This window comes from Heteronotia binoei, chromosome 3 (assembly GCF_032191835.1).
Source record: "Heteronotia binoei isolate CCM8104 ecotype False Entrance Well chromosome 3, APGP_CSIRO_Hbin_v1, whole genome shotgun sequence".
Taxonomy (NCBI): domain Eukaryota; kingdom Metazoa; phylum Chordata; class Lepidosauria; order Squamata; family Gekkonidae; genus Heteronotia; species Heteronotia binoei.
Genome location: NC_083225.1, coordinates 40,385,023 through 40,922,682, shown reverse-complemented (window position 1 = coordinate 40,922,682; position 537,660 = coordinate 40,385,023). Strand labels below are relative to the sequence as shown.

At 44.6% G+C, this 537,660-nt stretch overlaps 4 protein-coding genes across 4 annotated transcripts; 1 reads left to right on the top strand and 3 right to left on the bottom strand.

Annotated features, from left to right (window-relative positions):
- Positions 1–64,369: 64,369 nt before the first annotated feature.
- Positions 64,370–69,123, bottom strand: ZIC2 (Zic family member 2). The gene is given in 7 exon segments (XM_060233664.1): positions 64,370–64,663; positions 65,249–65,412; positions 68,032–68,193; positions 68,196–68,219; positions 68,222–68,686; positions 68,689–68,749; positions 68,752–69,123. Coding segments are annotated over 7 exon segments (1,539 nt in total). The 3' UTR covers positions 64,370–64,372.
- Positions 69,124–83,329: 14,206 nt separating this feature from the next.
- On the top strand, positions 83,330–89,316 carry ZIC5 (Zic family member 5). Its single transcript, XM_060235236.1, has 2 exons — positions 83,330–84,323; positions 88,716–89,316. Exons 1-2 carry the CDS (start codon positions 83,330–83,332, stop codon positions 89,159–89,161), a joined length of 1,440 nt encoding a protein of 479 aa, XP_060091219.1. The 3' UTR covers positions 89,162–89,316.
- An 82,172-nt stretch (positions 89,317–171,488) lies between these two features.
- On the bottom strand, positions 171,489–460,267 carry CLYBL (citramalyl-CoA lyase). Its single transcript, XM_060233663.1, has 8 exons — positions 460,150–460,267; positions 298,694–298,880; positions 211,919–212,107; positions 208,176–208,277; positions 206,291–206,384; positions 204,652–204,819; positions 194,929–195,053; positions 171,489–171,937 (listed from the first exon to the last, which is right to left on the bottom strand). Exons 1-8 carry the CDS (start codon positions 460,236–460,238, stop codon positions 171,842–171,844), a joined length of 1,050 nt encoding a protein of 349 aa, XP_060089646.1. The 5' UTR covers positions 460,239–460,267; the 3' UTR covers positions 171,489–171,841.
- Positions 460,268–474,841: 14,574 nt separating this feature from the next.
- TM9SF2 (transmembrane 9 superfamily member 2) lies at positions 474,842–518,093 on the bottom strand. The gene is made up of 17 exons (XM_060233662.1): positions 517,847–518,093; positions 514,583–514,650; positions 511,542–511,635; positions 503,309–503,436; positions 499,904–500,033; positions 498,427–498,551; positions 496,542–496,656; positions 494,330–494,409; positions 494,124–494,232; positions 488,742–488,874; positions 487,796–487,915; positions 485,027–485,084; positions 484,244–484,403; positions 483,463–483,614; positions 481,940–482,051; positions 480,827–480,998; positions 474,842–476,202 (listed from the first exon to the last, which is right to left on the bottom strand). The coding sequence occupies exons 1-17, from the start codon at positions 517,973–517,975 to the stop codon at positions 476,135–476,137; spliced, it is 1,953 nt and encodes a 650-aa protein (XP_060089645.1). The 5' UTR covers positions 517,976–518,093; the 3' UTR covers positions 474,842–476,134.
- Between the last annotated feature and the right edge of the window lie 19,567 nt (positions 518,094–537,660).

Sequence of the window (537,660 nt, the reverse complement as noted above, 5' to 3'; positions counted from 1 at the left end):
GAAAGCGTGCTCCATAGTGACCCTCTAGGAATTTCCCAGCATCTCTAGTAGTGATGTAACATATGAACATATGAAGCTGCCTTGTACTGAATCAGACCCTTGGTCCGTCAAAGTCAGTATTATCTACTCAGACTGGCAGTGGCTCTCCAGGGTCTCAAGCTGAAGTTTTTCATACCTATTTGCCTGGATCCTTTTTAGTTGGAGATGCCAGGGATTGAACCTGGGACCTTCTGCTTACCAAGCAGATGCTCTACCACAGAGCCACTGTCCCTCCCCAAACATCTTCCTGAAACTCCACCTTCCCCAGGCACCACCCTCAAACTCTCCTGCATTTGCCATGGCAGTGCTGACTGGTAACCATACTTTTTATAGAAAATCAAATTGTGTGTGTGAACTACACCATGAGTTGGACCTTAGGTATTTTGGGACAGGCTTGTTTACTTTTCTTCACTGCCTATACATTCTACATTTACCCTTGGTTTGTGTGCAGGTGCATCTTGATGGGAATGCCTGACATTATGGCTGTGTGCACCCGGCATGTTATATTGTACTGTCACACTATAGCAATAATTTGTAACTGCTTTCATCTGCACAGACAAGACAAGCCAGTTGCAAATGATTACTGCAGTGCAACAATGCACAATATATGACAATGTTTGGGTGCAGCCTATGGCTCAGATGTTGGAGTGCTCTCAAGATGTATGGTTCACCTCTTGACTTTTTACAAGACAACTATTTACATACAGACACAGAGTTTCGAGGCCATTATTTATCAGTACAGTGAGAACAAATGAACAATACATTGCTCATCTTTTTGACGTAGAGTTTTTTTTTAATTGTTAATCTGCAGGACTCTACTTTGGTAAATAACCCAAGCCAAAATAAATGTTTATCCTCCAATGCCAACACTTACAGTAACTAATTCATTCGGGCCTCATGAAGAATCCCACACAGATTGTGACTCCAACTTTCCCTCTTCCTGCTGAACATTAATACATCTTAACTCTGTTTGGTAGAGAAGAGAAGCTCACGTCCGGATGATACATCTCTGACCTTTCTGCACAGAGTTATTACATTATACAACAAAATCCTTAGGCATTGACGTCAGTTCCTCCCAGAATATAAGGCACAATGGCATCATCCGTGTGTTTTCATTTGCTCTGCAGAAGGTTTTCTGTTTGCAGGCCCCATTTGATGCCTTGGCAACCACCTGCAGGGAGACATCAAAGGAAGCACCCCACTGTGGCCAGGGGAAACTGACTAGGATTACAGAGACAGAGAGAGAAGGCTACAGCCGGGGCTATCTGCAGCCAGCTGGATGGGAGAGTAAAGAGCTGAATGCCGAAGGAAAATGCCTGACCCAAGTCATTTTTTTTTCCTCCCTTGCAAAAGAATTAAGGCACTTTACGCATGGAAGGAGCTCATTAAGACTGAAAGGAGGAGGAGGAAAATATTATACCCCAGCCTTCCAAACAACTGCAGACTGCATAGTCCCCTTTGGGCACAATCCTGCTCCCAGTTACAGGGCCCCTAAATCCCGCTGAAATCAATGAGACTTAAGGAGGCTTAACTAGGACTGAGACTGCAGCCAAAGCAAATAACCTTGAGCCATATGGCATGATTAGGTCACCGTCAGTGATGTATTTGCCAAGTCAAAATAAAGAGTTTGGTACTCAAGGTACTTATAAGAAAGATATACATTTACCAGAACTTTATTTATTTTTGTTTCTTCATTTTTTATATCCAGAGAAGACAGTACTGAGGAGCAGGTAAAAACCAGCACACAGCAGCATGGGAAAAAGAGAGTAATAAAATTATATGGTCCTTTGGAAACATTGAGTCATTGCTGCATGAGAACCTAAGAAGAGTCCTGCTGGATCAGACCAGTGGTCCATCTAGTCTAGCAACCTGTTTCACACAGCGACTGGAAGACCAGCAACCAGGACACAGAGTCCCAGACCTTCTCCTGTTGTTGCCTCCTAAGAGAAGGTTGCATCTCCCCCTGCGCAGGTTGCCATGAAGGATGACAGTTGCAGAAGCAATTTGATTCTATCTAGCTGACCAGGACTGAAAGACATTATTGGAGGGACCGTTGCTCAGTTATTCAACAACTATGCTAAAAGTTCCATCTGTCTTGTATATAGTTTAACATAGAAATGAAACCACTGGGAGATGGTGCCCAGAAATGTGAAGCATAAGAACATAAGAGAAGCCATGTTGGATCAGGCCAATGGCCCATCCTGTCCAACACTGTATCACACAGAGGCCAAATACACACACACACACACACACACACTGTGGCTAATAGCCACTGATGGACCTCTGCTCCATATTTTTATCTAACCCCCTCTTGAAGCTGGCTATGCTTGTATCTGCCACCACCTCCTGTGGCAGTGAATTCCACATGTTAATCACCCTTTGGGTGAAGAAATACCTCCTTTTATCTGTTCTAACCCGACTGCTCAGCAATTTCATTGAATGCCCACAAGTTCTTGTATTGTGAAAAAAGGAGAAAAGTACTTCTTTCTCTGCCTTCTCCATCCCATGCATAATCTTGTAAACCTCTATCATGTCACCCCACAGTCGACATTTCTCCAAGCTAAAGAGCCCCAAGCGTTTTAACCTTTAAGCATCATCATTATGAGGATGATACCAAACTCTATTTATCTTTGACAGTGGATTCAGGTAGGTCTTCTGAACAAGTGGTTGCAGGTGAGCTGGCTAAGAGCCAGTAAACTGAACTTCAGCGGGCACAAGACCTAAGCCACAATTGGCCACAAAGAATTTGGGAATCCAGGAATCAACATGTTTTGGATATTTAGTTTAATTTAATTTTTTATACCCCACCCTATCCTGCAAGCAGACTCTGGGTGGCTTACAACATTTAAAAAACCTTACAAAACATCAAACAAACTACATCCAACTAAATAATCCCACAATTACAGAACTAACAGTAACCATGATCCACATCATTGGCAACAAATCATAAACCACATATAGGCTGGTAGGGTTCAGCATAACATAAACACCTAGATGGTAAAGATGCTGAGGGAAGCAATGGTTTCAGTGGACACTTGCTAGATCAATTAAAAGCCTGGTGGAAGAGTTCCATCTTACCGGCCCTGCAAAACTTAGATAAGTCCTGCAGGACCTGGATCTCCAGCAGGAGCTCATTCCACTATGTGGGGGCCATATGGTTGCATTTACCTGGAGGAGCAAATTCATAGCTTGGGGACATTATTAGATAGGTGTCTACAGACTGAGGTTCAAGTTTTTTGTGTGTCACACTGTTTGATTAATCAACACCCATCCCCATTTCTTGAAAGCAAGATAATGGCCACCATTTTCCACTATGACATTCAGGTTAGATAGTTGCAGTGTGTTGTTTGTGTTGGACTGCCTTTGAAAACAGCTTGTAAACTTCAGATGGTTCAGATTTTGGACCAGTGAGTAGATACAAACCATGTTTCTTACCAGTCTTGAAAGAATTACATTGGCATCTAATTAGTCTCCAGGCACAATTAAAAGTGATGGTTCTTATCTTAAAAGTCCTAAATAGTTTGGAGTTAGGGAGGACAGGACACAAAACTGTGTATTCCCACATATCTATTGGTCAAGGTCTGCTCTGCATTTCTGCACTGGAGGGTTTTGGCCAGAAACAGAGGCCTTCCAGGGTGCCTTTTTCTCTCTTCCCTCTACTGTTCAACTGCCGTTCCCTTCTACACAAAATCCATGGCCTCGGTTTTCCTGGAGCAATGTATACTCCTGACTGCACTCATTCAGATGAATATTCTTATATATGTTACTCTTCCCAAGTCATGTCCATTTTGCACTGATTTCTGGACGGAGCTGTATCCTGGAAGAGCCGAACAGCTAGAGGATATTGGTGTCATCTCCATTCAGGTATGTATAGGGAGAAAAACAGGTTGCTTACCTGTAACTGATGATCTTCGAGTGGTCATCTGTGCATGGAAACCCAGTGTGTGGTGCGCAGAGACCATGAAGAAGATCATATGTGCATAGGAGCCATGGATGGTGCAAGTTTGTGGGGTGAGGGAGACAAGGTCTTGCCTACAAAAACCTACTTCCAGTATTCCTCGCCCTTCTCCCAGTTCTCTCATGGCATAATCAGGGGTGGCCAACAGTAGCTCTCTAGATGTTTTTTACCTACAACTCCCATCAGCCCCAGCCAGCATGGCCAATAGCTGGGGCTGATGGGAGTTGTAGGCAAAAAACATCTGGAGAGCTACTGTTGGCCACCCCTGGCATACGTGTGGATATTGACTTGGGCTTTCTTTTAAGAAATTATTTAAAACTAATCTGGTTTTTGTGTGTGTGTGATGGCCACTTGGTGTCATTCTAGTTTGATCCTTTATTTATATTTAGGTTTCTTTACTCCATTTCCTTTCTTTTCCCTTAAAATATTATTTAAATGTTTAATCAGTGGTATGCAAACATTGGCCAATTATGAACAACGCTTAAGGGAAGAAGAAAACATGGACCAATAACAAATTTCTTAATCAAGGAAAGAAGAAAATGGCACTGCCTCCTGAAAAAAGGATCTTACCTAGTTTCTATCTAGGATCTTTACCTATTTGTAAAGGATCTTACCTAGTGGTCACATTATACAGTATTCATAAATAACAAATAAAGGGGCATTTAGCCAGCTTTTTTGTTAATATCAGTTTCTAAAAACACAATCCAAGGGGACCATAATTCAAAACAGAATTTAGCTGAGTGACTCACATTGTCCAGTAGATGAATGGATATTTCAGTGTGTCCCATAACCTGATGATTCTTGGTCAGGGTCCTTCATCTGCCACTGCATTGTAATGGCAGTTTTTGCAACTGAGAGCAGAAAGCTTTCTTTGCTGTTTACATACACTCCCATTAGTGACTTTGCCCCGTGACGCAGAGTGATAAAGCTGCAGTACTGCAGTCGGAGCCCTCTGCACACGATCTGAGTTGGATCCCAGCAGAAGCTGGTTTCAGGTAGCTGGCTTAGGTTGACTCAGCCTTCCATCCTTCTAAGGTTGGTAAAATGAGTTCCCAGCTTGCTGGGGGAAAGTGTAGATGACTGGGGAAGGCAATGGCAAACCACCCCATAAAAAGTCTGCCGTGAAAATGTTGTGAAAGCAACGTCACCCCAGAGTCAGAAACGACTGATGTTTGCACAGGGGAGCTTTCCTTTCCTTTTCCTTCTGTAAAACAACAACTGGCTGCATGGGGATGACCTGTCAAGTCATAGTGTTGAGTTTGGGGGCATAATCCCAATAGATGTAAATAGAACATTTTTAAAATACATTTCTAGAGCCACCTTACACAGAGGTCTGCTCTTTGAAGCCCACTGACTTTGAAGAGTGTGATTCTGCTTAGGACCACACCATTCGTCAATCAAAACTTATTCCGGTTACATATAATCAGGCCAGCATTAAGTGCTATCCAAGAAGCAACTTGCAAACTTTCTAATATTTATTTTAAAGAGAGTGAAGAGCAGATTCTGGACCAAACCCACTGATCCATTGGCTGGTAGAAATCCAATTCCCATGTTCTCCTTTAGGGAAGGAACCTTGCCCAAGTAAGAGAACCGACCAAACACTTCTAAAAAATAAGGAACAGTTCCTTTGAAACAATAATGATTTTTTTTTATTGTGGTCTTAAAGCTCATCAGTTGTCTTTCAATCTGAGATCTTACCCAGTTGCTGGAAAGAAAATGATATAGTCACAAATAATTTAGCTGCAGGAGGCGGACATTTGACATTTTCTTTTGGACAATATTCAGTGAGCACAGAGCCATCTGAATAAATCACAAGATCTGTGAAGTTTAGACTTTTTAAACGTTATAGACCTGGATGAAACAGCAAATGAGAAACAAACAGAGAAACTTGGAGGTGGAGGCCATGGAGCTTAAAGCTCCATCTATTCTATACTGAAACACGATGAAGAAAAAGAAGGGTTTCTACCCAGTTTCCTCTATCTTAAGGAGTGTCAAAGCAGTTTACAGACAAGGATTCAGAACCAGCTTGCCAAGAGGCTACCTTAGTAGTCATTCTCTATCAGCCTAACTTAACTTATAAGGTTACTGTGAGGATAAGAAGGAGGGGGAGAGAGCCATCTATGCTGCCCTGAGCTCCTTGAAGAGAGGGATTTAAATGTACTAAATAAATAAAATAATATAGAATTGCTGCCAGTCTGGATGCTTTATGATAAAACCTCAAGATATTTATTTATTTAAAACACGTTCATGCCTCCTTTCCACCCAATCAGGATCCATAAGAAAAAGCAATTTAAACAAAATACTCTTGAAATATATAATTCAATGTAAAAACAAATTAAAAACCAGCACTAAAATGGGGACCAATAACTGTTTTTGAGCATATGCCAGACCAAAAATAAAAGTCTTCCCCTGTTGGTGAAAGACTGATAGAAGGAGGCAGACAAATCTTCCTGGGGAGGGAATTCCAATGTTTTGGTGCCACTCTGGAGAAGGCCCTTTCTCACGTTGCCAACTGTCTAGCTACTGGTGGTAGAGGCAGCCAGAACAGAGTTTCTGAGGACGGCTGGAGTGAACAAGTAGGTTTGTATGGGAGAAGTCAGTTCTTAAAGTTTGTTAGGCTCTGGCCATACAAGGCTTTAAAGGTCAATACCAGAACCTTGAATTGAACCTGGGAGCTAACTAAAAGCCATTGCAAATGGAGCAGGACTAGAGTGAGATGGTCCCTATGACTCACTCCAGTCAAACTCCTGGCAGAAGCATTCTGTACCAACCGTAGCTTCCACCCAGGCTTCGTAACCCCAGGTAGAGCACACTGCAGTAATTAATCTAGATGTTATCAGGGCACGCACAACAGTGGCAGGATCTTTGATGGTCTTAAAGGTGCCTCGGAATTCTAACTTTGTTCTACTACTTCAGACCAATACATCTGCCCACCAGGAAAGATTTTGCTGTATTTTGTAGAACTTGGAGGGTTTGAGTCAAGTTTCTCATCTCATGACTGTGGGATAACACAGTCAATGTTGTATATTTCTGGATCCAAAGGACATAAAAAAAACATTTGAAGCCGACAGACAAGAAGTCTTGGACCAATTTGTCAATGGCAAATATAAGCTCAAACATGCTCAGTGTTATGGTAGCTAAAGCTTACAGAGGAATGAACAAAACCATGTGCATTTAAGTCTCCATTTGGAGGATATTGATTTCTGCAACTCCTTTATGGCATATTGCGAATTACCAGTGTCTGTTACAAAACTAAATCTATGAGTACATTGATTGCACTGAAATACTATACATTATTGTATTATCTGGGGTCTACCAAAGAATAGCATGAAGATAGACTTGAGAGGTACTGGAAGCAAAAAGAACCATAAATCTAAAAGTAGACAAACAAATGTGTGCATTTGGAGTTGTTTTTTGTTGGGCAAATCTCACTAAAGCAGTAAAAACCATCAAGCTGTTGACAGAATGTTAACAGCCTCATTCAAAGAAAGTTGTTCAATATTATCTGGAAATGGTAAACTACATGGGAAAATGTATACCAAACTTATCCAGAAAGAACAAATCCACTGAGGAAATATATTATAAATAAAACTGAATGATACTGGGATGTGCAGCAGGAGAAAAGGTGAGTTATGTTCAAACAATCACCTTTTCAAATGTCAATATTAAAGCTGGCCCCTCAAATCAAGCTGATACATTACACTCTAGTTCAGAAGAGAAGCAGGAATTCTACAGGAAAAAATGACAACTGAGAGCCAATGGCATGCATCTAATCCAATGAATAATGCAGAAATGAGATACATAAATCAAGGAAAGAAACCATTAGAGTTACTGTGGGCTATCTATCTAAGTTTGGAGGAAGTTCCTCCAGTCTAAGAAAACTTCCTCTAATCTAAGGAGTAATTGTGTTGGAAGAAGGGCCAGTTAAGTTGGAGGAAGTATCCTTTGAATGAATGAAGGCTCCCCAAAATTGTTTAATGGAGTGATAGGATAATGACCCTTGTTTCTGAGTATATTTATCAGTATCTTCAATAGCACAGTTCAAGTGAAAGCAGACAAAAGTTATTAGTTCTCTTTCATTTATGGATTGCTTTTTAAACCCACAATTATGAAAGCATGTCTTGAAAGTGTGAGCGGAAATGCCAGCCTGTTTATTATTTTAGTTGTGAGGTAATAGTTTGGAACAAACTGAGTTAAAATCAAGGGAAAGCAAAGATATCTCTTTGAAGTAGGGTCACCAGACATTGTTCCTTTAGCTGAGGTGTTAACAGGAAATTATTTACCTCCAGGAAGGTATATTATTTACCTCCATGCTATGAGAAGCTTAATCTGCCCATTTCTAACTATTAAGTCTCTGCTAAAGGAATAGGGCATTTTTCTTCAGGCCTGTTGGCACCCCTAGTTTAAAAATTGTGCTCAGCTTCCTCAGCAGTCCTTCTATTGGCTTCAGAAACTTCTGTACCTTTCCCTCCATGCCACCTTCTGGCCATGCATCCCATGACTGACCATAGGTTCTGCCGATATCTTTTGTACTGGTCATCATGGCTTATCTGGCACCACTTTAAAACTGAGCATTAAACCACTTGCTGTTAGAACAGAAGAGAGAAATAGAAGGCAAGTATAAGCAAGAATAGTGTTATTATTTGTTCATTTTACTTATTTTTATTATTTATTTACTTTATTTTTACTCCACCTTGCTCCTCTATAGGAAACCAAATCAGTTTGCATCTCCTCAGTTTTATCCTCACAGCAACCCTGTTTTGACATTTTGAAAAGGGGTACAAAATTGTGTGGACCAGCTGTAAGTTCAGCTCTAAGAGGGCATAGGGGTCCGTGGGTTAGACCCATAGATGCCATAACATCTAGGTTGTCCCTGAGAGTAACTGGCCCAGGGTCACCCAGCAGGCTTCCATGGCAGAGCAGGGATTTTAACCTGCATCTCCCAGCTCCTAGTCCAACGCTCAAACACTACACCACGCCAGCTCTCATGGGGAGCCAATCCACATCCACAGTCTGGCACCCTAGGCAAGGCTAACTTCTGGTGCCCCCATACACTCTGATAATGTCACCAAGTAACACGGGGGGGGGGCACCCAATTTGGCATCCCCAGAATGCTGGCGCCCTAGGCAATCCCCTAGTCTGCCTAGTGGCAGGGCCAGCCCTGTCCACATTGTTCTTTAAGGCCACTCACACATCTGTTTGTTGAATTAAAGCCACAACCCTTTACTAAACCTGCTCTTGCTATATTTAAAATATGCCATGTGCTTTCTAGTCAAACAAGACAAAATGTTGGGGGGAGGGTTTGGGGGGGAAGGGGAGAATGCAACACAAGCAAAATAAAGGATGTATATCTCCAAGTTTGATTTCCTCAAATCAACCAAAACAGAGAAAAATCTGGCCTCTGGCTGTGTTATTGTTGGAGTTATGACCCTCTATTTATGTATTATGTTTCTGAGATATTTTAAATTTGTTGTGTTTAATTGGATATGTTTTATTGCAATGTTTTAATGTTGTAAGCCGCCCTGAGCTCGTCTTGCGGGATAGGGCAGGGTATAAAGCGCAAATTAAATTTAAAAATTAAATTAAATATTTAAAGCTACCGCTAGACAGATAACAGCATACCGGCGGGCGGGGGGGGGGGGATGCAGGCGTGTAGGCTTCAAGATCATTACTTAATTTGTTTAAGCAGAAAAGGCCTGTTTCTACAGCGGAATACAAATTAGGATAATTATGTTGTGATGGAGCGCTGCATGTTTAAGATGAAAGGTTTTCTTTACAAAAGCTCCTTCATCACTTCAGTGGACGAATATAAAATCCCACTTAAACAACATGGTATTTTCCATATTTCCATCTCATCAAAAAGCCTGTTAATCTGTCTTTTTTTAATTGTATGGTTAAAGCAAGGGGTTTTCTTCCTTAAAAAGACCTTTCATCACTGGAACAATTAACACAGATGCAAATGTGTACACGAATATGGGCAGGAATTGACATTTTAAAGTGTCAGTCGTGTAATGTGTAATAAAACGCAAAAGACTCTTTATGCTGCATTACATCAAAGAACTTTGGACCACAATCTAGAGGGCTGTAAGCCAAAGGGAGTGGGGGAAGCACACACTCTCCTTCCCAGAGGTGGGCTCACAGATGGAGAATTCTTCTGCACAAGCTCTGTGCACCATTAGATAGCAACAAGACATTTGCTCTCTGTTCTGTTTTATTGACAGAATTAACATGTTGCTTGAAGGCAGGTTGCCTTGAATTAAACTCCTACAGACTCAAGCAAAGCACAGTAACTACCCCAATGGAATGATGCACTTTCCTAAATGGTAGTAGAATCGTAAAATCATAAAATAATAGAGTTGGAAGGGACCTCCAGGGTCATCTAGTCCAACCCCATATACAATAATAGAGTTGGAAGGGATCTCCAGGGTCATCTAGTCCAACCCCATACACAATGCAGGAAATTCACAAATATCTCCCCCTAAATTATAGAACTGTGGTGCTAAGTACTCCATGGAACTCCTCTGTAGACCTCCATGGCACTTCCACATGACTTTTTCATACTACAACATTTTAAGTATATATGTCACTTTTTTCCTAATGGAGACTCAAAGCAGCTTACAACACTATATAAATAACCAGGAAAAGGAAGAGAAGGTCTGTGGCTCAGTAGAAGAGCCTCTGCTTTGCATGCAGGAAGTTACAGGTTAAAGTCTTAGCATCTCCAGTTAAAAGGAACTGGCAACAGGTGATGTGAAAGAGCTCAGCTTGAGACCCTGGTGAGCCGCTGCCAGTCTGAGTATTGACCTTGATGGACCATTGGTCTGATTTGGTATAAGGCAGCTTCAGGTGTGTTCATGAGAAAGGCCTCTGAAGGAAGGGCAGTCTCTCTCTCACTCAGACACATCCTTGCTCCTTTGGACTAAGAGTTGAAGGCCAAGAGCCATTTGGCTCACGCCTGTGTTCAGGTTTTTAAAAGGTTACATGCAAGGCTTTTTTTGAGCAGAAACACACAGGAATGCAGTTCCGGCTGCCTTGGAGACAGGGGTGTGGCCTAATATGAAAATGAGGTCCAGCTGGGCTTGTTCTACAAAAAACCCTGTGTGAAACAATGGTGATATCAGGGGGTGTGGCCTAATAATATTCAGATGAGTTCCTGCTGGGCCTTCTCTACATAAAATGCTCTGGTTACCTGCAAGAAAGGGATGGGGCAGAGGCACAAGGTCACATGGCAGCTGGCTATTGTTCCAAATCCCTCCCCTTCTCTGATATTTAAGGTCACTTCTAAAGAGCCAGTGCTGATTCCATATTTGGGCTTTTCAGGGGAAAAATTGGACATGCTGATCTGACATTTCTTACCAAGTTTGGACAAGTTTTATTGCTTGTGGGCATGCTCAGCTGCAGCTCTTCATGCTCTTCTGAGCATGCTAGTGTGACAACAGATCTGTGGCATGGCAAAGGACAAATACTTGGGCTGGTAGGTTGTTCTGTACTCCCTCAACTCCTTCGACAGTCCCTCACCAGCTGCTATCAAGGGCTAGTGCAGGTGGGACTTCCAAGTACATCTGTACTGCACGGATCAGGTGAAATGGATCAGAATACATCATTCCCAGATATGTAGGAGCATGCCCTGATTAATGCATGGACCAATGAGCCTACTCACTTGGGTAGAAGTTGGCTGGATTATACTGCCCATTAACTGAAGAGGCAAGAAAATCAATTTCCTCGTTTGGAATAACCACTCTGTGATTAAGCAAATAGACCTAGAATCACAAATTCTTTTCTTCACACTCAGATATTTTTAAAAATCAATATTTGATGTTTGGGGGGCAAACTATTAATAAGGATTATTTAAAATGCAGAAAATCTAACAGGAGGCAATTTAATTAGCAAGGAAGCAGATCAAAGCACATATTTGAAACGGGCATATTTATAATGAATTATCGAGGAAGATACAGTTTAATAAAAAGTAAATAGGAAAAGTATTTCAGTTTCCCCTCACCTGCCCACCCAGAGAGATGAAACGGCTGGATTTTTTGCTGCATATGCCCTCTCCTACACCGAATAAAAGGTTTGTTAGACTAAGCGAATGAACCCAAAAGAAGACAGAGCCAAGGGAGGAATATTCTTTCATCCTCAAGCATGCTTCTAGAAACAAAGATTATTTCTTGTTCTTTATAGATGTTTGTGTAAAGCAAGATGCCATCTGATTTGCATATCATTAGCAAAGTACTATGAAATGCAACTGAAAGCCTAACTTACATGATTTCCAAAGGAGCACATGAAATGGAGAGAGAGAGAGAGAAAGTTGTCAAGTTGTAGCCAGCTTATGGCAACCCCCTATAGTTTTGGTTTGTCATTGCCTGGCTCTTTGTGGCAATCCTGGATTTCTTTGGTGGTCTACCATCTAGGGGTTTTTTTTTGTACCAGGAACCCCTTTGCATATTAGACCACACACCTCTGATGTAGCCAATCCTCCAGGAGCTTACAAGGCTGTCCCAGCCACAGCCTGCTGGGACTGCCGCTGGCGCCAACCATGGCCCCCCCAAGCCTCCCTGAGACCCCCAGACCACCTACCACCCCCCCCAACCTGCCTGGTCACCCCAACACCAGCTGGAGGCCGTACTGCTCTCCCGCACTCACCCAGCGGGCTGACAGAGCCGCTGTGGCCGGTGAGGCAGTTGCCCTGAGAAGTGGAGAAGATGCGGGAGCCATGGGCCGCCCAGCGGGGGTGCAGTCGTGACCCCACAGAAGAAGAAACACCGCTTGGGCCCCTGGCCTCAACAGGCTGGAGAAGAGGGGCCAGGGCGACAGGGAGACGCCACTCCGAACTGACCCAGCAGTTTCCTCCTCCCTCCCCCAGAATCCCCTGGGCTGCCCAACCAGCCCCACCTGGAGGTGCCAGCAGGTGCAGACCAGGGCGTGCTAATGGGACTCCACTGCTCACATCCTCCACCATGTTGTCATTCCCCGCCCTCTCCGGAGGCCCTGCCCCTCGAGCGGCCGTGCGCCTTCCGGGGGCCCACCCTGGGCAACCGGGAGGTCTCAGAGCGGAGTGGAGGGCTGGGTTACAGCACCATGTCGCCCCTCCTGCTGGATCCTTCAGTCCTCTTTGCCTCCGCTCTCTCTCTCTAAGCTCAGGCTGCGTAAGGCTTCTTCAAGCTCTAGCACCACTCTGGTAAATCATCACCGACTTCCCAACTAGTCGCCTCTCCCTCCCTTTTATTCTTTTCCCAGCCCCTGTGTCTCCTCCCTAGGGAGGGCCCCTCCAGGCTCCACACACCCCCCTCTTAAGGGCAGATGCACAGCAGCTTCCTCCTCCCTCCCTCAGAGTCCCCTGGGCTGGCTCCAGCTGGCTAATGGTGTGGGCTTGGCAGCTTCTCCCCATCGTCCTGGGGAATCTCACAAGAGGCTTGACAAGGCTCTTCTTACAAGGCCTACTGTAAACTCTTGGAGGATTGGCTACATCAGGGAGTGTGGCCTAATATGCAAATGAGTTCCTGCTACAAAAAAAAAAAGCCCTGCTACCATCCAAGAATGAACCAGAGCACACAGAGCAATCCTGGTTAGCTTTTGAGATCTGATAAGACAGGACTAGCCTAACTAGACCATGAAGGTCAGGATAAATGGATTGTCCGCAATATCAATACAGAGAAATAACACTGTCAAAATGCACTTGGGGATATCCCCATCTCCAGAAACATCTCCAGGGCTTTTTTTGAGCAGGAACTCACAGGAACGCAGTTCTGGCTGGCTTGGCATCAGGGAGTGTGGCCTGATAGGCAAATGAATTCCTAGTGGGCTTTTTCTACAAAAAGTCCTGTGTGAAACAATGGTGATGTCAGGGAGTGTGGCCTAATATGCAAATGATTTCCTGCTGGGGTTTTTCTACAAAAAAAGCCCTGAACATCTCAATTTTCTAATGTCAATAGTTTTGTTTTGTTTTTAAAAAATCCTTTGGACTAATTCACTTAAACCAGTGCATCACTTTTGGCTATTCTATACTTGATGTTTTGCAACTAAATGTGTGTACTGATTTCATTGAAAAAAATAGAGTCTGTGGGATGTCTTGGGTGAAACACAAGTTCTGTGTGTGGTGTTAGAGCTCTGAAGAATTTTTCATGCCATTTTTTTTTTAATTTCGAATATATCTACCTTGCCTCTCCCTCTCAGATGATCCACATGGCTGACATAAAATCATTAAACCATCATTAAAATAAAACTGTAAAAAAAACAGATTCCACTATGATCAATCCCATACGCACAGATCATCCAAAGAAGTGGCAGTTAGCCAATAGGGGCATGAAACAGCCCTTGGACTGGAAGCCTTAAGTGGTGTGCCATGCAAATAGCATTTAAGAGAGGTTCAGGTAATACTTTGAATCCAAACCGCTGTCTTCTCTTCTACTTGAGATGATAAACAAAGATGTGATATCTCTGTGCATCTCTGAGTGTGGACAGGACAATAAAAGAAAGGGCTTGTTAAGAATTCTTCCAGGAACATTTTCAGTTGCTGGTGGAAAATGCCATCAAGTCTCAGTTGACTTATGGTGACCTCTTAGAGTTTTCAAGGCAAAAGACGCTCAGAGATGCCTGCCTCCATGTCATGACCCTGCTATCCCATGGAGATCTCCCATCCAAATACTAGCCATGGCCAAACTTCTGAGATCTGATGAGATTGGGCTAACCTGGACTATGTAGGTCAGGGCTAACATTTTCCGTTAGGAGAAACTAAATTTTGAAGAGAGCTGGTTTGGTGTAGTGGTTAAGTGTGCGGACTCTTATCTGGGAGAACCGGGTTTGATTCCCCACTCCTCCACTTGCACCTGCTAGCATGGCCTTGGGTCAGCCATAGCTCTGGCAGAGGTTGTCCTTGAAAGGGCAGCTGCTGTGAGAGCCCTCTCCAGCCCCACCTACCTCACAGGGTGTCTGTTGTGGGGGAGGAAGGTAAAGGAGATTGTGAGCCGCTCTGAGACTCTTTGGAGTGGAGGGCGGGATATAAATCCAATATCATCTTCTTCATCATCATCATCTACCTGAAACAAAACAGGAGAAGACTATTAGCACCTTTTAAAAGTTGCAGGTCTTTGAAAATGAACCTTTGGGAGATAAGTGGTAAGGACTGTCTGCTCTAGACCAAGTAATTCATTAGAGAAGATGTTATACCCATATCAGGAATCCTGTGCATAGTTGGATGGCTTGAATCTCATGCACTCAAAACAAGAATTTGCTAGAAACTGACAGCATATACATGAAACCAATGGAAAGCAATATAAGCAATTAAAGTGTCAGATAAAAGACAGACACAAAAAAGGACATTCAAAGTGTGACAGAATATACAGTGTTTATATGCAAATGTTAGAAGCCTGGAGCCAAGATGGGTGGATTAGAATGTCTAGTTATTAAAAGAGAATGTGGATATAAACATATTCAGACACCTGCTGGAACAATGAAAATAAATAGGATATTGTCAGGTCTGTGCACAAACCATATAAAAAGACAAAGTAGGTTTGAACTACAGGCACTGTAATGCTTCTTTTTAAACCAAAAAAGGTCTAAAATTAAACATCAGAAATCTTTTTTAAAACCCTACTATGGAATTACTGTAGGTTTAAATGTTCCTAGAAAACAGTGTTATTGGACAACAATAGTTGCTAAGTGGTTGAAGTGAGAAAAAGCATTTGTTTGGAATCTTGGAAATGGCACATCTGTATATGTTGCAGCCCAGCGGTAACAATTTTTTTTTGGGGGGGGGGGGAAATGTGCCCTAAGTTATATCCAATATACTACTTTACAGTGACCTACAAGTGCACAAGCCAACATTCTGTGCCTTGGAGTGGTTCTTTCTCTATGGAATCAGAGAACATGTCACAATGCACTGGGAAGTGAGGAGCTGAGAACAGAGGCCTAGCTATACCCCGCAGCTGAGCCCAGAGGCCCCCTTGCCCCTCCATCTAGTACTGTTTGTTTATTTTAATTGAATTATTTTATCATTTTAACTGTATTTTTTATTGTTTAATTGTTTGATTAGGAGGGGGTTGCTGCCTTGTGGATCCTGATTGGGTGGAAAGGTGGCATAAAATGTGATGATAGATAGATAGATAGATAGATAGATAGATAGATAGATAGATAGATAGATAGATAGATAGATAGATAGATAGATAGATAGATAGACAGACAGACAGACAGACAGACAGACAGACAGACAGACAGACAGACAGACAGACAGACATGCTGCTTTAGTATCATGCATAGCTATTTGACTGCCGAAAATTTCAGCTACACTTAGCAGACACCTTGTATGAAACAGTAATGGACTGAAGAATCTTCAACGATGTACAGGAATTCCATGCCTGAGCAGAGGTTCCTCTTCTTGAGCTTTGCTCACCATGGCCCAGCCTACAAATGACAGCCAGGTGGTGATCAGAGTTTCTTCAATGGAGGCACCTTGACTTTGGAAGGCCCTCCCCCACGAGGCTCACCTGGTGCCTAACTTACATTCCTGTAGGTGCCAGGCTAAAATGTTGTTTTGTACCTAGGATTTTAACGAACAGATTTTATCTCTCAGTTGTTTCATGGTCTGCTTCCAGCCTCAGAATCCTTTGGCATACATACAATATTTTACATACTATAATGTAGTGGATTCAATTCATGGAGGAGACACTATTGCTGTGATCATAGCTCTTTTATTAAGTACAGCATGTAATGGCTGAACTCTCTGAGGAACGGGGCCAACTATATACACTTCAAGGTTCCCGTGCAAGGACGCCATTGGATCATTCAAACCAGCAGGGGTCTCATGATTGGAGCAGGGCAGCAGGGATTTGGATCCTACCGCCCATGGTTCCTGAGTCCCCAAGCTAAGTACTAAAGGCTCCAATGAGCCAGGCAGGAACACCATTCATTATATACAACCTTAGTCCACATATACAACACATACTTAGGCTGCTTGAAGTGTGTTTAATGCTCCTTTTATGTCCTGGCCTATTGCTTCAGTGATTTTGCTTGTTTTTTAGTGGCTTGTTTTAAATGGCTTCATGTTATTGTTTTGGTTGCAAACTGCCTCGAGCAGGTCTCTGGAGAGGCAGCATGTGTATTTTCAAATAATATAACATAAATATATAGAAAGGGTTAAAGTCTGAAAACAATGCCTGAGGTCTCCTGCTGCCCAATGGGAAGGGAAAAAAAATGTAGAAGAGCGAAAATGAGCCAGAAAAGGGAGGGTGTGAAGGGGGAAAAATGGGTCAGTGGACAGACCTGTCGGATTTAAGATTTTTTTTCCCTTTTCATTTACTACTGGAATTATATTTGTCTACAGAAAGCAGCTGAGCTACCGATCTCTGACTCTTGGAAACCACACCAAGCATTAATGGATTCTTTCGCTTCTGCATGAAGACATTCAATCAGAAATATCCAAAACCTAAAAAAGCAAATGAATGTGCCCCGTTCTTGCTTCTGTAGTCTGTACGATAGCTTCAGCTTACTGCTCTCACATGGCAGGACAGTGGGGTCAAGGGAAGGAGAGCACAGCATCTATTAGGAGGTGATTGGAGTGTGTGACACTTTTCTTTCTTCAGCAGAAATTGGGCAGGGTGACAAACACAGCTCTCACTCTGGCTTTGGGTGGGTCCATTTGTTCGATTCTGAAAATCAAACCAGAATGCCGTTCAGCAAGTGCTAAAAATAAGCGGAGGAGGGCCGCTCACCAGCAGTAGCTGTGGTGCTCGGTCTACATCCCCCTAGCCGCTTGACAGGAAATCCCATCAATAGCTGTGAGACTAATTATTTTGGAACCTAAGGGAAATGCAGCCTAAATAAGAGAGTGAACTGCAGTTAAGGATCAGCGAGCCAGCTAATGGCTGGTTAGCGAAGAAGGGACAACTCCAGAATGTTAATAAAACATGTCTGCAACCCCGCACCTCAGGGACTGGACTGAACGCTGTGTGAGATTAATGGCAGGAAAGGTACTCTTTTTGGTGGCCAAATTATTCTGTACTTAGCTGTTTCTGCAAGTTTGATAGTGAATGTATAGTAGTGGAAGTCGGAGCTCTTCACAGTTTTCAAATGGGAGTGCAGGCAGAACACACGAGGGCTGGGGAAACAGATATCAGTGCCAGTTCCGGACAAACCGTAGTGTGTATATCAAGAATCAGGCTCAGGAAGATGGGCTCCTTCCTCCTTGAGGAAAAATTTGCCCTTCCCTCTATCAGTTGCCTTAAGCATAACTTTGTATTATTTGTGTTTTTATTCTAACCATGGCAAGTGTTCACCCAGTTCTCTTCTAAAACCAGAGTTGGCAACCCCATTTCAAAATCTTGTTTCAAATTCTGGTTAGAAGGACAACCTCAGTTAATATCACTCCTGATCAAGACCAGTGCACACAGAATGCAAAACCATATTTAAAACATATGTGTGAGAGACAGCAAAATGGAAATAGCTATTGGAAGGTTAAGAAATAATCCAGTAAATTAAGATCCTTACCGCCCACAAATTCATGATTAAAGTCTTTTCCAGATGTTACATCCACATGTAATGGGAGCCTGGCAACTGCACATACCAGAAGCACATGCTACCCACAATCCTCTCAATCCATGTGGTCACTGTGTTTTCTGGATGCAGGTATTATGTGTGTGCATACAGCTTCAGTATGCACAAACCTGAACCCTGCCCTGCCCTGCCCTGGATAGCCCAGGCAAGCCCAATCTCATCAGGTCACAGAAGTTAAGCAGGGCTGACCCTGGCAAGTATTTGGATGGAACACCTCTAGGGAATACCAAGGTTGGGTGGCAGAAGCAGGCTATCAAAACACTTCTCTGAACCTCCTCTATGCCCCAGTTAGGAGCTGCCAGAGGTCACCATGACTTCCAGGCATGGGCACATATGTGTGCACATTCACGCACACACAGACTGAACCCTGAAAAAAACCCAGCAATCAGTTTGTGCATACAAAAGCTGCACAGGCTTCCAAAATAAAATAATAATAATATTTATTAAATGTATGTGTCACCTCTCTCTGCCAGGCAGTCTTGAGGTAGCTAACAACAGTTAAAACATTAACAAATCTCTGTTTAAAACATAATACACATAAGATTTTAAAGCAGCACACATAAACCCAACTAACTAAAAGCCAAGCGGAAGAATTTGCAGGCCCTGTGAAACTTAGATAAACCCTACAGGGCCCATGTATCGTTTGACAACTGGTTCCATCAGGACAGGGCCACTACAAAGAAGGCCCTTGCCCTTGTGCTGGGGGCCATGCACTAAAAGCAGGTTGCAAGTTGAAGAATGCAAATTTTTGGGAGGAACACATTAAAAGAGGCAGACCCAGATGGTTTAGGGCTTTAAAGGTAACCACCAGCACCTTGAATTTGATCCAGAACTCAATTGACTTCAGTGCAGCTGTTTCAAAACAGGATAGATATGATCTCTCCAATGGGAACCCTCATCAGTCTTGCCACTGAATTCTGGACTGCCTGTAGTTTCTGGAGTACCTTCAAGGGCAGCCCTATGTAGAGTGCATTCTCGATTAGTCTATTGTAGTGTAGTCTAGATAGGAGGTGATTGTGGGATGAATCACCATGGCTAAGTTAGAATTGGACAAATATGGAGACAGTTAGCAAGCCTGGCACAAAGAGAAAAACGCTGTCCTCATCACCACTGACGCCTGCTTGTCCAGGGACAAGGAGAAGTCAAGCCAGACCCCAAACATTTAACAGAGTCTACTAATAAAAATTTGACCCCATCAAGAGCTGGGATTCCATCACAAGCAAAATATGCACATTCTCCCCTGTTCGGATAACTCAGTAAACAAATGTATCAGGAGAATCTACATGTAATGTCTGAAAAGGAAGAAGAAGACTGCAGATTTATACCCCGCCCAAGAGACTCAGAGCAGCTTACAATCTCCTATATCTTCTCCCCCCACAACAGACACCCTGTGAGGTGGGTGTGGCTGAGAGGGCTCTCACAGCAGCTGCCCTTTCAAGGACAAGTCCTGCAAAAGCTATGGCTGACCCAAGGCCATTCCAACAGCTGCAAGTGGAGGAGTGGGGAATCAAATCTGGTTCTCCCAGATAAGAGTCCATGCACTTAACCACTACACCAAATTGGCTCTTTCCCCTATTTTGAATCAAGTTAAACTGAAGCTTTTGTGCCTCCAAATTCTGCTGGTGGCAAATTTGTCCTTAACGGGAAGAAGAGGGAAGCTGAAAAGCCCAAGCTTCTTAATCCATTTGAAATTGTAGTAAGTCATACTTTGCAATAAAAATGGAAACACACAACATGACAGGACATACAATAAACCTCCCAATCACATTAATTAATTGTCTAAAATGTACACCCCTTCCAGCTTTTGAAGCTGCTTCCCATCATTTAAATTACAACAATAAATCACAATGATGAAAACTGCAGCTAGCAACAATATGTTAATTCCACACAATATTTATTTAAAAGGAAAAGCAAAAGAAGATGGACCATGCGGAACAGAACTTTGCAAAAGCAAGAGTAAACAGAAAGGTCCCCAATGAAAACCTCAAACTAGATACACTAAGAACCAGGTGATCAGCTATGCAGAGGAGTGTCAGAGGTCATGAGCTATTATGGAAAAGCCCTTCTTACTAATTTGTTGCTTTATGTTGAGTTCCAACAACTGTTCACCTAAAGGCCAAATATTTACAGTACAACCTTAAACAGAGCTGCACCCTTCCAAGCCCACTGGCTTCAAGAGGGGATTGGATAACCATACGAAGCAGAGGTCCATCAGTGGCTATCAGCCACAGGGTATTGATAGAACTCTTTGTCTGGGGCAAGTGATGCTCTGTATTCTTGGTGCTTGGGGATAGGGCCAGCCCTAGACTGTATGGCACCCTAGGCAAAGCTAACTTCTGTCACCCCGCCCCCACACTGATAATGTCAGCAAGTCACATGGGGTGCCCATTTTGGCACCCCAGAAGGCCAGCGCCCTAGACAATCATCTAGTTTGCCTAATGGCAGGGCCGACCCTGCTTGGGGGGCAACTTTGGAAGGGCTTCTAGTGTCCTGGCTCCACTAGTGGACCTCATAGGGCACCTGGGTTTTTGGCCACTGTGTGACAGAGTGTTGCACTAGATGTGTCATTGGCTTGATCCAATATGGCTTCTCTTATGTTCCTATGTTCTAGGTCAGTGGGCTTCAAAGTGTGTAACTGCTTAGGAATTCAGTGTTAAACTAGTTGATCAATTGGCTAAAGGGAATCAATGTGATTGATTAGTTTGAGAGTTGAGGACTACCTTGGATTACTGTAATAGAAAAGAGAAAAGAATAATATTAGACAGATTTTTTTTGTTTGACAATTAATAGTAGCTTTAAATCAAACTGTCTTTCAGTTCCTTTGATATCTCACAGTTGTGAGGTTTATTTATATACACATTTATTTAAATGTAATGTATTCATATTCAAAGATTATTCATTAACTCTGAATTGATCAGAAGCTGCAATTAATATCCATGCACCAGGAAGATAGATTCAGGTGGGTAGCCATGCTGGTCTGAAGCAGCAGAACAAAGGTTGAGTCCAGTGGCACCTTTAAGACAAACAAAGTTTAATTCTGGGTATAAGCTTTTGTGTGCATGCACACTTCATCCAATTTGAAGAGTGTGCATGCACACAAAACTTATACCCAGAATTTAATTGTGTAGGTCTTAAAGGTGCCACTGGACTCAAAATTTATTCATGCACCAGAAAACACTTAGGCTGGACATTTGCACACGGACGTATGACCATATATTCCTTCTCAAGCAACTCTAAGCAACTCAGAAATAGACTGTTATTTGGTTTGATGAAACCATTGTTCCAACACCACATCAGGTTTTGCATTTTTTACAGACTTATCTGGATGTTCATCTAAAGCTGGTATTCTTCCATGCTTTTAAGGAATTGGCACTTTGGCAAAATTTAGGGATGTGAACGGGAGGGATGGGACCAAGAAACTGTTCGTTCTTTCTCCTTCTCCAGCCACAACTGGCTCTTGTCTAAATTGTCCCAAGTTCACTGTTGTCTCTGTCCACTCAACCACAGATGCTCTCTAAACTGGGTCATGACCTGACTCTTTCCTGACCTCCAACATATCCATTAGTTCAGCGGCAGGGCAAAAGAGACCTTCAATGTGATTTCACTCTTCCTGAGTCAAAGACATGGAGGCACACACTGGACTGCCTCTTTCCCCCAGCCCTCAGTCAAGGAAAACTGGGTAAATTCAACAGAAAACAGGTGAGGGGCTGCTTGTCTGAAATTGATTGGATCCATGCTGTATGTGCTTGCACATACAGCGATGGTACGTATACTCTCAAAGGCACCACAAATCATGCCTGTTATGTTCTCCTAGACCTTATATTTTTGCAATATTCTCTACTATACAGCCATGCAATTAAACTCCCAAACTGCTGCTTTGCTCCAGGTACTACAGGTTACAATTAAATCAAAATTTTCTTCCTAACTGAATTTAACCTGGGATGATTTTCATGCATTTCATGTTCTAGCAGGATTTTTACCAAGCCTCATGGTATCTCTGAACTAGTCAGAGATTAAAAATGTATGAAGACAGTCAAATACCTCTGCATGAGACTAAAACAGCATCCTGAATCTGCCAGAGAGAGAAAGAGCCCCGTGGCACAGAGTGGTAAAGCTGCAGTACTGCAGTCCAAGCCCTCTGCTCACAACCTGAGTTCGATCCTGGTGGAAGCTGGGTTCAAGCAACCAGCTCAAGGTTGATTCAGCCTTCCATCCTTCCAAGGTCAGTAAAATCAGTACCCAGCTTGCTGGCGGGGGGGGGGGGGCGGTGTAGATTATTGGGGAAGGCAATGGCAAACCACCCTGTAAAAAGTCTGCCGTTAAAACGTTGTGATGTGACGTTACCCCAGAGTCATGAACGACTGGTGCTTGCACAGGGGACTACCTTTACCTACCTTTTATATATATTATTGTGTGTGTGGTTTGAAATACCACGTAAAATGTAGTGCATACATAAATAATATGACTAAACCCCAAACTCCTTATTATATCTTCTGAAATTTCAGACCAGTTTTGAAATCATCATCACTATCACATTAATGGATTCCATACTTTTCTGTGAAGAACATTCAATACATGTAGGCAGAAAGTTCTGTAACTAAATGGCAACAGGGCCAAGACTTGCGAACCTCAGAGCTGAGCACTGGTTGTATTGTGAGAGCAAAATATCTACAAATAAGCTACAAAGCAATTAAAGCTAGTGAAGTGGGGGGGGGGGAAATGCATGTACACCTAGAGCCAAACTATATGAAATTCTTAGTAACAAATGTAGTGTATCTGATGAAATTCCACATATGGAGGTATACATTCTAGCGATGGAAAATACAGTGATATATCAAAATGATAGAAAAGCTATACTTTTTCACTAGCCTCTTGCACTTGCTTTAATTTTTTTATGTGATAGAGAACATTAAGTTGAAATTTTAAAACAACCAATCAACAGCAATGGGGGAAATAGGATGACTTCACCCAAAGACTAATTAACGCATGGAATTCACTGCTGCAGGAAGTGGCAGCTACAAGCACAGACAACTTCAAGAGGGGACTGGATAAACATATGGAGCAGAAATGGCTATTAGGCACACCATATAGATGGAACACTATGCTTAGGGCAGTGATGCTCTGTATTCTTGGTGCTTGTGAGGCAACGGTGGGAGGGCTTCTGGAGTTCTGGCCCCACTGGTGGATCTCCTGATGGCACCTGGGTTTTGGCCACTGTGTGGCACAAATTGTTGGGCTGAGTGGGCCATTAGCCTGATCCAACATGACTTCTCTTATGTTCTTACATTCTCTGAGGTTTTAAAAATCACACTGTGTGATGTTTTATGACTATACATAGTTTTCTCAGATAACTGGTTTTGAACCAGGCCAAAGTAATACCATTTGTCCAGCACAGAGCTCCTGCTCAGCGGTATCATTTTAGATCATGTCATGAATTCCTTGACAAAGTTTTAAAACCTGAGCAAACAGACACATTTTGGCTTGATATCTAAAAAAGAGTAATGTAGGCTACAGGAATGCTCAAGAGAAAAGGAATTCTGCAGGCAAGGTGCCACTACTAAAAAAGCCCTGTTTCTGGTTGCCACCCACCACACCTCTGACAGCAAAGAACAGGGCTTGTGTGGCAGATCTGAACTGGTGGGATGGAAAATACAGGCGGAGGCAGTCCTTCAAGTTCCCTGGCTTCAAGGCACTTAGGGCTTTAAATCAACACCTTGAATGGTGCTTAGAAACAAGGGGGGCTTCCTTTTGACAACTTAGTGTAAAGTATCTCCCTGCTGCCACCACATAAATTTATTGTGTCATATCAATTACTACCTAAATATCACTCAAATGACAGCAAGGGATTTCAATGTCTTCTTGGCTTTTCTATATTCCTTACAGCTACCAAAGTCAGTTCATCAGTACGACTTCGAACAGCCCTTGTTTATGCTGCTGATCTGATACACTGAGGCAGAAGTCTAGACATTAATATTCATCTTGTGCCACAAGTTTGGTTCATTCTCTCTAAACGTATGACCTTAGGTCTGCAAGAGTTTCCCCCCCTTCAGTTCTCTAGCGTGTGTCCTAGTAAGCTGTTCCAACCAGGTGAAAGGACTGCTAGACTTAATAAATCTCTATTCCCTGATCTGCTCTAGAAACAATTTTAACAGGAGATAGAAACAATGTCAGAGACCACAGAAACATAATTCTGTGATATGCCTACAGGCAAATAATGTCAAAAAATCAAAAAGGGGTCACTTGAAGCATATGTCCAAAACATTTTTGAACAATTAGCAAAAGGAATCTTCAGAAACGAGTGTGCTGAGCTGACCAAGTTGCAAAGTGACTTTCTTACAAAACGCATTAATACTCCTTATCTTGGGTCAGATTGTTGGTCGATCAATGTCAGCATTGTCTACTGTGGCAGAAAGTGGCAGCTCTTCAGAGTCCAAAGGAGCTGTCTTTCACACCAGCCACTACTACCTTCTAACCAGGGATTTAATCTGGGACATTCTGTGGGCAAGCGGATGCTCTACCATTGAACCGCAACCCTAAAATATCTATAAATATTTATGTTGGATGGTGAAAAAGGATAATTCACTCTATGGACATAAATTTCACCACCAAATCACCACTCTAGGCAAAGCCATGGCTGTGTGCTACCATGACAGACAGGAGGCTGTCCTGCCCTTGAAGGGAGAAACAGCCACAGCTAGGGACGGGCACAAACCAGCTCATTAACTAAAAAAGGTAAAGGTAAAGGTAGTCCCCTGTGCAAGCACCAGTCGTTTTCGACTCTGGGTGATGTTGCTTGCACAACATTTTCACGGCAGACTTTTTACGGGGTGGTTTGCCATTGCCTTCCCCAGTCATCTACACTTCCCCCCACAGCAAACATTTTACTGACCTCAGAAGGATGGAAGGTTGAGTCAACCTGAGCTGGCTACCTGAACCAGCTTCCACTGGGATCAAACTCAGGTCGTGAGCAGAGGGCTCCGACTGCAGTACTGCAGCTTTACCACTCTGCGCCACGGGGTTCTTCTAATTAACTAAAGTTAGTGACAAATCTTGGCCAGTTTATGGTTCACAAAGTGAAGTTTGTAGCAGGTCAACTGGCATGAACTTCCAAGCTGTTTGTGGTGGTTTGTGGCAGTTTGTGAACAGATACATTTCCAGACAGACTGTCTCTTCTAGGCAACAAGGAGGATAGAATGTGTAGGGCATGCAGAGAAGCATCCAGGGAGAGGTCCCCTGTGACTTTGATGTCTCTAGCTTGCACGGGATCCATTCTATACACTCCTGAATGTCCTGAACGTGTGCCTGTCAAAATGACCGCCTGTCATTTCCCCAGAAAGCATTTTCATAGGGGCACCTTCTTTGGGGGAAGTTGTAACTCAGACCCCATAAATGCAATCCTCACCAAACTTGGAAGGCAGGTAGAGGAAAGTCAGCCAGAGATCCCCTGCAAGTTTGGTGTCTCTAGCTTGAACAGGATCTGTTCTATATACCCATTAACCTCTTGAGCCTGTCATTTCCCCAGAAAGCACTTCCCTGGGGACACCTTCTTCAGGGGCCCATAAATCAAACCTCATAAATCCAATCCTCGCCAAACTTGGAGATCCCCTGTGGGTTTGGTGTCTCTAGCACACCAGAAGCCATTCTACCGCATCACAGACCTGAAGAACTGATTCAGTTTGTTTGACAACTAAAAGTCCATGATGGTTCATGATTCGTGAACCAGGCATGCCATGAACCATGAACCGAACCAAATTTTCTGGGTTTGTGCCCAACCCTAGCCACAGCTGAGCCTATGGGAGTGCTGCTCCAGCATCCAGCCATCTTTCAGAGGTGCAGATGGAAGGGAAACACAGAGACATAACAGTTCAGATCTGCCTCAGGGAGACTACAGTGATAGTTTTGGGTCTGCTTCAGCAAAAGGGCAAACAGTTTGAAAGGAGGCTTTGACTCATAGGGTGGCAGAGTGGTTGAATTCTACCTCTGGGAGAGAATACAGTACCCAATTATTAGACCTATCTGTGGTAATGAGCAGACTTTGTACCATTGGGCTGTGGCATACAGAAGGTGCTTGGTTTAATTGCTGGCCTCACCACTTAAAGGGTTCAGATAGGAAGCAATGCAAAAGATCTCAGCCTGGGACCATGGAGGGCTGCTGCCAGACAATACTGACTTTGATGGGCCAAGGGTCTGATTCAGTATAAGGCAGCTTCATGTGTTCATTTAGTCTGACTCTTGAGAAAGGGCAGGCTGATGTGGGTGGAATCCTGTGTATGTGAAAGGGTCCAACATAGTGGCTAGTCAGTAAAAGCCTATTTGTACCTGAAAACATTAAAGAAAATTCAGATCAGACTCTGGAGCCATAACTAGTTTAAACACATGTGCCTCTGCCAGGTTTCTTCTTTGACTACCTGAAGACCTGAGCTCTTATATGTTCTTTGAAACCAGCCTATAAATCAATAGATCCTCTTAGTTATTTATATACAACTCCTGCAGGGCTGTAGCCAGGATTTGGAAAGTCGGGGGGCATTTACATTTGGGGGGGGGCACTGATGCCCCCCATCACACCACATGACCTTCCCTCTAGTGACAGGCAGCGCCGGTCCTAGCCCTTCTGGCTAGGCAGCACAGCTCCACCCCGCCCCAGTCACCGGATCTGCCGCCTACTCATGAGTAGCCCTGCAAGTAGGCAGCAGGCATGGGGCTACTCACAGGAACAGGCGGGGGGAGAGGCAGGCAGCAGAGGCGAGGAGAAGCAGTGGCGATTGGGGTTGGGACGGAGGGGACGGAACTAGAAGAAGCCGCTGCGAGAGGAGAAGCCACTGTGATCGGGGCTGGGAGGGAAAGGAAGGGGCAAGCAAGTGGCTGTGATCGGGGCTGGGTGGGAGGGGAAGAGGTGAGGAGAAGCCACTGCGATGGGGCTGGGAAGGGGAGGGACAAGAAGCAGCAGTGGGGATTGGGGCTGGGAGGGAGGGGAAGGGGCGAGGAGAAGCAGTGGTGATCGGAGCTGAGAGGGAGGGGAAGGGGCAGGAAAAGTGACTACGATTGGGGCTGGGTGGGAGGGGAAGGGGCGAGCAGAAGCAGTGGTGATTGGGGCTGGGAGGGAGGGGAAGAGGCGAGGAGAAGCTGCTGCGATCGTGGCTGGGTGGAAGGGGAAGGGGCAAGTGGCTGTGAAGGAAAGGAGGGTGGTGGAGGGGAAAGCAGCAGGGAGAGGAGGGAAGGGAAGCTCTTCCTTGCCTGCCCCTCGCCACCACCCTCTCTTCCTTTCCCGCCATTAAAATAGCGTGGGGTGGAGGCAGAAGCAGCCCCAGCCCCCCTGCTAGTTAAAGGGCCTGCGAAACAGCTGATCATCACACCCTTTAACTGGCGCAGGGAGGTGGGCGGCGGCTTCTGCCCTGCCGGAACAGCTATTTTAATGGCGAGGAAGGGAGGGCAGCCGCGAGAGCAGCAGGGAGGGAATAGAAGATCCTTCTTTTCCCTCCCTGTCACTCTGAGCACAACCCTCCCTTCCTTCCCTGCCACTAAAACAGCCGGTGGAGCCCCAGCAAAAGCAACCCCCAGCTCCCCCCGGAGTTAAAGGGTCTGTGAAACAGCTGATCTGCTGGCCCTTTAACTCCAGGGGGAGGCTGAGACTGCTTCTGCCTCTGGCTGGCGAAATTGCTCGTGGGGCCAGCGGCAGTCCCCGGAGCTATGGCAGAGACCCCGGGGATTGATTGGGGCCTCACCCAGAAGTCAGGGGGCTGTGCCCCCACAGACCCCCTTGTAGCTACGGGCCTGAACTCCTGTCTCAGTGATCTCTGTGTTCTACTTATTTACCACAAAACTTACCTCATGGCAGCAAACACAAAACTTTTATAGTCACTACCGTAAGAATGTCTGGTAACAGAGGGGAAGGTTTACAGTTTAAAACAAACCTGTTTCCCCAAAATCATAAGAGGTTGTGTGGGTCACCTCAATTGGTAGAAAAGGCCTGTCAGAGTTACTATACCTACATCTATACCTGAAGAGAATATTCTACAACTTTAAGAACAAAGACCAATTTCGCACTAAACCTTTCATCCTGGTTTAGCCCTGTCCCCAAACTGACATTCTACACTAGAATCAGAGAAACCAACTCTATGACTATGATTCTATGATTTTAGTGTAGAATGTCAGCTTGGGGACAGGGCTAAACCAGGATTAAAGGTCTAGTGCGAAAGTTTGTGTCGTGGCACATTTAAGACCAACAAAGTTTAATTCTGGATATAAGCTTTTGTGTGCATGCACACTTCTTTAGATTTCCCAACCAGCCCCACCCCCCCTCCAACCCATACAATACGCAGCAGGTCCAACTGGAGAGTTTATTCACCCAGGGGAGACAAAGATGAGTGTTATCCACATTTGGCAAATATGTTTAGAGGGTAAGAACCATAACATGTGGATCATGAATGGGAATCAGGACCACATGTTGAATCCTGACCTCCTATGCATGCAGTCCTGTACACCATTATGTGTTGGATCTAACCAGGTTTCTCATGCAGTCGCACCTAATTCCCTTCCTTAGTAGTCCATGCCCCACAAGGTCCCACATGCAACATACGTTTTTGGTGGTCAAAGGGAACTCCCCTTCCTCACTAGCAGAAGAGCTGACTGTATCCAGCCCTCCATCATGTGTGTAGGTCTTATCTGTGCAAGAGAATAAAGGGACTTCAAAAACTGGCCACCCTAAGAAGCCAGTGGAAGAGTAATTTCAGTCTTTCATGACACACTGCCTGTGACCTGGGGTTAGGGTGGGCAGAGGGGGATATACAGTGTCCTTCTCTGGGTTATGAATTGCTAGTCTAACCAATCATGCATTGCCAGACTGTATAAATCAGGGGTGGCCAACATTAGCTCTCCAGATGTTTTTTGCCTACAACTCCCATCAGCCCCAGCCATCGGCCATGCTGGCTGGGGCTGATGGGAGTTGTAGGCAAAAAACATCTGGAGAGCTAACGTTGGCCACTCCTGGTATAAATTAATATTGCTTTGCTTCTCGCCAGGGTCATAAATGCCAGAGGTGGGTCAGCACTTCTTCTTCTGTTTTGGGAACCTCTTCTCTGTGTGTGCATGTGATAAAACAAGGCAACTACTTGTACCATCCCCTTTCAACTCTTGAACCCAGCCATTGGCATTGATAAAGGCAATCTGGTTCAGCCTAATACATGTCCGGTGTGTGGGTGTATTCCACCTTAACGTGGAGAAAAGACCTGAAAAGACCCCAAAAGAGGGGCTCTAAAATGAAAAGGCTGAATTAGAATTTGTCAGAAAATAGGATTCTCTTCAAACTGGGTTTAATCAGGATTGGATTTCCTTCCCACTATGGGAATGGAGAGAGCAAAAATATATAATCCCTTTGAAAGGTGTTGTAAATGGTTTACTCTGCTTTTATCTTGAATACATTTAGGGTGGGTTCACACTACACAGGATGATGTGTTTTGCAGCTGGATTTTTGCTATTCTTACACAGTAAAAATCCAGTTGCAAAACACATTATTTAGTGTAGTATGAACACACTCTTAGACTTGCATAGAAATGGCAGATCTACAACTCCCCCTTGCACTTCCTATTATCTAGAGACAGAGATGATATCTGCCATATGAAGTTTTGTTGTTATTATATGAATATATACGAAGAGAGCACCTCATATATTTGATGATGTGGGATCAGATCCACAAGAGCACACACCATACAAAACAAAACAAACAATGGTTAAATCCTCAAAATGCTGCCAGGTTCTGCTGTTTTCCTTGCAAGACTAACATGGTTATTATACTCCATTCTAACACAGGTATTTAGCCAGGAAGCTTAATCCTTCCACAGGTATTGGGTTGAATTTTATCACATACATAGCTGGGTGTAGTGGATGCCAATTCTCACCACAAGACTCTTTCCTATGACTGTTGTTAGTATCATTGGCTGCTCAGAGAGACTGCACAACAGCGGCTTTGTGGAGCACTCAGCAGAGATATTTCCTCTTCTAAGGGCTGTTTCCTGTGTGGGAGTTCTCCCAGTGCCTTAGAAAACATAATCCGGGTAAACAAAAATTAAAGAAAATTGAAGTATGCGGGTTCCTTCACCATCGAGACCAAACATAAACATTTGAACAAAGATACTATTATTATTTGCTTGTTTACCTTCTCCGTTTTTCTTTCCATTTTTGTTCAAATCAAAGCTCAAATCCTCAAGCTGGGGAAACAAAATCAACTTGCTGGTGGGAAAAAGGAAGTTCCCATGGAGAGCCCCAACCGCCATGATTCAGGGCTGCTGAGAGCCACCATAGGCCCTGGACAAAGATTCCACCTGCCCCTTCAACCCTGATCCAAATCAAAAATCATAACAAAACAGCATCTAGCTGAGCTGGGTGCAAGGAAAGAGAGAGAGAAAGGCTAGACTATTGGAGAAAATAGACTTGCAGGTTGGCAATTACTGTGCCCGCCATCAGTGTGCTGTCTTGTCCTGCTCCAATGCTGGCTTGGCTGATGGACTTGACATGACCTGTTAGGCAAGTTTGCTTCTGTTTTGGAGAGAGGCAAGTCTAGCTGATAGGAGAATGCCTTTTGCTATGCTTAGACTTTCAAGTGCCCCTAGTGGCTGCAGTCAGAATTGCATTAAAAGACATTGAAAGGACTTTAGCCAATCGTAGCATGGGGTTGCTTCAAGGGCCTTCCAGCTGACTCAGGGGGCCCAAATTTTGTCCCCCAAATTCCCTTGTCCTCCAAGTTTTGTCAGTGGCCCTGCCATGATCTAGAAATCAGTTAAACCAAGAAAACTTGGGTTCAAGCCAGTATAATCACTCTGTAGTCAATGGGATTAATGATTTTGTTAGGCTTGCCAGGTCCAATTTAGGAAATATCTGGAGAGTTTTGAGGATGGAGCCAGGAGCAAGGTTGTGACAAGCATGATTGAATTCTGAAGGAAGTTCTGGCCATCACATTTAAAGGGACCGTGCTTCTTTTAAATGGCTTCCCTCCATTGGAAATAATAGCGGATAGGAGCACCTTCTTTTGGAGCACATAGAACTGGACTCCCTGGTCCAATCTTTTTGAAACTTGGGGGGAGGGGTTAGAAGAGGCATAGATACTTTGCTAAAAATGTGATGCCTCTGCCTCAAAAAACAGCTCCCCCAGAGTCCCAGATACCCACGGATGATTCTCCATTCTACCCTATGGAGATCAGTCTCCATAGGGTATAATTGAGCACCCAGCTGACATTCAGCCCCACAAGCATTGCACACCCTTTCTAATAACCCTGAAGCAAGGGGAGGGCCTCCAAGCCAGGAGATCCCCTGCCCCCAATGGGGGATTGGCAGCCCTTGCTCTGTGCAGGAGCAGTGATGCATGGAATAAATCACAAGGGGCTTGTAGGCCCAACTGGCGACCTTCCTCCATGGCATCAGATGCTACAGCTGTTTGAGCAGCATCTCCTTCAGTGGTTGCAGGCCTCCTTCTGCATTGATGGAGGTGGGACTGAAGGTGTTTCTTTTGTTTTCCCTATACCACAGTCAACAATCTCAGGCATGCGAACAGCCTTGCTAGAAGGAGGAAATGCAAGAAGGGCACGGAAAGGATGTTTGCCGCTGCCATCCTCTCATTGTTTCTCTGTACAACAGAAGCTGGCAGCCCTTCACGGGGCTCTGGTGGTGCCAAAGCCAGCTTTGAAAATACTGGTTTGTCTAGCAAGGAAGCCCTAATTTGAAATTGATAATTCCAAAAGGGGAGCTGAACTAATCTGTGACAGGAGCACAAGCACCTGAAAGACAAAGTATTCCAGCATGAACTTTTGTGTGCCAGAGTTGACTGCACTGGATGCAAGGGATGATACCTCTGATTTTCAAAAGCTCAGGCCAGAATAAATTTTGTTAGTCTTTCAGGGACTGCTGAACTCCTGTTTTCCTTTGAAGGTGGTTTCTGCTAGACACAGCCTAAGGGTGCAGAATAGACATGTAATTTTTTTTATTATTATTTGTAGCCCGCCCCTGCACAGCAGAGCTCAAGGCAGGCAGCAACAATGGTAAAAACAATAAATACAATATCAATTAGAATCCATCCCAATACAGTTAATAATCAAGTAGGTTTGATTGCCGACGCAGGAATTCGGGGGCTAGCCTTACAATGGCTCTCCTCCTTTCTTGAAGGTCGGGGACAAAGGGTGGCAATTGGGGGGGAGCTGTCTCGGAGGCACCCACTTCACTGTGGCGTGCCTCAGGGAGCAGTTCTCTCCCCGATGTTGTTTAACATCTTTATGCGCCCCCTTGCCCAGATCGCACGGAGGTATGGGCTGGGTTGCCATCAGTATGCAGATGACACCCAGCTCTATCTATTGATGGACGACCGGGCTGGGGATGTCCCTATAAATCTGGACCGGGCATTACAAGCCGTGGCTGACTGGCTCAGGCTGAGCGGGCTGAAGCTGAATCCGGCGAAGACTGAGGTCCTTTGCGTGGGCCGCGGCGGACCGGGAGGGGAGATTACCCTACCGGCTTTCGACGGTGCGCCACTGATACCAGTGCGCAAAGTCAAGAGCCTGGGAGTGCTACTGGAATCCTCTCTATCAATGGAGGCCCGGATAGCTGCCACTGCTAGATCCGCCTTCTTTCATCTCAAGAGGGCGAGGCAGTTGGCTCCCTTCTTGGAGCGCAGCGACCTAGCAACTTTGATCCACGCAACGGTCACTTCGAGACTAGACTACTGCAATGCCCTCTACATGGGGCTGCCCTTATATCGAACATGGAAACTTCAGGTAGTCCAGAACGCGGCGGCCAGGCTGCTTGAGGGACTACCACGGTGGGAACACGTGCGGCCTGGGCTGCTGGATCTGCATTGGCTGCCGGTTGTGTACCGTGTTCGCTATAAAGTGCTGGTTATTACCTTTAAAGCCCTATATGGCCGGGGACCTGCCTACCTAAGGGACCGCCTCTCCCCATATGTTCCCCAGAGAGCACTGAGATCTAGCTCTCAGAACCTTCTAACAATCCCTGGGCCAAGAGAAGCTAGGTTGAAGGCTACTAGGGAGCAAGCCTTCTCGGTAATGGCCCCTCGTTGGTGGAACCACCTTCCAGAGATGGTGCGAGCCCTGCGGGACCTGAATCAGTTCCACAGGGCTTGCAAAACATTTCTTTTCCAGCTTGCTTTCGAGATAGAACCGGATTAACGGGACATGTGGCCATCCAGCCATCCTGTGAATATTATGACTTACTGTATTTTAGCACCTAATTCATATATTTTATCTATTTTAAATAATTTATTATGTAACTGACTATATTTAAAACTGCATACACTGTTTTAATTGAATCATGGAATTCCATGTCTGTTAGCCGCCCTGAGCCCGCCTTTAGCGGGGGAGGGCGGGATATAAAAATAAAGTTGTTGTTGTTGTTGTTGTTGTTGTTGTTGTTGTTGTTGTTGTTGTTGTTGTTGTTGTTGTTGTTGTTGTTGTTGTTGTTGTTGTTGTTATTATTATTATTATTATTATTATAGGTGGCACATAAGGCAGAATTTCCAAACTCTCAAGGGAAGGACAGTTGCATCATGGTGCGCCAGTGGCTATTACAACTGATATTAAGACAGATTGGTGGCCAGAAAGAAGGAGGGGGGACAATCTAGAAGCTATCGGTGGCTCAGCCATATGCCTGGTGGAATATGTACCCAAAGTGGCTTACATCCTTCCCCTCTTCTCCATTTTTATCCTCACAACCACATGAGAGAAATTAGACTGTGAACCTGTGACTGGCCCAAAGTCACCCAGCATGGCATAGTGGGGATTCCTTCCTGTTTCTCCCAGATCCTACTTTGACCCTTGAACCACCACACAACACTGTTTAGATGAATCATTGGTCTTCTAGGAACTTCCTGACAATAGAAGATTTAACCTTTCCCTCTTCTAGTGGAGGAATGGGGTACATATTTTCCATTCTGGATTTCCCAGCATCCTATATGCTATTAATTAAGTAAATCTATTTTATTTCAAATGATGGTGACAGCACGGAGCGAATGGCCATTACTTTCTCTTCCTCATTTGTATATTTATCAGGAAGACCAAGTGAGCCCATCTTTCTCACTTGTTGATAACAATGAACTTTCAGACCTTTCCCCACCACCACTGAAACAAGCTTCCTACCACCAGTGTGGACAGAGTATATGTTAGCTTCTAAATGGTACATAATAAGAAATCATGTTACAGTAATATCTAGAGTTAGAACAACCAGAAACGAAAAGGTGTACCAAACTGTACAGAAGGCTAGCTCCAGTCTGAGAATGAACCTGTCTGTTTATAAACAAGGAGGACTCTTGTGGCACCTTACAGACTAAAGCATTTATTGCTAGTTTCATGGCCATTTTATCTCCAGTTCATAAAAGTTCATGCCATAATAACTCAGTTTGTCTGTAAGGCATAACAAGAGTATTTTTCCACAAAAAAGCTAATGCTGGAACTGAGAATTTGACTAAATAAATAGCTTTGACTAGAATCATAGAGTTGGATGGTCATCTAGTCCAACCCCTGCAGAATGCAGGAAACTCACAAATACCTCCACCCTAAACTAAATAAATATCTATTAATTTTGTACATCTAACAAACAAACTATGCTTTCCCAGCCCAGAGTGAGGACTAGGATTCAGAAAACTCAGATTCAAATCCCCACTCCACCATTTAAACTTGCTAGGTAACCTTGGGTCAGTCACACACTCCCAGCCTCACCTACCTCACAGGGTTGCTGGTGTGAGGATAAAACAGAGGAGAGGGAAATTATGTATTTCTCTTTGGGGACCTCCACTGGGGATAAAGGCCGGGCATAAATAAAGTAAAAGAGCCCCATGGCGCAGAGTGGTAAAGCTGCAGCACTGCAGTCAGAGCCCTCTGCTCACGACCTGCGCTCAATCCCAGCGGAAACTGGTTCAGGTAGCCGGCTCGAGGTGGACTCAGCCTTCCATCCTTCTAAGGTCGGTAAAATGAGTACCCAGCTTGCTGGGGGGAAAGTCAGGTAGCCAGCTCGAAGTGGACGAAGCCTTCCATCCTTCTGAGGTCAGTAAAATGAATACCCAGCTTGCTGGGGGAAAGTGTAGATGACTGGGGAAGGCAATGGCAAACCACCCCGTAAAAAGTCTGCCGGTGAAAACATTGTGATGCAACATCACCCCAGTGTCCAAAACGACTTGTGCTTGCACAGGGGACCTTTCCTTTACCTTTTTTTTTTTTAAAGTAAATAGATAAAAACTTGGGCAGAAAAAATTAAGGATGCAGGATGCTCATGAGGGAGTCCTACCAGTGATTTGTTAACTTATATTTATTAAAACATTTCTCTCCCACCTTTCCTTGTGATTCAAACCAGCTTACCATACAATAATACGGAGATGTCCTATTGAGATCAGTGGAATTAGTTAAATATGGATGTGCAATATGGATTGACTTCTTCAATATGGAAGAAGCTAACGCTGGCCAGATGAATAACAGTCTGATTCTTTTAAAAAGCAGCTGTTAGTGAAGTAATAGAAGACAGTTGTTTGGGGTGGGGATAAACTTGATCGTCTGTTGTAGCCAAAAGTCCAGTAGCACCTTAAAGACTAACTTTTTAAAAACCTTATATTGGAATGATTGTTGTTAGTCTTTAAGGTGCTACTGAATTCCTCATTGGAAATCCAAAGTGAAGCAGGTAGGATGGAAAAGAAAATAACTGCAAATGATGGAGATATTTTGATTAACTTTTCGTTAATTGATTTACAAATGTTCATAGTACCAAACCCAGAAATTTTTCTGAGCTATTGAAGGAGGTGCAAGGAACTCGCAGTTCAATATGCAGAGTCACATGAACAGAAGACAAGGTTGCCAACAACCTGGAGGAAAAATAATGGTTCACCCCTTTCTGTGGTGGCTTAATGGGATGTTCTTTACCAGGTGATGTTCTTGAACTTCCATGCCACATACATTAAGCCTCTCTTAAAGGGGCAGGCCATTTCCCCCCTCCAGATTGTTGACAACCTAAAGAACACACCAGAATCAAAATAGCTGGAGGTGGACCCTCGACTCTCAGACACACTAGTCAAAGTGTGCCCTTGCCACATAAAAAGTCCTCCTTGGATCAGTCAGCACAACCTAAGCTTCTAAGGCAGCATTCCAATCCACGAATATAAAGAGGGTATATACTTCTGAACATAGGGAATGGTCTGATATTGTTATACAGTCAGTCGCCACATACTCTGCGGTAAAACAGTTGGACAAAAAAAAAGAGAGAGGAGGAAACTGTGGCTTCTCTAACAAGATGCACAATAGAAATGTGAAACATTAAAGAGTTAAGCACAAAGGATTCATTTACACCTTGCTGTAAAGGTTGGAATATTTTCCAAAGCTTGAGAAAGCTGTGAAAGGGTCACAAAAGTGAGCATTTAAGGGTTGTCTGGGCTTGCAGAATGTGTATTTCCCCAGTGCTGATCTTCATATTAGTCATCTACACACAACTGATGCTTCTTAATAAGAATCAGTAGCGAAGCTGATTTATGCAAGGATACATGTGGGCTAGATAGAGCTTATTAAAAGTTCAAAGGATAAAATTGTTGCTAGTTTAAAGGGATTGCTTTTATGAAATGGAATGCACATTCCTAATGCACAGGCGACTGCCTGCCAAACTGCCATCTTGAACCCCAAAGGAACGTAGGATTTCTTGACTTGACTGAATCCCCGCCCCCCACCCCCCACCCCCAAGATGGCAGCTCTGGTGCTGCCCTGCCAGCGCACTGGATCAGGAGGAAGCACGAGCTTCATCCATGCAGTTTGCTTCTAGGCAAACGGAGGCATTCTAGTTGTGGTGTAAGCAGGCCAAGCGGCCATTTTGAGACTGGGGGAGAAGGATGTGATCAAGATGACTTAGAAGGGGGCACTGACCCTTTCCTCCAACCCAAAGCCGGTTTTCTCCAAAAATCTTCTCCATCTCTTTGGACAGCCAAGACTCCTCTTTGGAAATCCAAAGTGGAGCGGGTAGGATGGAAAAGAAAGCATTCGTTCATTCCAATGGTGTGAGTGGGGTTTCCAGCTCTGAGTTAGGAAATCCCTGGCGATTTGGGGGTAGTGTGGGGAAGGCAGTGTTTGTGGGGTGGAAGGAGCTCAGTGGGGTAGAAGGCTGTAGCAGTCATTTCCTCCAGGGGAACTGATCTCTATGGCCTGGAGACAAGTTGTGATTCCAGGAGGACTCCAGGCTCCACCTGGAGGTTGGCAGCCCCAAGCATGGGGCCTCTGTTGGTGCTTCAAGACCCTTATCTACTCTAGCCGCCATTTCTCCAGGAGGCTCTGGCAACTGTAGGAGTCTCTAGTTTGGTAGAATCTTTACCAGAAGTTGGAAAGGAAAGGAAAGGTCCCCTGTGCAAGCACCAGTTGTTTCCGACTCTGGGGTGACGTTGCTTTCACAACGTTTTCATGGCAGATTTTTTATGGGTTGGTTTACCATTGCTTTCCCCAGTCATCTACACTTTTCCCCCAGCAAGCTGGGTACTCATTTTACTGACCTCGGAAGAATGGAAGGCTGAGTCGACCTCAAGCCAGCTACCTGAAAACCCAGCTTCCGTCGGGGATCAAACTCAGGTCATGAGCAGAGCTTAGAACAGCAGTACTGCAGCTTTAACACTCTGCGCCACGTAGCAGAAGTAGCAGACCACTTAAAGCTAACCACACAGTTAAGTCCAAGAGGGCAGCCGTGTTGGTCTGAAACAGTTGAACAAAGCAGGAGTCAAGTTGCACCTTTAAGACCAACCAAATTTTATTGAGAACGTAAGTTTTCATGTGCTCTCTGAGAACACTTCATCAGATGAGGGGATCAGGTATTGTGGCACACAGTTAAGTGTCGATGCTTAATTTTGCTGGCGAACTTACAAAGTTACACAGAGCCTTGTTGTCAATTTCAGGCTAATAGGAAATGTCTATTAAATGAACTACATTCTAAATAGGGCAGGTGATAGACAGAAATAGATTACCTATTCTTCTAGCTAACTGGATGCTGCTGGAAGCTGGACGTCTGTCCAGTCTCCCTGGTGCAAGATGGAGAGAAACCTGCACCTTCTTTGAGTGGGGGTGGGAGGCCACACCCCCTGATGCCAAGTTAGCTGGAACTGTGCTCCTGTGCATTCCTGCTCCAAAAATGCCTTGCCTAAGAATTATCAGTCAAAGGGGTCAGAGACAGAAGAGGAAAGAGGAAGGAACCTCATAGGGTGCCTGTCTATCTAACTGACTCTCTTGTAACACCCCACCCCAGGGTGAGGCCGCAAAGACTGTGCCAAGTCATTCTCTTCCAAGAGCAACAAGGTTGGAGGGAGTTCCCACAGTGCATGTCTAGCCTGCCCCTCTTCTGATCTCAGGCTCTTCTTCCCACCGCCCTCTCCACCTTCCCTGTAGAATAAAAGAGAGGCGGGGTGGAATTCTAGCAGGAGCTCCTTTGCATATTAGGCCACACACCCTTGATGTAGCCAATCCCCCAAGAGGATTGGCTACAACAGTGGGGTGTGGCCTGATATGCAAAGGAGCTCCTGTTAGAATTCCACCCCTGGGTCAGGCACCCATGCTGAGTCCCAGCTTGCCCGCCTCTGCAGGGCCAGGGCTCCCGGTGCAGAAGTACCTAAAGCCAGGCTCTGGCATTTCTTGACCAAGTATCTGAAGAAGTGAGCCCTGACTCAGGAAAGCTTGTCCCCTGCTACAAGTATGGTCAGTCTTTAAGGCGCTACTGGACTCGCGCTGTTTCCCACTGACCTGGAACGTGTGAACGCGAGCTAGCTCCGGAGAGGACTCCCGCTGGTGGCTGGAGATTTGAGGGCGATGCCGGGGGCATCTCATGACTCTTCCTCCAAGCGGAGAGGCGGCTGGGCTGCTCCTCCTTCGCGGTTCGGAGCATTTTTGTTGTTGCGGCTCTGGCAGTGCCATACCCAGCTTTCCCGGAAAACGCCAACAGGAAACCTCAAGGGATTAAGCCAGACACGTGTGCGTTTCTCTCTGTGAACTGGTTGCCTGGATTTGCATCGTTTTCGAGTTCTCGGGGAGAGAAACAACAAGGGGGGAGGGGGGAGTCCCAAAGACGAGGTGATGATCACAGCGTCCAGTATGGGTCTGTAGCAGAGGTGGCCAAACGGTGGCTCTTTCATACATACCGTGTGGCTCTCAAAGCCCCCCCCCCCCTCCGCATTCGCTGGCTAGGAGAAGTCATTTCTCTCTTTAAATCACTTCTCCAAGCCAGCCAACGGCTTGGGGGATGCATTTAAAGTTGTTTTCTTTCCACGTCCCCTCCCTCCCCCTCATCTATTTTCCTGCCTTCTTTCCTTCCTGCCTTGCGCTCTTGAACATCTGAAGTTCATGTTTTGTGACTCTCAAACACCTAATCTTTATTCTATGCAGCTCTGACATTAAGCAAGTTTGGCCACCCCTGGTCTTGTAGGGACACCTTGCGCAGGGCGATTGCGCGCTATGGGGAGGGAGGAGACGATCCGGACCCCATTAAGGTAGGTCTGAAGGTCGCCTTGCTTGCTCCCGGAGAGCTGCAGTCGTCGGAGGGCCAACTTTTGCCAAGGAGTTCCAAGCACAGGCCCGATCCCCTCCAGAGCCCCCCCCCCCCAGCCTGACAACTCCTTCCCAGAGGGAAACTCTTGGACTTCTCTCACCTTCTCTCCCAAACACGTGTCTCACCTTCTCTCACCTCCTCTCCCAAACACGTGTCTAGGGACACAGGCCCAGCGTCTCCCTCTCAGCTCTCCCTGAGTCAGGTCTGTTCTCTGGTGAGGCTGAAGTGTACTTCATTGCGGGACGCTTCCTTGAATTGCCTTGTAAATGGCTGGAGCCAGCAGCTCTGGTTATTGTCACTGTTCACACGCACCAACTTCCTTCCAACGCGGTTCTTTGTAAGCGCCTTTGTAAGGACTTCGAACACTTTTGGGGACCGACGTTCTGCTTGTTGCGAGAGAGGCTGCAGCGGCCCTCAGAGCTAAGTCAGCGGGTTAAGCCCTCTCCTCCCCGCCCCCCGCCCCCGAGAGTGTCGTCTGGGTTGGGGAAACCGAACCTACCTTCTCACTCGCTCTGCACCGCTAACCAGCACTCAGACGCGGGCCTGAGACCGAGACAGGGCGAGCCAAAGAAAAGAAGGGCTGGGGCGTCAAGTGCGAAAAAGGAGTTCGCGTGCCAGGCGCGCCTTCCCACCCGCTTGCTTCGACAGGGCGACCCAATCCCGGGACTGGCAACGAAAATCCTGGTCGCCCCGAGTGGCGGGAGGGGCCGCGTTTCCTTATCCAAGCACTTCCCCCTCTCTAGCTAAACAAAGCCTGCGTCCAGCTGCTCCTTTGAGACCAACCAAGTTTTGTTCGAGGGAGAAGCTGTCGTGTGCACGCACACTTCTACGCCGCATTAAACTTCGACGGTCTTCAAAGCGCCGCCGGGCTCAAACGCCATTCTCTTGCTTCAGGTGGTGCTCATCGGAAGCCCCTGAAACCCCCTTTAGCTAAATCAGCCCTCCTCTCCCCGCCGAAGAAAAGAGGACCCCCCCCCCCAGCAAGAGGAGCGGCTGGCCTCGCCCTGGCCCTTCCGTGGGACCCCACTTGAACTTGAGGCTCTTTTGTGTCGGGGAGGGACTCCTCCTCCGTGGTTTTAATTAAGCACAGCCCTGCTTCCCCCCCACTGCCCTTCTCTCGGGCTCCGCCGCTATCCCATAATAGCCGCCTTCGCCTTTCTTTGGCGGCGAGGCGTCGCGGCAGCTGGCGCTTGTCGCCTGTTGTGTTTGAGCAACGGACTGTTCAAGGGCCCGGCCGCAGAGAGCGCCGCGCCCGCCCGCCTTAATAGACCTGTCCGCGGCGCAGTGAATGCACCTTGCAGCTGAAAGCCCCGCCGAGGGCGGCGGGAGAAGGGAGGGGAGGGGGCGGGGGCAGGCAGGCCGACACCCCACCCCACCCGGAAACTTAGGAGGAAGTGTCTTTGTCTTGCCTGGAACCGTCTTTCGAGGAAAGCTGCCGCTTCCTTCCAAGGCAGCGGTGGCCAAACTTGCTTAACGAAGGAAGGAAGGAAGGAAGGAAGGAAGGAAGGAAGGAAGGGAGGGAGGAAGGGAGGAAGGGAGGAAGGGAGGAAGGAAGGAAGGAAGGAAGGAAGGAAGGAAGGAAGGAAGGAAGGAAGGAAGGAAGGAAGGAAGGAAGGAAGGAAGGAAGGAAGGAAGGAAATAGAAAAGGAGAGGGAGAGGGTAAAAAAAAAATCTTTAAATGCGTTCTCCAACCTGCCGGCTAGCTTGGCTTGGAGAAGTTATTTAAAGAGACAAAGCTGATGGGGGGGGGGGGGGCTTCGAGAACCACACAATATGTGTGAAAGAGCCACATGTGGCTCCTGAGCCTCAGTTCGGCCACCCGTGTTCCAAGGCAATCTTCCCCTTGAAAGGGAAGGAAACTTCGAATTACGGGAGGCCCCGTTTACACAGAAGAAACAACCGCATCCCTTCCGGACCCAGGGTCCTAGCCCGGTGCAAGCTTGCGAGCACTCCAGGACTCTTCAGCAAGCTGGGAGTGCAGAAACAGGGAGGGGACAGAGAGAGAAGGAGAAATCTTTCGGTTCAAAAGGCCAAACATCTCCAGATCCAAAACGCATTGCCCGGAAAGGAAAGCCGGGCCCTCTGAGTAAGAAGATATTCTTCTCGTCGGCCTTTCTCTGGCTTGGAAGTAGGTTCCAAGGGATGGATTGCTGCCAAACGGGCAACAAGGCGGGGAGATCCGCAAATGACGTGAATTATGATTTATTCGTAGTATTCAGATAGTTAAACAACAACAAAAAAAATCTCGGCAAGCAAACCGTGCCAGGTCGAATAGTCCCCCGCCGGGACTGCTCCATTTAGTAGCCTCAGGGTAGTCCTCAAAGGGAACACGGGAAAGTCAAAGCGACTGGGGGGGGGGGGTCACGCCAGATCCACTAGAACGCCTGCGAATTCGTTCTCCTTCGGTGCGTTTCCGCGGAGGACCATTTTTTGCTTCTGAAACTCACCATCCTAGCTAAGCAGAAGGACTTGTAGGTTCTGCTTTCAGCTGAGGGGCCTGCCTAGGAGGGAAGGGATCGAGCCCGCATCACGTCAGCCCGGGGCGGGCAGGCAGGCAGGGTGAGCCGGCTGGTGACAAAAACCTGCCGCTTCCGGAGCCTTGGAGGGGAAATGGCGACGCTTTCTGGAGGGGTCCCTGTTTATACCCAGTTTTTGTTTTGTTTTTTTCTGGCTGGGCTGGTCCCCAGTGCCATGCCCTTGAGATCCCTGAAAGTCACTTCCAGCTGCACCATCCACCTCCAGCTGGGATCTGGATCCCTTTCACCGCCTTTATTGTGTTGATCCGAATTCGGTGCAAAGGGGCTTTTCCGCACCTGCGATATTTGTCTGCTCTGGCCTCCAACGGCGTGGTGGGGGTAGTTTTCTCCTCTTTCGGGGGTCTCCAATCTCTTTCTGCTTTGGGGGGAGCGCTTATACGCCCACCTCGTTTTCCAGCTCGGTCTAAGTCGGCTTCCACCTTGGTGCACAATGCTCGCTCCAGGTCTAATCTGACTTTCCGAGCCTAGCTGTGTGCCCCCCTTGCCCTGCGTGCCCTCCTAACCCTGGCGGAATGGGGGAAAGACAGGGGGTCCAGTCGAATGGGGTCCCGCCGAATTTCCTTCCAAGTAGCGCCAGGACTCTAAAGCAGAAAAGGGCCTCGCGAATCAGGCTGAGCGGCGATTGAGGGTTCGAGACCACCGCGCGCTCTGGGCCGCCCCCCCCCCCCCGACCTGCAGAGGCTCCTCCTCGGAGCTGCGGAGAAAGCCCAGTTGTGAGCCCGGCCCGCCTCCCCTTTCGCCTAATCCCCCTCCGGCCCAAGTCAGCGAAGTCTACAAGCCCTCTCCGCCGCTCCGCTTTGCGGGGGGGGGGGGGATGTCTCCCAAAAGCCCCTCGACCAAGAAAAGGAGGGGATGGCGCCCCTCGCCACACTGGTGACGACAAGGCCTCTTCCCGAGGCTCCGAAGACACGGGGAGGGGGGGAGACCTTGGATCCGCTGGACGCTGCCTCGAGTGTAACTTTGACTAGCAAGTGTATGTACGAGAGGAGAGCGGTGCAGTCCCGGCCGCTTCCCGCTCCTCCGCTGCCTCTCTAATGCACCCTTAGCACCCTGCAGATGGCCAGACGGCCCCTGGGTGGGAGAGGAAATGTTTACTTCCAGGCAGGACCTGAGTGTGGAAGTGCGGGAGGGGCCTCAAGAAGCGCAGCCCTCCCGCCCCCCACCCCCAATCTAGACGTCAAAGGCCACGATCCAGCCACAGCCAAGAACTCGGACTTCGGAACCGGAGCGCGACTTAAGCAGTGATTGGTGTGGCTGGACGAACGTGGGCTTCACACAGGTGTTGGACTGGAATCCAAACGAGGCTCCGCGCACTCCTGTATTAAACCATAAGGGCCAGATTCCCAGAAAGATGCTGAGGAGGTCTCCCTCCCTAACCCCCTCCCTCTGTCTCTCACTCTCTCTCTGTCTCTGTTTCTGTCTCTGTCTGTCTCTCTCTTTTCCCACAGGACATTTGCTAAAAAGAGGCGGGACCTTTGCCACAGATAGACGCGGGCTTTCCTTCCAAACAGGCACCCGCTCTCTGCCCCAGTTTGCCGCAGCTCCGCTCCTGGATTTCCAGCGGAGTTCCCCTCCCCAGCAACTGGCTGCAATTCCCTGGACAACGTCTCAAAGCTGGCGGCCTTCCTGCCGAAGGAGGGCGAGCCAGGGAGCGAGAGCGGCGCCCTCAGCTTCGCCCCACCGATCTCCGGCTCTTCGCCCGGTTCACTCCAGCTCTGCGGAAGCCGGCACCGGTCCCTTCCAAGGAGGGAGCGAGGGAGGCTCGGCTTGGGAGCAAACTCGGCTGGTTTCGCAGCCTATTTGATTTCCTCTATAAGCCTCAACCCGCCCCCCCCCCCCCCAATCACCAACCACCAACCACCAACGTGGAGTCAGGATGGCCGCTCTCGAATTTCTTTGGCATGGCTTTCGCTGGCGCCAAACGCCAAGATCGTAACAGCTAGATTTGTGCCGGCTTCCGAGAGAGAGATCCTTTGAAGATGATGATGATGAAGATAGATTGATTGATAGATTGATTGATTGATTGATTGTTGGGGTTTAGATATATACGATTAGCAGAGTAATGTGGAGAGAACCACGAATAACAGCCAGGCACACTGTTTAGTTTAAGAATAAAAGTAGTTTACTTTACTAATGAGGAAAAAGGTTGACTGGGATTTCTAGAAAACAAAGAAGGATTCAATATCCTTTCTAGCTTCTAGGCGACATCTCGACTCTCTCGAGTCCTAACTTCAACTGCATGGAGATCTAAGGGATTAACACAAAGGGCAATAAAACTGACCAAATGGTTTCCCTTAGACCACCACCCAAATATACGGATTAGCCTATTAGGGCTCTCCCTCAATGGTCACTATGCATATTGACACCTAGCCTTGGTGGGAAGTAGTGCAAACATTCTCATTGGCTCTACCTACTCACTGGCTAAAGATCAGCATGCATATACAAACACTTAATTAACTCATGACAACAGGAAGTGAAATTGCATCAGAAACCCAACAATCCCCTTCTCAAGTTCACGAACTGAAGTCATGAAGTTTCAGCTTCTCTCTCAGGTGCTCAAACTTCTTCTTGATGAGCAGCTTGGTCAGGATGTCAGCAATCATTTCTTCCAAAGGACAAAACTTTACTTCAATCATCCTTGTTGCTGCAACACCCTCACTTTATGGTATCACACAGAAATGTGCTTGGTCTTGCTTTTGATACTTTCACTCTTGATCAAACTTAGGCAAGGTGTGTTATCTTCAGACAGGGTTACTGGAATAGGCTCTTCTATTCCGAAGTCTCTCAGCAGATGTATCCATTCAAGCTCATTGCAGGCACTTGCTGCAGAATCTAACTCAGCTTCCGTTGTGGACATAGCTACTATACTCTGTTTGCGACTTGTCCAGTTGATCAGGTTGCTTCCATAGAAAAACAGATGCCCACTTACTGATTTGTGCTCAGTAGTGTCTTCGGCCCAATCTGTGTCCATGTATCCAACCAACCTTGGGTCGTCATCGGCTGTAATCTTCAGTTTCAGATCAGCTGTCCCAATAAGATACTTAACAAGTCTCTTCACCACATTCCAATCATGGTGATTAGGTGAGCTTGTCTTTCTGCTCAAGATTCCAACAGCTGCACTTACGTCAGGTCGGGTAAGTTGAGCTAGATACAGTAGTTTCCCTTTAGAGACGATTGTCCTTGAGAGGCACTCCATCTTCCAGCTTGAGGTAAGATGGGTCAAGTGGGAAACTTGCTATATTGATATCTTCCAGGCTCAGTGCCTTAGCAAGATTCAGGATTTTGGTTCTTTGACTCAGAAGAAAGCCTCCATTCTCTGTTCTTTCTATCTGTATTCCAAGATTGTGGTTCAAAGTCCCAAAACGTTTTACTTCCACTTCTGCATTGAGCTTGTCAACTATCTCTTGCACATCAGATTCAGATTGACAGCATAAAATCAAATCATCCACATAAGAAATTATGTACTGGTACTGTCCATTCTTTATTCTGGACAAAAGACAAGGTTCCGCTATTCCCTGCTGAAAACCTTGTTCCTTCAGCAACGTGTTCTCGTGCCAGGCTCGTGCAGCCTGCTTCAAGCCGTACAAACACTGGTTCAGTCTGCAAACAAGGTTTTTGCTTCCTTTCTCTTCTCCATGTAGATATCCTCATTGAGGTCTCCATTCAGGAAGGCTGTCTTGACATCAAGGTGCTCCATATGCATTTTACTTGATGCTGCCATGCTCAACAGAGTTTTTATGGAGGCATATTTGACAACAGGTTCAAAGGTTTCAGAGAAGTCAGCTCCAGGTCTCTGAGTAAAGCCTTTTGCCACTAAACGTGCTTTGTACTTGTCTATTTTCCCGGGAGCATCTCTTTTCACCTTAAACACCCACTTGCACCCAACTGCCTTTCTTCCTGGGGGCAGTTTGGTTAGTGTCCATGTCTGTTTGTGCTGCAAGGATTCAAACTCATTTTTAATTGCCTGCTTTCATCTTTCTTTTTCATCCTCAGGCAAGTCACTTATTTGCTCTAGGTTTGAGGGTTCTTCTGCAGATTGCAGAACATTACAAACACCATATGTGGCAGGTGGTACTCCCTTATTGCTCCTCTGAGATTGCCTCACAGTACTTCCTGTCTCCCCTTCTGGTCCAGCTTGATCTGCCTCCCCTTCTGCTTCTGGGGTGCTTTCTGTCTCAGGTATCAGGGGTACACTGCTCTCATCAATATGCACAACATTGCATTTTTTAGATAACAGAGTCTTTGGATCCATCACATCACCTTTTACAATCTCTAGAGACTTCTCATTGTGCACTGGCTTTCTCTTGCCATAGAGTGGCGCTGTGCCTTTCCCCTTCACACATACATTACAAGCTTGCAACTTTTGGTCACATCCTGCAAACTTTTCTTCGCATGCATTCAGCAACTTCTTAACAGATCTCACATTCCTGTGTCCCAGCCCTTTACGGCAGGCATAAAGGCATTCCTTATGAGGACACAAACTTGCTGTTGCCTGATAGGCATGACCCACTTCTACAGGGTCCAGATAGTAAGCACCATCAAATCTCACTGCTTCAAAAAGCACATCACTTCTTGGGACATATCATCTGGTATATCAAAGTCCAACACATATCTTATCCGTTGAACTCCAAGAGCACCCTCAATTCCCATTTTCCATAAAAGAAAGTTATCCCTGCTCAATTTAGGGATGCTTAACTTGGGGGAATTTTCCATATTTCATATGACCTGTTCAGATGATTGCAACGTTATGTTTTCCTCATGGGTTGCAGGAGAAGATGCTGTCCCAGAACCAGTAGGCGATTGCCTTTCTCTGGGTCTTCTGGGTCTGTGCCTCCAAGGGGACATCAAAGAGAATCCGTTCCTGTTATTCCCAAGTAGTCAGCCAGTGACTACAAGTGATGGGAAGGCATTCCTTCAGATGCAAATTCCTGGAGAATTGACCTGAGCACTTCTCTATGCCTCTCTCTTAGCTAATTACCGCCTTGGCTTTTTGTTCGCAGCTGTGAAGCTTACTGTGGCCCATAACCTTTGTTGGTGTTTAGATATAGGATTAGCAGAGTAACGTGGAGAGAACCACGAATAACAGCCAGGCACACAGTTTAGCTTAAGAATAAAAGTAGTTTACTTTACTAATGAGGAAAAAGGTTGACTGGGATTTCTAGAAAACAAAGAAGGATTCAATAACCTATCTAGCTTCTAGGCTACATCTCGACTCTCTCGAGTCCTAACTTCAACTGCATGGAGATCTAAGGGCTTAACACAAAGGGCAATAATACTGACCAAATGGTTTCCCTTAGACCACCACCCAAATATACGGATTAGCCTATTAGGGTCACTATGACCACCACCCAAATATACGGATTAGCCTCAATGGTCACTATGCATATTGACACCTAGCCTTGGCAGGAACTACATGCAAACATTCTCACTGGCTAAACATCAGCATGCATATACAAACACTTAATTAACTCATGACAACAGGAAGTGAAATTGCATCAGAAACCCAACATAGATAGATGAGTGGGTGGGTGGGTGGATAGATGGGTGGATGGATGGGTGGGTGGGTGGATGGATGGATAGATAGATTTGGGTGGATGGGTAGGTAGGTGGATGGGTAGATAGAAAGACAGACGGACGGACGGATGGATGGATAGATAGATAGCAATGATCCCTCTAAGCTGTGGTGTCTTGCGAGCAAAAATTCTACTTTGTGAGCTACTAAAGTTGTGAGCGAGCGAATTGACTACTGCATAAATTAGTTTGCTCCGGGGCCATTTTTCCAGAGTGAAGACAAAAATGTATGAGCTGGAGGCTAAGAAACTGTGAGCTAGCCCACACTAACTCTGCTTAGAGGGAACACAGACTGACAGATAGATAATCTATCTCGTGTGCGATGCAAATTGACAGGACTCCGGTTCTACACACACACACACACACACACCCAACACCTTAATTTTATTTGTCAATTTCCACCGCGTGGGGGCCAGATGCTGACTCAAAGTGGGAAAAGGCAAGGACCCCCACCAGCTGCAGAACCGCCTCCCAAGCACCCTCGGACTTGCTTGCAAAAAGTAGGGTAGAGTTTGCTAGGATCAGCTTCTCCAATGAAACAGTAATTCCTTCTTGTCCAGAAACCGTTTCCAGGGCTGCAATCTGGAGACAAAATCCCTTGACCTTTGTATCTGAAGCAGTGTGCATGCACAGGAAAGCTCATACCTTGAAATGAATAAAACTTTGTTGGTCTTAAAGGTGCCACTGGACTCTCATTTTATTCTATTGCTTCAGAGCGTCACAGCTGCCCGCCTGGATCTGTGCCCTTGGCGGCAATAAGACTGAACTACAGGCGTAGCTGGGGATACATCGTCTCTCTACTGAGGAAAGTCCAATCCGCAAAAAAATCCGATAGTCTTTTTTTTTTTTCTTTTATAAATGTCTTCCTTGTCTTTATTAACATCACGTTTATTTTAACGGCATTCTTCACTGAGGACACGTGGGGCAAATGAGGTTAAGGGAAAACTTCAAGGGATGGGGCTATTCTTTCTAGTGGGTAATTGAGATTCTGGAATAAGATTAGGAGCCCCGATCGTGATTTCGGTAATGGGATGAAAGGGAGAAAGATTTCAGTAGGCACCTTGAGAGATTTACAGCCATGGTTTAAAAGGCTATATTCCTGCTGCGACACATTTCAGATTCAAACCCCTCCCCGTTAGTATTTTACAAACATTTGTTGTTATTAGTTTTGCGTGCCTATTGATAACCATAGCGATTAATGGTCAAACGGAAAGACATTTTTGAAAACAGGCAAAAAGATTTGTGCGTTTGATATGCGCAGTTTGTAGAGGGAAACCCCTTTTCATTGTTCTTAAAGGAGAACCTTAGCGAGTTCGCTAAAGGCTTCTGAGCATTCAGTCACTTGAATGTAGTCAGAAGCTGGGAAAGGGCAGCAACGCCTGTCTTTTAGGGCCTGGGGCATTCTAGGGGCCTGGCCTAGGCAGGGAGGTCCCAGGGCTTTTTTGTAGCAGGAACTCCTTTGCATATTAGGCCACACACCCCTGATGTAGCCGATCCTCCTTGAGCTTACAGTAGGCCCTGTAAGAAGAGCCCTGTAAGCTCTTGGAGGATTGGCTACATCAGGAGGGTGTGACCTAATATGCAAAGGAGTTCCTACTACAAAAAGAGCCCTGGGTCCCTTTCCTTTTTCTTGAGGGGGGGCGGGGGAAACGAGTGTTTTCTGCCAGGCTGCACTGTAGGCAATTTACATTTGTGCTCTACTTAGGGTCGCCAACCTCCAGGTGATGGCTGGAGATTTCCTGGGATTTCAACTGATCTCCAGGCGACAAAGAAAATGGTTCACCGGGAGTTCACCAGGAGAAAATGGCCGGTTTGGAAGGCGTTACACCCCACTGAAGAAGAAGAAGAGCCCTCCACTCCGAAGAGTCTCAGAGCGGCTCACAATCTCCTTTACCTTCCTCCCCCACAACAGACACCCTGTGAGGTGGGTGGGGCTGGAGAGGGCTCTCGCAGCAGCTGCCCTTTCAAGGACAACCTCTGCCAGAGCTATGGCTGACCCAAAGCCATGCTAGCAAGTGCAAATGTAGGAGTGGGGAATCAAACCCGGTTCTCCCAGATAAGAGTCCGCACACTTAACCACTACACCAAACTGGCACTGAGGCCCCTCCCCTCCCCAAACCCTGTCCTCCTTGGGCTCCACCCCCAAAATCTCCAGGTATTCCCAACTCAGAGTTGGCAACCCTGCCGCCCAGGGTCCTAAATGAGGTGGGATGCTGAGGTGACTGGACACGACCAAAACATATTATTCATACAATGAAATAACACGAGGAACATCCAGTATCCTTATTCTCCGCCTCTCCGTACAAGGTCCCCGAGAGGGTTGTATTTAAACTGTAGCTAGTCCAGAATTCTCCAACACCTGCAAACTGTTCATTCCCCCAGATTGGAGGTGGCACGAGGCCCCTGTGCAGTGCCATCCTAAACGCAATTACAGTCTTCTCAGTCCACAGAAGTTAAGGGACTTGGTGTGACTCCATTTAGTACTGTACTCCGCCAGGCCTCTGGGTGAGGCAGCGGACGTCCATCATACATCTAACCCAGCCTCCCTTGTTGCGTCATCCCACCTCTTATCGGGCCTACTGCTGTAGCATTGGTTTATTTTATTGTGCCAGAACTGCCACTTGCTGAAATCTTACGGTTATTTCTGATTGATTTTATTATTTTAATGTCTTGTTTTGATTAATTAATCACGGGGATGCATTTATTGTTGTTATTGATGAAATGTTGTACTCCGCCCGGAGCCCGTTTGCGGGAAAGGGCGGAATAGAAATGGAGAAGATTCTGATGCTGGGAAAGAAAGAAGGCAAAAGAAGAAGGGGATGGCAAAAGATGAGATGGCTGGGCAGCGTTATTGATGTAACAAACACGAATTTGAGCAGACTTCGGAGGATGGTGGAAGACAGGAGGGCCTGGCGGGACTTGGTCCATGGGGTCGCAAAGAGTCGGACACGACTGTGAGAGGGAATGACAACAACAAATAAATAATAGTAGTAGTAGTTATGAAAGCGAACTGTTTGAACTGGAAGGTCGATGACCAAGATCAAAAGGAAAGGTGCTCCGGCCTAAGTTGCCGTGGATCGCAGCTCACTTCTCCGGATGACTTGAGGCGCCTGGTGGACACCTCCCAAGCCAGGATCAGCTAACTAACAAGCATCGGGAAGACCCAGCCCTTTCGACGAAGCACAAGAAGCGTGTTGCAAACGGGAGGGCGAATTGGAGAAGGTGCAAAAAAAGGAGGCGGCTTGGGCAGCCGCACGCAGGTCATCAAAGAGGCGTTGCAAACTTGCAAGCGAACCAGCCGCTTAGGGGAAGGTCGCTCCAACGATGGTGACGGCTTGAGTGACTTGAAGGAAGCTTGAGTGATGATGGGGAGGGAGGGAGGGAAAAGAGAGAAAGGACTGTGTCCACTCGGTGAGCGGGAGATGCTCTGGCAGCCGCTTCCTTCGCCTTCGCGTAATCGGTGTACAAGACCATAAGCCCTCGAGGCGGAGCAATGATCAAACCCTGGGGCTTCCGTCCAGTTTGACCAGCACACGCAAGCTCACATCCCGAATAGAAATTAGTTAGTCTTAAAGGTGCTATTGGACCCTGGGGTTGCGTGAGTCGCGTTCAGTTTGGCCCAAACATTTCAAGCTCCTTTCCCAGGCCATCGCTGCCTTCTTCTTCGGGGCTGCCACTTCCGAGGGGGCAAGAAAAGGGTCAGGAACAGCTTCTGCTTGCTTTTGTGAGACTGGGATGGAGAATGGATGGATGAAGACGACGAGGGCTTCGGGGCCCAGGAAGGAAGCCAAGGCCGAGCGGAAAAGGCACGGCGGATTCACATTTTGACGAACGCGGGAGAGCTCGCTTGCTGCTGGCAAGCAGAAAAGCGTGGAGGAAAAGGAATCTCTCAATAGGTGTCAGGCTTGGAAAGAGAGCTAGAGGGCTAGCCGTGGCTGCAATCACACACTCGAAATAATGCACTTTCAATCCACTTTCTATGCACTTTCCAACGGGGTTTTATTGTGAGAGCGGGCAAAATCCAGTTGGGAAGTGCATTGGAAGTGCATTGTTTAGTGTGTGATCGCAGTCCCTATTTGTCTGTCTGTAGCAGTAGTGAAGAGTAAAGGTCCAGTAGAAAAGAGTAAGAGTCCAGCAGCTTGGAAAGAAACGCGCTTCCCTGATTAAAAAGTGGGGTTTTCCTGTTCCGCAGACTCCATCCGCCACCCCACGAATAGTCAGAGATAGGAAAGTTTAATTGGGGTTCGAACTTAAAAAAAAAAAAAAATAACCAGAGTCCTGGTTGCAGTGCGGCTGGTGACCCTGAGCAGAGAAGGCGTCACAGGGCCTGATCCACTGAGGTTGTACTCTCATTAAGGCAAAATCGCTGGACGTACCAACATCTCTCCGAAGGAGGCTCCTGCAGTGAAAAGGATGCTCTGGCTATAGCGGGATAGCGAGAGAAAAAACTCATGCTGGAATAAATTACAGGGGGTCCGTAGATCCCCTCTTCAAGCTGAGGGGCCCTCTAAGAATCAGTGCGATCCAATGCAAAGCGACTGCAGTCTAAACCCACTGACTTCCGCAGAATTTAGCTGGAGACGGTTTCCTTGCGGGTGGCTTCGGCCTTGTGGGAACATACCCGGCTTCTCCTGTCTACCCTGATCTTCCCTTGCCACCGCCCAACGCCAAAGCAGTTTGAATTCCGGTGAGTTTCATTTTCAAATGGGCCACCGCGCGCTCTTACCACTCGAAGGAACAGAACAGAAATGTTTGATTGGGGGGGGGGGGGGGGTGGATCGAGCCCCTTCGTCTAGGCTTCCATTCTGCCCGGGCAACGGATTTCCTTCCACAGTGGACAAATCCGCCACCCCCTCCCCAAACGTATAAACATTTGATTTCCTCTCTTTCAATGAGCGACATAATCCACTGCGTGGGCATCTAGAGGGAAATATCTGTTTCTTCTACAATTCGAGCTTCCCATCTTCAGGGCGAATCCGCCCCTCTTTTGTACCTGCATCCTAAAACAAACGGAGGTGCGTGCAAGAAACAAATCCAACCCATCTCCTCCTGGCTGGCGCGGGGACTCGGAGCTCCCAGGGCCCTGGAACTAAAAGATGGGTTTCTCTCCCCCCCCCCCCCCCACTACCCCCTGCCCGGCGGAGGCTGGCTCAGGCGGTCTCTCCAGCATTTTGTCCGGCGCAGAGGCAGCCGCAGGGCTCGGGGGTCTGCGGGAACCCGCCGCGGGGTTTTGTTTCCCCGGTTCAATGCCTCGGCTGGGCTCCCCCGTCTTTGATCCTCTGGCGGCAGGAAGCGGGGAGGGGGCGCCTTTGGGGCAGGAATGCAGCGCCGCTGCCCTTTGGGGCCCGCCTGCTTCGCCCAGCTGCGGCTTGGGGGGCGGGGAGGGGAGGGGGCTGCCGGAGAAGGAGGCGTCGCGGTGTCAGCCGGCGGTCCTCTGTCTGCCTCGTCACTCAAGCCCTAAACGCAGCTCCGGGACAGAAGCCGGAGGCCCCCCCTCCAATTAATCAATTGGGGAAAGAAGCCGGAGAGAGAGAGGGCGGCGAAAGCCCCCGGTTGGGCTCGGAGACCTTTTGAGAACCACGCGGGTGCTTGCGGAGGGGGGCGCGCGTGTGAGCGCCCCTGAACGTTTCGGAAGAGTCCGGAGGAGCCCAGAAGTTGCCCCCCCAAAGGTGGCTGGCCGTCTCTGAGCCAACGCTCGCGGCCCGGGGGCTGCGGGAGGAGGGAGCCCAATCCGTCCCGGGCCCTGCCGGGAGAAGAACTGCCGGGGCTTCTCCGGGGCCACTCGCTGTTGCGCCCGAGGGGAGGGGTGAAGGGTGTCAATGCATTGTAATGCCAGCCCGGGCAGCCTTGGGCCCCGCTCCTCCGAGACAAGCCGGCAACCCCCTAGGCTGGGAGGCTTACTCGGAAGTAAGGCTTCCTGCCAAAGCAAGGATGCAAATCTAGAGCGCCTGATGCAGACGTCCCTTTGACCCAAAGGCTGCCCGAGAGAAAAGATCGGCGCTTCTTCTGGGAGCCGAAACACTCGCGGGCCTTTTGGGGGTGGGGGTGGGTTTGCTGTGGACCAGGAGGTCGTCTGAGCGCAGACCCTGCCCGCCTGTTGGCCTTCCTGGGAAGCGCGCGTAGCGGCGGGAAGCAGCCGCGGCCTCCGAGGGCAAGCCCGGCATCTTGACTAGGGAGAGGAAAGCCCCGCAGAGTCCGCCAAGACGCGGCACCCTCTGAAGGTGAGGGTGGGAGTTGGGCGGGAGGAGGCGGATCACCGCCTCTGCTGCGGGCTCCCGGATCCGGACTGCTGCCCTCTCCTCCTCCCGTCGAGAGAAAGGCTGCGATCCTAAGCCCCCCTCCCCTTGCCTCCGGGGGCTGTGGGGGTCGCCGCCCCCCTCCAGAACTCCACTTGCCCCTTTCCCGGCCAAGCGCCTCCCGGAGCCCTGCCGCTGCCAAAGGCACCCGCTCTGCTAAAGCCTTTGGGACGCGCAGGCAGGCGGAGAGATCCCCGCGGGGATCTCTGGATCCCTCCCCCGGGATTGCACCGACCCTTCCTCCCAAGGAATCCGGCGGGATCTGGCGGCCTTGGCCTGAACACCCTCGCCAGGAGGGATCTGCCCTCTCCCCCCCCCCCTCGGCTGGGAAGGGGCGGCCGGTCGGGGGGCGCCCGGTTGTCCCATCCCACCCGGCGAAGCGGGGAGCTAAGGCCAATTAAAAGCGGCCAGCGGCTGGCATTAGTATTCAGGACACAAGGCCCGGCTTTTATGTGGATCTCGCTCGGCGGCGGATCAATATCCCCGCCGCAGAAACCGAGGCCCCGCCTGGGGAGTGACCTTTCGCTCCCTTCCTCCCTCCCGGTCCGGAGTCGCCCCTCCTCAGGGCTGTAGCCAGCAGGGGGGGCACAGGGCTGGTACCCCCTAGAGAATCTGCATCAACCCGCCCCCCCCCCAAGTCTTCTCTAATCTTTCCCTTTCGGTGAAAGGGAAGATTGGGGGGGAATTGGGGGGGGGTGCTGCAGATTCGATGGGGTACATTGGCCCTGTGCCCCCTCTGCTGGCTACAGCCCTGCCCCTCTTCCTGGGTCTTCACCTCCCCCCTCCGCCGCCCCACTGGGCTTGGGAGGCTGTGAGTGTGTGTAAGAGAGAGATGGGTCGCTCCAAAAGGTGCCCTGGGAAAGGGCCTCTCTCTTCCCCACAACGGATCTGTCGCGCCCACATCTTGAACCCGTGAACTTCTGTTATGGAGAGATCTTAAAGGTGCCGCTGGACGCAGGCATTGTCCGCTTGTTATGGGCGTGCTCACGGAAGAAGGTTTTTTCACCCCGCCTTCCGGCCGAGGAGCTCAAAGCAGTATACTTCTGTCTCCCTTCCACTCTCTTTGCCTTCTTTGGTGGAGGGGGAGAGATAGAGAGGGAGAGACAGAGACAGTCAGACGGAGACAAAGCGAGCGAGCTAGAGAGACTGACTCAAAGGCCGCATCCACACATGCTCAATAATACCGTTTCAATCTACCTTGAATGCACTTTCCAACTGGATTTTACTGTGTGAACTGGCAAGATCCAGTTTGAAACGACACTGAAAGTGGTTTGAAACGGCATTATTGAGCACGTGCGATCACAGCTTTTAAGTCACTCAGCACACTTCATGTGCTTGTTTGCTTGCTTTGTATTCTGCATTGAAAGGGCCCTTACTCCCAAGGAAACCTGCGGGAGTTGACGGGCCTGGCCTGAAGGCCCCCCTCCCGGAGGGATCTGCTCTCTCCGGGGATCTGGGGACCCAAAGCGGCTTACATCCTTCTTCTCGCCTCCATTTTGTTCTTACAACAACCCTGTGAGGTAGGTTGACCCGAGAGTGTGTGGCTGGCCGGAGATCACCCATCGAGAGTCTGTGGATTTGAACTTGGCTCTCTAGGATCTGGCGCCCGCCCCCTAACCCCTGCTCCCCCCCACAGACCTACACCACCTACACCCCTCCGCCTCTCCGTCTGCTCAGAACAGAAACGTGTCCAGGATGGAAGAGGGCAGCCTTTCTTTCTCCAGTCTCTTGCTGGAACAGGCGCCACTGGGCAGAAGGCGCAGGTTCTTTCTTGGGGTCAGCCGCAAAGCGCTGAGGAAGGGAAGCAAATTGAGGGCCGCGCAAAACCTGAGTTCTAATCTCCGCTTCAGCCCCAAGTTCCCGGCTGGGGTGACCGGGGGCCAACCAGCCTCCTCCCCTCTCTCCTACCTTGCAGGCTTGTTGGGAAAGGGTCATCTAGGGTGGACAGGCCTCAGAGCCCCTGTTTAATAGTTTGGCTTTGTGCCCCCCCCCCCATTAATCAGGTTGTCTTTATTGTAATCCGTCTCAAGCAGGGCTCTGAAAAGGCGGCATAGAAATATCCTACATAATTTTTAAAAACCAACAACAACAACACGTGTTTGTCTCCCAGGGTGCATTCACACTACACTAAATAATGTGTTTTGCAACTGGATTTTTACAGTGTAACAAAAGCAAAAATCCAGTTTCAAAACGCATTATTTAGTGTAGTGAGAACACACACACACACACACACACACACCAAGTCGCAGAGTTTGCCGATGGAAGGGAGAAATATATCAGCATCCTACTGTAGGGATTAGGCAATAATCCGGATGCATTTAGCTCTCCAACGCCGTCCCTGGCTTTGTGAGAAATACCAAAACGCATTCGAGTATCTCTTCGAAGGGAGACAGCCGGGTTGGGGGTCTTTCGCAGGGGGTGACATAAAAATGGCGTCTGTTCAAACACAGGGCATTTCTCGTTTACTTCAGGACTGGGGATTTTGGGGGGTTGGGTTGGCAATGGAGCAAAACCGAGGGCCTCTTCTCTCTCCGCCTCTGTCTCTCATGAACTGTAAATAGATACAGAAAGAATCTCGGAAAACTTTGCGTCTGTCTCGAAGTAGGACGATAGGCCTGCGTATAAAGAGAATATGATGTGAAGACGAATTCAGAGAGGTCTCGGAGCACCTGAAAGACTGTCGAATTATGCGCGATATATTAGGCAAATAAAAGCAAGAGTCCAGTGGGTCAGAAACGATATATACCATCTATTGGAAACGTATACTCATTTACTATATTTCTACACCGCTGTTCCGCGCTGCTCAAAGCGGTATAATTGTCTACCTGCAGAATCGTGCTATAAGGTAGTAAAACAAAGTAGGAGTCAAGTCGCACCTTTAAGCCCAACAAAGTTTTATTCAGAATGTAAGCTTCCGCATGCATGCATTTGGTCTTCCAATTACACTATTTCATCACACCATTTCGCCATTTGATCCTAACTTTGTATCAGTTTACAAGCTTAACCCACCAACTCCATGTATTTCAGCCCACTGTACCCCATCATAGGAAAGCTGACATTCTGAACAAAACGTGGTTGGTCTCAAAGGTGCGACTGGACTCCCATTTTGTTCTACTGCTTCAGACCAGCTCGGCTGCCCACCTGGATCTATAAGGTACGTCATTAGACACGAAGCAATCTTCCTCAGAGAGCGGATATGGCATCATGCATAATTTATACGATCAATTAATATTATTCCGTGATATATAAATATCCGTCGCGCTAGACAAACATTCGGCGCGCAACGTCAATAGCTGTCTTTTCTAGCATTCTGAATAATCCGGCTGGACCTCGACCCCGGTGCGTTTCAGCAGCCCTCAGGCCAAGCGGCACCTAAAGAGCCAAACTCTGGATGCCCCGAGGGTGGGTCAAAGACGATGGGGGAGACAAACCGTATTCCCCCCGGAGCCGCTGCCAGCATCAGGGGTGTAGGTGGGGGGAGAGATCTGGCCCCCCTCCGAGGCCCGTCTGTCTGGCGGTTCCTCCAGAGGAAATCATCTGGGCGTGGAGTTTTCTTGCGGCGGGCTGGTTTTCCTGTCGGGTCCGAGCGGCCTTTGAAAGGGCATCCGGACTCCCAAGGCCTCTTTGGGCCAGGGCCGTGGCTTGTTTACTCGGGAGTAAGCGAGGCTGCTTTCAAAAGGCGCCCAGTGGCGCGCGAGGCTCCCAGTGCGAATGTGGGAGACAGGGAAAGGGCAGGAAACGAGTGTGGGAGGGAAGGCGGAAGGTTTACCCCCAGCCACCGCAGCGATCCCTAGTGCTTTGGTTGTAGATTTTCCGGGCTGTGGTCTTGGCATTGTGAGAGCTGACGTTTCGCCAGCAACTGTGACTGGCATCCTCAGAGGTGTAACCCTGAAAACTGTGCGCTTGGCGGTGGTGGGAACTGGGAAGTCCCCTCTAGACTCTGCTGATTTATGGCGACCCCGTAGCGTTTTCAAGGCAAGATGCGTTCAGAGGAGGTTTGCCCCTGCCGGTCTCTAAGCTTCCTCGGTCTCCCACCCCACCGCTCAGGAGAGACAACGACCCTGTATCGTCCCCGAGATCTGACGGGATAGGGCCCATCCAACTCTGTGCCCTGGACGCTTAGCTACAAACCTCACCCCAAATCTCGTTCAACTCCAGGGGATATTTCGGCGCCTACGGGCCTTGGACGGGGTTGAAAGAATGCACCTTGGCATTGCGGGAGACCAACCTCTGGCCCAGCTCGCCCTTGAAATCTCCCCCCCCCCCCTGCGCCTGCTCAGAAAGTAGAATAATTAGAAGAATTTCTATGGGCCCTTTGCGGGGGGGGGGCACAATCCGGCGAAAGCTGAGTAGAGGAGATGTGGAAACAGGTGCTCAGAGACTCTCACCGAAGCCCACCTACCCGACACCCAAATGCTTCGGGTCCCCTGGCTCGAGCGGATCTTCTTAACAGGCCGCTTCCAGAACACCAGGAGGGAGGCCGAATCCTAAGGAGAGCTCAAGAGGAGCTGGGTTCGGATTCGGGTGTGAAATCGGTGACTCCGGAGAAGAGAACGAAGCTCAGAGCTGCGCCAAAGCGGACCAGCGTCTTATGGGAGCTTCGTTCCTGGCACGCTTCCTTGGGAAGAAAGATGTGGCCAGAGCTGCCTTCCTCCTGCCCGCCGGGTCTGCTGCGGCTTCCCAAGAGAAGCCCCGAGTTAGGCAGAGGAGAGGCGGACACCCTACCTTGCAGGGGTGATGGGTGAAGTGGGGAGAGGGCCGCTGAGGGAGCCTGGCTTGGCTACGGCCAGACGGCTCTCCCCGCTCTCTGGCAGTCTTTCCTCATGGCTGTCGCAACGCAGGAGGATTGCTCGGCGCAGGCCGCGGTCAAAAGGGGGATCGAGGCCGCCGCGGACTGGAGAACTAAAAGGTCCTCGAGTGTTAGACCAGTTTCGCACTAGACTTTTAATCCTCGTTGAGCCCTGTCCCCAAGCTGACATTCTACACTAAAATCATAGAATCCCAGTCCTAGAGTTGGTTTTTCTGATTCTATTATTCTAGTGCAGAATGTCAGTTTGGGGACAGAGTTAAACCAGGATCATCCCCATTTGGTAAAATCCACTCGGATCAGAATGAGAACTGTAAACCGGTTTGGGCGAAGGAGAGCTGGGAAAGCAAGCAAGAGAGAAAACGCGCGCGGGAAGGAGAAGAGTGGAGACATCTTTGCTCCCCCCTCCCCCAGGCACCTGTGTGTGTGCGTGTGTGGTGTTTGTTCAGGGACACCTAGACGCACACACCTACAATTCCCGATGGGTAGCCAGGTTCGTCTCACCGCAGCGAAACTAAACAGGAGCCCGGTAACACCTGAAAGACCAGCGTTTATTCCAGCCCCAGCAATCCTGGCTCACAGCCCACGTCTTCAGAGTTCCCGGCAGAATAAGACATCTGTGGTCTCTCCAAAGTGCAGCTGGACTTCTGTTTAAATCCACGCGCGCAAGAAATGCAATGCGAACTCGGGGCTTTAGAATTTCCGAGCCAGGCCAAGAGACCTTTTGGGGGGTGTAGAACATCTTCCCGGGAATGGCGCTCGAACGAGCTGGCCCTGAACGCCGCGCCAAAGTCCCACCAAAATTCTGCGGGATCTGCTCCCAGGCAACAGGAAGCGAGGTAATCCCGTAGATCCCACGGGTGGGAGGAGAACGCCTTCCTTCCCCCTCCAGTCTGCGGGCCTTGAAAAGTCTGGTCGCTCGCAGAGACTCCGGGTGCCGCCGGCTGGAGAGCTCCGTAGACCTTCCTTCGCCGTCGCAGTGCCCTTTCAGGCCGGCTCGGTTACTGATCCGCCGTCCCGGTCTGCATTAGAGCTTGTTCGACCTGTCTCCCTCCTTCATGCATGAAGCATGAGACACGAGGATTAGAGTAAGCGCCACACGGGACATTCCGCCTCTGGATCGGCGTCTCCCGCGCCCAGCCCCGCTTCTTCTTCCAACCGGGCTCTGTCTGCGGCCGACTCCGACCTGGCGGGTCCTGGGAAAAACGGGGCCAGCTCAAGGTCAAGTTCATGGGCAGCCGGGGGGAAGGCGGGAGAGGAGCGCCTCTCCCCCTTGCCCCTTCCCAGGGCCCCGACGGGAAGAGAAGGCCGCCGGCGACCACAGCCTGCCCGGGGGGTGCTCCGGCCACTGGCTGGGGCTGCGCCGGACGCCCCCTGGAAGCGCGGTCTTCTGTCTTGCCCCACGGCTGGAAAGCGCGCCCTGGAGACTGCGGGGTCAGGGGGCACCTCCAGGCCGGGTTGGCTTGAGGTAAGTCGGAGGGGAAAGAGGCCCGATGGGCGCCCAGGAAAGAGAAGGGACTCCCCCGCAGCCCTTTGGGAGTAGAGGGGAGGGGGAATCTTCAAATCTGGCCGTACTCCTCCATAGAGTCCCTTGGGTTCCAATAGGATGCTGCTGTCGGAGCCCCCAGTCCAACTTGGAACCTCCTCCCACTACCAGGCTCCGGGACACGTCTCTCCCTTCCCCCAAAGCCGAGGAAGTAGTTAGCGGGAGTGGAGAGGGGCGCCTGGCACAAGCACCCGCCTGGATGGCATGGCAGACCCGTCGCTCTCCTCCCCCCCCCCCCCGCCGCCACCACGCGGCCTTCGAGCCAACCTGAGCCGGGAGGCGGTGGAAGGGCGAAGGAGAGGCAAGAAGAAGACACCCCGCCCCCCATCAGCGCGACTAGCCTGGAGACGGGGAAGGAGGGCAGCAGGGCGATGGAAGGGCCCCTCCCGGCAGCCAAGTTCTTCTCCCAACTGGACTTACTCTTTCCTTCGCTCCCCCTCCCCCAACCAGCCACCGCGACCCCTCTCTCTGTCTCTCCCTCCCTCCCTCTCTGTCTGTCTGTCTGTCTCTCAGTCTCTCCCTCTCCGTCTCTCTCTGTCTGTCTCTCTCTCTGTGTGTGTCTCTCTCTGTCTCTCCCTCTCTCTCTTTTTCTCTCTCTCTGTCTCTCTCCCTGGGCTCGGCCTCCCAAGCTAATCATTTTAATAAAAACCGGCGTGGTGGTTTCCTTTCTTTTTGTTCAGCCCTGCCTAATATTATTAAGGGAGGAAAATGAGATTTTAACAGTCATTTGATTACTTCGGGGGCTTTTTACACGATGCAGCGGGGAGGGACGGCAGGCAGGGAGGGGAGAGGATTCCGCCGGCCGGATCGGGCCGGTTCGACCGCTTCCTGTCTCACTAGCCCCGGTTCCTTCACCTGCTTGCTGCATCCAGCCTCGGGGGCAGGGGGAAGGAAGCGCCCCTGGTTCAAGAGGACTGACTCCGGAGTAAGAGTGGCCAGGATAGCAGCGGCTGCCCCTTTCTTGGAAGGGCAGCAAGGCGAGTGAGGGGCTTGGGTGGGTTGCAAAGGGAAGTAACGACCGAGAGGCCCGCGGATCTTTGGGCGCCTGCGGGGCTTTTGTCAGGACGCCGAGAACCCCTCGAAAGCTGCCTTCCCGCGCACCGCTCTGGCCTCCAGGAGTTCGGATTCCAGCCCAGAAGGAGACGGAAGATTCGCACCGCGGGCAGACGAAGCAGCCCAGCGATGATCCAGGGGCCCTTCCCTCTTTGTGTTGGTCTTCTAAACCCATAAGCATCTCCCCCCCCACACACACACACACAAGCACCCAGATTACAAGATCGTTTTATATTTCCAACTATTTTAGGACACCGTTTGAAATGCCAAACTGGAGGGGGGGGGTAGCTTTAACGAGATCAGTAAGCATCCAGTTATGCAGCCTCGAACATTCTCCTTTCAAAGCAAAGCCAGGAATGCAATTTATCCTCCCCCCCAAGCCCCTCCCTAAACACACATACACACAAGCAAACCCAAAATTTAGCTTATCCGAATTCTGCATGAATTGCATTCCCCCGCCCCCAATTTAGAGAACAACAACTGGGTAAAAGAAATCACGCTGCATTAACCGACGGGGAATTGTCTCCCAAGTTTGCAAGCTCTCCAGCTGTAGAAGGCAGCTAGAATCTACTCCTAGAGAATATAAACTAACCGTCCTTCAAACCGGCCTGACTTCTACAAAACAGGTTATTTTAACAGAAAGCAATCCCACCCCTTTGTCGCTGCCAAGAAACCTCTTAGATAGAGACGCAATCTGAGTACAGGCGTGGAGAGGAAAGGGCGCGCGGAGAGCCCAGAATCTATAGAAGGCTGTAATGCTGAACCGAATAAAATGGAAGGAATATCAGGCTAGGAGCCTTCGATTTTGGCTGGAGAGACCAAAACAGGCGCTGAACTCTTCCGGTGGAATAAACCGAAAAACTCTTTGATTTTGTCTTGGGTTGTTTGGCCCTCTCGGTCTTTAAAAAACACACACACCCCAAAACTTTAAAACGAGACATGGCGTTGAAACATTACGCATTTGGATGGAAAACTTTTTGACTCGAAGAAGTGAATGCACTTTAACGTGGGAGGGGACGTTCTTTGTGCACGCTTGTGGTTTTCTTGGCCTATCAAAAAGGCATTTTGTATGATCATTTTTTGTGCTGTTGTTGTTTTTTGTGGGGAGGGCAGGCCTAACGCAGGTCGTGCCAACCTTGATTTAAAAAAAAAGAGGCCGGAAAAAAAGAGGTTCAGCAACTGCAGTTTCAACACATTTTATTATATTTCTGTATGCATTACTCTCGGGGGCAAAACCATATCACAAGAAATGATGAAACCACATCAACCTTCAAATTAAAAAAAAAAAAATCTGGAACAGTTTTATGCTCACAATTGTACATATTTATAGTTAAGAAACATTCTTTATAAATACTGTTTCCTCTGTAGCAAGTTAATACCATAATTTAATTACAAATGGATAAATATGTCAACAGGTATTTACAGAAGGAAGGGTGTTATTAAAGGGGGGAGGAAATACCCTAACGGCGCTACGCATATTTCCCCCCCTCCCCACCACCTTCCAAACAAGAACTAACAAATCGAACTGGCAAAAGCACTAAAACGTCACATGTAAACCCAGCTAACAGGAGAGGGGGAAAAAAATACATTCACAAGCGTTGGAAGAGAAGGAAGAATTGATCTTGGCGGTGTTTCGAAGAACAGCATAGAGACTTTGGCACCTTAAAAATCTTTTTGTTGGTTTTTTTTTTTATAAATCTTTCCAGTCTATAGTTGAATGAAGTTTACAATCAAAGTTGCCTCTTTTTCAAAAGAAACACGATATTCAATACCACAATTACAAAAGAAACCATTTGATTCCACGTTACTTCTCCAAACCCTCCCCTCCCCTTTTCCCCCTGGTTGAAAGAAAGAGAGAAAGAGAAAAGAATTGGGGAGGGGGGGGGAGGAAGAGAGAGAAACAGGGGAGAGCATCACTTTGGAGAGAGGACTCACATCTCCCTGGAGAGGGGGGGGAGGAAACCCCAAAGGGAGCGAGGGAGGGGGGGAACCAATCCATCGTTCACGAAGTGGACCAATTTCTATACAACAAGAAATCCAAGAAAACTTTTGATTTCCCACCTTGCAGGGAGGAGGGAGGGCAGCGTCCTCCTTTTGTACAGAGACTTCCCGAGGGCAGGGAGGCCCGATCCGGAGGCCTGGTCGTCGAGGCGTCTGATCTTTTGTTCCCAAGGCGATGGAGGCAGGCGGAGGAAGAGAGGGGGGTGTCTCTTCGGCAAGGCTCTGGAGGCCGGCACGGGGGGGGGTGTCTCTCTGGCGGATGGAAACCACCTCGGGGCTGCTTTTAATCCTTCCTCCTCCTTCTTTCTCTCTCTCCCCCCCCCCCCCAATCTTTTCCTCTCTCTCCCTCTCTCTTTCTTCTTGGCAGCAGCTCCCCAACGTCCCGGCGGTGGAAACAAAGGGAAAGAGAGAGAGGGCGCAGGGCGCAAAGCGCGGCGAGGCCACCGCTGGTCCAGGGCGCTGCTGCCGGAGCCTCCTTCAGACGTACCACTCGTTGAAGTTGGAGGTGAGGCCGCTGTGGCCGCCGCTGCTCCCGCCGCCGCCTCCACCGCCTCCTCCGCCGCCGCCGGCCCCACCGTTGCCCCCGGCCCCGCCGCTGGCGCTCCGGTGCACCGCGGACACAGCTGCAGCCGCCGCCGGAGACAAGTTAGTGGCCGCCGCGCTCTGGCTCTCGGCGCTGGGCGATACCAAGCCCGGCGGGGTGGAGGACTCGTAGCCCGAGCTGGCGGCCGGGGACGACTCGGAGCCTTGCGGGGAAGACTCGTGGACCTGCCGGGAGAGAGAGAGAGAGGGAGGGAGGGAGGCAAGAGACAGCGCAGTCAGCCTGGACTGCAGGCCCCACCGCCGGCCCGCCCGCCCCTCGCCAAGAAGGCCAGAAAGAGAAGCCCTGCCGGGCAGATCTCCCTTCCCCTTCCCTCCTCTCCCTCCCTCCCTTCCTTCCCCTGCTTTCCGAGTCTCAGCCTCACCCCCCTCCGCATCAAAGGGTTTGCGAGTATGTTGTTGTGGTGGTGGTGGGGGGAGATGTCCTGTCTTCCCCTCCCCTGGGTTAAAATCTTCCGGACAGAAAAAAAAGACTTTGGATCAAGTCCTCGAAGCAGAAGGACTGAAGCGCGCGTTGGAGCGCAGCCCCCGAAGGCTTCTCGAGACCTCCCCATCTCCCCCCCTCGTCTCCGCGAGCTTACTCGTAAGTAAGCCTCACCGATTTCAGTGGGACTTACTTCCGAGCAAGTCTGCCGCCCGAGCTTACTTCCGAGGCAAGTCTGCCGCCCGTGGCTACAGAAGTGTGGTCGTCTCGGTGTCAGGCGGGCCTCTCTTCCCTCCCCTTGTTAAAGCTTCCCTTCCGCTCCAGATTACCTTCATATGTTTCCGCAGGGAGCTGGGGTGCGTGTAGGACTTGTCGCACATCTTGCACAGGTAGGGCTTGTCCGAGGTGTGGACGTCATGTGTTTCTTGCGGGTCGCTGCTGTTGGCGAAGCGTCTGTCGCAGCCTTCGAATTCGCACTGGAAAGGCTTCTCGCCTGCAAAGAGAAGGAAGGAGAGACAGAGAGAGGCCGACGCGGCGTAAGAACGCGTGTAAAGGAGTCTCCGGCGATTTCGAGCCCAACCAAGCAACTTCCCCAGAAATTTAAATCAAAAAGGACGTTGGAAAGACTGGAACAGCCATTGCGGATGCGCGCACACTAGTCTTGCGGATGCGCGCACACTAGTCCCGCTTTCAGGATATGTCCATATCACCGCGTCCGATCTTCTTTGGAGGTCCCCTCTGGATTTCAGTAGAACTTACTTTCCAGAAACGGAGCTCACTTTGCAGCTCACACAGTGTAAAATCAGTTGTACTGAAATAAGTGGGGCTTATTTAAAAAAACAAAAAAACAACGAAGAAGAAGAAGCGCTAAGAAGAAAGAAGCCACACTAATTGGGATCGATTTTAGTGCCACAATCTCAGTTAGGACCAGACAAACGGGAATTTCACACAGGTTGGGTTTTTTTTTAGAAATGCAAACTTGGATAGAGTGCAAATACATACTGAGAGAGATGACAAGAAGGTTTAAGAATACCCTCTTTCCCTAAGGGGACCTTGAAAGTGGGTCTGCCCTTTTTTTTACTGTGACACCTTCCGTGTTCGATTGAGGTTATTTCCCTTTCTTTTTGTTTCCAGGGGTGTTGGACTAGATGACCCTGGAGGTCCCTTCCAACTCTATGATTCTATGCTTAGGAAAGCCAGCCGTCCGCAGAAACGTGTGCGCAAGAGACAGCCTCGAAGTTCCCCCGATCTGCCCTCCGAACAAAAGCGACCTTCACAGCATCCATCGCTGCTTAACTTCAACCCCAAAGTCTCCAGTGATTCTGCACCTTTTCCCGCCTCTCTTCCTCCCCCTTTCCTGCAAGGACTTTGGAAGTCAACCCACAGATATCCTCCGTGGGGAGGGGGAAGAAGGGGAAGAAAGAAAGAGCTCCCCCTCTCCTCCCGCCAACCAGCATGCAAACCGGTCCCTTGGAATCTGCCCAGAGCTTCTTCGCCCTATTGCCAGATTTCCGAGTAATTTGAAGGTGTGAGAACTCCACCACCGTCCCCCGCCCCCCAGTCCGGACCCTCCTCCTTCCCCCTCTAGAAACCCGAGGTGGGAGAAACGTGCGGTTTCACGTGAAATTCCATTAGCACCTAAATTGTTTCTTCGAGGCATCCGCTCCCAGCCGTCGCCCCCCCCCCCCCCCCCCCCCCCGCTTTCCAAAAGCGACCATCTCCATGCAAATCGACGTCTCGCATTTTAAAACCTTGTTAAAGCCCGTCTCGCACCTCAGCCCGTTCGCAACACTTCGGCGACGGCACCCAGAAAGGTCGGAGAGGGACTCCTGACTCCTTTCTTTCCCCAGTCAATATGATGCCCGGGAATCGCTCCGAGACTTGGCTGTCCTTTTTGGGCCCACGGGAGGGAAGCTCGGAATCTGGCCGAGAGAGAGAAGCTGGAGCCTGCCACGCCAGGAGGCGTTTGGTTCGGCTCCTTCTCCCCTCTCCCGCCCCTGCAGGCAGCGAGCGCCAATTGGGAAGATTTTTTTTGGGGGGGGAGGGAGTGGGGGAGGAAATCTTGCTTCTGAGAAGTTTGTCAGCCTCAAAAGCCCCTGCCAGTTATGGCACAGTTTGAATGAAGTCGTGCAAAACCACATTCACCTGCCCCAAGTGAGACTTTCAAAACACTTTTTGGAAATGAAACAAAATGTTTAGTGGCCCGGCCTCACCCCATTTAAATTTAATGGAAAACAGCTCCACCAGAGCTTTGGGGAGGGGGAGGGGGCAGAAACAGGGTGGGAAGATGTTGCCCTCCGGGCTAGTATTCTAGAATCGTTCCTCGTCCCCCCGCCAAAAGAAAGAGAGAGAGAACGTCTCATCCGCTTCTGCCTTACAGTCCTTTCACACATTTCCAGCAGGCTTAAGCGCGCCTGGCTTTGTTTACCCGGGGGTTTCTCCAAATACAGCTAATGCTTTTCTCTCGGAGTCCTTCCCAGTGTTTGTCTTACGTGGAAGTAAATCCGGTGGGTTTCAAAAGAAGCCACCTCCAAGTCGACGAGCTCAGGAGGTGGCTGTTTACTTGACCGTCAATCCCAGTGAAACCGACCGGACTCCCTTCCCAGAGGCGGCCTTTTTGCGCCTTGGCGCCGCGTGGAAAAGGCGCGTTCGGGGTTTTGCTCTTGGCTCTGGCACAGCAGGGACTGTATCATTCCACTGCCGCTTCTCGGCCTTCGGCGCGTTTCTTCCCCACGCGTCTCCCGGCTCTTTCGGCAATCTTTCCCCCCATCCCCCTGGACCGCCAGGCACCCTCCACCCCTGAGCCGAGCTACTGGTGAGGCTGGGCCCGGTGCCGCCAGGCTGAGAGCCGCGGCAGTTTCAGAAGCGCGGCTATCTCCCAAAGCATCATTTTGGCCAGCGATTTCAGCATGGAACCTCCGCAAAAGGGAGCGCTGAAAGGGCGCGGCGAAGGGCCTCTTTTAGGCCGCTTTGCGCGCGGGGGTGCGGGTGCCTGGCGCGCCCGAGGGTGGACCTGCTGGCTTTGTTTGGGTTTGAAAGGACGCGGGTTCCCCAGATCTGCCTGCCTCCCTCCCTCGCTCGCTCGCCCTCCTCTCTCCCGGCGGGGACTGACCTGTGTGCGTCCGCTTGTGGATCTTGAGGTTCTCGGAGCGGGCGAAGACCTTGCCGCAGCCGGGGAAGGGGCAGGGGAAGGGCTTCTCGCCGGTGTGGACGCGGATGTGGTTGACGAGCTTGTACTTGGCCTTGAAGGGTTTCCCTTCGCGGGGGCACTCCTCCAGAAGCAGATGTGGTTGCTCTGCTCGGGCCGCCGACGTGCTCGACGGAGACGTGGGTGACGAGCTCGTGCATGGTGCTGAAAGTCTTGTTGCAGCTCTTCTTGGGGCTGCCCAGCTGCTCGGGGTCGATCCACTTGCAGATGAGCTCCTGCTTGATGCACTGCTGGCGCATGTAGCGGAAGAAGGCGCCCGGGTGGTGATGGTGGTGGTGGTGGTGGTGGTGGGCGTGGGGTTGAGCGTGCGGGTGGTGGGCATGGTGGGCTGCCGCCGCCGCCGCCATGTTCATGCCCATGTTCATGGGCCCGTACTGGCCGTGGAGCTGGGCGGCGGCGTAGGGGTCAGTCCGGGGGCTGGCCACCTGGCGGTACTGCTCCGAGCGGCCGAAGACCTCGCCGGCCAAGCCCAGGCGCATCTGCCCGTTGAGGACGTTGGGCGAGCCGGGCCCGCCGTGCTGCTCGCCCATGCCCGGGAAGAGCAGGTGGCTCTGCGCTCGGCGTGCGGGTGATGGAGGCCGCCCCCGGCCGCCGCCGCCGCCGCCCCGAAGAGTCCATGCTGCCCGCCGCCGCCCGACGCCGCGCCTCGCCGAAGCCGCGGCTGCTGCGGAACAAGAAGTCCCGCGGGGAATTGAAGGGCGGCGCGGAGTAGGAGCCCACATGGGCGGCGTGCGGGTAGGCGGGGGCCTGCGAGCTGAAGGCCGAGCCCTGGCCGGGCGGCGAGGAGAGCTCGTGGGCCGCCGCTGCCGCCGCCGCCGCCGCCGCGTTGAGCTTGAAGGCGCCCAAGTGGGCCGCCGCCGCCGCCGCCGCGGAGTCCACGAAGCTGTTCTGCAGGCTCAGCTCCCGCTCCTGCAGCTCCGACGCCGACGCCGCCGGGGGACGCGCGAAGCTGCCCACGCCCAGCGCCGGGAACTGCGGCCCCGCGTCCAGCAGCATGGCCAGCCCCGCAGCAGCAAGGCGGACGACCCCTCCGAGGGGAGGCAGGGGGGACGGGGCGGGGGGGAGGCAGGGGCGGAGGGAGGGAGGGAAGGAAGGAGGGTGCGCCGGAGGAGGAGGGATGGGGGGTCCCTCGCCTCGCCTTGCCCTGCGCCCACCAGCTGGCCTCCGCTAGCTTCGCCAACAGCCTATATAGCCACGCCGGCACTCACGCCCGGCAGAGCAGCGCCGCAGCCTCTCCTGGCCCCACACACGCCCTCTGCAAACAACCCCCCCTGCCCAGCCCGCCGCCCCCTCCCCCTCACTCCCCCCGCCCCTTTCTCTCTCCCCGCTCTCCTTTATCCCTCGCCTGCGCTCCCGGCCATTCCGATCCGGAGTCCCAACTTGCCCGTCGCCTCGCCGAGAAAGGAAGACAGGCAGGGAGCGAAGCCGGGCTCCGGCGCGGCGCCTCTTCCCCGGCTCTTTTCTCTCTCGCCCGCTCGCTCTCTTTAAGCCGGGAGGCGCAGGAGGCGGGGCGGAGGAGGGGAAGGGGAGGGAGGGCGGGGGAGAGGCGGATTTCAAAAAGGCCGTCCCAGAACAATAACACAGGGGGAGGGGGAGGGAGGAGAGGAGGGGGGAAAGTGCTCTGCGGCCGTCCCTCGGTCCGGGTCCCGCTCAGGCAGCGGCCGCCATGGAGAGGCTCCAGCGCCGAGGGGGAGCTTCAAGGCTGCTGTCCTTCCTCCTCCTGGGGGGGGGGGGGGATCTCGCTGGGCGCTGGGCTGGATCTGGATCTCCTCTCTCGCTCTCTCTCTCTGGCCTCTCCTCTCCTCGTCGCCTGCTCGTGGCGGTGGGCGCCTGGGCTCTGCTGCCGCGGCTTTTTATCCCCCCTCCCCACCCCCTCCTCTTCCTCCCAGCCTCTCCCGCTAGAGCCTCGGCTGGACTGGCAGCTCATCTCCCACCGCCCCCTTTAACAGCAGCCAGGCCGTTCTCCAGGCGCCCGCTCATTGGTCGGCCAGGCCCCATCAATCCGAGCCTTCCCCCTAGACAGGCTAATCGCCGCTCGCGCCTCCCCGGGTCCAACCCGCCTCCCCTCCCTCTCCCCTCCCCTCCGCTCCCAACCCGGGCAGCCGCAGCAGCAGCGCGTCCCCCCCCCCCGCCCCTCCTCCCGTGCCCCCCGTCCGCCTGGCCAAGGCCAGAGAGGGGCAGCCTTGGGAGCAGAGGGCAGGGAGAGCCAGGAGCGCACTGCTGCGGGCGGGGTGTGTGTGTGTGTGTGTGTGTGTGTGAAGAGCTCGAAAAACTCCTTTGCTTCTGGATGCGCCGGGGGTGGGGGTGGGGGCAAAAAAAAGGAGGAGACACTTTTGGGTGGAATCTCGGGGGGGAGGGGGCAGCCCCCCCTCTCCAACCCTGAGCCATGGAAACCCGGACAGGAAGAAGGGAAGGCGAACTTGGGAGGGATGGCTGGAGAGTCAAAGGAGAGTAAAATCCGGGCAAACAAACAACTGCGGGGGGAGTCGCAGCCTGCCTCTGAAACCGGCGGGGTTTTGTCACCATCTTTGATTGAAACCCGCAGGATACGGGCTGCGCTGAGAGGCTGACACGGGTGTCAATGGAGATGTCTCGGGCTCGTGGAAAAGAAAAGAGAAGGCTGGTGGGGGTTGTGGGGGGGGGGGATCTGGCTGCATAATGGGGAAGATTTGGGGTGTGTTTGTGTTTTAAAGCAGTTTCTGGAAGGTTTCAATGGTGCATGTTGGTGTGTGAGAAAAGGAGAATGGGTGTGAATCACATCGCGGTTCTGGTGTCTCTGAGATTTGCAGATCTGGATTCCAGGGTTCCTGGAGAACTGAAAACGCACCCTTCCCACTCGTGCTAGTGATGTTCCCTGAATGGAACTAAAAATAATTCCTAAAACGACAGTCTTTGGCACAAGTTTTCTAGGGATTCATACAGGATAATACTCATTATACATATATCATCCAAACAATCTTTATATATCACCCAATCTTCACCTGAGAGATGAGACCAGAAAAGGAGAACGTGAGGCGCTATTGTCTGGATGGTTTGGTCTGGGTTGCCAGAGAACCGTGTTCTTTATCAACACGCACACCCCTCTATTCTTATTTGGAACCTATTTTGTATCTGGTCAGAAAAGGGAGGAAGAATACATCATACCTACATATCAGGGTACCTAGAGTGGTCAGATACAATCATGAGCCAGGATTATTCCATTGACTCCTTTCATTACACTTTTCTGTTACCATAATGTACGACAGCACAAAGATGACTGATGGAAACATTGCTAATTTTCCTTCCTTCCTTCCTTCCTTCCTTCCTTCCTTCCTTCCTTCCTTCCTTCCTTCCTTCCTTCCTTCCTTCCTTCCTTCCTTCCTTCCTTCCTTCCTTCCTTCCTTCCTTCCTTCCTTCCTCCCTCCGTCTGTCTGTTTATTGCCCCTACACATTTCAGGTAGATCAGAGGGCGGAACTGTTTTTCCAGGTTCAGAGCCCGACCGATTTTGAAGACCAAAACGAGCCTTCCCTTTCCCTGGACCTGATGTACCTGGCAGCTACTTGTCCAGAGCTTGGCACCTCCCCCCCCCCTCCTAGTCTCTTCCTTCCTTTTACCTCTGTCAGCGCCCTCCGCTTCTCTTGCAGCTTGCTGGGCAGGGATGCCCGTGCCCTTCTCTTGACCTGGCCAGCGGAGCTGGTTAAGGCAACCATCATTTCTCTCCGTCAGGCTAAAGCTCCCTCCACACAGAGACCTTGAACGAAGCCCACAGGAAGCAAAGCTGAGGAAGGGGAGCCCGGTTTATCCAGCCTGCCGGGGCACCGCTCGGGGGTCCGGAGAACTTAGGAGGTGGGAAACCCAAGAACCGCCTTCCTAGAGTTTCTGGAAACCGCGTTCAAGGCACCTCTCCTTGGAAACAAATCCATCACTTTCGGTAGACGTGGTTTTCAAGGAATTGTGGCCAGGAGCTCTATCTGCCCTGTGGAGGTGGAGAAAGACACTTATATATACTTATAGATTGTGTGTGTGTGTGTGTGTATACACACACACACAATCTATAAGTTCTTTGCCTAAGTTGTAAATACAATCATACAATTAACCCTTCCTTCCTTCCTTCCTTCCTTCCTTCCTTCCTTCTTCCTTCCTTCCTTCTTCTTCCTTCCTTCCTTCCTTTCTTTTCTTTCTTCCTTTCTCTCTCTGTGTCTTTCTCTCTCCTCTCTCTCTCTTTCTTTCTTTCTTTCTTTTCTTTCTTCTTTCTTTCTTTCTTCTTTCTTTCTTTCTTTCTTTCTTTCTTTCTTTCTCTCTCTTTTCTCTCTCTCTCTTTCTCTTTCTTTCTTTCTCCCGCTGCCTAATAGCCTCTCGGGCTTTAGGACATTATTATTTTTCTCTGGTTTTTTGGTGGCGTGTAAATTCGCTCATTCCAGCCAGAGCCCCCGCAGGGCTGGACTCTTTGCTTTCCTTTCAAAACTTCCAGTTTCTCCTCTCCCTGCAGGAAACAGGAGCTGATCCAAGTTCAAAGCCAGATCGCCGTCCTCTCTCTCTCTCCTCCCCCCCTCAACCACCAAAAATAAAATGCTTTATTTCTCTCTCCAAACCGCGAAACCCTTTTCTCTTCCCCCCCACCACCCCCCGTTTATGTCACGGGGCTGAGAAGGGACAGAAGCGGAAGAGGGGGAGAGAGGAGAGCCGAGAAAGCAAGCCCCGCAGTTCCTTTCATGGGCCAGTGGCCGGAGAAGGCCGCCTGCGAAGTCCCTGCTTGGGCGAGGGGAAGAATCACCCGAGGCGCAGGCAGGTTGGGGCTGCCGGAGGACGACCCCGGGGCCTCGGCACGTTTCCCCGGCGGGGGCCCGAGCTGCAGCCGCCCAGATCGACCAGACCACCGGCCGCAGCAGCGATTGCGGGAAAACCCTTCCCGGATCTGTAAGTTCCCTTCCTCCTTCCCCGCTTCGCCTGCGCCAGGCCCAGGAAGCGCGAAGGGTCGCTGCGTTCAGCTCCGCTGACGGAGATTCCCCTCCTGGGCTCCGAGGTGCGGCTTCTCAGCTCCCCTCGGCTGCAAAGGACACTGGGGGGGGGGGCACGAAGGGGGGAACCCCAGGAGATCTGGGGGGTGGCTTTGGCTGCCCGGGTCTGCGGAGGAGGGGGAAAGGGGGCGAAGAATGGCTCGGCGTCTCTGGGACCCAAAGCCCGGCTTCTCTCTCGGGGCGATTGTACTCAATCAGGCTATTCTCTGCAACGGAGACCCCTCCAGTTCCTCCCAGAAGTAGGTCCCCTTCGCGCTTGAGCATCAGGCCTCGGCTAGGCGGTTCGTCAATACTTGTTGAGTCCATGTTTGTTTGTTCGGAGAGTCGCAAGCTGCTCAAAGGCTGCTTACTCGCAAGGAGAGCGGCAGCCTTCCATTGGGAAGCCCAAACGAAGCAAGGGGGAGAGCGGGATCTCTCCAGCTGAGAACCTAGAGGCGTTTACTGGAGAATGGATAATCGCCCCATAATTGAGAGGCTGACTCCCGAGTAAAGGCAGAAGGCGGGAAGAGAGCCGAGCACCAGTCCCCTGAAATTCACCGCCCACCAGCTTCTTAAGGGTAGTTGGATCCGGCCCCGTGCGTTTAAGGTTTTGATTCTTGGCTGGCCCAAACAGAAACCAGTACGATTCGCTTCCGAATACATTTGTCTTGAATTGATGTGGGTGTGGATGAAATCCAAAGCAAGGATGATTCGAAGAAACTGGGGGGTGGGGGTGATGGAGGGGGGAAAGCTCTTCTTGTTTCCCGTGCAAACCCGAGGAGAACGTGTGCAGCCGGGCACGCGTTATTTTCCCCTGGCCTGGCTTGCCTGGATGGTCGTCTATAGCCCAGACACTCGTAAATTCAACAGGCTATTCAGCAAGATATTAAGTTGCTCGCCACCTTTGATATCTCCGAGCTCAGCCACTTTTAGGCCTGTCGACCTCTGACCTCCTTGAAGAACATTGTGCTGGGGCGAACGGTGTGTGTGTGGGGGGGGGGGGTAGCAGCAGCCTTTTGTTATTCTTTGGAACAAACAACAGAAATTTCCAGCCCCCCCTCCGCCCTCCCCGCTTTGTCAGGCTTGGGTCTACAGAAGCCTAATATCCAGGCAAAAGGGAAGTTGTGAAAATCTCAGCCAGAGCTGTAACTTTTAAATGCCTATTTTAAAAACAACAACAGCTCCGACCGCAACGCCCGGGGGGTCCGCAGAGAATCACTCTCGCCCCCCCTCCTGCTATTAAAATTTATTGTTCCCTATATTCGCCAGCGGTTTCGGGGAGCTGAGCCAGTACAGGGGATGTGGGTTAAATGTGTGAAGCTGTTTGGGGAGGGGGGAAGCAAGGGAGGAAGCAAAGCTGGGCTCGCTACCATCTTAGAGGACTGGGGGAGTTTCAGAAAACCACCTTTCAGCGCGATGGGCGCTTATTTACCTACATGGACACGATCCCGGGCAAATAAAGGTCAGGCTTAAAGCACCTCTGGAAATGAACAGAAACACAGAAACAGACCACCGGCTGGATCGTGCCCCATCCTTTGTGTTCCCCCATCTCTACCCCCTAAAAAGGACGCCAGGTCATGCCCCCCCCCCCGCCACAGCCTTCCCTCCGGCCGGGTCTTTTCGGGTTCTCTCTCTCTGGCTAGGGAAAGGAAAGGAGAAGGAAGTGGGCTTCTCAGGAAGGCGTTCCTGTCGTTGCGCCGGACTCTGCCATACACTTCGGGCTGTCATTCATAAATAAGGGGGCCATATGGGAACCATATCGCTTATACAAGGCGAGCCGTCAAAATGTCAGCGTTTGATTTATCGGAACAGCTTCTTCCCCTCTGCTGAAACAGAGGAGGCCGGAAGGATGCAGATACAATAAGATAGATAGATAGATAGATAGATAGATAGATAGATAGATAGATAGATAGATAGATAGATAGATAGATAGATAGATAGATAGATAGATAGATAGATAGATAGATAGATAGATAGATAGATAGATAGAGAAAGAGAGAGATGGTGGGGGTGGATGGCTGCGTAGGGACATTCAGCGTTCAGCCAGCCTTGTGTTTCCTAAAACCAGATGTGTTCACATGTTATTTCTTTTCTTTTAAAGTGCCCCCCACCCCCGAATTGCTAGTAACTGTGGGAATAGCATTCTTCATCATAACCTATCAGGGTCTGCCCCGCTTTCCAGCGAGGGGGTATCGTTGTTAGGATGGCCACCCTCTGAAGATGGCGAAGGGGAAGCCAGCCTTCTGTCGTGGCAAAGGGGAAGAAAAGTCCAGGGGCGCCTTCAAGACTCAAGGATGCTGGTTCGGGCAAGCCCGTGCTGAAAGAAATACGGTTGGTTTTGAAGGTGCCGCTGGGTTTTGCTTGGGCTCCAGCCTGAAGCCCCTTTGGCCGAGCTGAAGGCCCATTTTGGCGCACGAAGGCGAGTGGACCCCTCCGGGGGCACAGGGTCTCCTGGCCCTCATTCCGCGCCGGCTCCAGCTCCGCAATCTAGCCGGGTGAAAAAGCAAAGGGAGCCAGAATGAAACGATGCTCTCCCCTTGTTGAAGAAGGATGGCTTAGCTACTCCATTTCGAAGCCGCGGTTCGCTCAAGCAGGCAAGACGTTTTGCTGAGCAACCCCTGAGTGGGTCTGTTCAGAAGCCTACTTCCTCAGTGGGGCGAAGTCCTGAAAGGGTATTCAGGGTTGCCCTGTTAAGGACGCGATCCTGAGCACGCTGACTCAGAAGTAAGCCCCCAACCCCACCCTTACGTCCTAGTAATCTCAGCCTTCGTTAGTAGTCTATCCCCAGGCTGGTCCAGCATGGGATCTGGCCACCGCAGACGGGCTTCGGTGGGTTTCTTAGGCACGCATGGAAAGATCGGGCCACCCTGTCATGGCACGAGAAAGGACAAGGGCATCGCTAGCCTGTGGCTTGCGGTGGGTCGTTTTTTTCAGGTTGCTCGACCCTCTTGCAGCGATTCGCAGGCGGCTCCTGTGTTTCAGGCTGGCACTTGAAGGCAAGGTCGTGGTGGCAAGGGTGTTCGTGCGCGGAGTCGGGGGACCCGTTGAAGTTTTGGGGTTTACGCCGCAAGTCAAAGCGGAATGTCAGAGCTTTGTAACAAGCTGAGAATCCCACCCTCCCTTCCCCAAACGGCAGGACTGGTTCCAGTCTCCGATAAGATCCTTCCATTCTCCCAACTATTGCATCCGCCACACCTGGCTTTTCGTCTTGGAGCTGGGCTGTGCGGCCGGGCCGGAAGAAATTGGGGGGTAGAAACAAAGAAATGGGGCGCTCAAGAAACATTCGCTTTCATTTACGGGGCCGGCGGCAGGAAGCTGGTCTTTAGCAAAGTAATCCGCACCACTCCCCTGGCGCCGGTACCGAGCCAACCCGCAAGGGTTTGCCAGTCCCTGGAGGAATAGCTTCTAAGAAGAGCGTTGGGTGGGTGTCTGGGCTTATGGGAGTCGGAGGTGCCAACAAACCCCTTCCTATGTGAAGGAAAGAGCCGTGTGTGACCCTGGAAACCTTGCAGAAGATGAGGGTCAAGCAGACCAGGCTTTTATGCATATTTCTCCCCCCCCCCATGGGGGGCACACGAACCTCCGAATGTGGTTGAATTTGGGACGGCGCCAGGGCAGCTCGGATCATTCTCCTCTTCTGTTGGGCAGGCTGATTCTCTCCCGGTCTCCTTAACAAAGGATTCAGTAGCCCCCCACAAGAGTTTGTCTGAGAGTGAAGAAAATGACAAAGAGCAAATTTTTAAAAAATAATAATAACTGGTGAGGCCCCAAGCTGGACTGGGGAGGCCTCTTCCAGCTCCACCAGGCCAAGGAAGCGCAAGGGAAAGCTTTTAACCCATTCCTCGCCTCTCCCCAAGTCCCAAGAGCGACCCAAGTCGTCTCTTCCCGATTGGCCCTCTTGCTTTTCCTCCTCCAGCCACGCACGGTCGCTTTTTTTTGGGGGGGGGGGAATGTTGTTGTTAGTAATAATCTGTCCCTGTCGCCGAAAGCCAACCAGGCAGCCCTCCCCCGTGCCTGATGGACGGGGTCATTTGAAGGGGCAAATGACTGAAGAGGACGGCAACGTCCCGCTCTCCCTCCCGGGGATTTGCAGCTCAAGGGCCAGGGAGGGAGAGATGGTGACTCAGCACCGTCGGTTGATCGGCGTCCCCCAGGGAAAGGGGCATTTGTCGCTTCTCTCTCGGGAAGGCCGGGCGGGACCCGTCAGAAGGACAGGGAGATCTCAGAGCGCAACGCTTCAGGGGCAATCCAGGTGCGATCCTGGAAGAGCTGTTTTTCCTAAACATCATTTTCTGGGGCGTTTCGTTCTACTTTTTCAATTAAATTCGTAAAGACGAGGCTGCCCGCGATCCTTTAGGTGTGTTCGGAAGCGTGCCTAGGATCGCAACTTTTGTTGACATTCGTCTTTTTATTTTGCGAGGGAGGTTTGTTTGCGCGCGTCTCTGCCGCGAAATTTTTTTTTTTCATGCTCTGCTGGCAAATCTTCCTTTAAACAAAAAACAAAAACAAAAAAAGGAACTTCTTGAGGAAAGCTGTTAATTGCTCTCTCGTTTTAATTGTTCCCCAGAAGGCATTTCTCCTCTTCTGGAATATCGTCCCCTCCCCCTAAATATCAATAACATGTGTGCACTAAAGACAACTACTTGCAAATGGGCTTCATGGTCATTAGCATATATTTGCATAATGCCGCAGTCAAACAAATGCCTTAAGCAGGGAGCAAACAAAAACAGGAACTCTGGAGAGCTGATTTACTAAATGTGCCGTGAACTGATTTCTTTTAAAGAGAGAGAGAGAGAGAGAGAGAGAGAGAGAGAGAGAGAGAGAGAGAGAGAGAGAGAGAAGGGTGTTGAGGGGTGCGAGGAACTGCACTTTTAAAAGCTTAGAAGTGCTGTGTAAACAGATAAAGCATTGTGAAGGGTGAATTCTTCATAGAGCCAGAGAGCCTTGAGTGACAGGCTGCTCCAAGCAATTGGATTGCTTAGCATTAGTTGAGCACAGAAAGACTTCTGAACTGGATGCTGAGGAGGATTCAGTCTGATTCCAGCCCTAGCTGAGAAGATTCCAGGACTGACCCTTTTTGGGATTCAGCCCTGACTGAGAGCAGTTTAACATAGACTTGAGAAAGGGGGGAAATTGGCAAGAATGAGTGGGTAGTTAAACTGAGACCCCCATTTGAGCCAAAGGAAGGGGATAGATCCTTTAGAGAGAAGAAGAAAAATCCCTATCCTGTCAAAGAGGGAGTTAGCTCTGACAAGTGCAGAGATCGCTGGCCTGATGTGCTTAGAAACTGCCTTTAGAGACCTTTAAAAGTCGGTTAACAACTCAACAGGAGTACTGGTTTTTCAAGAGAAGGGGTTTGGGTACTGGAAAGAGCTTACCAGTCTTCTGGAAACCAAAACTGTCAGAGAATACTCAAAGGAAGTGTGCTAGAGTGTTTGGGAAAACACTGGAACAAAAGCCTCTCAGACATAAAGATTTAAGTAACTGAATAGTTTAAGAAACTCTCATTAGCCTGAAACCTAAGAACTAAGGTACCGATTTTACCTCAGAGTTATCTATATTGACTTACCTCAGATATTTTCAACCCCTGATTTCACCCGACCTTCCCCTTCTATATTGAATAAAATATTTTTATATTTTTGAATTTCAAAAAGCCTTAAGTGCATTTAAGTTGTTTTAAGTTAAAGGGAGCTCCCAATCCTTCTCTCAGGTTCCTGGGCTGAGACAAAATATCCTACTGTGTCAGGGTGGGACAGGCAGAGTTCTTCAGCAAAGAAGAAAACACAGTTATTAGGGCGGCTCAGCCAGTAAAGGGAAACTGAGGGGAAATCTGAGGGAGGGAAGTGGGGGGGGCTCATAGTCTTAAATCCCAAGTAAACAAAAACACCAGCTCGAGGGAGCTGCTTTTTTTTTTAAAGAGTGTGGAGGGGAGAGAAAACGGGAAGGGAAAGTATTTGGGGGGGGGGGAGAGAAGGGAAGCCCTTTCAGACTGAATAGTTTGACTCGCACGAAGCAGATATTGTGTTTACTCGCTTGCTGGAACAGGCATTTCGAAGCAGAAGCGCATAGCCCCCCTGGCAGCAGAGGATGTGCGCTAATCCGCACCTCGGCTCCCAAACCAGAACGGCTTGGGGTGTGTCTACAACACTCGTGGGTGCCGGCTTGCGCGCACATGCCTACAACGCGTTCCCATTGATTGCAGCGGAATTGTGCCACTGATATCAATGGGATTCCGACCAGAAAACTGACTTTTAAGTGCCCAGCGTCTAGGAGTTCGAAGGCTGCAAATCTCTACAGAAGACTCGCGTTTGGTCTGCGGTTGATATGAGGGTGGAGGAAATTCGAATCAGTCCTCTATTGGAAGCCCTTAAGCGTCATGCAAAGGTGTTTAAATTGTGCGTGGATTCAACCTTCCCCCTTCCCCCCCACCGCACCATCAGAGTGCCCCACACAACAAGGGAATTGATCGGGGAGACATATTTGAATTAAGACGTACTAAATCGATGACAGATTCATATCACGCTGCGTTGGACAAGACTTGTACACGGAGGCCATGACGAGGTAGCACATAGCTGCGTTCCCAGCTTTGCCTCTGGGCGCGTCCTCCCCCCCCCTCCCCTTGAAGCAGGCATATTCGTCCCGGGACCCCAATGCAATCATAACAACAACAATAATAATCTTTCGTTGAAAAAGTGTAAAGTTTGCATTGCACTTGGGGGGCGGGAGGGGGGGAACCTCAGGCAAATCATGAAGGCAACATTAAAACAAAAAGTCTATGGTCTTTAATAATCTCGGTTTAGGGCGCCCCCGACGGTTGACTTTCGGAGCAGAGGGCGATCCCTTGTCGAAAACTAGTTTAAGCAGGTGTGTAAGATGACGGGGGAAGGAAATGGCAAACTACCCTGTTAAAAGAACAAAGTAGGAGTCAAGTTGGCCTTTAAGACCAACAAAGTTTTATTCAGAATGGAAGCTTTCGTGTGGTCTCCAAGCGCACTTCATCAGACGAGGGACCAGGTACAGTGAGCAGAGCTACGTATAGCTCGTAGGCAGTGGTTTAGAATGCAAAGTGGTACAAATATAACATCCAATGACAGAATAGTAAAATTGAGCTTACATTCTGCATAAAACTTTGTTGGTCTTAAAGGTGAAACTTGACTCCTACTTTGTTCTACTGCTTCCGACCAACACGGCTGCCCACCTGGATCCACCCCGTAAAAAGTGTGCCAGGAAAACGCCGTGATGCGACGTCACCCCAGAATGGGAAACGACTGGTGCTTGCACAGGGGACTGCTACCTTTTTTCTTGAAGTTGTGCGGGGGAGCGTGTGGGCCAGCGAGAGGGAGGGAGGGCTGAGCATATCCGGATAGATCTGGTAGAGGATATTGGGGGATGGGTGGGGTGGGGGGGTTCTCGGGCAGGGGAACCGAAAGAGACAAAGGAACAGGATAGAGTCAAGATTTCGTTCTAGAAGTCAACGAGATGCATCCATCAGGAACTGACTACCAGAGGAGACTTTTCACGCACCCCACCTAAAGGCTGGCTCGGAGGTGGCAGTCCGCACGTGGTCTCTCAGCCCTTTCTCTCTGGGCTCCTCCGAGTTGAAAAGGAGAGGCTGGTCTTGCAGGCAGCCTGTTGAACAAACCGAGTTCTACAGAGAGGGCTCTGGAAATTGGCTCAGGAAGGTCTTTCACTTCCTCGGCGTCTGTTTCCAATTAGGCGTAGAACTACTGGAGGGGACCCCCTTTGCCAAAGAGTCCGCCTTGAGCGTGCGCCGAATCCAGCGCCAGCACCGCCCCAATCCAGCGCCAGCACTTCCCCGGGCTGTCCGGGAAGATGGGAAGCGCGCCCGGCCAGCTCCTATTTCTGACGGGCCGCCAGATTCTGCTCTGCGCGTCCTTGGCGAACCCGGAGGAAAAGTGAACTTATTTTCTTCTTATCGCTTCGGCGCTGGAGAAAGGCAAGGGGTGGGGGGTGGGGCAGGGCTGTTCTTCATCAGGGAAAGGTGGGCGTCTCCTTCCCTTTGGCGCAAAGTTGTACTTATTTCGCCGCTTCCCGCCTGTGCTTGTTGGCAACCAGCCTCATTCAGTTCAGGGGCCCTTACGGATCTGACTCGGGGCAAAGGAACAAGGGCTGAGGATCGCGGCGGCAGCCTCTGGCCAGCTGGGGGTCGATCCGGTTTTAAGAAAACGCAGCGTTTTGCGTAAATCCTAAAATGCATTGTTTGTGTAAATGCCAGGAGGCTCCAGAAGCCTCCGCCTTTCCCTCCACCTGTACCTGTTCCGCAGACAAGTTAAGCAGCCCAGGAGTTTCCTCCTCCGAGGACTTGGCGGCCCCTTCCCGAATCACACCGAAGCCTCGAGTTTTTTTTCCAAACTGTCCAAGCCTATCCGGTGTAAACGGGACGCCTAAGTTTGCAAAAACTTGGGAGAACCGGCTGCTTTGACGAGTCGCGATTCCCCGCCCTGGCGGCTCATTCAGCTGGGTCGGTTTTTAAACAGAAGACCCGCGCCGACCGCTCTGTGATGAGGTTTCACCGAGTCGGGAGCGAAGCGGAGAGGCGGATCTGACGTCTGGCCCAAGATTTCGTCATCTGAGACGAAAACTCTCCCCCGAAAACGAATCCCTCGTTTCCCCATCCGCCAGTAAGTTGACTGGGCGGCTGCCTAAGGGAAGGGCCGGCGGCTCAGCCTCTCCCATCTGTTGCGTCTTTGGCCCCTGCACTCGCATCCGTCGGAACACCTGGGTCGGCCCCTTTCCAAGCGCCCCTCGGTCCAGCCCGGAGGAACATAGGAGAGCTTTAGGAGAAGGGTCCTTCTTCCACCCCCACCTCTTCCCAGTTCACTCTCAAACGCTGGAGCAGAGCTCTGGCGCCCACCCGGAGTCGAGTCCCCCAGAATTCGTTTCCCCAGAGATTGACTTCCAAGCCATTCGGTTCGGGGGCTTGCAGTTTCAGGGATCATCCCTCCCTTCGCAGTCCTAAACAGAGCATCTTTACACGGGAGTAAATCGCTCGGGAAGCGACCGGCGCTTCTTTGGGAAGGGGGGCGTGCGCGGGATGGAACCCGGGTTTGGTCGGACAGAGGTCGCTTTGGCAATGGCGGCGCTGTCTTTTCTAGGGGAAAAGGTCGTGTCACAGAGCTCCTTTCCCGACCGGTTGTTTATTCTGACGACAACGACGGTGCCAGGCGGATGTTGCAGGGACCCGAAAGCGGCCCTCTGTGGCCAGCACGCCCGCGTGCCGTCCAAAGTTCCGACTCAGTTGCTTCGGGACAGAAGTGTAGAAGGAGAGCCAGGAGAGCCTTTGTAAAAGAAGTGTAGGAGGAGAGCCTTTGTAAAATATTGTGCCTGTCTTGTCTAAGGCTGAAGCTTACGGAAAGGGGAGAGAGGGAGGGAGGGATACGCACGCGATGGAAGAAAACGATTTGACGGAACACAGAAAGTTGTATTAAATCTTTTTGGGCACCCGCGCAAACTGCTTCGAAGGATCCCGACTATAAGCGTCGGCTGGGTCGCTGCTGTTGGCAAACCCAAATAAGTTGTCAGGCCGGCTCGCTCCAGGTGGCTGGGCAGGCCGGCTCCTCCGGAGGCCCCTGAGCGCCAGAGCGCGGCCGCCTCCCCGGCTGCCCCCCTGCCAACAAGCGTGCCACCCCGCCGCCTCTCCCCCTGGCACGCCGCTGCCTGCCGCTTTGGCACTCCTTCTGCGGCAGGGCGCGAAGTCTCTCTCTCCCCCGCCTCCTCCTCCTTCTCCAAGTGAAACTTTTGCAGATGGGGCGAGGGGGAGGAGGGGAGCGCGCGCTCGCGAGGGAGCGGAGGGGGGGCGGGGGAGAGGGGAGAGCCGGGGAGCGCGCGAGGGCGGTTCCCCGCTGGGCGCCCGGCCTGAATGGGAGCCAATCGCGCGGCCCTGGCCTCTGCCAATCATCGGTCTCCCTCCAATCCCACCCGCGCACATTTCCAAACTCTGGTTCCCAACCGCGCCGCTCAAATGTGCCGAGCGCTCTGCCAATCGCTGGAGGCCAGAGGCGCGGGGCGAGGATGGCAGCAGCAGCAGCCGCCGCCGAGCAGGGCCGGCCAGCAGACAAAAGAAGTTAAAGAGCCGCCGCTCCCTCGCTCGCTCGGGCGCTCCATGTTGGGCAAGGCGGTGGCGGTGGCGGCCGGAGCGGGCTCGACGGGCAGGGGGAGGCGGGCGGCGGCGGCGTCCCCCGCGGGGCAGCCGGGCCGCGGCGCCATGGAGCCGGCGCTGACTTGCAAGCGGAGCCCCAGCCTGCGCCTGGCCGACCTGGCCGCTCTGTACGCCGCCGGAGGAGGAATAGGAGGAGGCGGGCCCGGGGGCAGCGCCGCTGGCTTCCCCCACCTGTCCCCGGGGGACCTGGGCGCCCCGGACCCGGCGGTCGCCGCCCCCTTCGGGCCCGAGCACGTGGCGGCCGTGGCGGCGCTGAAGCTGGGCGCGGAGAGCCCCTTCGCCGCCGCCTCCTCCTCCTCCTCCTGCGGGGGGGCGGCGTCGGGGGGGCTGCGGCGGGAGCGGGCCGAGCCTCCTCCTCCCCCCCAGGCCAGCTCGCCCATGTTCATCTCCTCGGCCGGCACCTACGGGGCTGGGGGGGAGGCCGCCTTCCCGGCCTTGCACGAGCCTCCCCCGACGCCCCTCAACGGGCAGATGCGCCTGGGGCTGGCGGTGGCGGCGGCAGCGGCAGCAGCGGCCGAGTTCTACGGGCGCGTCGAGCCCTTCCGCGCCTCCTCCGCCTCCGAGGCGCCCTTCGGCCCCGCGCCGCCGGCCTACCTGGCAGCGGCGGCGGTCCTGCAACAGCAGCAGCCGGCTGCGGCGCCCCCTCCTCCGACGGCGTCCCAGGCGCCCCCCCACCCGGCGGCAGCGGCCTTCCTGCGCTACATGCGGCAGCCCATCAAGCAGGAGCTGATCTGCAAGTGGCTGGAGGCGGGGGGCGCGGGGGGGCCCGCCGGTGGCTGCTGCTCCAAGACCTACGGGACGATGCACGAGCTGGTGAGCCACGTCACGGTGGAGCACGTCGGGGGGCCGGAGCAGAGCAGCCACGTGTGCTTCTGGGAGGAGTGCCCCCGCCAGGGGAAGCCCTTCAAAGCCAAGTACAAGCTCATCAACCACATCCGCGTCCACACCGGCGAGAAGCCCTTCCCCTGCCCCTTCCCCGGCTGCGGCAAGGTCTTCGCCCGCTCCGAGAACCTCAAGATCCACAAGCGGACTCATACAGGTGGGTCACTCGGGCGCCTCCTCCTCCTCCCGTCACTGCCGCGGCCCCGACGACGTGCGCGCCGCCAGCCAGCTGACGGCGCCGGGCCTGAAGAAGAAGAAGGCAGGGCCTGCACTGCGCCCTCCCCTTCAGGCGGCCCGGGGCTCGGGGAGGGGCGCGGAGGGACAGCTGGGTACCCTCGGACGGGCAAAGGGCCCTGGCGGAAGCTTGCCCGACTCTGCAGGCGAGAAGAGCAGGTGGCTCTGGCCCCCGGGAGGTAGAAAAGAAGCCCCCCCCCCCGTCGCTTCTCGGTCCCTGAGGCCAAACCCCAGGTCGCCTCCCCCGCCCTGCTTGGACGTGGTCTGGGGTGGAAGGAGAGGAGGGTCCTGGGGTTGGGAGGAGAAGAGAGGGAACGAAGTTTTGTTGACTAGAGATGGGGAGGGGGCGCTGTGAAAGAAAGACAGGCATCCCGGCTGCTGAGTTTGGCGAAGTGAGGGGGTGATTCCGGGGACAAGGCGCCCTCTTGGATCCTGTGGCTGGGATTCGTCGAGGGGCTGGGTGGGGTGAAGAAGGACCGGGGAGGCTCTTAGGGGAGGGGGCGTGGAGGGTCTCAGCAGTCCTGGCTCAGCTGCTGCCTTGAGAAACTTTGAGGGGGGGGGCTGTGTCCTCGTGGCTCTGGGCGCAGAGCTGTGCGTAAATTCGGAAAGGGAAACTTTTGCAACGCCTTTTCCAGCGGGAACCCAACTGTGTTTCCTTTCTTGGCGTGTGAAGGAGGGGGCTCGTGGCCCCATCGGCCCTGGCCTGGGGGTCTCGTGTAGGGTCCTGCATCTTTCTTTCTTTCTTTCTTTCTTTCTTTCTTTCTTTCTTTCTTTCTTTCTTTCTTTCTTTCTTTCTTTCTTTCTTTCTTTCTTTCTTTCTTTCTTTCTTTTAAACCACCTCGGATATGATTTGCGACTGGCCCTTGGGCTGCGCTTAAAAGGCAGTTGGGATTTATAGCGGCGTGTGGACGGAGATTATTCGCCGGGGGCTATTTCAAAGGAGGGGGACTTAGCTTAATTGTTTTGCGTGAGTTATGGCGTTTTGTTGCAAGTGGGGGGGAGGGGGGGAGCGAGAGACCGGACGGGCGAGGTGTTGTTCAAACGCCCAAGCAAATGGCTCCTAGCGGAAAGGATCGATTGTTCCCCCCAGGGGGTGAGGGCTCGGTCGGACCAAACCCATCTGCATGTCCCCCCCCCCTTCGTAGAGGAGGAAGAAGGAGGAGGGGAGGGCTTTCGTCCCACGGACGGAGAAATCCACCCTGGCTTTGGCCGTAGGCTCTGCTCCGGGCCCTTTGGAGAAGCTGGGGCACCGCCGTGGGCGAAGCGAGCCACGTCTGCCGCTGGTTGCCCTGCCCGACGTAAATTGGCGGGAGAGGTGGGAAATCCAGTCTTACGGGAAGGGAGGGCTTCAGAGCTCCATTGGCCTTCCTTTCTTCCCCACCGCGATCCAAACTCTGGTTTAGGAGCCGAGGCCTCCTGCCCGCTTTGCAGTGCCCCCCCCCCTCTCCAAGCTGTATGTGCCCAGCTTCCAACTGAGCGGCCGGAGCCCCTGTTTTCTGGCCCTTAAGGGAATCGGCGTCCAGGTTCTCTGGGACCAGAGTAGTCCTGGTGTTGTGGCGGGGACATCGGCTGGGGTCGCCCCCTCTCGGGTGCCTCGAAGTGTTGGGCGGACGCTTTGAGCCCACAGTCTCCCCCACCCCAGATCAGCCTCACTTCGGAGAGCCCTCCCCGCCCCCCCCCCCTCAGCCTCCGGGATCTAGGCTGCTTGGCCGCTTGGAGCCGCTGCCCCTTGGCCCAGTTCTTGGCGCTCCCGCCCGGCCAAAGGCGTCCCTCAGATGCGAGCCCCGGGGCTCCTTCCCTTCTCAGGGACCTCTCCGACCCTCGAGGCTCAGCCAGGCGGAGAAGCCGTTCCAGAAGGACAGAGTCACGGATCCATGGGCCCGGCGGCGGTCAAGAAGCCCCAGGTAGGCAGGCGCCGGTGTCTGCTACCTTCTCCCGCCGCCTGGCCAGCTGCGGCCCGAAGGAGAGGGCGGCTGGCAACTCTGCCTTTGGCGCAGATGAAGAGGAAGAGATCCGGTACCTGAGGCCACGCGCGCCTGGGAGGGAGCCAGTCCTGTCCGGCTGAACTTGATGGGATTTACGTCTGAGTAGGCGGCTTAGAACTGGACGAGGGGGCCTGCAGTCCTAGGCAGGCGCCGCTGGCCCAAGGGGGGCTGACTTCTGAGTCAGCTTGCCGAAGTTTTGCACTGGGGGCGGTTCTTTAAAGCACAACACCAAACGCTGCGGTGCCCTTTGAACGGACATCTCCTCCCCCTCTCTTTGCAAGCCTCCAGCCGGAGATGGAATTCGAAGGGGCGCGGGAAAGGGAAGCGCGAGGGAAGCTGAATTCCACCCCCCAACCCACCCCTGCAAGCCGCTGCTTCTTGCGCGAGTCGGCCATTTTCGAGTCCCGTCCGGAGAACGAGGCTTTCTTTCCAGAGCCGCGGGCGGATGAGGCGGTTGGCTGGAAGGGGAGGGCGCGCCCGGGCGGCCCCTCTGGCTTCCCTGCGCCCTTCTGCTTCCGAGCCCCTTCCAGCGGCGCCTGGGGCTGCATCTCCCGGGGCTCTGGCGCCAGAAGCTCCAGGGGGGCTTGGGGGGGGGGGTCCAGGCTCCCCTTCACCGAGGCCTCCCCCAGGCTACGATGGGGCTGCTTTTCAGCAGCCGGTGCGGAAGCAGGACAGCCCGTGGGGACGCGACCTCGGTTGTGCAGCCCAAGTCAAGGGCCAGCCTCCCGTCGGCGTTGCCTGAAGATCACCGGGGCTCCTTTGGCAGGCCCCTTTTGTAGAGGTTTTGGGTTGATGTTTCCCAGAATCTCCGCGCCTTAACAGAATGCAGCTTTTTGCTGGAACCAGCCAGGTTCCTTGCAGGGGTCGGTTGCTACCTGGATGCGGTTCACAAAGGTTTTCTGGCTGCAAGAACTCCAGAGTGCCTGAAGGAAGATGGGGGGCTGGGGGAGGGGAAACCAACATGCGCTCGGAAATATTTCCTTCTCGCTTCTTCTCTGCGAAGGGGTGCGAGAGCTTACAGGGCTTTTAGTACAATCGCGCCTGCTGCACCCTCTACGCTTGAGTTCGACAACTGGCGGGAGCGAGGGGGCGTGATCCCCTGCACGCGTGTATGCGAGTCAACCGAGTAGACTTGCTTGGCTCCATAATCCAAACGCACACTTAACCGAATAATCGCGAAGTGGAGGCGCCAGCTACCTCGTGGAATCAAAAATATGTATTGAAATAAGGGGATCGCTGTGACTACGCCTAATACTGCATGCACCCTTGCAAATACACTTCTATATTGTTGGGGTTTTTTTCCAAAATTGCATGCCTTTTCCGAGGAGGTAGCCCACTTCCTGCTCCTATGTCCTAGCAACCTTTCCTTTTTAAGGAACTGGAGTTCTTATCCAACCCCGGAGGTGTCTTTGTAGCGAACACGGGTCTTATAGGTAAAGGGAGGAGAGCAGCTTCCACACCGATTGGCGTTGTTAAACTCTGCGCTGAACCTGTTGAAGGAGATCTGAGTTGGGGGTTCCAGGCCCGAACCAGCCTAAGGGAAGAGACTGGGCTCCATAACTGGCTGTTGGGTGGTTGTATGTTCCGGTGTCCTCCTCTTTGAGTGGGTAGGATGGGCTTGCTTTAAAGCAAAGAGGAAATGGGGACTCCCTCCCTCCCTCCCCCGGCGGTCTGTTGAGGTCGTAAAAATGTAAACAACAACAACCAGCAGAATGTTTAAACAGGTGTTGCTTTCCTTTTCGACAAGGGGGGGACTCTCCCCTTGCAAACCACCAGGAACGGATTATGCCGATATTGGTTTGTCCAGAGACAAAGCCAAGGCCATGTATTGATGTGTAAGCCCTCTTTCTTTCTTTTTCTCCCCCCCTCTCCCCCCACCTTAATCCATCCCTTAAAATTTTCATTTGGAAGAAAAATCTGGGCATGGAATAAGGAAAGACATCTCCATTGTTCTGGGGTGCTGTTCTGAGATTCTGGCCTACGAGTTGCGATTCACAAGAATGTTCCTTGAAAAAGAAATGGGTTTGTTTTGAAGATGAATTTAAACCTACCCGCTCTCACCCTGTATTTCCACAGCCACTTTTTAAAAAATAAAATCCTGTTAGAAGAAGGGCTGAACCCCAGTCAAAATATCTTTGCTGGGCCTTTGCTTTCTAAGGCCCAGCTATTCGGTAAATAAAGAAATAAAATAAGGTATAGCTTGATCATTCTGTCTGTTGCTTCCTACTTATTTCTGTTTGTTTGCAGCGTGAGACACTGAGAGACTGGATTTTGTCCTTTTCATTCAGCAGGAGGTGTATTATAGATTTTTGTGTTTTTTTCTCTTTCAGGAGAGAAGCCTTTTAAATGCGAGTTTGACGGCTGCGACAGGAAATTTGCAAACAGCAGCGACCGGAAAAAACACTCTCATGTCCACACCAGTGACAAGCCATATTTCTGCAAAGTCAGAGGTTGCGACAAATCCTACACCCACCCCAGCTCCTTGCGCAAACACATGAAGATCCACTGCAAATCCCCCCCACCTTCCCCACCCCTGGGGCCTCACGGCCTGCAGCCTGCAGGGGGCCCCCTGTCCCCTCTCCAGGACTCCGGCAGGGGGCGCCCTGCCAACCTCTCTCCTCAGGTGACCAACCTCAACGAATGGTACGTCTGCCAAGCCAGTGGGGCACACAACCACCTCCACACGCCTTCTAGCAACGCCACATCTTCAGAGGAGGAAGAAGACGAGGAGGAGGAAGAGACTTATAGGAACTCTGAGGCCAGAACTATTCATTAATAGAGAGAGACAGAGAGAGAGAGAGGTGGCATGCCTATGCCATCTTGGTGAACTCGGCTATTTATTCCGTATATGAAACCCTATGGTGTTTGTATGTGTAATTAATTTAATTAAGACATTGGACTTTTCTTTTTAAGCAAAAGGAAGAATCTTTTTTGGGGAGAAATATAATACACCACCCTGGACTGCAACAATGATCCAACCTGCATCTTTGGTGCTGGGGGAATTGTTTGATGCATTGCATGCGCTGGCTACTCCCATGCAGTAGTTCCCCTCCCCACAAATGAAACTGGAAAGGAAGGTGGTTGTTTATGAATGTAACTTGGTAGCTGATAGGCTTTCTCTAGGCCAGGCGCAGGCCTGCAGATCTTGCCCCCCTTACCAAAAGGTACATTGGCACTCCCTGCCCCCCCCATCTGCTGAATTTCCGGCTCATATCTTGCATTGAAATCTGGACCCTAGATGTTTGTGTGCAGTTTACTGCTTTTGAAACCAGAGTGGTTCAGATTTTACCAGTGTCTCAAGAAACAAAAAAAAATCCCTAAAGATACTCCTTGGGCTGTAGGCAAAATTCCTTTAGTTGTACAGATTCTAGCACAGTATTCCCTGAGTTTTGCAGATACTATCACAATATTTTGGTTCATTGTTTGAAATCAAATTAGTTTCCAAGTAAATTATATTTTACAGATCTTAACCTATGAAGGATTTTGAAAATAGTATGAAATATTCTTCTCAGCGTTTCTTCTCCCCCCCAACATGTTTACTCGGAAATAAATTGCATTGATGTCAATAAGTGATTTCCAAGTATGTATACTTCAAGTATATATGCCCCTACTGTCTGATTTTTAAAAAAACAAAACAATGTTTTTATTTCCTTTTTTATAATTCTGAAAGGAAATCATTTTTAAGCTGATAATGTGGCCATACTGATTCTGTGGTTTTTAAAATCAAAAAAGCATTAATAATATCTTGCTTAAAAATATCTATGCCTCAGTTTTACAATAGAATTTGCTTGGAAGCAAACGTTTTAGTAGGACTGGGGTAGATGAGGTTGGCTAAATTATGCTGCTTATAGCAGAAGGCTTGGGTCTAACACATTTATTTGTGAATCAGCCTGTAGATTTTTTTGAGTAAGCATGTTTGGGACTTGAGCTTGGCCTGTATTGGTCAGTCAAAAGTACTGTGGACTTCACAGCTGTTACGTCAAAGTCTCCCTTGTTGAAAGAGCTAAGATGCAAGAATGATCTAGTGGTTCTATAAAAACATTTTTTTTCCAGAGCTGGGTTGTTACCGTCATGTGTACAAAAGGGGCTGAGGGTTTTTCCCTCCCATTGGTTTATATAAACATCGGAAACCCTGTTTTTAGGCATCATACCCAGCGATCAAAGCGAACTGTGGTTTTAAGGAGAGCAAATTGTGATTAAATATGTACATGGAGGGTGGGGAAAACGCTTTGACACAGCTACTAAGCTGTTGAAGGGAAAGGTCATATAGTGTTGACAGTTTCTGATGCGGTTGGTAGGACATCCTTCCCATATGAAATGTTGATTCATCATAAGTACCCTACAGATAACCTAAAGAGCACTAATTTACCCTCAGAGACCACTGAGGAAGGATCCATTCACCTTCCTTTTCCCAAGACTCCTGGGAACGTGTGGGGGATTTTTGTTGCGTGTGTCTATGTGCTGTGATACGTAGTCTTGTTATCGTTACAAGCCTGTTTGTGAAAGTGATTTATTTTGTACAGTTGAATTAATTTATTTTTTATGTCACCTGTTTTTTTTTCTTTCTTTCTTTCTCTTTTATTTGGAAGAGTACAGGACACGCCAAAGAAGAATATTAATAATTTGGGTGACAGGTTGTCTATGCTTCTGTGGTTGGTGGGGCGGGGTGGGGAGTCATATTTCTCAAGTTACTTGAATGAACAATGTAATGTGAACAGGGGGCCCCTTCCTGCATGTTTTCTGTGCAGTGTGTTGGTGATTCTATATAGTTTCTAGATATTATTTGTTTCGTAGTACAGTGCACGGTGCTGTCCATCTGGAAGCATTTATATGCTGGTCATCCTAGTCATACGAACAGAGAGAAAAGGACACTCCATTGAATATCTATAATCTATAAATATATACATGAGAACTTGAATACACGTCACTTTTCTAAAAAGTCTGTTTGATTTGCATTCCTTTATTTTTTTTCATAATCCAGTCATATAACAGGAAAACAGTAAAGTGGAACAGGGATTTCTAAGGGATAATTTATTGTCTGATGATCTTTTTGTTTTAGGAAAAAAAAATCATGTGGATTTTTAAAGAGCTGTTTAATTTATGTGTTTGCTTCCCCCTGCCCACAAAATAGATTGCACTGTTCATTACTGCACCCGGGTATGAAACAAAATACCTTCAAGAAAATAAGTTTACTTGGACGCAACTGCTTAGTTTTAATAGAACTTTGCTTCCAAGAAAATGGGATTGGGGGGGGGGGTTCCTAGAAGTAGCTCACTCTCTCTCTGCTGTGTCCTAAAGATGACACAATTCTTCTCCCCCCCCCCCATTATTTTTGCAACATACAATACCTCTTTCATAACTGTAAACCTGGTCATGAGAAAGCAAGAGTGGTTAAAGCAAAATAAAGCATACTTCTTAATATATTTACTTGTGATTTCTTATACTGGGAGAAATTCAAAGTGACAGATTTTGGCCCTTCAAATGGTTCATAATCTTCCCATCTCCCCCTCCAATATACTTGTTGGGAAAATATAGAAAGGAGTTACTCAGCCAGTCTCCTTAGAGATCTGCTTAGATGTTGGTAGGAGGGATTTACTGCCCACTGCCCACATTATCCACTCAGGTCATACCCAGAAAAAAACCCCTTCCTAGTCAAGATATGAGAAGTCTTTATTTAATCATACCTGCCAGACAGAGCATGAGCCATGAGGTAGGGGGGAAAATTCCTCATCAGAACAGAAGACCGTTGATCAGACCTCTGCGTGTATAGAGACACAAACACATATAGGTCGCAGCTCCAGGATCTTTCCGAGGAGCTAAAGCCTGTATTCACAGCTGGGATCAGTGTTTGCTCTAAGCTGAGTTAGTGTGCGCTAGCTCACAGGGGTTTTTTTGCCTCTGGCTCACACGTTTCTGTTTTAGCTCAGGAAGGATGGCCCCAGAGCAAATTAATTTATGCAGCAGCCAAATTGCTTGCTCATAACTTTAAGACCAGCAGTTCAGGAAGTAGAATTTTTGTTCACAGGACTCTACAGCTTAGAGGGAGCATTGGCTGGGATAAGTAGAAATAATTCCTGGAAAAGACCAGGGAGTTAAGGCAGAAGCACGACCGGTCCTTTCCAAGGGGTGTAGAGTTACCTGGCTGGAGAACCTGGACTCTTGTTTGTACAGAAGTGAATGGGAGGATCCTTTTGTTTACCAACTGCTGTAAAATCAGTGTCATTACAGTATATAAAACATTATTTATAAAAGCCATTTAAGTGGGAAAAGACTCCAGAAGACATCCAACCCCCAGTTATATCCCTTTTTTTAATGTGTGACCATCGATTTTTGGATTTAAAAAAAAAAACACCTGATGAATAAGTCCTCTTTTTTTGGCTGGATGGTTACGAATATTACTAGTTAGTAGCAATGATCACAGCTTAAATAGTAGGGGTATTAAAAATGAGATTTGCCCTAGTGATTGAATCTTTGATGCAGTCAGTCTGAGAAATACGTCCTCTTTTTTGCTTTTCAACACAGGGCAACCCTGCTTTATCCTGAATTTGTATTGTATTGTAAGCCTCCCTCGGTTTGTTTGTTTGTTTTGCATATTTTCGTTGATAGCCTTTGATCCAAATGTCAGCGCTGTCCTCTCTTCCTCCCCCCCACGCGTTCCAAAAGAGGGGGGGGGGGTCAAGACAGAGTGTTGGTTTCAGGTTTAGGTGCGCAGCCGTGTTGGTCTGAAGCGGTAGAACAAAGCAAGAGTCAAGTTTCACTTTTAAGACCAACAAACTTTTATTCAGAATGTAGGCTTTCGCGTACATGTTTATCAGCAAAACAGGTTGCAGAGACTCGTGGGGAGGGGCTGAAGAATAAGCCCCCTGTCCCCAAAAAACCCTACCCCTCTTTAGTGAGAACTACAGGGTTTTTTTGGGGGGGGGGGGCTTATCGCTCTCTCATGGAGTTCCTTGGTGAAAAAAGGCCGGCACAGTCCCCCCCCCCCCCCCTCGCCCCGGCTCCCGTAAGACATGAATCATTCATGGGAAATATATCAAAGATAAAAGATGGCGGGACAATGCGGGCGCCCCGAACGCGGTTTTGCCCCCTTGGCGTCCGCTGCCTTCCCGCGCCGCGTCCTCCCAACTTGCCTGCCTAGAGAGCTGAAATTGACCACTTGCGCCACTTCAAAGGTAATTTGGGCCAGAACGGAAGGCCGGGCGCTTGGACAATCTTCATGGTGTGTTAAGATTTCTATGGCAATTGGCAAGCGGGACTTTTCCCATCTGAATACGGCTCAAAGGAGGGGTGGGGGTGGGGGAGAGGGAGGAAGGCACGTCTTGGCACGAAGTTGGCCATCTTCAAAGACTTCATCTCCTCCAGGCAGGGGGAGAAGAAGAAAAAGACACCCCCGGGGCTCTCATACAAAAGAGGGGGGCTTTAAATCAGCCGTGGTCGCCCGCTTTTGTCTTAGCTGCCGGTGGGAGCGAGGAGGGGGCGAGGGGAGCGGGAGGAGGAGCAAGGCGCGGCGCTGCTCGCCGGGCTCTGGAGGAGGGTTTGGGCACAATAAGGGGGGTGGAGGTAGCGCTGGGGTGGGAAGAAGGAGAAGGAGTCTGCCAGCAACTGGGGCAGATCTGGCTGGTGGGTTGGATCCAGCCTCTGTGTGTGTGTGTGTGTGTGTGTGTGTGTGTGTGCTTCCTTTCCCCTCAGTTCTCCTCACTGCAGCCCTCTGTCCGTTGCCTATGTGGCTCCCAGGGTCGGTCCCCGCCCCCCCCTCACGCAACCTTTTGATTTGGTCAGAGGGAATCCCCCCCCTCTCTTTTTTTAAACAGCAGAAAAACTGGTTCGGATCCAACACGGTGACTTCAGCGCGTTTATTTACGTAAACTCCATTGACTGCAACTGGGCTTACTTCCAAGTAAGGCTCCTGCTTCTTCTGAATTTCGCCCTCTCGTCTCCGAGGTGTGGTCTGTCTCTCTCGCCCAGATTGGCTCGCCCGTGCATGATTGTCGCTGGGTGCCCTCAACAGCTGGGAATGCGGAGTGGACCATCCCAGACGCAGAATCGTCAAAGGGCGAGTTTTCCTCTTCCCAGCGCAACGCTTTCCCGCAGAGTCAGTTCCTACAGTCACGGGAGCCCGGTTCACACGTCAGGGTTAATCACGGTGCCCAGTGATGCTCTCCTTTGTATTGCATTGTTTCCTAATTTTTGCCATCCGCTTTGAATCTGAGCCGAAAGGCAGAGTGAAAATAAAGCAGGGGGAGCATGGAATAGTTTGCACGTGTGAATGGGCCATCTCTCCACGGATATACTCGTTAGATCACTCAGTTTGCATACCATCGCGGTCTCAGCGGTCAGCTGCCCAACATCAAACGCGGGGAAATCAAGTGAGACCCATTCATTTGTGAACCACGGAAAGGTTTCACTTTTGTTTGTACACACCCCGAGGACAGCAGGGCAAAGCGCCGGCTCGCACGTGCACCTACATCGATTTTATGTTATTGCATCGCACTGCATTTATACCCCGCCCTCCCCCAACGGGGTCAGGTCCATAAATCGAAGTGCATCGCTTCTCTATTCGATGTTTTGCAGCTCAACGTGTGAATGGCCTCTCTGGGAAAGAACCGTGGTTTGGGTCAGCCTTTCCTTGGTGTTTAGGGGCCAGACGTGACGCAGGGGAAGTGTTCAGCACAGAAGGGGTTCAGGCCTCTTCCGCAGGGTGTGAAGCTTCAACAATCACCCCTTTTATTATTTGAAGGCAGGAGAAGAAAAGGTAAACTTTCGGGTTTGGAAGAAAACCACTGGGTTTTCCCATCCGCCGGAGCCAGGAAACCGTGGAGTTTCAGACAGAGACAATGTCCATATTTGGAGTTCGAGAGGTAGGACAGAGGGGTCGGCTCTCCCCCTTACACGGGTGCCCGGAGGCGAGCCGTCCCCTGTCCGCCCAGTGGCCACAGGGGCTGCGGGGCGGTCTTTATATTTCCACCGCCCATGCGGGGCTATGGGCTGAATACCAGCTCTTGGAACAGACCGGGCGATCTGGATCGTCTCAACCAATAGCAACGCTTCCACTCGCGGCCAATCACTGCCCGGCTCAATCCTAAACCAAGGCTGCTATCCAAAAAACGCTTCCCGGGGGTAAAACCCGCGGAATAAAAGGGGCTTTCCTCTGAGCAAACCTGCTTCGGTGTGCGTTCCCACATTTCTTGAAACACGATGGATTTCAATGCAACCCGGGCTCACCGTTGCGCGTCAAAGATCCTACAGTGGGGCAAAGGGAGGAGACACAGAAGGGGCCCTCAGAGGTGGTGGTGCTTTTAACTTGGTGCAATGCAGCCTGTTTACATGAGAAACAAGCTGGAGTTCACCTCGAAGACCAACGGAGTTTAATTCTGAGTATAAGCTTTAGCGCGCTTGTATCTGAAGAAGAGTGCATGCACAGGAAAGCTTATACCCAGAATTAAACTTCGTTGGTTCTCAAGGTGCCACTGAACTAGAATTTTGTTTTGTCGTTTCAAACCAATATGGCTACTCACCTGAGCCTGTTTACATTGTTAGAGGCTTTAGGTTAAAACCAGGACTTTTTGGACCAGGAACGCACAGGAACGCTTGGAGTCAAGGGTGTGGCCTAATATGCAAATGACTTCCTGCTGGGCTTTTTCTACAAACAAAAAGCGCCCTGGACAATACCTGGTTTTAGCGCTGTACCTTGTACGCGCCCAGGGATCTAGTCCTTACGTGCATGTAGACAACCCCAGCTGTGTTCGATTACTGTACCCGTGACGAGGGGCAGCCGACTGTGTATTGTCTCTGCAGAGCGACTTGAAGGTGATCTCTGCGGTACTGGAGGAGCCAGGGTTCAATTCAGTTCACACGTGCAACTAGGGCTTTTTTTTTTGGTAGCAGGAACTCCTTTGCATATTATGCCACACACCCCTGATGTAGCCAATCGTCTTGGAGCTTACAGTAGGCCCTGTGCTAAGAGCCCTGTAGGCTCTTTGAGGATTGGCTGCATCTGAGATATGTGGCCTACTCTGCAAGGGAGTTCCTGCTACAAAAAAAAGCCCTGTGCGTGCAACAAGCCACCAGGCGTTGAGGAGAGAGGTGTGTGTGTGAACCAACTGAAAGATACCAACCCCCCCCCCCCCCAAAAAAAAATGCTGGTGTTCAGCTCACACAAGACACGCACGGATAGGTGGACGTACAGGCAGTCAGACCAAAGAGGTGTATCTGTTTCTTGCGCTATGTAGGTATGGATTATAGTTATAGGCCGGAGAGAGAGAGAGAGAAGAGAGATCTTATGGGCAGTCCAGCAGGCCGACGGATGATGGCCAGTTCTCTGCACGGTTGCCTTTCCTGCCTCGACGCCAGGCTCTGGATCTCTGCCCGCCTCTCTAGCCCTCCTCGCCTTCAGCCCCCCATAATGACTCCGGCAGAATTATTACCCCAGCACGTGTGCGCAGCTGAGCGCTCGCACGCACCCCCCCTCCAAGCCCGCGCGTTCCGCCTGCCCTCCAAGCTGGCGGAGGGGGAGGGCACCGGGCTACAATCCTCTCCCCTCCTTCGTCGGGGCGCTCGAGTCTCCCCGGGGGGCCGGGGCAAATCGCCTACAGGCTGGCCGGGAGTGGCCGGGAGCTGGTTTTGCTCCGACGCGGCGCCGATTCGCGACACCCCATTAAGATACGGTTGCGGTGACCTCGCGTTTCATGGCCTGTTAGCCCCGTCAATGGACGCTCAGTAGCCATCTCGCCTCCGATGCTCGCATGGAGGGAGGGGCGGGGCGGGGGGCGGGGATCCTGGCCTGCGCCCTCCCCACATCTGGAACTCTCCCCCACCCATTAAAAACTGGCCGGTTGGCCAAGAAGGAGCAATCCTCTACTGCATATATAACGGCGCAGTCGTCTGATGTTATATAGCTTCTAACGATTGAGATGTATACATTTAACTGTATTGATCTTTGTTTAATTGTATGTCGCAACCCGCCCTTAGCCTGTATAGCAGGGCTGGCTAGCTAGAAATAAAATAAATAAATAACTCCTCACCTTTTCCCCAATGCCCCTTCTTCTTCTTCTTCTTCTTCTTCTTCTTCTTCTTCTTCTTCTTCTTCTTCTTCTTCTTCTTCTTCTTTTAAAGGTAAAGGTAGTCCCCTGTGCAAGCACCAGTCGTTTCCGCCTCTGGGGTGACGTTGCTTTCACAACGTTTTCACGGTAGACTTTTTACAGGGTGGAACAAAATAGGAGCCAATTGCATCATTAAGACCAACGTAGTTTTATTCAGAACGTAAGCTTTCGCGTGCATGCACACTTCTTCAGACGAGGAATGAGGTACAGTAAGCAGAACCACATATACCTGGTGGGGCTTGGAATGCCAAGTTAAAAACCAATAGCAGAATAATAAAATTAACAAATTCAATCTCAGATCAAAGGTTTTCTGAATTTGTTAATTTTACTATTTTACTATTCTGCTATTGGTTTTTAACTTGACATTCCAAATCCACCAGCTATATGTGGTTCTGCTTACTGTACCTCATTCCTCGTCTGAAGAAGTGTGCATGCACACGGAAGCTTACGTTCTGAATAAAACTACGTTGGTCTTAAAGGTGCAATTGACTCCTATTTTGTTTTACTACTTCAGACCAACACGACTGTCTATTTGAATCTTTTTATGGGGTGGTTTGCTATTGCCTTCCCCAGTCATCTACACTTCCCCCCCAGCAAGCTGGTCTTTAACCCCTCCCAAATTCCCACCTGGTTAATCAACAAGAAAAGGGGGGGGGGGGTCCGTTACCGCCAACCCCCCCCCCCCGCGATTTTCCCACCTAAGCCCTTTGATGGAGGAGCGATGCGTCCCTTTGTTTTTTTGGATGCCCGGCTGGCGTGAACGATGCAAAATAAACACGATGAAAAATAACCAAACAGATGATTCCATCGCGCGAGTCGAAAAGAAGAAGAAGAAAAGGAACAAGGGGGGAGAGAGAGAGGGAGAGAGAGAGGGAGAAAGGCCGGACTTCATAAAAGTGCCCGGCGGAGGAGGAGGCGGGCGGCGCTCAAGGAGAAAAAGCCTTTGAAGTGGGCCTTATTATGGCCGGCATACTTGGGGGTTGCCCTAACGACGCCGCTGAAAGGAAAGCGCCCGCCTTTGTCCCCGATTTGTTCTCCTTTGCTGGGCTGCCCGCAGAAATTACTGACATGGGGGCTGCCTCCGAAGCCCAGCCGGCAAAGCCCCAACTTCCAGCTCAGACTTGCAGGCGCCGCTCTCCTGAGGACAGAAGAAGGCGGCGGGGGGGGGGGGAGAAGGAGCGAGGGGGAGGCGGGAGAGGGGGACAGCCCCCCCCCCGCAGTGACAGACACCCACCCACCAATCTCTGCTCTCTTTTGGGGTACAGTTCAGGAGGAAGGAGAACCTCAGGCACGGACCCTCCCCCCCAATTCCTCTCTCCTCCATCAGTCTCTGGCAGGCGGCCCCCGTCGCCTTCTCCTCCTCTCCTCCTCCTCTCCTCTTCTCCTTCCTAATCTGGGGGATTCTCTGGCAGGATCTAGCTTGAAAGGGGTGTGCTCAGGACCGCTCTGCCAACTTTTACGCAGCCTGATTGCTCCCGGACTCTTTCTCATTTCTCGGGATCCATAGATTCCCCTTTGCCATTCTTCCTCCGCTTGCTCCCTGCGGTGCATTCCCATCAGACTTCCCGGTAAGTCTCTTACCATGACCAAGTCCATTTTTATCCAGCCGGATAAAAGAAGCTCTCGGAGGGATCAATAGTTTTCTCCTTTTCCTCCTCACATCAGCCCTGCGAGGGAGGTTAGACCGAGGGTTTGGGTCTGGCCCAAGACCCCCCAGTGAGCTGCTGTGGCAGAGGCGGGACTTGGGTCTCCTAGCTCAGCGCTCTAACCATCACTCCAAGGAGGCTCTGGCACCTACAGCCTTCCCTCGCCTTCGACTCTCATGCACTTTCTACAGCTGGGCACCTACTGTTCACTTCCTAACACCTAGGGATCTTTATTCTTCCATCAGATCTCCCGAAAACTTCCCAAGTCCACAGGTGCGTTCGCACACACGAAATAGCGCGCTATTGCTATGTTACCATTAGCAACATCCACTCGCAAACAACCGCTGCGTGAAAGCACCCACAGTCTTCTCTGGTGGAGATACTTCCAAGCCCTTCTTGGCCACTAGACCCCCTCCCCCACCCTCAGGCTTGCACTTCCCTTCCTGAAATGCAATGAAGCCACACCCGCTCCTCCCAAATCCTTCCCGCTCCTCCTGGGCAGGCAGGTCACCCTCAGAGGCGAAGCACGTGCTTTGCTAGGCTGAGAGAGGAGCCTGCGACGCCAACCAGGTTCCAGGATGGAACCCTGGCGCATTACAACCTGCCTAAGAAGAGTCCAGGCAAATTCGCCATCTGCTCAGCACCTGCGCGTTGCCTGTAGCGCAAGGACACACTTCCAATTACGTTTGGAGCCTTCTGGAGGAAATTCAGGTTTGTATATGAAGCACATAAACAGATACTCCCTTGGCTTGCACGCGCATGCTCCTTACTGTCAGAAGGCTTTAACCTCAAGCATATAAATCCATACTTCTGGTCCCTCATTCTGTCACCACGCACAGGGCGTTGGAGCCTGTCCACCAACACAAGGCCTTCTCACGTCCTCCGCTTGCGAATACTCTTTCTCTCCCCTCTGTCTGTTCTCACATGCAACATCTTGATGGCTGCAATCAAGCCAGCACACCAAACCCGGTAAAAAGACTTTTCCTACGGTCCCCAACGAAGGGCGCGTTCACACTACACTAAGAATAGCAAAGATCCAGTAGCAAAATGCATTATTAATGTAGTGTGAACGCACCAAAAGAGCTTCTCAACGGAACAAGTTATCTCAGTGGACTGCAAATCCTCCTGAAGTCAAGCATTTAGGGTGCACGTGTGAACGACCTGTCCTTCCTTTCCCTTGTCCTGGATGCAGAAGAGGCCAGGCCGCCTATTATGGACTACTAGGCTCAGTCCAGCCTAGCCTCTTTAACCCCCTTCCCTTCCGTCGGCCATTTTTGCTAGTCGGAATCACACGCATGCAAATGTCCCCTGGCTGCTGCAAGTCCCTTTGACAAAACTGGATGACCACCCATTTCAGAGGGCGGAGGAGGAGGGATTGTGCAGGAGACCCTGCCCCTCCCCAAGGGAACTTCCTGGTTGGCCTTTGGGGTGGGAAAGGCAAACCAAAGTCTCTTCGCCCTCCTTAGATCCCCGAGTTTCCGCACCGGAGTCGCAGGGACGGCATCTAGAGCTCCCCCACCCACCCCAGCCAGGCCCCCACCGGGAAAGGGGGCCACAAGAGCTCAAGGGGGCCCCCAGCCTATCTCCATTCCGAATTCCCTGCTTGATGGACCGGGAGGCCACACCTCTCTCTGCCTTGAGATCAGCGGGGGAGTTATTGCGAGCTCCTCTTCCCCTCCCGGGCTCTGCCGCCTCTCCCTCCCCCCAGGCGAGACCTCTCCGGCCCCGCTCTCTGCTTGCGGGCACCGTGGAGAAAAAAGGGGCTCCGGAGAAAGGAGCACCAGTTGGGCTTTTGCGCAGCGTCGCGGCCTTAAATACTGGGTGACATCGGGGAGGGGCTGCGCCCGGCGGGCCCGACACGGTTTCTCTTCGGGCACTTCAGCTCCAACCCCCCCCCCCCCCAAGAGGCTGTTAATTAAGGCTGCTCCGGCTTCCCTCGGGCTCGCCTTTGTTTGCGCTCAATGGGTCTCCAGGGACCGCCGCTCTCCGCAGGCCCAGGAAGGGCTATGGGGGGGGGGGAGGGGGGAGGGGAAGAGAAGTGTCACTTCTCATAGAACAAAGCAAGAGTCAAGTTGCACCTTTAAGACCAACCACGTTTTATTCAGAGGATAAGCTTCTAGCACACGAAAGCTTACATCGGCTGTGATCACACGCACTAAATAATGCACTTTCCATCCACTTTCAGCGCACTTTCCAACTGGGTCTTACTGTGTGAACTGGCAAAATCCAGTTGGTAAGCGCCTTGAACGTGGATGGAAAGTGCATTATTTAGTGCGTGTGGTCACAGCCCTACTGAATAAAACGTTGTTGGTCTCAAAGGTGCCACTTGACTCTTGCTTTGTTCTGCTGCTTCAGAGCCACACGGCTGCCCTCCTGGATCTGTGTCACTTCTAGCGTGAAAGCGCCGGGGTAACTAGACGGGGGACCTTCCCAGACAACGCCAATATAGCGACCAAAGCGCATGGAGTCGAGGTAGATTCCAAAGGAGGGGGTGGTGATGTGGAGGGGCCTTCGAAGGGCGCAGCCAGCCCGGCCCGGCCCGGGACAAAGCGGTGTTTGCACATTCCCAAGAGCACCGGGTTGGGCAAACAAGAGGCACGAGGGCTACTGCAGGCCTGGAAGGGAGAGACCCGAGACCTTCCACGCGCCCGGCCGCCGCCGCCACCCACTTTCCCTTCCTTCCCAACGCCAGAGCAGGACGAGAAGATCCTTCGGAAAGCCCCAGAGGCGGCAGGCCGCGGGAGGAGGCGGCGCTTGAGCACGCGGTGGTCACCAGAAAGGTCGTGTGGACGGTTTTACAAAGGGCAAGGAGGAGAGAGGGAGGGAGGGAGAGTCCTCCAAGTCATTTGAGGAGCAAATAGGTTAGCGGCCCGAGCTGCAGCCGTTCGAATGCAGGCACAGAGGCACTTTCGCACCTGCAAAATAATGCTGTTTCAATCCACTCCAGCGACCGTTTGCAAGTGGATTTTGCCGTTTCGCACAGCAAAATCCAGTCGCAAAGTGCATTGAAAATAGATGGAAAGTGCGTTATTTAATGTGTGTGAAATAGGCAGGCAGGCAGACAGACAGACAGACACACAGATAGACGGATGGATAGATGGATGGATAGATAGATGGATAGATAGATGGATAGATGGATATTGTGTGTGTGTGTATACACACACACACACAATTCTACACTAGAATAATAGAACCATGAAGTCACAGAATAGGTTTCTATGATTCCACGATTCAAGTGTAGAATGTCAGTCTGGGCAGCGCTGATCCAGGATTAAAGGTCTAGCGCGGAACTGGTCCAGGGTTACTCTTCTCTCCATAGTGGAAACGTCCGGGAAGGAAGGCAGTGACAAAAGTTACAGCGCCTTCCCCAGAAAGGTCTTTTTATATCGCGCTTCAGCACCTTCAGAGCATTTTAATCTTTACGTCAGCCCTGGGCAGTTGTCCAGTATTCAATCCTCACTGCAGGACAGAAGATAATTGGCGCTACCGAGAGAGTGCAAAGCAGGGGAGATTCGAACCTGGAACTTCCCAGCGACGACATAGCGGCCGGCTTATACGGCTGTCACCCAGGCGGGCTTTCCAAAATTGTAAACAGGGGGGGTGGGGGGGAGGTTAAATGTATTCTGAATGAGTGGATCTGATGGCTTGGAGGAAGTTGGCCAATTCTTTGCGAAAGCAAGTTGGGAGGGAGTGCCTCAAATTCGGGGGATCAATGTAGTGCAGAGACCAGCTTTAAGTAGACACGGCTAAAGTAGCAAAGGAAGTTTCTGGATTTCCAGAACTTTTCTTGGGGCATGACTCAAGATGCCTTGGCCCCGTCCCCTATCATTTGGACACCAGGGCTGGGTTATCTGTAGATCCTTGTCCAAACATCTTGGAAATAAAAGACTGTGTGGATGTATACACACACACACAATACCAAACAGAAGGAACATTGCTGAGGTTGGAAGAGGCAATTGTTAGAAAGGAGGCGATTAAAAATTAAATTAGGTGTACCAAGTAATATAAGAGCTCCGTGGCGCAGAGTGGTAAAGCTGCAGTACTGCAGTCCAAGCTCTGCTCACGACCTGAGTTCGATCCCAGCGAAAGCTGGTTCAGGTAGCCGACTTGAGGTTGACTCAGTCTTCCATCCTTCCGAGGTCGGTAAAATGAGTACCCAACTTGCTGGGGGGGGGGGGAATTGTAGATGACTGGGGAAGGCAATGGCAAACCACCCCGTGAAAAGTCTGCCGTGAAAACGTTGTGAAAGCAACGTCACCTCAGAGTCGAAAAACGACTGGTGCTTGCACAGGGACTACCTTTAGCTTTTTACCAAGTAATATAATATTTGCATCTCTCTCTCTCTGGGTTGTCAACTCCGAGTTGGGAAATTCTTGGAGATTTGGGGGTGGGGGCCTAATGCCATATAGTCCAGCCTACATCGCAACCATTTTCTCCAGGGGGAAAAGGGTCTCGGTTCTCTGGCTATAGCTTCTAATTCCGGGAGATCTCCAGGCTCTACCTGGAGACTGGCAACCCTCTCTTTCTCTCCTCTCTCCCCTCCCCCTCTTTCACACACATGCACACATCTAATTTGGGAGGAATTGCTCTGGAGGGGTTTCAGCTGAGCAGACTCAGGATCTTCTAACACCACGATCCAGAGCGCATGTCTTGGTAAGGAAGAACTCCGCTCCCTCCGTCCCAGCGGTTGCTCTAACGGACCACAGGGAACTCCGTGGATTCTGCTCCACTGCCCAGTAGCCTGGGAGAAAGTCCTCTGGAAGTCCGTGAGACTGACTTCGGAGTTCAGGGTTAATTTTGCTCCGGAGATGAGGAGGGAGAGAGAGAACTGCCCACTGCGCTTAGTGGTGGACAGAAAAACCGACAGTCCTGAGGACTAGAAGCTAGTGTGGTGTGTAATGAGTTGCACCTGGGAAACTCTGGTTCGAATCCCGACAGATGCCACGGAAGCTGGCTGGGTGACCTTGAGACAGTCACACTTCTCTCCGCTCGACCTACCTCGCAGGGTTGTTGTAGCGTAGAATGGAGGAAGGAGAACGATGCCGGCCACCTGGGGGCCCCACTGAGGAGAAGCTAATAAAACACATGATTTTGTTTAACAGAAAGACGAGCTTCCGATATTCTGTTCAAGCAGCCCCAAATGAGAACGGGCTACAACCATCTGTTTCCCATCCTTGTTTTAAAGACATAGGAACATAAGAGAATCCATGTTGGATCAGGCCAATGGCCCATCCAGTCCAACACTCTGTGTCACACAGTGGCCAAAAAACACTGTGCCATCAGTGGGGCCGGGACACTAGAAGTCTTTTCACTGCCCCCCCGCCAAGCACCAACATCTATCCCGATGAAGAGTCCTGTAGAGCTGGAAAGCTTGCCCATTCTTTTGGATGGTCCTCCTCAGCGGGAAGCCAGGCGTGAGGATCCGGAGCCAGTCCGGGGGGCGGGGGGCGCTGCCCTCGACCTTTCAGAAGATCCCAAAAGTGGAGCCGGACCGGGCTCCGGGGGGCACACATCAAAGGGCGCGGGGGTCCATCCCGGGAGGGGGGCGCTGGTCAGAAGTGTGGGGAAGAGAGGGAGGGGGAGAGCCAGGAGGGTGAGGGCAAAGGGCAGGGTTTGATCCCGGGGATGAAAGGCACCTGTCAATCAGGCCGCCCTTGTGAGCTAAACAAATACAAACAGATGATGGTCAATCTCGAGGACTCGCCTTTCTTCCCCTCTGACTCCCCTTTTCACCTCCCACAAAGGAGGGAGGTCTCTGGATTGTTCCCCCAAAGGCCGCGGCGGGGTCTGGCCGGCTGGCACGCTGGCTCTCTCTTGCGCCGCCGGGGCCTCGGATTCGCCCGGCAGAGAGAGGAGGGGCGGGGGGGGGAGGCGAAGGCCTGGTTGCAGAGAAGGAAGGGGGAATGTCTCTCTCTTCCTCTGCAGCGAGGAAGCCCAGCAGGGAGGGAAGGCTCCAGGCCTCCGCGTGCGATCCTCTGCAGCGTTAGGCCAGTCTAGCAGCTCTGGGTCTTTCCGTCTGCAAGAAGCGCGCTGAGAGGCACAAGAAAGGAACTCAGACACGGCCTTGCTGGGGGGGGGGGGGGGGACTCGCCTGGGCTCCTTTCACCAGCTGCAAAACTTGTGTGCGCTGGGAAGTCAGCCCTCGCCCCCCCCTGTCCCTCCGCGTCCTCCCAGGCCCCTTTGAAGAGTGGCCCAAGCCAGAAGGGGCTCCCCCCACCTCCTTCTCCCCCCCTCCCCATCCATCCCAGTTTTCCAGGCACCCTGCCAAAGTCCCAGGCCGGCAGCCTTCTTCTTCTTACCTGCTGCCGCTGCTGCTCTGGGAAGGGGGGTGGTGTGTGTGTGGCGGGGCTGGGGTTGGGGTTGGGGCAGAGCAGCCAGCCGCTTGGCCAGACTGAGCAGAAGGGCTCCGGACAGGAGGCGCGCTGGCCAGCTTGCGGCGGGGATGCGGGGTGAGTGAGGGAAGAAGGGGAGGGGGGGGCTGCGGGAAGGAGGCGTCAGAGGGTTCCGGGGGGCTGGGGTCGCTCTGCTGGGCAGAGGAGGTTTGGCGAACTCTGGGGAGTGCAGGAGAGACCCAGAGGGCACGGGGTTGCCAGGGCACTCTGCACATGCACAGAGGCACTGCCTGAATCCTGGCTGCCACGCCACCGCTTCTCAAATCTCGAGCCCGCGACTGGCAGTAGATCAAGGCCGGTCCCCTCTTTGGGGCTCTCCATCGCTCTCTCACCCACCTCCAGCGTCTCTCCAGACCGAGCTCCTTCGCGCCAATGGCCGCCTCGGGTGGGAGCTGCGGAGCCCCAGGAGCTGCCATCGCTTGAGGGTCCTGTGAGGTGACTCCAAACCCAGCGGGGTTGGCTGGGAACGAGGAGCCCTTCTCGGGCTTGGCAGAACTACTGGACCTCGCTCCTTCCCCCCACCTCCCCTGGAGAAAGCAGGCTTCAGGAAGGAAGAGCAGTCGAGTTGTTTTGACCCATCAGATGCTGGTTCGAATGATTTGCCCCCAATAATAATAGTAGTAGTGGTAGTGGTGGTGGTAGTGGTGGTGGTGGTGGTAGTAGTAGTAGTAACAACAACAATAACAGGAACAACAATAATAATTAAAATTGGCTGGACATTTCCCCCGTGCTAACTCTTACTGTTGTTATTATTATTGCTAATTATTTTTACAAGACGCTTAAAGAATCTCGAAAGCGGTGTACAACTCCCAAAAATTGCTCTCTGTTTACCCTGTGAGAAAAGAAACAAACACAAAAGGGGGAAACGAATGAATAAATAAAACAGACATACGGAAAGAAAATGCAAATGTGGATTTGACTAAAACCCTGCATTCCACACGCACGCGCGCGCCTTTTTTTTTTTTTTTCCTCTTGAAGCCACGATTAAAGGAGTCACTCGGAAGTGAGCCCGGCTTGAAAGTTCTGTGCCATTTACTTCCACTCCCAAGATCTGTAAGAAAGGAATAAGGAGACCGGAAAAGGGAGGGGGGATTGGGAGGGGGTCATCAAAAACTCAAGAGTTTGGGGGGGGGGGAAGAAGTGCTTTGGATCTCTGACCCCCATGACTGTGGAGGAGAAGAGCCCTTTCTAAACCAGGGTGTGTGTCTTGGGGGTGGGGGTTAGAATCGTATTCAGTGGCCCTTCGGGGTGCCGAGCGAAGGGCTGCGATTCTTTGAGCGCCGGCTGGGCGGTGCGTTCTAGAGGCGCCACGATCCCTTCTGCCACGTGGAGATGCGGTTTCTTTGCCCTCCCCTTCCCAGCCTCTCGACTGGAGTCGAGTCTGTCCCTTCCCCTCTTTCATCCAGAGAAGCCCCCCCCCCCCAACCCGGTTAAAGAATCCCACAGGGGAGAGGGCTCGATTTGTCCCCATCCCCCTTGAAACCCACGGGAGCTCTTTCGGAGCCTTCTTCAGCGCGGCTGGGTCGGGTTGCCGGCGGGACCAGGCTATAGGTGGGGGCGCTTCCACAAGCACTTGGGTGGCACTCCTTATAGGATGAGCACAGGTTGATAATTCGGATACCAGGGACCCGGGGGATGGGCTGCGAAGCTCCTGCCTCAAGGCCGGCGGTTCACTCGCGTGGTTCACACGCCGAGCAAAAACACCTCTCTTGCCTGCCACGGCCTTGGCCTTCGAGGAAGAAAGTCAGAAGAGCGGAGGGGGGGGGGGGAGCCCCTTGGAAGAGGCTGGTTTAGGTCAAAGACTGCCGAGTTGAGAGAAAAGGAAAGGGAAGTCGAGGAAAAGAAAAGGGAAAGGAAGGGAAAGGGAAAGGGAAGGGAAATAGATGAGAGATAGATGAGAGATGATAAGGGGAGAGGGGGGGGGGGGAAGAGAGAGGTGTCTCCTAGCTGTACCAAGTGTGTCTGCCCCAGAAAGCGAAAATCTGCAGAGAGTTCTACTTTCGACCCAGATGCGGTCTCGTGTTTTTTGTTTTTTAAAAAAACCTTTTACCAAAATAGGTCACAGGAGCTGGAGAGGCCGTTGTGGAAGCCCAGTTGTCCTTTCTTGGGCGGGAGAAATTAGAAACAGAGAGAGAGAGGACACGGAGGGTCGTTTGTTTTGTCTGGCTTCTGCAGAAGGCAGCGCCAGCTTCTCTTGTTCCGGCCAGCTTCCAGCCGAAGCGCTCTTGCAGCTCCCGCCAGGCATTCGAGAAGCTCCACTCCGGGAACTCTGCGGAGCCGCGCTGGGGCGTCTTCTCGCTGGGCTCAGTGAATGCTTGGGGCATCTGGCCCTATGAGGATCGGGGCGGGGGCAAGGCTTGCCTCATCGCAGGCTGAATTGGTCCCCACCCCGAATCCGCCGGTATCTCCTGGGGTGGGATCCAGCGACCCTCTCAACTGGATGGGGGCCGGCCACATGGAGGCCTCCTCGTAGCCGGTGGGGCAGCCGGGTTTCCTTCGATCCCAGCCGGATGTTTCGTTACTAGGCCTAATCCGTGGGGAAAGAGGCGCAGGAGTTCTCTTGCGCAACCCCGGTGAAGCGTTTCCCCAGAAGGATTCGGGTCCCCCCCCCCCCACCCAAGTTGGAGAAGTGCCTGCCCGGAATGGCCCTTTGCAAAGCACAGGAAACCCAGCCCAAGGCCCCTTTGAAATAAGCGCTTCCACCGTGCCTGCCCGGGTCTATTTCAGGGGGCTGGAGTGAAGTGAGGCGTGTTTTAGCCGGGCGCTGGGACACAGAAAACAGATGAACCAGGTTCAGAGATGCGCGCTTGCGCAGGTTCACCTTCGCCTACTGAACCCCCCGCCAACAATCGGGGGTTACAGCGGGGTGGGGGAAGCAATTGAGCTGCAGACTTCAGTTTAGGAAAGGAGTCCCATTGAAAGCTATCAAACCTGCTCCCGAGGAGAAGAGAAGATTCAGCCGGACACGTGCTGCCCATCGAAGGCTTTAGCACCTGCGGATCTCTGTCTCCTGGGAACCAAAGCGGGCTGTAACAGGCTAGTGATTGGCTGTCTGGTGCCCCGCGTTGGGACCATCCCTTGGAGACGGTTTCTTCTCTTCACACGTCGTGGGCATCGTTCTAGATGTTTGTAGGCAGAACAGGGTGGGGTGAGAAGAGGGGGCCCTCCTCCCAGGTTTCCCCCCAAAAAAGCAACCCCTGACCAGTCCCTGACATCGAGAAGTCTCGATTCGGGTCCGGTGTCTGCACCTCTACCCTTCGTTCCGCCACAACATAAATTCAGGGAAAGCAGGACTGGGTTAATGCGGCGACCCAGAGGCAGAGACCTATTTGAAAGCTCAAAAGCGTTTCTCACGCGGGTCCCCCCTTGGTTGAGGGCCGACTGACTTCAAATGAGTGGGGCTGCGGGACTGGGGAAGAGCCGAAAGCAGCCCAGCCTTCCGCGTCCAGGAGCCCCAGTCCCTAATACTTCCTCTAAGCTTAAACTGGGGGCGGGGGGGCTCTTGTGAGCAAAAATTCTTCTTCATGAGCTCCTGGCATTAAAGCTGTGAGCTACTGCGCAAATTACTTTGCTCTGGAGCCATTTTTCCTGAGCTAAGACACAAATGTGTGAGCCTGAGGCTAAAAACTTGTGCGCTAGCTCACACTGACTCAGCGCAGAGGGAACGTCGCCAGTCACCTGTTCTACTCGAGCCGAGGAAAGCGGGGGAAGCAACCCGCCCAGCCCCTTTCTGGTCCCGCGTCTTATCCGGCTTTCAAAGAACCGGCCAAATAGCCGGACTCAGGCTGCAGTCGCCGCTTTCTCACTTCAGACCCTTTTCTGTTCTTCCCCCAGACATCTGGTTCCAATCACAGCTGGACTCCCAGGGTCCGGGAGGTGGAAGAAATTACAAGCTGGGGAGGGGAAGGGAGCGCAACCAAACGCCGCAGCAGGCAACTGGTCGTGTGGAGCCTCTCCTATGGGGCGTGGAGGTTACCAAACGGCTGAGATGCATTTGGAAGGGAACCCCGAGATCCCTTCTCGGTCTCGCCCGGGGAAACGGCGCTTGGCAGCTTTGGCTCCTCCGGCTTTTGGACCCTGCAAACGCGCTCTTGAATCCGGGGCCCTTTCCGGTAACCCCTCCCCCCCGTTGTAGCCATCGTCAGCCCACGGGAAGATCCAAAGTCGCCCGCGCCTTCTGCCCCAACAGCGTCTTCTTGGGGCGAAAGGGAACGAGTCCGGAAAAGCCTCCTGGCACCAGATCCCCAAAGCAGGGAAACGCGCGCGCCCAAAAAGGAGACACGAGAGACGGCCGGCATGAGGGTCCACACAGATCGAAACCCCAGAAGGAAGTTCCTATCCTATGCCGCACGGCCGGAGGCTCTCGACCCCAAACGTGCCCTGTGTCTCGAGGATCTACCCCCCCCGCCCCTTCTGTTTCAGTGTACTCCCCGAGACTCCAGAGCAGGGACAATGTGGGAAGGAAAGGAAAGGAAAGGAAAGGAAAGGAAAGGAAAGGAAAGGAAAGGAAAGGAAAGGAAAGGAAAGGAAAGGAAAGGAAAGGAAAGGAAAGGAAAGGAAAGGAAAGGAAAGGAAAGGAAAGTGGAAAAGGAAAGGAAAATGGAAAAGGAAAGGAAAATGGAAAAGGAAAGGAAAAGGAAAGGAAAGGAAAAAGAAAGGAAAGGAAAAGGAAGGGAAGGGAAGGGAAGGGAAGGGAAGGAAAGGAAATAGAAAAGGAAAGAGGAAAGAGGAAAGGAAGGGAAAGAAAAAGGAAAGGAAAGGAAAATGGGAAAGGAAAATGGAAAGGGAAAGGAAAAAGGAATGGAAAGGAAAGGGAAGGAAAATAGAAAGGGAATAGGAAAGGAAAGGAAAGGGAAAGGAAATAGGAAAGGAAAGGAAAGGAAAGGAAAAGGAAAGAAAATTCGAAATATGTATTTTTTCAACATTAGATTTTTAAAGAAAAGTACATTCAACTAATACCAATTTTTAAAAAAGGAGACCAAGCGGCAAGACCCCAGAGGATCCCCAACCCCTGAACTGATCCCGTTTTCTGGCTCCAGAAGGGGCTTCAAGGGGCCGGGGAGGATCCTGAGTGGGGAAAGGGATGGGCTGAACAGCCGGGAGAGAGGCGGCCATTTCGCAGGTCAAATGGCTTTCCCGTGGTGGTCCCCGATGCCGTGCTTCTAGGTCAACGAGGAGGTGTCGGGAAAGGGGGGGAAGGGGGAGTCCTCTCGGGCCAAGTGGCATTGGCAAAGATTGCGCGGGAGGGGGGCGGGGGGGTCCGGGGCCTGCAGCCGACTTGACGTCTTAACCTTTGCTTCTTGGAGCCTCCCCCCCTCCCCCCCTTCCTGCTGGAGATTCCCGGAGGGAGGCGCCCTGCTCGCCCCCTCCCCCCAGTTCCGCACCGGCCAACCAGTTGCGCCCCTTCTGCTGGGCTTGGACAGGGTGCGTCCCCTCTCCTGCCCTCCCACCCCAGGAGGAGTCCTTCTTCCCCTCTTCTGGCCGGACCTGATTGAGGAGGGCGGCAGAACCCAGGCGGCGACCGGGATTCAAACCCGGAGCTCAGCAGCGCAGGAGGGATTTTTGAACGAAGGCGGGGGGGGGGGTGCCCGTGGGGGTGCCCTCCTGCCCCTGGTTGGCCAAAGTGGCCTTCAAACATCCCTTCTAAAACTGTGGTTGTTGTTAGTGTTATTCTTACTAGCCACGGGGGGGGGGGCGGGGGGGGCTATGCAGTGGAAAGCGTTTCTCGATGCCCCCTTCCTCCTCCTCCTCCTCCAGGTTTCTTCGCAGGCTGCTGCTCCTCCCCTGGCCGCCCGTGGCCTCGAGTAAGGCTGGGGGCTCGCCCGCCCCCAAAAGGGCGCCCGTGGTCGAGGCAAGGCAGCCGCCAAGTCCTGGGTCCAAAGAGGCCCGGGTGTTCCCTCCGCCCCTACAGCTCCGTGCCTGCAGATCAGGCGGGCGGGGAAGCTTCGGTGGGGGAGAGGCGGCTGACTCGGCGGAAGCGGCGGTGTTTTGCGATGGCTTTTTTTGCCTTGGAGGATCCACGCCTAGCGGCTCCCGTTCGGAAGGCAGCCTTCTTAATCGGCTGGATCCTGCTGGTTGACCCTTTTCTAACAAATTGGCTTTTAATGGGGGGGCCGAACACAAAATGCCAGGCCGCCCCTAAGAACATATTAAGGGGTCATTTTGTAGAAAAAGAGGTGCCGGAGCTCATTAGCACAACTTATTTGCATAACTCATTTGGATATACCAGACACCCCTGACATCACCGGAAGGTGTACTAAATTATATAAGCTCAGCATCTACCTTAACATGCTTCTTGAATTATAATAGTAATAATAAAACCTTACTCCCATCATACTTTTTAAATTACTTTCTCCTATGTGACCACAGTGGCATGATGAAGATTTCAGTTTGTCTGCTTTATTGGTTTTGGTTATTTCCCCTTTTTTTGTGAGTGTGGGGGGAAATATTAGAAAGTTTGTCAAATCTTAAGAGTTCAGCAAAATTCTCACAGTGGGTTTGAACAATGGAGCCCAGAAGCAAGTTTGGGGGGGGGGGGGATAAGAAACAAAGAGCACAATAAAATTTACAGGTTCTGGAGCTCCACTCCTGTGAGCTCCTGCCCAAAATGAGGCCTGATGGACACAAATGGGATTGTAAGTGGACCTGTTTAGGAAGACACTATAGCACCCAGAATTATCCATAAGTGGGGGGTGTCATTGGACAGCAGGCTCTGGAAATGCCTGAAGGGCAGTTTCTAATCATGTTTCATCCAGTGTTCCTGATCTGAAATAAGATGTAACATTTACCTACCTAGCATTTCGTATAACGAAAGCATGTCTCACTGGAATCCTATAAAGCAGGTGAGCATTTTTTATGCATTATGGGCAGTGGAGGAATTCTAGCAGGAGCTCCTTTCCATATTAGGCCACACTCCCAGGATGTAGCCAATTTTCCAAGAGCTTACATGGCTCTTTTTTTTGGTAAGCTCTTGGAGGATTGGCTACATCAGGGGTGAGTGGCCTAATATGCAAAGGAGCTCCTGCTAGAATTCCACCCCTGATTATGGGAGACAGAGGTTAAGAGAAGACAGTTTGCCTAGGTCTCATTAAGTGAAACTTGAACTAATGGCTTTTGGGCCTATAGTTCATGCTCTTCACCTCCACCTGTACTGAGGAAATACAAAATCCCTGCCAGACCAGGTCACACCCTCTGGGTCCAGCCTACCTCACAAGTTTGTTGTGAGGAAAAAACAAAAGGGGGGAATGTAGGAAGCCACTTTGGGGTAGAAGGGTGGGGTATAAGTGAAGCAAATAAATTAGAAGTCATTTACACATGTGTCATAAAGCTCATGAAAGTTGTAACGGGATTGTAAGATCAGACTTGCTGTGTGGCCATTGATAGATTTGGAAAAGAAACCCAATCTGTTTCAAATTCCTTCTCTCTCTTCCCATGAGCGTACCCTGAGAGTGAAGAAGGTGAGACAAAATGCACATGTGATTCTGGTCTTCATTTCCTTATGGAGCTTCCATTCCTGCTGATCCTTTGCTCTTCGGGGTTTGAGGGTGTTCAAAAGTTGCACTCTGAGCTTTCACCACTAATATATTTTACAGCAGATGTTTAACGTTTCCCTGCCTTGTTATTACATGGGAAAGGGATGGAAACGGCTTCGGAAAATGAATTAAAAGCCATCTTTTCTCTCCGCCAAGAGACACTGCCCTAATTAAGGGATATTGGAAGCCCACAAAAATGCAGACTCTCTAAAGTAACATAAAAAGCTCTCCTTAAAAAAAAAACATAGAATAATGAATAACAATGATAACAAAAGAAGCCCAAAGGGGTAGTCTTTAAAGTCTCCAGTTTTAAAACAACAACAGGAGACTAAACCCCCTTCACCGCCTTAAAAATACCCTTCTGTCTCTGAAGACTTACTGCTGTTGATTTTATGTGCCAAAACCTAAAGTGAGTCTTATGACTTTGCTAGGACTGAGACAGTGTTTCCTGATGTATTGCAAAGAGGAGTTCATTTTCCAGAAAGGGAGGTAAAAAGCTCTGGCATCTTTGTTATCCTGTCTTAATTTCCCTCTAGAACAGGCCCCTTCATTTCTGGGCCACAGTGACCAAGCAGAGGAACAGGACAGCAGATGATATCCCAGTCTCCTTTTCTGAATTTTCATCTTGTGTTCCAAGAAAACATAAGCCGTATTCTGACCAATGCCTCCCAAAGAAGTCATCTTACGGGTCATTTCCAGGTTTTTGCCCAATGAATAAAAAAAAACAATGGAAGGAAAAGAAAATGAAAATATAGGGCAAACCTATAGTCAGTGTCCAATTAAAATTTTATTTGTTAAAAAACCAAAAACATATGGCTGTGACATTTGCTTTGCCATTGTCTTCAAGTATAACATTAAAAAACTCATGTCATATTTTTTCTGTGTAAGCATACTATAATCAGGGCACTGTTTAATTTCCGTATAGGAAAGATTACAAATTTTTGGGTGGTGGGAGAAGGTCCAGTCTTGGATTCTATTCAAGATTCAGTTGCCAAAGAAAATTATGTGAACGTTAAGACTGTGACAGCTTTTAATAGCTTTTAATAGCTTTTTATATAGTTATAGGAACGTATCTTTTATTTCTTGCAAGAAAATTTCTTTTTCCCCACCAGTGAAATGGCCTTTACATTCTGAAATAAGTACATTTTTAAAATGCTCCTGTATTCTTCAACACCAGATCTGTATATACAAATGTACAGATGTATGCAGGGCTTTTTTTTGTAGAAGATGCCCAGCAGGAACTTATTTGCATATTAGGCCACATGCCCGATGCCAGGTCAGCTAGAACTGTGTTTTTGTGCGTTCCTGCTAAAAAAAAAGCTCTGTATTGCTCGATGTCCGCATATATATACATGTATGTATATGCACTCACACAACTGATCTAGCAAAGGAGTCATAAGCACACATAATTGTTTACCTTTCAAAAATCACTCATTCTTACCATTTGCTTAAAGCATTCAGAAGAATCTAAGTCATTACCATGCAGCCACACTGAGTTGCTCTTGCAGAAGAACCATCATGATGCCCTCCACCCACCTTCAGCGGTAGCCCATGAAATGTTATGGTCATAGGTAACTAAAGGATGCAACAGCTTACTCAGAGTATCCATAGGTTTCCAATTACAACAGTATTACTGAATTTGGGTCTCTCTCCTCCCTCACTCCCTTCAATTAGCACGTGAGGGTGAGGACTTTGGGTTACTTTTGTGCCATTCCATCTTTCCTATAAAGACTCCAAAGCAATGGATATTTACTAAGCCGCTTTCATCCTTATTTATTCTGTCAGCAGTCATGTTTCTTTTGTCCAGGCTGGCAATGGCAACATTCACGTCAGATGCTTTTGCTGTTTGGTTGTGTCCTGCCGAGGACAGAGAAATATGGCCAATTAACAGTTCTCAGAACTGAAACCATCCTCCCCCAGATTACTCCTTCCAGCCCTGGGATACTTGGCACCCAAATCCTCGAGAATCCAAAGCATCCTTCTTTTCTTCCCATCCCTGACATCTGGACATAAGAAATGTCTGGTGTGGCGAGGAGGACAGAAAAATGATCTTGAGAAAAAATAGAAAGGAGCATTTTGTCCTAGAGTAAAATAGTCACCCTAGGGGGTTATCAGAACAGATATGGAAAAATGATCTCTCTTTTTTTGCCTTTAATGCCTTACTTTTGAATGGTGTAAATACAAAATGAAGACAAAGACAGAGAGATCTGAAATGTAATATAGCAATCAGTGTCCCTTTTCAATTCAGTTTTATAGATTCAAACACCATTCTCAAGCTGTTTTTATTCATGAAAGATTATTTATGTAGGAGACATGTATGCTGCCTCTCCAGACTAAAGCAAGAAAATAATTCACTTTTGTTTTTTATTTCATTTATACTCTGCCCAATGGAGACCCAAAGCAATCTACCTTGTTCTCTTCCATTTTATCCTCACAGCAACTGTGAGGCAGCTGAGGCAGAGAGTGTGCGACTGGTCCAAGAGTTTCCAAGGCAAAGTGGGGATTCGAACCTGAGTCTTTCAGGCTCTGGTCTGACAATATACCAAACTGCTGGCTGCAAAACCAACCAAGCCAAGACAGAATAATAAGTAAGTTTAAAAAAAAGCAACCAGTTACAGATCCATGTAGTATAGTGGCAGGGCCGGATTAACAATTGAGCCAAGTAGACACTTGCCTATGGGCCCCTATGCCTTTAGGCTAGCTTTCTCCCCTGCTTGCAGCCCTCCCAGCCTGCACCTGACCCACTCTTTGCCTGACTTGCCTGGTGCGGCTTCTGCTGGCATTGCACCAAGTTTCCCTCTCCCCTGAAGCTTTGTCGAAGGGGCTTTTGAGAAGGTGGCTGCAGGCTGCAGTGGGGGCCACGGGCAGCAGGGTGGGCGTTCTGACTCTGAGATAATTTACAGGGGGCCCCCTGAGATTTTGACTGCCTAGGGGCCTCCACAGGGTTTAATTCAGACCCGTATAGTGGTTAAGAACATGTATCCAGAAGTTCCAGTCTCACAGCACTCTCAAGTTCACTTTGGCAGCATTGAAGCAAACTCAGTCACTGGGCTTGCTATGAAAGCAGCCTCATGTAAACAATTTGCTCTCTAGGATTGAGCTTGTGACATCCTGCTTTTGGGGGTTTGCACTGAGCACAGCACAGACTGCCCTGCCCTGTGACCCCACAAGCCTTCCTCCTGCTCCTCATTAGCAGTTTTGCAAATGTAAAAAAATAAATAAATATATAGGTAAAGTTGCAAATTGACTTTTAGTTCACAATAACACAAACAACACTTTGAAAAATTACCCCAAAAAAGACTCCAGCAGCACCTTTAAGACTGACAAATTTTATTGTAGCATAAGCTTTCAAGAAACACAACTCTTTTTATAAGATTCATCTGATGAAGAGAGCTGTGTTTCTCAAAAGCTTATGCTACAATAAAATAAAGGTGCTACTGGACTCTTTTGCAGCAATAGACTAATGTGGCTAACTCCTCTGGATCTCTGACCCAAAAAAGGAGGTAGCCCTGAGGTCCCTACATTAATTATAGTGCAAAGGTACAGGAAAGCAGACACATCTCGGAGTGAAGGGACCCTGATTTTATTATATATTTGAGTACACAGTAACCTTCAGCCCTTCCTATGGTTGCCAACCTCTGGGTGGAAGCTGGAGATCTCCTTGGATTACAATTTATCTCCAGGCTACATAAATCTTTTGTTCTTTCATTCATTTTTTAAAAATCCCACTTCTCCTGGAAAAAATGGCTGTTTTGGAAGGTGGACTGCATGACACTGTACCCTACTAAGCTGTCTCCCCTCCCGAACCCCCCTCCACCCTCAAATCTCTAAGTATTTATGAACCTCAGATTGGCAACCTGTGCCCTTCTCTATTAGCAGATTGGAACAGGATCAACCCTATTCTGGTTAAGATGAGCTGGATGCTGCCACTTATCTCCACCAACTGCTTTTGACGATACACCTGAAGGCCAGCAAATTGTTATTTACCCCTTTTTTGCTGATGAGAAGGGTGTTTTGGGGGGACGGGAGGGTTCTTTTTACCTGTGGGTTAAAAAATATCTCATGTCATTTTGGATGAACAACAACAACAACAACAATAATGCTGACATCATGCTAATTTCCCCCTTAGATAACATATATGAAAGTCTGGTAGATTGAAAATGCTTTGTCTAAAGGTGAAAAACTAATAGGATGCTGGTAGGTTTAAACAGGCTTTGTGTTTCTGGAGTCTCTAATAGGAATGTAATTCCAATGTTGCCTAGACCATTCATTTTGTTTTAAAATGGCCTCTCTCGGGAACAATGTTTACACATGTACACAAATTGTAGAATTCCCTAGCATAGTTGTTGACCGGCAGCCTAGATTCTGCTATGACTGTAATTCGCATCCTAGCAGACTTGGAAAGAAAGCACTTTAGAGTATTGCTTAACCCTGGATCTGTAGCAATAATCCGTAATAGTAGCAATGACAGCAGTAGTAGCACATTGGTTTTCCATTCTCCTTACAGTTTAGCCAAAAAAGAATGAATTTCATTGCCTTGATTCCATGAAGCTTTACATCATGAAAAACAAAGACTAAATCTCTCCCCCTCCCCTTCTCTCCAACAGCAGATGGGTCAAATGTGACCCAAATATCCTCAAGATCAGATTCATTAAAGGTGGGGGAGACCTGGCAATTCTCCTGCAAGACACATTAAATCAAGGCTGTTTTTGTCAGCAGCCATCCATATTTGTCCCCACAGCTAACTCCGTGGGATGATTCCTCCCTGGAAGGTTCCTGAAAGGGCCCAGCTATGATCTCCTGAGCCTGGCAGAGAAACAGCCCTTTGTGAGATGGCCATGAGTCTACTGAGTTGGTTATTGCTCTGCAGTTCAGCAAAGCAAGTTTAAAACAAAATGAATGGTCTAGACAACGTTGGAATTACATTCCTATTAGAGACCCCTCTCTTCTCTCCATGCTTTGAGCACAGTGACTTAATTGCTGAAAGAGAAGTCAATGTTTGGTTTTCTTTAAAAAAAATACCCCCACAAACCAACAGAAGCTCCTTTGATCTGGATAGAAAAAGAGGAAAATAATTAAGCATGTTTTAAAAAAATAAATTTGTAAGGCAGACTTCAAACAATGCCAAGAGCATAGAAGGGTAATGTGAGACAATTCTTTGAAACAGAAAAAACAAAATACCCAAGACAGGATGGGAGTGAGGAGAGCCATAAGAGAAAGTAATTTCCCTCCTTCTGTATGGTTGCTGAGTATATATGGGGAATTTCCTGGAAACTTGGGGGTGGAGCCTGGGGAGGACTGGGTTTGGTGAGGGGAGGAGTCCTTAAAAAAAGGTAGTCCCCTGTGCAAGCACCAGTCGTTTTCGACTCTGGGGTGACGTTCCTCTCACAACGTTTTCATGGCAGACTTTTTATGGGGTAGTTTGCCATTGCCTTCCCCAGTCATCTGTACCCAGCTTGCTGGGGGTGGGGAGTGTGGATGACTACACTTCTCTCCCCCCACCCGCTCCCAGCAAGCTGGGTACTAATTTTACAGAGACACTGATTTCTGTCATCTGAAGATATAATTATTGAGGAGTTCCAGGCCCCACCTGGAGGTTGGCAACCTAATCCCCTCTGACATGTTGGTCACTTGATACACAGAGATATGCACATGGTAAAGCCTTGCAAGACTAAATACAGTTGGACAGAGGAATGCCCTGTCCATGGGGGAAAAGGATAGCACCAAAACCCAACACATTTATTCCAAGGTGACTTGCCTCCTGCCCGGAATCCAGACAGACAAATTATGGCCTCCAGACCTTGGACTATCCTTACCAGGCCTGTGTTGGAGGAAACCAAACCGGGCCTTTCAGTGGCAGAGGCCCCGAGGTCTGTTCTTCATTGCTTTGAAGTCTGGCTTGGCTGAGAACTGCAGCTTTGTGGCCAAAGTTTTTCCCCCTCATTAGGAGCCAAGGTCTAATCATTTCCTGAGGCCGGAGGCTGAGAATGGGACAGGGGAATGGGGAAGGGTCTAATCATTCATTCATAATAATAACTCATTATCGTAATCCTCTACTGTATACACCACTGACAGATCGCCATTAACTAATTGCTCAAGGAGGGACTGGGAAGACCACCTGGTTTTGCACGGCAGCGACTGGAGAAGGTGGGAGGGGGTTGTTGCTTGTAAAACACATCACAACTCACTCCAAAAACCTGAGTGGCATCGAGGGCCTTAACAAATTAACAGGCCAGCACCTGAGTTGACCAAGATCAAGGAGGCTGTTTTTAGAAACAGAACATGACAGTGAGATTTGTAAAACTTTCATGATGGAGTCCCACAGGAACTTTTTTGTAGAAAAAGCCCAGCAGGAACTCATTTTCATATTAGGCCACACCCTCTGACATCACCATTGTTTCGCATAGGACTTTTTGTAGCAAAAGCCCAGCAGAAGCTCATTTATATATTAGGCCACACCCCCTGATGCCAAGCCAGCCGGAACTGTGTTCCTATTCAAAAAAAGCCCTGGAGTTCCATAATATTTGGGTGACTATTGCTTTGTGCATTCTGTTTCCGGCTATGTGTTCTGGACTCTTTTTCTTAAGAGGTCCGGTGATCTTGGCAACAGCTGTTCCTAATTGAATCAGACCATTTGGATGACAATCATATAAACTACTTACAGCCCTTAGCAAACCAGCAAAAGATGGGAAATGGTGGCGGCCACACTTTCTCAATGGTGTATTTGCTTTCTGCATGCAAAGAATTACATTGTTTGAAATAAAACCTGCAACCTTTCACCTGCTGTTTTGGCTTGGTGTAGCGGTTAAGTGTACGGACTCTTAATCTAGGAGAACCGGGTTTGATTCTCCACTCCTCCACTTGCAGCTGCTGGAATGGCCTAGGGTCAGCCGTAGCTCTTGCAAAGTTGTCCTTGAAACGGCAGCTTCTAGAAGAGCTCTCTCAGCCCCACCCACCTCACAAGGTATCTGTTGTAGAGGAGGAAGGTAAAGTAGATTGTAAACCGCTCTGAGACTCTGAGATTTAGAGTGAAGGGTGAGGTATAAATCCAATATAAACTTCTGCTATGAGAGCCCTCTCAGTTCCATCCACCTCACAGGGTGTCTGTTGTGGGGGGAGAAAATATGGGAGATTGTAAACCGCTTTGAGTCTCTGATTCAGAGAGAAGGGCAGGGTATAAATCTGCAATTCTTCTTCTATTTGGAAAATATTCTGAAACTATAGCTAATCTTGGCTCGTGAGCAGGCAGGATTCAGAGAATGCTTCTTATGAACCAGAGCTGATGTCATAAAAAAAGAATTATGGGAGGTTGGCGGGGCGGTATTCTGATGCCTAGATGATCACATGGGGCTCTCTTATGCCAAACTCAGACAGCAGAAAGACTAATCTGATACAGCGGGTTATGTGGAGAGTACAGCTAGGTGATATCAACCAAATTAGGACAGTTTTTGTAAAAAGTATTCAGTCATTAATAAAGGCCTGACAGTAGGGTTGCCAAGTCCAATTCAAGAAATATCTGGGGACTTTGGGGGTGGAGCCAGGAGACTTTGGGGGTGGAGCCAGGAGACATTAGGGGTGGAGCCAAGATCAAGGCTGTGACAAGCATCATTGAACTCCAAAGGGAGTTCTGGCCATCACATTTAAAGGGACAGCACACCTTTTCAATGCCTTCCTTCCATAGGAAATAATGAAGGATAAGGGCACCTTCTTTTGGGGCTCATAGAATTGGACCCCCTGGTACAATCATTTTGAAACTTGGGGGGCATTTTGGGGAGAGGCACTAGATGCTGTACTGAAAATTTGGTGCCTCTACCCCAAAAAACAGCCCCCCCAGAGCCCCAGATAACCACGGATCAATTCTCCATGATTTTCTATGGGAATAAATCTCCATAGGGAATAACAGAGTTCCCAGCAGATATTCCCCTCCCCTCCCCCCGCTTTCTGAGGATCCTGAAGCGGGGAGAGGGTCTCCAAACCGGGGGATCCCCTGCCCCACCTGGGGATTGGCAACCCTACCTGACAGCCACATGGTGGGGTGGGAGCTGTAGAAGGCAAAGAGTCCACACAGATAAGGTAAATAGTGAATAGTGCTGGATATGGGGGACCAGTCTTCAAGCTCCTCTTCTGCCATAGACTTATCACATGGCCTTAGGCAACCTCTCTCTCTCTAAGCTTCCATAAGGTTGCCAGCTCCAGGCTGGGAGATCTCTGGAAATGTGAGAGTGGAACTTGGAGAGGGTAGTGGAAGGGGCCTCAGCAGGGTCTAATGCCATAAAGTCTACCTTCAAAAGCAGCCATCTTTTCCAGAGAAACTGGTCTTTTGTCCAGAGATCAGCTGTAATTTCAGGAGATCTCAAGGCCCCAACTGAAGGTTGTCAATGCTATCCATTACCCATCTGAATAATGGGAATAACAATAGCATACCATACATAGTAGCCGCAACAACAGACACATTCAATCATCTGTATGGTTCAAAGTACTAATGGCTGGATATGTGGGTGAAAATCTACCTCTGCCACAGCAAAGGGGCCTAGAGAAAATAATATTCAGGCAAGGGAACATTTCCCATCAGATATTTACTTTTCATATGTTTTACACAACACAATTTTCACATTTGATATTTGAGTTTCAAGTTCTGAGTGTTTCGTTTGCTTTTTTCAGTTGTGAGGTAGAGTTCCATATTTTGCTAAGCATGTGTTGTGCGTGTGACGATGTTCACATTTGAGAGATAAAATTTCAGTGCCAATAAAATCAGTTCTCAGACTCAAATATCAAAATGTCCCTGTTCTTATAACATTAAATATTGCCCTGAAGTTCCCACTTCTAAAATATCTTGGGTCCCTCTTCCAGATCAGGAAGACGGAGATGCCAATGCCTTTTCGGTGACATCTGCTATGTTCTTAGTTTTCTAAACGGAGCTGAGACAAACTGTGGGAGGAACGTTCTTGCTTGGATCCCAAGCTGAATCTTGACTGTATCAAAAGTCTGGTTTGTTTCAGTTCTAGTGTAAACTCCATACATAGAAAGAAGCAGCAGTGGCAGTGGTAGTGGCGGTGGTTTTTGCACACTAATATACATAGGTTAATTTCTTTTGATTTAATGGCTCTTACTTCCAAGTAAGCATGCTTTCGATTGATCTTGCCTGGCTCCAATTTTTTCTCCAGCTTCATACTATCACACTTAGAAATCCCGTCCCATCGAAGGGCCTTTTCTATTGCCTGATGTAATAATTTTTGATCTGCGGTCATAGAGGGCCATTACAAAAAGGGCTTTTCTTCCTAGCAGGAATTCCTTTGCATATTACGCCACACACCCCTGATGTAACCAATCCTCCAAAAGCTTTTCTTACAGGACCTACTGTAAGCTCTTGGAGGATTGGCTACATCAGGATAGTGTGGAGTCTTGTGAGCAAAAATTCCACTGCATGAGCTACTGGCGTTAAAGTTTGCTCTGGGGCCAGTTTTCCTGAGCTAAGACAAAAATGTGTGAGCCAAAGGCTAAAAAACTGCGAGCTAGTTCATGCTAACTCAGCTTAGAGGGAACACTGGTCCCAATGCCAAGCATGTTTGCACTCGTGGCTTGGGGAAAGTGGAAACGATTGAACATACCCTGTTTGGTTGTGGGTGTATTATCAAAAAATATGTTAAGTACTCCAATCCCTATTGCAGGGCCGGCCCGATGCCCTGGGGCACCCTAGGCAGACTTGCTGCCTGGCGGCCCCCCCAAAACACCCCCCCCGCGGTTTCCCCCTTCAGCTCCACACCCCCTCCCCTTCCCACCATGCCCCCTTTCTCCCTTCCCCATGTGTCAATTGCAATGCCGGAACCAGTTCTAACACTGCGTTCTGGCAATCTAACCTCCCCCCTCCGGCGATGAATCGCTCAGCGGGTAAAACTGTGCTGCAGGGCTCGCTTGCACTCTGTCTGATGGACCAGCGTCCTAAAAGGGTGTCCTCGCTGTTGCTGACTCCTCCCCTCCCCACTTCCTGGATGGGAGAGGAGTCAGCAACAGTGAGGACACCCTTTCAGGACACCATTCTGGACAGAGTGCAAGCGAGGCCCCGCGGCACGGTTTTACCCACCAAGCAAGTCATCGCTGGCGATGGGGTGGGCTTTAGATCGCCGGAATGCAGCATTAGAGCCGGTTCTGGCATCGCAATTGACATGTGGGGAAGGGAGGGAGGAGGAGGAGGTGCGGCGGGGAGGGGGGAATGTGGGGCGGGGAGGGGGGAGGCGCGGCATGGAGGCAAAGGGAAGGGAGGGGCAATGGGTGGCAGTGGTGGGTGGTGATGGCAGGCAAGGAGGCAGGCAAACTAGGTGCTTGCCTGGGGCACCGGGAGTGGGTAGGGAGCCGAATTTTCTGCCCCAAACCTTCCGGCGCCTTAGGGGGCAGAAAATTCCCCCGGCAACCGCCTAGTTTGCCTAGTGGGAGAGCCGGCCCTGCCCTATTGGAGAGATCTCCGGGTCACACAGATTCAGAATCAAGTGATATGCTTTTGTTGGATTCTAATCCCAAAGTTACATTTGCTTGCGCCAAATTTCTGGCCTCAGCTTTTAGAATCTGCAAAAATTATGTAAAGAAGTTATACAGAGATGCAAAAGACAAAAGGTTTTTTCTTCCTTGAATACTGTACTTATAACGTCTCATTTAATCATTTTCTTATCAATGGCTGTGTATCCAGAGTATGGTATTCAACTGTGTTTTAGCTATTTTGTGCTGGATACATCCTGAAATAAACTGTTTTGGCTTTGGATTGCAATCTTAGAGCTTTCTCTGAAGTCTCTTAGACCTACGTCTGTGTTGGTGGTGAAAAGTGCTGTCAAGTCACAGCTGACCTTCAGTGACCCCATAGGGCTTTCAAGGCAAGAGATGATCAGAGGTGGTTTGAGGTTCAGAGGTGGTGCCTGGCTCTTCTTAGACTTTCTTGGTGGTCTCCCATCCAAGTACTAGCCAGGTATGATCGTGCTTAACTTCGGAAACCTGATGAAATTGGGCTAGCCTCTATGAGGTATATACAAAACGTGAACACAGATTCTTAGCAATAAAAGCATGCACAGTTCTATTAATGACAATCATGAGTGGTTGGGTCTCTGGGATAAGTGGCTAAGGAAGGTATCCTCCATGTTTGTGAATTCCATGGATTGATCTAGTTCAGGGGTGGCCAAACTGTGGCTCTCAAAGCCCCCCCCCCACCTCATTGGCTGGCTTGGAGAAGGCATCTGTTTCCTTAAACCATTTATCCAAGCCAAGCCAGTCAGCAGCTTGGAGAATGCATTTAAAGTTAAAGTTGCTTTCTTTCCACCTCTCTCTACCCTTCTATTTTCCTTCCTTCCTTCCTTCCTTCCTTCCTTCCTTCCTTCCTTCCTTCCTTCCTTCCTTCCTTCCTTCCTTCCTTCCTTCCTTCCTTCCTTCCTTCCTTCCTTCCTTCCTTCCTTGTGGCTCTCAAACTTCTGAACTTCATGTCTTGTGGCTCTCAAAGTCTGATGTTTATTCTATGTGGCTCTTACATTAAGCAAGTTTGGCTACCCCTGATCTAGTTGTTATTGGACCAAAGAAACAAGAAGCCTTTAGTAAGCTACCAGTTAATCTGAGATGCCATTGGCAAAGAACTATGGAGATCAATGTGGTGATCTTGATAACTCAGGCTAGCCCAACCTCACCAGATCTCAGAAGCTAAGCAGGGTCAGCCCTGGTTAGTAGTTGGATAGGAGACCACCAAGGAAGTCCAGACTTGCTATGTAAAGGCCGGCAATGACAATCCACCTCTGATCATATTTTGGCTTGGAAACTCTATGGGGTCACCATAGAGACTTGGACTTGACTGAGACTTGACAGTGGAAAAAAAGGAGACTGAGAGATGTGACAATTAACATGCCCAAGTTTGATGCTCAGCCTGACATGGATTTGAGCACAGCTCAGGGGGATGGGAATATAATGATGGATCTAGACTAAATTGGCAGTTTTCACTGATCCTCCCCTCCTACTGCTGATGCTCTTCATGCCATTTCTCAAGGTCCTCTGTCCCCACAAGCAGCACTTTGCAGAGCTCTTGGAGGATTGGCAGTCAGTGGAAGATGGGAAGCAGGAAAGTTCTGTTCTGTCATTGAAAGATATAGCTTGATCCAGTCTACAGGGCTGAATTCAGCTAGGTTTTTCACTTGACCTGTCAAATTTCCCTCATTACTTCAGCTAGGTTTGTCCATGTGGGTCCTTTGATCTCCTGCACAGGAGTTGTTTTTGAAAGGACATTTCTTCCCTTTCTTATTAGCAGAGAAGCTGTACAGATCCAACCCTGCTGAAGGGATCCAACCTTCTTCCACAGAGCAGGGGGAGCTGCTTGAATAAAGAGCTGTTCAGGGTGGCATTCCATATATGAAGCTATTTGTGCAAGACTAGTTTATATGATCAGGGGAACCAAAAGGCAAAACTTTTCTTGGACTGTTTCACCACATTGTTAGGGAGTAGGGAGTCAGCATACTCAAAGGCTTCCTTCTCACTTTTTTTGGTATTTTTCAAAATTGTGTGTGTGTGTGTGTGTATCTGCACCTGGAAGTCATGGTGACCTCTGGTGACTGACCCCAACTGGGGGCCTGAGGAATTTTCAGATAGATGGTTTAATAAAACCTGCTCCGTCCTCCCAACTCTGGTATTCTAAGGAGATCTCCCATCCAAGTACTAATCAGCGTCAACCCTGCTTAGCTTTCAAGATCTGATGAGATTGGGCTTCCCTGGGCTATCCAGGTCAGGGCCCCCCAGGAGTGGCTCTGCTCTAGAAAGGTGGCATAGGAATGTGTTTAATGAATTAACCACAATTGCAAATTGGCATGTTAAGTCGAATGGCACAGCTAGCCTTCTCCGTGACATGACTTTGGAGAGCCAGTTTGGTGTAGTGGACTCTTATCTGTGCGGACTCTTATCTGGGAAAACTGGGTTTGATTCCCCACTTTCCCACATGCATCTGCTGATGTGACCTTTAGTCAGTCACAAGTTCTCACAGAGCTGTTCCTCTCAAGAGTAGTTTCTGTCAGAGCTCTCCCAGCTCCACCTACTTCACAGAATGTCTGTTGTGGGGAGGCGAAGGGAAAGGAGATTGTAAGCTGCTCTAAGACTCCTTTGGGTAGTGAGGGGCAGGGTATAAATTCAATCCAATCTCTTCTCTTCTTCTCTTTTAACAAGTCCTTCTTCACTTGTATTCCCCTATTGGAAGCCAGAAGAGGTAAGAGGGGGAAAGGGGTGAGACATTATGGCTCAGTTCAGCAAACCAGAGAGGCCCACAGAGGTTCCTACTTTTGCATCTCAGCTCGTGTCAACCCCATTGTTGCCATCCTTCTTCACTAGGGGCACCAACTACATGCATTTTGTGCAAGCAGATTTAGAAAATGAAGCCAAGAAATGGCCTGAATGGAACTGCCTCTTCCAACCATTCTTACATCTCGCTTTCCAGGAAGAACTTTTGTCATCTTCCTTATGGGTTAAAACTGCATGTCTGTGTTCACATTGGGATGACTGACAGCCCACAAACTGGAACCGCCCTCGACATAGTAATTTTATCTTGCACCTCCCAAGAACACATTTTAACTTTAAAGAAAATGTCCACAATTAAACTTCCAAGGAAAAGAAACAAGCAAAATTGTAAAATAGAATCAAACAAGAAAGATTGCGATCTGTGCTCCATTTCTCCTTATGATCTGGTGCTCATGTGCTCTAGAATGGCGAAGCCATGCCCTGTTTGATAGGGGCCCTGTTCTGAAGCTGGACTCCATGCAAGTGGGCCAGTTTGCACAGCAGAAGACACTTTCAGCTCTCTGGAGAACAGTGTGCCCCCCAAGAATATAACTGTTGGTCATCTCCATGTCAGACCCCCCAGCAGACGAATCTGCCATTGCTTGGACACATCTGAAGAATGAGGCAAGAGGCCAAAATAGTACACGTGTAATCAGATCATTATATGTTCAAATTACAGGGAAAACATGGCAGCCAGGGCTTTTTTTGAGCAGGGACACACGAACGCAGTTCTGGCTGGCTTGGCATAAAGGTGTGTGGCCTAATATGCAAATTAGTCCCTGCTGGGACTTTTCTATGTTCGGAACAATGGTGACACCAGGGGGTGTGGCCTAATATGCAAATAAGTTCTTGCCGGGGGCGGGGGGTTTCCTGCAGAAAAAGCCCTGCTGGCAGCTCTTTCCTCTGTTCAAATTAAGGCTTATTGATGTTTCTAATACATTCCAAGAAGCGACCGAAAGCAGCATGGAATTTTATCCTCAGAAACGTTGCTCCTACAAACCAGCTGCCCATGTTCTTATCCAACGCCAGTTCCTGCTTTTGCATGTCACATTGGTGACAATATTGTGCAACAGCCTTGCACTTCAGAATGCCACACGCTGCCATCTTTTGTTTTCTTTAATGATTTCCAAACGACGACAACAACCACCATATTTGAAAGGGAGGCGGCACGAACCACCTGGTCTCCTGGCCGTGCCTTTCCCGGCGCTTTGCGGGCTGACTGCTGTTAGCCTGGCAGGCTCATTTTTTGGATTCTGCCCATTAGCCCTGAAATGTCTTTCCGGCTGGCAGAAAATGCAGACATTTGGACATTCCGGAGCAGATGATGCCGCTGAACTAGAAAGCATTAATCACACCGGGCGGTTGCCGTGTGAAGAGTTTGACAGGAGTTTGCCCAGCTCCAGGTTGGAGGCGGCGTAAAAGGCAGGACTGTAAACAGAGCCCCGGAGGAGCCATTTCAGGTGCTTTTGCTCAGCATCCAACCAGCTAAAGCACAAAGAAGAAGGATAGAGAGTGCAAGGATCCTGCATAGCACTTGAACGTGCATTTTGCCTTTTCTCTGGAAGTCTTTATATATGGTGAAAAACCATCAGGGAGCTAACAGAACAGAAAAATCTTTGATTCCTCCCCCCCTCATAAACTGAGCTTGAGCTTCAAACATAAATTAATGATGGAAGATTAATCCAAAGAGACAGTGGGCTACAGCTGCTAGCCTGCAACCCTGTCCTACTGGGGACAGGCTGTAGCTCAGTGGCATGTGGAATGTCCCAGGTTCAATTCTCAGCATCTCCAGTTATGCAGTAGGCACCCAAGGCCCTTGGAAAGCTGCAATATAGGCAGACCAGACAACACTGCCCTTGCTAGGCCAATGCCTTGCTCAGGATAAGGCAGCTTCATGGGTCTACATGTTCCATGATATCTTTCAAACTTGAATGGGGCAATAGCTATACTAGACTCAGGCTATGTATATAACACAGGCACTCATGAATCTGCCTTGTACTAAATCAGAACATTGGTCCAACAAGGTAAGTGCTGTCTACTTGGACTGGCAGTGGCTCTCCAGGGTCTCAGGCAGAGGTCTTTCACATCACTCACTGCCTGCCCCTTTAAACTGGAGATGAGGGGGATTGAACCTGAGACCTTCTGCATGCAAAGCAGAGGCTCTTCCACTGAGCCACAGTCCCTCAAACAATCTTGGAGGGAACCAGGTCAACAAGGCAGTGTTCTTTATAGAATCACATGGACCAGTTTCGCACTCACCTTACACCGCTGTCATGTTCGTCTTCTCATCGGGGCATCCTTCAGATTTCCCACTATCTGCGCCAGGGCTGCAGCAAACATCGCGGTTTTTGCGTGGCAAACGGAAACTGCTAAAAACCAGTTTCCATTTGCCACGCGAAAACCGTGATGTTTGCTGCAGCCCTGGCGCAGATAGTGGGAAATCCAAAGGACATCGCTCTGAGAAGACGAACATGACAGCGGCATAAGGTGAGTGCAAAATCAGTCATAGTCTGCTATCAGTATTCCCTCTAAGCTGGGATGTCTTGTGAGCAAAAATTATACTTTATGAGCTACTGGCATTAAAGGTGTGAGTGAGCCATTTGGCTGCTGCATAAATTAGTTTGCTCTGGGCCCATCTATCCTGAGCTAAGACGAAAATGTGTGAGCTGGAGGCTAAAAAACTGTGAGCTAGCTCACACTAACTCAGCTTAGAGGGAACACTGTAATTGCTATTATTGGATCTTTTCAGAAATTCCCTTTTACAGGAATCAGATTTATCACATGTTTCAGGCAAGGAAGAAAAGTAAGAATGGGCTGCTTTCTTTATGGCTTAATAGGAACTTGGGGGGGAATAAAGGAGACTGGGAGAAGAATTATGGCAGAGCAATAGCTAGACTGGATTTCATGAAGCAGAAGGCTCTGTGGTACAAAAAAAAAATGAAGCCTATAGTGACAGACAGGATAGCGATGTGTGACTGCCTGAACGACACGTAACCCTAAACCTCTGAGACAGAGGTAGTGGATAGTGGTAGGCACTTTGTGTGAGTGTGGACAGTGGTAGGCACTCTGTGAGTGAGAAATTGTGAGTGTTGTATTGCACTATTTCTATATTCTGTTTTTATTGATGTTTTTATTATATGTTGTATATTGCCCAGAGCCCTGTGGGAGCAGTGATTGGGCAATTCAAAAATTTAATTTATTATTATTGTTATTATTATTGGAGGCAGCATAAGAGGCAGTACAATAAGTATAGCATAAAAGTAAGTACAATATATATAAGTATAATATAAGTGAGCCCTGTGGCGCAGAGTGGTAAAGCTGCAGTACTGCAGTCTGAGATCCCTGCTCACGACCTGAGTTCAATCCCTGCGAAAGCTGGGTTCAGGTAGCCAGCTCAGCCCTCCATCCTTCTGAGGTTGATAAATGAGTACCCCACTTGCTGGGGGGAAAGTGCAGATGACTGGGGAAGGCAATGGCAAACCACCCTGTAAAAAGACTGCCGTGAAAATGTTGTGAAAGCAACGTCACCCCAGAGTCGGAATCGACAGGTGCTTGCACAGGGACTACCTTTACCTTTAAGTATAATAATAAGTACAATAAACATAGCATAGCCACTTGGTTCTGGGCTACTTCCTTGGCCAACCTCTCTGCTGAGCAAGACCCAAGGAGAACTATATGGCCCCTCCCAGAGAACTACTCTTACAATGGTTTGTAAAGGAACTGTCAGTGGTTCAGTCCCTTCTCTACCTTTGCCAATCCTGTACATGCCTTGTGAGGAGGAAATGGGGCTACCAAAGAGCCTGGGAGGGGTTGGAATTCACTTGTGTAGCAGCCCTACTGGCATTGCACTGAAAGAAGGACTCTCTGGTCCAGGACTCACCTCTCCAGTAGTGGGGTCAGGGGTGGAATTCTAGCAGAAGCTCTTTTGCATATTAGGCCACACGCCCCTGATGTAGCCAATCCTCCAAGAGCTTACAAAAAAGAGCCTTGTAAGCTCTTGGAGGATTGGTTACATCAGGGGGATGTGACCTAATATGTAAAGGAGCTTCTGCTAAAATTCCTCCACTGAGCGGGGTGAAAATTTTGACTGAATGTTAAATTTTAAAAACTGCATGGCAAAAATCAGTGACCAGATCCAATATGTGCAGGAAAATCCAAATGACAGGAGATAAAGCTACAGTTGCATGGAAGCCAGGGATAGGAAGCAGAGCCACTTGTCAGAATGTCAGTGGGGGGCCTAGGTTCAAATTCCAAGTCAGCCAAGAAAGCTTGCTGTATAACCTTGGGGCCAGTCATACACTCAGTTTAACCTACCTCAGTCACAAGGATGTTGTTATGAGCAGGGGTTTTTTTTGAGCAGGAATGCACAGGAACGCAGTTCCGGCTGGCTTGGTGTCAGGCTGTGTGACCTAATATGTAAATGAATTCCTGCTGGTTTTTTTTCTACAAAAAGCCCCATGTGAAACAATGGTGCCATCAGGGGGTGTGGCCTGATATGCAAATGAGTTCCTGCTGGTTATGAGGAGAGAATGATGTAAGCCACTTTGGGTCCTCTTTGGATCAATGAAGTCAATATGGAGCCAAACTGGTTTACCTCATTTTCTTCTCCTCCATTTTATCCAGAGCTTTTTTTGAGCAGGAACACACAGTCCCAGCTGGTTTGGCATCAGGGGGTGTGGCCTGATATGCAAATGAGTTCCTGCTGGGCTTTTTCTACAAAAAAAGTCCTGGCAAAAATAATTCTGTCCCATGCCCGTCCACTTCCCTTGGCAGATTACAGTTCCCCTGCAGCTTCCAACTTGTCAATCTGCCTTGAGAACTGGCCTTGAAGCCTAAACAGTTGCTCAAGAGGAGTTTTGTTTTGTTTTTAAAAGATTTTTGGCTCTAGCTATATGGAAGGGAAGCCATATATTCTGCATCTGGTAACAATTTTTTCCCTACACCAGATGTTGGAAAGGCGACTTCACAACACTATGCTGCCAAAAACAGTAGCACAGGAAAAGTGCAGAGTGAGCTTTCAGATTCATTTGCATTATAAACACAACACAGCCAGAGGACAGAGGTACAAAGTGTTTTGGCAGGTCTTCCATTAAGACATCCAAGGCTGGCAATATTCTCTGCATCCTAAAGGGGAGGGGTTAAGAAAAGGTGGAAGGAAGGAAGAAATGGGGATGGCAAGGTGAGAGAGCATTTAAATAGCCTACCAGGGATAACCTTGGAGGAGGATTTAGAGAAAAAGGAGATAGTGAAGAGGGAAATCATTGCAAAGGAGTATGAGAGCACATGACCTGAACTGCAGGTGACGTAAAGCAACTGTGCGTAGAGTGTTGTTATACTGAACATGAAATGAGTGTACCAAAGGTCTGCCAATAAAGCACAAATTATGGAACATGCAGTGATAACTGTGTAGTTATTCCTGTCCGCATGGTTAATGAAAACATGTTATTTGCTGAAACACTGAATTAGGCGGAGCTTTTGCTTGCTCCCCCCCAAAAATGAAGAATTCCAACATGAGAACCTGGAGTTAAAAACAATCCCATTCAAGCCATGGTCTAGTTGAATAACAAATATTCTCATGGGCACTCACACCCTCATTTGGTCACACTCAACTGTTTCCCAAAGTTTTTTCCCCTTAGTGGACCAAATCAGTGTGGAATTAGCAGACTAGTAAGCAAGAGGAACAGTGTGTTGCCTTAAGCACAATCCTGTGCAAATTTATTCCTATCTAAGGCTTGGATCCAGTTCAGTGTTACAGTAGGTAGAAGGACTTCCAGCTGCATAAGCGTGACTTTCTCACTCACCCTTCCTGCTGGAGCCTGAAAAGCTCCCTGAAATGATGCTCCTGGGGGAAGGGAGGCGGTCATACTCTGCAGGTGGAAATCCTTTTGCCATGAAAACACTGTGCTGGATCCAAATCTGTGTTCCATAGATTTCAGTAGGCTTAAACCAGAATACCTCTGCATAGGCTGGCACAGCCAAGTTCCCATGGGCTTAGAAGACTATAACTCATCTTCAGATGGCAGTGTTAGCTTCTTATGGACCCTTCTCCCCATATTAATAGCTTTGAGTCTTGCAAATTTTAGGGAACAGTTCTGCCTATCATCCATAATATTCAGGCAGGACTTACCCCTCTGCTGTAAACTAAATGTACTGTGAGAACACAGGCAGGGCCTTTTCATTGGTGCTTTTAAAACTTGGAATGTTCTTTCCACGCAAATGAATGTTTTGTGGATTTGCAAACGATCATGTTAGAGCTTTATTTTCAGTGTGGGATCTGGGGAGTTTTAAAATGCAATGAGGACAAATATGTAGTGATCAATAGGATATTTTAAATTAGCTTTGGGTTATAGTTGCAGGCATATTATCCATTGCCTAATATTTTTATGTTTATAGTATTGTGTGTATGTGCGTGTGCGCGCTTGCATGCCTAGAAGACACGGTGACCTCCAGTGACCCCTACTGAAGTCTGGACTTATTTCAGAGAGGTGACTTGATATGCCTGCCTCTGCGTCCCAGCCCTGCTCACGTACTTTGCCAGGGTTAGCCCTGCTTAGCTTCTGAAATTTAATGAGATTGGGCTTGCCTGGGCTATCCAGGTTAGGGCTATTGTCTCATTTTTATAAGTCAGTTTGAGAAAACATTTGGAAAGATGGAATAAACATGGAACAACCTGAACTGAGACAATCATTACATCTCCACATGGGAACAACATTTGCTGTTGGATGTTCTGTGCCGCAGTAATTCTGTTCTCAAAGTTCCACATAACCATTCACAATTCTGGTTATTTAGCAAATAAGCATGACTATTCACCTGTGTTTTGTAGGTTGATGCTATCGATCTCAGGCACATTCATTTGTTCATCTTCTAACATTGTACATGCCATTAAATGCCAACAATGCCCTTCAATATTCTACAAAGGGCAAACAGGTCAAACCCTATGCCAAAAGATAAATGGGCACAAATCTGACATCAGGAATCACAAGACTGAGAAAGCTGTAGGAGAACATTTCAACCTCAGAGTAGCTGTTTTATTGCAAGGGAATTTCAGAAACAGACTAGAATGGGAGACTGCTGAATTACAGGCTATTATAACAGGTCAATGGAATCCCTAGGGTTTAACAGATATGTTGGGTTCTTACCTCACTACATATGCTAAGGACACTCAGTTCTTGCTTATACTCAGAATGAAACTTTGTTGGTCCTAAATAGGGCTGTCAAGTACCTGGGTTGGGTGAGGGTTCTCCCACCCTGGAGGTTCCCAACCCACCAGCCCACAATGGGCTGGCTGGGGGATCCTCCCCAGACATTGCCAGTGCAATGATGTCACTCAGAAGTGATATCATCGTACCGGCGATGTCACGCACTGGCTGCTCTAGGAGCATCCAGGAAAACTCTATGATTTTCCCAGATGCTCTAACAATTTGGGAGGAAAACTCTACGGTACCATAGAACCAACAAACTTTAATTCTGTGCATAAGCTGTGGGGGACTTGGCAACCCTAGTCCTGAAGTTGCCACCGAACTCAAACTTAGTTCTCACATCTGTTTGTCAACTCTTTTAGTGTCTGTATGCAAATTTGTTGCTAATCGCAGCTCTTACCAACTGCTTTAATTCAATCCTGGCTATGCTTATTGCTCAGTGACTCATGCATCTTGACTCGAATTAGCCCTTCCTGGCAACTAACCCCCCATCCCATATGCAATGGTTGAGGAAGTCTTGTTTCAGTATATTTGAAGAAGCGTACATGCACACAGATGCTTATACTCAGATCAGTTGATCTTAAAGGTGCCACTGGACCAACACAGATACACCAACCTGAATTTGTTGAACTAGTTTTGCAAATAGTTCTAAGGTGTTGGGGGAAAAATAGTTCCAACAAGGGTTATTATAACTGCAGGGGTTATAATAATTACAATTTGGACATCTATTCATGCCAACCTGGTATGAGCTAATTCTCTAGGTCACTTACTGCTGACTGCTACATAGAGATGTGTCAGGATCATCAGTGGGAATGTGACGTCTGGAAGCCCTTCTTGCTCTTGTTAAATTTAAGTGATGTGCTACTCAACTGAAGGAGAGATGCTAACTCTTCCACTTGGTACTACTTTGCCACTTCATGTTAGACAACAAATATTTTATTATTTATTTAAGTTATATTTAATTTATAAATTACCCTCCCCTGAAGGGCTCAAAGCATTGTACAACTAAGTAGACATACAAGGTTAAAAGACATAAGTAATAGTTAATTACAATAAAATGAATTACATTTACAATCAAATAAGGCAGAGGTCCCCAAGTTTTTTTTGATCCTGTGAGCACCTCTAGAATTCTGACACAATGTGAAGGACAGAGCCACAAAATGGCTGCCACAAAATGGCAAGAGGCAGAGCAAGCCACAAAATGGCTGTCAGAGATTATCTTCAGTCATCCAGTGAAGATCTTTGTGCTATGCTGCCAAAGCAATGGTTTTTTTTAAATCTGTACATCCAATAAAATCTCCAGTGGCAAATCAGCAGCCTTGCCCTGTCCACTTTCTAAAACACTTGGTGGGCCCCAGGAAAAATGTTGGTGGTGGGCACCACATTGTAGACCCCTGAAATAAGGGTCATTCTTGCTGGATTGTGATGGAGACTAGTTGGTTACCATTTCTGTGCAAAAGCCTTAACGCCTGGAACTTAATTTGACCTTCTGGGTCTCAAAAGTATCATACCACATAAGAACCTAGAATTAGCTATCATGTAACTTAACAACAGCTGTCAATAATTTCACCATACCAAGTAGTTTGTTTATCTTTATCTCTGAGTAGCCAGGATTCTTCTGAAGAGAGAGTTCTGATTAAATAATTGGGAGATCAGTTCTGCTCTTAATTCTGAGAAATTCTGGCCATTTCAAATACCTAGGCAGGGGGTTTTTTTTGTAGAAAAAGCCCAGCAGGAACTCACTTATATATTAGGTCACACCCTCTGAAAGCAAGCCAGATAGAAATGTGTTCCTGTGCATTCCTGCTAAAAAAAAGCCATGTACCTAGGGATTATCTTTCAAGCATACTTCTTGGAACTCCATTGTAAGAGTTGCTATGAATACTGGAAAGGCCATCCTGAGATTTTACTGTTCTTCTGGTAGCCATTTTTTGAACTATTCTTCTGCAGCATCAGAGTCTTTCATTCTTTCAATGCCAGAGTCACCAGGCAGATACTATACACCGCTAGGGTCTGGTTCAGAGTAGTATCTGACAATATTGACAGACCACTATTAAGATTCCTATATATCTTAGGAATTCCTCAGTGTGTATCTGGAATAGCTCTGAGGGCTGAAGTTGAGGAGATGTCCTTTGAAGCAAAGGCCTGGGGAAGAGCATTTAACCTTAAATTTAGGACATTAAAATCAAACCCAGAATCAAGTTACAAGGATCATCATGAAAGTGACTGGGACAGACTTCTGGAACACAAGTTATGATGTCTGGGTATTACCCAAGATGTGACAGACACAGTGAGCAAACAGGAACTGGAAATACACAGAGAAATGTGAGAAGAAAATTAAGTCCCCATCCTTTGCAATATTCTTCTTTGATAAATATTCTTCTTTCATTTCCCCTCCACTAGCAATGTTTTATGGGTGGAGGTGGTGGAGACAACTGGTTACAAGGGAGAGAAGGTGGTTTGGTGCAGCCTGATTTTGACAGATCTCAGAAGTTAAGCAAGGTTGGTACTTGAATGGGAGATCACCAAAGGAAGACTCTGCAGAGGAAGGCAATGGCAAACCACGTCTGCTTCCCACTCACCTTGAAAGCCTCTTCCTGGGGTCTCCATAAGTCAGCTGCGATGGATGCATGTACAATATTTACAAGCCAAAGTGCTTCTAAATGGTTAGGTTTTACTTGGACTTCTAGCATGTACATTTTTAATCAACAGTAGGAATTGTTATTGACTAAACAGCATTTGTAGGCCATGCTCCCAATTACTTCAAGGTATGCTGTCTTTCCCACTTCAGTTATTTTCTCAAGGCCCTTTAATGCATGAGTGGTTTCTGAAACTGACTTCCCTAAAATGACAGAATTTGAGCTCAGTGGATGCAGCACATTTCCATTCAAACCAATGGCAGTTTTGCCACTGCCTTCAATGGGGATGGGAAGCATCTTCCATTACTGTTTCACAAGAACCCAATATACGGTACTTCATTGGGTAACATACCATAATCTGTCATGCATATTCAGTGGTGTGATAGAAACATTAGTCTGAATCAGGGGTCATTTTGTAGAAAAATGGGTGGTGGAGCTCATCTTAAGATTACTATGCGGCTGCACCTACTATTCAATGGACAAGGAGATGGAACTCTCAGGAGGAGGAGGAGGAGGAGGAGGAACTCTCAGAAAGATTCAAGAGCTGCGCTCCTATGAGCTCCTACTGAATCTGAGGCCTGGTCTGAATTCTGCTGGAGTAGCAGCTCCATGCAAAATCCACTGCTCAGGGCAAGACAGCAGCATCGAATGTTCCTTTTAGATGTTAGTCTACATATATATATACACGCGGCCCCGCAGCACAGAGTGGTAAAGCAGCAGTACTGCAGTACAGTGGTCTGAACTCTCTGCTCATGACCTGAGTTCGATTCTGGCAGAAGCTGGATTCAGGTAGCTGGCCCAAGGTTGACTCAGCCTTCTATCCTTCCGAGGTCGGTAAAATGAGTACCCAGCTTGCTGGGGGGAAGGTGTAAAAGACTGGGGAAGGCAAACCACCCAGTAAAAAGTCTGCCGTGAAAACATTGTGAAAGCAATGTCACCCCAGAGTCAGAAACAACCGGTGCTTGCACAGGGGACCTTTCCTTTCCTACATACATACATTTCAAACCTTTTTGGAACAGGGGAATAAATAAATGTATATTTCCTCCTCCAGCTATTAGATGCTTCTCACCTACACTGACATTATACAGATGTGCATTCAGATGCTGATCCACATCCCAATCTGCCTATGTGGTTCCCAATCCAGCAAAGCCAAACATGTGCATGTGCTAATGCTAACTCCATGGGCATGTTTCCTGTACTTCTTTTCGGTTCATTACACTCTGCCTTTAATTCCAGGATGAGCAAAGAACTGGCAAGGAGGCAGAGGATGCACTTAAATATGATTTTAAATATGATTTTAATTATCTACCCCATAGACCAGGGGTGTCAAATATGCAGTCCAGGGGCCGAATCAGACCCTAAAAGGCTTCCTATCAGGCCCGCGAGCAACTGGCTTTCATCTGCTTCCTTCTCCTGCTCTCTTGTTTCCTTCAGCATCACAGCTTGCTTTGCCAGGCTTGCTCAATCGCACAGGAGCTACAGAGCAAAGTCTCTATTTTCTCCATTGGCTGAGACTCCTCCCTTGGGGAAGAGGGGGAGAGGGATAGCTTGCCTTGCCAGACTCAATCACACAGGAGCTACAGAGCAAAGTCTCTATTTTCTCCATTGGCTGAGACTCCTCCCTTGGGGAGGAGGGGGAGAGGGATAGCTTGCCTTGCCAGACTCTCTCAATCGCACAGCAGAGTTACTGAGACAAGCCTTTCTCCCTTCTATTGGTTGAGGCTCCTCCCCCTCCTGGTCCCCTGGGGAAGGAAGGAAAGAATGAAAGCTTCCTTTGCCCAGTACTCTGGATTGCACAGGAGAGATACAAAGAAAACATCTTTAAGACCAAGTGCTAATGTTTTAAGCTTTTAAAAATCTTTAATTGTGTTTGTCTGTGTGGTTTATAAAGTTTATATCTCTGCTACCTGGCATTATATTTTATGACACACATGGCCTGGCCTGACAAGGTCTCATTTATGTCAGATCCGGCCCACAGAACAAATTAATTTGACACCCCTGCCATAGACCATTTATTTCAGGCTTCTGTCATAACAAGATTCCCCTTCATAGTACATCTTTTTCTACTCAATTTCAAAGTTGATTTAAAAAAAAAAATCTTTTATTTTGATTAGATTAGTGCTGCTTGCAGGAGTAATGGACATTTCCTTCAGCTATGATGATTACCGTGAGGTTTAAATAGAACATACTTTTGCCGTATTTCTGCTTTTGGCTGAGAAAATCAGTGCTTAGCAATTGGCAAATCCTGTTTTACTCCTGCTGAATAAATTGGAGCTTGAGGTTGCAACCTGTTGTCCAAGGTTTTTCAGAGTGCTCTTGACCCTTTTGCTATCTGCGGGTATTTGGTCATTCATGTTGATGTCTGTGGGGTGCATAGTTATCCATTATATCCCCAATATATTTCCTGTAACTGAAATATCGCTTAATGCTGAAATGGATTCATAGTATATATTAAAATTGCACCCAAAAAGGTTGGTAAAATACAAAACAAATGTTCACAAAGGCTAATAAAAAGGTATTAAGAATGCTGTGGTGTGCACTTTGATCCTGCAGTTATATCAGTAGCTGTATTAACCTTGGTAACATAAAAATTGGAATGAGATACATTTGCACATTGGAATGAGATACATTTGTTATGTTTAACCCTCAACTGGGCACTAGAGTGTAAATTGTAAAAAATCCATACAATGGGGCAATGGACAAATGGGAGGGATTTTTCTACAGGCCTAGGGAATTCTCTGAGAGATTTAAAAAACACACTAGGGGCTTTAAAACACCTCCAAAATTATAGAAGTAAAATCTGCTTCTTTAATAAAAGTATGTTACTTATCACAATGATGTGAGATCTCAGTAGTCATTTTGGGGTTACTAGGCAACCCCCAACTAACATTGCTGAGGCTTTGAACCCTTGGTTAATGTAATTGTTGAGGAAGCGGGAGGGAGAATGATAAACAAAAGGGGTACAAATTAGAAGGAAGGGAAGGTAAAGCTAGAGGAAGTGGAACAAAAAAGGTAAAAGAAGAAAGCTAAAGACAAGAAGGGAACAGAAAAATGGGTGGATGGGTGATTGAGGGAGTAGAGACTCCTAGAGGGGAAGAGAAGGATAGGTAGATAGGTGGGCAGGTGGGGGAGAAGCAAAGGGAAGGGAGGGGCTTGCAATTATCATTGGGAGGAGCGCAAGAGAAAGGGAGGGAATGAGAAAATCAGATTCCTTTCTGCAAGTCTTCAGAGGTCCTCCACATACACATAGATATAAAAAATAACATACATACAGGGTCGGCCCTGACACTAGGCAAACTAGGTGATTGCCTATTGCATTGGTCTTCTGTGACTTGATGATGTTATCAGTGTGGGGGGGGGGGACACCAGAAGTTAGCCTTGCCTAGGGTGCCGGACAGTCTAGGGCTGGCCCTGCATACATACCTACTCTGAACGTGGAATATTCTAAGTATCCACATACTAATTGCACAACTGCAACTTTGTAATGGATTTTTCTCCATAGATGAGACAAGAAACATGGCAGATTTGTTTATTTAAAAAGCCTTGTGTGATGGACTTCACTTTAAAAGTTTAGAAGTACTGTGTAAACAGATGAAGGACTGTGAAGGAGTAATTCTTCACAGAAATAGGGAGCCTTGAGTCACAGACTCTCCAATCAATCTGATTGATAACCATCAGTTGAACAAAGAAATACTTCTGAACTGGATACTGAGGGGGATTCAGTTTGATTTCAGCCCTAGCTGAGAAGAGTCAAGTACTGACAGTTTCAGGGGACTTCCGGGGGAGGAGCTGAGCTGCTTCTCATAACGGGAGCAGGCTGGAACTTCTGTTTGGGGTAGTGGAAGGCAAATTAATGCCTAATGCCTACTTTTCTCAGTCAGAGATTAATCCAAGATATGCAAAGGAAACTTTGAGGAGATTTACTTTGGCTAAAAGGGAGTCCCGGGGGGGGCTCCTTTGAGGGGTCTCCGGGAAGAGTTGCATTTTCATGATCTGCAGAAGTTTTCAGAGTCATTTATTTGACATAAGCACAACAGAATTCTAACCTTCTTGAACATTGCTAAACAGCTAAAGCTATGCAAGCTGGTGGGAACTTGGATAATTGGAAGAGAAGGTACAGATTACTATCTTTCACTCCAGGACTATTTACAATTTAATGAAGTAAATTTAAAAGGTGAGAAATGAAAATCTAGAAAGCTTGGAAGAAGAAGGGAAAAAGAGGTGAAATTTGGACTTTGTAAATATAAAGGACAGTGCTAAAAAGTGGAAAGGAATTTATTGTTTGGTCTACTTGCGGTTTTGAAAAAAGAGCACCATCGTCACAGACCTGCAGCATATTCAAGCAAAACAGGAAGTACGTCAAGTATCGTGAGATCTCCTTACTAGTGTGAATGAGACTTCATGGCAAGTAAACCAGGAAGTAGTGGATGGAAAACCTACTCTAGGAATATAACATTATTGAGAAATAGCGGCGGCCATTGCTTGGAAGTCAAAATTAAAATAAGGTTTTTTAAGTGTTTGGGACATTAAAAATTGTTGGAATTAACTCAGAAGAGGACAAGAAGATAAGTATTATTGGACATATTATGTGTGTGGACTTTAGAAGTTTTTAAAAGGAAAAAAAATTGTAAGGAGCAGCAAAAAAGTCACGACTGCCATTTTGAAACATTTAAAGACTTTAAAAATAAATATCTTGATTTTGGGAGCTTGGAGGACAGCGAAATTAGGCTTATTATAAAAGGCAAGTCCTATTCTTTTGAATCTGATAGTTGAATTTGAATTTGGTGAGGTTTAAATTTTCGCTGTTTTTTAAATGTCAGAACACAAGCAACCACATACCAGGGCTACTTCATTAGAAAAAATGCAGGACCAATTAGAAGCAATGGAGGCCAGAATGATGAGAGGTATGAGAGAGATGATAACTGAATCGAAAAAACAAATTATTGAAGAGATTAAAAAAATTAAAGAAGGAGAAGATAGATGAATATTTGAAGGTGTTAAAATAAAGAAGGAGAAGATAGATGAATATTTACAAAAGATAAAAATAGAGCCCTTAACTGAAAATATGCAAAAAGTTTTGAATGATCCAATTGAAAAAATAGAAATTGAAGCAGCAATCAACGCAATGAAAAATGGAAAAGCACCTGGGCCAGATGGATATACAACTAAATTTTTTAAAATCTTCAAAGAGGAATTAATACCAAAGTTGCAGAAGTTGATACGATAAGAATGAAAGGAAAAATACCAAACACATGGAAGGAAGCTGTTATTTCATTGATACCTAAGGAAGAGAGAGATGTCACGAATGTAAAAAATTATAGACCAATTTAACTATTAAATAATGACTATAAAATTTATACAAGAATCCTGGCAGAACAGCTTAAACAGCATCTGATAAATTTTATAAAGGAAGATCAAGCAGGTTTTCTTCCCAAAAGGCAAATAAGAGACAATATTAGAACTGTTGTAAATATTGTAGAATATTATGAAAGACATCCAGAAAAAGAAGTAGCATTATTCTTTGCAGATGCAGAGAAAGCATTTGACAATTTAAACTGGGACTTTATGTTTGCAGTAATGGAAAAAATGGAGCTTGGAGAAAGCTTTATAAGAATGATAAAAGCAATATATTCTGAACAAAGCGCAAGGTTATGTATAAATGCAGATCTTACAGAAGATATGAAAATCAGCAAAGGTACTAGACAAGGTTGTCCACTTTCACCATTGTTGTTTATAATGACTCTTGAAATATTATTGATGCAGATACAAGAAGAAAAAGATATAGAAGGATTAAGAATAAAAGGATTTACTTATAACTACAGAGCTTTTGGTGATGATATAATGTTTATAAATGAAAACCCCATACAAGTTACACCTTTGTTGTTAGCTAAAATACAAGAATAGGGGGAGTTGGCGGGACTTTGTATTAATAGAGAAAAATCAAAAATTCTGTGTAAAAATATGCAGATAAATAAACAACAAGAATTGCAGAAACTAACGGGCTGCGAAGTCACCTCCAAGGTAAAATATCTGGGGGTGGAGATAACAATGAAGAATATTGATCTGTTCAAAAATAATTATGAGAAGTTATGGCGTAAAATGAATGAAGACATGTTAAAATGGAACAAGCTTAATTTGTCATTGTTGGGTAGAATAGCTGCAATTAAAATGAATATTCTACCAAGAATAATGTATTTGTTTCAAACTATTCCTATTGTGAAGGATAGTAAACAATTTGATAAATGGCAAAGAAAAATTTCAGAATTTGTGTGGGCTGGGAAGAAACCAAGGATTAAAATGAAAATTTTGACAGATGCAAAAGAGAGAAGTGGATTTCAACTACCGAATTTAAGATTATATCAGGAAGCGGTTTGCTTAGTGTGGATAAAAGAATGGATAACGCTGTTAAACAGAAAACCTTTAGTATTGGAAGGTCACAGAAATAAATTTGGCTGGCACGCATATTTGTATTATGGAAAAAAGAAGATGGACAGTTTTTTCTCTCACCATTATATAAGAAATAATTTGTTAAGTACATGGATGAAATATAAAAAATATGGAGATGAGAGAAGACAGTTATGGATAGTACCGGCGGAAGTAATAAAAATAACAGCTGAGATAGGGGAAGTAAAGTGGTTGTCATATAGTCAACTATTAAAAATACAAAGTGGCAAAATAGAAATGAAAACTGCTGAAGAGTTGAATCATAAATATGATTGGTTTCAAATGCAACAAATAAAGAGCTTGGTGGAGAATGATATTAAAACTGAAGGAATAAGGAAGGAGCAAACAGAAATGGAAAAAGTTCTGCTTGGAGACAATGATAAATTAATTTCAAAAGTATATAAATTACTTTTACAATGGTCTACAGAAGATGAAGTAGTAAAATCTCAAATGATTAAATAGGCAATTAATGTAAATAAAGAAATACAGATGAAAACTTGGGAATATTTGTGGAAGAACTGTATGAAACTCTCAACATGCCAGAATATCAAAGAAAATTGTTTTAAGATAATGTACAGATGGTATATAACTCCTAAAAAATTGGCAAAGATGAATAACAAGATGCCAGACAGATGTTGGAAATGTAAAAAGCATGAAGGTTCTTTCTACCATATGTGGTGGACTTGTGAAAGAGCTAAAATGTTTTGGCAGATGATTCAGCAAGAGATTTCTAAGATATTGGGATATGAATTTAACAAAGTTGCAGAGACTTTTCTGTTAGGATTACAAATGGAAAAATTTCCAAAGGAAGACAGAACTTTAATCTGGTACTTGCTCTCAGCTGCTAGGACATTGTATGCGCAGTTGTGGAAGCAAGAAAAAATACCAGAGAAATGGGATTGGGTTGTTAAAGTTATGACATGGAGTGAAATGCATAAGTTAACAAGAAGTTTAAGAGACTATGATTTAGAAGTATTTAAGATGGAGTGAAAGAAGTTCAGAAGATACATAGAAAAAAATGGAAAATAAAAGGACATTGGACAATCTTTGATATTGATTAAGTATAAGTGGGGGGAAGATATGAACTTTGGTTCTTATTAATTAGGGGTACCTTTTAAAATGATGTTTTGAATTTAGTACACCGGCAGGGGTCAAGTAAAGGGGGGAGGGGGAGGTAGAAAGTAATATATGGGATTTTAAAAAGTAGTTATTAATGATATAAGAAATGGAATATATTGCCATATGTTACTAATAAAAGTTGTTTGAAACAAGTACTGATAGTTTCAGAATTCAGCACTGACTGAGAGCAGTTTAACACAGACAGGAGAACTGGGGAAAGTTGGCAAGGATGAGTAGGTAGTTAGACAGAGAATCCCATTTGGGCCAAGGAAAGGAGGCAGATCTTCTAGATCTTCTTTTCCTCTGGTATGTCTCAGGAGAACACTATGCTCTGCTGAGAGTAATCTACTGATCATTGGCCCCAGAGATATCTGGCTATCCTTGACCAAGGCTAGGGCCTTTTTGGTTCTGTCTCTGTCCTAGTGGAACTCTCTGCCAACTTCCACCAGGGCCTTGCAGGATCTAATGTAATTCCACAGGCCTGTAAGGCAAAGATGTTCCACCAGGCTTTTGGTTCAGGACAGCAATGGTTTCCTATCATAGCTGACATTCTCTTTTCTTCCATCTTACCCACTTCAGCCTCCTCCTTAACCAGCCCACAGGATGGACGAACAGTCCAGAATGGACTGTTTTAGATTAAATTATGGATGCCATCTGGAGATTACTACATTGGGATTGACTGATAAATTGATTTTAAGGTTATAATGATGTATTTTAATCATGTTATGTTGTTTTTAGCCTATTGTAAATCAACAAGAGCCCTGAACAGTCAGGGATTGGGTGATTCAGAAATTTAAAATATAAACAAATAAACAGAGACAGAAGAATTTCCCTACCCAGTCAAACAGGAAGTTAGCACTGAAGAGTGCAGAGATCCCTGGCCTGGTGTGCTTAGAAACTGCCTTTAGAGACAATAAGAGTGGGCTAAAAACTCAAGATGAGTACTAGCGTTTCAAGAGAGGGGATTTGGGTACTGGAAAGAGAGTACCAGCCTTCTGGAAACCAACAGAGTCAGAAAATACTCAAAGAAAGTGCTGGAGAGTAAAACACTGGAACAAAAGCCTCTCAGCGTAAAGATTTTAAGTAACTCTGAATAGCTTAAGAAACTCTGATTATCCTGAAACATAAGAACTAAAGTCTGTGCACGTACTGGTTTTACCTCAGAAATTTGAACCTGGATTTCATCTGACCTTTCCCCGCTCTGTTGAATAAAATATTTTGTTAATTTGGAATATAAAACATCTTGAGTGCCATCAAAATTAAAGGGAACACCCAATCTTTCCCTCAGGTTATTGGTCTGAACAAACAGCCAAGATATTATACTGTGACAGGGTGGGACAGCCAGAGTTCTTTAGCAAAGATGAAAACTCATTACTGGTTAGTGGTCACACATTAGCAGTCAGTGAAGAGAAAGAAAAAGAGAGGGAAAATCTTGCCTTTGAGTTAGGAAAGTGGACGGGGGTGGGGCAGTCATACTTAATTAAAATAGAAAGGTAAATAGCATGTGAAATGTATGATCTTTCCAAGCTATTCATAATTTAACAAATGTAAAGTTACTGTAGGGTATCTAGACATATATCTGAATCTGTTGTGGGAATACTGCTGTTCTCCAGCACTCCCACATTATCACTCCCTCCCACAATAGTAATATTCATTCTAGCTAATATATCAATTGCTCTTCAGGGTAGGTTTTATAGGGAGTGGCAAAGTGGCAAAGAATCTGCTTTGCATGCTGAAGATCCCAGGTTCAGTTCCTGACTTTTCCAGCTGAAAGGATCAGAGGATGTGAAATAGAGGATGTGAAAGACTGGAGAGACACTGCCAGTGAAAGAAGACAATACTGACTCAGACAATACTTACTCTGACTCAGTATAAGGCGGCTTTGATGGCACCCTGGCAGTGGAGTATCTGTTTTGTGAATGCGAAAAGTCTCAGGTTCATCCATCGCATTTCCATTTTAAAAGATCAGGTCATACATGATCTGAAAGACTTCTCTTTCAGATTCTGAAGAGCCACTGTCAGTCAGAGAAGACAGAGAAGACAGAACTGACCTAGATAGACCAAACACCTGTCTCACCATAAGTCAACTTCACATGGGCATAGTTCTGTGACCAGGCACACATATTTATACATAAATTCTCAGTTCCTGGAGGTCATGTCTGGATGTGCCTTGCCGACGTGGGGATTCAGGGGCTTGCCTTGCAGTGGTCGGCCTCTTTTCTCCAAGATCAGGGACAAAGGGTGGTGATAGGAGAGGAATCATCCCAAAGGCACCCGCTTATATGTGGTGTGCCACAGGGTGCGGTTCTGTCCCCGATGTTATTCAACATCTATATGCGGCCCCCTGCCCAGATTGTCAGGAGGTATGGGCTGGGATGTCACCAATATGCAGACGACACCCAGCTTTATCTACTGATGGGTGGCCAGTACAACTGGACCCTGAAAAATCTAGACCTGGCTCTTCAAGCCATAGCATCTTGGCTCAGGCTGAGTCAGCTGAAGCTGAATCCGACAAAGACGGAGGTTCTCTACCTGAGCCGGGGTGGTCCAGGAGGGGAGATCCTTCTGCCGGCTCTTGATGGGGTGTCACTAATACCGGACCCTAAGGTCAAGAGATTGGGTGTGCTCCTTGAGTCCTCTCTTACAATGGAGGCCCAGGTAGCAACCACTACTAGATCCGCCTTTTTCATCTTCGGCGGGTGCGGCAGTTGGCCCCTTTCCTGGAGCATGACAACTTAGTAATGGTGATCCATGCCACGGTCACCTCAAGAATAAATCACTGTAATGCTCTCTACATGGGGCTACCTTTGACGCTGACTTGGAAACTTCAGCTAGTGCAGAACGCTGCGGCATGGCTGTTAATAGGGCTCCCCCAATGGGAGCACATTCGGCCAGTGCTGAAAGAGCTGCACTGGCTACCTATTGTGTTCCAAGTCCGTTTCAAGATGTTGGTATTGACATTTAAAGTCCTTATGGTCAGGGACCTGTCTATCTGCGGGACCGCCTTTCTCCACATGTTCCCCAGAGAGCACTGCATTCAGGGACAAAAAATCTATTGTCCATCCCTGGACCAAAGGAGGCTAGGTTGCATTCAACGCGAGCTAGGGCCTTCTCGGTGGCAGCACTAGAATTGTGGAATGCTCTCCCAGAGGCCATAAGGGCCCTGCGGGAACTCTCCACTTTCTGCAGGGCCTGTAAGACTGAATTGTTTCGACAGGCCTTTGATATCTAACCGGGAGAGAACTGCCACCCGACATCATATAGAGTTCTAGGTGATCACCGTCAGAAAATAAGAACTCGCTTATATTGTAGTGACACAGCACCACAAAATGGTTTTTAAAAGTTTAAATTGTAATTATGTTTTATTGGTTTTTATTGGTTTTAACTTGAGAATATGAATGTTATCAGCTGCCCTGAGTCTGCTTGCGGAGAGGGCGGGATAGAAATTTAAAGTAATAAATAAATAAATAATGTGTTTTCTGTTCAAAATACATCATGTTATGGCTTCCTTAAAGCTCCCCATTTGTGTCATTGTTCCGTCACAGAACAGTGGGAAAGCATCTTCAAAAATAGTATCTGGATGACAAAAGGAGGAGGAAAGGCATCTTTACACCCCTAAATCTCCAGGTATTTTTCAAGCAAGAGCTGACAACTCTGTAACACAGTCCTTTTCCCATCTTTTCCATCTTAAAGACTAATGCTATCCCTCTTGTAGAACAGCTGAAGCACAGAGAGATTCAATAGCTATGATTCATCTAAGTCACCAAGGGAAGTTCTCCTCAAAGTCAGGAAGTTTTCTTAGATAAGAGTTGCATTCTGTAGCTACAACTGCAAGACTCTTCTCATCCCCCTTAGCAAACACCAAGCCCTCTCTTCTATCAAGGTCCAAAGGCAGCATCTTCATTCGTACAACTCTAAGGAAATTTCTTCTTTCAAGCCTTGAGAGCTCTAAAATGCTTTCCATGCTAACCTAATATATTATTATTATTATTATTATATATCCCACCCTCTCTGCAAGCAGACTCAGGGCAGCTAACAGTCAGTTTAAAACAGTTCAAGAATACAATTTAAAACAATTAAAGCAACAATTAAATATATAAAATACATTTCATGGTGCTGTTAACAACTTCAATAGGCGGGATAGTAACTTTCTTTCTGATGGTGATCGTACAATGCTCATAATTCTGCTCAAAAATATGCTCAGCAGTATAGGGTGGCAGTCCTCTCCCATTTAAATGTTAAAGGCCTACCGAAATAGTCTGGTTTTACAGGCCCTGCGGAATTGGGAGAGATTCCACAGGGCCCTTATGGGCTCCTGGAGGGCATTTCACATTTCTGGTGCTGCCACTGAGAAGGCCCTAGCCCGTATAGAGCATAATCTGGCCTCCCTTGGTCCAGGGATAGAGAGCAGGTTTTGTGTCCCTGAACACAGTGCTCTCTGGGGAACATATGGAGAAAGGCGGTCCTGTAGATAGGCAGGTCCTCAACCATATGGGGCTGCTGGTAAGACAGCAGAAAGACAGCCTGCTGGTATCTTGAACTGGGAAAGAGCCAACCATTTGTATCTCAAGTTGTACGTGTAAAGATTAAGGCTGGGGGGCATTGTAGAGATGCCACACTCTCATAAACCATATGTTGATCTCTTCACCCAACATGCCAATAAAGAAATCCCCCACTAGTGCAGAAATCTGACATGCAGGAAAACTTTTAACGCTTCAGCAGCAAGTGAAAGGGAATGTTTCCCATTACCACAGGAGGAAGTAGGTTGTCCTCCTGTAACTTCCACGGAGGGTGCTAACGAAGCTCAGCTTGGAGAAAGTGCCTTTGATGTGCAGATGCCTGAGGTCAGCACAGGAGAGACTGCCAGAGTTGCTGACATTACTTGAGGAGGAGGAAGCATTCAGGCCTGATGCAAAGAGTCCTGAGTAAATCTTCAGATCATATTTCTGCTACAAAGAACTTTTAATTCGGTCGCTTACTGCTGTGCAGTAGTAATAACAGCCACCAGAATCAAGCACAAGTGAGCTTCCTTAGTCCGATGTTTCAAAAGGATGCTGAAAGAACAGGAGTTTTGTGGAACCTTAAAGTCTAACAAGCATCAGTTTTCATAGGTCAGAGCCATCTGGCCAAGTGGACTCTAGTCCAGGGGTGTCGAACTCATTTGTTATAAGGGCCAAATCTGACATAAGAAGAAGAAGAAGAAGAAGATATTGGATTTATATCCCGCCCTCCACTCCGAAGAGTCTCAGAGCGGCTCACAATCTCCTTTACCTTCCTCCCCCACAACAAACACCCTGTGAGGTGGGTGGGGCTGGAGAGGGCTCTCACAGCAGCTGCCCTTTCAAGGACAACTTCTGCCAGAGCTATGGCTGACCCAAGGCCATTCCAGCAGGTGCAAGTGGAGGAGTGGGGAATCAAACCCGGTTCTCCCAGATAAGAGTCCGCACACTTAACCACTACACCAAACTGGCTCTCTTATTGGGCCGGGCTGTGTTGGTCTGGCTGAGCTGGGCCATGCCCAGTCAGGCCATGTGTGTATCAATTTAAGATTCGGTATTAAAGGCGCTTTCTTTGTATCTCTCCTGTGCAATGACATGGAACAGGGCAAAGGAAACTGTAGCTCTTTCCTTCCTTCCCCAGGATATCAGGAGGGGAAAGAACCTTAGCCAACAGAAGGAAGAGAGGCTTGGTTCAGTAGCTCTGCTGTGCAAAGCAAGCACTGCCCCCCTTCCTCCCCAAGGGAGGAGCCTCAGCCAATGGAGAAAATAGAGGTTTCACTCTGTAGCTCCTGTGCAATTGAGCAAGAGAGAGGGAGAAGGAAGCCAATGACAGCCAGTTGCTCAAGGGCCTGATAGGAGCCCTCCAGGGGCCTGATTCAGCTCTCAGGTTCCATGTTTGACACCCCTGCTCTAGTCTATGCAAAGATTGTGCTGAGCAATACTAGAAATAGGAATATTTTAAAGACTAAAGCAAGATGAAAATGCAGACTTTTTAAAAATAGCCTTCCACTTGAGACATGTGAAACCCAAACCTTAACAAATTAGCATTGCCAGATTCCCTACTGGCAACTGGTGGGTTTTCTGAAGAGAAAGAGAAGGACCTAGGCCTTGTTGCTGGCATTGCACAGGAAGTGACATAATCACAGCAGCAATGTCTGGGTGATGCTCTAGTATTTGGGCAAAACCTATATATATATAATTATATACTAAACATAAGATGCCCTTATTAACACACACTTTATTATAGTCTCTTAAAGTGCAATTCTGACAGTTTTTCCTGGGAGTAAGCCTCCTTGAATATATCTCAGTAGTAGTCTAAGTAGACTCAGCAGACTTCTGAATAGACTTGCTTATATTTTCAGCATATCCAGTGGGGGTCGGTTTGCAAAGGATGGAGTTAACAACTCCTGCTATTGCTCTCTCTTGTTGCCAGAGGGAATATCGGAGGTGTCATTTTCCAGCAAGCTCCTAGTCACTAGGACGAACCTCAGCGATGCAGATGCTAAACAAAATTGTAATCCCAAACACAATTCACAGTTTTGCCAGTGTTAAAAGTCCTCTTTGCTACTCAAACAAAATGACTTTGACAAGCACTTCAGACTGATCTATTTTCTGAAGGATCCCAAACTAAGGATCCCAGAGACTTGTCCTAGGTTTGACTGTAAAAAAAACTCAGTTCAAAAATTTGTTACCATACACTCGGTGTTAAATGGTTATTAGTCTGATTTGTTGTGATACTGACTTTAGACTTAAACAATCTTTAACTTCAGTCTGAATATTATCTATTTTTCTATGCAAATAAAATAAATAAATAAAAGTTGTATAAAGAACCTCATGGTGCAGAGTGGTAAAGCTGCAGTACTGCAGTTCTAAGCTCTGCTCACGACCTGAGTTCGATCCCAGTGGAAGCTGGGTTCAGGTAGCCAGCTCAAGGTTGACTCAGCCTTCCATCCTTTCAAGGTCAGTAAAATGAGTACCCAGCTTGCTGGGGGGAAAGTGTAGATGACTGGGGAAGGCAATGGCAAACCACCCCATAAAAAGTCTGCTGTACAAACGTTATGATGTGACATCACCCCAGAGTCGGAAACAACTGGTGCTTGCACAGGGGACTACCTTTACCTTTTAAAATAAAAGTTGTACAGGAAATCATTTCAGGGAAACTAAACCCAACCTAATCCTTTACTAGAGATGGGCTTTAAGAACTGGGAATTATGTTGATACATTGATTACTGAATCCTCCAAGCTCACTAATTTCATACACTCAAGAGCAATGTTCCCTCTAGGCTGCAGTGTCTTGTGAGCAAAAATTCTTTGTGAGCTACTGGCATTGAAGCTGTGAGCTGCTGGCATTAAAGTTGTGAGCTGCTGCAAAAATTAGTGTGCTCTGGGGTCATCATTCTGAGCTAAGACAAAAATGTGTGAGTTGGAGGCAAAAAATCTGTGAGCTAGCTCACGCTAACTCAGCTTCCAGGGAACACTGCTCAAGAGAGAGGCTCCATTTCTGGCTAGCACTTGCAAAGGAATGAGCAACTCTCTGTATAGTTTAGTAATCTGTTTCTGAGATCAATTCTCCCTGACATCTGTTAATAATCTTGTAGTATTCTCAAGATTGTTAAACTCTTGAAAGCATCAACCTGACAGGGGTGGAGACTGGCTCAGGCTCCACCCATCTATGGATCAAAATGGCATCTCCTTCTATTGATTAACATCACCCACAAGGCAGTGAATCATCTGGCCAAGCCTAGTTGCAATTAATAGAAGCTCCTGGCATATGATAATGGCTGGAGTGATGAACTGGAACAGGGATGGCCAAATTTGCTTAACATAAGAGTCACATAGATAGAATAAATATCAAATGCTTGAGAGCCACAAGACATGAACATCAGATGTGGGTAGGTAGATAGGAAGGAAGGAAGGAAGGAAGGAAGGAAGGAAGGAAGGAAGGAAGGAAGGAAGGAAGGAAGGAAGGAAGGAAGGAAGGAAGGAAGGAAGGAAGGAAGGAAGGGAAATAGATGGGAGAGGGGGAAAGAAAGCAACTTTAATTTTAAATGCATTCTCCTAGCCTCCAGCAGACTTGGAGAAGTGATTTGAAGAGAAAAATGCCTTCTCCAAGCCAGCTGACAGGGCAGTGGAGGCATCAAGAGCCACACAATGTGTGAAAGAGCCACATGTGGCTCCTGAGCCACACTTTGGCCACCCTTGCATTAGAATAAGGGAGATCCGGCTTCACATCTTCATTCTGCTCTGAAGATTGCTGGATCACCTTGGACCAGTCACTCTGCCATACGCAAAGCTTCTTCACACCGTTGTTTGAAATAAAGTGGAGGGGGAAAGAATTAGGAGACAGAAAAGGGAGAACCAGATCACCTTGGAGGATGAGTATGATAAAAATGTGACAGGTTATAGATGGGCTGACAGATACATGTAGATAACCTACACTGGACTTGTTGATTCATCACTGTGTGTCACATGCACCTCAGTTATGACAAGTTGTGCTTCCTTGGGAGTCAACATAGTTTGTATGCAGTGGCATCTTTTTGGATTTTTACCAGAAATGGAGGGAGGTACTTAAAACATATTGAGGGAGGGGGAAGATCCATTTTTTTCTGTGCATCCCAAAAAAAACTGCATATATTTGTTGGATAGGGTCACTCACCATCTTCCATTTTTCCTCGGTAGGAGGAAAGCAAGCTACAGGTGAATGGAGAGAACATGTTTTGTTAGAAAAGAAGAGGGGGTGCAGAAGGAGGAGATGGAATCAAGACCTTTGCTGCAGGATGGCACAGCAGATTGGCCATCTCCTCCTGCATGTGTTTGAGAATACGCATGATGATGCATATTCAAGTTAAAAAATATGGATTTATATTCTCCTAATGCAGGTTCACTGATTACCCATGCTCCTAAATCAGTGCTTAAATTTGAATAAAAGTATTCCATGTCCCCCCACCTAAGTATGGTTTTACAACTCAACGCATATTCTCTGACCCACATCAGTGAGCGTGAGTGCCAAATAGCAAAATGGGTTGAGCTTGTATTACCTTTGAGAAAGGGGGGGGGGCTTGGTTCTTGGTGCTCCTGGTGCTACAGGCAGTCTACTCGCATGTCCAAGTGCCTCCTTCTGCATTTTGGGAGGTGTGTGGGGGAAGAAAGCCATTGCTGGAGAGAGATGTTATTGTTGTACTGTAACGAGTCTGATTAACATGCTCCCGACACTTTCCTTTAGTTTTCTGGACTCCTAGCAACAGCCAACAAAAGCGGCAGGGTTGTTCTTGGGCTCTGCAAGGACATGGGCAGTCTTTGATCTTCCGCCATTACATTTGAGACAGATGCACACAGATAGACAGAGGCTGCTGGCACCCATGCGACAAAGCGGAGCAATACATCAACATCTGGTTCCTCATGGGAGAGATGCTCAGAAAGCGCAGTCCCGTCCATCCCAGGCTAGGTGAAGGGGATGCACTGAATTAGCAGCTCTCTGGCATCCCTCTATTGAATCAACTCTGATCACTATCTTTCTCCTCCAGCCACAATAACACAGTGTCATCCCTTGGGTAGCCTTTCCTTTAGACAAAATTAGGGGTGGGCAAGCCTTTTTGGCTTACTGCGAGAGCCACTAACACTCAGGATGTAGCTGATTCACTAGGCAATTGCCTAGGACACTGGCCTTCTAAGTTCACCAAATTGGTTGCCCCCATGTGACTTGATTTTCCCCACAATTCATCTGTTTTTGAAAATTGGTTATCAGCAGTGGGGAGGGCACCAGATGTTAGCCTTGCCTAGGGTGCCAGATAGTCCGGGGTTGTTCCAAAGTTCCATTTGCCATCACAAGCATCTTGTCAAGTTACATGTTATCGCTTTCTGCCATCAAGTCACAGCTGACTTATGGCAACCCGGTAGGGTTTTCCGGGCAAGAGATGTTCAGAGGTGGCTTGCCATTGCTGGACTCAGCATCAAGCCCCAGGACTTCCTTGGAGGTCTCCCATCCAAATACCGGCCAGGGCTGACCCTGCTTAGCTTCTGAGATCTGACAAGATCAGATTTGCCTGGGCGACCCAGGCCAAGGCAGTTATATCTTCAGCAATATTTAAAACAGTGGCTGCGATCACACACACCTAATAATATTGTATTTTTAATGCCCATTCCAACTGGATTTTGCCAGTTCACACAGTAAAATCCAGTTGGAAAGGGCACTGAAAGTGCATTATTTAGTCTGTAATTGCAGCCAGTGTTGATCAACTTGTTCCATTTTTTCCCATGCAGAGTATCTTAAGTGCGCTGAAATCTTTTTCCTGGCATTATTGACTAAATAACTCTTTTGCCAACTTTGGTTAACTGAGCACTTCAAATGTTAAGAACACAGGATAGATCAAACTTGTGCCACATAAATAAGTTGGTCTAGGCTGGAGGGTTAAACCCCTTACCCACCTGCCCTGGTGCCATGACCCCAACTCCAATCACCTCGCCTTGTGGCTCGCCTTTGAACGATCTCGTATCCTTATCACTGGTGTCTTGTGTTTCAACCTGTTTGGCCTAGTCTGCCTCTTCATGTTATTAACAGTGCAGTCCTAAGAAGTGTAACTCCCTTGTAATTACATTTCAGCTCAAGGGCTTAGAAAGATATAACTCTGCTTAGGTTTCCACTAGAGTGCCAGTTTGGTGCAGTGTTTAAGAGAGATGGGCTCTAATCTGGGGAATAGATTTGATTCCGCCCTCCTCCACATGCAGTTGCTGGGTAACCCTGAGTCAGTCACAAATTCTTTTAGAGCTGTTCTCTTAAGAGCAGTTCCCTTGGAGCTCTCTCAGCCCCACCTACCTCACAGGGTGTCTGTTGTGGGGAGAGGAAAGGAAGGAGATTGTAAGCCACTCTGAGTGAAGGGTGGGGTATAAATCCAGCTCTTCTTCATTGTCTAGTGTTCATTGCGGTGACCATCAAGAGAATACAGCACGGAAAATGCTCACTGGCTGCAGACAGATAAACATTCCTGTCAGCGACATATCCCTTCACTTTGATCTTCTTAAAGTCTAAACCAGTAAATGTTCCCAAATATTGCCAATTATTAATTTTCATTTGGTTCAGTTATAATCACTATCAGGGCTTTTGTTGAGCAGGAATGCACAGGAATGCAGTTCCAGCTGACTTGGTGTTAGAGGGTGTGGCCTATTATGCAAATTAATTTCTGCTGGGCTTTTTCTACAAAAAAAAAGCCATGGTCACTATAAAAAATAAACATAGTACCTCTAGTTTGGGTTTTGATTCATTAAAATCCAGATGCGTAGCTCCAGGGATCATTTCATAGAAAAATAGGTGGTGGAGCTCATCCAGGGGTTGTTATGCAGCTGCACCTACTATTCAATGGAGAACATAGGTAGGTGGGGAGGAAGAGAGGGAACCCTCAGAAAGGTTCAGGAGCTGTGCTCCTGTAAGCTCCTTCTGAATTCAAGGCCTGCATAGCTCTATAATGGAGATCTACCAAGACTGCACTTTCTTATTGATGACCAGTGTCCCCAGTGAGAGATATATGGAATGTTAAGAAGAGAGAGACAGTAACGTATAGATAACATCAGGGGTTGCAATAGCAAGCAAATGAGAAGAGAGGGAAGGCTCTTAGAAGGAGGAACACCTTGGAATACCTCTTACCTGGTGTACACTTTTGCTTAAATTCAGGGAATAGAAACTAGGGAAGGAACAGATAAAATTACAAACTACCTTGTTAATTGGAACCATTTTGCAATAGATTGGAATGTCTACTTTAATCTGAATGTCCCCATGGAGATGTTATTTGGAATGCATTTAGTATTTAATATTGAATTAAATGCTTGAGATGTAATGCTATGAAATAAACAATATGAGTTTAATTTTAAAATTATTATGAGTAATTCATGCGGAAGACATTTATCCTAAGTATCTGGTTTTTTATCATTTGGAATATCAATGAGACACAAATAAATCACTTTTGTGCTTTAAAGAGAACAAAAACCATCACAATAATTTAGCCTCACAAGGGGCTAAAGCTTTTCCTGTAACTGTTAGTTCTGCATCATTTCATGTCTCCTATTCCTCTCCTCTGTGCAGCCCAGAGGAACATTTTGCCTGGGTTTTCACAGCAACATAATTTGTTTGAAAATAATTGGCACAGAAAGAACCATGCAGAATAAGAATCAAGTGAATGGAGAAGAAGTGTGTATTAGAACAAGTGTGGGCAGAAGAGGTCTATCTAGTTGTCCTCTAGAAGATGGATCAAGATGGGTAGTCATGTTAGTCTCTCTGTAGCGGTAGAAAATAGTCCAATAGCACCATAAAGACTAATAAAAATTGTGGCAGGATATGAGCTTTCATGAGTCTCTTCTTCATGAGTCACTTTGGTGTAGTGGTTAAGTGCATGGATTCTTATCTGGTTTGATTCCCCACTCCTCCACTTGCAGCTGCTGGAATGGCCTTGGGTTAGCCATAGTTCTCGCAGAGTTGTCCTTGAAAGGTGGTTTCTGTGAGAGTTCTCTCAGCCCCACCCACATCACAGGATGTTTGCTGTGGGAAGGAAAGTATAGGAGACTGTAAACTGCTCTGAGACTATGAGATTCAGTGTGTAGGGTGGGGTATAAATTCAATATCATCATCGTCATCATCATCATCAATCTTCTTCCTCTTCTTCTTCTGATATCTGAAGAAGTGAGCAGTGACCCTGCCACAAATTTTGTTAGTCTTCTAGAAGATGGTCCACTAATGGGTTCCCTGTCCAATTTCAGATGGATTTTTCCATCACGTCTGTTAGAAGCTGGGAGAAAGCCTGCTTTCTTAGATGGACCTAGGCGAGATCTGTCAAAGTGTTTCTTATCTTGAGCATAGATCATGGAGGAATGGGTTTGAATAAACACATCTCTGTGTTTAGGGTCTTCCCATTTCTGCTCTAGGATAACAATAATACTTAGGCCAGGGTCCAAAATGTTGCTTAGGCTATTTCAAGCTGATCGCCAGCCCAGTAACATTTCTTTTTCCCATTGAACAGCTGCTTCCCGTGACATATCACCCACCAATTGTTTAAGAAACTTCCCTCCGTTTCAAAATAAATTTGCCATCCAGCAGCAATGGGTTAGGGGGCATTAATTTCTCTGTCCAAGAAAATTTCTGAAGCCTCTTTTTACAGCATTAGTTTTTCTTTACTGTTGGATCCTATGGAAGAAATGTCTGCTGGAATAGGCAGGACTTCCAGTGGAAGAAGGCAACAGGAGAGAACCAATACAATCAACCAACTCTTTAGTACTTTTTGAGGGCCCACATACAGCTTTATACACACAAACTCAGTAATCCTGAGAACTATTGACCTAGACCAATATGAGGACCCTTGTATTACATACTGGGGTGGGGGGGCTTGGAGAGCCAGTTTGGTGTAGTGGTTAAGTGTGCGGACTCTTATCTGGGAGAACTGGGTTTGATTCCCCATTCCTCCACTTGCAGCTACTGCAATGGCCTTGGGTTAGCCATAGCTCTGGCAGAGGTTGTCCTTGAAAGGGCAGCTACTGTGCGAGCCCTCTCCAGCCCCACCCACCTCACAGGGTGTCTGTTGTGGGGGAGAAAGGTAAAGCAGATTGTGAGCCGCTTTGAGACTCTTCGGAGTGGAGGGCAGGATATAAATCCAATATCTTCTTCTTCTTGTATGTTAGAGATGCCCAAGATCATGGCTAAAGCTGCATTTGGAACAAGGCATTCCTGATGTATAGCTCAACACCTGCTCTTATTGTGTTTCTATAGGAATTTCCAAATGACAGGGGAGGTTTATTTTCTCAGTACAGGATTCAAGCTGGACATAAACAGGTTGAATGGATTGTGTTTTACATCAGAGCAGGAACAAAAGCATGAAAAACCTTTCCCCTTTACCTGCCACAGGGAAAAAAAATAAAATCAGGGGTTTTTTTTTGTAAAATGAAGCCCAGCAGAAACTCATTTGCATATTAGGTCACCCCCCTCCGATGTCACCATTGTTTTGCACAGACCCAGCAGGAACTCATTTGCATATTAGGCCACACCCCTGACACCAAGCCAGCCAGAACTGTGTTCCTGTGCATTCCCACTAAAAAAACCCAAAGCCCTGGATAAAATTGAAATAGATATTGCTGATTATAGGACTGGAGTTCAAATGACAGGGGGTTAGGTGGATGCCACCCTGCCTCTGGAGATGGGCCACTCTTAGAAGGTTTAGGGATCATGACTTGCTCCCTTACCTCTGTTCAAGCCCCCTCCCGCCAATTTCTCTACCTTCTCTGTGGCTAGAGGCATGGCTAAGGAGGGCACTCTGATCAGCTCTGCATGATTTTGTTGATAGTCTTTTGCTGTGCTTATGTCATCTCTCCCAGAGAACCCCTTCATAGCCAACTGACCTTCTCTTTGCTTCTCTTCCCATTTATTTGGTTTGGTTCAAAGTTCTCCTATCTGTCACAGTCTCGTCCCCTCCCCACCCCAATGACCTCACAGTCAATATATACTGGCTGAGTGAACTTTCCAGCCAAGGTACTTCCCAAACTTCTTCTCACCAGGTGCCATATCAGGATCCACAAGTGCCTCAATGGAAGCAATGCTCTTGTGGTGGTGGAAATGCTGTCAAGTTGCAGCCAACTTATGGCTACCCCAGAGGGACATTTCAAGGCAACAGGAGTTCAGAGGTGGCTTGACATGGCCTGTGCCTGCAGAGCAACCCCGGACTTCCCTCCAGTTATTAATTAGGGCCAACCCTGCTTATCTTCTGAGATCTGACAAGACAAAGCTAGCCTGGGCTATCTGAGTCATGGAAGCAACACTCTAGTTCAAAAATAAGCTGGAGTGGCTTGGAGGAGTCCAACTTACTTGCTATCAAGAGCCACACAAGGGAAAGCTGGATTCTACCAAGCTGGGCTGGGTGTTTTCTTGGGTCTTGGGAAAATCATAACTTCTGTCCCACAATGAAGCGGTTAGGCCAAGCTAATTAATGATCATATGGCAGTGTTTCTAGTAGAACCAGGAGATCCTGAGATTAGCTGGCAGCCAGAAGGCTCTTGTGGTATTATGCACCACTGGGTAGCAAGCTAGACTTGTTTTTAAGGCAAGAGACCTTTCAGAGGTGGTTTGTTATTGCCTGCCTCTGTGTCATGTCCCCAGTATTCCTTGGAGGTCACCCATCCTCCTGAGACTCTTCAGAGTGGAGGGCGGGATATAAATCCAATATCCAATTGCTAGCCAGGGCCAACCATGCTTAGGGTTGACCTTTGCGGAGGTCCAGAATGGATAATGAAAGCACAGTCCTGAAAACTTCCTTCTGGGCTGAATGGAGGGAACAGGAGAAGATGCTCCATCCAGTCCAGGACAAGGTGAAAGTTATTTGGCCATTGTAGGATGAGCAGAGAGACTGCAGAGATTTCACTGGCCAGGAGCACCCATAATGCAGTTCTGCTGCCCTGTGCATCCAGCCTATAGCTCATTTGGTACTTCTTTGTGAGGAACCTCTGCTGGATTGGAGGGGGGGGGGAGAGGTGATCTTTAAGCATCATGAAGAGGACTAAGAGAAGGGCCACTTATTTGTTTATTGCTAATCACTGCCTTCCTACCTTTCCTCCCTAAACTATTTTAAAAATTGCACAAGCAGAACTGGGAGAGTGTAGCTATTGTGATAATTAAAACTTTTTGGGAATATCCCTAACCTTCCAACTAGGGTTGCCAGCTCCATGTTGGGAAATTCCTGGATATTTGGGGGTGGAGTCTGGGGAGGGTGGGTTTTGGGAAGGGGAGGGAATTCAGGGTGGCATAATGCCATAGAGTCCACCTTCCAAACCAGCCATTTCCCCCAGGGGAACTGATCTCTGTCAGCTGGAGGCCAGCTGCAATCCCAGATGTCCAGCATCTGGAAGCTGGCAACCATGCTTTCAACCCCCAAAAGAGGACATTTTCATCAGTTGTGTGAAAAGAGTCCAAGGCTCAAGATCCACCAGCATTCACTTCCTCTTCCGCGGGTTTTTTTTTTTGCCTCACGTGCCGCGCGAGAGCGGCCTGCTCTGCGTCCGGTGCCAGCCCCCAAATCCCAGAACGAACCGCGGGTCACTCCAAGATCTACTGCGCCACGACCGCTCAGCGGCTGAGCCCAGCGCCCTCGTCCTCTCCGCCCGCTTCCTAAGTCAAGCCTTCCGGGCCAAGCGGCTCAAGCACCCCCAGGCCTCTGGGAGGGAGGTTCGTCCCCTGTCCCGGATAGGGTTGCCAAGTCCAATTCAAGAAATATCTGGGGACTTCGGGGGTGGAGCCAGAGCAAGGGCGTGACAAGCATCATTGAACTCCAAAGGGAGTCCGGCCATCACATTTAAAGGGACCGACCACACGTCTTTTAAATGCCTTCCTTCCATAGGAAATAATGAAGGATAGGGGCACCTTCTTTTGGGGCTCATAGCATTGGACTCCCTGGTCCAATCTTCTTGAAACTTGGGGGGTGTTTTGAGGAGAGGCATCGGATGCTATACTGAAAACAGCCCGCCCACCCCCCAGCCCCAGATAACCGCGGATCAATTCTCCATAGGAAACAATAGAGTTCCCAGAAGACATTTCTCTCCCCTCCCCCCCCTTTCTGATGACCCCGAAGCGGGAGAGGGCCTCCAAACCGGGAGATCCCCTGCCCCCACCTGGGGATTGGCAACCCTAGACCCAGACTGTCCAGAGCCTCCAGCGGCGTCTCTTCCCGCCCCGCACCCCCCCCTCCCCAGTTTGCGCTTTCTGTTTCTTGCGCTTTCTGTCTGGAGACGGCTGGGTGTGCCCGGAGGCCTCCTGGAGCTTCTTTGCGCCAGAGCAGAGACGGGGAAGAAGCTAAGCGACGCACTTGGGTCTGCCTCGGTGACCCGCGGTCAGGGAAGCCCATGGCCTCGATCCAGCCGAACGGCGCCGAAACCCTTCTAGGTCCCAGCTTTCAGCACAGACTTTGGAGTTGGAATCGACGGGACGTCAAAGGACAAGGAGTCCTTGAGCGTTTTAGCCCTTCCCTTTCCCCTTGTTGTGGGAGAAAGAATAAGAAATCCCGGCGGCCAAATCAATGGGGAAGGAAGGACACCAACGGGGCCAAGACAAAGCTGCTTGAACTGCTGCCTCCAAGGCGGCCCATAAAGAAAGGGCACCGGACTTCTGGGGCATGACTTAAATTTCGTTTTCTTGGCGGGTAAACGTTGTTTTTTTAAAAAATTAAAGGTTTCAATGGGAGAGAGTTAAGCAAGGTCGTCTCACTTAAGTTAGCGCCCTGCGAGCAAGTCCTAGGGTGCGTTCGCCCGCTACACTAAATAATAATACATTTTGCAACTGGATTTTTGCTGTGTACGAATAGCAAAAATCCAGTTGCAAAACGCATTATTTAACGTAGTGGGAACGCACCCCTAAATAAATGCTTCTCTTTAGGACGGAAATCAGTGGAACCCCATCCTAGGCAAGCAAGTCCCATTGAGTTCGGTGGGGCTTACTCCCGAGTAAATATCCCTCGGATTTCAACCTGCAAATATTCATCTTGCCCGATCGCTCCCAAAGTTTCCTGAAGTTGCCTAAGAAAGGTTCAACATTTTTTTTTCTTCCGTCCACGAAGTCCGGTTGCTCCAGTGGGAAAGGAGTGGAAATCCGTGGGCATCTGTATGGATGGAGTAGGGATTGCCTCCGAGTAAGCCCGCCCACGACTGCACGGTCGGTCAGAGGCTTGCCTAAGGAAACGAGTTTGGGGGGACCGGGCGGGACAGCGCGCAGGGAGTCCGGCCTCTCGTTTCCTTTCGAGCATAGGACGAATCGGGGAGGGCACTGTGAAGTTAATCTGAGCCGCTGCAAAATGTATCCGGGAGATAGGTTTGTATTAGTTTGATGTTAAATAAGCAAATATAGATCCCGTCCGGTTCTATGTATTCATATCAATATTTATATCACGCCTTTCCATAATTCCCAACGCGGCTTACAAAACATCAACATCGTTATCACGCGCCAGTTCAGGCGCGTAAAGTGACACATGGGTCGCTCGCATTCTGTGCCTCCTTCCACCAGCGTTTGTCAAGCCCAATAAGAAGGAAACGAATCAGGATTCTGCCTCGGGATTACAGAGGGTCAGAATTCCTTGTTCTTGTGGGGAAAAGCCGAAATTCAGCAGGTGCAAGCTTCCCCCGCAGCCAGCGTGGTGCAGAAAGCTGCACCTACCGAATCTGATCAGTGCTCGGTCGACGGGGCTGAGTCCCAAGGAAACGCACCGATGGCAAAGGCGACCTTGGTCCCCGGCTCCCTCCGCGCCCTTTCAGAGAGCTTGAACGACTTTGAATTTGTTTCGAAAGTTCGCCCCTCAATAGGTGGCGAGGGAAGGCGCCGGATGGGAGGCGGTGGTTCGGCAGGGAGGGCGGTTTTAGAAAGAAAAGCAACGACAGCCCCCTTTGCCCTCTCTCCAAATTTCGACGCGCCTCTCCTCCTCGCCTACTAACAGGCTGTACCTGAAAGCATCACTCCCTGCGCCAAAGTCCCAGACTCGGTTTCGTTTCCTCAGCTGAATTCCCAGCACCAAGCTGGAGAAAGTGGGTTGATTTCTAGGTCCCTTTAATAATAATATATTTTAAAAAAAAAAATAAAGTTAGGAAATCGGATCGTTCCTATGAAAGGGGGAGAAAATAGGACTTCTGAAAGAGGGGGGGGGGATCAGAAATGTATTAATGCAGCTAAGGCTTGTAAAAGAATTCTTCCATTTAGAACAGGGTCCACCACGAATTCCTTTCAAGCTGACCTCTCCCCCGGGAACCCGTGAGAGTGGATCGCAGCCCAGTTTTAGGCAGGTTTACTCAGATGTCACTTCAGCTGACTCTAGTCGGGTTTATCATTGCTCAAACTGCAGTTTCACTTTGACTTAGATCCGCCTCCCCACCCCCAAATCAAATTTTTCTAATTTTACTAAACGCCCACATCTTGGGGCTGATTCATTCCATCCCACTCTTCAAGCACGCGGGTCGGATCAGAGAGCAGGATCTCCCCCCTCCCCATGGGAAGGGTGGGGCTGGTCTGGTCAATTCTCCACACCCAGAAACCGTCTCCCAATTTTGGCAAAGGGGGGGGGGGCAAGGATCTCCCCCGTATGGCCTCTCCTTAAAGAATGAGCCGCCCTCCCAATCTCTGTCATTGCTGATCCCCTCCCCCCTCTCAATTGCCCAGCCATTAAGCCAGGGATAGCCCCGGTTGTCATTAAGTCTCCCATAAAACAATGAAGACGTTCTGTTTGAAAAACCCCCTTCGGGCGAGGGATTATGGGAGCACCACAGTCCTATTGAGAGTAATGGGGTGGGGGTCCGCAGAACGGTCCGCTTTCCTTTCCTTTCGGGAAATTAATCTGAAACAGAAGAAAGGTACGAAGTGAAGGGAATTAGGGAACCTACCCCCCCTCCCTGGGCCCATGAAGCCACATTTGTGCATACATTTAGCGCATTTCTCCTCCACTTTTCCTTCAAGGACCTCAGAGTTTTCACTTTGTCCTTTTTTTTTATTCTCACAACAACCCTGCGAGGTAGGCGAGACAGATCGAGTCTGGCTGGTCTAAAGTCTCCCGGGAAATATCCATGACAAATTGGGGATCCGGTCTCTCTCTCCAGCCTTAGTGCCACACTTTGCCAGCAGTCCAGGGCTGGTCTGCTCAAAAGCAAGTCTTGTTTCAGTCTAGTGGGGCTTACTCTCTGGGGAAGCGCTTCAAGGATTGCAGCCTTTGACCCCGTTGGCAGGCCACATTGACTTGAAAGTAAACCCCACCGAGGGGAATTGATTTCAAAGAAGCTGATTCAGTGAATCCCCCCCCCCCTCAATAAATTATCGGGGAGAGTCTGAGGAAAATGGCACAAGGACCAAAATAGGGCAGGCCAAGGAAAGGGTAGGAAAGAACCGGTGGCCACGAATCGTGAAGAAGCGTGGCTCAGTGGAAGTGCCACTGCTCGAAGTCCTGGGTTCAGATCCGACCGTGTCAGGTTTAAAGGGAGCCGATAGTAAGGACTGTGAGCGACTCTGCCTGAGACTCTGGGAAGGAGACCCACTGCCCCTCTAAATTGGCAAGGCTGACCTCTATAGACCAAGGGGCTGCACGTGGAAGGGAGTTTTATTTCACCCTTCTGCCAGGCTGATTTTTTAAATTTTAGCTACGTCTGTACCCCGCTTCTCTTCCCAATGGGGACCCCAAATCCCTAACTTCGTTCTCTCCCCCCCCCTTTTATTCTCACAACAAACTTGTGAAGTAGTTCAAGCAGAGTGTCCCAAGGTCGCCCAACGAGCTTTCAATGGCTGAGTGGGGACTTGAACTCGGCTCCCACGGATTCTGCTCCGGCACTCAAACCACTACATCAGGCTGCAAGTTATTATTATTATTTTTTAATAGAGAAGGGGGCAGCTCTATGAGCCCTGACCTGTATTCACAACATAACCTGTACCAGCGCTTTCACTCATGCTGAATAATGCAGTTCCAATCCACTTCAGGGACTGTTTGCGAGCGAGTTCGCACTGCAAAACACAGTGGCAGCGTGCACAGAAAGTGGATTGGGAGCGCGTTACTTGGTGGGCCGCCCAGAGGACTAGGGACATTCTGTTCAGTGATCGACCTTTCCTTGGCCAGCAGCAGGACCGGTTCGTTCCCAAGGTGTACGAAAGGGGACTGCCAGAAGCGTTCACGAGGCCAGGTTGCCCAGAGGAAACTTCTAAGTAAATCCAACTTGCCATTTCAGTGAAGCTGGTCCTAGAAACAGCCTTCCGAGACTCGGGGAACATATTCCTCATCGACGTGGACCACAGGGGCTGACACTAGTAAGCCTTTTTTAATTATTTTTTTTATTAAAATCCCGCATAATATGGTTGAAAACAAAAAAAAACCTTTAGAATCTGCAGATCAGAGTTTGGAGACCCTAAGAAGCCGGCAGCCAGGAAGTCGTCGTGCAAAGCCTCACCTCCTGGCAAATGTCGGCCGAATGAGCTCGCCGCGTGTCATCGGTAGCAGGAGTGCCCGGCGACTGAACAAAGAAGCCAGACCACTAAGGGAGGCGTGAAAGTGGCGGGCCCGTCATCACCCGCAGTCAGCCCTGTTGGCCAACTTCTGACGCCTTTGGGCAAAGCGCTGTTGTGGAGAGAAGGCAGCAGGGGCTGAATGGCGACATCCCGCTGGCAGAGAGGGGAGCACATGACCCCCGGGGGTCATGGAGACACGGAACCCCTTGGGGAGGGGTTCCCTTTTCCCTACTTGGGAGGCTTTCTGGCCCAACAGAGCCTTGAAGCCCCGGGCGCTGGCGCGCTCCTTTCCCCCTTCCTTCATAGCGTAGGCAACAGAAGGAAAGCAGAGGCTGTGGCTTCTTCCCTCATTCTCTGCTCTCTTGGCCTAAGCCATGCCCAAGGCTGATCCGAGCAGCAGGCGCGCACAAGCATTCGCATACATCCTCACGACTGGAATGCCCGCCTTTGAAATTTGACCCATCACTCGCAGTCTGGTCCTATGCATGTTTACGCAGAAAGGAAGTTCCATTGAAGGGGCAGCTTTCAAACTGTACAAGAAATGGACCACGGAACAGACCTGCTCCAGGTATACCCACTCATTTGAGAGAACAACTGAGGGATTTCTCTTGCTAGATCCCCCAAAGTCCGCAGGGAATGCAACTCGAGGGAGGAATCTGCCAAGGGCGGCTTCACACAGACGCCTGGGTTTACCACTGTTCAGGTAGCCAGTCGCCCTAGCCCTCAGAACAGGATGCTCGTGACCCGTTTGCAAACCTCAGCTGTGTGGTGGGGCCCCAGCATCTGTGAAGGAGAGATTCATCTGCTTTTATTCAGAATGTAAGTTTTCGTGTGCATGCACACTTCTTCAGACGAGGAAATGAGGTACAAAAAGCAGAGCTACATGTAGCTAGTGGGGTTAAGAATGTACCACTCTGCATTCTAAACCCCACTAGCTACATGTACCTCTGCTCACTCTCCCTCATTCGTCCTCTGAAGAAGTGTGCTTAGAGCACACAAAGGCTTACATTCTGAATAAAACTTTGTTGGTCTTAAAGGTGCTGCTTGACTCCTGCTTTGTTCTGCTGCTCCAGCCCAGCAATCTTTGCATGGTTCCGGCCCTTTCTTACCGACCGTTTTCACCAGCCTGAGGGACTTGGGCAGATGCCTTTCATATGATAAGCCATGAAAAGATCGGTCAGGGTGGGTCTTACAGAGAGGGAGGGGAAGATCTGCTGCGAGGGCAGAAGCGCATGAGAATTCCGCCGTCGCCATCGCTGAAGAGGACGAGGCCAGGGAGAGGCCCAGCCTTTCTCCAGTCAACACAGGATGGGGGGGGGGGGGGACGGCATCAACCTGACAAAACAGCCTCTCTCTGCCCCCCTCGTGCGCGGAAACAATGGCTCCCTCCGCGGAACCGATCTTGCGAATCTTTAGCTAAAGAATAGCTGCTGGCGAGAATCAGCGAAAGCGCCCGTGCGCGCCTTTGAGTCGCCCTTCAGCCCCCCTCGCCAGTCGCCACTCCCGACTCTTCCTCGCTCCCGCTCTTCTTCGCGCGTCAGGGAGGGTCTCAAGCGCGCAGACGCTCCTTTGCTGTGTGGGCAGCGCGGGGACGAAAGCGGCGCCCTCTTCTCCTGGGCGAGAACCGCGGAGGAGGCGGCGGGATGGAGAAGGGGGGTGGGGGGGGGTGCCAGCTGGGAGGGGGGCCTCCTGGCTTCTGAAGGAGAAGCAGCACCTTGGCAGCTCTTTGCGAAGGAGCCCGGGGAGAAAAGGACCTCCCTGCCCCGCAACCTGGCCAGCTTTTGCCTTTAGGAGCGGACCGTCTCCTCTTGGCCCCGCCACGCCTCGACCGTCCCAAGATCTTTTGCATCTTCGCCGCTCTCGCCGCGTGTCTGGTCCTCAGCCGCTCTCTTTGCGCCAGCGTGGGTGCGGTCTCGATCGAGGCGCCTTTTTTTAACTCGGCAGTCAGCCCTGCTTGGCTCATTGACAAGGCCGCCGCCCAAGCAGGTCGAAGGACTGCGCCCTTAGAAGCAAGCGGGAAACGCTTTCGCGAAAGGCCCGCCCACGAAGCCCCCTGCATTAGGATTGCTGGTTGCGCGAGGCACTCTGCCCAAGCCCAGAAACTGTGGGAGGTCACGGCCAGGCCCAGTTTTCCCTCACCCAGAGCGGGTTCTGCTGGGCGCCAAGGTTAGCCTCTCCTACTGGGGCGAAAGGCCGCGCGTCCTCGGGAAGATGGGCTGAGAGCGGAGCCCCTCCGCCCCCCGCGCAAGTGTTTTCCTATTTACCCGTTTAAGCAAACAGTGGCGCCGTCCCGGGGCGCCCGCCTAAGAGCAGCTTGTAGGTCATGAAAAGGTTGGGGCCCCGTTTGCAACTCCGCATTCTGCTGATTTCTTAAGCGACGCTCGTGGCGAGGCCCCCGCACAAAAGGCGATGATTTAATGAGGAAGAGAAACAAACTGGCTGATTGTTGGCGCTCGCAACTTCCTCGGGAGTCCCCCCTGGCAGCCACAAGCTGATCTCTGCGCCTTCAATGCGGCGCGCCTTCGGGAGGAGAGGCCGGCCTGAATAGAGGACAAAGGCGGCTTGTTCTGTTTATTTACCCTCCCTACAAGCTGGGTTAACCTCTCCCAAACAGACCCGGCTAAGCCCGGGTAGCTCCGCAGCCCATTTGACCCGCTGCGCAAGCCCCGCTTGTCATGCAAACGAGACCTCCTCCCGGCCCCGATGGGATCCTCCTCAGCCTCGCCCTCTTCCACCCCACCGGGATGCCATTCACCCCAGGGTGAGTGAAAGAAGTCAAGAACTGCCCGGGCTTGGCGAGAAAGGCGCCTTTAAACCGCTTCTGCGCGGGCCTCAGCACGAACATCACAGTTCCCTCCGTTGGAGAAGAACAAGGAGGGTTTTTGGCTACGATTTCAATGGGGCCTGCCCTCTTTCCCCAGAGATCTCACTGAAAAGGAGGGAGCAGAAGATATTGGTGGGGAGCCGCTTGGTGCTGGGCCGGAGGTGTTTGGATAAAGGAAAAGGTGAAAGGAAAAGCTGTGACAAAGAGCCATCTAGATCTCCCACACCCTGGCTGAGATCACACACACTAAATAATGCACTTTCAATCCACTTTCAATGCACTTTGGAACTGGATTTTGCCAGTTCACACAGTTGGAAAGTGCACTGAAAGTGGATTGAAAGTGCTTTATTTAGTGTGTGTGATCATAGCCACTGTGTTGTATCCTTTTTTGGTTGGAGTCCCTTGGACTGCAAGAAGATCAAATCAGTCAGTCCTAAGGAAAATCAACCCCAGGATGTTCACTGGAAGGTCAGATGCTGAAGCTGAAGCTCAAATACTTTGGCCACCAAATGAGAAGGGAGCACTCGCTGGAGAAGATCCTGATGCTGGGAAAGACAGAAGGCAAAAGAAGAAGGGGACGGCAAAAGATGAGATGGCTGGACAGAGTTACTGATGTAACAAACACGAATTTGAGCAGACTTTGGAGGATGGTGGAAGACAGGAGGGCCTGGTGTGACTTTGTCCATGGGGTCGCAAAGAGTCGGACTCAAGTGTGCAACTGAACAACAAAAATACAATACCTTGCCTTGACCTGAAAGCTAGCCCCATCTTAGCAGAGGGTCTAGGAAAGCTAAGCAGGGTTTATTTATTTATTTATATTTCGATTTATATCCCGCCCTTCCCACCGGGTTGGTCCTGACTGGCATTTGGATGGGAAACCTCAAAGGAATACCAGGTTTGTGAGGCAGAAGCAGGCAAAGGCAAACCACCTCTGAATGTCCCTTGCCTCGAAAAACCTTATGGGGTCATCATAAGTTGAATGGCGGAAGGAAAAATGGCATGGGTTTTGTTGTCTCCCCCGCTGCTATCCACAGCTTCTGTTAAGGGCCACTTGCTTATCCTAACTTTGTCTCCTGAATAAACTCTACTGAATTCATTGGGATTTGCTGTCCATTAAATATGTTCAGGAAGTCACGCACAGGTAGCCTAGTACTGACACAGTGACTACAGTGATCATAGCAAAAGCAAATAGATTTATAAAAGATAGCTTTATCAATGGACAAGCCAAATACAAGGATCCAAATGGCATTTGAGTATTCATTTTCTCATCTTCTCAGGAGGCAAGCAATGGAATCAAACACCAGCAGCGATTGCGTGGATCCAGGGCTTTTTTTTGGAGCAGGAATGCAGCTCCCGCTGGCTTGGTGTCAGGGGATGTGGTCTAATATGCAAATGAGTTCCTGCTGGGTTTTTCCTGCAAAAAAGCCCTATGTGAAACAATGGTGATGTCAGGGGGTGTGGCCTAATATGCCAATGAGTCCCTGCTGTCTTTTTTCTACAAAAAAAGCCCTGCATGGATCTGGGGCTCTCAGCATCAAAGACCACCACAGCTGGCCCAAGAGTCTGCATCCCCCGCCCCCCCCCCCTTAGCTTTTTCTTTTTGTAATATTTGCCTGCCTTGATCGGATCTCTCTTAGAATCTAAGCAGGGTCAGCCTTGGTTACGATTTGGGTGCAAGACGACTACTGAAGCCCAAGGCTGCTCTGCAGAGAAAGGAGATGGCAAGTGCCTCTGAAAGTCTCTTGCCTTGAAAAGCCTACAGAGTCGCCATAAGTCTGCTTTGATTGGACGGCACTTTCCCACCACCACTGATGTCAGCCTGATTGGACTCAAAAGTTTGTACAACATTTTATGTCATGTTGGTTGGCCCTGATGACAGGGATTTGGTTCCCTGTCCTGGATTTCGTGTTGGCCAATACAGCTGTTGGCAACTTTTTCTCCCAGGCCACAGCCAGCCTCCATCAACAGGAGGCTACATCAATTAATGTCTGCAATTTTCACCCAACAGCTGGCTGTGGTGTGTCAGGAGACAGGATGCCAGACAAGAGGGGGTTCTTGATCCAATCCAAAAAGGAAGCTTTTATTATTTGAGGAGAGGGCCAGAACACAGAGATGCTCTAAATTTAATCTGTAGCATCTTCATTCAGGTAAGGAGCAGCAGGACCAGACCTAGGCTGATTCCGCACTCACCTCGGTTTGGGGCAGGCTTTCGTTTCCACGCGGAGCAAGCTGGCGATTTCGCACCAGTTGCTCCGCGTTGCCCAATTTTGCACGGGGCAAACCCACAATTTGTCCCGCCACAGTGTAAACCTGAAAAAACAGGTTTACACTGTGACGGGGCAAATAGTGGGTTTTCCTTGTGCAAAATGGCAGCACGGAGCAACTGGTGCGAAATCGCCAGCTTGCTCCACCTGGAAACGGAAGCCTGCCCCGGACCAAAGTGAATGCGGAATCATCTCTACTTCCAGTCAAGAGTAGACTGGAGCGAACAGAACAGCTGGGTATAAGGGAGCTTTAAAAATTTTCATCAATTCCCACGATAAATGTACAGGAGATCATACTCTGGATTAGTTATTCAATACTGATCATCACCCACCACCGTTAACTATTCAACACTGATCTATCACCCATAGTTCTCTGTTCACACAGTTCAGAATCAACCTCCATAGTTCTCTGTTCACACAGTTCACAATAACGTTGTGTGGAAACAATGGAAAACCAGGCTTCTAAAAGGCGAGATCTCATCTTTCCCTCCAAGGCTTGGAGGCACTAGAAACAGGCCTTCTGAAGTGGTTGGTACAAGTGGCTACAGAATGTATTTGAAAGCCATGTTTAAAAGCCGTACTGAAGATAACATTTGGACCAATTTCGCACAAGGACTTGTTCCGGGTGGAGAGCCCTTTTGCTCCTAGCGCTTCTCTGTTTTCACACAGGCTGCCTGGAGCTGCGAGTTGGCACGCCACTTTTCCATGGCAAGTAGAAACCACTTGTAAGAGGATCTCACTTGCTGCAGAAAAGCGGTGGTGCACCAACTTGCAGCTCTGGGGCAGCTTATGTGAAAACCAAGAGAAACACCAAGAGCAAAAGGGCTTTCCACCCAGAACAAGCCTAGTGCAAATCGGTCCTAGATTTCTCAAAGCCTGGTGAGCAAAGGAGCCTGCTGAACATTGGAGTACCTGAGGTTTCAACAAGCCTCTTTGCCTCCAGCAGCAGTTATGTGGGGTGAACGACTGAATTACAACAATAGTGCAAACTAACTTTCACAGTAATATAAGATTGGTTCATAAAACGGATTGCAGATACTTGTGGTTATAAAGTAAAGTTTTTGTGTTTCTGAACTGCAGGACAAGCAGCATGTTTTTGGAACGTTAGAAAGGTGAAAAAAATGTATCCATTTCAATGCTGAGGAGCATGTTCCGAAATATATATATATATTCAGCACTGAAATGGGCGTGCATGGAGTTACCGTGATCAGCAGCTCCTGAAAAGTAACATTTAGAGATGACTCTAATTCCTCCCTGATTACCAGCACAAAAAGTTGGCTGAAGACTTCTTAAGGGGTGACTAATCCACATTAAGTGGTGTTGAGTTTGTACTCTAAAAGAGCATGAATGGTGAATCTAATCCATTAGCCGCTGTCAGGTCAGAACCCAGGGGTGGTGGTTATTTTTGGATTAATTAATGCAGAACAAAAGGCAACTTTAAGATTTAATGCAGAACAAAACTTTAAGATTTAAGGAAGTTAAGGTGGGTCCAGTCCAGAGGCTGAGGACTCCCTGCACCTTTAAGGTACCTTTAAGAGCTGCATGGTGTCACCTTGCCTGATCCACTGTACTTGTCAAGGGTCTTCTAGGCACTTCTAAAAGGTAAAACCATCCTTTGCATTTGGTAAATCTGTTTCTGACAAACACTTGCCCAGTCAAAAATGGAGTTAGACCTTACAGTTGTTACACCCATTTATTGATAGGCTCATAGCAGCAACCCCTCTACTCACCCAAAACACACCTATAAGCTTTGATGATACCAGAAAAACACCCCCCCCCCCAATATTGTGAACTTGCCGCTTGGCTCCAGTTAGAAAGGGGTGTTTGTGTGTTATATCTTAGCACTACTGTGCGTGACAAGGTCTTCTCCATGCAAGTGAAAATGAAAATATATGGCCAATTGGAGGACATGTAAATAGAGTTCTGCTGAAGTGTGAACTGTTGCATTCCCCCCTCCCTTCCTCCAAGTATTATATAATTCTTCTTTAAACAGTTCCCGGAGCCCCCCTAGGGGGAAGGTTCATTTAGCAGATCATTTTTTCTTGATGGCTGTGGCAAGCGTAACAATGTTCCGGGCCTGCTTCAGTAATGGCATGTCTATCATGCTGCCACGGAAAGTGAAGGCACCCTGCAAAAAAACAGAGAATATCAACTTCTTGAAAGGGGACCTTGGGAAAGGAAAATTGCAGGCTTCGTTTGGTTTTAATACTTTGCTGCAAGACAAGAATCATTAGATCCCACATGAATCAAACTGAGTCTTCTTGTACAGGCTTTAGAAAGAGCCAAAAGGCACAACAATACAAGTCAAATGTAAGGAAAGGAAAAAACACACACAACAAAAGCGGCATGCGTGTGAAAGAGAGACAAAAAACCACCCTGCATAGAAAAAGACTGTATATTTAACTCTTAGCCCGAAACCAGACAGAGCTAGAAATGACCCACAAGCTGAGACACATTAGCTGGGGGGAGGAGCAGGGGCGGGGGAAAGAGGAGGCAGCAGATCCATTCTGCCTTTTGTTTGAAAGAAAGGGGGGGGGGGGACTTAGCAAACAGCACAGCATTGGGCCTCTGCTACCAGGACAAGGCATTTCTTCCATACTCCCCAGGAGAAAGGAAGCCAAGATGGGTGAACAGGAACGGCAGCTTGCAATTAGAGATGATTTCTAACTCACGCTAGGGCCAAGTTATAGTAGCAATTGCTTTCCCTCCTGAGACAAAACACCTGTACTTACCACTTGTCAAAAGTGCTGTTTAACAGTACAATAGTGCTATCCACAGGGAATGTTTTCTTCAACAGCAGAACTCAGAACTAGCTAGACCCACAGCGGAGCATAATTAGCCAATTAAATCAATTAAAAAAATATGTCCAAGATGGAGATCTGACAGTGAAGAACTCCTGGGTGGAGTTCCAGGGGCAAGGTCCTTGATGCACATTCATGATTGGAATCACTGTTCTGGATAAATCTTAATGAAAACAGACCATTTGGAACATACATAAATTCTACTGGCCAATCCGAAGCCATTTTAGACTCTTCTGCTGAATTCAATGGGCTTAGAAAGGCGTAACTCTGTTTAAGACTCCACTGTTAGGTACCTGTTGAAATTTGCGGAGTGGGCGGCATATAAATTTAAGGTAAATAAATAAATAAAATAAAAAATTGACAGACTGGCCCTCAGCTTGGTTGTTTCCTTCATCACTTCCCAACAAAGTTAACTGTTGGCTATCATCTCATCTATGAACATCTTTGATCTTGTAAATGGTTGAAATCAAATTCGCATTATGGGTCTATGTGACTGATACAGGTGATCAAACTGTCCTCCTGTATTATGAGTTATGATTTATATTATGATTTATGTTGTGATTTATATCTGCCCCTCCTTCCTCAATTTTCCCAGTTGGAAAAATGAGCAAATTCTGCTTTTATGAAAGTTACTGTATAGTTGTGAATAGACTGTGTGTGATCCACAGCAGAGATGAACACACGGGCTCCCAGGATCACAAACCTTTCTTGTTGACAGGGAAATGAATAGGTGGATGCAGCCAAACAGTATAATAGATTTCCAAGAAATGTCAAAGAAATACAGTGCCTCTAGACACAGCCATCTTGTTTATGAAGGTATATAGCGTTATAATGTGATCAGTACAATCCAGTAACAATATTTCTGTTTGTCTAAAGGATAACCTTGTGGAAAATGTTCTGAAGTGTATTTTATTCTAATTGCATATTTTTTCTTGTCATAATTATTACTTGCATTTAAAATAATATATTCTTGGGTTCTTCTCCCATCTTTTGTCTTTTTAAATATCAGTAATCTAATATTATACACAGAAGAAAAGGTACCATCTATGTAATTAACAAGTTGAACACATCTTCATTTATTTTGTGGGTGTAGTCCGGATGAACAGAATCAGTTTCCATTGGCTTATAATCATCCTGATGCAACCTTTTTATTTATTAAATATTTGAGTGTTTCAAAATATGACAGCGATAGATAATTGGGCGGGTTACCAGCTGTCAGGATCTAAGAATCTAATCGCATCTTTTGCTTCCCTGCAGATTACCCCCTATAATCACTGAAATATGCAACATACAGATTGAAGAAATGCTTGAACAATTCAATTTTGCAAAATCCAGAAATTTCAGACAAGAGTAATTATGTTATATAATTATGCAAGATGTTCTTCCCATGTGATCTCATAACTCGCTTTTATTGCTGGAGCAGTAACTGCCTCATTAAGATAACATAAAAATTGGCCCTTAGACCAGAGGTATTCAAATTATTTCATTTTCAAAAACCATTCTACATCTCTTCTAGGGAACCACACTGCATTGTAAAAGATTTCTGGGCATACAGTCAGGTCATGCTGAATGCTACCTGGGAAAGTAGGGGCTCAGGTTTGTGCTGAATGAACTGAGTGTGCTCTCTAGAATACACCTGATACTCTCCCCTGACTGTGCACTGCTGAGGAAGATTCATTGTCATGGCTCTTTGTCTTTCTGAGGATGACTGACTGACATTACTGAGCTTTATGAGGAATCCCTGATATTCCCTAGGACTGAAAATGGCTAACTTAGATAAGCAAAAATATTTTTAGAACCACCACTGATTTTAACCAAAAAATGTAAACTACAGTAAAGGATAAAGACAGCCTCAAAAATGTAAACTACAGAAAAGGATAAATACAGACTCCAAGTATTAATAGGCAGTCTTTCACCCAGTTCCCTTTGACACTTTCAGCAAGTGTCACTGGTTGCAGGTAACTGTTTGCACATCTATTGTAGAGATAGAAACAACTTTTTAAAAGTGCACAGTGTATTTTATAGGCTAAGGATGAACTTTTAAAAATTGTCTTATCTTCAACAGCCTCCAAATACTTTTCTTTCTCCTGCCATCCTAAAAAAACACTCAATTCTTCATACACAACATGATCAGGAACCTATTTTGTTTCTGCAGTCCAATATCCTAATCATGACGATCTGTGTTGATGCATTAGCCAACCAGGCAGTTCAGTTTCCTCACAAGGGCAACAGAGGTCCACTCAGTGTTACTTGCAGTGGCATGACAGAGGTCAAAACTCCACTTGTGTGTGGTTCCAGATCACAGTGGTAACATACACAAGTGCCAGTCACAGGGAATGATGCTCTGATCACATGGATACCTCCTGTGTTAGCATTCAACCCCACCATTTTGAGAAGATGAGATATGAGAGAAGGTGGGTGTTGCTGCTGATCTGAAGGAAAAACCATAGCATTCAACTGTAACTGTAGGCTGTTGTTACTGATCACCACAACAGTTGAGCCAGACTGCACCTGAATCCTGAGAACCACAGAGAGGACAGCAAGTTCGGAAAGATGCCAAAAATTCAACGGAGAATTTTGTGTTATGCAAAACCAAATGGATGCTGCATCTGCCCCACTGGGATAACAGGGCAGAAGTGAGGAATCAGAGTGGAAACTATGGAAATATGGATCTCAGAGCATACTTTTGGGGACTGAACTGCATTGTAGTTAGATTACTGTCTGCCCTTGAAGACAGTGCCACAACAAGATGGCTAGATGAACTAGAGAGAACCTATTATACTAGTGTAAGACTGTGTATATTGGCTGCCAGTTTATTTCTGGTCCCAATGGATGGTGGTAATTTTTTTCTATAAAACCCTATTAAGTACCCTATGCCAGGGGTGGCCAACGGTAGCTCTCCAGATGCCTACAACTCCCATCAGCCCCAGCCAGCATGGCCAATGGCTGGGGCTGATGGGAGTTGTAGGCAAAAAACATCTGGAGAGCTACCGTTGGCCACCCCTGCCCTATGCTGTATAGGACTCACAAAGTGGTAATTAGGAGAGGAATTCTATCAGGAGCTCCTTTGCATATTAGGCCACACACCCCTGATGTAGCCAGTCCTCCAAGAGCTTACAAAAAAGAGCCTAGTAAGCTCTTGGAGGATTGGCTACATCAAGGGTGTGTGGCCTAATATGCAAAGGAGCTCCTGCTAGAATTCCACCCCTGGCAGTAATCATCTCAGGCCCTTCTTCATGTCTCCCAGCCTTCAGAGGTGAGGTCGTAAGAGAGAGTGAGGACCTTTTGGGGTGGTTGCTTCCCAAATATAGAATGTTCTCCCTCTCTCTTTAGCTGGCACCATCTTTGATTGCTTTCTAGTGTCTGGCCAAGACTTTAAAAAAAATGCAGCAGGCTTTTAATTGACTGGTGTATGATATTGTTTCAATGCTTCTATGATTTTCATTGCTTCTTTTGGACTCTTTGAACATTTTTTTAGCTGTCTTGGGCTTGGATCCTGAGCCTTGTTTCTGTTTGTGCACCTGTTCATCTGTGATGGATATGGCAGTTTGCTGAGGAGCACTTTCCTTTGCAGCCAGATGCTTTTTGGCTCACTGAAAGATGCTGATCTTGTGTGAATAGAAGCTGTTAACCCTGGGGAAACATGTTCTCCAGTGTGGGACTACTTCCACCATGGAAAAAGGTGCTGCATGAATGGAACCATGGCTTAGGGCAGTGATGGTGAACTTTTTAGAAACCGAGTGCCCAAACTGCAACCCAAAACCCACTTATTTATCGCAAAGTGCCAGCACGGCAATTTACCCTGAATACTGAGGTTTTAGTTTAGAAAAAACAACTCATAGTGAAATTAACAAACTGAAAGAACATTTGGTCTGGATAGCATTTGCTTAGGAAACCAACAAAATAGTAACATGTCAGAATGGGAGAATGGTGGTGAGAGTGTCATAAGGCAATAAATGGAGGCTGATCATCGCTCTGTTGCTTGCAGGTCTGGGTTAAACTGAGAACATGCCTTTCCCAGGGGTGTTCCTGTCCACCTAATTTGAACATGTAACATACATTATAAACATCATTCTAGTTTGCCATTGGGGAAAAAAGAATACATTAAAATGTAGTGTGTTTAGTAGGAGCTGGTGGTTAGGGTGTCCAAATCAGATCTGGGAGGTCCTGATTCATATGCCCACTCTGCCCTGGCAGCTTGCTGGGAAACCTTGGACCAGTAATATACTCTGAGTTAACCTGCCTCATAGATTCGTTGTGAGGATAAAAGAGAAGGGGAGAGTGTGTCAAACCACTTCAGTGTCCTTTTGGGGGAGGAAGGCAGGGGATACATGATGTTAGTTAATAAATGAAGTTGATGAAAGGAGTCCACTGATTTATATGGCTAAATCTGAGTCCAGCAGCACCTTAGAGAACAAGAGTTTTGAGAGTCAAAGCTCCTTTTATCTAATTAAAGGAGCTCTAATGCTGGAAAGCTTGTGCCCCCTCCCCCAAATCTTGTTAGTCTCTAAGGTGCTCCTGGGCTCGAATTTAGTTGTTCTACTATGGACCAACACGGCTACCCTTGGAAACTTCAGGGATAGTCTGAATTGTATTAACTAGAAAGTCTGATGTGAGAAAGGAGGGTCAGTTTGGTGTAGAGGTTAAGTGCGTGGACTCTTATCTGGGAGAACCAGGTTTGATTCCCCGCTGCTCCACTTTCAGCTACTGGAATGGCCTTGGGTCAGTCATAGCTCTCACAGAGCTGTCCTTAAAAGGGCAGTTTCTGGGAGAGCTTCTCTCAGCCCCACCTACCTCATAGGATGTCTATTATGGGGGAGGAAAATAAAGGAGATTGTGAGCTGATCTGAGACCCTGAGATTCAGACTGAAGGGCGGGATATAAATCCAATATCTTCTTCTTTCTTTAAACTAAAACTGAAATCCTGTGCATGTGCAGAGAGTAGGTGCCACAGTGCTCACTGTAGATTACTTCTGAGTAACCATGGAGAGCAAGCCCAATGAGGAAAGGCTAAGGGACTTGGGGATATTCAGTCTGGAGAAGAGGAGGTTGAGGGGGGAGACATGATTGCTCTTTTGAAGCATTAGAAGGGCTGCCACTTAGAGGAGGGCAGGGAGCTGTTCCTGTGGGCAGCAGAGGAGAGGACTGGCATAGGAAAAACTTTTTAACAGTAAGAGTTGTTCAACAGTGCAATCGACTCCCTCACTGACAGTCTTTAAGCAGCAGCTGGAAAAACACTTGTCAGGGATGCTCTGGAAAAGTAGAACAGCAGTGCAACAGTTCAAAAACAGCTTATCAACAATTCGCCTTATGGTCCCTGTAGCTTGAAAGAGCTCTGCCCAGATACTGCTATCAGAAACATCGTATTTGTAAGCAAGGAAGCTTGCAGTTCCTCCCTTTCCACTCCTAAACCAGAGGTGATCCCGGCTGCTGTTTCTGCCAGATTAGTGGGATCCAACATTTCCTGTTATAAACCCACATCCCTTCAAAAAAACATTCTTGATTCAAGGTCCTGATCTCTCCTTCCCCCCCACATCCCCACACACCCATGCTATCACCCATGCTCTCTTCTTCCCTTCGGCTTGGACCATGCCACAACAGTTTTGAAATATGAAACGCAACCAGGTCTCGGCCACATGAAAACGTGATGCTGCCTTATCTCCATCTCTCTAGTGCAGGGGTGGCCAAACTGTGGCTCGGGAGCCACATGTGGCTCTTTCACACACATTATGTGGCTTTTGAAGCCCCCACCAGAGAAGGCATTTGTTTCTTTAAACCACTTCTTCAAGTCAAGCCAGTCAGTGGCTTGGAGCATGCATTCAAAGTTCTAGTTGCTTTCTTTCCACCTCTCCCTCCCTGCTCCCTCCCCACCTATCTTCCTTCCTTCCTTCCTTCCTTCCTTCCTTCCTTCCTTCCTTCCTTCCTTCCTTCCTTCCTTCCTTCCTTCCTTCCTTCCTTCCTTCCTTCCTTCCTTCCTTCTCTCAGACATCTGATGTTCGTGTCTGGTGGCTCTCACACATCTGACATTTATTCTATGTGGCTCTTATGTTAAGCAAGTTTGGCCACCCCTGCCCTAGTGGGTCCCATCAAACCTCTTCCCTAAAACTGCAGGATCACTTGCAAGGAATTTTCCTCTGTGTGTTGTGCTTGGGGGCTGCATTGTGGTTGCAACTCCCTGTCAAAATTCCAAAGGTGCCCACAAGCTCAAAAAGATTGGAGTGCCCTGTTGTCTCTCTGAAGGAGGCCCAGTTAGGGTTGCCAGGTTTGGGTTGGGAAATACCTGGAGATTTGGGGGAAGGAGCCTGAGTTTGGGGAGAGGAGGAGCTTCAATGGGATATGACTCCAGAGCCTCGTGCGCGGGGGGGGGGGAGGAAGTGCGCGTGCCCACAGAGAGGGCTCCAAGTCTTACCTCTGGCACCTGTGCCATAGGTTCGCCACCACTGGGGTCCCAGTTTTAGTTGATCTGGTGGGGTTTGTATTAGATTATTATTGTTGGATAGCCCAGGCTAGCCTGATCTCATCATATCTTGGAATCTAAGCAAGTTTGGCCCTGGCTGGTATCTGGATGGAAGACCACCAAAAAAATACCTGGGTTGTAAACAAAGGCAGGCAGTGGCAAACCACCTCTAAATGTCGTGCTACAAAAACACTCTGGGATCACCATAAGTCAGCTATGACTTGACAGCAAAAAAAATATATTGTTTATATATTGCTTTATTATAGAATTACATATTTTTCATCATCTTTGGGGTATATCTTTGGCAAAGCAGTAGACCAATTTTTTAAAATAAAAACATTTGTATTTTTATAAAAACAGAAGTTTTATTGTGGGCAAAGTTTTTCTTATGCATCCTGCAACTTGTTCTGTCTTTAAAAAAAAAGCACCTTTACATTGCCAGAAGAATTTCTGCAAATATTTTCCAAGGAAAAATTAGCAAAGTATCCTTCTAGTATGTTTTTTGTATATTTTTAAATCCTGTATTTTCCCCATAATGCTCAGGGCAGCATACATAAGATGGGGAACATTATAACAAACCTGTGAGGTAGGCTACAGTGCCCAAGGGTTATTGCATGAACTTCACAGCTAAATGGGGATTTAAACCCAGACCTCTCAGATGCTAGCCCAAGACTCTAGCCTCTGGCTTATCTGGATTTTAACTTAATTTGTGAATTTGCAGAAGCAGATAGACAGAGCTCTGTGTTTCTGTTTAAATGGGTTTCACCTGTCAATTACTTAGGACTAAGTGGATGAAACTCCAACTATGGATTTTCAGTGTAATTTCTGCATTGCAGAACCATCTAATGGCTTCAGAGCTCAATAGTGGTAGCTCCTAGTGGGACCAGAATTTTATGAAAGCTGGACAGATTACTGACACCATGGTGATGGAAAGAACTTCTGATTTATGGTGACCCTGCAGGGTTTTCAAGGCAAGAGGCATTCAGAGGTGGTTTGCCATTGCTTGCCTCTGCATGCAACTCTGGACTTTCTCGGTGGTCTCCCATCCAAGTACCAACCAGGGCTGACCCTGCTTAACTTCCAAGATCAAGCTAGCCTGAGCCATTCAGATCAGGGCACTAACACCATATTTATCTACTGTATAGTATCTGACTTCATTGGTTTCAGAGGAACAAATTAAAGCCATTGCGGGTAGGGAGGTTGTGTGTGAATAAAACAGAATGATGAAACAAGGCTAGCTACCAGTGACCTGGTGGTTTAACTTAGGCACTAAGAGCTTTTCATATGACCATTACTCAGGGGTGGAATTCTAGCAGGAGCTCCTTTGCACATTAGGCCACACACCCCTGATGTAGCTAATCCTCCGAGAACTTACAAAAAAGAGCCTTGTAAGTTGTTGGAGGACTGGCTACATCAGGGGTGTATGGCCTAATATGCAAAGGAGCTCCTGCTAGAATTCCACCCCTGCTGTTACTCAACACACCCATTTACTTAAGGGCAATCTCTTAAGTCTCATCATCTCAGCTGATCTCTTCCATATGAACCAAAATAAAAAGTTCTTTAACTCTCTTCTCTCTAGTGTGAACAGCAATGGGGGGGGGTTTCTCCCCTAATGCAGCTCACCACCTCACTCTTCTGTATGAACTAAGACAAAGGCCTGGGAGAGTGAGCAACAGAGTTGTATTTATGGAAGAGCTCCACCCTGGGCTTTTTTTTTTAAGAAAAAGCTCAGCAGGAACTCATTTGCATATTAGGCCACACCCCTTGACACCAAGCCCTGCTCAAAAAAAGCCCTGCTTGCAGTTCTTCTAACAACTTTTTAAAAAACAGAAATGCAACCTTGGGCAGGAAGGGAGTCATAAATTTGATCGCAGCATAAGCATCACGGGGAGGAAGTTCTTAACCGTTTCCCTGTGGGTTGATTTTGCAACCTATCTGTGTGTTCCTGCTCAAAAAAACACCAGGCTCCACCAAAGCCCAGTAGCTGATTACACTGGAGATCAGGGGGTTAAGCTCTTGGCGGCTTGGGAGTATTTCTGGCATTTCACCCTTGCTCAATTTGAAATTTGGCCCAAGTTAAAAATGAGCTTCCAGTCAAAGATTTAAGACATGAACAATGCTTATTTCCAAAGATAATCTGATTGTACTGTCAACATTTCTTATCAACAATTGCATTTTCCATTCCAAAGAAGTTAAAGCTCTGCTGCTAAGGAGACAACTTATTTCACAGGGTACTTACTTCCAGGGCTTTTTTTTTGGTAGGAAAAGCGCAGCAGGAACTCATTGGCATATTAGCTCATACCCTCTGTCATCACCATTGCTTCAAACGGCTTTTTTTGTAGAAAAAGCCCAGCAGAAACTCATTTGCATACTAGACTACACCCCCTGACACCAAGCTAGCCGGAGCTGTGTTCCTGTGAGTTCCTGCTCAAAAAAAGACCTGCTTACTTCTATTTATTCATCAAAAGTATTCATATCCCATCATTCCTTTAATCCTAATATGGTGTGCCATAATCCACCGCACCTGCAGAAGGCATTGATTTTCTGAAATCCTGAAACTAGAACCTCCCTGTGGCATGCTCCGTACTAGAGCTTTGGTGTAGTGGCTAAGTGTGGACTCTTATCTGGGAGAACCGGGTTTGATTCCCCATTCCTCCACTCCTTGCAGCTGCTGGAACGGTCTTGGGTCAGCCATAGCTCTCGCAGGAGTTGTCCTTGAAAGGGCAGCTTCTGTGAGAGCTCTCTCAGCCCCACCTCCCTCACAGGGTGTCTGTTGTGGGGGAAGAAGGAGATTGTAAGTGGCTCTGAGGCTCTGATTCAGAGAGAAGGGAGGGGTGTAAATCTGTGGTCTTCTTCTTCTTAAGTATGACTTGGTTTACAATTAAGGCATATGCTAAAAATGTAACGTACACAGTGGTTCTTATGCTGAAGTTAATCCTAGCTCAGTGGTTTCAGTGATTATTCTAAGTAAACTGATTTAGGATAGGAATGCAGAATGACCATTTTAGACTACGATTTATGTCAGAGCCCCATTTTCTAGACTTCAGAATTTAAGATACAGCATCACAGTTGGTTGATAATTGGGTATTTATTCCAGAAGATACTCAGCAGCTGGGGCGGGGGAGATGATATTTAGGTAAAAATGGAAGAGGAGCCCTTCCTGTGCTCTAGCTTGAAGCCCATTTCCCAAACCACAAACTAAAGCAGACAAAACATGGTAATTGTCAGTGGATAAAGCTTTAGCAGGAACCACTGCTTAATTCTAACAAAACTATTTCAAATACAGTGAAACGAAAAAGTAGGATTGCTGCCACTTAAATTAGCTGAAATTATATTTAGGCTGTATTGCTTTCCTTTGAGAGCTCTCAGTATGCCCTGAAGAAGGCCATCTGGCCAGAATATTAGTTCTTTTGTTACACCCTGCTTTGGAGAAAGAAAGAAGGCAGCTGAGCGCCATTATACCTGTGAACGTGGGGGAACCCTCCCCCCTCCCTCAGATATTTGCGTTTTGGAAGGTATGATGTTGTTTGATTGCTTGCTGCAAGCCAAATCTATATCCTATCCTATACCCAACGGTGCAGCCTGCTTCCAGAAGCTGAGCGAAATTGAGATATTTATTGCACTGTTGCTTGCTTTTCATATTTGCATGGAAACAGGACGAAAGAAAGGGAGAAAGGGAAACAGTATTAGTTTAAGGGACCTTTGTCTATTGAACGGAACTTTGACTATTGAAAGTTAATTCTCTCAAAATCTTGTTGGTCTGAAGCTGTTCTACTCCAGACCATGGCTGCCCTCTGAAACTACCTTCACACAGGTAATTTCTTCTATATGTAATTTCTTCTATAGGTTTCCTCTTCAGCCAAGCAGGTGCCTATGATCTTTTAGGGAAATATACAATGACCAGGGTGGTGTATATATATAATACAGTCTTCCTAAAGGGTTGTAACTTCGTGAAAGAGCCAGTAAGGTGTAGCAGTTAAGAGAGGCAGATTCTAATCTGGGAGAACCAGGTTTGATTCCCCGCTCCTCCACATGCAGCTGCTGGTGTGACACTGGGTCAGTCACAGGATCTTTCGAAAGAACAGCTCTGAGAGCAGTTCTCTTAGAGCTCTCTCAGCCCCAGCTACCTCACAGGGCGTTTACTGTGGGGAAGGGAAGGGAAGGAGACTGTAAATCACTCTGAGACTCCAAGTGAAGGGCAGGGTATAAATCCAATCTCCTTCTCTTCTCTCAAGGAAGCTTCATAAAGTCAAAATACAGATTGGGACAAACCCATATATATTGATGCTTTAAGTAGTAATTATGGTTTATTTGAGAGATTAAACTATTTTTTAAATTTCTCTGGATAATCATAGGTATCCACATGTCTGAGTGGGGAAGGAGAAACAGACTGTCAAACGTGAAAATCATATTTATGAATGCTCAGTTTGGTGGCAGAAGGTGCTGTCAAGCCACAGCCGAGTTATAGCGACTTCATGAAGCTTTCAAGGCAAGAGAACAGAGATTGTTTGCCGCTGCCTTCCTCTGGGGAGGGACGGTGGCTCAGTGGTAGAGCATCTGCTTGGAAACCAGAAGATTCCAGGTTCAATCCCTGGCATCTCCAAAAAAGGGTCCAGGTAAATAGGTGTGAAAAACCTCAGCTTGACACCCTGGAGAGCTGCTGCCGGTCTGAGAAGACAATACTGACTTTGATGGACCAAAGGTCTGATTCAGTATAAGGCAGCTTCATATATTCATGAATAACAACCCTGGACTTCCCAGTACAAGCTTACACTAACATTTTACCACAAGGTTGTGGGCTGATGTGTGGAGAAGGTGTCACACCTGTTCACACATAGGAAAACTGCCTGTACGGAGTCTATACACCACAGCCAAGTAGAGGTTTGAGGACCTCCCCCTCATTTCACTGTCACTGTATGAGAAAACCCTCACGTGCCCCATTAATTCTAGTTCAGATTGAGGCAAGTCTGATTGGCAACTACTTGTGTCACATTATCTTGCACTAGAAGTTGGGCCAGCCTACAGCAAATTCATGGATAGCATATTAGCTCTTTTCCACAGATTCACAGGATATGATCTAAAGGTGAAGGATCCAGCAACTGTGCTGAAGCTAAGCTTGTCAGGATCTGATTACTGAAAGTATGAGAGGGCCTACGGGTTTAAAAACAAAAAAGGTAAAGGTAGTCCCCTTTGCAAGTACCAGTCGTTTCTGACTCTGGGGTGACACTGTTTCACAACGTTTTCACAGCGGACTTTTTACGGGGTGGTTTGCCATTGCCTTCTCCAGTCATCTACACTTCCCCCCCAGCAAGCTGGGTACTCATTTTACTGACCTCGGAGGAATGGAAGGCTGAGCCAATCTCGAGTCGGCTACCTGAACCCAGCTTCTACCAGGATCGAACTCAGGTCGTAAGCAGAGCTTACAAACTTAGGCCTATGGGTACCTTTACCCAAATACTTCACCCTGACTACAGCAAAGGAAGAAAAATGGAAAAGACATGAAATATACATGCTTCTTAAAGACAAGCCCCTGAAAAAAGTAAATTATAACATTGAAATTGCTCAGGTTGATGAGTACCACATCTACTGATCATGTTAACTATAGTTTTGGAGTATCCTATCAATTTATTGTTATTATATTGCTTGCCTCTGAATAGCAATCCTTGGAGGTCTCCCATCCAGGCTGACCCTGTTAGTTTCCAAGCTCCAAAACAAAATAGTGAAGAAGGAACACACAGGAACAAGTGAAGTAAAAAAAAAAAAAACCTACAAGCCAATATTCAAATTGTTGAAATATACACACTCATCATAGAAATTCATATAATATACAAAAGAATTCACACCACACAATCAACAAGATTTACACACAATTCATAAACATCTAGCACTCAACATAAATCTCTCTCTCTCTCTCTCGGCTTGGCTTCGCGAACAAAGATTTAAGAAGATCACCGTGTATATAAATAACTTTCCTTCAGGTCTTTTTTCAGTTCAAAGATCCAGTCCAACTTCAGATATTGTTTCCATAAGTCCGGTAGGAAATCCACTTCAGTAGCTCTTGTAAGAAATAAATCCTGGTGGCTTAGAATTCAGGGCAGCAATGTTATTCCATAGGCTGCCGAAGCAAAATCCTTCATTAGCTGCCAAAGCAGCCCCACCCCAACACCTCTGCCGGCTTGTGACAGTGTTTCATGTTCACAGCTTCCTCAGGGATTATTCCTTAACAACCTATAAGCAACTCGTACATTCACAAAACTCTCCTCAGCTCAAAATACACATTCCTTACTCTACATATTTGGAGCATGTGCCAAATAAGGAATGTGTATTTTGAGATGAGGAGAGGTTTGTGAATGTATGAGTTGGTTATAGTTTGTTAAGGAATAATCCCTGAGGAAGCTGTGAAAGTGAAACACTGTCACAAGCCGGCGGAGGTGTCGGGGTGGGGCTGCTCGTGAAGGATTTTGTTTGTTGATTGTATGGTGTGAATTCTTTTGTATATTATATGAATTTCTATGATGAGTATGTATATTTGAATATTGGCTTCCACAGTTTATTTTCTTTACTTTAGTTTCCAAGCTCTGGCAAAGCTTAGGGTAGTCTAGGCAATTCAAGCTGGTAATCTTTTTGGCATGACATCAGTGGTGTTTACTGGGAAAGGCTGAAAAATTTCTCAGCAGTTTTCAGAAGTGATAAAAAGGCATGTCAGAGTCCTGAGGTCCTTAATTTCCTTCTGACCCAGAGTTTGAGCCTTGTGGGCAGAGTCCTTGTAGAAAAGTCCCAGCAATTTCATGAGAGTGAAAACCATTCTCCTCCCCATTTCTTCCCTTCTTAAACCAGGGACTGACAACCTGACTGGGTCATTGGGCTCTGTGCTCAGAACTCTGGCACCAGAAGATCTGTGCATGCAGCACCAGTTCCACATGGTATTTGTACTGCACTCTGCACTTTGACTCCTTTGCACTCCTGCCACTGCTGTTTCCATGGAGTGGGAGCAGATCTGGGGGAGGGGAGCTACAGGTCTAGGTTTATGGCTAGCCTGGTAGAGCATGGTACTATCTCAGGGGTCAGCGGTGAGGTCTCCCTTGCAGACTCTGGCTGCGGGGGCGGGGGGGGGGTGGCTCTGGTACTGTTGACACTTCGTCAAAGGGCACTTCTACAGCGCTGAACCCACCCTGGTCCTTCTGGTCTTTGTTGGCCATTGGCCTTGGCTCCACCAGTTTTCCCCCAGAGGACTCCAAGTCAGTCACTGGACTGGTCAGAGGGGGTCGTGACAGGATTCTGGAACCATAAAAATGAGCTGGATGCGTGAAAGTTTTGAGGTATGTCAAATTTGAAAATCCTGCCATAGACAGCAATAAGTTACTGCTGAAATTTAAGAGATTTGCAGAGCAGCTCCAAGTTGATTGAATTCAATAGTCTTTAGAAGGCTACAGCCCTGCTTAAGATGGCACTGTAAATACTGTTACAAACTGTCTTGCTGTTATTATTTCTGCAGCAGTATTTGAGTAGGTTTTTCCTGTTTCTTTCCAATTACTCAGGCTGCTAGGAGTGCCTAGAAGGTAAACTTAAAATAGCTGCCAACACTGTACGCAAAAAAGAGGTTCTACTGCTTTACCAGGGCTATTTTTCCTACCGGAGCCCACAGGAGCAGAGCTTTGCCTGGGCTGGCCATGACTCCAGCTGGCCCAACCTGCCATGTGGCAGCCACATGCTCCCAGGCCGGGCAGTGTGGCTTAATTTGCAAATGAGCTCCTGCTATGCTTTTTCTACAAAAAAAGCACTGTGCTTTACAAAATATTATTTAGTTTATTTGCCTCCTATTATTTCTCCATGGAGCTCAGGGCGTCCTACATGGTTAATTCTTTCTTCATTTTATTCTAACAAGAACTGTAAAGTAGGCTAGGCTTACTGCCATTTTGCACATTTCATGGCAAGCAAGGTTTCGAACTGAAGTCTTCCCAGTTCTGTCTCTATACTCTAGCCAGCTAGTTCTTGTATTATTACAATTGCACAGTGAAAACAATCTATGTATTCAACTACACAAATGCTAATTCCACCATAGCAACTCCATTTTAAAAAGCATATTTGCATAATTGAAAGTAAGTTTCAAGTTTTTAAGATTCAATATTAAAAAAACCCATTGTTTTGTTTTTTCCTTTTCTTTTACTTTGATTGTTTAAAGCAGGGGTGGCCAAACTTGCTTAAATCTTCTTTTTTATTTATTTTATTAAGTTACCATGATGAACTGAGAATGTAGATTATTATTTTGCCACATGGCCACATAAAATAAACATTAGATGTTTGAGAGTTGCAAGATGTGAACAAATATTACACACATGTCTTTATTAAAAATCTTAATACTTTCTTTGCACAGAAAGATAAAATACATATCCATGCACTTTACAACATGACTATAGTAGTAGCAGACTTTTTTTAAAAAAATCAGAAGCTGGGAATAACAGTCCTCGTAAGACAAACATAGGGAAAGGTTAGGGAATTACTTTTTGGTACCAGTAGAAGAAGGAAACACACATGTACCATATAAATAACTGACCACCGTTTACATCATTATGCATCTCTCTTTGCCTTGACACTAAAGTTAGTAAATACAGCTCCTACAAGAGCTATGAAACTAAGAGGGAACCCTGTGCTACTATTTTTAATTTTGTCCCACCTTCCAGTGGCTCCCTCAGCTCTCGCACTCTCTTTCCCCACTCTAGGTCTCCAGGTGACCTCTGTGGTAGAGGAGAAGAGCTTGCAAACCTGCCTTCCCCACTTCACATATGGTGGAAATAGTTGCCTACCTATGGGTCAGTGCTTAGACGCTGACTGAGGTCCTGATGCTAAGCATGCCTATTTGAAAGTAAGCCTGCATTAAGTTCCTTCTTGACCTCTGGGAGCTGCACAATATGTGTGAAAGAGCCACATGTGGCTCCCGAGCTGCAGTTCGGCCACCACTGGTTTAAAGTATTCAGGCAGCTGATAAAGGATAGATAGAAATTAATTGATTTTATCTAAGACACAATTGGCATCTGATTGTACCAGAATTCTCAAATGGAACTCTTCTTAAAATTTATGTTTTAATTATGCAATTTAATGAAGTACTTCTAGTAATTTAATTTTAATGGCTCCAATTTACTGTTCAAGGAAACAGTTGGGTAACCTCTGCAAATGCTACAGAGAGAGAAAAAAATCAACATTGTGCATAGTTTGGTCCCCTCAATGAAGGCTGTCCTCTCTTCCAAACTGTGGAGTTTTCATTTATTTCATTAGGTTCCCATGATGAACTGAGAGTGTAGATTATTATTTTGAATACAAATCAGCAAAGAGTAAGCCCATTGATTTCAATGAGTCTAAGAATATCTCAATTTGTGTTGGATGTAGCCATTAACAAGAAGATATTGCAAGCTATTCCATAGTTAACAAAGGTTTGAAAATATATACTTTCACAGTTTTGTCACAGTTTTGCTGTGTAGACAGATCCAATTAAGACTTCTGGAGCAAAACCTCTATTTGTCTGTTGATCCATTTTCATTTAGACTTCACATTTCTCCACAATGGGGACTCATAGCAGCCTACATTTTATTCTGACAACAACCTTGTGAAGTAGATTAGGCTTTGAGTGTGACTGGCCCAAAATCACTCAGAGAACTTCCTTGGCAGAGTGGGAATTGCAGTCTGGGTCTCTGAAATCCTAGCCTCAGACTCTAGGGTTGCCAATCTCTAGATGGGGGCAGGGGATTCCCCGGTTTGGAGGGGCCCCCCCCGCTTCAGGGTCTGCTGGACACTCCATTATTCCCAATGGAGACCGATTCCTATAGGGTATAATGGAAAATTGATCTGTGGGTATCTGGGGTTCGGGAGGGGGGACTGTTTTTCGAGGTAGAGGCACTGAATTTTCCACATAGCATCCAATGCCTCTCCTCAAAAGACCCTCCAAGTTTCAACAAGATTGGACCAAAAGGTCCAATTCTGTGAACCCCAAAAGAAGGCGCCTCTATCCTTCATTATTTCCAATGGAGGGAAGGCATTTAAAAGGTATGTGGCCTCTTTAAATGTGATGGCCAGAACTCCTTTTGGAGTTCAATTAAGCTTGTCACAACCTTGCTCCTGGCTCCACCCCCAAAGTCCTCAGATATTTCTTGAATTGCACTTGGCAACCCTACCAGACTCACATTTTGGCTTGTGATTCACTCCATTATAAACCCTTTTTCCTTTGCATTATCCTGTACTTCTGCATACATTCAGATCTTTTTTGAGACAGGCCACTTTTATACACTCAGAAGTGTTTTCACATTAATCTGGAAATGCACTTACTTCATCCCATGGTCATCATGGTAGCAGTTAAGTTTCATTAGTTACCAAGTTCATGCACATGCAGTCAAAATCCAGGTAACGCACTACACACACAAAATACATTAATCTGATGATTAACTAAAACTGGATTCTAGATACTCAACACTAAAATAAAGTGAGTTCTTCTAGCCCATGAAAATTTATGTTACAATGAAGAGACACAAGACTCACAGGGCTGAATATTTTAAATATGGGTGGAATCTACTTTTTTGAACGAAAAACATTATGAGACTAATTCTGTTTTAGAAAAACAAGCGAGTTTGTGGCACCCTAAACACTAACAAGTGTTCACTTCAGCATAAGATTTCAGTGACATAAAGCTCACCACCAGATGCATGAGGTGAATTTTCACACATACATATACAGAATAGAGAAACAAGTGAAAGTCAAAAAGACATCTAACAAGAACAGGAGGGTGACAATATTATGTAACAATCAGATGTAATCAAGATAAACACAATGTTCCTTACATGTCAGGACCTTGTGATCCAGCTGTTTTTCTCCCCCCTCCTCCAGTTCAAATGTATGTGTGTGTGTGTACAAATTGTTGTAGATGGGTATTTTGCACCAGTCATGAAACCGGCTAAATCAAACCACTCACAGAGGGTTTCTAAATATTCAAGGATGTAGACAAATGTGACTCTGAAAATTAACCAAAAGGTCAGGGCTGCTACCAAATTTTGTAGTCCCACCATTTTGGCTCCCCCACAAATCCTGTTTCAATTTATTCCCTCCCTTTTGTCTTTCTGTTTTCTCATACTGAACTGTCCCCCTTCAATTTATGCAACATTATTTTCCTGTTTGGCTTATATATTGTATATGCAGGGTACAGAGGGCATGGAAAATAGACTGAAAGGAAGAATTGAATTGGGAATGCTAGCTGTTAAAATAACGTTATCAAAAACATACCAAAAAAGAGAACTAAAAAGGGCATATTTGTTTGTCTCGCACAGAGAATCGGTTAAAAGGGGTGGAGGGAAGAGAAGGGAAATCAGCCTGGATCAGCTCTTGACAGCTTATAGACTTTTGGAGATGCGGAGATTTCCAAATTGCTCCCCCTTCCTGTCATTCCTTATGGGCTTCCAGCTTGCGGTAACAATTTTACAAGGTTTATTTTGTTTCTGTTCATCGAGGGGCACTGTGCACAGCTATGAAACCTCGCCCACAGAGATTTACCAGGCACTGCCCAGACTGAAGACATACCTAGAAACATGTTTGTTTTTAATAAGAGAATTCCAGGAATCTGAATTCATTAGGCAGTCCTATGGAATGACTGCAAACACCCAGTCTGTTTTTATTCAGGACCCAACAGGGACATGAATTGAACTCTTTCACATATTTTTTGTCACATATTTTAGAATTCTTTGGATCTCTTCCTCCTTTCACTGAGCCCAATTCTACCCTAATTGTAGTGAATTCAACCCAATGCAAAATGCAAGCCTGTCACCGGTTGTGCAAGCACATGTAATGGGGATGCACATTCAAATGAACACAGAAATGTACATCTGATTGAAAGCAATACTGTGCAGATGGACTTAAACCTCATTCAGGGTGTCTCTGGTTTCTAGTCCAGTACAAACCTGCTTACATGCACAGATCTCCTTAGCAGAGTAATAGTACAATCGTATGTAGAGTTATCCTTTCTGAAGGCTGTTGACTTCAGTGGACTTAAAAAGGTGTAACTCTTTGTTTTAGTGTCCTTCACTGAAAAGGACTGAAAATTCATTCAACTGTGGAGTTGAAAATTGCTTTCAACTGCAGGAGTGCAAGCTGGTACAGTAATAAAAACTATTCAAACTGAAAATAGAATGTGCATAATTTATGTATTTTAAAGGTTGCAAAGCTAAGCAGAATTTCTTGAGAGCAAGTTCTATTGAATTTATCTTGCTTACTACAAGTCTGGGCTGCATTTACATGCTTCTAATATTTTTAATGGTGAACTGCTCTGAGCATCATTTTGACTGAAAAAAGTAATATGCTTTTTAATATTTCCTTAAAATCATATTACTTTGGAACGTATTCGTTGTATTATCACTTATAGCTGAAGCTAATCTACAGTGTAATAATTGAATGATGCTTTTAAATAGTAACAAAAATGTTTTTTACACCTTAGAGCAAATGATAAAACCACATTTAGCTACATCTTTTATCGTGCTTTGCCAGTATTGGGATGTGTGTTTTGTGGAAACAGAGATAATAATGGCATGTTTAACATTTAAATTAGGCGCTAAGAATACAATACTGATATAAAATACTTTGTTATAAATGTCATGTTGCTGCATCAATACCCAGTTATCCCTTCTATTCCTTTAAATTTTGTGCTATAAACTCTGTTTTCTCACCATTAAAAAAATCAAAAACATTTTGTTAATGAGTTCAACCTGAAATTTGAAGTTGCTACCAAAAAACAACATTACTACTGTTTGATTTTCAGGACTATGCAATACTGTTGAAATCAAACCGTTGTGATTCATTGTGCATACAGTTTGGTTCCCTCAATGAAGGCTGTCCTCTCTTCCAAACTATGATAAATTGTGTAAGATAATTGATGCATGTTAATAAAAACTCTCGTTGACTGAGAACATCGAACTTTGTTCACTAATTAACAATAAACTGTGATCCCAAAGGCTCAAGACCAGCAATTTATCTGTGAGCAAAACTAGTCCCTCTAATTCTGTGCATTCAGTTCTTTCCAGGCCTTCAGGTTTGATTAATAACATCTACATTCACAAACAGCACATGAAACTTAATAGTATAGAATTATATTTGACTTCACTGAAACAAAAGCTTTCATTTAAAATGAAAAATGAAGGGGAAAAGAGATGGCGACAGCATCATCTGTGGCAACTGGGTATATAGTTTGTCTCCCTGTAAGGAACTTATGGCAATTTAACATCAGAATTTTCAAGACCAGAAGTGGAATCCTAAACAGAGTTAAACCCTCTGCTGAACTTAATAGGCTTACAAGAGAGCAATTCTGCCAGGAGCTTGCTGCAAGGATCTTAAAAGATTATTTTCTTGATTTCTTCAATTGATTGGTTTTATTATTAAAATATGTCTGTCCTGCTTTTTGATTCACACATTTCCAAAATGTGTTGCTTTAGGACTTGCCACATGAGTATGTTGTCATGAGAGGCAATTGTTTTGAAAACTAAACAGTCAAGCTTGGTCAGGGATTTCATTTGTCAGACTTACTGTATTAATTTGGTTTTTTGCAAATTCAAATAAGAGTTTCAGGAAACACCAATTAGACAGCATCCCATTTTATCTCATTGGGAGAAACCACACCTTTCCCAAAGTCAATGGCAAACCTCTCGCTCATTTTGATGAGGTCAAGATTTCATCCTACAGTGAATTACCAGTGTCATATTTAGATTGTTAACAGTAGAACCTATGTATTTCCATTAATTTATAATCCAGAGAAGGAGGCAAAACTGATAGCTATAGATTCTCTGCTAACTACCCCTAATTACAAGTCAACTATTCAAAAATAACTATCAAGGGAAATTTCCAGATTTCTCTAAAAATTATTGAAATGACTTAGAAAACAATACTTCGAGTTCCCATAGATGCCAGATGTGAATCTGCTAATGTATATAGATCAGAATGACTATGACATTTAAAAGTTGTATGGCCTAACAATGCAAATGCTGCAAACGTAAATGTTCTGCCTCGTTTAGCATTCCCTGTATTGTCTTTTTTTGTGTATTCTTCATAACTCCCTGGAATATATTAGCTGCCATATGTACACTCCATTGGCACTGTATACACACAGATGGGCACTGCGATATGCTTGCTAACAGGTGTATAAAGAAAGGAGGGGGGGAAGCTGTTGGTGTATTTTCTACTTGGATATCATTCACAATAAGCACTGAGCATATGTAAATAAAAGAGATCAAAACAAAAGAGATTTACACCACATTCCCAAGCAAAGTTGTACCCTTCTAAACCCATTGACTTCAACAGACCTAGAAGGGAATTACTCTGTTTTGGATTGTACTGGCAGACTGATAGTTTAATTAGAGTAAATCTTAAACGAATGTTCAGGTTGGTTTTCAATGTCACACTATGCAGTAAGCTATGATTTAAGACAGAATGGCAGGTGATGAATATATTTCAGTATTTTCTTTTTAAAAAACCCATACAAGTACTGAGTAAATCTCTTGTTAAAACAGCGCAAACTTTCTTTCTGTAATAATCGTATTGTGTTAGTGAGTCAGCTGGTAAACATAGGAAATCTTCACAATATGTTTTCACATATCAATCAAGTGTTAATGGAATCTGTATGGGACAGCAAGAAGTACATCCATAACTCTAGCTTGTGTGTGTGTTTAACTGTGTTGAGAATTTTTTTCCCTGGCAACTCAGTATTGTGCAAATTACACTGAAAGAATCACACGTTCTCTCTGCTGCACTTCTGGACAGCCAAACTTTGGTGGCATGATTACCATTTTGGATTTGGCTCAGAAGGCAAAGAAGCACAGTTAATTGCAACTTTTTCTCCCCTCAACAAAAGTGGCAAACTACATTACAGCAAATAACCTTTAAGATAATTAGCTAACAATGCTGCACTAGCATAAAATTTTCCTTCAGGCGACCCCTAATTTAAGTGTTACTGGCACCAAGTGAAGACAGATTGCGCTCTTCCACCGCAATGTTTACATATCAGAAACCCACAGAGCAGGAAACATGAGACTCAATGGTGCACTAAATTAGGAACAATCATATTCCAACACTAATTTGCTCTCTTTTCCATCCAAAAAAACCTCTAGTCCAAAAATAAGTTCTAATGCACAAAATACCATCTCTCCTTTCCAAAGGACAGAAGTCCCATCCTGTAGAGAGTCATATGCTGTAGGGGCAACTTTACCCCTAAGTATGGGCAAATTAGAATCCCCAAACCTAGTAATTTAAACAAATTAAAACTACAAAGCATGTGAATGAGCTTCCATTTTCTACAAAACATCTTAGCAGCAGTGTTTCCTCTAAGATGAGTTAGTGTGAGCTAGCTCACAGATTTTTTAGCCTTCAGCTCACACATTTTTGTCTTAGCTCAGGAAGGATGACCCCAGAGAACACCAATTTATACAGTAGATCACAACTTTAATGTTAGTAGCTCACAACTTTAATGTCAGTAGCTCGCAAAGTAGAATTTTTGCTCAGAAGACTCTGCAGCTTAGAGGGAACATTGCTTAGCAGTGCTGTTAGTTGAATCAACTAGATACACTGATATATAGAACCTACCCCAATTTAAAGGACAGAGACAAAAAAAAAATCAACACCCAACTGAAATGCCATTTCCGTTAATGCCTTGATAGGATTTGATATACAAAAAATACTTTTCCCAAATAACATAAATTACTATGTTTGGTATAAATCCTAAACATTATATTCTAAAAGCTATATAAGTTACTTTACCTTTCAGGACGTTAATACTACAATTCAAAATCCCTTCTGTTTGAAACAGCGACTGTGTTCTGCATATGACATGATGAAAAGGTTTACCTTCCCTATGCGCTGGTGTTCATTGAAGGCAGCAATCAGTTCCTGTGCCCACTTTATTTTTTCAGGACTTGGTGAGAACTCTTCCTGGACAACAGCAATTTGCTTAGGGTGAATCACCTGCTTACCTACAAAGAAGATTAATAACCCCAGAGTCAAGTATTAACAAGCAGATGTTCCAACAAAATGTTCCAATCACTTGAGGCTCCTAAATATTGCACAGACTCTCACAGTTAAGGGCTAAATTTTATTCCTCCCTAACTTAATCTCTTTCATTTTTAAAACTGTACAACTAGTAGCTCAGACTCCTACACAAAACAGGTAACTACAAACTAAGAAACTAAAAAAAAAAAGATTTACTTGATTTTTAAAAATAAAACCATTTGATTATGTTTTACTTGCTTCTGGTCTTCCAAATCAGCTCATGTTGAATAAAATTCAGTGTAGCAGCAGGTGCTGTACATAAATGTAGGCATTTCAATACTTATTGATCAGCTGTATGACACATGTCATCATTGATATAACCAGACCAGAATTCCAAAAAGACCAGAATTCCTGACCTATTGAAAACATAAACTGTTTAAAGGAAGCTATCTCATAATGGGAGGGGGCAGATTTTGTTGCTGGGTTTTCTTATTTTCTCTTAAACAAATAAATCTCTAATTTCAATCTTTTACAGAAACACATAATTATTTTTTAAAAAACGTACTGTATGGATTTTTTTTCTGACACAGATGCTTAAACATAATGGTAAGTTGGTTATTTATGCTATACTATGCAAATTAAGAATAGTCAGCATGTTAGTTATAGGAAAGAATAACAAGTTCATAAATTAAAGGTGTCATTTTTAACGACACTCTACAACATCAACTCTTGCATCTTGAGAAAATAAAATCTAAAAATTTCACTGAAGCTTTCTAATAAGGTGAAGACTGACCTAAGAAATGCTGAAATATTTTTAAGCCTCATTTATGCAAGATGGGCAAGATATTTCAACCTATCACAATATTCTATGTTCACCATTAAAAAACCCTGAACAATGAGGAAAAAAATCCAAACAGAGCACTGGACATCAAACCAGCCATGATCAAGGAAGGGGGGGGGGAGGGAATTCATATAAACAGTTTTTTGTTGCAATTTGGTTGGCTCTTGGTGGCCAGAGAGGGATGGAAGAAAGGTCTTGTTTTAAAGAGGGAAGTACATGTGTCCTCCTCATCCTCTTGGAAGCAGTGATGTTGCACAATTCCTGTTAGTTTTAATGGGGTTTGCTGAAGTGAAATGTATTCAATATTTGTATAGGTTTCACAGTTTGGGCTTTGAGATGGGATAATAAATGAGAGCAGACTTTGGCAGAAATTGAAAGAGGAATATGCAGAGGATAATTATTTTCTTGGCATATGCCTTCTTTGACGGGGCTTCTATTGACATTGATTCCTACACCTATCTGGAACACTTTTGAGAGATGGGGAGAAGGCAAGGTGCATGAAAGAGTACAATGAGCTAGTTCATGTGAAAATAAAATGCTAAGGCAAACAGCATCAAGACCAACCTTTCTGAGTGAACAAAAAAAAATTAAGAAATTTAAATAAGTTTGAAATACCCCTCCCCCCCAAAAAATGATTGTCAACAGATAAAAATATATGCATTCATCTATTTCAAATCTATCTATGCTACCTTTCTGTAGCTCATGACAGCACACACAGAAACACATACAGATTTAAAATCACAAGCTCAAATAATGACAGAAAATTACTGTGGATGAGGGAAAATACATACCTCTGTGAGAACATTTATAATAAAAAGAAACTTGTTCTAATAGTTTAATTCTTGATTTAAAAACAAAACAAAATTGAAACCTATGTATAGAAACAAAAGAAACACTATTTCCCCTAGCAATGTTACACCACAAGATGCTTTACTATATTTTATTTTTAGTTTTATGACCATTTGTACTAACTAGTATGCACATTAAAAATCCTTCGTAGATTGTTTTGTTAAATACAATAAAATTGAAGCACTGTAGTGTACTTTAGGTTGTTCTACCAGATGTTCTTTTAAAATTAAGGAAGGTTTTAAAGTGAAACTATAACACTAAACATTTATTTTCACTGTTTTACTTGTAATAATGCACTGATTTTGAGGTTTACTTTTGAATATATTACTTAGTATAAAAACCTACAGAAGTAATATTTCAAGAGAAAGGTTTGCACTGTGAGGAGGACATCTCAAAATATTGATCTTAATTCTTTGTTGTAAAGGCAAATGCTTCACTGTGATGACAATCAGGATAAATATTCAAAATCACATTTACTGTAAGAGTGTCAGCTTTTTAACACTATGACAACAACAATAGCAGCAGCAACAAATACACCATTAGATTTATGGCCCCTAGATTGCCTTTTGTTGCTCCTTATGTATCCAAACAACTGTATAATGGCCTTTGACACTGTTTGGAAACAAGGGAAATATTTTAAACTGAACTGTTGTTATTGACAAGTTACAGAGAGGCTGCAGAATTGGAAGGTATTAAAATTTATGACCATGAAATCCTTTTTGCGCTACCACTTGATATATCTTGCTTTAAATCAATACCTGACAAGTCTTTTATGTAACTCTATGATGGTGTCATTTTGGTCTTCTACAAAAGACTATAAAAAGGGAAGAAAAACCTCTAGTGTTTCATATTTATATCTTGCTTCTCAGTGGGTTGCACCAGCATAGCTATAATGACTAAGTCAGCTGTTAAAGGTTTACTGTTTTTTATGTACATAAACATTATTACAGCTGATGGACATTTATAGAGACACACTGCTGATGTAAAGCCCATGGGTTATACAGACCTGTAAAATGTAAGTTGCTATAAAGGTTCTTTTTTAAAGGCTGCATTCTTAAAGCGATGGCTGGAAACATCTAAGCCAAACATGTTAAAAGACTTTAAAAATGGGAAAGTTAAGGACCAGCAATTATTCTGTTAGATACTTTCATGAACTCACCATTTTTTGGAATGGAATGGTGGGAGATTAAAATCTGCCTTGAGTCATTCAGAGAAAGGTGAACTATTAATGAAAAAATAAATAAAAATCTTGGAAATACATGTGGCTGAATACGGTGTCATAATTAAGAATATTTGACTGTTTATGATTAATAGAATTTGACAATTATTTGAATTTAAAGGTATTTGGTGGATACCCACAAAATTCAGATATGTTGCATTTATTCTATATTATTCTTATTCTGAAAATTCTAGTCGTTTTTCCACATTTGAAACAGTGGACTAGATATTAGGAGCAGAAATCATACTGCATTTGAGCCTTTTTAATGCTTTTTTTGTTGTTGTTTCTTGTAGCATTTTTCTACCCAAACACTTTGTTCAGATCTCAGAACAAAAATGGGGCACAGACTTATACATTGCTTCAGAGATGTGGGAAGTTGCAGGTTCTTTTGAGGCTGATCTGGTATCATACAGATGAAAGAAGGGTGTAGAAAGGAGCCCAAGAAAGCAGTTGTCGAACCACTATGGTAACTGAATTGGTCCTCTGAACAGCTTCGCACATTAGAAGTGCAGACAGCTGTAGGAACAAATGCATTGCATTTTATGTTTTTTGTGCATGTTGTACTTCCACCCTAATCCAGAAGAAAAAGTTTACAGGAAGCTATACAATCTGTCACACATCATGACTTCCCCTTCGGAAATCACTACGTTGCTGCAAACGTTAAAAGCGCAAGACACTTCATGCATCAGCTGGTCAGTGCTTTAACATCTGGACTTGCTGTTCCTTTTGCAAACGGAAAGATGGGATACTCAGGGTTAATGAGAGCCAGTTTGGTGTAGATGAGAGCTAGTTTGATGTAGTGGTTAAGTGCGTGGACTCTTATTTGGAAGAACTGGGTTTGATTTCCCACTCCTCCACTTGCACCTGCTGGAATGGCCTTGAGTTAGCCATAGCTCTGGCAGAGGTTGTCCTTGAAGGGGCAGCTGCTGTGAGAGCCCTCTCAGCCCCACCCACCTCACAGGGTGTCTGCTGTGTGGGGAGAAGATATGGGAGATTGTAAGCCGCTCTGAGTCTCTGATTCAGAGAGAAGGGCGGGATATAAATCTGCAATTCTTCATCCAACAAAAGCCACAAAAATGCCTCAGGTCAACATACAGGAACCATGGAAGTCCTTAATATTAACAGTTTATTTATAATGAAGATACACACATTACTAACTTTTCATCTAATGTTGGAGTAATTTTGCATCAAGAACCACATCTAAAAGCAGTGCTATTACAGGTAAGCTTAGAGTTGTATCAATTTGTTTGTCACAGGAATCAGCTATTAACTGCATATTTGGAACCTATTTGGTCAACATCAGCTTTTAAGGAGTCCATTGAAATGATACACCTTTTCATAGGAATGGCCAGTTTTAGCTGGGCTCTGATGACTTTCATGACAATTTACACATGAGTATAGCTTAAAACAGGGTCTTTTAACTTTTATTTATTATAATAAGTAAGATGCTTGGAAGACAAGAAAGGTTATTGAGACAAGTGATAATTCCTTACCTGAAATTAACATTGAATATCAATATACATGAGAAGTTATGGCAGAATTGCACATACCTAAACTCACTGCTTTCAATACACGTAGCACGCATAATTTTGCATGGGTGGCAGCAGTGTTTTTTAGATTTGAACATTACCTCGGTTAAAGGAAAGAGCAGGTATGTAATAGTTCATATTAAACCAATGTATCCTTATATATTTTTCATGTTTTATTATAAAAGGGGTGGTTAGCTACCATCAGTGTGTATGTGTGTGTGTATCAGATATATATGTGTGTGTGTGTGTGTGTGTGTGTATGTATGTGTGTTTAATGACCAAGGTCATAGTCATCGGGTGTTTTCGCACTTACGTTTTACTGGCGCGACGACCCTCCTCACGCCGGTGGATCTGCAGTGATTTCGCACTAGAAGCGCCGGCGCAGCCCAAAGAGCCGGCTACTTCCGTCGCTAAGCCAGCGCAAACGTTTTCCTGCTTCTTGGCGGTTTCCGTTTGCGCTGGCTTAGCGACGGAAGTAGCCGGCGCAATGGGCTGCGCCGGCGCTTCTAGTGCGAAATCACTGCAGATCCGCCGGCGTGAGGAGGGTCGTCGCGCCAGTAAGAGGTAAGTGCGAAAACACCCATCTAGTCCAACCCCTGGTATAATGCAGGAAATTCACAAATATCTCCCCCAACCCAGTGAATGACTCCTGTTCCATGCCCAGAAGATGGCAAAAAACCACTTCTCCAGGATTCCTGGCAAAACTGGCCAGAAGAAAAATTGCTTCCTGACCCCAAAGTGGTGAACAGCATTTCCCTGTGCATATAAATAGTCAGCAAAGCTCTCTCACCTAACAAGTGAAAATTTATAGGGTTGGATCACAAAGTGCGAGAGTATTTCTAGTGTCCCACAATGGGGATGCACAATTTCTATGGATTTCTCACTTGAGCTGAAGTTTCCTGAGCTGCATCTCAAGTTGTTCCCAAAGGTCTCCTGACCATTAGGAACATCTTTCTAAGTGTCACATTGTGGTGGTGGAAAGTGTCATCAAGTCACAGCTGACTTATGGTGACCCGGTAGGGTTTTTAAGGCAAGAGAAGTTCAAAAGTGGTTTGCCATTGCCTGCCTCCACATCACAATATTAGAATTCCTTGGAGTTCTGTTCCTCAAGTGGAATTCTGCTCGTAATTTATTGGATCCAACTCATTTGTCTTTACTCATTTTGCAGAGTGCCACCTGATAAAAGTATTGGTAACATCTAAGACATTGAGCCTTAAATTCCTTATGCATGCAGAAGGAATTAACACACTAGAAGCAAAATAGTTTCTCTGATTTGCATTCTGATCACCTGCTTTAGGGATGGTATTTAAGCATTTGTCAGATTATTTAAATCAGGGGTGTCAAACTCATGAGGGCTGGATCGGAGGTAAATGAGACCTTGTTGGGCCGGGCCATGTCAGGTTGGGCTAGGCCATGTTGGGCCAGGTCATGTGTATACCTACTTAAGATTAGATAGCAGAGAGATAAACTTTATAAAGGACAAAGACAAACAGAATTAAATATATATATTTTTAAAAACTTAAAACATGCTTTAAAACATTGTTGGTCTTAAAGGTGCTTTCTTTGTATTTCTCCCAGGGGATCCAGGGAACTGAGCAAAGGAAGCTCTGCCTCTTTCCTTCCTTCCCCAGGGGACTGAGAAGGGGAGGAGCCTCAGCCAATAGAAGGAAGAGAGGCTTCCTTCTAGCTCTGCTATGCAGTTGAGATAGCCCGATAAATCAAGCTCTGCCTCCCCCCCTTCCTTCCCAACGCAGGAGCCTCAGCCAATGGAGAAAACAGGCTTTGCTCTGTAGTTCCTGTGCAACTGAGCAAGCCTGGCAAAGCAAACTGTTATGCAGAAGGTAGTAAGATATAGGTGGAAGAAGCAGATGATAGCCATTTGCTCGGGGGTCTGATAGGAGACCACTGGCGTCCTGATTCAGCCTGCGTACCACATGTTTGACTCCCCTGATATAATTTCCTTTCATTCTATGGCAGATCTTTTAAACTGGTTACTATACAGTTATCAGTTTAATAAGCTGGAACTTGTGGTGGCTCTTATCACTCAACGACTCATTTAAGTCCAGCAGGCTCACTACACAGGTGGTAAGTTTTGCCATCCGTGCCAAAATGCTGGTAATGAAAGGTTTGCAGTAATGTGGTCAAATGCATCAGATCTGAACAGAGTCATGCAGCAGCTGTTATGTGGAACCAGCATTATCACATGCAAATCTTAGCAATTTATATTGAAAAATGTTCATAACTTTTAGAAACATAAGCCATGGTAACTCTGCTAACTAAAAAAACCCTAAAATACTGAAAAGTAGAAAATTACAGGTTTTGTACCTTTGGAATGGGCTGCTCACAAAATGGCTTAATGAAGATTTGTTACTTTAATGCACTTTAATCAAGATTATTAAAGAGTGGTGCAATGGTAGACCCTCCCCTCCAAACAGTGTTTAAAAGGTTGAGTGGCAATTCTTACCTACTTTAGTTATTCTGAGTGCATTCCAGGTTAGTAATTTTTGATACCTTTTATTCATCAATTAAAAATATGTACTAGTACAGGATTATGAGAATCTCCTCAACATTCATTGAAAGAGTGGGAGGAACCCACCCTTTAAACTCTGTGTGATCACAAGGAAAATAATGCTGCTAAATAAAGCTAGGAGTATCTAATCTGGGACTCAATTCTAATGAATATATTATTCACCATCTGGTTTTTATACTGTTTTAACTTCTATGTTCCAACTTCTACTGTTCTATGTTTTAATTATGTTTTTTCTTGTAACTGTTTTTTGGAATTATTTGAACCAAATTATTTGAACATCACCCAAAGCCCTGCAATGGCAGGGATGGGAAGATCTATAAATTTAATAATAATAAAAAATCAAATAAATTATCTTGACTATAGCTAACCAAGTAGGCAATTTCCAACATCATGCCGGTGTAAGTTTAATCAATAGTGGCATCCACCCAGAATCAAACCATGATCATATTAGAGATTTTACAAATATCAACAAGCACTTTAAATAACATAGAATAAAGTAGTCTGGTTTAATGAACATCATCTTTAGCACATGCATGTGGTGATAGTGGAAAGGGACCTCTTCTGTTATCCTTGTTGGGATTCCAAAGAGACATGTACAAAAATTTTCCATGTGCACACATGGAAAGACAGTGGTACACTGTTACTTCTAGAGGCAACCCCTCACATCCTATGAGGTGCTGATCTGAAGCCCCCATTAATTTAGGTGGTGTTAGGGGAGTATGGGAGATTGTTGCCACTTGAACACATGGTGTTTTGGATCCTTGGCTATCATCCTTATCAGGAATGTAATAAACTTTTGGGGAGGGAAGGCAGCATGGTATAGCTTGCTCATGTCAGATTTCGGTGGGACAGGCACCAGGGTTACTGGAACCCACCCCCGTTCTTATGGCATTGAAGGTGGGCACAGCAGCAGCAGGCAGTGTGGCACCAAGCACCTCTGTGCCCACACTGCTGCACTGCACCCGCTCAGTCTTCCCAGGTCTGTGCTCCTGTGGCAGGCAAGAAGGGCAAGCACAGTAAGGGAAAGGGTACTGGGAGTGGCAGGAAGGAGGTGCTGGCTTTCTCTGAGGCCAGATAGCGCCTTAGGTGGCCACTTACCTGGCCTACTGGGACGTGCCAGCCTTGGATTTCAGTACTTAGATGGGAGGCCACCAACAAAGTCTCTGTGGACGATGGCAATGGCAAACCACCTCTACTTCTCACTTGCCTTGCTGGAGTCTCCATAAATTGGTTGTGACTTGATGGCACTTATGTACATATGTAATGAATCTTTGAGCACTGTTGTGTATAGAAGATGGATAACTTGAAGTAGTAAATTTAACTTTAAACTTTTACAGCTAAATAAAACTTTTTGCTGAAAAGTGGCTCAAAGAATTGGAAGAGAATGAGATCATCTTTTGTTTTATTGCAATTATGATGGTCAAATAAATTGGTGTTTTCCTAGCAGCATTTCTCCAGAAACCTACAGTTTTCATATACATCTGATTTCAGTCTTCTTTCCCTTTAAAAAAAAATATGCTTCTCACTAGATTAAGAGCTTCAAAGAGTATTTGTTCAAAACTTGCATATCTGCACAAATGTCTTATATCTAACTTGAATGAGAGAAATCACTGAAATGTTGCCACTGTTCTTCTTTAAAGAATGCTGTAATCTGTGTGTGGGAGCCAAGTAGCTGATTTTTATCACAAAGCTGCAATCTTTGTTATGTACCACATCTCATAGGGGCACCTGAATGATGTAGTGCACGAATCATGGGCTAAGCGTGTGTGTTACAGGGATCGGCTCAGCTGCATGAAGCCTGCGGTTGGCCTGTCTTGCCAGTACCCGTAGGTGTCATCAGGTGAACAGGCAATTACTGGGAAACAAGCCAGGCTATGGAAAAGTAACTCAAAGAAAAAGACTGACAAGTAAATAAACTATCACAGCTTCATTAGCTTACTGGATCCCCCTAGCATTTTATGTAAAAAAGCAAACAATCGCGATTTTGTCCATTTTTAAAAAAATGTTACAAAATTTCAAATGTGCAGAATGTTTTCTTGAAAATTTCGCAAGACTCTTGAAATACTGGATCACCACATGCAACAACTATAATCTTATAGATAAACAGAACACAGGCATTTATGCTGAGCATGCCTTGAAGGAATGGATGTGATAGAAATCCCAGAAATAAAAATAAATAAAATAAAAGTTTTGCGTTGCATACAAAAGGTTATACCCAGAATTAAACTTTGTTGGTCTTAAAGGTGTCACCAAATTCAAACTTTGTTATGGATCCACTCAATGGGCATGGAATGGTATGCAGGTTTTCAGCCAAATCTCCTCAGAAATATATGAGCAGGAGAACACACATACTGAACTATAGTTTATACTTCACTTTCACCAACAATAAAAAAGTAACACACTTGGGTGTGACTTGTTCAAAGGACTTTAAAGGCCCAATTTTGCACTTGGAATCTTCTGCCTGCCGTTTTACAGGCAAAAGTAAATGTGAAACGTTTTATAGCCATTGGACTTTTCTGCTACTTCCAGGTAACTTAAGCAGGTGAGAAATCACATCTGTTTTATGATGAAGGAGACGAAACAATATCTTTCATAGATTATTAAAAAATCATACCAGTAAAACCCATTAAGGCACCCTCTCTTGACTGCTTCCGGAGTCCTTCTTCATCTTGAAAGTCAATATATACAAGGTCTATGGCTTGCAAGCCAAAAGCTTTTGCTGTGACAATAATTTTTTGTCTGGCATAAAGAATATCAAGGGTGTCTTTACTGCTAGTTGAACCTGAAGAGAAAGCATAAGACAAAATAATGGCACAAGTTAAAAAATCTTTGCAATGTAAATGTATCTAACATTAGCTTTGTTTCCCCACAATGAAAAAGTTCTCTCTCTCAAATTTCTTCACTGCAACACCTATTAGAAGGGGTTTTTGTTGTAAACAAAATATCAAAACTGCTTTTACAAAAAAAGTCCTCTTTTTCTTTCTATTAGTTTTTTAAATGTAGGGTGGGTTTTTTTAAAAAAATCCTATGACCTGAGCACATAGAGACGAGGGAGCTTTTCTTCAGTACAAAATTTAGAGTGGATCTATTTTTAGTTAACTATTTGCTGTTGTCTATTATTGTCACAATGGAAAAAAGCACTCACTGAAAAAGTAATGTTATTTCTATAATTAAATCTTCAGTGACACTCAAATTTAATCCAGGATAGACCCATTTATTTCTGTAGAACAAAGGCCGCTTTAGCTGAAAATGACTGTTTTCTATTGTAACCTAACAATTTGATTTTATACATATTAATTGGAAATACATTCATTATTTTCAATGACACTGTCTTCAAATTCAGAACAGAGTCCCTGGTCATAACATTTGAGAAATGTGATAGATAATTTTTGAGTTTTCAAAAAAGCATTTGTAAAATCTGAGTCTACAGAATACCTAATACTCTAACCCCTCTCTTCTCAAAGGAACACCAGCAGTTTTGACTTGGGTTGCCATCTTATAAGGAACAAATTAAGATGTTGTTACTTCTATTTTTAGGTCCCCTCCCATTTGAGATTATTTGGTTCTAAACTGCACTCAAAAATCTATGGAGATTAATCAGATCAAGAGAAAGGTATTTAGTCAAAAGTAAATAATAGATAGAGATGATTTCGGTCTCCTTTTTGGTTTTGAAGATATTGTATCAGCAGCTGCAGGCAGAAAGTCAACAAGAAGTACCAGTGTTCCTAGGGGAAATATTTCCTTGTACGCATAAAAACAAACTAAAATTCTAAGTAATTATAATTATTTTAAAATATTAACATTGGTCTTCTCTGTCACTAAAAGATTCCCCTCAACATGTTCGAAGAATGTTTCTGGGAAAAAAAATATTTATATAGATATGATCATTCAGATTATTCAACTGATATCAACAATTATGTTTCATTGTTAGCTAGAGACCAATTAGCAGACTGTTTTTGTAAGTTATAACTGTAATAGATATTAGATTTCAAGACAGCAATAATCCTTATTACACATGAGCAAGAGTTATGGGAAGCAGCACAAAGAAACTTCAGGCCTGTTAATGTGATCAAGAGTGGTGAATATACTATCATAGGGTCCATTTTTTTAAAAAATAAAGGCCACTATCCAGCATAGATTTAGCTGAACATATTTCAATGGACTTTAAATGGGTATAAGCATGACTAAGTCTGTTGGGCTGTTAGCCGTAATGGTTCACACATTTTCTCAATCCTCCCCGCAAAAGGACACACCTATGCTGGCACGAAAATCCTCTCCTCCGAAGACTACTGCATCCAAATGAAGGCCAATCCGGGGTCCTGCTCTCAGTGTTTCTTCACAAACTGCCTTGAAATATAACACAAACATGAGTGCAAGAACAGACTGGGCTAAATTTATATTTATTGTCAGAAAGATGCTGATTTTACATCTAAAATTATATCTTCCTCGGAAAGGTGTGGGATGGGAGTATCAGGATTCCCTTTCAATGCTTTGCTTTTAAAACTGTACACCTACTAAAAATTACACGACCTACCAAAGACAATGTTTGGATACAAATATACCCACTGTGGTTAAAGTAATTTCCCTACCCTTTCATGAATAAGCTTTCTAACATGTCAAGAAGTCTGGAATGATTGTAGCAGTACAGTAGTGCTTCGTTTTAAAGTAATAATACTTGTAACTTTTGTAAAACTCGGGAATATTTAATACTGCTGCAATTTATGTAGTATCCTGACCACAATTTGTTGTAGATGGAATATACATTGCCTTAACAACACTGAAGAATGAATTTTTATTATGGTGTTTTCAAAATGTATAGATCATTATCTTCAACTCAGACTCAAACAGCTAATGTAAAATGCAACAAGTAGCACGGAATACTATTGAAAAAGCAAATGACGCCTTGGGGGCATCATCCCAGTATTATAGCAAATGTTGTCTAATCACAGCATGTGTGGGTGTGTGTCCATGTATTTTAAGTGTAACTGGTGGCAAACTAAAATATGACATATGTGGCTGGGAAATTAGTACCACACAGTATAAACTGCAACACGTCTGCTAAATCTCAAAACTGCAGTTCATTTGGCTAGCTTTTGTTTTAATATATTGTAATGGAAACTGTAAATCTCTCTATGTAGCAGGGTGGCATTGTGATTTATTATGAGCTACCTTGCATGTGGAACATTAGTTGAGACTATACTTTCATAGCTTATGAATCTTCTTCCTCCTTTGCACTCTGAGGGGAGAAGCCCAGTAAAAAAACAGAGAACAACAGACTAAGACACAAACTCCTACTAAGCTTGAACATATATCATTACCAATCCAGTACATTTCAGCGGGGAGAAAAAAAATATTTGAGGCATTCCGGAAAATAACAGATTATCATGGTAGCCACAAGTGGCTCTCAGCGGTTCCACCTAATAACACAAAACTTTTCCAGGAAACCTTGGCATAGCCTAGGCCTGCATTCTCGGTTCAATTTCATCATTGTTAGTATCTTTCCTCCACAGAATCATAAAGGCTGGATGCCAAGAGTAGGCAGCTATTTGCATGCATTTTATCAACATCAAGCCACATTGTAAAGATGGATGCGGGGGGGGGGGAATAACATTTTTGCAGGGCAGATGGAAGATAATTCCAACACTTTAATGCTATTTTTCCCTATAATGGGTAATAAGAAATCTCAAATCTGTTTTTTTTTTTACATTGCTGCTGCCATGGAATGTAATTTTTTTTTAAAAAATTGCAACATTTTGTGAAACACAGAAGTGCTTTCTCAAGATGTTAGACTACACACACACACTACGTCCACACACCCATTATTATTTATTCATTATCAGGTTAGCTGCTAAGATATTAAGCACCATTATATCTATGAGGAGCTCAAGGGATATAGGTCTTTTATTGGAAATCCCCAAAGAATTGATATTAGTAGGGAATTGTTATATAGGATTGTCCATGGTACAGGGAACTGATATTTCAATTAATATTATGGATAATGAATGCTTTTATATAAACTAAGAAACAAACCTAACATTTTTTAAGAATTGTAATCCACTTTCCCCCCAGTTACTTGCTTATTGATGAAAAATTGACTACTTTATGCAGAAGTGTTAGCTAAACTACATTAATGCTTACCTTAAAATTGAGCAGCCCCATTGCTGTTTCCACAAAAGGGATGAAATGCATTGGTTCTACAAGTGTGCGGCCTTTTGTGTGGCCTGCAAATTTCTCTGTAAACTAAAAATAGAGCAAATGGAGGAGAGGAGGAGAAATATTATCAGGATTTGTCCTCCCACAAATATCTACAAAACAGTATGTCTTTCTGAACTTTGCATTGGTGTGAAATGCCACTAAACAGAATAAACAAAGCCAGAGTGCTAATGAGAAAACAAAACAAAACCCACAAAGCTCTGGAAGAGGTCTGTTCGTATAGGCCTATCATTTAGAATGCCAGCATTACTGTATATTTTGAAGTGGGAAGGTTTAGTTGCAAAAATATTTGCCTAACACCTATCACCCTGACTTAGTTAAATGCAAATCAGCAGGCTCTTAAAAAACAAAGAAGTATTGATATACCTGACATTCTGTTTTGTTTCATGTCTGACACTGACATGGCTGTGAATGTTCCTCCAAAGTGGCACCCACATTATTCATTACAGCACCGTTACTCTTTGTTCTGGGGGTCTTTTCTTCATAATTTTTAGCTTACCTAGGAAAGGCCTTAAAAAGGAAGTTTAATTCTTTGAAGACCAAAGCTCTCCAATTTTTTCCATGAGACCAGTTCACAGCTAGCTCTGAGCCGCCGGTGGGGTAGCCCAAATTCCAAAATCTATCATCTGGAAATATACAAAAGCCCTTGCATAGATTTCCCCCACACTCTTTTTCAAAAAGGGAAAAGGGGGGGGGGGGAGGAAACTACCTCTGTATATTGTAAATCTATTATGTCTTTCTAGATCTAGTAATGTGCTGGGAGATAAACATTTCACAGACATGTTAAAGAAATTTTAGTCAATAAAGAAAGGGGGGGGAAACCCATACACCAATTTTATATTTAAGGAATATTTAACCATTAATGGATATCAAAGGAAAAGAGAATTTTAATCATCTCTCCATTCAGTCTCAGTTGGGTAAATCATATCTAAGAGATTTGCATAAATATAAACCATCAAAGACTTTTCATCTTCAAAGGGGGTTTCAAGACCCTATAAGCTTTGTACTGTAATCATCACAGGTCACAACCCTGCAGGAATAAGGCTGCTATGGCAACATAAAAAACTAATGCTTAAGGCTTAGCATAATATTCTGACTAATAGAAAGGAAACTCATTTTAAAAGCTGGCAGCCTATTTTCCAGAAGCTGGATTAGAGGTGTTATTTCCCCTTTTACCCCCCCTCCCAATTTCACCCCTCCCCAAAAGAAAGGGAAATCTAATCACCGAAATCTTTAAAAAGCTTCCAACCAATTTGCAGTAACTTTACATTAGGCCAAAATAAATCACGCCTTTCCGCAAGAAAAAAATGTACACCCTCCTTTTAAAAAACATGTATTATCACCCTCGTTGCCATGCAGCCTGTCAAATCATATGATAGTTAGCCACAGAATATAAGGAATTAAAAAGAAAAATCTGCAGTATGATTGTGCAAAGAATGCCATGCAAAGCAATTGAGGAGTGACACTTTAGTTAGTTTTGATTAATTTAAAAACCCACAGAACTGCAATAATAAAACAATTTCAGCATGCCATTCAGTTCTAGCTCATTTTAACAAGCTAGCTGGTATAAGCTGGCTATGACCTGAAATGAAAACTTAAATGGCAACCCTTTTGTGTGCTAAATGTGTGTCCTTTTTTAAAAAAAACAACAACCCCAAAATACCATCAATCTATTTTATTTATCTCAATTTTTATTTTACTGCATTTCATTGGGAAGGTAGAATGGGAACCTTTTTGTCAATATCGTCTCCCCATCTTCTTTATTTGATTTTTTTAAAATGGTTATTAGCACCAAATACAAAAGGCAACTAGTGGAGAAGTTTCAATTAATTTTTTTCAAAAGGAGACGATTAAATGTTTCCGGCCTGGTAAAGTGTTCATTTCAGTGAGAGGGGATGGAAAAAAGGGAGGAGGGGGCAAAAAACAAAGATTGGGGAGGGGATGAAGTAGCAGGCCTTAGCAATTCTTTCAATTCCAGTGCACACCCGATAGTGTGTTGGGAAGAATGCCCACTGTTCAGGATTTGTGGGAGAATTGTCCCACGACAAAGAAGGGAGAGTTATGCTTGTTATAGTCCAATAAGCCATGCCAGTCAAACAAGTACCCATACTAGGGACAAAAGGAAAGCAGGAGATTCTCATACAAAAGAAAACAAGTAAGCCCATCTTTTAGTTGGGCCTCAGTCTTCAGGTTTTATGCTTCACATAAATAAAAATGAAGGGGTGGAAAATAAATAGCCAAAAAAAGCCTGCCATTATGCTAGCCAGCCTTAAAACAAAAGCTGATAGTCTAACTGAACATGGTGCATCCTTGGGTTTGAGTGAAATAAATGCAGCGAGATGATATAAGCCAAGGCTAATTTATTTTCAAAAGAGAAAAGTGTTAAAAATCAAAACAAGAGAGGGGAAAGTTGGGTCTTCCTTCTCATGTCCAAATAATGGGGGTGGAGGTGGGGAGCTTGAACATGTCTTATCAAGGTAAACTATATTTTTTAATACCAAAGCATTTGTTGGAACAGAAAATAAATATTTAGAACCATCAAATTCCAGAAGAATAATCATTAGCCTGCAGTAGCAAAAACTACAAAGTAGTGAATATTGCCTTCCACATGTTGGTAGTACAATAACTTTGTTAGTCTTTAAGATCTCACACAACTCTTGGTTGCTTTCTTGTATAACCGCAAGCTTTGTATAATAATAAACTTCAATGAATTGTTAGTAACCTCCCCACTCTCAAAAAAAAAATCCATTAAAGGACAAAAAAACTAAGGGCCAACTATGTAGCAATGTATTAGTTTAGTTTTTTAATTCAATAATATTCTCTGCACAGAAGTTCTTTGGTGTTAAATGTGACCATGGGTTAGATGTTACCTGATTTATTTTTCTTCATGGTTTTTAGACAGAAAGACCCTCTGAGCACTCAAACTTCTTCAAATAATGAAATATCAGAATGAATTTTTACTACTTTAGAGGTATTTCCCCGAAATAATGGTATCACAAAATAAAACATGTCCCTCCTTAACAATTAAAATAAGTATAGCATAATTAGGCCTATTTCAAAGTTTTCTTAAGTAATCTGAAATGCCAACCATTTACATTTCAGGTTTTTATTGGCTGAAAAGTCAGTCATGAAACACAAACACACCTGTCAGCAATTAAAAAGGAAGAAACAGAGAACTGGACAGGAAATAATATCTGTGCTAATTAAAAACACTAGTTAAAAGCTTCCTGTTTGTTCTTCTAGTTGCCCTAAGGAGTGACCTTTACTTCTCCTCCTCACCATAATTTTTCATATGTTGCTAAAATGTTTTTCTCCATCTCTCCACAGTTTCAAAAAACTTCCATGTACACCAAGTATTTAACTCAGAATCAGTCAACATTTACTATAATGGAAGAGGAGGTCAACTCCTAACCACGTTTATTTTGCCTTAGTGAGGTCATAGCTCATTAAAACAGTATACAAAACAGTAATTTTTGTAAAATTAAAAATACTTGGCATGAGTTCTGTATGCAGTTCTAATCCCTAACTCTTCTCCCAGAAGTATTGCTCTTTGAAATATAGTTTTGAAGCCAATTCCAAATATGTGTTACTAGTTCCAAAGACTAATTCAAAATTAGACAAAGGCCTTCAACTAAAGTTGTGGTATGTGAACTTCCTTATGTGCTCACCCATCTTATTTCTTCTATGTTTTCAACTTTAGGTAGCATCAAACTGGTAGGAAGAATGTTGGACCCAAAAATGACCTTCATGTCTTCTTCAGCAAGACCACTGGGCACTGAATTTATCCTTACACACTTTTCCATCCGGCCAAACTCAAATCCTTCAAGTGTTTTTACAGTAGTTGTTCGTGCTTCTGCCTACATTAAAAAAGAGAGATAAATCTAACTCAGTATTTAAATACAAACTTAATCAATCAATCAGGAAGGTATCTGTGACTACTTTTAAAAACAAAGGCGTATCACTGTGCTTTAATTTTAATAAGCTTTATTTCTTCACCATTCATTCAAAAAGATATAATGAGATACAAATAGCGTAACAGTTTTGAACAGAATATGTTCACATTGACATGATTACAAAGAGTCCAGCATATATGACAAAAATGGAGTTTTTTCCAAAATGAAAAGTTAAAACACTTTCAAAAATAACAATGTTTAATCCCATATATTTTCACATAAGCAGCCATATTACTGAGGTATTTATTTGTCTGTTATAAGGTAATAATATTCACAGTAATCCAAAAAAATCCAGAATGTACATACATTCTGTTTCCTGAGGCAATTAAAAAAAGAACACACACCTTCTCAGGTAGACACATTTTCTATGAAAACTGAAGTAAAATGAATATCTATGAATAATTTTTGTTTTCAGTATAACTAAGTACTTTGCTGAAAATGAAATGCTTTTATTGGGCTGAAATAAAATAGAAACACAGACAAAATATAAACAAGCGCTTGGGAGTCTCTGCTTCCTGCCAATTTCAGTTTCAAAACAAAAATTCCTTCAACTTGGCAACAGCCCTTAACAAATTCTCATTGTCAAAATGAACACTTATCAAAAGCAATTTCATTTGTGATGGATAATATATGTGTGAATAGGCAGAAGAGGTTACAAAATGTGGTCTGAGTTAAACAGTGTGAGGAAACAGTAGCTTACAGTTGTCAGGATTGATCAGGATAAGGTCACCATAACCAGTTTCATATGATATACTGATTTACAAGACCAATAATTAGGATAAGTTTAGCCAGAAGAAAGCAATGGCCCCTCCCCAGCAACCATGAAAGAGACAGAAAGTTAATGACACTCAAAACAATCATCAGCTTGGAAATTACCACCTGTGTATTCCCAAATGTTGACTTTAATATGTGTCTGACTGATGGAGAAAGGAAAAAGCTCTCACATGCAGACATATATCAGTGTTGTATATTATGGCATACTGGAGCTGTATGAGGGAGTCCTTCATTTGAAATCTTCAACTTTAGATCCCTTTAAACAAGCACCTTGTGATGTGACACATAAGCAACCCCCTTCTTGGCTCTCAAAATTGTATTGTGAGATCACAGTTGCGTGGAAGGGGGCATCTTATTTGGCAGAAGAACATCCATGCACACTTCTGCTGAGACAAGATATCCATCAAACTAGGGCAGAGCGCAACAGCGTCAAATTTACACTATTCTGCTTGGCAATAACAAAAACACAAAAAAGTCCTGTTGTTTTGCTCACTAAGGAAGCATTGAGCCCCCAAATGACAGTACAATGCAGAATTCTAAAAAAACAGCATTTACACATGCACCCTTCCAGTTCATCTTCAAGCAGTCTCCCAATATCCCCTTTGCCCACAAGGGCAACAGATGCTTTTTGAGATTCAGCGCCATATAAAACAGTCAAGCCTAATTCAGATAGAATTGGTAAATTCATGCCTCATTCCCCCTATGAAAATATTCCCTGCACATAAAAAAATCCAGCATGTCAAAAGTGTCATCCAGTTAAAGGAATCATAGTTAATTAATCATAAGTTTTACAATGCCATCCAAAGCAGCTTCACCCTTTGAAGCCTCCAGTGGACTTAACGGGATAACTCTGCTTAGGATGGCACTATTAGTCATGTAATGCATTGTAGCTATCTCTCATTAATTAATTGATTATATCTGCATTAATTTGCATATGATTAAAACCAATAGTTTAGAAGAACATTTTGCATATTTGGATTTTAGATTATGCATGAATGTAACTAGGATTTTTTTTTTCCTGTGGGGAGGCACTGAGGGGGTGTGTCACTGTCTGACAACACAGAAATAAAATAAAAAATCACTCACCAGCAAAGCAGATCTTGACAACAACTCTGAGAATTCCCTCTGGATCCTCCAAGGGAATGGGGTGAGATGCTGGAGCTATTCTATGACACACATACCCCTCCATTCTCCTGTTTCCTCCAGTCAGGGCCGGCACGTCCATTAGGTAATCTTAAGTGGTCAACTATGGGTGCAGCCCTGGGGAGGTGAAAAATTGGGCAACCCCCCTTCCAGGTGGTGGGTAGGGGGAGCAAGCAAGGAAGAGAGAACTGCTGCCCTTCCTGCTTGCAGATAAAGGCCTCACTGATCAGCGGATTGTTGGGCCCTTTCACCTGCACCCTCCCGCACATTTTAAATTGCCCAGGAGGGAGGGAGCAGCAGAGGCAAAGACAAAGGCGGTGTGCATGCATGCATTCGGATTGCAGCGCATGCAGCCAGGCCACACTGCGCTGGGGCATGGCAAGGAAGGGAGCTGGGGCCTGAGGGAGCTTAGATGTCCTTTACGAGACATCATAAATAGATCCCTCCTGGAGGGGCGTTTTCCAACACCCTTGAAAGAGGCTATGGTCCGCCCCCTCCTGAAAAAAAGTACAGCAGATCCGGCCGAATTGCCAAATTACCGACCGGTCTCTAATTTACCGTTTTTAGGTAAAATTATCGAGAGGGCAGTGGCATTGCAGTTGCAGGGTTTTCTGGATGACGCTTCCATCCTAGACCCTTGCCAGTCCAGCTTTCGTCCAGATCATGAGACAAAGACAGTGCTGGTCACCTTAGCAGATGACCTCCAGCGGCATCTGGTGTGGTGGTGCTGATGCTGTTAGATCTGTCGGCTGCGTTCGACATGGTTGACCATTGGCTACTGACCCACCGCCTCACCAATGTAGGGGTTAGGGGGTTGGCTTTACAATGGCTCTCCTTCCTCGAGGTTCGGGGACAAAGGGTGGCAATTGGGGGTGAGCTGTCCCAGAGGCGCACACTAAATTGTGGGGTGCCTCAGGGAGCAGTTCTATCACCGATGCTATTTAAAATCTATATGCGCCCCCTTGCCCAGATTGCCCGGAGGCATGGGCTTGGGTGTCACCGATATGCAGATGACACCCAGCTCTATCTGCTAATGGATGGCCGGCCTGACTGCGTCCCAGGGAATTTGGACCTGGCACTGCAGGCCATGGCAACTTGGCTAAGGCTGAGTGGATTGAAGCTGAATCCAGCGAAGACAGAAGTCCTTTGCGTAGGTCGGGGCGTTTTGGGGAGGGAAATACCTCTCCCGGTTTTTGACACGTCAAGAGCTTGGGAGTTCTACTGGAGCCTTCACTATCAATGGAGGCCCATATAGCAGCCACTGCTAAGTCAACCTTTTTTCACCTAAGGCGGGCAAGGCAGTTGGCCCGCTTCCTAAAGCGTCAGGACCTAGCAACAGTGATTCATGCAATGGTCACCTCGAGATTGGATTGCTGTAATGCCCTCTACATGGGGCTGCCTCTGTGCCGAACCCGGAAGCTGCAGCTGGTGCAGAACGCGGCGGCTAGGCTGTTATTGGGGCTCCCAAAATGGGAGCACATACAGCCAGGGCTGCGCGGACTGCACTGGTTGCCAGTTACATACCGGATTCATTACAAAGTGCTGGTTATTATCTTTAAAGCCCTATATGGCTGAGGACCTGCCTACCTGAGGGACCGTCTTTCCCTGTATGAACCCCAAAGAGCACTGAGGTCAGCAGGGACCAACTGACCATCCCCGGGCCGAAGGAGGCAAAACTACAGAGCACTTGTATGAGGGCCTTCTCTATTGTAGCTCCACACCTATGGAACCAGCTCCCAGAAGAAGTGCGGGCCCTGCGGGACTTTGAACAGTTTCGCAGGGCCTGCAAGACCATCCTCTTTGGGATGGCCTTCACCGATTAAAAAGACAGAGGGACTTGCCTAAGTGACTTCCACCATCTGTTGAAATAGCACCAGAATGTTAATTTTAGTAATTTTAGAATCTTAATTAAACTGTTAAACTAGTTATTGCTTTTAAATATTTATTGTATAATTTATTGTATTTGATTTGATGTTGTTAGCCGCCCTGAGCCTGCTTCGGCGGAGAGGGCAGGATATAAATAAAATGATTGATTGATTGATTGATTGATTGATTGAGATGCCCCTCAGTTAAGGCGGCTGAGGTGAGGCTGGCTGGACACCTGTGGGGGGGGAAGACTGAGGATGGGAAGCATGTTTTGCCTGCAGGTGGGGGGAGACCAGGGGGTGAGGGGCCTCAGCTTGGGTGCCTTATAGCATGGTGCCAGTGCTGTCCCCAATCCTTGAACATTCCAACCCCCTGCCTGTCCCCCCATGCCATGATGAGCTGGTGTCCCTTCTGCCTGACCTGAGCCAGTGGAAACCCCCAGCACCATGTCTGCAAGCTGGTTCTTACTGTCTGCTATCCTCACCCATCTATCGCCACCTGGTTGCATCCTGAAGTGTAAAGCAAGCCCAGAGCCCTCTGCAAGTCTGCTCTGCATGCCTGCCTCTGGTCTGGCAAGGGTGTGGGAGTCCTGGGGCTTGCAATATGAGCTTCTCTTGGGGGGGGGGTACCAGAAGCCAGCTTCCTCCAACCTCCTCCCCTCTTTCTCTTGGCAGCTGCTGTCTCATCATTTTCTGCAGCAGCAAGCAGAAGTTCTCTGTGAGCTGCAAGGCGCCCATGAGGGGAAATAAAGGGTGAGATATGGGTGTGGGGGCAGCAAAATGATAGGGGTGCCGCAAAATTGATAGGGGACGCTGCCTGCTTTGCCCCCACACTGGTTACAGGCCTGGCAGACACCATCATAGAATTGGCATTCCACTTTCTCTGCCACACAGGAGAGCATGCATCTTCTAAGATGGTTCCTGCCTTCTTCAGTTTTTTTAAAAAATATTTTTACATGTGTGTTGAGAGAGAGTGTGTTGTGTGCACGTGGAAGTCATGGCGACCTCTGGTGAATGACCCCTACTGGGTGCATGGAGGATAGAGATGTGGCTGAATAAAGCCTGGCTCCATCTCCTGACTGCTGGTATTCCAAGGAAGTCTCCCATGCAAGTACTTGCCAGAGTCAGCCCTGCTTACCTTCTCCAGTTTTTAAATGTACTGGCATTCAAAATAATTTTTAAAAAAACCGTCCACTTAATCGGAGCAACCTTGTAGTTGATCAAAAGTGTTTAATTAATTAACCTAACATAGTAACTGATCAAACATTACATCCCTGATAAAAATTGATGTGACCAAAATAATTTTTAGCAGAATATTAAATCAAGGAAGCCTCAAACGATTCTAACGTGGTTCAATCTAAGAAGGAGGTTACTGCCTCAGTGCTGTTGTGACAAATTTTTGTGAACCAATATATCCATCCTCTGCTACAAAGCTCAAAATAACCAACCAACAACCATGTTATTTCCCCCACTCCGTATTTCAATAGAAAAATGTGTTACAGTGAGATACGAGACGTTCTGGCCATCTGTTGGATGGAGAATAGATTTTCTTAGAACCACTACAATTTATCTTTGCCCATTTTATAAAAAAGAACATTCCTTAGCAACAACAAAAAAACACACTGCGACTCTTCACACAATGAACACTCTTTCTTGCGGTTCATAAAATATGATTTGTTTTTAAACCATAATCACAAGATCCTCGAAGCTTCAGATATGCTTAGCATATAAGATTTGGATCCTGCACTCTTTCTGACTTTCTCCTCTTTGTTCACACATCACTCAATTTAGGGCATTTAAGTGGGATAATTATAAAATGAATCTGAAAAAGCACACAAGATTGTGCTCCAGCCATATTCAAACATCACTTTACCAAACTTGAAATGTTCTTGCACTCCCCAATAAGCCTAGGAATACTCTTCATATAAATAAATAAACAAATACTGTTCATATAAAAAAACAGAGAGACAGGGGAGAGGAAGAGAGACTATATTCCTTTGTAAACTAGAGTAGGGCATTCTTCTTTGGGGGGTTGTTTCTGTCACCATAACGACATCTTTCTTCTAGCATTTGAAAACAGTGATGACTTGCAAATATATATTTTGGTCAACATAGACTTAGGAAATATTTTACACCATAAATCTAAACTTGATCCTTTTTGTGAAGAAAAAGCCAAAATGTCCTTGGACCTAACTATGCTCCAATCATTTGGTAAGAAATGAAGTCCCAATGCACATACAATACTTCCCTATATATAGGGCTGTTTCTATTAGTACAACGTTGAGAACAGCTTCTTCTGAGTGGACAGAGCTGCTGAGGACACTGGGGAAGTCCACAGTAGTTGTGAGATCATGATGATAAACACTTGAAAATATGTTCCCCAAAATAAGTGGAATTCATTCCTTTAAAAATATGATTATGATCTAGATATGAAGAAGAAATTCCTAGAAAATTGTTGGAGGAACTACATAACATTTTTCATGTTTATTTTTTATCCTGCCCTTCATTTCAGGAACCCAGGATGCAGTTTCTCATTCTCTCTCACGTTATCTTCATGTAGCGTGAGAAACAATGATTGGCCCAAGGTAGTTTGAGAAACAATGATTGGCCCAAGGTACCTTAGAGGGTTACATGGCAGAAACGGGATTAGAATTTAACATTCTCTGGACCACTCCTAATCCAACACCCTAACCACTACATCACATTGGCTCATGATCTGGGAAAACACAGCCTGGATCAGTCACATTGAAACATGAATTGCTGTAAGCTGAATTTGAACACTGGCCCACCTACCTTAGCATTGTTAGGCACGATAGCCCACCTGCATAAGCTTTGCTGGCCTGGTTTTAGGAATGGTCAGATACAGATATAAATAGTGTAGAAACTCTATTCTGTTCTTATATTTATATTTGGTCAGTTTTATATCAACTTTTATGTCAGATTTATATCAGGTTTTTAATCAAATGTAGCGTCAATACTAGTCAATAAGCAATTTAAAATCTGCATACATTTAAATGTATATATGCAAATGAGCAATTATCTTTTTACTTCTCTACTAATGCTGGCAGCTCTTCCTGCAACAGGTCACTAATCGCTATATATCATGCATACGCAAGATTCAGGTTTGAATTAAACTAGTTTGTTTTTCTCCCAATATATCGTAAGAACATCCTCCCCCCCCCCAAAAAAAAAAAATAAAAACATGTTGCAAACTCCATGGAGAATCCAAAACTCCTTTCAAAATAGTTAAAATATGTATTTAAAGTTAGAACTGTAACTTGTCTAAACAGATAAATATTCAGTGGAAATGGTTCATTCAGCAGGTCAGATCACTGCAACATAAATTAATTGGGATGAGCCTGTGAAAATTAGCATCTAGATTCCATATTGACTTGGCACAGAATGAACGGGGAGGTAGACAAAAAGGGAGATGCAGATTCTAATGAAAGTACTGTCATAGTTTAATGAGATAGAATGTTTATTTATAATCCATTCTAAGGGATGCTTAAAGATGTAAACCGATGCCAATAATCATATTACTGCCTCCATTTTAATATTTAACTCTGAATTGATGACAAGCTTGGGAGCACTGTGACTTCCGCTTCCACATGGAGGGAACACAGCGAATTCACCGACACAGGCACTGCTGATAAATCAAGCATCACCACAATGAACAGACACTGAAATTAAAGAAGAGAATATGTGTGGAGTTGGTTCAACGGGCATCCATTAAAGCTAATAACTAATCATCTTCACAAGTTGCTAGCTCCGAATTATCAAATCTGCAAAGAAAACAACATCCGTCCACTTTTACACTCCAGTGGAAGAGGTGGTCCCTCGCAGCGGGGCTGCAGAGACTCGCCATCTGGAGAATAAATCGAGTGTGAAGTACAGTATAGCTTGGGACCAAGCTCCATGGCAGCAGCTCAGCAGTTAGTTCATTAGTTCCAAACTTCTAGGGATTAGAATGGTCTCAATTCTACTGTCGGATAGGATAAGGCAGGCATAATACAGACTGGAGGAAGAAAGTGACAACTAAGACAGAACCCCTTAGACTTTAGAAAACTACCAAGTATGACCTTCCTAAACAAATACCTTAAATAATGGCATTGCTTCAAAGTCAAAATGTCTGAATTAGTGACCCTAAAAAAAGTTATGATGCTGGAGAAACCTTTGAATTAAAAGAAGTTTGAAAGAACCAAAAAGCAAAATAAAACACACAACTTTCGTCTGAAAATGGCTTAAGATGTCACTACATTTTCCTGGATTTGGAACAAAAAGAAAATATATTTTCTGCTTTTAGATATGCTAGTCCAACACATTCCATTCCTCCTGCATCATAGTAGTTAATACAAGTAAACATAAAAGCTTTTGTTAAGATGCCCTAATTTATCCAAATTGTTATGCAAATTGTTATGCAAAAGATGTATACCCCATCTCACTGTAAAAAAGGTAGTTGAGGCTATCTTTCTTTAAATATTTAAACAGCTCTTCTGTGTCAATAATGTCCATTTTTAATATTAATTACATAATCAAGGTGCCAGCATAAATTAAAAAGTCCCTTCAGTTTCCATAATTATATAGAGTAATCCCGAACTCTACAGAGAAAACACACACCTGTGTAAATGAATGTATAGTTGCTGGTTGGTTGGTTTTTAAAAATCTGTATCACATGGCTTTTTGCAGGATGAGTGTGATAAAGATCATAAAGCACTTCATACATTAAAAGGGCTAAAAATAATAAAGGAATGTGTTTTATTGTCTAACTGAATTGGGATCCTAAGCTCAAATTGCTGAACAAAGCACCACCCCACGCCTGGTTAATTACAGGACCTTACAATTCACGAAATGCCCTTTTTAAAAAATCCGATATAGTACGGTGGCAAGCAGATTGTAGCTTCTGCTTGATCATTAAGGGTAACTCCATACATTTCACACGGCAGTAGAAAATTAATTACTATAGCAGCAGTCAGAGTTAGCTGTTTTGTGACAGAACTGACATGATAAAACATGCAATTATGATTTAATGTTAGGCCCCCGTAGTGGTTTGTTTATGCAGATTGACATTGCCGGTGCTTTTGTCTCTTGTCTACACTGAGTTCCATCATCCACTGGATTTCACACTCTTTGTCAAAGTCAACCCACAGATTTCCTAAGAAGGGTCATTTCTCTGGTATGATTTGTTTGTGCCAAGGGGGAAGAACTTGAACTTCTTTTATAGACTGTGACTCCTTCCCAGACATGTCTAAATGGGCAGGTCGTTTTTGTTTTAGGTTTCCAGCTGAGAACAGGACCAGAACAGATAATCAAAGAAGCTAAAAGGAAGGGGAGATCAATGCAAAACAATGGGTTTATCAGTTTTGTTCCCTGAAATTTGTAATAAAGCACAGTTTGTAATGACTGTTCATTATATCTTCTGGACGAATATTCAGAACTATTCAACGCTGAACTTAGAAATCTTGCCTCAGTTAAAAGAAACAACGTTCTCATTCTTCTGTTCATCTTTTTCTTTTCTTTCTTTTTTTTCTAAAAAACCTTTTATGATTGTGAATGCTCTTCAGCAGTAGTTAAATAGGTGGTCTTTGTAATTTTAATAAAATTGTCACCAGATTAAAACAATTCTCTTAGTTTTAAGAATAATCTCTCATTGTTTTAAAATTGAGATTTTTCATATAATTTGAGATTTTTCATATAATTTTTCATTTGCTATATACATTTTATTTTAAAGAATCAAAGCCAGAGTACTACTGAGAGCAAAAATGGCAGGTGAGAGATACGGAGCAGTTGAGTGGGGTGGGAAGAGGAGAAAGACCACAATCATGTCAGAGCATGAAGTGTAGCTGAATTTGGAAATGGGATCTTTGCAGCAGTAGTCCCATCTTCTTTATAGCATATAGTTTGGCCTTGAGAAGTGAATTTTGGAAATAATAAAATTTCCATAGCTTTTTGGTAGTGCACAAGGTTACTCTGCAAAAATGTTGTTTTGTGGCAGCTCAGTTACAGTACCAACACATGAATCTGCCTTAGACCCAGCCATATAACAGTTTTCTCAAGGTCCATCTTGTCTGCTCTGACTGACAGTGGCTCTCCAGGGTCTCAGGCTGAAGTCTTTCACATCATCTAATAACTCATCCTTTTGAGTGGAGATGCTGTGGGCCTACTGCATGCTCTACCATTGAGCCAGATTCCTTTCCTATCTTTCCTTCTGATAGATCTTACATCAAAACAATTATATTTGTTCACACTTTTTCTGTCTGTAGTGTTTCACTGCCTGCATTAGATTAAGTCTGCATGCAAGCAAACTATCACGGTAGCCTGAATCTTTTAAAAACATAAAGTCTTGGCTTTTAGTTTTGTGATTGCCTTTTAATGGCCCTGAAATAAATCATAGATAATAATTTCCTAATGGAACTGGCCCAATCCAGTTTTCCCATTGGCAGTGATTGGACCATGAACCAATAGCTGGATTGAGCCAATCCCATTAGGGATTGCTGGGTACAGTCCCCTCTCCCACTCACTGGCAGCCGGGGATGAGATGCCTAACAGACCTCCTGTCACCTCTGAGGAAGACAGTTCTCCTGGCAAAGCTTCTCCTGGGGGCCTACTGCTCATGACTGGCTTTCTTCAGGGAAGCATGTCTCCCCTCAGTCACTTGAGGGCCCATTACATGAACACATACCTGTGTGCTATGTAGGGTGGCCAGACCGTCCCGATTGCCCGGGAAAGTCCCGCCGCCGGGGCCCAATTCCCGCTTCCCGGCCTGGGCAACACGGGACTATTCAAAATCCCGGTTTGGGGAAAAGGGAGCCAATGGTGAGGCTCCACATGGGAAGCCAGCCAATGGGGCGCGTGTGGGGGCGAGGCAGGCAGCTAGGGGCCGTCACCTAATTGGTTCACGTGGCTGCCCACCCCGCCTCCCGCTGCTACAAGCTTCCTTCCCTTTTTACTAGGCTGGGCAGCGCAGCAGTTAGCAGACAAGTTGCTCTACTATCTGCGTGGTTGCCCATTGCCTATTGCAGAGAGCGGGAGGGAGAGAGAGAGAGAGAAGACGACGACGACCGACAGAGAGGAGAAGAAGATTCCTACGGGCAGCAAGTAAGTGGCCTTCTTCCCCCCATTTGCCGAGGCGCAGTGGGCCGCGCTGCGGCCCATCGCTCCCGGCCGGCCTGCACTCCCCGCCCCGCTCCCCCTACTGGGTGGATGGGCCGCCCAGGCCCAGCAATCCCCGGGCCCGGCCTGGCCTCCGATGCCCTCCCCGCTCCGATGCCCTCCCCAGCTCCTCGGGCCGGGGCTGGCCTCTGATGGCCGCCCGGCTCCCTCCCGCCGAGCAATCCCCGGGCTGGCGTGGCTGCGCCGGCCGCCGCCCCGCTCGCCCGCCCGCCTCCCCCCCCCCCGCTCACCTCCTCGGCGGCTGGGCCCATCGGCCTAGTCCGCCGAGCAATCCCCGGGCTGGCGTGGCTGCGCCGGCCGCCGCCCCGCTCGCCCGCCCGCCTCCCCCCCCCCGCTCACCTCCTCGGCGGCTGGGCCCATCGGCCTAGTCCGCCGAGGAATCCCCGGGCTGGCGTGGCTGCGCTGGCCGCTGCCCCGCTCGCTCGCCCGCCCGCCTCCCCCCCCCCCCGCTCACCTCTTCGGCGGCTGGGCCCATCGGCCTAGTCCGCCGAGGAATCCCCGGGCTGGCGTGGCTGCGCTGGCCGCTGCCCCCGCTCGCCCGCCCGCCTCCCCCCCCCCGCTCACCTCTTCGGCGGCTGGGCCCATCGGCCTAGTCCGCCGAGGAATCCCCGGGCTGGCGTGGCTGCGCTGGCCGCCGCCCCGCTCGCCCGCCCGCCTCCCCCCCCCCCCCGCTCACCTCCTCGGCGGCTGGGCCCATCGGCCTAGTCCGCCGAGGAATCCCCGGGCTGGCGTGGCTGCGCTGGCCGCTGCCCCCGCTCGCCCGCCCGCCTCCCCCCCCCCCCGCTCACCTCTTCGGCGGCTGGGCCCATCGGCCTAGTCCGCCGAGGAATCCCCGGGCTGGCGTGGCTGCGCTGGCCGCCGCCCCGCTCGCCCGCCCGCCTCCCCCCCCCCGCTCACCTCCTCGGCGGCTGGGCCCATCGGCCTAGTCCGCCGAGGAATCCCCGGGCTGGCGTGGCTGCGCTGGCCGCTGCCCCGCTCGCCCGCCCGCCTCCCCCCCCCCCGCTCACCTCTTCGGCGGCTGGGCCCATCGGCCTAGTCCGCCGAGGAATCCCCGGGCTGGCGTGGCTGCGCTGGCCGCTGCCCCGCTCGCCCGCCCGCCTCCCCCCTCCCCGCTCACCTCTTCGGCGGCTGGGCCCATCGGCCTAGTCCGCCGAGGAATCCCCGGGCTGGCGTGGCTGCGCTGGCCGCTGCCCCGCTCGCCCGCCCGCCTCCCCCCCCCCCCGCTCACCTCTTCGGCGGCTGGGCCCATCGGCCTAGTCCGCCGAGGAATCCCCGGGCTGGCGTGGCTGCGCTGGCCGCTGCCCCGCTCGCCCGCCCGCCTCCCCCCCCCCCCGCTCACCTCTTCGGCGGCTGGGCCCATCGGCCTAGTCCGCCGAGGAATCCCCGGGCTGGCGTGGCTGCGCTGGCCGCTGCCCCGCTCGCCCGCCCGCCTCCCCCCCCCCCCCGCTCACCTCTTCGGCGGCTGGGCCCATCGGCCTAGTCCGCCGAGGAATCCCCGGGCTGGCGTGGCTGCGCTGGCCGCTGCCCCGCTCGCCCGCCCGCCTCCCCCCTCCCCGCTCACCTCTTCGGCGGCTGGGCCCATCGGCCTAGTCCGCCGAGGAATCCCCGGGCTGGCGTGGCTGCGCTGGCCGCTGCCCCGCTCGCCCGCCCGCCTCCCCCCCCCCCCCTCACCTCCTCTCCTGTCTGCTTTGTGCCCAAGTTTTATTCTTGGCTTTGCTATGCAGTTCTTATTTTTTTTTTTTTTTGATTGCAGTGTCCACACAGGGTTTGTGGTTGCTTTTTTAGTGCTGGTTTCACTTTTACAGTATGTTGTTTTAAATTGCTATTTTTAATTGTTGAAGAAATCACTGGGAGATGTCATCAACGATCTCCCACATAAAGGGTGGTTTGACTTGCAGCTTTCTTCTGGAATCCTAGCATGCAGGGATTCCAGGTCCTTCTCCCAGGTACTGTACATTTCTTTTTTTAATGCCTTGTGCTTTATGGTTTTGTTAGGAAAGCCAGCAAAATGAGCAAGTGATGGAGAAAAAGAGGTGTTTGGTGAAGTTTAAGTCTTCCAGTGTCAAATAATGGTGTGAAGTCTTTGTAGTGGAGATTTGCATTTTGTAATAAAAGGCCTGTTTAACAAGTTTCACAGTGATATAGAAAAAGAGGTGTTTGGTGAAGTTTAAGTCTTCCAGTGTCAAATTAAGGATGAGCCATTGTCCTTGATCCGGCATTTCTGTTTGTGGAGCATTGAGTTTCTCCTCTGTTCTGATTTAACTGGGAAAAATAAAAAGATCAGCCTGTGTCTGATCCAGTTCTGGAATTGTAGTCTTTAGATCATTTGTATCTTCCTCCTCCCTTCTTGTTATCAAATGTGCATGGAAAAGACATTGCAAAAGAAAATGTTGATTTGATCTTAGCAGGATTGCCTAAGGATTCCGTTTGCCTGCTTTTTTACTGGTGTGTGATGAACTGGATCCATAGGTAAAAATCTCATAGCAAAGATCTTCATATAACTGTACATATATTAAGAGTGCTTTTTCTTAATTTCCAAAATGGATATGCCATCTCTCCAGATACCTGCTTGAGGCAGCTGACATCTGTTTTAATCAGTGCACATATGTGTATTAGCAGGGCGTTTTTGTAGAAAAAGCCCAACAAGAACTCATCTGCATATTAGACCACACCTCTTGACATCACCATAGTTTCATACAGGGCTTTTTTGTAAAAAAAAAAAAAAAAAGCCCAGCAGGAACTCATTTGCATGCTAGGCCACACCCACCAATATCAAGCCAGCCGGAATGGTACTGTATACCTGTGTGTTCCTGCTTTTAAAAAGCCCTGTGTATTAGTAACAAAAACTGGAGAAAGATGCACATAAGCTGAAGGAACTTGAAACTGTGGAAAACAGCACAGGCCCAGCACTCTTTACAAAATTTGAAACTGCAGTAGGGAACATCAGAAGATTCCTAATGTAATGGTTCCAATTTAGAAATGAAATGCCTTCAACTCCTACATTAATATCACTTAGTTAATGATTGCTCTTCTGTACGACTGGCTAAATTTATTACACTTTATTATTTGTATTAAATTGTATTCTGCAGTAATCAAATGCATGCGACTCCTGCATTAATATCACTGTTAGTTAATTATTTCTGTTCTGTACAATTGGTTCTTTTTATCACAGTTCATTATTGATATTAAATTGCATTCTGCAGTAATCAGTCTGAAAGGACTGCCACAAACATGCATGCACAGTTTTATACAAGGATGGCCAAACTGTAGCTCAGGAGCCACATATGGCTCTTTCACACATATTGTGTGGCTCTCAAATCCCCCATTGCCCCATCAGCCAGCCTAGAGAAGGCATTTGTCTCTAAATCACTTCAAGCCAAGTCAGCTGGCAACTTGGAGAATGCATTTAAAGACAAAATTGCTTTCTTTCCACCGCTCCCTCCCTCCCTCCCCATCTTCCTTCCTTCCTTCCTTCCTTCCTTCCTTCCTTCCTTCCTTCCTTCCTTCCTTCCTTCCTTCCTTCCTTCCTTCCTTCCTTCCTTCCTCCCTCCCTCCCTCCCTCCCTCCCTCCCTCCCTTCCAAACCTCTGGCATTCATATCTTGCAGCTCTCAAACATCTGACGTTTGGTCTATGTGGCTTTTGCATTAAGCAAGTTTGGCCACCATTGGTTTTATATATCAAAATATCTAGGGAGCAGCAGTAACAAAACTTCTCTGGTCACTACCTGGTGCAAAATGAGTGCTTCTTAAAATACTGTTGATTTCTGTATGAAGGTATTCTGTGTTGTGGACTAAGGAAGCATGTTTTCAATTAGGTCTTTAAAAAGAGATATCGGAGGCCTAGGAAGGGCAGTGGGCCAAGCAGACACATATTGTTGCAACTGCTCATTTGATCCTTGCCAACAACCTAATCAGGCAGATCTTTCTTGGAAGAAGTCAATGTCATATATTCAAAAATAACTCAAAAGGGGGTCAGCCTCTGGGTCACTTTTAAAAAACTAGTCTAACATTCAATACTCTCCAATCTTCTGGTACAGCGGCTGAATATAGTAACAATTTGTATATATGAAGCTGCCTTATACTGAATCAGACCCTTGGTCCATCAAAGTCAGTATTGTCTTCTCAGACTGGCAGTGGCTCTCCAGGGTCTCAAGCTGAGGTTTTTCACACCTATTTGCCTGGACCCTTTTTTGGAGATGCCGGGGATTGAACCTGGGACCTTCTGCTTCCCAAGCAGATGCTCTACCACTGAGCCACCGTCCCTCCCCTAAACTCACCTTCATATACTAGTTAGTATATCAACAATTCTACATCTGAGTTCCCAAAGTGATTTATTGTTTCACATTTCCCTATTAAGTTTAGAACTTCATTTTTTGTGAGGTCATCCCACTTTGACTCAGTTCTTCAGACTTCTTCTCTGCAAATAGTTGTTTTGTCACAGGTACATGCCCCACACTCTCCATGGTGATCACAGATGAAAATTCATTTAGCTTCTCTGCCATTTCCCCATCTTCTTATAGCAATCCTGCCATTCCTTGATCATTCAAAAGACCTAATGCATCTCTGGCCAGGTTCCTACTCCAGATATATTGAAAGAAATACGTATTGTTTTCTAGATGCTTTTAGCAGCCGTCTCCTCAAGTGCTCAGGTGCAGTGGCGTCTGACCTGACCCTGAATCCCAGGCCTGCTTCCACGCGCCAGCAGCAGCACCAGGTTCCGTGTGTGCGCCTCGCCCATTGTGCTTGGGTCCCCAAGCACGTGTGAACGGGGCTCCCATTGGGCAGCGCCCCCCCCCCCTTTTACCTCTTCCATTGCACAAACACTGCCATTACACGTGTGTGTATGCCTATTGCATCAATACCCTTCATTGCAGTCTTGCATGCAGGGCTGGATTAACACATAGGCCAAGTAGGCACCGTCCTATGGGCCCCCACGCCTTTAGATGCCCCAGGCTGCCTCACCCCCCATCCCCCCCCCCCGCTTGCTGCCCTCCCAGCCTCCATGCATTAGGACTGGAGATAATTTGCGAGAGGAGACCCCAAGATTTCAGTTGCCTATGGGCCTCTACGGGTTTAATCCTGCCCCCGGCTGAACAAGCCCTCTCTCCCCAGCTTGGAGTCCAAGGCCCACGTCTTCCAGAAGTGGCGAGGACTTAATTATGATTCTTCTGCCCTCTTCATCTAGGCCCTTACAGCAGACCATGGCTTCAACATCAGGCGCTGGAGGTGGCAAAGGTCACCAGCCCCAGGAACCACCAAAAAAGAAGCCCAAACGTTTGGTTGTGTTCAATCCTGAATGGAAAAACACCTACCCCTGGCTAAAAGAGACAAAGGACAAGAACAAAGCATTCTGCACAGTGTGTTCTAAGGAGATAGGAATTGGTCACGGTGGAGTGAATGATTTGAAAGCTCATAAGGACACTGACTCTCACAGGAGTGCGGCAAGCCAAGCTGGAACTTCAAAATCCATCACAAGTTTTTTTGCCTACCAAAAAGACACCGCTGCTCAGGCCAAAATTGCGACTGCCGAACTAACCTGGGCATACCACACGAACAGGCATGCGTTATCATACCGGTCTCTTGATTGCGGTGTCAAATTGTGCAAAGTCACATTTTCCGATTCCGAGACTGTGACCAAGATGACCTGTGGGAAAACAAAGGGCGCAGCTTTGATAAGCGATGTCTTGGCACCTTACTCTGTAGAACTGATTCTGTCAGATCTTGACACAGCACATTGTTTCTACAGCGTTTCCAGCGACGCATCAAATCATGGCAACAGGAAAATGTTCCCCCTATGCCTTAAATACTTCACTTTGAAGGACGGCATTTCAAATCGTCTTCTTGATTTCTATGAAGATGCCAATGAAACGGCTGAGAATGTCACACGAAGGATTTTGGATGTCTTGGCAAAATACCAGCTGGACTTAGCTCGTCTGTCTGCATACTCAGCAGACAGCGCGAATGTAAACTTTGGAAAATACCATTCTGTGTACACACTTCTGAGTAGAGGCCGTGAAGACATCGTGCCCGCCAGGTGCCCTGCACACATTGTGCACAATGCTGCCAAAAAAGCATGTGATACGCTCACCTGCGACATCGAGTCTCTCATACTGAAGGCTTTTGGTCATTTTTCTGTTTCTGCCAAACGTTCAGAGGAACTTCAGGAGATGTTTGAGTTTATGGAGATGCAGGACGATCGCCTGCTTCGACATGTACCCACAAGATGGCTATCTTTCTTGCCTGCCATAAACAAGATGTTGAAGTGTTGGCCAGCCGTTAAAGCGTACTTTCAAAAGCTGGGAGAGGACGACTGTCCTTCTATGATATGGCGCCACATTGAAGATGAGTCTGGAGAAAAGGACTACAGTACATCACAAACTTACATGATGTTTCTCCAGACCACTCTGACGCCTATTGAGGAGACTGTACTGATTCTGGAGCGGGATGCACTGACAGCACCTGAATTGTTTGAGGCCATGCTCAGGTTGCTAAACAGCCTTAAGCAACGCAAAGCTGACTCCTTTTTTGGAACGGAGACAGATAAGGCGCTGCGCAAAATGCCACCTTCGAAGGCAAGGAAAGTGAAGCAGGACTTCCTCAAGTTCTTTGAAAAAGCCATCACATATCTGGAAGCAAAGTTTGATTTCTCTGAGAAAAATCACCTGTGTGCTTTGACACCATTTTCTCTTAAAAAAAGTGTGACTTATGACCACCTGCGGTGTGCTGCTGAGCAGCTGAAAATGGAGAAAATAATAAACATGGATCACCTATACAGTGAATACACCGATGCCAAGAGCCTGCTGGATGAGCAAGTGGCCTGTGTTGACCCAGAAATCACTGTGGATAAAAAGTGGGTGGCCATATTCTCTGAGATGGGAACTCGGTCTCAGAAGTGCGAAAACCTCTTACTTCTTGTAAGCAAGATCCTGAGTATCCCATGCTCAAACGCTTTTGCAGAGAGGGTATTCAGCCTCATGTCAGCTCACTGGACGGACACCAGGAATCGTTGTAACGTAGACCTGGTGAAAGCAGAGCTGCAAGTCAGATTGAATTTTAATATGGATTGTGATCAATTTTATCACTTTATTAAGGAGAAGAAAGATATCCTCAAGGCTTCAGGGAAATCAGAGAAGTATAAATTCAGTAAAAAAGCGAAAGACTGAAACCTGTGTCGCTCCTTCCACACCACAGCCCTTCGTCCAGCGTGGGAGTCGGGATGGCCCACACCTGCGGGCCCACCGCCTGGGCCCACAGCACGCAAGTCCCATCCTACCAGCCGTGTTCTTTGTCCAGGGAGAAGTCGAGGTCCAAGAAGCTCCACTGTGCGGGCGTATGTTAATGTAAGACCAGAATTTAATAGTAATTATAAAATGAATACAAAACAAAACTGGGGATTAGGGCTAATGGCGATACCCCAAAAAAAAAAAACGACACTAGGCAGCCACCTCCTGGGTGTGTTGGAAGAGCTGCCAAGATGCAAAGTAATTTTACACTGCTGACAGTGTGTTTCTTTTTTTTCCAGATAAGCTCCATTCAGGAAACTAGCAACCACAGACAACAGTAGATCGCTTCCATCACACAACAGAAGGTAAGGAACAAATTGGCTGTGACTTGACAGCTCGTTCCATCACTTTAATAATATGAAGAGAACTTGGTTTCCTTTCTCTTTTGCAATTTTTAGTATTTTAGTGACACCTGAACACCTTTTTCTTTTTGTGTGCTGCTTGGGGAGGACCTGCTTTTCTAGACCTGTATCCGCCTGCCTTCAGGCTGGGCTACGGGGCACAGACTGGCAGTGGTGGTTTTAGTTCTGATCTCAGTTTGATTGTAGATAAGGGTTGCTTTGTTGATCAAGACCCTTTGATATTGTGGACAGTCTTGTTGAAATGTTTGTGAGCACAAGCAGGTATCAAGGATAGTGGATTGTTTTCCTGTGAATCTGACTCAAGAGGGATTGCTGTTGGAGCCTTTTTTTCTTTAGCAGGGAACATCGTGAAGTTTCTCTTCTTTTTTTAAAGTTGTATATTTTGGGGGTGGTAATATTTGGGGGAAAATGACATCACAGGAAGTGCTGTCAAAGGAAGTGATGTCACTTCCGGCAGGTGGCGCGGGGGAAATGATGTCACAGGAAGTGATGTCACTTCCTGCTTCCGGCAGGTGGCGCGGGGGAAATGATGTCACAGGAAGTGACGTCACTTCCTGTTTCCGGCAGGTGGCGCGGGGGAAATGATGTCACGGGAAGTGATGTCACTTCCTGTTTCCGGCAGGTGGCATGATGTCACCGGAAGTGACGTCACCGGAAGTGACGTCACTTCCTGTTTCCGGCGCACCCCTACCTCCCCCCCCCCAAAGTGTCCCTGGCTGGCCTTCGGACATTATGGCCACCCTAGTGCTATGGCAACTGTCTCTCCACAGAGACCCTGAGACTCTCTCTTGCTCCAACACACCTGCTGGCCTGCCTCTTCCAGTACAATCCTCTCCCATCTGTCCTTCCCTTCCTGCCACTTACTTCAGACTTCCCTGGCCCCCAGTGTTCCCTCTAAGCTGAGGTAGTGTGAGCTAGCTCACAGATTTTTAGCCTCCAGCTCACACATTTTTAGCCTCCAGCTTACAAATCTTAGCTCAGGAAATATGGCCCCAGAGCACACTAATTTATGCAGTAGCTGACAACTTTAATACCAGTAGCTCACAACTTGAATGCCAGTAGCTCACAAAGTAGAATTTTTGCTCACAAGACTCTGCAGTTTAGGGGGAACATTGCTGGTCATCTTTGTTGCCTCAGGCCCAGACAGCCTGGAAGCTGCTGTTGGCTCCAGTGCTCTCCTGTACCCAAACCAGTCCTATGAGAGGCCCTGGGAGATGTTGCCAACTCTGGTCTCCCCCAGCATGCCAAGGCCCCCTGAAGTGCTCGGCAGCCACCTCTGATGCAGAAGCCCTCCCCCAGCCTCCCAAAGCAGCTAACAATTCTGGGGATGCTGCCAGTGGCCTCACCATTCACCCACACCCTCAAGAGCCCTGAGAGAAGGCCTGAGAGATGCTGACATCATCACTCCTCTCCTGCTCCATCCCAAGGCTCCACAAAGGGCTGAAGCTATGGCAGCTGCCAGGTAACCATGGGTGGGGTGGAAATGAATGCTGGGGGGAGGAGAACCAGGTTATGCCACAGGTTTGGGGGGGGGGGGTGGAAAGGCCTTGGAGCCCACACCACACCAGGGCACTCATGCCTATCCTCTTTCTAACACTTGTATTTTTGGTGGTTAAAGCAATTTTATTTGGTAACATATGGTAACAAATTATATTTCTTGCATCATTAATAACTTCTTTTATCTATCCCATATATTACTTTCTACCCACCCCTCCCCCCGTTACTTGACCCCCGCCAGTGTTATTTACTTAAAGTACTAATGTTTAAAGGTACCCTTAACTAATAAAAACAAAAATTAATATTGTTTTTTTTCCTAAGACTTAATCATTATCAAAAATTGTCCAATGTCCTTTTATTTTCCACTCTTTTTGTACAAATCTTCTGAACTTTTCCCACTCCATCTTAAAAACTTCTAAGTCATAGTCTCTTAAAATTCTTGTTAATTTGTCCATTTCACTCCATGTCATAACTTTTACAATCCAATCCCATTTCTCTGGTATTTTTTTCTTGCTTCCACAACTGTGTATTTAATGTCCTAGCAGCTGAAAGCAAGTACCAAATTATAGTTCTATCTTCTTTTGGAAATTTTTCCATTTGTAATCCCAACAGAAAAGTCTCTGCAACTTTCTTAAATTCATATCCCAAGATCCTAGAAATTTCTTGTTGAATCATCTGCCAATACTTTTTTGCTCTTTCACAAGTCCACCACATATAGTAGAAAGAACCTTCATGTTTTTTACATTACCAACATCTGTCTGGCATCTTATTATTCATCTTTGTCAATTTCTTAGGAGTCATATACCATCTATACATCATTTTAAAACAGTTCTCTTTAATACTATGACACGTCGAAAACTTCATATAGTTCTTCCACAAATATTCCCAAGTTTCCATCTGTATTTCTTTATTTACATTAATTGCCCACAATCATTTGAGATTTCACTACTTCATCTTCCGTAGACCATTTTAAAAGTAATTTATATAATTTTGAAATTAATTTTGCGTTGTCTCCAAGAAGAACTTTTTCCATTTCTGTTTGCTCTTTTCTTATTCCTTCAGTTTTAATGTCATTCTCCACCAAACTCTTTATTTGTTGCATTTGAAACCAATCATATTTATTATTCTGCTCTTCAGCAGTTTTCAATTCTGTTTTGCCACTTTGTATTTTTAATAGTTGATTATATGACAACCACTTTTCTTCACCTGTTTCAGCTGTTATTTTTATCACTTCAGCTGGCACTATCCATAACAGTTTTCTCTCATCTCCATATTTCTTATATTTCATCCATGTATTTAGCAAGCTGTTTCTTATATAATGGTGAGAGAAAAAGCCGTCTATCTTCCCCCCCCCCCATAATACATATAAGCGTGCCAGCCAAATTTATTTCCATGACCTTCCAACGCTAAGAGTTTTTTGTTTAACAACATTATCCATACTAAGCAAACTGCTTCATGATATAAGTATAAGTCTGGTAACTGAAATCTGCCTCTATCTTTTGCATCTCTTAAAATTTTCATTTTAATTCTTGGTTTCTTCCCCGCCCACACAAACTCTGAAATTTTTCTTTGCCATCTATTAAATTGTTTACTGTCTTTCACAATCGTAATAGTTTGAAACAAATACATTATTCTTGGTAGAATAGTCATTTTAATTGTGGCTATTCTACCCAACAGTGACAAATTAAGTTTATTCCACTTTAACATATCTTCATCCATTTTACGCCATAACTTCTCATAATTATTTTTGAACAAATCAATATTCTTCATTGTTATCTCCACACCCAAATATTTTACCTTGGAGGTAACTTCACAGCCCGTTAGTCTCTGCAATTCGTTGTTGCTTATTTATTTGCATATTTTTACACAGAAGTTTTGATTTTTCTTTATTAATACAAAGTCCCGCCAACTCCCCATATTGTATTTTGGCTAAAAACAAAGGTGTGACTTGTATGGGGTTTTCATTTATAAACATATCATCTGCAAATGCTCTGTATCTGTAAGTAAATCCTTTTACTTTTAATCCTTCTATTTCTTTATCTTCTTGAATTTGCATCAGTAATATTTCAAGAGTCATTATAAACAACAGTGGGGAAAGTGGACAACCTTGTCTTGTACCTTTACTAATTATCATGTCTTCTGTAAGATCAACATTTATACATAGCCTTGCACGTTGTTCAGTATATATTCCTTTTATCATTCTTATAAAGCTTTCTCCCAGCTCCATTTTCGCCATTACTGCAAACATAAAATCCCAATTTATATTGTCAAGTGCTTTCTCTGCGTCCGCAAAGAATAATGCTACTTCATTTTCTGGATGCCTTTCATAATATTCTACAATATTTACAACAGTTCTGATATTGTCTCTTATTTGCCTTTTGGGAAGAAACCCCGCTTGATCTTCCTTTATAAAATTTATCAAATATTGTTTAAACCGTTCTGCCAAGATTCTTGTATATATTTTATAGTCATTATTTAATAATGAAATTGGTCTACAATTCTTTAAATTCTTTGGAATCAATGAAATAACAGCTTCCTTCCACGTATTTGGTATTTTCCCTTTTGTTCTTATCATATTCATCAATTTCTGAAGTTTCGGGATTAACTCCTCTTTGAGGGTTTTAAAAAATTTAGCTGTATATCCATCTGGCCCAGGTGCTTTTCCATTTTTCATTGCATTAATTGCTGCTTCAATTTCTATTTTTTCAATTGGATCATTCAAAACTTTTAGCATATTTTCTGCTAAGGGTGCTATTTTTATCTTTTGTAAGTACTCATCCATCTTTCCTTTCCTTATTTTAACACCTTTAAAAAACTTGGCATAATACTTAAAGAATTCTCTTTTTAATCCTTCTTGATCTACCACCTCTCTTCCATCCACCACAATTTTATTAATAATTTTACTTTCTCTCTTTTTCTTCAGTTGCCAGGCCAAATATTTTTTGGGTTTGTTTGCTCCCTCGAAAGATTTCTGCTGCAATCTTTTCAGATTCCATTCCAGTTCTTTATTTAACAAATGTCTCATTTGCGTTTGTAATATTGTAATCTCCCTTATAATTTTCTTTTTCCCTGGCCTTTTTCTCAACTCCCCTTCTTTTTTCTTTATTTCATTTTGAATGTCCAAAATCTGTTTTTCTTTTGCCCTCTTATCTTTGTTATTCAATGTAATCAACATTCCTCTCATTACTGCTTTATAAGCATCCCAGACCGTCTGAAATTCTATATCCTCTTTATCGTTTATTTGGAAGAAAGCTTTAGTTTTATTTTCTAGAGATGTCACTATTTCTTTATTCTGTAGTAAATCTTCATTCAATCTCCATCTTCTCAACTTCTTAGACAATTTTGTAATTCACATTATTGGGTTATGGTCAGCCCCAATCTTAGGCAAAATCTCTATTTTCTTTGTTATAAGGCCTAAGTCTTTAATGCCCCAAAACATGTCAATTCTGGAAAAAGTTTTATGTCTTGCTGAAAAAAACGTATAGTCCCGCACTTCAGGATTAAATTTCCTCCATATATCCTCCAAATTTTCTTGTTTGACCAATTTAGAAAAAGACTTTGGCAATTTTCGTTCCTTATTATTTTTTTTACCCCCAGACCTATCCAGTGTGTCCTTAATTGTTCCATTAAAGTCCCCCATTATCAAAACTTGGTCATAAGTCAGTTCATCAAATTGTTGTATAATGTCTTTTTAAAAAACATTCTTTGCACCATTTGGTGCATACAGTCCCAATAAAAACTTTTTTTTTTTTTTGCATTTAATATATTTCTACCGCTACAAATCTTCCATCTTTATCTTTAAACACTAATTTCGGCTCCAATTCTTGTTTAATATAGAAAATCACTCTCCTTTTCTTCTGTTTAGCCAATGAATAAAATTCTAGACCCAGTTGTTTATTCCATAAAATTATTTAATCCTTTTGTTTGATATGCACTTCTTGTAAACAAACTATATTACAATTTTGCTTTTTAATTCAATGAAACGTTGCCTTTATTTTTTGTGGTGAATTTAGTTCATTTATATTCCAAGATAATAATTTGTAATCCATCATGGTGCAAATTCTTTATGTTCTTCATAAAACCTACGCAGTTCCTGTGTGCTTGTAACTGTAATCCTTTTTCCTTGCAGCTCAAAGCTCAGACCTTCAGGTATTATCCATCTATACCTCATTTCATTGTCACGTAGTTTTTCTGTCAATTTTTTGTATGCTTTTCTGTCATTTATCACTTGTCTTGGCAATTCTTTCATGATTCTTACACTGCTGCCTTCCACTATCAATGTCTTTTCAAAATTTTTATTCAAGATTTTTCCCACCATTTCTTTTGTCATATATCTTATAACCACATCTCTTGGTAGATTATTTTTCTTGGCATATATTGAGTTCACTCTGTACATATAGTCATACATGCTTCTAGTTCCTTCAGGATCTTCCTCCAAAAATTCTGCAATTATTCTTATTATATATCCTTTCAAATCAGTCTCTTCATCCTCAGGTACTCCTCTCAGACGTATCTGGGTTTCCATCAATTTGCAGTCATGAATTGCCACCTTTTCTTGCATTTTTAGCAAGGTGGAATCATGTACTTTCACTCTCTCTTCCACCTCTTGCACTTTCTTTGATGTTACCACAGTCTCATTTCTGAGATCTTCTATATCTTTCCTTTGCTCTTCAATGTCTTTTCTAATTTCTTTTTTAGAAGCAGTTATCATGTCTCTCACCCCTTTCATCATCCTGGCTTCCATTGCTTCTAATCGCTCTTGCATTTTCTCCATTGAGGCAATCCTTGCATGAGTTAACTTATGCTCTGATATTTAAAAAAATACCGAAAATTTTGACCTCTCAAAATTAAATTTAAACTATCAGGTTTGATAGAGTAAGGCTTCCCCTTTTCAATAAGCCTAATTTCGCTGTCCTCAGAGCCTCCTGGGCTCAGATATTAATTTTTAAAGTTTTTATTTCTTCCAAATTGGCGGTTGCGACTTTCTGCTTCCCTTTAAAACAATTTCCTTCAAAAGGCTTCTAAAATAATTATCAGCAATAATGTTCAATAGTATTTACCTTATAATTGTCACCTTCACCAGTTTTTAATGTCCTGAACACTTTAAAAACTTTGTTTAAATTTTGACCTCCTAGCAATGGCCGCCAATGTTTTTCTATGATATTACAGTCTTAGAGTAGGCTAGCTGCTTCAATGATTTCCCTTTTCCATACGACACTTCCTGCTTTTCTTGCCACCAAATCCCGTTTTCACTGATAAATAGATCTCGCGATGTTTGACATATTTCCTGTGTTGACTGTGAGAGCTGCAAATCTGTGACGATGGGACTTTTTCACCAAAACCGCAAGTAGACAAAACAATAAATTCCTTTCCACTTTTTAGCACTGTCCTTTAAATTTACAAAATTCAAATTTCGCCCCTTCTCCCCTTCTTCTTCCAAGCTTTCTGAATCTCTATTTCCCACCTTCTGATTTTATTTTGTTTAACTTTAAATAGTCCCGGAATGAAGATAGTCATCAATACCTTTTTCTGCAGTTGTCCAGATATAACACCGGTCTTGTATAGCTTTAGATGTCGAGCAGTCTCAAAGAAGGTTAGGATCCTGTCGAGCTTATGTCAAATAAATGACTCTGGAAACTTATGCAGATGATGAATATGCAATTCGTCTCCAGAGACCCCTCAAAGCCTCAAAAGACCACGCCCCCCCTGGACTCCCTTTTAGCCAAGGTAAATCTCAGAGTTTCCTGTGCATATCTTGGACTGATCTTTGACTGAGAAAAGTAGGCAGTAGGCATTAAACTGCCCTCCACTACCCCGAACAGAAGCCCCAACCTGCTCCCATTCTGAGAAACAATTCAGCTCGGCATTTCCAACCCTGGAAGTTCTAACACTTGTATTTTTGTGCACAGTGAGCCTTGTACTACTATAATTTGTTGTGACTTTTCCAATGAATCCACTTTCTTGTGCACAGCATTGACATCAGCAGTGTGAGTACTACTTAGTGGGGAGCTAAAGGTACTGGAAAGGACCTGTTGACGATCTACAGATTACAGAAGGTGACAGATAATCCAATTCAGTCAGTCCTAAGGGAAATCAACTTGGAACTTGGAAGGTCAGATGCTGAAGCTGAAGCTCAAATACTTTGGCCACCAAATAAGAAGGGAGCACTCATTGGAGAAGACCCTGATGCTGGGAAAGACAGAAGGCAAAAGAAGACGTGGATGGCAAAAGATGAGATGGCTGGACAGCGTTACTGATGTAACACGAATTTGAGCAGACTTCGGAGGATGGTAGACAGGAGGGACTGGCGTGACTTTGTCCATGGGGTTGTAAAGAGTCGGACTTGACTATGCGACTGAACAACAACAATCCAATTCAGGCTTCCATAAATAAATGCAGCCATGTACCCAATGATGACAACCAGGACACATGACTCCCCAAACTGCCAATGCTCTTCTTCAAATGTCTTTCTTTCTTTCTTTCTTTCTTTCTTTCTTTCTTTCTTTCTTTCTTTCTTTCTTTCTTTCTTTCTTTCTTTCTTTCTTTCTTTCTTTCTTTCTTTCTTTCTTATTACTTTAGACTTTTACCCCCCCCCCCTCCACAAGCGGACTCACTCTTGGGTCACAGTGACGACAAATTACTAGCAAGACCCACATCAGCATGGATCATAGTTGATGTAGATCTAAGGGAACAGTACCACATTCTCCTCACCACCCATTATGCAACGTGGCTGGATCTTCCTGTTATACATTAATGAATGAGAGGCTTACACAAATCTAGGTAAGAAAATATGGATGGTCCAATGAGACCACCTTGCTTCCACACATACTGGAGTGAGAAAACCTCTTGCTTGGCAGCTTGGCATAAGGCAGGATAATTGAATGTTATTTATTTTCCTGGCCAGTCTGAACGAGCTAATGTTGACATGATGTGACCAGTGCTGTGACGGCATTAACAACACTACAGAAGAACCCTGCCACAGGGGGTCTCAAATGATTGGTTTTAAACAGTGCATCTTATGGGCTGCTTTGTGTGGCAAAATCTATAGAAGCCTTTACCATTTAACCAGGGAAGTAAGTACCATCTATTGAATCTCTGAGTAACTTCACACAATGCTGAGAAGGCTGTGCTCTAAACCCATAAGGCATTTTCTGTTTGAATGATCTCCTTGAGTATCTGCAGCTTTGCTCTTCTGTGATATTCCTTGCTGCTACTGGAAAAACCCTTCTTTTTCTTTCTTTTTTAATGTAGAAAATCGTAGCATTTTTTTGTAGGTAACACAGTGTTTGAGGGTAACATATGCATTAATTTAATTTAGGAAGTACTGCTGTGCAGTCCAGTCCTAATATACTAATTATGGTAGTCTCTTTATGTTCTTATAAGCACAGACAGCTTCAAGAGGGGGGATTGGATAAACAAATGGAGCAGAGGTCCATCAGTGGCTATTAGCCACAGTGTATTGTTGGAACGCTCTGTCTGGGGCAGTGATGCTCTGTATTCTTGGTGCTTGTGGGGGCACAGTAGGAGGGCTTTTAGTGTCCTGGTCCCACTGGTGGACCTCCTGATGGCACTTGGGTTTTTTGGCCACTGTGTAACACAGAGTGTTGGACTGGATGGGCCATTGTCCTGATCCAACATGGCTTCTCTTATGTTATGTTCTCACAAAAATTCTTAGGATATCTTAATATGGCATTTTGTACATATGTGAGTACAAAACAGACTACAAGATGTTATGGCAGCAATCCCAACAGGCATTTTAGAACAAGTTCTTTAGTGTGTCTTCATACCGCATCTGCAACAGAAATGACCGGGGCTTTTTTGCAGGAAAAACCCAGCAGGAACTCATTTGCTTATTAGGCCACACCCCAATGCCAAGCCAGCCGGAACTGTGTTCTGGTGCATTCCTGCTCAAAAAAGGCCCTGGAATTTACAATACTTAAAAACAAAGATAAATTAGCTAAGTTCTTTATATGTTCCTGGGCTTTTTATTTGGATAAGGAATTTTAGATATTTATAGCTGCTTTCTAGCTTTTCAGTTCAGCGGTGTCAGTGAAAAATATACAAGTATGAACAAAACCAACTTCCATCTCCAACAGCAGGCTATTGTTGGAATAATTTTAAGTGAGACATCAATCAGCTGTGTCAAACACAAGAGGAAAAGTGTTATCGTTCTTATTGTCCTACAATTACCTCTTCCATTCCCCAAGGATGCTGAAGTACAGCTACCAGTTAACCTTCCCCTACCTTATCCTCAGATTGGCTTTATCAAACACTTGTGTCTTCTTCCACTTGGACATGTCAATTTCTCTGGAAACCATGTGGGTAAGGGCTATAATCTCCATGTTGTGAACACTAAAACACCAAGCGGTTCATCAATAACAAACATAATCTAAATTAATAGACACTGGCAGTAAAATCTAAACACTCTGATCCCACTGCCATCATAGGCAACTAGTACCATGTGCCATTAGTGAGGGAGAGTTGAAGGAAGAGGCAAAGTGGATCTTTAACATACCAGTTCCAGTGCATGACTGCTTTAGAAGGCTGGTGGTGGGCAGAAACAAACTGAGACTGATTTCACACTAGCTTTTGTTCCAGTCTCATGCTCCTTTTTCCTGCAGCTCTCCTGCCCGATTTTGCACACACTGCCAGGGAGCTGCAATGTGCTCCATCTCTTCCCCAAGCTCCCTCAGCCACTTTAGGAACCTGGTTTTCAGAGAATCCTGAAGCTGTGGAGGAAACTTGGGAAAGAGGCGGGGCAAGTTGCAGCCCAGTGGCAGCACGTGCAAAATCAGACGGAAGAGCCATGGTAAAAAGGAGCACGGAATTGGGACAAAGATTAGTGAGGAATCAGTCCTAGTCTCTATAAGGTCTACAATAACACAAAGGCTGCTTGGCTCAGAGTTGGCTAATGCTGGTAATGGGTGTTGGCTCAGGCATTATCATCTCTTATGCTTGTTGTTGTTCAGTCGCACAGTTGAGTCTAACTCTTTGCAACCCCACGGACCAAGTCATTCCAGGCCCTCCAGTCTTCCACCATCCTCTAAAGTCCGCTCAAATTCCTTTTAGTTACATCAATAATGCTGTCCAGCCATCTCATCTTTTGCTTCTGTCCCTTCTTCTTTTGCCTTCTGTCTTTCTTAGTATCAGGGTCTTCTCCAGTGAGTGTTCTCTTCTAATTTGATGGCCAAAGTATTTGAGCTTCAGCTTCAGCATCTGACCTTCCAGGGAACAGTCAGGGTTGATTTCCCTTAGGACTGATTGATTTGATCTTCTTGCGGTTCAAGGGACGCTGAAGAGTCTTCTCCAGCACCACAATTCGAAAGCATCTATTCTTCTGACCTCGGCCTTCCTTATGGTCCAACTTTCTCTGGTACTTCCAGTGAACTTAGCTCGCTCCTGAGCTGTTTTAAATTCATACCTAGTGGGAGGATCAAGAGCATGCCAATGTTTGCCAGTTAAGATCCTGGGGAACATTAACAAGTTCCAAATCAATTTGTAATGGTGATGATGCAGACACCTAGGTGACGTCTACACATATTTTAGAGCCAATCATTTTCCTAAAGATAAAAAAAAAATCTTTCCAAAAGCATCGGATTGTTATGCACTACATATGAAACAAATCAGCCTTTGTGTGAGAACACCTCAAACAACTGTCCTAATTATTTTGAAAGATTTTACTTAAGTGATAAGGTGTTAAATATGATCTGTATAACCATTATCTGTATCACAATTTCTTACATGGTAACACATGGTGTAAACTCATGCACAATATAATATTCCAATCAGAGTCACATATGTAAGTATTTAACATTTTGTGTAACCTACGTTTAAATGTATTCTCTTCACTATCAAGCAGGATATAATAAATGTTAAGATAATAGCACTTATCTGTAGTTCTCAGAAACAGCTCAAAATTAATGGTAGATGGTTCAAAATTAAGCAGTTCAATATTAATGGTAATCTATTTCAGTTCTGTTCATATACCACCCCTTCTGAGATCATACAAAAGTAATCTGACATAATTGTTCTGAATCAAATATATAGCTCTTCTGAAATAGATACAGTTGGACAAACAGAAATTTTAGTTTTGTCCCAGACTTCTGAAGGTGAGATAACACAGGTTTGAACTAAGATCAAACATATATTTCTTATATGAACCTAGATGAAACCATCCTCTGTTCTAGAGAAGTATTTCTTCTCAGTGTCAGAAAACAAACAAACACAGCACTGGTAGTTGGATTAGCTCTTAGGAACTTTAACAAGCTCAAAGACACTTTTTATCAGCTCATATATCCCAATATTTAAGTCTAATCTACAGAAACAGCTGGTCATGCAGGAAAACTGCAGATTTGACGGATCTGAACATATCCTTAACAACAACAAAAATTGCTGTACATAGAAAATTAGGCCATGTTCTATCTAACATGGAGGTTTCTATGCAGAACGCTTAAAGGTAAAAGTAGTCCCCTGTGCAAGCACCAGACATCGCAACACAACATTTTCACGGCAGACTTTTTTTACGGGATGATTGGCGTTGCCTTCTCCAATCATCTACACTTCCCACCCCAGCAAGCTGGGTACTCATTTCACTGACCTTGGAAAGATGGAAGGCTGAGTCAACCTTGAGCCGGATACCTGAACTCAGCTTCCACCAGGATCAAACTCAGATTGTGAGCAGAGAGCTCGGACCACAGTACTGAATTTTTACCGCTCTGTGCCACAGGGCAGAATGCTTACCCTCTCTTTTTTTGCAGGAGAATTCAATCATGTCCACATACACTTGCCCTTTGTAGTAGTATAGTCCAGGAACAGCTGTTTCATCTGATCATTATTTGTGCAGAAAAGCCTTAATCACAGGACAGAAAGCTACCTATTGACACTTAAAAACTGCTGCCCAACAACCATTCACTCAGTTACAGAAATCTTACATTCACGTACACGATTGTTAGACAATATTCAAATTATGATGTTCTGGGAAAAGTTCTTCCTGGTTTTTCCCTCATTTTACATCGCACTTCTTCAACGTTAAACACACAGATCGGGTAAATTTATTTATTAAAATACATACAACGCCCTTTACTTGTGGTTCAAGGAGGGTTACATGTCATAATCAAACATTACAATTAGACTGAATTCTTGGGTGGAGGACATTTCTCCACATGCATCAGTTTTCTGTATTAATAATTTTCAACACGCCCTGACCTGGATTGTGCAGGCTAGCCCAATCTCATCAGATTGCAGAAGCCAAACAGAGTCACCCCTGGCTAGATGGGAGATCGGGGTCATGATGTGGAGGCAGGCAATGGCAAACCGCCTCTGTACATCTCTTGCCTTGAAAACCCTATAGGGTTACCATAAGTCAGCTATGACTTGACAGTGCTTTCCACTACCAATTTTCAACAGAGCGGAATAATACTGAATTACAGTGATTTTTTGTTATCTAATTTTGCTATCAACACCACAGGCTCATAAACGTGCCTCTCTTCCGTTAGTTAGTTTTAAACCACGCTCTTGATGCAGCAGTTTACAGATATGTTAACCTGTTGCTAGTATTACTAGAACTTATACTAGGTTACTGGGTTATATCCGTGCCTGTGGTGAAGACCGATGACTTTAAGGTTGAAGGCAGATATAATATAAACATACCTCTCAGTTGTGGGGTGAGTCTGGCTGACTCTTGACTTTACAATTAAAATAGCAGACAAATATACTGATTAATCAAATACTGGCTTAACCATTAGTAACCCGTTCTCTCTAGCATCACAGAATCTTAAAATTTTTGGAGAAACACAGTGAGGTCAGTTCTAGATTGGAACCCATGCATCAAAGCTATTACCTATCTCTTCATTGTAGCTTTCCCACAATGTCTTCTTGCTCTAAGGTGGATTCTAGTCACCAGCATCACTGGTAGCTACAGAAACAACCCAGCAAGGGGTTTCCACTAAGTCTGGAGAACTAGGTTTCTGCTCTGTGGATAAAACCCTGTAAAATTGTAAGAGCTGGTCTACTATCATCTAAATTCTCAACCTTTGCACCTCTCCCTACTCATTCATTTTGTATGCCTTGGCACATTACACTTAAATAAACTTCCTAAGGCGTTTTCCTTCAAAAGGGAATGGGCTCCCAGATCACTCGAACAAGAACATTGTGATCTTCTTGCTCTGAATCCTGCTGAGTGCTCTGAAGTTTGAGGGTACTGAATAATAAAAGAATAAAAGGGAGGGTCAGTAAAATATACCTTAAACCAGTCTCTCTAATATCTTTTTCTTCCTTTGGTTTCTTATTCAAACTGTTAACTTCCAAAGTGGTCTGCAAATCTTGGATAACCTTGAAAATCAGTTGGAGAAAGGTTAACCTCTTCTGCTAAAAACATTTCAGGGTGGTCATATACTTCCATTCTGTTTTTTCCTGGGACATCATGAACCTTATTATTTTGAAGATAGTACCATTAATTGCTTTGTTTAATTTTCTTGCTACCATCATTCATTTTCAGTGATGAGTGTAGCTACTCCCTTTCCTCTGTATCACCTTTCCCAACAACTGTTTACTACATAAAATGTACATTCAGGGTAAGGTTATCTGTTCTCTGTTATTTTATTGTTTATTTGATTTTTGCTTGCTTACATGTCAGAAATGTAAGTCTTGTTGGCTGTTTTTTGGCTGGTTTTCACTTGATTTTTATGCCAGGTCTTCACTTGTTCAAGCATCAACAGAATCTGCCTCCCAGTTTCAAAATGTTGACTTGGATCCCATGAGGGGGTGAATGTCCACTGGGCACTCCATTATACCCTATGGAAACTGGTCCCTATAGGATATAGTGTAGAATCAATCTGTGGGTATCTGGGGTTCTCGGGGAGGGGGCTGTTTTTTGAGATAGAGGCACCAAATTTTCAGCATAGCATCTGGTGTCTCTCCTCAAAAAAATCTCCACGTTTCAAAGCTAATGGATCAGGGGGTCCAATGTTATGAGTCCCAATGGATGGAAGGCATTTAAAAGAAGTGAACCCCTTTGGAGTTCAATCATGCTTGTCACAACCTTGTTCCTGACTCCACACACAAAGTCCCGATATATTTTCTGAGCCGGACCTGGCAAATTGGATTGTTCTGATGGTCACATATTGTGGTATGGTTTATTGATTTTTAATTCATTTATCTGCCATCTTTCTCCACAGCGGTGACTCAAAGAGGTTCAGTTCCTTCTATTCTCTTATATTTTATCCTCACTGTAAAGAAACTTGGGCCCAAGGTCTCCCAGCAAGTTTCCATAGCATATTGGGGATTTGAAACTTGGTCTCCCAAAACTTAGTCCAGAACTCTAACCACAACATCACACTGGATGTGACCCATTCTCTTACCATTATCATCATCATCATCTATGCTAGCAGAAGTTTCATAATCATTTTTAGATGGTTTAAGTTAAGGCTATATCTGAAAAAATATTAGACTTATCAAACTTGTACAGCATCATGCAAACCAAGTAATTCTGCATTCACTTGTTTATTTTAGATAATGAGCTCAGCTTCTACTAGAAAGAGGATCAACAAACAGCATACATCCTTGAACTCATCTTCCTTACCCCTGCAAAGTCTTGATCAACCCCTCTCTGACTTCTGGAGGCAGAGATAGACAGGACATTATAGAATTGCCTTGATCATATTTAGTACAAACAAAACTTATCTTCCAGTTCTGTAGTTTTTGATTATGGTTTAGAACAAGATGAAGAAAAATTAATTTTGCTGGTACTATCATTCAAAAATTACTTACATATAAATTTGCCCATAATATTCTTGGTATTGTGAAGGAATAAAAAACCAGAAACAACTGTAATGTAATTTTCCCCTTAGAGTTCATAATTACCTGGTTCTGTCCAATCCAATCCATTCCAATTACTGTTCCTTTTGCCCACTACCGTGAACAGGAATACACAGGCAGGTAAAACAAACCAGACAGGTGGCTCTTTAAATACAACGCACTATAACCACCGCCATATGTTTCGCCATTTTTACAGTTATTCATTTTTCTGCCTCTCTTAATAACCAAGACATTTTCTCATTTGGGGAATCAGAGCCAGCTCCAAATAATGGGAGAATTAGCTTAAATCTGAAAATACTGGTCAAGCTAAAACTATATGGTCAATAGAATCTATTCAATCTGAACTGCAGGTACATAATCTGTCAGTGAATGATATAACTTGGTATCTTGCCATTAAAACTGCAGATGGCAATGCATTTAACTGGGCTAACAAAAATGTCCTTCTGTACCTAGGTATTATCAGCAGAAAAATATCTTGACATTTGAATCAGAGAGTGAATGCCAATAGTAAAAGTAGAACACAATCTACATAATTAATTCCGTCAATGAATTAATTTAGCTATACTCAGGAGCAGGAGTGCACAGGAACACAGTTCCGGATGGCTTGGTGTCAGGGGTATGTGGTCTAATATGCAAATGAGTTCCTGCTGGGCTTTTTCTACCAAAAAAGCCCTGGCTATACTAGTAACTGAGCACCATTTTTTCCAGGCTTTTGACAGCTTGGAATCATCAATGAGATTGTACACATGCTTAGTGATCAGCACTAAGCAGATCAGGCAATCCAAACTAGCTGCTTTATAGGAGGGTGGTTGGCAGTCCTTTAATTGATCTCTTATTCTCCATTAAACCCTCATTGATTGCTGTGAACTACATGACCGAATCACCTTACTAAGCAGTCTTTGTTGAGAGGTTTTTACTCTCCGCCCATAATTTGGGTTTTTACTCTCCACCCATAATTTATGTGGTTGTTGTCCCCCAGGGTTTGTTCCCAAAGGTGTTTGCAGGCAGGTGATGGCAGCTGAATTTCCAAGCAGCTTTCCACCATAGCCGTCTCTACAATTTCACCTGCACATCACCCATCCCACACCACAATGTTCAGTGCAAAACATTATCAGTGCCCTTGGGCCAGTGTTATAAACGGGGAGATAACTTACAGAAAACTGATGAGGGGTTTTGTTTGCAAATGTTCACTGAGAAAATGTGTAAACCCAAATCCCATATCAATCATGGGCTAACAGGAGCTGGGGAACTTACCTGTCATTAATGCCACCTCACTAATGCCTGTGATATTACAAAGACATTTACTCTCAAACAAGTGATATTGCAAAGACATTTACTCCCAAACAGATAAAGGTATGCTGAAAAAAGACACAGATATATTGCTTTAAAAATAAAGCTAACCAAGATGGTCAGCTGGCCATCTTATGGAAGGGGCAAGTGGAATAAATCTAGTGTGCGATTTATATATTATGTAATATTGTGTATTATGAAAACTGCAGTTGGGTTTATACTGCTTTGAAGATTCTACCGTGATGTCTCCTTATATACTACAGCATGTCTGCCTTAACCCTGAGATTTTACCAGCTGTTCACATGCACCTTGAAAACATCTCTTCCGAGGCACAAACCGGCTTTTTTAAAAACTAAAAGCTGAGATTTTCAGGACCTTACATTTTGTCCCTAATGCCAATATGTTTCCAGACCGCGATCATGGCACTGTGAAGTACACCTAGCATGTGTTTTCGTATATAATTTTCATCTACTTCCCTTACAGCATTTTTAGATTGCTGCAGAACAGAACATTGCTGGAAGAGAGAAAAACATCTTCTATCCAGCAGAGTTGCAATCTATTCCAACTGCATCCCTCCCCAGTTGCTGTGCATGTGAACTAAGAGCTCAGTTCAGCTCCATTTATTTGATGTTTTCTGTGCTGCTGATCTAGCAGGTTGACATGGTTGCTGGTCTAACAGTTTCGAGGATTCAGACTTTTTAATTATGCCATATACAGCAGTCACTGTGTCTGCTTCTTCAGTCCATTTACATTTTCAGCTCCTTGCTGCCGCTATTCAACCTGGAAGGGGTCGGTTCCATCTTCTTTGGAGTTTTAATTCATTCAATATTAGCATGTTGTAATTTGTGGGTTGTTTTCGCGCACTGATTTTCTGAATGCAGGCAGAGGCCCAAGACATGCCTTGTTTCCATCCTGCCCTTCTGTCTTTTGTATTTCCAGGAAGCTCCACCATCCTTACTTAGCTTCTGCTATTTTGCTTTCAGTGAGGGCTGAGCAAACCATTTATTGAAGTGTTTTTGTTTGTTTTTGCCATTTCCCCCCTTGCCTCCAGTCAGTGTTTGCAAAGCGTTTAACACTATGCTAGGCGGGTTAATTTACTGTACTGGTAAAAAAAAAAAGACAAGAAAAGAAATTGGGCTATTTGGAGTGTCTTACAACACTGACATGTTTTCAGCTTGAAAATCAGATGTCTCCATCCCAAAGGAAAGAGCCTTTGCCAAAGCTTTGTTTATATTGATGCCAGGTGCAAGCTGGCACAACCGTGGTAGTGACACATGAACACTAAAACAGTTTGCAAAATCAGCGTTCCAAAATGAAATCTGTAGATCCAACAGCACTGACTGTAGAAAGTTGCCCCTGCTTGAAGTTTGCTGGTCTCTTCATTGATTTTTAAACTTCACAATCTCCACTGAATTTCTGATGTTTTATAAACTTTCATAGAAGAGGCTACTCCATATTTTTTTTCTGGTTGGCCTAGCAAAGTGCTAGTAATTACACTTTTGATATGGTTATAAACGGGAGAGCCAGTTTGGTGCAGTGGTTAAGTGTGTGGACTCTTATCTGGGAGAACCGGGTTTGATTCCCCACTCCTCCACTTGCACCTGCTAGCATGGCCTTGGGTCAGCCATAGCTCTGGCAGAGGTTGTCCTTGAAAGGGCAGCTGCTGTAGGCTTCCCAAATCCCCCGCCTGGGTGGGGGACCCCCGATTTGGAGCCTCCTCCCCCCGCTTGGCAAAAATCCAGAAAGCGGGAGGAATGGCGGTCCTTCCCACGCAGCCTAGAAACCAGCAGCTTCTCCTCTCCCCTTCCCACCGATCCCTGATGCTTCTCCTCCTCCCTTCCCTTCCCTTCTCACCTCCGATCGCAGCAGCTTCTCCTTGCCCCTCCCCTTCCCACCCAGCTCCATCGCAGCAGCCGGAGCTTCCCCAGGCTGCTTCCTGCCCTGCCCCAAAGGACCATGTGCCTTTGCACAGAGCTTCCCCAGGCTGCTTCCTGCCCCGCCCCAAAGGACCATGTGCCTTTGCACAGAGCTTTCCCAGGCTGCTTCCTGCCCCGCCCCAAAGGACCATGTGCCTTTGCACCTCCGGAGGTGGTGAAAGGCTTCAACTTTCTGTGTTTGTGTCTGTGTCTTTGTTGCTGTGAAGAAGCTGGCTGGTGAGTAGAGAGCCAATCCCCTACATCAGATTTGCGAGAAGGGGTGTGTGTGGAGGAGAGGGAAACATCATCATTATTCCCTATGTGAAATATTTCTCATAGGGTATAATGGGGAATTGATCTGGAGGTTTCGGGGGCTCTGGGGGAACTATTTTTTGAGGTAGAGGCACCAAATTTTCAGTATAGTATCTAGTGCCTCTCCCCAAAATACCCTCCACGTTTCAAAACGATTGGACCAGGGGGTCCAGTTCTATGAGCCCCAAAAGAAGGTGCCCCTATCCTCCATTATTTCCTATGGAAGAAAGACATTTAAAAAGGTGTGCTGTCCCTTTAAATGTGTTGACCAGAACTCCCTTGGAGTTCAATTATGCTTGTCACACCCTTGTTCCTGGCTCCGCCCCAATGTCTCCTGGCTCCACCCCCAAACTCTCCTGGCTCCACCCCCAATGTCCCCAGATATTTCTTGAATTGGACTTGGCAACCCTAAGCTGCTGTGAGAGCCCTCTCCAGCCCCACTCACCTCACAGGGTGTCTGTTGTGGGGGAGGAAGGTAAAGGAGATTGTGAGCCGCTCTGAGACTCTTCGGAGTGGAGAGTGGGATATAAATCCAATATCTTCTATCTTCTAGTTGCTAATTCAGTGGGTTAGGTCCTGCAGAGGGAAGGGGGAGGGAAGGCAGCATAGTAGAGTCTGATCTCATCAGATCTCAGAAGCTGAGCAGGGTCAGTATGTGAATGGGAGACTACCAAGGAAGACTTTGCAGAAGAAGGAAACGGCAAACCATCTCTGCTTTTCACTCACCTTGCCAGCCCCCTCCTGTGGCCGCCATAAATCTGCTGCAACTCAGTGGCACTTTACACATTGGAAGGCAGGACAATTCCTCCCACATTCCTCCAGGTCCCCCAGAAACAGCATTTCAAGGTGCATTTTGCTTTGCAGTAAGTCAGGGGAAGTAAGGAAGGTCTGGTCTGCTGCTGAGAATATTTTTGGTCAACACAAATGTCCTATGGAATTCAAGCCTATACGTTCAACATATGAAATAGAACACCCCCCAATGAAGTAGAACACCCCCTTGCTGGACCTTGATTTCCAAAGACCCCACAAGTATCTCATACAGACTGTCTCCTCCACTTTTACCTCATTTGCTGTTGCAAGCATTTGGAAATTAACACCTGTTCTTCCCATTAATCATCTGGAGCAGCAAAACAAACACCAGGATTTAAAAAAAAAAAAACACAAGCTTATCCTATTCCTCTTTCAAGAAGCTCAGTGTGGTATATATCATTATCCTCTCCTCCATTTTACCTTCACAAAAGCCCTGTGAGGTGGGTTAGGCTGAGAGAGACAGTGATTGGCCCTACCTCATCCAACAAGCTTCTATGGAGGATTTGGACCTAGATCTTCCAAATACTGACCTCTAACCACTACACTGTGCCAACTTCATTTCATGCAGTCCAAGCGTATGTGTACAGTTTTGGAAGTCAACGTAGAGGCAGTGAGACATGTTACATTTTAATGCATTTGTCAAACAAGTTTTATATATGTTGTAATAGCTTGCTGTTTAAGGCTCTGCCCTATGGAGTTTGTATTCATATACCACTTGTAATACACATTCACAGTCTTTCTTGGGTTGTTCTTGCTCTTTTACTCCCAGTTCACTGACCAACACTTTAACCACTACATCATGTTGGCTCTCATGTTGGGCCTGCTTCTACTGTTAAGTACCACAAGAAGCCGCCAAGGAAGGCTCTGCAGAGTTAGGATGCCGTTTCAACGATCTGCATATAACTCTCTACTCATGCTTTCAAGACTTGACTATGGAATTAACTGGAACAGACCCTCAAATATGCATCTGATAATGAACACACTTTTCAGTTTTGGTATCTCCAAAGCCAAACCTCAGGACACCATGGTCCAAGTGAGAGTTAACTAAACTCCATATTTGCAGTCTACATTTGGAAGACTTGGGAACAGCTTTGGTTTGTTTTCAATATGAAAAAGTCAAATCCATTACTAGCATATTTTGGCATCCATGCCTTCACATGATTTTGCTCTGCACACCTGACTTCACTGAAGTTAGAAACAGGAGGCCATGGAACAAGGCCTTCTCTGTTGGGGATTCCTAGTATCTACTACTAATCTACCACCACCACTACTAATTATTATCAATATACTATTAATAATAATCTGCTAATCAAGCTGAATTTTTTTTAAAAATCACAATGATCTAATTAAATAGTTTGGGTATATTACTGGGTTACATTTGATATTCACTAGAGATTTTACTGGTTGTGAAAATGCCATATTTTCAGTATATCATCTGGTGCCTCTCCTAAAAAAAACCCCCAAGTTTAAAAAAGATTGGATCAGGGGGTCCAATTTTATGAGCTCCCAAAGAAGATGCCCATACCTTCACTATTTCCAATAGAGGGAAGGCATTTAAAAGGCGCACAGTCCCTTTAAATGTGATGGCCAAAACACCCTTCAGAGTTCAATCATGCTTGTCACATGCTTGCTCCTGGCTCCACCCCCAAAGGCTCCTGGCTTCATCCCCAGTTATTTCCTGAGTCAGACCTGACAACCCTAGTGAAAAGTGTTGTCAAGTCACAGCTGAGTTATGGTGACCTTGTAGGGTTTGACAAACAGATGTGGTTTGCCATTGCTCAACTCTGCATAGCAACCCAAGACTTCCTTGGTGGTCTCCCCTCCAAATATTAACCCAGGCCACCCTGCTGAGCTTCCAAATTCTAATGATATTGGGCTAACTTGGGCCATTGAGGTCAGGGTGGTATTTTACTACCACTGGTTTTATGTCCTGTCTTTTAAGATGTGATGTTGTTTTTAATCCTTGAGCAATCCTAAACAGAGTTATAACTCCTAAACAGAGTTATAAACTACAAATCCATGGACTTAGAAGGGTCTAACTCTGATTACAGTTCCACTGTTATTGGTCTGGGAATTTTATAGGTAAGTGACTAATATTTTATAAATTGACTGATGAAACAACCTTTATTCTCACAACAATCCTGTTAAATGTTAAGAAATTATGATTCACTCAGGCCCACCCATGTTGCTTTGCTGCCAAGCATGACTGGAAAACACATTTCCCACATCCAAACCCAACACTCTGACCTCAAAACTGACCTGACTATGAAAATTCAGATGGCTTACATCACAGTGTATGCACAGTCACAAATGAGCTGGCCTCTGAGAATGGACAATATGGGTAAAATATCCAGGAGAGGATACAATCACGCTGGAGCCCCATGGAGCTAAGCAAGTTACAATTTGTTTTAATATATTTGGGTTAGATCCGGGTAGTGTCAGGGAAGGCAGAGGCTCTGTGGTGATCCTTGGTAGCTCTGTACAGAACAGTATAATTCTTTTAATAATACAAATATACGATATATAGATTTCAAATATCTACAAGGTAGTAACAACCAGACATAACCTGTTTTCCTTCTGCCAAGTCTTCATGCAACAAACACATTTGTCCATCAGAGAAAGGTTTCTCAATTAGAAAAAAAATGATTCTCTACTGGAGGAAGACTTTCTACCCTAGCAGAAAAAAGTCATAGGATCCAACCCAAGGTTATTATACCATCTATAACCTTCTATGTATCTATAAGCTTCTATATATCTGAAGAAGTGTGCTTGCACATGAAAGCTCATATCTTGAATAAAACTTTGTTGGTCTTAAAAGTGCCACTGGATTCTAACTTTGTTCTATTCTGCTGCTTCAGACCAACACAGCTATGCACCTGGATCCAACTATAACCTTGACAGCTTCCTCAGAGGACACTCTTTACAAATTCATATATGTTAAATCAGCTAGACTGTTGATCGCTCCAGGTAGCTGAGTACTGGGATTCTCAAACCTTTCTAAGACTTTGAGAAACAGAAAGATACCCATGAATTTGTGAAGAGCATCACTTGAGAAAGCTTTCTGTTATGGTTCTCGGAGGTTTAAAAAACTTATAACAAAAGAAATCATCTTCAGAAGGTTTGAAGATTTACTAACAGTGGTATCCTAAGTAGAATCACACCCTTTTAAGTTCATTATGTATGAATCTGCTGGATGTAATCAATCTTCTTTGCAGCATGGTAAGTCTTGGTTCTGGTCCCACTGTCTATTAACATGTCCAGTTTCTCTTGCTGCCCATACAAGCTATAATGCTTCAGTATGTGAGTAATTTCTTTATTCACTGCAACAAGGCAAGGGACAGAACACAAGATGCTCTTAACTGAGAGACCAGATCAGTCAAGATAGCGGTACACTTATTTATTCAGATTTTTCAATCGCCCTCCCCTGGCAAGGTAGGTTCAAAGTGACATACAACAAAGGCATAAAATAATACTTTAAAACAGATTTTAAAAGAGTAACAAACAAATGTAGCAGAAGATGGTGTAAAAACCCAGTAGCGCTCCTATCTTACAGGAGAGGAGATAGGTAGGAATGCCAGGATGGAACAGTTGCTGTCCTCAACTAAACACTGGCAGAACATCTCTGCCTTGCAAGATTTGTGGAATTGAAGCAGGTCCCACAGGACGTAGACATTATAAGGCAGAGAGTTCTACCAGGTTAGAGCCAGGGCAGAAAAGGCCCCGGCTGTGGTCGAGGAAAGCTGAGTATCTCTCAGGTCAGAGACCACCAGGAGATCTTGAGCTGGGGGTATACCAGGAGAGGTGGTCCATAAGGTACATAGGTCCCTGACTGTTTAGGGCTTTAAAAGTCAATACCAGAACCTTGAACCTGATCTGGTACTCCACCTGTGCAGGAAGCCTGTGCAGCTCACACAGCATAGGATGGATATGTGCTGTGTATGGTGTCCCTGTAAGTACCCACCCCACTGTGTTCTGAATTGATTGGAGTTTCCAGGTCAGCCTCAAAGGTAGGCCCAATGCAGAGCAAGTTACAGTAATTCAGCCTAGAGGTGACCATTGCATAGATTACACTGGCTAGGTCAGGACAGGTATGGGGCTAATTGCCTGACCTAGTGCAACTGAAAAAACACCAGTCTGGAAACATTTGTGACCTGGGCCTCCATTGTCAGTGGGACATCCAACATCACACCCAGGCTCTTAACTGTAGGCGCTGGTCTCAGGGGCACCACACACCAGAGTCCCCCCAGCCCAGTCACAGAACCTCAGCCTTAGCCTGGGCAATACTCTCTCTCCCAGAGCCACACTGAATTTGGAGAAATGATGTAAGCCACTTCAAGACTAACTCAAGGGCTTCTATTTGGTGAGATGGTGGGTTGGAAGGTCATGGGCGACCATGTTGAACACTGTGGTAAAATCTAACTAGGCTTCCCAACCCTCCCGCCCTGGCGGGGGACCCCAGGATTTCCACCCTCTTCCCCCGCTCCCCCAAAAAACGGAAGCGGGGAGAGGGGGGGAAACAGCGCCGGGGTGCCCCCCTTTCCCCTCTCCTAAGACTTCACAGGGACAGTTGACCCTTACAGGGGCAGCGGCAGCCCGTCCCTGATTGGATAGGGGTATGGCAAAAGGGGGGCGGGGAGAAACCGCGCAGGAAAAGACGCTCGCCTCACCGAGCCTCGCCTCTGCGGCGCGAGGCGCTCCCCGGCCCCACTTACTAAATCGCCGCTCTCTTTTCCGCCTCCCTCCACCGGCGCCGCCTCCTCTCAGCGACTGGAGCGCGAGGAAGGGAAGGGGGGGGAGAGAGAGGAGAGCGTTCCCAACCCTGCCTGATGGACATTTTGATGGTAAGAGAGATTCTGCTCCATGAGGATTGTTTGCTCTCCCTGCCACTGCTGCCGCCGCCGCGAGGCTCTTCTCCCTTTGAACTTTTGCGGCCGACGGGAAGCTGGTAAAGGGGCGCGCGAGGTTCTTTCGCCTCCGTCTCCCCGCGGCAACGAAGCTGGATGGCTGGCGGGAGCGGTGAGGGTGAGGGGAGCCCCCTTTCTCGTGGTGGTGGCGGGGGGGGAAGTGTCCCTTTAAATGTGAGGGCCAGAACTCCCTTGGAGTTCAATTCTGCTTATCACACCCTTGTTCCTGGCTCCACCCCCAAAGTCTCCTGGCTCCACCCCCAAAGCCCCCAGATATTTCTTTAATTGGACTTGGCAACCCTAAATCTAACAACACCAGCAGCACTGACCCACCTGCCATTCAGCTGCCATCTGTTCATCTGTGAGGGCGACCAAAGCCATCTCTGTTCCATAGCTGGGGCAGAAGCCAGATTGGAATGGATCACATCTTACTGATCACATCTGCCTGAGTAATGGCGTGGTAGCAGCCTCCCCTTCTTTTGACTGGTCTGCTTTCCACGGGAGACATAAAGTTACTCAGTGCAGCTGAGGCAGCAATTGGATAGTCCTACTACCTCAGTTCATTTAAAAAATACTAAGTTGAGTCATTCTAACTTGATTAGTCTCTGTGATTGTATCACTAGCAAATTCCAATGCATGTGATTAGCACCTGAGGAAGCAATCATCTGGGAAACAGTTTCATTTACTGTTCCACTGTTGCGCTTTGTACATCCGGTGTTGGAACAATTTAAAACATTTTTAAGACAATTGTTAAAAAAATACATTTGATCAAGGCATCCACCGAGCACTTTGTGACTGTGCAAAGAAATCAGAGCTTGGGCTCTTTAATCAACAAGCAAGTTTGGCGGCTGGAGAGGCAATTTTCATTGCGGACTTTTTCTCGAGTCAGCATCTTTGTATGCAGTTGGGTTTCCTGTTGAAATGTTTTGTATATATATTTTTGTGAGTTTGTAGGAGATATTTATAATACATTTAGACTGCAGTATACAGGTCGTGAGCTCCAGGCTAATGGTTGTTTTAACAAATGAGCAGCAGCATTTGGGACCAGTTGCAGTTTCCACAAATTTTTCAGAAGCAGCCCCATATAGAGTGCTTTAAAACTGTCCAGTGTAGAAGTCACTAGTATGAGTGAAAAAATCTGAAATGGAAATTGGATAAGCACAAGTGAGGTACAGAGATGATGTTCTGAAAGAGAATTACTGGTTTTAGATGAGGAAAGGTTGTTCCCCTCTGACTACCCAAGAGAATCCTGGGGGTTCTTTTGGAGGAGCAGTTGGCACTATTATAAGGTGTGTTTTCTTCCATCTGCATTTGCCCAAGCCAAAATGACTTCAGGGGGCATATTTGCCTCACTATGGGGCACCACATATGAAATCAGTGTGTGTGGAGCCTTAAAGAAAGGCTAAGAAGGCCCTTTAGGGCTGAGGTCAGACGCACATAAACTGACAAGATGGGCATGGATGAAAGCCAGATGCATGTCAGATTTTATGCGGTTGTCCAAACATCAGAATCTGGCAATGGTTGTTGGCTCATTCGTGTCCTGAACTGCCACGACTGAGACGCAGACTTTTTTGATAGTACATTAAATCCGGAATAAGAATGCTTCCAACGACTCCCGCGCGTACTTTCTATGTTTGAACGCTCCATTGTAGCCAACTCCTCACAAGCGCACATCCGCTTCCCTGCGAGAGCCCACTCCAAATGATATCATTGCACCAGCAATTGTTGACTCAGCCTTCCAACCTTCTGAGGTCGGTAAAATATGTACCCAGCTTGCTGGGGAGGAAAGTATAATGAACTGGGAAGGCAACGGCAAACCCCGTAAAAGGTCTGCCATGAAAACTTTGTGAAAGCAGCATCACCCCAGAGTCCAAAAAAATGACTGGTGCTTGCACAGGAGACCTTTCCTAAATGGGGTGGGGAGGCAGATCGCCCACCTTTGCTGTCTCCCTGCCAGGCAGGGAGATGGCAAAGGCAGTTCCTGGGCTTCCCATCCCCCTTTAAACACCCAGGTGGGGTGTTTAAATGTGAGGAAAAGGCAGATCGGTCATGTGAGGAAAAGGCAGATCGGAGAGCCAGTTTGGTGTAGTGGTTAAGTATGCAGACTCTTATCTGGGAGAACCGGGTTTGATTCCCCACTCCTCCACTTGCACCTGCTAGCATGGCCTTGGGTCAGCCATAGCCCTGGCAGAGGTTGTCCTTGAAAGGGCAGCTGCTGTGAGAGCCCTCTCCAGCCCCACCCACCTCACAGGGTGTCTGTTGTGGGGGAGGAAGGTAAAGGAGATTGTGAGCCGCTCTGAGACTCTTCGGAGTGGAGGGCGGAATATAAATTCAATATCTTCTTCTTTGCCTTCTCCCCGCCAGGTGGAGAGATGGCAAAGAAAGTTCCTGTGCTCCCCCCCCCCCATTTAAACACCCTGCCGGGGTGTTCATTTTTTGTGACCGTCTACGTTGTTTGATGCCCATTCCAGCTTTTACCTTGTCTCGTTTAAATGGGGGGGGGGAGGAAGATGACCCACCTTTGCCGTCTCCTCGCCAGGCAGAGAGACAGCAAAGAGAGTTGCCATCCTCCCCCCCCATTTAAACACCACGGCAGCGTGTTTAAATGGGGGGGGGAGGAAGATCACCCATCTTTGCTGTCTCCCCGCCAGGCGGAGAGACAGCGAAGAGAACTCCTGAGCTTCCCCTCCCTGGCCGGGTGTTTAAATTGGGGGGGGGGGGGCAGATCGCCCACCTTTTCTGGCACCTTTTAATAATAATAATAATAATAAAAAAGCCAAGCACAACATCCCACGGTATTGCGCTTGTGCGAGTGGGGAATGCCCTCTCAAAAAATAAGGTCCGGTTGAGACCTCTGATCAACCAATGACGGGACCAATGCTGCTTAGAACTGAAGGATGGAGGGATGTCTGATCAGGAAATTCGTTGTAAAAAAGCGGCGGGGTATAATAGCGACGAGTTAGGGATGGATTTACTGGTGAGTGTGACCGCAGCCTAGGGGTTGTTTTAGCTTGGGAAAATGAGGTGGGAGGGAAGGCTGAAGCTCCTCTTCCCCCCATATTTTATTCCTGAGCTAAATCAGATCCCAGCATACTTGAGAATATTAGTTCCCTGACATTATGTCAGTATGCAAAAAGATGCAGTTGGGAAAGAGAACCTCAACCCACATAATGCAACAGATAATTGAAGATGAAGAAGAAGAAGAAGATATTGGATTTATATCCCGCCCTCCACTCCAAAGAGTCTCAGAGCGGCTCACAATCTCCTTTACCTTCCTCCCCCACAACAGACACCCTGTGAGGTGGGTGGGGCTGGAGAGGGCTCTCACAGCAGCTGCCCTTTCAAGGACAACCTCTGCCAGAACTATGGCTGACCCAAGGCCATGCTAGCAGGTGCAAGTGGAGGAGTGGGGAATCAAACCCGGTTCTCCCAGATAAGAGTCCGCACACTTAACCACTACACCAGACTTGTGTAGTTGTCCGACCCTAAGTGGCAGCCATTTGCAGGGCTTCCAAAACAAACCTCTTTGGTAGTCACTTCCAAACTACTTGATTCAATCTAATGGATGGGTAGTGAGCAATTTCATTTTCTGCTTAATTTGTGACTTTAAAAAATAGTTTATATTGAGTGTTTCTTTAATTACATGAAGTGCTGTAATGTAATATAAGATGGAGTCATATTTTAAAAATTAATTGACTGATTGTATAACTGGGTTTGTTATATATTTGCCCTGACTTGGATGTCCCAAGCTAGTCTGATCTTGTCAGCTCTTGGAAGCTTAGCAAAGTCAGCCCTAGTTAATACTTGGATGGAAGGCTACCAAGGAAGTCGAAGCTTGCTAAGAGGCAGGCAATGGCTAACCACCTCTGAACATCTCTTGCCTTGAAAACCCTACAGGGTAACTACACGTCACTATAGATCTTTGACACTGGGACACCTGTACTGGATAGTACATGGGGTCCTAGTGGTAGTCTTGAATACATGAAGCTGCCTTATACTGAATCAGACCGCTGGTCAATCAAGGTCAGTATTGTCTACTCAGACAGGCAACCACTTTGCAAGACCTCGGGCAGTGGTCTTTCATGTCACCTATTACCTGGTCCATTTAATTGGAGATGCTAAGGATTGAACCTGGGACCTTCTGCATGTCAAGCAGAGACTTAGTCAGTGAACTCCTGTCTTATTTGAACATTCCATTGGAGCAGTAATGAAGTTAAGAGATCTGGATTCAACCCTCTGCTCAGCTATGTATGAGCACCAGTGGATACACAGTTGGACACAGGACTGAAAGAAAAGGCACTGACTATACCCAACAGGCAAAAAGATACCTTGAACAAAAATTCTAAACAGTCACTCAGAACCTTTGGGATGGAGCGGCATGGAAAATAAATCGAATCCAATATGGAAATAAACTTCAGTCCAATATGCACCAAGTGAAGTTCTGTCTCTTTAAAGTTGAGGACTACCAGCTTTTCTTTTGCTGGAGGAGGGATTCCCCCTTTTTGACACCAAAAAGACTATGCAAGAGATTCTGGGACCCACAGAAACCAGGTCCCATCGAAGACTTTCTGGCATCTTATAAAACCTGTGATCTTGCCCCCCCCACCACCACAATTCAATATAGAGAAAAATAAGAGGTAACACTTTTTTAAAAAACTTAGAGAAAAGAAATTCAGTTCAGTCTACAGTAATCTGGCATCCTGTAAAGTTCGCACCCTAAGCAACCACTTGGTTTGCCTATATAGTCACGTTTCTTTGAAATTCCAGAATTCAGCCAAAACAAGTTTTATTTTTTGTTGTGTATTTTAAAGATACAGGTTTGAAATCAGAGACCCCAAGAAAAGCTCTTTGCATTGTTGGCCTAAAATGTACTAGAAAAGCAGATCTTAGCACCACCTTCTGCCCTCCCTTCAAGCCTCCAGTCTTTTAGACAAAAACAAATGAAATAATGAAAGGTGTGGGGAAAGTACATGGGCACAGTTACACAAGCTAATGAGCGGCAATGATTTTACTGGCTCAGCTGTCACCAGTTGGTGAGAATTTCGAGAGATTTGCAGAAGGGGAGCTGGGGATGGGGCTCAAAGAAAGATTCATTTGGCAAATTTTGATGCTCTGTTTTTTTTTTAAAGGTAAAATATAGTACTTAGAATTTGGGGAGAAAAAGAATAAATCATTAATCTTGAACCAGTGCCTCAACAGAAATGGAAAGACTAAAATTTGCAGATGGCAAGTTGCTTGCGGCAATCTGAAAGGGTCTACGCTACAATGGCAGGAAATATGACTATATACTCTTTTCTTCCTTTGTCCATCTGCCACTGTTATGGTCTTGCGTGGGGGTGATATTATTTCAATTTGGACTGTTTGCAGGCGGATTTCTCTCAGCTCTCCACAATCGTGTTTTGTCACAAAAGACTAGAAATAGTTTTTGGGAACACAGTGGAAATCTTGGAGCCATGGTAAATAACTCAGTGAAGATGTTGACTCAGTATGCAACAGCAATTTTTTTTTTTTAAAGGCAAATGCTATGATGAAGATTATTAGAAAAGGGGTTGAAAACAAATCAGCCAGTATCATAATGCCCCTGTATAAATCTATGGTGCAGCTCTTTCAGAATGCTGTGTACAATTCTGGTCACTGCACCTCAAAAAGATATAGCATTGGAAAAACTGCAGAAAAAAGCAACTAAAATGATTAAATGATAACTGAGGGGTGGTTTGATAAAGATTTACAAAATATGTATGGGATAGAGAAGGTAGAGAAATAAGTATTTTTCTCCCTTTCTTATAACACAAGAAGTCTTGTGGGCATGCAATTAAATTAAGGAGCAGTAGGCTTACAACAGATAAAAAGAAGTACTTCTTCACCCAAAGAGCAATTAACATGTGGAATTCACTGCTGCGGGAAGTGGTGGTAGCTACAAGGCAGCTTCAAGAGGAGATTGGATAAACACATGGAGTAGAGGTCGATCAGTGGCTATTAGCTACAAGGTATAGCTGGAACACACTATGTCTGGGACAGTAATATTCTGTATTTGTCATACTTGGGGGGCCACAGTGAGAGGGCTTCAGGAGTTCTTGCCCCACTGGTGGACTTCCTGATAGCACCTTAGTTTGGGCCACTGTTTGACACAGAGTGTTGGACTGGGTGGGCCACTGGCCTGATTCAACATGGCTTCTCTTACATTCTTATGTACTGGCTTGCTGCTGCATGATTTACACAATGAAGTCCAAAGATGACATAAAGTAGTTTACAGATGCAGAGGTAAAAGGCAGAGTTTTTACCATCAAAATGGAAGAAATATAACAAGGTCCAATTAGAGCCAAAGTAATAATTCCATTTTAAATAAATAATACATAATAAGATAAATAAAATAAATACATAATACAAGATCATGAGTTTTGTGCAGTGTGTACCAGGGTTATAGTGTGCAATGAAATTCATGTTTTTGTCTGTTCACACAACATGCACCTGTGTATATTAGGAGCATTATGGCTATCATGCACTCCCAGTCCTAGTATGTGTAGCTATGATATGTACAAAAGGTTGAAGTCCCATGACAAACCCCTCTGCAGCAAAATATGGCCTTCTTAAATAACATATAGCAATAATCTCCTCATATGGTGGAAAACCTACAGATGGAAGACCTTGATGTCACCCTTGTTTCCTCTCTCCATTTCATCCTTGTCAACTTTCCCCATTACTGTGAAGTCATTTCCACCCCCTTTTTTTTTTTTAACAATTTCCCAACCCACTCGTTCAACAGATAAATAGCTGTGGCAAAATTGGGTCATATGACATTGATCTGCTATAGGTAATGAGTCCCTGGATCAGGGTACTACATAATTCTTAAAAAATTAAAAGATTTTAAAAAGAGCAGAAGGCAAAAGCTCAGATCTAAGGAGTCAGAATAAATTTTGCATGCAAGAACACTAGATTAAAATCACTGTTACGTTTCCATTAGAACAGCAGCATGGTGCTTCATCACAGGGTAGGGGAACAGTTAGGAGTAGTTAGAAGACATAATCATGAAGCCACAAATCCCAACCAACCCTTAACAAAACAAAAGTGACTCAACCTGCGGAAGTAACAGTGAGTCTAAAATAGTTCTATATGGAACTGCTTTAAATATCAAATTCGGAATTGAGCAGAGCAGACTGTAGATTACTCAAGATGTAATTTAGGCCACGTTTTCCAAACTAGATGCACTGTGGTTCTCATAACTGTCACTGGTTTCCTCAAGCAATAATATTCTAGAGTTGGTTCATACCAGAACATCCAGTATGTATTGCTGGAAACACAAAGTGAATGAGCCATCACTGCTTAAATACAGCAGACAGAGCTACCAATGTCAACTACAGCCCACTCTTGCCACCGTGTTTTTGAATGGAATGCAGCTCATGTACTCAGCAGCAAGTCAACATGGCTGGAGTCAAGTAATGAGAGCCTATTACGGCAATCTTGCTACATTAAAATCAATGCGAGTTGCTGTTGACTTCCACAGATGTAGGACTCACAAATGAATCTTTGTATGTGGGTCATGCACGATGGATTGATCCAAAGACTGAATGGTGAAGGGAGAAGCATGTATGCCATTCTAATGTCTTTGGAGGAAGGATGGGATAAAAATGCATTCGACAGATGGACAGGTCCTGTTGTTAGGTACAAAGTGTACTGAGCACTTAATATCAATAAATATATTGTGCGGGACCAGAGAAACAGTGTGTACAACGTCAAGCCCATTCTGCTGCCTAAACGAGATTACAGAATAATTCACCATTTAACGCTTGACTCAAACCTAACCTTTCTGCTTAACTTCTCTCATGACTGCAGAGGAATTGCAGCTTGTTTTCAAACATTTCCCTGGGGTTAGAACTCTATCAGGGTTCTTTGTTGGTCACCATCAGTATTTCTACTCATCCATGTGCCTTTCCTATTAACATTATTTCCACATTAGTCTCTTGCCAGAATATAGCAAGGCTTGTTTCCTTCCTATGACACTTCGATTATTGTATTTTATTTCAAGGGGCGGGGGGGGGGGGAATAGAGAACTTTCACTAAGATGTGACATGTCACAGATTTCAGATTTCTTCTCAGGAGCAACAAAAGTTTTCCTATTATTCACACCCTATCACTGGCATCTGCCAAAAGAAGATTTCCAATGACAGAACAGATTTCTATCAACACGGCAGGTCTTCCCCACCTTTTCTTGCAACCCTCAAGTGCACCCCAAAGTGCTGCTCCTGGGGAACAGGGACTCCCAGGAACAGCTTGAGAAAGAGAGTTGGAGGTCTGCTGTGGAAGACATTAAAATCACCCCATTTTCTGTTTACCATCATCCTCTGTTGAAGCCAAGCACTAGTATAACTGATTTTTCAAAATGAGAGACATTATGATCATTTTAAAATGTAAGCTACATAAAGATAACAACTAGTTAAGATAAAGCCAAGATATCCAAGCATGGCAATAGATGGCCAAGACCATCACATTTATATAAAACAAATGAAATGCACTATATTCAAAATTTCGATGCAATTTTTCGCAATATATGTAAGTTACAAATAAGCAGATTTACAACAATTTCTACATTGTAAATCTTAATCTACATGAGTCCAAAGAAAAGCAGAATCTGGGGGGGGGGGGGGTTGGCTAAGTAGAACACTAGTTATAGGAATAGGTTAAGACTCTTGGAGTCTGTGCTAGATCTAAATTGAGTTTACTGAGAACAAATGGGAAAGCTCCCCCACCCCCCCAAAAGAGAATGTACCTGCCTTGTGCCTGTGGCAGAGAAAGACTTTTCGGTTTTACGCAAGGTTTGGATTTTTCTTATATCTAGCTTCTAATGCTGCATTCATTGATGTTTCAAAATGAATCTCTTGGGCTTTCTGCCCTTTGTATCGCTTCCCTTATTTCTTTTATGTTGAGAAGTCTGCCAATATGGGATTTGCAAACTGCTGCCAATATGGGATTTGTGCTGTTGCTACTGCCAATCTTTAATTTAGCATATGTACAAAGCTAATTTTTGGACCAGATACCAAAGCCTGGCATCTCTTCAGGCATCAACCAGGTTATTGTGTTTGCATTGTAATTGGATGGAGATGGGTAAGACGGACAGACAAATATAGGGGAAAATTTTATCTTTCCATACAGATAGAGGTCTAAAAACCTGGTCTTTCTTTTCACATCTTAAATTCTCTTTCTTCTCTCTATACTGCAATTCATTCCATCAGATCCCCCAGTATGTGTTGCCTGAAGTAAGTCAAATGAGACAATGAGACAATATCCCCAGGTCCCTACTGACAATATCTTGGAATCAAAATGTAGAAATGTGACTCTTTCAAAAATAACTGGATTCCTGTTAAGATTATTCAGACCACAGTCTCAAGCAAGAAACAATAGTGTTTCATTTTTAAAAAACATGATGCCAAAACATAGAGAGAAACATGTTTTCACATCCAAAACAGAATCTTTTGATTAGTGTCCCCTTCAAGCATGAACACCTGAAACTCAGGCAAATGGTCCTCCAGGGTGTTGTTTGGCTCTATCACCCAATCACAACACCTATCTTTCTTTCCTAGAAATGTTTATAGAGCTTCCAGTCGTGTATTCTTCATTTTCCTTCTTCCTGGGTTGCTCCAGAATTTCTAATGAGGGTGTACATAAGGCCAGACATTAATGAGCATGGACTATTTAACGAGGTAGAAGAATTCCAGACTGTAATACTTCAAGTGGAAACTCATATCTTGAGCGCTACCATGTAAATAGCTCTTGGCATAAAACAAACCGGTGTTCTAAGTAGAGGGCTACACTAAACATTCCTTCTAGACATGTTAATTCACTAAACAAAGGGAAATTATTACGTGGGGAGCACTCATATATATATATGGGAATGGTGTGCAGTTCAGAATTCTATTGCCTCATTCTGTGTAATAGTATGACTGCTCTGAAGCAAGCAGCTTACATCTTTCTCCTTTTCTTCATTTAACACTCACAAGGGAGACGAGTGGAATATAACTGAAGTAAACTGAAGTTGGGTTGCATATACCTTGCCAGCACATTGGCTCCTGTCACTCATTCCTTGTAGGCCTATGCTGCCTTTTGTAAACCAATCCACTCAGTTACACATCATTCAGCTCAAGCATGTAACTGCTGGATGACAACTTCTTTTTTTGCTATAGAGAGATGTGTTAAAATTTCATAAATGCCTTAACAATGTGACATAATGTACCTTTTATACAAACATGCATAGTTTTGAACATGGGGTCCAAAAAGAGATAGTCAAATTTAAAAGACAACTAAGATCTTAAAGAGAAGAGTACAATTGACTGACACCATTCCATGGCGTGGGGTGTGAGGAATATGAGGGGTCCTTCCAAGGACCTTCTGACTTCTCAGTCCTACTCCTGGAAGCAACAGAACCTGCTTCCCAGTATTTGTAGATTTTTGTCTTTCACATAGTTAATTAAACATGCAGTATTTGTTTATTAGGTACACTTTTCTTCTGTGAATCTCCCATTGTTGTGTTTTTTCCCACTGGAGGATAGCAATACCCTATATTAACTGGAGCACATTTTCATCATCCCATCTCCTTTCTGAATGAATAGAGCAGGGCATGCTCTCTAGATATCAGTTTGCTGTAAAAAAAAAATACACAATTTCTCAAAAACAAACCAAATTTTCTTAAATGTTGTGTTAAGAAGAGGCCTACCTACTGTCCCAGCACCATGCTAAGCACCATAATGAGAAAGATCAAGATGGGTGGCTGTACTTGTCCATAGCAGTTAGAGTTGCCAATCCCCAGGTGGGGGCAGGGGATCTCCTAGTTGGAGACCCTCATCAGAAAGCGGGGGGGGGGGGATGTCTGCTGGGCACTCCATTATTCCCTATGAAGATCGATTCCCATAGAGCAGGGGTGGCCAACGGTAGCTCTCCAGATGTTTTTTGCCTACAACTCCCATCAGCCCCAGCCAGGTAGCTCTCCAGATGTTTTTTTGCCTACAACACCCATCAGCCCCAGCCAGCATGGCCAATGGCTGGGGCTGATGGGAGTTGTAGGCAAAAAACATCTGGAGAGCTACCGTTGGCCACCCCTGCCATAGAGTATAATGGAGAATTGATCCATGGGTATCTGGGGCTCTTTTTTGAGGTAAAAGCACCAAATTTGCAGCATAGCGTCTGATGTTTCTCCCCAAAATACCCTCCAAGTTTCAAAAAGATTGGACTAGAGGGTCCAATTCTATGAGCCCCCAAACAAGATTACCCTATCCTTCATTATTTCCAATGGAGGGAAAGCATTTAAAAGGTGTGCGGTCCCTTTAAATGTGATGGCCAGAACTCCCTTTGGAGTTCAATTATGCTTGTCACAACCTTGCTCCTGGCTCCACCTCCAAATCCCCAGATATTTCTTGAATTGGACTTGGCAACCCTAACAGCAGAGTCCAGTAGCACCTTAAAGACTAATAAGAACATAAGAGAAGCCATGTTGGATCAGGCCAATGGCCCATCCAGTCCAACACTCTGTGTCACACAGTGGCAAAAAAAAATTATATATACACACACACTGTGGCTAATAGCCACTGATGGACCTCTGCTCCATATTTTTATCTAAACCCCTCTTGAAGGTGGCTATGCTTGTGGCCGCCACCACCTCCTGTGGCAGTGAATTCCACATGTTAATCACCCTTTGGGTGAAGAAGTACTTCCTTTTATCCGTTTTAACCTGTCTGCTCAGCAATTTCATCAAATGCCCACAAGTTCTTTTATTGTGAGAACGGGAGAAAAGTACTTCTTTCTCTACTTTCTCCATCCCATGCATTATCTTGTAAACCTCTATCATGTCACCCCGCAGTCGACATTTCTCCAAGCTAAAGAGCCCCAAGCGTTTCAACCTTTCTTCATAGGGAAAGTGCTCCAGCCCTTTAATCATTCTAGTTGCCCTTTTCTGGACTTTCTCCAATGCTATAATATCCTTTTTGAGGTGCGGCGACCAGAACTGCACACAGTACTCCAAATGAGACCGCACCATCGATTTATACAGGGGCATTATGATACTGGCTGATTTGTTTTCAATTCCCTTCCTAATAATTCCCAGCATGGCATTGGCCTTTTTTATTGCAAACGCACACTGTCTTGACATTTTCAGTGAGTTATCTACCATGACCCCAAGATCTCTCTCTTGGTCAATTTCTGCCAGTTCACATCCCATCAACTTGTATTTGTAGCTGGGATTCTTGGCCCCAATGTGCATTACTTTGCACTTGGCCACATTGAACCGTATCTGCCACATTGACACCCACTCACCCAGCCTCAACAGATCCCTTTGGAGTTCCTCACAATCCTCTCTGGTTCTCACCACCCTGAACAATTTAGTGTCATCTGCAAACTTGGCCACTTCACTGCTCACTCCCAACTCTAAATCATTTATGAACAAGTTAAAGAGCACGGGACCCAGTACCGAGCCCTGCGGCACCCCACTGCTTACCGTCCTCCACTGCGAAGACTGCCCATTTATACTCACTCTCTGCTTCCTATTACTCAGCCAGTTTTTGATCCACAAGAGGACCTGTCCTTTTACTCCATGACTCTCAAGCTTTCTAAGGAGCCTTTGATGAGGAACTTTATCAAAAAGCTTTCTGGAAGTCAAGGTAAACAACATCTATCGAGTCTCCTTTGTCCACATGTTTGTTCACCCCCTCAAAGAAATGTAACAGGTTAGTGAGGCAAGATCTTCCCTTACAGAACACATGCTGAGTCTTCCTCAATAACCCGTGTTCATCAATGTGCCTACTCATTCTGTCCTTGATAATGGTTTCTACCAACTTTCCCGGTATTGAAGTCAGACTGACTGGCCACTAATAAAATCTGTGGTAAAGAGAAAGGATTAATGTTGAGCCTGGTCTTGTGGGACTCACTTCCCAGGCAGCTCAAAGTATAACTAAATCACATAAGTGATGCATTCACTTGAAAAAAAGATGGACAAAACCTCGAAAGCCATCTCCAGGCTGTTAACAGCAAAGAAACAGATTCCTTTGCTACCTATGCCTCTGGCAAAAGAGAGTGGGGGTCGGTGGGGAAATTAGCCACAGTGGCAGGTGAAAATAATCCCACTCAATGTCAGGAAAACCATATATACAATATTTATAAAATGGCCTGCTGACTGAACATACTGCACAGTCATGCAGAAAACCACAGTTTGATTTCCAGTCTCAGCATCTTGTTCCTGGGTTGGCAGAGCTTGAAAGAGCAATGGAAAAAACACACTGAGTTGGTCCTTGGGAGAGAGAAGTGCCACGTTCCATTCAACAGTAAGCCCATTGGCTGATCAGTGGGAAGGGACTGAAAAGGACTGACAGATTCCTGAAGGACCTCTTTCTCATTCTTGGCTGGGAGGGTAGATGGCCTTCACACAGGCTCTTGAGTATTAGGACAGACTTCTCCCAGCCTTCTGGACCTCATTGTTGAGGCTCCATATATCATTGTCACAGCAAGTTGTCTTCATCAATAGCCAGTTAGGACTCCCACGGGAATCTAGAGATGGTGAGACACACACTTAGAGGCTCACAGACACAACACCCATACGCTCAAGCACCAAAGCATGGAAATAAGGTTGGTGACTTTTTGTTTGATGGGGGGGAAAGACAGTCAATACACTAGTAATTTTCTGTTTTGGTTTCACTGAGATAAAAGACAACTTTGACATGTTTTCTAGACTTTAGACCCACAAAGGACACATTTATAATATACACTACAAAGTTATGGCCCATGGAGATTGTTTGAAATTTTTGGAAAATTCTTTTGCCCTTGAATAATTACTACATTCAGTCAAGATGCAGGTGGGAAGTCATGTTGATCTGAAGCATAGCACAAAGTTAGAGTCCAGTGGCACCTCTAACACCAACGAAGTTTTATTCAAGGTACAGTCAGTCAAGTCACAACTGAATTATAACAACCCCTCAATGGGTTTTCAAGGCAGAAGAGATGAGAAGATCTGGTTTGCCATTCCCTTCATCTACAGAGCAACCCTGGTCTTCCTTTGTGGTCTCCCGTCTAAGTACTTACCATGAGTAACCCCACTTAGCTAGAATATCGGTTCTGAGGACACAAATGAAAATACAGCTGCAGTAAAACCTCAGTTCTCTAGATCTCTCAGACATCAAACTTTTTAGTGTGTGGATTGTTTTATAATGCCTGTTTGACTGAGTCTCACATCTCTGTAAGTGAAGCATCCCTTAAATATTCCTGTTTTAAGGGCCAACAACTTGACCAAAGGAATCAATGGCTTTATCTGAAATTTCAGAAAATGTCAGCCAATAATTTAGCCACTATTTTGAAAGATACAAAAAGGCTCTATAGCTATCCTATTAATACTGCTAGCCCGGTTTTGTGAGTAGCTGTTGTAATTCTGGGTTATCAGCTGGAATTCTTGCATGGGGATATAGGTGGCTCAGCAGCTCATTTGCTAAATATTTTAAGCTAAAAAATAAGCAATATCACTGTAATAAGACACTTAAATACATAAATGAATAAATTCTGTTGTTTTCTACATTAAATGTAGAATTGTGTGTCCTTTATTAATCACAAGAATACATAATCAACACAGCATCTAATGGTTTTCACCAACCCCAATTACAAAAATTAGTAGCAACTACAATGAAAAAAAGTCATCAAAAGGAAACGGGAAAAGTCCCCAGATAATAAATAAGCCCAAAATATCATGTGGAATCCTGAAGAATCACACAAGAAATCCCAGGTGATGCCTATCTCATTTCAGTCACCTTCGTCAGTGAACCAACTTTAATGGAATATGTTTTTATGAGGTTATTCTCAAGATTTAAGCAATATAATTCACAAAGCCTGTATTATTCATTCCACATGATATATTAGACAGTATTCTTTCTCATGGGCACTATTTAAACCTTTAGGACATGAACTAATCAAAGTCTTCAAGCACTACTATTGTCTTCTGATATTTTCTGCTGGCAGCACAAAAAATTAGAACTAAAATTTCAGAACCTTTTCAGTAGTGCAATATAAATGTATTCTGCGACATAAAATGTAAAATCTTTTCTAACTCAGTTACTTCTAACGAGCCATGGCGAAAGCACATTTACTAAGCGATTCATCCCAAAACAATTGTCCAGCAATCCTGATTTCCTGGCTAAGTCTGCTGAACCAAATTAATCCTGGACAATTAGGGCCATTATAAAAAGGATTAACTTGCTTCATTGGGCTACGTTATATTTTTAGAAGCAGTAAATTATTTAAGTCATTCAGGGGTTGGATGGATCCTAAAGATCACTGAAACTTGCTATTACTGTAGGTATTATAAGACATATTTATTTAGCTTAAAAATATACTCTGCTCTTCCAAAGCTCAAGGTGGCTTATAATAATACTCAGACCTCAGATTCAGTGGGAGCTCACAAGAGCATAGCTCCTGAACCTTTCTGAGAGTTCCTCCTCCTCCTTCTGAGAGTTCCACCTCCTTGTCCATTAAATAGTAGATGCAGCTGCATAACAATTCCTGGATGAGCTCCACCACCTGTTTTTCTACAAAATGACCTCTGATAATACTAAATAAAGTACACACTGCACTCCCATTTAACAACAAATTTCACTATACAGCATCAAAGGGCCAGAATGGGAGCAATAACAGAGAAAGTTCTTAAGGGGTAGCAGCAAAGGAGTACCACATGTCATGGAGGTACTGAAAGGAGAAGCTGTTGGTCTGATGGAACACCTCATGAAAGTTATACTTACAATGGTCTATATTTGCAGAGCGTATGGCACTACAGGCCTCAAACTGGGAACTCTGGCAGCAAAATTAATGTGTCTTATTTTCTGAACCACCTGGGTAGCTACCAAGATGCCACAGCTCAAATAGGCAAGAAAGTGACATGACAGCTACCAACTCAATAGGAATCAGGTAACTGAAATCACTCCAGGTCTTGCTACAGATCCAGTCCTTGTTCCCTCTGAGAACTAAGGAAAAATTCATCTAGGCCTGGTGGACTGATTGAATGAAACTACTCCTGGTAAAAAATGCCTATGGGCAATCCCAGTTCAGATTAGTTGGGGCTGCAGAAGGGACACTGCAGCCTATCAAAAGACTATAGTTTGCGCTGGCAAAAGTTCCGTTCCCCTGGGAGGGCCAGGACCAATAGCCAATCATTTCCTTCCTTGGTGTTTCTTCATTCACACTTAAGAGCACATTTTTTGGACCTTGGGTGGCATTTTTAAAATAATTTTTGTAGTGTGTGGATTTACCTGTAGAATCCCATGTGCGACTGTTTCTGTTGCATGAAACAATACCTCCTGTGGGTGCTTCTTTGATAAGTAATGCACAATTTAAGGCTGCTTTCAGAAATAAGCATTACCAGTTGCCACAGTAAAATTAGCATGATCATTATACTTCCTGTGGCATAGTACAGTTGGCTGCTCACCTAATGCAGGTCAGGTTAACAAATTCAGACTCCAGGGGAAAGCCAATCAGAGGTCCCACTCCACTGCAGGAAAAGAGAGCACTGACCAGTGTAGAGACACTACTCTAGTTGCAAGCCTCAGGTGATGTTGGAGGGGAGGAGACTGGTCTTTAACACAGCCCCTTCGAGCTTGCTGTGTCACTTCAGTGCCCCAGTGCATGAGCAAAAAAAAAATCAGGGGACCTCCCCCCTCCCACTGACCTACTGTGAAGGAGAATGGATGGAACCTTGATGGGGAAAATCTGAGAAAAAGTGTGTGAATTGGTCGCAATGAAAGTGCAATAGTCAAAGCCACATAAACAGTAGGGACAACTCAACAGGTGGGTGCAGTGTGAAAGAAACCTATGAGAGATTCCATACCAGTTCACAACACAACAGAATTTTTTCAGTGGAGGCAATGCTGAGATTCATCTGGGATCATCAAGTGATAAATCCTTCGGTGAATTACATGCAAAATTAATCATCCCTTGTTTTCCTAATGGGACCAGCTCTTGTCTGAATGGTTTGAGGACTGAATCCCACATTAGTGTCAGCAATAGACTTGATATTTATCCAGCCCAGCCAACCACAGCTCATATTTCCCCCGTAAAAAATGAACATATTTTAGTCAAGGCTTCAGAACTGTAAACAATTTGGAAAGGGGTGGGCGTAATGTAACACTCCTATAACTCACACATATGAATCATAAGTCTATTAATCCACCTTCAGGATCCAATTGCCATGTGGTTATGAGCTGAATTACCTTACATACACAACCCTGCATTTGATTTCAGTTCAACAAAAACTGGTTTAATGTGAATATAGAAATTCCTGGCTTTGTTATAAGTTTGCCTAAAGTAGATCTGCTTGAATCTAATAGATGTGTAACTTGAAAAGCCCACAGAAACATTTGTATAAAATTCATCGAATTTTCTGCCATTTATTCTGCAGAGCAGGCTATTTTCAATTAACAGACATGTTGATTTAATCACCTGAAATATCTGTTTCTCTGTCCCTTCATAAGAGCTAAAACCTTGGGAGATTGGCAGTCTCAGAATCTTATACTGAGAAAACAAGCCCATAGTCTGACACCCTGGAATTTCTGTTAACCAAATATGCTGAAGTTATGAGAACCCTTTCCTTGCATACTCATCATATTCGGAGACATAATTCTTAGACGCTTTCTTTTGGGTTGTTCAGCCACTGCAGTGAGAGACGAAGGAAATTTCAAAATAGGCTCTGCTTTCTTGGTGATGTTGACAATTTCAGTCAAGCGTATCTTAATGAAATTAGAGATGCAGAAAATATTTTTTGACAGAGTCTATGAACAAAACAGCCAGAAGTGATTCCAGTTCTGTGAGAAACCTCATGCCGAGTGAGTGCGAAAGAGAGAGAAACTGGGGAGAAATGTTGATAATTGGATGGCATGGTTTTGGCAGGAAGAGGCGTACTTTATTAACCATCTACACTAAAAACATAACTTTCCAACTATTAACAGTTTTTATTTGCCAAAAAAAAAATATTATCAATTCTGATTACTTTAGACTTTTCTCTACCTTAAAAAAACCACACTCTTATAAACAAATGTGTACTCCTTCATATCAATGCCTGAAATCATTGAATGAACTATAGTGATACTCCAAAAGATTTTCTAGATGAAGAGAAAATCAGAAGGAAAACATCTTAAAACTGTCATTAGTGTGAACATTCTAGAAAAGGCACCAGAACAAACAGAGGAATATCTATTACCTAAGCATTTGTAAAGCTAATGCGACATGTGTGTAGAAAGTCCACAGATGCAACATTATTGATTACACTGCATTTATAATGAAATGAGATTCAAATTCTTAAAACCAATCCTGAAAAAAAAATTGTTTTTACTAATCTCTATAATCAGATCACGATCGCAGCCGTTTTTTCTCCCAGTCAACTGTTTGTACTGCATATCCAGATACACACCCAAAGCTCAGGCAGTAATTCTGAAGCTGAAGTTAAAGACATATAACTTCTAGCGAGGAATGCAACACGTTTACACAAAGGAAGGAGGGAGGGTGTTTTTTTTAGAAAGAAACAGACTGCATAGTATAGAAAGAATAAAGAACAGAAGGGTAAATTGGTAATTTTTGTGAGACTGATTAATAAATATTTTTACAAGATCTTTAAGATTAGTTATTGTAAATTTAGCAATTGAATGGTAATTGGCTATTCATTTAACTTATTTATAACATCAGTATCCCACCTTTTTGCCCGATTAGAGCTCTCAAGGCAGCGAACAACAATAAACAAGACATTAAAATCAGTGTTAAAAATGGTACAAATACGTAAAAACCAGCAATTAAAAACTAACAAGAAGCATGGTCAACAAGGGAATGTCAGACAAAAAAAATTACTATGAATGTATACTTGTTAGGGATGCTAGCCTCCAGGTGGGGCTTGGGGGTTCTCCGGAATTACATCTCATCTCCAGACTACAGAGATCCATTCCTCTGGGGGAAAACAGGTGCTTTGGTCTCCTATCGCATTATATACCACTGAAGTCCCTGCCCTTCCCAGACTTTATCTCCAGATCTCCAGGAGTTTCCTGATCTGGATCTGGCAATCCTGTGCCCCCATCTCCCACTGGGGGACCCAGCAACCATAATACCTGTATTAAGATCATTTTTTATGAAATATATTTAAATATTTTATTTCATCATTAAACAAACCCATGGGGTTGAATCCAGTAATTCCTCTTCTACTAAATTTTCCTCTGATAGAGAAATAACAAAGCTACCTTATGCTGAATTAAACCATTGGTCTATTAAAGTCTATTCAGACTGGCAGCAGCTCACCATCTCCCCTACTGCCATATTCTTTAACAGGAGATGTCGGGGATTGAACCTGGGACCTTTTGCATGCAAAGCAGATTCTCTGCCATGGCCTCTTGAATTAGTCTTGGAAATGAAAGAGTTAACTGTAGGTGTTTGGCATATTTTCTTCTCAGACGATAAGTAAGGATACTTTGGGTGCAATTCATATCTCACTGAAGTCAACAGCACAGCTCCCATGGATTTTAATTGGTCCAGGGTTGCTTTCTTCAGGGTCACTGGCTGCTGCTACAAAAGTCACTGCTGCCTTTTGAAATAACAATTTCCGCACAAAATATAATCCCTTATCATTCGTTGCCTGCAAAAAATTTTTTTACTGTGTTCTCCTTGCTACCTTCACAGAGCCTGGAATTAATGACCTCAGCAGTGAGAGAAATCCCAAATTAAGAAATGAATATGAGATTACGACAAGCAGATTCTACTGGATTTAAAAAAATGAACTCTAATCTCCCTTTAAAAATTACCTTGTCAAGGAAAGGGATTGTGGATTCTGCAAAATGAATCCCATTTTTAATATGCTGAAACGAAAATCTTATTAAACAAATTCCAGTACTGTGACATAGGTCTGAAGAACTATGTCTGGCAAAGGCAGGAACAATAGAATGAGTAGGATTAACAAAACCACATCTTGCTCCCAAAATGGCAGGTGCAGGGAAAATAAGTTAAACTGAACCATTGTAGTGAAATAATCCATTTTCAAGAGAAAGGCTTGTATTAATGTATATATTTTTATTTATTTCTTCAATGCAATAAACAACTAGGTAGAAGCTACAACCCCCATATCACACTTCTCCTCAGTTCAAGACTTTGAAAATGTGCCCACTAAATACCCTTTAGGATTCAAAGTCTTACAAGCTAAATAGCAGAGGGAAAGAAGAAGGGAGAGGAAGAGAAGGGGAGACAGGGGGACTGTCAGAAAAGTTCAGAGTCGGTTCACCACACATTTTTCCAAGCATCCATTTGGATTACGCAACCAGTGGGAGAGCAGAGGGGGCAAATACATGGAGAAATGCCATTGGTGTTGTCATATTGTCACTTCCAGAGAAAACCTGGACGTAATGTCAGTCCTCTCTAGGAATCACCAGAAATTATATAGCAAAACCACTGACCACACATAGTTAAGACTACCTGGTTACTAAATTAGATCCTGACTTCAGATCTAAATGGGACCCATGCAGGCCTGTAGCTACTACCTAGCTTGCCTGGGAAATTATAGATGTTTGTATGCAAATGCTAGAAGTGTTCGAAGTAAAATTGGTGAATTGGAATGTTTAGTGTTGGGAGAAAACATAGACATTGTGGGAATTTCAGAAACTTGGTGGAATGAGGAGAATCAGTGGGACACGGTGATTCCTGGATATAAGTTATATCAGAAGGATAGGGAGGGAAGGGTTGGAGGTGGGGTAGCTCTGTATGTCAGAGAGGATATATGGTCCAGTAAGACTGAGGTCAGAGAATTAGATTCACTTTTAGAAATGCTTTCGGTTGAAATAGAGGGCCCAAAAGGAAATTTAACTATGGGAGTTTGTTATCGCCCACCAAATCAAAAGAGAGAGGACGGTTATAATATGATGGAAGGCTTAAAGATAGCGGCTAAACGTAAAAACTGTGTCGTAATAGGTGATTTTAACTACCCGCAGATTGATTGGGTCAATATGTGTTCTGGTAGAGAGAAAGAGATTGAGTTTCTAGATGCTCTCAATGACTGTGCTATGGAGCAGATGGTCTCAGAACCTACCAGGGGTGGGGCGATCCTGGATTTGGTCCTAAGTAATGCCCAAGACTTGGTGAGAGATGTAAAAGTGATTGCGCCTCTTGGGAGCAGTGACCATAATGTTATTGATTTCACCGTTTGTATAAATAGGGAGTTGTCCAAAAAGACCGCCACAACCACGTTTAACTTTAAAAGGGGTAAATACACTGAGATGAGGAGGCATGTGAGGAGGAAACTGAAAGGAAAGGTAAATACGGTCAAAACCCTTGGGGAAGCTTGGACACTATTTAAAACTATAATCCTAGAAGCTCAGATAAAATACAAACCACAAGTTAGGAAAGGCACAAACAGGCATAAGAAAAGGCCTGTGTGGTTAACAAACAAGGTAATGGAAGCTGTAAAAGGTAAAAAGGACTCCTTTAAGCGGTGGAAAACCAGTCCAAGTGAGAGTAGTAAAAGGGAACACAGGCTGTGGCAAATCAAATGCAAGACTGTGATCAGGCAGGCAAAAAGGGACTATGAGGAGCATATTGCAAAAAACATAAAGACCAACAGGGAGGCAGTGGGGCCCTTGGATGACCATGGGGTAAAAGGATTACTGAAGGAGAATAGGGAAATGGCTGAGAAGCTGAATGAATTTTTTGCCTCCGTCTTCACTGTGGAAGACGAGAACTTTTTGCCCGCCCCAGAACCACTAATTTTGGAAGGGGTGTTGAAAGACCTGAGTCAGATTGAGGTGACAAAAGAGGAGGTCCTACAACTGATAGACAAATTAAAAACTAATAAGTCACCGGGTCCGGATGGCATACATCCGAGAGTTCTGAAAGAACTCAAAGTTGAACTTGTGGATATTCTAACAAAAATCTGCAATCTTTCATTGAAATCTGCCTCCGTTCCTGAGGACTGGAAGGTAGCAAATGTCACCCCCATCTTTAAAAAGGGTTCCAGAGGAGATCCGGGAAATTACAGGCCAGTCAGTCTGACTTCAATACCGGGAAAGTTGGTAGAAACCATTATCAAAGACAGAATGAGTAGGCACATTGATGAACACGGGTTATTGAGGAAGATTCAGCATGGGTTCTGCAAGGGAAGATCTTGCCTCACTAACCTGTTACATTTCTTTGAGGGGGTGAACAAACATGTGGACAAAGGAGACCCGATAGATATTGTTTACCTTGACTTCCAGAAAGCTTTTGATAAAGTTCCTCATCAAAGGCTCCTTAGAAAGCTTGAGAGTCATGGAGTAAAAGGACAGGTCCTCTTGTGAATCAAAAACTGGCTGAGTAATAGGAAGCAGAGAGTGAGTATAAATGGGCAGTCTTCGCAGTGGAGGACGGTAAGCAGTGGGGTGCCGCAGGGTTCGGTACTGGCTCCCGTGCTCTTTAACTTGTTCATAAATGATTTAGAGTTGGGAGTGAGCAGTGAAGTGGCCAAGTTTGCAGATGACACTAAATTGTTCAGGGTGGTGAGAACCAGAGAGGATTGTGAGGAAATCCAAAGGGATCTGTTGAGGCTGGGTGAGTGGGCGTCAACATGGCAGATGCGGTTCAATGTGGCCAAGTGCAAAGTAATGCACATCGGGGCCAAGAATCCCAGCTACAAATACAAGTTGATGGGGTGTGAACTGGCAGAGACTGACCAAGAGAGAGATCTTGGGGTCGTGGTAGATAACTCACTGAAAATGTCAAGGCAGTGTGCATTTGCAATAAAAAAGGCCAACGCCATGCTGGGAATTATTAGGAAGGGAATTGAAAACAAATCAGCCAATATCATAATGCCCCTGTATAAATCGATGGTGCGGTCTCATTTGGAGTACTGTGTGCAGTTCTGGTCGCCGCACCTCAAAAAGGATATTATAGCATTGGAGAAAGTCCAGAAAAGGGCAACTAGAATGATTAAAGGGCTGAAGCACTTTCCCTATGAAGAAAGGTTGAAACGCTTGGGGCTCTTTAGCTTGGAGAAATGTTGACTGCGGGGTGACATGATAGAGGTTTACAAGATAATGCATGGGATGGAGAAAGTAGAGAAAGAAGTACTTTTCTCCCTTTCTCACAAAACAAGAACTCGTGGGCATTCGATGAAATTGCTGAGCAGACAGGTTAAAACGGATAAAAGGAAGTACTTCTTCACCCAAAAGGTGATTAACATATGGAATTCACTGCCACAGGAGGTGGTGGCGGCCACAAGTATAGCCACCTTCAAGAGGTGTTTAGATAAAAATATGGAACACAGGTCCATCAGTGGCTATTAGCCACAGTGTGTGTGTATATATAAAATTTTTTGCCACTGTGTGACACAGAGTGTTGGACTGGATGGGCCGTTGGCCTGATCCAACATGGCTTCTCTTATGTTCTTATGTTCTTACTAGGGGGGACTGGGGGGCCTCTGCCCCCTCACTTCATATCGGGTGCCACAACTCAGGTTCCTCTGACTTCCCTTCCCTCGTTACCACTATGGGGGTGAGAGCTGAAAGGCTGGGAGCTACCCTCTCCTTCCCCCTGTGATTTAAATTGTACCAGAGAGGTACCCAGGATCAGCCGCTGCCCCTCCCACGCCGATCTGCTGCGGGCAATTTAAATGGTGTGGGAGGGTCAACAGCTGCTCCTAGTACCACTCCCATGCTATTTAAATAATGGAGGAGGAAGGGGGTGGCCCCCGGTCTTTCAGCTTTCACCCTTGTGGCCCCTAAAGTGGCGGTGGGAGAGAAGGTCAGGCACCCTGAGTCACTGTGGCAATGGCCAGGAGAGGGAGCCTGTAAGTGCCCCCGGGCTTTTTAACATAACCCCCAACTTTAAGTTGATGCAGAGCACATCATGCAGAATGCTGGCCTGGAAGAAGCACAAGCCAGAATTAAGATTGCTGGGAAAAACATCAGCAACCTCAGATATGCAGATGACACCACTCTAATGGCAGAAAATGAGGAGGACCTAAAGAACCTCTTGTTGAGGGTGAAAGAGGAGAGCACAAAAGTAGGCTTGAAACTCAACATCAAAAAAACTAAGATCATGGCATCTGGCCCCATCACACCTTGGCAAATAGAAGGGGAAGACATGGAAGTAGTGACAGACTTCACATTTCTGGGATCCAAGATCACTGCAGATGGTGACTGTAGCCATGAAATTAAAAGACGTTTGCTCCTTGGGAGGACAGCTATGGTGAACCTGGGCAGTATAATAAAAAGTAGAGACATCACCCTGTCAACAAAAGTCTGTATAGTTAAAGCGATGGTATTCCCAGTAGTAATGTATGGCTGTGACAGCTGGATCATAAGGAAGGCCAAGTGCAGAAGAACAGATGCCTTTGAGATGTGGTGCTGGAGAAGATTCTTGAGAATCCCTTGGACTGCAAGAAGATCAAATCAGTCAGTCCTAAGGGAAATCAACCCAGACTGTTCACTGGAAGGTCAGATGCTGAAGCTCAAATACTTTGGCCACCAAATGAGAAGGAAGCACTCCCTGGCAAAGATCCTGATGCTAGGAAAGACAGAAGGCAAAAGAAGAAGGGGATGGAAAAGATGAGATGGTTGGACAGTGCTACTGATGTAACAAACATGAATCTGAGCAGACTTCGGAGGATGATGGAAGACAGGAGGGCCTAGCGTGACTTTGTCCATGGGGTCACAAAGAGTCGGACTCGACTGTACAACTGAACAACAACAAACAACTTTTAAAATCCTGGCTATGGGCCTGGACCCATGCAGCTTCCATTGTTTTCATTTCATTTTATCCTTACAAGGTAGGTTTGGTTGAGAGAGTATGACTGGCTCAAGGTCACCGAGCAAGCTTCAATGGCAGAGGGAGGAGTTGAACCTTAGTTAGTTTCATTAAACCATGTTTCTGTGTGATGTATGAACACAACCTTTATGTTAAGTGGCCCTATACAACCTCTGAATCTAGATCCAGTCATGTAGTGATTTGTGCCATCTTCAGGAAGTCATTCGTCTTTTGCTGAGCACAGAAGGGTCACAGAATCATAGAGTTGGAAGGGACCTCCAGGGTCATCTAGTCCAACCGCCTGCACAATGCAAAAAACCCACAAATATCTTTCCCCCCATATCCAGTGAACCCAGCTCCATACCCAGAAGATGGGGGGGGGGGGAGACCCTTACAGAATACCTGGCCAAGTTGGAGACAAAATTGCTGCCTGACCCTAAAGTGGTGAATAGTATTTCCTTGGGCATGCAGGAAAGGTCACGAAAACCAAGCACTGATGCAACCTCTCCTGCCCTGCCACTCATGATCTGCCTAAACTCACAGAATTAGCATTGTTGTCAGATGGCCATCTAGCCTGTGTTTAAAAATTTCCAAAAAAGAAGGGTCCTATCATTGCTTACCTATGAGCATAAATCTTCATTCTATGCAGTTTTTCCCTATATATAACAGAAAGTTGCAAAATGTGTGGGGTGAAGGAGATGGGAGATCTGTGAACGCAACTACTTAATTGGAACTGAACAAAATTGAGACAGATTAGCATTACCTAGTTCTGAAAATTAAATCAGATCCCTTCTCCCATCACATCCTCTTTTCCGCAGACTAGAGTCATAGTTTGTCTTTGGATCAGGGGTCTGCTTGTTTGTTTTTTCGTCTAAATGTTTTTGGTTCACTTTTTGGCTCAGATATCTCAGAAGCTCATACCATGAAAAACTTGTTTGTCTCTAAGGCACAATTGGACTCAAATCTAGCTGTTCTACTGAAGACCAACATGGCTACTTTCTGAAACTAGGCCAGTTAATGAAACTGCTCTCTGGTGATAGTCTGCCTACTGTGGTTATAAAGGAAGGAATATCCCCCCCTCCAGAACTGTCTCAAGAGAGGAACAAATGATCTACTTTAGAACATCAGACCAGTGGAATTATTAGTATGCCACAATAGGACTGACAAGGAAGGTTGAAAGTCTTGCACAGAGGATGCATGTGCAGTTCCATCTAACATGGGGTACCAAAACTCAGACCTCCTTCTGCTGCCACACTGTGTTCAGATATGGGGCAAGTAGCTTTTAGGATACACATAGGCTATATAGAGTTGTGGAAAAGGTTGTTAGGTTGTCAGGTTGTCCCAAACCACCACTGCTAATCTGCAGAAGACTTTGTTGTGATTGTAGATTAGTCAAGATTGACATACAGACACACATCTACACACAGGATTGACACACGTTTTCACACGATAAAATTTCAAAGCAATGTAAGTAGATAGACAGAAATATATATATATAGGTAGCTTATAGATAGGAAGTTGAAATTTGCCTTGTATTCATGGTGACTGAGGATTCAGATTGTCTCAACTGAGCTTACTGTAAAAGGAGTCTTGATCTATGGACTGAGAAAGACAAAGGGAGTCATATACAGTGATAGCATATCACCTCAAATGTGATAGCATATAGGTTTGTGCTTGGTTTTTCACAGAGTTGTGACAAAGCTATGCAATCTCCAAATGCGCAAAAGAAAAGAAAAAGTGTTCTTTCAATATGTTTTGCAAATGAGCATGCAAAAGAATGGTAAATTTGTAATACAAGAATATGGAAGCATGTTAAAATCTATACAGCTGGATCCCATGGATTTCCACTGCTTTCTGTGGATGAAAGGGGAGCAAAGTCTCACCAATTCCCCCTTTAATCCATTTCTGGGGAGCTCCCTGTCCCCCAAAAGCAGCATTTGGGAGGGCATTTTAAGCAGCAGCAAGGAATTGGCAAGAAAGACTGTTGATGGAAATCCTTCCATCTGTAGGTATTGTTGACAGGATGGATTCTACCAGTTCTCTGTTGGTGTAAGACTGAAATCAACCAGAAAATCCCTTCCAAACGGCAACATCTGCTACCCATCCCCATCACATACCCAGTCCTCCAGCCTCCGGAGAGCAGCTCAAAAAGCTCCCACTTTGGAAGTGATAGCAAATTTTTAAGCCGTATGCCAGTTGCCTCCTCGCTGTCTGGAAGCAGAAGGGCGCAGGCGAGGTGCCTTGGTGTGTGAAACTACCAAGCCACCCCAAGCCACTTTTGGCTTTTTTTTCCAACCTGCCCAGAGTGCCTGAGTGCATGAGCGCTTAACTTGTTGGGGGTGGGGGTGGAAGATCGGCCCAATTTGGAATGCCTCCAATCCGCCCCAAAATGCTTGTCTGTTATCAGCTGCAGAGTTCCTCAAGCGAAATCACAAGATTTTAATAAAGGTCTGGGCACCTTCTAAAAGGTGCTGATTCTCCCCAAAGGGTGATCAAATTCTCTTCACATCTCATAATAGTATGCCTTAAATTATTATACCTAAGTAATATTCAAAAGTTGCATATTAATTGCAAACTTCTCAAAAATTAGTGAGATTTTACATGGTAATTAGCAGCAGCAATCTCTTTTGCTTTGGATTCTGTTATGTCAGGACCTGTGTTACTCACTGTTCTTTTTCCAGTGTACTTCTAAAGCTGGGAAATTTTGATTTTTATCTGGTCACGAGACCCCTTTTTCAACTTTTGGGCAAAGCAACAAATCATCTTGTAGCCATTCATTTTTTCTTTATTGAATTTAAAGAAAAAACACATACATCTATTAACACATACATCCACAAAGACTTGCTTCCTAGATGCTTAAATCAGCCGTCAGTTTTATAATGGGGTTATGTTTCCCAGGATTTGGGGGAAAAATCTCACTCGTTAGCTGCAAACTAACAGCTATAAAATCTAATTTAAGCTCTACTCACATTAACTAAACAGCTGAAGCACAATTTCTGTCTAACTATGATTAACATCCTGCTCCTCCTGTAAATATATAAAATTCCTTTGAAGTGATCAAGGAAAACTGTTTGGTAGGATAAATGGTGTCTCTCAAGTCCAATCGCTGCATCTTCCCTAAGGTCTCACGAACATTTATGTATGGTAAGAGTTACATGGACAGTTTATTTAAACAGATTAATCCACATTTACTATTCTCCCTTTCACACTATAAAACAGGTAAAAGATAATAAGCTGCATTTCCTGGATATAACAAATGGCTACAGAGGTAGTTTTATGTTTTGTTTTCTCTAATGGAATTCATGCATTCAATAAAGGTATCCATATAACCTGCTCTCAGCCCTGAATCCTGTGACCAGCATGTATTCATGAGACCCAAGCAGTCGAACTGCTCAATCCTTCCTGACTCCAGGAACACATCCTGTTCTCTGGGGGTGAAAAGTGGCATCTTCCAACATGTTAATAAGAGACTAACCCTGACTAAAACTAATCATGGACTCTGACGTTCTTGTAAAGGTCAGAGGTCATGATTAGTTCTAGTAGGGTTGTCAGGTCCGGGTCAGGAATATCTGGGAAATTTGGGGGTGGAGCCAGGAGCCTCTGGGGTGGAGCCAGGAGCAAGGTCATGACAAGCATGATTGAACTCCAAAGGGAGTTCTGGCCATCACCTTTTAAAGGGACTGCACTCCTTTTAAATGCCTTCCTTCCACTGGAAATAATGCAGGATGGGGGGACCTTCTTTGGGGGCTTCAGCTGTTTTTGAAAGTTGGGGGGGGGAGTGTTGAGGAGAGGCATCAGATGCTATGCTGAAAAATTTATGCCTCAAAAAACAGCCCCTCCAAAACCCCAGATACCCACAGATTGATTATTCATTATACTCTATGGAGACTGTTCTCCATAGGGTATAATGGAGTGCCTAGCAGACATTTCCCCCCCGCCCCTGTTTTCTGATAACCCTGAAGTGTGGGGAGGGCCTCTAAACCAGGGGATCCTCTGCCCTCAACTGGGGATTGGCAACCCTAGGTTCTAACCAGGTCTGGGTAGCAGAATTTCACACTGGGAGATATCAGGGCCTGCTAAAGCCTATTCCAGTGGTGTATGGTTGGCATGGTTGTGGTACAACAGACATCCTGGCCCCAGGACCTGCGTGTGACTTGTTTCCTTTGGGCACATGAAGGCTTCTTAGTCCTACATTCAGACCAGGGAATCCCTGTGCTTACTTTTTGTATCTACTTTATTAAAGAAATGTTGTGTACCACTTCTATCTATCTGGGCTCATATTTGTCATTCAGATCATTCTTGGAAAACAATACAGGTACACGCATTGCTCCTACTTAGAGTGTTTATTTTTCTAAAACAGGAACATCATGTACAAATGGGGCTTTTAAAATAGAAAGCCACCAGTCTCCTCTTGTGGGCTCATGCCATGATGCTAATAAATAACATTAAAGGCATAGCTTGATGATAATGATGATGACGATAAATGAGATCAGAACTGCCAATTTTGAATAAAGTGCAGCAGGAACCATAATGATGACTCACATTCATCTCCCATAGTATTTTAAGGCTGTGAGACAGTCATTCAAATTGTTTTAACAGTGCAATGGAAGAAAGTTGGCTAAAAGGAAATAAAAACACCTATAATGTATCATAGTTTCCAAAGCATGGAGTCTGCCAACACACAGTTTAATCTCTGTACCACCATAGTAATTTACTAAATGATGGAATGACTTTCTTGCATTGTGACCACTAGATATGACAGGAAGTAGTGTTGTAAGGCCCCCTATGTATCCCTGCAAAGGGCACACTGGGAAAAAGATGTCCTTCATAATCTTTCGCCCGTAATTCTTTCACAGTACAAGTACCAGTCTAGTTTGGCACAGGAGTGGCCCAGAATGAGGTCTGGAAGTGTACAAACAAAATGGTTCTGGCAGCAAAAGCACAAGTCTATGCTTGTTATTTTGGTTATTCCCGCCCACCCACCCACCTAAAACAAAAGAGATATTTCTATCTATTGTGGAGCCCACAGGAAAGGTAAGATTCCTTCTTATCACAGAACTCCAAGAACTTTGGATCCTCCCTTCCTGATCCAATCAATGGGCTATCCCCACAACTGGGGCTAACAGCTGGGGATGACAACTCTCCATCAATTTAGGATCATCAGCAAACATTAACACTCTGACCTTCTTGGACAAATTACATCAAGAGTCATTTACAGTTCTTGCTTACACCCAGGAACCCATCCCTGCACATAGATGCAATTATGGCAACCTCTTTTTCTTTTCCTGGGAGCATTCAGCATCCCACAGCATATTGTCGTACTCTCAGTTAATCTCATCAGTATATGAGCCCCGTGGGACAGAGTGGTAAAATGCAGTACTGCAGTCCAAGCTCTGCTAATGACCTGAGTTCAATCCCAGCTACTTATTCTTTTTTTTTTTTAAATGCCTATTTCTAGACCACAGGCCTTGGCATTATCACAATTTAAAAAGCTGGTGGACAACTCTAATTATCCTATTAGATTTTGTTCTGATCTTCCCTGTCCCCACCCTGCAGACAGGAACTACAACTGTGACAGCAAGATTCATGAGTTCTCTTCTCAGGCTCTCTGAGAGACAGACCTACAGTTCACTCCAAGGCAGTCCCAGGGCTCAGAAGACAATCTTATTTACTTGACAACAGCAAATGGTTCCCAAAGCGCTATTTGTCTTTAGAAGACAGTGGAACAACTAGTGATATAATGATAAAAAAAATGAAAAACAAATACAGCCCTGACCTGGATAGACCAGGCAAGCCTGATCTCATCAGATCTCGGAAGCTAAGTAGGGTCAGCTCTGGCAAGTACTTGGAAGGGAGACCTCCTTAGAATATCAGAGCCTGGAGACAGGGGCAGGCTTTATTCAGCCACCTCTCTGAATATCCTCCCTGCCCCCGGTAGGTTGCCATAACTTTCAGGAGCGTGCACACACATGCATATAAAAATATAAAAATACCCCTTCCCCCCCAAAAAGAGAAAGAAAATTAAAAACAAATAGTATATATGTAGGAAAGAAAGTTTGGTGTAATTGGCACAGTGATTCATTAGCGAAGCACACGTCAAACACGAAGATCTGTAGAAATAATGGAATGTAAGGAATAAACTAAACTGGATTATTACAGCTCATTAACTACGAGTAAGAACATAAGAGAAGCCATGTTGGATCAGGCCAATGGCCCATCCAGTCCAACACTCTGTCACACAGTGGCCAAAAAACCCAGGTGCCATCAGGAGGTTCACTAGTGAGGTCAGGATACTAGAAGCCCTCTCATAATATTATGAAAAAAAATGACTTAGGGTGTTTTCACATACACCAAATATGCACTTTCAATCCACTCTCAATGCACTTTAACAATTGTTTGCAAGTTGATTTTCCCCATTTCACACAGTAAAAACCAGTTGAAAAAAACGCATTGAAAATGTATATATTACAATAGGGTAATTATATGACACATTTTCACTAACTGTCACCTAGCCTACTGAGAAGCTGAAACATGGATCGTGGTGCAGTCAAGCCTCTTTAAAGATGCAAATTAGAGTCAAACACAGAGAACCATAGGGGGTTCTGTTGATCCTTTCACAAAGGGTGCAAAGTACTAATCAGGACTTTGGCTAACAGGACTGCTACTTTGTTTACAATAAGCAAGAAGACTGTTAAGGCTCTCATTTCCCCATACAGTATTTGGAGAGAAAATAAATGGTGGCTGGCCTTCATGCATCTGGAGTTGCAATACAGCAAAGCATTTAAAGCATCATGTGCTGAGCCACAGTGCTGTGTGCAATAAAAAATAACACATGCAGGACTTGTTGATACCAAATCAATGCTTAGTAATAGTAAAAATTGTCCTAGGATATGTGATCAGAACATGTGATCAGATCTTGTCCTAGGATATGTGACCTAGAACATGTGATCAGATCTTGCCAGGCCACTACAGGTACCAGCTTACAAATGGTCTCTGTATTTTCTTTGACTATATCTGAACTTTACATAATTACATTTTACCTTGTTTCCTGCATTTCACCATCTCTTGATCTTGCTGGTTCATCCCCACAACCCACATCTCCCATTCATGCTTCCTACATAAAATATCCTACAAAGCGATGATCTATTCATAGCATCTGGGACTTTAGCCCACAAAAAGCGTAAGCTGAAACAAAAGTATTTTATTTTTTTATTTTATTATGACCTTTTCAGATGTTACATTTAGGGGAGTCCAACCACGAATATTAGGAGTGTGTGATACCTGCAATGCATCCTATATAAGTGGTTATCGTTATGTCAGAACAGAGAAACACACATTTCCCAGCTTCAGAATCCACTACCACATATCTTGAAAAATGCAGAAATCTGTTTGTGCATACCAAAATTTGAAAATGTGTGCCTTTCCCTATTAAGACAAAATGGAAGCCACAGGTTTTTGGAACCATCATAGGTAGCATACTCATGGTACATGCAGTTGGATCCTCCCCCAAAAAAGTAACATCTGAAGAGATCTGTAGTCTTTAAGGTACCACAAAACCCTTCTTTTTCCCCCTAAACAGACTAACATGGCAATTGCTTTGGAAATATGATCAAATGATATCAAAAATGATAATCAGTAGAGGAGTTTTTGACTCCATGGGAATTGTAAAATGAAGACAAGCTGTTTCTTTCTTCAAAAATCATGGGGAAGTATAATTAAAACACTGAATTGAATTTTAGCAACACCACGCACCTCTAAAGTGAGAAAAGCTCTTCTCAACAATAGTATATTAATCAAGGCTTATAACATTTTAAACTGCAGAGTTTGACCTCCAAAGCAAAAGTCCAAATTTACCGTTTGCAATGCAGAATGGGCAACACATACGCTTTCTTTGTAGAAAAAGCCCAGCAGGAACTCATTTGCATATTATGCCACACACCCTGACATCACCATTGTTTCACATACGGCTTTTTTGTAGAAAAAGCCCAGCAGGAACACTTTTGCATATTAGACCATACTCCAGATGCCAAGCCAGCCAGAACTGTGTTCCTGTGCGTTCCTGCTCAAAAAAAGCCTTGCATATGCATGTCTAGAAATATGTCTGAACACAACAGACTAGAGTCACAGCGACTTTTGAGGGAAGCTTGGCATGTGATTACTGTATGAAATCTGGTACCAAGCACAGTTTTTCGCTCTGATGGCTCAGAAAAGGAAACACCAATTTAGCTCAAAGCCCAGGGTTTTTACAGTGCTAACCTTCTGCTATAATGCGATAAGCCCAATTCATTTTAAACAGATGACGATCGCGACAAGGGGAAAAGGACGAATCTTATTTCTTCCCTCACTTAGGTGTGGCCTTTGTTTGATCATTTTCTGAGCTTACTGCTAACTGGTTCGGTTCAAAGCAAGCCATACAGCACCCGAGAACAAGTCCAATTTGTACAATCATAGCAGGCAGGCAGCGGTCTCGTGTTGGAAAGGCAATCCAGAAGAACGCGGCTCAGCCAGAGAACTCCACTACTATCAGTGAACATTTCAGGAATCAACAGGAGATGAGAGCGACCAAAATCCTGGCCCCAGTAAGATATGTCTAAAAGGAACCCCGTTTTTATCATTTTGAAACACAGAACTGGGCAAGAAGGAAGATGAGCGTGATAACAAGCCAAGCCCTCCCTCCCTCCCTCAGCTACCAGTCTGAAAGAAAAGAACACCTGCCTGTCCCAGACAGACAGAGTTTTGGGATGCTGCCAGAGGGAGGAGATGAGCAGGCTCAGAAGCAACAATGACTGCCGCCCCCCCATAAGGCACGGCATGTTTGTCAGGCTCCTTTAGCTCAAGCTTGTATGAGCTCCAGGCACAAACGTTACGGATCGGCATGTGACTTGCTAGAGCTGGATAAAGAAAGCCCTTCCAGCTCCAACACCACTGAAACAACCGCCTTTGAGCCTGGAGAGCAAAGGAAAAGCCCTCTCCGGAGAACCAATTATTAAAGTGGTCAAGGCGTCTGCTCATTAACCCATTCCTGGTCCTATGTGAGGCAAGCATTGCAGAGAGCACCTAGTTTCTACGCCAGCTATACCTTTCTCTTCCATCCTGTTTGCAGAAGCCACAACAGGCTCTGCTGACCATGGAGCAAGCCTCTCCTAGCAATAAAAGTACCAGCAGAGAAACAGTCATCAGGGACCACCACATTTCCCCCATGTTCAAAATTATTTAGAAGATACCGTGTTGCATTCAGTGCATCGTAGAATCATAGAGTTGGAAGGGGCTTCCAGGGTCATCTAGTCCAACCCCCTGCACAATGCAGGAAATTCACAAATACTGGCCCCCCCCAAATTCACAGGATCCACATTCATTCATAAGAATGACGTGTGACTGCCTTTCAGTGCAGTCCAGTCTCACTTTGTTCCAGCTGCCTACAAAGATTTTCTGTGAGAGTGACCAGCACTGTCTTTGTTCCATGGCCAGGAAGAAACCAGATTGGAATGGCTCTAAAGCCAACATGTCTTCCAAGAAACTCTGGAGCTGTTCCACACTATTATCTCAGTTAGCTTGCCCAGAATTGAAAGATTTGCTACTGGGCGGTAATTGGATGGATCAGTACGAATCACAGATGATTTCTTTAAGAGCGATGTTTCCACAGCCTCTTTTAGTCCCCCCAGATAGACCCCCAAACTCAGGAACAGATTTATAATGTCCACTAGGAGCCCCCATATTTCATCACCACTGGTTTTCACCAGCCATGATGGACACGGGTCTAAGAGGCGAATGGTCAGCTTAATTGTAGCTAAAAGCAGCTTCCATTTCATTTCATTCGATTTATATCCCACCCTCCCCACTGAGGCGGGCTCAGGGCGGCTTACAACATAAAATTCTAACAATAAGATTAATGAATATTAAAATGCATTAAATAGTTTACAGCAGTTAAAACAAGAAAACAATCTATTCTTTTCTACAACCTTCCTTTGGGGTTTTCAGATACCAGTCAGTTATATGCCAAACAGAAGAGGACTGTCTTACAGGCCCTGCGGAACTGCCCAAGGTCCCGCAGGGCCCTCACACCTTCCAGTAGCTGGTCCCACCAGCAAGGGGCTGTAATCGAAAAGGCCTTATCCCTGTTGACTTCAGACGTGCCTCCTTTGGCCCGGGGATTACTAGCAGATTTTGAGAACCAGATCTAAGCACTCTCTGGAGAAGATGTGGGCAGAGACGGTCCCTAAGGTAGGCAGGTCCTAGGCCATATAGGGCTTTAAAGGTAATAACCAGCACCTTGTACCGAACCCAGTATATTATTGGCAGCCAGTGCAGTCCCCGGAGCCCCGGCTGAATGTGCTCCCACCATCAGAGATTGTGTACCTCTGAATACTAGTAGCACCAAGAGTTGGTTTTGGCATATTATGTCTAGGGTTGCCAAGTCCAATTTAAGAAATATCTGGGGACTTTGGGGGTGGAGCCAGGAGACTTTGGGGGTGGAGCCAGGAGACACTGGGGCGGAGCCAAGATCAAGGCTGTGACAAGCATCATGAACTCCAAAGGGAGTTCTGGCCCTCACATTTAAAGGGACCACACACCTTTTCAATGCCTTCCTCCCATAGGAAATAATGAAGGATGGGTCACCTTCTTTTGGGGCTCATAGAATTGGATCCCCTAGTCCAATCTTTTTGAAACTTGGGGGGTATTTTGGGGAGAGGCACTAGATGCTATACTGAACATTTGGTGCCTCTACCTCAAAAAACAGCCCCCCCAGAGCCCCAGATACCCGCGGATGAATTCTCCATTATTTCCTATGGGAATACATCTCCATAGGGAATAATAAAGTTCCCAGCAGACATTCTGATGACCCTGAAGTGGGGGGAGGACCTCCAAACCAGGGGATCCCCTGCCCCCACCTGGGGATTGGCAACCCTACAGTGGGAGGAGGAGGAGGAGGGCCCAGACCCCCCTCGGGCGACCCCTACCCCCCCCCCCGGGCAGGGCGAGGAGGGGATACCTTGCTCACTGGGGATGTCATAGTCTTCCTCCAAGATGAGCTGGTCCCCAATCCAGATGGCGGCGGTGGCAGGACCAGCCATGGCAGCAGCCCGCCCACCAGCGACTCCCCCCTCACCCCAAGTGGACCCAGGGGGAAGGCAAGAAGCCACCCCCACCCACCCTCCCTGGGAGCCGCGCTCCCACCCCCCAGGAAGCCAAGCCAGCAGCTGCCAGGTGGCGGGCGAGCGAGCCTCTGCTTGGCATTGCCCCGGAGACCGAGCAGGAAGGGGAGGCACTTCCGCGCGCAGCCTGGAGCGGCCCTCTCACTTTTCCTCCCCCCCCTCCCAGGAGGCCACGCCAGAAGGTGGCGGGCGGGCAGCTAAGGCATCTGACTTGGGTTGCCCAAGTAGGAAGAGGAGGAGGCACTTCCCAGCGCAGCCTAGAGAGGCACACTCTCTCTGCCACCCCCCCCCGCCATGCTCCAGGCCCGCCCCCCCCACTCCACCTCAGAGGCGGAGTGGGCGATGCCGCTGCGCCGCCGCCCCCTCCCCACCCCATCCCAGAAGCGGAGAAGGGGCAGCTCGCCGCGCTCCTTCGCGCCGTTTCTTCCCCCGCTTCTGTTTTTGGGGGCAGCGGGGGAAGAGGCTGGAAAACCTGGGGTCCCCCGCTAGAGCGGGAGGATTGGGACCCCTAATTATGTCCCTATCTGTGGGCCTTCTAGAGCACCTGGTTGATGGTGGATCTGATCCAGAAGGGCTGTTTTTGTGTTGTTATGCAACTGGCAGGCCACATCCCATGACCTACAGTAGCCTGTGTTCAGCTTTCAGGCCTGTTTCTTGCCATCTTTATGTCAGTAGTAAGATATCATGTGACACTAGCACATAGACATTTAGGCCTTGACAGTGAGCATGGTGTGGTGGTTGAAAGACTAGGATCAGGGAGACCCAAATTCAAATTGTGCTCTTCCATGAGGCTGGGTGGTCAACCTTGGGTCAATCACACACAGTGCTGTAGTGAGGATGACAAAATGGAGGGGAGTAGATTAATACACGCTACCCTGACCTCTCTGGGCAAAAATGTACTCAATAAATACATTTCAATGTTACAAAAAAAAATTATAATAATGACACCCAAACATTTTTAAATGCTACCTATTTCGTACAGAGCCCCACTGAAAACTAATTGACCAATATTCCCTCCAAGCTGTGGAGTCATGTGAGCAAAAATTCTACTTTATGAGCTACTGGCATTAAAGTTGTGAGCTACTGCATAAATTAGCTCACTCTGGGGCCATATTTCCTGAGCTAAGACAAAAATGTGTGAGCTGGAGGCTAAAAAACGGTGAGCTAGCTCACACTAACTCAGCTTAGAGGGAACACTGTTGGCCACTACTGAATAGTAATAGAAAGATACCCATCCAACATAACTGGGGAGGGGGAAATCACATTGTTGCTCATTATGAAGAAACTTGCTCGTATTCTGACCTTTCCATAAGAACTCACAGATTCTTACATGAGAATCTTGCTGACTAGAACAATCAGAACAAAACAAAACATTTATGATAAGGATGATTGCTCAGGAGCGTCAAACTTTCTATGGCTATAAAGAGATTAATAAAGGGGCTGAAAACACTGTACAACCTTTATAAAAATTTAGAGTCATCAGAACTCTTTTAAAAAAATCTTGCAGAGTTCATCTGTACAGTTCAGCTTGCCTCTGTTTTACCAGAGTGACTCCTGAACTCCTCAAATCTAAGCTGCTAGATCTTTTAATAATGGTAAGGCAACTGGGAAAGTGGCATTCCAACCTTCTGTGTTTGAAGAGATGTTTCCCTGCCATGAGCTTCTGAATTCTTAATCATTCTCTGTCTTCTCCTCAGTTAGCTTTTCTCCCTGTTGGTGGAGTACAATTAACCACTGCACTAATTTATAATAAATAAAGCAAAGACTTTGTAAAATACTCCAGTTATCGGTGTTTCTCATTGTGAAGGCCTCATTGAAATTCTCACTATGAGCCCAGAGAAATACCTGATACATTGACAAATCCCAACCATCTGGCTTTGTTATAAACAGATTATCATCACATAATACAGGAGAACTGTTGGTTTTAAATTGAAGTAGCCAGAGATTTAGGAAGCCCACCACAGCTTTTTCTATTGATGCCGGAAAAGCTTTCAATAAGCTAGCCTGCAAGTTTTACATATATCTCAACTGTTTTACATACATCACAACTGACCCATTTTATGATTTCATCTCCTACAACACCACGCTGGTTCAAAGCCTTTGTATCAGTCATAAGAACAGAAAAGTTGGAGGGCTCTAGGAAACGGAAGCAAGAGAAAGGGAGCTCTGCTTGAAGCGTACTGTTGGTTCTGGGAGCAGATCAAGGAATTTTCATCCAGGTGGTAAAAACCTGGTGATAAAACCATAATACATGCTGATGGTTCTACTCTTAACTATGAAGATCTCAGTGACATCTCTTCTTACAGGTACTGTTAAATGTGAACACATTAAGAAAGAAAAAACATGAACACATTTAAAATGTGGGCATATTGATCCTCAGGCTACAGGAGAAAAAAGTAATTATCTATGTAGCTATTTACAAACAGATAATTAAAGGGCAGTCCTCGAATGGGGCCCTGCAGTCAGAGAAATATTATTTCCATTATTAGGATATGCTTGTATGTAAAGTCACAAAGGAAAAAATGCCAGATTTCTAAACTTATTATTCTGAACTTCAAAATCTTTTACTCAGGATGAACTCAAATTAGGTGTCTGATTATCACATGGGCAAGCAGGAGACCATAGATGAGTACAAAAAACATTGTTCTATGCAAGAATTGAGGCCACTGTTCACACAAGCAAAGTGGCGCCTTTCCCATCAGGACTGAAGGAGGATTTATCACACAGTGTAAGTCAAACACAATCAACAGAATGGGACAAAGAAGGAGGAGGAGGCTGGATTTATACCCCGCCTTTCACTTGGAGTCACAGAGCATCTTACAATCTCCTTCCCTTTGTCTCCCCACAGCAGACATCCTCTGAGGTAGGTGGGGCTGAGAGAGCTCTGAGATAATGTAGCAGGAAATCCTTCTTCAATAACTGCTTCTGAGAGAAGAGCTCTGAGAGAACTGGGACTGGCCCAAGGTCACCCTGCAGCTGCATGTGGGGGAGTGGGGTGTCAAACCCGGTTCTTCAGATTAGAGTCTGCCGCTCTTAACCACTACACCAAACTGGCTCGATAAACAAACAATAAGGTCTGGATGACAGAAAGCTGAAGATAACCAGAAATCTGAAATGGAGTAGAAATAAAGTTGAAGCATTACCAGTGATGTGTTAAACGGTGATGAAATTACATGTTAGGATCCTACTCACATCAACAGATGCAGTAGCAACACACAGTAGCAATCCCTATCCCTTTCCCAAAGCTTCTTTCTGAACCATATTGTTACTGTACAGCCCTATTGGTTGTGTTAAAAAGCCCTCCTGAATAATTCTGTTTTGCACAGCCTGTGGAAGTCAGAATAGTGGGAGCTTTCATGGGGACCGCAACAGAGAATGAAGAAGATATTGGATTTATATCCCACCCTCCAAACCGAATTTCAGAGTCTCAGAGCGGTTCACAATCTCTTTTATCTTCCTCCCCCACAACAGACACCCTGTGAGGTGGGTGGGGCTGAGAGGGCTCTCACAGCAGCTGCTCTTTCAAGGATAACCTGCCAGAGCTCTGGCTAACCCAAGGCCATTCCAGCAGGTGCAAGTGGAGGAGTGGGGAATCAAACCCAGTTCTCCCAGATAAGAGTCTGTGCACTTAACCACTATACCAAACTGGCAACCAAACTGGCAGTTGTTAATTCTGCCTGATTTCAGGGTAGTGGCTGTAGGAGGACCTTCACTGATGAGCAAGTCTGTCCTGGCACAGCATAGGGAGAGAGGTGTGGATATGAGGGACCAGGGCATGAAGGGCTTTGAATGTGATAATAAAATACCTTGAACAAAGTTCAGTAACTGATAAGCAGCCAATGGGATGTCGGCAGAATGGGAGTAACATGCACGTTCTGCCTAGCTCCTGGTAATAGCTGAGCTGTGGCATTTTGCACCAACTGGAGTCTCTGGGTTAACTTTGAGGGGAGACCTCAAAATAGTCAAGTCTTGATGTTACCATGTGAATCCAGGTGGCCACACTGACTGTGTCAAGGTAGGAGGACATCTTCTGGGCTAGAATGAGTTGGAAGAAACTCTGTTCTTGCAGTTGCAATAATTTGTTTCTCCAACAGCAATGGCAGATCCAGTATAATCCCTAGGCTCATTGCAAAAGGAAGGCAACAACCAGGCTGTTAGCTTTGATAGCAAAGATGTCCCACCTATCTGTTGATGCGTTTGATGCACTGCTGTTGCTCTTTGAGTGGTAAAGTGACCCCACTCACCTCAACCATGCACACGGTGCCACAGGTGAGGTAGGTGCTCCATGTGAATGGCTGACCACACAGTCATCCACTTTTGCTTGCCCCTCAGAAAATATTGGAGGATCACACTAATTGGATATTTATGTGCTTAGACATTCATGAGGTGTCCATGGCAGACAGTTATTTGATGTTGCCTTGTACTAGACAAGTAAGGGGTCCATGGCACAGAGTGTTAAAGCTGCAGTACTGGAGTCCTAAGCTCTGCTCATGACCTGAGTTCAATCCCCATTGGAAGCTGCGTTTTCAGGTAGCCGGCTTGAGGTTGACTCAGCCTTCCATCCTTCCAAGGTTGGGAAAATGAGTACCCAGCTTGCTGGGGGGAAAGTGTAGATGACTGGGGAAGGCAATGGCAAACCACCCCGTAAAAAGTCTACTGTGAAAATGTGAAAGCAACGTCACCCCAGAGTTGGAAACAACTGGTGCTTGCACAGGGGACCTTTCCTTTCCTTTTCCTGTACTAGACAAATCATTGGTTAATGTAGAATCAGTTCTGACTTAAAGCAGCTTTCCAAGGTTTCAAGAGGAGACAATGAAGATATCAGGTACTGAATATCTTATGCAAAGGGTGTACTCTACCATTGAGCTATGGCGCTGCTCATTGTATGTGCATGACCAAGGGTATGGAGTACATTTGCTTCTTCACCACACAAATAACAGGGACAGATTGGTAAGGGAACTGGACCTGGGTTGGAGAAAATAGCTGCCCTTTCAAGTACAGCCCAATTCCTTTGAAAGCAAGAGTCCTGTTCTACAAATACTGCTTTACTGGCAGTACTTTGGATCCAACCCACAAACTGTAGAACAGCGGAGGGATTCATAAAACAAATTGTCTTATTCCCCTGTTAACTCAGCAATAAGGCATTAACCCAATTCTGTACTGTGTTCACAGATTCTCTCAATATAAGGGCTAATCTGAAAAGGGTAAAGATCATGAGGAACAGTGGGAAAGGGAGAAGACCAGTGGAATAATAAGGCTTTGTCTGCACTTTAACATTTTTGTAGGTCACTGGAAAAACCAGCATACATCAAAGGACTCCTGGATTAAGAGATCTGCAGAGTTCTGCTCCTGTACTGTGACCTCTCAGGATTGCTTGAAACAGGACAAAACATAGACTGTGCTAGTAGGACATATATGGTTCTCTGGACATAGTTTCAATGCAGTTATACTTAGACAAGGTGTAATTTCAGCATGAAAGAGACTGTCAAGCAAACTTACCTCATTTCAAACTCATTTCATGATTACAGAAGACATGAGCTCCTGATTGGATCACCTTGATGTTCCCCAGTGAACTTCCCAGCAGTTTTGTACCCATAGCCACTTGATGCTTGCAGCTTGTGACTGCTAATGGCCAGTCAAACAACTAAATCATCTCATTTACTGAAGCAAGAAGGAGCACTATCCTATCGGTTTATAGCAAAGGTGACCAAACTTGCTTAACGTAAGAGCCACATAGAGTAAACGTCAGATGTTTGAGAGCTGCAAGGAAGGAAGGAAAGAAGGAAGGAAGGAAGCTGCTGGCTGGCTTGCCTTGGAGAATACATTTAAAGAGAAAAATGCCTTCTCCAAGTCAGCCAATAGAGTGGTGGGGACTTTGAGAGTCACCCAGCATGTGTGAAAGAGCCACATGCTCCTAAGCCACAGTCTGGCCACCCCTGGTTTATTGCTTGGGTCATAATATTGACCAAATTGTCTCCAGGTCATTTCCTCTTTGCTCATGTACAGTCACATGCCTCCAATATTGGATGAATTGCACTACCTGCTTTTTGGAGCTGTACAATCAGTTGTATAGCACCGGCATAGCCCAGGCGATCCTGATGTCATCAGATCTTGGAAACTAAGCAGGGTTGGCCCTGGCTAGTATTTGAATGGGAGACCTCCAAGGAATACCAAGGTCAGGACACGGAGGCAGGCAATGGCAATGAACTAGGGGCGTATTTTTCAGGCTCAGATATATTGAACATGAAAAATATCAGTATTTTCTAATATTTCCAAAACTCAGAATCAGTATGGTATTGGAATTCAAGAAATAATCAGGATTGCTGAATTTTTTGTCATGCTGGACACCTTCTCCAAGTGACAAGCAAATGCATCACTTGGGGAAGGTGTTTAAAGGGAGCTCAATCCTTTTGGATGTTTTCTCCAGGCAGTGAGTGAACATGCCACTTGAGGAGGGTGTTTAAAGGGACCGATCCCTTTGAGCACCTACTCCAAATGGCGAGCAAACTCACTGCTTGGAGAGGGTGTTTGAAGGGACAACAATCCTTTTGGATGCCTTCTTCAGGTGATCCCTTTTAGCACCTGTTCCAAGTGGCAAGTTTTCTCCTGCAGTCTGGTTTAGACTAGGTTGCAGGAGAAGAAGAGATTGGATCATATCCTTCCCTGCACTACCTGAAGGAGTCTCAGAATGGCTTACAATCTCCTTTCCTTTTCCTTCCCCACAACAGTAGGTGGAGTTGAGAGAGCTCTAGCAGAAACTGCTCTTGAAAGGAACAGCTCTGTGAGAGCTTGCGACTGACTCAAGGTCACATCAGCAGATGCATGTGAAGGAGTGGGAAATCATACCTGGTTCTCACAGATAAATGTCTGTGCACTTAACCACTACACCAAACTGGGAGCCCCAGGACCTACTGTGATGTGGGGCAGATTGCTCAGTGCAATGCAGGAGATCTTGGCTGGGCTCACTTTCTGCTGCTGACCAGTTCAAACCTATGGATTTTTGCTGATGTTTTATTAGTGCCAACAGGAGTGGAATTCTAGCAGGAGCTCCTTTGCATATTAGGTCACCCACCCCCGATGTAGGCAATCCTCCAAGAGCTTACCAATAAGAGCCTTGGAAACTCTTGGAGGATTGGCTACATCAGGGGTGTCTGGCCTAATATGCAAAGGAGCTCCTGCTAGAATTCCATCCCTGAGTGCCAATAAATGATTGTTTTGGTACCATTCACTATGCCAATTGGATTCATTCAGATTTGCTTGGACATGTCCAAATAGCATGCCAAATTATTAGCTCCCTCCTCATGACCACAGGAACAGGACATGAACTGAAACAACAGTTGTTTGAGCAAAACTAAATATACTGCATTATCTTCTACCTTACCATAATGTAACAACATCAACTTCCAGTGCCATCACGCCCAACTTTATGAATAAGTCATTTCTTACCTTTCTGTTTAGAGCAACTCCATCTTCACAGTCCAGCACTGCACAATCCACATTAAGAGATGGAACTTTTTGTATCTTTCGCTCATCATCAGCAGGCACATAGAGGACAGCTCTCCTGGGTATATAGCTGCGAGATGGTGTCAAGCGAAAATCAGGCTTTGGAACAGCAACAGGCAGAAGACAACTTCTGTAAAGAGATGAAGCATCCATTAGCCTCCCAGAAGTTAAAAAAAATCTTTAAAAGCTCCTATGAATTTTTGCTGATGTTTTATTAGTGCCAATAAACAATTATTTTGGTAATGTTCACATGCTGACTTCCTCCGAGGAGTACAAAGTGGCATTTTATCCTCACAACAACTCTGGGAGATAGGATGCAAAATGAACCCACAGAGAAAGAAAGGGTTAAGAACTTCCGCCCCATGATGCTTATGCTGCGATCAAATTAAAAAACCCTTCCTCCCCAAAGTTGCATTTCTATAAAAAATAAAACAAAATTTGTTAGAACAACTGCAAGTATCCCATGGAACAGTTTGTCTGTCCCTCCCCCGGCAGGGATTTGAGTCTGGCCTTCCATTTCCCAATGAAATGTGCTGCATCAGGAGGGAAATGAATTTTTGTCAACTGAAGAACAGAAACATGAATAACTACAGGAAATGTAGTTGTCTCAGATGTGTAAAAAGCAGTTATCTCTGGAAGAAAATAGATAAAACTACACATGTATCCTTCCCTCTGCAGTTTAGAGAGGAGATATGAGACTCTCAAGATGTTTTTGGTAATAGCCCTGTTTTCAGGGCTTTTTTGTAGAAAAAGCACAGCAGGAACTCATTTGCATATTAGGCCACACCCCTGACACCAAGCCAGCTGGAACTGTGTTCCTGCTTCAAAAAAAAAAAAAAAAAAGCCCTGGCTGTGCTAAATTTTTCTCAGCAGCTTGTAGAATTCCTCATGGAATTTTATGTATAGATTTCAACAGGGCTTTATTGTTAGAAAAAGCCCAACAGAAACTCAATGGCCATACCCCCTGACACCAAGCCAGCCAGAACTGCGTTCCTGTGCATTCCTGCTCAAAAAAAGCCCTAGATTTCAAATTTTAGAGATTTTAGAGATTCCTAACTATTGGTAATTGGTCTGGCCAGTTTTATTTCCAAATGATTTTATTGTATAGCTTTTGCTTCTCACTTGTACTGGCTGTTTGCCGAATAAATACACTGAATGGGGGGGGGGGGGGCAGACTGCACATGTAAAGACTTTAGTTTGCTGATTTGTCTTTGGTTATATCAACATTGATCATAATTTAGATCTTAAACATGCAAGAACATATTGGTCAGTGCAGCACATATCACATTGCATTCACTTGTGCTCCACAACACTGTATTACTTTGTTTAAATAGAACCAAAACAAACATTATTAAAATAGCATATTTTTTTCATATAATGTTGGATCCAGCAAAACTTTCCCATTGGTAATGTTTACCTCTGTAGATATTTCGTAGGATTCGACCCTATGGTTTCTCAACACAGGCATGGAGTGCTCATTTTAACACACAGCTTAACCACACCTGATGTGTGCTAAAACTCCCTTCCGAAAGTTGATAGAGATGACCAAAATTAGCTGGGTTGAGAAAGTTTGCTCCACGATAGTTGAGTGTTTGTGTAAATTACATGTGTGCACGTTAAACTGAGCTTTAAAATATATCCTATGATGGAAAGTGACACATCACTAACAGTGTAATCCTAAACAGGTCGATACCTTTCTAAATCCATTTTATTTATTATTTATTTACTTTATACCCCCACCTTTTTATCCAGTGGGGATCCAAAGCGACTGGCATCATTCTCCTCTCCTCCATTTTATCCTCCCAACAACCTTGTGAGGTAGGTTAGGCTGAGAAAGCGTGACTGGTCCATGGCATGAGCTGAGATTCAAACCTGGCTTTCCCAGATTAGCGTTGGCAGGTTGGAAAATACCTGGAGACGGTGGGGGTGGAGCTGGGAGAGGGCAGGATTTGGAGAGGGGAGGGGCCTCAGCGTGGTACAATGCCATAGAGTCCATCCTTCAGAGCAGCCATTTTCTGCAGGGGAGATGATCTCTGCCAGCGGGAGATCAGTTGTCAAAGCAAGAAATCTTCAGGCCCCACCTGGAGGCTGGCAACCCTACACCAGATACTAATCTTAACAATACCACACTGGCTCTCTAAACTATCTGCACTTCTGACTCTAGCGGAGTTTATTCCTGGAGTCCAAGGAATCATGTGGATCAACAGCCATGAGGGTCAAAAGTCTGCAGTAGGGAAAGGAGGAAAATTGTGCCCTTCTGCCTCTTGTGTCAATAGAACTCTGCTGATGGATCATAGAGTTTTTCCTCCCAAATTTCTAGATCATCCAGGAAAAGTTTTCCCAGAAGCTCCTAAAGTGGCTGGCGTGCAACGTCACCAGCATGATGATGTCACTGAACTGTGTGCGCAGAGCGAGTGCAAAAGAAGCCCCCTGCCGAAGCCTGCAGGTAACTTGGCAACCCTACTCTGTAATCTAGAGATGAGATTACAATTCTGGGGGATCCCCAGGTCCCACCTGGAGGCTGGCATCAATACTTCAGTATATGAAAAAGTGTGCGTGCACATGGAAGCGTCCACCTCAAATAAAACTTTGTTGGTCTTAAAAGTGCCACTAGTCTTTGTTCTATTAAGAAATCTAGTTAGAGAAACATCTGTGACAATCCTTTAAAGTATTTGTTATGATGTTTTGGCCAGAGCCCCGTGGTGCAGAGGGTTAAAGCTGCAATAGCAACATCACCCCAGAGTCGGAAACGACTGGTGCTTGCACAGGGGACCTTTCCTTTCCTTTGGCCAATTGCTTTTTTACGTTTTCATTCCAAAGAGGCAGGAAGGTGCACAGTCCTACACAGCAAATCATTGGAGATGAGGACACTAAGGATGGAGTCAGGATGCAGAATAACATGTTCTGAGAAAGGACTAATAATAGCTGAATGCAGCTGCTGGAATGTTTTCTGTTGCTCTGTGCAGCCAGTTCTGCATCCAGAATGCTGATAGGGGCAAGGTTAGCTCAGGCAAGCCTGATCTTGTCAGATCTTGAAAGCTAAGCAGGGCCAACTCTGGCAAGTATTTGGATGGGAGACCTCCAGAGAATACCAGGATCCAGAGCCAGCAGCAGGCTTCCAAGCCACTTCTCTGAACATCCTCCATGCCCCGGTAGGAGTTGGAAGAAGACGACTGCAGATTTATACCCTGCCCTTCTCTCTGAATCAGAGACGCAGAGCGGCTTACAATGCCCTATGTCTTCTCCCCCCACAACAGACACCCTGTGAGGTGGGTGGGGCTGAGAGGGCTCTCACAGCAGCTGCCCTTTCAAAGACAACTCCTGCGAGAGCTATGGCTGACCCAAGGCCATTCCAGCAGCTGCAGCTGCAGGTGGAGGAGTGGGGAATCAAACCCGGTTCTCCCAGATAAGAATCTGCATACTTAACCACTACACCAAACTGGCTCTCCATACCAAACTGCCATGACTTCTGGGCACAGGCATACACATACACACACCAGAAACAACAACACTGAGATTTCTGAATTTGGACATTAGTATCACATGGGCACGGGCACACACACCAAAAACAGCAACACTGAGATTTCTGAATTTGGACATTAGTATCACAGTACTAATCACCATCAACAAATGAGATAAAAACTGTGGTTTAAAAACCAGGTTTCATACTTGCTAACAAACCACAGTATGTTGAGCAACTTGCATTCATGCACCATGATACAGTGAAGTTCACACTTCACAATAAATCACAGTTTGAACATAGCCTGAGAGTTAATATACTGGCAGCGGAATGTACAAGGATGGTCCTAGACTGTCTGGCGCTATAGTCAAGGCTAACTCCTGGTGTGCCCCCCCCGCACTGATAGCGTCACCAAGTCACATGGGGGGTGCCCAATTTGGCTCCCCCAGAAGACCAGCACCCTAGGCAATCGTCTAGTTTACCTGACAATGTACATACACTATTTCTTACACAGAAGTTTTGGCCATCGTCAAAAGAATTTCTTATATATTTAACCGCGTTTCTATTCACCCCCCTCCTTAACAGGCCCTTAATTATTTAAAAATATTTAATTATTTAAAGTATCATTTCTCTCTCACCAAAGGGCCCTCCAGGTATGCCTCGCAATCATATATGCATCAACACAAAAAACTTGCAAAAAATAAAACAATAGCCATCATGAAATTATATAATAATATAGTTTAGCAGTATACAACAATAAGTTTGCGTGGTAATTTCCTCTAAGCCAAGGAAGATTTAAATTGTAATAAATGCCAACAGGTCTTGAGAGCATACCCAGCTAAGCCAGCCCAAGAACTTGGCTATTCAAACAAAGCAGGAGTCAAGTTGCACCTTTAAGACCAACCAATTTTTATTTAGAACGTAAGCTTTTGTATGCTCTTAAGCACACTTCATCAGACGAGGAATCCAGCACAGTGAGCAAAGCCATACATAGGCGAGCAGAGCCATACAGAGCTGGTAGGCAGTGGCCCAGAATGCAACATGGTACAGATTTAAGAACCGATGACAGTGAAGTAAAATTATCTGGTAGGCAGTGATTTAGAATGTAAAATGGTACAATGACAGAATAGTAAAATTAACAAATTGAGCAAACCTTTGATCTGAGTAGCATGAGCATGCTATTCAAAGTTACTTTTCAGTCTCTTATTGATACAGCTGTGGGATGCGTAGATAGCCATAAACTAATCATCCTGGTGATCGGCCTAACATTTTTTGTTTTTATCATTTTGTTCTGATGGCTTGTTTCTCAAAGAATTAGCCCTAATGAATGGCTAAAAGAGCTCAGATCATATATGTCTAATTGCAGTCAAGAGCAGCACTTGTCTGCTTGTACATTTCAATTTACCTCTGGGGATAATGTTTGTTAATTGTATTTCTTTATACACTGGTTGAAGGTGGGGGGGGGGACAGAGAAGGAGGGAGCTGCTTGCTCAGAAAGGGGCTAAGTGTTCTCTCCTTTTCCTTTGTTCGCCCAAGAAGCTAAAGTCACTTCAAGAGGCACTTAATCCCATCATCCATGGTTACAATTGCCTTACAGCATCAGTCAAAAAGGATCTTAAGTAAATGCAGCTATATTGTGTAATTAAAAGAAATGCAGGTAGTTATTGCTGGGGGCACTTCCCAGGTCCAAATATGTAAAATGGCACAGCAGGGCTCCTAAATGCTGCAGTGTTTTAAATTTGGTCAAGGATGACAATATCACACAGATCAAGAGAAGGAATATGCGCAGAGAGAGAAAGCGAAAGCCCTTCTCTCCTACTGTGTATTGTAAAGCAAAAGAAAAGAGGAGGGACCTCTAACGTTTGAAGTGACAATGGCCATGTGAAAGGGAAATAAAAATATCAAGAGAAAGAGAAAAAACAAGAAGCAAAACTGAGCTGCCTAAAACACAACAATAATAATAAGTCCAAGAGAACACATAATGGAGAGTGCAACACTGAGTATTAAGGAAGGGCTAGTAATTTCTGTTTTAGAAATATTAATCCCAATGATGACAAATCATGATTCACAAAATAACAAGTCAAACATTGCAATCTTAAACTCTGAAGTCATGGACTCAAAGCTTCATGTAGGATTGTGTTAAAAAAATAAGCCACATTAGAAACAAGTTGTTTGCTGAATGAAACTGGTGGGGAAGTCAGGAGAGATAAAGGACTAAACAACCTACTGCAATCAGCTGCTAAAATGGGTATCCTGTTTCAAGCGGAAAAGGAGCACATAAACTGTGGATAGGAAGTATGCATACCAAATCACTGCTTACTTTTTTTAAAAGTGAACAACAAATGAGGACTGTGTGTACTGAAAAATTTCTACAAATTTATTTGAAATCTTTGTGAATTTTTTGTACCCGTTCTCAAACTTTCTCAATACATTTACTGGTCCGTAAACCCATGGATGTTAAATGAAACTTAAGTCCAAGCTAGCCTGCATTGAATTCTATCTTGTATTATTTTTCCCTTGGTGTTACAGTAAAGTAAATGTAAATAAATATATATAGAAAGACAGGAACTTTCCAGTGATTACCAGAACTAAACTGTCAAAGATCTAAAATAAAAGATTTATAGACCATAAAACAAAACCATAAAATGATAAATTGAGACCACGGGTTAAATGGCTAACCAGTTCTGCTCCTCCCACCATCATTAACTCCCAGGATCTTTTATTTAAGGAATCAAGAAAATTAGCTCAACAATACCAACTCTTGGTTTGCAAACATCTACTGCATCTTTGCAAACATTGTGGCCAGCTTTTCCTTTCAAACTGGTAACTGGAAATCAGTGGCCACAGTTCACTTTAGAAATTTCAGCTTGCCCACTGAAATGGGCTCAAGCTTTCTGGATGCATTTTGCTCTAGCCAAACTATCGTTTAGTAGAACAGCAATTTATAATGCCTTATTATATTGAGGAGCGCTGGAAGAAAGACTTATTTAGCAACAGAAGACTGAGGCAAGCTAATTTTTGTTGAAAAAGTAAAACTGTCGCACATCTAGTTGGAAAACACAATTAAAGCACCCTGGATTTCAATGGAACAGCTCCAAATAAGGCTATGACCTTAATCCCTACAGTCAGAAGCGGAGACCAGTGATTTGCACAGTGCCATCTTATGCAGAGCTATTCCAATCTAAACCCACTTAGATTGGAGTAATTCTGCATAGGATCGCACTGCCAGACTGCAATCCTATGCATACTAAGCTAAGAGTAAAGTTCAGCTGAGCACAGTGGCACGTATTTCTGAGTATGCATAGGACTACATTGTTACAAATAGGTATACAGTTTCTTATATTTGATTGCTAAGTATGATCTATGTAAACCAACAAATACCAAAAAACAGTTCTCATTCCAGCCAGAATCCTGTATGGAAAGGGTTGTAGGGCTCATACCATTCCTGTTCCACTCACAATGGCTCCCAATCAGCTTCCAGGCCTCACTGAAGGTGATGATACTGCCCTTTAAAGACCCATATAACTTGGGACCAACATATCTTAAGGACCACATACATTCCTATGAACCTATCGATTAATCACTAAAGCCATCTTCAAGAGCCCATCTTTGAGGCTAGATTGGTGGTGACTTTCTTCCTCCCCAGAGTTATTTTGTCTATCCTCTTTGATCACTGTCTTCCACCAGTGGGTGGAGACTCATCCATATCATTTGGTGTTCTCTCACTGACCCTCCTTCCTGTTTATGTTTTAATTATTTTGTATGTATTTTAGAAAGCTTTTTAAAATGGTTTTCATTGTCACCTTGAGGATCTTAAGCTGGGAAAGCAACATCAAAATGTATAAAATAAATAGGCAGGCAGTTAGCTGCTTTTCAACATTAGACCAGTACAAGAGGGACCAACCTGGAACTTTCCAACAAAACTTCAGAAAAATTGACTTCCAAATAAGTCCAGACTAACAAAGAAAAATCTGGGTAAATGCCAGAGATGCTAGACTATAACATATTATTGATTTTCCATTGGGAAGATGATTTTTTTCACCAAAACACTCAAGTACCATACAAGTCCCTGGCATAGCAACCTGAATATCAATGAATCCTGTCATTTGCATTTGCCCTCTGAATTCTGAAACATGCAACATTGGCTTCATAATGTTCTTAATTTGACTAGATCCATGCAGGTTTAGATCTAATTGATAGTTATTAGCCATGTTCAATAAATACAGTCTCCATGTTCCATGGCATTGTGGTTTCAACAACCAGATGGTGGCAACAAACAGGGGATGGTCGTCACCTTCACACTTTACTTGTGAGCTTCCAGAGTCATCTGGCTGATCGCTGTGGGAAAGAGAGTACTGGAAGATATAGATCTTAGTGTGATCCAGCAAGGCACGCACCTACAGCCATAAAGCAACAGTATTGCTATATCATGCCAAAGTAATTTGAAAACGTATTTTCTGCTTTAAAAATCTTCTAAAATTAAATTAAGCAGGTCTATTTAATCAGTCTTGAATAGCAAAGGCTGATATGTCATTATTAACTAATATTCATACATCTTTATTATGGTATCATTTTTATCTGATGAGTCTAAAGTACAGTATAACAGTATCTTAACAAGTTCCAGAGCCAGCTAAATTCTCAATTAGCGATTAAAAAAAGAGAGAGAAGCATCCTCCATCTTTCATTCAGTCCCAAGAGTGAGTCCCTCATTGCAATTAATTTCCAGGGCTTTTAATTATACAAATGGAAAATCATATGCAAGTCACATTAACCAGGAAAAAGGATGATATGATATCCCAGGAGTTTATTACACATTTCATACTTCACTGACTGTTTGCAGAACTCTTATCATAATGATTACAGGCACAGTAATGAAGACAACTATGACATTAGGGCTCTCAAATTAATGGAGCCCCCAAAGATGCTTATGAAGACAGATGCTTTAGCTCATTTTAAATGAGGAGCGATGTGGACACCCTGATCTAAAAGCGTCACACTGGAACATGGGCTTTGCAATGCTGAAATAACAAAAATGTGGCATTAAGAATGCCCCTTTTGAATCACTTATTCTATCTATCTATCTATCTATCTATCTATCTATCTATCTATCTATCTATCTATCTATCTATCTATCTATCTATCTATCTATCTATCTACCTACCTACCTACCTACCTACCTACCTACCTACCTACCTACCTATCTAGATTTTTATCCCACCCTTCCCCTAGAATGGGGCTCGAGGCAGGTCATAACGTGACAATACAATAACAGTAATAAAATTCAATTCAATTAAACCCAATTTGTTTAACACACAGTTTTTGGCATAAAAAATCCACTGCATTGTTAGCAGAGTCCACCAGAATTATATTACTGGAATGCCTTGTGGAATAACTTTGTCTTCCATGCCTTGCAGAATTCAGACAAGTCCCTACAGGGCATGAGTCTCCTCAGACAGAACATTGCAACCTGGTTCTCCTCAGACAGAACATTCCAAAAGGTTCTCGCTCCTGTTGCACTCAGATAGGAAAATCAAGGGCTAGGCACCACCAAAAGCCCATGTGTGGCAGAACAAAGACACCATGGGGGGTCATAATGGGACAGGAAGTCCTTTAGGTATGATGGTCCTGAACTGTTTAGCTAGGATGTGAACTGGACAGCAGAGTCCCAGGAACCCCAGTGATGTCATCAAGGTAATACACAGTATCATCTTTGTATGCTTATCCATGCTCCTTAGAACAGTCCTCCAGCAAGGGTCTCTCCATGCATTATTTTAGTAATCCTTATTAACAACCCTGTAATGTAGAACAGTATTATTGATCCCACATAACAGGTAAGGAAAGCTAAGAGAAACAGAGTTCTGCATGAAGCCAGCGCATGAGTCACGGCAAGACTGCAACCAGGGACTTGCTAGCTGACACCTGCATTTTGTAGATGAGTGTCATACAGCCTCATTTTATAGCAAAATTATAGCAGAACATTTTCAGCATTCAACCACATAAAAGTTTGTCATTTTGTCTTGTTCCTTGGTGTTTTACAGCACTTGGGCACAACAGAGCGCAAATGCAAATGCAGCCTGGGGCTCAATCTAATCTGCGACTATCAAAATTAATACAGTTGGGTTTTTTTATTATTTTTAAGCAAATAAGTAAAGACATATTTCTGTGCTCAAGAGGATATTTTAAAAATAAAACTAAACAGCTACAAAAGAGGACTTCCTTCAGACAGCCATTTTTGTATGACAACCTACAAAAGTGTGTCTCTCCATATTAGGCACACAGTAGGAGTTTCTTCTCTGCCTCTCACAGGTGCCATTAAATCTATCCACATCTATTTGGGGAGATACTGCAACACAGAAAAACCAATCAAAACTGGCCCAAAATGTTAAGCTCATAAAGTTGCACTGTGCCTAGTGGGGCTCGGTTTCCCAGATCTTCCGTGGGGGTTTTTTGGGAGGGGGGGAGAAGTACAGACAAAAGTTCTACATCAGCATCTCCCACCATATCTGAATTCCTTTTTTTTCTTTATTAAAAAGCCCCTCACCAGATTCATAAAAGCCAAGCTCCGCTTCATCTAGGTGTTTCACAGTATAAAGAGGGCAGAAGGCAAGCCCATGGTCTTGAAGACATGATTGATTTGCCACTGCCACCCCACCACATGAAAGTGTTCAAACTTAATCCAACCTCTGCAGAGAAGCAAAAAGAAAGTCTTCAACGTTTTAGGCGCTTGCTGTCATTAATTTAAAGTCAAACGGATAAGATGGGATAACAAAAGATGAAGAATATATGTTTTAGAATGTAATGCGATTGATGCAGCTACACATCCGCGATTCTTACTCCCAAACATACTACCCCAGAAGTAGGTATGTTGATAAGATTTATTGCCAGCCATGATAAAGAACCACACTGGTAATTCACACCCAAGGGTGCTTGGCATTTACATTTTTTTTAAATAGCAGTCCTAATTTTCGACGCTGAGGGGAACTGCAAAAGCAGCATCTGATACAGCATCAGTCTACCATACAAGAGGGGAAAACAAATCCAAAACTCCACAGTGCACCCAAGTTATTTGCCCAGCTTAAAATAATTATTTGAATCCTGGCCAATACATTCAGGAATAAATAGCAGCTACTCACTTTTACAGAAGAAAACCAAAAGGAAACCATAGGGATAGTGGCGAGACATATTCACTGCCCATGGCATGGAGAAGAATCAAACCTAACCACACAGTGTTAGCCTGAGTTCTGTTCTTGGTCATTTTAGAATGGGATGGAATGGGATGTATGTCCGTACATAAACACAGATGATAGGGTAGATATATACTGGAATGATACATCACAATGCACATTCTTACATTTAATTTTCTTTAATTGTACCTGACCTATACATATAATTTGCATGTGTTTTTAAGCCCAATCTCAGAAACTAAGCAGGGTCAACTCTGGTCAATACCTGGATGGAAGACCGAAAGGAAGTCCAGGGTCACACAGAGCCAGGCAATGGCAAACCATCTCTGATCATCTTTTGCCTTGAAAACCCAACAGGGTCACCATAAATGGAATGCAACTTGATGTCAAAAGAACAGAAACCTTAGTTTATCCTATTTGAAAACAAATTTTAGAAATTGAGGAAAAAAGAGAAGAAAGAACTATACTACAGTAAGAGCAACAGTTGAAAGAAAGTGAGTTACATTAGGACAAACCCCCCACAATAATGGGAGAGCAGGACAACAAAAATGTGTGCGGGGAGGGGAAGAGTATGTCATTTCAACATTGACATCATTGTGTGGGGGAGATAAAATGGTTGTAGATGTTAAGAAAGGCAATAATATTTCCACATCAGCTGAGAACGAAATCTAACCTTTGATGATGATACATAGAGAGAGAGGAGAACAATCAGAAAAGGACAGACTCTCACAAAATGGGATTGAGAGTGATTTAAAAAACCAAACAACAAAGGATAAAACTAGCACAGAAGTCTAAGGTGCACCAAACTTGGTCAAGGTAAATGGTGGGCATAAAGCTCCAGAGAGTTAATGAAATAATTTTTGAAGAGAAAGGCAATTGTACAAGAGAGAGAGAGAGAGAGAGAAGCTTGACTGAGATTCAAGAGGAAAAACCAAGCCACAAATAAAAATTCTGCTATAATAATCATAGCTGCAAGACAAAACTAGTTGATAATTGCAGTTCCCTGTATTAAATATGCTAAGTGAAATTACTGAAAACTGCATACTGTCACAAAAAAGGACATCCTTTCCATAGGCTTAGAAGAAGAAGAAGAAGATTTTGGATTTATATCCCGCCCTCCACTCCGAAGAGTCTCAGAGCGGCCTACAATCTCCTTTCCCTTCCTCCCCCACAACAGACACCCTGTGAGGTGGGTGGGGCTGGAGAGGGCTCTCACAGCAGCTGCCCTTTCAAGGACAACCTCTGCCAGAGCTATGGCTGACCCAAGGCCATGCTAGCAGGTGCAAGTGGAGGAGTGGGGAATCAAACCCGGTTCTCCCAGGTAAGAGTCTGCACACTTAACCACTACACCAAACTGGCTCTCCTTACAAATATCAGTTCTACGGTCAGCTCAGATGTGAACACATCTTGGCAAATGTAGAGTCCGGTATCATAGTTATGTCAAAACAGAGGCCTTTTTTTCTTTTTCATCCTTAATTCTTTCCATAGCATCTATGAAACTACCTACAGACCAGAATCCTAAGAACAGTTTCCAGGAAAAAAGCCACTTTGAACAAAATGGGACTTACTTCTGAGTAGAACTGTTTAGAATTGGCTCTGTCTTCTTTTCTGTGGTGTTCTGAGGCTGAGAAATTGGTTTGTTAACACAAATAACAATACACTCCGATTAAAACTGAACCCGAAGTGTTTGTATTCACACACATTTAAATGTAATGTTATATTTCTGCACAAACAGTAAAAGAACAAGCTACATAATGTATAGGCAGATTCAACATTAAAATAAGAGAAAGATAAAAATATTTACAATTTGTCTACTCTTACAATTTCTGACACTAAAAGTATGTTTACAGGCGTTTCCCTACATTAGAATACAATGTATATTGTATATACACTCACACTGAAGAACTCAAACCAATAGAAGGTGTTATCCGAAAAAGTCATCAATAATACAGGCTTGTGTTTTACAAAAAAAAAAAGAGAGAGAGAGAGAGAGAGATTCATCAATTGCCTTTGCAGGCGTCACAAATCAGTAATTTAGTATTGATTTTTGAACAACTACAGATTCTTTTTTGCAAGCACATTGACGATTTCATGGAATACATCCCATATTGCTCTGTCTTCGTTGGCCTTCTGGAGTGGCTGGTTGCCCACTCTGTGAAACAGGATGCCAATCTTTGTGAGTTTAGTGCTATGCTTAGAGGCAGCCTTCCCACCTCAGACACCAACAAGGTTTTTGGGGTATGAGCCCCAAGAGTCAAAGTTTCCTGCATCAGATACTAGCATTCACACAAAGTTCCTGCTTTGCTTCATCCAAGGTCACTTGTGTAACTCTACAAATGGATGATAAAATGCTAAAGAATGGATAATTTATGATTTGCTATTGCAAATTGAACTTTGTGGGTTTGAAAGCGATATAAATGCTGTTGTAGCATTATGTCCACTCCATGTCTCCCTTTTTCATGGAATGCTGAAATCCTACCAAACCTTCAAATGTGTCTCTTTCTACAATTTGGCAATATCAAGATATCTAATTCTCAATGTTGCACCATCTGTGGATACAGAAAAATCCCACAATGGAAAAATGGGGTTTAAAAAGCCCCAAACAGAAACTACATCAGAACTCATGCTGTCAGTGTTCAGAGCAGGAGAAAGGGGGCTTCTCCTGTCTTGTCAGAATCTGAGGCTGTTCATGTGGATTGGTGTGCAGAAAGCAATGTCTTCTGCTGCCCCTCTACTCTGGAAGTGCAGCCACTGGGGGTGGCAGGTGGTTGAGAAGCAGGAATGAGGCTGCTGTGTTCAGCCTTTGCCACCAATCTGCCCATGTCCCTCAACCCACCTCGCTCTGTTGCTGAAGCTCACTCATGAGCAGTGGACAGGTGGGTGAGGAGAAGAAGAAGGAACATCTACTGTCAACCCCACCTTGCCAAATTGCCCACCACCTTCATTGTTGCATCATCAGCTTTGCAAGTTGTTCCAAACAGTGGTTTGGAACCTAACCTCCTTTGCCACTTGCATGAGGCATTTCCACTCACACAGGAGGGTAGTTTTCATCAATTCCCTCTTCTCACTGTAGTCTCCAAATCTGAATTGCATGTTTGTAAACGTCTACAGACCCATGTGGACACAACATCATGGATATAAAAGGCTGGGAAAGGAAACTATTTTGGTATATGCACTGCATAGGCCCCAAGTCAGTGAAATCTATATATTCTTTCACCCATAGACATAAACATCCATAAACAGTCACTATAATTTACCACAGGGTCTCAAGAACCATAATACTTCCTCTTTGTGACATTTGTCATAAAAACTAGGAAACTGCTCCTGATCCTAGTACCTCTCTTTGCTCTTTGAAATGGCAAACCATTTCAACTCTTTAATACTCTGAGTAAAGTTACCTATCTAGGTCTCTTTCAAAGAGACATTTCTATAGTATCTTGGATGATTAACAAGTGTTAAAAGTAATAATGCTGGGCTACCTGAGGTTTGTGGTTTTAAAAATATATTAGCAAGTGCTACCCCGTAATGTTACAGATATTAGTATTATGCTGATTTTGGTAGTGTGTCAGCTCTGGCGGATGCCAAGGCTCTTTTTCTAGCAGGAGCTCCTCTGCATATTAGGGAACGCCCCCTGATATGGCCAATCCTCCATGAGCTTAGAGGGCTCTTAGTAAGGGTCTACAGTAAGTTCCAGGAGGATTGGCTACATCAGGGGTGTGTGGCCTAATATGCAGAGGAGCTCCTACTAGAAAAAGAGCCCGCGGACCCATAGATACATCTTCATTACTGAAGACAGAATTGTTCAGTATCATTGTCACAACTCAGAATAATCAGGAAAAGCTTTGAAAACTAATTTTTGGTGGTTCAGCTAAGGTAAAGTTCTTTTAACAAGTTGTTCCTCCGTAAAGAAATTATACTGATTTTTGCCAATCTGCTCAGGCAAACATATCACAACAATTTCTTTGTCTTCAATGACCCAGCTGTCAATAACGACAAGATCTTGAGCAGTCTTATGCATGACTTTCCAAACTTGATACAGACACATTTCACACTTTTTGCATGAGTTTAATTTGGAATTTCTTCTTTTGTCCATAGCAAAAGTATTAATTTGAAAACACTATTGAATTATAGAATTAGTCAATGCATCTCTGGACCACTAACAATTCAGTGTTCAAGTATTGTCAACCCACTAATTTCCCAACACATTTGACATTTCTATATTTTATCTAAATTTACTTTTCAAAAGAGGCAATTTGTTTTTATTTTAAAAAATGATAAGATTTGAGTGCAGCCGTGGATATTTGGCAATTCATCATCTGTTTCCTCCAGATGGACAATTTGTGTTTCCCCCTCATTTTCCTTTAGAAGACCTTTTAGCCCACATACCTAATGATAATGGTTAATGTGAAACACACACACACCCCAATAAGATTGTATCCTTTACCAATACAATACAAAGACAGAATGCTCTTTTTTGAGACAATGGATGATGTCTTCTCCACTGTTTGAAGACTGAGCTATGTTTGGATTCTCGGGAATATCTTAGGTGAAGGGCAGTGTACTAAGAGCCCTGTAATCTCTTGGAGGATTGGCTACATCAGGGGTGTGTGGCCTAATATGCAAAGGGGCTCCTGCTACAAAAAAAGCCTTAAGTGTAAGTCATTGTTTGGATCTTTATATAAATTCACAACAATGACAGGAAGGAATGGCGGCATGCTATAGCCCTGTCTCATCAAGTCTTGGAAGCTACTTGGATGGCTCAGTACTTTGATGGGAGACCACTTGGGAAAATTCTGCAGAGGAAAGCAATGGCAAACCATTTCAACTTCTCACTTGCCTTAAAAGTCCCTTGCTGAGGTCACCATCAGGCAGTTGTGACTTGACAGCACTTATGTATGCACAACAATGACCAGTCAACAGATATGTTGTGAGTGAGCAGGGCATGCCCAAGTAGGGTTGCAAGATCCCCTTGCTGGTCCAGTGGGGGGATATAGGGGTTTTTCCAGGGGTGGGCAGGGTGGCATCATCATGGTAAAGTCCCCTTTTAGAGGAGAGGTTTCCCCCACTGGCCAGCTGATCTGCAGCAGGAAGAAGTCCCCAAAACTGGGGGTCTCCCACTGGAATCTGGGGGCTGGCAACTCTATGCCTAAGCCCTGCCCTGATGTCTGTCCAACCCACCCTTGTAGCCTCAGACCAGGAGGGGAAGAACTCTGAAGGCATTTTGATCTGTTTCCTTCTAACATCAATTCCTGTTTTGAAAAGCTGGAGAAGGCTGCTGACTGTATTATCTTTGCCTGCCCCCAGTCCCTTAAAAAACACACACACACAATAGCCCCAGCAGCAGCACATGCCCTTTCATAGCTCTTCACCTCTTGTGAGAGTTCCTCCTTGGATGATGATGATTTCGCCCGTTTCTGCTTCCTTTCCTTATAGCAGTATCCACCAGCTGGGGGATTATCAACTCTGGACAGTATATTTAACTTGTACAGTCATCCCCCATTCACTGACCAATTTAAAGCATTTTAAAGCAGAAACATGAAAATTAGACACCAGTAATAAATATTTATTAAAACTGTAAATGTTATTAAAATGAATTTTAACATTTATGGACTGTTTCCTTAGCCTCCCCCTCAAAAAAAACCATAGATGAAACAACAGCATACACATTCTGAATATGACACAGAAAGAGGGAGGGGGAACCACAAAAAGCTACTATTTTAATGTTATTGCCATATTAGAATATGTGCATTTTTCAAGGTAACTTCATACCTGAAACTAACTGTAAAATAGATATCTATCATTGCAAATGCTGACCTTTTAAACAACTTTCTGGGTTTTTTAAAAACAATCTACAAGAAACAGGAAGTCTGTAGACTGAGTATACGCCAAGAGCAAAGATCATGACCATATTTACAAGAAAGGAGGCAGAAAAGGGTATTTTAAAGAAAGAGGTCAAAGAAAAAGAAGCAGATCATGATGTCATTGGTAGCTTTAGTACAAGGCATTCCAAAATGGGAAATATGCTTTCAGTTATTTGAAATTATTTGTCACATCCTTGACCATGTTGCCTGTGTGCTTAAGAACCACTTTATATTAAGATCTCCTAGACCTTGCTAACCACCTGCCACCTGCCTTTATTAACAAGTCCCTAATTAATAAAGGCAAAAGTATAACAGAGTTTATTGGTTGTCTGTGGGTTTTCTGAAAACATCAGTATGTAATTCAATACCTTCCTTTTAAATCAAAACTTCTAAAGAGTTAAAGCTAGACCCGGTGTGGGGATTTCAACCTCTCACCAAATCTTAGTCCAGTATCCCAACACTTCCTCTGAACCAATTGTCCTGTGAGGTCACAGGCCACACCTCTGCCTTTTATTTTATTTAAAGAAAAAGATTAAAATACAATTTTCCCCACAACTAGACATTTCCATCAATAGAGCTTGTACATTTGCTGATGTCACTCATTTCCCGCCAGAAATTCAATGTGCACTAATGGTCTTGCAATATCAGCTTGCATGTTTACAGTCTGTATCTTGCCAACCACAGATCCATGCCCAAGCTAAGTTCTACTATTGGGTATGAACTGAGAGGCATGGAAACCACTACTATGCTAAGTGTTCTGGGTTTTTAAAAAAGAAGTACATGGCAAATAATTATTAACAAGGTAAACTTGTTGCCACCATCTCTGTTGACTATGCCTATCAAATATTTGCAGTCACAAAGGGGTGTGAGAGAATGGTATTTAAAGTTGCAGCACTCTAGATAACCATTTTGACAATACCATGGTTTGGGTAGAGATCAGAGAAGCAGTACAATTAACAGAGGAACAGATGGCTGAGTAAAAACAAAACTATTGTAAAAAACTGGATGAAGGAAAGCTACGCTATGGATTATTGAGTAGAAATAGCAAGGAAACTAAATGAAGGGAAATCGCTTGTGTTATGGGCTATGGAAATGGAACAGAAGCAGAAGCCATAACTGCAGCTTACAAATATAACATTTACTTGCTCTGATTCACGACTGTTATTCAAGGCAGGAAATATATGTGAAGTCCTTCCCATTCCCATGGAAAGCAACTGAAAATCTATTACTAAATGAAGATGCAAATGTCCTGACAATTCCAAACACCACTGGGCTTCTAAAATATTTTTTATAAAGGAACATTTAAGGGTAAGCGTGTCTTTTATGGGATCATACTACAGTCATATGAGGTTGATGTCAATATGAAATCCAGAATGCTGAATGAGTAAAGTGTTGTTTGCAGACTGGAGAAACATTCTGAAGTAATTCCATATAAAATGGTAGTACCCCCAAAGAACCATTCTGAGGATACAAATGCAATAAATACAAATGAATGACAGAAACCTGATCCTACCATATTGTCAGTAAGTGTGATGAATGCTCATTATGTCCAAAGATTTTTAAAAGTGTGACATTCTTAAAAAGACAATTCAGCTTCTTGGGGTGGAGAAACTTCACTGAGTGCGTTAGAATTATGGACCAATGGCTTTCAATACAAAGAACTTTAAAATATGAACTACATTTGTTAAAAATTCTCCTCTCCCTATGATTTTTTTAAAAAAAATTCACACACCACCCCTTCCTTCCTTCATTGTCTTTAATCCCTGAATTCTACTTTAGGGAGGGGGGGAGAGGATATTTTAAAGAGGACCAAGAATCTAACCCCATTCCTTTCTTACAGCATTTTCTTCTTATGTATGAAGGCATTTAAGGCTTTGCCAGTTTGACATGCTTATAAGGGGAAAAAATTATGTTAGTTGTGATAATCCTACTACTTTTAAAATATAGATATAAAATTATGCCACATAATATTTATTCAGTATAATCATAATCACACACAAATCATCCAGCAATGTGAATAAGATACACTCCCTATAGATCAGTTTGGTGCACCACATCTTATGAAACTCTATTATACCTGTACCCTCCATTATACCTGTGGTTCCCAATCCAAATTTATTTGCTATATACTTATCTTGATATTCCATCACAGTTCTAAGTCTCAGTCTGGATTGGCACTTGGTTCTATCCTTTAGACAGGCAAATGATTCAGGGGAGGTGTTGTGGATTAATGTTCAAACACCTGCTTGGAAGAGGGACTCCACTCCACAGTGGTAGACTACCAGAAGGGCCCAAGGTCCTGGAAGCTCTAAAAGAATCTCAGGAAACAAGAGTTGGGAAAAACCATCCTTAGTCTGGGACCCTGGAGAGCTGCTGCCAGTCAGTGTAAAAAATACTAGACAGACCAAAGGCACTGTATAAGGCACTGCAGATAATGTATAAATATGTCTAATGTATAAGTATAATGTCTGAGTATGTAAGAAGCACTGAAGATAATGTATAAGTATGTTCAGACACAGGTTTGAGCCGACATTTTTAATACAGCTTGCAATCCCATCCTTTCCAATGACAATTGAAGAGGCTGTTTTGGACACCAGATTCCCTAGTATGTATTGATTTAGCTTTGGGCCTTGACTTGTGTAACTTTCCTCCTTAACTGTCATCACCATCTTCTTCCTTATATACCTCAAGACTTGATGAAAGCATACAGTGAATGTGCCCTCTGATGAGTTAGTTGTCCTCCCTACCACACACAATTGTTTCAGTTAATATTTTAACAATAAATGTAAAAGTTGGTTATTTTTTTTTAACGTGACCCATCGTAAAGTCATTGATAACACAGTAAAATGCCATTGCTTAAGTCAACCTGGAAAGAAGGAATTCTGAGCATGTATCCTACTTTCCCCAACAACAGCAAAAATCCCTTTGAGCTTTTCTTCTTCTTTTAGGTACTGGAACGACATACACATGCACAGCATCTGGATCAATGCAATAGACCATTATGGGTCTGAGAGCCATTACAGTATATCAGTGAGTAAACTGAAAACTAAAGCTGATTTATACAATGACCACAGTGGCACCCTGGGAGCCGTTACGGTCTATCAGGTCAAAATTCTACTTTTAAAAGAGCACCTAAATATGTGTACAACCAATAGAGCTCAGATCTCCCAAGTAACTAGCACGCACATTTCACAACAAGAATGAAGGCAGGTCAGGGGGAGAAAAAGGGTACAAAGCAAGATAAATCATTAATGATTTAAATGCCTCAAAGGCACCTTTCTGATCTGAAACTGCATGTTATAAACTAGTTATTTTTAGGAAACTCCTGGCCTCTTGTGTGCAATGTGACACACTGCAAATACACTTCTGTTTAAAAAACACTGTGCCTAAAACAAAAACAGAATTAAGTTACTTAAAATACTACACTACATATATGATTAAAAATAAAAGCCAAATTTAAATATCAGGCTCAACCGTAATACTACTGCTCGCTCTAAGCAGAAAAAGTTCAGAGTACAAGCTTAATTTTTCCTTTCCTTGGTTGCTTAGGCTCATGAAACAGAGATATAACACTCTTTAAAAAGTAAACATCTAAGTAAAAGGCCAAGTGCAACTTTCCAAATGCAATCTGCCATTAATCTCCTATTTATAGTTTATTTAACCCCCCTCCCACTTACTGTTTATTCCAGGGCCTTCTTATTTTAATGCAATATTTGTTCCGAAGACTAACCTGCAAAAGAACCCTTCTCTCCATACGACCCAAGATGGCAATAATGTTGAAAGGACGGCCTCGCTTGTCAGAGATTATCCAAGCGCTGTCCACTGCCTACAGTTCTCTTTACTAGAGCCAAAAGGCCTAATAAATGCTAATACTCAGCATGACACATCAAGAACTTTAAGCCCCCAACACTGACTAAGAAGAAAGTCTCCCAAATTTACCAAAATTATCTGCAACACAATGGAGAAGAGAAGGAATTAATCAAAGTCTCTCTCTTAGTGCAATGCTTGATTGAACTATCCCAATCCCTTTTCAAATGGGATAACCAAGTGGCAAGTGACCTCAATGACACATCCCAGAGAGGTACACAAGTACCACTTGTTCAATTCTCCCCCCCCCTTTATGACCTCATTAGGAAGGATTTTGAAGATGGTTCCCGAATATTAGAACAAAGTGTCTCCCAACCCCATCTCTATGATTCTTAACATCTCTTGAGTTCTTTGCTCTCCTGATGGCTTTTGAAAGGATGTTCAGAAAAGACAGGCACTTCTGCAAAAGGAAATCTACCATGCAAAAACAAATCCCTTCAAGTTGCTTTCCCCCCCCTAAATGGAGAACCTTGAAAAGTCTCCAAAATAGCCAAGCGTGTTTTTTTTGCCAAAACCAACTCATGAGCACATCTTTCTCTCCAACTCCCTTCCTGTTAATAGGCCCCATTAATTAGAGCTGGCGGGAGTCTTCACTTCCTTATCAGGATTGATGCAGACGTTGCCAAATCAGCTAGTGTGAAAGTAGTCGATTGCCAGTAATGTGGGTCCCCCCCCCTCCCTCTAAGTGTTTGTTGATTCCATGCTTGGATTTAATTTGGAGGATTATATTTTATAATCAGAAACAAACAAACAGATTTATAACCAAAGATGGGTAAGGCAAACAGTAAAAAAAAGCAAGCCAAGCGTGGCAACTTAAATGTACCATTTTTATTGACTTCTTAAAAACCAAATAACCTGGCATATTAGTGTGTGCATTCTGCGGCAGACATTCAGCCCCATTGTATTGCTTAGAAGAGAATAAAAGGAAACCCTACTGTTGGAAATCCAGCGGAACATCCCCACAACAGAGCACAACTGTTCCCTCATGCATGAATGGGAAGGAGATGAAAGAAAAGATGAACTTCTGAGGTGCGGGGAAAAACAAAGACAACAAAAGTGCTGATCATGAGGGAATGACACAAGAGAAAAGAGCTCACACAATAGTGTAGACAGCTAAGTGACATGTAGAAGAATGGAAGAATCTCCACACTTGATGAGAAACAATTAAATGTTGGTACATCTGTCATAAAAAGGATAATTGAAACCTGTTACCATCATTATGGATGGCAACTTAACTACCAAAACTGTAACTGTCCAATTAAATGTTGCCCCCTCGGTTATCTACACCGCTTGCTCAAATCAAAAAGGTTTAATTCCTGAGATAATCTGCCATGCCTGAATCTGTTATAAATTATATACTCAAACAGGCACATTCTGGAAGATGCATATACAGCAAGAGAGAAAGAATCACAGAATAAACAAGCAATGGGGGCCATTTTGATTCCTGCAAAATAACTCAGATTTTTTCGACACAAAACTGAAGAACAAGATAATCACTCCCAAACTCATTAGATGTTGTTGATTTCTCCAGATGTCCACCAGCCGGCGAAAACAATAGTGCTCTAAACTAATCTCCAGACTATTGCTACTTGCTGGATAACCATGCAGTAGCTGGACAAAACTGAAGAGCAGTTATTGACCCTGTCAGGATACCTGATTAATGGATTAACGCTGTAATTGATTAGCAAAATAAGTGTGAATTAAAACTGAGAGTACAGCATCGATAATGAATCTCTAACAAAAGGTAGCTGGCATAAAATGTAAAATGGCCTGCAGCTATATCTCATCAAAGACACGCTTTTCTTAAAAAACAGAAGAGGGGGGGGGGACCCAGGGTCCTGTCCTTTGTGGTTCTTCAGTCTTTTCTCCTGGTAATGATGCTGTGTATTAAACCACCAGCAAAAAAACATTCTAAGAAGAACTCATCAATCCACCTTCACACACCAAGCTATGTGAAGCGGTTAAATGATTCCATTATCCTCCCACTTCTTTGTCCTTTCAAAAGATACCCTAGACTTCCTTCCTTTGTTCACTCTGAAGTTCCTGCTGTTCTGTTTGCCGAGAACCATATATTTTGTACGCACCCAGATTCCCTTTCTACAGGTTGTTGCAGTTGCTGCTGTACTGATCAGGCCTTCACAACTCATGACCCACCAAGCTGAAAGCAGGCCAAAAGCCACGTACAGTGGCCAGTCTGAGGCACACCCTGACATCACTGGCCTTGAATGCGTTGGCCTAGCTTGTGGTGTTGGGGAGAGGGTGGGAGTCCTGCTGGTGTATCATTTATCCAACTCACCAAGGGACTCCCTTCTGAGGCTATCAGAGGCAGTAGCTGAGTGAAGACTATGTTTCCCTAGACTGTTGGTCTTGGGGACCTTTAATATCCATGCAGAGACTTCCTTACTAGATGCAGCCTCAGACTTCATGGCTGCCATGGCAACACTAGGACCAGTATTCCTGCTAAACTGAGTTAGCATGTGCTAGCTTAGAGATTTTTAGCCTCCAGCTCACACACTTTTGCCTAAGTTCAGGAAGGATGACCCCAGAGCACAATAATTTATGCAGTAGCTCACAACTTTAATACCAGTAGCTCACAAAGTAGAATTTCTGTTTACAAAACTCTGCAGCTTAGAGGGAACATTGACTAGGACTCTCCTAGGTTGTATTGACCCTGACGCATGAAGCAGGACACATGCTAGATTTGATCTTTTGTGCAGGGCTTGATCTGAATACTGTGGCTGTTTGTAAACTGGTAGTGTGGTGCTGGAGAAGAATCTTGAGAGTCTCTTGGACTGCAAGAAGATCAAATCAGTCAGTCCTAAGGGAAATCAACCCTCACTTTTCCCTGGAAGGTCAGATGCTGAAGCTGAAGCTCAAATACTTTGGCCACCAAATGAGAAGGGAGCACTCACTGGAGAAGATCCTTATGCTGGGAAAGACAGAAGGCAAAAGAAGAAGGGGACGGCAAAAGCTGAGATGTCTGGACAGCATTACTGATGTAACTAACACAAATTTGCGCAGACTTCAGATGACAGTGGAAGACAGGAAGGCCTGGCGTGACTTGGTCCATGGGGTCGCAAAGAGTCGGAATCGACTGAACAACAACAAAAACCATGGTCAGATCACTTCCTTATAAAGGCCGGTTTGGGGGTGGCCATTCCCTCCTGCAGGGGTAATGAGCGTGTTTATGCTTGCCTGTGGAGACTAATGGATCCTGATGATTTCCAAAATGCTCTGTGGGATTTATCTGGATCTGCCAGCAGTTCTCTTGATCTGAGATTTGGAATAGAGGTCTTTAGGAAACTATCAATCAGATAGCTCCCTGACACCCTCTGTGCTCTAGTGTCTCTTTGGTATAATGAGAGTCTAAGAGATTTGAAGAGGTTCTTCAGATGACTAGAGTGGGAATTGACAACGAACATGAAATGAAGCTGTGAGAACACACTATAGAATCCAACTGAAGGCCTATGAGGTGGCAGTGAAAGTGGCAAAAAGATATATTTTTTTCACTGCCTCCGTTGCATCTGTTTTATTTATTTATTTGGGATTTATATCCCACCCTTCCCACGAATGGCTCAGGGCGGCTTCCAACAATTAATCAAACTTAAAATTAAACAATTTCAAATATAAAACAGTTAAATAGTTAAACAGTTAAAACATTAAAACAGAGTAATTCAGTTTCCTGTAAACATGGCTGGCCAGTTTCCTCAAGTTGTTATCCTAGCTAAATGTAGGCTAGGTATAGGCTAGCCGGAAGAGGGTCGTCTTACAGGCCCTGCGGAACTGCGCCAAGTCCCGCAGGGCCCTCACCTCTTCCGGCAGCTGATTCCACCATACGGGGGCCATAACGGAGAAAGCCCTTTCCCTGGTGGCTTTCAGACGGGCTTCTTTTGGCCCGGGGATAGTGAGGAGATTTTGTGTTCCTGACCTCAGTGCTCTCTGGGGAACATGTGGGGAGAGACGGTCCTTCAGGTAGGCAGGTCCCAGGCCATATAGGGCTTTAAAGGTAATAACCAGCACCTTGTACCGGACTCGGTATATCACTGGAAGCCAGTGCAGAGTCCGGAGACCCGGCTGGATGTGTTCCCACTTTGGGAGACCCAATAACAGCCGGGCCGCGGCATTCTGCACCAGCTGCAGTTTCCGGGTCCGAGACAAGGGCAGCCCCATGTAGTTAGTTAGGCAGCCCCATGTAGTTAGCATCTGTTAGTTTGCAGCCAGCTCAATTATTCAGATTGGCTCAACAATTGACTACCCCTTTGATATGTCCTAAAACTGATACTGATTTGGCTCTCAGCTACAATTCATTTGCAAACTTTTTTTGCAGATAAAGTCTCTAACCTCTGCCTAGAGTTGGTTGCTGAATTTGATAACAGTAAACAGGATGGGGGCTCTGCTTGCACTGTCTCGTTCTTTTTTGGAATCATTTGGCCTGCTCACCCTTGCGGATGTTGATAGGATCCTGACAGCTGTAAAACCAACTACCTGTTCCTTGGATCCTTGTCCCTAGTGGCTGCTAAAATCATGCCATGAAGTGCTAAGTGACTGTTTGAGATAGATTATTAATTTGTCTCTCTCACAGGGCAGTTTCTTCAGCTCCCTTAAAGAGGCAATTATTAGACCTCTGCTAAAGAAGCCCTCCTTAGAGAAAAAGGAGCTGGCCAATTACCACCCAGTGTCTAACAATAATTATCATCAAAATATATTTCTGTATTATTTCAGAAATAAGTGTTTCCAGATCCAATTCAAAGTGTTGGCATTAACCTTTAAAGCCTTTAACAGTCTAGGACCCTCAAACCCAGGGCTTTTTTTCTCCTCATATGTTCCTCAGAGAGCACTGAGATCTAGTTCACAAAATCTTCTAAAAGTCCCTGGACCAAGGGAGGTTAGATTGAAAACAACGAGGGAGCAAGCCTTCTTAACAATGGCTCCCCAATGGTGGAATCAACTACCAGAAGAGGTGCGAGCCCTGCGAGACCTAAATCAGTTTCGCAGGGCTTGCAAAACTGCCCTCTTTCAGCTCACATTAAGATGAAACCCGGGAAATGACATCTAGCCATCTTATATATAGTTGAACTGTAGCACCGGAATTTATAATTTATAATGGTCCAACTGCCTATTTAATTTTAACTTAATTTATGAATGCAATTTTATCTATTTTAATTGTTTAATTGTTCTGTAGTATTATTGTATTTTATTGTAATCATGGTGTATACCATGTCGTGTTAGCCGCCCTGAGCCTGCCTTTGGCGGGGGAGGGCGGGATATAAAAATAAATTTATTATTATTATTATATTATTATTATTTTGCAGAAAAAGACCAGCAGGAACTCATTTGCATATTAGGCCACCATTGGACCACCCAGGGCTTTTTTGTAGAAAAAGCCCAGCAGGAAATTTGCATATTAAGTCACACCTCCTGATGCCAAGCCACCAATAACTGCATTCCTGTGCATTCCTGTTCAAAAAAAGCCCTGCTCATACCTATGAGACCACCTCTCTCATAACAAGAGTCTCCTTACAACCCCCTGTACTCCCTTTGGTCATTGTCTAGGGGCCTTCTGCAGGTGCCTGTCCCCAGGATGGCTCAGTTAGCTGTCACCAGGGGAAGGGCCTTCTCAGTTGCGGCCCCTACTCTGTGGAATGCACTCTTGGATTACACCAGTGCCCTGATGGACTTATTTACCTTCTGCAGGGCACACAACGCTGAATTGTTTAGGTTGGTCTCTGGAGGATATTTGGGCTGTTTTAACTGTGATATGGTATTAGCCACGTATTTTAATATTTTAATTTTCATATTTTATATTTTTTTGTTTTACTTTATTGATTTTAATGTGATAAATTGCCATGAGATCCCTCATGTAAGTTGCAACTAAAAAAATTCAAATAAATAAATAATTTGTGAGCTTGTGAAGGGGGGCATTAGTTGTCTTAGTGTCAGGTATAGATAGTTGGTTTTAAGAACTAAGCATGAAAAAATTTACATAAGAACAAATAAAATCAAACGAGTCAAGTGGCACCATAAAAAAATTAATGAAATTTATTCCAGTTTAAGCTTTTGTGAGCCAGTGCTCATGTCAGCAGATACTGGAATTTGTTTTTAGATCTTAAGTTGCCACCTTCTCAGTCTAAAGGGTGAGTTGTAGAACTAATTTCTGCTGCAAGCTCTAACAAAGACTCATGATGAACATATCTTGACCCTATTCCAGTTGTGCATGACAGTCAGCAACCTCATAGGGCAATGTACAACATGGGGCCCATTGGAGCCTTGCAATAAGGCCGAGAGCCAGTTTGGTGTAGTGGTTAAGTGCACAAACTCTAATCTGGGAGAACTGGGTTTGATTCCCCACTCCTCCACATGCCCCTGATGAGTGACTTTAGGTCAGGCACAGTCCTTACAAAAGCCACTCTCTCAAGAGCAGTTCTTGAAAGAGCTCTCTCAGCCCCACTTACCTCACATGGTGTCCGTAAACTGTTCTGAGACGTCAAGTGAAGGGCAGAGTATAAATCCAATATCATCACCTCTTCCTCCTCTTCTTCTTCCTCCTCCTTACTAACTGTCTATCTGCATCTCACATGCTGGACTGTCCTTTCTCTCAACTTTATTTGAATGTACAATTCCATGCAACATAATCTTCAGCACACAGCAGGACCATCTGGATGTGATAAGACGGAGGCCAGTTGGAAGCAGGAAGCACCAAGATGGCACTAGTCATTAAGACCCTTGTTTCATTACAATGCCATTTGCTGGCCGATATATGAGACCAACATTTGTGTAAAAGGATGGGATACTACTTGGCAGTACAGCTCTATTCATCTTGACTGAAACTGGCATACGAATTCTGTAACATCTTGCATTTCAATAGTGGTAGGGTAAAACAGTCCAAGAGCATAACCTGTTGAGGAGCAGGATTCCTGTGGTTCTCCAAGCCATTCAGTTAAAGAATGAATTTTACCTTCTGTAACAATGTCTGAAAGTACACGCGTGACATCTGGTGTGATCTTAGAGGTTTAAACACAAGTCTTCAAGTCAAGACTAACTTTTTGCTGTCATAAATTTGCAAAAGTAAAAAGATGATGTTTGACACACTATGAAATCTCACCAAGCACACTAAATATACTGTACCATAAATATTAATTTTCCTACCAATTGTTTTTTTTTCCAGGAGTCTAATCTGCAATTAAGGTGCTTTCAGTACTTTGGGTGTTATCTTATCACATAATGTTAATGTACAAATAAAAATATACAAAAAGAGCTAGAGATTCAGTAAAATTAGTAACCCGAACAAAATAATTTTAGAGTTCAAGATAAGCACATACAACAGCTTGATACCTTCACTGAAACCGTAAATAAATAAAAAGTTGAAAAGGCAAACAGAACAGTAAAATGTAGTGGCAAGGTAAGAGGATTTCCTATAGTTATATTTAATACACATTTCCTTTAAAAATGAACAGGATCTTTCTTTGCTTTCTCTAACCAGTAAATATCTGGTACCTAAAGTACCACAAAGATAAGGCACATCTGTTATTTTTTTAAAAAGTCATACTAAATTTCTTCACAAGAGAATCAGAGCAGCCATCTTACTGCCATGCAGACTATGCTTATTTGCTAGCTGCCATGATACAAAGAACCTCCATGGCATAAGTGAATGTCTGTAGAACTACAGAATTACTGGCAAGCAGCATGGTCTGTTTCTGAAGAAATACCACTGAGCAATCCACCAGAAAATCAACACCATTTGAAGAAACATCCTCTACTACAGATAGCCCCAATGAAGAAAGCTAGCAAACAGAAGACTAAAATAGTTTTAAGAGGTCACTGGTTATAGGGTTTGAGGCAAAATTAATGGGCATTTCTTGGTTTTTTAAAAAAGGGAGTGTTTATTAATATACCCAACTAACAGTGACCCCATGGGGTTTTCCAGGCAAGAGACATTCAGAAGTGGTTTGCCCCCCCAGTCGGAATGAAGAGGCAGACACAAAGTGTTGGGTATAAAACCGGGCCGCTTTATTAATTAATTAATTAATTAATCAACCTATAACTGGCAGGGATGGATCCTGAACAGGACAAGCCCCTGGGGTCACACCTGGACCCCGCCTTGTCCAAAGGGCGAGCCACCCTGCCCCCAGCACAAGCCCCAGCCATTCTCCACCTGGGCTAGCATCAATCCCCCATGGAAAGATCCTCCTCCAGCCACCGCCAATGCCAAGCCTCTGCTTAGGCATTAGCGCCCCAACGGACGGCCCCGAGCCGACCGCAAACCCTGCCGCATCTCTTCTAAAAAAGGCCCGGTTACCCAACTCTGAAAGATGAACCCTATCCGGCCACTATAGGTCGGCGTTCCCGACGAGGGAGAAAATCCCCAAGCCATACTCCATGGCTTTCTACCAGGGCCCACTTGGCCTTGCGTCTAGAGCGCTCCGCCTCCCAGGTGAAAGGGAGAACCTCAAAGTCTTGCGTGGCGATCTAGCTGCCCATATTAGGACCAGCCAAGAAGGACAAGCCCCTGGGGTCACACCTGGACCCCGCCTTGTCCAAAGGGCGAACCACCCTGCCCCCAGCACAAGCCCGCCAGATTCGGGTTGTTGCTGAGCGGCCAGGCCCCAAGCCATTCACCATCTGTGCAAGCGTCAATCCTCCATGGAAAGATACGCTCAGGTGAGGCTGTTCAGTGATCCGTAGTCCCCACACCGAGCCGTGTAACCCGTCTGCGGTTCGTACAGACCACCTGCACACTTGGTGCTAGGCCATAGGTGTTCCCCTGAGACCGCCCAAGCAAAAGACCCAGCTGTGCGAGGAAGTTGCCCTGCCTCACTCGGCAGTACGGCCAACACTGGCCCCCGGCCCACACTGGCCCCCGGCGACTCCCAGCTGGGTGCCCGTTGAAGACCGCCTGGCTCGAGGGGCCACCAGGAACGCCCTGCCGTGCTCGCAGATAAGAACACGCTGCCTCTCACTACGAGCCACAGCACCTGAAAAACAGAAAAATTGTCAGAACAAGTCACAACCAAGAGGCGATGAACCCTCGCCCTCCAAGAATGCCCCCTAGGCAACCAACCCCATGTTGAATCCCGGCCTGGGGCATTCCGTCCCGCAGTGTCAGTCATTAGGCTGCACAGTTAACTAGCTAAGACCTTGTGCCCAAAAAAGGTCCTCAACGTGGCCGCATGAAGCAGTGCGGTCCCAAAAAGGGGAACAACATAACCCGTGCCATGGAACCAGCCAACCAACATGCTGCCCTGCGGTGCTCCCCAATGCCAAAGGCTTTACCAATAAAGACCAACGCCAGCTGGCCCTTGATAATCCTCAACCCCAAACCTCTCTCACTGCCACTTGCAGGGTTGAATGATGCGAGCCGTCGAACACCCCAAAACCAACCGGCCACTGGAGTGGGGAAAATTCCCAGAATGACAGGTCCCTACTGAACCCCCCAGTCAAACAGAGGTGACCCCTAGCGCCCACATACGTGTCAAAGGGGCCCCGCCAGGTGCCACCGCTTTGCCTGCAAAGCGAAGATGACCAACCACCTGCTGTAATCAGAGCAGCGACCCCAGACGGTGCCCCACCAGGGCAGCCAACCGGCCCCTAAGGTCCGCAACCATATTCTCCAGCAACCAAAATGCCTGCTGGGAGGTATCAAGCTCAATGCCCAATGAATGTAGAACCGTACTGGGCCCCTCGGTATTCTAGTACGCCCAAGGAACCCCCAGCATGATGACCGGCTCCTGCAAAGTATGCAAAAGCCAGGCGCATCACCTTATATCCGCTGGACCGACAAGGTAGGCACCTCATTGGTGCGCTGTATCATCACTCCGGGTCCTCTCCTAAAACAACCCCACAACCACGAAGCCAAAACGCTCAATGCAGTGCAGGGGACTGGGCCCCCCATCAGGGGCGCGATCCAGGTAACATTTGCTCTCAAACAAAAGCGGAAACTCAAAATCCTTGTGATAAACTGGCAAGAGGCAAAATGCCGACTTAATGTCGCATACTGCCCTCACAGTCCAGACACCACAACCCCGCAGTACCTTGACCGACTGGTCAAAGGCAGTGTACCGTACCGAAAATAATTCCAAAATTAACCGCCGTCCCTATGGAGTAGGACCGGTGAGGATGAAAACGATATTCCCCTGGCGCTTTGTTAGGCACCACCCCCAGGGGAGATACGAACAATGTGGGTACACTCCCTTGGCACTTTAACAGGCACCACCCCCAGGGGGGATACGCACTACGTGGGCACAGGCAGCATATCAAAGGGTCCTAAGCCCTACTTTCCTGATATTCTTTGGCAATCTTAGCCCTAACACCTGCTCAATACCCGCCACTGACTGGAGATTATCAGCCAAAAAAGGGGGGGGGCCTGGCCCCTGATAAGGGATCCAAAAAACCCCCAAAGAGAAATGCATCAGGCCGATACTGGCCATCCGCATTAACGTGGTAGCTTATTCAATAATGAATTGACTCCCCTGGTCGAATGAGGCTGAGCCCCTATGCCAGGGGGCAGCTACTGCCACCACCGCCCCAACCGGGGCGCCGACCCCCGTGGCCCCGTCTTCGACCCAATAATGGCGGAGAAGGCATGAGCCACACTGCAAGGCGGACACTCGTGCATGACATTGCCGGGCTTTCCGCCCTGCGCACTAGGCTCCTCCTAGTGCCACTGCCTTGCATGTTAAGCCACACCCCCCATATATGCATATACTGCCGCCCCCCCGGGGCAAAATGCCAGGGGAGGGGCAACAACACGCTAACAGCAGGCGTCATTGCCGGGGCAGTCCGTTGACCCAAGGCCGCTAAGCCTGAAGCCCAAAGCGGCCCAGAACCCCACCACTCGGTGGGAGTTGCGGCCGCCCCCACGCCCCAAGCCCCACCCCCCGACGCTGGGGGGAGGGATGGCGTCAAACAAGGACCGAAGGGCCCCCCCCTGCGTCCGCTGCAACAGTAGCCTACCCCCAATACCCAGGGGGCTCCAGCCCCGCCCGGGGTCTGCTGCACTATACCTCCAGACACGCTGCAGCTCGCCAGTTCACCCGACGGACCCACGTCCATGCCATCCTCCTGGTCCGGTTCCAATTGAGGTTCGGGCCCAGGTGCGTCGCCCCGCGAAGCAGACAAGTAGGCCAGTACCTCCGTCTCAAAATTATCCGCGCCGAGCCCAAGAGGCGCGCCGCCGACCTTCCCGGGTAGTAGCACCCATGGCAACCTTTCCTGTTCGAGGGCATCTAACTGGCCCATAATGGCCCTCCGGACCCGCTTCCCCTGCCCTGGGCTGCAGGCCTCGCCCCTGGGCCGGGCGGGTGGGCAAATTGCCTCTAAACTTGCCCCGCCCTTTATGGGTGCCGTCAGGACACCACTAATCCACAGCCAGGCCAACGGCAGTAACTGTGGGACCCTTTCCCACCAGGTTCCCTTGTCAAGCCTAAATGACACCATAAATGAATGGCTGCCCAGAGGTTCATACACCCTGTAGCCAACTGACCCCACTAGGGGAGAAAGATCAAGCCAGACCCCAGGGGCACCGAGATAGAAGGCCGAGTCAACCTCGAGCCGTCTACCTGAACGCCCGGCTTCCGCTAGGGATCGAACGCAGATCATAAGCAGAGCCCGGGGCTGCAGCACTGCAGCGTTAACGCTCTGCATGGAGGGGATCCTCCAAATCTTCCGACCGCCAACGGGCACAGTGCCAAAAGAAGAAAGGGTGCTTAACCGCGCCTACCGCCCAAAGTGCGGAGACGTCCCTACCATATGGGAGCCCCCATGGCCACCATTTATTGTTCCAGTTGTCTCATGATGTCAACCGGCCCCGCTCCCTTCGTCCTGGGTCCTTTGCAGGGCATGATTGTTGCCCCCGCCCACTGAACGGGCGGGCAGGCTGCTTGCCCTTGGATCCTCTCCCACCCAGCCTAGGCTGTATTGTCTACTCAGCCCGGCAGTGGCTCTCTATTTTCTGGACCCTTTTAGTTGGAGATGCAGGGATCTGAACCCAGGACCCGCTGCTTAGAAGAAGAAGAAGAAGAAGAAGAAGATATAGGATTCACATCCCGCCCTCCACTCCGAAGCGTCTCAGAGCGGCTCACAATCTCCTTTACCTTCCTCCCCCACAACAGACCCCCTGTGAGGTGGGTGGGGCTGGAGAGGGCTCTCACAGCAGCTGCCCTTTCAAGGACAGCTTCTGCCAGAGCTATGGCTGACCAAGGCCATGCCAGGAGGTGCAAGTGGAGGAGTGTGGAATCAAACCCGGTTCTCCCAGATAAGAGTTCGCACACTTAACCATACACCAAACAGTCTCTCCACCAAACAAGTGCTCTACAACTGAGCCACCATACCTCCCCCCCTTAATCCCAGCCGTACCGCAGAGACACCGCAAAGGATGGGTGGGGTGGGTGTCCGAGCCAAGGCCGGGTCCTATCAAGCCCAATAAAATGAAGGGGGGGGGGGAACCTCCCAAGAAGAGTTGATGCTGAAAACCTCAACCCCACTTACACTCCAACATCACAGCTCAGAGATAGATCTATAAAGGCCAGCAGTCTGCAAGCCCCTTAAAAGCCCGCAATGTTCCTGCAAGCCCCTTATGCCCACGATGTTCACCCCCTTCATAACATTGTTAGTGACCCTTTACCGCCTGGGCCGGTGAGGTCCATCCAAGATGGCCGCCGCATGAGTCGCAGGTCGGGCACGACAGGCCTACCCCAAGCGGCAGCCCTTTCTCTTATAAAATGGCCGCCCATGCTCCACAGGCCCAAACTCAACGGCCTGCACGAGGGTCCTCTCTTTATTAGAACAAAATGGCCACCGCGTGCGCACGCCCAGCCTCCTCATCCACCTGAGTAAGGCCCTTTTACAGCTGGCCGCCGAGCACCCAACGGGCCGTGCACAGCGGCCGCTGCGCACTTCCAGCCTCCCTTTGCCGCCTTAACGGGAGCGGGTGGGGATTTTACAGCATAAGAAGCGATTGGGGAGAGCCCCGCAGACCTCTGCGCTACGCTCAGCATACCCCACCCAGCTCGCTGTGAAGAGGAGCCTGGGCAGAACTGGCCTGGTGGGGGGGGGGAGGGGGAAGATGCCGCCCACCCCGGGGACCGCTAAAAGCCTTACTAAACCCAGTCCCCAGGGACGAAGGACTGCTGCTCCTCGCACGCGCTGTCACCGGCCGCTCGCGCCTCAGCCGCCGCCAGCGCCACTGTCCGCTCCTCAAGCCCCACAGACTGGACTAGCCCGACGTCCCAGGCATCGCACCGCCGAGATTCGCCACACGTGGCTCTCACTCAGAGAGCCCGAAGGAACTGAGGAGATCTGGGCGGGGCCGGGGCTTATATAGCCCCGACGCCTCACCCAGAAACATACCCGGATGTACCGGGCGAAGCATTCTGCCGCTCCCTCCTTCCGAGGGGGCAAATACGGCCCCCAGCCTGAACGCCGGCGATGCCGGCTTGGCTGGGAAGGGCCGGGCCTTGCCATTGAAAGGACAGCTTCTGGGAGAGCTCTCTCAGTCCCACCCACCTCACAGTGACCCCATGGGGTTTTCAAGGCAAGAGACATTGAGAGGTGGTTTGCCATTGAAAGGGCAGTTTCTGGGAGAGCTCTCTCAGCCCCACACACTTCGTAGGGTTTCTGTTGTGGGGGAAGGAGATAAAGGAGATTGTAAGCCGCTCTTGAGACTCTGATTCAGAAAGAAGGGCAGAGTATAAATATGCGCTCTTCTTCATTGTTTACCTCTGTGTAACAAATCTTGACTTCCTTGGTTAGGGTTGCCAGGTCTGTGTTGGAAGATCTCTGGAGACTTTGGGGGTGGATCCAGGAGAGGGCGGGGTTTAGGGAGGGAAGGGGCCTCAGTGTGGTATAATGCCATAGAGTCCACCCTTCAAAATAGCCATTTTCTCCAGAGGAGCTGATGTCTGTCAGCTGGAAATCAGTGGTAGAATTGGAAGATCTCCAGGCCCCATCTGGAGGCTGGCAACCCTATCCTTAATGGTCTCCCATCCAAGTACTAACTAAGGCTGACCCTGCTTAGCTTCCAAGATCTGATGGAGATCAGGCTAGCTGTACTTACAACTGGAAGCTTTGTCTTTCAACAGCCACTCATCCTCCAGGCAGCATAAGATATATATATGGGGTGATGCTGAACTCCTGTACAGCTTTTGCCTAAATGATACTATACAGACACAGAGTAAAATAAAATTAAACAATCCCAGTGGGTAGTAAAACTCACTAAGTACAATCATAATGAGACTTACTTTGAATAACCATGTATACAAACATGCTGCAAGATCATCACTCAGAGAGACAAGCAGAAAGAAAGAAGAGAAACCTGATATCAACATAGAATCTAAGTAAGTGGCATATGATGCTGTTCTACGCAAAGCTACACTCTTTGGCTAGTACATCACCCATGGCCATTAATCGAAAAGCAAATTCTGGTCATGGTGATCCATGTTCTGATCACATCCTAATTAGATTACACTCTTGTTCAGTTTCTACTTTTTTTGTAGCAGGAACTCCTTTGCATATTGGGCCACACCCCCATGATGTAGCCAACCCTATGAGAGCTTAAAGGGCTCTTAGTACAGAGCCTGCTGTAAGCTCCAGGAGGATTGGCTTCATAAGGGGTTTGTGGCCTAATATGCAAAGGAATTCCTGCTACAAAAAAAGCCCTGAATGTGCTCTATGTGAGAATGCCATTGAAAACTGTCTGGAAACTGCAGCTGGTCCAAAATATGGCAACTAGGCTTTTGTCCAGAGGATAAAATTTTGAATCCTTAGAGATCAACAAGATTTTTTCTGGGGTGGGGAGACAAAAGAATGAAAGCTTCCTTCATCAGATGTCTGGGGAACGGATACAGGAATCATACCAATTCTGTGATGTGAAATCTGCACTAGCTAGCTGCCCATCTGTTGGGGGGCAGAATTCAAAGCACTTGTTCTTACTCATCAGGCCTTAAGGGGCTTGGAGCCAGGACACATGAAGATCCAGGTCCTCCCATACTATTCAGCTCATCAGTTAAGATCCTCTTCACAAGCCCTTTTCTCTGTGCACCCACCTTTAGAGGCAAGGTGGATGAAGACCAGAGATGGTCGTGGTGCCTGGCCTGTGAAATGCTCTCCCTCTTGACTCTAGGGCTACCAGACTCCAGGTGGGGTCGGAGATCACCTGCTTTTACAACTGATCTCCAGCTGGCAGAGATCAACTCCCCTGGAGAAAATGGCTGCTTTGAAGAGTGGCCTCTATGGCATTGTACCATGCTGAGGCCCCTCCCCTTCCCAAACCCCACCCTCTCATGAATCCACCCCAGAGTGTCCAGGTATTTTCCAACACTGACCTGGCAATCCTACTTAAGGCTTGTCTGGTGCATACCTACACTCTTCTAAGCACATGGCCAAAATGCATCTTTTAACCCAAGCTTTTAAACTAAGGGGTATGATCTTTTTAAAATAGTTCTTACTGTCTGTTTCTAGCCTGAGGACTATATAATGAAGATCATTTCAGGCTGCTAAATGTTTTATGCTGTGGCAGGATTGTTAATGGCTAGCTTTCTGAAAGAGTTTTTTTTTAATTATTATTTACAAAATTTTAGAGTGTTTAATATTTCATCATGTTTTACTTTGTGAACTTCCCCTAGCAGCATTCAGAAGAGGCAGCATATAAATAAACAAACTGAAATCAGTGGGGTTCAGATCAGATCTAGCCAAATGGATGTTGTGGGGGACTAAAGGTTGTAACAAAAAATGGCATTCCTGTGAGTTTTCCCCTCTGTAAAAGTCCTGTGACATACTGTAACAACATGTACCATATATTGGCTCACCTTGTATCATTGGCTGGTGGAGACAAGAGCCAACATAACTTCATGATGTTATGATAGAAGATAAGATTATACAATAAGAGAGAGAGAAGTCAACATGGGGGTGCTGTACTCAACATGGGGACTTCCAGAAGCAGCTTTATGGTTAGAGTGTCAGACTAGGATCTGGGAGACCCAAGTTCAAATCCCCCACTCTGTCATGGAAGCTGGCTTGGTGACCTTGAGCCGGTCACACATTCTCTACCTCACAGAGTTATCTCACAGGGTTGTTGTCTCCTTCTTTGGAGGTTTTTAAGCAGAGGCTAGATGGCTGTCTGACAGCAATGCTGATTCTGTGAACTTAGGCAGCTCATGAGAAGAAGAGCAGGACAGGTTGCTTCAGTGCTTAATTCTAGTGGCCCTTTTTTACATGTCCAGGGAAATGCTGTTCACCACTTTGGGGTCAGGCAGCAATTCTTTCCCACACCAGTTTGGCCAGGGATCCTGGAGTTTTATTTTTTGTTTTGTCATCTTCTAGGCGTATGGAGCAGGTGTCACTGGGCTGTGTGTGGGGGGGTATCTGTGAATTTCCTGAATTGTGCAGGGGGTTGGACAAGATGACCCTGGAGGTCCCTTCCAACTCTGATCCTATGAGGATAAAATGGAAGAATGGAGGACAATGTAAGCCATTTTCCATTCCCACTGCAAAGAAAGACAGGGTATAAAATAAGTAAGTAAGTAAATAAATAAGTAGCTGATTAAAAAGCGAAAGGAGCAGCAGAAGAATATGGAAGATAAACAGGAAGCTCAGTTTGACACAGGCTTGGTTTACTAAGGTGAGAAGAAAGCCAAGACCCCACCACCAAAAACAGGCCAAACGATGAGAAACGTTAAGAGTTGAGACTGACCAGAATACAAAAATTGCCATGCCATCCAACATTTTGGAAAAAGAACAGGCCCAGGAAAACAGAAGGATAGATCAGAGGAGAGCTAGATAAAACGTTTTAGTGAAAAATGGATGCAAATAATAAAACTGCAACATCAAATTACTTGATTGTTCCTGTTGGTTTTGCACTGGGTCTATTTTTTTCTGATCTGAACCTTGCACCTCCTCAGCTACTCTTGTCATCCTCACGCTGTCTAGTAAAATACAGAAATACTTCATAAAATCATACATAAAGTATACAGCGTAAACCAAGGAAGTGTAGTGATTCATATCCAGTTAGCGAAAATATACATTTCCAACAGCTTCAGAAAAAGGCCCATTTATTTTCTATTATTTTGCTAGTATCGGAAAGTTCAGCATGATCTCCAGAACAATTTGAAGAGATATTCTTTATCGTAGCCATTGTTACCCACAGAAGCAAGAATTAAATACAGGCCTTTTGGCAGCTGAACTTCAGCAAAAAGACATTCGTAACTCATGCAGGGCTTCGCTTCGTAAGGTCATGGCAATTTTCACAAGGATTCTTTCCACCCCTTACCTTTTTCTCAGAAGCAATTACAGACCAGGTTAAAATCCAGAAAGTTACTGCCAGGCAAGAACAAATTACTCTGACCAAAGACAGTCCTACATCTAAAATTCCTCTACAGGAGAAAGGCCTCAGCTAACAACCTTTGCCTGAGCTCTCTGCTTCATTCCTTGTAATTTTCCATACAGAATACACAACCAGAGAAAAATTCTTATCTTACTGCTTGACGTTTATTCAGATTGGGCAGAATCCACTGGACAGTTGGAGGGGTGTATTGGTTATTACAGTACTAGATTAGGATCAGAGAGACTGTGTTCAAATCTTCCCTCATGAGCCATTCACTCATTCTATCAGCCCAGCCTACCTCACAGGTAGCGGCCAGCTATTCCTCAGAATTATGTAAAAGACATAATTTCAGCTGGAGAAAATAAGTTGCACTACAAAAAGTTCTCTTCTGCACAATTCTCAAAAGCAGTCCTTTTGCAAGAAGGAATCCTGGCCAACCTCCAGGGATGGCCAACCTACAGGTGGGACCTAGAGATCTCCCAGAATTGCAACTTAACTCTAGACCAGTGATATACCAAGGGTGGGTTGTATTAGGGTCGCCAACCCCCAGTTGGAGGCAAGGGATCCTCTGGTTTGGAGGCCCTCAACTGCTTTAGGATTTTCAGAAAGTATAGGGGGGGTTGACTGTCTGCTGGGCACTCTCTTATACCCTATGGAGACCAGTCCACATAGGGTATAATGGAGAATTGATCTGTGGGTACCAGGGACTCTGGGGTGCTGGTTTATTTTTGAGGTAGAGGCATCAAATTTTCAGCATTGCATCTAGTGCCTTTCCTCAAAAAACAGCCCCCCAGAGCCTCAGATACCCACAGAATGGATCATGAAGTGCAAAGAAACCTTTATGGCTATTAAACTGACCGCTCTTTAAAGAAGTTTAAAAGATCTATCCCAATCAGATAAGACTTGGCAATTCCCCCCCCCCCCCAATAGAAATGTATATATTCAGATGGCTAGCTGTGTTGGTCTGAAGCAACAGAACAAGTTATATCAATTCTGGATATAAACCGGACTCCGACTTTGTTCTAGAAATGTATAGAGCATCCTTTTTTGTATATGAATCTGTCTGTCCTCTAGATGCTATAAAAAGTGTCTTATCTCTTATTCAAGTTTATAATGAATGTATAAAAAACTTTAATAATAAAAAGCAGGGGGGAAATAGTGTTTCCTCCCTACATAGTATTATGCCCAGAAATTTAATCTTGCACAAGTTGTGATACAAGTTTAATTTAGCATAAGTATTTTTCCTTGTATTTCTGCTTCTGCAAGAGGAAATTTTGTACCAGATCCAACCCAAAATCTTCCCCGGAGTATGGGCAAACCCAGTTCAAATTTCTAAACAGGCTAGAATGTGGCAAATTTAACTATCCTCAGATATTTCCCATTAGAAAGTCTATAGTATACATCTTTCTCTCTCAGTTGGTTTCAGTGAAACCTGCTCCCAAGAAGTGTGGTCAGAATCTCAGTCTTCTGATGCCTAGTTTAGATTAGCTAATTGATGAATTCTGTTCTACATCATAATCAAAATACACACCCCCTAAGATCACTTCTAGTTTAAGACATAACAAGATGGGTCGGGCTCAGTTGTTTTGGAGTATTAGAGTCTATCAAACCACAGTATCTGTTTCAAAGTGACCTCCACTGCTCTAGCAATTACACAGCACAACGGTGCAATGCAGACTCCACTTCCAGATGGGCACATTGACTTTCCAAGATAAAAGTTTGTTTACGATTAACTATTACTCATTTCTTATTTCGGACAATATTGGTATGACAGATCTAACCTGTGAAACTTGTAAGCAAGAACAGAAATCTTGGCAGAAGATATATTTTGGTAAGTGAAGCCGGAAAAGTTTAAGTTCTATAAAACTGCATATATATATATATATATATATATATATATATATATATATATATATATATATATATATATATATATATATAAAACATCACTTAACATTGATATCAAGATACATTTTGATAGGTTAGTAATAATTTAGATACCCAAAGGGCCACCTTTATATTTCTATTTCTTTAACAAGCTGTGCTCCGATCCAGAGATGTAAGGACCCAGCACTAGATTTAGCACAAATACATGTAGGGGTTTTTTTGTAGTAGGAATTCTTTTCCATATTAGACCGCACACCCCTGATGTAGCCAATCATCCAAGAGCTTACAGTAGGCCCTGTAAGAAGAGCCCTGTAAGCTCTTGGAGGATTGGCTATATCAGGGGTGTGTGGCCTAATATGCAAAGGAGTTCCTGCTACAAAATAAAAGCCCTGAACACATGAATGTTTATCCACTGATTGTGGTGGAAAGTGTGGTCAAAGCTGCAGCCAAGTTATGGTGACCCATAGGGCTTTCAATGCAAGAGATGTTCAGAGGTGGTTTGCCAAAGCCTGCCTCCATGTCACAACTTTGGATTTCCTTGGAGGTTTCCTATCCAAGAATGATCCAGGGCTGATCATGCTCTGCTTCTGAGATCAGACTAAATTGGGCTAGTCTGGAACACCCAGCTCAGGGGGGCAAAAGCACTCTTAGGCTTGAGGCACTTTTCTGTGAATGATCATTATCAGAAGGCAATATTGGGAAGTGGCTGCTCTGGAAAAATTCTGGAGTGTTGTATCATCAGTGTACTGCACATTGTCTCCCATTTACATTGCATTCAAGAGTATTACTGCAGTGCAGAGGAGAGGGACTGTGGCTCAGTGGTAAAGCATCTGCTTGGGAAGCAGAAGGTCCCAGGTTCAATCCCTGGCATCTCCAAAAAAAGGGTCCAGGCAAATAGGTATGAAAAACCTCAGCTTGAGACCCTGGAGAGCCGCTGCCAGTCTGAGAAGACAATACTGACTTTGATGGACCAAAGGTCTGATTCAGTATAAGGCAGCTTCATATATATGTTCATATATGTTCAGTCCTAAGCAGAATGACAGCCTTCTAAGGCCTGTGAAGTCAATGGCCTAGAAGAGTAAATTGTATTTAGGACTGCATTGTTAGTCACTTACTTGAGTTGCATGAGGGCCAGTAAAAGCTAAATCCATCAAGACACGACAGGTGCTTGGCAGGTCAGGAAATGAGAGAGTTCCCTCTAAGCTGAGTTAGTGTGAGGTAACTCACAGTTTTTTAGCCTCCAGCTTACATATTTTTGTCTTAGATCAGGAAAAATGGCCCCGGAGCAAACTAATTTATGCAATAGCTCACAGCTTTAATGCCAGTAGCTCACAAAATAGAATTTTTGCTCACAAGCCTCTACAGCTTAGAGGGGGCATAGAAGAAGAAGACTGCAGATTTATACCCTGCCCTGCTCTCTTACAATCCCCTATATCTTCTCCCCCCCACAACAGATGCCCTGTGAGGTGGAAGGGGCTGAGATAGCTCTCACAGCAGCTGCCCTTTCAAGGACAACTCCTTGGAGGGATGTAGACTGATAGAATGAGCCACACAATGGTATTGGATTGGTAGATGGTAGTGGTACCCGGGAGTGACTTTTAGTAAGCTTATTTGATAAGTTATGATCCACCCCCTCAAATGACTCACTGAAAACTTTTAATTTAAATTACTTTACTTGGCAGCGCCCTTGACGAAGTTTCAGCAGCTCCAACTGCTACAGAATATTGGGGATTGTTTACTAGCTGGAGAATGAAGAAGAAAGATCTGGACTGTGTTTGCATGTTTGCACTGGCTGCTTCTTGGCTTTCAGGAAGGAATCTCAAACTGATGTTTCATTTCAAAAATTGGATTCAAATCTTTAAAATGAGCTTGTTGATATTTCCAGTACAAGAAGATTGTACCTCTAATCTGTTGAAGTTAATTCATGGGCCTATCGAACACCTTGTGTTAAATAATGAACAATGAGAGAAAATGTCTTAACTCTGGAGGTAAAACATTACAAATGTAACAATATCTTACATTTTTTATTGATTACTGTGGTTCCTACTGGACCTAGAAGACGCTGCACTCTAGCATTCCCTCAAAATGCTATGGTTTAACCATAGAGTTTTGGGTGAATGCTAGCACATCACCCAGACCAATTATGACTTCCAGGAGTGATGTAATGGTGGTGAGATGACACCTATTGCACCGGTTGGCTAAAGCAGCAGTGGAAAGGATTGGCAGGAGGCAGACAATTTTTGCAACTTGGTTTTTATATTTTTTTTGTAAAGGTAAAAAAAACAAAAATAGGAGAAGTTGAATTAATTTTAATAGTTTGCCTATGTCGTGTTCTTAAAATAGCATCATGTTACAAAGGCACTGTGTTAATTAGAGGTACGTATTGCTCCTACAGCCTGCAAGATCAAGGCGTAACTGCAGAGGCCCCTAAAAAGCTAGTTTCCAAAACCATCAGGGTTATTTTTTGAGTGGCACGTTTCTAAACATTTAATCAGCGATTTGAATATATGTCAACACATTCTGCTGGTGTGCTATAAAATGTGAACCTTGTCAACAGCAAAAAAAAAATTCTAAAAAGGTGACACACTTGGGATACAAAGCTTTTGTGTCAATACTCAGTAACAGTATAATTTATAAAAATTTATTATCTGTCTAGCTGTAAGCAACAATTAATCTTTTCAGCTAGCCACACAATGTTTTTAAGTAACACCTATGAAAGAGAGAGAGAGGTGCAATTTTATTTTACTTTCATTGCCTTTCACAACTCGTCAATTTAAAATTCCTAAAACACAACACACAATAAATTTCACATCATTATTATTATTATTAGTTTATTTCTATTCCGCCCCTTCCCCTTTTGGGGGGCTCAGAGCGGAGTACAACAATTTAAATTAAAATCACAATAAAATCATAATAAAAAAACAAATTCAACATTCAGTAAGTGCAGTAAGTTAGTTCAACAAGGTGATATGAACAAGATGGTATAGCTCCACAATACAGTGATGCACTGGGCCGTAAAGATGTAGGGGGAGGCCAATTGATGTAATAGATGGATGCCCACTGCCTCATCCAAAGACCTGGTGGAACAGCTCCATTTTACAGGCCCTACAAAAGGCCAGTAGGCCAGGTAGGGCCCGGATCTCTATTGGGAGCTGATTCCACCAGGTCGGGGCCAGGACCGAGAAAGTCCTGGCCCTGGTAGAGGCAATATGGGCAACCCTTGGGCCGGGGACTGTCAGAAGATCCTGGGACCTCCAGGGCGTATATGGAAGAAGACGGTTCCGTAGGTATGTTGGTCCCAGGCCGTGTAAGGCTTTAAAAGTCAAAACTAACACCTTGAAATGGATCCAGTACTCTATAGGCAGCCAGTGCAGGTTGCGGAGCACCGGCCGTATGCTCACCCATATAGGTGATGCAGTCAGCAGGTGAACTGCCACATTCTGCACCCACTGCAGTTTCCGGATCAGTTTCAGGGGCAAGCCAGCGTAGAGCAAGTTACAGTAATCCAGCCTGGAAGTGACCATTGCATGGATCGCTGTAGCCAAATCTTGGGAGGATAGGTATGGTGCTAGTTGCCTGATCTGCCGTAGGTGGAAGAAGGCAGACCATGCAGCTGTTGTGACCTGGACCTCCATGGAAAGGGAGGCATCCAGAATCACTCCCAGACTCTTCACCTGTTGAGCCGGTACCAAAGTGGCCCTGTTCAGGGCTGGGAGCTGGATGCACGAACCACCCCCCCCTCGATTCAAGTACAGGACTTAGTTGGATTTAACTTTAGTCTTAGTTAGTTGGATTTAGTTGGATTTAACTTCAGTCTACACTGCTGTAGCCATCCAGCCACGGCTCCTAACGCCTCCGACAGCTGTTCAGGGGTGGAAGACGGTCTGCCGTCCATCAACAGATAGAGTTGGGTGTCATCAGCATACTGGTGACAACCCAACCCAAAACCTCAGGCAATCTGGGCAAGGGGGCACATATTTATGTTAAATAATGTAGGCGAGAGAATAGCTCCCTGCAGCACTCCACACATAAGTGGGTGCCGCTGGGAAGTCTGCTTGCCAAGAATCACCCTTTGTCCCCGTCCCCGGAGGAAGGAGGAAAACCATTGTAAGGCCACCCCCTGCACCCTGGCAACGGCAAGGTGGTGGGTCAATAGGTCATAGTTGACCATGTCAAATGCTGCTGATAGGTCAAGAAGAATCAGCAACGCTGACCACCTTGGTACAGATGCCTTCTTAGGTCGTCTGTGAGAGTGACTAGCACCGTCTCTGTCCCGTGGCCTGGGCAGAAACCGGACTGGAATGGGTCCAGGGCAGATGTTTCATCCAGGAAAACCTGCTCCGCTACTACTTTCTCAATTACCTTTCCCAGAAACGGCAAGTTAGAGACTGGGCAGTAGTTAGCTAGCACACTAGGGTCTAGCGAAGGTTTTTTCAAAAGCGGGCAAATTACAGCCTCCTTTGGCATCTCTGGGAATGTCCCACTTGTCAGGGACAGATTAACAACATCACCCAGAGAGTCCCTAATACCATCCTGCCAAGCCTTCACAAGCCAGGATGGACAGGGATCCAGGGGGCAGGAGGTAGATTTCACTGCAGATAGGATCCTGTCAACATCCTCTAATGTGAGTCAATTGAAACGGTCCAATGTCGGACCATCCGACAGCCAAAGGGCTTCCAGTTCACATACTGTATCAACCATGTCTGGGAGGTCCTGGTGGAGAGTCAAGATTTTATCTGCAAAATATATTGCAAAAGCCTCAGAGCCGATATCCAATTCTCTATCTTTTTGATTGTTCGATAGGAAAGTTGTCAGAGACTGAATCATTCTAAATAATTGGGCTAGGCGTGACTTTGCAGACTCTATGGAGGCCACATAGAAAGTTTTCTTAGTGGCCTTCACAGCCTTCTCATAGACTCTCATAAGCATTCTATGAGAGGTTCTGGACTCTTCATCACGAGCACGCCGCCACACTCTCTCTGTCTAAGCTGCCGTTTCATCCTTAGCAGGTCCAGGGAGTACCAGGGAGCTGCTTTGGTATGTCAGTGAAGAGGGTGCCGGGGGGCAATGTCATCGATGGCAGTGGAGAGTCGGGAATACCAGTCTTCCACAAGCTCATCTAATGACCCACCAGGGGGCATCGGAAAGAGAAGCTAGAAATATTTATTCGCCTTTTCCTCAGTTAATAAAATTACTAAACTCTAAAGTCCTCTAAATGAACAGAAAACCCCAAGAGTATAACAAGCCTCAGAAGATTAATTTCACCTCCATGAAATGACATTTTATTACCTGATCATTTAACCTCTGACTTTTCATAACTACAGCCATTGAACTGTGATTTAGTGACACTATTCAAAAGGTGGTGCACAGAAACCATGTCAGGCATGGGATATTAACAGCTCCTCTATCCTGTTTTGTGGTGAACTACTAAGGGTTGAAGCTCGTTATAATTTTAGAAAAGTCCTAGAAGTCCACAGCAAAAATTACTAACATTTGTTTGCAGGATCACTGTACATGAAACTTGGCATCGTCTCTTCCACGTGTGTTTGCATTGCTCAGTATTCTACAATCCAGTGTAATTAAACTGGTTCTCCAAAGCAGTTAACATGGTGGGAAGGACGGGATATAAATCTCAGATAGATAGATAGATAGATAGATAGATAGATAGATAGATAGATAGATAGATAGATAGATAGATAGATAGATAGATAGATAGATAGATAGATAGATAGATAGATAGATAGATAAATAAATGTTGTATATTGTCAAGAACAATCTGGTAAAAGCAGTCCCATGGGAAAGATACTATTACTATTACATGTTCATTTGGATGTAAGATCTATTCAAGAAAATGTTCTGCTTCTCCTTGCCAACTGTCCCATGAAAGTGTTTCCTTTGGCTAGGGTTGCCAGGTCTGACTCAGGGAATACCTCAGGAAATATAAGGGAACTTTGGGGGTGGAGCCAGGAGACAGGTTGTGACCAGCACAATTGAACTCCAAAGGGAGTTTCTTTTGATTTTTTCTGATACAGTTTCAAAGCAAAATGAAATCGAATCATGCGAACCATCCATTTCATATTCTGTTGTTCCACAGCACATTGCCACTTTATTTAAAATACTACTATATTCTCAAGAACAATCTGGCAAAACCAGTACATTGGGAAAGATACTAATACATGTTTATTTGGATGTAAGATCCATTTGAAGCATGAAATGTTGTTGCACTGCAGCCATAGCGCAACCGTTTTTGCAAGAAGTACTTCACTGTGGCCACCTCAAATGTTTGTTTCCTAATATAGTGATAGGGGATTGACCCCACAGCAGCAGGCGGACAGGAGGAAGGGTCAGCTTCCTCCGTTCCAAACAGTATCGACAGCACCAGGAAGAGAGAGACCTTTTCTCCCCGCCCTCCCCCACAAAATGACGGTAACCAAAATGAGAGGCAGATTCCCACCTGTGAGAGCTATGGTTGACCCAAGGCCATTCCAGCAGTTGCAAGTGGAGGAGTGGGCAATCAAACCTGGTTCTCCCAGATATGAGTCCATGCACTTAACCACTACACCAAACTGGCTCTCCAGGTTGGGGGATGCAAAGGGCAACCCCAGCTGCCCCACCCACACTGCTGCGAGTCCTGTGGGGCACGCAATTCTTCATCTCCTGAAGGCCAGCACACTCTAGGCGAGGGCCTAAGGTCACCTAGTGGCCACACCAACCCTAATCTCACCCACTGACTCTTTTTTTAAAAAAGGCATAGCAATCACCATTTAAGGAAAGGCACCTGTGTGTGTGTGTGATAGAGAAACATCTTCTCTTATCTGTTAATAATCTGCTTCCTAATAAAACAGGGTAACCTTTTTAACCAGCTAAAAGAGATTTAAATTGATAAAACTTTAAATTGATTGACTAAATTGATTGACAATGCAATCCTGGGAAGATTTGCACCCTTCTAAATCCACTGAAGTCTATGGGCTTAGAAGGGTGTAATTGTGCTTAGAATGGTGCTATAAATGACTTAACGTTGTAGCTTTAATAATAAACCAATGGTACATTCACCAAAGTGTGCAAAGAAGGTGTGTGTGTATTATGCTGTTTGTATGTGTGGTGGAAAGATTCAGTTAGCTATTGACCACTATATTATTTTTGTCCACAGATCTGTTCAGTTTCTGGTACAGGTACTAGCTTGGTTATGTGATTATGGGTTGTGGGTTCCTTTTCTCAGTATTAAACCCGTTTTGACTTTTAATCTATTTTCAAGCGGCTAGCAATTCTTGTGAAATATAAGAGTGCTTATGAAGCACACTGCCCTCTCCCACATCAACCTGAAATCAAAAGAATTACTTGTAAATAAAATCAGTGCGAAGAGCTGAAATGGCAATCCCCAGTTGCACTGATTACCATAAGAGGTAATAATGTTCAGTGCATGTGTGGGAGATTAAAAAAAGAAGAAGCAAACTCAAGCCTTAAAATGTGTTTAATTAAAGGGAGATCCTCACAGCATGAAATGGGGAGCACGTGTTCCTTGAAAAGCAATTTTAATTTTATAGCATGCTCTTAACTAATTACAACATCAAGCTTGGGAGTTGCAGTTATAAAAAGAGACATGGGAAGATGATCATGCACAGAAGAGAAATGATGTCTGTACAAGGTACTGGGGGAAACAATCTTGGGCAAACATTAATGTGATAAGTGAACACTTCCACCATGATGCTGTTGGATCGATAGTGGCAGAGATGCTTGGCGGGTGACCCTTTGGCCTGGCTTCATGGCTTGAAACATGGAAAGCGCTGTGGCCATCTGTTACACTCACAGATATTTCCATCCTTATTGCCAGGAAAAGAGTAATAATTAATAATAATAATTAACAACAATACCACACTTTCCAGTGGAAGCAATATCATAAGGAACGCACAAATGAAATATCATGTTTGGATCAAGATGATTTTCAGGGAAGCTAAACCAAGGCAATGGGAAGCATTTCTGTCTTTTCCCACCTTCCTACGCATTATGATTTTATTTCAAGGATACCGTAGGACGTGAGGAGTGATGGTGACTAATGCCTGGGACAAAAAGAAAACTCTTCTAATGACAAAATGCAGGGCTCACAATGTACAGGAAGGAGTTTAAAAATAACTCAGTGTAAGTTCTGAATTGTCCCTAAGTTGGATTTAGCTTCCTTCCATTTACCTTTGAGCAGCATTAACATTTCTTTTGTGGCAGCTGCTGCTGAGAACCCATTGTAAATTTGGGCAATTAGGACTTTTGTTCCGTCTGTCCCTCCCCTCCGTCAATACTGTAGCATCAAAGGAAGCCAATTCAGCGTAGGCTGGGTCTGACTCTAAAACCAAACTGAGGAGGGAAAAAGATGTTAGAATTCACCACTGTTGTCTGCGCAAAGGATTTTCTTTTAAAGCGATAATAAAAATGCCGTTTCGGGTTTGTACAGTTCTTAAAATAATCGGTTTTTAAACCTCCCACACAATGCTTGCAAGTGAGACTACAGTAATAGACTCTGGCATAAGTTGGAGCTCTCTCTAAATCCAAACTAAATAGATGTTAGAAATCATTACCACACTGTGTCAAAGGCTTGACTAGAGCTATTATTGGAAGGATGCTAGCCTGGGTTTCTTAGGTTCTGGAAATAATCTTCTTTAAAGCTTCTGTATTAGTCAAGGCATGGCCATGTATTATATTTTTGTGAAATGCTATAGAAGCAGGAAAATCCTAAGCCTCAAAGCCAGTTTTTGCAGAGAACAGGATCCAGTGGGAAAGCTTTGCCTGGACAGAACCATTCCAGGCTGTAAGGGGTGAGCTGGTGCATCATTGTATGGTGATTTTAAAAAATCTCTAGTCATTGAATAGCAGCATATGAGAGGAAAGTCTGGACTGATGTTTCCCCTGACATTATAGGTTAGTATAGAAATTCCTTTTGAATTTAAGAATCCAATGTACAACAAGCATGCTTAAGAAGTACACAGTCCAGGAAACATTTTCACTAGGATTCTGCTCATTGTATAATAAACACATCCAGACAATATTATGGTTGCCAACCTCCAGGTGGTAGCTGGAGATCTGCTATTATAGTTGACTTCCAGGTGACAGAGATCACTTCACTTGCAGAGAATGGCTGCTTTGGAAGATGGACTCTATGGCATTATACTCCACTGAAATCCCTCCCCTCCCCTTCCCAAACCCCACTATCTTCAGACTCCACCCCCAAAATCACAGGTGTTTCCCCACCCAGAGGTGGCAACCCTACTAGTCATACAGTTTAGAAAAGTTAAGGGCATTTAATTTTTTTTTAAAAAAGAAGCAACATTGATCCCCACCACCACCACTTCCCAAAGAACCTCCCCGAAATTTTGTTCTTGTGGGTCAACAGATCCTAAGGAACAGCACAGTGGGGATCTGCAATCACTTTTACCTTTAACTTACATGAGAAAAATTCATTACAAGGTTTCCCCCACACAGAGTAATTGAGGTCTACAGAACCTTTCTCCAATTTGTGGCTCTTTCACTGGACAAAAAGCTGTTTATGTTGGAAGAAGCCTACTTAGGTTGGAAGAAGGCTTCCACCTTTGATTAGCAAATACTGGCCACTGATTCTTCAGGGGATGCAGAAGCAACAAGGACTGGCAATCAAAATGTAGGCCATGGCCATAAAAGAAGTACTGCTGATAAATAAAGAAGGGCAGTATTGTTGCCAGATCATGAAGTTAAGGTGGGAAATGGTGGGACAGGTGAAAAGCTTAGTAATACATGGCATGAGGTGAGACTTATGTGCTGGTGTCTCATAACTGGTACCTGATGGATATAGGGTAGAATTGCCAGGTCCGATTGTCCAGGCAGCGGTTGTGTGAGGGAGCCATCCAGGAGTGTGGGGAGTGAAGCAATGTCCCTGTACACAACGTAATCAGAGTTATGATGTCACACAGAAGTGATATCATCATGCTGGGGACGTCGTGCATCAATGGTCTAGCATTTTGGCAGAAACTCTATGGTTACCAGAAAAACCATAGAGTTTGTTGGTCAAAATACTAGACCGTTGACATGTGATGTCTCCAGCATTATGCCAACTCCATTGACATGCAATAGGCCTCTTCGGGGGTGGAGCTGGCTGGTGGCAAATTAGATCCCCGAAGACTGGGGGAATCACCTGGCTGGACTGAGGGTCTCACATCGCTAATATAGGGTGGAGTTAATAACAATGGCAATGGCAAACCACCCCGTAAAAAGTCTGCCGTGAAAACGTTGTGAAAGCAACGTAACCCCAGAATTGGAAATGACTGGTGCTTGCACAGGGGACCTTTCCTTTTTCCTAATAACAAAATGACAAAAAGAAAAAAAAATGTGCCAATGAGTAGAGACCAGCTCATGACAATTCTAACCATGGGGTGTTCAAGGAAAGAGGCGAGCAGGGGTAGTTTTCCACTGCCTTCCTCAGATTAGCGACCCCTGTCTTCCTTGGTGGTCTCCTACCCAAACACTGACTGTGGCAGACCCTGCTTTGTTCTGAAGTCCAGATGAGCTTGGGGCAAACTTGACTGTTCAGGTTGCTAAGACAACAGCAAAACAACAGTGAAACCATCGTCAAACCAAGTACAGATAGTCTCCTTTTGTTGGTCCAAGGCCTTGTGTTGGAGCCCTTGAGCAAGAAGCTGGCATTCCAGAGCTTCTCCTCAGACCCCGAGACCTGAGAACCCTGAAGAAGAAATAAGAAAAGGCATAGCTAGCAGGAGGCTTCCAAAAGCACAGAGGAAGTATATGATGCTAACTAGGTGCTTCAATAACTACAGGCCCTTTTCAAGGTGTTCCAGTTTCTAGACCTGGCACTGGATTACAGTGTACAATTTCAGATATATTGGGAAAATATTCTTCTTGTGCTAGCAAAAAGGAGAGGGTGGGGAAAAAGGGCTCCATTCTGCCACCCATCATTATAATTCATGCATAACATTTGTATTGCACTGTTCTTGTGATGGGGATTTCAAAGGATATTGCTGAGCTGGAAAAGGTGCAGGTGAGGGCAATCAAAACGATTAAGGGTTCGGAGCACCTTCCTATGAAGAAAGGGTAAAGAGTCTGGCACTCTTTTGGTTTAGAAAAAAAGGCAACTGGGGTGGGGGACAAGTTTATAAAATTACAAGTGGTTTTATCATAGAGTTTGCAGTGATTTGTAGAGCTACCCCAAGTCAATTCTGGGTATTGCCCAGAAGTGACATAGAAGCACATAAGACACCCCCCCCCTGCCAATATCCCTGCCCCTGAGCCTATCACTGGCAACCTGAGGAGAATCATAGGTAGTGTGCATTTCTGTTACATGTCATTTTGTGTACCAAAATTCAATGTCTGAAAAAGGCAAATGTGACCAGGCAATCCTAAGGGGTCAACAATGTATTTTTCTAATAAAATTGTTAAATTTGGAACACAATGTGTGTGGCAACACTTAATGATTTGGTCAATGTACATAACACAAAAACTACTTTCCAAGAGCCAAAAAAAGGACTTCACAGAGATGCACGGTGGTTTTTTTTCTATATTGTTACAACCTTCACACCATGTTTTATCCTGTGTTTGTAAAATCCTAATAGGATAACCGGGCCCAAGAAAGTGTAGTGTGGGATAAATGGAGGTTGAATTTCACATTTATTTGAATAACAATTCAACATATCGTTGAGATGCCAGCCTACAAGTGGGACCCGGGGATCTTCTGGAACTACAGCTCATTTCCAGACTACAGAGATCAGTTCCTCTGGAGAAAATTGATGTTTTGGAGAATGGGACTCTGTGGCATTGTACCCCACTGGTGTCCCCGTCCTCCCCTGGCTTCACCCCAAAATCTCTAGGAGTTTCCCAACCTTACGCTGGCAACCCTACACCCCACCCATTCCATAGACAGAGAGGACCTGGCAACTCTACTTTCATGCTTATTACTGCCTGCTGGCCTACAGTAACAACAAAAATACACAGGCCCAGTTTTTAACATGAGAAGAACAAGATGATGATATTGGATTTATATCCTGCCCTATACTCTGAATCTCAGAGTGGTCACAATCTCCTTTACCTTCCCCGCCCTGCCCCACAACAGACACCCTGTGAGGTAGGTGTGGCTGAGAGAGCTCTTAGAGAGAGCTCTGAGAGAGCTTTGACATATCAGAACTGAACACAGAAATTCTCATATACAGAGCTTTGTGCTGGCAGACCTCACATGAAACACTCCAACAAGAACTGAACAACACATTCAGGAGACGGACAATGCTAACAAAAGTCTTAGTGTGCTACTGAAAGAGTGCACTTTCATTCCGTTCTGTGCAATTGAGGGAGCCTTCCAAAGCAAGCTCTCCCTCTGCCCCTTCCTCCCCAAGGGAGGAGCCTCAGCCAATACAGAAGGAAAATATCAGAAACATGTGATTTGGTTTTAAGTAGCATCTACCCTATTAAAACAAAAGGATCTGTACCGAAGAAATTGCACCATAAAACTTGGGATTTTACAAGCAAAGTTTATATTAATTCTTCAGAAGTCTTTTGTGCATATAGTTCAGACAGAGTCTAAAATACACCAAATAAATATCAGCACAAAATTGCATGCAGCTGTTAGTCTAACCATTCCCAACCCATTATAATAAACATAGTGGACAAACACTAATAATACTGTTGATCCCAAGAAAGTCTCCATCCAGTTCTGTCTTGTCCTGCAAACTTTGCAAAATTAAAATTCTACTAAATCACGTATATAGTCAATTAATAGGACTGTTCTGGATGATCACAGTGTGTTTTCTTTAAATTTTACTCTTCATGCTTTAAAAGAAAGCATTGACCAAGAAAGGCTGGTTTTCATTATCTATCACTGAGAAAAATTAAATTTAAAAATAAAAACATTCAAAATAGTATGCCACAAAAAACCTCTCTGAGTGTGTTTGAACCAAAGTTGAATTCTTCTTCCAAGAAACAGTTTTCCTTATTTGACTTGCACCAATTACAACAACAAAAAGAACAAATATCCAAGAAAGGTCTTTTTAGAATCTGTGCCAGGAACAAAAAAAAAAGCCAGAAAAGAAAATGGGCAGAATGTTTCTGAACATGCTTATGAAAAGACTACAAAAACATTATGATTTTGAGGAGTTATAAGAATACAAATTCAAAGTTGTTGGGTTACCAACTTCCAGGTGGCACTTGGAGTTCTTCTTCTATTACAATCTATCTCCAGACTACCAAAATTAATTTCCCTGGAGAAAAGGCTCCTTTGCAGGGTGGACTCTTTGGCATTACACCCTGCTGAGATCACTCCATTCCTCAAACCCTGCCCTCCCTAGGTTTGAACCCCAAAATCTCCAGGTATTTCTCCATCCAGAGCTAACAACCCTGCCTACAGACTTGGATTCCACCTAAAATTTCTGCAGATTGAAGGATTTCTGTCCACAGAGTGCAACTTCACTGCCTCCTGTTGCAACCCAAAATGCTCCTAAAATGCTACTCCTGGGGATGCAGGATTCCTAGGATTAGCTTGAGGGTCTCTCACAGGTAGACTCTTGGAATTACAAGCGATCCCCAGGTGATGCAGGGTGGCATTATACGCAAGGAGATCTCCCCTCCACAAACTCCTGAAGCTCCAGCCCCCCAAATCTCCAGAAATTTCCCAACATGCAGTTGGCAACCCTAGCCACAGGAGAGGGAAATCAGCCTCAGGTAGCCTCCTCCACTAGTTTGGAATCAGTACTTTACACACTGCTGCAAAGATATAAAAATATTATAGAGCACTCCAAAAATAGCTCACCCTTGGAAACATAACATTAATTAACATGCAACTTCACTGGTACTCAATTAGCAATGGAAAGATGCCTTATACAAAGCTACACTAACAGCCTGAAGGAACTACTGAGGTATAAACTCTGGATACAAAACTATACTTTAGCTCCCCTCATTGTGAAGAAAAGCCAAGTACAGGGCTTTTTTGGTATAAAAAGCCCAGCAGGAACTCATTTGCATATTAGGCCACGCCCCCTGACATCACCATTGTTTCACACAGGGTTTTTTATTTAGAAAAAGCCCAGCAGGGTACATTTGCATATAAGGCCACACCCCCGATGCCAAGCGAGCCAGAACTGCATTCCTGTGAGTTCCTGCTCAAAAAAAAGCCCTGGCCAAGTATAAATACCTAGTATAAAATTTTGGGGTGGTCAAGCCTACTTTCAGCCCTGACCTGATCTCGTCAGATCATGGAAGCTAAGCAAGGTCAACTCTGACAAGTACTTGGATGGGAGACCTCCTTGAAATACCAGCAGTTGGAGGGCAGGGGCAGCCACCTCTCTGAAAATCCTCCATGTTCCTGGTAGCGGTCAGTCCCCAGAGGCCACCATGACTTTCAGGTGCACACATATACACATGCAAGCACATAAACATACAAGCCCCCCACCCCCCCAAAAAAGCCTGCTTTCACCAGCAGTTGGTTGGATTCAGCTCAGCTCATGGTTTCCTGTGTTTTGAAACTGCCCACTGAAAGAAGAGCTGTGTCACTGAGGAGACTTTCTATTATACAGCTGCTTACAAGCAGTCTGGTGTAGTGCTTAAGTGTGCGGACTCTTATCTGGGAGAACCGGGTTTGATTCCCCACTCCTCCACTTGCACCTGCTGGAATGGCCTTGGGTCAGCCATAGCTCTGGCAGAGGTTGTCCTTGAAAGAGCAGCTGCTGTGAGAGCCCTCTCAGCCCCACCCACCTCACAGCGTGTCTGTTGGGGCGGAGAAGACATAGGAGATTGTAAGCCGGTCTGAGTCTCTGATTCAGGGAGAAGGGCGGGGTATAAATCTGCAATTCTTCTTCTTTCCTCAGCTTTGGCCTCCTTATCCCAATTTAATTCACTGTTGGAGGAAAATGCCATAAAGTTGCAGCCAACTTACGGCAACCCCACAGGGTTTTTCAAGACAACCTGCCCCTGAGTAGCAACCCTGGGCTTCCTTGGTGGTCTCCCATCCGATTACTAACCGGGGCCAACCTTGCTTAGCCTCCAAGAAATTATGAGATTGGGCCAGCCTGCCCTCTGGGTCAGGGCTTAATTAATTAGGATTCCAATATGTGATATTTGAAGGAACTATATTAGGCCACACCCCCTGACACCACCTGTAGGAACTGCATTCCTTGGATATTTCTATCACCACCTTTCACCTGCAGAGTCATAGGGCTCAGGACTTTTTTTGAGCAGGAATGCGGTTCGGGCTGGCTTGGTGTCAGGGAGTGTGGCCTAATACGCAAATGAGTCCCTGCTGGGCTTTTTCTACATAAAAGCCCTGGTTACCCTAAAGCCCAGAGAAATAACTAACTAGAGCAGGGGTGTCGAACTCATTTGTTACAGAGGCTGGATCTGACACAAATGAGACCTTGTTGGGTCAAAGATATAAACTTTATAAAGGACACCGACAAACAGAATTAAAGATTTTTTTAAAACTTAAAACATGCTTAAAACATTAGCACTCATTGGTCTTAAAGGTGCTTTCTTTGTCTCTCCCATGTGAGCCAGGGAACTGGGCAAAAGAAACTCTGGCACTTTCCTTCCTTCCTTCCTCAGGGGACTGAGAGGGGGAGGAGCCTCAGCCAATAAATTAAATTAATAAATTAAATAAATAAATAAAATAGAAGGAAGCAAGAGAGAGGAAGAAGGAAGCAGATGACAGCCAGTTGCTCAGGGGTCTGATAGGAGTCCTCCGGGGGCCTGATTCGGCTTCCGGGCCGCATGTTTGACACCCCTGAACCAGAGTAACTTAGCACAGGATTGCATTATAAATATATGCCAGTTTCCTTCATAAAGTTGTATTCCAGACTCTTTTTTTTAAAGGGAAAAAAAAGAATTCTATTAGTCTCTGCCGTTTCTCCTTAAAGTACCCCAGACCCTTGTAACTTCCACATAACCAAAATTCAGACCATAAAAAGAGACCACTGAGATTCCTGAGGCTTGACATTTTCTGCCTCACTTGTTATATTAGGTAGCACAATTTCTCCAGCTGATAATGCACAAATATAGACTTGGCCCATATGATGTGCAGTCCAGGACCCCTGTTTCCTTCCTGAGCAGCCCCAAGGGATTCATTTCAACGTTATGCAGCAGACCTAAACAAGAATTATTCAACATTTGGAAAACACGTATTTGAAAAAGCAGCTTTCCTCTCTTTGCAATACCTGCTTGCTTGTCAAATCAAACACCTCATAGGATCAATTTAATTATTTGCTCAACATTCAAAATTAAGATCATTTCAAGTGGCTTTGTCGGCGCAGGGGCAGCCTTCAGCATGGCGGCAGGCTGGGTAGCTGCTGTTGATCTCTGTTTACAATTACTGGCTCGCTTGAGTTGCAAATGCCCCAAGGTCTGCATGGGAGGGAGCAGGGAGCCAAATGGCCAAGGCCAGAATCCTTGAAAAGGGAAGCCAAGCAGTTTGTCCCCACCCTAGCAAGATAAAGACAACCAAGGAACACTCTTTTGTAAGCTATTTTTTTTCCTATCTAGAGCAGGAGAAGCCAAACTTGCTTAATGTAAGAGCCATATAGAATAAATGTCAGATGTTTGAGAACCACAAGGCATGGACAAATATCACAACACATTTTTATTAAAATTCTTAATACTTTCTTTGCACAGATAGATAAAATACATTTTACACACAATCATGCTAGAAGGACACTTTTTAAAAAAAACAAAAGCTGGGAATAACAGTTCCCATAAAACAAGTACAGGGAAAGGTTAGGGAATTATTTTTGGCACCATTGAGAGAAGGAAAAACATCATATATATAACTGATCACCATTTGCATCATTTTGCATACCTCTTTACCTTGACACCAAGGTTAGTAAATACAGTTCCTACAAGAAACTAGGGGGGAACCCTCCACTGCCCTCTTTAATTCCATCCCTCCTTCCAGTGGTTCCCTTGACTCTTGTGCTCTTTCCCCACTCTGGGTCCCTGGGTGATCTCTGCAGTGGAGAACATCTTGCAAGCCTGCCTATTTCCTCCTCCTTCACTTCTTCACACACAGTGGAAATAGTCACCTACCTTCAACAGCAAAACATAAGGCTTCATTGTGTTTTAAGGTATCCAGAGCATGCTCTGGTCAGTCCCAATCAAACCCCGAGTTGGATAATGAGTCATCAGTGCAGCCCTTTATGGATGTGATGAATTATCCTCTTAATGTTTCAATAGAAGATGACCTTCTGCAGTCATTTGGGAGCCTTCCAGCAAAAGAACAACAGGTGATCCTCGTAAGACTTGAATGTACTAAGCGGCAGCTGCCAAGGTCTTTAGAGCCGGGGAAATCAGTTCCTTATGAACATATGAAGCTGCCTTTACTGAATCAGACTCTAGGTCCATCAAAGTCAGTATTGTCTACTCAGACTGGCAGCGGCTTTCCAGGGTCTCAAGCTGAGGTTTTTCATGCCTATTTGCCTGGACCCTTTTTAGTTGGAGATGCCAGGGATTGAACCTGGGACCTTCTGCTTACCAAGCAGATGCTCTACCACTAAGCCACAGTCCCTCAATCAACCTGGATCCTGCAGGCAACCCCCTGTCCCCTTGTCCCCCATCGGCTGACTTAATTGATCTGACTATGGAAGCCCCTCTAACTGACTCAAGGGCACCCCAACATAATGGCTGTATTTTCACTGATGACACCAGGGTGCTAGAAAGGATATCCATTATTGATTGACTACCAGCTAGGGAAGCCACAAGGAATATTTTTTGGACTTTTTGAAATCATTTCACTGTGTCTTCCTTCAGGAAACATGGGCGGAAGACAGTTTTAGAGTGACGGATTTTAAAGTTTTTAATCTCCCTGCTTATAAAACTCATTCTAAAGGTCGCAGTAAAGCAGGCCTGACTGCTTTGGTGAAATCCAATTTACCAATTAAGGTGGTCCTCTTGGATCCTTGCCCGCCATTTGCCCAGGCTTTATTGCTGTCCTCTCTAGCACTGACTCTAATCATGATTAATGTTTATTTAGCCCCTGCTAATGGAGAGCTGGAGTTTGATGCTGTCTGGGAGAAATTTTCTGATTATGTGATGTCTTTGTCTAGGAAATTCCATACTGCTCAGCTCATGATTTTTGGTGATTTTAATGCTCGGATAGGCAGTAATAATCAGAAATGGATCTCTCATTTTGGCTTTGAAGCAGCTGAATCCCTTCCACTACAATTATGTTTGCCCCATTGTTCTAAAGATACTTTAACCAATAAGGCGGGTCTTAGATTAATTGAATTCTGCATAGCACACAATGCTATAATATTTTACTTTTTTTTCCCACACAGGGTTGCAGTGTGGTAGATTTTTGTTTGGGTTCACCCAACCTTCTGTCATCTATTGATAAGTTTTACATTGATTCATGCACGGAAAGTGACCACTTGCCCCTAATTCTATCTTTAAGATTGGATCTGGAGGTTCATATGGTACCATCTTCCCAATCTGTGAAGGCCTCTGAGAATGTTCTAAAAAAATCAAGTGGTCCCTGGCCCTAGGAAGGGTGTTTTCTTCCCTCTTTGGCTCTGAAGCACTGTGCAGATTAAGGGATTCAATCATAAATTCCAATTCAGACGATACAATCCTTTCAGGATTCTCATTATTAATTGACTACTGCAGTGCTAAAGCAAAACCTGTGATCTGGTCTAGGTCCAGTTTCTCTAGCTGGTTCGATACAGACTGATTAGCTTGGAAACAAGAACTGAGAGCACTATTTAAAGAGGCCTGTCACTCCAAAGACCCAACAAAAATTAAGGCCTATATTGCTTGTAAGACAGCCTACCTGGAGTTTATTACATCCAAAAAGAAAGTTTTCTTTCCGAATAAATGGGACCAACTTTACCACTCGATAAAATCTAATGATAATAAGGCTTTCTGGAGAATCATTTCGGGTAATCTAAAAAACAATTTTGTTACTGACCCAAATATTTCTGCGCAAACATGGGTTGATTACTTCTCTAACATTTTTCCTGCTCCATGTGTATCCCCTCCTATCTTAGCAAACCCCACAGTTAGATGATATTAGATTTATATCCCACCCTCCACTCGGAAGAGTCTCAGAGCAGCTCACAATCTCCTTTACCTTCCTCCCCCACAACAGACACCCAGTGAGGTGGGTGGGGCTGGAGAGGGCTCTCACAGCATCTGCCCTTTCAAGGACAACCTCTGCCAGAGCTATGGCTGACCCAAGGTCGTGCTAGCAGGTGCAAGTGGAGGAGTTACTGATGCGCCGGTCTGGCCTCCAGTAACTCTAGAGGAAATCAGTGATTTATTGAAGGATTTAAAGGCGGGTAAAGCACCAGGCCCTGATGGCCTTCCCACTGAGGTATTCACAAAGTTTGCTGATTGGTGGCTCTTGCCCCTTGCAAAATTGTTCTCTTTCATTGATCTGCATGGCTCCATCCCAGAATCTTGGCTTGATTCTATAATTATCCCAATTTACAAAAAGAGGGGATTGGAGTTACCAGAAAATTTCCGCCCCGTTAGTTTTTTATCTTTAGTGGGCAAATTGTATGTCAAACATTTAGAACTCTGATTAACTGACTGGATGTGCCTAGGCAACATCATAGGTCCTGAACAAATTGGCTTCTCCAAAGGCAAATCTGCTATGGACCATTGCTGCACTCTGGCCTTCCTTGCTGAAAAATATATGCATACTGGGACAAAAAAATTATATGCTGCCTTCATCGACTTGAAGGGCGCATTTGATTCAATAGATAGAGCCCAACTATGGATTAAGCTAGGTTACCTGGAAATGGACCCGCGTCTGCTATTTCTCTTGAGAAAACTTCATTCTAATACTTTTTGCCAAGTGAAATTTTCTTCCAGTGGTGACTTGACTAGCAAAATCCCAATGTTAAGGGGGGTTAAACAAGGTTCCGTGCTGGCCTCACATATTTTTAATTTATTTTTAACTGACCTGGTACAATTTTTGAACCCTATTAATGGTCATCCGCCTAAACTAGCAGGCCGAGCGGTCCCCTTATTACTTTATGCCGATGATACTACCATCCTCTCTTGCACAAGTGTGGGCCTGCAAAGGTATTTGAATGCCGCCTATGACTACTGTAATTGTAATTCACTCTCTATCAATTATGCCAAATCTAAAGTAGTTGTCTTTTCATTTTGCTGGCGCCCACAGAGATGGTTTGTTGGCAACTCAACAATTGAGCAAACAAAATTTTTTAAATACTTGGGGATCACTTTTAATCACAAATTAAGCTGGGTTTCACACTGTAACAACACCGTCAACTTGGCTAAATGTTCGGTTGCTCAAATTAAACAGCTTTTTTTTTTGCAAGGGGCAACCAATCAGTTCTGGCAGCAATTAAGGTGTTCAAAGCTAAAACTAGCCCAAAGCTAGCCCAAATTCTCTATGGTATCCCTATATAGATCTCAGCATTTACCAGGAAAGTGGAGGGCATTCAAGCCTCATTCTTTAGACAAATTCTTGGTATGCCAAAATGTGTGTCCTACTTTGTTCTCTGCTCTGAAGTGGGTCAGTGTTTGGTGGAGACAAAAGCCTGGATTGCAGTGTTTAAATTCTGGCTCAAAATTCACTTTAGAACAGATCCTAACAGCCTTCTTGATTGTATGAAAAGAGACCCATATATTCCATCCTGGTCAGCAGTTCTTATGTCCAAACTTAACCAGTTGGGGTTAGAGGTTGATGATTTTTTTGCTTCTGATGAGTCATGTATCTTCAGATGTATTAAATTGAGACTGTTGGAGTTGGAGGAAACGAAACTATGTTCAACAGACCCTTATATTTGCTCCCCAGCTTCCTTAGGTCTTTATACTTTCTGCGGCAAAATGCCCCATTATCTATCAGACTTAACCATTCCAAGTCATCGCAGGACATTTATGTTGGCTAGACAAAATGCGTTTCTCTCCAAAGTTTTACAAGGGAGATATCATCGAGTCCCTTTAGGTGACAGACTCTGTTCCTGTGGAGTGAATCTTCCCAACTCAATTCAGCATATATTGCTTGATTGTTCCTTTTATCATAATCTCCGTAAAGACTTATTTTGCAAGCTTTCTTTCTCCCCAGATTTGTCTATTCTGCCACCCTGTTATTATTTATTGAACGATTCTGAGGGGGAGGTTAGCGAGGCTGTGGCAAAATTTTTGGCTGACATCCTTAAATTTAAATCTGACCATGTATGAATGCATCTGTAAGCTTGGTTTCATTTTGATTTTATCGCCAATGTTTAAATTTTTATATTTTGTGTATTTTTATTTTCAACTGTTATGCCATTAAAGGTTTGGTATGGTATTCTTAGTTGTCTACCTATGGGTCAGAGCTCAGAGGGTGACTGAGGTCCCAATGCTAATCATGCTTACTTGAAAGTGAGCCGGCATTAAATTTCTCCTCAACCTCCGGGAGCCACAAAATATGTGTGAAAGAGCTGCATGTGGCTCCCAAGCTGCAGTTTGGCCACCCCTGATCTAGTGTGTTGGGAAGATGATGGATCAATGGTCTGATTCAGTGTAAGCGCAGCTTCATGTGTGTTCATGTGAATGCCATTACGTCACAACTGACTCATGGTGACTCCAGCAAGGGCCTTTCAAGACAAGTGAAAAGCAGAGGTGGTTTGCCATTGCCTTCCTCTGCAGAGCCTTCCTTGGTGGTCTCCTGCTCTGCACATGATATCTGACAAGACTGGGTGATATGACGCCACCTTTCTTCCCAATGGTACTGTAGGTAAACTGTAAGCATTGTTATAAAGTCAGAGTCCAGTAGCACCTTTAAGACCAACCAAGTTTTATTGAAAACGTAAGCTTTTGTGTGCATGCACACTTCATCCGACAATGAAATGGGGTACAATGAGCAGCGCTACATATAGCTGGTGGGCAGTGGTTAAGCATGCGAATCTGGTATATATTTGACTAACATGATGATTTTAGGTGAACAATAGGTTTTATTAGAAATTCCTGTTGTAATATTTTACTCACTTTTAGATTTATTTTGACTGTAATTTTTGAATTATGTGAATATTGTAATGTATATCCATATATGTTTTGATAATTGATATATCCTAGTTGAGCTTAAGACCTTTGGTCATGGAAGCTAATAAAGGAAAGGAAGGATAAGCATGCTAAGTAGTACAAAGTTAGATTCCAATAGTGAAATAGTTGAAATTAACAAATTGAAAGAGTACCAAGTTTGGTATGGATAGCAATGTTCACATTACAAAGTTGACAAACTCAGAAAAATGCCAATGAGACATAATTAGTTTCTTTTTATCCTGTCATCTCAGCTGCCTTAGAAGAAGGGCTCTAAAAACAAGGCAGAGCATGTATTTACCATATATATAGACTAATATTTCATACTTGGCCTAGAATCAAAATGAAACAAGTCCTGCAACTTAATGTGATCTAAGACGATGGATGGTTATGGGACCAAATCAGTTGACATCCGTCCATTCAACTCAGGTGTCCAGTGCAAAAAGAGTAAATATGGCCTAGCATATTGCCTTAAACACAGATGCTCATTACACTACCAGACACTTGGGAAATGATATAGACAAGGAAGAAATTAAAAGCAATGCAAATCAGAGCAGAAAAATCAGTGGCTTCTGTATTAAAAATATGCATCTCTTTTAAAGCGTATTAAAAAAAGCTTACATATACAATTAAAGAAAGATAACTGCTCCAGACAGATTGACTGTCTTTAACAAATTTCTGCATCTCTAGCTGCTCCGATATGCCGTATTTCCTAATTATCACCTTTAAAGGGCCATCTGGGCCCCATTCCTTACCATCAGGGGGGCAATTCCATTTGCATTGTTCATGGGCTTAGTAGCCTGGTGGAAAAGTTCATTAGGAATCTGAAGAGATGCTTTATGCCTTAACATAGCAACTCAAGGAGCTGATATATCTAGGTGCCCACAGGAGAGAAGCATTTAATACATATTTGCATGCACGACAATTCACCCATGGGCTCTTGTCCCCCCAAAAACTGCTTCAAGAAGCATTTAGGCTAATCTCAAGCAGAGGAAGTGGGAACATTTGATTCCGTTCTGTTAAAAGAAGAACAGTCATAGTCTGGTGTGTCTTTAAGTCAAACTGAAAATAATTTAATTCTGCCGTTTTGCTGTGCAGCTGTGAATTTCCCTTAAAAGTCTTTGATACAAATTGAAAAGCCACTGCAATTATTATGCTGGTGCTGTAAAGAAATTACCAGTCATTAGCTGAGTCACCAAAATGACATTTTCAATTGCTATATAGTATTCAAGAATATCATGCATTCTCTGGCTGAATAAGAGTCTTATTCAATAATTCCCATTCTGTACTGGACATACCAAGGGAAGTCTAATCCTGAGTAGCGTCTAACAGGGCATTTTTTGGTAGCAGGAACTCCTTTGTATATTAGGCCACACATCCCTGATGTAGCCAATCCTCCAAGAGCTTACAATAGGCCTTATAATAAGAGCACTGTAAGCTCTTGGAGGATTGGCTACATCAGGGGTGTGTAGCCTAATATGCAAATGAGTTTCTGCTACAAAAAAACTCTGGTGTATAAGATCTATGTTTCATAAGCCCCTTTGATTGTTACGCCAATAACGCAGAATACACGTATTTCAAAGATTTGTTTAACATTTATCAACTCAAGCTGAAGGGAGGGGAGGCAACATGGGACAATCTGATCTCATCAGATCCTAGAAGCTAAGCAGGGTCCGTACTTGGAAGGGAGATCACCAAGGAAGATTCTGTAGAGGAGGGCAAACCCATTTCTGCTTCTTACTTCCATTGAAAGCCCCTTGCTGGGGTAGCCATAATTTGGCTGCAAATTGACGGCCCTTTAGAGTTAGACACAGAGACACAACTCAAGCTGAAAGGAAATTCCTTCCCCAAAGTCTCCCAGTGCACACCCAACTTCATAACTGGGTAGATATTTGAACCATTTTAGCCCTTGTTTCCTAAAAACATACATATTTGCAATACACTACAGGACAGGAAATGACCATCTGGGAAATGTAACCCACAGAATCATATTGAGAGACACAATGGGTATTACTATAATTGCTTTTTTCTTTTTTATACAGCAATTTAGTTTAGTTTTGTTTTTTTCAGAGCAGTGGCCGAGAGTTTAGACTAAGAGATTAGAATATTTTGTCTGTGGTCTTGAGGATCACTTTACATAGTCACATTTTGAAAAACTTAATGTGTGGAATTTTGGGTCTTTTGCTGTTCCCTGACTGTTCATTGTATATCAACAGAAATGTCCATGGCCTGAATCCTACCACTCCAACTGGGCAGTTTGAAGACTTCCTCCAATCTAAAGGAATATTCCTGCAAAATAAACCTTAGACTTGGAGGCAGGCTTCTTAGGCTGGAAGAATGAAACTGGGAAATACTGCTTAGAATCTTAGGGAACTGTTGAAATGATAGAAACCTGTAGAAAAACTTTAATGAACTCCCTTCAAGTTTAAAAAAAGTTACATCATACTGTGCTGTAAGCAAGCTCAGTTAGGGCTACCAGCCTCCAGGTAGGGCCTGGAGAACTCCCGCTTTTACAACTGATGTCCAGCTGGCAGAGATCAGCTCCCCTGGAGAAAATGGCTGCTTTGAGGGGTGGACTCTATGGCATTGTCCCATGCTGAGGCCCCTCCACTTCCCAAGCCCTGCCTTCTCCTGGATCCACCCCCAAGGTCTCCAGGCAGGTATTTTCCAACACAGACCTGGCAACCCTAGCTTTTATGGAAGAACAAGAAGACCCCATTCTTAGCCACAAACACTTAAGAAGTATCAAAAGCAGCTTCTCTACCTTGAGCCTTCCCTTCCTCTTCCCACAACAGGCACCTTGTGATTGTGAAGGAGGTGGGGCTAAGAGAGTTGTGAGAGAACTGTGACTGGCCCAAGGTCACTCAGCAAGCTTCATGTGCAGGAGTGAGGAATCAAACCTGGTTCTCCAGATTAAAGTCCACTACTCTTAACCACTATACCACGCTTCTGTATGAAAAGTACTATATGAAAGCAGGCCATGTACTGTGCACAGAGAAGAGACTGTTTTTGGCAGCCTGAAATGGTCTGACCAGTGCATCCATTGCCTGTAAGTATTCATGTGCCTCGCATATTTGTATTATGGAAAAAAGAAGATGGACGGTTTTTTCTCTCACCATTATATAAGAAGTAATTTATTAAATACATGGATGAAATACAAGAAATATGGAGATGAGAGAAGACCGTTATGGATAGTGCCAGCTGAAGTAATAAAAATAACGGCTGAGATAGGTGAAGAAAAGTGGCTGCCATATAATTAATTATTAAAAATACAAAGTGGAAAAATAGAACTGAAAACTGCTGAAGACTTGAATCATAAATATGATTGGTTTCAAATGCAACAAATAAAGAGTTTGGTGGAGAATGATATTAAAACTGAAGGAATAAGGAAAGAGCAAAGAGAAATGGAAAAAGTTCTGCTTGGAGACAATGATAATTTCAAAAGTATATAAATTACTTCTACAATGGTCTACAGAAGATGAAGTAGTAAAATCTCAAATGGTCAAATGGGCAATTAATGTAAATAAAGAAATAAAGATGGAATATTTGTGGAAGAACTCTATGAAACTCTCAACATGTCAAAGTATTAAAGAAAATTGTTTTAAGATGATGTATAGATGGTATATGACTCCTAAAAAACTAGCAAAGATGAATAACAAGATGCCAGACAGATGTTGGAAATGTAAAAAGCATGAAGGTTCTTTCTACCATATGTGGTGGACTTGTGAAAGAGCAAAACAGTATTGGCAAATGATTCAACAAGAAATTTCTAAGATATTGAGATATGAAGTAATGAAAGTTGCAGAGACTTTCTTATTGGGATTATAAATGGAAAAATTTCCAAAAGACAATAGAACTTTAATCTGGTACTTGCTTTCAGCTGATAGGACATTGTATGCGCAGTTGTGGAAGCAAGAAAAAATACCAGAGAAATGGGATTGGATTATAAAAGTTATGACATGGAGTGAAATGGACAAATTAACAAGAATATTAAGAGACTATGATTTAGAAGCTTTTAAGACGGAGTGGAAAAAGTTTAGAAGATATGTAGAAAAAGAGTGGAAAATAAAAGGACACTGGACAATTTTTGATGATAAAGTTTTAAAAAGAAGAATATAAATTTTTGTTTTAATAGTTAAGGGTACCTTTAATATTTGTTTTTTTAAGTAAATAACACTGGCGGGGGTCAAGTAACGGGGGGAGGGGTGGGTGGAAAGTAATATATGGGGTAGATAAATTTGTAAAGTTGTAAGATATAGATTTATTACCATATATTACCAACAAAATTGTTTTAACATCAATATTCATGTGCCTCAGAAGGTCAGCTGTCATTACATATATTTTACCTATTTTCCTCTCATCAAATTGCCCCCCCAAAAAAGATCAGGGTGGTACAGTGGTTAGAGCTTTGGACTAGGATATGGGAGACCCACGTTCGAATCTCCACACTGCCATTGAACCTTGCTGGACAATTCTGCGCAAGTCACACACTAACAGTCTACTTTACAGAGGCATGAGAAGAAAATGGAGAAAAAACACTCAGCTGCTTTCAGTTCCCATTGGGGATAAAGATGGGGAACTGTCAGGAGTGCCTGCCATGATCCATGCAGTTTGTTCCATAATGCCATGATTGATACTGTTAGGGCTCCTGAAATTGACAATATTACAATTGTCCCAGCACCACTTTACCAACAAGACAATGGTAAATGCAATAAGATGCGGCTGGGGAAGGGCGAGGTATGACTTTTAAGAACTTTATAGTCTCTAAGCCCTTTGAAACACACTGAAAGCGTTGCTTACCAGCCGGGCCTGGCGCCGGCATGGAGGTTGGGCGTGGCTGCGGGCTGGAGTGCGTGGTGTGATTGAACTGTTGAGTGGACTGCTGGGCACCAATGACATCGGCGGAGGCTGGTCGGCTGAAGGAGGCGGCTGGGAGCTGCTGGGCTGAGGCAGAGACAGAGTAAGGTGCAGCGGATGATTGCTGTTCAGTGGAGTTCTCCTTCTATGGCTACCTTCTAGCGGAGTGGTGAGTTTCCCCTCTCTCCCGGAGTGTTCCATCCTTGTGGATACCTTCCCTGTGTGCTGCTGGCGTTTGTTGGGGTGCAGACTGCCGGTTGAGTCGACAGCCAGGAGCCCCACGATTGCGAGGCCCTGTTGGGGGTCTGAGTGGCATGTGGAGACCTGGTGCGTTGGACACCACAGCGCTCTTATCTAATTTATTTATTTATTTAATGACATTTATCTAATGACATTTAACCTTTTTCCTACTCGCCAATATGAACATGGAATTGTATTTCTGGCTACTAAATTGATTGTGATGAAAATGTTATTAGTTAATTAATTGGATTATTAGTTAATTGTTTTGCTTCTGATGAACTTTATATTTTTTGGCAAATTAATTGGAGGGTATTGATTGGGAGGATTTTACCCATTAAGGAGCTATTGAATAAATCAATACATTTTTAGCTAATCAATTAGAGGGGAGATTGTAGGGTTGGGAATCTAACTTAATTTAACTATTAGATTTAATGATTAGTAAGCTAGCCAAATCAGATTGGCGAGGGAGTGGAGGGATTGGAAGTTTAACATCTGGTATAAGGTGGTGAGTGAGGACATATCCACGTTGGTTGAGGCCAAAGTGGAGACCAGTGAGGATGCCCGACTTGGGGATTCCAGTGCTCCTGGGCAGGGGAAGGTATGACGGTGGTAGCAGACAGAATTATAAAGGAAGGAGGCCGAGACAAAATAGTGCTTGGCCCCCTTCCAGTCTGCGTCCCATCCCGACGGTGACAGCTAGAGGGATCAAGTGGAATTGCTCGCCTCCGTCATTGGTGTTATGTAATGCCAGGTCCATAAATAATAAGACCTCAATCCTTAGGGAGTTCCTACTTAAACAGGATGTGGACCTGGCTTGCATGACCAAGACCTGGGTGTGAGATGGGGAGACTGTAGCTCTCTCCCAGATGGCTCCCCCAGGATACTCAGTCTTTCACCAATCACGGACTAGCGGGCAGGGGGAGAGGTGGCGCTATTCATACGAGAGGATTACTCTTTCTGGGCTCTCCCGACCCCAACAATCAATGGTATAGAATGTGCCACTCTGGCGTGAGATGTGGGGGAGGGGTTGGTGATCTGGCTGGTGTACCATCTGCCTAATGCACCAGCCAGCGCCTTACTATCCCTGATGGAGGATGTAACAGACTGGGCATTGGAGTACCCAAGGCTTTTGATCCTGGGTGATTTCAATGTCCATGCCGATGACGCGACCTCCAGTCAGGCGATGGACCAAGTGTCATCCATGGCGACACTGGGAGTCTCCCAATTTGTTACAACACCCACTCACCAGGCGGGGCACATGTTAGATTTGGTCTTTGCAGCCGGGGTTTTGGTGGACGGTATTACTGCAGAGGTGGTGCCATGGTTGGACCACTTTGCCCTCAAGGCTCGTGTGGATGCTCCACCCCAAGCCTGTTTGGGCAGAGAGCCTATTTTGTCTTGCCCACAGAGTCTGATGGATTCTGATAGGTTCAAATGGCTCTGCGGGATCCCTGGCTCCCTGGAGATTCCCTTGATGATCTGGTTGAGTCTTGGCGTGACTGACTATCCAGGGCCATCAACGAGATCGCACCTCAACGCCCTCTGCGCTCTCGTGTTAAGCTGGCTCCGTGGTATACCCCGGAGTTGCAACAGCTGAAATAAGGGCTCAGATGGTTAGAGAGGCAATGGCGGCGTACTCGAGACGAAGTGACTAGAACATCTTATAGAGAGTTTATGAGGTCCTATGAGATGGCAGTCAAAGCCACAAAGAAGAACTACTTTGCAGCCAAAATTGCGTCTGCAAATTTGCGCCCGGCACAATTGTTTAGGATAATTCGGAATCTTACAACACTGCCTCAAGACAGGCCAAATGTTAGGGAATTAGAGATTGGCTGTGAGGCTTTTGAGAATTTTTTTGCAAATAAAATCACGTCGCTCCGCCATGACCTTCCCGCCACATTGGATACAGTACAAGAACTCGAGGCTCCGTGCCTGCCTTCTGGTTCAGTTCTGGATCACTTCAATACACTTAGCTTGGAGGAAGTTGATGGAATCCTTTGTACTGCACGCCCAACAACTTGCAATTTGGACCCATGCCCCTCCTGGCTAATTAAATCTTGCCAGAGGGAACTTAGATGTCCTATATGGGACATCGTAAATAGATCCCTCTCCGAGGGGCATTTTCCAACACCTCTTAAAGAGGCTGTGGTCCGCCCTCTCTTGAAAAAGGCAACATCAGATCCAGCCGAATTGGCACATTATCGGCCAGTCTCAAATTTACCATTTTTGGGTAAAATCACTGCGAGGGCAGTAGTGCTACAGTTGCAGAGTTTCCTGGATGACACTTCCATCTTAGATCCTCACCAGTCTGGCTTTCGCCCAGGTCATGGAACGAAGACAGTGCTGGTTGCCCTGGTGGATGACCTCCAGAGGCATCTGGATCGAGGCGGCATGGCAGTACTGATGTTGTTGGAACTACCAGCTGCGTTTGATACGGTCGACCATCGGTTGCTGATCTGCCACCTCACCAATGCAGAGATTTGAGGGTTGGCTTTGCAATGGCTTTCCTCTTTCCTTGATGGTCAGGGACAAAGGGTGATTGGGGGAGAACTATCCCAGAGGCACTCGCTAGATTGTGAGATGCCACAGGGGGCAGTGCTCTCTCTGGTGTTGTTTAACATCTACATGCACCCTCTGACAGAGTAGTAGTGGAAGCGTCTCTCAGGGCCACTCTGGTCAGACCAGTCTCAGTTGTTGCTCTAATGAAGACACTCACAAAGACAGCTGGTTCAACAAAGTTGTATTAGAGTCAGGAAGATATCACAGTCAAGAATCGGTCCAATAATCATACACTTACAATCAGTCCAGCCAGGCAAAGGTACAGATACTCAGTCCAACAGAATAGTCAAGTCAAAGTCCACAGTCCATCAGTATGCCACGTTCTATCCATCTTTTCCTACTCCACACTGAACAGACATTAGGCTACTGTATTTGTATTCCCCTTAACCAATCCCATTTCTCATTGGTTAATGACATTCACATGCTATCACATGCTAACACTTAAACACCTGTATGCAAGGGTTACACAATCCTTTGGCAGTTCCAATATGCCTTAAAGATATAGGATACTGACACCCTCTTGCCCAGATTGCCCGGAGGTACGGGCTTGGGTGTAATCAATATACTGATTACACCCAGCTCTATCTACTAATGGACGGACGGCCTGACTATGTCCTAAAAAATCTAGACCTGGCACTGCAAGCCGTGGCAGGTTGGCTCAGGCTGAGTAGGTTGAAGTTGAATCCAACGAAGACAGAGGCCCTTTGCCTGAGTTGCGGCAGTCTGGGAAGGGAAATCCCCCTTCCAGTTTTTGACGGTGCACCATTGAAAGTGGCGTGCAAGGTCAAGAGTTTGGGGGTGCTAAAGGAGCCTTCCTTGTTAATGGAGGCCCAGATAGCAGCCACTGCTAAATCCGCTTTTTTTCACTTTAGGTGGGCAAGGCAGCTGGCTCCCCTCCTAGAGCGTGACGACTTGGCAACAGTGATCCATGCAACAGTCACCTCGAGATTGGATTACTGTAATGCCCTCTACATGGGGCTGCCCTTGTGCCGAACCCGGAAGCTGCAGCTAGTGCAGAATGCGGTGGCCAGGGTGTTACTAGGGCTCCCGAAGTGGGAGCACATACAGCCGAGGCTGAGCGAACTGCAATGGCTGCCAATTGTATAACGGATTTGTTACAAAGTGCTGGTTATTACCTTTAAAGCCCTATATGGCCGAGGACCTGCCTACCTTAGGGACCGTCTCTTCCCATATGTGCCCCAGAGAGTACTGAGATCAGGTTCACAAAATCTTTTGACAATCACCGGGCCGAAAGAGGCCAAATTGAAGACTACGAGAGACAGGGCCTTTTCGATTGCAGCTCCGCGCTGGTGGAACCAACTACCAGATGAGGTGCGGGCCCTGCAGAGTCTTGTTCAATTCCATAGGGCCTGCAAGACTACTCTCTTTCAGCTGGCCTTCTCTTAATGTGGATCCTAGCCTATTATATACGGTCATCACAAATTATAAGAGGAGAACATCTAGAATAAAGCACCTGAAAATGTTAGAATTTAATTAATTGATGGTTTTAATTATAATGTTTTAAATGTAATAGCAAATATTACGAATTGTATATTGTATGATATGTTTTATTATTGTAACCTTGTATTTATGCCATATGCTGTATTTTGTGAGCCGCCCTGAGCCGGCTGCGGCGGGGAGGGTGGGATATAAATAAAAGATTATTATTATTGTTGTTGTTGTTGTTGTTAAATCAATGTCTGTTGGGAGGAGAGTGGAACTGGGGCGGGGGAGTTGGGAACTTCTGTACTTTCACTTTGGCTGTTAACTCTGGTGTATGCCACACTTGCTAAGCTATCTCATTACTAAGGCAACCGGCATCTGGCCTTTCCACAGTTACCCTCCTAACTATAGCAACCTTGGGCTAAACTGATGGGAGTGGTGCGAATATGTTTGAATGCCTTGGAGGTGGGAGGAATGGGCACCAGAATTTACCCGCACAACTGCCCTATATCTACCCCCTTGTAATGGCTAATATTCATTCCTGGCAATGCTGGTCATGTACAGATTAGCACTAGCATTTCAGTACTAATAAACTATAACTATGGTTTCACCAGAGAAGTTTGTTTGACTGATACCTGGCTGATCCTGACATTAACAAAGGAAGTTAATGAATAATAGATATAATTATAACATTCCGCACATGTCCACTTTAAAATATCCAGAAACCAATAAAATATCAATCCACTTCTGAGCATTTTAAAAAGATGGACGGTGAATTTCACATGTGTGTGTCCTTCAGCCTTCATGTGACTTTGTTAGTGACACCCGTTTTTTGAGCATCACTGTCTGAGTACAAGGATATATAAAATGAGACTGAAACCAAACGTTCCAGAAGTTGTGGGGCTACCACTGTAGAACGTATCCCTTTCCTCCTCTTTTCTGGGATAACAGCTAGCAAGTCAAAATGTGTGGTATAATATTACCACCAGGGCTTTTTTTGCAGCAGGAACTCCTTTGCATATTAGGCCACACATCCCTGATGTAGCCAATCCTGCAAGAGCTTACATTGCTCTTATTACAGGTCCTACTGCAGCTTTTGGAGGATTGGCTACATCAGGGGTGTGTTGCCTAATATGCAAAGGAGTTCCTTTTACAAAAAAAGCCCTGATTACAGCATTTAGGAGCTCCTTGTTCCCACAAGGGTCAGTTTGTGATAGGGTTGCCAAGTCCCATTTTTAAAATATCTGGGGACTTTGGGGGTGGAGCCAGGAGACTTTGGGGGTGGAGCCAGGAGACACTGGGGTGGAGCTAGGGGGAGGGGGGAAAGGGCGCCGGGGAGCGTCGCTGCGCTGCCGTGGCTGCTCCTCCAAGATGGGCTCAGGCTGGGCCCATCTCGGAGGAGCAGCTGCCGGGGGGGGGGGGAGAGGCGTCGCGGCGGCGTCGCGCGCTCCGCCTCTGCATTGGAATGGGGGGGGTGGAGGCGGGCCAGGAGCGTGGCGAGCCGCGAGTCCGGGTCCTAGAGGGGCCCGGATTCGCGGCTCGCCATGCTCCTGGCCTGCCTCCACCCTCCCCTTCTCTGGTTTGGCTGCTCCTCCGAGATGGGCTCAGGCTGGGCCCATCTCGGAGGAGCAGCTGCCGGGGGGGGGGCCCGGCGCGGCAGCGTTGCGCGCTCCGCTCAGCCTCTGGGTTGGAATGGGGGGGGTGGAGGCGGGCCAGGAGCGTGGCGAGCCACGAGTCCGGGTCCTAGAGGGGCCCGGATTCGCGGCTCGCCATGCTCCTGGCCCGCCTCCACCCTCCCCTTCTCTGCTTTGGCTGCTCCTCCGAGATGGGCTCAGCCTGGGCCCATCTCGGAGGAGCAGCTGCGGGGAGGGAGGGGGTGGCAGCAGCGCGGCAGCGTCGCCCACTCTGGGATGGGGTGCCCGCCGTTTCCCCCCCTCCCCCCGCCTCTGTTTTTTGGGGGAGCAGGGGAAGAGGGTGGAAAACCTGGAATCCCCCGCCAGAGCGGGAGGGTTGGGAAGGCTAGTTTGTGAAGCAGACTCATGGAAAGAGAAGGCAGAAGTGCTGTAGCTTTGAGAACACCCACAACTCCTAGTTTCGATCTGAGAAATTAACATGTTTAAAATAAATGTTACACTTAATTACAGACTGATAACATGAATGACTTTGCCTAAGAAACTATACTGCCTTTAAAGGAAAATGCTCTCTCTCTCTGTCAATATACAGAGAAGATATAAAATGAATGCAAATATATACACACATATATAATACCAACCAAGATGCTGCAAATTTCACTACCAGGTCTGGAAAATTACATCACTACTTTCTACCGCACCAGGAGTATGTTTTGTGGGTTGTATTGGTCTTTACCTACATGGCTCCTACTGACTTTAATGGGCATCACACAGCTAAATCTCCATGCATCACTTTGACACTTCAGAATAATTGTTTGCTTTCATAAGAGGGTCAAGGAAAGGTTGAGGAACTAAAAGAATTCACTGAGGAGCACAGATTATGTGTACAGGATTGCAACTGCTTTTGAAAAATGATTGACCAAATGTATATTATGCATGCTAATGAACACACTACTGGCTGATTTCCTTGGTTAAGAACAGTGCAGATGCTTAATACAAAGCAACAATGAGGATTCAAGATGGATATGTACATACAGCATGAGAAGGAGGAACTATAAAGAACCACTTCTTTCCAAAAGGATATTGCAAGATTTTTTTGAACAAAGTTAAATAAGGCAGCAATGAACTATCATGTTCCCAGCTTCCACAAGGTGGTATACACCTGTGTTTTTACTTGTACCATTTTACTTCTTCCCCCCAAAAAAGAGCCAGTCCTGGCTTTTCTCCACTTCACTGTGATAGGAGGTGCTTCAGAAGACCCCAGCAGGCATCACTTTTGTGTCTGAGGGGAGCATCCAATTGGAAACAGCTGCCACCATCATAAGAAAATGATTGCCTTGAGATTGCCTAACATTCTGTGGAACATTCCAATGTTTAATGATCAGACCCAGCCCTCATGGCAGCCATTTTATTATTGGTTTCACGCACAGATATCCCATGGACACCATTCCAAGGCTGGGGATGCCTGGTGACCATGAAACAGCTGCTATCTCAGAACCTGAAGAATGTCCCCCAATTTTGCTTTGGCACAAGGGTTAGGGATCACACAGCTCTTGTTCCAATAAGCAGGGCTTTTTTTGTAGAAAAAGTCCAGCAGGAACATATTTGCATAATAAGCCACACCCCCTGACACCAAGTCAGTCAGAACTGTGCTCCTGTGCATTCCTGTTAAATAAAAAAAGCCCTCCCAATAACAATATACTCTTAGAATAAAATTATATACTCTTAGAATAAAAAGTCACAGCAAAAAACAGGCACACTGGAAAAAATTAATAGACAAACTCCCTGTTTGGTGTTTTTGTGGGCACTGCCAAATCAGTTTCAAATCAGTTTCAAACTGGCATCACTGAAGAAAACAGCAGACAGCAAAAACCACAATATAATAGTGCTGTTTTCAGCTGAAGCTTGCAGAAGCGGAACATTTTAGGCATAAATACAGAAACATGAAAATTGAGCATTCCCATCTTTAAAACGCCTGCACAGAAATGATGCACAAGCAATAAAAAATAGAGTTTAATTTTCATACAATTCCACATGCAGCATTTCCAACTAATAATAAAAATGTGTCAGTGTTAAAAAAAAATATTGGTCTGCTCTTTGCTAGGGTTGCCAGCTTCCAGGTGGAGCCTGGAGATCTCCCGCTTTTACAACTGATCTCCAGCTGGCTGAAATCAGTTTCCCTGGAGAAAATGGCTGCTTTGAAAGGGTGGACTCTATGACATTGTACCATGTTGAGGCCCCTCCCCTCTCCAAGCCCCACCATCTCCTGGCTCCTACAAAATCTCCAGGTGTTTTCCAACACAGACCTGGCAACCCTAGCTCTTTCCCTTATTTTCAACAGTGGGAAATGTTCTAGCTTTGAAGCCTGAGTAGCTTCACTTACATTTTGAAATCAACAAACAGCTGGATTTACTACACAATTTGGACATTAAAAATTTGACCTGGCCAAGAAATCTTTTGCTCTAGCTTTCACTGGGATAGAAAAACTGCAGTGCATGAGAAGTGTTTATGCCTGCACAGTATGGGCATTTTTCTACCTGGTGGTATCATAAAAATGTATTTGCAGATATACAAGGATTCATGGTTAACAGACAGTTTGCAACATCACTTGTCTGGGTACCTTCACATTGTTTTGAAAAAGAGCAATACCAGGAGACATTTGCACCACCTGGGAAATGCTGAATGAATCATCAACTTCTCTTTGTAGGGATTCAAGTCAAGAAGAAGGCAGGAACAAGATGAAATCCAAAGCAGGCCTACACAGAAATCTGCTTCTAGAAAAGCCTAATTGGTCCCTGTTCAAACTCAACACAGACGTCTGTTGTGCATGTTATAGATGGCAACAATCTTAGGTGTTCCACTCAGTGTATACTTGATCATGAGTCATGGCTAATCCACTCTAGGTGGGCCCAACTATGGATGGGGAGTAGCAGGGCTTTTTTTGAGCAGGAACACACAGGAACACAGTTCTGGCTGGCTTGGTGTCAGGGGTGTGGCCTAATATGCAAATGAGGCCCTGCTGGGCTTTTCCTACAAAAAAGTCCAATGTGAAACAATGGTGATGTCAAGATGTGTGGCCTAATATGCAAATGAGTTCCCGCTGGGCTTTTTCTACAAAAAAGCCCTGGGGAGTAGTAACAAGTACAAATTAATGGGGCCCATCAATCCAGAAGAAAACATCCTCAACTGCAAAACCCGTAATTGTGATGGGGTCATTTCAGAAGAACAAAATTCTGAATTCAAAATTTTTCGCCTCCTCTGCATATACCCTAGGCTTCCCAACCCTCCCGCTCTGGCGGGAGACCCCTGGGTTCGCAGCCTCATCTCCCGCTCTTCAAAAATCGGGAAGCGGGGGTGGGGGGTGGAGGGGAGGGGAGAACATACCTGCAGGCTTCATGTTATTATAGAGCTCCTGAGCCGTTTGTAAAATGTATGCCCCTTTAAGGCTGGGCAGGAAGCAGGAAGGGCTTGGGAGAACGGCCCCTCCCTTTCTTTTGCTTTCGTTTTCACAGCAAGAGTTCTCCGGAAGAAGATCTGGTAAGTATTTGTGTGTGAGAGAGAGGGAGGGGGCAGGGGATTCCCTGGTTTGGAGGCCCTCCCCCCCTTTAGAAAGCGTGTGTGGGGGGAATGTCTACTGGGCACTCTATTATTCCCTATGGAGAACGATTCCCATAGGGAATAATAGGGAATTCATCCGTGGGTATTGGGGGCTCTGGGAGGGGTCTATTTTTTGAGGTAGAGGCACCAAATTTTTGGTATAGCATCTAGTGCCTCTCCCCAAAATACCCCCCAAGTTTCAAAACGATTGGACCAGAGGATCCAATTCTATGAGCCCCAAAAGATGGTGCCCCTATCCTGCATTATTTCCTATGGAAGAAAGGCATTTTAAAAGGTGTGCTGTCCCTTTAAATGTGATGGCCAGAACTCCCTTGGAGTTCAATTATGCTTGTCACATCCTTGTTCTTGGCTCCACCCCCAAAGTCTCCTGGCTCTGCCCCCAAAGTCCCCAGATTTTTCTTTAATTGGACTTGGCAACCCTAATATACCCCCAAAATTTAGCCCTATAAATGCAGCAAGGAGCATGAATTATGGAGCTAATGGGGAGCAAATTAAAACCATCCTTTCTTGCTTGCTTCAGATCTCTGCTACCCTGTAATTCCCCTCCCTAAATATTTTTCTTGTCCTCTCTATATCTCCCCCCCCAACTTTGACTTTTCCCTCACTTTATCCATTTCCTTTTCCCCTCTCCACAGTGGTCCCTGTGCTATCTCCACTGTGTTCATCCTCATATTAATTAATTAATTGCACCATCTCCCCACAGGAACTTGGGGCAGGTTACCACATCTAAAATGCAATAAATATAAATACAATACAAGTAAATTCAATAAGTATAAAACAATAAAACCAATTAAAACCAATTAAAACAGGGGTTTTGAACTAATTTGTTATGAGGGCTGGATGTGACATAAATAAGATCTTGTTGGGCTGGCCCATGTGTGTCATAAAATGTAATGGAAATATAAAGTTTATAAAGAAAACAGAAAAACACAATTAAAGATTTTGTATCTCTCCTGTGTGATCAAGGGAACTGGGCAAAGGAAGCTCTGGCTCTTTCCCTCCCTTCCAGGGGATGAGGGGGGGGCAGAGCCTCAGCCAATAGAAAGAAAAGAGGCTTGGCTCAGTAGCTCTGCTGTGCAATTGAGAGAGCCTTGCAAAGCAAGCTCTTCCTCCTCCCCTTCCTCTCCAAGGGAGGAGCCATATCCATTGGAGAAAATAGAGGCTTTGCTATGTAGCTCCTGAGTGATTGAGCAAGCCTGGCAAAGCAAGCTGTGAAACAGAAGGAAGCAAGAAAGAGGGAGAAGAAAGCAGACTTGCTCACAGGCCTGATAGGAATCAACCAGGGGCCTCATCTGGCCCCTGGGCCGCACATTTGACACTCCTGAATTAAACCATCAGTTTGACAAGCCAAGTCAATCCGAAGGATTAAAACATCAGCGAGCTCTCCGATTTGTAACAATAATTAAAGCCTGCACGAAATGAAGCACCGTGCCCTATGGAATACTGGAAGGCTCCACAGAGCACTTCCCTGGGAGAGCTGGTTCCAGAGAGAGGAGGCAGTCACTGAAAATACCTTTGCCCTAGTGGTTGATGAGCAGGCAATCTGTCAGCCAGGCGCCTATAGAAGGCCCTGCGATGATGACCCAAGAAGGCCTTATCCCCACGCCTTTCCTTTTGCTTCTTCCAGTCTCTACACTACCTCCTCCACCACATCTTTCCTGATTCTCAGTACAGCCACATTTGCTTCTACCAGGACTTTATTTGCTTCATTTATAATCTATTTTACTCACTGAGATGCCAGGAAAATTACACAACTAAAAACATTTTTAAAAATTAGAACATAAGCACTAAAAACCATATACAATAAGTTCCCTCCTGCCCTTTTCATCTTCCTTGTTATTCAGTTCTCATCAGGGCTTTTGTTGGTAAAAAAAAAAAGCCCAGCGGGAACTCATTTGTATATAAGGCCACACCCTTCATCGTTTGATGAAGTGTGCTTAGAGAGCACACAAAAGCTTACATTCTGAATAAAACTAAGTTGATTTTAAAGGTGCCACGACTTCTATTTTGTTCTGTGTTCACAGCACTTTATGTTGTTAGGTGTATATATATATGTGCGTGTGTGTGTCTATGTATATATATAAATTTAATAACTAAAATAGTTATATCCTGATTTCCTCGTGACTCAAGGAAGCTTATTAATTCAGAATTCAAAGCATACAAATATCCCCTGCCGCATAAAATATCTACAATCTATACACCACTAAAGGCACTGGCAAATAAAATGAACTTGCAGTGCTGCTGGTTGATTTCTAGCAACTGCACCCTCCTAACCTCCTCAGAGTCCATTCCACAGAGCGAGAGGTACAATAGAAAAGGAATGGCCTCTGGCCAATGCTAAACAAAAGTCAAGAGTAGTAGTACTTTTTTTGCTTGACTGCCAAACCCCGCCCCCAACAATCTACCTGTTAAATTGTTGATATACCAATGAACTGGGGGGGGGGGGCGGAGTGTAAAAAATGAATTCTGATCCCAACTGAATAATAAAATGAGATGTCCAGGGGCTAGGATTACCAAGGCTGAGTTGGAAAATTCCTGGAGCTTTGAGGATGAGCCAGGGAAGGGTGGTGATTGGGGAGGGAAGAGACATCAGCTGGGTATAATGCCGTAATACAAAACAGCCATTTCCTCCAGAGGAACTGATCTCTGTAGTCTGGAGATCAACTGTAATTCCTGGAGTTTACCAGGCCACACCTGGAGGTTGGCAACTACACCAGGTGCTGATTTTATGATGCATATCCATCCAAGAAGCAAATGCAAATGTTGTTTAGCCAATAAGCGAGAAATCTAGCTGCAAAACACACGCTCTTCAGCGGTGACGAGGATCTTATAGGTGTGAAAAGTCCAAGAGCGATAAAAGCTAAGATCACTACCATCCTTGAACAAGCCCTGGGAGCATGACTCTGAGTCTAATTTCCCACACACAATATTCTTTCTGCAGTGAAAGGGGCTGATCTTTAATCATTCAAAGGGGCTATAGAGGAAAGTTTGTTTTGGAAGTGAAACTAGTGATGCACATCCCCCAAAACTCATCTCCTCTTCGAAGGATTGCTTCTGAAGCTTGCCATTCTCTCCCCCAAATTATTTGTGGGTAATTACCTCTAAACATCATAAACAAAATGGAACACAATTTGCTTTTTTTTTGTCACAGGAAAGATAAAGTGATGCATAATTATCAATTGACTGGTGCAAATTCTTTTGCATGTTTTAATTGGTGTGAATTAGAATTAAAATGTCTTTTATCTCACCTTTGGGGGATGCAATCTAATCTTCTCATCAATATGTCAAAGTTTTCTCCTTAATTAAACTTTTGAAATGAGAACTTCAGAAATACTTTAGGAACCAACATTTATTTAGAAAGAAAGTATGTAGTGTTCTGCAAACAATACACACAGAGAAAGAGAGAGAGTAACTGTGTCATACTAATAGACCCTTTTCAAACTGCCTTTGTATTCTGTTTTAGTGACTGGTTGCTAATGGATTTCTTCCTGTCATTTCAGACAGACCTGCTTTAGTAACCAGCTGTCAGCAGAATTTATTTACCTGTTCGTTGAAACCCGCTTACATTGGTTAGCAAAGCATGCTTGAGCGGCTTTTGAGGGAAAGTACCTCCTTCTGTTTTCAACCCCTTCATTGCACTTCTGAATTATTCTGGTATGCTGTTGGGGAGGGACGGTGGCTCAATGGTAGAGCATCTGCTTGGGAAGCAGAAGGTCCCAGGTTCAATCCCTGGCATCTCCAAAAAAGGGTCCAGGCAAATAGGTGTGAAAAACCTCAGCTTGAGACCCTGGAGAGCCACTGCCAGTCTGAGAAGACAATACTGACTTTGATGGACCAAGGGTCTGATTCAGTATATGGCAGCTTCATATGTTCATATGTTTAAAATGTCCATAGCACTTCCCACAATCCTGCTTTTTTCCTTTGCACACTATCTTCCTTGGACTTTTAAAAAACATTCTAAGTTGAGTGCTATAGTGCTAAACTGCTATAGTGCTTCAGTGTATATATAGAGTTTAAACAGCTGTAGCACCATTGAGATGTATTGACTACAATACAGCACTCATCTTAGAATGTTTTTTAAAAGTCCAAGGAAGATCACATGGGGGACAAGTGGCACTGTTTGAAATTATCATAGAGCTTCATAGATGGAACTTTAATGGCAGGAAATTTGCTGTATGAAACTCTTGTCCCTGGGCCAACAACAAATAACATCCGGTTTAGAACATTAATGTAAAAAGGACCATAGAGTGTTTAAATCTCTACCAATCTACCAATGGCAGCACTAGGACTTTCCCAATATATAATATAATGTGTAATGTAAAATTTTATTTAAAATTTTATTTATATCCCGCCCTCCCCCGCCGAAGCAGGCTCAGGGCGGCTAACAGCATTTCAAGTAAACAATACAGTAATAAAAACATTAAATTCACATTAAAATTCACATTAAAACCAGTCAATAATCAATAATTAATTAAAACATTCCTAAATCAACACTGGCGGTAAACGTTATTAATCTGGCGGTAAACATTAATTCAGTTATTGGTGAACGCCTGTTTGAAGAGGGTGGTCTTGCAGGCCCTGCGGAACTGGTCTAAGTTCCGCAGGGCCCGCACCTCCTCTGGGAGTTGGTTCCAGAGTTGTGGGGCCGCAACGGAAAAGGCCTGAGTGCGGGTGCTTTGAAGTTTAACTTCTTTTGGCCCAGGGATATTCAGTCTGCTTTTCCCCACTGACCTCAGTGCTCTCTGGGGCTCATATGGGGAGAGACGGTCCCTCAGGTAGGTCGGTCCTTGGCCATATAGGGCTTTAAAGGTTATGACCAGCACTTTGTACTGGATCCGGTATACGATTGGCAGCCAGTGCAGTCCGCGCAGCCCCGGCCGTATATGCTCCCATCTTGGGAGACCAAGTAACAGCCTGGCCGCCGCGTTCTGCACTAGCTGCAGCTCCCGGGTCCGGTACAGAGGCAGCCCCATGTAGAGAGCGTTACAGTAGTCCAGTCTTGAGGTGACCGTCGCGTGGATCACCATTGCTAGGTACTGACGCTCTAGGAAAGGGGCCTATAACAGCGCCCACGCATCAGGCTGGACACACACTAGACCTGATCTTTGCGGCAGGAGCAGTAGTGGGTCAGATAGCTGCCGAGGCAGTGCCATGGTCTGACCACCAGGTCCTGAAGGCCCGTGTGGATATGCCACCCCTGTCCCGTTTAGGCGGTGAGCAGATTTTGGCTCGCCCGCGTAGTCAGATGGACCCGTTGCGGCTTCAAATGGCTATACGGGATCCTTGGCCCACCGGCGACTCGTTGGATGAGCTAGTGGAGACCTGGAATAACCAGCTCTCCGAGGCCATCAACGAAATCGCTCCCCGACGTCCTCTTCATCCTCGATCATGATCCGCTCCGTGGTATACCCCGGAGCTGCGATCGATGAAGCGATGATTAAGACGACTAGAGAGACAATGGCGCCACGCTCGTGACGAAGCTACAAGAACATCATATAGGTCATTTATGAGGACCAATGAGATGGCCATTCGGACTGCAAAGAAGGATCACTCTGCGACCTCGCGCCCAGCACAATTGTTTAGTATAATTCGGTCATTAACAGAATTGCCGCAGGGCAAACAAAATAACAGAGAATTGGAAATAGGCTGTGAGGCTTTTGCGAGCTTTTTCGCAGATAAGGTCTCGTCGCTCCGACACGACCTACCCGCTATAATTAACACAGTAGATGAACTTGGGGCACCGAGCACGTCTTCTGGTCCAATTCTGGACTCCTTTGGTCCACTCAGTCTGGAGGAAGTCGACAGGACCCTTGCAGCTGTGCGCCCTATGACCTGTAGGTTAGATCCGTGCCCGTCTTGGCTTATAAAGGCTAGACAAACGTGGCTGCGTGAACCACTACAGGACATTATCAACAGGTCCCTGATCGAAGGGATCTTTCCCACACCTCTTAAAGAGGCAGTGGTCCGTCCCCTCTTAAAAAAACCATCAGCAGACCCGGCCATATTGGCGAACTATCGGCCGGTGTCAAACCTTCCCTTTCTGGGTAAGGTCATAGAGCGGGCGGTGGCGATTCAGCTGCAGGGATTCCTGGAGGACACTTCCGCACTGGATCCATTCCAGTCCAGCTTCCGGCCAGGTCACGGGACGGAGACAGTTTTGGTCGCTCTCATAGATGACCTTATGCGACATCTGGATCAGGGCGGCTCTGCGGTGCTGTTGTTATTAGATCTGTCAGCCGCTTTTGACACGGTTGACCATCAGCTACTGACTAGCCGCCTTGCCGATGTGGGGATTCAGGGATCTGCCTTACAGTGGCTGACCTCCTTTCTCCAAGATCGGGGACAAAGGGTGGTGATAGCTGTGGGGTGCCGCAGGGAGCGGTCCTATCCCCGATGCTATTTAACATCTATATGCGCCCCCTTGCCCAGATTGTCAGGAGGTACGGACTGGGTTGCCATCAATATGCGGATGACACCCAGCTCTATCTATTGATGGGTGGCCAATCTGACTGTACCCTGGAAAATCTAGACCTGGCATTACAAGCCGTGGCTCCTTGGCTCAGACTGAGTCGGCTGAAATTGAATCCGACAAAGACGGAGATTCTCTACCTGGGTCGGGGCGGTCCGGGGAGAGAGATCCAGCTGCCGGCCCTTGACAGGGCACCACTGATACCGGTCCCTAAGGTCAAGAGCTTAGGCGTGCTTCTTGAGTCCTCCCTTACAATGGAGGCTCAGGTGGCAGCCACTGTTAGATCTGCCTTCTTTCACCTTTGGCAAGTGCGGCAGCTGGCCCCTTACCTGGAGCACAACGACTTAGCGACGGTAATCCATGCTACGGTCACCTCAAGAATAGATCACTGTAATGCTCTCTACATGGGGCTACCCTTGACGCTAACCCGGAGACTACAGCTAGTGCAGAACGCTGCAGCACGGCTGTTAATGGGGCTACCGCGACGGGAGCACATTCAGCCAGTGCTGAGAGGGCTGCACTGGTTGCCTGTTGTGTTCCGAGTTCGCTTCAAGGTGTTGGTATTAACCTTTAAAGCCCTCTATGGTCAGGGACCTGCCTATCTACGGGACCGCCTTTCCCCATATATCCCCCAGAGAGCACTGCGATCATGGACAAAAAATCTGTTGTCTGCCCCTGGCCCAAAAGAAGCCAGGCTATGTACAACAAGATCCAGGGCTTTTTCGGTGGCAGCACCAGAACTTTGGAACACCCTCCCAGAAGCTATAAGGGCCCTGCGGGATTTGTCTGCGTTCCGCAGGGCCTGTAAGACCGAATTGTTTAAACAGGCTTTTGCGGTTTGATTGAAAAAGGGCTGCCACCGGACATCCTACAGAATGCTGGCGATCATAGTCGAGAAGTCACTCCGCCTATACTGGACTGAAATAGCGCTATAGAATGGTTTTAAAGTTGATATATGTAAATTATGATTTTATATGTTTTATTGGATTGATTGTTTTTATAATGTTGTGAGCCGCCCTGAGTCCGCTTGCGGAGAGGGCGGGATATAAATGCGAAGTAATAAATAAATAATAAGTTCACTATGTGACACTAAACCTGTGATTCATTGTCTCAGCCTAACCTGTTTCTCACCTGGTTATTACAAAGATAAAATTGATGTAAGGATGTGTCTGTTATCATCAAATCCTTGGACAAATGGCAGAATAAAAATATGAAAATAAGATAAATCTTTACACACACACACAAACACTAAGTCAAAATAGGTACATTTTGAGATAAAAATTTCTAGAACTACCAGCTGAGATAGGGGATAAATTAGTCATTAATCAAGTTCTTTTACATTTATTGTCTAATTAGCAAGTAATATGTTGTAAATTTATCACACAATTAGCAATTATCACAGATATACAAGGCAAGCCCTCTTATGGTTAAAAAAAGGATATGAATAATGTCATTTTAATGTGTTTTATTGTATATCACATGTTCTACTACTGTAAAGGAGTTGTATTTTTTTTTAATTGTCAATGTCGCATGTAAAATGCCAGCAACAGTAAAATGCCAGTAGTTTCAATGGAAACTACTCCAAATGCAAAACATCTTAAGTGAATTAACTTCTCAGTTTCATATACTTTTCCAAAAACAATGTAAACAGTACTAAAATTTGTAATGTGCAGAACAAACCGCAAAATACATTTAATATCTTTTATGGGAAGCTGACCTGAAATAAAAAGTTATGTAGTTAAAGATTCTGATAGTTCTTCATCCAACTTTTCCCACTCTCTGTGGAGCAACAGTGATTGAAACCTGATGGCTACCGTACAAAAAGAGTCATAAAATATTTTATGTAGGAGTAAAACAGTAGCCATTAAAATTATGCTATGAGGTTAGAATAAAGATGTAGCATGAAAACATGATAAACAACCATAAAGTGAATGTGATCAAATGCCGTTACAACAACCAGTCTCAAACAAATGACATATACTAAAATACAGTCACAGTCTTTTTGCAGAATTACTTTGGGCAAAGTACCAAGAAAACACTATATCCTCCCTACTAAAGGCAGTTTGCCAAAGAAATTGCAAATACACAAGCTTTAATATCTATAGCCAAAAAACACTTGGAAACTCATTATGGAAAGGCTTACAAACTAACTTATGATAAAATTGTTTTCTTTCACAGATTATCGCAGCATCCCGAAGAGAGAAACATCAGGGGTGGAAGTGGAGGTGGTATTTTTAAAAAAGAAAAGACTATCACTCGAAGAAAAAATAGCGGGACACACTATTTTATTGTACACTAGAATTTGGTAAAGGAGACTAAAAGGTAAAGGTAGTCCCCTGTGCAGGCACCAGTCGTTTTCGACTCTGGGGTGACTTTGCTTTCACAATGTTTTCACCGCAGACTTTTTATGGCGTGGTTTGCCATTGCCTTCCCCAGTCATCTACACTTCCCCCCCAGAAAGCTGGGTACCAACCTCAGAATGATGGAAGTCAACCTGGAGCCAGCTACCTGAACCAGCTTTCGCTGGGATCGAACTCAGGTCGTGAGCAGAGGGCTCCGACTGCAGCTTTACCACTTTGTGCCACAGGGCTCTTAAAGGAGACTATTTCCAGACTTCCCCTAGAAAACACAACAAGGAGCCACAGAAATGAACTACTGGAATCTTAGGACATTGCCACCATTTCCCATGGGGTTTACCACTGCAAGTGTTCAACAGCTCTTGGGCATCCACACTTCACTACAGTTCCAAGCTGGAGTTATGAATCTTTATGGTCCACCAGCAAGCCTCCATCATCTGCAGTGAGGTCACCGCAGAGTCTCCTGTATCATACCACTGCGGGGTCTTCTCTTTTGCACCAAACCAAAGTATGGGAATTGTAAGTCCTAAAAATAAAGTGTTCAGCCCCCACAAAAGTTGTGGGCAGCCCCAGATTTACGTGTTTTTTTAGGGGGGGGGGAATTAAAAAAATAATGCTCCCTTATGGGTCCATTCTATCTTATGGACCCATAGAATAGAATGGACTCCATACCCAATTTGGTGCTCCCCTTCTGGCGGCACCCTGGGTAAGTGCCCCCTCTGCCCCCCCACCTAGATCCAGCCCTGGGCACCCCTCACAAGAGTCAGGTAAGGTGCTAACACATGAGAAATGAAACTATGTATTCCTGTTGGGATTTTTACAGGTATGCTGACATGTGCGCAGAAGATATAACGTTCTTCAAGAGATTTCAGGACACCTTCCTGAATTTACATAATATTATACTGCAAAAATGGTGACATATGTCCCTTCCTATTCACATAAAGATCATTCCTAAGGTTCTCATGGGACCCATATGGTTTCTTCTCAACCATGAAGGCTGGGGACCACTGCTAGGAGGGGGATGGAGGTAAAATTGTCTCCTCTGATCTTCCATCAGTGTGCTTGCAAAAGACACAGAAGGAGCCATTTATTCCCTTCCCTTCCTGCAGTGGTCTACCCTGCTCAGCCATTCCTCCAAATGGGTCCTGCAACCCCAGGGATGATGTTGGAAGTGCATGTGTTGATTTGTGAAGAGGACGATGTAATCAAACTAACAGAAAGGGGATGGCAGAACAAAGGCAACTACAGGAAAGCCAGCTTCCCAGGCCTGTAGGTATGATTAGATACAGGCCAGCAGAACAGCAGCGTTGTAGATGTACAGCAAGGAGGCAACCATCAAGGCACCAGCAGACTAACTCATTTAAATACCACTCATTAAATACTCATTTTCTAAGGAAATGCCAATGAAGGATTTTTAAGACATAATTATTTATCAGTAGGAAAAAGTTCTATCAGTCTAAAAATGCACAGCAGACAAAGAACCCTAAATTGTTTAATCTATACCAAACCAGGGTGTCTTTGTTAAGGATCTGTTTTTCAAATAGACTGTTGCTTCTTCAGTCCCCATGAAATACAACAGTATAAATAACATAATTAGTTGACTCTGGAAAGGCAGTAGGTTTTACAACTATGGGAACAATCCTATGCACGTCTACTCACAAGTAAGTCCTAGGTTAGTCAGTGGGGCTTACAGGAAAAATCCTTAATGCAGCACTGTGAGAAGAAATAATTTTTTTCAAAGATTTAGCCCTTGTTACCTATCAAGGCCAGGCAATTAGCCAATTCCAACCCAAAGAATATTTCTCTTATTTTGTCTTCTCTTTCTTGCTATTTCACACACACACACACACAAACACACACACACTTCATTCTCTCTCTAGTCATCCCTTTTCCAAAAACAACTTAAAGTAGGGTTACCAATGTCCAGGTGGTGCCTTCAGATCTCCAGGAATTACAACAGGTCACAGTTCCCCTGGAGAAAATGGTGTTGGTGGCAGAGGTCAAAGTGACATTATGGAGTGTGCAGCAAAGCAGCAGGGCCCTGTGCAAAATCTACTGAGGGTGTTTGTGAGAGAGAGAGGGGCTGGACGCTGTTGTTGGCCACCTGTGTGGGACATTTAGGGGCTGGTCGAGGTACTTGCTGGGCTGGAGGCTGTTTGTGAGGGCACAGGACAGTAGGAACTACTCTGAGGGCTTAAGGTCATTTGTGTGGGGGGGGGGTTGCGCGGTGTCATTGGCCAGCAGAGCCACATAAGTGTTGGTGGCCTGGAAGCAGTTCGGGCGGGCGCAGGACAGCAGGAGCCATTTGTGAAGGTGTCATTGACCAGAAGAGCCACATAGGTGTTGGTAGCCTGGAGGCAGTTCGGGAGGGCTCAGTACAATAGGAGCCATTTGTGAAGGCTTCTGAGGGAGAATACCCACCAAAGTGTCTGAGATGTGTGCTTGTCAGAGGCAAGAGTGTATGTGAGGGTTGTGGCAGTTGTTTCCAACATTCCCGGGCAGATATGGCTGGGGGACAGGGGAGTAAGCCAATAGGCATGCAGAGGTACAGAGTGACGGGTGATAGGCCAATGGTTGTTGGAGCTCAGGTTTCAACCAATGGGAGAGCTCTATCTTGCCAAGGCCACTATGGTTTTATTATTGAGGATGAAGTCTGTTCCCTCACCAACCCCCACCCACCCCTGGTTCCACTCCACCAATGTCCAGGAATTTCCCAAACCAGAGCTGGCAACCCTACCTCAAAGTCAGCAAAGTTTGTATGTTATACTGAAGCTACACATGACTTCTATCCAAAGCACTTTATCCCCCACCTTTGCAACACATTTCTAACATAAAATATGTCATTTATTTAAGAGTCATCAGTAGTGTGCCTTCTAAAAGATAAAAGCCTCAGAAACAATGGTGTTGTTAGCTAGGATTTTTGGTCTCTGGGGCAAGGCATGTTCTCACTCCTTGCTCTTTCCCCAGCTACCCTGTTTACACATATTAAAAAAAAATTCAGAATTGTTTCCACATTTAAGCACATACTCAAAGATGTGAAATAGGAAAAAATCAAAGAAACAAAAAGCAGCCCTGTGTATTCACTGGAAGTTGATGCAGGATGTGACAAGGGTGGCTCAAGGAATCACAAGGAACTCTATAGTTTTACCACAGAATTTCCGGCAATTTCCTGATGCTGATTTCTAAGGTAGCTATGGTTTTACCACAGAGTTTCCAATGATTCCTCTGCTCACAACCTGAATTCAATCCTCGATGGAAGCTGGGTTTTCAGGTAGCCAGCTTGAGGTTGACTCAGCCTTCCATCCTTCCAAGGTCGGTAAAATGAGTACCCAGTTTGCTGGGGGGAAAGCATAGATGACTGGGGAAGGCAATGGCAAACCACCCTGTAAAAAGTCTGCTGTGAAAACGTTGTGAAAGCAACGTCACCCCAGAGTTGGAAACGATTGGTGCTTGCACAGGGGACGTTTCCTTTTCCTTTCCAGTGATTCCTAGACTTACCCTTGGCACTTCCTGAATCAACTTTCAGTACAGGAGGCTGGATTAAAAAAAAAAATCCTTCGTGATGTTGTGTCTCCTTTATAACCTGCAACCCTAGGCACACAACCTATGGAACAATCCCATCAGTGTGCAATGCTGGAAGCCATATTGCAACAGTAAGTGTTATCAATAATATTTATTTTTTTAAGAATCACCAACATGAATGGTATTTTACAAAATAATTTAAGCAACCACCAAAAAAATCTCCCTCCTGAACAAACATACAATTAACTGGATGGGAAAATGGAGGCAAAAAGTAACCAACAACATAGAGAAGGGAGAAAGAAAGAGCTTAGGAAGTTACAGATCTCTACACTACAGAGTCTTTGTTGCCTTGAAGTTTCATTCAGCTCCTCAGGCCAACACATAGTTAATGGCTGCCTCCTCCAGAGCTCAGTTAAGAGTTCTGACTGTTCTGATGAACACCGCCTCAAAAAATAGCTTCCTCTTGACTCTCCTGAGTTTTTTCCCCACCCACTGACCAGATCAGGGCATGTCAGCAAAGCTTTTCCTGAAGTCTCTAAAATGTTCCTTTTCTGAAGTCTCTCTACTATTTAATTCCTCCATATCTCTGTTTCCTGCTTGGAGGGGGAGCTTGATCATCCCATTGCCTAGACCTATTAGCATTTGTATGAAGGTGGGCTGAGGTAGTCTGGAAAGCAACAGAACTTCCTGCCTGTTCTCTGTCCAGAGAGGAGGAAAAAAACTTTTAAAACTCAGAGTGAAGATTTTGCTCATTTCAAACCTCCAAAGAAAATACCTTCTATGAACTTTATTTTTTCTTGTTCCACCTCAGACCATCATTGTTGCAGTATAGTCGACAAAGTTGAAATGGCACCGAGGGAGCACTACTAGGCAAAGTCTCTTCTAGTTGGCTTGAGTTCGCTTTCCCAGCCTTTTCTCACATGGCTTTCTTCTCATCGAGGAGCATTCTGGTAAGCTACTGCACCAACAGACAGAACCAGATCTGTAATTAATGACTAAGAATTGCTCAATGTGTTTGGGTATAAAATAAAAAAAGTAGGGCTGTTAAAAAAAACAACAGATTTAAGCACCATCTGGGCTCTCTGGTCACAGTGGCAGAAATTCCAAAGGAAGGCTTAGCAGTGCATGATCTGAGAATCCCATCTGTTTTATCTAAAAATGAATCAATCAGGCACTTTAGCCATTTTTTAGTGAGTTGGAAGCAGAAAACCCATTTCCTCATTGACAGCACCCTCTAAATCCATTAGAATTCCCCCCCCCCCAAATTTTCTGTTTGTGAAAAATACTGGGTTTTTAAAAAAAAAGAAAAAGAAAGAAAACATGGTAATTAGCTTAACAATGAGAGAGGAAACAGATGCACTGAGAAACATGCGCTTCCACCAGTCCGTTTCTTCCTTTACTCTTCCCAGTGTGATGTGGCATCATTGTGCTGCGTATTTCCACGCCCCCACCTCTCAAACAATTGGCTTTCAGGGGTGGGGAATGCATAGCACAGTGATGCTACATCACATATTGTGCTGAGCTAGATGTTATTAGGAAGACAGAGAAACAGACCAGTGGCAGAAGACAGAGAAACAGACCACCCCGTAAAAAGCCTGCCGTGAAAACGTTGTGAAAGCAACGTCACCCCAGAGTCGAAAACAACTGGTGCTTGCACAGGGGACTACCTTTACCTTTTTTTACTTTATTAAAGATTTAATAAAACAATTAAACTTGCTCTTGAAGACTTCTTAGCATGTATCTCCATAAAATAATTAAGTCCTGCCAAGTCACAACCGACTTAGGGCAACCCCTCATGGGGTTTCCAAGGCAAGAGATGAGCAGAGGTAGTTTGCCATTCCTTTCCTCTGCATGGTAACCCTGGTCTTCCTTGGTAGTGTCCTAGGCAAATACTAACCATGACCAACCCCACTTAGCTTCCGAGTTTGGGTGAGCTCAGGTTAAACTGGGCTACTCGGGCTGGTATATACCTTAAGAAAAACCCAAGAATGATCACTGTCTTACTCAAATCAAATAGCAAGCCTTTATTGGCATAAAACAGATTTAGCAGTAAAATAGCAATATAAATAATATAAAATCCTAGATTATAAAGTACATAGGGAGCTAAAATACATAAAATAAGTAAAATATATATGAGTCGAGTTTAGCCAAATTAAATAATTAAAAGATAAAATGTGGTCATTCCAGAACCATTCTCTGTCGTATTTCCATGGCCTGTTGGAGAAATCTAGCCACCATTAAAGTTACCTCAGTGCAAGTGTCATTTAAAAGTTTGTGGACTTTGCCTCTTTATGAAGATATTCGTTGTATATACTTGAAAGATATCTTAGCAGATATGTTGGGCTGTGCTGATTCAGGCAAAGTCCACTGTCTTACTAAAGACACAGAGGAGAGGGGCCAAACATTACTTGTAGTCCTTGTATATGGAAGATCCTAGATTCAGTCAATAAAGAACATCTCAAAGGATAAATTTGGACAAGACCCTTCTCTGACTGACACCCTACTGCCAATCGGCATAGACAATACTGAGCCACATGGACCAATGAACTGAGTCAGTGTAAAGTATATAAAGCAGTGTGCATGGCAAATAAATGCTTATGTACACAAGCACTCAAAAAGCATTTCAGCTATCATGAGCTCCTGCGTCTGCAGAAACCTAAGCATCATGCACAGTAGCTAGGACTTTACTAGTGCATGGTACTAGTGGTCCATCTGCTATGAAAGGAAAATAGATGCTGCCATTGCAAAAAGTGCAAATAGGTTGCTTTTGCTCTCTCATTACTACAGCTTTGTAGCTGCTACCAACACATGCCTGTGACTGAATTCATTACAAATAAAGTGCAATGTGTTCTAACGTTATATTAACTTGTATTTAATATATTTATATGCCACAAACTCTTAATAAAAAATTCATTTAGGAACCAGACATTAGTTTCTTAGGATTTGCTAAGTCAGGGCTTGCAGGAATGCAGTTCTGGCTGGCTTGGTGCCAGGGGGTGCAAATAAGTTCTTATGCAAATAAGTTCCTATGCTAAGTAGTCAATAATCAAAAGATTCCCCCCAAAAGCACAAAACTGCATATTGGGGTTATATAGTTTGAATGGGGAGTGTAGTAGACAAATAGGGCAGCAAAAGGACCAAGAGGATGGGTCTTTCTCTCTAAGGGTTCAGACAGAGGTCTTGGAAGTGATACGGCAATGAGAGGCAAAGGGGCAGCTTTGTCAAACACTTGGTTGCTTTTCAAAAATATTGTCTTAAACCATAACTGGATGATGAACTTCCTGTGGTAGCAAATGAAGGCTCAGTCCCAACCAATTAACATTTTCCAAAGCAGCATTTAGCCTTGTTAATTTACAGGTCTATAGGTTCAGACTTACTCCAGTCTAGAACTGAGTAAGTCTACATTAGAATTGCTCTGTGTGTATTTTCTGTACTTGGTCTTACAGGTTAAACTTCCTTCAATTGCTAACTTTTCTCAAAATGGTACACAGCTGGGAGGGATCAACCAATCCTTGGCGCATGCTCGTGGCATCACTAGTGGCACGGTCTCATAAAAGCCCATGACAAACAGGCAAATGCTTATCACATGTTAACAGCACAAGGTGAAAGAAGAACTGTGTTTTTCAGGTTCTTAAGCCTTTTTGTTGTTCATTTGCACAGTCAAGTCTGACTCTTTGCGACCCTCAGTCTACCCACCCAAAATTGACACTCTGGAAGAATGCAGTAGCTTTTCAAAGGAGACAGAACATTGAGGGAAGATGATCAGATACTGGGCAACAATGGGCTACCGAGGAACTGTAATATGTTCATAGTGTGGTCCTATGCAGTCTAAGCCCACTGAAATCAATAAGTTTAACTGGAATAACTCTGCACAGGGATGCACTGTTATTTTGCTATAAACCAGTGGTTTGACTGTCAGTTCAGTGACTGTACATGTACTTTGGTTGAGTAGTGAATGCAATGATTACTACAGCTCGCCTTCTGGCATTGTGGTTAGTCATTATGGCCAAAGGGCTGGAGTGAATTCAGTTCACTGATACGGTAAGTGGATAGAATTACCTGCTCAAACTCTGCAAACACTGCATCTGAGATAAATCAGGTTATTACCTCAATGCATTGCTAGCTGTAGTGTGTATTGAATTTCCTGCAAGATCAGAACAATTTGTCTGAAAGTGTGCCAGCCCCTCTCACACATTTCCCAATCCCTCCCCATCTTATCCAAACCTTCCCAAGGGTATCAGAAATTTGGTTCAGGACTGCTTTTCCATTAGAAGTAGGTTTGTATTGACATTCAGCATTAGGTATCAACAAAAAAAAGTACTGATCACTCTCGCTCCATGTATATATCTGATTAGCATCCACTTGCTGGCTACACACTACTGGCTTTCTTGGACAACCATTTCATTTTATTTTGTAAAAAAAGGTAATTGATATCAACAAACAATGGAATATAGTAACGTGGTAACCTTAAATTTAATTCAAGCGACTAACAAGGAAGACGTCTAGAACCCTCCTACCACAAGAGTAACAAAAGCTACCATTAATACACTAGACCAGAGTCTTTCTCTTTCAAAAGTGAACCACAATGCATCTTATACAGGGATACAACAACACAGATTGGAGGGGCAGGGTTGCCCCTCCCACCTCTACTTCCCAGGTCTTCAAAAACAGGAAATCTGCATGCATTTTGTCTATGTGGAGGAGGAATGGAAGCTGAACAACTTGGTCTTCTTGAAGCTATGACTGGCTACTAAGTTCAGCTAAATTTGTGGACCTCCTCGCCACTATCCAAACTGGTCATCTGTTTTTTTTTTCCTTTCTGACATTCAAAAGACGTTCAATTTTGTCAGTTTTACTATTTAGTTTATATCTATTCTCCACTATTTCTCTCTCTCTCTCTCTCTCTCCCTACCTACCTACCTACCATATCAATTATTGTAGGCTGTTACAATACTATTTGAAAAAGCACACAAAATTTTATGCAGTTCCACTACTTAACTCCCATTTTTAAAAATAATGCATTTTATTTGTACAATTTCTATCATATCTTTTTATTCTAAGGTGGTCAAGAAAACAAAACTATAATGTTCAAAAATCTACCTCTCTAAAGCATGTTTTTTAAGAAGAAAATTCCATTATAAGAAGGACAAATATGGAGCAGACCCACTCATTTTAACAAGGATGGGATAGAAGGGGTAGGGACTATTAAAGAAGAATGGAACTCTGAGATACTGTTCTCCTTTAGTGTTAAAAATTAATTTTTGAGGATATTATTTCAGCCTTTCTATTAGTACGTTACTTTCCATAGCTACATCCGCATACCTCACATCCAACTGATTCACTGGAAATACAGCCATTATTTTCATAAGGTTTCTGTAAAAGAATGATTTTTTTTTTCTACAGGCTACCCAACCCTACTGAGATCTGGTAATTCCTTTTGCAATTCTTAAATAAAAGCGCAGGAGTGAAAGGTATCAATACATATAACTTTGTAAGCTTTGATGCCCAGAAACAGTAATTTCTTTCTGTTCTTTTCTTTTTAAAATCCAAGATCCTTAATTATCATCTTGCTTTAAAATTCCATATTTTAAATTTAAGAATCAATCCCTGATTTTGCCAGTTTGGTTTTGACAGGTAGAATTCATCAACATTAAATCTGGAAGAAGGAAAAAGATTTTAAAAGGCGAGTCCTTAATATGAAAATTTCAAATGCTGGAGTGTCAAATACTTGTGGGCACAATTCAGTTTCTCTGGCATAATCCCCTCCAAAACAAGAGGGAGCTGAGTGTAAGGGACCAGTAGATTATGCCCTTTAATAGCTTGTTAAATGTAAAGTAGGGGAGGGGAGAGGGGAGGAGAAATTTCTCTTCTCAAAATACGTTCTACATTTTAATCAGAGCCCTTTATCCAGCCAACATTCAATTTCATTTCAGGGGAGTAGGCTTTCTGAAAAATTGTGAAGATTAATAGAAATTTAAACTAAAATACATCTTAAAACAAACAAAACCTTTTGTCCCTTCATTGAAAGAACCACAAAAGTAAACTACAACATAGGGGAAAGCTTTTTAAAACTGACAAAATGCCAAGTCAGAGGTCAGAGAGCCAAGAAGGGCAAGAAAGCCCTTCTTCAGAATGCGCAGAGGTCATTCTTCCAGCTTCTGCACTTGGATTGGCTGAATGATAAATTCCACATTAGCTCCACCCCTCGCATGGTGCAGAAGCACTTGAATTGCTGGCTGCCTCGACAGAAGTTTAGTTTGCTGATTGGACATGAAACAAAAGAAAAACAGCAGGACACAATTTATAAGGGGGCAGTGAAGGCTGACATGCTATTGTACTCTAGAGGTATCCACAAGCTGTTAATTCCATTTTAACATTGTTAATAAGACTGTTAACACATACGACTTTGTTTAGGGACCTTTGAAAACATCAACAAATTCATGGAAGACCCACCAGAAAGTAAAACATAATAAGTATAAGTGCACAAAAGAATCTGTGCTCTTATCTATTTAAAAACCATGAGATTTAATTTTCCTACATGAGAGTGTAGGAATACTTAGTGGTTTCATCTCCCTGACACACCCACCTACATATGTTATTTAGTTTATGTTTTTAATTTCTAAAGCCTTTATAAAAAGCAGCCCAAAACAAACCCACAGACGAATGCAGATCTGATCTGTCCCTTCCTTCTGTGCACATGTACCTTTCTCTTTCACCTACTGACTTCCCCTCACTGTGTTTGTCTCTCTCATACAGACAAATGTGCAGATTTAATCACTGTGGAATGCTTTAAATGAATAAATTGAGTCTGACAGATTTATTGCAGTTAATTTTGCAACAGAATGGGGAAATGTTTGGATCTCAGCCTTTTAAGTATTAGAAAAACAATTAATCCATCACATAACGGAAATTCCTGCATTATACCCTAATGTCCAATTAAATAATGTCAAGCAATTTTATGTAGTAAAACAGAAGGAAAAAATGAAAAACTCAAGGAAATAAATGCTATTGCATCAAAACGTTTTTTTAACTTTTACATTTTTATTACCTAGTTTTCTATTTTAAAAAAATAATTGTTTTCTAGAAATCCTCAGTACTTTCCCAGTTTATAAGACAGAACTGCATCATCTGAGGAAGGAGAAGGAAGATAAAAGTAGGAAAAAATGAAATTGTAAAAAACTATGCTAGGGAAGAAAGAAATTCAATTAATTTTTTTTTAAGTCTAGGGTTCAGACGTATTGCTCAAAATTCTCACATACTTTGGGTCATTTTGTTCAAATGAGAAATATATTTATAAATATATATTTGATGACCTTTTTAAAAAAGTTATTTCATTTGGTTGTTAAATTAAGGATTATAAACATTTGCACACCCTTCACAGGCTAATTTTTAGCCATACTCTAAAACTCGCAAAGTGAATAACAGAAGTGTGTTACAACTAGTCTTGTTAGGAAAGGTACATTTTGAAGATTTATCCTCAGTGGATGTTGTAGTGTATTATTGTTTCTGAAGAACCTTATAATTCTGCATATCTGTCAGTATTCATGATAGTCACATAATTTATTTTAGAAAACGTGTAATTCAGTCCAAAACACATATGGAAAACAAGAGTCCTATTAATTTAAATGGGACTGACTGCAAACAAGTACTCCAATGCTAATTAAGAGCTACTGACATTCAAGATTACTGTCCAGAAAGGAGTTTAGGATTTTACACAACTTAACTAAAAGGGGAGCAGGACAGACTTGTTTGTGATTTCATTTTTAACATGAATTTCTTAAATAAAGGAAGAAAGTAATTTCCACAGATTTCTTCCACTCTTTTTTACTGTGACCTTACCATGATGTTTCTGTGGGGATGAAGAAGTATGTTTGTTTTACAGTTCCATCTTGGGCCAACCAAAGTCCACTGAAGTCAAAGGCCTTCGACTGAAGTAACTTTGCCCAGTAGGGTTTGAACAGTTAGAGACGCTAAGTTATTAAAGCGCAGGACTACGTTTTTTTAAAGTCTTTAGGGCAAAGCTACAGAACCATAAAGAATAAAATACTGTGCTAAAATTCAAACGATATAAAAAAAATTACTGGCATGTAACATCACTTTTGTGCAGGTTATTTTAATAAAATAATTCACAAGCAAAAGTAGGATTTGCGACGCTAATCATCAGCGAAGGGTTCAGAAGAGCATAGAAGCACCATCTTTCAATTTATTTCCCCGATTACAATGCAGTGGCTGTTTTACTGGTTTCTTACAATCTTACATTCAAGATACACACATGCCAGCCTAAGTCATTCAGTTGCCATAACAACCTCATAAGTTTGTCCTCTGTTATCCTTTCTTTCATAAAATCATTTTGAATCTGTGAATTCTAGGCCAGCCAGTATAGCTTCTCAAATAAATTTCATTCTCACTTTTGCTTTTGAGAAGTCTGTCTGATTCTGTTGCTCTCAAAACCTCACATACATGCAAATAATGGAATCGCCTCCCCACTTCCCACCACTGAAAATCTAATACAATCAGCATATCTTTTTTTTTTTGTATTCACAAAAAGTTTATAAAGAAACAAGTGATTTTCAATGACCTGTAGCCGTTCTCCAAAAATGAACGGGGTGAGGTGGGATGGGGGTCAGAACCAGAGGACTAAAATGCTGTTACTTGTAAGTTAACCAATAAAATACAGTAAAAAGTTCTCTAAATTTTATTTGCTACATCTTGAAAAGGACTGGTAGTTCTATTGTCATGTGACATCAATAGTAGTTTACTAAGTATTTGTATTCATAATGGCTTGCTCCATCAAAGCATCGCTGACTGGTCAAATAACTAAGATGTATAATAGAAGTGGTGATGTTTTATTATTTAAAAAATAACAATAATGGCAACACTAACTCTCTTCACTTCAAATAAATTAACATTCCTCAGCCACCAAACAAAAAACAGTGGACCGGCAGGATGTGACTAACAAATGCTGGAGGAAAGTCAAGCTGTGCTTTTAACATATGCTGTGAAACAGAAGACTCTTCTTGTTTCTTAACATGCTTCTGCATCTCGATGGGTTCAGAAAGGGGGGGAGGGGAACCAAACTGGATTTATTTCAAAAATTGCAAATTACCATGGATGGAAAATATTGGAATAGGGACATATATTTACAACAAAATGGGTGATTGCAGACATGAAAAGGAAATAGTGCAATCTGATGCAGTTACTCTGATCAAAGCCCACTGAAAACAGATTGGTTAGGTGGGAGTAACTCTCCATAGGATTGCATTGTAAACCTAACAGCTCGGAAAACCAACAGTGAGTGGAATCCAGCCACAGTTAAGAACCTCTAAAGCCTGTTGATTTTAGCGGAGGAGAGTTAACTCTCCCAATTAAATCAACAGGACTAGAAGGTGCAGTTTGTGCCAAATAGATATGGACATTCACAAGAAAATTAAAATCCTATATTGTTCCAGCTAAAGGTACTAGTCCATTCAAGCAACATTTTTCTTATGGAATAAACACACTTTAGGTGTATGTCTATTCACATGAGCATACAAAGAATATCATGTTTTACTAATGTATTTACATTACTACTTAGAGAATGACTACACTTCCTACAGAAAGCAAAACATCTTTTTAAAATATCCAGAGAGGGTTTTTTTATTTACAAACACATTACCATTTCTTTTTAAAAAATGATATAGTTTCTTTGTCCTTGAATGGAAACATAAGCTAAGAGCCTATATCAAAACGGCAAGCTTCATTCATTTTACCTGGGGGGGAAATCCATCAGACTTTTACAACCGTTCTGAGATATTTTGCACAGTATTACAAACAGAGGCTGACCCCCACTGTTTCAGGGGGGAAATGCAATGGCCATTTCCTGTGAGTTTTTCTCCCTACCCTCAAATTCACCCCAGCAAATTCACAGTTCTCCTCCTTGTTTCTGTGTCAACACTACCACCCACTGGCTGTGAGGAGAGATCGCCATTTCAGTGCCTTCTCCTTGTGTCCCACAAAGCTTCTCCAGGTTTCTCATCTCCATACCCCAAAGGGGGGGGAGGGGAATGTGAGAGGAAAGACATCAACCCGGCATTCCTCAGTTGCTTTAGATCTTTACAGTTGTTGTTTTTCCCCCTTCCATCCTGGAGGAATGAGGAGAGAAAGAAGCCGCTTCAAAGACAAAACTTGGTGCTTGATGCAAAGGCAGCGTTGTGATCCCACTGTTGCCAATTTTTTTGTGTTTTTATTTTTATTATTATTATTATTAAAATCCTCTCATTCTTTTTGTCAGCTTACTAATGAAGCTGTCATTATTACTGAAGAAAACTAGGAGGCCATTCATGGTGGGGGAGGCGTTCACACGCTAGCAGCTCCCTTTCCAATTTGTTTCCCTCTGAAGAAAATGAAAAAAAAATATCTATGGCACAGAAAATTACAATGAACAGCCTTCTGCTGTCTCCATTTTCATTTCCACCCTGTGGTTTGTGCACATTATAAAATTCTGGCTGGCTCTATTCAGTCCCAGAATGCTTTCCATTTAGCTAGCTTACATCTCCAGATTGCAATGCAACATGTAAAAAATATATTCTCAGCAGCTCTACTAGGCAGAGAAATAGTTTCTTCATATTAATGATGGATAACTGGGGAGTGAAGGTGGTTGGTTGCTTCCTAAGGAACACAAGGAATACCCACAGTAAAGTCAGAATAAGGCCAGACACCAGCTTACATTGAAATCATTTCATTTTCAAATCGACATGTCAATGAAAATAAAGGACAAGAATTAACTGCGTTCTCTGGGTGGGCTACATCTACTGACCTCGTAAGGTATAAATAAAGGCCAAAGAGTGATTGATAACATAAAGATTTCCTACAAGGAAAGGCTAAAGAGATTGCGACTCTTAGGTTCAGAGAAAAGACAACTAAAAAACTAAAGTTTTTTTTAAATAAGGATACTTCATATCTCTAAGGAATATAGAAAAGAGAATAAGGCTTCATTCTCTTCAGGACCTACCATCTTAGGTTCTTTTGGATGGGGCCTGCTTGATCTATTATATCACAGAATGTACTGCAGAACTGCATAATCTAGTCACAGAATGCTTCAGTGGCAAAAAGGCAGAAAACAGCAGTTATGAGCAAAGGTGATAAGGGACAGAGACATTCCTGGAAAGTCTGTAGTTCTATGAAGGATCAAGTTGGCAGTGTAACCGGGGGCTAGGGGGATACCTCCTTAAAATGACGACCTATACAGTGAACTGGGTCTTGTCTGCAAGGAAATGCATATGAGGAAAATCCTGTCGTGTGAACCTATAAAGTGGTACATACTGAGCTTGGGCACTGAAATCTTTGCTCTGGCTGGAGTAGATGATTAAAGAAGCTCCATCATCCAGAATCCTTTGAACCAGAGATGCCAAGACCTTCTTCATGGAAATCCTGTGCTCTATCACTGAACTATGCAGTCTTTCCAAGATATTCTGAAGTCATACAGGAAACTTTTATCATCCAAAAGTAAAGTGATACCTGAAGCAGTCAGATGAGAGAACTGAATGGAAACTTTTCTGAACGTATCAAATATATTTGTGACATGATAGAGACGCACAAGAAGATCAGAAGAGAGTCAACTAACATATTTATGCTAAAATACTGAAAATCCTCCAAGATACATTAGAAAGCAGCAACAGATTTGCTCCATTCTCAGGGAATCTTACACATGCTTGAAATCGTCCACTGAACTACTTTAGGCAGGTCTCCAGTCCAATCCTAAACAAAGATACAGCCATTTAAGCCCACTGACTTCAACAGACATAGAAGAATGCAGCCCTGCTTAGGATGGCACAGTTTATTCTTTTAATCAGTGTCCACTTTAAAACAACCAAAATATCAGATGTCTGGTGTGTCAGTCATTTCCACGAACTTTGCCACAGCGGGCGGGGGGGCAAGGGGGGAAAAGGCTTGAGTAAACACTAGTGCAAATCCAAAGAGATTCCGAAAAGATCCATCTAAAACAATATTTGTAAAGAATTTCAATGTGAGTAGCTAAACCGACACAGCAAAACCATTGTCTCTTTTCTCTGACCAGGTTTTGTTGTTTTGCTATAAGACAGCTGTGTTTTTACAGATGTGTGGCCCTGTGTCTCCCACGAAAAGGGCTTCTCTTCCCCTCAGATGTGAAAGGAGATCAAAGGTTTAAACACAGAAATGCAAGATCCCTTTTTCCCTTTGGAGTGAGTGTTTGTGTATGTGTGTGTGCACTCACGCACGTGCACGCAGTGGCAAAACACCAAAATTTCCATCTGTTATCCTTATGCAGTGCACAGGTTAACCTTTGCAAGGAAGACTTCCAAGGCTATTATCACAGTGAAGAAGCACAAAGACAAACTGGCTTCATCGGTATGGCTCTGAGCATTTTACCAAGAAGCAAAAATGCAAAACTTGCATTCGAGTTATCCTCAAAGACCTGAAGGCTGAAATCTTGCTATTATGTTCCCTTAGTAAAATACAATGCTGAATCAAATACAGTATACTTAGCTGGGCTTGTTACACTGCAGTTTTGGGAAGTGATTCTCTTACAGTGTTATCTGCATTTTCACCAAGAAGGGCTATCCATTCTTTTTACTTTATTGTTTCTTATTTGAAATAGTAGATTGCAGGGCTTTTTTTGTAGCAGGAATTCCTTTGTATATAAGGCCACACCCACCTGATGTAGCCAATCCTCCTGGAGCTTACAGTAGGCCTTGTACTAAGAGCCCTGCAAGCTCTTGGAGGATTGGCTATGTCAGGTGGGTGTGGCCTAATATGCAAAGGAGTTCCCGCTACAAAAAAAGCCCTGGTAGATTGAAAGGTAATGAATAGTAGGATGTAATGTAATTTGGAATGGTAGACTGGAATATATTTCTCTGGTCTGATGACGTAACACTGCACAACCCATCACCCCAACTTAAAGAAAAGGAAGCTTCAAGGTCGCCTCCATGCTTGAGAGGAGATGGATGAAACATAGCAACAGGGTCTCTGTTAATTACTCTCAGCATTCCACAATTAAGAAGGGAACATTTACACATCAGTCTCCAATTCTGATATATTTATTTGCTTCACAATGTTTCCCCCCTGGAATTAAATCCAAACAAACGGTGACTGACCATATAAACTAAACTTGTTATTCCTGTTTGTTCCTTGCATCTGTTAAACATATTCATCATGTTGTATGCTAATTTGCTGCTCTCACTCTACCTACATGTAGGGACTGATAACTTCCATTTCAATGTACCTAAAGAAGTGTGTGTGTGTGTGCAAAGTTGAATAAAACTTTGTTGGTCTCAATGGTGACACTAGACTCAAATTTTGTAGTATTATTAAACTTAGCCACTTGGAACTTTCTCAGTCACATAGGACAGGTTTGGCTGTAAAAAAGCCAGGCAGGTGAGAGGCACTAAGCACCTGGGCACCTGTAGCTTACCAGTTCTTTCCCAAGTGTGTTTTTCCCCAGTCAAGGTTCAACTGAGGAAATAAGTGTGGGGAGAAAGAAAGAAGTGAAAGGAATGGACACTGCATCATCCACCTGCACATATCCATCTGCTGTTGTTTACTCCATTTTTGAGGCAGTTCTTTATTTAAACATGTGGAACCATGTGTTTGACCTTAAGCTACTCTTTCCTGCAGTCTGTGGTGGCACTTGGGTTTTTGCCACCCCAGGCTGCCCCCACTCCTGTGCCCCTCATGGGGGTCAGAGCGAGGCCATGCTGCCTCTTTCGTTTACGCAAGTCCCAGGTAGATGAAAGAGGCAGCACGGCTTCACTCCTGGCTGCCTCCCCTGCAAGAGGAGACAGCCTCAGAGTAAGGCCACTCTCCTCCGAGCTCAGCTAGGAAGCTCCACCGCTCACAGACCTTGGAAACCAAGAGCAGCGGAGGGGTGGGAGAGGATGCCTGAAGGTGCCCTGTAGGTGAGGTGGCATCTGAGGCGGCCACCTACCTCGCCTACTCCCACCCACCAGCTATGCCTGCAGTGTAAGTTGCACAAGAGTAATAAGAAGCTGCAACATGTTGGTTTTGAATACAGCTGACTTTGTCAGACAACAAACAAACTGTACAATTAGCAGTATTTTTGAAAAAAAAACATTGCAGGTTGCAGATCTGTAAATTTGAAAAATTCTGTCACACTCATATTACACTGTAAAAGAATTTGCACATCACAGGATGGGCATTTTGGTGGTTGTAAAATTAACTGTATGTTTGAAAATATGTTTTGCGATGGGAGGGCTTTTTGCAGTGAGCATCACTCAGTTACTGCAAAGGGTAATATGCTCAGGTAAATGATAGAGGGAAGGCAAACAGAAGCCCCTCCCCAAAAGAGCCAGATATCTTTGAGACACCTGGGTGAGAAACAACATCGCACTTAGATAAATCATAGAAGGGAATGCTGATTGTCCTGCACGTTCTGGTGAAGGGTCAAAAACACGGAGACAAACCAAAACAAAACAAAAAAACCCACAGACAAGCCAGAAAATGCAATTACAATTTCTCAATGAGCAATGCTGACATTCACGAATGCAAGTTCATGGTTCATTCATGATTGCAGTAAATTAATCCCCACTTTTTGGACTTACTGCAATATATATTTTAAATGGAGGGAAGGGATGCCTGTCGCTGTCTTATTGCCATTGCTAAGGTACTAATATCAGAAGAAGCAGTGTTCCTTTGCTAAGATCAGCTACCTTCAACAACTCAAGGTAATAATCTTCCTCTTATAAATAAAGTCGGAAAACACAATTTTTTACAGACACCGTATACACATATTTTAAAAGCCACCAGTATGCAGGTATCAACAGCGATCAAAAGCATCTAAGGTTTCACTAGGAAACCTTCCTCCACGCCCTTGAGCCTATGTTGTAAACTCTGCCTTAATGGAAAGGTGTGATTGCCACCTAGTGGCAATTCATGCATACCATGAATGCTGTCCTTTTAAGCTATCTGTGAATGAGCTTATTTCACAGTCAATATATTATTTTTATTAAATATCTCAAATAATTATTTAAATTTTCAACCTTCAGTAACTACCCCACATATTGGGGGTCTTTAATTTTAAGTAAAACTAGTGAGGTCCTTTCAGGCGTTTCTTAAGAATTTATTCCAAGAATGGCGCAAATTTGCAATGGCGTAAGCTTTTTTGGTTGCAGTAGACAAGCAGGAATACCCCTCTAAAAACGGCAAGGATGAAGATTCTATAGAATCTGAAATGAAGGATTTCTACTATAATAACATCTCTCAACATATCCATTTTGTGTTTGCTGCCAAGTCACTCAATATTGTGTCTAGGTAACAGTTCTTTGCCAAATTGTCTGAGGTCTGTGATCTGAAAGCTGAAAATTTAAACAATTCTTTTAAATATTTAATAAAAATAATAAGATTGACTGTGAAGTATCATGGATAGCGATTCCAAAAGACTTGATAGAAACATGCTACTCCACTACAACAACTCTCAACTTAGTGTGGACTAATTAGCCCTGCTGGTTCTGCACAACATTCCCCTCAGTTCTTTATGGGGAACTGGCCAAATACATTGATATTGCTGGCAGCAGCAACAGCATGTCCCAAGCCACTATTTGGAAACCAGGACCATAGTTCTCCACATGTTTGGAAAGCCTGCCAAAGTAAATTTTATGTTGGGGCTCTTCTCACGGTTTACAGGAGTGTGAGGCAAGTCTCCCTATTATGACTATTGCCATAAGAGCTGAGGTGTGAATTCCTTTTTTAACACCCCCTGAGGTGCATCTTACTTCAGACAGGAAACAACCATGTCCACCCAGTGCTTCCCAATCAAGACAAAGAGATGACTGCCTGTGCCACTCTTTGCAGAGAGGTAGCCATGCTTCTCTATTGCAATCAAAAATAATGGTTATTTCATTTAGAAGACATATATGCTGCTTCTCTTGTCACTTATTCAAGGCCGCTCTCAAAGTACAGGCAATACAATAGGACTGTAAAAACAATCACCTAAGAATTTGTGTACTGAAGCTATAACAACCTAGGGCTATAGAAACAACTATTATTTTGTCGTACTAGGAATCACTGATGCTAGATTCAAACGTTATCAGATTTTGTAAGCCTGTTTACCGATTGACTGAAATGGTTTTTTCCCATCATTTTTGTAATCTAATGAGGATGGTAATTTACCAACCTAAAATGATCTTCATAAAACGGTCTTTAGGCTGGAAGCAGACCACAATTTAAAATAACAGAATCCCTCTGATAAAAGCCTGGGTAAAAAAAAAAATGTGTTGGCTTGCTGCCTAAAAGACAGTAAGGCAGGTATTAGAAGAAGACTGCATATTTATACCCCGCCCTTCTCTCTGAATCAGAGACTCAGAGCAGCTAACAATCTATATCTTCTTCCCTCCACAACAGACACCCTGTGAGGTAGGTGGGGCTGAGAGGGCTCTCAAAGCAGTGCCCTTTCAAGGACAACTCCTGAGATAGCTATGACCAACCCAAGGCCATTCTAGCAGCTGTAAGTGGAGGAGTGGGGAATCAAACCCGGTTCTCCCAGATAAGAGTCCACACACTTAACTTCTACACCAAACTGGCTCTCCTCAACCCTCAAGGGGGAAGGCATTTCAAAGGCAAGGTGTCACCACTAAAACCACTGATTTGCTTTCACTTCTGCAAGCGGGGCATGGAGAGCAAGGTTTTTAACAGAAGGAATACCCCAGCAAGCCATAATAGTAAGAACCTTTCTACACAATGGTGATGATACAATCTCTGTATCCAGCCTTTATAAATGGCATGGGCACTACATTTTGGACTGAAGAACATTCCCACTCTCAGTTCACTTTTCCTTGAGCAACAAGGATCACATAAGCCTAATTGGTGTTTTCAATAGCCACTTTCTGGAGTTAATGAGCAACAAAATCTGAGAATCTCAAAGTTAAAATGACAATATTAAAAGGTAAAGGTAGTCCCCTGTGCAAGCACCAGTCGTTTTCGACTCTGGGGTGACATTGCTTTCACAACGTTTTCACAGCAGACTTTTTACAGGGCGGTTTGCCATTGCCTTCCCCAGTCATCTACACTTTCCCCCCAGCAAGCTGGGCACTCATTTTATCGACCTCGGAAGGATGGAAGGCTGAGTCAACCTTGAGCCAGCTATCTGAACCAGCTTCCACTGGGATCAAACTCAGGTTGTGAGCAGAGGGCTCCGACTGCAGTATTGCAGCTTTACCACTCTGTGCCACAGTATTACCTACTCCAAATTTGTTCTTTATTATTTGGACACAGATAAAAGCATTTATGCAGAACCAGAGTTATTTCCAATCTGTTTGCAGATGTCCCTGTGAATGTGAATGCAGTCTTCCCCTAAAGGAAAAAGATCCAAAAAGAACTGTTGGACAAAATGCAGCAGAAATATGTCTAGTGAATCTGAGTTGCTGCTTGAACAAATTAAACTGCCTTATACAGTCCTACGGGAAATTAATCCTAACTGTTCCTGGAAGGTCAGATGCTGAAGCTGAAGCTCACAAATACTTTGGCCATCAAATGAAAAGGGAGCACTCACTGGAAAAGGCCCTGATGCTGGGAAAGAGAGAAGGCAAAAGAAGGAGATGGCAAAAGATGAGATGGCTGGACAGCGTTACTGATGTAACTAACACGAATTTGAGCGGACTTTGGAAGATAGTGGAAGACAGGAGGGCCTGGTGTGACTTGGTCCATGGTGTCGCAGAGAGTCAGACTTGACTCTGCAACTGAACAACAGCAAATACTGAGTCAAACATCTATTAGTCAAGTTCAATCTCTGGATGTTGCAGGAAAAAATTCTAGGCCCTGAACAGTTGGGCTTCTGCAAAGGGAAGATCACTTTAGACCACTGCATTACCCTATCCCATCTAGTCAAAAAGTACAGTGTGCATAATAACCAGAAATTATTTGTTGCTTTTTTAGATTTAAAAGGCGCATTTGATTCAGTTGACAGGGACCTCCCCTGGATGAAGCTAGATAAACGAAACATGGATAAAAGACTCCTTATGCTTATTAAGAGATTACACACTTCTACCACCTGCCAGATCAAATGCTCATTAGCAGGCAACCTAACATCGAAGATTGCTACCAATAAGGGTGTCAAACAGGGTTGCATTTTGGCTCCCCTTTTATTCAATCTCTTCCTTAATGACCTGGATATTCGGTTGTCTGGTCCTGACTGCCATAGTCCCAAACTCAGTGCATTACATGTACCCTTGTTACTTTATGCTGACCATATGGTGCTGTTGTCCTGCTCTAGAGTGGGCTTAAGACATCTGGTGCCCCGTTGTGTTCTGTATTTTGCTAGTAATAAGCTCCAGCTCAATTATGAGAAGTCCAAAATCTTAGTTTTCTCAAAAAAGTGGAGACTTTACAAATGGGTTATTGATGGTAAAGAGATACAGCGAGTCAAGTATTTTAAATACTTAGGTGTTTATTTTCAATATAGTGTGACTTGGTCTACCCACTGCAAGTATGCAGTGAAGATAGCTAACATCAGTGCATCTGCCATAGCTTGCTTTTTTATGGCAGAGGTAACCAATTTGTGCTAGCTGCCATAAAAATATTCAAAGCCAAAGTGATTTCACAACTTCTGTACGGGATCCCAATCTGAATTGGATCTTATGAAGGTGCTATCGAACATGTCCAATCCAAATTCTTGCGTAAAATTCTGGGCATGCCAAAATGTGTCCCATATGCAGTTATCTGCTTAGAAATTGGCATGTCTTTAATGGGTACTAATGCAGGCTCATGACCTTCAAATTCTGGCTACGCTTGCACTACAACTCTGAACCAGGGAGCTATATCTCTCAAATGCTCTCTGAATTTAATTTGTCAAATTGGTCAGCACAAATTGAGGAAAATAAAAGCAATGGGTTTATCCCTAGAACTATTGTCCATGCTGTCCTTCACCACCGCAATCCAACAAATTAAAAACAGGTTGCTAGATATTGAGCGCCAAGACCTATACAGTCTGGCTAAGAAAACTTGTTCCCCACTGAGTTTTGAGATCTCTCTTAGTACTGGGGAAATAGCCTCATATCTCTCCGTCTTGCAGGTGCCACAGCAGCCTAGAGCTTTTTCCCTTGCCAGATGCAACGCCATGCCCTCTGCCATTCTTTATGGCAGATTTAACAAGACAGCCTACTCAGTCAAATACTGTAAGCAAAAATGTGTGGAGTCAGTTACTCATATTCTTCTTCATACAGATCTTTGTCACAAGTATTTACATCTTCTTTTAGTGAGCATGGTTGATTGTTCTGATGCACTTAAGGTCTATAATCTTTTGAACGCTACTTCATCTAGTGTCACTGAGAAAGTGGCTAAGTTTCTTTATTCTGTTTTAAAGGCACGCCAGAAGATCTCATAGAAATAGTTTATGTTTATGCTTTATATATATATGCCAATAAAGGCTAACTTGACTTAACTTGACTTGAGTCAAACCATTGGTCTATCAAGATCAGTCTGACCGGGAGCAACTCTCAAGGGTCCCAGGCAAAGGACCATTGGTCTATTAAGATCAGTCTGACCGGGAGCAACTCTCAAGGGTCCCAGGCAAAGGTCTTTCACATCACCTTCCACTCTCTGATTCTTTTAACTGGAGATGTTGGCAATTCAGCCTGGGACATTCTGCAGGCAAAGCAGATGCTCTACCAATAATCCACAGCCCCTTTATGGCTTGAAGGCAGTCTTGAAGACACAGCCAGTTTGGTGTTGTGGTTAAGTGTGCAGACTCTTACCTGGGAGAACCGGGTTTGATTCCCCACTCCTTCACATGCAACTGCTGGAATGGCCTTGGGTTAGCCACAGCTATCGCAAGAGTTGTCCTTGAAAGGGCAGCTGCTGTGAGAGCCCTCTCAGCCCCACCCACATCACAGGGTGACTGTTGTGGGGGAAGAAGATATAGGAGATTGTAAGCCAGTCTGAGTCTCTGATTCAGAGAAAGGCGGGGTATAAATCTGCAGTCTTCTTCTTGTTCTTCTTTCTCCAGTTAAGGTTCTACATTGTAACTCTCTCTATGTGGGGCTACCGTTGACTATACTCCGGAAACTCCAGCAGGTGCAGAACGCAGCAGCCCGGTTATTAGCTTTGAGGCCTATGTGGGCACGAATGCAGCCAGTGCTGCGCAAACTGCATTGGCTCCCTATCAAGTACCGGATCCGTTTCAAGGTGCTGGCCCTTTCCTTTAAGGCCCTATATGGCCTGGGGCCTGCATATCTTTGGGACTGCCTCTCCCCATATGAGCTCTCCCCCCGCCGGGCTTTGAGATCATCTACACAACATCTTCTTGTGATCCCTGGTCCTAAGAATGCCCGGTTGGCCTCAACAAGGGCCAATCCGGGCCCCTACCTGGTGGAATGAGCTCCCATTGGAGATCTGAGCCCTGCAGGACTTACCTAAGTTTCACAGGGCCTGAAAGACGGAACTCTTCCGCCAGGCTTTTAATTTATCGGGCGTCCTCTGAAACCTTCCCCCAGCACTTTACTATCCTTGTGCTTAAGTTGGTCAAGGGTCTGAGTGGTGTCAATGACCTGAAGCTGTGCTAAGTGGTGTTAAGGGCTTCTGGCTGAGTTATTGTTGGAGTTGTGGAATCTCTGCCAGAGAGAGAGAGCGATAAATAGATATGGTGATTCTGAAATGTTAGGAGGAATTATATATGAACAACAACAACAAATACATATATGTGTTATTGTAGGAGTTGTAGAATCTCTGCCATATATATAGATTCCACAGAGATTCCACAACTCCTACAATAACACATATGTATACATATATAATTCCTCCTAAGATTTCAGAATCACCATAAGGATATCAGTATGGTGTAGTGGTTAAGTGTGCAGACTTTTATCTGGGAGAACCAGGTTTGATTCTCCACTCCTCCACGTGCAGCTGCTGGAATGGCCTTGGGTCAGCCATAGCTCTCACAGAGTTGTCCTTGAAACGGCAGCTGCTGTAAGAGCTCTCAGCCCCACCTATCTCACAGGGTGTCTGTTGTGGGGGAGGGGAGGTAAAAGGAGATTGTGACTGCTCTGAGACTCTGAGATTCAGAGTATAGGGTGGGATATAAATCCAATATCATCATCATCTTCTTCACACAATATCTGCATCTTATGCCTGGACCACTTCTACAGTCTAAGCAACTGTCCAGTGACCTTTGACATGACAGGAATGACAAAAGAGTTACATTAAACTCTGTATGAGTACACAATCAAGGTGGATAGTTGTGTTAGTCTGTCTGTAACAAGAGCAAGAGTCCAGTAGCATTTTAAAGATACAAAATTTGTGGCAGGATATGAACTTTCATGAGCCACTGTATCTGAAGAAGAGCAGTGACTCACAAAAGCTCACAAATCAAGTGAGCTGTCTAATGAGGATAGTAAGGAAGCAGTAAAGATGCCAGATGGGACTCTCCAGCTTGAGGATTATAGTTTGCCCACAGGGATATATGGGAAGAGACAACAGTCCTTTAGATAGAAAGTCTTGTCAGTTATACACACACAGGGTATGCAGCATTTTCAAACTTATTGAGAGGAACAGTCAGGGTCAGCATGTAAAAAGGGACGACTTTAAATTTTGTCACCTTTACCCAGTACCTCAGGGAACCAGAATTAAACCTTGCCAGAAAATAATGAACGCACTGATAGCATTTCGAAGTCAAAACCAAATATTAAGTTTATTGAGTACAGAAGGCAAGGAAGGGCAGAAATAACTGTTGGATGTTTAAGAAAATTAGTCGGCAGGCAGGAATTCAAACAACAAATAATCTTAGAACACTAAAGTTGTTGGCAAGCTGAAGTTGTACTATAAAACAAATAAGCAGTGTTTCCCTCACTCTGGATAACACTCTTAATTAGAGAAAGATTTATAAAATAGTTTAAGGCTTTTCATATATATAGATCCACACACTGCCTCATTCACTCAGAGGACTGAGTGAACTTGTGACCAACATATCCCCTCACAGACCCTTTCCTCTAGCAATCAGATACAATCCAGACTGTGGAGCAATACCCAGGAACTAACACCCTTGAGGGCTATTCACACCAGCACTTCAATCCCCTTGTGTTAAGTCCCACACAGTTAGAATCCCTGACTTCTGGGATTTCCACACAGCCAAAAGAACCTTTCTGTCCCTCTCTTAGTGTGTTCTATGTTAGAACCAGGAGTCTGTCCTTTATCTTTCTCCCCCACAACAGACACCCTGTGAGGTAGGTGGGGCTGAGAGAGCTCTCACAGAAGCTGCCCTTTCAAGGACAACTCTGTGAGAGCTATGGCTGACCCAAGGCCATTCCAGCAGCTGTAAGTGGAGGAGTAAGGAATCAAACCTGGTTCTCTCAGATGAGTCCACACACTTAACCATTACACCAAACAGGCTCTCAATAATGTTCGATAAATAATGCAATAGGATTAAGGACTGCAGAAGCAACCAGAAGTCTAAAAAACTGACATGAGCCAAAGCATAAATGTTAACATGACACATTAAATGATGCAAAAATTACATGGTAGGATCCTAGCTTCAGCAAGCTAAATACAGTAACCTAGACCAGAATTATTCAAGTAACTTTGTGAATCATCTTGTACAGTGCTGCCCTACTATCTGTGGAAAAGAGCCCTCTTGTATAATTCAGTTTTACATATTTTGTGGAAAGCCAGGAGGGTGGGAACCTTCCTGATCTCCTCAGGCAGGTTGTACCATAAGGTGGGGGCCACAACAGAGAAGGCACAGTTGTTGATTTTTCTCAACACCCTGCTTCAATGAGTGAAGCTGTCATGGCAGAGTATAGGAAGAAAGGAGGTTTTGCAGATATGAGGGTCCAAGGCCATGAAAGGCTTCTTATGTGATAGCCAATACCTTAAACTGAGCCCAGTAGCCAATGGGCAGCCATTGGAGTGACTGTAGAATGGGAATAATATACATGCTTCATTTAGGTCCCAATAAGAACATAAGAGAAGCCATGTTGGATCAGGCCAGTGGCCCTTCCAGTCCAACACTCTGTGTCACACAGTGGCCAAAAAAACCAAGTGCCATCAGGAGACCCACCAGTGGGGCTGGAAGCCCTCTTGATTCTGCACCAAATTGATTTTGAGGGAAGATCAATGTACAGTGGATTACAGTAGTCTAGTCTCAATATTACCATAGCATAGATCCAGGTGGCTATATCCGCCATATTGAGGTAAAGAAGGTAAAGGTAGTCCCCTGTGCAAGCATCGGGTCATTACCAACCCATAGGGTGACATCACATCAGGACGTTTTCATGGCAGACTTTTATAAGGTGGTTTGCCATTGCCTTCCCCAGTCATCTACACATTTTCCCCAGCAATCTGAGTACTTATTGAGGTAAGGGGCTCGATTTTGGGCTAGGCTGAGTTGTAAGAAAGCCATTTTTAACAGCTGCATTAACTTACCCTTCCAGGAGTAATGTTGGGTCCAGTATAGCCCAAGACTCTTAACTGAGTCAGCAAGGCTCTTAACTGAGTTGGCAAGGCTCTTAACTGAGTCACCTGAACTCCATCAAAAGTGTCTTTCAAGATCTCTGTCTTCCCAGTATTGCCTTTATCTTTTCAGGATTTAGCTTCAACTTATTACCACAGCAGCCAGGCAATTATTCAGAACCTCTAACACATCTCTAAGGGATTTGGACAAGATATATAGAGCCAGAGTTCATCCATATATTGATGACAACCAACCTTAAAGCTATGAGTGATTTGTCCAACGGGCTTTACACAGAAATTGAGAAGAATGGGGGATAAAATTACAGCCTATGGAACTCCACAGGACAGGTTCCATGCTGGGGATAACTGGTTTCCAACAGCAACCCTTTGAGAACAATCCAAGAGGAATGGTTTGAACCAATTCAGCACGCATCCCCTGATACTTACTTGTGCCTCCAAGTGCCTCAACAAGATAGTGTGAGCTACTGTATCAAAGGCTGCAGGTAAATCCAACATGAGCAACAAAGAGGCATGGCAGGCACACATTGAGACTGAGACTGAGCTAGGGCTGCCACTGGATATGTCTTTACAACTAAAAGCCTCTGAAGGGCGCTGTGTGCCAGAGCCAGAAGTTTGTTCCCAGGGACCATGTGTTCCTCCACAGCAGCGCCCCCCCTACCCTCAGTACCTCTAATGTCACCAAAGCTAGAGCATGCAGTGGGGCAGGAGGGAGGGAATGTGTGCCTGCACAGAAGATACCTTGATGAACAATAGTTACAGATAAGTGTAACTTTGTTTTCATCATCAATCTCCTGCACAATTCCACATGGGAATTCTAGCAAGCTACTCACCAGGTGGTTTGGCATGTTTTCCTCACTTGAACAGCAATTGAAGAACTGCCTTGCCCACTTGAGCCTCATGTCTTGCCTGCAGATCCCAAGTGTAGTGACATACAAATGCGTCTGCTGACAACCAGGTGAAAGCTCTGAAGATCTCCATCAAAGGAAAGCTGTGGAAGAAACCATCACCCTAGTGGAATGGGCATGAAGATTCAATGAGCTTCGTAATTTAGACCTATCATAATACTCCCTAGTGGTCCCAACTCCCTAGTGGTCCCATCGGGACAGGGTCTGAGGTAACATTCTTATCTCTCTTAGAGCCACTAAAACAAACTGGGCTCCATCCCTGCGAAACTCCAGGGTACTCTTGAGGTATAAAATAATAATGCCCTTCTAAATCTAAATAATGCAACAAGTGCTCTTTCTCGGAGCTCAAATGCCACTGAGAGGGGAGGGAGGTCTGCCAAGGAAGGAGATCTGTGCCCCAGGCCAACAGGACAGGAGGAAGAAGTGGTGGGGATCAGCTGGCGCGCTGGGAGGCTGGTATGTGCAGGCTGCCCTTCGCACCTTCTGCTCTACGTCTTTCATGTGTCTAAGTGTGTTGTCTGCTCTAAGTCTTTCTATGTCTACATGCACACAGCACCCAGGGGGAGCTGGGAGCGCCACGGCACCTTCATATGTGAGTCCCAGTCCCTGAAAGGTGCATCCACCGCTGCTGGGGCACTAAAGAATCAAAAGGGGGCAGAGCTACATCTGTCCCACCGCTGGTTACAGCCCTGTCCATATATTCAAATTGATATTAATATTACCAGAACATACTTGATTGGCAAACTATTAAGAAAAAATGTGTCTTTATTCTGTGGAAAACATGTTATCTATTAGATAGTCAGTAAGTAATTTACAATAGCCTTTATTTACTTCAGATTTTGCAAATGAGAGAAAAACAGGAGGCAGTGATAATATAGCTAACTGGCTTCCTAAAAGGATTTATAAATTAGTACACAGCGCACTTTATTTCATAACTAACAACTACCTCTCAGCCATCCCCAAAAGGGAAGGGGGAGGCATAACCTTCCAAAACAACTTCATTTCAATTTTTTCCACTGTTTTTAACAGGTTGTAAAGCAAGAGTAGTCGCTTACAGAAAAAAAAACACCCACAAAGTATTTTTTCAGTGCATTCAAGCAACGGTTAAGCGACATTTTCACAGTCCTTAGTGGTTCCAACACACCATTGTCTTGTGCTGATAGTAAACTGTCATGAGTGTCTAAATTATGCTTTTAATAGTACAACACACACATCAAAAATCTGAATTGTATTTTGAAAAAATCCGTATGCTGTGCCCAGAAGAGAAGTAGACAGACTGAGAAGCATCTGTGCTATTGGGAGGGGAGAATGGAAGTTGGAAGGGGGGTGGACAGAAGAACGAGAGAATATGGAACTATTAAGTTGTTGCTGCTTTTACTCAGCTTAGCTTGTCTTACGCCTGGAAAGAACTGAACACGTTCCTGTAAGATCTGGATGGCTCGGGCGGGGGGGGGGGGGCAGGCACAGTTTGAAGGCTTAATTTAAAGAAAACTGAAGTCCTGTATTTTACAGAAATGAACAGTAATTTGGAAAAACCTAAAGTAAATATTATATATATGGTGTTTACACATTAATAAAAGAACCCTTCAGAGGACCAGTAGTAGCCCCCAAATGAGTCATAACTGTGTAACTTTTCCTCAGAAAGTCTGCATGTTTTCTTTAAACACAATGGCAGGGGGAATGGCAAAACATGGTTTCAATTATGTTTTTTTTTTCCTCCTTAGGAAGACAATTTCCACACAAAACCTTCTTCTACCTGATAGCTCCAAGGGCCTGCTGTTTCAAAAACACTTTTACTTAGAAGTACAACCTATAGTATAGTAAACTAAACCTTGTGACCAACCTTTGAAGATATTAGCCACAGTGTATGTGTGTATATAAAATTTTTTGCCACTGTGTGACACAGAGTGTTGGACTTGATGGGCCGTTGGCCTGATCCAACATGGCTTCTCTTATGTTCTGTGTGACCAAACTTTTATTTTGCAATATATTGAAGTACATTCACCTATTCAGATTCAAATATACTTCTCCAATACATTACATATTTCCTCCCCCCCCCCCACTCTTATTCATGACCTCCGCCGGTACTTAAAACAGATTAAAAGCATATTAGAGGTAAATTCACAATTATAGAATCTTAGTGAAGAAATAAGAGAGAAATATATATATATATATATATATATATATATATATATATATATATATATATATATATATATATATATATATATATATATATATATATATATATATGTATGTATCATTCACTAACCTTTTCACTAATAATCACTTAGCACTTATTAAACACATCGCACATAATTATTAATTCAGTTCCAGGGCTTCCTCTATCTTAGTCTTATCTTAACTCTCATATATATATATTTACTACGTAGCTATGTTCTACTAATACTTTTATCACAATAGCACAGTACCTCTTTATCATTAAAAGTTCAATTAATGTTGTCATGCACTACTAAATATCTTTTCACCATTATAAAATGTTTACACAAAGAGTTATCTTTCCCTAACCCTTTCTCTATAATTCCCTTAGTGCTTATTAAACACAAAACCCAAAGTTATAAAACCAACTCCAGAATTCCAACTGTCTTGATTTTATCTTAACTCATATATACATAATTACCATGTAACTATATTCTACTAATTCAATAATCACAATTCTTCTTTATCATTTAAAGTTCAGTTAATGTTGTCATAAACCACTAAGTGGCTCTTCACCCTCCATTGTATTTCCACGTAACTTTGGAATTTACTCCAGTCTTCTTTAAACTTCTCCAAATTGTTGTCTTTTAAGATTCTAGTAAGTTTGTCCATTTCACTCCAGTTAAGAACCTTTAAGACCCAGTCCCATTTTTCAGGTATTCTGTCTTGCTTCCACATTTGCGCATACAATGTTCTCGCAGCTGAAAGCAAATACCACAACAATGTTCTGTCTTGCTTCGGAAAGCTTTCCATTTGTAATCCAACCAGAAAGACATCTGGTGCTCTCTTAATATTATAACCCAAGATTTTCGAGATCTCCTGTTGAATCATTGACCAAAATTGTTTCGCCTTTTCACAAGTCCACCACATGTGGTAAAAAGAACCTTCATGTTTTTTACATTTCCAACACCTATCTGAGGCTTGATTACTCATTTTTGTTAACTTTTTAGGTGTCATGTACCATCTGTACAGCATTTTGAAACAGTTCTCTTTTATGTTATAACACGTTGATATTTTCATTGAATTCTTCCATAGGTGTTCCCACGTCTCCATTTGTATTTCTTTATTAAAATTAATCGCCCATTTAATCATTTGAGGCTTCACCACCTCTTCTTCTGTAGACCATTTCAATAACAGTTTGTACATCCTTGAAATCAATTTTTCATTCTCGCCCAGCAGCATTTTCTCCATTTCTGTTTTCTCTCGTCTTATACCTGTACTTTTAATGTCTTTCTCTATCAAGCTTTTAATCTGTAACAGCTGAAACCAATCAAATTTGTCCTGCAATTCTTCAACCGATTTCATTTCAACTTTGCCCCCCTTGAACTTTAGCAGTTGTTCGTATGATGCCCATTTCCCTTCCTTTACACTTTGCGGCATACTTATTACTTCAGTTGGCACAATCCAAAGTGGTTTCCTCTCATCTCCATATTTACTATATTTTTTCCAAGTATTCAGCAAACTCCTCCTTATATAGTGATGTGAAAAAAAAAACTCTTCTCTTTCCCGTAGTACATATACGCATGCCAACCAAATACATTACCATGTCCTTCTAGCGCCAATAATTTTTTGTTGATCGAAGTCATCCATTCCTTAATCCATACCAAACAGACTGCATCATGGTATAGCATTAAATCAGGTAGTTGGAAGCCGCCTCTTTCTTTCGCATCTGTTAAGATTTTCATTTTAATTCTTGGTTTCTTGCCCGCCCAAATAAACTCTGAAATTTTTCTTTGCCACAGATTAAATTGTTTCTTATCTTTCACTATTGGGATAGTTTGAAATAAAAACATCATCCTTGGTAGAACATTCATTTTAATTGCAGATATCCTCCCCAGCATGGATATGTTTAGTTTATTCCATTTTAACATATCACCTTCTATTTTATGCCAGAGTTTTTCATAATTATTCTTATATAAGTCAATGTTTTTCATCGTCATCTCCACACCTAAATATTTTACCTTGGAGGCAACTTCACATCCAGTGGCATTTTGTAATTCTTTCTGTTTGTTTAGTGTCAGATTCTTAGTAAGGATTTTTGATTTTTCTTTATTGATATAAAAACCAGCTAACTCACCATACTCTTTAATTTTCTTTAACAACAAAGGCATCACTTGTACTGGGTTCTCATTGACGAACATCACATCGTCTGCAAAGGCTCTGTATTTATAGGAAAAACCTTTCAACTTCAAACCCTCTATTTCACTATCTTCATCGATTTGAGTCAACAAGACCTCTAGGGTCATTATAAACAGCAATGGAGATAGAGGGCAACCTTGTCTAGTGCCTTTGCTAATCTTCAGTTGTTCAGTTAAGTCGGCATTCACACAAAGTTTTGCCTGTTGTTCTGTATATATTGCTTTAATCATCCTTATAAAATCATCTCCTAGATTCATTTTCTCCATAACTGCAAACATAAAGTCCCAATTAAGATTGTCAAAAGCTTTTTCCGCATCCGCAAAGAATAAGGCCACCTCCTTTTCTGGGTGTTTTTCATAATATTCAACAATGTCTATTACATTTCTGATGTTGTCCCTTATTTGCCTCCTGGGGAGAAAACCTGCTTGTTCTTCCTGAATAGAAATGTTTAAATGCTGTTTGAGTCTTTCCGCTAAAATTCTAGCAAATATTTTGTAATCATTATTCAGTAGTGAAATCGGTCTATAATTTTTAACATTTGTGGAGGACTTCCGGAGTTGAAGCTTAGTGAGCTGCCCTGTTTCCTTGTGTGGGACAGACCAGGTTCTTTGCTTTTGGACAGAAAAGGTTTTATAAAGCCTACTGTCTACTTTTTCCAGTAAAGGAATTTGTCTATGGCATGCATGTTTATTTAGAGAGGAGTTCACTTTGGCCGACGAACGACCCCAGAAGAGGTTTTTTTCCGGCTTTGAAGACTCCCCGATGAAGAATTGCATTCCACCGCCTACAAAGAATTCTTGGAGTCATTAAATTGACATAAACTCACTAAAGCTTCAACTTCCTATGGACTACAACAACATCTGAGATAAAGGGGACGGTAATGGAAAATTAGACATTGCTAACGAGGTACAGATCTTTATCTTTTATTCCGGGAGTAATGCAAGCTTGTTAAAAGGGAAGATCTGGGACCCAGAACTATTTTTCAAAGTGGAAAATTAAGGAGAAGTGGAAGGGGGGTAGAAGTTGTTTTTTTGGACTTAAAAGAAAGCAGAAATATGCAGAAAAATACCTTTTGTTATTGATTTCTGTGGCTTTGAAAAAAACCCCAGCCATAACAAGCTGCTGACTCTCTCCTTAAAGCAGGAAGTGACGTTTTCTGTAACCATTGAGACACTTCAATCCCAGAGAGTAAGGAAGTAAGGGTGGAGTGAATAAGCATCCAAGCATCCGGACATTTGCAAGAGTCAGTAATCATAGAGAAACACTGGAGGCTAATTACAGAAAGGCCAAAAGATTTTTATTAAATAACCTGAAAGTGGACTATAAAAGGATTTAAAACATATATAAACAATCCCCTAAGGGCTAAATAATTTGGATTATGTGCTTGAAAAGGGAAAAGAAGTCCTAGATGGCAAAAGGAAAACTTTTTAAAAAGTGAGGCTTGGAACTTTAAAAATCAATATCTTGTGCTAGGAAGCTCTGAGGACGGCATTCTTAGGCTTGTTGAAAAGGGCATGCTCTGCTCTGTTAAATGCAAATATCAGATTGGAGATTGAAGATACCAATTAAAAATCCACTATTTGCAATGGGCAGTCAGTAATGTCTGAAAAGAAGTTGGAACCAAGAGTTACAAGGTTAAGAGCTGCCTCACTGGGAGGGGGTAAAATGTCTAAACAAGTTCATGAACAACTGGAAGCTATGGAAGCAAGAATTTTGAAAGTAATGAGAGATTTAATAACTGGAAGTGAGAAAAAATTAACTATGGAAATAAACTCCAGCGCTGAAGAGATAAAGAAAGAATTTAAGAAGGAAATTGAGGACTTAAGGAAAGAGTCTCAAGCAACAGCTAAAAAGACTGATGAGATAGAAGTGAAAATTAAAGACCAAGATGCCACTATTAAGAAAATGCAAGACAAAGCAATACTACAAGACTGTAAGTTGATGGAGAACATGATTCGGCTAAGGGGAGTGCCTGAGAATGAACGGGAGGATGTAAAGACTAATATTGTCACAATTATGGCTGAATTTTTGGAAGAAGATGTGGAGGAGATGGAGCGTCTATGTGACTATGCATATAGAGTTAATTCTGAATTTGCCAGGAAGCGTAAACTACCCAGGGATGTAGTAGTGAAGTTTACTAGGAGAGACGTGGTGGGAAGGATCTTAAGCAAGCAATTTGAAACCCCAATGGTGAGGGAGGAAAGCAGAATACGAATAATGAAGGAGCTGCCGAAAAAGGTTATAAGTGACAGAAAACAATTTAAGAAATTGACGGACAAGCTAAGGGAGAAGAACATAAGGTACAGATGGATACTACCAGAAGGTCTTAGCTTTGAATATAAAAGACTGCGAAAAACAATAGTTGATACCCAAGGAATGAATGAATTTTTGGTGGACAATAAAGAATTTGAAGGTACAGAATAACTGAGAAAACATTATGGATTACAAATTAATTTCTTGGAACGTAAATGGACTAAATTCACCACAAAAAAGAAGGGCAATTTTTCATTGGATTAACAAGCAGAAATGTAATATAATTTGTCTACAAGAAGTGCATATTAAACAATTGGATTATAAATTTTTATGGAATAAGGCTTTGGGAGAACAATTTGTTTCATTAGCTAAAGAAAAAAAAAGGGGAGTGGTTTTTTACATTAAAAAAGAACTAGAACCCAAACTGGTCTTTAAAGACAATGATGGCAGATACATTGCAATGGAGGTGTTGATAAATGGAAAAAAAACATTGTTGTTGGGTTTATACGCCCCTAACGGGGCGAAGGATGTTTTTTTTAAAGACATTTTGCAACAACTTAACCAAGTGACTCATGAACAGATTATGTTAATGGGAGATTTCAATGGAACCATTAATGGCTTCTCTTATGTTCTTATGTTCTTATGCTGCTTTGCTAAAAAATGTAGGGGGTGGGGATGGATTAAAAGAATATTTAAATTGGGTTGCCAGGTCCCCCTTGGCCACCAGTTGGGGGAGGGGGAGGGTTGTCAGATCCAGGTCGGGAAACAACTTAAAATTTGGGGGTGGAGCCTGGAGAGGACAGGGACTTCAGTAGGATACAATGCCATAGTGTCCACCTTCCAAAGCAGCTGTTTTCTCCAGGGGAACTGATTTCCGTAATCTGGAGATGAGCTGTAATTCCAACCCTAGGCTGGCAACCCTAACTGAAGAACATTTCATATGTGTTATGATATATATGAATATAATCCCAGAAATACACATAGAATGAATGGCATAAGTACTTCTGTGTAGCAAAACACGCTGCTTAAATTTTCATTTAGTACAAACAATTAACAATAGAATCCATAATGACAGTATTAATTTACAGAGCAAAATAAATAGCAATAATAAAAGCATTAATATAGTACGTACTTTGAGGGTTCAAAGCATTTTACATACATTACTTCATTAATCCCTACAACAACCCAAGTTCTGTGTGCAGACACACAAAAGTCCAAATAAGGAAGAGTGTAGCACAGAAAAAAGTAGAGGATCAAAATGACTCCTCTATCACCTCTTCTAACCAAAACACTACCCTGAGTGAGGGACATGGTTTATCTTTGTCCCCTCTGTCAAAGGGTAATACCCTCCCATTTGCCAGAACCTGAGGAATTGAGAAGCAGAAGGAAAACCAACCTCCACATCATGATACTCTAGGAATTTCTCCTAGACTCTGTGGTCTTTACCACAGAGGCAGCCTTGAGCATTACTTAACAGTGATATCATCTCCTATGCATAGTTTGCCCTCCAAAAATATTCCAGCATATGTTAAAGTATTTGGAAACTCTAGTAATATTCCTAGCAGCCCCCCCCCCCCTTTTACAATATTTATACTCCAATTGGGAACCCACATGATCTCAGGGTAGCTAGAGGACAGCACACAGGGTCTTATTTGTGTTGGCTGATGAAACCAGAGTAGATTTCGAAATTCAGCCAAAACATGTGGAGCTGCAAATACTTCCACACAAATGGATGCTTGGGATGAAGGGGAAATGATAACTTGCTTCCCCTTTGGCAGGGAGTTAGGAATGCAGACATATCCCTCTCCAATGGCATGCAGAAGCCAAAGTGGAGCTTAGCCTTCCCTTCCTTTCAGGAATCCCAATGGAGTAAGGATGTAAATTTTACCCTGACTACTCAAGATGATGAATCAAAGGTGGTTCCAGAAAGCATGGGGAAACCAGAGAAAGACAATGGATGGGCAATGAAACTGTGTGGAAGCTTGAAAATTAATCTGCTGCAGTTTGGATGTCAAACCAGAGCAAAACATTCCTGTTAGCATCTCACCTGTGTCCTCCCCTACTTCATATTGTCCTGTTTACGGTAAACCACTGATCCTGGCATACTTCAATTACTTATATAGACTGCAATCTTGCACATAGTTAGGCAACTTAAATTCCCTTAACTTCTGGTGGGAGTTAAGCAACCTGTGTGTAATATTATGCATGTAAAGACATGATCAGTAGTTAGAATACATTTGCTTGGGCATCAATCACTTCAAAAAGACAACAATTCTAGTAATGTTTACAAAAGTGTGTGGCTATATATAAAGTAAAAGTTGTTAATTAAAAGAATTCCACTATCAACAACCAGATTTTAAAAGCTACCACAGAAACACATATTTTCTCAAACATTTTCTAAAAATGATCATTAACACACCATGAAGCTGAACTTGTGTGTGTTTTAGTATCTTTTAAAATGTAGTAAAAGGTTTTATTCTGTTGCTCATTGGAAGGATGAAAAACAAGTGATATCTTCTGAAAGGCTGCTAAAATATTGGTTTGCACTGGACAGCTTTTTTGGAAACAAATGCTCGAGACACTAAAAAAGACTGACAATAATATGAAAACCACATGGAGGGAAGTTCTCAAGCTGTTCCAGGTATGTTTGATGTGTGTGTTCTTTTATAAAACTATGCGTTTCAAACTCTTAAGACAAAGTGCCCTATAATGATTATCAAAAAAACAAAAGCCAGGCATGAATAAAAGAAGGAAAAGCCAGGGTACTCATATAAGAAATTACAAACTCACCAACCTTCATAAGTAAAGGGCCTGATATGTATCCAGAATGGGAGCTACTTTCAACAGTCAATTACTTTTCCATTTTGTCTTGGGAATTTAAAAGTTAAAGGCACAGTTCTGCCAAACGCGAGATGCCCCATCCAGTACAGACCACCCACAACTACTGATTTTCCATCTGGTGAACAAAACAGACATCTCCCTAATTATTTTTTAAAAGGGGGGGTTCCCCCTCCCCTAACGTGCTTCCTTTATTTGTCTGTGACCTGGAACTTAATGGAAAACCTAATAGATGCCAACCATATTTCTTACAATGTAGTATCCTATTTTTCCCCCTCTCCTTAAAAAAAAAATGCTTTGTGGAAGCTATTACATATGCTGCTTTCTAACAATCTGAATCATTACACAATTCGAGACTGAGATTAGCACCGTTTTACACTTAACACTGAATATTTTAATCAGTACATTAAAGCAGAACACCACTCGGCTTAACAGTCTCTTATGCTGAGCTCCCATATTGCCAGTGTCAAAATTTATGTCTTTTTTCAGTAAGATTCTCTCTACTGCCAGCAATACACTCAGAAATGCCAACTGTAATTAAAATCTGGCACTCTCTGCAGTAACTAGCAGACTTATCTTTTAAAAGACCTCTTTTTTAAAAAAATATTTTATTATTATTAGGCAAAAAGACAAGAAATATTGCCTACACACTTTTCAAAAAGAAAAAAGAAGTCCACATGAAGCTGACAATAGTGAACAATATGGTCACCACTGTCCAAAAAACAAGTGTTGAGAAAGCCATGATGTTTTATAAATACGTGAGATATATATATGTATGTATATGTATATATGTATGTATATATGTGTGTGTGTGTATGTAAATATATTGGAGTATGTAAATTTCATCCACACTTAACTTAGTGTGGATGAAATTTACATACTCCAATATGTATAGCAAAAATAAAATGGGCATATTAGGAAAGCAGGTTGTTTTTCATATAAAGTCAAGCTGAGTATCTTTGTGCTAGGTATTTTTAAAATATTCAGTTTTCTGCAGCATAGGTTATACAGGTTTTCAAGGTAAATTGGAGCTTCAAATCTTTTGTTTGTCATAACCACAATCATGGATGAAAACAACTTAATTTTCTTACTAGTAACGTCTTTTTTAGAGGGGCTCAAAGCAGAAATGGGAGGTACCGTTGCAGCTACTTTCTTACTTGTACTCTAGCCCTAGTCACCCTGGTGGATGACATGTACCAGAAGAAGGACATAGGAAGCGCAATGCTCTTGATTCTCCCAAATTTCACAGCGGCTTTCCATACCACCAATCATAGTATCCTCCTGGACTGCCTTTTGGTGTAGAGGTTAGGAGAGCCAGTTTGGTGTAATGGTTAGGAGTGTGGACTCTAATCTGGGAGAACCGGGTTTGTTTCCCCACTCCTCCACATGCCGCTGCTGATGTGACCTTGGATCAGCCACTGTTCTCTCAGAGCTGTTCTCTCAAGAGCAGTTCTCATAGAGCTCTCTCAGCCTCACCTACCTCACAAAGTGTCTGTTGTGGAAAGGGGAAGGGGAAGGAAAAAGAGATTGTAAACCACCCTAAGTGAAGGGCGGGATATAAATCCAATCTCTTCTCTTCCTCTTCTTCCTGGGCTGGAATGGGAGGCTCTGTTTTTCAATTATTCTGGTGTAGCTTTCAGACTGTGGTGCTGAGGGACTGCTGCTCAGACCCTTAGCCTTTGGGCTGATCAGTTCAGTCTTGTCCCCAATGCTCTATAACTAGGGATGTGACAAGCAAAATTGAACTCCAAAGGGAGTTCTGGCCATCACATTTAAAGGGACTGCACACCTACATTTTATTACATAGAATTACATTTTATCTCCAGATTACAGAGAACAGTTCCTCTGGAGCAAATGGATACTTTGAAGGTTGGACCCCACTTTAGTCTCTGTCCTCTCCAGGCTCCATCTCCATATTGTCCAGGAGTTTCCCAAGTTGGATCTGGCAACCCTATCCCCCTATCCCACAATGGTAGCCGGGGGGAACCTGGCAACACTATCTTTAACCTCTGGACAAACTGATCTGGCGATTGGGGCTGTGTTGTCATCAACTCAGCTCTATCTCAAATCTCCATCTGATCCCAGGGAGGCTGTAGAAAACCTGAACTGATATCTGGATGTAGTTTTGGAGTGGACAGGGGCTAATAAACTAAACCTTAATCACAAGACAGAAGTGTTACTGGTGAGCAGAATGTCTGACCCAGGAATTACATGGGGATGTGAATCTCATGGGGATGTGAACCTAAAAATGAAGTTCAGAGCAGGCTCTGAACTGGACCTCAAACCAAATGGGTTCCACCTAAACCACTCCAGCATGGGAGAAAGGGGGCAGGGATTGCCTGGGAAGGGACTTCATTTAACCCTTCAGTTTTGCTCCCCACTGCTTGGAAGGGGGGCAAAAATGAAGGGAACAGCTGAGAGGCAGACCCCACACCACTCAGCTGTTAGGTTTAAACAGCTGGCCCAAAACGGTTAGACCAAACTGGCCAAAAGTTTGGTAAATGTTTGGGGACTGCGCCTTCCCCAGACATCAGTTTCCAGCTCTGAACTGGCTCAAGTTTGGTCTGAATTTTGGCTTGTGAGCTGGTTTGTGCCCAACCGTAGTCACCCATTCTGGATGGGGTTGCATCCCCCTTGAAGGAACAGTGCTCTTGAACCCACATGTACTGCTGGATAAGAAGGTGGCAGATGAAGTCAGCAGTGCCTTTTACCAATGTTGAGTCACACCATCTCACAACAGCAAAAAAGTTGCAGCCTTTCCTGGCCATTGCAGCGCTAACCCTGATTATATCTACATTAGATTACTGCAGTGTATTGTGTGTGGGGCTGCCCTTGGTCAGTTTCTAGAAACTTTAATTGGTACAGAATGCGGAGTTCCTTGAGACAGGACTGAATTTGAGTTTCACAATGAACTCAAGAACACCATAGGGACAAAAGCAAATGTAATGCCAGCAGCCACACTCATACAGTTCCTGGCAAATCTCCCCACAACCTGTCAATCATGAGGACGCCTTCATATCAGCTGTGCTTTGAAGATGCCCATTGACATTTACAGCTAGTTAGAGCAGCAAGCTGACTTGGAACCCACTCTATATGAAGATGATGCAAAAGTGGACTGTCATGCGTGCCCCTTTCCGGTAAAGAGCTCAGAGGCAGGACATCTCCATGGAAAACCCAACAGTATACCATCTCATCAAGCTCTGGGAAGATGATATCTGGTAGTTAGAAATAAAAAAGACTGATGCCACTCCAACAATATTTAGAAGTCAGTAAACCAGCATCATCAGATATTATATTCCTAGAGAGCCAGTTGGGTGTAGTGGTTAAGTATGCGGACTCTTATCTGGGAGAACTGGGTTTGATTCCCCACTCCTCCACTTGCAGCTGCTGTAATGGCCTTGGGTTAGCCATAGCTCTTGTAGGAGTTGTCATTGAAAGGGCAGCTTCTGTGAGAGTTCTCTTAGCCCCACCCACCTCACAGGGTGTCTGTTGTGGGGGAAGAAGATATAGGAGATTGTAAGCCTCTCTGATTCAGAGAAAAGGGTGGGGTATAAATCTGCAATTCTTCTTCTTCTTGGTTTGCCTGATAGTTGGAGAAAAATTGTCCTCTCCCTCTAACAGGGCTTAATGGGATATTATTTATCAGCTCCGCAGGGCCTGTAAGACGACCCTCTTCCGGCTAGCCTATACCTAGCCTACATTTGGCTAGGATAACAACTTGAGGAAACTGGCCAGCCATCTGTTCATAGGAAACTGAATTACTCTGTTTTAATGTTTTAACTGCTTAAATTATTTAACTGTTTTATATTTGAAATTGTTTAAGTTGATTAATTGTTGGAAGCCGCCCTGAGCCATTCGTGGGAAGGGCGGGATATAAATCCCAAATAAATAAATAAATAAATAAATAAATAAATAAGCTGAGATTATCTATTTTCATTTATGAAAAGCTTTGACTGGCCATTTCCACACATTAAGCTTCTATTAAATGGACCGGATATTTTTCTCCAGGCTTGTTGGGAACTCTAGATATTCTCAAATGAAAATTTTATAAAAGCCAAGGTTTTTACACCCTGCATTGAAAATTTAGTAGACTGTGTTTTGCCCTTACGGCCAAGAACAAATGTTTGTGTTGTAGAAAATTTAGTAGACTGTGTTTTGGCCTTATGGTCAAGATCAAATGTGTGTGTTGTAGAAAATGTAGTAAATATTAATTATAAAAACAGTATGCTTATTGCAAGAAAAAACACTGAATCAATGTGCTTTGCCAAAGACAGCGTACCCGTAAAAGGTTTACTGCAAGGTAATCAATACAATCATTTGAAAAATGATTACTAGCATGGAGAAATGTTAACCTATAACACTGCACAGAAGAGGATTAAAGGTTGTTGTCATTATAATAATAATAGATGAAAATACTGTGGGACTGTGATACTAAATACCATGACTGGAAAGAAGTCTTTTGATTTTCCTTCAAAGTAAGTACATGTAAGTTAAGAATATGACATGCAGTCTCAAATGTGCAGATTTTGACTCCTCTTGCCCAGTCAGCTCATGGAACTGGACCCCACTCATTTTTTTTGGTAAAGGAAGGGGGGGGGGAATTTAGCAATTTCCCTTAGGACCCCCCCCCCCCCTCCAATTTGCTGTCATATCACCCTGACCCGGATTGCTTGATCTCTTAAGATCCTAAAACCTAAGCAGGATTGGCCCTCATTAGTACTTGGATGAGAGATCACCAAGGAAGTCCAGGGTTGCTATGCAGAGGCAGGCAATCGCCAACCACTATAGGGTAGCCATATCTCAGCTGCAACTTGATGAGGGAGGGAGGGAGGGAGGGAGGAAGGAAGGAAGGAAGGAAGGAAGGAAGGAAGGAAGGAAGGAAGGAAGGAAGGAAGGAAGGAAGGAAGGAAGGAAGGAAGGAAGGAAGGAAGGAAGTCTAGAAAGCTGCTCAAGCTGGTTTACAACTAAGGCTAGTAAAACATAACCATTAAAAACAAAGCTGAAAAGAAACGAACAACATTAAAACAAGGGAATAACAGCATGATACACATTGAGCTGCCTAAAATGGTGTAGAAAAAGAAAAAGGTTTGGATTTATACCTCAACCTTCATTTGGAGTCTCAGAGAGGCTTACTATCTCCTTCCCTTCCTCTCCCCACAACAGACACCTTATGAGGTAGGTGGGGCTGAGAGAGTTCTGAGAACTACTCTTGAGAGAACAACTCCGAGAGAACTGAGGTCAGCCAGCAGCTGCATGTGGAGGAGTGGGAAATCAAACGCAGTTCTCCAGATTAGAGTCCACCGCTCTTAACGACTACACCAAATCATCCTCAGGTCAGAAGCAGAGCTGATATTTTAAACCCCTTAGTTAAAGGCCTGGGTTTTTTAAAAAAATACTGCTTTAGCCTGGTCCCTAAAAGAAATGTAGTTGCCAGGCAGGTCTCACAGGAGAGGGCAACCCAGAGGCAATGTGCCACCACTGAAAAAAAACCCCATCTCTGATTGCCACCTGGTTCATCTCTGCAAGCCCAGGCACACACAGCAGACCTGCAGAAGAGATTCTTATCTGGCAATCACGAGGCTCCTGCAGATAGAGGGAGGTATGAAAAATCCATTCAGTTAAATTAGTGATTAAAATGTGAAATTCACTGCCAGAGGATGTAGTGATGGCCACAATAATAAACAGAAGATTAAATGGATTCATAGAGGATAGGTCCATTAGTGGCTACTAGCCATAGTGGCTGAAGGGAACCTCTACATTCAGAGGCACTAAATCTCTGAATATCAGAGCCAGGAGGCAGCATCAAGGAGGTTTGGCCTCCATCCCCTGTTATCAGCCCTCCCTCCAGAGGAACTGGTTGGCCGCTGTGTGAGACAGTATACTAGAGTAGATGGAGCACTGGTCTGATCCAGCAGGGCTCTTCTTATGTTCTTAAGTACCTTCCTGTAACAGAACCAATCAGCGGGATCTGAAGGCAAGCAATGATGCTGCAACATCGTTGAGAGTAAGCAGGTATGTGTGTGGTTAGTACCTGGATGGGAGACTACTTAGGAAAACCAGGTAAACTGCCTTGAATTCCAGGGAAGGCTAGAGGGATATAAATATAAATAAATAATAAATAATGTACTACTTCCTGTTGGGCACTCACTTTCCCTGATGTATGGAAGCTTTCCATAAGGGAGATTTTGACATGTGGTAATTGTAGTGTATGGCGCCCACTGAAGGCAACCAGTTCATAAAGACCACGATAGCAGAATAACACCCATCCACCCCAGCCGCGGAGGCAACTGAGTAACACCCAAGTGCCTCCGCGCCGGGCGCGCCAATCCGCCAATCACAGCGTGTGGCGGGAAATTCGGACGGTCAACATTGGACCGGCCAGAAGGTTGAATAGTCCGGCAACTGTATATATGCGGGAGCCGGCCCGCGTGTTCCCTCTCTCCATCTTGTATCGTACCATGGAATAAACCCATGTTGCCCTACTCTCGTCTCCACGTGTGGTACTTTACAGTGGCGACGAGGATGGGATTCTAGCCTCATCGGCTACGACGGAGATCTGGGCAACGAACGACCGCCGCCGCCATCATGGCCAACCAGGGCGGAATCACCGGCTACCTCGAGCCCTTCGACCCTGCCAATCCCGAGGGCTGGGAGTCCTACTCGGAACGGGTCGAGTTCTATCTCCGGGCCAACAAGATCACCGACGCCGGGGCGAAGCGGGATGTGCTCCTAAGCGTCTGCGGGCCTGCCACGTTCGAGATCGCTAAGGGTCTCTCGGCGCCTGCCCGCCTGGCGGAGAAGTCCTACGACGAGATCATCCGACTCCTCACGGGCCACTTCTCACCACAGCCCTCACGGGTGGCTCGCAGATTCCTGTTCCACAAACGGGACCAGACCGCGGGAGAGTCCGCCGCCGACTACCTGGCGGCCCTCCGAAAACTCGCCGGGAACTGCAACTTTCCCCAGCTGGAAGAAACCCTGGCCGACAGATTCACGTGGGGCCTCCGCGACGAAAGGCTCCAGCAGAAGCTCTTTGCCAAAGAAGAGCTCACCCTCCAGGGAGCCTTCAGCGAGGCAGTGGCGAGCGAAAGGACCGCCCGGACGTTTCCCCGGGCAAAGACCGAGACCGCCCACCACGAGGAGCTGGACCCCGAGCACCAGGACAAGGGAGAAGCTTTCCAGACGCGACGCGCCCCAGGATCCGTCGCCCGAGCTTCACAGCGACCCCGAGCCAACGAACGACCGAGCCAGCGCACCAACGAAAGGGCCAAGTGTGCCAGCTGCGGCGACCCCCACGATCGGCGGGACTGCCAGTACCGGACCTGGGACTGCCGGAGCTGCGGAAAGACCGGCCACATAGCGCGGGCTTGCCGCACCAAGCCCAACCGCCAGCGACCGACCGCCCACCACGAGTCCGCAGAGTCCCACTCCACCGCCTCCACCTCACTTCAGGTACTGAATTTGCCCCTCACCACCCCCAACAAGATAACGATGGCGGTCCTCATAGACGGGGCCCCCTGCACCATGGAAGTGGACTCAGGCTCCTCCATCTCCATAATTGCGGAGGAGACCCTGAGAAGGCTACGGCCCGGCCAGGGGCTGCAGCTGCGACCAGCCAATTTCATATTGCGGGACTTCCAGCAAAACCCGGTCCAAATAGCGGGGTGGGCACGGGTGCAGGTGGAGCGGGGGTCCTTCAGAGGCCCCCTGGACATCCTGGTGGTCAAGCGGCCACTTACCACCCTGTTGGGGCTAGCATGGTTTGGCCCCCTGGGAATCAGAGTAGAGGTGGCGCGCACAGCCACTACTGGGGGGTTCGGGGGGGTGTGCGGAGAATTCCCCGACGTTTTTGATGGGTCGCTAGGGAGCTACAAGGGCCCGGCCATCTCCCTACCGCTCGACCCGACGGTCAGACCGATCCGGCTCAAAGCAAGGCGGGTCCCCTTCGCCTTAAAGCCCAAGATCGAGGCAGAGTTGGACCGCCTTGTAGCCCAAGGGGTCCTGGAGCCGGTCGACTACGCCCCGTGGGAAACCCCCATAGTGACCCCGGTCAAACCTAACGGGGACGTGCGAATATGTGCAGATTACAAGTGCACAATTAACAAAGCGCTCCAAGACAACCCATACCCGGTGCCAGTGGTCAGCCACGTGCTGGCAGCCCTTGCGGGGTCCAAGATTTTCGGGAAGCTGGACCTGGCCCAAGCCTACCAGCAGCTCCCGGTGGACGCCAAAACAGCGGAGGCACAAACGATAGTCACCCACAGGGGGGCGTTCAGGGTGAACAGGTTACAGTTCGGGGTTAGCGTGGCTCCGGGAATCTTCCAGAGTATAATGGATGCTCTCCTTAAAGGGATCCCCGGAGTCCAGCCGTTTTTCGACGATGTTTTAATCGCCGCCCCGGACCCGGAGGAATTCCGCAACCGCCTCCGGGAGGTGCTCCGCCGTTTCCAAGCCGCTGGACTGAAAGTTAAGAGGGAGAAGTGCATGTTGGGGGTGCCCCGGGTGGAGTTCCTGGGATTCGCAGTGGACGCAGAGGGAATCCACCCGACCGAAGAAAAGACCAGGGCCATTGTGCAAGCCCCTGCCCCCACGTGTAAAGCGGAACTCCAGAGTTTCCTGGGGGTCCTCAATTTTTACCACACGTTCATACCCCACAAGGCGGCCCTTGCCGAACCCCTACACCGTCTACTGGACAAAAAAGCTCCATGGGTGTGGGGAAAGAGGCAAGCCGCCGCCTTCCAGGCAGTTAAGGACGTCCTCATCTCCAACGCGGTGCTGCATCACTTCGACGAGCGCCTCCCGGTCATCCTGGCTTGCGATGCATCGCCGTACGGGGTGGGCGCTGTCCTGGGGCACCAGTTACCGGATGGCCGGGAGGTCCCGGTAGCATACTACTCGCGCACCCTGACCTCGGCGGAACGGAACTACGCGCAAATCGACAAGGAGGCCCTGGCCATAGTGGCGGGGGTCCATAAATTCAACGATTATTTATATGGGCGCCGGTTCACAATAGCGACGGACCATAAGCCGCTCTTGGGTCTGCTGGCCCCAGACCGACAAACTCCCCAAATCCTGTCCCAGAGGGTGTTGAGATGGAATCAATTCCTTAACTCGTACACCTACACGCTGGTTCACAGGGCGGGCAAGGCAATGGGCCACGCGGACGCTCTCAGCCGGTTGCCGCTCCCGGACACAGGCCCCGATCCAGCCCCAGCTCACCAGGTCATGTCAATCGAGTCACTGCCGGAGCAACCCCTCCATGCGGCAGAGGTGGCTAAAACCACCAGGAAAGACAAAACCCTAGCGCGGGTGCTCGACTGGGTGGTGAGGGGGTGGCCAGAGGAGAACATGGGGGAAGAGTTCAAACCCTACAAAATGCGGAGGGAGGAACTCGCAGCACACAAAGGGTGCCTGTTATGGGGAAGCAGGGTAGTAGTCCCCCCCCCTCTGCAGAAACGGGTCCTGGAATCACTCCACGAAACACACCCAGGCATCGTGAGAATGAAAGCCCTAGCCAGAAGTTACGTATGGTGGCCGGGGATGGACAGTGAGATAGAGGACTGGGTCCGGAGATGCGGCACATGCCAAGAGTCGCGGCCGGACCCACCCAGTGCCCCAGCTACACGATGGGAGACCACCAGGAAACCGTGGTCCAGGCTACACATCGATTTTGCTGGGCCGTTCCAGGGACAGATCTTCCTAATCATCGTGGATGCATACACAAAATGGTTAGAGGTCATGGTAGGGTCTACCTCATCAGCTGCAGCCATTAGGGCATTACGTAAGGTCCTGTGCACCCACGGTATTCCGGACACCATAGTCTCGGACAACGGGGCAGCATTCACCTCGGGGGACTTCCAGGGGTTCCTCCAGAGGTACCTCATTAGGCACATCCGGTCAGCGCCCTTCCACCCGGCCACCAACGGCCAGGCCGAGCGGATGGTCCGAACAACAAAAGAGGCCCTGGGCAGAATAGTGCAGGGCGATTGGGACCACCGGCTAGCCGCGTTCCTCTTTGACAACCGGGTCATTCCCAACCCAGTCACAGGGGTTAGCCCAGCCGAGCTCCTCATGGGACGCAAACTCACCACAAGGCTAGATCGGCTAAACCCCGACCGAGCCCCAGACGTGCGCGGGTCCCCAGAGGTCAGAGACGCGACTAGGGGGTTCTTCGCGGGAGACCCGGTGTTCGCCCGCAACTACGCGGCAGGCCCAGAATGGGTCGCCGGGCGGGTATTACGGGTTATGGGCTCCCGCCACTACGAGGTCTCCACCGACGGGGGCCAGATTCTACACCGGCACATCGATCAGTTACGCCGCCGGACCCTCCCGGAGGTACCCCTGGAAATGAGGGAGGGGGCCAGGCCCGCGGAGAGCCCAACGACACCTGCACCGACACCAAGGCCACACACACCGGCAGAGGCGGACCCACCATCGGACCCCGACCCACAACCCACCAACGCTCAGACCCCCGGGGAAACCCCAGAGGCGGAAGCAACCCCGGCACCACAAGCAACACCGAGGCGTTCTGCACGGGAGCGTCGACCCCCCGCCTACCTCCAGGACTATATTACTAACTAAGGGGGGAGGAGTGTAGTGTATGGCGCCCACTGAAGGCAACCAGTTCATAAAGACAACGATAGCAGAATAACACCCATCCACCCCAGCCGCGGAGGCAACTGAGTAACACCCAAGTGCCTCCGCGCCGGGCGCGCCAATCCGCCAATCACAGCGTGTGGCGGGAAATTCGGACGGTCAACATTGGACCGGCCAGAAGGTTGAATAGTCCGGCAACTGTATATATGCGGGAGCCGGCCCGCGTGTTCCCTCTCTCCATCTTGTATCGTACCATGGAATAAACCCATGTTGCCCTACTCTCGTCTCCACGTGTGGTACTTTACAGTAATGCTCACACAGTCTAAGACAGCAAAGTTCAATAAAAAGACTGTAAAAATACTATGCCCTCTTGATGGACCTCCAGAGGAACAGGTTGGCCACTGTGTGAGACAGGATGTTGAACAGAGGTTTTGAACTCATTTGTTATCAGGGCCAGATCTGAAATCAATGAAACCTTGTCGGACTGGGCCATGTGTGCCATAAAATGTAGTGCCAGGTAGCAGAGATGTAAACTTTATAAAGGGCATAGACAAATAGAATTAAATATATATTTTTAAACATAAAACATGCTTAAAACATTAGCTCTTTTGCAATATTTTGTCCATTTAACAGTCTCTGATAACTGACAATCTGGAGACAATGTCTGTGCTATAGCTATCTTGAGTATGCTGTTCAGGTATGTATTTGTAAGTTGCAAACCTGTTTTTGATTTATTGACATTCATTCCAGAAATCTCATGATCAATACTTTGAGCCTAAGACCTAGAGGAAAATGTGGAACAACTGGGCATTGCAAGCTTTTGTACATAAGTTTCTTCATGTGCTGATCAAGACAATGTGAAAACACAGACTAAGGGCTATGTGTTTGCAAATGTGTAGTTATTTCACCAGAGAAATAACTACAACTGCTATGAGGCAGTGCAAGAATACAGAGACAGCAATGTATAGTGGTCAGTATCAACCTACTTATATGGGAAGTCTAGGTTCAAAATCCTCAGTCTACAAAGGAAATTTTCTGAGTGAACTTGGCTTGGACACCCACTCTCAGCCTAATCCACCGCACTGGCTTGTTGTTATTCCTCATCTAAATAGTTCACATTGATTTCCTACTGAAAAAGGCTGGATCATGAAGGCATAAATACAGTGAAAAGGAGGAGGCAAACCCAGTTGCACCCAGGAGAGCCCCGGCATAAGTCAACAAAACACACTCTCTCTCTCTCTCTGTACAAGACAAAACCTCATACCTTGAATAAAACTTTGTATCTCTCCCCAAGAAAACTGTCCTCCCTGGGGGACAAGGAGGAGGAGCAACCTCAGCCAATAGAAGGAAGAGAAGCTTGGCTCAGTAGCTCTACTGTGCAGTTGAGAAAGCCTGCCAAAGCAATCTTTCCCTTCCCCGCTTCCTCCCCAAGAGAGGAGTCTAAGCCAATGGAGAAAACAGAGGCTTTGCTCTGTAGCTTCTGTGTGATTGAGCAAGCCTGGCAAAGCAAGCTGTGATGCAGAAGGAAGCAAGAGAGGGAGAAGGAAGCAGAGACAGTGAGTTGATCATAGGCCTGATAGGAGCTCTCTGGGGGTCTGATCCATTCCACAACCTGCACACTGGACACTCTTGGACTAGAAGGATCATTGCTTTGAACCAGCAGGGTTCTTTTTTATGTTCTTAGCATGACAGAACTCAGAAACAAGAAGGCTCCAAGGACTGATTCTTACTTTACCCGCTTTATTCTAGTTTCAATCTTCTCAAATATGAAGGAAGCACATGTGTAAAATTTGGCATGCATGCCTTTAAAACATTTGAATGTTTCCAAGAGAGACATCCATTTTACATGAGTGCTCTCTTCACCCCAATTTTTCTGTACTCACATAGCCATTATCAGAGTACAAAATATAACTAAATGACCTTTACAAATACCTAGGTAACCCGTTGCAGAGTTATTCTAGTTTTACTTTGTAAAAATGCTGGTAACACGCTAATAATCATATTGGTGTTGGATAACAGTTGAGTAGACTAGGATAACATTGCATGTGTCATAAGGATGGGTCTACACTCCTCCACACCTGCTGATGTGATCTTGAGTCAGTCACAAGTTCTTGCAGAGCTGTTTCTCTCAAGAGTACTTCTGTCAGAGCTCTCTCAGCTCCACCTACCTCACATGGTGTCTGTTGTGGGGAGAAGAAAGGAAAGGAGATTGTAAACCTCCCTGAGACTCCTTCTGGGAGTGAAGGGCAGGGTATAAATCCAGTCTCCTCCTCCTCTTCTTCATTACAATCTAGTTGTAGGTTTCTGAAAGATGTTGAAAGTGTGTGTATTTTGTGTTCTTTCTCAAGTGACTTTACATTATTTTTGAAGTGCTGAACTGTGAGGGCACAGAGGCAGTATATCTCCATACTTCTTCCTGAAGATCTATATGCCGACTTGAATAATCAATCTCAGTCAATTTTAAGAAGACTAACTTCTGGATAAACATAAAAATGCTGCCATCTGGTTGAGGAATTCATTTTGTATTAAGAATTAAAATTCACATTAGCATGCAAATAACTGCATAAACATCTATCACATAAGGATCAGAAATACGCTTTCAGAAACCTGAAGGCAAGAGGGATTCCGCTCTGTTTTCAATTCACTTGCCATTATTTTCTAATTTTTTTTTTTGGGGGGGGGCGTCCTTCCCCCAAGCCCATTCCACTAAGAAAGCTCCAGTCAAACAACAGTGATTTAAGCAAATGTTTCTTTGTGGGATACATTTTGGAAAACAGATCAACATGACTTTTTTTTTTTAATATCCTGAGCAATAAAGATCTTACAAGACCTTTAAAAGGGAAGGAGGAGGGAGGAACTGCCCCATAACTTATCAATTCCAGGCCTTGCCTTCTTAATTGACAACCTCAGGGCTACTTTCATCACTTGTCGACTTCAAACCCACACTCCATTTTTCCTTAAAGATGACGGGGCATTGGTAGCTTGGTGGTGTTTCTGGACATATTACAGCATGTAGGAAGGTTTCCTACACTGCTCACATTAACAAGGGAAGAGAGGGGAGGGGCTGGAATGGAGATTTGCTCCCCACACCCCTGTCTAGCAACAACTCAAAAGAACACTGAGGTCTTAAAACCAGCTCCAAAGTTGCAATTATTGTCTGTGTTAATATATCACAGAACAAACGGTGCAATGGGATGTAAGAGCCGGAACAACATTTTTGCATTCAAAATTGCATTTTATGGGTGCTCCAACAAAACTTGACAATTTCATATTTCCAAGGCAAAAGAATGTTTAAAAGACTGCAGGTAAGGGGATAATGCATTTACTTATATATAATTGTGGGAAATCAATATCTTTGAAATTCTCTACCAAGTCGGTTCTCCAGGGGGAAAAAAGAGAGAGAGAAAAGAAATTATCCACCATGGCAGAGGTAATGCTGGTTGGGAAGGTGTAGGCTTTGAAGGATATTGTTCTCCTCACTTCTGATGGAATTCAGCTGACCCTTGGAGACTCAGTTAAAAGCCTTGGGGTTATACTGGACCCAACTTTATTACCGGAGAAGCAAGTTAATACAGTTGCAAAAAATGCTTTCTAACAACTCAGCCTAGCCCATAAGATGGACCTTTACCTTGACATGGCTACTCTGGAACCTGGATCCACACCACAGTAACACTGAGACTACTATAATGAACTGTACACTGGTCTCCCCTCAAAATCAGTGCAGAAGTTTCACCTTGCCTAGAATGCCACAGCTTGGCTATTAGCAGGCGTTAAGACAGAACATCCATATTACTCCTATTCTGCAGACGTTCCATTGGCTGCCCATTTGTTATCAAGCTCAGTTTAAGGTTTTGGCTATCACATACAAATCCCTTCATGGCCTTGGCCCCTCTTATTTGTGAGATGTCCTCTTTCCCAAAGGTTCACTATGACAACTTTGGTTATGTCAGCAAGGGCTTCTGCAGGTACCAACCTGCAAATGGACAAAATCAACAACTGCCCATACAGGTGCTTTCTTCCTTGGGCTCCCACCTTGTAAAATGGTCTGTTCAAGGATATAAGGAAAGCTTCTATTTTCCTGGCTTTCCACAAACTATGCAAAACTGAACTATTCGAGAGGCAAATTTTCTCCTCCCCGTCTTGCAAATGGCCTTGAAGTAGTGAGCTGGAAAGCAAACCTTTGCCTGAAAATACTAACATTAAAATATTAATGAACAAAGTCAAGAGACAAGTTTAATTAGTAGACATATGGGACATTCCAAAAGTTGGAGGAGCAGGAGGAGGAGGGATATGGAAAATAAGAAATGAAGAGAAGCGAAAACTGGCTGCTGCTATTTCTTTCCTCCCTAAACCGTGTCTTAAACTGTGTTTCAAAGCCTGGAAATGAAGAATAACGTATTTGTATTGTGGGATAAGAGTTGTGGGACAAATGAAAAGGCCTGGTTGTTTAGCTATGGGGATGAAAACAGCTTATCCATTTGAAGAGGAATGCTTGACCCCTCTGAGCAAGCAAACTAAACTAGAGGGCTTTTTCACTCCACTTAAGCATCCAAATAGATCTGATGCATAGAATGGAGAAAGTGAATAGAGAGAACTTTTTCTCCCTCCCCTATACTAATAGAACTCTGGGGTCCCCTATTAAGTCGATAGGTGGACAAGTTGAGCTGATGATAGACAAAAGGCAGTACTTCTTTACTCAATCAGTAATTAACTTGTGAAATTCATGCTCATGGATGCAATTATTATAGGTTTGCAAGCTTCAGGTTGGAAAATACCTGGAGGTTTTGGGTGCAAATCCTAAGGAGGGCAGGGTTTGGGGAGGGGAGGGACTTAAATAATAATAATAATAATAATAATAATAATAATAATAATAATAATAATAATAATAATAATAATAATAATAATAATATTTATTTATATCCCGCCCTCCCCGCCAAGGCAGGCTCAGGGCGGCTCACAACATATAAATACAATATACAGTAAAACCATAATACGCAATAATTACAATTAGATAAAACCATCATTAAATCAACTTATATTAAAATTAACATTATGGTGCTATAACTCAGATCTTCTATAAAATTCAGTGGCTAAAACATTTCCAGCGAATCTATCTTGACTCAGCATTAAGTGAAGGCCATTTTAAAGAGGAAGGTCTTGCAGGCCCTGCGGAATTGGTCCAAACACCGCAGGGCCCGCACTTCCTCTGGGAGTTGGTTCCACAGTAGTGGAGCTGCAATGGGGTATAATGTCATAGAGTTCACCTTCCAAAGCAGCCATTTTCTCCAGGTGAACTGATCTCAGTTGCCTGGAAATCAGTTGTAATCCCAAGAGATCTCCAGCCACCACCTGGAGGTTGGCAATCCTAAGTGATGACCATGTACATACATGTCATTAGAAGAATTCATAGAGGGTAACTGTGACAACTGAAGGGAAATGCCCCATCCACAGGCAGTAAAGTCTACAAACACCAGTGCTAGGAGGCAATATCAGGCAAAGGCCTTGGCCTCTATGCCCTGCTTGTTGTCCCTCCAGCTGACCATCTGAACAGGATGCTGGACTAGATGGACCACTGGTCTGATCCAGCAGGGCACCTCATGTTCTTGAGAGGAAGGAAGCAGGCAGCAACTTTTAAGTAGGATATTCTGTGGTTGAAAGGAGGATACCTGATCATCAGGGAACTGATGAAAAAAATACATCCTAAGCATCATTTTGAGTGTCACAGAGAAGATAGAGTGCCTCCAGTTTTTATTCAGAATCAGCACTCTGGGCCTGAGCTATCAAGAGTCTGAGGGGCAGCTGTGACTCTGCTCTAAGTTGATTATATGAACGCAACCATACTGCCATCATGTGGTGGCATTTGTTATTGGCAAGTTACTTTCAAGTTTTTGATGCAATTGGTTTATTCAACCAGCACAGAAGACTGGGGACTGTTATGAGCATTCAAAGCCTTACTTAGTTATAGATCTAGTGACTAGCCCAAACCATTTTTAGCCCTGTCTGGAAACTGGAAAGAATAGGGCTTATTATAATTAATAAGGGAAAGATGGTGCAGCCCTTTGAACAGACCAGTTTAGTCAAACGGAGGCTGAGAAATCTCCTAAAGAGAGCACAAGAAGTCCATGGAGGAAGTAGGACTCAAAGATAAGATTGGATCCTGATAGTTTCCACCAGGGCTTTTTTGTAGCAGGAACTCCTTTGCATATTAGGCCACCCCTCTCTTATGTAGCCAATCCTACAAGAGCTTACAGGGCTCATTACAGGGCCTACTTTAAGCTCTAGAAGGATTGGCTACATCAAGGAGGTGTGGCCTAATATGCAAAGGAGTTCCTGCTACAAAAAAGCCCTGGTTTCCAACAAGATGACCCTTCTTGCCTCCCCCTTTCCACTTTAGCACACTGATTACCCACAATGCTGTTCTTGGAGGATAACACAAGAGGCAAATCGGTGACAATCCGTCCTTTACTGGCCAAAATTTTTCATTGAGATCCAATCTGTGGGTTTCCCACTCTTTAGCTTCTGCATCATACCAGACCATATAAGTTATAGTTCTGATATATAATCTTTCTGGGAATTCAGAAGAAATTAGAAGTAAAAATAAGCACTAAGGATGGAAAGAGAGCAAGTGGTGTGGAGGTTAGAATGACAGACTTTGACTAGGAGCACCCCAAATTCAGAGTCCTGTTTGCAGGGTCAGCTCTGCCACTAGGCAAACTAGGAGACTGCCTAGGGCGCTGGCCTTCTGGGTGCACTGAATTGAGTGCCGCCATATGATTCAGTGACATTATCAGTGAAGTGGGTGGGCACCAAAAGTTAGCCTTGCCTAGGGTGCCAGATAGTCTAGGGTAGGGGTGTCAAACTCATTTGTTATGAGGGCCAAATCTGACATAAATGAGTCCTTGTTGGGCCGGGCCATGTCCGACCAGGCCGTGTGTGTACCTATTTAAGATTAGGTAGCAGAGATATAAACTTTATAAAGGACACAGACAAACACAATTAAAGGGTTGTTTTCTTTAAAAACTGAAAACATTCTTAGAACATTAGCATTCATTAGTCTTAAAGGTGCTTGCTTTGTAGCTCTACCATGGAATCCAGGGAACTGGGCAAAGGAAGCACTGGCACTTTCCTTCCTTCCCCAGAGGATGAGGAGGGGGAGTAGCCTCAGCCAATAAAAGGAAGAGAAGCTTGACTCAGTAGCCCTGCTGTGTGATTGAGAGAGTCTGGCAAAGCAAGCTATTCCTCCTCCTCTTCCTCCCCAAGGGAGGAGCCTCACCAATGGAGAAAATAGGTTTTGCTCTGTAGCTCCTGTGTGATTAAGCAAGTCTTGCAAAGCAAGCTGTGATGCAGAAGGAAGCAAGAGAGAGGGAGAAGGAAGCAGACAGCCAGTTGCTCGGGGGCCTGATAGGAGCCCTCCAGGGGCCTGATTCAGCCCCCGAGCCACATGTTCGACACTCCTGGTCTAGGGCCAGCCCTGCCTGTTTTGACCATGCTGTTGGGGCAGTTACTCTCTCTCTCTCGGCCTAACCAACTCTTCACAGGGCTGTTGTGAGGATAAAATATAATCCATCCGTAACTCTCAAAAGAAGAAAAAAAAATACATTTTAAAAGTTTGTCTTGAACAACCCAATCCAACTCACATGCAGGACACTGAAAAACACTTTCATGTGGCAGAGGCTGAACAGGTGGTCTGTTGGAACTTTGACATGATGAGATTTTCCGCATCAGTGTTGAGAACATTATGAGCCTCACACAGAGAAGTCATACAGACCATCCATTCCAACCCCCTGCTCGATGCAGGATCAGTCTAGAGCAGGGGTCCCCAACTCCCGGGATGCGGACCGGTACTAGTTCGTGGCCTGTTAGCAACTGGGCTGTAGAGTGAGGCAGAGACCTTTGCCTACTCCTCATTTAAAGACCCCCATGTGAGTGTGGGGACAGCCTGGGGCAGAAAAAATCTCAGCACCCCCACGCTCACCATTCAGTGGAAAAATTGCCTTCCACAAAACCGGTCCTTGGTGCCAAAAAGGTTGGGGGCCACTGGTCTAGAGCATCCCTGAGAAGTGTTCATCCAGCCACTGCTTAAAGACTGCCAGTGAGGGCAGTAGCTGATTCCTCTCTCAATAGCTGATTCCACTGTTGAAGAGAGCTGTGAGAGCTGTGTCTGCAGTGGGAAGGAGGAATTGGAAATTGCCAACTTAGCCTGGATCCAACTCTTAATAATACTGCCAACACCATACCATCCATTATACTTAACCAAATTTCTGCCTGAAAAATGGCGAGCATTCAAATGGTACAGACAGCTCGGAACCACTAATGCATAGAAGAATTTAGAGATTAGGTGGAAAAGGACACACAAACAGTGTCAAATAGATCTGACTTTCAAGACACCAGGAAAAACAGTAAACTACGTAAACCTATTCTGGCCCTTTCCAGGAAATACTCCTGACTGCAAGATCATCAACAAGCACCTGTTCCCGTGTTTCCTTCTGTCTACGTGGTATGCAAAGTGCATACTTTTAGAGTAAGGTTATACTTTCTGCAGTTTTCTATGAGCATTATGTATCAGAGAGCTGCAGCTAATCCATAAATTTCATTTCCATGCTGTTTCCAAAATACGCATATCAGTTGCACGAATGTTACCAAACATGCTTGTTATGTTATATTCTCTTCTGGAATTGCTCAACCTAGATGTGAAAAAACTACAGAGTCAGATTACCAAAACCCACAAAACGTTAGGATTAGAGCCCAGTATTTTAGGCTGTCTTTAAAAAAAAAAAAAAAAGTACATGGCCATTGTATAGTCAGGCTGATTTCTACAACCAACAGAGGCAAAAATGATGTACTTGTTTAACACAAAAGCTGCGAGTCTTAAGGTTCTAAATGGATCCCCTGGGCCATGCAAAACAGTCTCAGCAATTCACAGGCTTCATGTTGCCAGTTTCTGTGGCTTAATATTCCTCGGGTAGTTTCACCATAATAATTCATTTTGCTGGGGTAGTAGTTGGCTGGCCACTCACTCCCAGACAGAACTTCAGTGTCACTGAAAGGGCTTCACAAGGCAACTGGGAACAAGCCCAGCAGTCTGAGACTGGAACTGAGACGACAATGTGGTTCAAGTAATTTTTGCTCATATAAACAATCCCACCGCTGCTTGTGGGATTCAGAATGGGCCACAGCTAGAGCCCTGAGTTCAGATCCCTGATGGATCACAAACCTGTTATTGTGGACATGTTACTACCACCATAACTTACCTCAGTCACAAGCAAGCCTCGGATTCGGTGGGAGCTCACAGGAGCCAGCTCCTGAACCTTTCTGAGAGTCCCACCTCCTCCTTCTGAGAGTTCCACCTCCTTGTCCACTGAATAGTATGTGCAGCTGCATAATAATTCCTGGATGAGCTCCACCACCTATTTTTCTACAAAATGACCCCTGCCACAAGGTACTTGTGATGATCAACAAGGTAAGAATAAATCACTTCCTACACTGAGAAGTAGTCAATAAGCAATAAATAATGGGAAAATTTTCCTCATTCAAACACTATCGGGCATGCAAAGGAACTACAATGAAGTCTTTAGCCTGCTGGGAACTCTATATGATCAAAAATCATAAGAATCAAGAGTCTATATGTTTCATCCTTAAAGAAGAGAGAGCAACACCAACACCAAAGATTTATAATAAAAGGTCTTTTTGTCCACTTTCTGCAGGCAGATGTTTTTCAGTTTCCCTTTAAGAACCCATAATCCACCTTTGCAGTGTTGATAATCTAGGTCTGTAGCGTCCATTATAGGACGGGAACCTTCCAGGGTGTAGAATTTAGTTTACAAGCCTATTTTGCTTTCCTGCAGGCGCTTTGAGCTTGTAAATGGCACCTTTCGGTGTCCCAAAGAATGAAGGGCAGTCCTAAATTCTCGTGTTGCTTAATGGTCTCACATAAAACGAGGTCCACAGAATTTTTATTGCCATCCCAGGACAAGCTCGCAGGTGAAGAACCACTAGGGAAAGGATGTCTTAAGCTTTGCCCCTCTGCGTTTTCCAGGTGCAAGGATATTTTCCCACCCGTTTCTTGAACAATTAATAGAGCTCTCAAAATAAAGTCTGTCGCCCCCAAAGCTAGGGAAGGAAATCAGATGGAGAATTCCTCCTAAAGTGGAGGGGGGGAGGGTGAAATATCAAAGATCAAGGCATGTAGAACTCAGAGCAAACAAAGCTATAGGCCACATATAAAAATAAACTGAATCGCTTTTTTCTTTCTGATTTAGCTACCTTCTCTAACAGAAACTGCATGTCATTTGTAAACAAAACTAAGTGCACTAAGTAATATTTGGAACCACAAAGAATGCAAAAACAACCATTTTGGTTGCACCATTCAAACAATATCTTATGGGGTAGTCAGAGATCTCTAAGACCATTCTGGAGGAAAGGATTTGCAGACTGCAACCTTCGTATGCTACAAATTACTTCCAAATTTAATGACTCATGACAGGCTCAAAACTCTGCTAATGAGCTTTGGGCTTTTTTTCTGCAAAAACGCAAAAAGTTACTAGAGGCCAGCCAATGAAAGGGGAAACCAGTAAATGTTAAGTAAAATGTCTAATTTAGTTGTTGCATAGTTTCATCTTGGCTGCTGGTGTACCAAATAGCGCTTGCACAGTTCCCAAAAACAGAATTAAATGTGTGTGTGCTTTTAAATATTTTACAACAGACCTTGATTTTTTTTCTCAAAGAACAGCAACAACAACAACAAAATTCCCAATGATTCAAGACCTTCAAATAAATTAGCATATTTTTCTTGATCTTCTACATATTTAAGTATGAGACAGAGGAATTAACAGGAAATGCACATTCTCCAGTCTGTCTCATTAGCTGGCTCTGTCACACACATTATTGTGCATGTACTTCACGTGCTTTACAAAACAACATCCAAGAAGTTCTCAAGTGTAAAATGCAGCTGATCACCGGTGTGCCATCTTGTTCACACAAAATGCAAGATGCTGGAACTCCTGTTCTTAAGAACTCCACCGGCAATGCTGCAACCCATGCAGGCAAATATTCTGGGAAACATGTTGGTTCACACAAACTAAGATGTATGCAATTGCCCAGTGCTGTACAAATCTTGAAAGAAAGACACTATGTGCATGTGCCAAACCATGCTCTTATAAGACCCCTTTTCTCTGTGCATGGGACAGTCTCTGCGGTTGGCCAAGAGCTGTGGGCATTCTACTATGTAAAAAAAATGGTACTCTGATGCACTGGACATATAAATTATAATATAAAGATCCCTGTATCCTGCTGGTTACTTGTCTAGGTTATGTGAGCTCCATGTGCATCACAGTTGACAGAGTTCCAAGTTGCATGCCCCCTTTGCTTCATTCTACTCAGGTCTCTTTTCATAGCAGGAACTCCTTTGCCTATTAGGCCACACACCCCTGATGTAGCCAATCCTTCTGAAGCTTACAGTAGGCTCTGTACTAAGAGCCCTCTAAGCTCTTGGAGGATTGGCTACATCAGGGGGGCATGGCCTAATATGCAGAGGAGCTCCTGCTAGAAAAAGAGCCCTGATCTACTCATGCTTTTTATTTCTTTGTTCATTTGCTTTTTTGGTTCTCAAATTAAATTCGTCTGAGACCTACAATGCAAGCCTATGTATTGCAACCCAGATTACTAGTTCTTCCAAAAGACCGAGTGTTCTGGTTGCCAACATATTAGCTGCACATTTCAGGATTGGATTTACATCGTTAATGCCTGGTCATGATCCGTCTGCCCCTGCTTGCTTTGTTCTGACACTGGCCACTCAAACCTTTTGGGCTGGATCCCAAAGCAGGGTGTGCTGGAGACATACTGGCCAGCATCCTGCCCCTCAGCTCAGCAATGTTTGAAGCCTTCCTTTAGCCTCCAAACTTAAGCAGCAGCCCTGCTGCGGTAAGAGCTGCTTCCTCTGTTTTATCTTCAAAGCAACAACCCCATGAGGTGGGTCAGGTTGGGAGTGTGTGACTGGCCCAAGGTCACCCAGCAAACTTCCAGGGCAGTGTGGGAATCTGAACATGGTTCTCCCAGATCCTAGTATGATACTCCAATCACTACACACTGACTCTTCAGTTGGCGGAAAGCCTCAAACATTGCTGAACAGACTCTATTTTTTTTTTTCTAAGAAGTCTGGGAATGTTCCTTTTATCCAGGGCTTTTTTGTAGAAAAGCCCAGCAGGAACTCATTTGCATATTAGGCCACACCCCCTGACATCACCATTGTTTACATAGGACTTTGTGTAGAAAAAGTCCAGCAGGAACGCATTTGCATATTAGGGCACACCCCCTGACACCAAGCCGGTCAGAACTACATTCCTGTGCGTTCCTGCTCAAAAAAACCCCTGCGTATATCAAAAAAGACAACTAGGAGAGGGCATGACAGAGGCTGGAGGGGTGGAGAAAGTGGAAAGAGAGAGCTTTTCTCCCTTGCCCCCCCAGTCGAAATAAGAGACAGACACAAAGTATTGGGTTTAAACCGGGCCACTTTATTAAACTCAATTAATCTGTGAACTCGGCAGGGGTAAGACCTAACCAGACAGGCCCCTGGGGTCACCCACGGACCCCGCCCTGTCAAAGGGCGAGCAACCCTGCCCCCAGCACAAACCCGCCATATTCGGGTTGTAACTGAGCGGCCAGGCCTCCAGCCTTTCTCCACCTGGGCTAGCATCGATCCCCCATGGAAAGATCCACCCCAGGTGAGGCTCCCCGTGATCTGCATTCCCCGCACTGAGCCGTGTAGCCCATCTGCGGTTCATACAGACCACACGCACCAAAGGTGCTAGGCCATAGGTGCTCCCCTGAAACACTATGGCCAACACATCCCCGGCCAGCGACCAACCTACAATCCACCTCAAAAACCTGACACTATAAGGCAGTACAAGGTAGGCGAAAAACAACTCCACGTGGGCCAATTATGCGGAGACGAAAAAATTCCTACCTGGCCCCCAACAAGGCGACCGGTTGAAACCTGTACTGGTTCACTGAATTTGTGGGCTTCTCTGCTAGTGGGTGTAATCATGGCTGCTGGCTTTAACAGACAGATTCCTGGAGCACAGAAATGTCTGCTAATCAGGATGACTTAAAGGAACTCCCATATTCATAGGCAATAAGGCTCTGAATGCCAGTGCCAAGATGCAACACCAAGGCAAAGTCTCTATGCCTGTTGTTGGCCCTCCAGGGCAACTGATTGTTCATCATGTGAAGGAAACTAGATGGACCATTAGTCTAATCCAGCAGGGCTCTTCTTATGTTCTAATAAATTGTTCTCCCTGGCATACTCTGGGGGGAGGGGGTTGTTCCTTTATTTCATGTGTGTCCTTTAGAAAAGCACCTGTGATAAATAGCAAGTGACCACCATAGCAGCTTCCTCTGAACCAAAATTATAAGGATTTCAATAGTGAAATAGGCCCAACTGTTATCAGCACACATGGTATCCAACTTGACAAACAGACATGCCTTTGCACTATGCTTCTTCAGTTGCAATCCCCATTCTGATAACCAAACATTAAGGACAGTTTCAGATATTACCCAGCAGCAGCAAAAAAAGGATGTACGAGTGATTGAGGAGGGAAAAAAGTGTGCACGCCGGATAAATACTTGGTACACATGTGTCACATCGAAAATATGTGCCATGGATCATTTCAGATGTTAGCCAGAGGAGCTGAAACACCCAAATATTTTCTTCTCACTTCCTCTGGGTACTGCCTGAAGTGGTCTTAGCAGTCCCATCCTTTCTTTCCCTGTGCCTGTCTGCATGGCGCTTGATGCAATGCCACAGCACATTCAAAGGCAGTGGTTGTCTCTGCTGTAGCAATGCTGACATACACAGAGTTGGATCTAGTGTGGTATTTTTGCTTTTGCTAGTGCTGAGGAATTTCATTTATTTATTTGATTTATATCCCGCCCTCCCTGCCTTTTTGTTCCTAATAAATCCCAGAACAGAGTTTGCTACAATTATTCTTTGGGATTTAGAGATAACAAATTAGATTGTTTAATAAAGTTATGTGAGGTTCAAGTAATATGAACATATAAGACATACTCTAAACACCCCAAACTCTCAGATTTGGAACACAGTGAGACTATCTCATATTTTCTGAAAAGGTTAGGTAATTTTAGAAGTTGCTTTTTACCTTTAAATACAGGCTAGTTAGCAGGCAAGATGATCTGTATGCCTTTTATTTATAATCTCATTTACATATGCCAATATTTTATACATAGTTTTGATTTATGCTCATTTGATCTCTTCAGAATAACTACATTCATTTTAAATAAAGCTTTTAAAAGACAACACTGAGTGATTCTTGGCTGGGATATAAGGTTTTCACCAGGATTTGAAATAAATAAACTTCTGACCTCTCTTCAGTTGATAGACTGGTACTTTTAGTTAGTCTTTATTAAAGCCTATAGACCTTTCAGAAGCCAAAATAATAAAAAAATCACTATTATATTAATAACCTACATAAAACCTCAATATACACCCTAATACATCTAACAGTTTAAGGGTTAGAATCCGAGTAGGTTACATATAGGATGTTAATCCCAACCAGTGTTCCCTCGAAGCTGAGTTATGTGAGCTAGCTCACAGTGTTTTAGCCTCTGGCTCACGCATTTTTTATCTTAGCTCAGGAAAAAGGGCCCCAGAGCAAACTATTGTATGCAGTAGTTCACACCTTTAATGCCAGTAGCTCACAAAGTAGAATTTTTGCTCAAAAGACTGCAGCTTAGAGGGACTATTGACCCCGACCATATTTTCATTGTGGAGATCAGAAAGCTAGTCAAAGATCCTTAAGTCAATCTCAACTGGTATTTGTACTGCATAACTGAAGAACCTGATCATTCTTCACAAAACCTTGTAGTTAGTGATTAATGCATTACTTTTAAAAAGTCTAAGAGACGTTTGGTTTCCATTTGCCTGCCACCCACAAGCAGGACAATACTCTAACACAAGAGCTCTTGAGCAACTGAAATGCAAGAAAAGGACCATGGCAATCACTTGCAACTAAGACATACTCTGTGAAGAAAGGTTGAAGGAGCTGGACATGTTTAGCCTGTAGAGGAGGCGGCTGAGAGGTAATATGATCACCATCTTCAAGTACTTGAAGGGCTGTCATGTAGAGGATGGTGCAGAATTGTTTTCTGTGGCCCCAGAAGGTAGGGCCAGAACCAACGGGTTGAAATTAAATCAAAAGTTTCCAGCTCAACATTGGGAAGAACTTCCTGACTGTTAGAGTGGTTCCTCAGTGGAACAGGCTTCCTCAGGAGGTGGTGGGCTCTCCTTCCTTTTAAACAGAGGCTAGATGGCCATCTGACAGCAATGAAGATCCTGTGAATTTAGGGGGAGGTATTTGTGAGTTTCCTGCATTGTGCAGGGGGTTGGACTAGATAACCCTGAAGGTCCCTTCCAAATCTATGATTCTAAGGCAAACATCATATTTCCACTTGTGTTTCTGCTTGCTCAAGATCTTGTACAACCAATTTCTGAACACTGGAATATACAGCGAGGTAAATACTAGCTGTTATTTAATGGGAGTGGAACTGGACTAACTTTATGTTTCTGCTTGAGATTTGCTGGATCCAATCCATAACATCTGCAGTTGTACGACATCTTGGATCTGTTCATGACAACATGGTTGCCAATGTTCTCAGTTCTTACTTCTCTGCTGTCACAACCACCTGCAGGATGAGGTCTTAAAATTAGCTATCAGGGATAGGAATAGTTCTTATCTATCTATCTATCTATCTATCTATCTATCTATCTATCTATCTATCTATCTATCTATCTATCTATCTATCTATCTATCTATCTATCTAGGATTTATATCCCGCCCTTCCCACTAGGTGGCTCAGGGCGGCTTACAACATATAAAACTAACATAAACATTATTCTTAGAATAAAGCTATTCCTAAAAGAGTGCTTGACAGTGTTCTAAAACGAGCTGACATTTTGAGGAGGACAGAATTTCTCAAATACTTTTCATACTACTGAGTCCTTAGCAGGAGAAAGCAATAATTGTATTCTTCAACAGCAATCTAAGTGTAGCTACTACCTAGAATGACAGCTTGTTAGCAGCAACCATATATAAGGTCCTTATTTTTTGAGGTTTTGGAATGACATCTGTCTTGAATTACACCCGGCCAGGTTCATGTTTCAATGACCAATATGGACAGATTACTGGAACTTTTAAAACCTTGCCCTCTTTGTAATTGATGTTTAAACTGTTTGAAGTTTCTCATTAAGTCCTTTTTACAAATTAGGTGCAGATGTATAAAGCTAAATGTACAGTACTGGGGAAATTAGGTCACCTGAAAGCTTGATATAAAATGTCTCTGTTAAGTACAATGAGTACATTAAATTTTAGAAAATCGACTTGGCGTGTCCCAAATTCTTCAGAGTTTCATCACTTCCTTTTCATTTGAGGAACAGACTTCAAAATAACTGGTCATTTTGTGATGCCGCTTTTTAAAAAATGGAATGAAAGGAAGGAAATGTAGTTGTATAATAACCAGCTGGGCTCTTCTTTGATTACGGTACAGCTGCAATGCAATCCTATGCTGGGTTACTCCAGTTAAAAGCCTGTTGATTTCAGTGGGCTTAGACCGGAGTAACTCTGTATAGAAACTGTGCTGCCAGTCATCTAGAAATGGAAACAGGAAGAAAGAAAGAGCTCAAAAGTCCTCCCAATATCATGATACCAAAGAAATTCAGATTTAGACCAAAGTTCAAGTAGACAGTTTTTCTTGCCTTTATATACAAAGAGACTTCCCTGGGTTCTATTATCCTTGTCTGGGAGAGGAATATCGGCACATAGCACTCCATTCTACAATACATTTTGGCATATGATACCTTTGTCTAAGATCCTAGAGCTGATCAGGACTTATTCATGACACAAAAGAAAAAAGAAAACAATAACAGACATCTGTAGCACTCAATAATGACAAAATTAGGACAGGACAATGGTTAATTTTTAAGGGCTGAAGAAGCACCAAATAAAGAATTTTGGGTGTGAAATGGTGAAAATCAAATAAATGAACAGAACATCAGAGTCATTGTGGGAAACATAAGACATGGGAGGTTCAATGCAGCAGCATTTTGGATCTCAGCAAGGCCTCTCAGCTTCCGAGTGAAGTTCAAGAGCACATCATAAAGCCTCTTAGTTTTATTTGTCCTAGTTTAACTGTCTTGTCTTCTCCCAAAGAATCCTGGGAAATGTCCTTTGGCCACAGAGCTTAAGAACTTTCTATCTGAGATCTCTAGACCCCAGTCCCTGAATTAGAGTTCCTGTCATTCCCTAGAGAAGGGGTCCCCAACCTTTTTGATCCTGTGGTCACCTCTGGAATACTGACACAACATGGTGGCTGCAGTCACAAAATGGCTGATGCAAAATGGCTGCCACAGGAGGTGAATGGCTGCTTTGGCTTATCTTCGGATCCACAGTGAAGATCCTCTTTCGGTGGTGGAAGCTACAGCAAAAGCAACATTTTAAAAAATCTGCAAAGCCAATCAAATCTCCATTGGCCAATCAGAAACCTTTCCAGACAAAAGTTCCACCATGCCTGGCCCACTTTCTAAATACACTTGGTGGGAAATAGGAAAGGCATTGGCAGGTACTATGGCACCCACTGAGGATCCCTACTGTAGACAGTGTGTGAATTAAAGCAGTTTTAAGCCTATGGCACCAACTAGGAAATTTTGTCAGATTTTACAACCCTTAAAACACAACTCTGTAATATGAGAGAATTAGCACACCTGATACCATAAGCTACATGTGACAGACATGCTTACTCCTTGGTTCAAATCTGCATGTCCAAACTACAGATTAGCATAACTGGAGACACCAGTACAATCCAAAGAACAACTCTGCTTCGTCAAAACCTTCCCCTCATCATTCCTCTTTCAGATTCATCATAACTTCCCGCATTACTTCTCACTTCAGCTGCACAGCACAAAAACCTGCCCCCAAACCCTTCCATACTCTGTATAGCAGAGGAACAACTGATTTCTAAAACGTTATTTATTTACATCATTTGTCTCCTGCCTTTCTTCTCTATGGGAACCCAATGCAGCTTACATTGTTCACCCCTCCTCCATTTTATCCTCACAACAACCCTGTGTGGTAGGACAGCCACCAGCCTCCAAACAAGCGCCTCACCATAATAAGAATGTAGTTTTGCAAAAGAATTTCACTGAGAATAAGAACCACAGTTTGAGAGCATCAACAAATGTTTCTGATTTTGAACAATATTTGGAATACCACTCACTGGGATTTGCTAATATTGATACAATGCCAACAGTCTGCTAAATAACCATGCTTTTATCATTTTTTTACTATCTAATAATAAAACTAATGTAAAAAGAACTTCCGTCAACAAGTAATTCAGTATGCTCTTATTAATATTTTCAGAGACGTTTCAAACAAGCAGCATTTCCAAATGAAAGCCAAATTTCATAGGATATTACTGTTTTTGACCAAGGCTTCTACTTACTAAAATGATTGTCACAGAGAAATGTTTTACTGATAATTAACAAAGAAAGCACTGCTGCTAATATGATGAGGTCTAGTTCAGCTTCCATTGCATTAGCACCCTCCAGTGTCCAATTTAAAGAAAAACAGCCCTGGTGTCCACTTTTTAGGCAGGCACTAATTGCTACCGGTCATTTGGGGGGCAAAGGAACGAACATCCAACTCTTCCCATTCTTTCCATTTCCCACTAATTTTTTGTTATAAGCTCTTTGTAGGGGTGATATAAAGGAAAGGACCATAGCCTAGGGAAGGGGTGGCCAAACTGTGGCTCTTTCACACATGTTGTGTGGCTTTTGAAGCCCCTACCACCCCATCAGTCAACTTGTGGAGAAGGCATTTCTCTCTTCAGATCACTTATCCAAGCCAAGTCAGCCAGCGACTTAGAGAATGCATTTAAAGTTAAAGTTGTTTTCTTTCCACTTCTCCCTCCCCCATCTAGTTTCCTTCCTTCCTTCCTTCCTTCCTTCCTTCCTTCCTTCCTTCCTTCCTTCCTTCCTTCCTTCCTTCCTTCCTTCCTTCCTTCCTTCCTTCCTTCCTTCCTTCCTTCCTACCTACCTACCTCTGATGTTCCTATCTTGCAGCTCTCAAATATCTGACATTTATTCTATGTGGCTCTTGTGTTGAGCAAGTTTGGGCACTCCTGGCCTATGGCATAGCTTTGCCCACAAAATGACACCTCATCATACAAAACCAAATTAACCCTGCCCACTTCCAGCTATCAACTTGCCTCTGCTGTAATCTGTGTACTGCAACTGGACTAGCTGACTCAGAAGCACCCAACTTATGTTCTAGTCACCGTAACGGAGATTTCAGTCTAAATTAAACTTTCCCAACTTTCTCCATGTTGGTTAATTAAGCAGAGCGAGGTAAATAAAGGACAGCCACACTGATTGTGTTTGAACATTAAAGTAAAAATAATATGTGGCCCTGTTCACACAGCATGTTGAATCCATGTTAAACTGACCCGGTTCTGTTCTGAATATTTTTGTTCTGGATATTATCGATCAGACAGCCATACTGCAATTTGAATCACTCCATGATGAAACCGTCTTCTGCCGTCCACACGACAGTACCATGCAGTTCTTTTTTTTGTTCCCACCACTATTATGCTCATAAGAGCATGTGCATAGGTAAAAAAACATTATGTGGTTATGCAGTTTTGCACATATCGCTTAGTAAAAAAAAAAAAAGGCAACCGTAAACTGGATGTCTGAAGTTCCTTTTGCTCTGGGACAGCCTTCAGACATCTGGAAGCTGGTTAATATCGCAGCAGAACTATCCAGACAGAGAAAACTACAAGATGAAACCGGACAACTCAAAAAACACCACAAAGCAGCAGGTAACAAAATAATCCAATTTGGAAAAGGATTGGAGGGGGCTGAAAACGGTTGACTACCGGGAGGCAGATGTTGCTGTCTCATCAACCATTTTTAAACCGGTAGGAAACAGCAGCGACAACTTATTAAACTGTGCGTCTGAACAGGCCTTGTGTCTGGAAAAGGGAGGTTTACATTTGGGAAAAAACCCAAGAAAGTACATTTTAACTTTCTAGAGCTATGTCTTAATGGTTATATGATTATCTATATGGCTAAAAGCTAAAGATGGCAACTCCTTTCCTACCAGTTCTCCGAACAAAGAACAGAAATTCTGCTATATAACATCAAACAAGTGTGTGAGTGACCAAAACCACATCTTCAAACCAATATACTGATCAGCCAATGACAAGACTACAGATCACAGCAATTACCCTGAATACCACCGACTCTAACCTGGGAAATCTTCTCTACTTCTTATTGGTTACAGCTTAGCTAGGTAACATCCTGTTTAACTCTGTCATGATTGAAGTGTTGACAACTTGCAAATACTCCAACCTCCACAAGTCTTCCTCTACTTTTAGTTTCCATTTAGGACCCCAAAACTCATGAATCAATATCAAGATAAAGAGGTTATAGACCAGGGTGGCCAAACTTGCTTAACCTAAGAGCCACATAGAATAAATGTCAGATGTTTGAGAGCCACGAGGAAGGAAGGGGGGCAAATAGATGGGAGGAGGGAGGGAGAGTGGAAAGAAAGCAACATTAACTTTAAATGCATTCTCTAAGCTTCCAGCTGGCTTTGCAAAGTGATTTAAAGAGACTTTTTAATGCCTTTTCCAAGCCAGCCAATGAGACAGTGGGGACTTCTGAGAGCCACACAATATGTGTGAAAGAGCCACATGTGGCTCCCGAGTCACAATTTGGCCACCCCTGTTATAGATCAAGGAAAGGGAAAGGTCCCCTGTGCAAGCACCAGTCGTTTCCGACTCTGGGGTGACATTGTTTTCACATTTTCACGGCAGACTTTTTACGGGGTGGTTTGCCATTGGCTTCCCCAGTCATCTACACTTTCCCCCCAGCAAGCTGGGTACTCATTTTACCGACCTCAGAAGGATGGAAGGCTGAGTCAACCTCAAGCCGGCTACCTGAAAACCCAGCTTCCGCCGGGGTTTGAACTCAGGTCGTGAGCAGAGCTTAGGACTGCAGTACTGCAGCTTTAACACTCTGCGTCATGGGGCTCTTCTCTGGTCTAAAAGAAAGGCTGGTCTAAAAGAAAGAGGGAAAAGGTTTGTGGTGTACCGTGACCCCAGTATTTCAACCTTATTTTCTCTTCCAAGCCTTTTTTAACATACTGATTTCTTTATTTTACAGCCAAAGGAAATACTGTGCTTTGGGACACGAGGCCTGGGTTCTGGCTCACAGGTCCCAAAGCAGACACACTTCTGACTTCAATATACATTAACATCTAAAGGGGAGGGTGGATTCAGCCATGAAGACCGGAGTCTAACAACATCTAACTGCCCCACTGCAGTGAACTACCACATGGTAGCATGCACTCTGCCGTATTTGACCAGAATTAAGAAGACTCCTAATGAGCTAGATCAAGATGGGTAGCCTGTCGGAGCGGGAGTAGCAGAGTGAGGGAGATGACTTGCCCGACACAGGGCTTCAGGAAAGAAAATCAGGCAGACACGTGCAACTAGTGCCAAAAGGTGTATTAACATATATACACAACAAGTGCTCTCTTGTGCAGTCTATACAATATCACCTCCACGGACAAAGTGCTTCGCCTAACCACCATCTCACAGGGAGAGACCTGTGTGATGCACACACAGATCATATATAGTCCAAGCAGCCAATCCTGGCCGTGCTGACTCAGCAGATTGCATCACTTGGCTTCTGCCGGCTCAAGCCGGTCTGCTGATCAGGTCACTGTGACCTAGCCTGGCAGCTAGATCACCAGCTGTCATACTGTAGCTGTCAGACTGGGTTTATGTAGATTCTTGCTCCAACACACCTCCTAATCTATTTAAACCCAGTATACCCAAACACTTTACACAGTTTTCATGTTCACTTGCAGTTAAACATTTCGTGAATATATCAGCGGCATTCTCATCCGATGTACACTTTATTATTTTTATGAGGTTTTTAGCCGCTGCTTCCTTCACATTTTGGTACCTGATAAGTATATGCTTGCTTTTCCCTCGAGCAGCTTGGTTCTCCGTCAGTTCTTTGGCTGCTGAGTTGTCAGTATATACTGAAACTGGCAAATTTACAGGTATGCTAAAGTCCCTCATCAGTTGTACTGCCCACTCTAGGTTAAGTACACATTCGTTTATGGCACCGTACTCTGCCTCACACGTGCTACATGCCACCAGGGTCTGCTTGGTGGCTTTCCATACTACTAGGGCATCTCCCAGAAATATTCCAATTCCTGTGGTTGATTTTGCCTTGGGCCGGTCCCCCCAGCTTGCGTCAGCATAGGCGCGTAGTTCAGGTTTTTCTCCTACTCTGAGGGATAGCTTACGTTCTATTGTGCCGCTGAGGTAACGTAGTACTCTTTTAGCCGCCACCCAATCTTTGTGGTGGGGTTCAGCATTTTTCTGGCACAATATATGTACCGCATAGCTGATATCTGGCCTGGTCCAGCACGCTAGGTGCAATAAGGACCCGATCAGGGACTGGTATAATGGTACATTCTTGAATATCTCACCTTCAGGTTCCTTGCTATAACCTGTGGTCATGGGTGTTTGCACACTGCTAGCTTCGTTCATACCATACTGAGCTAGCAGCGCTCTCACTTTGTTGCTCTGGGACAGTTCAAAACAACCATCGGCCCTCCTCGCTATTTCCACCCCTAGGTAGTAGCTCACTGGCCCCAGGTGCTTGATAGTGAACAGCTTACTGGCTGTTTCTTGAAACCATGCTAATTGTTGGTTGGAGTCCACTAAGACAATCAGATCGTCCACAAAGATGAGGACTATCATTCTGGACTCTCCCACCACCCTGCTAAACATGCAAGGGTCTGCCAGATGCTGGTTGAATCCTACTTTCATTAATGCTGACTTCAAACACTTGTACCATGCGTGTCCGGCTTGTTTCAAACCATACAAGGCTTTGTTCAGTTTTAACACACCACTCCCACCATCAAAACCGGGGATTTGTTCCATAAACAGCTCCTGGTCTAAGGGGGAGTTCAAATAGGCTGTCTCGAAGTCAAAGTGATGGGCTTGTTGCCCCGTACTTCCAGCCTTACACAATGCTGCCCTGAGGGTTTCAGCTTTTAAAGTGGGGGCAAACACTTGCTGATAATCCAATCCCTTCCTTTGGCTGAACCCTCTGGCCACTAACCTGGCCTTTCGTTGCACGGCTCCGTTTGCGTCTTTCTTTAACCGGTAGGTCCACCTACAGGAGATAATGTTCCGGTTGCCCGGCCTTAGCACCTCAGTAAACACTCTGTTTTTCAGCAAGGAATCATATTCCTTCTGCATTGCGGCAAACCATGCTAGCCTTTCTTTACTATCTAGCTTCAGCACCTCCTCGTATGTTTCCGGTTCAGGGGTGCTGACTTGGTTTGCACTTGGGAACCCGTATCTAGCAGGAGGGATGCCTTTTGTGGCTCTAGCCGACACCCGTGGCCCTGTGCCAGGATTCGGCTCACCTTCTCCAGCCCCACTGGGTGCCACCTCCTGGGCTGGGCTTCTGGGCTGCGCTCCAACATTCTTATCAGTACTTGGCAGCATTCCCAGGTCTCTTTCCGTAGAGTGCAATCTTGCCCAGCTGGACTCACTAAATCCAGCGGACCTACTAAAGGTTAGCTTCGCCCGCTTATCACAAAAGCGATATGATTTGGTTTCTGGCTGGTAGCCCAGAAAGGTTAGGCTCACTGCCCGGTCACCTCCTTTCCTTCTATGTTTCAGAGGAATATTCACCCAGGCTTGGGTTCCAAATACCCTCAGAAAGCTCAAATCTGGGCAGTGGTTATATAGCCGCTTATAAGGCAAATCATTTACAGGCTTACACCAAACCCTATTATGTACGTATGCCGAGCAATGCATCGCTTCCGCCCAATAACGAATTGGCAGCTTTGCATCCTCGAGCATGCTGTGCATTAATGTTTGTAACACGGCGCCTGTTCGCTCGGATAGCCCATGTTCTTGGGGCGTTGCTGGGTTCGTCAGACGGTGGGCAATGCCCTTGTTCTCCAGCCAACGTTTCATCTGGTTAGATAAGAATTCCCCCCCTCTGTCGGTTTGTACAGCTAGGAGATTAACCCCTAATTGTCTCTCCACTGCTTTGACCCACTTGGTGAATGTCTTATACACCTCAGACTTATGCACCATGGTGAAAACCCACGCGTACCTCGTGTGGTCGTCGGTGGCCACCAAGCAGTATCTCCTCCCCGACAGACTCTTTGGCAATGGGCCAATAACGTCTAAATGGACTAGTTCCAGGGCTCGTGTGCTTTCCCTTGAGCTTTCTTTAGCAACAGCACACGCCTTGCTTTTGGTCTTCTTGCAGACCTGGCAATCCAAGTAACATTTGCAAGGATTTACTTTCAAACTAGGCACAAGCTCCAGGGTTTTCTTTAACGCCCTAAATCCGCAGTGCCCAAGTCTCCTATGGAGCAAATGTATACAATTATTGTGCACAGGCTCATTCGACACCTGGGCCACCTGGGCACAATCACTCTGGACCACATACAGTTTACCTTCCCTCTTTCCTGTCACAAGCAACTTTCCCCCACCTCCCAGGATTTTGCAGCAGGTTTTCTCAAATCTCACCTGGTATCCCTGGTCAAGCAGTGTGCTAACACTCAACAGGTTAGACTGCAGTGAGGGTACATACAACACATTTTGCAACATACATTTCAGTGCAGGAAATTCCACATTGCCTGAGCAAACAGAATTGGCAGTGGTCCCATCAGCCAATCTCACATACTTATGCTCAGGACTGTCAATGTTTTTCAACAACTCCTTCTCGCAGCAGAGATGGCTCGTTGCCCCGGAGTCTAAAATCCAAGCAGACCCTGTGCTCTCTACTGCAGACGTGACCAGCCGGGTTGCTTCCTCACACGGGCTGGCGGTCCTCCGCTCTCGCCGCACACGCCCCCGCCTCTTCTCCCTCTCAGGGCAAGCTCGGAGCAGGTGCTGCGACGACCCGCATCCATAGCAGCGACGGACTGCAAACGCAGTCGGCTCCACTTCCTCCACCTTCGGACGCCTGCCAGCAGCAAAAGCTGGCTCGTTCTTGGCTGTCTTCCCGGACACACCGATAACAGCACGCTGCCTGGCCGACACCCCCGGACAGCTCACGGCCGCAATTCTCTCTTGGAAGTCAAGCAGGTGGGCACAGACGTATTCCATGGTCAGGGTCGCTACGTCCACCGTCTCCAGAGAAGTTATCAGGGGAGTGTACTCAGGTGGCAACGACGACAGCAAAACGTACACTCTGTCGTCTGGAGCTACAGTCTTGCCTCTTGCCTCCAGCTCAACGAAACAGTCCGTTAGCCGTTTGATGTGATCTTTCACACACCCTCCAGCCGGCATAACGGTGCGGAACATCCTCCTTGTCAAGGCCATGAGGGAGCCAGCAGTGGTGCTAACATGCACCGCACTCAACGCGTCCCAGGCAGCCTTGGGAGTGTCCTTCCCTCGCACATAAACCAGCTGGTCATCTCCTATAGACAGCACTATGTTGGCCAGTGCCTTATCCGATAACACAGTCTCGGCAGGAGATAAGTCAGCAGGGGGGTTACTCACGAACAGCCATTGCCCTTCACGCTTGAGGTAGTGTTGCATTCTCAGGCTCCACACCGCGTAGTTGGCTGAGGTGAGCTTCTCAACGGCTACTCCAAGCTGTTGCTGAGCCATCGTGCCGACTCCTCCTCACGGCTGGCTGCCGACGTCCCTCTGGCTCTCAAACAGAGAACGGTGGTGCTTCTGTGTCCTTCACCGGCGTTCCTCGCCTCCGGCTCTTTCCAAACTCACAGTCAGCTCAACTCTCAACTCTCTCCTCCGCGCAGCGGAAGCGTGCTGGGCCCATAACCCTGTCGGAGCGGGAGTAGCAGAGTGAGGGAGATGACTTGCCCGACACAGGGCTTCAGGAAAGAAAATCAGGCAGACACGTGCAACTAGTGCCAAAAGGTGTATTAACATATATACACAACAAGTGCTCTCTTGTGCAGTCTATACAATATCACCTCCACGGACAAAGTGCTTCGCCTAACCACCATCTCACAGGGAGAGACCTGTGTGATGCACACACAGATCATATATAGTCCAAGCAGCCAATCCTGGCCGTGCTGACTCAGCAGATTGCATCACTTGGCTTCTGCCGGCTCAAGCCGGTCTGCTGATCAGGTCACTGTGACCTAGCCTGGCAGCTAGATCACCAGCTGTCATACTGTAGCTGTCAGACTGGGTTTATGTAGATTCTTGCTCCAACATAGCCGTGTTAGTCTGTGTGTAGCAGGAGAAAAGATCAAGAGTCCATTAGCTACTTAAAGACAATAAAATTTGTGGCAGGGTATGAGTTTTTGTGAGTCACTGCTCACTTCTTCGGATATTTGATGGCAGCCTTTAAATGGGTACCTGAAGATATCTGAAGAAGTGAGCAGTGACTCACAAAAGCTCATACCCTGCCACAAATTTTGTTAGTCTTTAAGGTGCTCTTGCTCTTTTCTACTCCTAATGAGATGGCCTCTGTGTTATAGCTGGGGATGGAGAATTCAGTTTTCACAGAACTCCCATAGCCAAAGGAAGGTATGAACACACTTTAACACGTTCGCTAATGTGGATTAGCTTCCGACATCATACAGACAGATACATGCATTAAAAGTGTGTGGGGAGAGGGGGTCATCATTACCACAGTTGCAAAAATGGTAGGTTTTTGAAAAGATTATAGTGGAGCTACATATCATAGTGGGTTGAAACAGAATTGTGAGCAACTAACGTTTTAGTTTACTGGTTAGTGAACACAAATTTTATATGATGAAAGGCATGGTTATGTTAGAACTGGTGGAACAGGATATGAAATATAAACTATATCAGACAGCCTCTTCTTTGACTAGTTAAAGGTGCAATAATAAATCTAGGTGCTTAATCACTGCTGAGGCTTCAGTCCTGATTCCACTGTAAATCCAATTATCTAAACGGGATTCACTTCCAAGAATCTTTACTTCAGGCTGCATTCTGGAATGGGAGTCAGCACCACTGAGGTTGTGGGACTTGCTTCTAAGTAAACAAGCACAGAATCAGGTGGGTAGTCATATTGGTCTGAAGGAACAGAACAATGATTGAGGCCAGTGGCCCCTTTAAGACCAACACAGTGTAATTCAGGGACAGTGTAAGCGGTCCTGCGCATGCAAACTTCTAAAGAAACAGAATTCCTTACAGAAGACCTTACAAATAGGCAGAGAGAGGGTGAGTCCACCCCACCCAGATGTGCATGCACACAAAAACTTATACCCAGAATTAAACTTTGTTACTCTTAAAGGAGACACAGGAGTCATACACAGAATCAGGCCCTTAAACAGGTGACAATTGTAGTTATAGTCATTAATTATACAGCTGTCAATTCCTGAGGGGTATTCCTGTTACTCTGGTGCTGCATAAATAAAATGTTAATCTTGTGGCAATTTAAAGATTAAAATTAAAAAAAAAAATTACCAGAAACACCAGGAGACTATAGCCTGTATCATTAGATGCATGTAGTGGTTCCTCATAAGATCCATTACACGCAATCCACGAACCACTGGAAGTTCACACACACATGGATTTCTCTTTGCAGACTAGAGAATCCATTTGGCAATGACTGCTGTACTGCAACAATAGCCCCATATCCAACAATATACAGATGCAGCCAAAGTAGTCTCAAGTCCATGAAAGTTTATTCTAGAATTTAAAACTCTGTCCAGACTAACAAGACTCCTGTTCCCAACTTGCTGCCAATAACCTCCATTTGTGTGCTCTCAATACAAACTGGTCACAGAGCTCCTTGAACCACTGGAGTGTCTCACTTACAACAACATTGTTTGTGGAGCTGGCCTGCTATGCCATGCACCCTTTCTAGGAAACACAGTTTGAGTCCAGTGGCACCTTCAAGACCAACACCTTTAATTCTGGGTAAAATTTTCTCCCATTTCATTGTATCTGAAGAAGTGAGTGCATACAAACAAAAGTTTATACCTTGAATAAAACTTTATTGGGCTTAAAGGTGCAAATGGACTCAAATTTTGCTGTTGCTTCAGACCAACACCACTATCCACCAGTGCTCCCTCTACGCTGTGAAGTCTTGTGAGCAAAAATTCTACTTCATGAGTTACTGGCATTAAAGTTGTGAGTGAGCCATTTGGCTACTGCATAAATTAGTTTGCTCTGGGGCCATCCTTCCTGAGCTAAGACAAAAATGTGTGATCTGGAGGCTAAAAAAAACAGAGCTAGCTCACACTAACTCAACTTAGAAGGAACGTTTCTACCGACCTGGATCTTTAATTCTAGGTATAAGCTTTCGTTTGTGCATGCACACGAAAGGTTATACTTAAAATTTAACTTTGTTGGTCTTAAAGGTTCCATTGGACTCAAACTTTGTTCTGTTGCTTCACACCAACACGACTACCCACCTGGCCCTTTTTAGGGCTCCTACTTAGTGTTTGCATGCAGTTCCGGGTTAATTAATACAGAGTACATGGGCGAGACCTCCTGTGCGCGTGTGATATTTGGAAACGTGGGGGCTGGTGGCAGCTACAAGGGCAAAGCCTGCGAATTGGAAAGGGGTGAAGGAAGCGTGGCGGGTGCCCTCTCCCTTTGCAGTTCCTGCGGGAGACGGAGCTGCGCGCGTGCAGACGGCCGACCGGGCGCGCGCTCGGCTTCTTTTTGCACAAGCGTCACTCACACTAATCTCCGCCTCCTCAGGCTCGAACCCGCCGCCAAGAGACGCCGCAGCCCTGGCCCCGTCACGGTTGTCGTCCCGGCCGCCATCATTTCTCCGGCGTCGCCGTCACCCCGCCCCACGCCACTTCCCATTGGCCGCGCAGTGGAAAGAAGGGAACGGTGGCCTCCCATTCGTGCGCTGAGGCGGGGATCAGGCAAGCAGGTTCAGTGCGGGGCTCAGACCTGAAGCAGTTTCACACTAGAGTTTTAATCCTGGTTTAGCCCTTTCCCCAAACTGACATTCTACACTAAAATCAGAGAGGCATAGAGTTGGTTTCTCTGATTCTACAGTAGAATGTCAGTTTGGGGACAGAGCTAAACCAGGATTAAAGGTCTAGTGCGAAATGCTGACCGTGGCAGGGTACAGAACCAGTATGAAAATTGGTGCTTCTACTCCTTGGACTTGTTCACAGTCCCCATCGCCACTTGGAGAACCGAATGCTTCAGCATGCTTAGGCCCTAAGTGCCCAAAGCTGTTCTTCACTTATATCAGGGGTGGTAACTGATAATGTCAGATTTTTGTGCTGCAAGCAGTGGCCATGGGCATTATATGTGATTGGTTCCATGCTTCTTCTGGTGTAATCTGTGGCTATGGACATGACTTGACTGCATTTGGGGTGCCTCAACACAAAAATAATGAGGATCTATCCTTTGTAACTATGTTTTTGTGCCACGGTGGTACATGTCAGAGGATGCATAATTCTTGTGGTGCTGCCTATAGGTTATTAAAACATGATCTATAATATGTTGGTTTCATTTTGTTTCAATGTAAAAAGCATATGAGATCCATGACAATCTGTGCTTCAGAACCATGTTTTTGTGCCATGACAGTGCCACAAGGGGTTCCATGCTTCTTCTGGTGTAATCTGTGGCTATGGACATGACTTGACTGCATTTGGGGTGACTCAACACAAAAATAATGAGGAGCTAGCCTTTGTAACTATGTTTTTGTGCCATGGTGGTACATGTCGGAGGATGCATAATTCTTGTGGTGCTGCCTATAGGTTATTAAAACATGATCTATAATATGTTGGTTTCATTTTGTTTCAATGTAAAAAGCATATGAATTCAAAATGATCTAGACCCAACTTTTGCCTAAACTCACAAACTGCTATCATAGTGATATATTTCACAGTCCCATTTCCTTTACGAGTGCCTTCCTGGACTATTTAGTTATAGCCATATAACTGTGGGTTTTATTTAAAAAAAATGTAAAATGCCCTCCAAAACAGTTTTACATAGGCTGGAGAATAACAGATGTGTGTAATCTTGTAATGCCCACAACAACCCAGTAAGTAACTTTTTTTGTTGTATTTAGTACTTAATTATTGCACTCTTCCTCCAAGAAGCTGAGGATGACATATGCTGCCTTCCCCCTCCTCAGTTTTATCCTCTCAACCACCCTGTGAGGCCTGGGACCTGCCTACCTGAAGGACCGTCTCTCCCCACATGTTCCCCAGAGAGCACTGAGGTCAGGAACACAAAATCTCCTCCCTATCCCCAGGCCAAAAGAAGCCCGCTTGAAAGTCACCAGAGAAAGGGCTTTCTCCGTTATGGCCCCCACATGGTGGAATCAGCTGCCGGAAGAGGTGAGGGCCCTGCGGGACTTGGTTCAGTTCCGCAGGGCCTGTAAGACGACCCTCTTCCGGCTAGCTTACACCTAGCTGGGATGAAAACTTGATGTAACTGGCCAGCCATCTGTTTATACGAAATGAAATGTTACTGGTTTTTAAGGTTTAATTGTTTTTATGAAATTGAAATGTTACTGGTTTTTAAGGTTTTAAATGTTTAAGTATCTAATTGTTTTATACTTAAAATTGTTTAAATTTTATGCTTGATCAATTGTTGGAAGCCGCCCTGAGCCACTTGTGGGAAGGGCGGGATATAAATCCCGAATAAATAAAAATAAATAAATAAATAAAAAATATCAGGCTGAGACAGAATGACTGACCCAAAGTCACCCAGTGAACTTCAATGGCAGAGTGGTCTGAATTTGGGTCTCCCCAGTCCTAGTTCAACCAGTACAGCAGACTAGGTCTCCGTCTGGAGGGCGGATGAGAGAAAATGGGTTGCTGAAGTAGTGTCTTCATGGCTGAGTGAGAGCTTTAAAAAAATTAGCTTGATTCATAACTCACAGTGCAATCCTATGCAGAGTTACTCCAGTATAACTCATCAGTTTCTATGGGCTTAAACTGGCATAAGTCTGCATAGGATTGTAGTCTCAATTCCCCTACACATCACCTCCTTCCAGCTCAGGGTGTGGTTTCCAGTAAGTCATCTAGAGATGAAGCTCTGAATGGCTGCAAAAAGATGCAATTGCCATATAGTGAAATGCTGCCAGGTGAAAAGACGTTCCCATCAGTAGCATAAAAGTCATATATCAGGAGGTCAAGTCTTTAGGCTAGTTTGCACATGCAAGACTGACCCTGCCACTAGGCAACTGCCTAGGGCACCAGCCTTCTGGGGGTGCCAAATTGTGACTCAGTGACATCAGTGCGGGGGGGGGGCACGTGCAAGAAATTAGCCTTGCTTGGGGTGCCAACAGTCTAGGGCTGGCCCTGTGTACATATGTCTGGAGCATAAATTCACAATAGGAGTGCAGTGTATGCATCTTGAGAAATGAGCTCTGACTTAAGAGGACATACGTTGGAATAAATGTTGGCACTCTTTAAAGTATCCTTGGACTCCTGTTTCATTTTGCTTTTACTGACTAACGTGGCTGCCTATCAGGAAATGTACTTTTGCAAGATTCTGTGCTCATAAAGCATCTTTTATGCAATCCAATTTATAACACAGATTAAAGGGAAAGTCTCGAGCAGGAGCATCAAAAGCATCCACTTGTCAATCCTAGCGGTATTTTCAGATTGGTCTCCCTGGCTGAAGTCAACAGGGTCCTCAGCATCTGAAGGCCTGGCTCCCACTGCAACTTCATTCCTCATTGGCTGTGTGCTGGTAGAGGAGGGGGGGGGGGAAGGGAGAGGGAGAGAACATTGCTTGCTAAGCTTTGGTAGAAGGAATTTTTTCCAAAGGGACAGACCTTTTTTTAATTGTGTGATTAATTTTACCCCTCTCAAGATCTTGTCCCAAAATAAACTGATTTTCAGGCACGTCCGCTCACAGTGGGTGCCACATCCTTTCTAGCATAGACCTGAGTGTTCAGATGTGATATGAAGATAAGAGGGCATGAGATACCACAGGCTCGTAATTTTATAAACTAGTTCTTCAATGTCAGTAGATGCTGACTTAAGAGGGTACATTGCCCAAAAAGATGTTCAGTTGTCTATAGAGATATTAATTTAATTTCTCTCTGCCACTTCTTAGTATACGAGGAAGCCAAAAGAGAGTTGTCTTTAGAAGTTTGGTATATAACTGAATTTACAATAAATTTGTCCATTTAGTATTAGCCTCGCAGATTTCAGTTTGACAAATAACTAGTGTCTGAAGCAAAGGCAGTAACTGCAGATATTGGAACCAGTAAAATTTTACTTTCTCCCATAATCTTTTTTAGTAATGACCTACTTTTTAATGTTCCGTTTTCAGACAAGTCTTCTAATCGGTAGATATTTCTCACACACACACCCCCCCCCCCAGTATTATATACGCCTATGTCTTGTTCAGGTGGGAAGAAGGCTCGGCCTATTATTATAGAAGCTGGTGAAATTTCTGAAGCCAAGGTTTTCTTTCTGTTATCCCAAGTTTGAAGTGTAGTTGTAAGAAAGGGGTTCTGCTTTGTTCCTTTTGGTCTTGCTGTTTGCTACGCTAAGTCTTCTAAGGGTACTTCAGGGCTCTTCTATCTGAAGCCATTGGCGGGTCCTAAATAGTGTACTATATTTTGTATTTGGGCTACTTCATAATAAAGATTCAGACATTTAACCCTCCTTTGTTTACGGGCTGCATGAGTCTGAGAAGGGATTCTAGCATTCTTCTTATTCCAAATAAACCTATGTAACAACTGTTGCCATAAATCCAACTGTTATCTAGAAATTAATGTAGGGAGCGTTTGAAATAGAAACAAGATTAGGAAATATTATTTTAATTAGATGAATTTGCATCTTCCACGTTAGATTAAGTTTTGTCAATTCAGTCATTGTTTTAGTTTAATGAAACTATCATAGTTTATATGCTTGATATACTTTAAATTTGAGGATATATTAGCCCCTAGATATTTCCAGGATATGGGATTCCATTTAAACTTGTATTGTCTTAATATAATCTGTTTTCTGTGCTACCTTCAGTGGTATTTATTCTGACTTGGCATAGTTTACTCGGAAACCTGATAATTCTCCATACTAAAAGTTTCTCTGAAGATCTTCATGAATGGGAAAAATCATGTAGGAATAAGCAAGCGTTCCGATACTCTGGACCCAGACTATGTATAGGATTCAAAGTAAAACCAACACTTAATTTTATCAAGAACCAGACTGGTATAGCCAGTAAAACTCTTTATACAGAGAGATTTTGATCATTGTGTTTGCCCATTAGCACCTTTGCTGCAATATTTTGAACCCAAACACTGGATCACATGATCCTTACAACATTTCTCATCCTAAAGCGTTTCTTTGTACAAACCATCTTGAGCTTCAGAAAGCACAATAATCTAGCTCTTCCGAGTAGTTATATATGTGTTTCTGGGTGAGAAAGAACATTTCTATTTCATGATAGCCATTAAAGCCAGGCAGTTTTTACAGAAAACAAAACAGAAAGGAGAGCAGGGGACTAAGACATGAATTAATAGGAAATTATTAATGAGCCTTGGAGGTAAAGATAAGCACAAACCATAACACTGGGCTTTGTATGTAATAAGAAATGACCTCTTGTTCTGCCTCAGGACGACTTAAGGCAACTACATATTAACATTTCCTTGATCTTTATTCATTTTGATTTACAAAAGAGAAATGAGCATCTTGGCAGCCAAAGAGTGATGTACACCTACCTGAATGTAAGTTTTTTTCTCCCCTTTGGCATATTATTAAAAAAAAAAAACCACTATCAAGGTCAATCTTGAAAATTTGCTTGACATTCTTACTTGAAAAGTCAATTGTGATAGCCAATCAAACCTGGCAGAGACAGTTTTCAGAGAAAAAGTAGCTCAATTCCATAGTTGCCTCAGCTGCTTTCAACAATAAACAAGATGCTGTACATAACCATTAAAGCCATAATATTAGCAATTCCATGAATGCAATTCCAGTTGCTAACTACAAAAGGAACATCTCAGTGAACACAACTGTCTAAAAATCTTAACATAGCAAGAATGGTTCCATTTTGTGTAGAGTTCACAGCTGGCCACAAAATGGCTTCCTGGTCTGTCTTGTGCCTTGATATTCAATGTTCAACAGGTGTAGCTTTTCACTACATGGAGATGGTCACCTGCTAATAACTGCAGATTTATTTATTTAAAACATTTTTATGCCACCTTTCCATCCAAGAGGATTCCTAATGATGTATAGGAACATTGGTTGGGATGAAGCATTAGCAACTATTTCTGTATCATACCTCAGGGTACCCAACACCATTAAACCTATGGACAGTTTTGGAGGTTTGAGAGGGAAGAGTGGGCACCACCACTAAATGGCTGCCATGAGGGCCAGGCCCAGTCACAAAATGCCTACCTTGAGGAACTGGAACCAATCAACAAAAGGTTCGGAGATTGCCATCCAACTGTCTTTCTATGATGGAAATAAAACTGGTTCTGAATGAATGCCGCTCAAAGATATGAGGTTCTGAAGCAACATCTGGTCCAGTGAGGTAGAGGAAATCCAGGACAGTCTATTTGTTTTGGAGAAGAAATGCTTTTGAAAAGAAGCAAATAAGCACTAGGTGTTAGATTCACTGATATTGATATAGTTCATGCTAGCAAAGATACGAAGTTACACTGAGCCAATTGTCAGTTTCAAATGTATAAGAGTTCTTTATTAGGGAACTACATTATAGCTAGTATAGATGAGAGATAGCTGGAGAGATGTAAAATCCTTGTCCTGCATTCATGATGCCAAAGATAGAGTGCTCCTTCTTTGTGTGTGAGGTGGGGAAGGGGGGGAAGAGAGAGAGAGGGAGGGAGGGAGAGAGAAAGAGAAGGAAGGAAGGAAGGAAATTTTGTCCTTAAGAATAGCATTCTACTTCAAACGGATAGTATCAGATAACAGAAAGGAAAGGATACGATGTGTGTCCTATCTATCTAAATCTATGGTGCCCTCTCTGAAGTCTGAGGCGGGAGACAGCATAAACACTTCCAACAGTAAGAAACCCATTGTTGGGCACCAAAGTGCTCATGGAAGTCTGCCAAACCCTTATATGTAATCTATTCCTATGGACATTGCTTAGTGAAGCTTACCACTAAGTCTGCATGGGACTGCAGTAATCAAGCTGACTTGCTAATTGAAACAATTTCCTGCATTGTGCAGGGGACTGGACTAGATGACCCTGAAAGCACCTTCCAACTCTATGATTCTAGTTCCTTTCATTAGCTTATACCCTGCTATCCGGTTCAATAAAGTTTGGAACCTTCCAAAGCCTAAGGAGCTTTCTTACAACGTGGGAGCCTCTACAACTGGAAGAATGACTTAAGTTAGAAGTTTCTTTATCGGGGAGAAGTTTCAACCTTGACGAGTTGGAGTGGTAGGATATTTGCTAGTAGATGTAATGCTCAGTTCTCTACTCATGTTATAACTCAGCTGAGTTTTAATGCTTGTGTCCCATGGTGCCTTCCAGAAGCTTAGAGCTCTATACTTGGATCTCTTAGGAGAGCTCTAAGCTTACATCAGCCTACATAGCCCAGTTAGTAGTCTCAGAGAACAGCCCTATTATGCTGTACAGCAGGGTTTCCCAAACTTTTCTTCCCTGTGGCTCAGTTATTTTTACACTTCTCCTTCATGGCCCACTAAAATTTGGGGGTGGAGCCAGGAATTGTGTCATTTCCTGTGGTGTCAAGGACCAAGTGATATCACTTCCAGGACATACTGAACCAAAACTCCACCTTTTCCTGTGATGTCGCTTTCAGGGCACTCCCCCAAACCTACCTCTTCTTCGGAAGTAAATTCATTTTCAGAAAAATCTCTCTGAAACTCATGGTGAGCCAAAATGGGGGTGGAAAGTGGGAGGTCCTCTCTTTTCACCCCCACTCCTGTATGCACCTATCTGTTTGTGTATTCTTCTCCAGTTTGCAAGCACTCCTAATGCCCATGTTCAATTGCCTGCACCACCTACTCATCCCTTCCTCAACAGCACTGGCCAGTGTATGCAATTGGGAGTGCTGTTGCCATTGCCATCAGGAATGCCAGCACTGTGTACCACCCACACTGGGCGCTGGCAGCTGCTCTACCTCAAAATATGCTGATACATTTAGTAGGCCCTTCCTTCAGCTGCTTCTACTGGAACCCTGCCTCAAGCTACAACCAAGCTTGCTTGGTTTTAAGAAAATCTATTTTGCATACTTTTCTTTTGTTGAAACACGGGGAAATTGCTGTGAAAGGTAGCAGAAAATTGTATTGCAATAAATGAATTAATTTCAAGTTATATGAAGTTCATAGAAGCTTTTCTGCAGTTATCCCAAAAAGGATATTTATGAGGGGCTTGCAGCTTTTTTACTGGCTGTGTTTCCCATGCCTTTAAAAGCAACCTGTTGTGCAGATACTTAGCCAGTGAACTACTTTCATCCTTTTTAATAACTACAGGAGGAGTTTAATTTTGGTGTCAGACAGCTGTTAAAAGCAGGATCAGTAAAATGGTGCCAAATTCATAGTACCATCTCTTCCAGTGCTGTTGAAATATACCACAGTAATCTCCAATAATCTTTCTGCCCCACACCTCTTACTCTCACTCACTCACACAGAAATCTCATAGAAGGCCAGCTGGCTACAACTGGGGGTGCCAACTTTTCAATGGCAGAGCTACTATGTCTGCAACAACAATATGATGAACAGAAAAGTTTCATCCAGTAAAAATGGAAGGAAAGAAAGAAAGAGAAAGGGAAAGAATGAAAGGGAAGGAAAGGAAAGGAAAGAAAAAGAAAGATATGGAAAGAAAAAACAAAAGGAGCCATGTTGGATCAGGCCAGTGGACTATCCAGTTCAAAATTCCCTCATACAATGCCCAAAAGGCACCAGAATGTCCACCAGTGGGCCCACTGTTGCTTTCCCCCCCAGCACCAAGAATACAAACAGAGCATCACTTGCAGGGAAAGAAAGAAAGTGGGGGGCAAAGGGAAAAAAATAAGCCTTTCTCACCATCAGATGAACCTAGCCAGCAAAAATCCTGCCCAGGGGTCATTTGGTTAAAAAAATAGCTACTGGAATGCCCACTCCCTGCCCTTCCCGGCTGAAAAAACACACACACACCCTTCTTTGTCGCCCAGGCCTCCTGGGGAAATCTCCCCAAAAGAACATATTGCAAGGCACATGAAAGCTCATACCTTGAAGAACACTTCATGGGTCTAAAGTGCCAGTGGATGCTAGATTTTCTCTCAAACACTGGGAGCGGGGGAGAAGGAAGGAGAGGCAGCCCAGCTCCTCTCTGCACAACACAGAGATGGGGCGGGGCTAGCTTTGCAGGAGGCGGGGCTAGCTTTGGCTTTTCTTGTGACCCGGTAGTGAGGCTTCCATGGCCTGGCACCAGGTCATGACCCTGCAAATGGGAAACACTGCTGTACAGAATAAAAGAGCTATGATCACTACCACCTCGCTTCTTGTGTTGAACCCACTATATTATAAAAACGTAACTAAGCATCATCATACCATGTCAACAACCATGTCCATTCTGCAGAACACTGAATGTAACATCTAGATGCCCCTACAAAAGTGGAAGGCTAACCTTTCATCAAAAATAATTTCCATTCTATAGTCATAGGAATGGAAAAACATGTTAGACATTTGTATGCTAACCTGTCAAACTACTTTTTCAGAGGTCAGCAGACAGAGTTTGTATATCAAAACTGCATACCTCCTGTATCCTGGAATCTTTGTAGTTTCCATCTCTAAACAGCCTCCATTTTTCATGATTACTCATCTTTCATTCATATCTTCCCAAGTAGCCAACAAAAACAAACAAATGCGCCCTTTTTAAATCTCAACCTCAAATTTTGGAGGTTTGATTTCATGCATTCCTTCCAAGCAGGTTTACGATAAAATACTGAGCATCATTTAGTACAAGAGGACCAGGCAGCTGGTGCTTTCTGCTTTTGCATATACTGTCTCCCTACAATCATGTCTATTAGAGTGACTGCTGCTCTCTCCCTTCAGGCATATTTCTGGATGATTTAACTGGAACTAGCTCTTAAGGTGTTGACAGAGTCTTCCATCCTCACTAGAAGAAACTGGGTTAATTAACCATGAAATATTTTAAGATCCAAGTCAAGATGTGGGATTCTCTTAACTCCACATTGAAATGTTGCACAGCAGAATGGATTGTGGTAGGGCAAGCTCCTTTTGCTTAAAAATCACTATAATATCACACAAGTTGAGCCTGCCATGATTCTGTCTATAACTAGTTAGCTATTAAAGGTGTACAAGCCATGTTTTTTATTGCATGTGGTCACCCTATCAGGAGCAGAGCTGAGGCATTTGTAGAACAAAGCTTGTCATATTCTTACCTGATCTCTAGCTTTAAAAAGTTATGTGTTCTACTAAAACCACAAAACCTTAAGGGATTCAGCCAGCTTTTTGCTCAATCTCACCTAATTCCCCTTCTCACTACAGCCCCCATCCCATATATTTTTCCCCATGCTGGTCCCCAGCACTGCCCTTTTGGAAGAAGATCTTTCCTCCTTTTCTCATCCATAAAAAAGCTGACTGGATCTATTCCCTTGCCCTTACAAATCTTTATTGGGAAGTACAGAAATCTGTACACTTGTTTTGTGACTTACAATTCCCCTCCCCCTCAGAAACTACACAAAAGGCACTGTGTTCAAATATGGCAATATGTATCCTTTGATCCTCAACAACTTTTTTCATATCTGCCAACGTTTATCACTTTTCAGGTGAACTATGGGACTGGACTTCTTTTTTCTCCTGGCCAGCTGGCAACCATATGAATAAGATGTGATTTTTAAAGTATAGTGGATAATTATTTTTTTAAAAAAATATGTATACCCAACTTTGCCCCCCAAATTGGTTTAAGACAGCTTACATAAAACATCAAAAATGAGGTCAAATAGCAATAAAAAAAATAAGACATTCAAGAATAATACACCTCAAAATACTACTAACCTCACTAAAGGTTATAGAAACCAAAAATGTGCACTACTTCCTGAATATCTGCACAAATACTGAACATCATTCAATACAAGTGGATCACTTCCGATTTCCTTTAGTAGTCCATTTCACAGGTAGGTGGTGTGCTAGAAAAGGCACAGCTTCTGATAGAGAAAGAACAGGCAAGAAGCAGCTGACCAGAACTGGCACATGAGTTCGTGCAGGGAGGGATTGTCCTACAAATATGTGGGATGCAAGTTATGAAACACTTCAAAGTTAAGCACCAACACCAAAGTTAAGCACCAACACCAACACCTTAAAGCTAGCCCTTCCAGGGAAGACCCTTCCCCTCTAGAAAATTAACTTCACCAACCAGCACCACCTTTGCTTTGCCTGGATTAAGCATCCATTCACAGACTCAAGGTGCCAATTCAAGGTTGAGACAGTACCACCCAGGGACTAACAGAAATGCAGAGCCGATCTGGATTATTTCTTTTGGCAGCCTGGTGATTATTCAAGGATGTTATTGTTAGTGATAAAACTGACTCCTATGGCAATCTACAGGTCATGTTCCAGACTCCGGATCCATATTAAGAGAAGGGCTACCATCTTAACTTCAGCTCCATATTTTGAATGCTGTTAATAACATTGAATGGTCAACCAACAGAAGTCACCAACAGTTCCAACAGGATTATAAGTGATGGGTTGCCTTGACTGAACTATAAACTAAGATGATCATCAGACTAAATAAGAGCAAGTCCAATGTTGAAGGCAGATGTGTTGTTGAAATACACATGCAGTTGCTCTGCCACTACTTATTCTATCACATCCAAAAAACATAAGTTGACATGCTTATAACAGGCCAAGTCATTCCTATCCAAAGAAGGCTTTTTAAGGGACTGGCCCAATCACTGCCTATTTCAAAGATTTTGGGAAGACTCCAAGTTAATTTTTGCAAGGGATTCCCTATCACTTTCCCCCAAACATTTTTTAATAAGGCGGAAAGGGTAAAGATCCAAAGGACAAGTGATGGCTTTTGCAACACCAAGTATTCTATCAACGCCCATTGGCAAGATCTGAATCTATCTGTACAATTCTGACAAGGCAAATTTTCTGACATCTCAGGTACCATATCCACCTTCAACGTGGCATACAGGCAAGATTGGATAACAGATTTTATCAGCAAAAAACACTAACACACCATTGTTAAAAGCTAACTGAGGGACCAGGCCAACATTTCCCAGGTTATGAGCTGCCTTAAAACATCTGAGCTAAGGAAGGTATCAGCTGATGCAATGCTGATGGAGAAAAAAAAGCATTCTTCTCTGCCACCTGATAAGCCTGCAAATGTAATCAGATTTTGCCAGTTTTCCACCAACATCACTTGAGACATCTCCTTCCAACCCTCCTCACATCCTCTTAAATCCCTTGCACGTGGGACCCTATTTGAGGGAATATGACGACTTGGGAAGCAATGCTATCAGCCCAAATAATCCATCATTCCAAGCAGAGACTAGGGCATCAGAGTCAAAGCCTAGAGTTTCAAAATTTACCCAACACATTCTGGAACCCAAGTGGATCTAAGTCTCTGAGGGTGGAATATCCTAACAGGCCAGCTGCCCCCGCAAGGAGGAAATAAATTCAGCTGTGCTTTGGGCAGATATCAATCATATCATGACAGGAGCCAAATCTCTAGCTTCCCTTCTCAAAATCATATATTACTTTGGTACACTGTCAGCCCATTATATGGCTTGACAGAAAAATGATAAAGACCAAAATGCATTAAATCATTTTCATTTGATCACGCCATTTGTTTTTCATACGATGCTTTTATGTTCTGAAAACTATAAGACTTTTTTCAGCCTATATGTAATTAATTTTGTGTATTCCTCATTTTTCATGTGTTCATTTCCAAGAGTTTATAAAAATGCATAATGTGCTAGGATGGCGGATGTTCTCTGTTTAAATGATCTAAGACTCCTTCAAATGATTCTTTCATTTTGACTTTGTTACAAAGACAGTTTTTTTTAAAATAATCTATTTGATGTTATCAGAGTAGGAATTAAAAGACTTTGAGAAGAGAAGCAAAAAAGTAAGTTATATGCTTTTAAGATTAAGTACAAATAAGAGGAAAACTTCTAAAATACCTATGCCTGGTGAGAGTTGGTAAGGAGAAAAGTTCTCATCTAATCTTAGAAGCTTTTTGATCTTCTTTTCAGATTTCAGAAAGGCTGCCAGATACTTGGAACCAAACTCTTGTAGCTAAAAAAGACCTCTTGGAATTATCCATCTCCCATCCCAGATAGAATGCTTAAAGGGGTCAAACACCACCATTTCCAGTGCACATAGTGCAACTCAGTTACCTGGAAGAACTGGTCGCAAGACCACCAATGACTAGGCCACTTGTTTTTGATGATAAACCTCTTACATTTCATTGGTCCTTCTCACAACCCTAGCATTATCCTATCAGTGTGAGACTGGTTGCGAAGCTATTATTTTTGTACAATGTATACAACATGAAGAGTTCATGCCATGTCATACTCAAGAGGATTCTAAAGTCTAACACAAGACAGGACACAAAAGGGACAAGGAGCATTGTGAGAAAAGAAGCACAAGGATTTAGACAGGCCACTGCCTAAAGGCTTACTTCAATTAAAAATTACTTCAATGCTTAACAGACTTCTGGAGAGGGGGTGGGGTAAAGTTTTCAGCAAATGTGGAATCTTTTGCAGGAAAGCAAATGCAGAGTTGTCTTGCGGCCCCTCAAGAATGCTCAAGTTGGTTGCAATAGGTACACTCCTGTGGAATTTAAGCAAAATGCTACCTGGACCAAGACACAGTATTGAGAGAGAAAGGATGAACATGAAACGAAGGCGATACAAATGTTAAGCAAAGGAAGGAAGGGAAGGAACAAGCTGTAGGAGTGAGAAAGGGTCATAAGGAAGACTATTCAGTGGCTGCAACTGGTACAAAAGACGGTAGATAAATTCCTCATTACACAGTTCATTACACAGAAAGCGATCGAAAGCCCTCATTTGGCTTTCTGAAAGTTCCCAGGCCTAATCCATGCCCTTACCCCTGCACCAGTGGTTCTCAAACTTGGTCAGGACCCCAAAGTAGCTCACAAGGCCAGAAGGGAAATGGAGGAAAGGGCAAGCTTATAAAGGAAGCCTGTGGCATATTAGGGTTTGCCTCTGAATAACATGAAAAGGGCCTGTTGCTTAGTAATGCTATACATTTACAAACTTTTTAAAATTGTAAACTTCCAGGAGATTCTTGCATGGAGTCATTTTGTGAGTCCTGAAAAGTAGAGTACATTATTCCATTTGCACAAGGACCGCTTCCCAAAGCCAGCTGTGCTATATTTTAGAAAATATCTCCTCTTCTCATATTCATGAAGATTCTCATATTGTTAATGTAAATGTGAATAACAACACAGTGATTGATACAGACATTTTATTGAGGATTGCTCCATTGTTAACGGAACATCTTTCACTGCAGCAACAGACCAGGTCCTTTAACAAGTCACTGCTGCTGGATGCAACAACTGACCCAACAATACTTCCAGAACTGCATCTTCAGGAACACTGCAATCATATCCAACACAGGCTGAACACACAGTTATTCCCCCAACCCACTGAAGGTCTGAATTGTCCAGATTACACTTCAATTTATTTAACCTCCCGTACTTCAGAGGCAAACCCTTACTATATCACTGAGACCTTCAGTACTTCAATAGCTCCTCTAGCTTCCAATCTCTTGAAAATAATAAGATTCACAGCCAAAGGCTATGGGGATAGAACAGCAATATCCTAGTCTGCCCTCCAGAATGGAGGGAGGGAGGGAATGCCTTTACAAAGCACTACATTCCCCCAACTTGTCTCAGTAAGGGATATCCTTGATGGTGGTACTGAAAATTTTTGAGAGGTCCAGAAGAACCAATAAGGATTCGTTCTCCTGTCCATCTTCCAATGAAGATTATTTGCTAGGAAGACTAAAATAGTTCCAGGGCTCAACACAAGCTAAAATGCAGACTGAAAAGGATTTAGGTAATTAGTACCTTCTAAGCATCTCTCAGAACTTTTGGGGGGTTGGGTCAAGACCAAAAAACCGGTGTTACAAACACAATGAATGGATAAATAAAAGCAAGATCAAGTATGGAAGAGCTTTTAGCTGGAACCCTCCTAAAAGTCCCTTAACACAGCCATCCTACCCTTATTATGGGGCTCTTCCCTCAGGTATCAAAACACCTGCACAAGTCGCTTTCCTGGCGCAAGGCACAGAGGCAAATACAAAGGGTCTGATGATACAAAAGGTCATGGTTCCATCTTACACTACCAATGGGTGCATAAGTGCTTAGTAATACCATTCAGTGCATAATTTGCCTCATGTTCTGTTTCCACCCTTTTTACACATCCTGGCTTCCTGTTTAGTGTTTGCGCCAGTTTACAAGATACTAAAAATTACAACTTTGTTAGCAAAAGATATTTTTATTGGATTTTTACGATTCAAGCACCTTCGGCTTATAATTTTTAGAAAGAGCATGTTAGGAAAAAAAAAACTAAGGTTCTTCTTTGCTAATTTGTATGAACAAAAACGTGCAATTTAAACAATATTTTAACCAGATATGCTCTTGTGGGAAACATGAAGGCATCACGAAACAGATGAGTCTGTTACAAACTCAAGCAACACAACACAATAAACATGTTTCCGCTGCAAAGATGTGAATTTAGCTCTTTACAGCTAGTAACTTGGACTACTCTAATGAGAGGCAAAGGAGTGTGCCTGCTTTCTGTATGCCACAAAGTACAAGTTATCCATTTTATGTAATATGCTTCATTAAGATCTGTTATGAATATACTTCTCAGTGCATCTTGTTCTTACGTACTCAGATCTTCTCAACATATCTTTCTGATCTCTTAGCCAACTGGGTTAACTGGGATAGGACTGACATGGCAAACACAGTTCTGAAATTCCATTCTTACTCAGTACGCGACTACTACTTTTATGTTGTAGGGAACAGATTTTAAAAAAAAAAGTTAAATCAACCAAGATTTTAAACACACAATAAAATAATCTACATAACTTTTAAAAAACTTCTCTTGTCAATATATTTGTATTTACAGAATGTTGTGAACTTATTTATAAGGTGTAATGACCCACTGATAATGTTTACAGAATTTATTACAGCATTTATTTACTATCTTGAATGTATAGATTCCAGGACTCCAGAGGCACATAAGTTTAAAAGGCCAACAACACTGGAACCTAATGAAAAAAAAACCAGAAAAAAACCCCCAGAAATATAAAACAAACCAAAACAAAAAGTTAAAATGAGAAGCAATACACTTCTAGAGTCATCCTTCAAAATCATGATACAAAGCAGTAATTTCTATTGCAGAAAAATAATTAATTCCACCCAACAAACCTAGAAAAACCCTATTTACAACCACACGTTTTAGAAGTATCATTAAATTCTGCAATGCAGTCACATCTAACCTGTCATTAGAATTTAAAAGTTCTAGTATAGTAATATTTACAAAAGCATACAATATTTAATTCAATCTTCATTAAGAACCATCAAGTGAAAACCGATTGTAAAGTCACAATACAAATGTTTCAGTGAGGGGAGGGAGGGGATTTATATTCAGTATCATTTGCAAAGTACAGAAGCCAGTACTTCAGATAAAGCTTAAATTCTCCCAAGACCATGTCTTTTAAATTAGGTTATTGAAAGCTCCAGTATTGTAAATGACAGGTTCTTTAGTCAACTTTTACTACACTGTATATTTTGGTCACAAACCAGAAGCATGCGAAGAATCCAATCGTTCCTGCAAAGGAAACACACAAAGAGGTAAGAATGTATCAAAGTGTATTATAAATATCTAAAATATTATTCAAAATCAGAATTCAAATCGATGTGCTGCCCTTAGCACCAGGAACAGGATTTGGGGGTGGAGGGGTGTTTTGAGTGTCCACTGGTGGGGGAAAGCTGAGCAAGTCACATTCCATTGCACTGGATCATACCCATTCATACTATACTACTGTAGTGTCTAATAAAAATGCTAACCTATTTACCACACATGGTATATTCTGCTCTCAGATCCTCTGAGCTGCTGTGCTAATCCGAATGAACCAAGGAGCAACATCAACTCAATGTCACCCTCCTCTGTACTGTAACTTCTTTGTTTAGAGCTGCAGAGTGTTGTAGTCGGGTTAGAACTGAGTGTTGTAGTCGGGTTAGAAGGGGTGATTAACACATGGAATTCATTGCCACAAGAGGTGGTGGCAGCTACAAGCATAGACAGCTTCAAGAGGGGATTGGATAAGCATATGGAGCAGAGGTCCATCAGTGGCTATTAGCCACAGCTTATCGTTGGAACTCTGTCTGGGGCAGTGCTGTTCTGTATTCTTGGTTCCTGGGGGTGGGGGGTGCACAGTGCGAGGGCTTCTAGTGCCCTGGCCCCACTGGTGGACTTTCTGATGACACTTTGTTTTTTTGGCCACTGTGTTACACAGAGTGTTGGACTGGATGGGCTACTGGCCTGATCCAACATGGCTCATCTTATGTTCTTATGTATTATAAAGGGGTTGAAGGGGTTCTTTCTGGGCTGGTACGTGTGGATGACTGAACTGCTGGTGGTCTGTGAAGGAAGAGCTAGCCTTGGTAACAGCTGCTTTTGAAGACAGATTTCGAACTTCCTTGCCTCCATTTTTATGCAGGCACTATTGTAATGAAATTAGTATTTATTTCCCCTACCTCTGCCCTAAAGCAGATACTGAGACTCTAGCATAGTCAAAATGCAAGTTCAAGTCAGGTCAAGTTATAAAGAACGGAATTCATTTGTTTTAAATCCTGAGACAATACTTCCAATTTTAGTACTGTGAGATATATGCTGCACGGAATGATTCTGTACATGCTGCCTTGGGCAAGGTCCCTGGAGAGGCAGCACAAACATCTTTAAAAATGAATAACAGTAAATTAATTAAATACTGGGAATTTAATTCAATTGTCAGGGAAGCATATTCCCAAGTATGTATGCATACAATTGCTATCTTAATGAATTTTTACACCCTTCCCAGTGGATTCCCAACAACAGAGACAAACTTTGTTGTCCCCATTCCCTCCACCTGCAGGCAAAATGCCACCTGATATGCTGCTCTTGGGGGGAGGGGACAGGGAACTTTAGGAAAGGGGGAGTCAGAGGTCTGCACCAAAACCCCTTCGCCACAAATTCTCCAAGGGATCCAACCCAGCAGATGCATTCTTCTGGTAGTTATGCATTTGAAGAAAGAGTCGTTTTTATCACTGAAAGATTCAGCAAGCCTATAGCTGTGTGTGCACTTTCCACAACTGAATATGCAGGAGCAGTACTGGAAGGTGGCATAATATTTTTAGATTACACTTGCACATCTGAAAGATAAACTGCCCCAATAAGCAAAAGGCTTCCAGATACTTGGTTTAAAAGACATCAACATAAGCCTCTGAGGACAATTTCACATAGCTGAAATTTGTTCTGCAACTGCACATCAGTCTTCTGTACCTGAGTGTATGTCTTCACAAAAAGTAAACATGGGGTTGGTTTTCTTCAATCTTGCTTGTTTTTTTTGCTTTTGACAGTATTTAACTGCAAAATTTTACCTCAGAACTTACTGGAGACACTGAATACCACCACCCAGTCCCCCCAGTTTTGGGGGCATTGTTTCATGCTTTTATATGGCTGTTTTAATTTCAATGCCTAAAAATGTGTTTTCTTTTGTAAAGAGGCTTGGGTTAAGATTTAACAGTACAGTAGTTCATTCACTATGAAAAATTTCATGAACCGCCATGAATGATATCATGGTACCAAAAAAAAAAATGTCATGCTACCTAAGCCACTGATGTTTAACTGACTCATTTACTCTGAGACACTGTGGTGGGCCCAGCTGTGAGTCAGAGATTTGTCACAGAGCTCCCAGGATTCCGCCTGCTGCGTCTGATCAATGACCTGGAACGTAGCGTGAGAAGCGAGCGCCCCAAGCATGTGCTACACCGGCAGAGCAGCAGGGCACCGTCAAAGCCCTTCTTGAGGCTGACCATTTTTAACAGATGAGTAAGCAGGAATATAATAGTTTTGATACAACAATTATGAGTCTCTCTTTTTAGCTTTTACATCATCTTGACACGGGAAGCTGAATGCCTTTGGGGCCTGTGTGTGTAATTCTGGTAATTTGCTGGAGTGCTCTCTCTCTTCAATATGATGAAATGTACTACAGGGCTCCTTAATATACAGCTTCTATTTTCTTGTAACCAAATTCATGGAAGGATTTTTTGGGGTGGGGTGAACAGTAATAACTAATAGTATCAACATTTAACTGGAAGAAACTCAACATTGCAATCTCTCTTCTAAGGGAGGCAATGATATTCCCAGATTGTATGAGCGTAGGAGGAAATAGAACCATAGCTAGTAATGTTATTACAATAGTGCCAACTATACAGACATTAAGGTTTTGATGCATTTGCCTTTGGAGAATGCAGTCCTTCCAAGATTATAAGTTTGTATAACTTCTGCCTAAAATGTAAGGGTTAGAAGATTGCAAGCAACAAAATCAGAGGGAAAGGAATCTGGATTTTGCAATTTAAAATTTTCCTGAAATACCACGGATTTAACTTTAGGAACTATACAGCTAACAGTTCAATACTGGCAGGAAACTGCAGCAAGTGAACTGTAGCAGGAGGAGCAGAGAAGTAAAGAGAACAGGTAAGCCAGCTACATTTTAAGTTCCTCATAGGTCATGATGATGCTGGGCTGGATAGAACTAAACTTCCAGCTAATGGAAGGGTCCCCTGTCCCCCAGCAGCAGCATTTCGGGGAGACCAGCATACCACAGTGGGAAGAGGGAGGTAGAACCATTCTGTTCTGATGACAGAACTGCCTCCTATGACTGGAAAACTCAGTCTGGATCCAACCCCTTCTGAGGATCACCATTTACATTATAATTTTAATGAGCACGCATTTCCAAGGTGTACACAAGATTAAGAAAAGATGCACTTTAACTGTTACAGAACCTTAAACTGTACAGAAGTCACACTGTCAGGCAGAGTCCCTAACAACAAGGATACACCATCTTCTTTCCATGCCATGGAACGAACCCCAGTCTGCATCCTATGACTAAGTATTGTACTTTGGGTGTCTGCTTACGAATCTTGCTGCCAATGGTGGAGGTAACACAGAAGTTTTATCACAGTTGCCTGCAGTTATTCTAAAATGCAACAGTGATCTTAAATCAGGGATTATTTCAGCAGCTTCCTCAGAATTTTAAGCTAGAAGAACTAGGCAGGGATATGAGCCATCGTTGAATAACTGAGAAGATCCTGTGCACAGATTCAGTAAAACATTTGTGTCATATATAAATTAGAAAGACTAGCCCAGGAGTCCTCAACCTTTTTAAGCCTGTGAGCACCTTTGGAATCTGACACACTGTGGTGGGTGCAGCCACAAAATGGCTGCCACAGAAGGCGGAACTAGCCACACAGTGGCCCCCTCAGTTTACTGTCAGTCACACAGAGACTGGTCACTGAGCTGTGGTGGCATTAAAAATCTTCACAGCCAATGAAAGCCTTGCTGGCCCAAATCCCCCCTTGGCCCTGCCCACTTTCTAAAAGCATTTGGTGGGCTCCAGGAAAGGTGTATGCAGGCATCACAGCACCCATAGGCACCATGCTGGGGACCCCTGCTCTAGCCTATGTCTAAATTTAGAAGTGTCTCTAAATTCCTACATACAGAATCGCTGGTATAAATATACACAAGAGCTAGGGTTGGGCATGAACTGAACCACGAACTGCAGTTCAAGCATAAACTGGGCCAGTTCATGGTTCCCAAACTAGGCGTTCAGGAGAACATGCCTCCCACAAACTCCCATGGAGGTTCGGGGAGGGTTCATGCCTTTCCTCCAAGCCTTGGCTTTCTCAGGTACCCCGAAGCTGCAGGACTCCTGGGGAAGCCAAGGGAAGGCTTAAAGATGCCTCCCATCCCCATCTGTCTTTCCTTCCCCAACCAGCCCGCTGCAGAGGACCAGCTGGGGAAAGGATTGGAAGGGACAGCTGGTCAGTTTCACTTATATATACCTGAAGCAAAACCTTGCAGCTGGTCAAGTCCACTGAAACTATATCCAACCAGAAGTGAGCTCTGAAGGCATGTAAATGCCTTTGGAGATCACTGGGGATGGGAAAAACCACAAACCGGACAAACCATGAACCTCCAGTGAAAAACCCAAACCACAAACCTCAGTTTTCCCTAACAAGTATTCCAGACACAATGCAGTTTTTATACCACACAATGTTGTAAACAAAAATTCATTTTCCTGTTATCATAAGGGCTCTGTATATAATTTTTTTTACCAGCTTTGCAATTGCATCTCACTGTCACACATTTAAGCCACCTCTAAAGATGAATTATTAAAATACATATTCACCTGTAAAAAGGAAGAAGATCAATACCATTATCATTGTATAGCCAAAGTATAAGATGGTGCTTGCTGTACCCGTAATTTGGAGTTTGGAAAAGAAATAATGTATTGCATATATAAGAAAGTAAACAGCAGTGAAACCACTGGTGAGGAATGAACGCCACTGCCAGTGGTAGTCCTAGAATAAAGAGAAAGATGGTTATATGCTAGCAGACACACTGTGGGTAGAATGTTTCTTCACTCCACAGGCCTCAGATTTAGCAGGAGCTCACAGGAGCACAGCTCCTGAACCTTTCTGATGACTCCCCCTCTTCCTCCCCACCTACCTTGTCCACTGAATAGTAGGTGCAGCTGCATAACAATCCCTAGATTAGGAGAGCGGGCAGCCAGCTAGCCACCAGGGGCTTTGCCACACCCCAGCAGCCCTCATTAACCCCTGGAGAAGCCTGCACACCCTTTTCCCACTTCTTATGTGATTTTGGGCAGTGGGTGGCTTGTTGGCCTTTTGACTAGGGGGGTGGTGGCCAAGGAGAGCCCCAGGCAAGCAGGCCTCACTTGCCCAGGGCTCTCCTTTTTTGCATTGGGTTGCTTTCGGTTTGGGGTGGTGGTGACATATGATAATGAATTATGCTAATGAGCTCCACCACCTATTTTTCTACATAACGACCCTGTCATTCCATATGAATAATCAAGACAATAAATGCAGCACAGAACTATTTCATGCTTAACAGTCAGGTCCTGTATAATGTTACTTTGAAAAGTTCCGTATGTGGAACTTTTAAAGCTATCAGGAGCTTATACTTATTTACAAACACTAGTTTAGGCAATTTCTGCCTTGATGTACAGCCAAGAAGCTCTGTATTGAAAACTGTTAGAGAATTTATAATTGTTCGACATGCCTTCACAACCACTGCCTAAAATACCATGAATTCTACAATATTCTCATCCCTGATTTGGTTTGCCTCTATTGTTGATTACCAGGGCCTGCAGAATTTAGTTGTATCATATGCAGCACGTTGCACTGGCAATTAGAGGATATCATTTTTACTTGCTTTAAAATCTGAGTAATTGGGCAAGGGGATATATGCCTTTCCAAAAAAAGAATCACTATAGACTTACCTCTGCGCACAAGTGGAAATAGCAAAGTAGGATGGTAGCCTCAGAACATGTGATGACAAGAATAATGAACACCAGAAACAGGAAACCAAACATGTAATATGTCTGATGAGACCTAAAAACATAACAAAAGATAGTGTTGGTGCATGTAAGTAATTAAAAGTACTGCATTTTATCCAAATATCCTTACCTTATAAACAATGAGTGTTAACTGATTCTGGGGAAATGACCTTGTTAAGCAACCTTTGTTACACTCCAGAGACCATGATATAAACTGAACCCCCCGCCCTTGTTTGATGCAGAAAATGCCCATGGACCTCAGAAACCCAAATCAAAGACTGCCAACACTGTCCCCTGTTTGGTTCGAGACCTACAAGATTTTCTGTGGTACTGGAACACCCATGGAAGATAATAGTGCCATGTCTAGGGTTGGCATGGACTGGGAAAATGAGGTTTGGTTCATAGTACACAGCATGCCTAGTTCATGAACCATGAACCATCACAAACTTTTAGGTGCTAAATGAACTGGTTTGGTTTGTGACCTGGTAGATGAGCCCCCCCCCCCCCCCCCGTAAGCTAGAGACACCAAACTCTCCGGGGCTCTCTTGCCAACTGTCCTCTATCTGCCCTCCAAGTTCGGTGCAGATTAGATTTAAGGGGTCCATGTTACAGTCCCCCAAAGAAGGTCCCCCAGGAAACTGCCTTCCAGGGAAATGACAGATGGTCATTTTGACAGGCCAACTTTCAGCTGGAGCCACCACAGTTGCAGGGGACCTCCCCCAGATGCTCTTCTAGATGCCCTCCAAGTTCCACCCTGTTCCTTTGAATTTTGGTAAACGTTTAGATTGAGCGTTAAGAGCCCTGTGGCACAAAGTGTTAAGGCTGCAGTACTGCAGTCCTAAGCTCTGCTCACGACCTGAGTTCAATCCCCGGTGGAAGCTGGGTTTTCAGGTAGCCGGCTCGAGGTTGACTCAGCCTTCCATCCTTTCGAGGTCGGTAAAATGAGTACCCAGCTTGCTGGGGGAGGGGGGAAGTATAGATGACTGGGGAAGGCAATGACAAACCACCCTGTAAAAAGTCTGCCGTGAAAACTTTGTGAAAGCAACATCACCCCAGAATGAGAAACGACTGCTGCTTGCACAGGGGACCTTTCCTTTCCTTAGATTGAGCAGAGACAGTCTGGAAATGTATTCATTCATGAACTGCCACAAACAGCTTGAAAATTTGTAGACAGGTAATGCCTACTGACTGCCACGGACTTCACAAACCACGAACAGGGAAAAATTCATCACAAACTTTAGTTCGTGAGCCAGTTCATGCCCATCCCTAGCCATGGCACACGGGACTTTTTCATCCCAGATGGCTGTGCAAGGCCAAGCAGCTGATCATTTGCAGGAGTCGTGGCATTGCTCAGTCACCAAAGTACACAGAGACACTAGGAAGGCAGAGGCAAATGCAAGCACTGTTTAAAACAGAGAGGACACACTTTATAAGAGGGAGTCTTATAAAAGAAAACACAGTCTTACCATATGCTGTTCTGAATGAAAAAAAGCTGAATGAAGATGCATCCAAAGGGTAGAATCCCTCCCATAATAATGCCAGGTAACGGTTTTGTATAAAATGACTGTTCAGGAATCTGACGAGGGATCTGGTTAGTACGAACTGGATGTTCTATGGCCTTTAAAAGGGGGAAGGGGAGAGAAGAAATCTTAAAGAGTGAAGTTATATTTATGCATTCAAACACACACCATAATATGAAGCAGGTATTTATATCAAAATAGTTGGCAATCTTAACTATGACTTTTTGTTAGGCTAGGAATCCAGGGCAGACACAAGTACAAGGGGAATCTGGGATAAGATCTGACAAGTCCAAAAAATTCTTTTTTGAAGATCATCAAGATGCAGGTTATCCATGAAGAAATGGAACAATGCAGCATCTTGCTAATCAGTGTTCCCTCTAAGCTGAGTTAGCGTGAGCTAGCTCACAGAATTTTAACCTCCAGCTCACACATTTTTGTCTTAGCTCGGGAAGGATGACCCCAGAGCACAATAATTTATGCAATAGCTCACAACTTTAATGCCAGTAGCTCACAAAGTAGAATTTCTGCTCACAAAACTCTGCAGCTTAGAGGGAACATTGTTGCTAATTCTCTACAAGGAACTCAACAATCCCATTGAGACAGCAACCTCACAGCCTTTTAAAGGAATACCATTCAATACTTCTTTTGAAAGCAGCTTAAAATCAGCAAGAGCATGATATTTCTAGTGCATTGTACCACAACAGGCAGTATCAGAAAGAAAACTTACATTCTTCTTAAAACCAAAGTAGGCTCCAATGAATGTCAGCGGTACAGATATGCAAAACCAAAGTGCCAGAACAGCAACCAAGGTACCAAATGGGATGGCCGCGGAAGAGCCTTCGCCCCAAAGAATCAGGTTCATGATAAAGAAATCCGCAAACACCACACTTCAAAAAACAAATACACGATTCACGTTAATATTCATACTCGATTAATTTCAATGTTACTGAAATCACGTTACTGTGTATCTAGTTTAAAGTCAAAACCAGGCGACACACACAGAATATCAGTTGAAGAGGTCAAGCAAGCCTTTCTCTCTTAATTGAAGAAGACTGAATTCCAGCAGGAGCCGACGTTTCAGCTGAATACCTCCCAATATATGTCTGTCTTAACTACACTTCAGGGGATAACTGCTTGCTATGATTAAACAGAAAGGTTTAATGTAGGGACAGTACAATACATGACACCTGCATGAAAGCAGCTACTGTATGGTCCAGAAAGCAGTTTCAGACAACAAAGCCAGGAATCAGTGAATAGCAACCTTAATTTAAAATGCTGCGCACTCCAGCCATGCTGGTACTGCTTAGTCAACCAGCACATGGCAAAAGTAAACAAAGTCTACAAAAAAGGGGGGGGGGGCACAGTGGATTGCTCTGGCACATGATGCTGTTGATACACTTATTGAAGCTTTGTGTATTTTGGCTGGATGTAATGTAACAAACAGACTTTTAGCCTCCAGCTCACACATTTAATGTAATGGATGTAACGTAACAAAGAGACATTAGCTTACCCAGGACAAAGGAAGGCTGTCAGCAGAACATTGGTCTTCCATTTCTCACCTCCAAATGCTGCATAAAAAAAAAAAAATCATAGAGTTGGAAGGGACCTCCACCAGGGCCATCTAGTCCAACCCCCTGCACAATGCAGGACATTCACATGGAAGGGACATCCCCCAGACACATACATCTCCAGTGTCCCCTGCTCCATGCCCAGAAGATGGCAAAAGTCTCCAGGATCCCTGGCCAAACTGGCCTGGAGAAAAAATGCTGACTGACCCCAAAGTGTCAATCAGCATTTCCCTGAGCATGTAAGAACTAAGCATTGATACAATCCTTCCCGGCCTCCTTCTCATGAGATGTCTAATTCACAGAATCAGCATTGCTGTCAGAGGGTCATCTAGCCTCTGCTTAAAAACCTCCAAGGAAGGAGAGCCCACCACCTCCTGAGGAAACCTGTTCTACTGTGGAACTGCTCTAATTGTCAGGAAGTTCTTCCTAATGTTTAGTCAGAAACTCTTTTGATTTAATTTCAACCCACTGCTTCTGGTCCAACCTTTTGGGGCAACAGAAAACAATTGTGCCCTCTCCTCTATATGACAGCCCTTCAAGTACTTGAAGATGGTGATCATATCACCTTAGTCATATCCTCTCCAGGCGAAGCATACCTAGCTCCTTCAACTTTTCCTCCTAGGACTTGGTCTCCAGACCCCTTACCATCTTGGTTGTCCTCCTCTGGACCTGTTTCAGCTTGTCTATATCTTTTTTAAACTGGGTTGCCTGAAACTGAACACAATACTCTAGGTGAGCTCTAACCAGAGCACAGTAAAGCGATACCATCACTTCACATGATCTGGATACTATACTTCTGTTGATACAGCCCAAAATTGAATTTGCCTTTTTAGCCACTGCATCACACTGATGACTCATGTTCAGTGTAAGGTCCACAAAGACCTCTAGATCCTTTTTGCACGCTAAGACAAGTCTCCACCATCCTATTATAATGCATTTGATTTTTCCTACCTAAATGCAGAACTTTACATTTTTCCCTGTTAAAATTCATTTTGTTTGCTTTAGTCCAGTTTTCTAGTCTGTCAAGATCATCCTGTCTCTGTCTCCTACTGTATTTGCGACCCCTCCCAATTTAGCATCATCTGAAAATTTAATAAGCATTCCCTTTATTCCTTAATCCAAATTATTTACAAAGATGTTGAACAAAACAGGTCCCAGGACAGATCCTTGAGGCACGCCACTTGTCACTCCTCTCCAAAAGGATGAGGAACCATTCACAAGCACTCTTTGGGTGCGATCTATCAACCAGTTACAGGTTCACTTAACAGTAACATAATCCAAACCACGTATTACCAACTTGTCAACAAGGATAGTATGTGGAACCTTATCAAAAGCCTTACTGAATTCAAGATAAACTATGCCTACAGCATTCCCCTGATCCAGCAAAGTAGTCACTTTCTCAAAAAAGGAGATCAGGTTAATTTGACATGATTTGTTCTTGAGAACAAATGGCTCTTGGTAATCACAGACATCTTTTCTAAATGGTCAAGGACTGTATTCACATGACGTGTATGTTTTTTTTCAGACTGTATGATGATTTGTTCTAAAACTTTTCTAGGTATAGATGTTAAGCTGACAAGTTGGTAATTACCCAGATCCTTCTTTTTCCCCTTCTTGAAGATGGGGACAACATTTGCTCTCCTCCAACCTTCTGGCACCTCTCCTATTCTCCAATAATTCTCAAAAATAATGAACGAGACTCAGAAATTACATCTGCAAGTTCTTTTACTACCCTTGGGTGCAGTTCATCTGGCCCTGAGGACTTAGATTCATTTAAAGAAACTAGGTGTTTATGTACTACTCCTATGCTGATCCTAGGCTGCAACTCCCTTCCCCTCACCATATGTTCTGTTTTTGCCATAGCCGTTTTCCCCAGTCATTAAACACAGTCAAAGGCAATCCATTCAAACACAGCACTCTGCTTCTCTGAAAAGGCTTTAACAAGTATCTGCACTACTATGCCTCTAAACCAATATGCTAATATAATAAACCCAAGCTTTTCCCTATTTTGTTCTTCAACATCAAGTTCAAAACTAAAACAGACCAGCATTTTACATGAACTTGCATTGGGATAAATTACTGCTAGTTTTGTTTACTGCAAAATAAACACTTCTGATAACAGGCATGAACGGGCTTTATATAAGTAATGACAGAATTCTGTATTCCACTCTTAAGTTTTTTTATCCTTTGATTTCTTCACAACTGTGAAGCTCAGAGGCCTCCATTTCAAATAAATGGCTTATGCAATCTCATCCAAATGCACAGCATAGACTTTACCGCATGCCTATTGAAAAAAGTACATGCCATGTGAATACACTGACATTATTTGAGAAACTCAGTAAAGAGAAGGGAGCTGTATTTTTTATCTAAACGTACAAAAAATCCCAAAGCAGATTTTCTATGGTAAACATAATGCAACTTTAAAAGCCACCAACAGCCTGCTGCCATACCAAAATTGTGTCAGCTGCCGCTTGTTCTCTACAAGTAGAATTAATTGATAGCAACTGACAGAAATGAAAATATAGTTGATTTGAAAGTTTACAGGAATGAGGATAATCTAAACCTGCAAGCAGCCCCTCTTCAATCTTAAATACTTGCCTCTCTTGCCCAGAGGGCAAACACAGAGCAATAAAAAAAAACCCCACTACTGTGATGATAATTTCACCTAATGAACTTAAGTGCTGTCACATTAAATAAACTTTTCTACTTACATTTGTAGAACCTGGCAGCAACATAACCTGCTGGTGTTCCAAGCAGCACCCACAAGACCACAGCGCAGGTCATTAGTGCACCCCGATTCGCAGGGGACAAAAATCCCAGGCAAGCAAAGACTGGGGGAAAATAAACAACACAAAACATTATAGGACAGTTCTTGAAAGATGCTATGCTTTATAAAGCCTTTCCCAAATCCACAGTGAACAATGGACAGGAATGACGAGATCACACTAAGGCCCTTTCTGCACTTACCATTCCCTTCGTTTTTATTCAGTGTTAGAATCGAGATGGTTAAGTCTGCTGCAAAACAGCATCCAAAAAACCCAGGGCAACAGCGGGCTGCAATCAGGCTAACTGCTAAAGAGAAGTAATGTCACGCAGAATGAGGGACAGGGGAACCCAGAATAAAAAGAAGTCTGAATTCTATTTTATTGCAGAACTGCTTAGAAGAGACTGTGATAAACATGGATTAAAAGGAGAGTGCAGAAAGAGCCTGTGTTTCTGTCCTTTTTCTAGATACTTCAGATTTCCCCTTTGGCAGCTCTGACCACTGATGCTTAATCACGCTGCTCTGTCACCCGGCCACAATAAAGTAACTGGCAGTGCCCTTTTGAGCTCCGCTACGGAAGTTCCATCTGGTGTACCCCCCCTCATCTAGGGTTATTTCCCCACCCCCACTTTCAGATTTAAAGCCACCTACGGTGAGCTGTTGCTAGCCACAATTAACATACAACACTTTGAAACCTTTGTTAGAGACCAAATTTCAAGCTGGTTTGCTGCCAGCCATGTTTTGTGGAAATATCTGGTGGGAAGGAACACCCGCAAGAGAAAGGAGCAGAGGGCAAGCACGTGCAGCACACCCGATCGTTTAACCCTTTGTGGCCTACTCTGTGCTCCAGGTAGTGTTAGTTGGCCCACGTATTCCACTTTTGCTTTACTTACATAATGTAACAAAAGTCATAATTAAAATCTGTGTTCCAGAGCCTAGAAACACAGACAGCAGCATTCCTTTTCTTGGGGGCCTGAATATGTCACCATGAACCAGTTTCCAGCCAAATTCCTCCTGAGCATCTTCCTGCAAAGTAATTACAGCCAACTTAGTGTATTACATTGACAAGGAACAGTTACACGTTTCAGTTCTGTCTCCTCACTCCAAGTAAGTAATGCACCTGTGCAAAATTCCTCAGAATAATCTGTTAAACCTACCTGAAATGCAAGTAAAAGACCACATACACTAAGTCAAACTTAATGTCTCCCCTGCTGCACCTCCACTACTGCAAGCTCTTCTGCAACCAATTTCTGGGCAAAAGGAGAAAACTCCTAGATGTTACACAAGATCTTGTAAAAACAGAATTGTGGCAAGTCTACTTATGTTTTCATTTGCTCATTGCTGGATCAGAGCCCATCTATCAAATGGGAAAAAATGGACTTCTCTTGTAGAATAGTTATAAACAGGAAAGCCAGCGTAAAAGCACTGTGTACAAAACACACTGTGCACAGTAATTCAAATACAGTCTCACTGTCTCATATTCACCCTAGTTTAGCTGCACCCATGACAGAGAACTGTAGCCATTATGAGAAACAAAATGCACTGCCTCCCTTGCTTTGTGAGAGGAAAAGGGAGAAGTTAAGATTTTAGCATGAAATTGCATCAAGTCCTTGAGCATCACAAGCCATAATGTACCAGGGCAGAATTCTGCAGGCAATCATCATGTGCAACTTGCAGCAATGCTTTAACTAATTTACAATCACAAAATATTCTCCAAAAACATCTAGATATGCCAACTTGAAATGAAAGTTTCCATCTTTCTATCTGTTTTTGGCATCCAATTAATTCACACCATTACTTTTAATTGCTCTAAATCAGGGGTGGCCAAACTTGCTTAACGTAAGAGCTACATAGAATAAATGTGAGATGTTCGAGAGCTGCAAGACATGAATGTCAGATGTTTGAGAGCTACAAGGAAGGAAGGCAAATAGATGGGGAGGAGAGAGAAGAGGTGGAAAGAAAGTAACTTTAAATGCATCCTCCAAGCCACCATCTGGCTTGGCTTGGAGAAGTGACTTTAAAAGGCAAATGCCCTCTCCAAGCTCGCCAATGGGCAGTGAGGGAGGGCTTCAAGAGCCACACAATGATGTGAGAAAGAGCCTCATGTGGCTCCCAAGCGACAGTTTGGCCACCCCTGTTCTAAATAAACAGACGTACATTTATTAATTGCTCCAAATGAACATGCATCTAAATGAACAGTTAACAAGAATACCAGTGATAACAACCTGTCAACTAGGAACCTTTAGATACCTGGCTAAATCAGGTTTTAACTAGGCAAGCCCAATCTCGTCAGATCTTAGAAGTTAAGCAGAGCCAACTCCGGCAAACAGTTCGACTGAAGACCACCTTGGAATACCAGCAGTCAGGAGGACAGGGACAGGCTTTATTCAGCTATCTCTGAATATCCTCCAAGCCCCCAATAGGGGTCAGTCACCAGAGGTCACCATGACTTCCAGGTGCACATACACACTCACACATGCACATAAACCTGAACAGAAATATTAAGCTTGGCAGGTTATTCCAAAATCTGGCCACTACCACAGAAAAGGCAATGCTCTCGCTAGTCACCCACCATACCTCCAAAAAGGGAAGGGGTTCATAGCAAGGCCTCTGCAGAAAATCTTAACAGAAGGGCATTCTTTTTTTTTTTTAGAGAAAGGAATGCAGCTTGTATGTTTATTAAGTGTGTGCCACTCCTAATTTGTATAAAGATACAACTCTGTATTTTTCATTAGGTAGAATGTGCTCCAATAATCCACTAGCTTGCTCAAAATGGAAACTTCTTTTTAAGTCTAAAGAACATTTTATTGAAAAAATAAGTTTAAAGTCATAATACGTAGAAGAGCATAAGAAGCAACAGTTACAAAACAGTACAATCAAAAAAGAAACCTAAGCAACATATGAACGAGATAATATGGACAATAAAAAAGGAAGGTCTCTAATACAAAGAAGGGACACTATGGTTAGGACAAAAGGGATTGGTGAGAGAGGGCACCCTTGATGGGTACCCCCTCCTCTCTCTTCACTTCAATTTTGACAGCTAAACCTTTTAATTGGAAATTACATTCTCTCTCAAGAGAGAGAAAGAGAGAGAGCGTAATTTCCAATTAAAAGGTTTAGCTATCAAAATGAAAGTGAAGAGTTTAAATTTGTTATTAAGAAGGGAGACAGGATGGTAAGATTTTGGATAGAAGGGCATTCTTATACTGAAGGAGAGAGCCAGGGACTTCACAAGGAGACATTCACAAAAGAGTAGAGTAGACTGGAAACAAAACCAGTTTTAAGATGCTTCTCATTACTGTCTGCTGCCAGCTGGGATTATATACCCAAAGTATATTTCCTGTTATAAGTATGAAATCCTAGCCATAAAAAAATACTAAAATTCTGCCTGTGGTTCTTTTTTTTCAGGTAATATGGACCTTAAAACAACTTCATATAGTCAGAGAATAGCAGATCATTAGAGAATATAAGCAACAGATCTGTTTATCCACTGTTAGTTGCAGCTGAGCCAAAATGAAGCTATTTGTGAATAACAAAAGGAAACTGATTGGCAAAGTGTTTGCCTAGAACAAAACATGTTTGAGCACTTACACCAGTTGAAAACATCAACATTCAGAAGGTATGTTACACCATACAACATAAACACTGCATCTTGGTCTTCTATGAAGTGCAAAAATATAATTTATTATATTTTTATTACCTCAAATAAAAAACTGGCTTATTAATCAGAAATGAAAGTTTCCATATTTCCATCTGGTTGTGGCAATCACTGTATTACAGTTATAGTTGCATTTCAAACAGAGCCATGAAAGGCTCCTTCTATCTAAAATGGGATGGCATCATTCTGAATATTGGGGTCCACTTTCTTTTGCAGGCAGGAAGTTGTTGCATTTTTGTCTCCAACCCTAGTGGCGCCCTTCACCCTCAGTCTGAAGACATCCTCAGCCACAATCCATACAACTGAAACAATTAAAAACTACAAGTGGTTTCCTATTGTTTATTTCTTGAATGAGCTGAAGATACTTCTGAGAAATCCCAACTTCCACTGTTGGATTTTTTTTTCCCCTAAGGAGATATGGCGTGTGAAGGAGGGAGTGGTAGGTTTCTCATTGATACCTTTGCTTGTCTTTGCTGTTTATATTGTAATTTGTTGTAAGAAAGTTTTAATGACTGATGCAGTGTCATCTGCTGGATTGCTGGGGTAATGGTTGTTATCTTTTATTTCTTGTATACTTTTGTACATTTTTAAAAAACAAATTTTATTTTTAAAAAATTACACAAGTGGCAAAAGATGCAGAAATGTCAAAAAGCCAGGAGGTAATGACAATACACAGGATATAGGTAGCAGATTGGGCCCAGCAGCAGCCCCTCCAAGGTCCCCGACAAAACATCCCCCACAAATAGGGTGGGACAAAATGGTGCCCTCAAGTTTCAGTTAGGCGGAACCCGTCATGGTGAATATCCAATGTTCCTTCTGTTGTTAGGAATTGGGGGCATAATTCTGAATATAAGGATGACCAAAAGCCATGCAGACCAAAGGAGGGAAAGCTGAAGTTCTGAAACGAAATCCAGCTTTGTTTTTATACAAGGTGCATCTTTGTAAAGTCAGACAGGAATACGTTCTATTAACACAAAAAAAAAATTAAAATCTGTCTGACGAAGTGTGCATGAACACAAAAGCTTCCATTCTGAATAAAACTTTCATTGGTCTTAAAGGTGCTACTTGACTCCTGCTTTGTTCTATTGCTTCAGACCAACCCGGCTGCCCACCTGGATCTACAAAAGAAATTAGAATCCTTTAAAGTGTGTGTCATGATGGCTAGGCTGGCCATCAACCACAAATTTGGGGCCCTTTCAATTTTGGAAGGACAATCAAGTTTCTTATTCATGGTTAGTTGTTCAGTGATTATTCAGGGATGCCCTTGCAAAGAGAGTGGCGAGGCAGCTACTACAGCTTTGATCACTAATACCATGGCCCCATGCTTTTTAATCACAGCAATAGTTCCATTTTCTTGTCTACAGTATCTTCCGTGGTATCTGCTGTGTCTCTGGGATTTGCTATCTCAGAAATCAAAGGTGCTCCAAGTCCATCTATGAGGCATCTGAAGCATTGGTGACAACAAGTTTAGTCAATAAAGAGGGAGATCTATAGGACGAAGAATGCCACCTCCTTTCTCTGCCTTGATCTACCTTCTTCTCCCCGAGGGAGACCTTCTCCACAAAATTGAATCTTCCAGCTAACAGAGATGTGTTCTTCATTCTTAGATCCCCAAGGGGAGAGTGAAAGACAGTTTACTCAAGAAATGCTGGATCATGCTGGCTGCTGTCTCCCATCTCTCAGGTCTTTTATATCTAGCAGTAGGCCTGGAGACAAAATGGTCACTGGTGCCACTTCCAGAGTCTAATTCTGATGTACTCTTTTGCAGAACATTTCCGCATGTTTGTTTTTTTGGCACATGGGAATGACAGTCAAATTCCCATCAGAGCAAGCCCACTTCAAGTTTCCTTCACCCTGACTGGCAGCCACAGTGTTTTGGCTGGCTACCGCCTCCACTGAAGACAGCGTCAGGCAGGAAGAAGGGGGGGGGGGAGAAAGCAAGACTGAAAGATCAAACAGGGAGATGTCAATTCACAGGACTTTTCTAAAAAAATGAGGACACATAAAGAAGTAGGAGACATAAGCATAGTAGATAAAGAAGTAGACACTGAAAGGGCAGAGTTTCAAAAAAAAAAAAGATCCAAAATACATCAAAGCTTTCTGAATTTCTTATCTGAATTTCTTACCCTATGGTGGCAGGAAAAGAACCGAACAGTACCACTAGTGGGGAGACAAAGACTACAACAATTTTTGTTCCAAAGTGTGATGAGAAAGGCAGCACCCATTATTCAAAATTATGCTCTTGGTTCCAGATGAGAAAACTCCAATCCATAAAACTGTTACAAATGACAAGGCTGTAATCTTAATCCTATCAATGAAGAAATGAGTACCTTTGAACTCAGTGAACACACTTCCAGCAAGTTTCAGACTGAATAGTAAATACAATTATTGCCTAGCTAATTTTTAGATATTTCAGCTCTTATTTTGATTATTACAGCGAGGGTTTTGGTTGCTACATCCTCAACTGCTGCGTACATGCCAAGACATTTATCTCCAGAGAAAAAAAGCAACATTGATAACCAAGTATTGTTTTTATTAAGAGGGATAATTAAGAAACATTTTTGTCTTTATTTTTTTTTTAAAACTCTGTCTAGGAAGCTGGAGGGAAAATACTTACAGTAGAATCCATTTGATTATATCGTGCTATATCTTTATGCAGAGTTCTTAACATGATCATGGCTACCATTCCAGAGAGGAAAAGGACAATCACCAAAGAATTCATAATACTGCAAAGATATGAAATTCCCATAGAAGTTAATACTGTTAATACCAAAATAATTGCTTCAATATACTGAATTCCCTTTAAAAAAAAAATTGCTTTACCTAAACCACTGTATGCGGGTATGAGGCATGGATTCCAAAATGTAGTCCCATCTGGATGCCCACCTGATGTCTTTGTTTTCCTGAAGAGTAAATGGTTTGTTATCATATGCAAATTACAACTAGGGATGGGCACAAACTAGCTGACAAACTAAAGTTCATCATGAATTTTGGCCTGTTTGTGAAGCAATGTTTGTGAACTGAAAAACCTCCATGAATTTTTGTGAATTTTGATGCAGTTCGTGAACAGCAACTGTTTGGTTTAAATGGCTGTGAGCCATTTAAACCGCTGTTTTCTGCTCCCTGCAAAAAGCCTTAGGGATCAGAAACCAGGGGTTTAAATGGCTCCAAGCCTAGGGCTGGCTGCCCAACAATGCCCCTTTAAACAGCTGATCCATGCACAGCAAACTGTTCCAGATGGATCAGCTGTTTAAAGGGGCTGCCTGCCTAAATAAGGCCCTTTAAACAGCTGCGTCATGGAGCAGGCTGCCCCTGTGACTCAGCTATTTCCAATCTAAAGTGCTGAACCATGGGGTCAAATCAAGAACTCAAAATTCTTTGTAATTTCAGCCACAGGAGCAGGCAGCCCCATGGCTCAGCTGTATAGGGCATGAAACTCAGAAGCCCAGTAAGGTCCATACATTAATTGAGCCACATTTTTGTGGTTTGTGCTCATCCTTCCTTACAACAGCCCACTTAGTTTCATACTGGAATTAGAAAGTATGAAAGAGCGTCCTTCTAAGCAGAGTTATACTCTAAGTCCACTAAAGGGTGTATTTCTGCTTAGGATACCAAGTTTTTTGCTCTGTAAGATTCCTGCTCTGTAAGATACCAACGGTTACACAACTTGCCTTCAGAAATACTTTCAGTCTTAGATTCACTAAAACCTTATGAGAATTTCATCCCTTACTTAAGTCAAATCAAGAGCTCAAAATTCTTTGCAATTTCAATGTCATTATGAGCACTGAGGCACAAGGTATCTTAAATAAGAGGTCAATGATATTAATTTTAAAAACCATGTGAACAATGAATGGTTTCATCAGAGGTGTTATTAAAAACAATATCTTGCAAATACTATTTAGCCACACCTGAAACACTATATCCTACATAAACAGATTTCTTATTAAGGTAAACTCACAATCACCATGTTACTATGTTCCCAGGAAGTGATTGTTTGCCCAGATGCTAAGGCTGCATTCAGACATCACCCACAAACAGGTTTGTTCCCAGAAGCCCCAAAGGCAGCTAGCTACAGCCACTGCCTGCTTGTCTCACTCCTTCATGCTCCCTTCATTCATGGAGAGCGACTCATGGCCTGGTGACTAGGGGCATACACCCACCTACCCACAAAAATCAGTATTTTTCAGGTTCTGGTATCCTGAACCCAAAAAATATTGTTATTTCTGGATATTCCTGAAATTGGGATTCAGGAAAGATTTGGGACAGCTGAATTTTGGAGAGCAGGAGAAACTGACCCCACGATCAGTGTGCGGTGGGGAGGCCTCTCATCGCCTTACACAGACCTGGCAGGGAGCCTCCTCCTGCCTGGTGATTTAAACTGCTGGGCAAGAAGTGCTGGCCTCAGGATCTGGGTGCAGCAAGGAGCTCTCTCCCTGCTGCACACAGACCTGACCTGAGGAGCTTTCTGCTCCCATCACCCCGTTGCCCCTCTCTTTTGTATTGGTATAACCAATTAAAAGCCCAAAACAACCAGCTTTTATTTTGGTTCAGTTATACTGATAACCAAATCAGAACTTTCAATCTGTATTCAGCCAATTAAGGTATTTAGTGAGTATTTTTTCGGCCCTGTTTATACCGAGCACACATCCCTACTGGTGGCAGAGAAAATGTTATAGGAAGGCTGCTCCCCATGCTGGGGTTGAGAGAAGAGGCAAGAGACAAACTGGGGTTTGTGGGCACCCTGTGATTTGTGACTTATATCTGGTGGATGACCAAGACACTGTTGTATAAACCACTGTTCCTCATGACATCTGAAGTAGTCCGAGCTGTTGATAATTCATCTTAGTATCCTAGCAAAGCAGAGTTCATATAAAGAGGGGATATTCCCCTTGATAGTCCCTTAATTTTAGATGAACCATACCTCTTAAGCTGCTTTTTCATTAATATTCAACAAAAATTTCATCTTTAAACTTAAAATACCCGATTTTTTACATGCCTCCTCCCCAGCAGAAAAAAGAAGAAAAAGCAAACTAACCTCAAATTTTACTGAATATGTGTAGGCAATTTGGACTATTCCGCTGGTAGCTGTGTTACTTATATCCATAGGTGGCCCTGAGCAATCTGGACTGTCAGCATTTGTATGCTTGTAACTGTTAAGCAAGAAGACAGGAGGAAAAGGGAGACACACTGATGACATGATAGACTTGAGCACACCAAGCGCATTTGTTCACAGACACAGCTTTCCAACGGTTAAAAACGGACAGGAACTATTAGGTGATCCTGAATAATAAAGAAGCCTACATATTAAAGAAACAGTAAGTCTAACTATACCTAAAAACAAAACAAAAGCAGTACAACAGGAACAAAAGAGACACTTTTTGTGACACTGAACAGATGGCGCTACAATAACAGAAGCTCTAATAGGAATAGGAATAAAGTCTGATTGTCAAGCATTAGCCTCTAGTAGAAGTGACAAACACATAAAAACTAATGAAAATATGACAACATGGAGTTCTCCAGGCCCTCAACTTTCATAGACGAGAACATTCTCTGGCAGGCACAGCAGAAACTTACTGCAGTACAGATTCCACGGCTAATATTGTAATTGCTAATTGTTTAGCAGCCAGTAAACTTTCCATTTATACATGAAAGCTTCATCAAGCAGGACAGAAAGATGATTGTCTCTCAGCTGTATTAAGAGCAAAACAAGCTTAACATGCACACACTTCAAATTGCTTCAGACTGCCAGTACTTTAATGGCAAACTATTAGTGTTCAAACTATTTAACCATTATGATCCTTTAACACTTTGCAAATACTAATTCCAAGGAACATTTTTTTCCTTAATAAATTTCAATTTTATTGTAACAAAAAAAAATATGTTACAAACAAGAACTTAAATAAAGCTTATACAAAAGTTATACCAAAGTTTGGTTTTACAATAAAGAACAAGCACAGATCAATCAATTACAGAACAATTAAGTTCAACAATTCTGGAGGCAATATTTCTTCTGCAGAGGCAACTGAGTTCACATACTCAAGATAAGGAAACCATTTTTCAATAAAGTTATTCTTATACCAACTATTTCAGATATTTTCACTATCAACTGGGCCCAATATTTTTTAATTTCAGGGCATAGCCACCAACAATGAAAAAAGTTACCCTCCTTACTGCACCCTTTCCAACATTCCGCATTACTGTTAAGTTTACTTTGAAATTTTTTTAAAGGTGTCAAATACCAACGTGAAAGGAGTTTAAATTGTTGTGTATGAATATTTATAGCTCTGCTCTTTAAAAGGGGTGAGTTCAAGGAACATCTTTTCAGAGACATTTTACAGGTTTCTTTTGGGGGCAAGGACAAAGAAGCCACAATGCAGTAATCACACTGGCGTATGTTTTTTACAACATGCCTGTCCATTTCTGCTTTCCAATAAGTCACTTGAAGATCTTAAAGACACTTCACTTGCATGTGACTCCTGGATGTCCGGCTTGTTAGGTTACGTCTGCTGCAATTGGCACAAGACGATTCTATCCTTTCAAAACCAATGTTAAGATTAGGGGTGGCCACACTGTGGCTCTTTCACACATATTGTGCAGCTCTTGAAGCCCCCACTGCCATCCGTTGGCCAGCTTGGAGAAGGCATTTCTCTCTTTAAATCACTTCTCCATGCCAAACCAGCCAGCAGCTTGGAGAATGCATTTAAAGTTAAAATTGCTTTCTTTCCACCTGTCCCTTCCTCCTCCCTACCATCCCTTTTCCTTCCTTCCTTTGTCTTGCGGCTCTCAAACATCTGATGTTTATTCTGTGTGGCTCTTCTGTTAAGCAAGTTTGGCCACCCCTGATTAAAACCATCAACCAATACCTTACCCACCCGACACAGCCCAAGCCTTTTTGTTTCAGAAGCAAGCCAGATTCTCACCTTTTTGGTTCAAGCTTGGCAGCTACAAGTCTTGAGCCGGACTGTTCATTTTCTACATTATGGTAACTGATTGTGATATCCACATGGTTGAATATGTAGAAGGTATCTGGTTCATGAAACTCCGTCTAGAGAGAAAACCAAGAGAAAATTAAAACAAATGTTCCCACTGGAGTGAATGCACAAAGATAGTCTTTGAAGGACCTGGACAGTTACCTAGTGGTAGAATTTTGAAGAATTCTAACTATGATGACGGGAATGATGAAATATCTGTATGTGTAAGAGGTCCAAGATTCAATTACCTCATCTATCTGATCATGAACTGGAAGAATACAGAGATTCTTCTTTCAGTGTTCTCATAACCAAAGTGTATGGCTATAAATGAGTTGTCGATAGTAATCAAACTGATGGTAATTCCAGTTTTCACATGGGCATTCTGAACTGAGAGTAGGTGTATATACATGGGAACACTTGCTGCTCAAATCTAGCATTCTACAGTAAAGCATATGACCAAAAATGTGGTGTTACAGATGGTATTTAAATATTTTGGTCCCAACAAAATATAATAAGCTCTTATTAGCACAATCCAATAAGAGCTAACATGCTGCAATTAAATAGTTTATCACTTTTCAGCCAATTCAACCATGAAAAATGTGGGGCTATTCTTCAGTGTGGTTTATGTATAAAATGAATAATTAGGCAATGAACAAGCAATGACTGCCGGGAACAGAAATTTCAGTCATAAATTTTAGATCTTTCTAAAGATTTGTGTTGTAAGCCGCCCTGAGCCCGCCTCGGTGGGGTAGGGCGGGATATAAATCGAATAAAATAAATAAATAAATAAATCTTTCTCCAAAGATTTCAGAAATTAAGTGAAGCCTCCCTGTAATTCACGAAAGAACATACAGGAAGGATACACACTAGCCTCATTATCCACCTTCATTTAGCATTCAGCCATGGCTGAACTGTAGATAACAGCCTCAGAGTACTGCAGGCATCAGAAACAGGAAGACTAAGTGGCACAATATAGTAAAATATGCTGGTAATTTCTGCTGACAAGAGACTTCCATGAACAGGGCATGACTTCCTCATCTTCCTACCACAGCCCCAAACACACTCGAAAATGCTGCTCTTGAAGACAGGAGACCACCCCCCCCCCAAGAGCAGCAGGGGCGGGGGGGGGTTGGAAGTCTACAGCAAGAGGGGGGGGACTGGCAAAAAGCCCACCCTCCCCCTTCCACTTGCAAAAATACTTCAGTGGAGTCAAGATCTAAGCTAGCTAAAAACTAGGCTTTGTGTATCTACCCCCATTTACTTTTTCTTCTCAGTACAAGATGCAGAAGTGATCGTAGCAATGGAGGCAAAGCAGATTCCTAACCGCTGATGCAGCATTAAAGGAATGAAGAACTCAAACCGAACACACACAATGGACCTTTCATGCATTAGTTTTTTTAAAAAAAAAATACTGCTTTAAACTTGCACTGATAACGCAGGCATCTTTGGGTTTTCCGTCTTTAGTTATATAACAACCAATGGGAAATCCAGGATTGCAGAACTTCTGGTTATCTTCCACCTCATAACACCATGTCACAGGCATGTTATCCACAATCCTTTAAAAAAGCAGAGTAATATTTTCTTTTGAGATGCAGCACATCTAAAGTCCTGTTTCATCCTAGACAATGTTGGATAGTATCCACTGTCTGCCAGCTCTACTTCCAGAATACGACTCCCTGACCCACAGACTGTTCTGAGCTCCCCCTAGCCAGCATGCACAGAAACAACACTGAATAGGATCGGACTGTCTGCAGCTGGAGAAAGGAATCAATGAAATGTACTTCCACCTCCTTCAGCCAAAGAGCATTTGTGCCAGCAGAAAATAAGCACCAGTTACAGCCTATTATGTCATAATATGTGTTATGTCATATTATGTAATTAGCCTAAGCATGAGAACTGAAGAGCTTCTAATCTTGGAAAGTGAGAAGACATTCTATGTTTAACATCAGTCACTTTCTCCGCAATGTAAAAAGCACAGAACCATTGATATTGGATTTATATTCCGCCCTATACTCTAAATGTCAGAGTTCCAGAACGATCACAATCTCCTTTACCTTCCCCCTCCCCCAACAGACACCCTATGAGGTAGGTGGGGTTGAGAGAGCTCTTACAGCAGCTGCCCTTTCAAGGACAACTCCTACCAGAGTTATGGCTGACCCAAGGCTATTCCAACAGGTGCAAGTGGGGGAGTGGGGAATCAAACCCAGTTCTCCCAGATAAGAGTCCACGCACTTAACCACTACACCACACTGGCTCTTATAAATCTTACATCTTATAAACAAGATGTTTCAGCAAATCAACATTTCAAAATAAAAACAAAATCCAAGAAGTTATAACTATATTGTTATACCCTGAAAGCTTAGTAACAAGAGAACAGCAAAATGGTATTAAATTTTGTCCCCATTTATGTACCTTATCACTCTCATTAGGAGAGCATACAAAAATAATTTTAAAAACACATTACTATAATCAAATCAAAAACTATGATTAGGCTTTTGCTACAAATTGCATCAGCAGATCGCACATCAATAAAGCAAATGAACGTTTGTAAATTTCAAAAAAAGAAGAAAAAGGGAATTATCCAAAGTTATTGACAAACACATTACTATAAAAACAACACTGTAGTCCAAAATATAAAAAAGGGGTGACCACAAGCAATCATTTTAAAATACCTATATTTGGCTAAGGCTATTGTTCTGCAGCTCCTTACTCTGACATAGGTTATCTAAAAAACAAAACTGAACTAAAATGAGTGACTCCACTATGCCAAGGAAGCTTCATCTCAGATATACAGGGAGGCTTTAGAGGGTAAAAAAAACAGCAACTTCTGTTTTTTTCTTAATTTTCCATGTAACAAGTAAAATTTCTCTCTCAATGGAGACAGTAGCCGTGTTGGTCTACAGCAGAACGACTAGATTTGAGTCCTCTTTGATGTAGTGGTTAAGAGCGCAGACTCTACTCTGGGAGAACGGAGTGTAATTCCCCACTCCTCCACATGCAGCTGCTGAGTAACCTAGGGTCAGCCACCATTCTTGCAGATCTGTTCTCTCAAGAGCAGTTCTCAGCCCCATCTACCTCACATGGTGTCTGTTGTGGGGAAGGGAAGGGAAAGGAGATTGTAAATTGAGTTAAGGCTCCAAGTGAAGGGTGGGGTATAAATCCAATCTCTTCTCTCTTCTTCATCTGTAGTACCTGAGAGACCCAACGAGAGTTTCAGGGTATATGCTTCCAAGAGTCAAACTTCTCATCATGTCTGACAAAGGGAGCTTTGACTCTTGAAAGCGTATACCCTGAAACCCATGTTGGTCTCTCAGGTAGCTACTCTCTCAATGGAGGAAATCTATCTCAGCGGGGCGTACAGTAAAGGCAGTAACAAATTACTTTTCATTTCATGAGGACTTCCTATTCTAGATACCACATGGTATCTAGATACTACATTTTCTTGGGTGCACAGCAGGGCTCTATTAGAGATGGCAGGATGCTTTTACCACAGAGTCCTGCTGAGGTGAAGCCATCATTCCTTCTCCCCCTTTTTATTTGGGAAGTCAATTGGGAATTACTTATTATAACTTTTTCCTAAACTGACCAAGCCTGCTTGAAATTAGGAATTTCCAGAAATATAAGTGATCACTGAATAAACTGGTCAGCTGACCAATCCATGTGAGGCATTTTTATAAGAGTGCTAAAAAGTGCACCGAAATCTCTTGAAGTCAATGAGACTTTTCTTTAAAAACTTCACTCTGGCTGTGTGCTGCTCAAAGAGACATACGATTCTGTATTTCAGTATTCTTTTTGCGGCATCTTTGCAGTTTTGTCATGACCCAGAAGTCATGGCAGCCTCTGGTCACTGACCCATACTGAAGGCATGGAGGATATTCAGAGAGGCAGCTAAATAAAGCCTACACCCACCTCCGACTGCTGGTATTTCAAGGAGGTCTCCCGTCAGGGCCGTAGCCAGGATTTCATGTTTGGTGAGGCCCTCAGCAGCATTTTTTGTTGAGGGGGGGCCAGAGAGCCACCCAGTTTGGCCCTAAACATTTTCTCTGCTTCTCAAGTAAAGCTACATCTCCCCACACCCCCATTTGTATAACTCAGTAAACTTTCCAGCTGGCTACAAGTAGGCTTCTCCCCCCCGCCATGCCAAACTGAAGCCCCTACAGTACCAATACTGCACTTGTTCAGAGTCGTGGCAAGTGGCAGTGAGCAAAGGGGAAAGACTGGAGGCCCGCCAATGGAGGGGCCATACAGATGGAAGTGGGGTTTGAATTGAGTGGCCTGCCTCCCCGGACCCCACTGTAGCTATGGACCTGTCTCCCATTCAAGTACCTGCCAGAGTCGATCCTGCTTAGCTTCTGAGATCAGATGAGATCAAGCATTTCAGTATTTACAAGCCAGCTGTTTGGAGCACAAAGTATTCAAGGCCCAGATGGCCACAATCGGCTTTCCATCTTGAGCCAAGCTCAACCCCAGCCAATCAGGGAAGCTTGGAAGGTCCCACCCACTAGGGAGGGTTGGTGAAAGGGGAAACAACAAGGGAGGAAGCAGAAGGATGGCACCTTCCATTTCCCACTGGTTGAGCTACAGCATCCACCCGCAGGGATTAGAGAGTGTCATCTGCTGGGACTGTCCCAGAGGGCTTTTTAAATACCCAGGGATGACTGCAAAGGTGGAACCAGTCCCAGCTCGGCAATCACGCTTGGGCATTTCGTTGCTGGGTCCGCACTTGTTCTACTGTAATTTCAAACGATCAAGAAATGCATACATGTCAATGACATTTTATATTTGCTAATGAAACTAAATGATAAACATTAAAAATCAAATGGTAACTCACCAGTGATGTTGATAATTCAGCAGCATGCTCTTTTTCAGAAATTCTAGCTTTTGCTTGTCTTCTGCTATATTGAGATTATATGTTTTTTTACAAACGGGTTTGCATTTGTCCTCATTTTTAAACATGAACTGAGGAATATAAAGAGGAATTAGTTGTGTAGACAGTCTTAACTTAACACAATGTTCTTCAATACGCCTGAAGATCTAAAGTAAAACTAATACAAGAACACCAAATTAAAGGTGACAATTTCCACAGGTGGTTTCATTCCTGGATTAATGCTCTACAATCAACACATTATGCAGGTGGACAACAAACGCCAGGGTCTAGCATTACTCTTAAGCTTGGCCAACCAGTGAAATCAACTCACAACCAGAACATGGTTTAAAGCTGCTTGGGTGGGTGTTTGTTCTCCTTTTAAGGTAAAAGCAAAACTTCAACCAAAGCTTCAGCCCAGCTTGACCCTTCTAAAAGACGGACTCTGCCAGCCACATCTTAAGCACACTCAAAATAATATCTGAGTGGGTTTTAGATATGTTGAGCATATCCAGGCTTCAGTGCCTTGTCAGGAACCAGAGAGGAAGAGTCAGCGGGAAGACTGATGTATTCTCAAAAAGAAAGATTAGGCAGTAGAGACTATGCTGGATGCTGAGAAGAATTCTAGCAATAAAATCACTGCAAGCTGAACCTCTAACTGGAGAAAGTAGGAGTCAAGTTGCACCTTTAAGACTAAGACCAACAAAGTTTTATTCAGAATGTGAGCTTTTGTGTGCTAGAAGCACACTTCATCAGACAATAGGATGGAATGGCAAATATTCCAAAATATAGCGAAAGTGGACAGTGAATTAGTATGCAAAATCATGGAAATGTTAGCAGATTAAAAGAATCACAATTTGGAGTCTGGTGATAAATGTTTATGTTAACTGGGCTGCATCAACAAGGGGGCAATATAAATCAGAATAGCAGATTGATGTCTATGTCTATGTCATTAGGTGTGATGTCTATGTCATTACGTGTGAAGTGTCACAAATAAGTCTATTGTAATGTTAGCTCTGGGTTTAACTGGAGACAGATTCAGGTGGGAAGCAGAATAAAATCTTAGTCCAGAGGCACCATTAAGACCAACAAAGTTTAATTCTGGGTATAAGCTTTTGTGTGCATGCACACTTCCTCAGATAAAATCAGACCGTGTGCATGCACACAAAAGCTTAGAATTAAACTTTGTTGGTCTTACAGGTGCCACTGGACTCAAACTCTAACTATGCAGACACCAGTAACAACTACTGCTAAAATGATAGTATAATGCAACAGTTTTGTTGCAGTATCTGACTGCAAGCACCTTGCTGTCAGAACAAGGGACACTTCAGATTAACAATAAATTTCTTAAAATACCTCACAAGATAAGACATGTGATTTTAATACAAATCTTAATGAACCCAGAGATCATTATCATTATTTGGATTAAGAAGAAGAGCTCCCCTCAGCTACCAAGAGGTACTATTGCCTGCAACAGCAAGCTGGAAAGAGAGTCAACATTCAGAAAGAAAGAAAGTGGCTGCAATTTCATTAAACAACAGTTTGGCAGGTGAAAGGCAGAAACTTGAGTGACAGTAGTACGCAGCCACCTGCTGGCTATTTATAGGGAGAAGAACAAAGCAGAGTGTAACAGTACAATCCTAAACATGTTCACTTAGAAGCAAGTCCCAATAAGTGTGCTTAGGATCAGGGCCAGCGCATGAAGAAGAAGATAAGAAGAAGATATTGGATTTATATCCCGCCCTCCACTCCAAAGAGTCTCAGAGCGGCTCACAATCTCCTTTACCTTCCTCCCCCACAACAGACACCCTGTGAGGTGGGTGGGGCTGGAGAGGGCTCTCACAGCAGCTGCCCTTTCAAGGACAACCTCTGCCAGAGCTATGGCTGACCCAAGGCCATTCCAGCAGGTGCAAGTGGAGGAGTGGGGAATCAAACCCGGTTCTCCCAGATAAGAGTCCGCATACTTAACCACTACACCAAACTGGCTCTCCACACACACACATGAGAGTTGGCATGAGAGTTGGCGAGGTAGGTGGTGGCCTAGGGCACCACCTTGCCGCGGGGAACAAAGGAAGAATGAGGCAGCCCCTGCCCAGCTGCCTCCAAAGCGGGAGAGGGTTGGGAGGGGGAGGTGGAGCATCCTTCCTTTGCTCGATCCGAGTGAAGGAAAAACAAGGCAGGCTGGCAGCCCTTGCCCAGCTGCCTCCAAAGGAGGAGAGGGCTGGGCGGGGTGTGTGTGTGTGTGGAGCTTCCTTCCTTCGTTCGATTCAAGCGAAGGAAGAACAAGGCAGGCAACTCCTGCTCAGCTCCCTGTGACGCGGACAGGGAGCTGGGTAGGGGGTGTGCCGCCATCATCATTTTCAGGTGATGTAATCGCGCCATGTGCACAGTTGGAGTGAAGGGGTGTGTGCCGGGCCTGGGGCACAAGAGCCCCTAGCGCCAGACGTGCTTAGGATTGCAGCCTGAGTCATGTACTAATTCCTGGCTCATTTATTTAAAATATTAATATGCCTGCCTTTCTCCTGACCATCTCAGGACCCAATCTCTGCTCCCATAAGAGCCATGTGGAAACCATGGGCATGTGCTCACTGCTTGGAGCTCTTGGCTCTCAGGGAACAGGTTTGTTCTTTTGAGGCTAGGGTTGCCAACCTGAAGAGACTAAGGCAGAACGAGAGGTTTGAGGGAAAGACCTTCAGGGACATAGCAGAACAATCCCACTCCTGTGCTGACAGCTCTTCTGCTATTGTGGAGAGTGAGTCTATTGGGTCAACGGGCGTCAGTCTGAGGAGGAGGGGTTTTATCCTTTAGAACAGACTCTTTCCTTGGGCAATGGACTGATGTTCTCTCATACTGAGGATAACCCTCTGGGAGGCAGGCTTTTGGTAGTGGGTGACTTGATCATTAGGAATAGGGAGAATAAGATGTGCATGGTGAGTTGCCTCCCTGATGTGAAGGCTGCAGACATCACACACTGCCTAGATAGGTTGACAGTGCTAGGAGGAATCAGCAGTCATGGTGCACATTGGCACCTATGACATCGGGAAATGTACTTGTGTGGTCCTGGAGGAAAAATTTAGGTTACCAGGCAGAAAGTTAAAGGCCAGGACCTCAAAGGTAGCACTCTCAGAAGTGCTGTCAGTTCCACATGCAGGGCCAGATAGAAGGGCACAGATCAGGAATCTCAATGTGTGGATTAAGAAAGTAGTGCCAGGAGGAACGGTTTAGAATTGTTGGGCACTGGGGAGCTTTCTGGGACAAGAAGAAGAAGAAGATATTGGATTTATATCCCGCCCTCCACTCCGAAGAGTCTCAGAGCGGCTCACAATCTCCTTTACCTTCCTCCCCCACAACAGACACCCTGTGAGGTGGGTGGGGCTGGAGAGGGCTCTCACAGCAGCTGCCCTTTCAAGGACAACCTCTGCCAGAGCTATGGCTGACCCAAGGCCATTCCAGCAGGTGCAAGTGGAGGAGTGGGGAATCAAACCCGGTTCTCCCAGATAAGAGTCCGCACACTTAACCACTACACCAAGCTGATCCTGTGCAAAAGAGACAGGCTTCATTTGAACCAAAAGGGAACCAGGATGCTGCCGATTAGTATTAAAAAGGCGCCATGGCAACTTTTGAACTAATCCTTGAAGGTGAGGGGGGAGCTGACAGGAGATGGGGAGCCTCCAGTTCAGGACAAACTGGTCTCTCAGGATAAGATTTATAAGAGAGTAACAGAACTTGGGGGTGATGACAGGATGGTGAATGAGGGCCACGTGCAGCAGTTAAGGAGCCAAGAGAGGTGAGGGTTGCTGAAGACAGAAGCATGTTACAGATGCCTTTATGCCAATGCTAGAAGTCTCCAAGCCAAGATGGGGAAGCTGGAGTGCTTGGTGCTCAATGAAAACTTAGATATAGTAAGCCTCTCAAAAACATGGTGGAATGGAGAAAATCTCTGGGATACAGTCATTCCTGGGTATAAGGGGACAGAACAGAAGGGGACAAGTTCAGAGAGTTGTTGTGTTGTACACTGAAGAGGGCATAGAATCAAGTAAGACAGAAAACATCAGGGGAATTGACTCCCCAACAAAAGCAATATGGGAGGAAATACAGGACCCACAGGTTATTTAACAGTGGGGGTATACTGTTACTCACCTGATCAAACCCTTGAGGCTGATCTTGAAACAGAGAGGGAAATAAGTGAGATGACTAAAGTAGATGTTGTACAATGTTGTTATACTGAAAGACTTCAACTATCCTCACATTGACGGGGTAAACATATGCTCAAGTCATGCCGTAGACAGACGATTCCTAGACATCATAAATAACTGTGCCCAAGAACTGATGTCACAGAGCCAACCAGAGGAGCAGTGATCTTGGACTTGGTTCTGATTGGATCTCAAGACTTGGTGAGAGATGCAGAGGCTGTTGCACCAACTGGAAACAGTGACTACAATGCTATTAAATTCACTGCTGAAGTTAATGGAAAGTTACCAACTGGAAACAGTGACCACAATGCTATTAAGTTCAGTGCTAAAGTCAATGGGAAATTACCCCCAAAACTGTAACATCAGACTTCAAAAGAGGGAACTTTACAAAAATTTGAAAAATAGTCAAAAGGAAGCCAAAAGTGAAAGACAAGACAGTGAAATCCCTAGAGGATAGCTAGAAACTATTTAATACTGCACTAATTGAAGCCCAGAAAGAATGCATTTCACAAGATAGGAAAAGCACTGCCAAGTCTAAAAGAAGGTCTGTGTAGTTAACAATACAAGACAAGGAAGCTATAAAAAGTAAAGAGGCTTCTTTTAAAAACTAGAAGGTCTGCCCAAATGGAGAGACCACAAGCTCTGGCAAAAGAAATGCATGTCAATAATTAGGCATGCAAAAAGAGATTGTGAGGAATGGGGTTGCTAAACACATCAAGAGAAACAATGAACATTTTAAAAAATATATCCAAAGCAGGAAACTAGTCAGAGAAGCAGTTGGGTTTTTGGATGAGAAAGCAATATAGGGATTGTTAAAGGAAGATGGCAGAGAAGCACAATAAATGTTTTGAACAAAATAGGAGTCAAGTCGCACCTTTAAGACTAACTTAGTTTTATTCAGAACGTAATGGATCTCACCAAACTTTTTAAGTTCTCTGAGAAGGGGAACAAACTAAGTTGGTCTTAAAGGTACCACTTGACTCCTATTTTGTTCTGCTACTTCAGACCAACACGGCTGCCCACTTGGATCTAATAATTGTTTTGCTCCTGAGTTCACTATGGAAAGTGTGGGGCATCTAACCATGTCACAGCCACTATTTTCAGGAAAGGTATCTGAAGAACTGAGCCAAATTAGGTGACCAGATATGAAGTTCTAGACCTACTGAGGAAATTTAAAATTGGCAAGTCACCAAGCCCTGTTGGCATATGCCCAAGAGTTCTCAGGGAACTCAAAAGTGAGACAGGCCAGTCTACTAACCCATATATGTAACCAGTCCACTATGTACCAAAAAACTGGAGAGTAACAAATGTTACACTAATTCTTAAAAATGGGTCCAGAAGGGAACCAGGAAATTACAGACCAGTCAGCCTAACATTCTTCCCTGGCAAATTAGTAGAAACTGTAACCAGAGTTTGAATTATTATAAGCATATAAAGGAACAAAGACTGTTGAGGGGAAATCAGCATGCCTTCTGCAATGGGAAGTCCTCTGCAGATTTTCCCCCAATGGACCTCATCAAAGTTTTGAAGTTCTCTGAGAAGGGGAACAAGCATGTAGACAATAGTGATCCAGTATATGTAGACTTTCAAAAGGCTGTTGACAGGATATCTCACCAAAGAATCCTCAATAAACTTAACAGTCATGGGAAAAGAGGATGAGCTCTCTTATGGAAGAAAAATTAGCTAAATCAGGTAGCAAATAATAACAATGAACAGTTCTCACAACAAAGTAAGCAATGGGGCCCCAGGATTGATACTAGAGCCGGTACCATTTAATTTATCCATCAGTGATCTGGAACTAGGGAGAGTAATGTAGTGGCCAAGTTTGCAATTGATGCAAAGTATTCAGGATGCTGAAAACCAAGGCTGACTGTGAAGAGCGCCAAGAGGATCCCCACAAACTGGGTGAGTGGGTGACAATGTGGCAAATGAAGTTCAATATGGCGAGTGTAAGGTGATGCCCATTGTGACAAAAAAAAAAATTCCCAACTTCAAGTATAGACTAATAGGGTCTGAACTTGCTGAGACTGAAAGGGGAAAAGATCTTGGGATCGTAGCAGATAGCTAAATGAATGTGTCAATCCAGTGTGCTGCAGCAGTGAAAAATGCAAACTCTATGTTAGGGATTATTAGGAAAGGAACTGAAAACAAACAGCCAATATTTTAAAACTCTTGTATAGATCTATGGTGCAGCCTCATTAGGAATACTGTGTACAATTCTGGTAACCGTATCTCAAAAAAAAAAAAAAGACATCACAGAGTTGGAAAAAGTATAGAGATTGGCGACCAGATTATTAGGGGGTTGGATCACCCACCCTATGAGGAAAGGCTGAAGAGTCTGGGACTATTTAGTTTAGAAAACATTTAGACAACAAGTTTATAAAATTATGCATGGAGTGGAGAGAGTTGACAAAGAAATGTTTCTCCCTCTCCCAACATACTGGAACTCGGGGACATTCAATGAAGCTGATGGGCAGTAGATTCAGGACAAACAAAAGGAAATACTTCTTTACGCAGAAAGTGATTAAAACGTAGAATTTGCTGCCAGAGAACATAGAGATAGGCACAGGAATAAAAAGCTTAAAAGGGGATTAGACAGATGAATGGAGGATAGGTCTATCAGTGGCTATGAGCCATGGTAACTGAGGGAAATCTTCACATTCAGAGGTCCCAGCCCTAGGAGGCAACATCAGGGGAAGTCCTTGGCCTCTATGCCCTGTTGTTGGTTGTCCAGAGGAACTGGTTGGCCACTGTGTGATACAAGATGCTGGACTAGATGGACCACTGGCATTATCATGCAGAGATCTTCTTATGTTCATTGCCAATGCTGCAGGACATTTTGCTAAGGTTTTATTTTTGCTCCACCCTTAGCCAACACCCTAAGGTTATGAACCTTCATTCCTCCTGGTCACAGGACCAATTTGGGCACTTAAGCCACAAGAAGTAGTTCCTCTTTGAAGTTCATGGGTGCCTGATTCTAATTTCCCTGCTACCAGCCACTGTGACGCCATTACCACCAGCTGAACACACAAATTCTCACAAGGTAACTCCATGTAAATCCAAAGTCAATCAGGAACCCAGTTTATAAAAATCTCAGTTTACAGCAACTTCTGTGTACCATACACAGTCATTTCTGAGGCAGAGCACACTTCTCTGCTACAACGGGTCTTTTTCCTCTTACAAACTATGAACAATTTCAGGAATGGAGTTCTACTAGTGTCTACTTTTACTGTGCCTCATCCCCTAGCAAATAATTTCATTCTGAAGTCTACGCAGACCTAAGGAACATGTATGAACAGAGATTTCCCAGCTGGCTATTAACCTTTCTAGATTTCCATGTCCACTGCTCCACCATTCTTTTCATTATTTAACAGTGAGAAGAAACTGTTCTATTTGAAAAAGGGACAGAAGGCCTGTTCACACATTACAGTGAATGTACACATGTATACATTTTAAACATAAAACTGGGGACCAGTACCTGGATAAATACGATGTTTAAATCATGTGTTTACCCATAAGAACATAAGAGAAGCCATGCTGGATCAGGCCAATGGCCCATCCAGTCCAACGCTCTGTCACACACTGCCCAAAAAACCCAGGTACCATCAGGAGGTTCCTCTCAAGCACCAAGAATACAGAGCATCACTTGCCCCAGAAAGAGAATTCCAACAATACACTGTAGCTAATAGCCACTGATGGACCTCTGCTCCATTTCTGTTACATGCTGAATGTAACAGAAAAATTACTCAATGTATGTACAAAGAAATCAAGTGTAAACTTATATTGGACTGTATGTTCAGTGTAACATGTGAACAGGGCTACAGACAGTCAAAGCAGTTTACAGAAAGGGATACATCAAGCAAGCACTGACAAACATCTGTAGACATATCTATAAATAAAAGAACATTTTTCATAGCCTGCCTGAGTTGAATGGGTAAATTAAAACTGCTGAGATTCTACTGTTCAACTGGTAGATTCTGCATAATCTTTGAATATTAAAAACATACCTTATAAGGTGAAGGTTCAATTCTCTCTCCAAACAATACTTGCCCAAGATTTTCAGATGGGCGTTTTTCTCCATTTGTTTGACAAAAATCAAATCTAAGAAAGTAAGTAAAACTATTATTTTCTAGTTTCTCAGTGTATGTCGAATGCACAAGTCTGAATGTAACCGGATCTTTTGCAAAAAGAGATTTCACACATGTAGAACTTCTTATGAATTTTGAAGCATATTTTAAACAGACAGAATTATAGAATCAAGGAGTTGGAAGGGGCCATATAGGTCATCTAGTTCAACCCACTGCTCAATGCAGGATCAGTCTAGACTAGCAACCCTGACAGATGTCGCATCTGAACACAGTTCACTATTAATGAGATTGCTGATAACTATGTATAAGCTAAATTCTGCTGATTTTAATGAGCCTCAGGCAAACATGACATGGTTGAATATGTCACCTTCTTAATGTCACCTCCACATAAAATCCGCCACATAAAAAAGTCAGCAGATTCAGGAGAAAGATTCTGGTCTAGCCATGTGCATGCTGTGCTAGTTTGCCACTCAAAGGCAATTATTAATGCATGGGAACGAAGACTGCACGACTGCAGCATGACATCGTATGGTCTATTCTACCTTCTCAATACTCTGACAGAGAGTCATCACCTCATTCTGCTATATGCTTAGATCAGAGTGTACTTTCCAGAAAGTACACTGGGATCATCACATCACCCATCAATTAATTTCTCCACATATTTTTTTTTCTAGCTAAGTATGTCTATATTAAATATTACCGAAGTAACACTAAAAGCTTTTATCACTGCAATTAGTAGTGCTACCTCTCTCTGGGACCTTGGGAGAGGACAGGGTTGGGCTTTTGTTTTGCTCTGAGATTTAAAGAAGCAGAAGCTGTGAGTGTTTCACTGCATTTCTGCCTTCTCAGAAGCCAAGAGGAGGAGAAGACTGCAGATTTATACCCCACCCTTCTCTCTGAATCAGAGACTCAAAGCGGCTTACAATATCCTCCTATATCTTCTCCCCCGACAACAGACACCCTGTGAGGTGGGTGAGGCTGAGAGAACTCTTACAGAAGCTGCCCTTTCAAGGACAGCTCTGCGAGAGCTATGGCTAACCCAAGGTCATTCCAGCAGCTGCAAGGAAAAAGCCCACCCCCTCTAATCCAATCCTCTAAATTCTCTTTGTGCCAAGCTAGAAATAAACAACATGGCATCAATTGCCTCATACAGTTTCAGATCTTCCAAACTCCCACATGAAGTGCCAGACCAAACATTTCCCTCCAATTTTTTTTTAACTATCTGAAGAGAACTTGCAAGGAGATTATTGTGCTGGATGATCGATGCAGGGGAAATCACCACTAGCAATTAGATTTGTACCCTCCTGATCATGCAATTATTACAATTTCACATATGTGAGCCTGAAAACACTCATGGTGAGTCAAGGGGATAAGTGAGGGCAGGGTGAAACCTTACATCCTCCCTTATTTTTTTCAAATATGTATTTTGGGCAACAGCATACTGTATAAGATGCAAAACAATGGTCCCAATCCATCTCTTTCTTGCTTGTTCCCTCTCTCCCTGCCTGTCACTTGCTCACACTCCTGCCTCTGCATTGCTGCTGTCCCAAGAGGAGACATAATTCCAGTCATGCTAGCACAGCTGAGTATCACCTAAAGCAGTTACTGTAGTAAAGGAAAATTAAATCTTCTTGAAGATGTCCTCTCTCTAGTCTCATCAGCTGAAACTGTAACTGAAGTAGTTGTGGCCAGGTGAGATGGAAAAAAGGAGGCAGAAATTAGACATGGAGGAGGAATGGAGATAAAGGATTTCCAAAAAGGATGCATGTGTGTGCGTGCGGCAATGTGAGATTCTATCCTTGGTACCAACCCTCATCTAATAAATTAAAATGGTTGGAACTTTCAGCAAAGTTTTAGAGAATTTTTGTGTATCTAAAAATCTAGAAGAGTCTAGGGTTCCAGGATCAATACTTCCTGGAATCTGCAAAAATACATTTTTTAAAACGTCAATAAAAACTCTTAAAAACACTACAGTACATTAACGAAATGCAAACCAAGAATGGTTTGAAGACAGCAAGACAGACAGACATCCATAAATTAACGGCTAGCCTCTTTGGAATACATAGTAGAAGATAACTGTCAGTGGGTTCAGGATATGAAATTAGCTCAATTTTATTATACCTACATCGATCACAGAATTTAAATGGAAAAATTCCAAGAAACGTATCAAGTACGGATACAGCCTAGAAACCACTGTGGCTATGACTGTGTTTAAGTTAAGCTATCTTTGTCAAAGTGACTTTTGTGTTGCACTTTTTATTTAAAGGGAAAATTATGGAGTCAGTTCTGACATAACATTCTGTAATATTACCTCTGCGAAAAACAACAGCGTGGACAGAGAATGACATCACTGCTTCATGGAGACTAGACAGCACTAGCACTTCTAATTCAAATGCCTACACACAGCAACTTTAGTAGGAAATACCATTGTGCCATGGAATAAAAGGAATAAAATAATATTCAGATTTATTTGAGTACTTTTTAAAAGCTCTCAAATGTGACTTTCCTCTTCCTATGGAACTAAAGCTATCCACTACCTCAGGGCTCAGGACCCACCTGAGCCTAATCTATTACATAATTCTGTTATATACAGCTGTGTGCAGCTGGACAGACAGATCTGCCTTGTGCTGGTAGACTAAATTTTCCACTAGCATATTTCCACATCCGGGATTCTGCAGTGAGGTAGATATATTTAGCTCCATGACCAGCAATAAACACTAAGTAAAAAAAGAACCGTACCTAGTTGCTTGTTTCAATGGGGGGGAAATCACAATACCAAAAAATCAATTTCTACTACTGAATAAGTGAATGATAAATATTAAGAGCAGGATTTAGAAAAACTACACTCTGGCTTTGAACAACTAAATTGAAGACAAAAAATACAACAAAAATCAGATAGCAGTTCTTTACTGGGCAATATAACTCAAGTTAAACAAATAATGAGATTTCATTGTACTTACACAGCATATTCATATGGAAGGACTGATTCCACAGAGTCCAGTCTATTTACAAAGAGCTCTATTGTAGACTGCAAAAGATATAAAATACAAGCAAACACATTTTAACATTGTTATAGCAGATTGAGACATATCAATAATCACTGTCACAATAAAGGATGGAAATATTAACCTAAGCAAAATATCAAACTGTTCAACCAAGCCACTGAAGTACTAATAGAAAATGTTATACAGAATAGAATTACTAACCCCACTTTCTGCAAATTAGACTGCAGAGACAAGACAGTAAAGAGGAACAAAGCGCACTACAGAATTCTTAAATAAAAACAGATGGTTATTAAAATAACTTTTACCAACTATAGATGCATCAAATGAAAGATTAATGGAGTAAGCTGTTAAAAACTGCCTTCCCAGATGAAAGTAATGAATGGGGTACACAGTGTGCTACGTTTATCTACAAATGACAGTACTAACAAATATCCTACTATAAGACCCTAAGAAGAGTGCCCAACTGGAGCTCTTCCCAAGCACATTTAGGAAAGTTTACAACAGTAACCAAGCAGATACTTCTACAAAACTCATATTCAGGGTAGAGAATCAAGAGTTATACCAACACTGGAAGTTCTTTTCAATTACTAGACAATAGTCCCTGACAACCCTCTCTCTACAGAATGGTCTACTCTAAATCTTTTGAAAACCTATCTAAGCCACTGACCATCACCTCATCTGCAAAAGTGACAACCCTACAAGGCGTATTTACCTATAACAGACTCTAATACAGATGGAATTCCAACTTCTCACACTGGGGCTGAAAGCAATTCTAGTGCCACACACCAAACAAATCAACTGCCCTTACTTTTAAGAGTCTTCATGGCCTTGAACTGCCTTTTACTTCTCATTATTTTCCTAACCTTTAGTTCCACAATTCTACCACTATTAGATTACTAAAGGCACCTAAATTCGCCCTGTGCATGGAACTATTTCCTTGAAAACAACAGTGACTCCATTTCCCCTTTCAAATCCTGTTTAGCTACAAAGAATGGAACTCTTATTTGTATCAAGTTTCTTTTGCAATCTATCTCCCCTCCACATCTCTGATGACTTCTTGTGGATAATTTTAGATAGGAAGCACTCCATTGTTTTGCTTCTGAAACTCCAGAAAGCACTATGTACACTTAAGACATTGAAAGTACTAATAAACCAATAGCAGGCCACCACTAGTTTCATCATACAGTGTAATTCCACATACAAGTTAGATTAAAGATAAAGCTTTCTAGTAACTGGTATACACATGACCTGTATCAGGCTCTCTCAGAACGTATATCTCAATTATAGATCCAAAAAGGCTGAAAGGTTGAATGTAGTCAGTGGATTAAGCTGACCGTCCTGTCCATAGAAACAGGAACACACTACAGTAAATGACAGGAAACTCCATTATCATATTAGAAAGGGAAGCAAAGGTCACTGAACCTTGTGGTACAGCAGGGAGCTGAATTTGAGATCCTCAAGCTTCTATTTTCAGTTAACACCATTTCCTTGCTTTTGAAAAGAAACAACTCGGCAAAGCCTCTATAATATTTTAAAAACGGATCTACACAACATGTTCTGCCACATTCAGCAACACAAATTTCTCTTAGGCAGCAGCAGAACAACAAAAATAAATCCTTTCAGTGGTCTATGAGAAGCATAAAAGGTGGGGTGGAGGGCTGCCAGCCACAACAGAAGGGTCCACAGCACCCTGTGTTGCCACATCCAGGTGACTTGCAGAAACCTCACTTTGTCCCAAGACTTCCAGCATCACAAAATACAAAATGGTTAAGGAGAGGAGGGGGCTGAGTAGGCTGTCTGTTTTGGCAGTGCATTTCTAGTTTGGCATGGTAGGTGTTAAGAGGCACAGGTATGCCAGGACAGTATGAAGTGCTTCTTAGCAACTTGTCTGCTGTGTGATCTCCAACAAAAACAGCTGAACTGGGGGGGCAGGTCAGTCAGAGCCCTGTTCTTGCTTTCACTATGGAACACCAAGTAATTAAATGACAGTTACTTAACAAATAAAACAGCATTATTCGAGTCACCCACAGTCAACTTCCAGTCCCTTCAAAATTAGTCTACACTGCTATAAGGATAACACAGAGGACGGGGAAAACAATGTATACCGCCCTGAACTCCTTTGGAAAAGAACGCAACAGAAGCCTGCTGAATTTTTTCAAAAATGAAACATTATAATTATGAGAAACCCACCGCCTCCTTTCAATCCCTACACAGTTACATGCTCTCTATAGGATTGCTGCAAAGCAGAATATGCAGGGAAGAAAAAACAACACGGACACACCCCAATGGCCCTTAGAGGACAAGTGGGATTAAAGCTTTTGAAATAAATAAATGCAAAACAAACAGCCCTCTTCTAAGCAACCCATCGCCCCCTCTCAACCCACGGGCAACTCTTGGTGGTCTCCCCACCAATGTTCCCTCCAAGCTATGGAGTTTTGTGAGCAAAAATCCTACTTTGTGAGCTACTGGCGTTAAAGATGTGAGCTACTGCATAAATTAGTTTGCTATGGGGTCATTTTTCCTGAGCCGAGTCAAAAATGTGTGAGCTGGAAGCTAAAAAACTGTGACCTAGCTAATCCTAACTCAGTTTAGAGGAACACAGCTCCCCAACCCTGCCAATGGCATCATCTCCATTTCATCCCCTTCCCCCACCCAGAAGTTCAAAAGTGGATAGCAGAGGCTCAAGGGGGGACCCACACCCTCCTCCCCCCATTCTCTGAGCGGACCCCGCCAGGGTGGGGTTGCCAAGTCCAATTCAAGAAATATCTGGGGACTTTGGAGGTGGAGCCAGGAACAAGAGTGTGATAAGCATAATTAAACTCCAAAGGGAGTTTCAGCCAGCACATTTAAAGGGACCACACACCTTTTCAGTGCCTTCCCTACATTGGAAATAAGGAAGGATAAAGGGACCTTTTGGGGGGCTCACAGAATTGGACCCCTTGGCCCAATCTTTCTGAAACTTGGAGGGTATTTTGGGGGAAGACACCGGATGCTATGATGCAAATTTGGTGCCTCTACCTCAAAAAACAGCTTCTCCAGAGCCCCAGATACCCGCAGATCAATTTTCCATTATACCCTATGGGAATTGGTCTCCATAGGGAATAACGGAGTGCCCAGAAGACAATTCCCTCCCCCCCCCCACGCCCGCTTTCCGATGACCCAGAAGCCGGGGAAGGGTCTCCAAACCGGGGAATCCCCTGACCTATGCCAGGGACAGACCTTGCAGTCAGACTTCTCCGTTTTCTCGCAGAAGTTGACGGGCGCCAGGCCGGGCAGGTAGAAGGCCAAGGCCAAGGGTAAGGCAGCCGCCAGAAGCGCGGCGGGTAGCAAGAACCGCAGGAGGCCCATGGCGAGCAGGTGGCTGGCAGGGAGGGCAAGGCCGAGCGAGAACTCCGAGCCCGGCGATCGAGTGCGGGACCTCCTCAACTCAGTCACCACTTCCGGCTTCCTCCGACACGTCAGCCCGCACGGCCGGGGAAGGAGAGGTCACAGCCGCGTGAGGAATCACTTCCGCCCACCTTCCCGTTTTTGCCTGTCCCAGTTGCCATAGCAACAGCCAGGACGAGCGCCCCTAGTGGCGATTTACAAAATGCTCCGTCATCGGAACTTTTCTTGAAAACAAAGTAGGAGTCAAGTTGGCCTTTAAGACCAACAAAGTTTTATTCAGAATGGAAGCTTTCGTGTGCGCTAAGCGCACTTCATCAGACGAGGAACCAGGTACAGTGAGCAGAGCTACGTATAGCTCGTAGGCAGTGGTTTAGAATGCAAAGTGGTACAAATATAAGATCCAATGACAGAATAGTAAAATTAACAAATTGAGCAAACCTTTGATCTGGGTAACATGAGCGTGAGAAACCAATAAAACAGTAACATGTCAAATTGTGAAAATGACTGTTAATCACTCTATTGTTATAAGTAGGGCTTTTGCATAGAAAAGGCCCAGCAGGAACTCATTTGCATATTAGGCCACACCCCCTGTCACCAAGCCAGTCGGAACTGCGTGCCTGTGCATTCATGCTCAAAAAAAGCCCTGGTTATAAGCTTGGGCCAAAATGAGGGCATTTATTTCTTAGGCCTTATCTGGGAGAACTGGGTTTGATTCCCCACTTCTTCACATGCACCTTCTGGAATGGCCTTGGGATAGCCATAGCTATCGCAGGCAGGGTTCTTTTTCTAGCAGGAGCTCCTCTGCATATTAGGCCACGTCCCCCTGATGTAGCCAATCATCCTGGAGCTTACAGTACGCCCTGTACTAAGAGCCCTCTAAGCTCTTGGAGGATTGGCTACATCAGCGGGATGTGGCCTAATATGCAGAGAAGCTCCGGGCAGCTGCTGTGAGAGCCCTCTCAGCCCCACCCACCTCACAGGGTGTCTGTTGTGGGGGGAGAAGATATAGGAGATTGTAAGCCTCTCTGAGTCTCTGATTCAGAGAGAAGGGCAGGGTATAAATCTGCAGTCTTCTTGTTTTTATTTTGTCTTCCAACAGCTCTTCAATAAGTATAAAGGGTCCAAGACCAGATTAAGCAGAATATTTTGGATAGGTTCTGGGTACTGGATGCAGGATATCTGCTGTTTATAACCACCATTGAAGAATGTGATTTCCTCATTCTCTGAACAGAAGCAGAAAACACAAACTTCTGTCTTAAGCAGAGCTATGACTCAGGCCTGGCTGTGGTTAAGAAATCTGTACAAAAATACTCATTCTACAGAATTTCCTGATCTGGTATGACATCAACACCACACAGGATGATAAAATAGGAACTGTGAATTTAGAAAGGTGGATCTTACTGAGGTGGATCCTACTCAGATCCTACTGAGAAGATAACTGGGCCCAGAGTTGGCCCTAGGCTGTCTGACTCTCTAAGCAAGGCTTACTTCTGGTGCCCCCCCCCAATAATGTCACTGAGTCACATGGGTGGTGCCCTATTCAGCACCCAAAAAAGGCCAGCAACCTAGGCAATTGCCTAGTTTTCCAAGTGGCAGGGCCAGTTCTGATTGGGCCCATCCCTATGTGTCTAGAAAAAAAAAGTGATAATTTTGGAAACCAGGTCCAACAGGTTTTACAAGGAAGAAAACTGAATGGTTTATATAATGATGTTAAAAAAAACAGACACTGGGGAAATTGACTTTTTTTTAACAATGGGGGGAAATTAATTATAAATTATATCAGCTTGAATGACACATAAACCAAAGTGCTGAAGAGAAGCTCTGTTGTCTCACTGATTATTGAGGTCCATTGCGAAGCAGCTATGGGGGAGCCTTACTATACCTCCCCAGCAGCCTCTAAAGTAGGGGTGGCCAAACTTGCTTAATGTAAGAGCAACACAGAATAAATGTCAGATGTTTGAGAGCCACAAGATATGAATGTCACACAAAGGAAGGAAGGGAGGGAGGGAGGGAGATTAGAGAGATGGAAAGAAAGCAACTTTAATTTTAAATGCATTCTACAAGCTGCTGGCTGGCTTGGCTTGGAGAAGTGATGGGGCACTGGGGGCTTTGAGAGCCACACAATATGTGTGAAAAAGCCACATGTGGCTCCAGAGCCACAGTTTGGCCACCCCTGCTCTAAAGGCTGCCAGAGGAGAGAGAAAAAGAGAGAACTCCAGCTGAGGATGAGAAAGACCAGCCACTGAGCCCCACCCTTCTCTGTGCCTGAGGACTTGAAAAAACTTTTGTCTGGAAGAAAATACTGTGATTCATTTGTTTCATATCACATGAGGTCTTTGGTGCTGTCTGTTGTGTGGTTTCATTTGTGGTTGTTTTATTACAAGCTGCTTAGGATCTTGTTTTGCAAGAGAAAGGTATGGTAACAAGTAAATAAATAAAGACCACTAATGCTGCAGGATAATGTTGCCAACCTCCAGGTGGGAGACTGTCTCTGCTCTTTACTATCAAGTCTGTTAGTTCCTGAATAACTACGCTGTTACCTTGTGCACCTTTTCTGTGTTAATCGCTCTGCCAACAGAGCCTAGGAAGGGCACGGTTTGTGAATCTCCAGGGGGACTAAGATTGCCAGGTCCGACTCAAGAAATATCTGGGGACTTTGGGGGTGGAGCCAGGAGCAAGGTTGTGACAAGCACAATTGAACTCCGAAAGGAGTTCTGGGCTTCACGTTTAAAGAGACCACCTTTGTTTTAAATGCCTTCCCTCCATTGGAAATACTGGGGGATAGAGGCCCCTTCTTTGGGGGGCTCATAGAATTGGACCCCCTTCTCTAATCCTTTTGAAAGGTTGAGGAGAGGCACTAGATGCTCTGCTGAAAACTTTGGTGCTTATACCTCAAAAAACAGGGGCTGCCTGAGCCCCAGATACCCACAAATCAATTCTCCATTATATCCTATGGGGATTGGTTTCCATAGGGTATAATGGAGTGCTCAGCAGACTTCCCCACACACACACTTTCTGATAGCCCTGAAGCAAGGAGAAGGCCTCCAAACTAGGGGTTCCACTGCCTCCAACTGGGGACTGGCAACCCTATTTGCAGCTTGCTGGAGATGTTTTAATTATTATCAGAAACCACCTTGAACCAAAATGAAAGGTGGGATATATATTTTTAAATAAATAAACAAATTTACTAATTTTTGTGTATTGTAAGAACTGCAGCAACCCAAACAGCATCAGAAACATTTTTTAAAATTTTTTGAATAGAACCTAAAGCAGGGGTGTCAGTCATGCAGCCCAGGGGCCTAATCAGGCCCCCCCCCCCGAGCAACTAGCTGTCATCTGCTTCCTTCTCCCTCTGTCTTGCTTCCGTCTGCATCACAGTTTGCTTTGCAAGGCTTGCTCAGTTGCACAGGAGCTATAGAGCAAAACCTCTGTTTTCTCCATTGGCTGAGGCTCCTCCCTTGGGGAGGAAGGGGGGAAGGCAAAGCTTATTTTCCAGGCTTTCTCAATCGCACAACAGAGCTACTGAGCCAAGCCTCTCTTCCTTCCCCCTCCTGGGCCCCTTGGGGAAGGAAGGAAAGAAGAGCCAGAGCTTCCTTTGCCCTGTTCCCTGGATCCCATGGGAGAGATACAAAGAAAGTATCTTTAATACCAACAAGTGCTAATGTTTTAAACATTTTTTTAATTAATTGTGTTTGTTTATGTCCTTTATAAAGTTTATATCTCTGTTACCTAATCTTAAATAGGTACACGCATGACCTGGCCCAACAAGGTCTCATTTATATCAAATCCGGCCCTCATGAGTTCAGCACCCCTGACCTAAAGGGTCAAGGAGCCTAGCTTGGTATGGATATGCACAGCAGACAATCTGCCTTGGCCCTTCAATCAAACTAATAACATGTTCCTAAGCATGTTAATAAATCCAGTAGTTCTTATACAGAGATCGGGAGAAGGAGATGGGGGGGGGGGAGGATTGAAAGTTGAAGAACTGTATGTAAATACTAACAATTTCCTACAATGCAAAATAGGGGCAAAACAAGAACAATGGGCATGTAGCCTATTTGAGTGGCTCCCAACCTTTTTGGCATCAAGGACCGGTTTCATGGAAGAAAATTTTTCCACGGACCAGTGGGGGAGCACTGGGGTTTTTGCCACCCCAGGCTGCCCCCCAGCCTGCCCCCCATCCCTGCCCCCCATGGGGGTCTTTAAATTGGGGGGGCTGTTTCTGCCACCTCCCCACTAGGTGACCAGATGGCAGAAGGCCAATCTGCTTCCCCCTCCCTCATTTATAGACCCCCTCAGCTGATCGGCAGGGGTCTATAAATGAGTGAGCTAAGGTTGCAGCAGCGCTGCCCCCTCCGCCGCCCTGGGATCCAGATGTACAAAAGAGGATGTGTGGCCTCCCTACAAGGGGATGCAGCTTTGGAGCGAGGCCGCGCTGCCTCTTTTGTCCGCCTGGGTCCATGGGGGGCCCAGCTGCTAGCAGGCCATGAACAGTTACTGATCCGTGGCCCATTGGTTGTGGACCACTGGCCTATGTGATCTGTTATCACATTAGCAAAGGTACAACTTAGTGGCTTTGTTTCATTGCTGGATTTGTAGTGCCATTCTCCTCAAAGCAACTTATCTCGTTCCCCTCTCCTCCATTTCGTCCTCCCCAAAACCCTGAGAAGTGAGTTAGGCTGAGAGAGCGTGACTGGCCCAAGGTTACCCAGTGAGCTTCCATGGCAGAGTGGGGGTTTGCCCCTGGGTTTCCCAGATCCTAGCCTGACACTCTAACCAGCGTAACCGCTACACCACATGAGCCCTGAAATGAAAGGAGACTGCTGAAATCCCATTCAAGTAAGGCTGCAGTCTTAAGCAGACTACAGTGTAAGTCTGTACAATACCTGTTTAAGACTGCACAGTCAATGGGAGTAAAACACTTTGCAGCTGTATGATTGTAGTCCACCTGGGCACCGTGCATCTTGAAAGACTATATATTCTCGTGAGGCTTTCCCTTTGTGTTCTAGCCATAGCTACTCCCCAGCATTCTTTTTATGCAGTGATTTCCATTCCATAAAACTTTTACTGTAGCTTACTGACTGGTGCCATACAGTATATATGTTAGAGCAGAATTATTGCTTTGCCGACGGAGCAGGTTTTATATGTTTAGGAGTACAGTGGTCTACTTGCTTTAGTTAGGTAATAAACTTTTATAATGAGTCTGGAGTGCCCTTTACTTAAAAGCAGTGGCTTTAGTTTTAATCTCTTTGCATTTTTATTATAAATGTGTTTTGGTTTACCAGAAGGGGAGGGAAGACAAAGAGACATTCCGCCTTCAAATATAATGACTTGGTTGCTTGCCTAGTCAAAGTCTATAAATGTGAACATATTTTAATTTACAAACTGAGCACACAAAGCTCAGAGAGTTTTCACAATTAGTGTTCGTGGCAGGGCGTGCTTCAGAGATCCATGGACAGGATCCTGACTGTATTTCTAATGATGGGCATTTCTAATGATGATTTGCCCTGCATGACTCTTGGACAGATTAGCAAGTGTGGTATAATGGTTAAGAGCAGGGACTCTAATCTGAAGAACTGGGTTTGATTCTCCACTCCTCCACATGAAGCCTGCTGGGTGATCTTGGGCCAGTCACAGTTCTCTCAGAACTCTCTCAGCCCCACCTACCTCACAGGGTGTCTGTTGTGGGGAGAGAAAAGGAAGATGATTGTAAGCTGCTTTGAGACTCCTTATGGTAGAGAAAAGTAGAGTATAAAGACCCTTTCTATTTCTTCTATTTTCTGGAATAAGGTGGGGGAGGGAGAGAATTGCTTTAAAACTAGCTCTCTTTTCTCTCCTATCCCCTTTAAAAAACTCACTTCCTAGTAGCAAATAATGCCAAGTCTATATTGGATATTAATAGCACACTAGAGTTTCTTGCCAGGTGTCATTCTTTGGTTAGAACATCAACCCACAGGAATTATAAATGACAGAACACTTTGTAATCAATAGAACCTGTGATCAAAAGAAAGATGAAGCCTTTTCCCCTCCCCTCATTCTGAAGTAGTTTCCAATTGAAGTACCTGATTAAAATACTTTGAAAGGGGTTTTTTTCCCTAACCTTGTGAGAGAACCTTTTTCACAGCCAGATTCAGTCAGTAGGCAAGAACATGCTGTGAGAATTATGCTTATTCCCACCCTCAGTGTATTGGCCAATTTAGCAATACATTTTTAAAACCTGGGAATTGGGATAGGGGGGGAGACATAGAGCTACTTGGATCGGTTTGTCACAAAAATGTATTACAAAAGTCAATGGGAAGGCCATCTGTTTCTGGTATCTTCCCCCCACCCCTCCAATGCACGTTCTTGAACTCCATTGGGGTATCCAGACAAGATCTTGTGATTTGAAAAGGGAAGGAGGGGAAAGATATGTTCTGGATTGGTTTACAAGCATTACCTGGGCTGGCCCTAGACTGTCTGGAACCCTAGGCAAGGCTAACTTCTGTTGCCCCCCACCCCACACTGATAATGTCACAAACTCACATTAGGCACCCAATCTGGGTCCCCAGAAGGCTGGCGCCCTAGGCAATCACCTAGTTTACCTAGTCGCAGGGCCAGCCCTGAGCGCTGCAATCCATGGCACTGTCCTTCTGTTTCACATCTATGGCAAAACAAAACAACCACTTTATGGTGAAAATCCTAGAAATCAGCCTTCATAATTTCTACATTTTATTTTGGCGAAGGAGCAAGGGTTGCCAAGTCACCATGGCCACAGAAGTTTATGTTTGTTTTTAACTGTTGTGAGCCACCCTGAGCCCGTTAGGGGAGGTCGGGATATAAATTTGATAAAATAAAATAAATAGGGTGGCCAGATCCAGGTTGAGAAACTCCTGGAGATTTGGAGATGCAGCCTGAGGAGGACAAACACTTTAGTGGGGCACACAGCGTTGAAGAGTCCACCCTCCAAAATATCTCTTTTCTCCACAGGAACTGATTTCTGTAGTCTGAAGATGAGCTATAATTCCAGGGGATCCCCAGGCCCCACCTGGAAATTGACATCCCTATTTTTTCCTCAGACACATTCTTGCTGGTTAACAGTAATGAAGGCACAGGAAGCAGTTGTATGGGACGCTTGTCAAACAGGGGAGATTACAGAACCCCTCCCTTGCCTACAGGTTACTTCTCCATAATTCTTCCCCTAGGCCTCTTTGGTGTAGTGGTTAAGTGCACAGGCTCTTATCTGGAAGAACCCGATTTGAATTCCCACTCCTCCACTTGCAGCTGCTGGGATGGCCTTGGGTCAGCCATAGCTCTCATAGAGTTGTCCTTGAAAGGGTGGCTTCTGTGAGAGCTCTCAGCCCCACCTACCTCACAGGGTGTCTGTTGGCAGGGGAGGGGGAGGTAAAGGAGATTGTGAGCAGGTCTGAGGCTCTGCGATTCAGACTGAAAAGTGGGATATACATCCAATATCTTCATCTTCTATCTTCATCTTCTATCAACGGATAAGGTTGCCAACTGACCAAGAAAAAAAGTCCTGTCACTTTAACTGAATAAATCTGCAGAGAGCTTTTCATGGCCTAGAACTAATAATATCAACTGATAATTGCTGCAGTTTAAACTGATATTAAAGAGACAGCTAGAGGGACCTGTCTAAAAGGTGGCAACTTTACCAGTTTGATTTATTTTCTGAGCTAGGTGGGAAAGAAATCGGAAAAAGACAGTCACACCAAGGCTGATTCCGCACTAACCTTGCTCCGTGCCAGGCTTCCGTTTCTCTCCAGAGCAAGCGAGCGATTTCACATCAGCTGCTCTGCACTGCCATTTTGCGTCAGGGCAACCCATGATTTGGCATGTCACAGCACAAACCTGTTTTTTCAGGTTTATGCTGCAGCGCAGCAAATAGCAGATTGCCCTTTTTAGTGTATCCAGGAGATCCTATGATTATTTGGCTGCCAGAAGTTCTAGCTCTAGTGTTATCCAGGGTACACCATAAGGAGGTGAGCTCAAATTGCTCTCCAATTGGGGCCTGGAGATCTGGAATTACAGTTAATCTCCAGATGACAGAGATAAATTCCCAGTTGGGGGCAGGGGATTCCCTGGTTTGGAGGCCCTCCCCCAGTTTTAGGGTTAGCAGAAAGCATGGAGGGGGAGAGAATATTTTACTGGGCATTCTATTATACCTTATGGAGACTGGTCCCCATAAGGTATAATGGAGAATTGATCTGTGGGTATCTGGGGCTTGTGGAGACTGTTTTTTGAGATATAGGCACAAAATTTTCAGCATAGCATCTGGTGCTTCTGCTCAACCTCCCCCCACCCCAGTTTCAAAAAGATTAGTCCGGGGACCCAATTCTATGAGCCCCCAAAGAAGGTGCACCATCCCCCATTTTAAAGGAAGGCATTTTAAAAGAAAGTGGTCCCTTTAATGTGATGCCCAGAACACATTTCTGAGTTCAATTGTGCTTGTCACAACCTTGCTCCTAGCAAGGAATAGGGTTGCCAAGTCCGACTCAAGAAATATCTGGGGACTTTGGGGAAGGAGCTAACATAGGAAGAGTTAGGTGAACATCAGAGCAGTGGCTTCAGGTCTCCCACTTAACCATGACCTTGGCTCAGTCAAATCTCTATCACCCTAACCCACCTCATAGGTCTATTGGGAGAATAAAAAGAGGAGAGGTGATCCATGTACGCTGTCCTAAATTCGTAAAAGGGATGCATAGGATTAAAATGTCATAGGGCATAGGCCCTGAGGTAACCTAAAATGCAGTTCTGTTCCAAGGCATAATTTTAACTTGTATGACTGTGGGAATTTGTTGAAATGCTGACCTCTAGTGGCATTCCTGGAAATTGCTGGTTTTATCTTGGGTTTTATGAAGTAATGTGGATTTTATTTAGTCTTATTATGCTGTAAAATACACCATGGCTTGTTATAAACCAAATGGAGTGCCGTTTTAGGCCCCCCCACAAAAAATTTGTAATGGATTCTCTGTTATCTTTACAAACTGATAGGAAGGGACTGCACGACACAAGTGAAACAATAATTGTAGCCTGATAAATATTTTTTTCTTTTTGCTCTTGGAATCAGACTGCACATGGAATAAAAATTAATACTGAACTTTCCCCCTCTGATAGACAGGCAGATATATATTAAGTGGCAAGATATTCATAGCATACAGCTGAAGACACAAACACACACACACACACATGTCAGATACACAGCAAGCTTTTGGGCTAGCAGAAAGTAAGAGGCTTGTAGAATTTAAGACTAAACCTGGAAAATCACAAGCCAAGTGATAACTTCAAACACAGCTACTGCACTCAGAGGTGTCTACACTGATAATCAAAATGTGCTACACTGGGAGGCTGGTAATTCCCTCATGTTGGAAGTGTAAATGGAAACAGCACAACACTAGAAGTTGGCTGACATCCCTTGCCCCAGTATAGATCAGTTGTGTCAGAGTATATGAAACTTTGCACCAGTGGAAAAACTGACCCGGCAAAGTAAACTTATCAAAAGGATTAGATAAATCAGAGACATTGACAGGTGTTCTTTTATCACCGTCCAACTAATATAAAACCTCTTGTTTCTCAGTGGCAGTTTTCACAAGATGTTGTTACTATCAAATATATTTTCTCCATGCTAACTTTGAATGTAAAGAATCTAGATGAACTGTAGTTTTTGCATTCAAATACTTTTATGGGTAAGAAGATCGTTAGAATATGAATGTTAGAAAAGATCTCACTCTAAGCTTTCTCTTTTCTTTGTTCACAGCTCTATGATAACAGTTCAGATATTACCTTGAATGGGAAAAGGCCTGATCTAACTTCACCTGTCAATCTTGATCTGTACATCAGTAAATTTAAAAGCAGTGATTTAAAAAAAAAACCTGACAAATGTTCTGTCAATCAAGAGACAGGAGCAAGCAGCACACTCACAACAGGAAATCTTAAATTTGGGAAACATCCAGACTGCACAATTAACTGTGGTACAGTAGAGGGGGCCAGATAACAGGGAAACTGCGTATTCTGATGAAATCCTTCTCTAGACTATAATGGTCCTAAAACCCTTTTAATTAAAAATGGTCCTTAACTCTTGTACCTGTCCTACGCAGACAGTATTCAGCAAGATGCTCATATACCAAACCTTTCACATTTTTGCACTGTGAGATGTTGTTTGCTTAGGAGTTTCGTTATTAGGAAGGAAGCAGAATTGAGTCATTTTGATTCATCTGCATATTTTACTTGACTGATTTTAATATTCTATTTAAAAAAGTGGACCACCTATCTGGACCTGGATGGCCCAGGCTAGCCTGATCTTGTCTTGTCTTGTCAGACGTTGGAAGCTAATTATGGTCAGCCCTGGTTAGTACTTGGAATGGGAGCCTACCAAGGAAATCTGGGGTTGATACACAGAGGCAGGCAATGGCAAACCACCTCTGAACGTCTCTTGCCTTGAAAACCCTATAGGGCTGCTATATGTTGGCCACAACATGATGACACTGTCTATTTTTTGTGTGTGTCTGCATGCATGCATGCTTGGAAGTCATGGTTGACTTCTTGTGACCCCTACTGGGGCTTGGACATTTCAGAGAGGCAGCTTGCTATTGCCTGCCCGTGTCCTGGCCTTGGTATTCCTGGGAGGTTTCCCATCCAAGTACTTGACAGGACTGGCCCTGCTTAGCTTCCGAGATCTGATGAGACTGGGTTTGCCTGGGAAACTTGTTGGCACTTTCCACCACCACCGGCAGTTTAGGAAACAGGTTCCATTATATATACGTTTATCTTGTTAACTTATTGGAAAGTCTTGCTTCTATATCAAGTAAGATCAAGGAAAACAAGACATCTTGGTTTAATCTACCAGCCCAGCCACTCATCTCTGTATTAATGAGCAGCAGGAATGACTGTGTTACATTTTTACAAACATGCAGCTTGGCTATTGTTCCGACGGACACTAAAAATCAAATCCCCCACCCCTTCAAACACTTCGTTTCTCATATAAGTCTCATTCTCATTTCTGTTTTGTGCTCAAATGTCGTATCTGCCACTGTGCCTCCCACAACAGACACTGTGGAAGGACAGACGTCACAGGAAAAGTATGATTCAAAGACAGGTTTAAAGACAAGTTCATTCATGCATATTTGTCACAGGTTAATCACAGAAAACTTCTGTATCATTCAAGGTCAGCTTAAATTCAATACCTTTTAGTTCATCCAGTTAAGAGTCACTAAATTTAATCCTCATCACACTGAAGAATGCTGTTCAAACTGCCATACTTTGCCAACTTTTAATTCAAACTGAGCAAAGTAGCCATGGTAGAAAGACATTTTGACTTGCACTCCCAGCTTTATTTTTTTTAATGTGTTGGTTATAACCCACATAATGCATAAGAGCCCCGTGGCGCAAAATGTTAAAGCTGTACTGCAGTCCTAAACTCTGCTCACGATCTGAGTTCAATCCCCAGCGGTAGCTGGGTTTTCAGATAGCTGGCTCGAGGTTGAGTCACCTTCCATTCTCCCGAGGTCAGTAAAATGAGTACCCAGCTTGCTGGGGGGGAGAAGTGTAGATACTGGGGAAGGCAGTGGCAAACCACCCCGTAAAAAGTCTGCCATGAAAACATTGTGAAAGCAACGTCACTCCAGAGTCGGAAACGACTGGTGCTTGCACAGGGGACCTTTCCTTTTCCTATAACCTGCAGATAGCATCAGCTTGTAGGCTCCCGTCTTCCTTAGTAACACTTCAACAGCCAATTAAGAATGTGTCTATACAAGAATTTTATATTCGCCCAGTTTAGAGTTTCAGTATTACACTGATAATGAGAGATCACCCGCATAAACAATGTCATGGTGCAGAAGAACCCCATGGCGAGGCCATCTGGGGTGGCCATGTGTAAGTACAGAACATTAACATCATGCTCTCTGTCTTCAGAGCACATGGCAAAGAGCAAGGAAGTCAAAATGACAGGCTGTACCAAGAAGACTGAGACATCTGGCCTCTAGGTTTAGGATGCAATGGAAGAGCATTATCTAATCCCCATCCAGACATATCCAAACCAAACCAAGCAGAAATGTCTCTAGTAATAACTGGTTCCATTTAATCCATTTTCTTACATGATTAGTCTGGCTATATAAGGTTTGCATAAGTGTCTGTGTTAGGGATCTGAGGTTGGATCCAACCAGCTTTTTTGCTAGCAAAAAGGGAGGAAGACCCCCCCCCCCCCCAAAGGCTATGCTGTAGATCATGGGACTTGCATGGGCCAAAGTCACATGAGATAGGAGCAGGAGTAAGGAGGGAGAATTGGGCAAGTTCAGTGGAAAAAAGCTGACTGAATCCAACTGGGTGTTGGAGGGAAAGGGCTGGGAGGGTGGGTATCCTGGGTTAACCAACACAACCATCTGTGGGAACGAACTGTAGATTACAGATTTAGATTTATTGCTTGGGGCCAAAGGCCACTGCAAATTTGGTAAACAAGAAAATCAAACAACAAACAGCACCAGCAAAAAACATTAAAACCAGGTTGCTTCAAGAAAAAAGCGGTATTAAAAGGGACAATTACAAAAGTTAAAATTGAATTGCTAAAATTAATCCTAAAGCAGGCAAGGGAGAATGAAGCAGACGACAGCCAGTTGCTGGAATTAGAAGATGATATTGGATTTTATATCCCGCCCTCCACTCCGAAGAGTCTCAGAGCGGCTCACTATCTCCTTTACCTTCCTCCCCCACAACAGACACCCTGTGAGGTGGGTGGGGCTGTAGAGGGCTCTCACAGCAGCTGCCCTTTCAAGGACTACCTTTGCCAGAGCTATGGCTGACCCAAGGCCATGCTAACAGGTGCAAGTGGAGGAGTGGGGAATCAAACCCGGTTCTCCAAGATAAGAGTCCGCACAGTTAACCACTACACCAAACTGGCTCTTCTGGAGAGCCTGATTGGAGCCCTCTGCGGGCCTGATGTGGCCCATGGGCCTCATGTTTGACATCCCTGCTCAAGAGGGAAATGCAAGAGAATCACACAGGTGCCCCTCATAAACTTTTAAACATTTTTTGATAACTTTGTTTCCACAAAGAGGTTCCAGAACTCCGTTCCACCATATTCCCCCAGAAAAAAACCCTTGCAGATAAGAGTTGCCAAGTCCAATTCAAGAAATATCTGGGGACTTTGGGGGGAAGAGCCAGGAGACTATGGGGGTGGAGCCAGGAGGAAGGTTGTGACAAGCACAATTGAACTCCAAAGGGAGTTCCGGACATCAAATTTAAAGGGACTGCACATCTTTTAAATGCCTTCCCTCCATTGGAAATAATGAAGGGTAAAGGCACCTTCTTTTGGGGGCCATAGAATTGGACCCCCTGGTCCAATCCTTTTGAAAGTTGGAGGGTATTTTGGGGAGAGGCACCAGATGTTATGCTGAAAATCTGGTGCCTCTACCTAAAAAAAACAGCCTTCCCCCCAGTGTTCCAGATACCCATAGATCAATTCCCCATTATATCCTATGGAAACTGGTCTCCGTAAAGAATAATGGAGTGCCCAGCAGACATTTCCCTCCCCACCCCCCGTTTTCTGATGACCCTGAAGTGGGAGGAGGGCCTCCAAACCAGGGGATCTCCTGCCCCCACCTGGGGATGGAGTGCAAGGGAAAAAACTATGAACATATAATGAAAAATAACTGAATCAATTTTAAATTAATTTTAAGAATAAATATTCAATCATTGATCACCACAATACATTTCAACAATCATTTTACAAAAATACATATTCAATAATTTCACCAATGCATCTAAGCCACACCAACCACACCTGGCTGATAAAAAGTGCTTAGTGCCATTAAGTGCTTGTAGAATAAAAGTGCCAGTGCTAGATATTGCAACAGTCTTTTGAAGAAGACTCCACGATGTCCCTCTGGAGTCTTCTTCAAAAGACTGTTGCAATATCTAGCACTGGCACTTTTATTCTACAAGCACTTTAATGGCACTAAGCACTTTTATCAGCCAAGTGTGGTTGGTGTGGCTTAGATGCATTGGTGAAATTATTGAATATGTATTTTTGTAAAATGATTGTTGAAATGTATTGAATATTTATTCTTAAAATTAATTTAGAATTGATTCAGTTATTATTCGTTATTTGTTCACGGTTTTTTTCCTTGCACTCTATCTCTCCGTGACTCTCCTTGCTCTCTGTAGTCCACCTGGGGATTGGCAACCCTACGTGCAGAGAGGTATTTTTATTCTGTCCTGCAGCTCTTCCTGTTTGCCACATTCCATTTTTCTCTCCATCTCTGTGAATTTTGCAGCTGAATCCTCCTAAAGGAAGCCAAAAAAGATATCCTCATCCCAAGAGGGAACAGTTTCAATCAGGAAATTTCCACGTCACTCAGCAATCCTGCAGATTCAATTATCCTATGGCAAACTCCATGAATCCTGCCGCTGACAGTTTGTTGCCTGTCTTTTCCCCTTTATTTCCAGCCTTGCTCTCATTTGCACGTGTTGGCCTTGCAAAAAATCAAATTAGACATGTGATTCTGAAATTAGATATAAAACCCACAGAAGACTGGCATATGCAGAAGGTACTCCATTTGACAGATCAACCGGATAAATAAATCAGATAACATCTGAACAACACAACAGAGTATGAAACCACAGTGTATGAAAAATATATATATGCAAGAAACATGCACAGTACAAAATGAAGGCTTATTTTTGAAAGTGATTACCTAGGTGTTCTGAGCTCTCTGTGTTCTTAATTCTGTGGAAACATTTTTTTCCCTATTATCTCATGAAAGAGACAAAGATTTACAGACAAGAAAGAATATGCAGCTGAAAAGGTTACTGAAAGTGCAATGTATTAATGGCTCATTTTCAGAAAAAAATGGGGTCCCATGGAATGGAGACCTGTGTCGGTGTAGAAGTCAGGGAATGGAATGACTACAGAAATTGTTCAGGTGACAGCTGAGAGAGGAGTTACAGCAAGAAGACAGAGACATATTTCAGAGAGGTTTAAAGCAAGAAGGCAGAGACATTTCAGTTCTGATGAATCTGGTTGAAACTGCAATCTATTTGTGGCTCATTTTCAGAAAAAAGTGGAGTCCCATGAGTCCTGTGACCACTCATATCTTATTACACATACAGAGGCTGGATCCAGAGGTTCTGTTCTGCTTACTTGAGAGCCTCCCCTTCAAGAAGCCTTCTGCCAATGCATGGAGAAGCCCCTCTGTACTGGTAGAAGGTTTCACCAATAGCAAAATGGACCTTTTTAAATCCAACACATTTGCAGGTGTCTGTGCCAATACTATATATCTCAATGCCATGAAGTGACTGGATGCGTATATGTATATTATACACTCTGTACAGACAGGGCTTGATTGCAGCTATTGTTCACTTTGATTCAATCCCACAGTCGATTTTGAATGCCAGAATGAGTGCCATGGAAGAAAAGGCAACAAAGAGAGAGTAAGCAAACAGAATTCATTTATTTGACCATCACAAGTAGCTTCCTTACCCATCTGGCATTAGGAAACTAGGAGGCACAGACCACAGGTAGGTCTGCACTTTAAAAGAGATTAACCAGTGGGAAGGGGCTGTGGCTCAGTGGCAGAGCATCTGCTTGGCCTGCAGAATGTCCCAGGTTCAATCCACGGCTTCTCCAGTTAGAAAGATGGGCACTGGGTGATGAAAGACCTCTGCCTGAGACCCTGAACAGCTGCTGCTAATCTGAGTAGACTATATTGAATTTAACAGAGCAAGGATCTGATGTGTATGCATATATAGCTCTATAGATAAAGAAAAAACAGGTTGCTTACCTGTAACTGATGATCTTCGAGTGGTCATCTGTGCAGTCACACACATGGGGTCTTGCCGCAGGCAACGGATCCATTCCTCGGAGCTCCAATAGCTCGTTTATAACGTCTTTTGGCGCGCTTTCCTCCCGCTCTGGGGAGCAGGCAGCGACCGCGCATGCCTGGAGCGGGGGGAGAGCGCCCCTTCCACTCAGTTTCTTCCAGCCGCCGCCGGCAATGACACTGTAAGTTTACGGAAGAATCACAAGAGGCCAGCAGCGGGGAAGGCTGGGTGGGCGTGTGTGACTGCACAGATGACCACTCGAAGATCATCAGTTACAGGTAAGCAACCTGTTTATCTTCTTCGTGGTCTCTGTGCAGTCCCACACATGGGTGACTAGCCAGCTGGATGGACTGGAGGAGGGTGCTGGTAAAGAAAAAGGTTAGTCACAGGAAAAATCAAATCACATGCAATCACGCAATCAACCATCATGTGACGTGGTCTGCAGTGTAAAGATGGAAGCGGATGCACTCACCCCTGGCTTCAGAGGAAGATGGATCTGAGGACCGCTTGGCCGAAGGAGGCGTCACGTCTCGCACGAACGTCCATCGCATAGTGGGAGACGAACGTGGATGGAGAGGACCAGGATGCAGCCGCACAAATGTCCTCTAGAGACACGCCTTGTAGAAAGGCCGAAGACGTGGAGACCGCTCTAGTAGAGTGGCCCTTAAGGCCGTCGGGCAAAGGCTGCTTAGCCAGTTCGTAGCACAACCTGATGGCACTGACTACCCACTTTGACAGACGTTGGGTAGAAATTTTAAGACCCCTGTGGGGGTTTCCGTAGGCCACAAACAGATTAGGGTCCTTACGGAAAGGTTGTGTACGATCAAGGTAGAAGGATAACGCCCTTCTAACGTCCAAGGAATGCAGGGCTCGTTGTCCCTGGTCGGATGGGTTGGAGAAGAACGTTGGTAGAGAAGTTGAGGTTGATAAGTGGAACTGGGAGACAACCTTAGGCAGGAACGCAGGGTCCGGTCGCAAAACAACTTTGTCCTTGTGGAAAATGGTGTAGGGAGGATCGTAGCGGAAAGCGCATAAGTCACTTGCCCGTTTGCCCGAGGTGAGGGCTACGAGTAATGCTGTCTTCCAGGAAAGGAGATTGAGGTCTATGGTAGCCATAGGCTCAAAAGGGGCTTTCATCAAGCAGGAAAGGACTAACGATAAACTCCATGTCGGAACAAATGGTTTAACCGGTGGGTTGAGGTGCAACAAGCCCTTGAGAAAGGACTTTGATAAGGGATGGGAGAACACAGTCTTGCCATCGATCGGCTTGTGGAAAGCAGAAACCGCAGAAAGGTGAACCTTCACAGAGGAATAACAGAGTCCGGATTTCTGTAGGGAAAGTAGGTAGTCCAGAATTAGGGGAAGTGGGGCCGTTTCCGGCTGCAGCTGAGAAGATGTTGCAAAGGAACAGAAGCGCTTCCATTTACGCTGATAAGAAAGTCTGGTGGAAGGCTTTCTTGCGTTGAGGATGACATTGGCTACTTCTGTAGAGAGGAAGGTGGCCGTATTCTCCAGGCGGTCAGGGCCAGGACCCGAGGGTTGTGATGAAGAACCTGACCGTTGGCTTGAGAGAGGAGGTCGCCCGCAGGAGGAAGCCGGCAGTAAGTGTGGCGTGACAGTTGAAGCAGCCTCGTGAACCACGGTTGCCGAGGCCACCATGGCGCAATGAGGATGCAGTCTGTGCCATCCCGAGTTATTTTCACCAACACACGTGTCAGAAGGGGGGTCGGTGGAAAGAAGTAGTGAAGGGGACCTGTCCAATCGTGCAGAAAGGCGTCGTTGCCCCTCCTGCAATAAAACTGAGGACACTTGGCATTGTTCCTGGATGCAAAGGCGTCCACCTCAGGTGTTCCGAAGCAGCGGAAGATGCTGCGAAGGTAGGTCGGAGTGATGGACCATTCGTGGTCGTCTATCCGAAACCTGCTGAGGGAATCGGCCAAGGTATTCTCCACACCGGGGAGATGAATGGCAGTCATAAATATGTTGTGTTTGACACACCATTCCCAGAGCAGTACGGCTATACGACAGAGACGGAGGGATCTGGTGCCCCCTTGCTTGTTTATATAATAAACAGTCGCCATGTTGTCCGTAGAGATCTGGACATGCTGGCCCTTTATTAATGGGAGAAATGATTGAAGAGCTCTGTGCACCGCGATCAGTTCTAAGCAGTTTATGTGCATGAGTCTCTCGGTGGTCGTCCAAAGCCCTCTGACAGTTTTGTCCTCTAGGTGGGCTCCCCATCCCCACTTGGAGGCATCTGTTGTTATAGTGGTCGTAGGGGAAGTCGGTAGAAACGGCTTGCCCTCTAGTAGATTGTTGGGCACAGTCCACCACGTGAGAGATAGAAGCGCTCTCTGTGGGATAGTGAGCAGAGCAGCTTGCGGTTGCGTTTGAGGGTTGTAGGCTCGAACAAACCAGATCTGCAGTTGTCGCATTCGCAGTCTGGCAAATCGAAGGACAGATGTCGTTGCAGCCATAAGGCCCAGCAGGCGTTGGATTGTGAACGCAGACTGACGGGGTTGCTGTTGAACTGCCTTGGCTAGGGCAATAATAGTGCATGCCCGATCCTCTGGGAGAAAAGCTCGATGCAGGGAGCTGCAGAGAAGGGCGCCTATAAACTTGAGGTCCTGGGTAGGTGTGAGGTGCGACTTTGATGTATTCACGCGGAGACCCAGGGAGCTCAGAAGAGTGAGAGCTGTATCGAGGTTGTGCTCCAATTGCTGTTGTGTCGGGGCCACCAGGAGCCAGTCGTCGATGTACGGGAAGACTGGAATGTTCCGAGTGCGAAGTGCAGCTGCCACAACCGCCATGCACTTGGTGAACACGCGGGGCGCAGTGGAGAGGCCGAAAGGTAGGGACACATATTGGTAGTGGTCCCGGCCCATGGCAAATCGTAGATACTTCCGATGTTGAGGTCGGATTGTCACATGGAAGTAAGCGTCCTGAAGGTCTAGGGAAGCCATCCAGGAATTCCTGGGGATAAGAGGCAGAATGGACTGCAGGGAGATCATTCTGAACTTCCTGTATGCGATGTGCTTGTTGAGCTTCCTTAGATCTAGAATGGGACGCCTTCCTCCATCCCTCTTGGGAACAAGGAAGTATCTTGAATAGAAGCCTGTCCCCCGATGGAGGGGGGGAACGGGCTCTATGGCTTCCTTGTGGAGCAAGTCCAGGATCTCCTGACGGAGGAGGGGAGAGGGGGGGGTAGCTGTGAAATAGTGGTGGCGAGGTGGAGAAATGAACTCGATTGCGTAACCTAGACGCACGATGGTCAGCACCCAGGAGTCGGTTGTTATCGAGTTCCAAGTCGGAAGGAACGGTGACAGACGTGTGTTGAAGAACGGTACGGGGGAGTCAAAGAGACTGTTTAGAAGGAAGGGAGGGTTTTTTGGCCTGTTGTGACCGCGGTCTTTGTTGAAACTGCGGTTTCTGCTGGCCAGTCTTCCTCTTCCAGAAGTCGGTACGCTTAGGTGACCCTTGGCGTCTTTGAAATGATGGTCTCCAGGGCTTTGCACGGTTGGGACGCTGGGAAAACGGTTGGGAAACTCCCAAGCGCTTGGCACGTTTGCGGCCATCATCCACCGAGGCTAAGACTTCGTCAGTAGAAGCATGGAAAAGGCCGAGGCCATCGAAGGGAAGGTCTTCTATTTTTTGTTTAATGTCCGGTTGTAGATTTGTGGACCTCAGCCAGGCGTGGCGTCGTAAGGCAACAGAGGATGCAAAAACCCTGGACGAGCAAGAAACAGCATGGCGTATGGTGTTGATCTGTTGCTTGGACACTCTAGATAGCTCTGATACCAAGCCGGAGGCCGTTCTTTGGGAGGGTTCAGGAAGGCCGG

Excerpts from the sequence above, each read along its gene's own strand:
- ZIC5 (XM_060235236.1), top strand. The coding sequence starts at position 83,330 with ATGGAGCCGGCGCTGACTTGCAAGCGGAGCCCCAGCCTGCGCCTGGCC. Across the intron at positions 84,324-88,715 it reads CCACAAGCGGACTCATACAG|GAGAGAAGCCTTTTAAATGC; the intron begins GTGGGTCACTCG and ends TTTCTCTTTCAG.
- CLYBL (XM_060233663.1), bottom strand. The coding sequence starts at position 460,238 with ATGATGGCGGCCGGGACGACAACCGTGACGGGGCCAGGGCTGCGGCGT. Across the intron at positions 208,278-211,918 it reads ACATAGAAGAAATAAGATGG|TTTACAGAGAAATTTGCAGG; the intron begins GTGAGCACATAA and ends CTCTATTTTTAG. Across the intron at positions 206,385-208,175 it reads TGGGGCTGCTCAATTTTAAG|GCAGTTTGTGAAGAAACACT; the intron begins GTAAGCATTAAT and ends TTATATTTCAAG.
- TM9SF2 (XM_060233662.1), bottom strand. The coding sequence starts at position 517,975 with ATGGGCCTCCTGCGGTTCTTGCTACCCGCCGCGCTTCTGGCGGCTGCC. Across the intron at positions 514,651-517,846 it reads CGGAGAAGTCTGACTGCAAG|TCTACAATAGAGCTCTTTGT; the intron begins GTCTGTCCCTGG and ends TATCTTTTGCAG. Across the intron at positions 500,034-503,308 it reads CTGAATTATCAACATCACTG|GATTGTGGATAACATGCCTG; the intron begins GTGAGTTACCAT and ends GCTTTTTTAAAG.